The 576,716-nt window shown below is 36.0% G+C and overlaps 1 long non-coding RNA gene across 2 annotated transcripts; it reads right to left on the bottom strand.

Annotated features, from left to right (window-relative positions):
• Positions 1–55,289: 55,289 nt before the first annotated feature.
• LOC134732092 (uncharacterized) lies at positions 55,290–454,529 on the bottom strand. Of its 2 annotated transcripts, none has more exons than XR_010115015.1 (3): positions 454,413–454,529; positions 134,330–134,451; positions 55,290–56,308 (listed from the first exon to the last, which is right to left on the bottom strand). It is a non-coding gene; the product is annotated as an uncharacterized lncRNA (long non-coding RNA). The 2 variants fall into 2 exon arrangements; XR_010115016.1 differs by lacking the exon at positions 454,413–454,529 and adding an exon at positions 380,502–380,874.
• Positions 454,530–576,716: the final 122,187 nt, after the last annotated feature.

The following is a 576,716-nucleotide window of genomic DNA, read 5'->3' on the forward strand; positions in this document are numbered from 1 at the left end:
CTGCCCCAGAGGTTTAGAATTAGCATTCATGACCTTCAAACAGCTTAATTTCCCCAGAGTCATTGAACACAGCTAGTTGGCCCTACTAGGCTGAAAGCCATATGGCATCAATTGTAAATGTTTTGCTACCATTTCCCAACATAACCACCTGCCTGATTTACTGTTTGCTGGATGCTCACCTTGAATGTGAATATGTCCACATAATTTTTTTCTTTAAATTAAGAAATGTAGTTTAAAATTATGATTCATTTTTTCCTATTAAGATGTTGAAGGGGGATGCTGAAGAAGATTCACATTGTCAGTTTTGTATAAATCCACTTGTTGGAGAAAAGTGTTGAAATGAAATTAACAAAACCATCATATAAATATAAATGTGTAGATTGTTAAAATTGCAGTTTTAGGAAATTTGCAACATAAAGTACAAGGTAAATAAATATCTCATTTTGAACTCACATATTTAGTACAAAATGTTGCCCCAAATACATCCTAGGGCTTGGGGATATTTAGAAAAGAGAAGACCCCCAGAGCTATAAGTCATTAAAAAACCAGACAGCTTAACTTCAAAATGCATTTTTTTTTTAATCTTGGGTTTCAAGATAAAACCTTGAAGAAAACTGCAGAAGCCTTTTCTCTTAGCCATAAAATAGACTCCATATCCCTCCCTTTCCTACCATGTATACTCCCTTCACATTTATCTAATTCTATGCTGTCATCTATATGCCTTCTTAGAAGTTGCAGGGGCTAATCTTGAGTCTGACAAAGGAAGCTTGGAGACTCAGCTGCAAAATTCCCAAGATTACTGCAAGGTGGCTGGCTAGTCAACAACCCCGCCATTGTTGAGATGCTGCCAGCTCGTGATTCAGGAGGACTGAGACACAAAATAGCCACCAGAGCAAGACACACAGACATTGTACTCAGCACAATTCTTGCGCGCCTTCCATATCAATTTTTCCACACTTAAACCCCTACCCTCACCCCCAAAATTGAAGTGGTTGGTTTGGATGGGAATCCGGCCACATCCCCTTTACTAGTTTTGGTTAGTAAAACCCCTTTCTTTCTACCAGACCTCACTCTTGTGAATTGGACTCTGCAAGTGGTAAGCATTCAGATCTGTATTCAGTTACAACGAAGTGATCTCTCTGCAATGGATACAGAAAAGATAGGTTCAAAGGGAAATATTGGGGAAGAGGGAGGGGGAACTTAAATATTGGGGATAAATGAATTTGGGATAATTAAAAGCAGACATAGAGAAAATTCTGAAGGGAAACTGGTAATAGTGTATATGGAGACATTGTGCTCCTCAATGGAAATTTTGAGGGTACAATATTGTTTCCATGCATCTTCCTTTCAGCAATTCAGCCCAGTGACTTGATGCAATGACGTCACCAGTTCTCTTCTGAGGAAACAGTTTTAGACATTCAAAGCCCAGTTGTTCAATGTAGCCGAGATTCTTTAATTTCTATTTCAGCTAATTAGTAGCAATACAAACTCTTGCCAAACAAGAAATGTGAATGCTTAAAGATTAAATTTTATTTTATCTCTATCTAGAGATAGGAAAACAATCTTTCGGGAGGCACAAATTAGGACGACAGCCAAAATTCATTTCTTCATTCCAAAATAAAGCCTTTATGTGTAATGAATTATTTTTCATAATTCTAGAAAGTGGCATGTTCCAGCAATTATAATTATAAAGTGTACTGTTTTTGGAGGGTAAAATAGTAAGTCATATCATTAAGATCAAAATGATATTTAAAGGAAAACTATAACTATGCCTTTAGCATATTAAAATTAGATAATATTTGATACATCTGTCCCTGCAAAATACTTTTTATAGGTTTTCTTTGGCTCACAACTAAATTTGATGAGATAAAATATACAAATATTTGACAGGGTCAATTTCCTTTTCAAGTTGGATTTTAATTAATTCAATAAGCATGTATTGATGACCTACTGTATGCAATATATTTGGCTAAATTTAGCATATCTGATTTTGCTCTATCATCATGGATCGTGATGTTTGTGAAGAGGGGATGTTTGTGACTGGAAGCTTTTTTTTCCCATTAGCCAAATTAATAAGTAGTTAAGTGCTTAGATTTTTAAAAAAATCCACGTGGTGTTATTTTGAGAGGCATAGACTTTATCTAAGCTCCAGTTCCTTCCATTGGAAAAATGCATATTTAAATGAGGTAATATGTATAAAGGCAACGGCGGCTGGGCACGGTGGCTTATGCATGTAATCCCCGCACTTTGGGAGTCCCAGGTGGGACGATCTCTTTAGCCCGGGAGTTCAAGATCAGCCTGGGCAACAGGGAAAGACCCAGTTTCTACAAAGTATTTTTAAAGTTAGCTGGGTTCAGTGGCACGTGCCTGTAGTCTCAGCTACTTGGGAGGCTGTAGCAGAAGGATTGCTTTGGCCTGGGAGGTTGAGGTTGCAGTGAGCTGTGATCACGCTACTGCACTCCAATCTGAACCACAGAGTGAGACCCTGTCTCTAAAAATAAATAAATACATAAATAAAGCCATACATACATACATACATAAAAAATAAGGCAAAGAGTAGGCCCTCAATAACACGAGCTAATATCAATCTGTATTTCCATAAATTGGTATCATTCTATGTATCCATAGCCTCCAAACCTGTTATAGTCCAGTCTTCGGCTCCTTTTCCTGTGGCTTTAAAAATTTATATTAGATAAGGAAAAGAATCACACTATATACTTATCCTTAACTGTTTTATAGTTATTTTCAGATTTACATTTCCTGTGGTTACCAAATTACAAATGGCTACATGTAAAAACATAGCTTTCTGGACAGTTTAGTTTCTCAAAGTTCAGAGGAACTCATATGCACTTACATGTAAAAATTATATAAAATATGCATATGTTAACTTGTCATATATACTTGAAATATACCTAACAAAATGGAGAGTTCGCAATGGTGTTACACACATATTTGAAGTTGCAAATAGAAAAAAACAGATATCCAGAAATCAGGCTGAGTTTATACCCTAGAGATATTTGCAATTCCTCCATAATAAAGTGATAGAATTTGTGACTTTGAAGCTAAAAATTATGCATAACTGCATTTTACACAATTTTAGCCATCAACAACTTATATTAACAACTAAATTAAGTTATACATCAAGCCAGAAAAGATAGCAAATTTCTTATGTTCTGGTATGGGAAGAAGAAAGGCATTTTTAGTTTAAAATTTAGTATGTGACAAAAAATGGCCAGATGGTGCACACAATCCATTTGTTGCAGGGCTTCTAGTTCTTTCCATGCATTGGAAGAAAACCAGGTGACAAGTTAGGCAGCAGTTTTTATGTAGGACATTTCCAAATTGCATATAATCAGAGAATAAGGATCTAGAAGGTAACTTCCAACTAAAACAAGCTATTCTGACTCAAAGTCACAAGAATTCAGTCTTAATAATCACAAATGCTTTCTGTTCTCAAGCTTAAAAATCTATTCTCTATTTTCTTTGGACTCTCAGTGTCTTAGAATTTTTGCACACATAGTCTTACATTTTACTCTTCACAGAATGGGATTGGCAGAAAAAATGAGAGAACGTTTTGCAGTTAGTGATTTTTTCCAAGATCACAGAGCTAGTCAATACACCATGTGATTCACATAAAACATGAGAATAGCCAGTATGGGGTACCTAGAAATGAGGACCATTGCAATTATAATACAAACAAAAATTATACCCGATTTTACTAGTTTGAATCATTACCACAATAAACATGGATTCATATGTTAGGCTTTGATAGAACCAAAAGAAGGCATTTATGTGATTTTTTTTTTTAATGGCATGCATCTGCTCGGGACAGGCTGTGCTTTTTAGAGGAACAACTTTACCCTTCAGTAAAAAATTCTGGAGAAGTGTGATATCAAAGCTCAATTAAACTTGATATTTAAAGTCTTTATACCAAAATAATGAATCTATTCATGAACAATACAAGAATGAGATTTGGCATGAAAGCTATGTCAGTATATCTCATGTCAGTGCCTAGCTAGGATGCTAATTCACAAGAAAAAATATTGTCATTCTCCAATGTCAGACAGTTATTTGAAGCCTGTCTGCTTTTTTTGGTAAAGATACTTTAAATAAGGAACCTGGGGAAAGAGTTACAGATATCTACTGGCATGAAGAGGAAGACCGTTTACTGAATATAATTGAATGGATTTTTTTTATGAGTATTGGTATTATTTCAATTTTCAATTAAAAAAATAAACTGGTATATGCAAAGTCTTCATGCTGTGGGCCATATTGAAAGATAGTAAATAATTGAAATAAAATGCCGAGATATTGGTGGGGACCCGTCTGCACCTACTAGGGTCTTGATGTTACCTGAGCCCCCTTAGGTATTTTAAATATGTGCCAGAAGACAGTGCTTCTCTGGACATGATTTTTCTATTCCTAAAAATAAGTTACAGGAAAAATAGACAAATGAAGACTAAATGTTTCAAGAGGGAACCCATATAATTGGTTAAATGAGGCACAGGATAGCAGTGTGTGAGGCATTTTGTATTAGAGCTCATTTAAAATACCATCGGTTACATGAGGTTTCAGAAAAAAAGAAAACAGCCTGTGTTCTGCATAAACAACTGTATGCAATGTATTGTAAAATGGGTATGAGGAATTAAGGAAAGAATGCCTTTTCTTCTGGTGTTCATCTTCCTCCTGGTTCCTAGCCAACTACAACAATTTGTTTTATAATCTTGCTTATGGCACCTTCCATGGCAACAGGTGCTTACTCATTTTGACAAATGTCACTTTATTAACAATCGTGATGTATGCAAAGAGGACTAACAATCCCTCTAGTTATGCAAAGGACAGGCACAGTACCCGCTGGGGATCAGAGCCTACCAACTTTGTGACAGCTCACAGTATATTTTCACTATTGAAGCCAATGGAGTATATATTGAATATACACGTTGTTCAAGGATTGGTCCTGCTTTATGCTTGAGGCTTATGTTATTTTCAATGTGTCCTGATTTATTAAACTAGTTTTATGATGGGCACACCTAAAGAGCATCTGTCTCCTATACAAGAAATGGCCATGTTATAGTGACAAACTTGGCAATGTAGAAATAAACTTAGAAATGTAGGCAAATATGAGATGATACCTGAACATCATCTCAGCCACACCACAGTTATTGAGATATTGTTTTCTAAGGGTAAGGTCCAAACACTTTATCATATTTTTATATCTTGCATGTAGTAGATAATTTATATACATACCAATCACACACACACACACACACTCAATGTCATAGCAAACTAATTAGAAATAAAAGTTTCTAATCAAATAATGTGGAGCAAAACTATAAAATATTGTCTTAAGTTTTATAAATTTTTTAAAAAGATGATTCACAGGATTATGGAGGATATTGATCCAATTGAATAAAACATAAAGCCCTGAATACTTCTCCACTCCTCCATTTTTATAGAAACTAAGAAGCAATTTAAGGATTTCTTTTTTAATGTGAAGAAAAACTTTTTGTTAGATTTTCTGCTAAATGCCATTTAAATAATCAATTTGCCAACATTTAGGGAAATCGAGTGTGCCACTTCTCTAAAAACTTGTGATTTCTCTTTAGGGTAACGTGTAACAGACATGCATAGGAAAATTCAGGGATGTGCTTTGAAATACTATTAGTAGATAGCAAATGGGGGATAGATGGATAAAAATTTAATCTATATATTACAGGACAATAGTTAAAGGGAATAAAGTATCTCTATATACATGGGTCTCAGAATTGGCCTCAAAAATGATACTGAGTTAAAAAACACTAAGTGAAACATGGTGAATATCACATTTCCCTGTGCAAATATAAAAATAGAAAAAATATAACAATCATTGTTGATATATATTTAGGAAAGAAAGGATTAATAGTTTAATATTGAGAGTAGATTAGACACACACATATATTAAGTATATAAGAATTAGCCTTTGGATTTGTTAATCTTTTTGTTTTAATCTGCTGTATCTCTATTTACTATTTCATTCATTATTATTGTTGGTTTTTATAATTGCATTTCTTCTGCTTGGGTTTCTTATTTTTTCCCTAATAAGTTAACTGTTGAATTTATCTGTTTTCAGATTTTATTGCTTTCTTGTATGTTTTAAATATGCTTTCCTATTTCCAAATCTACAAATTTTTCCAAAAAAATTGTTTATTTCTGACTTTGAACTTCTTTGTGCTTAGATAAATATATCTGTCTGATAATTCCTTGGAATTGGCTGATATGTGCATTATGTCTTTCCCACGTGGTTCGGCTTTCTCTGAAGCTCTGTGCGTACCTGAGAACACTGTGTATTCCTTGGTATGATGGGTTTGTTGACTTCTTTATATGTTTTGAGGCAAGTTATTAGAGGCATCAAAGTTGAAATCAGTGTATAATCATCATTGTTTTATGATGTTTTCCATTCTATGTGATGCTTTGTGCCTTAAAGACTTCACTCTATAATATTAATATAGATACACCAGCTTTCCTTTGACTAATATTTAAGCTGCCTAATTTCTTATCCTTTGTGTATCAGTTTTCCCATGTTTTTATTTTCATGTGTGATTCTTCGATAGTATAATCCTGGATCTTATCTTTTATTGAATTTAACCTTTAACTAGTAAGTTAATTAATTTACATTTATTAGAATTGCTGTTATATTTGGATTCACTAACATCTTATTTCTTGTTTTGTATATTCCTCTTTTACTTCATCGCTTTTACTTTTTATCACATTTTCTGCATCCTTTACATGAAGTTTTTATTTAAATTCTATTTCCCTCTTTATTCTTTTAATAGCTACCATGAAATTTTAACAAATTTATTTACTTAAAGTCTACATTAATCATTTTCTCTATTCCTTCTTTATATAACATAGGGACCTTAGAATTATAAAAATCAAATCACCTGCTATTTAGTCTTACTTATTGTCCCATATTTTAATTATATCCTTTCTTTACTCCCAAATTTAATATTTTTGTTATTTCACGCAGACTCTGTGGTTTATCTACATGCTTTCCACGTTCTTCACTCAACATTTCTTCTTGTATCTCCAGCTTTCCTTTTGTGGTTATTTTCCATCTTGCTGACATATCTTCAAAAGTTTGTTGAAGTGTGAATCTATTCACTTTTAGATTTCCTAAAGGGAGTTTTCGTTTTTCTTTTAGGTTTACTTACATCTTACTTTTGAATTATTTCAAACATGACAAAATATGTGAGAGGAGTACAAATATTAATACTTCCTATATACCTTGCGCCCACATCCTTTACTTGTTTATGTTTTACTGAATGCACTTTATCATTCTCTCTCTCTCTTTCTTCATCCTCAGTGTTCATTTTATTACCATGTTGACAGGAAGAGTTGTTCTTGATATTAAGTAAGGATTTTAAATCAGCTTATTATCACTGCAAATTTCCAAAAGAGAGAAAGAAGGGTAACAGTGTGAATCTCTCTATGGCTTCTAGTAGAAATGGAAATATTGCTTAGATTGAAGGAAGGTCATAGAGCACTCAGAAGAAATATGATCGCATTGCCATCATAGAAGCAATACATTTGTCTTTTGTCTCCTTACTTGTTTATATTTTTTCAACTATTTAAATCAAACAATTTGAGGTGAAAGTTCACCACCACTCTCACCTATCAATAACAAGATAGAACAATGGAAATATTATTTCCCAAACATGTGTTTTCATTTTGATGATAGTCAGCTACTAATCTAGATGCTTGATATAAGAGACATTATCTAAGCTCTACCATACCTATATCAGTAGAATTACTTCCCTATTATACGTGAAGATATACAGGCATACCTTGGAGATATTGCAGATTCAGTTCCAGACCACTGCAGTAAAGCAAACATTGCAATAAAATGAGTCATACAAATTTGTTGGTTTTCCAATGCGTAAAAAAGTCATGTTTACATTACAATATAACCAGCTGAGTGTGCAATAGAAGTATGTTTAAAAAACAATGCATACTTTAATTTTCAAATACTTTATTGCTAAAATGCTAATGATTATCTGTTCCTTCATCAAGTTGTGATTTTTCACAGGTAAAAGGTTTGGTCCCAGTGTTGGTAGCAGCTGACCAATCAGGGTGGTGGTTTCTTAAGGTTAATGTGGCTGTGGCAATTTCTTCTAACAAGGTAGCAATGAAGTTTGCCACATTGGTTGACTTTTCCTTTCGTGAAAGATTTTTTTTTTTTTTTTGTAACATGTGATGCTGTTTGATAGCTTTTTCCCCACAGTAGAACTTCTTTCAAACCCAAATTCTGCCACTGCTTTATCAACTAAGTTTCTGTAATATTCTAAATTCTTTGTTGTTATTTCAGGAATGTTCACAGCATCATTACCAGGAGTAGATTCTATCTCAAGGAACAACTTTCTTTGCTCATCTGTAAGAAACAACTCCTAGTGCATTAAAGTTGTATCTTGAAACTGCAGCAACTCAGTCACATCTTCAGGCTCCACTTCTAATTCTAGTTGTCTTGCTGTTTCCACCACATCCGCATTTACTTCCACTGAAGAGTTAAACCCCTCAAAGTCATCTGTGAGAGTTGGAGTCAACTTATTCTAAACTCCTGTTATTATTGATATTTTGGGCTCCTCCCAGAAATCACAAATGTCCTTAGTGTCATCTAGAGTGGTGAATCCTTTCCTGAAGATTTTCAATTTATTTTACCCAGATTCATCAGAGGAGCCATTATGGCAGCAATAACCTTACCATGTTTAGTTCTTATGTAATAAAACTTGAAAGTTGTGATTACTCCTTGATTCAGAGGCTACAGAATGGATGTTGTGTTAACGAGCTTAAAAACACGACTATCCTTGTTCATCTCCATCAGAACTCTTGGGTGTTCTGGTACATTGTCAATGAACAGCAATAGTTTGAAAGGACTCTTTTATTTCTGAGAAGTAGTTCTCAAGAGCGGGATAAAAATATCCAGTAGACCATACTGTTAACAGATATGCTGTCATTCAGACTTTGCTCCATTTATAGAGTACAGGCACAGTAGATTTAGCATAATTTTTACTATTTTAAGAATCGTAAATCAGTATTGGCCTCAACTTCAATTTACCAGCTGCAATAGCCCCTACCAAGAGTGTCACCCTATGCACTGAAGCTTTAAAGACAGTCATTGACTTATTTTCTAGCCATGAATGTCCTAGACAGCATCTTCTTTCAATATAAGTCTGTTTCATCTACACTGAAAATCTCTTGTTTAGTGTAACAACCTTCATCTATTATGTTAGCTAGATTTTCCAGATTATGTGCTAAAGCTTCTACATCAGCACATGCTAGTACTTCACCTTGCACTTTTTCTTTTATTTAGGGATGGCTTCTTTCCTTAAAAATTATCAGCCAACTTCTTCTAGCTTCTCACTTTTCTTCTTCATTTCTCTCAGCCTGAAGAGAATTGAAGATAATTTGGGCCTTGTTGTAGTTGGTTTGATTTTCTATCCAGACTAATACAACGTTCTTCATATCAGCAACAAGTCTGTTTTACATTCTTTATCGTTCATTTGTTCACTGTAGTAGCACTTTCAATTACCTTCCAGAACTTTCCCTTTGTCTTCCTAAGTTGGCTGTTTGTTATAAGAGACCTAGCTTTTAGCCTCTCTCAGCTTTCAACATGCCTTCTTCATTAAGTTTAATCATTTCCAGCTTTTGACTTAAAGTGAGAGATGTATGATGCTTTTCTTCTCACTTGAACACTTACAGGCCATTGTAGGGTTATTACTTGGTCTAATTTTAATATTGTTGTGTCTCAGGGAATAGTGAGGCTTGAGGAGAAGAAGAGAGATAGAAGAACAGCTAGTTGCTGAAGAAGTGAGAACACACATGATATTAATTAAGTTCACTGTCTTATATGTGCAGAGTGTATGGTGTCCCACAATTACAATAGTGACATAAAAGATCATTGATCACAGATAACCATAAGTAATATAACGACAATGAAAAAATCTGAAATATTGTGAGAATTACTGGAATATGACACAGAAACCAAAAGTGAGCACATGCTGTTGGAAAAAATGGTGTGGATAGAATTGCTCAAGGCAGGCTGGCCACAAACCTTCAATTTGTAAAAAACACAGTATCTACAAGAAAAGTGCAATAAAACAAAGTACGCTTGCCATTGCTGCAGGTTACAGAGAAGAAAAGTGGAAGAGATTAGATTCAAATCAAATCTCTCTGATGCCAAAATCCATGATCTTAATCATTAAATACATTGCTTCCAATTTTATGTCTAGATAATGTATATTTCATAGGTTTTATATAAAAATCTATTGTTTAACATCATCTCATTAGTTATATATATATTATATTATATTCAGAAAGTTTAAACAATGGTTGCTTAAATGAACTACTGCTTTATTAAGCAAGAAACAAATCTTAATCTGTAATATATATTTAGAAGTAGCATTTATAACATTAAAATAAGCCATGATGGTTTTTCCAAAATAACGAGAAAATGACCCCTTAAATCAATTATACTTTAAAAAGAAAGATGCCTGTTTTGTCTATCTTTATGAAGGAGATGAAATTTGGGAAGGCAAAAACTTGAGGTTGTTAAAAGAAGCAAGTTAACTCATGTTTATGTTTTATAACTTATTTTTTAAAACAACCTTGAGTTGAGTTTTCTTTGTATTTATTTTGTACTATTTTAAGATGTGTAGGTCATTTGCAAGTAGTTAGTTTCTGAATTTTCGGTGCAATCCAAATACTTAGTTTAGTATTACCTGTGGTTTACCTGCTAATTTAAACAGATGACTATAACATGCAAATTAAGATTATAACCACGCATTTTCCACTGCAAACTATATGGAGAGAGTACTCGATATGAAAAAGACAAAAAATAAAAATTACATAGTTTCTATTTTCTTTGCAGTTTAAAAATGAATTGGAAAATGAATTAGTAATAATGTTTAAAATGCATTTAATTGTGTTTTTTAATGTTGCATGGCATAAAATTTTGATAGCTCGGTTGGAAATGTATGTCTGAACTAGATTTCAGAGAAATTGTTTTCCTCTTTGTATTGGTGAAATACTAACTGCTGTGTCTTGATATGACCACTTGATGGAACTCTTTCATTTCGCTTTCAGCAATCTCTAAGCAGTGACAAACTTACCTTTCTGGGCAGGTATAAATGTATATATATATATGTGTGTGTGTATATATACATATGTATGTATGTGTGTGTGTATATATATGTATATATATGTGTGTGTATATATATATGTATACGTGTGTGTATATATGTGTATATATATATATGTATGCTTAAAGGAATTCGTTATTTGGCATATTTAGTATTCCCTACCGTTTTTAATGTATGTGAATTTTATTTATTTCTATGGAGAACCACAGTGTTAGTAAGTCGATCTGTAGAAAAGAAATAAAATACTACTTCTTAAATAAGCTCTTGTTCTCATTTCCCTCCAAGAATTTTTTGCAGAAAATTAATTTTAAATAATTCTAAATATTTAAATATAATAATATCGAAGATGTTATTTTCTTTATAATCAAACTGAAACTCTATTTCTGGGATGCCTTCAAAATTAATAGTCAGAAGCATTCACAAGGTCTTGGGAATTAGAGGGTGTTAGGTAGCTGTGGGAACTTCCTAACAATTATCGTTATTAAGAAAGATAGCTTGAGAAGGTGAGAGATTGATTTTGAAGTGAAGCTTTCAATAAAGTCATATAGAGCAATTAGGAAAAACTAGAAGTGAAGGACGGGGTGAAAATCGCCTTCTCTTCATTGAAAACATTCACGCTATAGGTCATCCAAGAGCTGTGGATTAGGTATCAATCATCTATTTGTGACCTTTCATTTAAGCTTTCTGAAGTTTTGCATAAAATAGGAATAATCGTAAATCTCTCATGAGGCTCAGATACAATAAAACTCACTATAGTAATACATTTGTAAACTCTAAAAACATCGTGGAACTAGTAGTTGTTGGAATGATCACATTGTTGTAAAGAAAGCCCACATTAAGCATGTCAGCATATCTCGGAGAAAAAGGCCGTCTTCGGTAACTCTACCTTACAAAATATTTTCCATGCTCTGTAGTGTCTGGCTCCTAGTCACAGGAATCCGAAGGAAGTAAGGCCTCTTTTTTGTTTGCCATTTATTCTAAGTGATCTCTGCCACTTCAGTGGCATCTAGTCCTGTGCTAATGGTGGCCAAATCATTTTTCCAGTCCAGAATCTCTACATGAACTCCACCATCCTATTAGACACTTTCTCCCCAATATTCTGGAAACTTAAATTTCTCTTTGTCTTAAACCAATCTCACTGTGTTTATTCTGCAAAACTGTTGCATACACTTGGCTGACAGAGTTTTTGGTTTTTAAATTGATGACCGTGATTAATTTCTCTTTTGGCTCTCCAGTACCAAGCCTGCAGTAGTCAGAGACCGATTAACCATTGAATGAATGAAGTATTTTGAAGCTCAAGACATAGATTTGACCTAATGGTGATAATTTCAAACATTAATTTGTTTTATTGTGACTCTGTTAGAGATTGGCTTATACAATATTACTTTCCTACTGATTCTTGTTTTTATCTATTTTTGGTCCACACAAGGCATTGAAAATATAAGGCACTGAATGTGCCCTCATTTTCAGAGTTTAAAAGAAATTTCATTGCTGCACTAATGATAAAAATTTAATCAACTCTTTTTTAGGAATAAGTTATAAAATACTATTCATGCTTTTTCTCTATATACACTTTTTCTTCTTGAATTACTGGAGTGAGGAAACTCAAGAGGAATGTCTTTCAATAAGAGCATCTGTAAGGAAAAAGCATATTTTCACTGCCAAGAAAAACTATCAGATAAAATACATTCATTGTACAAAAAAATTATGAACGATTTCTGTAGACATGCAATATGGTATGTACTATTGAATGTGTTGGGGATAAAGTAATAAACAAAAGTACGTGTTCTTACATTCTTTGAGCTTGTGTGGGAAACCCAATATAAACAAATGTGCTATTTATATTTTGGTTTAACTTATTTTATTTCAGGTTGCAACAGAACTATACAAAATGTGAAGTAGGGAAGGTGATGAAGTAACAGAGGCTGCTATTTTCTAATGGGTTGTCAGAGAAGATCTGTCTAAGGGGAGACTTTATATAGATATCTGAGTGAAATGATGGGCCAAGTCACTTGGGGAAGACATTTTGGATTGCCTCGAGAGGTCTCAAGAACCTTCCAGGGCTCTCCAGAACCCCTCTTCAGGGATCTCTGACAAGATACTGATTACAGAGATGTCTGAGGACTGAGCTGGGACAATCCAACATTTGTAGTACTGATGCAAAGAAAGCCCACCAAAAGAGATTTAGATCATTTCTACAGTTCTATAAAAATATTTTTATGACTCCCAATTTTCATTTAGTTAGCGTATTTTTTCTTCTTCATGTCACGTTTACCCTTTTGTTGACTGTAAAGAAATCCATACACTTACGCAATGTATTCTGTAACAGCATAAGCTGTTTTCAATGATGGGAGCATCAATTTATAGGTAAGTATAACTCAATTAAAGCACGTAAGTTCAGGTACTAAAATCAATACAAAGAGCATATTCTGGTACCTTCCAGTCGCCCGCCCCCGGTTTACATATGCTTAACATTTCTGGTGGACAGAATCTTGCTGCTTGTGTGGGATTCTTGACATCACAATATTCATCGTAGAGTAGGCATGCAATGCTTTTAATTTAAATCAATAAGATAATTTCAAGGGGCAGGGAAGTGAGCAAAAGGGGGCTTATGATCCTTTTTCCTAAAGAGCAACCAATGGTCAGCCACGATTGATTGCTGCGCATGGCCACTCCTGAGATCCCAGTTCTAATATCATAAATAATCAAGTACATGAAAATAATAGAAAATGAAACCCATCCTTTTCTGACAACAGTGTCCTGCTTCTGGAGATAAAAGTAATGATTTTCCCAGAAAATTTTTAAGCACCATTTGGAGGAAAAGCTAAAGAGAGATTTGAATATTATTCCATTAGGACAGGATTGCCTGGTAACTTACAGGACACCCATTTAAATGTGAACTTCAGATAAGCTTGTAAGTATTTAAGATGTTCTTATACCAAAAAGTGATTTGTTTTTTACATGAAATTGAAATATAAGTAGAAATCCTCTATTTTTATTTGCTAAATCTGACAATCCTATGTTAGGAATACTTTAGACAGATGAGGGTAAGATACTTTTTCTGGAAACATCAAGCAACCTATTTTTGTTAGTCCATCAATCAAAGCCAAGGAGCCAATAAGATAGATTAGTACAGCTAAATGTCTTAGTCTATTGGCAAAAAGTGTGGGTGTAGTATTTTTCAAGACAAAAGAAGGGACGTTAGCTTTTAGATGGATGAAATGTTCTTTCTTAGCTATGATTTTATTTAAAATATACTGAGATGAGAAAATCAATCCTTTCTCAGATGAGAAGAAATCCAAACATAAGCACAATAAAACGTGTGAAAGCAATAAAATACATGCTATAGAATTCAACCATATTCAAATATATACTGATAGAGCAAATATGAGAGAGGATAATAAGACATGAAGCTACACTAGGCCCTCTTCCATGAAAAATCATAGGCTCAAATTGTCTATGGAGGGGCTAGGCCACTCATAATGACAAAAGATGAAGACACTAATAAGAGTTATATAACATTTTTAGTAGTTATATTAAGCTTCTAAGTGAGGTTAAAAAGTAACAGAAATATTCCCAACCGTGTGATAAAAACATTAAAAAATTACTACAATTGACAGAACTCCAGGATCATAAGAGACTTGTTAGATTCTAAAGGAAGTTGCTAATGAATAAGGAAAGCTGTTAAACAGGCATTGAAAATCTCCAAAGAACTAAGGCATGCATTAAAGAAATCTTTAGGAAAATGCAATATAGTAAAATTCCGAAAAAAATGTTTAACTGTGGTGTGGTATAAAATTCCAGTGGTGTGAATTTCAGAATCAAGAATAGACCTGAGAAGGAAGAGGAGGAGGAGGAGGAGGGGGACCTTTCTAGCAAAGATCATTACCTGTCAAAACCATGAAGTCTCTTAATAAAATAAGCTACTGACTAGATTTTAAATTTGCATTGAAAATGCCATGATTATTAAAAATTTCTACATAAAAAAAGGCCTGGGTTATTTGAATGTGTTCTCTAACTCTGGTTGTGTGCTTGGAATTAAAGCCCTATCACTGGCGTTCCAACTCTGCTGTGATCCTATTTTGGGGGCTAGTTCCTGGCAATGATGCTATGAGCATATTTGCCAAATTGTCTAAAGACCACTTTTCTTGTTATGCAAATATCAGTTTAGTCATCCAACTTGTGTATACAGTTCTGGAACAAGAAGCATCTGAAAAAAAAAGAACATATTATGACACTTAGCTAAAAGTGGGGGATGGGGATATACTTTGGAGGAAAAGAATTCTATCAAGGACCTAATATATTCAGTTTTGTTTGTTAAAAACAAATTTCCAATGGTACCAAGCCAGAAATGAATTAAAATAAAAATGGAAGTTAACATGAAAAATTAACAAAACTTAATCATTTCTATTTGTTTTTGTTAACTGTGCTCAATAAGTGTTCAGAAAAAGCATGGTATTATATTAATGTCTCGTAAATATTTGAAAATGTATAATTTAGCACTTCTTACATTTCTTTATTATTATTATTATACTTTAAGTTCTAGGGTACATGTGCACAATGTGCAGGTTTGTATACATGTGCCCTGTTGGTGTGCTGTACCCGTTAACTCCTCATTTACATTAGGTATTTCTCCTAATGCTATCCCTCCCCCAACCCCCCGCCCCATGACAGGCTCTGGTGTGTGATTTTCCCAACCCAGTGTTCAAATGTTCTCATTGTTCAATTCCCACCTGTGAGTGAGAACATGCAGTGTTTGGTTTTCTGTCCTTGCGATAGTTTGCTCAGAATGATGGTTTCCAACTTCATCCATGTCCCTACAAAGGACATGAACTCATCCTTTTTTACAGCTGCATAGTATTCCATGGTGTATATGTGCCACATTTTCTTAATCTAATCTATCATTGATGGACACTTGGGTTGGTTGCAAGTCTTTGCTATTGTGAATAGTGCCACAATAAACATATGTGTGCATGTCTTTATAGTACCATGATTTATAATCCTTTGGGTATATACCCAGTAATGGAATTGCTGGGTCAAATGGTATTTCTAGTTCGAGATCCTTGAGGAATCACCACACTGTCTTCCACAATGGTTGAACTACTTTACAGTCCCACCAACAGTGTAAATCCTTCCTATTTCTCCACATCCTCTCCAGCACCTGTTGTTTCCTGACTTTTTAATGATGGCCATTCTAACTGATGTGAGATGGTATCTCATTGTGGTTTTGATTTGCATTTCTCTGATGACCAGTGATGATGAGCCTTTTTTCATGTGTGTGTTGGCTGAATAAAGGTCTTCTTTTGAAAAGTGTCTGTTCATATCCTTTGCCCACGTTTTGATGGGGCTGTTCGATTTTTTCTTGTAAATTTGTTAAAGTCTTCGTTGATTCTGGATATTAGCCCTTTGTCAGATGGGTAGATTGCAAAAATTTCCTCCCATTCTGTAGGTTGCCTGTTCACTCTGATGGTAGTTTCTTTTGCTGTGCAGAAGCTCTTTAGTTTAATTAGATCCCATTTGTCTATCTTGGCTTTTGTTGCCACTGCTTTTGGTGTTTTAGTCATGAAGTCCTTGCCCATGCCTATGATCTGAATGGCTTTGCATAGGTTTTCTTCTGGGTTTTCATGGTTTTACATATAACATTTAAGTCTTTAATCCATCTTGAATTAATTTTTGTATAAGGTGTAAGGAAGGGATCCAGTTTCAGCTTTCTACCTATGGCTAGCCAGTTTTCCCAGCACCATTTATTAAATAGGAAATCATTTCCCCATTTCTTGTTTTAGTCAGGTTTGTCAAAGATCAGATGGTTTTAGATGTGTGGTGGTATTTCTGAGGCCTCTGTTCTGTTCCATTTGTGTATGTATCTGTTTTGGTACCAGTACCATGCTGTTTTGGTTACTGTAGCCTTGTAGTATAGTTGGAAGTCAGGTAACATGATTCCTCCAGCTTTGTTGTTTTTGCTTAGGATTGGCTTGGCAATACAGGCTCTTTTTTGGTTCCATATGAGTTTTAAAGTAGTTTTTTTCCAATTCTGTGAAGAAAGTCATTGGTAGTTTGATGGGGATGGCATTGAATCTATAAATTACCTTGGGGAGTATGGCCATTTTCACAATAGTGATTCTTCCTATCCATGAGCATGGAATGTTCTTCCATTTGTTTGTATCCTCTTTTATTTCATTGAGCAGTGGTTTGTAGTTCTTCTTAAAGAGGTCCTTCACATCCCTTGTGAATTGGATTCTTAGGTATTTTATTCTCTTTGTGGCAATTGTGAATGGGAGTTCACTCATGATTTAGCTCTCTGTTACTGGTGTATAGGAATGCTTGTGATTTTTGCACATTGATTTTGTATCCTGAGACTTTGCTGAAGTTACTTATCAGCTTAAGGAGATTTTGGGCTGAGATGATGGGGTTTTCTAAATATAAATCATGTCGTCTGCAAACAGGGACAATTTGACTTTCTCTTTTCCTAATTGAATATTTATTTCTCTTTATTTCTTTATTTCTTTCTCTTGCCTGATTGCCCTGGCCAGAACTTCCAGCACTATGTTGAATAGGAGTGGTGAGAGAAGGCATCCCTGTCTTGTGCCAGTTTTCAAAGGGAATGCTTCCAGTTGTTGCACATTCAGTAAGATATTGGCTGTGCGTTTGTCATAAATAGCTCTTATTATTTTGAGATACGTCCCATCAATACCAAATTTATTGAGAGTTTTTAGCACGAAGCGCTGTTGAATTTTGTCAAGGGCCTTTTCTAAATCTATTGAGATAATCATGTGGTTTTTGTCTTTGGTTCTGTTTATGTGATGGATTATATTTATTGATTTGCGTATGTTAAACCAGCATTGCATCCCAGGGATGAAGCCAACTTGATCTTGGTGGATAAGCTTTTTGATGTGCTGCTGGATTCGGTTTGCCAGTATTTTATTGAGGATTTTCGCATCGATGTTCATCAGGGATATTGGTCTAAAATTCTCTTTTTTTGTTGTGTCTCTGACAGGCTTTGGTATCAGGATGAAGCTGGCCTCATAAAATGAGTTAGGGAGGATTCCCTGTTTTACTATTGTTTGGAATAGTTTCAGAAGGCATGGTACCAGTTCCTCTTTGTACCTCTAGTAGAATTCAGTTGTGAATCCTGGACTTTTTTTGGTTGGTAGGCTATTAATTATTGCCTCAATTTCAGAGTCTGTTGTTGGTCTATTCAGGGATTCAGCATCTTTCTGGTTTAGTCTTGGGAGGATGTATGTGTCCAGGAAGTTATCCATTTCTTCTAGATTTTCTAATTTATTTGCATAGAGGCATTTATAGTATTCTCTGATGGTAGTTTGTATTTCTGTGGGATCGGTGGTGATATCCCCTTTATCATTTTTTATTGCGTCTATTTGATTCTTCTCTCTTTTCTTCTTTATTTGTCTTGCTAGCGGTCTATCAATTTTGTTGATCTTTTAAAAAAAACCAGCTCCTGGATTCATTGGTTTTTTTGAAGGGTGTTTTGTGTCTCTATTTCCTTCAGTTCTGCTCTGATCTTAGTTATTTCCTGACTTCTGCTAGCTTTGGGATGTGTTTGCTTTTGCTTCTCTTGTTCCTTTAATAGTCATGTTAGGGTGTTGATTTTAGATCTTTCCTGCTTTCTCTTGTGGGCATTTAGTGCTATAAATTTCCCTCTACATACTGCTTTGAATGTGTCCCAGAGATTCTGGTATGTTGTGTCTTTTTTCTCATTGGTTTCAAAGAACATCTTTATTTCTGCCTTCATTTCGTTATGTACCCAGTAGTCATTCAGGAGCAGGTTGTTCAGTTTCCATGTAGTTGTGCAGTTTTGAGTGAGTTTCTTAATCCTGAGTTCTAATTTGATTGCACTGTGGTCTGAGAGATAGTTTGTTGTGATGTGTGTTCTTTTACATTTGCTGAGGAGAAGCACTTCTTACATTTCTGATGTGAAAACCGTTTAAACACTATGGCATCCTAGTTTAAAAATTACATATTGAGTGGTCCAAACAGACCGTAAAGTTTTCAGAAAGCAATATTCATATCACGTACATTGAAGTTAGTTTCGACTGGATATTATACGATACTGCTTATTTAGGCAAGATCGTGTTTTCTTTTAATATTGCAATGTGTGATGTACTAAAGAACTTTAATGTTGAAGCTTTAAAAAGACAGAAATAAGAGAAACCCAAACACATTCTGACTGGCTGTAAAAGTAAGAATAAATAGTACTTGCAAAGCATCATAAAATGGATATAACAGCAAAAAAAAAAAAAAATGGGTAGAAATGTTATCGTTGATTTTTCTTTGTTTCCTCAAGGAGGAAAAATAACACTTTTATCATGGTTGGGACATAACTTCTAAAGAAAAACAAGTTTAGAGCTTTCTATGTATTTTCTATTTCTTTCTTTAGACAATATTACCACGTGGTCTGGTCTAATGCAGCTCTGACACATACACACACACACACACATCACCGACCAGGATATGCTGTGCTATTGCTTTTGCTTCTTCGTGTGAATATTGAAAGGCCACAGGGTCACCTTCAGCTCCTTGGACACTGGCTTCCTGTGTGTCCTGCTGTGCATATAGGGCCTGCTACCGTGGTGTTTCCTCTGAGTCCCACACGCTGTGCCATTTTTGTACGAATTGAGCCAGATATTTTCTACATGGCATCATGGTCTGCCACTGGAATTTTACACTGAAAAGTTAGCAATAAGCATTTTACTACTCATTATTATTTATATGTTGCTGTGTAATAAAGCACCGCAAAGCTTAATGACTTCAAATCACAGCCATTTTATTGGGTATGATGCCATGAGACAGCAATATGGGCAGGATGAAGAAGAGAGAACTCGTCCATGATTGACATGGTTTGGCTGGGACAGCTCAGCTGGACATAGTGGAACCCATTGGCCTCATTTGCACGTGGGGCCTGGTACTTGCTGTTGGCTGGAATGCCATGGGTCTCTTCCATGTAGATTGTGTTTCTGCCTGTGGCCTGTCACTCTCCCGTCTCTCTGTGTGGTTACCCTCCTTAATAGGAGATTCCGGAATTCTTTATTCGGAGCTGAGTTCCGAAAGGGAAAGTAGAAACTGAAGACCTGAGTTCAAAAGTCCTAGAACATAACTTCTGTGACATTTCATTGATCAAAGCAAGCCACGTGGGCAACCCAGATTCAGGAGTTAAAGAAACAGACTTCACCTCTTGACAGGAGGGTGGCAAACACCTTAGAAAACGCGCATAGGCATGACCATTGGTGGGCAGCTTTTATCACTGTAGCACACTGCTTTTATGGGAGATGTGCAGTGGCCTTTGAAATGAACAGCTGTACCCAATATCATTTTGCTTTGAATAAGGCAGGAGCATGGATTCTAATTTTTCTCCCAAGTATTCCGTGAAGGAAAAAAATTTATATATCCATTTGTGGTTATAATGTTAAATTAGTTTTAAAAGTTTACAATTTTGATATAATCTCTTCCTCCTCAAGTAGCTTAGCTGGTTAATTCAGAAGGACTAAATGCATCTATTTCTATTTTTCTCCCTGTTTGAAAATAGACAAGTCACCTGTACTAATTTTCTATGATAAGACGTGGAGACTAGGTTATATATCTTTGCAGATAAGCACGCTCAGAACTGAAAGAATAAAGTTGAAAGTATGTTGTTTCAGTAGGGAACAGTGGGAAATAATTAATAACCCACATTAGTTCAGTGTGTTGGAATGTTGTTGTGGGGGTAGGAGAAGTAATTATTTTGCAGTTAAATTAATACAAGTCTACTTCCTGATGCTTCTGCTACAGTAACTTCTTTTTGTCTTACCACCTCGAATCCATGTGTTTTGTGATGTGCCATTATCTTGCTTTAAGCTCTTCAGTTTCTTCCAGTGGCTGGTAGAAAACAGTGAAAATTCCTTAGTGTGACATTTATGAGCCTTGCCTGGTTCCAGCTGTCACTCATCATGCCCCACCTCACGGCCTGTGCCCCAGCCAATCAAACTGCCTGTAATTTTCTCAGATGGCAGTCTGGGTCAGACCTGCAAGGCTGCTCGTTCAGTGCTCTCTGTTGTAGCTTCCTTTGGTCCCGGACTACTTTTACTCTCCCACCTCCCAGAAAACTTGGTCCAAGAACAATGCTTCTCTCTTTAACCTTAGCTCAATACTGAATCTTAAGTGAATCTTCTTTATAATCGCCTCCTCTTATGTAGAAGTGACTGTTTTATCCCATGTGTGCTAATTTCCAGACCTTCATAAGTTTTATCTTTGAAGCTATAGTATACTCCTGCATTTAATTACTTACTTATCTTTTTCTATGGCTGGACTGCGGTAAATATATCTTTATTTATTTTTTTTCTAAATCCTCTCTTCCTAGGACAATGTCTGGCGCATGTTTGGTATTGAAGAAATGAGGCTTGCTGAATTAATGCACATATGCCAAAATCCCTTTTGATAGTGAGTCTTCCTAGTAAATATTCTAGACATGTTCTAAGACAGATGCATAAGTGTTATCTCAGCATGGACTTTCCCTGTATGATTCAGAACAGATTACTCAAATATGATTCTTTGTTGTTTTTTTTTTTTTAATTGAGACTGGAACCATGATGAGAAGGTGAATGTGATCAGTCTGAGGATGTGCTCGGCTAGATTTCTGCAGGGTAAATTTTCTCCTCTATGCCATAAAATAACCAGCAGACTGTTTAAGAGCCACCAGGAACTCCAGTTTTTCTTTCAGAAGTCTGTTAAGACATAATATTTGATGTGCTTGCTTTCCAAGGCATACATTAGTTGAGTGCAATTATATAAAGGAATGTTGTACCCACAAGCCATATTGCACTGAGTATGTTCTGCAGAAATGTACCTTGATATGCCACATAACACCCATACACATTTGCGGGCCTGCACTCATTATCGATTGAAAACAATCTGATCGAAAAGTGACAGTCTCGATTGCGATTTTCATTTGATCTTACAAGTTATTTCCAAGGGCCACGGTGTTGGCACATTTTTAACTCCTGTGTCTCCTTCACCCTCTACAACAGACTTAGCCCCACCTTTTCATGGAAAAGCACAAGACCCTCAAATCATTGTGTTGTCCTAACGGCTTTCAAAGAATTACTTCCTTCGAAGTTATTTTCCTCTTTTTTTAACTTACGTTTCTAAAGCTAGAGTCAGGATAGTTGATTCTGGTGCTGAAAAAAATCAGTTAATAACCATTTTTATAAACTTCTACACATTTCTTTGGTGTAGGGTTGGTGTCGTGGAATATTGTGCATTTGGAGGTTAGAAAGAAACTGTTTCACTTCTTTTTTTTTTGAGGCAGGATCTCACTCTTGCCCAGGGTGGAGTGCAGTGGTGCGATCCCGGCTCACTGCAACCACCGCCTCCCGGGTTCAAGTGATTCTCCTGCCTCAGGCTCCCAAGTAGCTGGGATTACAGGCACCCGCCCCCACGCCCAGTTAATTTTTGTATTTTTAGTAGAAATGGGGTTTCACCATGTTGGCCAGGCTGGTCTCAAACTCCTGACCTCAGGTGATCTGCCTGCCTCGGCCTCCCAAAGTGCTGGTATTACAGGTGTGAGCCAACGCGCCTGGCTGGTTCACATTTTAAATATGCAACTTTTTAACCAAATGATTTGGGGCAAGTTTCTCCTGTTTTTCTTTTTTTTTTTGAAATAGAGTTTCATTCTTGTTGCCCAGGCTGGAGTTCAATGGCGCAATCTCAGCTCACCACAACCTCTGCCTCCCAGGGTCAAGCGACTCTCCTGCCTCAGCTTCCCTAGTAGCTGGGATTACAGGCATGCGCCACCATGCCCAGCTAATTTCATGTTTTTAGTAGAGACGGGGTTTCTCCATGTTGGTGAGGCTGGTCTCACACTCCCGCCCTCAGGTGATCCGCCAGCCTCGGCCTCCCAAAGTGCTGGGATTACAGGCATGAGCCACCGTGCCCAGCCATTTCTCCCCTTTTTCACATGTTTTCTCAGCTATAAAATATTTATCCCTGTAGATCTCTGTTCACCTCGAAAGTCAAGATAAAACTTTCCATTTGCTTCCCAGTATATATTTGGACATTTTGCCATAGTGAACTTACCCATGCCTGTTTTTAAGTGTGTTCATTTGTATTACTTTGGAAAAGCAATTATCTTGCCATCCTCTTTGTTGTCTTCAGATTTCTACTCCCTATTTTTCATTGAGATTTTCTTCTGCCCTCAAGTAGTACATGCTCATCCATCTCCATTGCATATCAATAGGCCTTTGAAAATAATCCTAGCTATAAATCCTGACTATTAAATAATTCAGAATTATTTACTCATCTGCATCATCCTGATTTATATTCCTATGTTTCCCACACTGTGTTCAGTGGTAGAAACACATGCTAAATTATGCATGTACATTTTCTTTTTTCTTTTTTTTTTTTAGACAGAGTATCACTCTGTTGCCCAGGCTGGAGTGCACTGGCACGATCTTGGCTCACTGCCACCTCTGCCTCCTGGCTTCAAGCGATTCTGCTGCCTCAGCCTCCCAAGTAGCTGGGATTGCAGGTGTCCACCACCATGCCTGGCTAATTTTTGTATTTTTACTAGAGACGGGGTTTCACCTGTGGGCTGGGCTGGTCTCAAACTCCTGACCTCGTGATCTGCCCTCCTCGGACTCCCAAAGTGCTGGGATTCACATGTTCATTTTCCAGTCACTATTTACGCATTCTTCAATCATACTGCTTTTCTCAGCGTATACATACATAAAATGTTTTCTGTGCATCAAGCCTTATTCTAGGCACTGGGGATAGACTAAAAACAAACAAAATAGGATAATCTGTTCCCCTGCCCCCTTGAAACTCACGGTCAAACAGAAGAAAAATATATGAAACAAAAGAATAAAGTAAATAATTTTGTCATTTGAATAAACACAAAGATAGAGTGATATTATAGAACAAAATCCTTAACTACTTTTGGACAATGAGTAAGAGTTTTTAAAGAAATGCCATTTAAACAGATACTTTAAAAATAAAGAAAGATTCACCGAATGACAGGGATCAAGGAGGACGTATGAATAAGTAAAATTAACCTAGAGAGGAACTTAAGGAAGAAACGTAGATCAGAATGTGCAGAGCTTTGAAAGAGTCATTTTAAGAATGTTCTTACCTTTTCTGAAGGGTACTGGGAAGATACCGAAAAGTTTCAGCAGAAGGGTAACTTGACCTCGTATTTTTAAAGAAATCATTCTAGCTTCTGTTTGTGGAGCAAGAAAAAAGAAAGATTGTTTGGGAAGGAACAGGAAGTGGGGGAAGATGGTGAGTAGAATTCTACAAGTAGGTTTTGCAAATATATGTGTAGAGCTAGAAGAAATATCTGGTACAGATATAAATTTGGGTCCCTTCAGTCTATCGTTATTAAAGGAAAGAATGGGAGTAGGTGAGATTGCATTGAGTGTATATTGCATGAAGAGTGGGGAAAAGAAATTATGAGGAACTTCAACACTTTAAAATTAAGTAGAAAAGTAGGACCTGGTAAGGAACAATCAAGATGCAAGAATGATAGAGGTGTGAGGAACATCCTCAGAATGAGGTTACATTGTATGATGGGTGCTGTGATCACAGCCCTCTTTAAGGGTGGTCTCAACTGCCTGCAACCAATGACTGATCAATAGACGGATATGAAGGCACAGTCTACCCGTTCCAACTAGAACTTGGCCTTTATACAGCTCTGAAGTGTTATTTTACCAGTGTCCCCATAGGCTGAAGCTGCGTCCAGCCCACTTTCTCTCCTTGTCCTACCATGCTTCTCTCTACTTTCCTAGGTATTGATCCCAAGAGAATTCCATAAAAGACATCCTTCTTGTTAGTATCCATCTGACATTCTCCTTCCCTGGGAACACAACTGGTAGCACATGGAAAACTGCATGTGTGTGTGTGTGTATGTGTGTGTGTGTGTATCTGTGTGTGTATGTGTGTGTATGTATGTGTGTGTGTATGTGTATGTATGTGTGTGTATGTGTGTTTATGTATGTGTGTGTATGTGTGTGTGTGTATGTATGTGTGTGTATGTGTGTGTATGTATGTGTGTGTGTATGTGTGTGTATGTGTGTTTATGTGTGTGTGTGTATGTGTGTGTTAAAAGAGTGTGCTAGATTGTGTCTAGTAATCTTGCACAGTCAATAAATAATGTCTGCAATAGGAACAAAGTAGTGATTCGCCCTTTTGTTTCAGTAGTGAATGCAGCTAAATTGGTCAAGTCATGCCAGCAGCAATGGAATTGGACCGTGTAGAGGAATAAGAGAGGGAGACTTAGGATGGGTAATGTTGACAATCTTCCTGAAGAGCTTAGGAGGAAACACAAAATCAGGACAGTGGTAACACATGTAAAATTTGTTTCAGGTGGAAGAAATGACATTGACTTTGGAATGTTCCTCCACAGGTGGCGGAGGGGCCATAGGAAAGACTGGCGTTAGGTTGACTAGAGGAGGATGCAGCACAGTTTCCTGTCTTGGCTTTTGTTTGTTTCAGGGAAGAAAGAGACAAAGATTAAGGACAGCAGAGGGAAATACAGGTTGTGTTTGTGGTGAAAGATTAAAATAGTCATTCTGAAGGGTGATGGGTTGAATTGAGAAAATAAACGTGGTCTCTTTTTTTTTAGGCAGCGTCAGGAGTTCAGTTGAGAGTAATGACAATGAATTTATACGGCACAAATGTAGGCAATCACATGTTCTACTTGTTTTCTTGTTTAATATAAATGGCCATGCATTTTGGGTTGGTTGGTAAATGGTGTTTGTGATGAAAACATCTGTTTCCCTTTTTTTTTACTCTCTTAAGAAAAATACCATTTAAAGAAAATTTAAATTACCTTGCATTTGAAAAGAACACATCAATAAGCTTATATAAACATTTTCTCTGTTGGGGAATACTTCCTAATGAATCGCATCCTTTGTCTATAGGGTAAAAGGAAAGAACATTATCTGACTAATAAGGAAGAAGGAGCTCTTTGTGAATCTATAATAATAAGCATAGATATTTGTCAGGCTAAACTTACCTGGTTGAGCCTCTATAATTAGAATATGACTGATGAAGAGAAGAAATATTTGTATATAATGTAATGAAAGGCTTTGTAAAGTTTATTTGCATAGGGGATGTAGGTGGAAGGCTGGCTCAAATTAATCAGTATTATCTGCGGAAGTGATGGCATTCCACTTCGGAGAATAAACGACATGACATCCTGTGGTTCCTTTGAATTCTGGACATTACATGAAAGGGGACATATTATTGCTCTCTTAAATAATATCCGACTTGTAATTAAAAATGAATGTAGGGTTTAATGACTTCTTTTGTCTTCTTTTTTGTGCAGAGAAAACTTCTAAAGCTCATTTTTAACATTTGCTATTCAATTTATAGATTTATAAGCCTAGTTCTTCTCTAGGTCTCTTTCATTACTGAGATTATTTTATTTTTAAAATGGGAAATTGCAGCAATTATTTTAAGGGCTTATGAATTTTTTTAATCTTGTTTACAAATGTAAAACATTTTCAAATATTTTAAAATTTATTTATAAACCTTTATAACTTATTTTTTGAGTGCTTCAAATTTAGGACAGTAAATTTTTTCTGCATATCTAAATAACTTTTATAAATCTAATTCATAAAAATAGTGACCCTAAAATGCATCTAGTTGTTCCAAAATAATATATAAATACTAAAATATCAATTTAAAATACCATGTCAAAATCAAGCAAATAATTACATATTTTAAGTTTGAAATTATGAAACCATCATTCCAATTCACTAGGAATTCCAAATGTAATATATTTTATTTCACTTAAGTTCTTTAGTGTCTGCATCTACAAACAAAATTTCCCCGATAATTTTATTTTTGTAAGAACAATCAATATGGTGAATCCAAACGCTTTGCCAAATGTTCCAATATTGTTTATATTAGTAAGAAATTTAAAATCAAATATCTGTTTCAAGTACTCAACTGCATATTAGATATTGTACCTTTAAAACTCACTCTCTGCTGGGCATGGGGGCTCATGCCTGTAATCCCAGCACTTTGGAAGGCAAAGGAGGGCAGATCACCTGAGGTCAGGAGTTCAAGACCAGCCTGGCCAACCTGGAGAAACCTTGTCTCTACTAAAAATACAAAAATTAGCCGGGCGTGGTGGGGTGCATCTGTAGTGCCAGTTACTCAGGAGGCTGAGGCAGGAGAATTGCTTGAACTGGGAGGGGAGGTTGCAGTGAGCTGAGATCCCACCACTGCCCTCCAGCCTGGGCGACAGAGTGAGACTCTCTCTCAAAAAACAAAACGAAGCTTTCTCTCATAAGCGAAGTTCTCTTAAACATTACACGTATGTAGATTTCCAACACAGATTGGATCCTTTCCAATGCCAAACTATCTTTACTAGGATTTCAAATTTTTAAAGTATTTCTATGCTTAATTGGAAACCCTGCCGAGGCTAAGGAGAAGTGTACACATCATGAAAGCAACGACTATCTGGTAACTGAAGATACTCACAATACCAAACACTTAATTCTAAATCTTATGCTGTGGGAGATCATGTCATCCTGTGCGACTATGATTTATTATGACCGGAAATCTTTGCCAGGATTTTGATCTTTTTAGATTCTATTTTTTTTTCTGAGCTACTAATAAAAACTTATGTAGAGCTTTTATGTTGGTGACCCTCGGACATCAAGGAGGAAGTTATACCACCCATTCCCTGGAGTTTCTTGGAACAGATTTTCTAATTCTCCTGTCTAATCACAGAACTCTGCCCTCCCACCTACATTGGTCATTTGTCTGTATGTCGAATGCATTATTTTAGCTCTTAAGAAACATATGTGTATTTTCCAACTAAACCGTAAAACTTCGTGGGAATACCAATGAATGCCTTTTCCATCTAACTTTAAAGAACTTTGAACTTCATAGAATTTTCTATTTTTTCGTGTTCTTAATACCACAAAACACAGGTATTAATATCATATGTATTGGCATTTGGATATCTCTTATAGCTTTATCTGACATGGGTTTGAAAATTATAAGGTCATTCTATTGGCATTTATTTAATTATTGCTTATGACATTTTATGTTGATTGAGCCCTACATTTTTGGCTTTTGGAAATAAAGACTGCTGTGATTTTGTCTGTAATGGCGCAAACACGTTGTCATTCATTGACATATGAATGTACTTCAAGTTTAAAAGATGTCCTGTTTCTCTTGATCATCAGAAATCTCAGAACTGACAGCACCAGGCATGTGTGTTTGTGTGTGTGTGACAGAGAGTGAGAGAAGGAGAGAGAGAGAGAGAGATTAAAAAAAACACCCCAGAACATAGTAAAGTGACAGAAACAAATTAAAGATGAATTAAATTTCATCCAAACTTTAAATATGGTCATTTTGCACCTTTGAGAAAGTTGGGTAGCTTATTCTAGGAAGACCATACTGTAGAAACGATGGAATACCTGATTAGTACATTAACGTAATTTTGAAGACGTGAAATGAATAAAGTACTTGATTCTAATGCATGATATGCAGGTGTATGCAAGAACTTTGCTAATAGTTGTCTTTTTGAAACAGTAATAGATGTTTCCACGTGTGCACAGGTATGTGCGAATATCAGAGATTAAAATAGAAATGGAACCAAAAAGCTGTGCCATCATTGAAAATGTATTTGTTTAAAGACTACGTGACACTTAGGAGGCATTTTAATGCAATATTTTATGTATGCAATTATTTACATATGTTTAAGTGTTTTTTATTTGACTTCCATAAAGTTTAGATTTGTCGCAATCTTATTTTTACCCTTGAGGGAAGAGAGAGACCCTCTCATATTGTTTTATACTGTTTTATACTCAGTACCTGTTTTAAGAAAAAAACAAGGAAGTGAAATCAAAGACAGGCAGCCCAGTGCCAGACCCAAAACCAGGCCTGGGCCTGCCTGGCCTAAACCTAGTAGCTAAAAATCAACTCATGACTTAGAACCCGATGTTACCCATAGATTTCAGGCATTGTATGGAAGAACATTGTGAAACTCCCTGCCCTGTTCCGTTTCACTCTGACCACCGGTGCATGCAGCCCCTGCCACGTACCCCTTGCTTGCTCAAATCAATCACGACCCTTTCTTGTGAAATCCTTAGTGTTGTGAGCCCTTAAAAGGGACAGAAATTGTGCACTTGGGGAGCTCGGGTTTTGAGGCAGTAGCTTGCTGATGCTCCCCACTGAATAAAGCCCTTCCTTCTACAACTCGGCGTCTGAGGGGTTTTGTCTGCGGCTCATCCTGCTACACACTTAGTAGTGTCTGAATCTTGGAAAGGAAGGGGAGGGAATATCCAGATACCTTAAACGGGGTTCTCGGACTTCTAATAAACAGTTAAAATCTTACACACACGGTATTTAAAGCATACAGATGATTCTACATTTGTCCTAACAGATCATAGTGCCATGAATATTTGTCCATTAACGAACATCCCTTACGTGTAAGAGCATTTTGCCACTGCGCTTTTAGTTATCTCCTTTTCACCTACTGTCCCCTGGAATAGTCTCTCCCTTTCGTTTCTCAGGGGTCTTCTTGAGCCTGAAGCTTTTATTGGGCCTCACTTTTTGCTGCTTTGTTCCTTCGCCAGTTCTGGGCCTTTTTGCTGTGTCGACTACAGGTTGAAAAAAGGAGAAAGCGCAACCCCAAGCTACTGACCTATGAGTAACAAGGTCACCGAATTCCCCTTAATCCTGCTGGTCTGATCCCCCACTCTGTGAAGACCACGGCTGGGGAAGACCTAACCTTCACTCCAGCTTGCCTGAATTTGTCAGTCTTTGATGATGGAAGCCTGAAATGCAGACCTTATACCCTAACCAATTCTTCCTCGGCCAAAAAAAAAAAACAACCAAAAACCAAACAAAACAAAACAAAAAAACACGGCCACCTCTTTATGACCAACCATAGTTTTGGTTTAAGCCTTCAAGACGCACTTATCTACTTCATCCACAATTACATTGTAGTATCACGCTAAGCCTGGAGTTAATATCAAGGAGCAAATGGCCTCTGGCCTTTTGGAATCCACATGATCTTGGAACTCTGTGGAGATTGTCTTCGGATCACTTTGCCCTGCTGTTGTCCCCCCACCCCGTGCATTTTGTCTTTTCTATCTCCTTCCCTATTGTCGTGTAAAGTTACATCACGATGTTGAGTGGTGTGTTTTACACCCGATGTCCCATAAACAAATACTTTTAATACCCTTTTGTTGGTCTAATTTGTAAGTGACCATTTTATACGCCACAGTAAGTACCTGTAAAGTTGGAGACAAAGAAAAGAGAATTGTGTTGTTCTCGTTCTAAAAAAGGGCAGCATTAAACTCCTCCGTAACCTCTTTTCTGTATTTCCGTTTTAACGAGGGTAAAGTTATCACAAAGTAGGTGAATGTAAGAATTCTTCCCTCGAACATCTGTGTTCTTCAGCCTGTCCCACTTCACCCTTTCCAAAGAAGGGCAGGTTTTTAAATAGAAGAGAAGCAATGTTGAATAAAGAGTATATCATGACGCTCCATAATTCATATAACCTCCAGACAAGCTCTCAGGTTTATTGGTCAGAAAACACATGGTGACATTCACTACTTTTTTGTTATTATTTTAAAGATTTCTGTGAGAGTGTGGGGCTCAGTCAAACTTTGTAGGGAGAAATAAGCCACAGTCACAGAGATTCATTCATTCATTCAACACATAGCTTTGTTTCTATTATGCCCCAGTGTCCTAGGCTCTGGGGATTAGACAGTGACCAAAACTGACAGGTATTTAGCCTCATGGAGCTTAAAGCATATTGAAGGGAACAGACAAAACTCACATAGGAATGTGCGATGTGCATAAATAAAATACTTTCGGTAAGTGCCATGACTAAAATACACCGAGGGCTGACATACAGTTGCATGTTGCGTAAGAGAGACTTGTGTTAGGTAAGGTGTCTAGGTTAGCTGTCTCTGAGGAAATTGCATTTCAGCTGAGACCTAAAAGATTACAATGAGGTCGGAGAGTGTCCTAAGCAGAGATAAATAGAATGCGTAAATGACTTTACGTTGAAAAATTCCTAAGCTGTTTGAAAAACTGATAGCGGCCAAGTTGCAGGTGAAATGGATGAGAGCAAGTCAAGCTATTACCATTTTATTACAAACCACACATAGGGTCTTTAAATGTTCCAGAATTTTGATTTTTTTTATTACCTGGGAGAGAATGTAATTTTATTTTCATCAAATCTTGTTCTTATAAACTCCGTTTACATTTTGCTTTCATCTGAGTAAGCTGACCATATAGTGCCCTCGTGTGGCGTAGTGCTGTATTACACGATTAATACTGTAGACTCTTTGAGGCATGATTTTAGCAAAATTCTTTTACACCTTTTTCAGTTAATCTAAGTCACCTCTAGCTGCTCTCACTCAGACTCAAACATAGAATCTTATTTATTTGTATTTTTGTGTTTTACTACTTTCTCACATTCCACTGTGGAATGGACACGCGCTGGGAGCACAGACTCCAGTGACCTCAGGATCCAGGCAGACTGAGAACAAAAATGAGGGAGGCCAGACTAGACCTGAAACAAAGACTCCGCGAGATTTGGAGAAGCAGGTTATAGGAAAGACCTTCAATTTTGTGTATTTACTTTATAAATAAGTAATGCCAAAATAAATAGCCTTGGGGATCATTGTATTTTTCAGTCTCTGTCCCCAGATTTCTACGTTTAGCAAATGTACATGGTTAATTTCTCAGTCAACACCACAAATGCTTTGTATCCTTTTGTACATTTTGACTATTTTAGAACTGATTATTTTGTGCATCAAGTTGTCTATTTCTGTTTCCAAGTTCAGCATTTTGCCACAGGTTTATTTTGGAAAGTATTTCAGGAATCTTTGTTGCTCAAAACCAAGCACTGTAGCTGGAGCTGGTTTCTTTCCTCCTCTCCCTTCCTCTCTCTTCCTTCTTCCTTCCTAAGGCTTGAGCCATTTTTCACTAGAAGAGTTTTATTTTTAATTTTATTTTTATTTATTTTTTTTGACAAATGACTGCCAGTATGCTTTATGGAATGCAGCTGTTGAACTTTATTTCCTGCTTTTCTTTGCATTAAAGTAGTCCCAAAATTGTTTTCTGAGGAACTCTTCACTTTGACTGCCAGCGCTGCTTGTGTACCTTTCAAGTCAGAAATTGAGCGGTCTGTTAAGGCCCATCTTTATCCAGCTCCTGCTTTTCACATGAGGATGTTTGTGCTACATGCAATTTTGTTGACTTTTGGAGTGTAATGCTTTGTTTGCAAATGAAAACATAGAATTACAGCTTTCCCGGTACTTGTCAGGGACTATAATCACGAATTCACTGCAGCTGGATACTTTTCAGACACGTGGATAAGATAAATAATATTTATGAAAGATGGCCTGGAGGAAACGAAGCCATCTATTCTGCATTGTTATCTAAAATCTGTTTCAAGATGAAGTGAGACCATCAAAAATGCCTAACTGGCCGGGTGCGGTGGCTCACCCCTGTAATCCCAGCACTTTGGGAGGCTGAGGCGGGCGGATCATGAGATGAGGAGATCGAGACCATCCTGGCTAACACGGTGAAACCCCGTCTCTACTAAAAACACAAAAAATTAGCCAGGCGTGGTGGCGGCGCCTGTAGTCCCAGCTACTTGGGAGGCTGAGGTGGGAGAATGGTGTGAACCCGGGAGGCGGAGCTTGCAGTGAGCCGAGATTGCACCACTGCACTCCAGCCTGGGCGACAGAGTGAGACTCTTTCTCAAAAAAAAAAAAAGAAAAAAGAAAAAGAAGCCTAACTGGACCACATCATACTGGGCCCAACACAGTCGCTTCTTACTGAACTGCTTTAGCCATCATAAAACCTTCTCTTCTTGAGGGGCCGTAGGAAATATTTTCTCTTATTTCATATTGGTGTTCTCCCAAATAACTAGAATATATCATGCACGGTCTTGTTACTGGTTATATTTTCTCCTTTCTGCATGTTAATTAGAAAACTCAAAGTCAAATTTGTGCTCTGCCCTGACTCAGTGCATGATTCGTCAAAGTGTCCATTTGTTCACTGACCACGTTTCTGACACCATCTTGCTTCCCTATTTTTTGTATTTTCTAAAGGTTCTTTCTAAAGAGTTTAAGTATTTTATATTGCTATATTGTATGCATTTGCAAGCAACTTAAATGCATTGGGAACAGAAGTGATAGATAAGTAGCAACCATGGGATCGCTATCGATTCTGTACCTAATTATAAGTACATAATTCCTGGCTTAACCGTCTGTAACCTAAATAAGTAAGAATTAATACACCCTATAATTCCTCGATAGCTGAAACCTCCCCCCAGATAAATTTTATAAGCCATGCTAATCCTATTTCTCAGTGCACAGAGGTTGAACTTGTGGACTAATAATGCATTAATATTCCTCATGAAAAATATAGCTAAATAGGGAGAAAGAGATGAAAAGAACCAAAAATATTCTTTTAAGGATAATATTTGATCCTCTGCATCCATTCATTAAAGCTAATATTCATTCTCCATTTCTCTCTGTCCGTCTGGTTCTATGAAAAGACCTAGCCTGCCCTCAACATGTGTGTGACATTAATAGATGTTAGTGATACAGAGATTGCCCTCAGTGCAGATTGACAGCACTGTGTGGAGGTGAGAAGGAGTCTTGTTTACCACTTAGGATCTGGATCTCTGGTCTGCTTTGTCATGCAACACAATCCTTCTGGGATTTGTAAGTGACGACAAGCCTCAGCGATAATTATATTAAAATGCTTTTAACTTAGTGTAAACATAATTTAATAAGATGTAGATGTTCAAAAGGCTAGCCTTGAATTCAGTCTTGAGACCAGAGACAATATGCCTGTGTGCATGGTGTATGTCTGGAAAGCATGTACATTCTTTGACCCCAGTTAATTTCTACGAAGAAGTGTGTTAGTCTCTGATCTAATAATCTCATCTGCAGATTACTACATTTTTATTACGATAAAGAACACCTGGGCTTTTAAAATATAGTAAGGTTATCTTACCTGGAATATTAAATATTATTGAAGTTACAACTTTGGAGAAATTATATTTTTAATGAATATGGTTATATTATACCTGTTCGTTATTAGAGTAGCCCTCAAAGTTGGTGATTTATCAATGCGTTGTTGCTGAATAACAATAGCTTTATTGAATGTCTGCTTGATACTGAGCGTTGTATTAGCGGCTTTTCATATATTATCTCATTTAGTCATCGTAAAACATTTTATGGAATGCATTGTCAACATTTTGAGAATGATAAGTGGAGTAAATTGTTTGCATTCCCTTAGGTGGGCAGGTATTTTATGCTAAAAAAAAAAGAAAATAGTTGCATTCACATCTCTTAACCTATATGCACACTTCCTTTGCACGGTGGGGTTTGGCAAAGCTCTATCTTCTGCTAGTGATAGGGCAATTCTGATTGAAATCATACCATTTTAGATAAAATTAAAAATTAAACTTGTATTTGTATAACTTGAAAATTGTGAATTTTTCCTGCAATGACAGGGAGGCACACATCATGATTGGCACTCAGGTTTATGTTTTAGAGTAGCAAACAGACAGTGATAAGCCAGAAAAATGAGTTTGTACGTAAACTGCAAATATTTTTACTTAATATAGTAAGCAGTAAATAATTAGTCAATGTTTTTGATCATATGAATGACAATTTGAACATGGGAATATTGCAGCCCTTATGCACTGCAGATGAGATTATGGATTGTCACACTGGTTGAAAAAACAATATGAAATTATACAATATGTTTTAAGATGCTCACAACCCCTAAAAAGCTAGCAAGGAAGCTCAGACACATGTGCATAAGGACACACAAAAGCATCCATGGCAGCTCTGTCTACGGTAACGGGGCACTGAAGATTAGCAGGAGAGCAAGTTAACAAATCATAGCATGTTTACAAATGGAATACTACACAGCAGTGTGAATGAGGGACCGGAACTGTAAATGTTAACAAGATTAATCTCAGGAACACAATGTTGAATGAAAATAGCACACCACAGAAAGATACATACTTCTTGAGTATACCTGAATAAAGTTCAAAGCATGCAACACTAAACAACATATTAGAGGCACATATGATGGTACAACTATTAATAAAAATAAAGAGGAATTAAAAACCACACAAGATACAGGATAATGGTAATCTCTTTGGGGGAGAGAGTTGTCAGGTTGAGGGACCCTCAGGGACCCTAAGGGTTTCGGCAACTTCTTTTTTTTTTATTTTTTTTTTGAGACGGAGTCCCGCTCTGTCACCCAGGCTGGAGTGTAGTGGCGCGATCTCGGCTCACTTCAAGCTCCGCCTCCCGGGTTCCCGCCATTCTCCTGCCTCAGCCTCTCCGAGTAGCTGGGACTACAGGCGCCGCCACCACGCCCGGCTAATTTTTTGTATTTTTAGTAGAGACGGGGTTTCACCGTGGTCTCGATCTCCTGACCTCGTGATCCACCCGCCTCGGCCTCCCAAAGTGCTGGGATTACAAGCGTGAGCCACCGTGACCAGCCTCAGCAACTTCTTATTTTGAGCTGGGTAGCTAGGCGGTGGGTGTAAGGAACACCCTTTTACATTTAATCTCAGTGTCTCACGTTTATCACAAGCATTTTTTGTTTTTGCTTTTGTTTTTTTGAGACAGGGTTTTGCTGTGCTGCCCAGGCTGGAGTGCAATGATGTGACCACAGCTCACTGCTTCAGCCACGACCTCTTGGGCTCAAGCAGTCCTGTCACCTCAGCCTCTGGAGTAGCTGAGACCACAGGCGCATGCCACCACCCCTGGCTAATTTACGTGTATATATATATATTTTGTGTGTGTAGAGACAGAGTTTTCCATATTGCCCAGGCTGATCTCAAACTCCTGGACTCAAGTGATCCATCTCCCTCAGTCTCCCAAAGTGCTGGGATTACAGGCGAGAGCCACAGAGCCTGGCCACAAGCGTTCCTTTAGTGTCTATGTATTCAATATTCCAACAAGGACAAACAATGAGAAAATATTTAGACCTTAAATATTTTCTAAGTAAAGTTATTTATATCACGCTCTTTAGAGAAGCACCTCCTCTTACTTTATTATTTACACATATTCTTCTCTGAATTTAATTCATAAAAGTTATTGTCCAGTGTCCTCTAATTTGTGCCACTTTTTCATCAAACGAGGAAGATATGTGTGTGTCCTCGTACCCTGGGTGGCATGTTGCAAATTTTTCACTCCTGGTAGTGCATAGTCCCTCTCTGGAAATCAGGTCAATTGGTAGAGTCCTCTGTATTTCTGCCTCCTGCCCCAGTGTATTAAAAATGATAAAAAGATAGGCCTCTTCTTCTTCGTGTTGTAATACAACCCAAGCATAGCAAAGCTTTGATTAAATGAGTAGAGAATAGTTGGTAGCTGATGCTTGCTATTCCCCAGTGTGATGGTTAATAACGAGTGTCAACTTGATTGGGTTGAAAGATGCAAATAACTGTTCCTGGGTGTGTCTTTGAGGGTATTGCCAAAGGACATTAGCATTTGAGTCAGTGGACTAAGAGACACAGACCCACCGTCAATCTGAGTGGGCGCTGTCTAAGCAGCTGCCATTGTGGCTAAGATAAAAGCAGGCAGGAGAACGCAGAAGGACCAGACTGGCTAAGTCCTCAGGTCTCCATCTTTCTCCCGTGCTGGGTGCTTTCTGCCCTCGAACATCGGACTCTGAGTTCTTCAGCTTTCAGACTCTTGGATTACACCAGTGATTTGCCAGGGGCTCTCGCGTCTTCGGCCACACACTGAAGGGGACACTGCTGGCTTCCCTGCTTTTGCAGTTTGGGACTCAGACTGGCTTCCTGGGTCCTCAGCTTGCAGATGGCGTATTGGGGGCTTCACCTTAAGATCATGTGAGTCAATTCTCCTAATAAACTCCCTTTCATGCATACATCTATCCTATTAGTCCTGTCGCCCTAGAGAACCCTGACTAATACACCCAGCTAGGAGGTACAGTTAAGTTGTAAATACCACCCACAGGCTGGTTCTTGTGGCCACTGCCTCTTACAGTGTTTATTTCTCCATCGAGTTCGCAACGGCTGTGTGCTTGCTGTGCTCTCCCTCTTCTCTCTCAGTACCTGATGGCCAGAGCTGTTTCCAGATCTTTTGCCTTTATAAATGCCTTCTTCCCTCCTACAGCTGATTCCTTCCAACAGGGCTCAGCAGGTGAAAGGCAGTTCACACAATTCTTCTCTAATGAATACTGCTGTGATGCTTTTTGAAATTACTAACATTCCTATCGTTTTCATTAAACAGTGAAGATAGAAGATTAAAGGCCACTATCCCTGCACAAGAGCTCCTCCTTGTGGCCTGCCCATGTTTTAAATGTGCAAACCTTGGTGATATATTGATATCCTGTGATGAGTTTATCCCACATCAACAATTGAGTTTTCTTCTGTTCTTTCGTATTTTATCACGTGTATAATTATTTTTCTCCAGATGAATCTTGTACTGTTTGTTATATTTACTTGTTCTTATATATATTGCCATATTGCCTAGGCTGGGAAAAAAATTGACGTATGCACTTACTTAGTGCCTCATTTGAAAAAAATGATTTCAGTGATATGAAACTCTAAAGTACATTTTCTTCATGTCTGTTTTCTATATTTTAAAAATGAAGTACTTTCATATGTATTCATGTCACTACAGTCATAAGTTCCCGTCCAAAGTTCCTCTGAAGAACCACCTTATCTTACACATCTCAAGGGAATTTAGCTGATGAAATAATTTGAACTACATTAATCACTGTTTCTGACAGGTAAAATGCTGAAATAAGCTTCTTGTAATGAATGTGAATTTTTTTGGGGGCTTGCAGAATATTGCAGATTAATATCACAGAAAGCATGTCTAGTTCATGCAACAATTATTTTCATGCAAATTTTGTGGGGCTTTACAAATAATACGTATTTGTTACCACTCTTCTTGACAGCAAAGAAAATAAAAATAATAAATATTTGAGAAAAGATCAGGTTCACTTATACTACATATACCACATTATCTTTCATGTCAATAGTTGCCTTGCACTTTAAACCTGTGACAAAACATGACAAATTTTAGAAGGGAAAATATTGTAAGATAAATTAATACCTCTGAAGCCTGTATTCCTATAAATTTAGTTGATAAAGCTCAGCTTATTTAGAGTTTTGAAGAGATATTTTCTCTTCAATGAAGAAATCTCCATAATTGAATGATCTAAATTTCAATGATTAAAAGTACTATTAAAAGAAAATATTTATAGAAAAGCTTTCCTTTAACAATTTTTACGTCCAAAATATGATTTATTTTTTCATGAAATGGGAATATGAATGATCATACATTCTTTTACACACACTTCATAAATTAAAAAGTTCTCAATCTATTTTAAAAACCCATATGTAAACAACAGTGTCATAGGATGTGTTAAGAACTACAGCAGTCAGAAAAAGTTAACAACCCTTGAAATGGCACAGGAAAGGACAGGATGTCTTCCAGGAAGAGGTGCCAATTCTGTTTAAAATTAAGAGACAACGGAGTAATGCAAATACTAACTTTACCCTGCAAATTGCAACATTTATCATCTAGCATCAAATGTGTATGCTGGGACTGACACATGCACGCATAGATGGTTTGTGTTCCATAATAAAGTTAATTGGTGAAATAAAATAATGGGTTTAATTTCTAGCAAAGAAATGCTTGGTTAATCTAAATTAGTAATGTTTGCTTATGGAATTTCCTACCCCAATTATTTCAGATGCTGTCCTTGAGATTCTTTTTGTTAAACTGCATGATACACATTTTGCGTGAAGTATTTTTAAAACTTAGGGTATCTCCTTATTTTCTGATTAAAGTAAAATTTCTCAGTGTTTCTGTAAGGACTTTGGCAAATACTCTTTCTGCTTTATAAAGCAAAATATAAGAACCAGAAATCTTTGTAATCCTTCACTATGTTGATGTCTTTTTACAGCAGATTTCTCAGGAATTATTGTTTGTGGTTCCAAATTGAAATTTTCCCTGCATAATCTAACATTCATATCTTCAGATCTGATGTGATAAACTGACCAATCTCTTTGTAAGTGATATTTTGTAAAACTCATTCTGTGTTTCGGACAAGGGAACACAAAGTTGTCACCTTCAAAATAGCTAATGGTCATATCACATGTTAAATTGACTGGGGAAATTCTAAACATTGAAAGTGTTCAAGTCTGGATTTTTCCTCAGGAAATATAACCTTTGGTTATTTATATTTGAAAGAAGCTAGTTTTATGAATTAAGCTTTAATTCTGAGATAATTATATGTTCATAGGCAGTTATAAGAAATAATACAGAGATATTTTATTGCCACTTGCCTAGCTTCCCGCAGTGGTCATGTAGGCCAAACTATAGGACAGTATCGTAACAAAGATGCTGACATTGATATAATCCACTGAACTTATTCAGGGTCAGTTTTACTTTTTACGTTAAAGTACATGATTCATTTAGTTTTTGTTTTTAAAATAAAATATCTGAGGGCCAAGTCTGCTGACTTAGTTCTTTAAATTTTACAACTAATACAAAGTTACTGAGACTTACAGAGCTTTGAGAAGTGCACTGTTATTTCTAGAGTTAAATTTAAATAAAACACTTAAAGTCTGAGACTATTTTCTAGTTGTAAAAAGGTTAAAACTGCATTGTAGATGTTCTTTTCCTTTCATTTCAAAACCTAAACAATGTTCTATTATTTAAAGGTAGTTCATTAATAAGCAAAGATTTGTTACAACTGTGATGAGAATAACATGTATGTATATTTTAGCATTTGAATACATTCTACATGAAAACATTTCTTTATATTTAAACTATTATTTCATACAAATAGAAGTCAAAAGAAATGTTATCAGATGCTATAAAATAACTCTTCCATAATGTAGGATGCACTAGGAAAATAGTGAATACAATATCATGTGCTGTTTTGGCATTAGATTTTCCATACATTAAGATAAATGCGTTCATTAACTTCTTCCACCCACCTTTTTTATTTTGGAGATTGACTTCATATTACTGTGATAAGAGGCAAATTGAAATCCTGGCTTCCTGATGATATATCTTCTTGTATGAACTCTTGTTGATGTAGATTAAGTGGGCTAGCAGATACAGTAGTACTCATAAAATAGTTTTTCAGAGCTTTTTATAGTTTAATAAACATTTGCCTATTTCCCAAAAATATCGTGCAAACATACTAAATTTAAGTCAATAATCCGTACTTTATATATCTATTACCATTGTCTAACAATGTAATTTATCTATTTGAAACTAAATTGACCAAAGACATTAACAAACATATAGGGAAATTTAAGATTTATGTCTTTATGGAAATATGTTTTAAGTCCTGCCTTTTTGTAATTGAGAGTTATATTTTTACTCGAATATTTAAATGTTATAAGTAATTACAATCATAAGGCAACCCCTATCATGAATGAATCCTGATTTGGTGAGGTGAAATGTCTTAGTTTATGTTTGTATAAATTGTATACAGTATTGTGTAATTTGTATAAAATATTTTATCTGAATTTAGTTCTTTAGTTCAGATTGAAAAACCTCTCCTGCCTAGCCCTACCTCCAATAATTGGAAAATCTACTTACTGACATGTCAAGTCACTTCTCTTGAGGAATAAACTTCTAAAAGTAGTAGTCATAGAGTGAGTTTAGACAGAAATTCAGAAACGTCAACTAAAGTTAACTATACCCCTGTTGTTCACTGTTATCATGACTTTCATTTTTCTATCCGGCCAAAAATACTTCTAGTTTTATTCCCTCCAAGTTTAATGCCTTCTTGTTTACATGCCTATTGCATGTTGTCACTTATAAGTAGGAGCTGAAGAGTAAGGACACATGGACATAAACAGAGATAACAGACACTGGGAATTCCAACAGGATTTGGATTATGTATTATATGATTCACATTAAGTCCTATGAGCCTATCAGTGGAGGTGCATAATAATTATTTCAAAAATAATTTTAAACATGGAAGTTTGAAACGCATTTTTGGCATAGTTTATCAGGGAAAGTTGGAGAGAAGAGCAGAGATTTTCTAGCTGTCCTCTTGGTATGCTTGCTTATGCATTAGCTTGCATAAACTGACACATCCCGTGTCAGCCCTGAAACCCTTAAGCTGGAGTTTGGGGTGGTGAGGAATCTCTGGACATATCCTTGAGTTGATTGATTATCAGTTTGAAAGTGCAGTGTACTAGTCTGTTCTCATGCTGCTAATAAAGACACACCCGAGACTGGGTCATTTATGAAGGAAAGAGGTTTAATGGACTCACAGTTCTACATTGCTGGAGAGGCCTCACAATCATGGCTGAAGGTGAATGAGGAGCAAAGTCACATCTTACATGGCAGCAGGGAAGAGGGCATGTGCTTTATAAAACCATCAGCTCTCATGAGACTTATTCAACATCACGAGAACAGCATGGAAAATAACCACCTCCATGATTCAGTATCTCGCACGGGGTCCCTCCCACAACCTGTGGGGATTCTGGGAGCTACAATTCAAGATGAGATTTGGGTGGGGACACAAAGCCAAACCATATCAGGCAGACCTTACTAATTGTCACCACCATCTTTTTATTGTATTTATCTTATGTCTAATTTTAGATACATAGATTATTTGTTACATGGCTATTCCATGCGTGATGGTAGGGAATGTGCTTCTAGTACACCTGTCACCCAAATGGTGAACATTATACACAATAGGCAGTTTATGAACCCTCATTCCCATCGCCCTCCCCGCTTTTGGAGTTTTCAGTGTCTGTTATCTCCATCTTTATGTCCATGTGTCCCCATTATTTAGCTCCTACTTGTGAGAATATGAAATGATTTGATTTCCTGCTTCTGGGTTTGTTCACTTAGAATAATAGCCTCTAGCTCCATCCACATTGCTGCAAAGGGCATGATTTTATTATTTTTATGACTGTATGGTATTCCATGGTGTATATATACATTTTTTAAATCTAATCAACTGTTGACCACCAGCTTTTATTTTATTTTATTTTATTTTATTTTTTAAATTTTATTTTTTGAGACGGAGTCTCGCTCTGTTGCCAGGCTGGAGTGCAGTGGTGCCATCTCGGCTAGCTGCAACCTCCGCCTCCTGGGTTCAAGCCATTCTCCTGCTTCAGCCTCCCAAGTAGCTGGGACTACAGGCACCGCCACCACACCCGGCTGGACCACCAGCTTTTAAAAACAAACTTGATTGACTAATTTTACTAGTTTTTGTGACTCACGACTCATTCAACACTTTGGGGATTAAAAATACATCCTCTGGTTTTGCATCCATGGATTCAACCAAGTGCTAATTGAAAATATTTGAAAAAATGAAAAACAAAAAAATGATACGAATAACACAAATGATAAACAATACAGTATAACAACTACATAGCATTCACATTGTATTAAGTATTATAACAACTCTGTAGATAATTTAAAGTATACGGGAGGATGGGCATAGATTATATATACATATTACACCATTTTATGTAAAGGACTTGAGTATCTGCAGATTCTGAGGAGGGTCCGTTCTGGAAGCAGTGCCCCACAGGTACCAAGGGATGACTGTATTCAGACTGAAACAAAATATTCTTAAACAGAAATCATTGGCCCATATAATAAAGTTCTAATACTAACCCTGCTTTTAAAAACTTTAAATTACATGATATTTTCTTTATAAAATGGTGACTTTTTAAAAGGCATGATCATGTTGGTTGTATTTAATTTTAACTACGTGTTCTAAAAGGGTCTCTAAAATAAAATTGAAAAAAAAACCCATTCACTTTTAAAATACTGAGGTTTTGTTGCCTGTTTATAGAGGAGGTTACAAAAAAAAAGAAAAAGGATCTTACATGTATCACTACACTGAAGCAATTGCCTTCAGAATACTTAGCATAGACTTAAATTTGAGTCTTGTAACATTCTGAGGAACATTTATGATGGGAGGGTTGCAGATGTTTATGGCAATTTAAGGAGGTACAAATCTCAAACATACATCAGTAGATTATGAATTCAGCAGTGGTGATTGGTAGCACTTTATAATCTGCAAATTGATTTGCTAAAGTCTACCCTATAATAGAGGAAAGTGTAATGTCAGATGTAGCAAATTGCAATTTTGGGGCATATGTTAATAGTATGCAGTTTCAATCCCTCATTAAAACAAAACAAAACAGCTAAAATTATGGTCTTTTAAAAAAAATAATTATGTTGTGTATGCATGTGTATGTATTTAAACTATGTTATTTACCTGAATATTCTGTCTACTTAACTTTGGAGTTCCCCAAATTTTCTAAAGACCAGTTAGAAACAAAATGAGATCTTAAAATATTTTATCATGAGCATCTGGATTCCGTTCCTTTGTGTGTAATATTTTAAGTTACCATCATCTCTCACCGTCTAGGGCCTTTTATTTATACGTGCTTCAATCTGATACTAGGCGTATGCAGGCTTATTCAAATGTGTGCCACTCACAGCCTGCAGTGCCTACGACATTGCAGGAGTTTCTTAAAGTCATTTAGACTCTCCATCCTTGGGTTTATACGACACATTTGTTACTTCAGTAATTCAGTAAGAATAGTCCTCAGTACCTCAGGAGGAGCAAAGTTTCTTATGCTTAGAGATGTTAATATTTAGAAGCTTTGGAAGGTTAGAAATACTTCAAAGGAGACAAGCATTCTCCTTAAAAAGCTAGAATATTTCCATATTTACTTTATAAACATGTTCATGGTTGATAGATAAGTCAGTTTTGGGTCACAAAAAGGGGTTGTGCTGCACACTTCTGCATTTGGAATTATCCTCAACATAGTAAGCTTTCAGGGTGACACGTAGATGGAACTTTTTTAGAGATACATCACTTTCTCGGGAAAGTATTGTGGAGTAGAAAAGATTTATAGAGCTGGAACCGTATTATACGGAGCTGTAGATCACTGCTGCTGACCAATGCGACCAGCTTTTTTTTTCCCTTTTTGCAAATATTCACCAAATGTCCTTTGTCTTGTCTTTCCTTTTTGAAGTAACAATTCAATTAGTTTTTTTGGTCTGAAAAATCAGATCATTCCCTGTTCTACATCATTTTTCTTGATTTTTGTTCCTAATCTCATACCATAAACAAATGTTTTTGTTTGTCTGTGTTTGTCAGGAATGACAGATTTAACAGCAAAGCATAAATGTAGATAGGTAGTTAAAAATCCAGTACAGTAAATCACTGCTTTTACCATGTGTTTGTGAAGGGTTATGATTAAAAATGGAACCTGAGTGAGGTAGATAAAAGAAATCCAATAATGTTATTTTAGGAGGATAGTGTTGTAACGTTCAGAATTGTAATCATTATAAAGAGCTTTTTTTTTTTCTTTTTTTAAACTATCACTTCTGGGACACATGTGCGGAATGTGCACGTTTGTTACGTAGGTATAGACGTGCCATGGTGGATAGCTGCACCCATCAACCCGTCACCTCCATTAGGCATTTCTCCTAATGCTCTCCCTCCCATAACCCCCACCCCTGACAGGCCCCAGTGTGTGATGTCCCCTCCCTGTGTCCACGTGTTCTAATTGTTCAACTCCCACTTAGGAGTGAGAACACGCGGTGTTTGGTTTTCTGTAAAGAACATTTTTAAAAGGAAAACGGATACTATAGTTATTACTACTGAATGTATTTAGAAGTTCTAATAAGTTCATATTATGAATGTAATACTGCCTTTTGCATGAAGCACCTAGTGGGTAATTATAAAACTCATTGCGACCTAATTGATGAAATAGGTAGAGTGACAATTTCCACTTGTTGATGAACGTTACACATGAACTATCACATGTCGAAACAGCAGAAACTCTTTTTTTTTTTCTTTTTTTGTTATTTGGTTGCAAGATGGTTTGTTTGCCTTTTTCTTTTAATTATTATTATACTTTAGGTTTTAGGGTCCATGTGCACAACGTGCAGGTTTGTTACATATGTATCCATGTGCCGTGTTGTTTTGCTGCACCCATTAACTGGTCATTTAACATTAGGTATATCTCCTAATGCTCTCCCTCCCCCCACCCCACAACAGTCCCCGGAGTGTGATGTTCCCCTTCCTGTGTCCATGTGTTCTCATTGTTCAATTCCCACCTATGAGTGAGAACATGGGGTGTTTGGTTTTTTGTCCTTGTGATAGTTTACTGAGAATGATGGTTTCCAGCTTCATCCATGTCCCTACAAAGGACATGAACTCATCCTTTTTTATGGCTGCATAGTATTCCATGGTGTATATGTGCCACATTTTCTTAATCCAGTCTATCATTGTTGGACGTTTGGGTTGGTTCGAAGTCTTTGCTATTGTGAATAGTGCCTCAGTAAACATACGTGTGCATATGTCTTTCTAGCAGCATGATTTATAATCCTTTGGGTATATGCCCAGTAATGGGATGGCTGGGTCAAATGGTATTTCTAGTTCTAGATCCCTGAGAAATGGCCACACTGACTTCCACAATGGTTGAACTAGTTTACAGTCCCACCAACAGTGTAAAAGTCTTCCTATTTCTCCACATCCTCTCCAGCACCTGTTGTTTCCTGACTTTTTAATGATGGCCATTCTAACTGGTGTGAGATGGTATCTCACTGTGGTTTTGATTTGCATTTCTCTGATGGCCAGTGATGATGAGCATTTTTTCATGTGTTTTTTGGCTGCATATATGTCTTCTTTTGAGAAGTGTCTGTTCATGTCCTTCACCCACTTTTTGATGGGGTTGTTTTTTTCTTGTAAATTTGTTTGAGTTCATTGTAGATTCTGGATATTAGCCCTTTGTCAGATGAATAGGTTGTGAATATTTTCTCCCATTCTGTAGGTTGCCTGTTCACTCTGATGGTGGTTTCTTTTGCTGTGCAGAAGCTCTTGAGTTTAATTAGATCCCATTTGTCAATTTTGGCTTTTGTTGCCATTGCTTTTGGTGTTTTAGACATGAAGTCCTTGCCCACGCCTATTTCCTGAATGGTATTGCCTAGGTTTTCTTCTAGGGTTTTTATGGTTTTAGGTCTAACATGTAAGTCTTTAATCCATCTTGAATTAGTTTTTGTATAAGGTGTAAAGAAGGGATCCAGTTTCAGCTTTCTACACATGGCTAGCCAGTTTTCCCAGCACCATTTATTAAATAGGGAATCCTTTCCCCATTGCTTGTTTTTGTCAGGTTTGTCAAAGATCAGATGGTTGTAGATGTGTGGTGTTATTTCTGAGGGCTCTGTTCTGTTCCATTGGTCTATATCTCTGTTTTGGTACCAGAGAAATTCTTTTATATATTTTTAAGACATTATCACATCAAGGTATTTTGGTGTGATTTCCAACAGAATCGGCTAGAAAATGTTTTTTTTAAAAAAAGACAATGTGATTTGAGTATTTGGTTATCATCACTGACCATAACTATAAATCATTTCCATTCTCTTATAAACCAAAAACTACCTGTGGGAAAATTATTAGCAATCACATCTATGCTGAATGTTCATTGTTATGTAAATTAAAAAGCATTTTCACACAGAGACCTGATTTTTGTGTACATCAGATACAGAATAAAATCTAATATGGGTATTGTATTAATAATCCCATGTGGTGAAGGAACGATTAAGTATATCTGTAACCATAATCTTGAGAAATATTTTACCTTTTAGTAAATAATAAAACCCAACTGCTGTTGCAGCTCTCTGAGGTTTATAAAATTATGCTAGGGTTAGTTGTTTTAATCAGCACAGGACATTTTCGCCCCAGATCTGTTGTCTTCCGGGAAAACATTGGCTTCCACAGAAGGTGGTCGTTTTGAAGGCTGGCAGAGATTTCTGCTGGTGACTGTCACCGAGGATTTTCATCCCTAACAATGGGAAGTGTAAATATAATCTGATTGCTGTGGCTAATTTGGGTCCCTTTACAACTGTAAATAACTAGTCCAAGGTTTTTGCTTAAGGTGTCACACCAATGTTACAACTCTTTTGAATTTTTTCAAGTCAGGAATAGACATCTCCTTCTTACTGCTGTGTGAAAGATAATTAATAGATCTTGTCTGTGACTCTTAACTTGGAAAAATGATTTGTTATGGGCAGAGAAATAACAGAGAATAAGAAATCTCAAACTTCGCCATCTCATGATCATCCCTGTTCCCACCGTGGAATTTGATTTAATGTTCTTCCACCTTGGACAGCGGTCAGTGTTTCAACATTAGAAATTCTAGAAGCATGTTCTTGCTACAGTTTCACCCCAAGGACAAGATTATTGCAAAACTCCACTCGATTTGAGGATTTTATTTTCCCTGGTATGATTTGCAGCCACCTGGAAAATGCCATGTTTATTTATGTTATTCTTCTTTATAAAGATTGCGAAAAATCAATGTCAAGGTGAATTCACATGTGCAAATTCTCAGCAACAAGTTAATTTCATGTCAAAGTTTAAAAAAAAGTTATCATTCCTAAAACCAATTTTAGAAGCTGGAATTGTTTTACTGAGTAAATTCAGGTAAAGTGCATGCTTCCTTTGAACACCTGCATCCTGCATCTCATGGTCAGCAACCAAGTTAATAATTAGGAAACGCATCGCATTTCTGCTGAGTTGTTTGAACTCTCTATGTTTAAGTATAGTGTCATTATTCAGATTGGGTTTTTCTTTTTTTTGGTAAGATGTATTTTTTACTTTTAAAGGAAGCTTTGGTCATTGTTTACTCTGTAACTAAACGTGGATACAGATATAAAATATTGCTTGCCTGTATTTTCTGTATTTGACCAGGAGTTATTAACAGAGTTGTTTGATAGCAGAGACGTGTTCTGTTGAAATTTGTGAAAAAAAACATATTTTATCTAGATGAACCTGTTTTCCAAATACTTTTTTGATATACAGCTGGAAGCACCAGAAATTTCCCTCCTGGAGAAAGTAAAGTCACACTTTTTAATTGTATTAGTTCTGTGCAGCTGCTGTAACAAATTACCTCTAATGGCTTGGTGGCTAAAACCCCAGAAATCCATTGTCTTATAATTATGTAGCTTAGAAATTCAACAAGGGTCTCAGTGGGCTGAAATCGAGGTATCAGCAGGACTGAGTTCCTTTCTGGAGGTTCTACAGGGTCTATTTCCTTTCTTTTTCTATCCGGCAGGGGCCACCGGCATTCCTGTGGTCCCACAGCATCCTCAAAGCCAGCAACACTGCTCTCTCTCTTTCTTCCTTCCATAGTCACATCTCCCTCTGACTCTCGCTCTTCAGCTTCTCTTTCCCATTTTAGAGACCATTCTGATGTCATTGGGCTTCCTGGGATGACTCTAAATAATCTACCTATTTTGAGGCCAACTGGCTAGCAACCTTAACTTTCCCTGTGACATGTAACCTAACATATTCACAGGTGTACAGAGATTAGAATGCGGACGTTCTTGGGGGATATGGCCTAGTTCTGCCCACCACAAAGATGGAGCCAACTTTTAAAACAATCTTTGAAAGGCATAACTGACTTTTGGGTGCAACAGTAAAATTTAAATATTAATAAGATAATCAAAACAGCACGTCTAAAATAATTTGTTTTAAAAGTTAACTTACAAATTTCAATTGAAACATAATTTTTTATCAGAAATCCTAGCAGAGTTATATGCTGTCCGACTACTTCACTAATGTGATCCCCAAACAATTACAGGTGTACGAGTCACTGTAGTTTTACAACATTAGCAAAACATTGTACCAGGTTTTGTCAGTCACAAAACGCGAAATTTCAAATCCAAGTTTCTCCCTCCTTCATTGATATGAAGTGAAGTCAACACTCAATCTTACCTGGCATTCTTCTTACTTGGGATTAGCAACATATGCTTATATGAGGGTTATAGGCCTGTGTTCTAGATGCAAAGGAAATTGGGTTTGTGCTTTCATCTTAGAGACGAATTTATAAGGTGAAATTTTCCCAGACACAGGCATAGTATTCAAAGAAGTGCAGATCAAAAAGCATGAACAGTGTTAGCTATAGGGCTGTCAGAACGGAATCGTTGCTTGACCCTAGCAAATCATAGCTTTGTTCTGTTTTCCCCCAGATAATGGTGAGAAATCACAGAAAACATTGGGGGAGATTTCAAAATTGTTAAAATCATATATGTTGGAGTTAATATAGGAGAAAATTACGCCTACTGATACTAATATTTGTCTATGTCATTTTTAACAATCAGAGTTCATTTAAGTGATTTTCTATTCATAAGTTAGAAATCTATTACTGTAAGTTCTTGATTAAGCTTATTAGATGCATTCATTCTAAAAGCCTGGTTACATTTTGTCACATATCAGCTCATTTAAACAACTGGCACTCAAATACTTAACCTAAGTTTATGCAAGGTAACACTAACTATAGCCTTTAAAGAGGGAATGAGTCACCATACTTGGCAGCTATGCAAAAGTTTTGCATTGTTAATCATGAGCGTAATGTAATGTGGCAGAGGGCATGGGGCCTTTTGAGTTACTGGGCGAAGTCTAAAAATAGCTGCCGTTCACTGAGTCCAGACCATAGACGTTGCTCTGAGAATTTTTTTATGCTGCCCTCCTCCCTTTTTTTTTTTTTTTTGAGACTGAGTCTCGCTCTGTCGCCCAGGCTGGAGTGCAGTGGCACAATCTTGGCTCACTGCAAACTCCACCTCCTGGGTTCCCGCCATTCTCCTGCCTCAGCCTCTGAGTAGCTGGGACTACAGGCGCCACCACCATGCCAAGCTAATTTTTTTGTATTTTTAGTAGAGATGGGGTTTCACCGTGGTCTCGATCTCCTCACCTCGTGATCCGCCCGCCTCGGCCTCCCAAAGTGCTGAGATTACAAGCGTGAGCCACCGCGCCCAGCCAAATCTGTAGTCTTACACCAATTTATAACTTAGAATGGATAATGCAAATGAATACTCAAACTTATTTAATTATTTGATAATATTTTATATAAGTTAACTGCTTTAGTTGTACAAAATATTAAATTACGAAACCAAATATTTTTTATAATGAACCATTTTCTTAAGAATAATACAATAGACATAAGACTAATAAGACTTTGCAAAAATTGAGATGTTTATTGAACATTTTTCAAATTAGCAAGAATAAATTTAAGAGAAAACTTTATTTTAAGGATATTAGAATCCACAGAGAAGAAAGGAATAGAGAAATATGATTTAGTCTGCCAATTTTATATGTGAAAAAACAGGCTCACCTATGTTAAGGAATGCAGTCAGTTAGACTGACAAAGAAATGAAATTAGAAATTAGGTTTTCAGACATTTATCTTAGTGGTACTTTATAATAAGTTCTTTTCTGTTCTCTTTAAAATTTCATGTTTATTGTTTTAAGAATTTCAGAAATAATATATAAATATTAAAAGATAATTAAGCTGATAGATATAATCAATCAAGTTAGCTTAGAATGCATCAGAATCTTTTGGAATCCGGGTGTTATCTTCTTGGCTGCGTGTTTGAAGCCAGCAATTTCTTTTCAATTGTCTTTTTGCCTTAATGTGAATTCTTTATTAGCTCTTTCGAAACAAAGACACTTTCCATGGACAAATACGAGTCTCCAGCTCGATGACTGTAGGGTGCCTGAGGTTGTGTGGCTGACACAGGAAGCCCGAGGCAATAGCTGAGCAAAGTGGTTCAGGTTGTGAATTCTGGAGTCGGCTTTTTTGGTTTGAATCCCAGATTTGACACAAATCAGAAATGTGATCACAGGCCAGTTATCTGATTTTTCTAAGCCCCAGTTCCCTTCAGTTAAAAATGGGGATAATAAAGAATACAACACAGCTCACATCTGTTGTATGATTAATTATTGTATATCAAGATCAAAGGAGGACAATATCTGCATAATAATCAGCAAATAACAGCTATTGTGTATACTAGTAACAGGGACTAAGAGGAATCTTTCTGAACAAATGTTTGGAAAACATGGTAGAGATTGGCAGCCAAATTTAGTCAAATAGTTTACAGAATTCCTGCGATTCACTGCTTTTCTTTACAATAGATACCAGAGCCTTGGAAATGTTTAAAAAAAAAAAAACTATTGTTTACCTGAAGATCAATAAATATATCAGGCTCCGCACAATTAAGTAGAAAAAGAATCTTTTTTATATTATTATTATCCTGTAGCATTTATCTGTACTTGGTGTCATATCAAAAACGTTTCCGAGAGGGCCTGGTTTCTGCCAATTACGAAGTAGGAACTGTATTTATTTTGTAAACTTTCACCAATGCTCTAGTTACCAATGTTTATTTTTGCCTTCTAGTCTTGTCATATGAGAAATCTCACTGAAAACTACAATACCCTCTAGTGTACATGATTGCATATAGTTTAAACATTAATGTTGTTTTAGGATTTTTATGCAAAGCAGTAAAAGTTTGAGGTTAAGCCCTAAAATATCATTTTATTCATTTATCTGGCAAACTTACTGAACATGTAATATGTGATAGATAGTAATTTAGCTGCTGGATATATAGCAGTGAACGACGGGTAAAAATTTGTGTTCTCTTAAAATCTAAAGGGGTAAGACAATTATCAAAGAAAATATTTAAAACTCTTAATATGTCGTGTATTGGTGAGTGCTAAGGAGAAGAAGTACACATGGAGGGTGGAGGGTTACAAGGTCAGGAAAGACTTCATTAAGCAGGTGAAATGTGAGCAAAGACACAAATGAAAAGAGAAGGCAAGCCATGCAGAATGGCCTAGTTGTTAAGAGCACAGACTTTGCAGGTAGAGAGGCGTGCAGGTGTCTGGTGTGTTTGAGGGAGGGTAAGGAGTTCTGTCTGACTGGGCTGTAGTCAGCTAAAGGACAGTGAGAGCAGAAGGAGACAGCGGGGTAATGGAGCCAAATTACATAGTTCCTTGTAGGCCTCCGTAACACCTCAGGCTTTTACTTTGAATGAGATGGAAAGCCACTGAGGAGTTTGTAACCAGCCATACCTTACGGTCTGGTTTAATACGAGAAACTGTCACTGTGGGTGCCATGGAGAAGGTGCCCTAAGGGTTCACAGTGTGTTCATTGGAAATGCTAAGCCTTCTACCTGTGTGCCAGACACTGTCACCTCTCACCTAATGCAGGAACATCATTCCCCCAACTTTTCCCTTTCTTCTGCATCATCAATTCTCCTCCTGCTAATTAATAATATTCTTCACATGCAAACATGCTACAATTATTCTTATTTTAAAATACCTTTCCATATTCTACAAATCTCTCAAGATACTGCCTCCTTTCTCTGACCCTCAGAGCAAAACTCCATGCACCCATTATACCCAAATCCTTTCATCTTGGTTTTTAAAGCTTCCACCCCAATCTGCCTTCTCCTTTTCTACTGTCCAAAATTTGTTGTTGCCAAGGATAACATTGATCTCCATATTCTTCAACTTTTAGTCCTTTTCACAAAATTTGACAAAGGTAATCTTCGACTTCTCCTTGAAACATGTTTGTCACCTGGGTTCCAGGTCACAGTATTGTCAGTTCTATTCACCATGTTATAGCTGCTGCTTCCTGCGTTCCTTCGTTCACCACCATCTTCCTGATTTCTCAGTTACAGCACAGAAGGGATGATTCTGGCATTTATTTACTTTATTTAAATGCATTTTCTTTTTTACCTCAGATGGTGTCATGCTTTAACTCCTATGCATATACTGCCGATTTTCAAGTTTATAATCCCCAGCCTTCATTGTGCTGTAGAACTGTGGAATTGTACATTGAGCCACCTAGTTGATATTACTTCTTGAAATCTAATAAGTAACTCAAGGTTATTATTTGCAAAATTGACCCTCTGATTTTCTCCCTAAACCTGGTTCTGCCGCAACTTGGCCAGCTCAATAAATGACAGTTTTATTCTTCGATAATTTAAACCAAACTCTATGAAGTTATCCTTACCTGCTATTTCTAGTTTTCCCAGATTCAATCCATCAGGAAATCCTGCAAGTCTACTTTTAAACTGAATGCCTGTTGAGGTAATTTGCACAGACACTACTTGGTATAAACCACCATCAGCTCTCAATGGAATATTGCCTTAGTTTCCTGTTTGCGTCTAGAGCTGATGAAGCCGGACAGCAGGCTGATGGCTAGCTTTTTTTTTTTTTTCCTGAAAGAAATAAATTATTGTAATTTGGTGGGTCTTAAATAACTGACTTAGAAATTATGTAATCTCATTAAAAATACATACACTATTTTTTAATGACAATTAGAAACATCCTAAACTTTATTTAGTAAAGTCTTGACAAGTTCTTTCTGTGTGAGTTTTAATGGTGAAATCTTGTTCAAGAACAAAGAACACGTTCGGACGTGTTAGGTAAGGGAAGGTCTAAGATAAACTCAGAGAGAAGAGGCCTATTGCTTTATTAGAATTTGTGATTCTTTGAGAGTCTTAATGTCACAAAAACAAGTATAAAAAGAAACCATAGAAATACCTCATTAGCCATCTAGTTTTTAATATGCTGTCTAACCAAGGGTTGCATTTCTTGAGTCAAAGGTAGCATTTTATGATTCATAATTTCTACCATTGCTAAAATTTTAAATTTGGTCTTAACATTTGATTGGTTCTCTTTCATAATTGCAATTTCAAGGCCTATAGTTTGTCTGGGTTGATAATTATTCAGATGAATGATTTATCCATTTAGATAAATATCAACTGGTTCTAATAATTTGCAGTTACTCTTTATGTCAGGTTGCTTAATCATAAATGCTTTCTTAAGACCTCCTCTTTGTCAAAACTGTTCTTTAGATTCCCATAAAACACTTCTGGAGTTAGAATTTTCCCCATCATTTCTAAAGATAAATGGAAGAACTCAGAAATTAATTTGACCTCTTTGCTGCCTTGCCATCCTACTTAATTACTACAGAGTTAACTATAAAAGCTATTATTTCATCAGTAACTATCTAATTTATAATATCCTATACTGAGTATAAAATGTATGAACTGGTTGGGTTATCTGGCTTTATGTTACATAATTGCCCGTTCAAATTTTTATTTCAACCTGGTTTATGTGCTTTGCGACATTTTGGATATATTCGTATTTTTAGGTATTTCTCGTTTTAGTAGAGACTGATGTTCTTAAATACAAGCTTTTACTTTGATTTCTATCAGCATTGTGAGAATTTGCTCATTTTCTAATCGGACTTTTTCAGGTCATAGAAAAATTAAGGAATGATATTGTCATTTAAATTCACTAAGAGAGTTGGAAAACACCAGCAGTGATTTACAAGTTAAGGAAAGTAAACAGATGCTTTAAAAATATATTTTTTTTAATGATTATAATATTATTATTAATTGAAAGCTGATTTTCAGGAATGGAAACAAATGTTGATTTGTGGGTTCTTAATGTCAAGCTAACACCTGTTTCTGGTAGTTTAATTTACTTTGGTCCACTCTCTTCTTCATGTAAGAGTAAAAAGTGTTTTGTGGAACACACTTCAGTACCAAGAAAAGCTTGTTAATAGCTGTTCTACAGTATATATTCTCAAATCCATGATGCCACATCTTTTCATACATTGTAAGTCAGTGGTTTAGGACATAAAAAAATGATGTTTCTCAAAACACTTGTTATTTACTCACACATACTGTGTTCTAGCATTCTAGAAGTGTCTTGGTAGATTTAAAGATTGGTTTGCTCTGTCACACTATAATCTAACAAAGTTTTCTTTGGCTTTTAAATCTAATCTCTGAGGCTGGATAGTAGACTTTCTTTCCCCCGCAAAAAAAATTTCGTTGGATTTTTTTTCCTTGAGGCATATCAAATTCTTATTTCCTTTAGGTTATAAAGAAATAGAGATTCAAAACATTGTGTTGAAACTTTTTCATATTTTACCCCCTATTTTGTGGAGAAATGTTTCAAAAAGTAGCCAATGCTATATTTCTTAGTTGTATTTTATTTTTATTTTTACTTCATATTATGTTGAATATAAAATAAAACTTGAGAGATGCATTTACCAGTTTATTCAATAAGGCCTTTTCTTTATATATACTCCTAGATAAATTTTAGCAGGAAGGTCAGAAACTTGTACTAAATTAGAGCTTAGTTTTTTTGTTTTGTTTTTTTAAGACCTACAAACTCCTCTTGTATCAGCACACTTCATATTATGGCTTAAGCTGTTATCAGAAATACTATTTCTTAATATCATATATTATTCTTTAAAGCGCAACAATTTAATACAACTATATTTATTAAGACCCTCACAGATCAAGAGCTGAGGGTGTTTATAAATGAAACATAAAAGATGACAGACATAGGGCCAGTGGTCTCGAGTAATGTCCATGAAACCCCAGTGCAGGAATGCAGGCAGGCCTCAGAGGCAGTAAAGTTATACTAAGAAGTAGAAAGTTGACAATTGTTTCTCTACCTATTCAGACCTCTGTTTCCTCATTTGTCAAATGAAATCAATAATAGAAAGTACCTCCCAGGACAAACGATGGGATGGATATAAAGCATTCTCACACTTTGGCACATAATAATTTTTCAGTGTTCCACAAGAAACCTTTATTTTGTTTTATCTTATTTTGTCCCTATTCTTTCCCCAGTCACTTGAAATGTTGGAAGGAAGGTGAGTGGACTGATCTGCTTACTGCTCTTGACTGCTCTTGTGTTGTGGCTGAAATTTGTAGGGGAGGCTGCTCTCCATAATTAAGTCTAGTATCATTGTTTCATACGTGTGCTTTTAATATTTTTAAAACATTTATTTAAAAACTTAAGCCTAACTGATTTGTGAACTTCTCAGAATGAGTATTCTTCTTAAAATATTAAATTAATAAGAAAATTAAGCACAATATAAGGAAGACAGTTATATAAAAACTGAACAGTAAGTTAAATTGGAGTGTAGTCCAAGGCACTTGGGATGCTAGAGCTGTTATAAGTGAGCTTTCAATTTATGTCAAGAGTCCTGGTAGATAGAAGATTAAGAGTCTTTGTATCTTACCATCTTATAAAGTAAGTTATACGGGTTCAACTAGAGAGATAAGCAGTGTCCTGACAAACGTGAATACGGGTTCCCTTTTAAAAACGTTTCTAATAAAGGCATTGCGTTGAGCTTGCCTCCAATGTGGCATCTCGGTGGAGACATGAAGCTGAGGCTCCAGGTCCGTGGAGGTCATTTCTCACTCTTCAGTTCCATCAGATGATACGCCAGGGGTTAGGAGAAGCTGCACCCCATCTCACATTTCAACTCTGCTGCAATGAGAAGGAAATAAGTCAAGGAAAATGCCTCACTTCGTTAAGGCAGGGGCAAGAGAGAAGAAGAGCACCATGGTTTGTTCATGATTTAAAAATATTCAGCCAGATGGCCCACAAGTAAATGTGGCCCAATTAATTGGTAATGTGTAATCAGATTAGCATTTCTTGCCTTCTTAGAGGAGTATGAAATGGGCAAAGAGATGGACAGAGGTGCCAAACATATCTTCTTCCTTAATTTCTCATGAGGAAAAAGATGATGAGTAAAAAGGAAGGAATTAAATGAAGTTAAACTGATATTAAGTGAGATGTATCAATGTGTTAGGTTAAATACTTGTCATTAATCTGGAGGAATTAGTATAAAGTAAAATATAAGACTGTTCATAGTAAAATAGTCAATAAAATGAATATAAACGCAGATAGCCCACATATGCTAGTTTTTTAATGAAAAAGTTCTCTTTCAGATATGGCCCTTCACAATATATGTAAAGAAGACACAAAATAAATTGATCAAAAAATGGTAAAGTAACATGTCAGATTATTTTTGAAAGATGTTCCTTTAAGCAAAAGTTAATGAAATGATGGTAGTTGCATATAAAGAAAGAAATATGTGACAATAGGGTCTTTCATATTCACTAGAAACATACTTGGCGATGAGACTTAACCCATTAGGCATGAATACGAACAGAAATGGAAGACATTCAGACACAAGTGATCATTTGTGAGACATGAGCTTGGTCGTATTTATCCTGCTGAGTTCTTTGTTGAAACGACATTGCTTCCCCACATGATCTTTCCCACAGCCCGTCTGAATTGTGCTGTGTGGAGCCGTGTCACCCAGGCTTTCTGTGCCAGGGCCACCTTGTGATGGCTCATCCAGTATCTACTATCCACTAGCCAGTAACTTCCAAGGCTGAGAGTGGCCAGGGGAGGAAGAAAGATTATGTCCTTATTACCAGGAAAGCAAGGTACACTGGTGATATCTACAGCCTGAATGTGACCAAATGCAGAGTGGAGAATCTCTGACATCATTCCACATCTAGGAGTTCCTATACGCTGTTCCTCTGTCTTTGCCTCCCGTCTGGAGTTAAATGAGGGATATTTTAAAAAATGTTCCCCTGAAGACTTTTCCTATTTTTTGTTTTTTTTGCTAGTGTTCCTGTTTTCCATATAACAAGTATCAAAAAGCATAGATGTGCTATTTGCAAAACTAACTGAAAATTTCTTAGATTGAATTAAATGTAACATTTTACACCGTGTAGTGCCTTTTTAAACCAGGTATCGCATTCAAATCAGCGATTCGCTACAGTATCCCAGTAACGTAGACAAACAAACGAGCATCTAAAATCTGATCACATCTCTTCCTTAACGGCTCCCATGAGTCAATAGAAACAGCAAAACAGAAGGAAAAGGAACATCTATAAAGGCCGCCTTAGTGCCAAGAAATTTTTATCCATCATTATATTCAAGCATGGCAATAACACTGTGAGGCAATTGTCTTGTACTTACTTACAGAGCAGATAATAAAACAGGATCAGGAAGATACAGTAACTTTTCCTGGCTCTAAGTAACTAATTGATGAAAAAGTTTGGGTTCAAATTCAGAGCTGTCCAATTCCATATTCTGTACTAATTCCAAATTCTTTATTACTTAAAATATTATTTTAGCAAATAGCTCAACGAAAACTTTTCACAGAGCAAAAAGGTTATTGCATTAATGCTCGCATGTACATTTGACCGATAATCTGTTGTCCTTTTATGTGACTGTAATTTTACCCACATTGAAATGTTTTTCCAATGTTGGTTATAGATGGGGTTTGAATGTCCTTTACTCTGCTGCGCCTCCCTTTGAGATCAACTGCATCCATTTGCTGGATGGTTAACTTAGGTTACGTAAATCTATAACTATGTATCAGAGTTTTTTTGGTCTGAATTGCTATCTCTAAATAAGTAACCCAGAAGAAAATTGCACTGGCCTTTCACCAGCACAACTGTTTTAGTCTTAAGACACCAGCAAATATATCCTCTGTTTCAGTGACCAATGAAAGGCCATATTAACTCACAGTTGGCTATGGCTGGCATTTTAGCATGATATAAAAAATGGAAATCATAAAGAATCCTATGGACATTTTGTACTATAGATATTATTTTTATAGAGGGTGGAGGTGCTTCATTTATGCATTCTAAGGAACAAAATTTAGCTAGTAATTAACAGTATTTAACCTGTGTAAAGTCTTTTATGCAAGCTGTAAAATTAATTTTGTTACAGAAATTGCATTACACTTAACAGCTGATGACCTATCTTACCACAGTAATGTATTTTTCATTAAAATCAAACATTGTGTTTCAGAAGCAGGAGCCAGGAATCAGGGGTTGAACTGGAAACGGCCACATGTGTTATATAGAATTGCTGTCTTCCAAAAGAGCATATAACCTGGCATTTCTCAGTTTATTACTGCATCAAGATGAGCAGATTTAAACTCTAATTAAAGAGATGCCATACATTGTCTTTTTACAACTTCGGTGACGTTAACTGTTGTCCTGTCGAACTATCCCTGGTAAATTATAACTGTTGTTTTGGTCTTTTATGTAAGCTCAGACGTCTAGGTTGGATTTATCGTGAAGTTGGAGTATTGCCTAGTATTTTCCTGTTTAATTCGGGCTCTACTTCCCTACTGTAATATTTTACTCCCTGGTAGTGCAAAGTGAATTTTGTTTCTTTTTATTTTAGTTGTTGTCGATTATCCCCTAAAACATAATTTTCAGTAGTACACAATAAATGCAGTGTGGATGGCAACTTCGGTAATTAATTGAGTCCATGAATGGAGTGATTATATTTTAAACGTTTCCCATAATGTGTAGAAAAGCAAAACAACATGAAACTAGGGATTGGGGAATTTGGAAATCTTATATAAATTTGATAATGTTTTAAAATCTTAATGAGGCCGGGTGAGGTGGCTTATGCCTGTAATCTCAGCACTTTGGGAGGCCGAGTGGGAGGATCATTTGAGGTCAGGAGTTCGAGACCAGCCTGGCCAACATGGCGAAACCCTGTCTCTACCAAAGATACAAAAATTAGCCATAAGTGGTGGTGGGCACCTGTAGTCCCAGGTACCCGGGAGGCTGAGGCAGGAGAATTGCTTGAACTCCAGAGATGGAGGTTGCAGTGAAGTGAGATCGTGCCACTGCACTCCAGCCTGGGTGACTGACAAAGTGAGACTCCGTCTCAAAATAATAATAATAACAACAATAATAAAATCGTAATGAATTTTCATTATAACGATTCTTCTTGAACAATATTTTTCCTATTATTATTTAAAAAAAGAAGTAATATACAAATGGGTAAGGAGGAAACACATGTGGGTATGACAAATTAAAATTTTAAGAAACGTTAGATGTAAAGACAAAAATGGATAATTAAACATTAAAATACCTTAGATTCTGAGTTGCAGTGGAAAAGTAGGAACAAAGTGGAGATAATCAGCAAAGTGAGTTGGAAGATCAAAGAACTGATTAAAGGAGTCTATTCCAATTCTAAGACAAACACTAGTTGCCAACTTCCATTGATAACCATTCCCCCTTTGCCACCAAAATCAAACAGAAGAGCGTAATTGCCTCATTCCTTAGAATGAACCTGCAATATAAATTTACTGCTAACAACCTGCTTTCCACCCCCTCTCTTCTTCCCAGAGAACTGCTTAATTTTTCAAAATTTCACAATACTGGAATATAATCTTCCTTTAGTGGCAATTAGAAGAGTGGAAAATCAATGCAACATTCGTATGACAGAGTTTGGTAGCGAGAGGATCGTAACAACCTGTGTTTTCGTTATTGGTTGTGAGGTAGGCCAGATTTTTTGTTACTGTTTCTGAGTTGAAATTCTTAAGTTGTTCCATGACTTAACCTATAACATTGTTTCATAGAAACAGATTTGGATGTATTTGGAGAATCTGAATCTGAGTCAACTTTTGCACAACTCAGTCCTAGTGTTGGATTTAGCAGTAAGCGATGTATTTATTTATGTATTTATTTACTTATTTATTTTTAATGACAGGGTCTTGTCCTGTCATCCCCAGGCTGGAGTGCAATAGCATGATCATAGTTCACTGCAGCCTTGACCTCCTAGGCCCAAGCAATCCTCCTGCTCAGCTTCCCAAGTAGCTAGGACTACAGACGCACACCACCTTGCCCAGCTAATTCTCATTCTTTTGTAGAGACAGAGTCTCCCTATGTTGCCCAGGCTGGTCTCAAACTCCTGAACGCAAGAGATCCTCCTTCCTTGGCCTCCTAAAGTGCTGGGATTATAGGTGTGAGCCACCATGCCTGGCCTCAGTAATAAGCTTTTAAAGAACAAAATCAAATTGTTCAATATCTTAACTAATGTAACATAATACTTTAAAAATTAGAAAAACAAAAAGCTTGCTATATGTAATTGGAGTAGATGATACATAATAAAATAACTTCAATGTTGAGTTTTTTGAGGGACCTCCATGGTTTTACTGGTTTACATCTCTACTAACAGTGTGCAAGTGCCCCTTTCTCCTCATTCTCATCAAAATTCATTGTTGCCTGTGTTTTATTTTTGATAAAACCATTTTAATTGGGGTGAGATAACAAGATAACAGCTCATCGTAGTTTTGATTTGTATTTCTCTGATGACTAGTGCTGCTGAGCACATGGACGGAACTGGAAGACGCCACGTTAAGTGAAATGAGCTACGCACAGAAAGACCAGTATCTCCTGTTTTCACTCATATGTGGGAGCTAAAAAAACTGATCTTACAGAGATAGGAGAACAATGATTATAATAAACTGGGAAGGGTAGTGAAGAAACAAGTATTAAGAGGGGTTGGTTAATGAGTACAAATACGATTAGATGAAAGTAATAAAATCTAGTGTTCATTATCACAATAAGGTAACCACAGGTAACAATAATTTATTGCGTATTTCAAAGTAACTAGAAGAGTGAAGTTGGAGTGTTCCTAACACAATGAAACAATAAATGCTTGAGGTGATGAATATCCCAATAACCCTCTTGTGATCATTAAACATTGTATGTGTGTATCAAAATATCACATGTACTCCCATAAATATGTGCAATTATGATGTATCATTAAACATTGAAAATTTATTTAGTATTATTAGTTTTGTTTGTTTATTTGTTTTTTTTTTTGTAGAGACAGAGTCTTGCTCTGTCACCCAAGCTGGAGTGCAGTGGCACAATCTGGGCTCACTGCAACCTCCGCCTCCCAGGTTCAAGCAGTTCTTCCATCTCAGCCTCCCAAGTAGCTGGGATTACAGGTGCATGCCGCCACGCCCGGCTAATTTCTTTTGTATTTTAGTGAAGACGGGACTTCACCGTGTTGCCCAGGCTGGTCTCGAAGTCCTGAGCTCAGGCAATCCGCCCGCCTTGGCCTCCCAGAGTGCCAGGTAAAATTTAGGATTTTAAATGAAGTAAAGTGTGACTAAGTAGGCAGAAATTACAAACAAGGGATGAACAACAACAAAAATGAAAGAAAGGAAAGAAAGAAAGAAAGAAATTTCTACAAAATCCTGAAAGATTGGCTTTACTAAAAATCTTGTAATTTGGAAAATGAGAGAAGAAAAATAGAACCAATGATATGCCTGATTGTTGCCCTCAAATATTTTATAGCAGGAATGCATAAGAATGAGATAACATCATTGGCCTTCACATAGATACAATATTTAAATGCTTTTCCCTTTTGTGTAGAAACATGACACACTGATTTCTCATGTTGAAGGCGAAATTAAATCTAGCCAAATAGTGACCCGGCTCTCCGCCTGCCGTGGTTTAGTGAAGACCAGCAATTCTAGTCCGAGCTTAGAAGCCTCGGAGAGGATGCTGACGAAAGCACCGCTGCCTAACTCTCTGACCCAGGCTCAGTGCATACTGACCACCAGAAAAATCGGCTCTATTTGTGGCTTCAGCGCTTATTATTCCTGGTTGCTTTCAAATATCCTAACATAGTGAGACCATGAAGACATTTATAATTCAGTCCTAAAGTAAAATTCAACCATGTTTTTTTCTACTGTTCCCAAAGACCAACTTGTGCAGGACTTCAGGTGGAAGAACTGGTGCCTGGATTATGTTGTAAAAAACAGTATTTTAGCCTGATGGTAGGAGGATAACACATTCTTTTTCGTTTCTGCAAAAGATGCTAATTTCTGCCATTGTTAAGTTTCAGATTCACTCTGTTTAATCAAAGAACCCCTAAATGGATCTGAGGAGTTGCTTACAAAGAATTTTTTGATCATGTATGTCTGCTCACTGTCTACTCAGTTGTCACATTTATAAATGAAAGCATTTTAAAATTAGATATCAGTCTTTATTTTCATCATTTTCACTTATTTCGGGAGCAAATTATCTGTTAAAATTTCTTTTTCAACCATCTACAACAGATCTAAATAGGCCAAGGATATGTAGTAAGATATATGACTCTTTATGCAAACAAAGAAGAGAAAATAGATCATCTTTTTCTTTGCGGCACTGGAATTACCATATTTAAAGCATTCTTCAAACTATTTTTAATCCTTGATTTTGCCAGTATGACATGCAATCTTACAATTGTTTGTCCTATTAGTATTCCTTTATAAAAATATTCTCTCATGCTAAAGAGACTGGCTTGTTAATGGAAAAAAATTCAACCAAGTGAAATTTATAGCTCCTCTTTTAAAAACACAGCTCTTTAAGGGCTTTGTGGCAAGAAATCAGGGGCATTAGCGACCACTTTCAAGTTACTTTAAGGGAAAATTCATGAGAATCATTGAAAATTAGTTTTATAATTTTTTTACAAAATTTTATATAGATACACATATATATACACATATACATATATGTGTATATATATATTCTATTCCATGTACAAACTACATTTTTAAGCAGGCATTACTTAGATGCTTACTAGATGGAAATTAACAATCTATGGTTCTAAAACGTAGATTTATGTAGACTGATGTAGATACTTGAATTTTGCCCCAGCTCTACTTCCTAATAGATGTATGAATAGTCATGTAACTGAACCTATCTGAACCGATTTTCTCTGTAAATGGTGAAAATTATGCCTCAACAAAGGGATAGTGAAATGGGTAATATTTGATAATATGAATTTAGCTCAGCCTCACATAGTTAAGCAATCAATAAACAATAATAAAAATAATAAATAACTTGTTTTAATACTTCCCTATCTTTCAATACCTGGCATAGAATTGGATGAGAATGAAAAATTCACCTATGTCACCAAAGCAGACGTGAATTGAACACTTAGATATGTTTCACTTCACTCAGCTCCTGCAGAGAAATTTGCCATCAGAAAACAACCCATGTCTGAGGCTGCTGGATAAGAGCTTAAGGTCCCCTTTTCATAGATGTTCTCATTTCTCTCGAGCTGGATACCACACCTGTCCTTTAAAGGCCTGTAAGTAGCTAAACTATCATGGTTTTAAGTCTGTACAATTTCCCTTTGTCCTGTATATAGAATACAAAATGGCACATGAAAATACACACACACATACACACACACACACCAGAAAAACTGAAAGAAAAGATAAAGGAAAGCCTCAAGAGCAAAATACTCAGATGCAGAAGTGTAGACATGCATTTAAAATCTAACTTTATTTTGCTAATGAAAATAGAATCAAGCCACAGATTTTTGTGACTGGCAAAGGTAATTGAGCCCCCAACCGTTAATCTCCTTTCTTCACTCCAAGCTACTTGATTCATTCAACAAACATATTTACTATCTACAAGCTTCAGTCACTGAGCCATATGCCCAAATAAATGTCAATCAACGCCCTAAAGATAGACTGATGTAAAAGGTAAGAAATTTCAATCCACTGTGTTGCATACCATGACAAAGTAGGTATAAGAGATGATGTGACTACTCTTACTACCAGAAATTAGGGAAGACTCACCAGAGAAAGTCACATTTAAGATGAGTCCTTAAGGGTTTAGCAGAAATTTAATGGATTGAGAAGAGGAAAGTTCCTTTTCGATTTTTTTACAACTAAGTGTGTAAAGGCATAAAAAGTTATGCTATGTGCAGAGATCAATGGGAAGGGTAGATGAGGAGAGTATAGGCTGCCGAGTGGGAAATGAGAAGCAGGAATAAGAGGGTAAACAACTGGCAGTTTCTTAAATAGAAGAGCTACATAATTGACTCTTATCTGTATACAAAATAACTCCTGTGTTCCCTGGAAAAGATTGTTTAGGAGAGAGTGACAAGTTAGCAGAGGCCAGTAAGAGTGGAGGGAGTGACAAGCCTTTTGTCTTTACCTCCTTCAAGTCTCTGCTCAAATATTGCCACTTTACAGAGATTGATTTGAATGACCTTTAAATAACAGTCGCTGCTACTCTCTTTCCTTATTTCCTATTTTATTTTTCTTTGAAAAAATCATTACAGGATTAGTTATGATTTTCCCATTAGTATGTCATTTTTTATATCTTTTGAGATAATTGCCATAGCCTCAGTGACCAGAATGTTGCCTGGGACGTAGTAGCTACTCAGTAAATATTTTGTGAATAAATCAATGATTTTTTTCAAAATGTGAGCTCATGAAGACCCGGCCCAAGGCGATCACCACGGGCATAGAGTAGAGAGTACAGACTTAAGAAGCTTTTCCAAATTAAATCAACCAAACGTATTTGGTGATGGAATATATGTAATGAGGGAGGAAAGATCAAAAAAGGAGGCGCTTCCTTCACAGTGTGGGAGATTGGATGAATTATGATGACATTCACCGAAATGAAATGTAATATGAACACCTTTGGGAAGGAGATCATAAATTCAGTAATCAGGGGTGTTAAACATCAGTTCTCTGTCAGTCAAAAGGGAATGGAATTGCAGGCCTGGGGCCCAGGAGAAAGCTCTGAGATTAAGGTAGGGATGTATAAATCATTAAAAATTGATAGCAGTAGAAGACACAAGTATAAAAGTCATATGAATAGTGAGCATAAGAATATAAATACTGCAAAGTTTAGAGCATTTGGAAAAATATTAAGGTCAGGAAATAAAACGATAATATTTTTAAAATGAGAGTTAAGGATGACAAAAATTCTATGATTCCGAAGTTGCACTGGGAGTCTTTGAGATTGGCCACTGTTCATCGGAGAACTAGATAAGTTTTTGTTTTTGTTTTGTTTTTTAGCAACAGCATGGGAAGGAAAAAAATACACTTTTTGCTAGACTAGTTTGTGATTTTTGCACTTTAAAGTGTAGAAACTTACTAAGCTTTTAGATTTCAGAAATATGTAGGTCAACATCTGAGTTTAGATTCATAGAGCACTTTTTGTCTTTCACCAGTTTCCTGATAGAACCAGCATCTGAAATGTTCCCTCCTGTCCCAAAAGTCTACACTTCCTATGGCTTCTTCTATGTACTTATTTCCCGTTTGAATGTCTTTCCTTTTATTCTATATGTTACAAAGCAGAAATAATTGAATAGCTTGTAGACTTTCTCAGGTGCACACCCTTTTCTCTCTCCTCTAAATTGGTCACCAAAATTCCATCATGGCAATGTCAACAATGATGGCAACATGACGGTTACCACAACTGCATGCTCATCAGGGAGGCATTGGAAAGCCTCACCCATCCATTGGTGAGCTTCTTCCAACTGACACCTGGGAAACGGCCACTTACCCGCTCTCAGTCTATTGTTTTTAATGGAACTGGGACTGCTGGATATTGTGTTGGGGAAAAAAATCCATGCAGAACCAATGATATGTAAGAATTAATGGAATTCCTAGAAAAAAGCAGACACTTTTGTGCTCTTTCGTGAGGGAATATGAGAAACAGCTGCTGCCATGTTGTAATCATAAAAGCAAACCTTAAGTATGAAGCCAAATATGTAGAAGAATGCAGATCTGAGAAACAAAGAAACAAAAAGAAAATAGTTATGTAAGCTCTTCATATGACTCATGTAGACTTTTTAGTCATATGAAGTAAGAAGTGGCTGTTCCTTAAGGTGGAGTTGCTTAGTCTTCTCCACAGCCACCAGAGTCCTAATTAGTCATTTGTCATGTGCCATTAATTGTGCTACATATTTTATGAACATGATGTCATTATATTATATCATTTAATTTTCAGCACAATTCTATGAGACAGTTATTACTACTGTTTTACAGATAAGAAAGCTGAGGAACAGAAAGGATGAGGAATTTACTCAAAATTACACAGTTAATTGAGGCACAGATGCAGGAATTAAACCCTAACCTATTCTAAATCCCTCAATATTATTCCACCTGTCCTGACCCGAATTTGGCTACATATTAGGGTTTCCATTATAATATCTGGCGTGCGGTTTCCTCTAAAGTCTGTCCATACTAGTGCCCTGTCTCCATCTTCTCATGTCTGTAAATGGATTTTTAAATTATGGGGTTTACATTTCTTTTCTATCTACATACACTGACAGAGGAATTACCACCTTACAGAATGAAATCACATTAATATGTCCTTGCTGCTCAGGAGGCAATTAGGGTATTCTCTGTGGACTCATTCAATCCTTGGACCACATCTTATTTTGTGAAACATATAGAAACCGAGCTTAATTAAATTAATAAAATAAAATGAAACACATAAAGGTTCAGAATGTGTCTGAATTAGTACCCAACTACATTACTTAGGTAATAGTTAGGCTTTTAAAAAAAAATTTATGAAAACTCATGTAACACCTGTGTGCTTGGAAATGCTGACTATTCTTGTGTTTAAAGCTTATCCATGATCTGCTTCAGAGTTTGTTAACACAAACCCCCAGTTTACATACACACACACACACACACACACATATACATATATGATATGTATGCATGGAAAATTGAGTATATGCATATAGAAAATTTTCATTAAGTGGATTTCTAAAGTTCTTAAGAATCATTGACAAACCAATTCATTCTCAAAGACACCTTTAACAAATGTTTGATTCTTATCTTACCTTAGTTAAGTATTATAGGAATGCTATGGAAGTTTGACCTGATTTACAAAAGCTAATTTATCAGATATCAAGGAATCCCAGTTTTTGTTTCTACTTTTAAAAAGGTAAACAAAAAATCACAAGCACTGCATATCTTTATCTTTTAAATGGAAGTAAATCTAGCAGGTATTTTTTAAAATAAAAAATATACATGAGACTTGCAGTTTTCATTACAGCATGTAAAGAGCGTAGCAGTCACCACTTCATTCTAACAACAAGTTAAAAGCTTATCAAATGAAAAACTAAGTTCTTTTCAGATCCATCTAGAGGTCAGATCAAAGAGCAAACTGTTGCCCCTGAAATCGGAGAGACACACAGGCAGATACAGAGATTCAAAACCTACTTGCACAGAAACCCGTCAGCAGTAACACCTGTGGGAACCAGTGCCAGAGTAGGGAAACCTGAACCATAATTGAGGAATTGCTGGAGGCCCACTGTGGACAACTCTGAGAATTAAAAGCTCCAAGGGAGCACGTCACAAAGGGCCCCCACAGTTTTGTGAATTTGAGCTCTAAGAACTCTACCGGGTCCTCACAGTGAATATTGGATAAAAGTCTCTCAAGCTTCTGGAAGGGAGAGGGAGAAATGAACCGATTTGAAATACAAAAGGGCAACCGTTCTTAAAGACTTGTCTTCCAGAGAAACTATTTTATCAGGGACTGACCGTCTGGGGTATTGTCAAAGCCTAACTGACGTGAAGGAAGGAAAATATCCTGTGTATTAGTCTGTCCTCGCGCATCAAAAGGACATACTTGAGACTGAGTAATTTCTGAAGAAAAGGGGTTTAATTGACTCACAGTACGGCCTGGCAGCAGAAGCCTCAGGAAACTTACAATCATGGTGGAATCGGAGCAAACACATCCTTCTTCACGTGGTGGCAGCAAGAAGTGAGAGCGAAGGGGAGGAAAAGCCACTTATAAAACCACCAGATGTTAGGAGAATTCACCCACCACCATGAGAACAGCACGGAGGTAACGGCCCCCAGGATTCCATCACCTCCCGCTAAGTCCCTCCTATGACCCGTGGGGACTATGGGAACTACAGTTCAGTATGAGATTTGGGTGGGGACACAGCCAAACCATATCACCCAACTTCAGCCACTGCTTGTCATCCTATGTCACCCAATGGGCAGAGGTTGTGGATGGGGCTGAGAAGCAGGTGAAGTTCATAGTCCGAAGTCACAGGCTCAACAAAATACTAAAAACTTCCTCTACTGCAACACCTTAGCAATCTACTAAAGGCCTGTTTGCTGCAGTTCTATTTACCCAGTACATCATGTCTTCCTTTCAACACAATATTACGAGGCATACTAAAATGTAATAAGCACAATTTGAAAACAAAGAACAATCATCAAAATCAGAGTCAGATAAGGCAAGAAAGTTGGAATTATTAGACAAGAAATTTTTTATTTAGTAACTATGATCAATATGCTATGAGCTTTAATAGAAAAAGTAAATAACTTGGAAGAACACATAGACAATGTGAACAGATGAAAATTATAAAAAAGAGTCAAAAAGAAGTGTTAGAGTTTAAAAACACTAACAGCAATGGCGAGTGCCTTTGATGCGTCATTAACAGACTAGACGTGTATGAGAAAAGCCTCTCTGAGCTGGAGAATATGACTACAGAAACATCCACAATAGAAAAGAGAAGAGACAAATGATGAAATAAATCAGAATATAATATCCAAGAAATGGGAAACAACTAAAAACTATGCATAAAGGGAATACAAGAAGAAGAAAGAAAGAAGCAGTATTTGAAGCAATAATAACAGAGTTTCTCCCAAATTAATGACAGACACCAAACCACAGATCCAGAAAGCTCAGAGAACACCAACGAGGATAAATGTCAGAAAACCTGCACGTAGGCATATTATACTCAAACTTCAGAAAAGGAAAGGCAAAGAAAAAGCCTAAAAAGATGCCAGATTTTTAAAATACCTATTTATAAAAGATCAAAGAAAAATATTATATCTGACTTCTTTTCAGAAGCAGTGTAAGCAAGAACAGAATGGGTTTAAATATTTAATGTCTTGGTAGAAATAAAAAACTCTCCAAGCTAGAATTCTGTACCCTGCAAAATTATCCTCCAAAAGTGGAAGAGAAAGAAAGACATCCTCAAACATAAATTGAGAGAATGTTTGGTCAGTAGACCTGCCTTGCAAGAAATGTTTAAAAAAAAGTTATGTAGAAAGAAGGAAAAGTATACAGGTTACAAAGTCATATCTACATAAAGAAGTGAATAGAATCAGAAAAGGCATAAGTGAAGATAAACCTTTTATTTTTGTTATTTTATCTAATAGTTGCTTCAAAATAATAATAGCAATAATGAATTAGATTGTTTACACTTCTGTTCATATATATGGCTATGTGTAAATAAAATGAGTGACACTAATGATACAAGAGACAGGAGTGAGTAATTAGGATTATTGTGTTATAAAGTTCACACACTACCCATGAGGCAGTAAAGCATTGTTTTAAAGTGCATTTGGATTAGATGTAAAGGTATATTGCAACCTGTAGGGCAAGTAATTTTAATTGTAAGTAATATGGATGATATTAACACACTATAGACAAAGACTGTAAGAATGGATCAAGAAACTATAAGCAATTATATGTTATTTATAAAAAGTCTTAAATCTAAAGACTCATAGATTAAAAGTAAAAAATAGGATGGTGAGAGATACACTATGCTAACACTAATCAAAAGAAAGCAGGAGTAGCTATATCAATTTCAGACAGAACAGACTTCAGAGCAAAGGAAGTTATCAGGGATAAAGAAAAATATTACATAATGATAAAGGGTCAATACTCCAAGAGCACATAAAAATCCTTAATGTGTATGCACCTAACATCAGAGTGTTATAACATGTGAGGCAAAAACTGATAGGACTGCAAGGAAAAATGCATAAATCCACTCTTATAATTAGAGACCTTAATACCCTGCCACCATAAGTGGACAAATCCAACAGGCAGAAAATTGGTAAGGACATGGATGTACAGCATTACCAAATCATTTGGATGTAACTGACATATAGACTACTTTATCTGACAAGAACGTATTACACAGTCTTTCAAGCTCACATAGAACATTCACCAAGATAGGTTACATCTGAACAATAAAACACACCTTAACAAATTAAAAAAGATAGAAACCATGCATTGTCTGCTATCAGACTACAATGGAATTACACTAGGTCGATCACAGAAAGACAGCTGGAAAAATCTCAAAATCTTGGAGGTTACATAACACATTTCTAAATAACCCATGGGTCAAATAAAATATCTCAAGAAAAAGTAAAAATATATTTTGAACTGAATTTAAAAGAAAATACAGTTTATCAAAATTTGTGGGAGGCAACAAAAGCAATGCATGAGGGAAATTTATAGCATCGAATGCACATGTTAGGAAAGATGAAAGAACAAGCAACAATATAAGCTTCCACATTAAGAAACTAGAAAAACAGAACAAATTAAATCCAAAGTAGGCAGAGAAAAGAAATAATAAAAATTAGTGGAGGAATCAATGAAACTAAAGACAGATTCCAATAATCAGTGAAACAAAAAACTGGTTATTTGAAAAGATCGGAGTGGAAGAGAGAACGAGAGAGACCACGCGAATTACCAATATCGGAAATGAAAAAGAGGACATCACTATAGATTTATGGGCATTAAAAGGGTAGTAAAAGAATATTACGAACAAATGTATGCTTCCAAATTGGGTAATCCAAACAAAATTGACCAATTCCATAAAAGACACCATCTGTCAAATCTTCCACTGAAAGAAACACGGTTAAAATAGGCTTATATCCATTAAGGAAATTGACTTAATCAGTTACCAAAATAGAAACACCAGACCCAGATGAGTTCAGGGAGGAATTTTAGCAAACATTTATAAAATAAATTATGCCAATTCTCCACAGCCTCTTTTGGAAGGCAAAAACAAAGGAGATACTTTCAAACTCATTATTTGAGGCCAGCTTTACCCTAATAGAAAAACCAAAGATATTATAAGAAAAGCAAACTACAAAACAATGTCTGTCAGGAAAATAGCTGCAGTAATACTCAAGAAATAATTAGCAAATTAAATTGAACATGTATAAAAAGAATTATACACCACAACCAAATTAGATTTATCGAGGCATGCAAGTCTGGTTAAATATTTAAAAATGAATTAATGTAACCCATCACATCAACAGACTGAAGAAGAAAAATTACATGATAATATTAATATATGAAGAAAAAACATTTGACAAAATCAAACACCCATTCACGATAAATTCTCAGTAAACTAGGAACACAGAACTTCTTCAAGTTGATAAAGGATATCTGGAAAAAGCTCTAAATCTACAGCTAATATCATACGTAACAGTGAGAAACTCAAAGCTTCCACGTTAAGATCAGGAAAAATGCAAGGAGATTCAATTCACCACTCTTCTCAAGATTGTACTGGAAGTTCGAGCTAATCAAATAAGAAAACAAAATTTTAAAATATAGAGTGGAAAGGAATAAAAAGAACTTTCCTTGTTTGCAAATGACATGAATGTTGACATAAAAAAAATCCAAAAGAATTCTCAGAAAAACTCCTGGAATATTAGTGATTATAGAAAGGTATCAGAATATAAGGTTAATATACAAAACTCAGTTGCTTTTCTACATATTAGCAATGAACAAGCACAATTTGAAATTACAAACACACTAACATTTACATTATTATCCCTCAAAATGATATACTTAGGTATAAATCTAACAAAATATGTACAAAATCTATGTAAGGAACACAGCGAAACTCTCATGAAAGATATCAAAGAACTAGGCTGGGTGCAGTGGCTCATGCTTGTAATCCCAACACTTTGGGAGAGTGAGGCAGGCAGACCACCTGAGGTCAGGAGTTCGAGACCAGCCTGGCTGACATGGTGAAACTCCATCTCTACTAAGAATAGTGGCAGGCGCCTATAATCCCAGCTGCCCCGCAGGCTAAGGCAGGAAAATAGCTTGAATCTGAGAGATCATGCCACTGCACTCCAGCCTGGGTAACAGAGTGAGATCCTGTAAAAAAAAAAAAAAAAAAAAAAAAAAAAAAAAAGCATATATTTCATGCTTTTGTATAAAAACCTCAAGATAGTCAAGATATCAGTTCTCCCAAAATTGATCTATAGTTTCAACACAATCCGAAATAATCATAGCAAGTTATTCTATAGATATCAACAAACTGATTCTAATGTTTATACAGAGAAGCCAAAGAATCAGAATTGCCAATTTAATATTGAAGAAGAATAAAATTGGAGGAGTGATGCTATCAAACTTTGACTTACTATAAAGCTATTGTAATCAAATTAGTGTGGTGTTGGTGAAAGAATAGACAAATAGATAAATAGAAAAGAATAGAGAGCCCAGAAATAGACCCACATAAATGGAGTTAACTGATCTTGATGAATGAGTGAAGGTAATACAGTGGAACAAATACAGTCTTCTCAGAAAATGGTGCAGTTTTCCATGTGCTACCAGTTGTGTTCCCAGGGAAGGAGAATGTCAGATGGATACTAACAAGAAGGATGTCTTTTATGGAATTCTCTTGGGATCAATACCTGGGAAAGTAGAGAGAAGCATGGTAGGACAAGGAGAGAAAGTGGGCTGGATGCAGCTTCAGCCTATGGGGACACTGGTAAAATAAAACTTCAGAGTTGTATAAAGGCCAAGTTCTAGTTGGAATGGGTAGACTTTGCCTTCATATCCGTCTGTTGATCAGTCATTGGTTGCAGGCAGTTGAAGCCACCCTTAAAGAGGGCTGTGAGGCCGGGCGCGGTGGCTCACGCTTGTAATCCCAGCACTTTGGGAGGCCGAGGCGGGCGGATCACGAGGTCAGGAGATCGAGACCACGGTGAAACCCCGTCTCTACTAAAAAATACAAAAATTTAGCCGGGCGCGGTGGCGGGCGCCTGTAGTCCCAGTTACTCGGAGGCTGAGGCAGGAGAATGGCGTGAACCCGTGAGGCGGAGCTTGCAGTGAGCGGAGATAGCGCCACTGCACTCCAGCCCGGGCGACAGAGCGAGACTCTGTCTCAAAAAAAAAAAAAAAAAGAGGGCTGTGATCACAGCACCCATCATACAATGTAACCTCATTCTGAGGATGTTCCTCACACCTCTATCATTCTTGCATCTTGATTGTTCATTACCAGGTCCTACTTTTCTACTTAATTTTAAAGTGTTGAAGTTCCTCATAATTTCCTTTCCCCACTCTTCATGCAATATACACTCAGTGCAATCTCACCTACTCCCATTCATTCCTTTAATAATGATAGACTGAAGGGACCCAAATTTATATCTGTACCAGATATTTCTTCTAGCTCTAGACATATATTTGCAAAACCTACTTGTAGAATTCTACTCACCATCTTCCCCCACTTCCTGTTCTTTCCCAAACAATCTTTCTTTTTTCTTGCTCCACAAACAGAAACTAGAATAATTTCTTTAAAAATACAAATGAGCTCAAGTTACCCTTCTGCTGAAGCTTTTCGGTATCTTCCCAGTACCCTTCAGATAAGGTAAGAACATTCTTAAAATGACTCTTTCAAAGCTCTGCACATTCTGATCTACGTTTCTTCCTTAAGTTCCTCTCTAGGTTAATTTTCCTTATTCATACTTCCTCCTTGATCCCTGTCATTCGGTGAATCTTTCTTTATTTTTAAAGTATCTGTTTAAATGGCATTTCTTTAAAAACTCTTATTCATTGTCCAAAAGTACTTAAGGATTTTGTTCTATAATATCACTCTATCTTTGTGTTTATTTAAATGACAAAATTATTTACTTTATCCTTTTGTTTCATATATTTTTCTCCTGTTTGACTGTGAGTTTCAAGGGGGCAGGGCAATAGATTATCCGATTTTTTTTGTTTTTGGTCTATCCCCAGTGCCTAGAATAAGGCTTCATGCACAGAAATCATTTTATGTATGTAAATGCTGAGAAAAGCAGTATGATTGAAGAATGCATAAATAGTGACTGGAAAATGAACATGCGAATCCCAGCACTTTGGGAGTCCGAGGAGGGCAGATCACGAGGTCAAGACTTTGAGACCAGCCCAGCCCACAAGTGAAACCCCGTCTCTAGTAAAAATACAAAAATTGGCCAGGCATGGTGGTGGACACCTGTAATCCCTGCTACTTGGGAGGCTGAGTCAGCAGAATCGCTTGAAGCCAGGAGGCAGAGGTTGCAGTGAGCCAAGATCGTGCCAGTGCACTCCAGCCTGGGCAACAGAGTGATACTCTGTCTAAAAAAAAAAAAGAAAATGTACATGGATAATTTAGCATGTGTTTCTACCACTGAACACAGTGTGGGCAACATAGGAATATATATCAGGATGATGCAGATGAGTAAATAATTCTGAATTATTTAATCGTCAGGATTTACAGCTAGGATTATTTTCAAAGGCTTATTAATATACAATGGAGATGGATGAGCATGTACTACCTGAGGGGAGAAGAAAATCTCAATGAAAAATATGGAGTAGAAATCAGAAGACAACAAAGAAGATGGCAAGATAATTGCTTTTCCAGAGTAATACAAATGAACACACTGAAAAACAGGCATGGGTAAGTTCACTATGGTAAAATGTCCAAATATATACTGGGAAGCAAATGGAAAGTTTTATCTTGACTTTCGAGGTGAATAGAGATCTACAGGGATAAATAATATTTTATAGCTGAGAAAAAACATGTGAAAAAGGGGAGAAATGGCCGGGCGCAGTGGCTCACGCCTGTAATCCCAGCACTTTGGGAGGCCGAGGCGGGTGGATCACCTGACGTCAGGAGTTTGAGACCAGCCTGACCAACATGGAGAAACCCCGTCTCTACTAAAAACACGAAATTAGCTGGGCATGGTGGTGCATACCTGTAATCCCAGCTACTAGGGAAGCTGAGGCAGGGGAATCGCTTGAACCTGGGAGGCAGAGGATGTGGTGAGCGGAGATCGCGTCACTGAACTCCAGCCTGGGCAACAAGAGTGAAACTCCATTTCAAAAAAAAGAAAAACGGGAGAAACTTGCCCCAAATCATTTGGTTAAAAAGTTGCATATTTAAAATGTGAACCAGCTGGGCATGTTGGCTCACACCTGTAATACCAGCATTTTGGGAGGCCGAGGCAGGCAGATCACCTGAGGTCAGGAGTTTGAGACCAGCCTGGCCAACATGGTGAAACCCCGTCTCTACTAAAAATACAAAAATTAACTGGGTGGGGTGGCACGTGCCTGTAATCCCAGCTACTTGGGAGGCTGAGGCAGGAGAATCACTTGAACCCGGGAGGCGGTGGTTGCAGTGAGCCGGGATTGCACCACTGCTCTCCAGCCTGGGCAACAGAGTGAGATCCTGCCTCAAAAATAAATAAATAAATAAAAGTGAACCAGTTTCTTTCTAACCTCCAAATGCACAATATTCCACGACACCAACCCTACACCAAAGAAATGTGTAGAAGTTTATAAAAATGGTTATTAACTGATTTTTTTTCAGCACCAGAATCAACTATCCTGACTCTAGCTTTAGAAACGTAAGTTAAAGAGGAAAAAAACTTCGAAGGAAGTAATACTTTGAAAGCCGTTAGGACAACAAAATGATTTGAGGCTCTTGTGCTTTTCCATGAAAAGGTGGGGCTAAGTCTGTTGTAGAGGGTGAAGGAGACACAGGAGTTAAAAATGTGCCAACACCGTGGCCCTTGGAAATAACTTGTAAGATCAAATGAAAATCGCAATCGAGACTGTCACTTTTCGATCAGATTGTTTTCAATCGATAATGAGTGCAGGCCCGCAAATGTGTATGGGAATTATGTGGCGTATCAAGGTACATTTCTGCAAAACATACTCAGTGCAATATGGCTTGTGGATTCAACACTCCTTTATATAAATGCACTCAACTAATGTATGCCTTGGAAAGCAAGCACATCAAACATTATGTCTTAACAGACTTCTGAAAGAAAAACTGGAGTTCCGGGTGGCTCTTAAACAGTCTGCTGGTTATTTTATGGCATAGAGGAGAAAATTTACCCTGCAGAAATCTAGCCGAGCACATCCTCAGACTGATCACATTCACCTTCTCATCATGCTTCCAGTCTCAATTAAAAACAAAACAAAAAAGAGAATCATATATGAGTAATCTGTTCTGAATCATACAGGGATAATCCATGCTGAGATAATGCTTATGCATCTCTCTTAGAACATGCCTAGAATACTTAGTAGGAAGACTCACTATCAAAAGGGATTTTGGCATATGTGCATTAATTCAGCAAGCCTCATTTCTTCAATACCAAACATGTGCCAGACATTGTCCTAGGAAGAGAGGATTTAGAAAAAAACAAAAAAAGATATATTTACATGTAGTCCAGCCATAGAAAAAGATAAGTAAGTAATTAAATGCAGGAGTATACTATAGTTTCAAAGATAAAACTTATGAAGATCTGGAAATTAGCACACATGGGATAAAACAGTCACTTCTACATAAGAGGAGGCGATTATCAAGAAGATTCACGTAAGATTCAGTATTGAGCTAAGGTTAAAGAGAGAAGCATTGTTCTTGGACCAAGTTTTCTGGGAGGTGGGAGAGTAAAAGAAGTCAGGGACCAAAGGAAGCTACAACAGAGAGCACTGAACGAGCAGCCTTGCAGGTCTGACCCAGACTGTCATCTGAGAAAATTACAGGCAGTTTGATTGGCTGGGGCACAGGCCGTGAGGTGGGGCATGATGAGTGACAGCTGGAACCAGGCAAGGCTCATAAATGTCACACTAAGGAATTTTCACTCTTTTCTGCCAGCCACTGGAAGAAACTGAAGAGCTTAAAGCAAGATAATGGCACATCACAAAACACATGGATTCGAGGTGGTAAGACAAAAAGAAGTTACTGTAGAAGAAGCATTAGGAAGTAGACTTGTATAATTTAATCGCAAAATAAGTACTTTTCCTACCCCCACAACAACATTCCAACACACAGAACTAATGTGGGTTATTAATTATTTCACACTGTTCCCTACTGAAACAACATACTTTCAACTTTATTCTTTCAGTTCTGAGCGTGCTTATGGGCAAAGATATATAACCTAGTCTCCACGTCTTATCATAGAAAATTATTACAGGTGACTTGTCTATTTTCAAACGGGGAGAAAAATATAATAGAAATAGATGCATTTAGTCCTTCTGAATTAACCAGCTAAGCTACTTGAGGAGGAAGAGATTATATCAAAATTTTAAACTTTTAAAACTAATTTAACATTATAACCACAAACGAACAGATATATGTATTTTTTTCTTCATGAAATACTTTAGAGAAAAATTAAAATCCATGCTCCTGCCTTATTCAAAGCAAAATGATATTGAGTACAGCTGTTCATTTCAAAGGCCACTGCACATCTCCCATAAAAGCAGTGTGCTAGAGTGATAAAAACTGCCCACCAATGGTCATGCCTATGCCCGTTTTCTAAGGTTTTTGCCACCCTTCTGTCAAGAGGTGAAGTCTGTTTCTTTAACTCCTGATTCTGGGTTGCCCACGTGGCTTGCTTTGATCAATGAAATGTCACAGAAGTTATGTTCTAGGACTTTTGAGCTCAGGTCTTCAGTTTCTACTTTCCCTTTCGGAACTCAGCTCCGCATAAAGAATTCCAGAATCTCCTGTTAAGGAGGGTAACCACACAGAGACACGGGAGGGTGACAGGCCACAGGCAGAAACATAATCTACATGGAAGAGACCCATGGCATTCCAGCCAACAGCAAGTACCAGGCCCCACGTGCGAATGAGGCCAATGGGTTCCACTAGCTCCAGGTGAGCTGTCCCAGCCAAAACCATGTCAATCATGGACGAGTTCTCTCTTCTTCATCCTGCCCATATTGCTGTCTCATGGCATCATACCCAATGAAATGGCTGTGATTTGAAGTCATTAAGCTTTGGGGTGCTTTATTACATAGCAACATATAAATAATAATGAGTAGTAAAATGCTTATTGCTAACTTTTCAGTGTAAAATTCCAGTGGCAGACCATGATGCCATGTAGAAAATATTTGGCTCAATTCGTACAAAAATGGCACAGCGTGTGGGACTCAGAGGAAACACCACAGTAGCAGGCCCTATGTGCACAGCAGGACACACAGGAAGCCAGTGTCCAAAGAGCTGAAGGTGACCGTGTGGCCTTTCAATATTCGCACTAAGAAGCAAAAGCAATAGCACAGCATATCCTGGTCGGTGATGTGTGTGTGTGTGTATGTGTCACAACTGCATTAGACCAGACCACGTGGTAATATTGTCTAAAGAAAGAAATAGAAAATACATAGAAAGCTCTAAACTTGTTTTTCTTTAGAAGTTATGACCAACCATGATTAAAGTGCTATTTTTTCCCCCTTGAGGAAACAAAGAAAAAACAACGATAACATTTCTACAAATTTTTTTTTTTTTTGCTATTATATCCATTTTATGATGCTTTGGAAGTACTGTTTATACTTACTTTTAAAGCCAGTCAGAATGTGTTTGGGTTTCTCTTATTTCTGTCTCTTTAAAGCTTCAACATAAAAGTTCTTTAGTACATCACACATTGCAATATTGAAAGAAAACACTATCTTGCCTAAATAAGCAGTATCGTATAATATCCAGTCGAAACTAACTTCAATGTATGTGATATGAATATTGCTTTCTGAAAACTTTACGGTCTGTTTGGACCACTCAATATGTAATTTTTAAACTAGGATGCCATAGTGTTTAAACAGTTTTTACATCAGAAATGTAAGAAGTACTTCTCCTCAGCAAATGTAAAAGAACACAAATCACAATAAACTATCTCTCAGACCACAGTGCAATCAAATTAGAACTCAGGATTAAGAAACTCACTCAAAACTGCACAACTACACGGAAACTGAACAACCTGCTCCTGAATGACTACTGGGTACATAACGAAATGAAGGCAGAAATAAAGATGTTCTTTGAAACCAATGAGAACAAAGACACAACATACCAGAATCTCTGGGACACACTTAAAGCAGTGTGTAGAAGGAAATTTATAGCACTAAATGCCCACAAGAGAAAGCAGGAAAGATCCAAAATCGACACCCTAACATCACTATTAAAAGAACAAGAGAAGCAAGAGCAAACACATCCCAAAGCTAGCAGAAGTCAGGAAATAACTAAGATCAGAGCAGAACTGAAGGAAATAGAGACACAAAACACCCTTCAAAAAATCAATGAATCCAGGAGCTGGTTGTTTGAAAAGATCAACAAAACTGGTAGACCGCTAGCAAGACTAATAAAGAAGAAAAGAGAGAAGAATCAAATAGACGCAATAAAAAAATGATAAAGGGGATATCACCACCGGTCCCACAGAAATACAAACTACCATCAGAGAATACTATAAATGCCTCTATGCAAATAAATTAGAAAATCTAGAAGAAATGGATAAATTCCTGGACACATACACCCTCACAAAGACTAAACCAGAAAGATGCTGAATCCCTGAATAGACCAACAACAGACTCTGAAATTGAGGCAATAATTAATAGCCTACCAACCAAAAAAAGGCCAGGATTCACAGCTGAATTCTACTAGAGGTACAAAGAGGAACTGGTACCATTCCTTCTGAAACTATTCCAAACAATAGGAAAAGAGGGAATCCTCCCTAACTCATTTTATGAGGCCAGCTTCATCCTGATACCAAAGCCTGTCAGAGACACAACAAAAAAAGAGGATTTTAGACCAATATCCCTGATGAACATCGATGTGAAAATCCTCAGTAAAATACTGGCAAACCGAATCCAGCAGCACATCAAAAAGCTTATCCACCAAGATCAATTTGGCTTCATCCCTGGGATGCAATGCTGGTTTAACATACGCAAATCAATAGATATAATCCATCAGATAAACAGAACCAAAGACAAAAACCACATGATTATCTCAATAGATTTAGAAAAGGCCCTTGACAGAATTCAACAGCGCTTCGTGCTAAACACTCTCAATAAATTTGGTATTGATGGGACGTATCTCAAAATAATAAGAGCTATTTATGACAAAAGCACAGCCAATATCTTACTGAATGTGCAACAACTGGAATCATGCCCTTTGAAAACCGGCACAAGACAGGGATGCCCTCTCTCACCCCTCCTATTCAACATAGTGCTGGAAGTTCTGGCCAGGGCAATCAGGCAAGAGAAAGAAATAAAGAAATAAAGAGAAATAAATATTCAATTAGGAAAAGAGAAAGTCAAATTGTCCCTGTTTGCAGACGACATGATTTATATTTAGAAAACCCCATCATCTCAGCCCAAAATCTCCTTAAGCTGATAACTTCAGCAAAGTCTCAGGATACAAAATCAATGTGCAAAAATCACAAGCATTCCTATACACCAGTAACAGACAGAGAGCTAAATCATGAGTGAACTCCCATTCACAATTGCTACAAAGAGAATAAAATACATAAGAATCCAATTCACAAGGGATGTGAAGGACCTCTTCAAGGAGAACTACAAACCACTGCTCAATGAAATAAAAGAGGATACAAACAAATGGAAGAACATTCCATGCTCATGGATAGGAAGAATCACTATTGTGAAAATGGCCATACTCCCCAAGGTAATTTATAGATTCAATGCCATCCCCATCAAGCTACCAATGACTTTCTTCACAGAATTGGAAAAAAACTACTTTAAAGTTCATATGGAACCAAAAAAGAGCCTGTATTGCCAAGCCAATCCTAAGCAAAAACAACAAAGCTGGAGGAATCATGCAACCTGACTTCCAACTATACTACAAGGCTACAGTAACCAAAACAGCATGGTACTGGTACCAAAACAGATACATAGATTAATGGAACAGAACAGAGGCCTCAGAAATACCACCAGACATCTAAAACCATCTGATCTTTGACAAACCTGACTAAAATAAGAAATGGGGAAATGATTTCCTATTTAATAAATGGTGCTGGGAAAACTGGCTAGCCATATGTAGAAAGCTGAAACTGGATCCCTTCCTGACACCTTATACAAAAATTAATTCAAGATGGATTAAAGACTTAAATGTTATATGAAAACCGTAAAAACCCAGGAGAAAACCTAGGCAATACCATTCAGGACATAGGCATGGGCAAGGACTTCATGACTAAAACACCAAAAGCAGTGGCAACAAAAGCCAAGATAGACAAATGGGATCTAATTAAACTAAAGAGCTTCTGCACAGCAAAAGAAACTACCATCAGAGTGAACAGGCAACCTACAGAGTGGGAGGAAATTTTTGCAATCTACCCATCTGACAAAGGGCTAATATCCAGAATCAACGAAGACTTTAACAAATTTACAAGAAAAAATCGAACAGCCCCAAAACGTGGGCAAAGGATATGAACAGACACTTTTCAAAAGAAGACCTTTATTCAGCCAACACACACATGAAAAAAGCCTCATCATCACTGGTCATCAGAGAAATGCAAATCAAAACCACAATGAGATACCATCTCACACCAGTTAGAATGGCCATCATTTAAAAAGTCAGGAAACAACAGGTGCTGGAGATGATGCGGAGTAATAGGAAGGATTTTACACTGTTGGTGGGACTGTAAAGTAGTTCAACCATTGTGGAAGACAGTGTGGTGATTCCTCAAGGATCTCAAACTAGAAATACCATTTGACCCAGCAATTCTATTACTGGGTATATACCCAAAGGATTATAAATCATGCTACTATAAAGACATGCACACATATGTTTATTGTGGCACTATTCACAATAGCAAAGACTTGCAACCAACCCAAGTGTCCATCAATGATAGATTAGATTAAGAAAATGTGGCACATATACACCATGGAATACTATGCAACTGTAAAAAAGGATGAGTTCATGTCCTTTGTAGGGACATGGATGAAGCTGGAAACCATCATTCTGAGCAAACTACCGCAAGAACAGAAAACCAAACACTGCATGTTCTCACTCACCGGTGGAAATTGAACAATGAGAACATTTGAACACTGGGTTGGGAATATCACACACCAGAGCCTGTCATGGGGTGGGGGGTTGGGGGAGGGATAGCATTAGGATAAATACCTAACTTAAATGAGGAGTTAATGGGTGCAGCACACCAACATGGCACATGTATACAAACCTGCACATTGTGCACATGTACCCTAGAACTTAAAGTATAATAATAATAATAAAGAAATGTAAGAAGTGCTAAATTACAGATTTTCAAATATTTAGGAGACATTAATATAATGCCATGTTTTTTCTGAACACTTATTAAGCACAGTTAACAAAAACAAATAGAAATGATAAGGTTTTGTTAATATTTCATGTTAACTCCCATTTTTATTTTAATTAATTTCTGGCTTGAAACCATTGGAAATTTGTTTTTAACGAACAGAATTAAATACATTAGGTCCTTGATAGAATTCTTTTCCTCCAAAGAATATCCCCATCTCCCACTTTTAGCTAACTGTCATAACATGTTCTTTTTTTTCCAGATGCTTCTTGTTCCAGAACCGTATACACAAGTTGGACGACTAAACTGATATTTGCATAAAAAGAAAAGTGGTCTTTAGACAATTTGGCAAATATGCTCATAGCAGCACTGCCAGGAACTAACCCCCAAAATAGGATCACAGCAGAGTTGGAACGCCAGTGATAGGGCTTTAATTCCAAGCACACAACCAGAGTTAGAGAACACATTCAAATAACCCGGGCCTATTTTTATGTAAAAATTTTTAATAATCATGGCATTTCCAATGCAAATTTAAAATCTAGTCAGTAGCTTATTTTATTAAGAGACTTCATGGTTTTGACAGGTAATGATCTTTGCTAGAAAGGTCCCCCTCCTCCTCCTCCTCCTCTTCTTTGTCAGGTCTATTCTTGATTCTGAAATTCACACCACTGGAATTTTATACCACACCACAGTTAAACATTTTTTTCTGAATTTTACTATATTGCATTTTCCTGAAGATTTCTTTAATGCATGCCCTAGTTCTTTGGAGATTTTCAATGCCTGTTTAACAGCTTTCCTTATTCATTAGCAACTTCCTTTAGAATCTAACAAGTCTCTTATGATCCTGGAGTTCTGTCAATTGTAGTAATTTTTTATTGTTTTTATCACACGGTTGGGAATATTTCTGTTACTTTTTACCCTCACTTAGAAGCTTAATATAATTACAAAAATGTTATATAACTCTTATTAGTGTCTTCATCTTTTGTCATTATGAGTGGCCTAGCCCCTCCATAGACAATTTGAGCCTCTGATTTTTCATGGAAGAGGGCCTAGTTTAGCTTCATGTATTATTATCCTCTCTCATATTTGCTCTATCAGTATATATTTGAATATGGTTGAATTCTATAGCATGTATTTTATTGCTTTCACACGTTTTATTGCGCTTATGCTTGGATTTCTTCTCATCTGAGAAAGGATTGATTTTCTCATCTCAGTATATTTTTAATAAAATCATAGCTAAGAAAGAACATTTCATCCATCTAAAAGCTAACTTCCTTTCTTTTATTTTGTCCTGAAAAATACTACACCCACACATTTTTGCCAATAGCCTAAGACATTTAGCCATACTAATCTATCCTATTGGCTCCTTGGCTTTGATTGATGGACTAACAAAAATAGCTTGCTTGATGTTTCCAGAGAAAGTATCTTACCCTCATCTGTCTAAAGTATTCCTAACATAGGATTGTCAGATTTAGCAAATAAAAATATAGGATTTCTACTTATATTTCAATTTCATGTAAAAAACAAATCACTTTTTAGTATAAGAACATCTTAAATACTTAGAGGCTTATCTGAAGTTCACATTTAAATAGGTGCCCTGTAAGTTACCAGGCAATCCTGTCCTAAAGGAATAATATTCAAATCTCTCTTTAGCTTTTCCTCCAAATGTTGCTTAAAAATTTTCTGGGAAAATCATTAGTTTTATCTCCAGAAGCAAGACACTGTTGTAAGAAAAGGATGGGTTTCATTTTCTATTATTTTCATGTACTTGATTATTTATGATATTAGAACTGGGATCTCAGGAGTGGCCTTGTGTAGCAATCAATGGTGGCTGACCATTGGTTGCTCTTTAGGAAAAAGGGTCATAAGCCACCTTTTGCTCACTTCCCTGCCCCTTGAAATTAACTTATTGATTTAAATTAAAAGCATTGCATGCCTACTCTATGATGAATATTGTGATGTCAAGAATCCCAAACAAGCAGCAAGATTATGTCCACCAGAAATGTTAAGCATATGTAAACCGGGGGCGGGCGACTGGGAGGTACCAGAATATGCTCTTTGTATTGATTTTAGTACCTGAACTTATGTGCTTTAATTGAGTTATACTTACCTATAAATTGATGCTCCCATCATTGAAAACAGCTTATGCTGTTACAGAATACATTGCGTAAGTGTATGGATTCCTTTACAGTCAACCAAAGGGTAAAGGTGACATGAAGAAGAAAAAATACGCTAACTAAATGAAAATTGGGAGTCATAAAAACATTTTTATAGAACTATAGAAATGATCTAAATCTCTTTTGGTGGGCTTTCTTTGCATCAGTACTACAAATGTTGGATTGTCCCAGCTCTGTCCTCAGACATCTCTGTAATCAGTATCTTGTCAGAGATCCCTGAAGAGGGGTTCTGGAGAGCCCTGGAAGGTTCTTGAGACCTCTCGAGGCAATCCAAAATGTCTTCCCGAAATGCCTTGGCCCATCATTTCACTCAGATATGTATATAAAGTCTCCCCTTAGACAGATCTTCTCTGACAACCCATTAGAAAATAGCAGCCTCTGTTACTTCATCACCTTCCCTACTTCACATTTTGTATAGTTCTGTTGCAACCTGAAATAAAATAAGTTAAACCGAAATATAAATAGCACATTTGTTTATATTGGGTTTCCCACACAAGCTCAAAGAATGTAAGGACATGTACTTTTGTTTATTACTTTATCCCCAACACATTCAATAGTACATACCATATTGCATGTCTACAGAAATCGTTTGTAATTTTTTTGTACAATGAATGTATTTTATCTGATAGTTTTTCTTGGCAGTGAAAATATGCTTTTCCCTTACAGCTGCTCTTATTGAAAGACATTACTCTTAAGTGAATTTCCTCACTCCAGTAATTCAAGAAGAAAAAGTGTATATAGAGAAAAAGCATTAATAGTGTTTTATAACTTATTCCTAAAAATGGGTTGATTAAATGTTTATCATTAGTGCAGCAATGAAGTTTCTTTTAAACTCTGAAAATGGGGGCACATTCAGTGACTTATATTTTCAATGCCTTGTGTAGACCAAAAATAGATAAAAACAAGAATCAGTAGGAAAGTAATATTGTATAAGCCAATCTCTAACAGAGTCACAATAAAACAAATTAATGTTTGAAATTATCACCATTAGGTCAAATCTGTGTCTTGAGCTTCAAAATACTTCATTCATTCAATGGTTAATCGGTCACTGACTAATGTAGGCTGGGTACTGGGGAGCCAAAAGTGAAATTAATCACGGTCATCAATTTAAAAACCAAAAACTCTGTCAGCCAAGTGTATGCAACAGTTTTGCAGAATAAACACAGTGAGTTTGGTTTAAGACAAAAAGAAATTTAAGTTTCCAGAATATTGGGGAGAAAGTGTCTAATAGGATGGTGGAGTTCATGTAGAGATTCTGGACTGGAAAAATGATTTGGCCACCATTAGCACAGGACTAGATGCCACTGAAGTGGCAGAGATCACTTAGAATAAATGGCAAACAAAAAAGAGGCCTTACTTCCTTTGGACTCCTGTGACTAGGAGCCAGACACTACAGAGCATGGAAAATATTTTGTAAGGTAGAGTTACCGAAGACGGCCTTTTTCTCCGAGATATGCTGACATGCTTAATGTGGGCTTTCTTTACAACAATGTGATCATTCCAACAACTACTAGTTCCACGATGTTTTTAGAGTTTACAAATGTATTACTACAGTGAGTTTTATTGTATCTGAGCCTCGTGAGAGATTTACGATTATCCCTATTTTATGCAAAACTTCAGAAAGTTTAAATGAAAGGTCACAAATAGATGATTGATACCTAATCCACAGCTCTTGGATGACCTATAGCGTCAATGTTTTCAATGAAGAGAAGGTGATTTTCACCCCGTCCTTCACTTCTAGTTTTCCTAATTGTTCTATATGACTTTATTGAAAGGTTCACTTCAAAATCAATCTCTCCCCTTCTCAAACTATCTTTCTTAATAAGGATAATTGTTAGGAAGTTCCCACAGCTATCTAACACCCTCTAATTCCCAAGACCTTGTGAATGCTTCTGACTATGAATTTTGAAGGCATTCCAGAAATACAGTCTCAGTTTGATTATAAAGCAAATAACATCTTGGATATTATTATATTTAAATATTTAGAATTATTTAAAATTAATTTTTTGCAAAAAATTCTTGGAGGGAAATGAGAACAAGAGTTTATTTAAGAAGTAGAATTTTATTTCTTTTTCTACAGATCGACTGACTAACACTGTGGTTCTCCATAGAAATAAATAAAATTCACATACATAAAAAACGGTAGAGAATACTAAATGTGCCAAATAACGAATTCCTTTAAGCATAGATATATATATACACATATATACACATATATATATACATATATACATACACACACATATATATACATATATACACACACACACATACATATACATGTATATATACACACATACATACTTATATACACTTTTATACCTGCCAAGAAAGGTAAGTTTGTCACTGCTTAGAGATTGCTGAAAGCAAAATGAAAGAGTTCCATCAAGTGGTCATATCAAGACACAGCAGTTAGTATTTCACCAATAGAAAGAGGAAAACAATTTCTCTGAAATCTAGTTCAGACATACATTTCTAACCGAGCTATTAAAATTTTATGCCATGCAACATTAAAAAACACAATTAAATGCATTTTAAACATTATTACTAATTCATTTTCCAATTCATTTTTAAACTGCAAAGAAAATAGAAACTATGTGATTTTTATTTTTTTCTTTTTCATAACGAATACTCTCTCCATAAATTTTGCAGTTGAAAATGCGTGGTTATAATCTTAATTTGCATGTTATAGTCATTTTTTTTAAATTAGCAGGTAAACCACAGGTAATACTAAACTAAGTATTTGGATTGCACCGAAAATTCAGAAACTAACTACTTGCAAATGACCTATACATCTTAAAATAGTACAAAATAAATACAAAGAAAACTCTACTCAAGGTTGTTTTAAAAAATAAAATAAGTTATAAAACATAAACATGAGTTAACTTGCTTCTTTTAACAATCTATAGTTTTTGCCTTGCCAAATTTCATCTCCTTCATAAAGACAGACAAAACAGGCATCTTTCTTTTTAAAGTATAATTGATTTAAGGGGTCATTTTCTCATTATTTTGGAAAAACCATCATGGCTTATTTTAATGTTATAAATGCTACTTCTAAATATATATTACAGATTAAGATTTGTTTCTTGCTTAATAAAGCAGTAGTTCATTTAAGCAACCATTGTTTAATTAAACTTTCTGAATATTATATATATATTACTAATGAGATGAGGTTAAACAATAGATTTTTATATAAAACCTATGAAATATATATTATCTAGACATAAAATTGGAAGCAATGTATTTAATGATTAAGATCATGGATTTTGGCATCAGAGAGATTTGATTTGAATCTAATCTCTTCCACTTTTTTTCTCTGTAACCTGGAGCAATGACAAGCGTACTTTGTTTCATTGCGCTTTTCTTGTAGATGTTGTGTTTTTTACAAATTGAAGGTTTGTGGCCAGCCTGCCTTGAGCAATTCTATCCACACCATTTTTTCCAACAGTATGTGCTCACTTTTGGTTTCTGGGTCACAGTTCAATACTTCTCACAATATTTCAGATTTTTTCATTGTCATTATATTACTTATGGTTATCTGTGATCAATGATCTTTTATGTCACTATTGTAATTGTGGGACACCATACACTCTGCACATATAAGATAGCAAACTTAATTAATATCATGTGTGTTCCCACTTCTTCAGCAGCTAGCTGTTCTTCCATCTCTCTTCTTCTCCTCAAGCCTCACTATTCCCTGAGACACAACAATATTAAAATTAGACCAAGTAATAACCCTGCAATGGCCTTTAAGTGTTCAAGTGAGAAGAAAAGCATCATACATCTTTCACTTTAAGTCAAAAGCTGGAAATGATTAAACTTAATGAAGAAGGCATGTTGAAAGCTGAGAGAGGCTAAAAGCTAGGTCTCTTATAACAAACAGCCAACTTATGAACACAAAGGAAAAGTTCTTGAAGGTAATTGACAGTGCTACTACAGTGAACAAATGAACGATGAAGAATGTAAAACAGGCTTGTTGCTGATATGAAGAACGTTTAATCAGTCTGGATAGAAAATCAAACCAACTACAACAAGGCCCAAATTATCTTCAATTCTCTTCAGGCTGAGAGAAATGAAGAAGAAAAGTTGGAAACTAGAAGAAGTTGGTTGATAATTTTTAAGGAAAGAAGCCATCCCAAAATAAAAGAAAAAGTGCAAGGTGAAGTAGTAGCATGTGCTGATGTAGAAGCTTTAGCACATAATCTGGAAAATCTAGCTAAGATAATAGATGAAGTTTGTTACACTAAACAAGAGATTTTCAGTGTAGATGAAACAGACTTATATTGAAAGAAGATGCTGTCTAGGACGTTCATGGCTAGAAAATAAGTCAATGCCTGGCTTTAAAGCTTCAGTGCACAGGGTGACACTCTTGGTAGGGGCTAATGCAGCTGGTAAATTGAAGTTGAAGCCAATACTGATTAACGATTCTGAAAATAGCAAGAATTATGCTAAATCTAGTGTGCCTGTACTCTATAAATGGAGCAAAGTCTGAATGACAGCATATCTGTTAACAGTATGGTCTACTGGATATTTTTATCCCGCTCTTGAGAACTACTGCTCAGAAAAAAAACAGTCCTTTCAAAATACTGCTGTTCATTGACAATGTACCTGACCACCCAAGAGTTCCGATGGAGGTGAACAAGGATATTAGTGTTTCTAAGCTCGTTAACACAACATCCATTCTGTAGCCTCTGAATCAAGGAGTAATTTCAACTTTCAAGTTTTATTACATAAGAACTAAACATGGTAAGGTTATTGCTGCCATAATGACTACTCTGATTAATCTGGGTAAAATAAATTGAAAATCTTCAGGAAAGGATTCACCACTCTAGATGACACTAAGGACATTTGTGATTCCTGGGAGGAGTCCAAAATATCAACAATAACAGGAGTTTAGAAGAAGTTGAGTCCAACTCTCACAGATGACCTTGAGGGGTTTAACTCTTCAGTGGAAGTAAATGCGGATGTGGTGGAATCAGCAAGACAACTAGAATTAGAACTGGAGCCTGAAAATGTGACTGAGTTGCTGCAGTTTCAAGATACAATTTTAATGCATTAGGATTTGTTTCTTAGAGATGAGCAAAGAAAGTCGTTCCTTGAGATAGAATCTACTCCTGGTAATGATGCTGTGAACATTCTTCAAATAACAACAAAGAATTTAGAATATTACAGAAACTTAGTTGATAAAGCAGTGGTAGAATTTGGGTTTGAAAGAAGTTCTACTGTGGGGAAAAAGCTATCAAACAGCATCACGTTACAAAAAAAAAAAAAAAATCTTTCATGAAAGGAAAAGTCAACCAATGTGGCAAACTTCATTGCTGCCATGTTAGAAGAAATTGCCACAGCCACATTAACCTTAAGAAACCACCACCCTGATTGGTCAGCTGCCACCAACACTTGGAGCAAACCCTTTACCTGTGAAAAATCACAACTTGTTGAAGGAACAGATAATCATTAGCATTTTAGCAATAAAGTATTTTAAAATTAAAGTATGTGCATTGTTTTTTAGACATACTTCTATTGCACACTCAGCTGCTTATATTGTAATGTAAACATGACTTTTTTATGCATTGGAAAACCAACAAACTTGTATGACTCACTTTATTGCAATGTTTGCTTTACTGCAGTGGTCTGGAACTGAATCTGTAATATCTCCAAGGTATGCCTGTATATCTTCATGTATAATAGGGAAGTAATTCTACTGATACAGGTATGGTAGAGCTTAGATAATGTCTCTTATATCAAGCATCTAGATTAGTAGCTGACTATCATCAAAATGAAAACACATGTTTGGGAAATAATATTTCCACTGTTCTATCTTGTTATTGGTAGGTGAGAGTGGTGGTGAACTTTCACCTCAAATTGTTTGATTTAAATAGTTGAAAAAATATAAACAAGTAAGGAGACAAAAGACAAATGTATTGCTTCTATGATGGCAATACGATCATATTTCTTCTGAGTGCTCTATGACCTTCCTCCAATCTAAGCAATATTTCCATTTCTACTAGAAGCCAGAGAGATTCACACTGTTACCCTTCTTTATGTCTTTTGGAAATTTGCAGTGATAATAAGCTGATTTAAAATCCTTACTTAATATCAAGAACAACTCTTCCTGTCAACATGGTAATAAAATGAACACTGAGGATGAAGAGAGAGAGAGAGAGAATGATAAAGTGCATTCAGTAAAACATAAACAAGTAAAGGATGTGGGCGCAAGGTATATAGGAAGTATTAATAGTTGTACTCCTCTCACATATTTTGTCATGTGTGAAATAATTCAAAAGTAAGATGTAAGTAAACCTAAAAGAAAATCTAAAACTCCCTTTAGGAAACCTAAAAGTGAATAGATTCACACTTCAACAAATTTTGACGATATGTCAGCAAGATGGAAAATAACTACAAAAGGAAAGCTGCAGATACAAGAAGAAATGTTGAGTGAAGAACATGGAAAGCATGTAGATAAACCACAGGGTCTGTGTGAAATAACAAAAAAATTAAATTTGGGAATACAGAAAGGATATAATTAAAATATGGGACAATAAGTAAGACTAGCAGGTGATTTGATTTTTATAATTCTAAGGTCCCTATGTTATATAAAGAAGGAATAGAGAAAATGATTAATGTAGACTTTAAGTAAATAAATCTGTTAAAATTTCATGGTAACTATTAAAAGAATAAAGAGGGAAATAGAATTTAAATAAAAACTTCATGTAAAAGATGCAGAAAAAGTGATAAAAAGTAAAAGCGATGAAGCAAAAGAGGAACATACAAAACAAGAAATAGGATGGTAATGAATCCAAATATATCAGCAATCCTAATAAATGTAAATAAATTAACTTTCTAGTTAAAGGTTAAATTCAATAAAAGATAAGATCCAGGATTATACTATCTAAGAATCACACATGAAAATAAAAACATGGAAAAACTGATACACAAAGGATAAGAAATTAGGCAGCTTAAATATTAGTCAAAGGAAAGCTGGTGTATCTATATTAATATTATAGAGTGAGGTCTTTAAGGCACAAAGCATCATATAGAATGGAAAACATCATAAAACAATGATAATTATACACTCATTTCAACTTTGATGCCTCTAATAACTTGCCTCAAATCATATAAAGAAGTCAACAAACCCATCATACCAAGGAATACACAGTGTTCTCAGGTACGCACGGAACTTCAGAGAAAGCCGAACAACATGGGGAAGACATAATGCACATATCAGCCAATTCCAAGGAATTATCAGACAGATATACTTCTCTTAGCACAACGAAGTTCAAAGTCAGAAAAAAACATTTTTTTTTGAAAAATTTGTAGATTTGGAAATAGGAAAGCATATTTAAAACATACAAGAAAGCAATAAAGTCTGAAAACAGATAAATTCAACAGTTAACTTAAGATATTAGGGAAAATATAAGAAACCGAAGCAGAAGAAATGCAATTATAAAAACCAACAATAATAATGAATGAAATAGCAAATAGAGATACAGCAGATTAAAACAAAAAGATTAACAACTCGAAAGGCTAATTCTTATATATTTAATATATGTGTGTGTCTAATCTACTCTCAATATTAAACTATTAATCCTTTCTTTCCTAAATATATATCAACAATGATTGTTATATTTTTTCTATTTTTATATTTACACAGGGAAATGTGACATTCACCATGTTTCACTTAGTGTTTTTTAACTCAGTATCATTTTTGAGGCCAATTTTGAGACCCATGTGTATAGAGAGATACTTTATTCCTTTTAACTATTGCCCAGTAATATATAGATTAAATTTTTATCCATCTATCCCCCATTTGCTATCTACTAATAGTATTTCAAAGCACATCCCTGAATTTTCCTATGCATCTCTGTTACACGTTACCCTAAAGAGAAATGACAAGCTTTTTAGAGAAGTGGCATACTCAATTTCCCTAAATGTTGGCAAATTGATTATTTAAATGGCATTTAGCAGAAAATCTAACAAAACATTTTTCTTCACATTAAAAAAGAAATCCTTAAATTGCTTCTTAGTTTCTATAAAAATGGAAGAGTGGAGAAGTATTCAGGGCTTTATGTTTTATTCAATTGGATCAATATCCTCCATAATCCTGTGAATCACCTTTTTAAAAAATTTGTAAAACTTAAGACAATATTTTATAGTTTTGCTCCACATTGTTTGAAATTTAGAAACTTTTATTTCTAATTAGATTGCTATGACATTGAGTGTGTGTGTGTGTGTGTGATTGGTATGTATATAAATTATCTACTACATGCAAGATATAAAAATATGATAAAGTGTTTGGACCTTACCCTTAGAAAACAATATCTCAATAACTGTGGTGTGGCTGAGATGATGTTCAGGTATCATCTCATATTTGCCTACATTTCTAAGTTTATTTCTACATTGCCAAGTTTGTAACTATAACATGGCCATTTCCTGTATAGGAGACAGATGCTCTTTAGGTGTGTCCATCATAAAACTAGTTTAATAAATCAGGACACATTGAAAATAAAATAAGCCTCAAGCATAAAGCAGGACCAATCCTTGAACAAAGTGTATATTCAATATATACTCCATTGGCTTCAATAGTGAAAATATACTGTGAGCTGTCACAAAGTTGGTAGGCTCTGATCCCCAGCGGGTACTGTGCCTGTCCTTTGCATAACTAGAGGGATTGTTAGTCCTCTTTGCATACATCACGATTGTTAATAAAGTGATATTTGTCAAAATGAGTAAGCACCTGTTGCCATGGAAGGTGCCATAAGCAAGATTATAAAACAAATTGTTGTAGTTGGCTAGGAACCAGGAGGAAGATGAACAGCAGAAGAAAAGGCATTCTTTCCTTAATTCCTCATACCCATTTTACAATGCATTGCATACAGTTGTTTATGCAGAACACAGGCTGTTTTCTTTTTTTCTGAAACCTCATGTAACCGATGGTATTTTAAATGAGCTCTAATACAAAGTGCCTCACACACTCCTAACCTATGCCTCATTTAACCCATTATATGCGTTCACTCTTGAAACATTTAGTCTTCATTTGTCTATTTTTCCTGTAACTTATTTTTAGGAATAGAAAAATCATGTCCTGGGAAGCATGTCTTCTGGCACATATTTAAAATACCTAAGGGGGCTCAGGTAACATCAAGACCCTAGTAGGTGCAGACGGGTCCCCACCAATATCTTGGCATTTTATTTCAATTATTTACTATCTTTCAATATGGCCCACAGCATGAAGATTTTGCATATACCAGTTTATTTTTTAATTGAAAATTGAAATAATACCAATACTCATAAAAAAATCCATTCAATTCTATTCAGTAAACAGTCTTCCTCTTCATGCCAGTAGATATCTGTAACTCTTTCCCCAGGTTCCTTATTTAAAGTATCTTTACCAAAAAAAGCAGACAGGCTTCAAATAACCGTCTGACATTGGAGAATGACAATATTTTTTCTTGTGAATTAGCATCCTAGCTAGGCACTGATATGAGATATACTGACATAGCTTTCCTGCCAAATCTCATTCTTGTATTGTTCATGAATAGATTCATTATTTTGGTACAAAGACTTTAAATATCAAGTTTAATTGATCTTTTATATCACACTTCTCCAGAATTTTTTGCTGAAGGATAAATTTGTTCCTCTAAAAAGCACAGCCTGTCCCGAGCAGATGCATGCCATTAAAAAAAAAAAAAAATCACATAAATGTCTTCTTTTGGTTCTATCACAGCCTAACATATGAATCCATGTTTATTGTGGTAATGATTCAAACTAGTAAAATGGGGTATAATTTTTGTTTGTATTATAATTGCAGTGCTCCTCATTTCTAGGTACCCCATACTGGCTATTCTCATGTTTTATGTGAATCTCAGGGTGTATTGACTAGCTCTGTGATCTTGGAAAAAATGACTGGCTGCAAAAAGTTCTCTCATTTCTTCTGCCAATCCCATTCTCTGAAGAGGAAAATGTAAGACTATGTGTGCAAAAATTCTAAGACACTGAGAGTCCAAAGAAAATAGAGAATAGATATTTAAGCTTGAGACCAGAAAGCATTTGTGATTATTAAGACTGAATTCTTGTGACTTTGAGTCAGAATGGCTTGTTTTTAGCTGGAATTTATCTTCTAGATCCTTATTCTCTGATTATATGCAATTTGGAAATGTCCTACATAAAAACTGCTGCCTAACTTGTCACCTGGTTTTCTTCCAATGCACAGAAAGAACTAGACGCCCTGCAACAAATGGATTATGTGCACCATCTGGCCATTTTGTGTCGCATACTAAATTTTAAACTAAAAATGCCTTTCTTCTTCTCATACTAGAACATAAGAAATTTGCTATCTTTTCTGGCTTGATGTATAACTTAATTTAGTTGTTAATATAAGTTGTTGATGGCTAAAATTGTGTAAAATGCAGTTATACATAATTTTTAGCTTCAAAGTCACAAATTTTGTCACTTTATTATGGAGGAATTGCAAATATCTCTAGGGTATAAACTCAGCCTGATTTCTGGATATCTGTTTTTTTCTATTTGCAACTTCAAATATGTGTGTAACGCCATTGCGAACTCTCAATTTTGTTAGGTGTATTTCAAGTATATATGAGAAGTTAACATATGCATATTTTATATAATTTTTACATGTAAGTGCATATGAGTTGCTCTGAACTTTGAGAAACTAAACTGTCCAGAAAGGTATGTTTTTACATGTAGCCATTTGTAATTTGGTAACCACAGGAAATGTAAATCTGAAAATAACTATAAAACAGTTAAGGATAAGTATATAGTGTGATTCTTTTCCTTATCTAATATAAATTTTTAAAGCCACAGGAAAAGGAGCCGAAGACTGGACTATAACAGGTTTGGAGGCTATGAATACATAGAATGATACCAATTTATGGAAATACAGATTGATATTAGCTCATGTTATTGAGGGCCTACTCTTTGCCTTTTTTGTGTATGTATGTATGTATGTCTTTATTTATGTATTTCTGTATTTATTTATTTTTAGAGACAGGGTCTCACTCTGTGGTTCAGATTGGAGGGCAGTAGCGCGATCACAGCTCACTGCAACCTCAACCTCCCAGGCCTAAGCAATCCTTCTGCTACAGCCTCCCAAGTAGCTGGGACTACAGGCACGTGCCACTGCACCCAGCTAAATTTAAAAATATTTTGTAGAAACTGGGTCTTTCCCTGTTGCCCAGGCTGATCTTGAACTCCCGGGCTAAAGCGATCGTCCCACCTGGGCCTCCCAAATTGCGGGGATTACACGCACAAGCCACCGTGCCCAGCCGCCATTGCCTTTATACATATTACCTCATTTAAATATGCATTTTTCCAATGGAAGGAACTGGAGCTTAGATAAATTCTATACCTCTCAAAATAACACCACGTGGATTTTTAAAAAAATCTTTAAGCATTTACCTACTTATTTATTTGGCTAATGGGAAAAAAAAGCTCCCAGTCACAAACATCCCCCGTCATAAACATCACGATCCATGATGATAGAGCAAAATCAGATATGCTAAATTTAGCCAAATGTATTGCATACAGTAGGTCATCAATACATGCTTATTGAATTAATTAAAATCCAACTTGAAAAGGAAATTGACCCTGTCAAATATTTGTATATTTTATCTCATCAAATTTAGTTGTGTGTGAGCCAAAGAAAACATATGAAAAGTGTTTTATTTTGCAGGGACAGATGTATAAAATATTATCTAATTTTAATATACTAAAGGCATAGTTATAGTTTTCCTTTAAACATCATTTTGACCTTAATGATGTGACTTACTATTTTACCCTCCAAAAACAGTACACTTTATAATTATAATTGCTGGAACACGCCACTTTCTAGAATTACGAAAAATAATTCATTACACATAAAGGCTTTATTTTGGAATGAATAAATGAATGTTGGCTGTCATCGTAATTTGTGCCTCCCGAAAGATTGGTTTCCTACCTCTAGATAGAGAGAAAATAAAATTTAATCTTTAAGAATTCACATTTCTTGTTTGGCAAGAGTTTGTATTGCTACTAATTAGCTGAAATAGAAATTAAAGAATCTCGGCTACATTGAACAACTGGGCTTTGAATGTCTAAAACTGTTTCCTCAGAAGAGAACAGGTGATGTCATTGCATCAAGTCACTGGGATGAATTGCTGAAAGGGAGATGCATGGAAACAATATCGTACCCTCAAAACTTCCATTGAGGAGCACAATGTCTCCATATACACTATTACCAGTTTCCCTTCAGAATTTTCTCTATGTCTGCTTTTAATTATCCCAAATTCATTTATCCCCCCTATTTAAGTTCCCCCTCACTCTTCCCCTATATTTCCCCTTGAACCTATCTTTTCTGTATCCATTGCAGAGCGATCACTTCGTTGTAACTGAATACAGATCTGAATGCTTACCACTTGCAGAGTCCAATTCACAAGAGTGAGGTCTGGTGGAAAGAAAGGGATTTTACTAACCAAAACTAGTAAAGGGGATGTGGCCGGATTCCCATCCAAAGCAACCACTTCAATTTTGGGGGTGAGGGTAGGAGTTTAAGTGTGGAAAAATTGATAAGGAAGGCGCGCAAAATTGTGCTGAGTACAATGTCTGTGTGTCTTGCTCTGTTGGCTATTTTGTGTCTCAGTCCTCCTGAATCACGAGCTGGCAGCATCTCAACAATGGCGGGGTTGTTGACTAGCCAGCCACCTTGAAATAATCTTGGGAATTTTGCAGCTGAGTCTCCAAGCTTCCTTTGTCAGACTCAAGATTAGCCCCTGCAACTTCTAAGAAGGCATATAGACGACAGCATACAATTAGATAAATGTGAAGGGAGTATACATGGTAGGAAAGGGAGGGATATGGAGTCTATTTTATGGCTAAGAGAAAAGGCTTCTACAGTTTTCTTCAAGGTTTTATCTTGAAACCCAAGACTAAAAAAAATAAAATGCATTTTGAAGTTAAGCTATCTGGTTTTTTAATGATTTATAGCTCTGGGGGTCTTCTCTTTTCTAAATATCCCCAAGCCCTAGGATGGATTTTGGGCAATAATTTGTACTAAATATGTGAGTTCAAAATGAGATATTTATTTACCTTGTACTTTATGTTGCAAATTTCCTAAAACTGTAATTTTAACAATCTACACGTTTATATTTATGTGATGGTTTTGTTAATTTCATTTCAACACTTTTCTCCAACAAGTGGATTTATACAAAACTGACAATGTGAATCTTCTTCAGCATCCCCCTTCAACATCTTAATAGGATAAAATGAATCATAATTTTAAACTACATTTCTTAATTTAAAGAAAAAAATTATGTGGACATATTCACATTCAAGGTGAGTATCCAGCAAACAGTAAATCAGGCAGGTGGTTATGTTGGGAAATGGTAGCAAAACATTTACAATTGATGCCATATAGCTTTCAGCCTAGTAGGGCCAACTAGCTGTGTTCAATGACACTGGGGAAATTAAGCTGTTTGAAGGTCATTAATGCTAATTCTAAACCTCTGGGGCAGTGACAGGAAGTTGGCAGCAATATGCAGGGAAACCATACCTCCAACTGAGTGGATAAGCCTCCTTCATAAGTGGACCGAGGATTGTTCTTGTTGGGCCTGTGCTCTGATTTGGAGACAAAGAACCAGGTATAACCACTATTGCTGCATATACACAGCAGGCAGTAACGTATATTCTGATCCTGTCATTGTCTTTCTTAAACTGACCAGGAGTCCTTATCATAAAGTTCAAATCCCCTTCCATTATCTTCCTGTTTCAGCTGATACCACTGTCCTCTGGACTAAGCCCCAGGCACATTAAGTTTCTAAGTTGACATTTTTAATTAAGTTTTAAAGACATATTTGGAGAATTTTTTAATGCACAAGTATATGTCCAGCTCAAATAATTCCACTTTCAATGTGCTTTCCTGGGTTTCTTGAATGCCATTGAGAAATTACAGTACATATAAAGAAAATAGAAAAGAAATAGTAATCACTGAATCAATGATTAGCGAAAAAAAAAACAGCAAAAGCTAAAGCTTTTCAGCAATTAAGTTCACCAATTTTCAGTAAATAACTCAAGTGAAAAAAATTAATTTATCTACTTGAAAATGGCTAATGCAGAGTCAAAGATTAAAATGTTGGAAATAAATTTTCTTCTTACACGCCAACCTTTAAGGAAAATATTATTGAACTCTTCTGGAACACAAAATCTTTGCAACCAGCATTATTATGTATATTATCCACTTACATTAAATTAAAACTCTATATGCATGAGGGAATATTTCTTCAAATATTAACCATAAATAGAAATTAGAAAAATGTATAAAATTAGGTTGTATATTTCATTCCTAAGATTTTCTAGACTGGGTTTTCTGAAAGATGCAACACCATTCTCTTGATATTCTACAAATAGAAACACGCTACCCCAGAGCATTGGGTTCAGAACGTGCTACCCCAGAAGATGGCACCTTCACATTTGAGAAAATCACAAAGGAGAAAGGTCTCTGACCTTCTCCAATCCTTCTTCTCTGAAGCAAGCTGTAAAAGAATCTGATTTTCAGCTGGGTGCGGTGGCTCACTCCTGTAATCCCAGCACTTTGGGACGCCGAGGTGGGTGGATCACGAGGTCAGGAGATTGAGACCATCCTGGCTAACACGGTGAAACCTCGTCTCTACTAAAAATACAAAAAATTATCCGGGTGTGGTGGTGGCGCCTGTAGTCCCAGCTACTCGGGAGGCTGAGGTAGGAAAAGGGTGTGAACCCGGGAGGTGGAGCTTGCAGTGAGCGGAGATCACGCCACTGCCCTCCAGCCTGGGCGACAGAGCAAGACTCTGTCTCAAAAAAAAAAAAAAAAAAGAATCTTATCTTCCTCTGAAGTATGTGATAAGAGCCTCATGTGCCTCATATCTGGAGACAAGGAATGTCACACTGGGACACAGAAAGTAATATGAACAAACAGGCCTTGCTAAGTTCCCCCAGCTTATTACCATTAGATCATACTCCCTCTGTTCAATCATGCTTCCTCATGACTGTCTACTCCCCATCCAACCTAAGCATAAATATACATAGATTTCCCCATTTCTTTGGGTCTTCATTTCTGAAGGTCCACATGTCACATAAAATTTACATTAAATAAATATGTATGCTTTTCTGTTGTTAAACTGCCTTTTGTTATAGGTGCTTCAGCCATGAACCTAGTGATGGATGAGAAAAAAAAATCCCTTCTACCCTACACTAACAAGGAAGGACGAGAGAGAGAATTCTAATTTCTTACCATAGGTATTCAATGTGATGAGAGGGTGGTCATTTGATGTATAAAATTAGGAATTCATTCTAAATCATGTTTGAAACTTTTGTTTAGTTTATTGCAGAGGAAGGGGCAAGTTTGGTGCTCCAAATTCCTGTTTTATTTGCCATCATAGAAAGGATTTGAATTTGCAAGACACTTCGGAAAAGTCTGATTTTTTTTTCACTTTAAATGTGGTATTGTGGTTACTGTAATGAGGTGGCATCAACACTGCTAATACTTACCCTTTGGAGTTTACCCCAAGGCTTTACCATAAGACATCATCCAGATCACTGTGCTTTCTTTTAAAAAACAAGTCTTTATTAAAAAGAAAAGCACAAACTAGACCATCACAAATAGAAATTAGTAATAGCCAGAAACGTATTTAGCAGCGATTTTTTTTCTTTTTTTTTTTAACAGTCTTGCTCTGTCTCTCAGGCTGGAGTGCAGTGGCGTGATCTCGGCTCACTGTAACCTCCACCTCCCAGGTTCAAGCAATTCTCCTGCCTCAGCCTCCCAGAGTAGTTGTAACTAGAGGTATCCACCACCACACCCAGGTAATTTGCATATTTTTAGTAGAGTTGGGGTATCACCATGTTGGCCAAGCTGGTCTTCAACTACTGACCTCAGGTGACCCGCCTACGAAAGTGCTGGGATTACAGGAGTGAGGCACTGCACCCAGACTTATTTAACATCAGTTCTAAACATTGTTGACACATTGCAGTATCTAATTTTCTCTAGTATCCTTAATTAATTATATAATGTGATTTTTGAAGAATTCTTATATACATTAAGATAAAGTTCAAGAAGGCCATTAGCAAAGGATTTTAAAAAGAGTAGTTTTTTTCAAAGATTTTCCATTTTAAACAGATTTTTCTTATAAAATAAATTTCTCCATGTCTTTTAAAAATACGAAACTTGGCTCCCATTAAATATGCTCATTTTTAGTTACCCATGGGATACCCTTACTTATCTATGATAACAGATACTTGTCATAATTTCCTGTATACTCCTAATGTCAGAGGTATGTTTACAAGTGGTATCATTTACTTCTGGATTTCATTTCCAGCTATTTAACCTCCAGATTCATGATAAAGCATTTTTAAGATTATCTCTGAAAACAATACCTGCTTTTTATTTACTCAAAATATATCTACCCTTAACATAAGTACACTTTGGATAAGCAGTTATTTTTAGGCAAACTGTTACTAAGATAAGTATATGACAACATAAATAATGGAGGATATCCATGTGTAGCTAAAAGTGAAAATATTTACTTTACCTGGAAGATTTGTTTTTTTTAAAAAAAAACCCTGAAACAATTGATTTCATGCAAAAAAAGTGCTAAAAGAAAAATGCGTAATCTGTGTATGATAAAAACATTTTCTCGAGCTGTGCAAATGACCTTGTTGATTTTTATTTTATCTAAGAATGATTTAAATATGCAATAATACAACTTACAGCAACATATAACAATGCATTTAATAGTAATGCACAAAAGTAACAACGCAATGCAGATAAAAATGTTATACTGAACTCATCATTTGACATACTTCATGTATTAGAAAAATTTGCTGAATAATGTCAATTATCAAAACATGTAGCTGCTATGTAGTCCCTTAAAAACTGATATTTCCAGCATGTGTATAATACACATATAAGTATATTCGTGTTGAACATAGCTTTAATACTTTTTATATTTTTTTAAAAAGAAATTGTATGCCTTTTGTTGAAAACCACTATAACTTACTTGACCTGTGTGTGATTTTTATTTTCCGTTAAAATATTTAATTTCCAATATAGTTTGGATGCAGGACAGTCTGCATTTTAGGAAGCAAAAAAATAAATTTTAGAAAGGTAAAATATCAAAGGCAGTTTTGTAGTAATAGTGATGTCTAAAAGTTGAAATAGTAGCTGTCATTAAATGAGCACCTACTATATTTCAGGCACTAAACTGGATTCTTATAGACTCTTTAATAATAATATCATGCATTATAAATGTGAAGTTTTAGACTGCAAAGTACATAATTTGCTAAAAGTCACAGATGTAATAAACTGTCAATCCAGAATTTGAACTTAAATCTTTTGGCTGCAGAGAGGAAAACAAAAGAACGGTAGGTAAATAGCTAGATGAATCCGTTGACTGACAGTCGTATCAGCTTCCCTTTACTGAATGCTGATCTCATCACACCAGTATAACTTTGTAAAATGTGTTTATTATTTCCATGTTCAAAGTGAGTGACTTAAGGCTAAAAATGATAAGAAATGTGTCCTTGATGGCAGCTATCACTGGAAGATCCAGAATTTTAACCAATATTTCACTATCCAGTATTACTCATTTCAAAGCACTCAGCCTTTCTGCTATCACATACAATTTCCACTTCAAGTAACAAATTCAAATATAATCGGTACAAAGTTTATCCTACCCTGAAAATGAAATGTATAATATTCAAGAACAACTTGATGATTCACATCTGAGAAAACATAGTACTCTCAAAGTGACAAATACTGAATAAATAAATATTACCTCTGTATTGGATGTCTAAAAATGAGTAAGGACAAGATACTTCAAGCTGGAAAAATTAGAATGCAAACAAAAGACAACGGAGAAACCAAACATAGCTGGTCACATATGTATTTTTGTAACGATTTTTAAGTCTGGGAGTCTTGTTTCCTAAGCAAACATTTATTTTTTTGTTAGCCAGAAGTTTATATCTCCCTAGATTATGTAAAATACTGAAAAAAGAAATATGAAAACTTTATTTTTGGTTGTGTCATCAAACAGTGCCTTACATATTTGAATGACTACACTTTCAAAAGCTGCCAAACTTTAATTTCTTCTGTTAGTATCTATATCTACACATATTCAACATTCAAAGTAAGGAATCTTGTAGTGTGTGTTATATTGTTCAAGTATTGATGATTTTGTTGCAACTCTGGGAACACTTTTTAGCCCCTGAAGCCTGAATTAGGGGTATCTATATAGAGAGGAAATTATTGGCTTATCAAAAGTGTGCCTAGATTCTGTAGGTCAAGTCTATCCATCATAGACTTCCTAAAAGGTGGATTAGATTTGAAGCTCTCCCAATTTATTTTGTTATGGTTCATTGGCACATTCATTTTGCACAACTGTTTATACAAAATAAATGGCTGCTGATATCTTAAGCCCCTCCATTAGTGGAGTCCAATTCACCATCTAAGATAACAAAAACATAGGAATCTTCAGTTCCTACTGCTACCATTACAGAAGGCTCAAGCTGTAGAATATTTGATGCTTTCTGCTCTCAAAGTTCTGATCCAGTCCTTTCTCTTACATAACATCTGTCCATGTCCTTGCTCAGAGGGACCCAGTGCTCATTCAAAGATCCCTTTATTGTGGTGAATGTTTAATTTCTTACTAATATTCATTCAAATGCAATACATGTGTAGTTCCATTCAGTCTGTGCTGCTATAATGGAATATAAGAGACTGGGCAATTTGTAGAGATTCTTCATGGTTCTGGAAACTGGAAAATCCAAGATGCAAAGGCAAGTGTCTGGTGAGGACCTTCTTTCTGTGTCATCTCATGGTGGAAGGTGAGACAGCAAGAGATTGAACTCCCAGCCTTAAGTTATTTTAAATCAGCATGAATCTGTTCACAAGGCTTCTGCCTTCATGACCTAAACACCTCCCATTGGGCCCCACCTCCCAACAGTGGTTCATTGGATTATGTTCCAACACATGCCTTTTGGAGGGACACAGCCAAACAATAATGATATATAACAGCATTTTCTAAGTGTTCATTTTGATGATTTTTGACAAATGTTTACAGTAGTGTAACAACCACTTCAATGAAGACGTTTCATCCTAAAAATTCCCTTGTTCTATAGATTCAATTTTTATATTCTTCTGAAATTTTATGCTGAAATCTAATACCCAATATAATGGTATTGGGAGTTGGAGGCTTTGGAAGGTGATTAGATCATAAGAACAGAGACTTAATCAAAGGAGTTAGTGCTTTTTATAAGAGACCCTGGAGATATCCCGTCCTTCTACAATGTGAGGAGACAAAAGAATGACAGCCACCTCTGAATCAGGAAGTGAGTCATTACCAGGCACTGAGTCTGTCAGTAACGTGAATTTGAACTTCTGGTCACCAAAACTGTGAAAAATAAATTTTGGTTGTTTATAAACTACCCAGTCTATGATATTCTGTTACAGCAACCTAAAGTACTATGTTACCTGGTGCCCCTTTGTAATCAGTCCTCGCCCCCAACCTGACACCTAGCCCCTGTCTACCCCACTCAGATTTGGGTGGCTACAGTTTTGGCTATTAAATAATGTCACAAAAATTGAATCTTATACTATGTAGCTTTGATTGTTTTTTATTGAGTTTACTTAATGCGTTGGAGATTTATTCATGCTGTTACATATGTCTATATTGTATTTTTTTATCGCAAACTAGTGTTCCATTTGATTATACCTTTACTAATACATGGGCCTCTGGATTATTTCTAGTTTAAGGCCATGCAAATAAAGTTGCTATAAACATTAACAAATGGGTCTCTGTATGAACATGCTTTTATTTCTCTTGGGTAAACATCTAGGAATTGATAGTTGAGTCATATGATAAATGTATATTTAAATTTAAAAGAAACTTCCCTATTGTTATCCAAAGCAACTATACCACTGATGTTTCTACATATCCTCATCAGTACTCCGTCTTCTGTGATTTGATTATAGCCATCCTAGTAGCTGTATAGAGCATCTCATTGCAGTTTTAATTGCATTTTCCTAATGACTAGTGGCGTTAAGCAAATTTTCACTGCTTATTTGCCATTGGTATATACAGTGGTTCCACGTTCTCCGTGAGAGATTAGTTCTAGAACCCTGATGGATGCCAAAATCCAGAAATGATAAAATTCCAGCATTGGTCCTGTATAACCTGGGAAAATTAAAACTGAGCCCTCTGCATCCTTGGGCTGCCCAATCTGGGAATACTATATTTTCTATCCATAGTTGGTTGAATCTGTGAATGTGGAGCTCGTACACATGAAAGGCCAACTGTATTTTTTGAAAGTCCAGTTTTTAGTCTGTTTCTACCAGTTATAAAAATTTCCAGTTCGCCTATATAGAAACTGTTTTTATGTGGATGGCTGAGGATTCTTTTGGAAAAACATACTGTCAAGAAAAGAACATAGGGATTATAAGCCTGACTCTATAGCAAAATCTGATTTTTTAAAAAGAAATTTTTATTAAAATGTCTAAAAATTACTCTGGCCCCGTTGACATCACTTGGATACCCGGCTGGTATAATCTATGACAGTATAAAGAGCCCGTCTATGTACTCTTGCATGGAATATGAGATGTTGAGGACTTTGGCATGTCGGTAGTTATGTCCACTGGTATTTATTTAGGCAGAGTATGGGAGGTTGCCAGGATTAAGAGAGGGCATAGGGTCAAGTGTGCATCCTGAGAAGCCATAAACAGAAAAGAAAGTGTAACCTAGTAAACCGTGCAGTTCCTGCAGGAATCTGGCAGGAATGGGACACAGTGGGCCCAGCATGGTCTACCAACCCCCTGCTGAATCCTTGAAATTCCTTCTGAAAACCTCCAGAAAGAAAGGACAGAGTACTGCATAGAGGGTTGAAGGTTCTGGTTTCTCCTGGCTCTTGTTTCTGTTTACGATTTGTATCTGTAGTAGTTTCCTGGGACTGCCCTAACAAAACAGCGCACAGTGGTTGGCTTAACCATAAGTGTACTGTCTCAGAGTTCTGGAAGGCAGAAGTCTAAAATCATGGTGTTGAAAAGGTGGCTCCTTCTGAGAGCCACAAGGAAAAAGCTATTCCAGAGAAGTCTCTCTCCTTATGTCATGCAGCTTTGGGTGTTTCTTGGTGTTTTAGTCTGTTCTCCTGCTGCTCATGAAGACATACCAGAGACTGGATAATTTATACAGAAAAAGAGGTTTAATGAACTCACAGTTCCATGTGCTGGGAAGGCCTCATAGTCATGGCAGAAGACGAAAGGCTCATTTCACATGGCGGCAGGCAAGAGAGAATGAGAACCAAGCAAAGAGGAGACCCCTTATCAAACCAACAGATCTTGTGAGACTCATTCACCACCACAAGAACAGTATGGGGAAAACCACCCCGTGATTCAATGATCTCTCACCAGATCCCTCCCACAACACATGGGAGTTACGGAAACTACAACCATGATTCAGTTACCTCCCCCAAATCCCTCCCACAATACATGGGAGTTACAGGAGCTAAGACAGACCATATCGCTTGGCTTATCAATGGCATTCTTCCTGTGTCTTCACATCGCCTTCTCTGTATGCCTATCTTTCCCTGTGTCCACATTTCTCCTTTTTGTAACTACAGAGTCATATTGGATTGGGCCCATCCTAATGACTTCATCCTGACTTGGTCATCTGCAAAGGCTGTATTTCCATACAAGGTCACATTCACAGCTACTGGAATTACCGCCTCATTATTTGCTGAAGGTACACAATTCAACCTATAACACTGTCAGTCTAGTAATTGTGCCCTTTTAGGTAATTTCTGTTTTCTACTCATAATTTAAAATGAAAGCATCTTGAAATTATAAAAGACAATAGTGCTAAGAGAAAATTTCCATCAACCTATGATTTTAAACTCTTCAAAGTGCTAAGAGAAAATATCCATCAATCTATTATTTTAAACCTTTCTAAATTATTAAGAGTAAGATATATAAAATAAGATAATTTTCAGGACAGCCATGGTTGTTCATGCGTGTAATCTCAGCACTTTGGGAGGCTCGGGAGAGCAGACTGCTTGAGCTCAAGAGTTCAAGACCAGCCTGGACAAGATGGTGAAACTTCATTTCTACTAAAAATACAAACAATTAGCCTGGTGTGGGCATGGTGGCAAATGCCTGTAGTCCCAGTTACCCAAGAGGCTGAGGTGGGAGACCTGCTTGAGCCCAGAAAGTCAAGGCTGCAGTGAACCATGATTGCACCACAGCACTGCAGCCTGGGTGACAGCCTGAGACCTGCCACAGACACACACACACACACACACACACATTCAAATAAATGATTGAGTTTACATACCAAAGAGCACCAAAATATATGCTTCAATGAGAAGAAAAGAGTGAGATCTAAGTGGCACTGAGTTATACAGAAACTTGAAAACACGTTGGTGTATCTAAATAATCAATAACCAAAGTAACAGCAATAATAACATTAAGGATAATGACTATTTAGCTTGGAATTTAAAAAACAATACATAATTATATTTACAAATTGCAATAATATAAAAACTGGAAGAGATGATCATATCTAAAATTTTCTATAGCCCTTAAATTTTTCAGGTAGAAGGAGATGATTGATTCAAGTTGTACTTTGTTAATGCAACCTTGTGCTTCATTAGTGCTAATGCACTTTGTTCAACATTTAATAACTAAAGAGCAATGAAAAGCGACACAGATTAAATGGAAAAGGAAATATACAAACAACACACCCCCCAAAAATATGCAATCAAGTCAATGAAAAGCAGAAAACAAACGAAAAAAGTAAAGAAGTAAAAATACAGTGAAATTTTATTAAAGATGCAGAAACATATCCATATGTGTCAAAATCATATTTAGTATAAATACATTAAGTTCACTATTAAAAGACAGAGAGTACAAGCTATAATGACAAAGGATTTTTACACGCTGAGGGACATAAAATGATATGCCAAAATTTAGATTGTATAGTGACATTAATATCTCATTAAATATGCTAGAGCAAAATCTGAAATATATTCAAAAATTAACTTTGGGAGCCCGAGGTGGGTGGATCACGAGGTCAGCAGATCGAGACCATCCTGGCTAACATGGTGAAATACCGTCTCTACTAAAAATACAAAAAATTAGCCAGGCATGGTGGCAGGCGCCTGTAGTCCCAGCTACTAGGGAGGCTGAGGCAGGAGAACAGGGTGAACCCGGGAGGCGGAGCTTGCAGTGAGCCGAGATCGTGCCCCTGCACTCCAGCCTGGGCGACAGAGCCAGATTCCATCTCAAAAAAAAAAAAAAAAAAAGCTTTCCAGTTGAAATATCTTTATAACGTAATATTGAATTCCCATGGCTAAGGAAAAATAATTTTATAATTAATCAGGTCTAAATAAAATAAATTAAATACTGAAAGGACAAAAAATTATCTTAAAGCTTTTACACTTCAATGCTCAGTTTTGCTGTGAACCTAAAACTGTTTTAAAATTAAATTATGTTAAATAGAAATAATTATTTGTGGGACATTTAATGTTTCTTGATTAACCCTTGGACTTGTAGAGATTTTAACTTAGAACAGTCATAAAAATTATAAAAATAGTTATTGTGAATAGAATAGAATATTGTTCTGAGAACAGTAAATATTTCTTGAGAATTTCGATGTGTCAGAGGCTGGAATATTTTCACATATTGTTTAACTCTTTTGTCTTATATACTATTTTGTCTTTAAAACAATCAGATGAGGAAAATGAGGCTCAGATAGCAACTAGCCTGACCCAAATCACACAGCTAGGAAACAGAGGATGCAGGATTTAAACCCAGAACCTGTTTGACTATTCACTACACTCTACCACCTCCAAGGAAAGTGGTGTGAATATGATACTTGAGGACATATCAACAGTCACGACTAAGGTTTAGTAAAACGGTGGAGAAATGAAGACAATGTTGAAAGAGAAAGAGTTCTAAGCCAACCACAATTAAAGTCTGAGTATGAAGAAGTCATGCAAAATATTTAACAATTTTACAAATGAAGAAGATGAGGCTAAGAGAGAATTCATTGCTTGCCTTATCGGACATCACAGTCCTCACTAATTATTTTAGTTTGTGTTTTCTTTCACATGTCTTGAAACTTGCATCATCCTATAATAGTCACTAGAATTTAGTACTTAATTTTTCTCTCGTTTCTGTGCATCTGTGCATGGAAAGGGATACGCCTGCTGCATGCTGATAGAAACTGACATTGTTTGAAAACACCTACTTTCATTTCCTAAATATGTGACTTCAAATATAACATAATTAAATATATAAATACTTAGGATATTTTTCTCTCTCTTAAAATTTATCTTAGCTTTGCAGGCCATAAGCCCAGAAATATGTGTTCCTTGTAAAAGCCACCATCTTGACCTCTTATTCTCCAACCATTAGCACAGTAAGTGTGCATTTAAACAGTTAACTAGCTATGAAATTGTTGGTAGAGGAGTTCTACAAAAACTGCAATGTATTAAAATCCTGTTTGGTCACAACTTTCTGAGGGAGGGAAGAAAACTTCATATGAGTTATGGCGATGTAATTTATGTTGATTATAAGAAAAAATTGCTTTAGGCCAATAAAATTCAAATTAAAAAAACACATTCAGAAACGAGGTTTAAAACATAAATAGCATGAAATAGGTGAGATTAGAGCTAATATTTTCCAGGAGCTAAATAAACACACAAGCTCATATAACATTTATTGTAAAGGTTAGAAGAGAAATCTAATTCAATATATTTTATGTACATGTAGAATGATTAGAATCTGTCTGGTTCTTGATAAATATAATCTAAAGAATTAGTTTAGACATCTTTCTCCCATCTTCAGTCAGAGTTTTATAAATTAATGAAATTATCTATTATCATTTCATCTTAGATGTCATAAGACTTTGGAAACAGGGGGTATTAGGGACTAATTTACAACACATAAATAGCTTGAACAGGTGGTACTTAATACCATCACAGATACTGGTCACTGGGTAGAGTTCACAGTTATGGAAGTGAATGCCAATTAGAAAAATGTTCATATCCTCATCACTGAGTAAACTTAAACTAAGTGAAAAGATACCACTTGCCAGGTGCAGTGGCTCAGGCCTGTAATCCCAGCACTTTGGGAGGCCGAGGCAGGCAGATCACGAGGTCAGGAGATCGAGACCATCCTGGCTAACAGGGTGAAACCCCGTCTCTACTAAAAATGCAAAAAAAATTAGCCGGGCGTGGTTGCGGACACCTGTAGTCCCAGCTACTCGGGAGGCTGAGGCAGGAGAATGGTGTGAACCCGGGAGGCGGAGCTTGCAGTAAGCCGAGATCGCACCACTGCACTCCAGCCTGGGCGACAGAGCGAGACTCCGTCTCAGGAAAAAAAAAAAAGAATGGACGAATACAAATGCCTTTAATTCCGTTCAGACTTAAGACTTCACAGTTCTCAGAGACACCAAAGAAATTCTTTCCAAAAGTTTTTTTTGCAGAGATATATTTAAAGGCATAATTATATTTTTAAGAGCTTCCCAGATTGTAACAAATATAAGTAACTTCAACTAGCAAATAAGAAATTCATAAATGTAGCTAGCTGCTCAGTATTGCTGATTTGATATCATTTGATATCTTCGAACTGTACCAACATTTAATGAGGATATAACTGAGTGAATCCTGCAACAGAAATATTAACATATGTGCTAAAATGAGCTATAATGGATATATATATTTCCAATGTCATTTAGAGCAAATACTTATATTAATCAGGCTGAATTATATGACTCCTACATTGAATCTTTGAACAATTGAGTTACAGTGGCAAATAATAGACAAATAAAGAAATGACATAATTAGATCATAAACTGATTTAGTAGTCTTATATAATTTTTATGTAGAGCCTGAAGGAAGAGTGCTGATCATGAAATAGTATCCTAAAAGAATGCAGCTATTACTTAATAATACAAGGAAATCAGAAAATTTGTCAAGGATCATGCAGCATAGTGAGTAGTGATGATTTACATATATCTGAATAGATGATTTACATATATCAGAATAGATGATTTACATATATCAGAACTGATGATTTACATATATCAGAATAGATGATTTACATATATCAGAATTGATGACTTACATATATCAGAATATTCATCCCTTAACTTAACTACTCATAGATAACAACTTGAGCATTGTGAAATGTTGTTTTCTCTCTGAGGTATTCTTTCAGATCCTACATACCAGTGAAACTACTGACATCAGGTCCTCCGAAGGGCTCCAGGAGAAGCTGACTCACTAAAGGGCGAAGTTTCTACATCCTGGTGATTTAAGATTTAATCCCCCTAACCCAAACCAGTCAGTGACCCCATTTAGCCAGCCCCTGGTCCTCTACAATCCCTTCACCCCAACCAAGTACTCTCTGGAAAGACAGATTTGAGGGTGCTCGCATCTCCTCACTCAGCTGTCCTGCAATCATTAAACTCCTTCTTTACTGCAAACTCTGTTTATCAATTTATCAGACTGTGACTGCACAGCAGTCAGAGAATACAAACACGTGAGTCCTGTATCATTTATAAATATTTAACTTTTATATATATTTAACTTCTATACACATAATTGACTATTTTGTATATTACTATTAGTAGGTAATAATAATATTTATATTTCCTCCATAGGTAGCTTCTGGGGCATTTCTGCCTGGTAAATTTTATTCTTTAATGACAAAGACTAAAGTAAGTAACTTTAAAATATTATTGAGAATTTTTTTTCTATTGACGGGACACTGAATTTGTAGGTAGAAATAAAAACATAGCTTTTAACTAAACTTAATTTTAAACACAATTCAAAATATAAACATAAAATTAAGAATTTCCAAAATTAAACTTAGTTTTAGAAACTCACATAAGCAAGTGTAATACTGAGGAGCAAAGAAACTGTGGTCTACAAAAAAAATTATAAGCAATTCATGAAATCTAAGGGCTAATTTGTGAAGTAAATTTGGAGGATATTTTATGCTGTAGCTCCATCCTAGAGACCGAGAGAATCGCTCTAGGAAAACCTGCTCAACTCTTTTTAACCAGAAATTCTTTCTTTCTCCAGAAATCCCTTTCAGGTAATGCCTAATAATATCTCACTGAACATGTATTAGAAATCGTAGTTTAATTTTTAATTAAATAATTCAGTGAAAATATATTAATTGTAAAGATAAATTTTAACACATATGGGAATACTAGACTTACGGTGGTCATCAACCCAAAATGCTACAAAATTACATGGAATGGTTCGTTTGGCAAAAATAAGTATCACCACTACCACCAAAAACCTAGGTTTCAAAAAGAAATACAAGAAGCATTCCAAAATGTTAAAAATTTTTCATTTGTCTACTTTCTAAATGCTCTTTAAAATACTTACGTCATCATAATTTTGAAGTTTAAAAGTAAAGAAATAGTTCTCCTAGTTAATATACTGCCTTAAAGTTACTCTGGCTCACAAACAGAACAAATCAAAGCATGACTTGACAGGCGTCAAATTACAGGAAATTGAAGCTAAATGAAATTGGACACCTCACCTCATCTAAACTCCTTACTTTATAAGAAGGAAAAGCCTCACAAAATGTTGAGGTCATTTAACTTCAAGTCATCAGGTGAGTTAGAGATAATCTGAGAACACCACTTTTTTTCTCTTTGTTACTATTCTCTCATGAAGTTTTGCCTGAAAACAGGTCTACTAAAGATAGAAGAATTTGTAATGAAGATGAATATATATCATTGCCTTTCTGCTTAGGGTTGTTCAATATTTTCCCATTGATAATATATAAAATCCTACCTATTTTGACCTCCTATCATTGCCTTTCTGCTTAGGGTTGTTCAATATTTTCCCATTGATAATATATAAAATCCTACCTACTTTGACCCCCTATCATTGCCTTTCTGCTTAGGGTTGTTCAATATTTTCCCATTGATAATATATAAAATCCTACCTACTTTGACCTCCTCTCCCACCATTTCCTTGCTATCTCCTAGAACTTCATTCTTGACTCCAAAGCTGCACCCTCCTGCATCAGTTTCTTTTGTTTGAAATCTTCAGCCCTTCATAAATTTCATCCACCAAACTCCTATTTATCCTTTAACTCCCTATTATTTTTTCTTACAGTGTCACATTTTCCTTCATTAGCACATATCCAATTTAAAGTTATATAGTTTGGGTTTTTGCTTGACTTTCTGTTTCTCCATTAAAGCATAAGCTCCACAAAAGCAAGTATCATGTCTGATTTAACAGGGTATATTCTATTCTTATAAGAGTGCTGCCACGTAAGTGTCAATGAATGTTTGTGAAATAAATGAAGGACTAAAGGAGTGACTGAACAAATAAAAATAAGTTCTCTGTGTGTATTGTATGTGTGAATAAGATTTTGAGTTTGGCCAAGGCAGTTAATCACATATTAACAACTCATTAAAGTTTATTGCTATGAGGTACACAATTGGTTCAACACCAAATTCTAAGATGAAACAAGGTTTGTGTTCAGAAATATAGTGTCACTTTTTCTAATATCAGTTGCCCTCCAACTATCAGCATGACACATGCAAACCATTGATACGTGTTTTTCTGTTTTTTTTTGTATTGAAGATACAACATGAAGGAAAATTATTATATTTCTAATAGGAAGTCCTGTTCTAAATGACAACAAATCTGAGCGTGAACACATTTGTTTAAAAGAGAGAGATTAAAAAGATGAGATTCTGTTTGTACAGTATATAACTGAAGAGAGTTGTATCTAGCAATTTGACAAGAAAGGTGAAACAGAACATTAACCTGAGCACACAAGTTCAGCTAATGATCTGGGATGGGGAGTTGTGGGTAGAGAGGAGGACAAAGACGAAAGACAACCGTTTACCCCAAGTTACTCTCCAAAGATGAGAAAAAGCCCTCTTAGTAATGTTTTTCAAAATCTAACTACTTTCAAGAACACATCGATAAGATACAGACAGATAGCAATCAAGTTGGACAGTAACTTAAAATTCAGATGACTTTTTAAGCATAAGTAACTTAGAATTGTAAAGTAAAAAACACTAAATGTCATTGACTTTAAAGTGGATACTGAAGAAAAAGAAAACCCTTCTATTAAAAACTAGACTACATGCAGTAACTGATGTAGAAAACTTAGCATAAATATTTATACAAAATTGCCCTACCCTATTTTATTAAAGTATGACATTATAAATTAAGAGAAAATCATTTTAAAAATGAGTTATATTTTAGGCCTTTTTTCTCAAAATGAGTTTCATAAATTGATATGGTTATTAGCATAGGAATTTCAATAATAGGAACAAAGAAACCAAAAGAAAATGTGTGTGTGTGTGTGTGTATACAATTACCTGGCATTCCAACTTCAACATGTTTAAAAATATTTCAGTAAAAAATGTTAGATTTATTTTAAGGTAGTTTGTAAGATATTTATTAGGTTTATTTGTAGGCCTTGCACACTAAGTTAAGCAACACTATCATAAAATAAATTATTTAATAATGAAACAGAAACTCAAAGCTTCATATTATGATTAAATAAACTCTAAAGTATCTAGTAACTTCAACTGTATCCCTAAAATAACATCAGGTCTACAGTGTGTATCAACTTGCCCAGAGAAAACGCAACAATGAAAGAAAGAAAGAGATATCTATTTTTTCATAAAAGATCAACACACTTTGTCCAATTTTTTTGTCCAGCTGCTATCAAGTGGGCCAACGCTAATGGCAAATAAAAGAGCTGCCACTCAACATGCATTCTAGTAGTGAATATTAACTGACTACTATGTGAAAGCAGTGTTCGTTGAACAAATAAAAGAATCTTTGCCTGCGTGACGCTTATATTTTGGTCACTTTACATTTTACTGGAGGAAACGTGAAGAATAGAATACCAGCAATATTAACAACATTATCCCACTAGAAGGTCTCCAGTGACTGATACTTTCAGACTCATGTCAATGACCCTATATGATCTTTATATTCCAAGGAGCATGGCAATGGATTTTAACATTTCCAAATTAAAAGGTAATGGTAAAGTAATGATAACCAACATAAAAATGACTCCCTGGAAACGAAAGAAACTCATTTCAAATGGCTTTGGAATGCCATTAGGACAGTACCTTTTTCTTTGTAATGCAAAAGTCTCACAATCCAGAGAGCAGGTCTTGTGAATTTTGTGAATTTTGATGAGAGGTAAGGCATTACAGAAAGACCCAAAAGTCATGCTCCAGATTCCGGCAATATAGCTAGTAGGACAGACACAGAGTACATAGTTTTACTACTGATCACAGTGATTTAGAGATTGGAACCCATAGTTCTGTGAGATCAGGCATCACTTCAAGATAAATTTACATTTTTAATAAATGCAAACTTTGGCTCAGCTAAACAAGGTACCTTGGGCTATATTAACTGTAGATAGATAAATTTGGCGTAATTAACCCTTGCACAGTCTAAACATACCATGTGCCAAAAATGATGTAAAGCACTGAATATGTGAGATAAAGTATGATGAATTCCATTGACAAATACAGGCAATAGCTTCCATTTAATTGAGAAGAAACCGTATACCTAGCACAAGTCTTTTTCTGTGCATTAACTTTTCATAATACAACTATATGAAGTATATAGTATAAAATAGTATATGAAACTAATTTATATATAAATAAAGGTGTTTCCAAAGGTTAAGAAAGGGCACGGTGAGAGTGAGAAGCACAGTCTGGATGGGCAGGACAATCTAGTTGTCTATCTGTGCTTTAAACTCCAATAAACATCATCTCCCACACCACGGCATCTAACTCAGAGTCACATTTCAATTGCCAGCAAATGGAAGCCTCATAAACCCAAAATGTGAATGGCAATGAAGTTCATAGAGCACGCTTTGAGTGCACAGAGTATCTTTGCAAACATTATCTTTTTTTATTATACTTTATGTTTTAGGGTACATGTGCACAACGTGGAGGTTTGTTACATATGTATACATGTGCCATGTAGGTGTGCTGCACCCATTAACTCATCATTTAACATTAGGTATATCTCCTATTGCTATCCCTTCCCCTCCCCCCAAACATTATCTTTTAAGACTTTCACAATCACGCCATGAGATTATTCCCATATCAAAAAGTAGGAAATGAAAGCCTGGAAAGAAGTTATATTGACATTAAACTGCTCTCAAACCCAAGTGTACAAATGATTCTTCTTGCAAAGAAATTCATATTCTACACAAAGTTCTATTTCAAAATGAATTCTGGAATTCAATTAAACACTCATCTGGAAAACGAGAGCTTAAGTGGAAATTCCTCACTGGTATTCAAGCAAATAAATTAAATAATGATATTAAACCTACATCTAATCTCTTATTATTACATATTCAAAGTTTGCTATACAGCTACCACTAAGTTATACATTTCCAGTGACACAAACCATAAAATGAATTTGTTTCTATTGGTACTAGCAAAAAGAAAAAAAACCTGCGTAGACAGCAAAAGGGTCAATCTACTAATTTATCTTCTAATAACTTTCCACCCAGGAACATTCGTCCCTCTCATTAGACAGTTGTTCTATGCTTCTTTTTTTCACATTCTAATTGCCTCACCTGAACCAAAAAAAGAATGTGGATCTAGGATCAATACCTTTTGAAAAGTCATTTATTTCATTATATGATTTTTTCATATATCTGCATTATTGCATAGAATACCTGATTGGTCTTATGCTAAGTTTTTCATGTAACATTACCTCTGCAAGATGTTAATAAGTATCCTTCCAAAAATGTTTGAAAAATCTTGGGTAAAACATATTAAGTAAGTTCCTGTTTTATAGTTTTCCAAGAGTTTTACTATCCTTGGCCAATGACAAAATTCAAAGCAGAGATACAGTACACAACTTTTGTAAAACTTACCTATTTTTCTTATAAGACTGTGGCTTTGTTTTGTTTTGTTTTGAACTTCTTTTCTGTGATGTGACATGAGACTGTGTGTTGAGTTAGGGGTGGGGACATACATTAACAGAGGTTTAGGAACTGCTTTGCTAAAGCAAGTTTGAGGAGAAAATGGGGAGACTAATACAAGATTTTCCTTTAAGCAGTGGGAGTTGAAGGGGTAGGTGGTTTTTGGAGAAAGAAGAGACCCATTCATGGCACAGGCTTCTTTATGTTTCTGCTCTGTGTGATACATAATGAGGATACAGACATTCACTTCCTCTATTTCCCACCCCTGGCCGGGGGTAACCCAAAGGTACCTGATAAAGACACAGCCTTATAGCTGTATCAAGTATCCCTGAGTGTGTTAGGACTGGAGAGGCCTGAGGAATAAAAAACATACATGCATTAAATGGAACAAATACAGACAAGAAGAAAACTCAGACATGGTACATTAATTGTGTACCTTTCCTTACAACCCAGCACATCACAGGGTACATGACCTGCTTCCTTTTGACCTGCTTCCTTTATGTTGACTGCATGAACAGGGAAGGGGGTTGGGGTACACGTGGGAGATAATTGTGTTTATTATGTACCTGGTATTAATACATCTATAGAGACAATTGGAATGACTATACTGGAGAAACAGCAAGAGAAGAACTGAAAAGGCTAAAACAAATACTTGGTTCTCTAAAAAATACTACAAAAAGATTTCTCATGTCTGACAAATTACATTTTAGTCTAATAGTAATAAGTGACCAAAACTAAGGTGATTTGATAAATATCATAAGGTATTTTATTGTGAAATTGATATCTATACGTATTGCTTATAAAGCTCAGTAATCTGTTCTTGAATTGAGAAATTACTGAGACAACATCGAAAGCTGTCATTTTTGTTTCTATGTTGTCGTTGTTATTGTTTGTGAGGTGAGAGCTTCTAAACTTTATGACTGTTTGAAAGGGGCCTATATAGACCTTGCCTGAATATTAAGTCATGTGAAATGATAAAAAGCTTTCTGATTTATTGGGTTAGACAAAGAAAAAATTGAGAAATTGAGCATCATTAAAATTAAAGACTTTTGTTATTCAAACTGTGCTTAGAATGAAAACAAAAGCCACAGGTTGGGAGAAAATCTTTTCAAAACATATTCAAAACATTTTCAAAACATATCAGATAAATTACTGGTATTTAAAGTATACAGAGAACTCGAAAATAAGAAAGAAAGCAACTCATTTAAAAAACAGTCCAAAGGTCTAAATACAGCTGTCAAATGGGGATTTTGAAGTTACTAGTCATGTATCATTAGGGAACTGCAAGTCACAGCAACCGTGAGATATTATTACATGACTATTAAAATGACCAATATCCAAAAGTCTGATGATACCAAAAGCTGGCAAATGTGAGGAGAAACAGGAACTTTTATTCATTGCTGGTGAGAATGCAGAATAGTACAGCTACTTTGGCAGTCAGTTTGGCAGTTTCTTATAAAACTAAACATACTCCTACCACACAACCCAGCAATTACATTCCCTGGTATTTACTTAAAGGATTTGAAAACTTACATGCACACAAAAGCCTTCTTCCCATGAATGTTACAGGAGCCTTATTCATGATCACTAAAATCGAAATGTCCTTCAGGAAGTGAATGGAAAAATAAACTGTGGTATATCCAGGCAATGGAATAATATTCTGTCAAGCTACAGAAGACACACAGAAACCTTTAAATGCATATTGCCAAGTGAAAGAAGCCAGTCTGAAAAGTCTACATACCGTATGATTGAACTACATGACCTTCTGGAGAAAGCAAAACTATGGAGACAGTAAAGAGATCAGTGGCTATTAGGGATTTGGAGGAGATTTGTGCAGTCTAAACATGTCATGTGCCAACAATGACGTAAAGATATGTGAGATAAAGTATGACGAATTCTATTGACAAACACACGCAATGGCTTCCATTTAACTGAGACGAAACCATTTACCTAGCACAAGTCTTTTTCTGTGCATTAACTTTTTGTAATACAACTATATGAAGTTATAGCCTATTTTATATATGAATAAAAGCATTTCCAAAGGTTAAGAAAGGGCACAATGAGAGTGAGAAGCACAGTCTGGGTAGGTAGGTCAATCTAGTTTTCTATCTGTGCTTTAAACTGCTATAACCATCAACTCAATCTACTAATTTATCTTCTACATAAATTAGTAGAGGAAACGATGAACAGATGGAGCAAGGAAGAATTTTAGGAGAGTGAATCCATTATTCTGTATGACAGTGTAATGAGGATTATTTGTCATTACACATTTGACAAAACCTATAGAATTCATAAGACAAGGAGTAAACTCTAATACAAACTACATATTTTAGTCAATAATAATGTACCAATATTGACTCATCAACTATAACAAATGTACCACACTATTGCAAGATGTTAAAAATCGGGGAAATTGGGGTAGAGGCTGAGGATGACGTGTGAATGCTTATTCACTTCTTTCTACAAACCTAAAATTGCTTTTAAAGAGTCAATAAAAATTAAAACAAGGCAGGGTTTTCATGCAATGGAAAAAAACACACAACTTTAGTAAGTGACTGATAATTATGCTTATGCCACTTTGCTAGATTACACTTCATTAATAAATATAGTTTCATTCTTTATGTTATAAAGCAGAATAAAGTCAGATATCTAGAGAAATTGATTTTAATGATTAGAGTAAAAGCATTTTCACCTCCAACGTCAGAATGAGTTCTTCAGAATCAGTCCATTTTATAGTTAAATCAATCATTGGTTTTAAAAAAATATTGAGAAAAACTTTAACTTCACTTTTTCCATCAAACTCAATGTCATGACAGCATTGTGAGTCATTTCAATCTAGGATTAAAACCTATTTCTGGACCCAGTGGACTTACTGTGATAGATTCTGAAAATGTAAGACGTTAAAGTCCAGTCTTTGATCTGCTGTCCTCTGCAGTTATCAAAAGGTCAGTTTATCCTGCTTCTTTTCTCTCTTTTTCATATATCTTGCACTTCACCTTAATATTAGTATTAAGCTAAATTTCTTATTTTATTTTGATTGATAAAGGAAAACAGATTGTTTCAATACAGTTACTGAGAATAAGAAGCAAAAGGTACTTATAAAGTACACAAGAGAGCTATCAGATAAAAATGTGTTCAAAAAAAGATTTGGAAATTTTTATTGCATGAATGTTCAAATGGACAGGAAAACTTTCTGGATTCTTTTTCCACCACACATGAGTAGCAGCACTAAAGTAGTGAATAATGTCCATTCAATTGGTAGTTTTCATGTATTTCTGATATCAGAAATGGACTGTTAGTAACTAGTTTTAAAAGCAGAGCATTTTTGTGCATGGCATTCCCCTGAATTCCAAAGCCCAAACTTAACTTAGGCTAATTTCTCTCTGCTGGGAGCACCATTAATTTCTCATAGATAACATTTCATATATATGCGGCATTCTGATGATGTAAAGGAATTCACACATTATGGGCCTACAAGCCAAATTTAATCAATGGCTTGCTTCATATGGCTGAGAGCTAAAAATTGTTTTGGCATTTTTGAAGTGTTTAAAGAAGGAGAAGGAAGGGGAGAATAAGAATGAGTAGATGAAGGAGAGACAGAGACTACATATGGCCAGCAAAGCCTATAATATTTACTGTATAGTTCTTTACACAAAGAACTTTTCCAATCTTGAACAAAACACACACATTTTCGTTATGCCAAAAAAGGACTACAATAAGTCTTCACTTAACATCATCGACAGGTGCTTGAAAACTGGTCATAGGTATAGATATTTATGGTCACGTGATGTTTTGATACACGCATACGGAGGGATAAATTGGGGATGGTTAATTGGTACAAAAATACAGTAAGCGAAACCCGTTTTACCATAGGTTGACATCAAAAGAGTTAAGCTTCTATGGCTTTTGGTAACTAAAACGTCAACAAACTTGTAAATAAAGATCAAAACACTTCTAATATTAAATGCTGAAATAAATTTCAGCTATTCATACGTTTAAGATTAATAAAAGCTAGTAAAATCATTATTTACCTACTTATTTCAGTTTAGGGTTGCAGTTGACCGCAGCCTATCCTGTCAGCTCAGGACGCAATGTGGGAACCAGCCCTGGACAGGGCGCCGTCGCATTGCAGGTGCACTCACACATACCCACAGTTACTGAGACTGGGACCACATAGACACGTCAATCAACCTCACATGCACAGCCTTGGGAAGTGAGAGGAAACTGGAGCATCCAGAGAATATCAATGCAGACATGGGGAGAATACATAAGCTCTACACAGACAGTGAACCCCAATTGGAATCAATTTGTTTTTTCTCATCAACATTATAATGAAATGACATTGAATGAAACGTCGTTATTCAAAGACCTGTTGTACTCAGTTCTAAATATTTCAGAATTAAGAGATCTACACACATCCTCTTCTATATAATGGAGTGGGTCTCTTAAAATTTCCTGGCAACATACTCTTAGCCTGCCTAGGAAACACTTCAGAATAGAACTGCATTATAATAAATTTTCATATTCTATTTATATCTTCATATTTCTCCCTCTACTTATTAAGGTATAGTCTTGTATATGTAATCCTTCAGTTCCTGAACAAGGTGAACATATGATCTCATGATGTGTGTTTTAATTTCTTAACTTTGTTGAGATTTGGGAATGTGAGGATGATGGAAAGGAAATAAAGGAACTCAGCAGCTATAAAAGAAATCTGACCTTTAATTTTTTTATTGAATTTGTTTCTTGTTTTATTTTTCCTTCCTTTGCACAAATGAGAACTTCTAGTTTTACAAAGGGTACCACCAATTTTAGGACAAAAATTTGTATTTGTGGGATAACACAAGTTGGAGACACAATGATTTAGAGATTGCATATCAATTTTATCAAATAAATGTGATAAAGTAGGTGATATGCACACACACACACACATATGTAGTGACAAAACCATTGACACAGATACCCAGATGGCACTTAATGTACTTTCAGCTTTAAATTCTTTCTCAAGGACAAGCCATTTGTTTGCAAATGATTTAGCATTCAAAAATGATTAAACACGGGAAAAAATGCATTGCACATAAAGTTCAGATTACAAGTGAATTAAAGTCACACTAATATAACTATAATTTATAATGAATTCAAATGGCTTTCAGAAGGGTCATCTGTGGAAGGTGAAGAGCAATCTGAATTTATTTTTCTGGTAACTGGTCACAGCAATGTTTTCTAGACTAGTGAGTGAGTGCTCATACAGCACCATGTGTGTTCAACAACACATAAAGTTGGATGACAAAATCTACTTTAGTGAGAAGGTAGCTATTTCCAGGGGCACCAATAGTAATGTCAGTTTTGAGTCTTGGGTTTGCTTTTGTTTGTTTACAAGGCGATGAAATGTTTAAGGAAAAAAAAAAATTCTACCAATCCATGTTGAGTGAACATTTCAATCCTTGTAAAGACCAAAGTCAGCTGCCACCATGCCATGCAAACCTTATAGTACATGACATGTTAAATCGGTAACCTCGAAAGGGACTTCTGAGAAGCTATGAGTAAAAGGCACACACAAAATGCCTCTGAGATGAATTCACAAATGAAATGGAAAAGGATATCTGTATACATCCAAGAAGAATAGTAATTAACAGAAAACAAGAACACTTCTAAATTGAAAGAATCCCTAAAGTAAAAGAAGACCAAAGAAAAAGAAATAAAGATGAGAAGTGAAATGAGGCAGAAATGGTGAGCTACAAGGAGACACACTGAGAAAAAAAGTAGCTAAAGTTAGTGTGTTATTATTTCAGCAAAATTAAGTATATCAATACTGAGAAATATGACTTGAAATAGATTCAGTACCTGAAGCAGAAACATAAACAAATAACATCTGGGTTTTTCTTTTGATAACCAGTATTTTAAATACAAAAATCTAAAAATTTTATCTTTGTGTAAGAGTTACACATTTGTCATACCAATCAATAACAAAAAGGCGCTATAAATACTGTATGGAAATAAATGTCCTAACAGATGTTAACCAGACATCAGTCTTCACCGGTAAGGATTAGATTTGAAGGTGTTTGCAGATAATTAAAACTTGTTTTTATAACATAACTTAGCAGCTAAGTAGTATAATGAAAATGGGATATTCAAATTATAAGATATAAAATATTAAAGATAGAAGAACATGTTTATTTTTTCAATATAAATATTGTTACAGCTCAGAGAAACAGTATGAAATCTCAGGGCTCATGAAAGGCCACATTATAGAGATAGTGATTGACAGGTATGGTAATTCCCCTACAGCGTGGTGCCTGTTGTCATGGAGTAGCATGTCTCCTACAGGGTACTACCAGCAGGTTCAAGTAGGAAGAGCCAATAGTCCATGTGAGAAACCCCGGAAGGCTAAAGATAGAAGGAAATATTTGTGCCACGTTGAAGAGCAAGTTCACCAGGTGAATTGGCATGTGGCTAGGGTACAACTTCCCATACATATATAAATAATGAAACACACAAAAAATTATCAGAAAAGTATTTTATTATTATTAGAGTCACGATTAGCACTCTCCTCATCAGGAGAGTTTTAGGTTTTTTTCTAGCCCTACTCTATACTTTTTAAACACAGTCTCCAAGTTTCAAAATAAAAGTTTCTTATTTTTAATTCAAATCTCAATTAAAATAAAACAAAAACCGAAAATGTAGAAGTTCCTTATTTTGACCATCTATATATCATACACAACAAAAAGACTGATAAAATTCCACTAAACACAACAGCTAGATCCGTATTCCCGTTACTGCTTAAGCCCATTCCAATAAGGATTTTATACCAAATCTGCCCTTGCCAAGGCTACCTGGGGCCTTCATTTTATTATTTGCAATGGACAATTTTAACTTCACATCCATGTTGGCTTCCTTACATCCTAGATGCACATACAGCCAGATTTTTTCCCATCAGATGTGATTTGATCCTCCAACTTCGGAATGCCTTGATGACCTCCTCTTTATCTAAAGATCACTTTAAAAAGCCTGAAGTATTTGGCTCTTCCCTAAATCTTTGGCCAGATGTAATGTCATCCTCCCATTGGCTTTCTTTGTCCAAACTACATTAGCCTTACCTCAGATCTTCAAACAAGTTATATTTCCTGCCTAAGATCTTTCTATGAGTGAGTGAAAGGTGTGACGAAGATAGTTCCTCTTTGCCCCCAAAGGTTTCATTGATCACGCTGATAATGAATTTACTGTTAATCTCTTACTGTTATACTCAGGCTTAAATTCTCTACCCTACACACTTCAGTTGACATAATTTTAATTTCCACTATGATGCTTCTCTCTCTTCTATCAACACTCTCTCCTCATAGGGTTTCATACAGATCAGGAGTAAGCAACATTTTTGACAAAGAGCCAGATAGTAAATATTGCAGGCTTTGTGTTGCCAAGAGGCAAATTTATGGAACATTCCCTGCTGAAAAATTTCCCTGTATTTTACATTTTAGACTTATAAATGCCACACGTACTTATAACTCATGAGCCATACAAAAATAGGTGGCAGACCAGATCTGGCTCATGGGCTATAATAGTTTTCCAACCCCTCACCTAGATTCATGACTTTAGGCATGCTCTATAGGCTACGATGATCTAACTCACATCTCTAGCCAAGTCAACTTGTCAGTGCCTACTTGATGTCTCCACTTGGATTCTAACTAGCGTCTTAATTTAAGATTAAAAAATGTAAAATCAATCACACATACGCACATACCCACACCTCTGTCACTTGCAAACTGCCTCATGTCATCAAGACTTTGCCATATCACTAAAAGTGACCATAATCCCCCATGTCCCTAAATCCAAATACCTTGATATAATTCTTGCTCAGTAAATTCAATCATCTTCAAATCAACTTCCAATCTCAACTGATTTTCTCCAACTTTATTGCTACACTCATAATCCCAACTACCATCATCCTTCAACTGGACAGGTGCAATAGTCAGCTAAATGAACCCCCTTCCTTCACTATTGTACCCTTCCACAATAGTACACCCTCCTAAGAGCTAACCTCATCGTATCACACATCCATCATACAATTCTCAATGTAGTTAATTTATATTCACACTTTGATATAAGATCTAGATTTGGTCCCTGAGAACACTCATGTAATCTCTCTCCATGCTCTTCCTTCATGGACATTCCAGCCAAACCGGCCTTCTTTTCTTTGTAAGAAACTATCAAGCTCTCTTTTTAAATTACAGAATCTTTATATCTGCCCTTCTTTCTGCTCAGAGCACCCCAGATCTTCAAAGTACCTTCCTCTTTGTCTTCACTCAACTCTCAAATGAAATATTACCTCCTCAGAGAGAAAAATGCTCTGAAATACCTACAGCCAGATCAGTGCCTTCCTCCTTGACAGTTTTACTCAGCCATGTTATCACATGTAATCTTCTTCGTAGTAGTGTACTTTATAGCCCTTCACACCATTGCTTTGTTTAGGTATTTGTATGTCTTCCTCCTCTTTCCCTCCTCACTACAGTATAGCCAATTGTGTCTTTGCCTTCTTCACTGCTATATCCCCTAGTGCCTGGTAGGCTTTCTATAAACAACCATTTATTGACTTATTGACTACATGTATATGCTAATCCTTTTTACTAATTGTTGTTACACTATAAATTTCTCTTCTCCCTCTCTTCGCTTCCCTCTTCTCATGTCCCTTGATGCTTCCTACTCAATATTAACATGGACATCATTTTGTGTCTTCAGCATTTCTCTTTTCATTATATTATGATAGGTTAATTTTCCTAAGAAAACACTATTTTGACAAAAGCAAAGCATTAAAGTAAAGTAGCATAGGATCAATTTTTTCCGATTGAAAAGGAAACACCATCTTTCCGAGAAGACAATTCCACCAGGAAACAAAACAAACACACACATTTCCGGTAAGTCCTAGTTCCCAAGACTTGAAGCCAGTATGTTTTTCCACTTTCAAGTATCCTTGACTGTAGAGATAAAAAGTATCCACTTAGAGATATTAGCTCATTACCACTGCCTAAATTTGGTTTCCAGAAACACAACTTAATATGACATCAATGGATGTGATAATCATTTGAAAGTAGCTTTATCAAAATCATCCAACAGAACAAGTTACTTTCCTAATTAGCATCCTCGGTTAAATACCTAAATCTGATGAATAATAAGTTATGCATTATGCTAAATTGCATTGGCTCACTATCTTAGAATGCTTTCAAACTAATTAAAAATGAGATATTCAGTGATGAGAAATATAAAAAGATAAAAACCTATTTCAATCAGTTAAATTAGAATTTAACATTTCTTCAATACGCTCTTTTGTAGTCAATTGCAAGAGTAATAAAGCAAAATTATTGAGTCTTTAATAGTGACCGTTCAAAATTCATAGTGAATTATTAAAAAGAAAACTAAGGTCCCTGCCAACTTTCCACCTCACTTCAAAGCATAGCCAAGGTCATTACAACAGCAAGTAAAAGACTCCACACAATTCCCACTTCTTCGCCTCTATTCTGTTACTTCTGGAATCTTCTACTACTCCAAATTGTGTGTTTGCTCCAGACTCAGCAGTTCTCACCACCTTGTTCTTCCAATTGCCATCTTCTCTGTGCGGCCTTTCTTGACTACCCAGTTAAAAATTATCCTATCAAAATTATCTGATCCCCATCCAGGATTACTTTTACCATCTAACTTACGATACTTTGCATATTTATGTGGCTCATTGTCTGTTATCTGTCTCCCTAAGTTAGAATGCGAGCCTCATGATGGCAGAGTTTTGGTCAATTTCCTTCACTCAATAATTCCTGACCCAAAGTAAACACTTCATAAGTATTTTTTGAGTATACTAATATATAGTCTGAATTATCAAGGAACTTATAAATAAATAAAGACACAACCCAGCATATAGTGCAGCTTGAGAAATATTGATAGTGTGGTACAGGAGGAGGTATGTAAACTATGAGAAGCAACAGTTAAATAAGAAGCAATCCAGAAAGACACACAGTGTGGGTGACATCTGAGTTAAAGGACAGAAGGTAAGAAGATAACCAGATGGAGAAAAGAGAGGAAGATCTTACAAACAAGCATCAGAAGTTACCATAAGAAAAGCAAGTACAAAATCATCAGAAGAAAAACAATTGCATCCCAGTTATTACCACAAACATAATTAACTATGAAAACCCAGAACAGTTCATGCTTTGATAATGCTAAAGTTGATACGTAGATTAAGATGTGATATAACAATCTGCAAATCTTAGTTTTCAGAAAACCTTTTTAGGCAAGATATGATGATTTAAGGAAGAAAAGTTGCTGATGGATGAGGCATGTTGTCCCTTAAAGACAAACACTATGAAGACTGCGTACAGCCTTTATAATGGAAAGGTGCCACGTTTTTTCTTTTTTAAGTCCTTGGAATCTCAGTTGGCAACTTTGAAATTCATGTGTAATTCATGAGTTTTTTAAAAGAAATGTAATAAATAACACAAGTGATTCTAGAGCTTGTCTTTAGGCTGAGGTAGATATTGGCATTATAAATTGAAGTGCTAGAAAGGAACAATAAGAATTAAGAATAAGCAGTAATTTCTGCCAAGATCTGTGGCACCCAGTCTCACACATAAGGCTTTTTGGAATCTCTTGGTTTCCAAGGTTCAGGCTCTCATACTTTAGTTTGTACATAAAGGACTTAAGTTATTCTTAAAGCACAGTTTTAGCACTTCACACCAGGAGATGGTTATGAGACTGATCACAGGATAAAGTGAAATAGGATGTGTGCCTACTTGTAGAAGGAACCTCGTTCCTTTTGCCATTCTATTCCTACTTTTCTGGCAGGAAAGTCCTAGAAAAAATTTCATATACAGATTAATTTTAAACAATTTACATTATATTTTACTATTATTAGCTTCTAGAATATCTTAGCTTAGGCTGGCCCTGGTGGCTCACACTTGAAATCCCAGCATTTTGGGAGGCTGAAGTGGGCGGATCAACTGAAGTCAGGAGTTTGAGACTAGCCTAGCCAACATGGTCAAACCTAGTCTCTACTAAAAATCCAAAAATTAGCCGGGTGTGGTGATGCGTACCTGTAATCCCAGCTACGCAGGAGGCTGAGGCAGGAGAACCATTGAGCCTGGGAGGTGGAGGCCGCAGTGAGCCAAGATTGTGTCACTGCACTCCAGCCTGGGCAACAGAGCAAGACTCTGTCTCACAAAAACAAAAAACAAACAAACAAAAAAAGAGTATCTTAGCTTATATATTTCTCACATCTGATCCTACCACTTTACTTCTTTTTTCCTGTTTATACCAATTATTTCTATTCCTCTTTACATATAGGCAGAAAGATAAGACTAAAATATGTCATAGACAATGACATCTAGTAAATTGACATATTCTTCATGTTTAATTCCACAACAGATTTCAAATACAACCAAAATCTCCAAATAAAATCTTAATTCTAAATTGAGTGCTTGTACAGTCTTCAAATATGTTCAAATAGAACATCAAAGCTCAATAAAAATAGTTATATCACTTGGGATGGTGTTTAAAATATTTTTTCCTAAATAAATTCAGCTTCAGAGGATGAGAAAACCTTCGTTAGGAGATGTTTTAAAGAACAAATTAAGTTAAATGTGAAGGAAATCATACTTTATTTTGTTGAATAGTAAGATTTTTTTGTTGCTATTGTGAATTAATGCCATCCAAATATTGAGTGATGTAATTCAATTTAGTAAAAGAAAAAAGTCTAAATTATCAACTTCTTTCCTTATAAAAATGAAATATGCTATAACTTGCATTTTTTCCATGGCAATGACCCTGATGATCAGAGAGGTTAAAACCTAAAAACATTTAAAATCATCTAATCTAAATTATAAAAAAGAAATCCCTTTCTTCAGAAAAAATAATTTTTTAAGGAAGCACTCAAAAACCAATCTCTACTAGTAGATATACAGCATACACATCTCTTACTATCTCCCATGCAGACTGCATAAAAAGGCGTGCTGGCTACTTTTAAGAAAACAACATTCAGATGTCTGGAAAGTATCTGAAATGCATGATTAATCTACACAGATAATTTTCTCAAGAAACCAAATTTTGAAGACAAGTAATTCAAAAGTCTATTGTCTATAAAGTAAATCCGCTGGTATTCTTAAACTGCTGTAATCCTTTCTCTGTTTACCTTATACTGTGCACCTCTCAAGCTATGGGAATGCATGTCATCTCTAAGAAGAGCTGACTTCTTTTGTGGGAAAAAGCTGTTGGAAATGACTGTTAGGATTTCAAATGTTTGGGAGTGTGTATTCATGTGGGTTTTACGTGTTGAGTATTTGCATTTATAATTTTAAGATGCTTAAATCAAAAACTAAAATGACCTATGCAACATAATTCTGCCATAGGATAAATTAAATTCAATTAAATGTTCCCATACAAATTATTATCTACCACAATGTAAAAATATTTATATGTCACAAAGATGTAAGAAACACTGACTTCTATTATACAGCAGAGTTCAATTTCACTACTACTTAGCTTGATGATATTTTAAGGTCATGTCTCTTGGAATACACATTCAATATTCATTGCCAAATGTCTGAGCTCACCTCTCTTGAAGCAATATTCAATTATCAAATGAAAATAATTTACCAAGCAACCTCACAAAACACAAACTCTAGGTAGCATCAAGGTTTTTCAAAGTGATTATTCCTTACTGGTCGAGATCCTAAGATATTAAAACTCATAGATCACATTATCTGAGATTTTCTAATTGAAAAGCTGTAGCTGTAAACCTTTCATTCAAAGTCGGATACTACCTTCAGCCGTCAAAAGAATTATGCAATCACTTAAACTTCTGGAATGAAAGAGAAAATGAAGGGAAAATAAAAGTAACTGAAATGCACTGAGAAATGAACATAAGGAACCAAATGGAGGCAAAGACAGAGAGAGAGAGAGAGGGCTGTTTATCTAACCTTCCCTTCTTGAGTGGGTTTTCTCTGATATCTCTAGAGAACAATTGGATGTGTAACAATGAAATACAAAACACAAGATATTGTCTTCGTATAATTACTTGTAATGATTCCAAGATGGCATAATTTGAGAACCTGCTAAATAGGACAACAAGTGATCTGCTTTTCCAAAATTTTGCCCCTTACCTTCTATATTATTTCATGGTGAAGATCAATAAAACTGAAAATTGGAATTGCCAGATATTATCAGATTTTATTTTTTGAATGCTTAACAGCTGACTCAAAATCTGGTCATAAAAATGGAAGTTAAATTAAATTGTCCTCAAAATTTAAGTTTGCTACATTTGTAAGAACCACTTGCTTCTTCAAAATCTCAAACTTTCTCATATCGAGCAGCAAATTGAAGTGAGGAATTTAAGCATGTAAATTCATCGTGGAAACCAAATTGATTAAAATTTTCTGTGTATTCATGATAATGTTTAAAATTTTTGCTACATTTAAACCCTAAGTTAGTTACAAAAACTCTAAAATTATGCTTGTTTAAAAACTTGGGCTAACTTGCTTTTGAAAACATACTGACATATTCGTTCCATTCTTCTTATAATTATTTTTTTGTCACTCCCAAACAGCACACCATTGTATATATCCCCAAAATAGCACTTCTTTGTTAAAGCCATTAAGACAGAAATATTTTTGAGCCAGGTGCAATGGCTCATGCCTGTAATCTCAGTACTTTGGGAGGCCTAGGTTAGAGGACTGCTTGAGGATAGGAGTTTGTGACCTGCCTGGGCAACATAGCAAGACCCAGTCTTTACAAATGAAATGAAAATAAAATATAAAATAAACTGGCTGGGCATAGTAGTGCACACCTGTGGTCACAGCTACTAGAAGGCTGAGATGAGAGGACTATATGAACCCAGGAGTTTGGGGCTGTGAATGAGCTATGACTGCACCACTGCACTTCAGCCAGAACTATGGGTTGGTGAGTCAGAAATAAGTTCTCAGTTCTGAATATAATAACTGCTCCTGGCACTCCCCAGAATGAGCTGGGTTTTCTTTTGCCTCTCTATAGTCCCTCTTCCTCAGGAAATACCCCCATGGTTCTGCCCGCTGTGCTATTAATTACACCAATGCTTATTATATGTCAGTTCAGTTTTATCTAGATTCTCCCAAAGTCAGTGCTGAACTTAGTTGTTTGAAAATGTATATATTGTAATAGTTACCAAAAAGACAAAATACAGCTAGATATTTATGCTATTTGTTTTATTTCCATCGTAGGTATATTTCCTTTTAAAATTCATGAATATCTTTTTCTAAGGATTGTCTCCGTTTCCAGATGTTAAGCACTTTCTCATGCACACACCACCTAAGCAGCAAAGACACAGAGTCCACGTCAGGGAATGTCACATTCAGGATAAGCACCTATTATTCTGTAATTCAGAAGTAGGAAAATGGATGTCCTCAAGCAGATGCTTTTCTTGACAGATACAAAAAATTGACAAGGATCATTGACTTACTTCCAACTCACCATTCATCCCTTTTCTCTTATTTTGACCCTAAGGGTCCAAGACGGATAATGGCCCTACATTCTTATTTGGAATTCAGATTTCAGACTTCATTTCTTCTATCATTGTTTATAAGTAGTGGTTGCACACAGTTGCGATAATACTATGACATTAATCTACATTCCTCGTTAAATCGATTTTTGCCTTCCATTTTTTGAGCTTAGCTACAATTTCTCACATGGTTTCTCTAGGAAGATTCCCCAATGACTGAAACATTTAGAACATGGTCCATTCATAAATATGACATTGGGATTCCCCAACGACTGAAACATTTAGAACATGGTCCATTCATAAATATGACATTGGGATTCCCCAACGACTGAAACATTTAGAACATGGTCCATTCATAAATATGACATTGGGATTCCCCAACGACTGAAACATTTAGAACATGGTCCATTCATAAATATGACATTGGGATTCCCCAACGACTGAAACATTTAGAACATGGTCCATTCATAAATATGACATTGGGATTCCCCAACGACTGAAACATTTAGAACATGGTCCATTCATAAATATGACATTGGGATTCCCCAAAGACTGAAACATTTAGAACATGGTCCATTCATAAATAAGACATTGGGATTCCCCAACGACTGAAACATTTAGAACATGGTCCATTCATAAATATGACATTGGGATTCCCCAATGACAGAAACTTTTAGAACATGGTCCATTCATAAATATGACATTGGGATTCCTCAATGACTAAAACATTTAGAACATGGTCCATTCATAAATATGACATTGGGATTCCCCAATGACTGAAACATTTAGAACATGGTCTATTCATAAATAGGAAGAGCTTGTGTAGAAACTATAATTTACTTATCCTATTATGCTTAAGAAATTATGTGAAATAATGTGAAAATAATCTTATAACATTTGCATGCATATTTGCTGCAAGAGTCATAATTCATTGATACTTAATCATAATCTTGGATATGGTGGGTCCCAATAACCAGTATTTCATGCAAGACTGTAAACTTAATAGAGAGAAAACCTTATTTATAAATTTTCATGTGTTCTTTTCTTGACAATAAGGAGCTGTGAGATTTGTATTTTAAAAGATACTTAGTAATAAAAACTTTAATTTTTAAAACTTTTAATTTTAAATTCTGCTTAATTGCATAAAAGTTAAAAGGTAATATTTAATATTTAATGAGGCTTATTGAGCTAAATGATGATATGCAGCTTGGGTTATACTTGCAATTATAAGATTTGCTCATTATACCTAAGCAATCTCCTTCACTCAATCTAGCTACCACAAAGGAAGCAAAATTCCCTGAATCATAATATCAAAGCATTCCATTATGTTTTCTATTAAGTTGTTGTGTTCTTTGAATCATTGTCTATTTTAATTTATCCTTTTAGAAAGAAAACAAATTACTTAATTTGCATTTCCCACTAGAAGCTTCACTACAGCTAGACTTGGAATTGATTTCAGGCCATTTTTTAATAAATGATTGTCCCTAGTGAAAGATAGAATACTTGAGCCATCAATATTGAGTAAATAAAAGGGTTTGGGCAAATAAGAGAGAAGATACCTATTTTTCTCAAATATTTTAAATATCTAATAACCTATTCCTCATCTAAAACAAGCCACAATTACTGGAAATGATGGTCAGAGGAAGGTTTTAGCAACCCTGTGTAATACTACATGTCATGTTGGATCGCTATTACAGAGAAACAGTTGTCATGCTGCATTTTAGTAATTCTACACATTACCAGAGAAATAGACAACTCTTATAGCCACAGAAATCCAACGTAGCTACTGTCTACATATTCTTGTTTCAGACCTTTGGTGAAAAAAACTACTATGTGTATTGAATATATTTTATATTAGTTTTATCACAAAAAAGAAAAATGAGAATTCTATTAGATGCAAATACAAATTCTGAATGACAGGAAAGAAAAATTAAAATCAAAGCTGATCTTAATTAACAAAATGTATTATCTGCTTACATGTATATACAACTGTTCATATAAAGGCACAGATGCATTTGTGGTTTTGAAAAATATCTATTTCATTTCAAAACTTCATTGAACAATATTACATATGGCAAGAAAACTGCTTTTTTTGAAGGATCTTTTAAAAAGTGTTAAACTTTATTAGATACTTCAAACTAGCAAAGCTCAACTTCATCACAATTATATAATAACACTGCACACTTTCAATTTTATCTGGAGAAATATACCTATCCCTTGAAATAACTCTGTAAACTTCCTGCTCACAGATTTCATTTCAAGCCTTGAAAATGCAGGAAATCAATGCCGAATATACTTGCCCCGAAAGGAAAAGAAAATTTCAGCGATGTCAGGATGTTTTATCACATAAAATACAGAATTGCAATTTGTATCTGAGCAGGCAACACACCTCCAAAAATAATACAATACTTATCACAAAATACATTCACAGATACTAGATTTGGCACAAACCACTCCATACAGCTATTGATGAAATCAGTATTGAAAGCCTTATTACAAAATCTATGGCCTTTTTCTACGCTCCAACAGACATTTCAGGATGCCACAACCTTGCAGCTCCACTCTCTCATTAATTTCCCCTAAATACACTTGGCAGAAGAATGAGAAACGTCACATTTTTCATTTAATTTCTAAAGAACATCGCATCCTTTAAGAATAGGTTCTTGAAATTTTAAAATGTAAAACATAAAAACCCTAAAGAGACAAACATCCAAAAACATAAAAACCCTAAACAGACAAACGTCCAAAAACTTTTCTTCAAAATCACGACAACTTTATATGCTACGTGTTCTTGTAAAATACCACACACACAAACTCACAGGCACACCCACCCACCCAAAACCCACACACACGCATATTTATGGCCTCGTAACACCTCACATATATATACATATCACCAACTACAACAGAGACACATGCATATATATGGCTTCATAAAACCTCACATATATATACATATCATCAATTACAACAGAGAAAAGCCAATTTCAGAAAGATGGCTTCAATTTTGATGCATTTACTCACACCTAATTCTATTTCAATTTAACTGGTGCAGAGATTACAATGCCCTGTAACAAAAACCTGACGGAAGATTGTAACAAATTGCTTAAACATCAAACCAAAGACTCAACATAATTTCATCACAAAGTGAAATTCGCATCCAACTCGCAAAGAATTAGAAAATCCTTGCACTTACCTTGGCCTTGTCCATTCCCCAGATGACCCCAAAAGACCACCGTCATCATCAACAGCCCCGGAGCCCACGTCCACATCCTTCTAGTGACACGCTCATGTCTTCTGGCCATTGCATCTTAAACTCTGCATATTCAGTGGGGTGGATGTGAAAGTACAATAAATTACATTCTTAGAGAAATACACTATGACTCAAATCCCATATCTAATATGCACTGTGCATTTCTGAATTATCCTGCCTACAAGGAGGTATATTTGAAAATCATGCTTCCCTTTAGGGTTGTCATATTGATGATTAATACGAAAGCTCATTCATTTTTAATCTTTAAGCATTCATCTGAATTACATTTTTAATATCATTTTCCAAAACAGGCCACTTAACCTATGAATGTTAAAAAGTACTCCGGATATACATATTGGAGTTCAGTCAAGCAAAAGCATGGTGTATGGACACTACTTAAGTATAACTTGATATTTAGGCAAATTGATGAATTTAACATACCATGTAATCTCTACATATATACAAAAGGACTTTTCAACACATTTATGTAAGTTTTGCATAAATACCCTTGAAAATATTCTCAAGTTTTAAGTGGTATTCTAATTATGTCAGTAATTTTAACTGAATAAAGAGATGCATCATGTGCAAAAACTAATCTTGTTTACTTAAAATTGAGAGTAAAATTAATTATAGAAGGTACAAAACACTTGTAATTTTGATTTCAGATATATGACCCACAGGAACCTTCATATATACAAATATTATACACATATATGCAATGTATATTTGAATGTTCATTTTGAAACTGTTTTTCATACTGATACATGAAAATACTTAAATGTCCACCAAAGCAAGGTTATTTATTCATACATTTGAATGATATACAGTAGCTCAAAAGAATAAACTTGAGTTGCATGTACTAATATGGATAAGTGTCCAAAATGAAGAGTGAAGCAAAATTAGCAAATTTAATAATGATAAGTTCAAAACTACACCTTTCATATGTAAACATGTGCAATAGTTAAAACTATATATTTTATGTTGCATAAATATATAATACAGTATAATAACGCATAAGAATGATAAACACCTTCAAGACCAAAGTTAGGAAATTACAAGACTACAATTTAGATGGTTACTAGGTGGAATTTTAAATCAGAGGTTACTCCTAAATCCCAATTTTTCCACAGTTGACAAAATACGGAGTTAAGAAAAATAAACTTAATGATTTCCAGAATGAACGCTTTATTCAAAATGCTACGTAATTACAATTCTAATAAACTTGCAAGGGAATCCAGTCACCCAGAAATTTTTTATGCCTTTCTCCTACATCACGAAAGGGGAAGATTTAATTACCAACTTTGCATTACTTAACGTCAGACACATAGTATCAGAGCTAAAGAGAAATTTAAGAAACACCTCACTCAACCTCTCTATTTTAAATGACCAAATGAGTTGAGAAGGTTACAATGGCATTTCTAAGTTCATATGTAAAAACAGAATTTTGATGACAATGACAGTTTAAGTACTAATAAACACTCCTTGAAAAGTTACTGTAATCCAGGTTATTTGACTGTGCTAAATGCCTTACATTCTTTACCCAATTCAGTTTTCACAGAAATCCTATGAACAAAGCACTTCCACAATTTACCACTTCACAGCTAAGAAAACAAGGCTTAGAGAAATGCTACACGATCCCCTAGTCATGAGGTTAGTAGGTACCACTGTGGAGACTGAGGCAAAACAGGACGATTTCAAAGCCTATGCTCTGAACAAGTAAACACTAAGCAGGAATTTAGTTCTAGATCTCCCAGTTGTAGTCCAATAATCAGCCAAAAAATGGTGCTGAGAAGAGGGGAAAGAAAGATGTCTTGTATATGGAGCCTCAAATATTTGATCCCAAATAAATCTTCAAATTGAAAATCATTAGAGCACAAGGCAATAGAATTATTAGTTTGTTTCTAAAATCATCAACCTTTCCCAAGTTGAACATACAAGTATATTTTATCATACATATACTATATGTGTGTATAACGTGTGTTTATCTAAGTATTCCTGTGGTTTATATATCTGGATTTGGAATTACAAGTGTTTTGTGGTTTATTATTTATTTATTATTATACTTTGAGTTTTGGGGTACATGTGCACAATGTGCAGGTTTCTTACATATGTATCCATGTGCCATGTTGGTGTGCTGCACCCATTAACTCGTCATTTAGCATTAGGTGTATCTCCTAATGCTGTCCCTGCCCCCTTCCCCCACCCCACAACAGTCCCCAGAGTGTGATGTTCCCCTTCCTGTGTCCACGTGTTCTCATTGTCTCCCTCTGTTGCTCTGGCTGGAGTCAGTGGTGTGATCATAGCTCACTGCAGACTCCAAGTCCTAGGCTCAAGCGATACTTTTGCCTCAGCCTCTCAAGTAGCTCGGACTACAGGCACGCACCACCATCCCCGGCTAATTGTTTTACAGAGATGGGGTCCCACCGTGTTGCTTGACTGGTCTCAGCCTCTTTAAGTCAAGGGATCCTCCCACCTAGACTTCCGAAAGCACTGAGATTACAGGTGTCAGCCACCTTGCGTTTTTTGATTTCTTCAATTAATTTTACTTATACACTTGATTACACAAGATTAATTTTGTGTACATAATGAATCTCTTTTGAGGTTTAAGTTACTGATTAATTAGAGTACCACTTAACAAGCGTGTCATCCCAGCACTTTGGGAGGCTGAGGTGGGCGGCTCACCTGAGGTCAGGCATGAGCCACTGTGCCCGGCTTACACACATTCTTTTCACTCCTGCTTTCAGATCTCTATTCCCTTCTAATTCCAGTGGAACCACTTTCACTTAGTATCAAAATATCCAGATCCACTCATCAAAGTGTAAATAATCCTTCAGCAAATTATCTTTGCAAATCTACTTTTATGTAATATTTCCTTAACTTCTTCTTACCTACATCCAGTAGTCATTTTACAAGGCAGAATATTTTCTATTTTATATAGAACTGAGGCAGTATTTGAAAAAAATCTCAAAACACTCTTCAGGAAGGACTGGCATCTAAAACACCAGTTCCAATATATATTTTAGTAACATTTTAAAGGACAGATGGTTTTCAAAATGTTATTATAATTTAAAAAAATGTAACCTTCCTCTCTGAGTTCATGTTTTTGGAAAACTAATATTTCATAAATGCCAAGTTACTATGATGTATTGTCTAAATGCTGCCCCTGACATTCTATAAATGTAAAAATCATAACCTTCTAACTAACTTTGGTATTAGTCAACAACTGTGCTGATGAAAAGTAAAATCAATTCATTTAAAAAAAATTTTCCATGAAAAAAAAAACAAGTAACTTGTAAGTAGTAGCGTAGATGAACCAAAAAATAAAGTAACATTAACCAGAAAGACATGCCATGGATTTCTCTAATCTTTTTTTGGAACACACTTTTCATGCATATGAAAATAAAAATTAAATATAAAATGCCTACTTTATGTATGTACATTTACTTGTGTCTATTTTTCTTTAAAGGTTAAAATAACTCCTAAAGCCTGCATAGCTGAGCCCATTGTGCTCTTCTGCCCATAAAGTAGATTGGATGTGCAGTGAAAGAGGTATAACTTAGGCTTTCAGATTAGTTATGACGATGGAAACACAATTCTATTCAATAGTGTTCATGTTGGTCTTTGAAATGTTTAAGGTCACAAGGCAAAAGAGAACAGACTTTAAGAATGTTCGTGTATTACTTCTCGTCTTACCCAATAGCTAGATTAGTTCAATAAGGCCAGTGTTTTGGAGTAAACAGCATTGTGAAATGTGTCGCGGAGTCCGGAGGCTCCACCACCTACCTCCAGGTAGTTGTTCTGTCCGGTGGAGCCTAGACTAATACCTTAGGAGATGCATTACATCTACAGGTACCAACTAGGAAGGGTAGTCTTGAATTAAATGGCTTTAGACACGTTATAAGAGCAAATCGAAGCTTCCAGGTATTAGAACTACTTCAATCACAGAGCGTCTCTGGGTTCTATCTGTGGCCAGCATCATGTCTCTGTCTGCCCTCCCCGAATGCTTTCTCTCATCATGTGGATCTTCTAGATGGTTTTATTCTTCCCCAGCCAGCCAACTTGATCAACAAGCCTAGGTATATTAGGTATGTATAAAGTTGGTTCTTAAATAAAGTCCATTTCTGTATCTAGGTAAGTAATGTCTTCAGACTTACAATTTCATTGATATCTATAAAGAGTGACTCTAGTTAGCTTCTAGTGTCAGTTTTCCTAGCAGCTTCTTTAAAAAAAAAAATCCTCTCTGTAACAAAGCTTCCTTGCAAGTATTGCTGTTGGCAATAGTCCTGTTTACTAAAATGCTTATCCGGTGAAACTTGCGCTGTGCCAGTGAGCCTGCAGGTTGATGGTCCTTTTGTTCAACTTCTCCATTATAAAGCAACCTCTCTGATCACCCTTTTAAAACTAAAGACCAAAGAGTCAAATGAGATCAGGAAGTGACCAGAGCTCACAGGTCATCAACTCCTCTTCTTAGCATATTATAGCACACAGTCTAAGCCCGAAAAACACAGCAGAACCCATTACAGCTCTCGAGTTCCAGTTATTAACATTGATTTTTTTCAATGGAAAATTTTCATTAGAAGCTATCACAGGACTCACATTCAGTAATAACTTAGATTAGGATACATACTGGAGCCTTTGTCCTTAGAGTAGGTGCCACTGAGTCACTATTAAAAGGAGTCTTTTTGACCTTAGTAAATTCTCACAGGGCTTATCTCAGTCTAAACTGTAACTGGCCTTTACTAGTGATGTCATGTGTAATTCAAATTAATATTGTAATGTATATAAATTGTATATATAGGTATAATACATGCATGTATTTACAATTATTTATTTTATTTTATTTTTTAATAAGATGAAACTTAGAGGTTAAAATATGACTCTAGGCCATTGTGCTTTAGAATGAAGAGCACAGACATGGGTTGGAAATGTAAATTTTGGCCCAATTTAATTTCTCTGACAAATTCATTAATGTCTTCAAGGTTCAGGCTGTATGTGTGAGACAAATGAAAACAGCTCTAAGATTCCTGAAAACCCTAAAGTATTAAAATTCCACTCTGCCATTAGTTCAGATAAATCATTTGCCAATTTGCCCCACAAGAACCAGGCATCTTTAAATGGTAACATAACATGCACTTCTCTCTCCCAAAGTGTAGTGCATAAACGTTCTGCTTCTGAATAACACAGGATGCCTGCTAAAATGTGCTGTCAGGGGTATTAGTAAGGAAATGTTGTATCAAAACTTCTGCAGATGTGGCCCTGAAATACACATTGTAATAAATCCTCCAGGCCTCTCAAGTTAGGAATAACTGGTTTATAAAATTGTACTTACTTAAAAATTATAGATAAACAGATTTTACCAAAACCCAGTTTTTCTGATCTGAATGAAATAAGGCTCTATATTCAGACTGACTTTTCAGTGAAAAACAACTTAAAATAGTGACAAATCATGTATAAGTTTAAATGAATATAACTAGGAGACCTGAAAACTCAGGTTTAGCAATCATCTTCCAACAGTTTGAGAGCCCACAGGAGCCACAGAGCCCTCATGTCTCCCCAGAGAAGCGGGGTGATTCTTCCCCCTAAACACCATGCAATTCTTCTTTTTTTTTTTTTTGAGACGGAGTCTCGCTCTGTCACCCAGGCTGGAGTGCAGTGGTGCAATCTCGGCTCACTGCAAGCTCCGCCTCCTGTGTTCACGCCGTTCTCCTGCCTCAGCCTCTCGAAGTAGCTGGGACTACAGGCGCCCGACACCACGACTGGCTAATTTTTTTTGTATTTTTAGTGGAGACGGGGTTTCACCGTGGTCTCGATCTTCTGCCCTCGTGATCCGCCCGCCTCGGCCTCCCAAAGTGCTGGGATTACAAGCGAGAGCCACCGCGCCCGGCCAACACCATGCAATTCTTGAAGTGAGTGAAAGCATTCCTGCTCACATTGATACCCTCTCAAGTGAACTCAAAGTTAAGCCATCTCCAGCCAGACCAGATACCCTGGCCCATATCTCATTCATTAATATATGTTGAGAAGCATTTGTTTCTTGGAAACTACATGAAGTGAATAGGCTGTGGACTCCACTGGACCTAGTGGTCTATATTTAACCAATTCCCTTCACACATATGTATCAGATGCTCTCTTAGTTACGGAGCTGCAGTGGTGAATAAGAAAGCCACAGTCCTGTACTCCTAGGGTTTCAATTCTGAAGACGAAGACAGGCACAGAAATCCAACTGAGCAAAGAGAAGAGATTATTACAAAATGTGTTCACATGCAAAGTGAAGCAAGGGACTGAATATCCAACAAGGGTGTTGGGGCGAACATTAGATATAATCTTAATTCACATAATATAAGATTCATACATATAATTTTTATATATAGATATATTAATTTGGGCCGGGCGTGGTGGCTTATGCCTGTAATGCCAGCATTTTGGGAGGCCAAGGCGGATGGATCACTTGAGTCCAGGAGTTTGAGACCAGTGTGATCAACATGGCAAAACCCCATCTCTACTAAAAGTAAAAAAGTTAGCCGGGTGTAGTGGTGTGCGCTTGTAGTCCCAGCTACTCAGGAGGCTGAGAAAGGAAAACTGCTTGAACCCAGGAGGCAGAGGTTTCCGTGAGCCAAGATTGTGGCACTGCACTCCAGCCTGGGTGACACAGCAAGACCCTGTCTCAAAAGAAAAAGAAAAAAAGTAATATTAATTTGGATTATACAGACTCTAACCACTTCTTTCAAGTGAGAATATTTAAGCTAAGACCTGAGAATAAAAAGATTTAGCTTTTCATACAATACAGAAAGATTCGTCTTATAGGAAAAACCCCCAGTGTTCAAGGACCCTAATATATGAGCAAGATCTTGGCATGTAGAAGAAACCTGTGAATTGGATGAAATGAAAAACTGAAAAGTAGGAATCTGGATGAAGTACAGAAGGGAGAAAGACTAATGTGAGACGTGGCTGAAAGAGAAGGATATGTGAAACAGTACAGGTCTTCATTAGTAATGATGAGGAACATAAATCTTAGTCCAAGTACACCAGAAAAGTGGGAGAGTTGGAAACTGAAAGACATGTTAAGAGATCACTTTGGTTTCTCTGTAGCTAACAGGGTGTCGGAGATAAGAATTAAAGTAAGTTGACTAAGGATGACCTAAGAAAATAAGCGTAGGTAAGAAAATATGTGGCTCTGGCTAGGCTGGGGACATTGGAAATCCAAATAGGTGGAGGAAATTACAGATGTATTTGGAACCAAAATATTTTTTAAATGAATGTTGAATTGGATATTGTCAGAATATTGAGGAAGGGCCAAAAATGACTTATAAGCATCTAGCATGGCTGGCAGTGCCACTTACTATCATGTGGGAAACCAGGACATGTTACCTCTGAATTATTCGAGTGGTATTGTCACGTAAATCATCAACTCCCAGAATAAAGGTCTGGACCAAACTCTAAGACTGGAAATTATGAGCTGTTTAGTAGTGTTTAGAGCTTAGAGAGAGTATGTGTGTGGAGAGAAAAGAAGAGCAATTAGGACAGAACCCTTAGAAACATCAACATTTAAAATTTGGGAAGAGAAAGAGAAACAAATAAATTGTGGGAAAATGAAGCTCAGGGTAGTTGCAAGGGAATGCTAAAAATGAACTATGGCATTTGAGGAGGAAAACGTGGAAACTGAAAGCAAGAGAGTACGGATGGATCGTGAGGGAGCAGCAGCATCTGTGTCCTAAGGAGAGTCTCAGTGAAAATGAAGGGTTGTAGGAATGAGGACATCTGGGCCAACGAGCTGGCAAGGAGTGATGTCCAGGAGGCAGAATATTTGCATCTAGATCCTGGTGGTACATACCCTTATAGAAAATATTTCAGATTTGATGACAATAAAGTGGAGGAAAGAAAAAAAGTAATGGAAATAAAGATGTCAAAAAACGGGGAACCGAGGTTTGTACTGGTCCTTTCACGTGAAAGCTGAGCCACTAAAATGATGGCTGAACTTGCCTGAAGATGATATTGAGCAAAAGATCTAAAGCCTTAAATAAATGGCAAGAGGCCAGGTGCAGTGGATCATGCCTGTAATCCCAGCACTTTGGGGGGCTGAGGCAGGCATATCACCTGAGGTCAGGAGTTCGAGACCAGCCTGGCCAACATGGCGAAACCCCGTGTCTACCAAAAATACAAAAATTAGCTGGGTGTGGTGGTATGCACCTGTAATCCCAGTTACTCAGGAAACTGAGGCAGGAGAATCACTTGAAACCGGGAGGAGGAGGTTGCAGTGAGCCGAGATCACACCATTACACTCCAGCATGGGTGACAGAGCAAGACTCCATCTCAAAAAAAAAAAAAAATAAGACCAGAGTGCCCAGGAGGGAGGTCTGTTGATGATGGTAATACCAAAGGGGCATGGCTGATATTTCCAAGGGGTTTGAGTTTCAAAGGAACAGTCTAATTTGCAAGGAGCGGAGAAATTAACAGTCTAGAAGTTGTAACGGGAACCAAGAACAACCACCTCGGCTTCCAGCCATAGGTATGTGGAGGGTGAGAAAAAGACCTGTCTCAATTTATGAAAGCTAGAGGAAAAACTGCACTTTAGTATCAACCAACTTTTGTTTTAAGATAATTACAAACCAATATGGAACTTAGCAAGAGTCAATTTTGACAGTTTCCTGCAGCTTAGTAAATTCTGCACAAAATTAAGATTTAACACAAAAGTAGAGAAAAATTTTAATGGCATAGCACATTTCTTCACAATTCCTTAAACCAAATAATTCCCTGTTCTTCTAACTCTCACCTTGCACTATCAACTAGGCTTCTTATTCAATGAACGGTTTAAGTCTACTAAGACACACACACACACACACACACACACGTCTTATCCAGCTGCAGATCTCATTTTTGAAGGTACATTGAAAGTACACAGATCATTCTATAATCATCAACTATGAAGATTGTGAGCAACTGGAACAAGTATTCTTGGAAAAGAAGTTTCCTGTGTATAAGAAAAAAAAGAGTCCAACTCTGGGAACTGACTTGGCTGAGTCATCATTATATGCCACTGGCAAGAAATCAAGAAGTAACTCAGGACTGATAAACTTTGTTAAAGGAAATGGAAACAGCCTATCTGTGAGGCTTAATTCTTGATAATCTGGCCAAGATATAGCATCTGGATAAGAGTTCACTGACTCAACTAAATTTTGTGAAGGTGAAGTACTTGTTAAAATGAAAGATCTATTTAGAGAGAAATAAGTAGACATAATGTCTGCACTATGGATAGGTGTATACCTGTTTTTTGCAAAAACAGTTTGTATCTTTGAAATGCTGGTTTGCCCTGGACAGAGCTAACTTAAATAGAGACCAGGTGCGGTGGTTCATGCCTGTAATCCCAGCACTTTGGGAGGCCGAGGAGGGTGGATCATGAGGTCAGGAGATCGAGACCATCCTGGCTAACACGGTGAAACCCCGTCTGTACTAAAAATGCAAAAAATTAGCCGGGCATGGTGGCGGGCACCTGTAGTCCCAGCTACTCTGGAGGCTGAGGCAGGAGAATGGTGTGAACCCGGGAGGCGGAGCTTGCAGTGAGCCGAGATCGCGCCACTGCACTCCAGCTGGGTGACAGAGCGAAACTCCGTCCCAAAAATATATATATATAGATTTTTATATATATATATGTATATATACCCAAAGGATTATAAGTCATGCTGCTATAAAGACACATGCACACGTATGTTTATTGTGGCACTATTCACAATAGCAAAGACTTGGAACCAACTCAAACGTCCAACGATGGTAGACTGGATTAAGAAAATGTGGCTGGATACATATGTAACAAACCTGCACATTGTGCATATGTACCCTAAAACCTAAAGTATAATAAAAAAAAGAAAAAAAAAAGAAAATGTGGCACATATACACCATGGAATACTATGCAGCCATAAAAAAGGATGAGTTCATATCCTTTGTAGACACATGGATGAAGCTGGAAACCATAATTCTCAGCAAACTATCACAAGGACAAAAAAAACAAACGCTGCATGTTCTCACTCATAGGTGTGAATTGAACAATGAGAACACATGGACCCAGGAAGGGGAACATCACACTCCGGGGCCTGTCATGGGGTGGGGTGAGGGGGAGGGACAGCATTTGGAGATATACCTAATGTAAATGATGAGTTACTGGGTGCAGCACACCAACATGGCACATGTATACATATGTAACAAACCTGCACGTTGTGCACATGTGTCCTAGAACTTAAAATATATATATATATATATATATGTATATATACATATATATGTATATATACATATATATATATATATATATAAAGAGAAAACCATTAAAGAAAGGCTATAATACACAGGAACACACAGACATACATACACCTGTGTGTCTATATCTTCAGTTATCACACTTTTTCTATACAGACTCCACACGAGACAAACATGTTACATTTTATGAGAAACTATAAGTGGAAAGAGGAGAATTTGTGAAATCAATATAGAATGTTCCTTGTTTAGCATAATTCTAACTGTTTCTCATTAGAGGTCTGAGTATCAATCTGTATTATATGTGGCCATGCTGGCATTTGGGAAATTCCACAAGAAACTTTTTAAATATGAATTTGGAAAAGGGAAAAGGATTTTTAAAGTGTCTTTTTTTGTTCTGCATTCTATGTGGAACATCTATTTTGTGCTAACTGCTCGTGTTAGCTTGTGATTGCCTGTGACTATGTGGAAGACATACTTTACGTGACTATGTGAGCAATAGTCTTAAAGTTAAGAAATCTAAAATTTGGTTGGTTTAGTTGCTAATTAGGTAAATTACCTTGTAATGGTTACTTAACCTCTCAAAGATTAATTATCTCCAGTGGTACATTGAAGGTTCCATTCATATTGATTTTAGTAGACTTATCCTACTAAAAAGTAAATTTAACAGAAATTATTCTAGACCTCATTATTTCAGGATACCCCACCCCAGCTTTTATTCCTAACTTCAAGAAATGCAGAGAAATTTAAAAATTCGATGTTCTCCCAATTCAACAGAATATAACTGAACTAAATCGATTTATGTATAATTCATTATTTCAACCTTTAACGCTATATCCGAGCGGTTTGTTTTCACCATAAAGTTATAGCTGTTTAGGCCAATAATTAAAGAGGACCTTGATAGAGAATGACAAGAGAGGATGATCACCCTATTGTCTATCTTCCAGCTGTTTTCAATGCCCTGAAGTTTTATTCACACCCAAATATTAGAATCTTATCTGAGAGAGCGTACTCAAATGATGAATCATGCTAATTTCTCAAGAAAAGTGTTACAGAATAATAAATGCCTTTCTGGTCAAAGCACTGATGCTCTGGAAATAATCTTTATCCAAATGAGGTACAGGAATTGTTAGGACTATTAAAAGTTTGTATATGATATCTGCCATGTTCGACTGAGCTTCACTTAAAATCTACCATATTAGGGCCAAGTGTAATGACTCAAATTAGTGAACTTAAAAATTGTTTTAAAATGTTTCCTGGAGACATTTCAAATATTGCTCTCTGATTTATCACTGTTACTTTTGCTGAATTCAATTTGATGCCAAGATTTATTCAGATTAATCAAATGCCATAAACTCTGATACCTAATGTTCCTTAACACCTTAAGAACTTTTAAACAGATCAAATGTTGAAGATACGCTTTTAGTGAAACTGTACCTAAGCACATGAATTCTATTGAATATAGCTTTTTAGAAGACTAACAAAGAAAGAAGACTTAGGAAATTCGGAAACATTTTTTAAACCTTCTAGAGGGAATTAAACTACTGAAAAATAATTTCAATTGGTGAATCTAATGGCATTAATCAGAAGATAAGAAAAAAGTAACCATAAAACTTTATGGGGGTAATATTTGCTATGAGGATCAGGAAAAACAACTAATGGATATTAGGCTTAATATCTGGGTGATGAAATAAACTGTACAACCAATCCCATGGCATAAGCTTACCTCTGTAACAAACCTACACTTGTACCCCTGAACTTAAAAGTTAAAATTTAAATAAATAACGTTGTGCTATTAATTTCAACAAGAGCCTTTCCAAGGTGCAGGGAACTTTTGAGAATTTTATTTCTTGCAAAAGGAAACTTGATTCCTTGCTTAGGGCCTTCCTAGGAAAACCTCTATTCTTTGGAGAAGCATCATACTCCTACAAGATTTAAGGACCATCATATTTGTCAGACTTTTTTTCTGTTTTACTGTGAGCAGTTTACAGAACATAAAGAAAAATCAAATCCGAAGGTGCACTACACGTGTTTTATCAAAAGGAACATTTTTGTGTACTTTTAAGAAAATACGACAAATTTAGTTTTCTGACCTATTACCAAGTTAGACATCTTGAGTGAATTGAATCTGTTGTAATCCTGTTTGGTTTTCATCCCATGGCTCTGGAAAACTGACATTTATCTCCAATTTTTCAACTCTGCTTCTTTCCAGTACCTCATCTATACGACTATTATAGTACTTTTCATCTGCTTTTACCACTACACTATGGCTGCATTACTTTTAACACAGTGTCCCACATGTTACCCATTTCTACCTTATATAAAGAGTAGAAATTGAATTGTAATTGAGTATGCAGTTGCCTCATATTCAGGTCTTCAACTGAAATAACTCCAGCTCTCTCAAAACTTCAACCCTCTCTGGAAGAATTGGACCAAATTATCCCAGATTATAGCACTCTCAGGCTAAAATTACTAATGCTTCTATAGTTTCAGAGACTGTATCAGGTTATTCAACACAACATTCCATGCACCATTCCAGCCTCATATAATCAGAGGACACTTAGACGACTTTAATAGCCTTCAAAAGACACCCTCCTCTTTTACTTATATATATATTTATTTATCTATTTATTTAATGGAGACAGGGTCTTACTCTGTCACCCAGACTGGAGCGCAGTGGCATAATCACGGTGCACCGCAGCCTGCACCTGCCGGGCTCCGATCCTTCCACCGCAGCCTCCTGAGTGGCTGGGACCACAGGCGCCGCCACCACGTCTGCCTGGTTTTTGTATTTTTGTGGAGATGGGGTTTCACATGTTGCCCAGGCTGATCTGAGACTCCTGGGCTCAAGAGATCCACCTGCCCCGGCCTCCCAAAGTGCTGGGATTACATGAACGAGCCATTGTGCCCAGCCGGTCCCGCCCGGTTTTTAACCTTCGTACTGTTTATATAATCATCCTTCACAAAATAGAACACTTCATTACTCGATGGTTCTCATTATTCTAATATGAAGAACTATATTAAGAAAATAAATTCCTGGCCGGGCGCGGTGGCTCACACTTGTAATCCCAGCACTTTGGGAGGCCGAGGCGGGCGGATCACGAGGTCAGGAGATCGAGACCACGGTGAAACCCCGTCTCTACTAAAAATACAGAAAATTAGCTGGCGTGGTGGCGGCGCCTGTAGTCCCAGCTACTCGGGAGGCTGAGGCAGGAGAATGGCGGGAACCCGGGAGGCAGAGCATGCAGTGAGCCGAGATCGCGCCACTGCACTCCAGCCTGGGCGACAGAGCCAGACTCCAGCTCAGACAAAAAAATAAATCAATAAATTTCCAATATTTCTTAGCATATCCAATTTAATTCTATACATCACATAAAAATAAAAGCCGTCTTACTGTGTTAGTTTCTTACTGCTGTTACAGTAAATTAACATAAACTCAGAGGCTTAAAACAACACATTTTTTTTCTTTATACTTCTGGGGGTCAGAAGTCCAAAATGGGTCTTAGTGTGCTAAAATCAAGGTATCATCAAGTGTATATTTTGTCTAGAGATTCCAGGAGAGAATTCACCTGGTTTGAAGGGTCACATGTATCCCTGAGCTCTTGGCCTCTGCACATCTTGGACACAGCACATCACTTCAGCCTCGGCTCCAGTTTACCCAAGCTCTTCTGCTCACTCTGGTCTCTCCGCCTTCCTGTCTGAAGGTTCTTTGTGACTACAGTGGGCCCACCTAGATAATTCAGGATAATCGCTCCAGTTTAAGGTGAGGTGATTAGCAATCTTAATTCCACCTCTAACCATAATGCTTCCATGCTGCCTAACAACACATTCAAAAGGTCATCCTGCTAAGGGTCATTATTCTACCTACACACTAAGTGACTGAGAAAAAGTAAAGTTATCTATCATGCCTTACCTATGGCGAGGAAATAATAACTTATAATGATTTATCTACGAAAACCTGTTTTTAAAAGCTTTGGTCCTAGTCTATTGATTAAAGTTTTGGTATATTCCAGATAAATTTCATGTCCTTGATGCTAACACATTGTGCAAAGTAGATGGCCTTTTTAAAATAGTACTGCATAAAGGAATATTTAAGGTTGTCTGGACAATAGAAAAGGAACTTTAGTTGCTATGCCACAAAAGGCCGGATTTCTGCACATTACACCTCCTACCAGTGCACACATGTGCCAAACTCCTTCCTGAAAGCCTGGTTTATGTTTCCTATGTGCTTAGCAATAGTTTTACTCTCACGACTGTTTATATTAAGTCCTATTTTTTAAAGCATATCCTCATTTGTTTGTTTTCCTGAGCCTCTGAACTGGATTTCATCTGGTATGTATTGCACAGGTTTGCACACTTGATTGTACGCTACCTTAAAGCATCCTCTTGTGTTCTGGACACGGTTATTTTTCTCCATGGTAAGGTGATAAGTGACTTCTCTGAGGACTTGCCACCTTAGAATGCAGTGGTGACATCACCTGCTCAGGCTCTGTCTGCAATGTGGAATTTAGTATTTTCCAACTTCTGGTCTAACTTGAACTTCATAATTAAGCAGAGCCGCCTTTTGAGGGAACAGTAGGGTGTCTGCCCCTAAACGTCTGTGTAAATGCAGAGACACATTTGGGAACATAACTGACTTTTATGTACAGAAGCCAGATGCATTTCATGCCCATGCATGCTTAGGGAAGCAAGTTCATCTCATCTATCACAATAAGCATCTGTGCCACTAAATTCCACTGCAGGATACTTTTCACACTTAGACAACAAAACATTTAAGGAAATAAAAGCTCTTTCCAATAAAAATGTGCATCAAATACTGTGTGTATGTTTAAAAAAAAAACCTTCCTCTATAAGATAAGGCCACAGGAACTACTAAAAAAGCATTCTTGAAATACATTTTCTGATAGGAATCTAGGCCCTTGCCTTATATAAGATTTAAGGAAAGTGATGTGTGTGTCTTTATACTTGAAAGGCTGTTTTCAACAGCAAAGGGTATGCTTTGAGGTATCAATATAGTTTTGAGAATGCAAAAGTTTAAAAGAAATGGAATGCATATTCTCCAGGTATGAATATGCAATTGTCATTATTTTCCTACCATCTACTAGATTAGAAACAGAAGAAAAATTATGGAAATGTCTGTTTTCCCTCAATAGGAGTACCTATTTATTAAAGTTAATTAATTACTATTCTTTAAACATTTTCAAAATAGACTCATAAGTGACAACTTTCAGAGAAAACAAGGGTTTTTGGATGTAAATATTTACTTATAACATGGATAAAATAATTTTGTTAAATATTAACTCCATATTCATAATGTTCTCTATTGTTTTTGCATTTTGTTTAACAATAGAGAATCTAAGACATTTAGTGTTCATGAGTTTCATACAGTTTCCTGTCAATGTACTTTGTCTTTTTTTTATTGGACTACTAATCATTTATTTATGATTTGTTGGAACTACTCATATTTTAAATATGTCAAGTGAACTGCAAGCACTTGTTGCTGATTTGATATTTGCTTTTTACACATATTCATTGTATCCTCTGAAAAAGAAAAGTTTTATATTTTAAAAAATTCCAATCCATAAATTTTTTTTTAAATTTTCTGTTATTGGTTAGGGCTATGTTTGGATATTTAATTTTAACCGTAATGTTGCAAGTGATATTTGTCTATGGTATTTTTTCTTTATATTTTGAAAAAGTGTATTTGACATCCACTATGGAATTAATATTTATTAATGACATATTATACCTTTGTGCAACTATAAAATACATATAGCCAATTATCTGAACACCATTTTATGAACTGTTTATCACTTATCCACTGATTTGAAACACTATCTTTATCATATATTGGATTTTAGGTTTATCGAGATTATGTAACATGAAATTATTTAATTATGAAATTATGTGAATTCAAGCATGACAGTCAGCTCTTCTTCCCCACCACTACCCTGTAAAAGGATGGATGGAATAATTGCTTCCCTATGGCTTAAGTGTATGAGAGGTATACAACATGGTCTTGATGAAGTGGGAACTACACAGAAACTGTTTTTGGTCCTGAAATGTACTCCAGCTTTACCAATTTGTTCTACACATATACCATTGAGGGTAGAAGCTGAATTTTGCTAATGATTCTATTTACACTACTTAACATTGTGCCAGATACTGAGTAGATGCTTAGAAACATGTTTAATGACTTGTTTTATTGCTAGAGACCTAATTATCTGCTGTAGTGGTGCTATCTCATTCAGAATCATTTTGACCAGCCTTTCTCCATCATGAATAAAACACTTATTTACACACTTGTGTACATGCACATGTGCATAGAAACACACACACCCTTTGCAGAGACAAACTGCATCAAAAGCATGTACAAACATTATAGTATTTTTGTTGATTCTGACCTGATTCTGATTCTATTGTATACATTTTCATTCTGATCACAATAACAATAAAAATAGAAAACTATAAGTTGTGAAGCTGGAAGATGCAGAACATGAAAGATCGAATTACCAATTTTTTTTTCTATTTTCTTTAGTTGGCTGCTGATAAAATCAGAAAAGAAATGGACACAAAAATGAAAGTATGCAATGTGTGTGCGTGTGTGTGTGTGTGTATCACATGCACTCGTTTCCATGATGTACATATGGAATTTCATAACCAGCCAAACTAAGCTTTATAAGTGAATGAGAAATAAAATCCTTTACAGACAAGCAGATGCTGACAGATTTAGTCACCATCAGACCTGCCTTCCAAGAGCTCCTAAAGGAAGCACTAAACATGGAAAGGAAAAACCAGTACCAGCCACTGCAAAAACACACCAAAATATATAAACCAATGAAACTAGGAAGAAACTGCTTCAACTAATGTGCAGAATAACCAGCTAACATCATGATGACAGGACCAAATTCACACATAACAATATTAACGGTAAATATAAATGAGCTAAATGCCCCAATTAAAAGACATACACTGGCAAATTGGATAAAGAGTCAATACCCACAGGTGTGCTGTATTCAGGAGACACATCTCACTTGCAAGGTCACACATAGGCTCAAAATAAAGGGATGGAGGAATATTTACCAAGCAAATGGAAAGAAAGAAAAAAAAAGCAGGAGTTGCAATCCTAGTCTCTAATAAAACAGACTTTAAACCAACAAGGATAAAAAAGGACAAAGAAGGGCATTACATAGTAGTAAAGGGATCAATGCAACAAGAAGAGCTAAGTATCCTAAATATATATATATGCCAAATACAGGAGCACCAGGATTCATAAAACGAGTTCCTAGAGACCTACAAGGAGACTTAGACTCCCACACAATAATAGTGGGAAACTTTAACAACCCACTATCAATATTAGACAGATCAACAAGAAAGGAAATTAACAAGGATATTCAGACTTGAACTCAGCTCTGGTCCAAGTGGACCTAATAGATACCTACAGAACTCTCCACCCCAAATCAACAGAATATACATTCTTCTCAGCACCACATAGCACTTATTCTAAAATCAACCACATAATTGGAAGTAAAACACTCCTCAGCAAATGCAAAAGAATGAAAATCATAGCAAACAATCTCTCACACCACAGTGTAATCAAATTAGAACTCAGAATCAAGAAGCTCACTCAAAACTGCACAACTACATGGAAACTGAACAACCTGCTTATGAATGACTACTGGGTAAATAGCAAAATTAAGGCAGAAATAAATAAGTTCTTTGAAACCAATGAGAACAAAGACACAACATATCAGAATTTCTGGGATACAGTTAAAACAGTGTTTAGAGGGAAATTTACAGCATTAAATGTCCACATTAGAAAGTGGGAAAGATCTAAAATAGACACCCTAACATCACAATCGAAAGAAGCAATGGAAAACACATTAAAAACCTAGTATAAAACAAGAAATAACTAAGATCACAGCAGAACCGAATGGGAGAGAAACACAAAAAAACCTTCAAAAAAAAATCAATGAACCTAGGAGTGGGTTTTTTGAAAAGATTAACAAAATAGATAGACCGGTAGCCAGACTAACAAGGAAGAAAAGAGAGAAAGATCAAATAGACACATTAAAAAACGATAAAGGGGATATCACCACTGATCCCACAGAAATACAAACTATTATTAGAGAATACTGTAAACACCTCTACACAAATAAACTAGAAAATCTAGAAGAAATGGATAAAGTCCTGGACACATACACCCTCCCAAGACTAAAGCAGGAAGAAGTCAAATCCCTGAATAGACCAATAACAAGTTCTGAAATTGACTCAGTAATTACTAGCCTACCAACCAAAAAAAGCCCAGGACCAGATGTCTTCACAGCCGAGTTCTACCAGAGTTACAAAGAGGAGCTGGTACCATTCCTTCTGAAACTATTCTGAACAATAGAAAAAGAAAGACTCCTCCCTAAATCATTTTATGAGGCCAGCATCACTCTGATTCCAAAACCTGGCGGAGACCCAATAGAAAAAGAAAATTTCAGGCCAATATCACTGATGAACATCGATGCGAAAATCCTGAATAAAATACTGGCAAGAGAATCCAGCAGCACATCAAAAACTTATCCACCACGATCAAGTTGGCTTCATGCCTGGCATGCAAGGCTGGTTCAACATATGCAAATCAATAAACATAATCCATCACATAAACAGAACCAATGACAAAAACCACATGATTATCTCAATAGATGCAGAAAAGGCCTTCAATAAAATTCAACACCCCTCATACTAAAAACTCTCAATAAACTAGGTATTGATGGAACATATCTCACAAAAATAAGAGCTATTTATGACAAATGCATAGCTAATATCATGCTAAATGGCCAAAAGCTGGAAGCATTACCTTTGAAAACTGGCCCAAGAGTAGGATGCCCTCTCTCCCCACTCTTATCAACATAGTATTGGAAGTTCTGGCCAGGGCAATCGAGTAAGAGAAAGAAATAAAAGCATGCAAATAGGAAGAGAGGAAATCAAATTGTCTCTGTCTGCAGATGACATGATTGTATATTTACAAAACGCCACCACCTCAGCCCAAAAATTCCTTAACCTGATAAGCAACTTTGGCAAAGTCTCAGGATATAAAATTCATGTGCAAAAATCACAATCATTCTTATATACCAATAACAGACAAGCAGAGAGCCAAATCATTAGTAAACTCCCATTCACAATTGCTATAAAGAAAACAAAATACCTAGGAATACAACCTACAAGGGATGTGAAGGACCTCTTCAAGGAAAACTACAAACCAGAGCTCAAGGAAATGACAGGACACAAACATATAGAGAAACACTCCATCCTCATGGATAGGAAGACTCAATATCATGAAAATGGCCATATTGCCCAAAGTAATTTATAGATTCAATGCTATTCCCATCAAGCTACCATTGACTTTCTTCACAGAACTAGAAAAAAACTATGTTAAATTTCATATGGAAGCAAAAAAGAGCCTGTGGAGCCAAGGCTAACCTAAGCAAAAAGAACAAAGCTGGAGGCATGACGCTGCCTGACTTCAAACTATATTACAAAGCTAAAGTAACCAAAACAGCATGGTGCTAATACCAAAACAGATATATAGACCAATGAAACAGAATAGAGGCCTCAGAAATAACACCACACATCTACAACAATCTGATCTTCAACAAACCTGACAAAAGCAAGCAATGGGGAAAGGATTCCCTATGTAATAAATGGCGCTGGGAAAACTGGGTAGCCATATGCAGAAAAGAGAAACTAGACCCCTTCATTATACCTTATAAAAGAATTAACTCAAGGTGGATTAAAAACATAAATGTAAAACCTAAAACTATAAAAACCCTAGAAGAAAACCTAGGCAATATGATTCAGGACATAGGTGTGGGCAAAGACTTCATGACTAAATCACCAACAGCACTTGAAACAACAGCCAAAATTGACAGATGGAATCTAATCAAACTAAAGAGCTTCTGCTCAGTAAAATAAACTATCACAAGAGTGAACAGGCAACCTACAAAATATGAGAAAATTTTTGCAATCTATCCATCTGACAAAGGTCTAATATCCAGAATCTAGAAGGAACTTAAACAAATTTACAAGAAAAAAAAAAACAAACAACCCCATCAAAAAGTGGGCAAAGGATATGAACAGACACTCCTCAAAAGAAGATATGTATATGGCCAATAAACATATGAAAAAAGCTCATTATCACTGTTCATTAGAGAAATGCAAATCAAAACCACAATGACATACCATCTCACACCAGTTAGAATGGTGATCATTAAAAATTCTGGAAACAGCAGATGCTGGAGAAGATGCAGAGAAATAGGAACACTTTTACACTGTTGGTGGGCTTGTAAAATAGTTCAACCATTGTGGAATACAATGTGGTGATTCCTCAAGGATATAAAACCAGAAATACCATTTGACCCAGCAATCCCATTACTGGGTATATACCAAAGGATTATACATCATTCTACTCTAAAGACACATGTACATATATGTTTATCATGGGACTATTTACAATAGCAAAGACTTGGAACCAACATAATGCCCATCAATGATAGACTGGATGAAGAAAATGTGGCACATATTCACCATGGAATACTACACAGCCATAAAAAAGGATGAGTTCACGTCCTTTGCGGGGATATGGATGAAGCTGGAAACCATCATCCTCAGCATACTAACACAGGAACAGAAAACCAAACACTGCATGTTCTCACTCATAAGTGGGTGCTGAACAATGAGAACATGTTGACACAGGGAGAGGAACATCACACACTGGGATCTGTAGGTGGGTGGGGGGAAAGGGGAGGGAGAGCATTAGGACAAATAGCTAATGCATGTGGAGCTTAAAACCTAGATGACGGGTTGATGGGTGCAGCAAATTACCATGGCACAAGTATACCTATGTAACAAACCTGCATGTTCAGCACATGTATCCCAGAACTTAAAGTAAAATTTTAAAAAATGAAAGTATGCAATATGTGTATGTGTGTGTATACATACATATAAAACAAGCACTCATTTTCATTATGTACATATATGCACATTATGAGTGTGAATATATGTTAAATAATATCCTATCAGTTTTGTATTTGTAACACATATATGTACATGCATATACAACAAATAGAGGTGTTTTGCATAATAATTTCATTTATATTCATTTCATCAGCTAAGAACTAAAAAGAATTTAAATCAAAATCAATTATTCATTTACAGGTGTTTTTAACCATCATCTCCCCCTTTATCTTCACTTTTATGCCTCCTTGTATTGCCATTTTGTGACTTTTTCGCCATAAATTATACATATTTGGAACAGTCACTTTAAGAAATTCAATCTTTGGATAAGATCTCTAAGATTGATTTAGTATGAATACGTGTGTGGGCACACACTTGACAAAGAAAGGTCAGTTATAAATATATGTGTACACTTATCAAAATAATTCACATAAAATCTCTGAATAAAATTATCTGTATGCTTTTTCTGTCAATAAAAGCAATATAGTATAATTCTTGGTAGTAAACCTGTTTGTTTTCATTCTGTTGCCTACCATGTGAGCTGCCATGTTGGTATAAAACATCGATCATTTGATATTTTACTACAGCAAATAATAGTGATCCCCACGAAATAATAAATAAATCAGTGAGTTTCACGGAAATAAGTTTTTGGATGGATCAGATAATTTGAAGTTTTTAGTTTATTCTCCATCAAGGTGAAAGAAAAAAGCTGTTAGTTTGTTCTCTATCAGGTGATCGAAGATGAAAACTAAAGTTCTCAAGGCCAGTGCATAATAATGGTGCCGTATTCTGTGCATCAATCACCATTACCAAATACCTATATTGCCAAATATTTCATGTACCGCTTTAGTGGTGATTAATCAATGTGCCATGGCACTGAAACTGAAACGAGACTTTGTAGTACAAGTGATATTCAAAGGGTTTTGAAAATTTATCAGCTCTATAGATATAGATGAAAATTTATCATCATCTATCTAGAAATCCTGTTTTTATAAATGTTACCTAGCCAAATATTGGTTTTATTTACTTAATATTTAGAAAACATGAGTTTAGTAAAAATTGTTCAGATTTTCTTAATGTAGTGTGTGAAATTACTATGTAATTATACAAGAAATATGCTACACAGCTGAATACACAAATAGGTCAGCAGAGGGAGCAAAAGGTGCCTTTCCCCTATAATCCACAGCAACATCACCTGCTCTTCTCTCTACATCATCGATGTATGTTATCTAAAGTCCTGTGCAAATGCCACCTCAACACGAGTCCCCTAGCCTTGCCTTCTTATCAGAAGCAGCTCGAAAGCCCCGATAATTCTAGAACCACTGAAAAATACACACTTGTTGCAAGGATTGAAAAGCCTCATATTGCAAATTCAGAATTCACAGTACTGAAAAAATTCATAATTTTTTAAAATTACAATACTGTGAACTATACAAAATGAATTATGCTGGGATCCGATGACTCTCTTCATTCCAGCCTATCTTATATTTTCTCATTCATTTCTCCACATAGTCACAACAACAGACTCACTATTACATTTCATTAATGGCTATTTTATAATAAATGATCTCAATAGCATTTCTGAAACCTCTGCTGTTCTGGTTTTACAGAACTCTTGAATTTTTGAATGAGTTAGTTTTTGATTGAAAAAGACCTGACTCTTATGCTTAGAAAAGCCATCATTTCTTTCTGTAAGCTTTCCGTCTTCTATAAGCTTTACATGTTCCATAAGCAAACATTCGCTGGTTTTGTGATCAAACTAGAGAGGCAAATTCAGTTAATAATAACAACGTCATTTATCATCCTCAAATCTAGTGTTATGGATAATACGATCTCCACAAGGAGACGGTTGCACGAGCGACAAGAGAAAGACAATCAACAGTCTTTTACTCATACCAAGATATGTCCACACACACTTGTTTCAACAGTCAAAGTAACGCCATATGTCCCCAGTGATGTGGGTGGGCAAAAGGAACAGTTGGCCTGCTAATGAGGGCCATATGTACACGCAGCCTATCGTACCATCCTTCTTACTTATGGTTGCTGAAAACTCAGTGGAAGAGCTTGCTCTGAGGAATGGCATGGCTGGAGGAGGAGAGGCTTCCTTAACAGCAGGAAAGGACCATTTGTTGTACAACTACTGTATCTCTGAAACTGGGAGCTAAAGATATGCATGTACGTTACTCATTCTCATTAAGAGTTCCTTACGCATCCGTAGAGTTCTTTACTCCAGTTTCACCTTCTTTCACTAAATTCTTTTGCATTTATGTGCAAAGGGATTTTGGGCCCTTTTCAAAAATTACTTTTCCTAATCAATCTTGTTAATTTGATGTTCATTTACATCGGCTTCTCTTTATTTTTAGCTTGATTTCCAGAAAAATTATACTTTCTTTGACATTGTTAAATGTTACAATATTAAAAGAAATGAAAAAGACTTAAAAACTTAGAATATTTGAATGAGGGTTTCTGGAAGGCAGAGAGAACAATAAGGCAAAAGTACTTACTGCACTACTGTTCCAAAGTAAAAGAAAAACAAAGATTTTAAAAATGATTATAGCAGCTTTGTATCTCCACCAGGGTTTCCTTTGAAATTTCTACAACTGCAAACACTATTCAGCAATTTGCACTGATTATAAAATTTATTGTTTTAAGGTCAATTGTGATACTATGATCAGATAATATAATTTACTTTACTATTAATGGCTTCATTTTGACAACTGAGGGAGCTTTCAGGAAGGACAACGCTTCCTGCACAACAACCAGTAAAGCAGGTCACATCCATTTTCAATATAATTTTAAGAAAAATGAAGGACAAACTATTTGTGAGGCAGCAAGAATTCATTTGCATTAAATTAATTTGAACAGGGCATTTCAAGTTCTCTCTGGCAACAATGGAATAAAGGGGAAAATGAATCTATCTTATGCAATGATCCTCTTCTAGGTTACAGAAAGATTTGAAAGGCTGACATGACCATTGCTAAATTTCTTCTAGAAGTCTATGATTAGTGTCATAGATATAACTCATGAGATAAAATATTCACAAAGAATGTCTGTGAACTGCATCAATTGTGATGGAACTACTGTCTAACATCCCTTTGAAAAGTTATATTCTGCAAAGGTTAAAAAAACACCAACCTTTCGATGCTTTCTTATATGGATGAGCTTTTGTCAACAAGAACTAAGCTTCACAATTAAGCACTATGGAAGATAATGTTCTAGGTTAATTTAAACCTAACTAATCCAGGACTTGGCCTTGATAAATAATGGGTTTAATTAATATTTTTGACCCTAGCAGTGCAAATACTTTTACTTATATTTTACTAAAGCTAGTTTTGACAAATCTAAGGGTATTTAATTTATCAGTATCTGTTGTCAGATGAAAACTTCCCCATCAATACCTTCTAATGGTTCAAAAATAAACTGTTACCCCCACAGATACATTGTTTTTCCATGCGTAAGCAAGTACATTAATTTCAGGGTCTCAAGGCATAAAAGTGATATTACCACTTGTGATAGGCTGCATAATAGTCCCAAAAGATGTTCTTCACCTAATCTCCCGGCCCTGGGAATGTGCTGCCTTACACAGCCAAAGGACTTGTAGATACGATTCATTTAAGGATCTGGAGACAAGGTGATTATCCCAGATCATCCACGTGAGTCCAAAGTAATCACAGGAGTCCTTAGATGAAGTGGAGAGAAGGACTCAAAGTTAAAGGAGGAGACAGCGCGGAGACAGAAACAGAAATAAAAGCAACGCACCTTGAAAATGGAGGAATGGGGAAAAGACAATGAAGACAGGTGCCACCAGAAGCAGAAAATGCAAGAGAATGGATTCTCCCCTCAGGACCTCGAGAAGGAACCCACACTGCAGACACATTGACTTAGCCTAATTAAAGTGATTTTGGACTTCTGACCTTTGAAACTGCAAGACAATAAATATGTGTTAAGTTATGTAAATGTGTCATAATTTGTTATAGCAGCAGTAATACAACTAATACACCACTACAATAAGCAAAGGAAATAAAGTGCAATAGTGACAAACTTAAGGGTTTCCAGGAAAGAGAAACGAAGTGGTAAACTCAATCACAGGATTATATTAGTAACTGTAGTATATGTTACTTGCTTACCCTTTCAATCACATTATTGCTGTAATTATCATTATCATCCAATCAATATGATTACACCAGTATGTATAACTTAGACATGAAAATTTTTTTCTATTTCACTCTTCCCATAATTCCATGCAGCTACCCCTAAGCAACTATGTATCTGATGAAGCTAATATTTTCAGGGAAAATCTTCCATGTTAAGCAGAAAATTTACATCTAAAATTAAATTCTTTTAAGCCAGTCTGGGGACAATACCTAGAAAATTCAAACATTACTTCTCAAGAATACCACTAGCAGTGAGTTTGTGACGCTATCTTCCACCAACTGAATCAAAATTAATTTTAAATATTTTCAAAGCAATATTTTAAAAAATCGTGTACACATTTTTTCCTCTTGGTAAAAATAAACCACTTCTCAACCATCCATTATATTTATGTTAGTTACATGAAGTCCATACATGAATTATCATACCACAAATAGAAAACTATTTAAAGAGAAAAATCTCACTTGGTGCTGACAGAATGACAGCATAAAACTGTGAAGCATGAGGAGAAAGTTGTTTGCAGTGTAAATATCTCCCTTTTCCTATCAAAGTATGTCCTGTGATCTAGCGCTCTTCTCTCCACATGCTTAAGTACAGCAAAAGTTATAAAAACACTCATTCTAGTTTTCTATACTTTAATGGTTGTAGAACATCAGAAGAGAATTGGGAGATGGGAATGTTTTGTGCTTGACATTGCATTTGAGGGGAAAATAAAAACTTGGACATAATATGTGGGATGTCTCCACAGTAATACATGGGAGGGCAAGAAAAAAATGCTATCAAATTTCTACCATGCGCTGAGCCCCTTATATCAACAAATATCCAGCCTTTCTAATGTACTAACAACCACTCTTCATAGCAAGTATTCTATTCCCAGCTTGTAGGTAAGAAACAAAGCTTCAGAAAGGGATCTTCACCAATTTCACACAGTCAATAAAAGGCAGAACTAGGGCAAATATCAATAATAAAAATAGCAATCTAATCCTAATTGGACCTGGCACTGTTCTAAGAAGAAAATCATTAACAAAGGATTTTGAGTTACCACACTCTTAGTCTCCCCATTTTACAAAAGAAGCAACTGGGGTAAAGTGAAGCTATGCCGTTTCTTTTCAAGCTCATATACCTAACAAGATACCACTTTAATCATGGGTCTCTGATAGATCGTGTACCTCATTTCTAGCGTTTGCTGAGATTTTTCTTATTAACCCTAAGCAAGTATTTGATCCCTGGTAAGTATGCTGTAATTTTTTCACCGCTCATTCTTATCACGGTTCTTCAAGAAAAGTACAGTTCAACACATTTGTCCTATTTGGTTACAAATTTTGAAATTCAAAATATGTATCACACTAAGCTGTTAGCTCCATTTGGAATTTTAAAAAACTAAATTTTTCACTCAGTTAAAAAAAATTGCATTGTTTACTCCCATATCTACAATATGGCTTATAAGTGTATATTTGTATTGAAAACATAATTTTCTACAACTTTTATAATATTTAAATATTATTTAAGGTTTTAATAATATTTAAATATTTAAATAATACATTTAAAAACATAGTTCAACAAGTCCGAATAATCCATCACTTACTTATGACAGAATATTTGTTCAGTATCTTCTGTTTGTTCACTCTTGTGTAATATATCCTATTTTAAGAATCAAAAACTTCTCTTAATGTCAACACTACAGCCTCTTCACAATTCCTACTTATTCCTAATTACCCTTCAGGAGCAAATAAAATGAATTTATCCCAAATTTCTTTGCTTTGAAACAACTTCAGTGAAAATGGTGGTTGTCAACCATATCTACCATTCATATATCCCATTGTTTTCTGCATTAAATTTCATCTAATACTCCTTATGCCATCAGTGTCACTACAAAGGGGGACAGGGGATGAATCTCATCATGAACAAAGGTATATACACTAGATCTTAGGATGTTCAATCATTTCCTTACTCTATTATGTCCCATCTGAACTACTCATATTAAAATGAGCAACTATATGAACATGGTACTTTTAAGAAAGGATGTTCAAAAATTAATTCATATCTTGTACAAATTGGTATCCAAGAAATCATGACCTAATAGGCATCACATATGTGAATGAAAAAATTCACTTTCAGCAATGAATGTTGATGACACTCCTTTAGCAAGAGTTGTACCGAGCTACCCACAACTCCTCAGCACTCACTATTCTCATACATGCGGTCGGACAATGTCCAAGGGTGCAGTGATTCTGTCCAGAGGCTTTTCTGGGCCGTTAGAGCTGTCTCAGCCTGTGTACAGGGTTATACAGACACTCTAGGGCATTCATGACTCTGATCACTGGAGCAGCCCTGTACTAACTGCAAATTTATGGAGGAAACTTTCAAGTCCTCTTGCCCCCCAGTTGGGGTAACTCTGTTACCTATTTCATGTGGTCTCAGTTCTCCAACAAAAATGATCTCGGCCTGCTCATCTTACTTCCATTTCACTACATGGCATAACTAGAAGTTGACTAGGTATTCTGCTTTAATGTATATGCAAAGCCCTCTTGTTCAGGAATGTTTGTAGAATAATATTTCTAAATTAGGAATACAATTGGTCTTGTTCTTTCCTGAGGGATAAAATGTCATCTCTCTTCTTCTCTCCCTCTCTCCTTTCTTCCTAACTCAGCTAACCCTCTATCTGAAACAATTACAAAGGAAGAAATCTAGGGCATTGTTTAGCATTCTCAGGAGGATTGGAAATGTTGGAATGACAGCGAGTATCACACATACACTGCTTGAAGTATTTTGTAGGATCCAAGGGAAGAGAAAATTTTGACATTCCAGAAAATTTAAGTCATCCTTTTAATATCAGGACCAGAAAGGAACAGGTCACACGGGCAAGAGCCATAAAACTAATTATCTTGACTCTTTCCAGGATACCTGAGCTATAAATGTACAGGGAATCCTGTAATCAGATGCAAAGTTGTGTATAATATACTTAGTTCCCAAATGTAACTAGGAATTTTATGTATATAATGTGAAAAATCGTTCCAAAGTATTTGAGACTCCAAAAACTTTCCTAGCTAGCATTCAATATTCTTGCTTAACTTCTCCTTATACCCCTAACTGTATTGAGCATGCATAGACACACAAAAGCTAGGATCAACTATTACCGCTTAAGAAAGAAAAGGAGGAAAAAGGCTGTATTATAGGGATTTAGTTTTCTTCCTCAACTCTTGAAGAAGCCTATTTGTATCAGCCCGTGTCAGACAACAAAGTACTTATCAATAAAGTTTTATGAATGTGGTCACATATGAAATATAAGAGCATTCAGTTTCTACCTCTCCTTTTCTCATAAATCCTACATCAGATAGACATTAGCTATATCTGCCAATGTTTCCACGGAATCTTAAAGACTATTCACTGCAAAGCTGGCAGTGTAGCCTGAAAGCAAGTTATGTCTGCGTTGCAACTTCACACTAAGTGGTTTAAAAATACAACTAAATGTGGCCTGTCTTTATCTTGATTATAAGACATAAATTATCCCAAGAATATTCTTAGTAAAAATTGGGTCTCCCGGTCAAGCCACTTCTATTAAGAAGGACACAGGTCAGTTTTTAGGAGTTTAGGTGTTATTTGGAAGTTAGGAGCATCTAAATATGGAATATAACTCCATTAAATTATAGTATATTTTATATCAAAGAGAAACGACAAAAATAAGAAATGTTTTAAGTATTTTTTCGTATAGCGTGTTCATATATAATTACTTCAGTAGTCTCAATGTAGTCATGCAATTGTTTGGGTAAAGAACTAAACTTGAAGTTAAATAGCATAGGTCTGAATTCTTATGGTTTATAACATTCATATATTTTATATGTTCCAGAATAATATGTAATTTCTAAGTTTATAACATAATAATTACAGAAATCTAGGTAAAGTAATACTTCTGTGACACAGTCTCTTCATCTACAAAATGGAATATTGCTTTTCTCCTTAAATTTATATTAAAAATTGGAGAAGTAATATATGTGAAAGAACCTTACATTAAATATGCAAGTTTTATTTGTTGAATTCAAACAGTCATTAAAGAACAAAATAAAACATTACATTTGGATTAACAAAGTAGATACATATATCTCAATCTGAGAAACCTTTAAGCTCTCTTGACCATAAAATGACATTGGATCCTATAAGAGAGTTTGGTAAATATTTGAAAGATATTTCAATTTCACACCTAAATGTTGATTCTGACATTTATTTCCTAAACTTATCATTTGTATACTTACCTGCTATTAAATCCACAGGGGTCATGTCACTAACTGTATGCCCACCGATTTTATTGAGAGGTATTCAGCAAGGCCCACAAAGTAAGTATTGAATTTTTTTAAAAAACAGACCCAAAACACCTAAAAGCAAAACACTTAGTAAATTCTTATAATCATGAAGATCACAAATTAGTGCTATTAGTAAGAAAGAAACTTCTAAACCAAATAAAGTCCTAATACCTCCAACGAATTTTGTCTCTCTGATACACACACACACGATTAAAAAAAAAATGAAGGAAATGTAAAAAAATAAATAAATGAAGGAAGTTCTGTGGGAAATGTCCATAATTTCATGCCCAGAATTTCCCTATCAATCTCTTTCCCCAAAGTTCTTCCGAGAAAATAAACTTGCCTTTCTCTCAACGTTAACTCATCACTTTTCTCATAGCATTTTCAAAAGAAATATTTCCTGTCAGCCGGCCACTTAAACTTTGTGCTGTTAAAGAAATCCAAAAAGGTATCAATTTTGCAACAAAGGATAAAGAGGAGACGAAGTGAACCAACATGGCTTTTAAGCTAAATTGCCGTCACCTGTCACAGGTTGTCTAGCGAGCCTCAAGTTCCCTCTAATAAGCTTATGGAGGGTGCGGAGCAAAGGCACCTCAAGGTGCTCTGCGGGTTTTCCCCTGGTAAATTAGGCTGAAAGGAAAAGAGTCCCACCCCCCACCCCCAAACTTGGAGACCAGGGCTGCCCTGCCGAATGCTGTGCCCAGACCTCCTACTTCCACGCCCTTCCAGTCCTTTCCTCGGCTTGGAAAATTGGGCATGAGGCAAGCAAAAGGAAGGACAGAAGGCCAAAACGGGCATCCGGGAAGCCAAATTTCTGTCTCAAAAGCTCGTCTAGAAACGCGTACATAGCGCGTGCCTTGGGGACATCTCCTAAAACCCCGTTCACTGAAGCTAATTCCTCCCGAACGCCCCCACGCCAGCTGAGGATCGCAACCGCCCATCCGCCCCTCCAGCCTGTGCAGCCGCCCCCAAAACCTCCCGTGAATCGGGAAATGTCAAGGCAGCAGCGCTTGGGGAGCCGAGCAGCCTCGCCAGTTCCAAGTCTCTGGTTCGAGACCCCTCGCTTCGCCTCTTTGGGGAACTCACCTGGAGTCAGGTTTAGATGGCAGCCTCCACCCAGGGGACCGGGAAGCGGCCCCGGAAGCGCCGCCGCGTCCTGTGAATAACGAGCGCAGCGCAGCGGAGCAGCTCCCCCTGGACTGGCCGCTCCCCGATTCCTCCCGCTCTGTCCGGGAACCGTCCCTCCGTTCTTTCCTCTCCCTCCCCTGCCTGCAGCCGCCGCGCTCCCTCCTCCTGCTGGCGGCGCAGGGCTGTGCTTCCGCCTCCCTCCTGCGGGCGCACGAGCTGCCCGCGCTGCTAATGAGCAGGCTCCAGGCTCCGCCCGGCCAGGGGTGCGCACACGCCCCACGCCGGAGATGAGCTCCCGGGAGCGGAGCTATGGATACGCCTGGTGCGGCCGCTGGAGAAATGAACTGGAGGAGGCATCCAGCATCTCACACTTTCTGGCCACTCAGCTTAACTAAGCCATAACCCCAGACTTCTTCCTAAATCTCCAGTAATTTACAGGTGCTGAAAAGTCAATGAGGGGTTTGAGCACAATCTGTGTTAACAGTATTGCCAGTATAGAGATGCTAATCTGGCTAGATTCTAGGGATGAAATGTTCAAGGGACGGTATATGATTCTTTCTGGTGGTTATTTTGACATATTTTGGCTATACTTACAGATCTGTAAAATAAACCAGCAATCTTCTAATCATGACAACACAGATTCCTAATTGAAGGCAGCTGATACTTATTAAATACCAGGCTCTGTTTAATAGGCTCTTCTTTCCCAGCTGATCTTTACTACAATTCTGTGAGCACTACTAGCACCCCTATTCTATATTTTAAGAATTTGGGTTTAACTTTTAAAACAAGACGGTCTTAAAACAAGACTAAGGATCATGTCCAACCTTGCAGAGATTCTAAGTTTCTGAGCCTAAATAATAACTGAAATCTGTAGCTCCCACAACCCATAGCCTGTGTATAATGTGTTGCAGCATCTTGGATGGTACTGTGTAACTGAACCAACAAAGATAATAGGACCATCAGCAAATACACACCACGAGACTAATGAATGCCTAGAATCCTAGTGAGACTTGTAAATAGTCAAGCACCCTAAGTAACAATAGTTCAAGTGCATGCTAAACATGGTGATTACTTATAAAAGAACAGCAACCAGTATGAGTGAAGACAGGCAAATAATGTTCAAAATGTTCAGAATCAATGTCCAGCCACTTATGAGTTGAATTCCCCACTCTAAAAAGGAGGCCAGATGTGATGTATTCTAAGAAGTCTACAATGGGCGTGGTCTTTTCGCAACCAAAAAGGGCTTTTTAAACACTTATTTCCCATTAAGAATATGCAATAGCTAATTAATATTAAATCTGAAAATCAGTGATAATTTATTTCAACTAACCTTACGTGAAAAAATCATTACTCATTCAAGCTTTTAGAATTAGATTAAATAGCATTGAGTATCAAATTTACTTCAACCCATAGAAATAATAGACAGTTAATTAATAAAGTAATTTAATTAACTTTACTTTTGTGTCATGATGTATTTTTCCTTAGGAAAAGGATAAGACATTTTTTCCATGGTATAAAATACTAGAATATGACTCTTATATTTTTCTTCATGAAGATTAAAGAATTAATAAAATAAGTACAGACATATTGTCAACAAATCTATCCAGATCATTCATTCTCCACTCAAGAAATTATGCTAGGCAAGCTTTATTTCTCCATATGTACAAGGCAATTCAGAGGTCAAAAATTTGAAAACACTTCAATGAACATCAACCATTAATTAACTAAGAGTAGATTTTATTTATAAACAACTTTAAAAGACTATAAAAAAGGTATAACAAACTTCTACTTTATCAGTACTGCTACTCCTGTTGAACACAAAGATATATAATTATAGTTTTCTCCCTATTTAAAATATTTATTGATTCTGGCATAATAATGTCATACTCATCCCTCAATAATCAGTGTACATGGAACCAGAAATCTTTTCTTTCACCTAGTCAATTGAAGTATTTCTGTGTTTTGCATGTTAACACTCTATTTATTCTGTGTTTCTAGTGCTTATCCTCAAAATTTTTATAGTTCCGTTCACATATGAATTCTACCAATCAGCACTATATATAAATAATGCAACGTATAAAATGTGTTAAATAAATGGATGTAAGATTTATGCTAAATTTTTCACATAGTAAGTACTTCAAAACCCTTATTATTTTTCCTTAAGCTTTTATGTGCATATATTTTATCTCTCCAACTAAAGAATAAACTTCTAAATAAGAAGAGTTTTGTCTATAAATTTTACGCATTTTAATACATTATTAATCTAAAACCTTGGACTAGAGTTTGGAATTCTTTTATGTATTCATTTATTGATTCAAAAAATAGGTGTCCATGCCATTTTTTCTAAACCTTGTGCAAGATGTAGGGTATACAATGATGTCCAGACTTTAGAGTCCTTGACCTCATGGCGTTTAAAGTGCAGTAATGTACAGTAATTTTAAAATCTATTTATTATTATTTAAAACAATCAATGAATACATTCTTGTCGAAAATAACTGAAAAGTCTGTCTGAATTCCCTGGCCAAGGCCAAAACATGAAAGCAAAAGAGCTGCCTGAAAACAGTGCAAGCCACTCTCCAGAGGGTTTCTCTGTTGAAACAGCACATCGCATTATGGAAATAATGAGAAAAATTAGTAACTGTGCAAACGACAACACATATGCATCTTTGTGGTTACTGACCTTTTAGCATCGTCGAAGCAAGACCACAAACCTTTCAACACCAGGCGTGGTATTAATCTTGCACAGAATATAATGTTTTCACATATTTTATTCTGATTTCCTACAAAGTAATTTCAATTTCTAGCTAAAGCTAATGGATTTTTCTAGTGAAAACATTGTGTACCGAATGACTTTCCAGTGAGATCCGCGTACCATGCGCCATTTTCATGTTCGTGCTCATTTCTCTGAAGTCTGTTTGCCTTTAATTCACCATAATGAAATTCCTTGTGTACTTTTATTGGCAACCATTGCATAGTGACACTTGCATCCAAATGTAATTCCATTTGAGCTTGGCAGTGTTTGCTTTTTTATCAGAAGAGGAAAGTTAGAGGGAACAAGGGGCAAAGATGTGTGTAAGAATATCTGAGGGACCATCACAGCATCATCACAAATTCAAGATTTTTTTGAAACATTAGACAAGGGACTGACAGCCATGCCCTGGGATGGCTGAAACACTTCACAACCTGCTCATGTTTATGACCAAAATCATCACCTAAAATGAATTCAATGTGTCAATATCATAATATTGTTTGTGTATAAGTAATCATGAAGCAGTTAGGGAAGGGAGTATAATCTAGTAAGAAATTGGAACAAAAAGTGTTAGACAAAATTCAAGAAGATTTAAAAGAAGAAAATTAACCTGTCTGATCTGAACAGAATTGGAAAAGCACATCAATCATAGCTCTATACATTGACCATAGACTTAAAGCATAACATAAAAATAAAGAAGGCAGATAACTCAGGAAAACATTTCTATTAAATCTACTCCGTAAAGTTTTCCCATACTTTTATTTTACTAACAGGAGCATACATTTAAATCTGACAAAATCATATATATTTTGTTGATTCAATTTGTAGCAGATAGAGGAGCATGTCCCAGTGCTATGACAGTGAGTTGTCACTATAACATACCACTGCTTTACATCTTACCCACAGGCTAAAATGTTTACCCCTAGAGTCGTGACTTTGTATATGACAGGAGATTGCTACTAAAAGTAAATATATTTGGCTGAAGGGTAGATACAACTTTAGGCCATTATATCATTCACTAAAATTTAGCTGGCATTTACATATTTACCTGCTTAGTTCATATGACAAATATGTTTGAGAGACTGCCATATACAAAAAAAAAAGATGGAACCATCTTACAAATTTAGAGATTACTTAAAGAAATGGAACTGAAGGGTTAACTGTGATGGCAAGAATGAAGAGAGCAAAACCAGAGGGTACTTCAAGGAGAACAGGCATGAGAGAGGCATTATAATTTGGAGGGTGCTATGATTTGAACCTATGTGCCCATCCAAAGTTTGTATGTTGAAACTAAAATCCCAGGACAATGACATCAAGAGATGGGGCTTTTGGTTAAGTGATTAAGTGAAGAAGGATCCACCCTCATGAATGAGATAAACGTCCTCGTAAAAGATGCTTTAGAGGAATGCCGGGCTCCTCAGTCTCTTCTGCCATGTCGTTACATTGTCCGTTTTTGCCCACTTTTGTCACGTGAAGACGAAGCAAGAAGGTGCCACCTCGGGACCAACTGCCAAATCTCCACTGCCTTGATTTCGGACTTCTCAGCCCCAGAACTGTGAGAAATACATTTCTGTTTTTTATGAATTACTCAATCTGTGGCATTTTGTTATAGCAGCATACAGACAAAAACAGGGTAAACAGCCTGGTGAGAGTGGATATTTTAGAAACTTGAGATGATTCAATGTCGCTGATTCTCCATTTTCTCATATGTAAAATGAAGGAAATAATGCTGATTACTTCATAGTTCATTGTACAAATTAAATTAACTATGTAAATAAAGCAAGCAATATAGTTCCTTTTATCTGGTATACATTGTTTAAGTGTTGTTGTCATTACATGAGGAAAACAAGAACTTCCCCAAACAGAAGGATGTGGGAACCAAAACTAAGATATAAGAAAGGACCAAAGTTCACTGTGACAATCTGGTCAAGCGCTGGTTAGGGAAGATAGCATAATGTTACGCATAGATATTATTTGAGGATAATTTTCCTCCACCCCGAACTCCTGTAGCACTTTCCCTACGTCTTTCATTGCACTTCTTCATTTGTCTCTTTAATTACGGTTATTTATATAAATCTTTTAGCTTCCTACAAAAATAAGCTTGTAGTGGGACAGATTCTTGAGGATCTATGTCAAAGCAATTTTTCTATTTCCTACAGCAAGTAACCCAGTAGTAATCACACAGAATTTGTTAAAAGAATAAACATAGGAAGATTAATTTCCATTTTTTTCTTTGCTAATATTTAATCAGAATTATACCATTGTTAGGGAGGGAGAAATTATAAATTGAGGACATGAGTATTAACATTTAAATCTGTTATTCTGCTTTATTTTAGAGCTTGCCATGTTTTGTGATTAAAAAAAGAAACAGGACATTCTATATAGCTGTTGCAAAACGTGTGGTCTGTTGGTGAACTAGCAGCACCAGCATTATCAAGATTTCCTTAGTTTGCAGGGCTACTGAGTCAGAATTCGCATTTTGACAAAACTCCAGGTGATTCATGCTCTGCATTTAAGTTGGAGAAGCACTGTTCTATAGTTCTCCTTATGTCCTAAATGCATTGTCAGTGAAAGAAAATACTATACGTATGATAATAATAACGGTAATATTAACAAAAATGTAACTATTAGTAATTTTCTATGCTCTCCCAGATACTAAGTCCTTTATTTAATACTTGTGATATTTCTGCGAAGTTGCAATTGATATCACCTACTAAACTGATACTCAGAAATCTGAAGTAATTCTCCAAGGTCACAAAGCTAGTGAATCACAAACCAGATTTTTAAACTCTTGCTGCTTCATTCCAAAGACTAAACCGTTTCTAACTCACGGTTAATACATTTGCTTCTGCCTTCCATTTCCTAAATATGGTTTCCTTTCTATTTCATTAGCTTTACTTATACATGACTGATTTTTAACCCTCTCTAACATTTGCAGAATATGGTGTACTATGGTTAATAAGGACAATACCAAGTAATATCATGTTGAGAAAGCGTGCAGAAGTAGCATCAAAAAACAGACTTTTCCAAAATGTTTACTAAAAACTTTCAATAAAAACAAGATTTTCTACTTAGAATTTCTACCTTGCATAACTCAAATGGAGCATGATTATTAAAATGACAAAAAGATTCCGTAATTGCCTAAGAGCTAAGACTAAGAATTGCTATATAAAAAAGCATAAATATGCCATATGAATGACATGTATAAGAATCATGGGAGTGCTATTTGGTATTTAGTATTTACTTCCATTCTGCAGCATGATCAAAAAGAAGCATCTGTATAGTTCACTGTGCATTATAGCACAATAAATCACCTCATTAGGCTCAGATATATGTAAAGATTTACAGTCTGGGAAAGTCCACTAGATATTCTTAATCACTTCTTAGACTGTACTGTCCCCCATATTTCTCTTTTTCTATAGAAAGGTTGCACATGGAAAGGCTTTATTTGAAATCCAGCAATGAATGGAATGTCTGTGAAGCAAGAAATAGATGGAAATTGACATTTTAAAAGAAAGTTTGGCTTCTGAAGAGATACAGCTGTGACCTTGGTCTTTTTGTTGGAGAGAAGTATTCCCTAGCCTTACTGTACTATTTTTCCCAAAGCACCCTCTCTATTGTTCTCCCTTCATCTCTGGCTCGTATCATATGGCCCCTCCCTCATTCTATCTGGTGAGTTCTGAGAAAAATGCTTAAATTCTGCAGAGAAGATTGAGAACAATGCTAAATATTCCTCAGAGAAGCAAAATATTATGTTAACAGTTTATATTTTCAGATGAAATTGTCTATCTCTTCTCTCTGTCTCATGTGTGTATGTGTGTATGTGTATATATATATATACATATAATATACAGTAGATATGTATATATAGAGTATAATATTCAGTATATATGTATATATAGTATAATATACCGTATATATGTATATATATACAGTGTGTGTGTGTATATATATATACATATATATATATATATATATATGTATATATATACTACCATTTACCTCCCAGGCTATACGTCCTGACATCTTAAAAGTAGAAAGCCCTCACAGGCCGCGGTTGCTCATGCCTGTAATCCCAGCACTTTGAGAGGCCGAGGCGTGCATATCACCTGAGGTCGGGAGTTCAAGACCAGCCTGACCAACATGGTGAAACCCCATCTCTACTAAAAATACAAAAAATTAGCTGGGCGTTGTGTTGCGCACCTGTAATCCCAGCTACTCAGGAGGTGGAGGCAGGAGAATCACATGAACCCGGGAGTCGGAGGTTGTGTGAGCCGAGACCATGACATTGCACTGCAGCCTGGGCAATGAGAGCAAAACTCCATCTGAAAAATAAAGGTGGATAGGCCTTAAAAGACTTTTGAAAATGAGATTTGTCAAATATTTATTAGAGATGAAGAAAATAAGTGCGGACCCACACGTAACTTGTCTGAGGTCACAGAAGTAGGGACCCACACGTAACTTGTATGAGGTCACAGAGGTAGTCATGCTGCAGCAGCCTTATTGGTTTTCCTCTATGACATGCATTATTATTGTTTTTGATCATTTCAAGAGGTTTCTAGTCGATAGTGGGACAAAATTTCTAATTTGGGAACCTAATTTTCTCTGCAAATCTTCTTTACATCTCTAGCTTATTAATACACCTCAGAAGTGTTACAGGAATTAATTCGCAGGATTTTGAAGAATATTTTGAGGTATGCTGGGAAAAATCATGTCAAGTATCAATGATTAGAAACTAAACAATCAATATTAGATATTGTAAAATTATATTTAATCTTCCATATGGCATAAATAAGTTATTTTAATGTACAGTCGTTGTACTTTGTAAATTTGCATATAAAATATTTGAAAAAATAACTTTCAATATGTAAAATGTAAATATACAAAGGAAAGGATCGGAAAAAATAGATAAAAATAATCAGGCTAAGAAAACACTACAGTGTCACCCTCAGAAGACTATAGAAGGATTCTCACCCTCGAGAAACAGAGGAACTTGAACATGGAAATGACCCTCTGCTGGCCATACTGATTATGGTACATAATTTTAAAAGGCTTTTAGAGAGAAGGGAAATGTTTTATTATGCATTCAGCACAGTGTTATGGTGATGTTTCTTAACTATCAGCTATTTTTAAAATTCTTATAATCTTTCTATAGATGACAAAGTTACATAAATATGAAGGATAAGAAGGGCCCCTGCAAACCTGATAATACAATTCTCTTTTCAATGATAACGTATTTCTAAGCGCGCATCTCCTAATCATATTGATGTGCATTAAGTGTTCTTTTACCTACACCTGTCAAAGTGGCTAAAGTAATATTTCATGAGGAGATAATTTTTTCCTTTAGGTGATTTTTTCCGCATAATACTCTAACATTTCCAATTCCATCTTTCTCGAAAAAGTTTACATGATATACATATACAATTACTAAAATTTTGGCGGCATAAATAATTTAAATGGACTTTACTTCAAAGATAATATTTACTTTTAAAGTTGTAAACCTTTGAATCATCAATTAATTAGAATTATCTTTTTCTTTATAAATAAAGTTTTTTGTCCCTACATATTTATGATTTGGAAATTTTCACCTGGAAAATTTCATTTTCAGTTGTATGCCTTGTCTTTAGTATAAAATTCAGTATTTCAATTTCAATATAATTTTTTGATTGATTTTAATGCAGAGAACAGAAAGGAATATCTTCAAATATAAACTACACAGAATCATTCTGTGAAACATCTTTCTGATCTGTGCATTCAGCTAACAGAGTTAAACCGTACTTTTGATTGAGCAGTTCTGAACACTCTTTCTGTAGAAAATGCAACTGGACATTTGCAGCGCTAAGAGGGTAGTAGTGGAAAAAGGAATATATTCAAATATAAAGTAAACAGAAGCATTCTGTGAAATTTCTTTCTGTTCTCTGCAACTTCTTTCTGTTCTCTGCATTCAACTAACAGAGTTGAGCCTTACTTTTGAAGGAGAAGTTCCGAAACACTCTTTGTGTAGAAACTGAAATTGGACATTCGGAGAGCTAAGAGGATAAAAGTCGAAAAAGGAATATCTTCAGCTAAATACTACACAGAAACATTCTGTGAAACTTATTTCTGATATGTGCATTCAACTAACAGAGTAAAACCATACTTTTGATTGAGCCATTATGAACACTCTTTCTGAAGAAAATGCAAGTGGACATTCGGAGCACTAAGAAGGTAATACAGGAAAAAGGAATATATTCAAATATAAACTACACAGAAGAATTCTGTGAAACTTCTTTCTGTTCTGTGCATTCAACTAACAGAGTTGAACCTTACTTTTGATTGAGCCGTCCTGAAACACTCATTCTGTAGAAATTGCAATTGGACATTCTGAGCGCTAAGTGGCCTATATTGGGAAAAAGAATATCTCCAAATAAAAACTACTCAGAAGAATTCTGTGAAACTTATTTCTGATCTGTGCATTCAGCTAACAGAGTTAAACCATACTTTTGATTGAGCAGTTATTAAACACTGTTTCTGTAGGAAATGCAAGTGGACATTAGGAGCGCTAAGATTGTAATAGTGGAAAAAGGAATATCCCCAAATAAAAACTACACAGAAGCATTCTCTGAAACTCCTTTCTGTTCTCTGCATTAAACTAACAGAGTTGAGCCTTACTTTTGAAGGAGCTGTTCTGAAACACTCTTTGTGTAGAAACTGCCAGTGGACATTCGGAACGCTAAGAGGGTAATAGTCGAAAAAGGAATATCTTCAACTAAATACTAAACAGAAGCATTCTGTGAAACTTCTTTCTGTTCTGTGCATTCAACTAAAAGAGTTGAAACTTACTTTTGATTGAGCCGTTCTGAAACACTCTTTCTGTAGAAAATGCAAGTGGTGATTCGGAGCGCTAAGAGGGTAATAGAGGAAAAAGGAATATCTTCAAATATAAACTACACAGAAGCATTCTGTAGAACTTCTTTCTGTTCCTTGCATTCAACTAACAATATTGAACCTTACTTTTGATTGACCAGTTCTGAAACTCTCTTTCTGTAGATACTGCAATTGGAAATTCTGAACGCTAAGAGTCCTATATTGGAAAAAGGAATATCTTCAAATAAAAACTACACAGAAGAATTCTGTGAAACTTCTTTCTGATCTGTGCATTCAACGAACAGAGTTAAACCATACTTTTGATTGAGCAGTTCTGAACACTCTTTCTGTAGAAAATGCAAGTGGACATTCGGAGCTCTAAGAGGGTAATAGTGGAAAAAGTAATATCGTCAAATAAGAACTACAGACAAGCATTCTGTGAAACTACTTTCTGTTCTGTGCATTCAAATAACAGAGTTGAACCTTACTTTTGATAGAGCCATTCTGAAACACTCTTTCTGTAGAAAATTCAATTGGACAATCTGAGCGATAAGAGGCCTATATTGGGAAAAAGAATATCGTCAAATAAAAACTACACAGAAGCATTCTGTGACACTTTTTCTGATCTGTGCATTCAGCTAACAGAGTTAAATCATACATTTGATTGATCAGTTCTGAACACTCTTTCTGTAGAAAATACAACTGGACATTTGGAGCGCTAAGAGGGTAGTAGTGCAAAAAGGAATATATTCAAATATAAACTACACAGAAGCATTCTGTGAAACTTGTTTCTGTTCTGTGCATTCAACTAACATAGTTGAACCTTACTTTTGATTGAGCCTTTCTGAAACACTCTTTCTGTAGAAAATGCAATTGGACATTCTGAGCGCTAAGAGGCCTATATTGGTAAAAAGAATTTCTTCATATAAACACTACACAGCAGCATTCTGTGAAACTTCTTTCTGATCTGTGCATTCAGCTAACAGAGTTAAACCATACTTTTGATTGAGCAGTTCTGAAACACTCTTTCTGTAGAAAATGCAACTGGACATTCAGAGCGCTAAATGGGTAATAGTGGAAAATGGAATATCTTCAAATATAAACTACACAGAAGAATTCTGTGAAACTTATTTCTGATCTGTGCATTCACCTAACACAGTTAAACCATACTTTTGATAGAGCAGTTCTGAACACACTTTCTGTAGAAAATGCAAGTGGACATTCGGAGATCTAAGAGGCCTATATTGGTAAAAAGAATATCTTCATATAAACACTACACAGCAGCATTCTGTGAAGCTTCTTTCTGATCTGTGCATTCAGCTAACAGAGTTAAACCATACTTTTGATTGAGCAGTTCTGAAACACTCTTTCTGTAGAAAATGCAACTGGACATTCAGAGCGCTAAGTGGGTAATAGTGGAAAATGGAATATATTCAAATATAAACTACACAGAAGCATTCTGTGAAACTACATTCTGTTCTGTGCATTCAACTAACAGAGTTGAACCTTAATTTTGATTGAGCAGTTCTGAAACACTCTTTCTGTAGAAAGTGTAATTGGATTTCTGAACGCTAAGAGTCCTATATTGAGAAAAATAATATCTTCAAATAAAAACTACAGAGATGCATTCTCTGAAACTACTTTCTGATCTGTGCATTCAGCTAACAGAATTAAATGATACATTTGATTTAGCAGTTCTGAAACACTCTTTCTGTAGAAAATGCAAGTGGACATTCGGTGCGCTAAGTTGGTAATTGTGGAAAAAGTAATATCTTCAAATAAAAACTACACAGAGGCATTCTCTGAAACTTCTTTCTGTTCTCTGCATTCAACTAACAGAGTTGAGCCTTATTTTTGAAGGAGCAGCCCTGAAACACACTTTCTGTAGAAACTGCAGTGGACATTCCGAGCGCTACTAGGGTAATAGTGGAAAAAGGAATACCTTCAAATAAATACTACACAGAAGCAATCTGTGAAACTACTTTCTGTTCTGTGAATTCAACTAAAAGTGTTGAACCCTACTTTTCATTTTGCCGTTCTGAAACACTCTTTCTGTAGAAACTGCAATTGGATATTCGGAGCGCTAAGAGGCCTATATTTGAAAAAGGACTATCTTCAAATAAAAACTACACAGAAGCATTCTGTGAAACTTCGTACTGATATGTGCATTCAGCTAACAGAGATAAACCATACTTTTGATTGAGCAGTTCTGAACACTCTTTTTGTAGAAAATGCAGGTGGACATTCGGAGCGCTAAGAGGGTAATACTGAAAAAAGGAATATATTCAAATATAAACTACACAGAAGCATTCTGTGAAACTTCTTTCTGTTCTCTGCATTCAACTTACAGTGTTGAGCATTACCTTTGAAGGAGCAGTTCTGAAAAACTCTTTGTGTAGAAACTGCCAGTGGACATTCGGAGTGCTAAGAGGATAATATTCAAAAAAGGAATATCTTCAACTAAATACTACACAGAAGCCTTCTCTGAAACTTATTTCTGATATGTGCATTTAACTAACAGAGTAAAACCATATTTTTGATTGAGCCGTTCTGAACACTCTTTATGTAGAAAATGCAAGTGGACATTCGGAGCGCTAAGAGGGTAATAGTGGAAAAAGGAATATATTCAAATATAAACTACTGAGAAGCATTCTGTGAAACTTCTTTTTGTTCTGTGCATTCAACTAACAGAGTTGAACCTTACTTTTGATTGAGCCGTTCTGAAACACTCTTTCTGTAGAAAGTGCAATTTAACATACTGAGCGCTATGATGCCTATATTGGGATAAATAATATCTTAAAATAAAAACTAAACAGATGCATTCTGTGAAACTTCTTTCTTATCTGTGCATTCAGCTAACAGAGTTAAACGATACTTTTGATTTAGCAGTTCTGAAACACTCTTTCTGTAGAAAATGCAAGTGGTCATTCGGTGCGCTAAGATGGTAATTGTGGAAAAAGGAATATCTTCAAATAAAAACTACACAGAGGCATTCTCTGAAACTTGTTTCTGTTCTCTGCTTTCAACTAACAGGGTTGAGCCTTATTTTTGAAGGAGCAGTCCTGAAACACTCTTTCTGTAGAAACTGCAAGTGGACATTCGGAGCGCTAAGAGGGTAATAGTGGAAAAAGGAATATATTCAAATAAATACTACACAGAAGCATTCTGTGAAACTACTTTCTGTTCTGTGCATTCAACTAAAAGAGTTGAACCCTACTTTTGATTGAGCCATTCTGAAACACTCTTTCTGTAGAAAATGCAATTGGATATTCGGAGCGCTAAGAGGCCTATATTGGAAAAAGGACTATCTTCAAATAAAAACTACACAGAAGCATTCCGTGAAACTTCGTACTGATCTGTGCATTCAGCTAACAGAATTAAACCATACTTTTGATTGAGCAGTTCGGAAACACTCTTTCTGTAGAAAATGCAAGTGGACATTCGGAGCTCTTAGAAGGTAATAGTGGAAAAAGGAACATCTTCAAATATAAACTACACAGAAGCATTCTATGAAACTTCTTTCTATTCCGTTCATTAAACTAACAGAGTTGAACCTTACATTTGATTGAGCAGTTCAGAAACACTCTTTCTGTAGATACTGCAATTGGACATACTGAGCGCTAAGACTCCTATATTGGAGAAAGTAATATCTTCAAATAAAAAGTACACAGAAGCATTCTGTGAAAATTCTTTCTGATCTGTGCATTCAGCTAACAGAGTTAAACCATACTTTTGATTGAGCAGTTCTGAACACTCTTTCTGTAGAAAATGCAAGTGGACATTCAGAGCGCTAAGAGGGTAATACTGAAAAAGGGAATATATTCAAATATAAACTACAGAGAGGCATTCTGTGTAACTCCTTTCTGTTCTCTGCATTCAACTAACAGAGTTGAGCCCTACTTTTGAAGGAGCAGTTCTGAAACACTCTTTGTGTAGAAACTGAAATTGGACATTCGGAGAGCTAAGAGGGTAATAGTCGAAAAAGGAATATCTTCAACAAAATACTACACGGAAGGATTCTGTGAAACTTATTTCTGTTATGTGCATTCAAATAACAGAGTAAAACCATACTTTTGATTGAGCCGTTCTGAACACTCTTTCTGTAGAAAATGCAAGTGGACATTCGGAGCACTAAGAGGGTAATACTGGAAAAATGAATATATTCAAATATAAACTACACAGAAGCATTCTGTGAAACTTCTTGCTGTTCTGTGCATTCAAGTAACAGAGTTGAACCTTACTATTGATGGAACCGTTCTGAAACCCTCTTTCTGTAGAAAATGCAAGTGGACATTCAGAGCGCTAAGATGGTAATAGTGGAAAAAGGAATACATTCAAATATAAACTACACAGAAGCATTCTGTGAAACTTCTTTCTGTTCTGTGCATTCAACTAACAGAGTTGAACCTTACTTTTGATTGAGCCTTCTGAAACACTCATTCTGTAGAAACTGCAATTGGACATTCTGAGCGCTAAGTGGCCTATATTGGGAAAAAGAATATCTCCAAATAAAAACTACTCAGAAGCATTCTGTGAAACTTATTTCTGATCTGTGCATTCAGCTAACAGAGTTAAACGATACTTTTGATTGAGAATTTATGAGACACTCTTTCTGTAGAAAATGCAAGTGGACATTCGGAGCGCTAAGATTGTATTAGTGAAAAAAGGAATATCCCCAAATTAAAACTACACAGAAGCATTCTCTGAAACCCTTTTCTGTTCTCTGCATTCAACTAACAGATTTGAGCCTTACTTTGAAGGAGCTGTTCTGAAACACTCATTGTGTAGAAACTGCCAGTGGACATTCGGAACGCTAAGAGGGTAATAGTTGAAAAAGGAATATCTATAACTAAATACTACACAGAAGCATTCTGTGAAACTTCTTTCTGTTCTGTGCATTCAACTAAAAGAGTTGAACCTTACTTTTGATTGAGCCGTTCTGAAACACTCTTTCTGTAGAAAATGCAAGTGGTGATTCGGAGCGCTAAGAGGGTAATAGTGAAAAAAGGAATATCTTCAAATATAAACTACACAGAAGCATTCTCTGAAACTTCTTTCTCTTCCGTGCATTCAACTAACAGTATTGAACCTTACTTTTGATTGAGCAGTTCTGAAACTCTCTTTCTGCAGATACTGCAATTGGACATTCTGAGCGCTAAGAGACCTATATTGGAAAAAGGAATATCTTCAAATAAAAACTACACAGAAGAATTCTGTGAAACTTCTTTCTGATCTGTGCATTCAACTAACAGAGTTAAACCATACTTTTGATTGAGCAGTTCTGAACACTCTTTCTGTAGAAAATGCAAGTGGACATTCGGAGCTCTAAGTGGGTAATAGTGGAAAAAGTAATATTGTCAAATATGAATTACAGAGAAGCATTCTGTGAAACTACTTTCTGTTCTGTGCATTCAAATAACAGAGTTGAGCCCTACTTTTGAAGGAGCAGTTCTGAAACACTCTTTGAGTAGAAACTGCAATTGGACAATCTGAGCGCTAGAGGCCTATATTGGGAAAAAGAATATCTTCAAATAAAAACTACACAGAAGCATTCTGTGCAACTTCTTTCTAATCTGTGCATTCAGCTAAGAGAGTTAAACCATACATTTGATTGGGCAGTTCTGAACACTCTTTCTGTAGAAAATGCAACTGGACATTTGGAGCGCTAAGAGGGTAGTATTGGAAAAAGCAATATATTCAAATATAAACTACACAGAAGCATTCTGTGAAACTTCTTTTTGTTCTGTGCATTCAACTAACATAGTTGAACCTTACTTTTGATTGAGCTTTTCTGAAACACCCTTTCTGTAGAAACTGCAATTGGACATTCTGAGCGCTAAGAGGCCTATATTGGTAAAAAGAATATCTTCATATAAATATTACACCGCAGCATTCTGTGAAACTTCTTTCTGTTCTGTGCATTCAGCTAACAGAGTTAAACCATTCTTTTGATTGAGCAGTTCTGAAACAATCTTTCTGTAGATAATGCAACTGGAGATTCAGAGCGCTAAGTGGGTAATAGTGAAAAATGGAATATCTTCAATTATAAACTACACAGAAGAATTCTGTGAAACTTCTTTCTGATCTGTGCATTCACCTAACAGGGTTAAACCACACTTATGTTTGAGCAGTTCTGAACACTCCTTCTGTAGAAAATGCAACTGGACATTTGGAGCGCTAAGAGGTTAATAGTGGAAAAAGGAATACCTTCAAATAAATACTACACAGAAGCATTCTGTGAAACTTCTTTCTGTTCTGTGCATTCAACTAAGAGAGTTGAACCTTACATTTGATTGAGCCGTTCTGAAACACTCTTTCTGTAGAAAGTGGAATTGGACATTCTGAGTGCTAAGAGGCCTATATTGGGAAAAATAATATCTTCAAATAAAAACTACACAGAAGCATTGTTTCAAACTTATTTCTGATATGTGCATTCAGCTAACAGAGTGAAACCATACTTTTGATTGCGCAGTTCAGAACACTCTTTCTGTGGAAAATGCAAGTGGACATTCGGAGCGCTATGAGGGTAAGAGTGGAAAAAGGAATATATTCAAATATAAACTACACAGTAGCATTCTGTGAAACTTCTTTCTGTTCTGTTCATTCAACTAAAAGAGTTGAACCTTAGTTTTGATTGAGCCGTTCTGAAACACTCTTTCTGTAGAAACTGCAATTGGACATTCTGAGCGCTAAGAGGCCTATATTGGGAAAGAGAATATCTACAAATAAAAACTACACAGAAGCATTCTGTGAAACTTCTTTCTGTTCTGTTCATTCAACTAAAAGAGTTGAACCTTAGTTTTGATTGAGCCGTTCTGAAACACTCTTTCTGTAGAAAATGCAAGTGGAGATTCGGAGCGCTAAGAGGGTAATAGTGGAAAAAGGAATGTCTTCAAATATAAACTACACAGAATCATTCTGTGAAACTTCTTTCTGATCTGTGCATTCAGCTAACAGAGTTAAACCATACTTTTGATTGAGCAGATCTGAACACTCTTTCTGTAGAAAATGCAACTGGATATTTGGAGCGCTAAGAGGGTAGTAGTGGAAAAGGGATATATTCAAATATAAACTACACAGAAATATTCTGTGAAATTCTTTCTGATCTGAGCATTCAGATATCAGAGTTAAACCATATATTTGATTGAGCAGTTTTGAAACACTCTGTCTGTAGTAAATGCAACTGGACATTCGTAGCGCTAAGTGGGTAATAGTGGAAAAAAGAATATGTTCAAATATAAACTACACAGAAGCATTGTATGAAACTTCTTTCTGTTCTGTGCATTCAACTAACAGAGTTGAACCTTACTTTTGATTGAGCCGTTCTGAAACACTCTTTCTGTAGAAAATGCAATTGGACATTCTGAGCGCTAAGAGGCCTATATTGGGAAAAATAATATCTTCAAATAAAAACTACACAGAAGCATTGTGTGAAACTTATTTCTGATATGTGCATTCAGCTAACAGAGTTAAACCATACTTTTGATTGCGCAGTTCCGAACACTTCTTTCTGTAGAAAATGCAAGTGGACATTCGGAGCGCTAAGAGGGTAATAGTGGAAAAAGGAATATATTCAAATATAAACTACACAGTAGCATTCTGTGAAACTTCTTTCTGTTCTGTGCATTCAACTAACAGAGTTGAACCTTACTTTAGATTGAGCCGTTCTGAAACACTCTTTCTGTAGAAACTGCAATTTTACATTCTAAGGGCTAAGAGGCCTACATTGGGAAAAATAATATCTTCAAATAAAAACTACACAGATGCATTCTGTGAAACTTATTTCTGATCTGTAAATTCAGTTAAAAGAGCTAAACCATATTTTTGATTGAGCAGTTATGAAGCACTCTTTTTGTAGAAAATGCAAGTGGACATTCGGAGCGCTCAGAGGGTAATAGTGGAAAAAGGAATATATTCAAATATAAACTACACAGTAGCATTCTGTGAAACTTCTTTCTGTTCTGTGCATTCAACTAACAGAGTTGAACCTTAATTTGATTGAGCCGTTCTGAAACACTCTTTTTCTAGAAACTGCAATTGGACATTCTAAGCGCTAAGAGGCCTACATTGGGAAAAAGAATATCTTCAAATAAAAACTACACAGATGCATTCTGTGAAACTTATTTATGATCTGTAAATTCAGGTAACAGAGCTTAACCATATTTTTGATTGGGCAGTTATGAAATACTCTTTTTGTTGAAAATGCAAGTGGAGATTCGGAGCGCTAAGTTTGTAATAGAGGAAAAAGGAATATCTCCAATTAAAAACTACACAGAAGCATTCTCTGAAACCCCCTCTGTTCTCAGCATTCAACTAACAGAGTTGAACCTTACTTTTGAAGGAGCAGTTCTGAAACACTGTTTTTGTAGAAACTGCCAGTGGATATTCGGAGCGCTAAGTGGGTAATAGTCCAAAAAGGAGTATCTTCAACTAAATACTACACAGAAGCATTCTGTGAAACTTCTTTCTGTTCTGTGCATTCAACTAAGAGAGTTGAACCTTACATTTGATTGAGCCGTTCTGAAACACTCTTTCTGTAGAAACTGCAATTGGACATTCTGAGCGCTAAGAGGCCTATATTGGGAAAAATAATATCTTCAAATAAAAACTACACAGAAGCATTGTTTGAAACTTATTTCTGATATGTGCATTCAGCTAACAGAGTTAAACCATACATTTGATTGCGCAGTTCAGAACACTCTTTTGTAGAAAATGCAAGTGGACATTCGGAGCGCTAAGAGGGTAATATTGGAAAAAGGAATATATACAAATATAAACTACACAGAAGCATTCTGTGAAACGTCTTTCTGTTCTGTGCATTCAACTACCGGGGATGAACCTTACTTTTGATTGAGCCGTTCTGAAACACTCTTTCTGTAGAAACAGCAATTGGACATTCTGAGCGCTAAGAGGCCTATATTGGGAAAAAGAATATCTACAAATAAAAACTACACAAAAGCATTCTGTGAAACTTCTTTCTGTTCTGTTCATTCAACTAAAAGTGTTGAACCTTAGTTTTGATTGAGCCGTTCTGAAACACTCTTTCTGTAGAAAATGCAAGTGGAGATTCGGAGCGCTAAGATGGTAATAGTGGAAAAAGGAATGTCTTCAAATATAAACTACACAGAATCATTCTGTGAAACTACTTTCTGATCTGTGCATTCAGCTAACAGAGTTAAACCATACTTTTGATTGAGCAGATCTGAACACTCTTTCTGTAGAAAATGCAACTGGACATTTGGAGCGCTAAGAGGGTAGTAGTGGAAAAAGGAATATATTCAAATATAAACTACACAGAAGCATTCTGTGAAACTTCTTTCTGATCTGAGCATTCAGCTAACAGAGTTAAACCATACTTTTGATTGCGCAGTTCAGAACACTCTTTCTGTAGAAAATGCAAGTGGACATTCGGAGCGCTAAGAGGGTAATTGTGGAAAAAGGGATATATTCAAATATAAACTACACAGTAGCATTCTGTGAAACTTCTTTCTGTTCTGTTCATTCAACTAAAAGATTTGAACCTTAGTTTTGATTGAGCCGTTCTGAAACACTCTTTCTGTAGAAAATGCAAGTGGAGATTACGGAGCGCTAAGAGGGTTATAGTGGAAAAAGGAATGTCTTCAAATATAAACTACACAGAATCATTCTGTGAAACTTCTTTCTGATCTGTGCATTCAGCTAACAGAGTTAAACCATACTTTTGATAGAGCAGATCTGAACACTCTTTCTGTAGAAAATGCAACTGGACATTTGGAGCGCTAAGAGGGTAGTAGTGGAAAAAGCAATATATTCAAATATAAACTACACAGAAATATTGTGTGAAACTTCTTTCTGATCTGAGCATTCAGCTAACAGAGTTAAACCATACTTTTGATTGAGCAGTTTTGAAACACTCTGTCTGTAGAAAATGCAACTGGACATTCGTAGCGCTAAGTGGGTAATAGTGGAAAAAATAATATGTTCAAATATAAACTACACAGAAGCATTGTATGAAACATCTTTCTGTTCTGTGCATTCAGCTAACAGAGTTGAAACTTACTTTTGATTGAGCCGTTCTGGAACACTCTTTCTGTAGAAACTGCAATTGCATATTCTGAGCGCTAAGAGGCCTATATTGGGAAAAATAATATCTTCAAATAAAAACTACACAGAAGCATTGTGTGAAACTTATTTCTGATATGTGCATTCAGCTAACAGAGTTAAACCATACTTTTGATTGCGCAGTTCCGAAAACTCTTTCTGTAGAAAATGCAAGTGGACATTCGGAGCGCTAAGAGGGTAATAGTGGAAAAAGGAATATATGCAAATATAAACTACACAGTAGCATTCTGTGAAAATTCTTTCTGTTCTGTGCATTCAACTAACAGAGTTGAACCTTACTTTAGATTGAGCCGTTCTGAAACACTCTTTTTGTAGAAACTGCAATTTTACATTCTAAGGGCTAAGAGGCCTACATTGGGAAAAAGAATATCTTCAAATAAAAACTACACGGATGCATTCTGTGAAACTTATTTCTGATCTATAAATTCAGTTAAAAGAGCTAAACCATATTTTTGATTGAGCAGTTATGAAGCACTTTTTTTGTAGAAAATGCAAGTGGACATTCGGAGCGCTAAGATTGTAATAGAGGAAAAAGGAATATCTCCAATTAAAAACTACACAGAAGCATTCTCTGAAACCCCTTTCTGTTCTCCGCATTCAACTAACAGAGTTGAGCCTTACTTTTGAAGGAGCAGTTCTGAAACACTCTTTGTGTAGAAACTGCCAGTGGATATTCGGAACGCTAAGTGGGTAATAGTCCAAAAAGAAGTATTTTCAACTAAATACTACACAGAAGCATTCTGTGAAACTTCTTTCTGTTCTGTGCATTCAACTAAGAGAGTTGAACCTTACATTTGATTGAGCCGTTCTGAAACACTCTTTCTGTAGATACTGCAATTGGACATTCTGAGCGCTAAGAGGCCTATATTGGGAAAAATAATATCTTCAAATAAAAACTACACAGAAGCATTGTTTGAAACTTATTTCTGATATGTGCATTCAGCTAACAGAGTTAAACCATACTTTTGATTGCGCAGTTCAGAACACTCTTTCTGTAGAAAATGCAAGTGGACATTCGGAGCGCTAAGAGGGTAATAGTGGAAAAAGGAATATATTCAAATATAAACTACACAGAAACATTCTGTGAAACTTCTTTCTGTTCTATGCATTCAATTACCAGGGTTGAATCTTACTTATGATTGATCCGTTCTGAAACACTCTTTCTGTAGAAACTGCAATTGGACATTCTGAGCGCTAAGAGGCCTATATTGGGAAAATGAATATCTACAAATAAAAAGTACACAGAAGCATTCTGTGAAACTTCTTTCTGTTCTGTTCATTCAACTAAAAGAGTTGTACCTTAGTTTTGATTGAGCCGTTCTGAAACACTCTTTCTGTAGAAACTGCAATTGGACATTCTGAGCGCTAAGAGGCCTATATTGGGAAAAAGAATATCTACAAATAAAAACTACACAGAAGCATTCTGTGATACTTATTTCTGATCTGTGCATTCAGCTAACAGAGTTAAACCATACTTTTGATTGAGCAGATCTGAACACTCTTTCTATAGAAAATGCAACTGGACATTTGGAGAGCTAAGAGGGTAGTAGTGGAAAAAGTAATATATTCAAATATAAACTACACAGAAGCATTCTGTGAAAATTCTTTCTGATCTGAGCATTAAGCTAACAGAGTTAAACCATACTTTTGATTGAGCAGTTTTGAAACACTCTGTCTGTAGAAAATGCAACCGGACATTCGTAGCGCTAAGTGGGTAATAGTGGAAAAAAGAATATGTTCAAATATAAACTACACAGAAGCATTGTATGAAACTTCTTTCTGTTCTGTGCATTCAACTAACAGAGTTGAACCTTACTTTTGATTGAGCCGTTCTGAAACACTCTTTCTGTAGAAACTGCAATTGGACATTCTGAGCGCTAAGAGGCCTATATTGGGAAAAAGAATATCTTCAAATAAAAACTACACAGAAGCATTGTGTGAAACTTATTTCTGATATGTGCATTCAGCTAACAGAGTTAAACCATACTTTTGATTGCGCAGTTCCGAACACTATTTCTGTAGAAAATGCAAGTGGACATTCGGAGCGCTGAGAGGGTAATAGTGGAAAAAGGAATATATTCAAATATAAACTACACAGTAGCATTCTGTGAAACTTCTTTCTGTTCTGTGCATTCAACTAACAGAGTTGAACCTTAATTTGATTGAGCCGTTCTGAATCACTCTTTTTCTAGAAACTGCAATTGGACATTCTAAGCGCTAAGAGGCCTACATTGGGAAAAAGAATATCTTCAAATAAAAACTACACAGATGCATTCTGTGAAACTTATTTATGATCTGTAAATTCAGGTAACAGAGCTTAACCATATTTTTGATTGGGCAGTTATGAAATACTCTTTTTGTTGAAAATGCAAGTGGAGATTCGGAGCGCTAAGTTTGTAATAGAGGAAAAAGGAATATCTCCAATTAAAAACTACACAGAAGCATTCTCTGAAACCCCCTCTGTTCTCAGCATTCAACTAACAGAGTTGAACCTTACTTTTGAAGGAGCAGTTCTGAAACACTGTTTTTGTAGAAACTGCCAGTGGATATTCGGAGCGCTAAGTGGGTAATAGTCCAAAAAGGAGTATCTTCAACTAAATACTACACAGAAGCATTCTGTGAAACTTCTTTCTGTTCTGTGCATTCAACTAAGAGAGTTGAACCTTACATTTGATTGAGCCGTTCTGAAACACTCTTTCTGTAGAAACTGCAATTGGACATTCTGAGCGCTAAGAGGCCTATATTGGGAAAAATAATATCTTCAAATAAAAACTACACAGAAGCATTGTTTGAAACTTATTTCTGATATGTGCATTCAGCTAACAGAGTTAAACCATACATTTGATTGCGCAGTTCAGAACACTCTTTTGTAGAAAATGCAAGTGGACATTCGGAGCGCTAAGAGGGTAATATTGGAAAAAGGAATATATACAAATATAAACTACACAGAAGCATTCTGTGAAACGTCTTTCTGTTCTGTGCATTCAACTACCGGGGATGAACCTTACTTTTGATTGAGCCGTTCTGAAACACTCTTTCTGTAGAAACAGCAATTGGACATTCTGAGCGCTAAGAGGCCTATATTGGGAAAAAGAATATCTACAAATAAAAACTACACAAAAGCATTCTGTGAAACTTCTTTCTGTTCTGTTCATTCAACTAAAAGTGTTGAACCTTAGTTTTGATTGAGCCGTTCTGAAACACTCTTTCTGTAGAAAATGCAAGTGGAGATTCGGAGCGCTAAGATGGTAATAGTGGAAAAAGGAATATATTCAAATATAAACTACACAGAAGCATTCTGTGAAACTTCTTTCTGATCTGAGCATTCAGCTAACAGAGTTAAACCATACTTTTGATTGCGCAGTTCAGAACACTCTTTCTGTAGAAAATGCAAGTGGACATTCGGAGCGCTAAGAGGGTAATTGTGGAAAAAGGGATATATTCAAATATAAACTACACAGTAGCATTCTGTGAAACTACTTTCTGTTCTGTTCATTCAACTAAAAGATTTGAACCTTAGTTTTGATTGAGCCGTTCTGAAACACTCTTTCTGTAGAAAATGCAAGTGGAGATTCGGAGCGCTAAGAGGGTAATAGTGGAAAAAGGAATGTCTTCAAATATAAACTACACAGAATCATTCTGTGAAACTTCTTTCTGATCTGTGCATTCAGCTAACAGAGTTAAACCATACTTTTGATAGAGCAGATCTGAACACTCTTTCTGTAGAAAATGCAACTGGACATTTGGAGCGCTAAGAGGGTAGTAGTGGAAAAAGCAATATATTCAAATATAAACTACACAGAAGCATTCTGTGAAACTTCTTTCTGATCTGAGCATTCAGCTAACAGAGTTAAACCATACTTTTGATTGAGCAGTTTTGAAACACTCTGTCTGTAGAAAATGCAACTGGACATTCGTAGCGCTAAGTGGGTAATAGTGGAAAAAAAAATATGTTCAAATATAAACTACACAGAAGCATTGTATGAAACATCTTTCTGTTCTGTGCATTCAGCTAACAGAGTTGAAACTTACTTTTGATTGAGCCGTTCTGGAACACTCTTTCTGTAGAAACGGCAATTGGATATTCTGAGCGCTAAGAGGCCTATATTGGGAAAAAAATATCTTCAAATAAAAACTACACAGAAGCATTGTGTGAAACTTATTTCTGATATGTGCATTCAGCTAACAGAGTTAAACCGTACTTTTGATTGCGCAGTTCAGAACACTCTTTCTGTAGAAAATGCAAGTGGACATTCGGAGCGCTAAGAGGGTAATAGTGGAAAAAGGGATATATTCAAATATAAACTACACAGTAGCATTCTGTGAAACTTCTTTCTCTTCTGTGCATTCAACTAACAGTGTTGAACCTTACTTTTGATTGAGCCGTCCTGAAACACTCTTTCTGTAGAAACTGCAATTGGACATGCTAAGCGCTAAGAGGCCTACATTGGGAAAAAGAATATCTTCAAATAAAAACTACACAGATGCATTCTGTGAAACTTATTTCTGATCTGTAAATTCAGTTAACAGAGCTAAACCATATTTTTGATTGAGCAGTTGTGAAACACTCTTTTTGTAGAAAATGCAAGTGGACATTCGGAGCGCTAAGATTGTAATAGAGGAAAAAGGAATATCTCCAATTAAAAACTACACAGAAGCATTCTCTGAAACCCCTTTCTGTTCTCCGCATTCAACTAACAGAGTTGAGCCTTACTTTTGAAGGAGGAGTTCTGAAACACTCTTTGTGTAGAAACTGCCAGTGGATATTCGGAGCGCTAAGTGTGTAATAGTCCAAAAAGGAGTATCTTCAACTAAATACTACACAGAAGCATTCAGTGAAACTTCTTTCTGTTCTGTGCATTCAACTAAGAGAGTTGAAACTTACATTTGATTGAGCCGTTCTGAAACACTCTTTCTGTAGAAACTGCAATTGGACATTCTGAGCGCTAAGAGGCCTATATTGGGAAAAATAATACCTTCAAATAAAAATTACACAGAAGCATTGTTTGAAATTTATTTCTGATATGTGCATTCAGCTAACAGAGTTAAACCATACTTTTGATTGCGCAGTTCAGAACACTCTTTCTGTAGAAAATGCAAGTGGACATTCGGAGCGCTAAGAGGGTAATAGTGGAAAAAGGGATATATTCAAATATAAACTACACAGTAGCATTCTGTGAAACTTCTTTCTCTTCTGTGCATTCAACTAACAGTGTTGAACCTTACTTTTGATTGAGCCGTTCTGAAACACTCTTTCTGTAGAAACTGCAATTGGACATTCTAAGCACTAAGAGGCCTACATTGGGAAAAAGAATATCTTCAAATAAAAACTACACAGATGCATTCTGTGAAACTTATTTCTGATCTGTAAATTCAGTTAACAGAGCTAAAACATATTTTTGATTGAGCAGTTATGAAACACTCTTTTTGTAGAAAATGCAAGTGGATATTCGGAGCGCTAAGATTTTAATAGAGGAAAAAGGAATATCTCCAATTAAAAACTACACAGAAGCATTCTCTGAAACCCCTTTCTGTTCTCCGCATTCAACTAACAGAGTTGAGCCTTACTTTTGAAGGAGCAGTTCTGAAACACTCTTTCTGTAGAAACTGCAATTGGACATTCTGAGCGCTAAGAGGCCTATATTGGGAAAAATAATATCTTCAAATAAAAACTACACGGAAGCATTGTTTGAAACTTATTTCTGATATGTGCATTCAGCTAACAGAGTTAAACCATACTTTTGATTGCGCAGTTCAGAACACTCTGTCTGTAGAAAATGCAAGTGGACATTCGTAGCGCTAAGTGGGTAATAGTGGAAAAAAGAATATGTTCAAATAGAAACTACACAGAAGCATTGTATGAAACTTCTTTCTCTTCTGTGCATTCAACTAACAGAGTTGAACCTTACTTTTGATTGAGCCGTTCTGAAACACTCTTTCTGTAGAAACTGCAATTGGACATTCTGAGCGCTAGGAGGCCTGTATTGGGAAAAAGAATGTCTACAAATAAAAGCTACACAGAAGAATTGTGTGAAACTTCTTTCTGTTCTGTTTGTTCAGATAAAGAGTTGAACCTTAGTTTTGATTGAGCCGTTCTGAAACACTCTTTCTGTAGAAAATGCAAGTGGAGATTCGGAGCGCTAAGAGGGTAATAGTGGAAAAAGGAATGTCTCCAAATATAAACTACACAGAATCATTCTGTGAAACTTCTTTCTGATCTGTGCATTCAGCTAACAGAGTTAAACCATACTTTTGATTGAGCAGATCTGAACACTCTTTCTGTAGAAAATGCAACTGGACATTTGGAGCGCTAAGACAGTAGTAGTGGAAAAAGGAATATATTCAAATATAAACTACACAGAAGCATTCTGTGAAACTTCTTTCTGATCTGAGCATTCAGCTAACAGAGTTAAACCATACTTTTGATTGAGCAGTTTTGAAACACTCTGTCTGTAGAAAATGCAACTGGACATTCGTAGCGCTACGTGGGTAATACTGGAAAACAGAATATGTTCAAATATAAACTACACAGAATCATTGTATGAAACTTCTTTCTGTTCTGTGCATTCAACTAACAGAGTTGAACCTTACTTTTGATTGAGCCTTTCTGAAACACTCTTTCTGTAGAAACTGCAATTGGACATTCTGAGCGCTAAGAGGCCTATATTGGGAAAAATAATATCTTCAAATAAAAACTACACAGAAGCATTGTGTGAAACTTATTTCTGATATGTTCATTAAGCTAACAGAGTTAAACCATACTTTTGATTGCGCAGTTCTGAACACTCTTTCTGTAGAAAATGCAAGTGGACATTCGGAGCGCTAAGGGGGTAATAGTGGAAAAAGGAATATATTCAAATATAAACTACACAGTAGCATTCTGTGAAAATTCTTTCTGTTCTGTGCATTGAACTAACAGAGTTGCACCTTACTTTTGATTGAGCCGTTCTGAAACACTCTTTCTGTAGAAATTGCAATTGGACATGCTAAGCGCTAAGAGGCCTACATTGGGAAAAAGGATATCTTCAAATAAAAACTACACAGATGCATTCTGTGAAACTTATTTCTGATCTGAAAATTCAGTTAACAGAGATAAAACATATTTTTGATTGAGCAGTTATGAAACACTCTTTTTGTAGAAAATGCAAGTGGAGATTCGGAGCGCTAAGAGGGTAATAGTGGAAAAAGGAATGTCTTCAAATATAAACTACACAGAATCATTCGGTGAAACTTCTTTCTGATCTGTGCATTCAGCTAACAGAGTTAAACCATACTTTTGATTGAGCAGATCTGAACACTCTTTCTGTAGAAAATGCAGCTGGACATTTGGAGCGCTAAGAGCGTAGTAGTGGAAAAAGGAATATATTCAAATATAAACTACACAGAAGCATTCTGTGAAACTTCTTTCTGATCTGAGCATTCAGCTAACAGAGTTAAACCATACTTTTGATTGAGCAGTTTTGAAACACTCTGTCTGTAGAAAATGCAACTGGACATTCGTAGCGCTAAGTGGGTAATAGTGGAAAAAAGAATATGTTCAAATAGAAACTACACAGAAGCATTGTATGAAACTTCTTTCTGTTCTGTGCATTCAACTAACAGAGTTGAACCTTACTTTTGATTGAGCCGTTCTGAAACACTCCGTCTGTAGAAACTGCAATTGGACATTCTGAGCGCTAAGAGGCCTATATTGGGAAAAAGAATGTCTACAAATAAAAACTACGCAGAAGAATTGTGTGAAACTTCTTTCTGTTCTGTTTGTTCAACTAAAAGAGTTGAACCTTAGTTTTGATTGAGCCGTTCTGAAACACTCTTTCTGTAGAAAATGCAAGTGGAGATTCGGAGCGCTAAGAGGGTAATAGTGGAAAAAGGAATGTCTCCAAATATAAACTACACAGAATCATTCTGTGAAACTTCTTTCTGATCTGTGCATTCAGCTAACAGAGTTAAACCATACTTTTGATTGAGCAGATCTGAACACTCTTTCTGTAGAAAATGCAACTGGACATTTGGAGCGCTAAGAGAGTAGTAGTGGAAAAAGGAATATATTCAAATATAAACTACACAGAAGCATTCTGTGAAACTTCTTTCTGATCTGAGCATTCAGCTAACAGAGTTAAACCATACTATTGATTGAGCAGTTTTGAAACACTCTGTCTGTAGAAAATGCAACTGGACATTCGTAGCGCTAAGTGGGTAATACTGGAAAAAAAATATGTTCAAATATAAACTACACAGAAGCATTGTATGAAACTTCTTTCTGTTCTGTGCATTCAACTAACAGAGTTGAACCTTACATTTGATTGAGCCTTTCTGAAACACTCTTTCTGTAGAAACTGCAATTGGACATTCTGAGCGCTAAGAGGCCTCTATTGGGAAAAATAATATCTTCAAATAAAAACTACACAGAAGCATTGTGTGAAACTTATTTCTGATATGTTCATTAAGCTAACAGAGTTAAACCATACTTTTGATTGCGCAGTTCTGAACACTCTTTCTGTAGAAAATGCAAGTGGACTTTCGGAGCGCTAAGAGGGTAATAGTGGAAAAAGGAATATATTCAAATATAAAGTACACAGTAGCATTCTGTGAAAATTCTTTCTGTTCTGTGCATTCAACTAACAGAGTTGAACCTTACTTTTGATTGAGCCGTTCTGAAACACTCTTTCTGTAGAAACTGCAATTGGACATGCTAAGCGCTAAGAGGCCTACATTGGGAAAAAGAATATCTTCAAATAAAAACTACACAGATGCATTCTGTGAAACTTATTTCTGATCTGTAAATTCAGTTAACAGAGATAAAACATATTTTTGATTGAGCAGTTATGAAACACTCTTTTTGTAGAAAATGCAAGTGGAGATTCGGAGCGCTAAGAGGGTAATAGTGGAAAAAGGAATGTCTTCAAATATAAACTACACAGAACCATTCGGTGAAACTTCTTTCTGATCTGTGCATTCAGCTAACAGAGTTAAACCATACTTTTGATTGAGCAGATCTGAACACTCTTTCTGTGGAAAATGCAACTGGACATTTGGAGCGCTCAGAGCATAGTAGTGGAAAAAGGAATATATTCAAATATAAACTACACAGAATCATTCTGTGAAACTTCTTTCTGATCTGAGCATTCAGCTAACAGAGTTAAACCATACTTTTGATTGAGCAGTTTTGAAACACTCTGTCTGTAGAAAATGCAAGTGGACATTCGTAGCGCTAAGTGGGTAATAGTGGAAAAAAGAATATGTTCAAATAGAAACTACACAGAAGCATTGTATGAAACTTCTTTCTGTTCTCTGCATTCAACTAACAGAGTTGAACCTTACTTTTGATTGAGCCGTTCTGAAACACTCTTTCTGTAGAAACTGCAATTGGACATTCTGAGCGCTAAGAGGCCTATATTGGGAAAAAGAATGTCTACAAATAAAAACTACACAGAAGAATTGTGTGAAACTTCTTTCTGTTCTGTTTGTTCAACTAAAAGAGTTGAACCATAGTTTTGATTGAGCCGTTCTGAAACACTCTTTCTGTAGAAAATGCAAGTGGAGATTCGGAGCGCTAAGAGGGTAATAGTGGAAAAAGGAATGTCTCCAAATATAAACTACCCAGAATCATTCTGTGAAACTTCTTTCTGATCTGTGCATTCAGCTAACAGAGTTAAACCATACTTTTGATTGAGCAGATCTGAACACTCTTTCTGTAGAAAATGCAACTGGACATTTGGAGCGCTAAGAGAGTAGTAGTGGAAAAAGGAATATATTCAAATATAAACTACACAGAAGCATTCTGTGAAACTTCTTTCTGATCTGAGCATTCAGCTAACAGATTTAAACCATACTTTTGATTGAGCAGTTTTGAAACACTCCGTCTGTAGAAAATGCAACTGGACATTCGTAGCACTAAGTGGGTAATAGTGGAAAAAAGAATATGTTCAAATATAAACTACACAGAAGCATTGTATGAAACTTCTTTCTGTTCTGTGCATTCAACTAACAGAGTTGAACCTTACTTTTGATTGAGCCTTTCTGAAACACTCTTTCTGTAGAAACTGCAATTGGACATTCTGAGCGCTAAGAGGCCTATATTGGGAAAAATAATATCTTCAAATAAAAACTACACAGAAGCATTGTGTGAAACTTATTTCTGATATGTTCATTAAGCTAACAGAGTTAAACCATACTTTTGATTGCGCAGTTCTGAACACTCTTTCTGTAGAAAATGCAAGTGGACATTCGGAGCACTAAGAGGGTAATAGTGGAAAATTAATATATTCAAATATAAACTACACAGTAGCATTCTGTGAAAATTCTTTCTGTTCTGTGCATTCAACTAACAGAGTTGAACCTTACTTTTGATTGAGCCGTTCTGAAACACTCTTTCTGTAGAAACTGCAATTGGACATGCTAAGCGCTAAGAGGCCTACATTGGGAAAAAGAATGTCTTCAAATAAAAACTACACAGATGCATTCTGTGAAACTTATTTCTGATCTGTAAATTCAGTTAACAGAGATAAAACATATTTTTGATTGAGCAGTTATGAAACACTCTTTTTGTAGAAAATGCAAGTGGAGATTCGGAGCGCTAAGAGGGTAATAGTGGAAAAAGGAGTGTCTTCAAATAAAACTACACAGAATCATTCGGTGAAACTTCTTTCAGATCTGTGCATTCAGCTAACAGAGTTAATCCATACTTTTGATTGAGAAGATCTGAACACTCTTTCTGTAGAAAATGCAACTGGACATTTGGAGCGCTCAGAGCGTAGTAGTGGAAAAAGGAATATATTCAAATATAAACTACACAGAAGCATTCTGTGAAACTTTTTTCTGATCTGAGCATTCAGCTAACAGAGTTAAACCATACTTTTGATTGAGCAGTTTTGAAACACTCTCTCTGTAGAAAATGCAACTGGACATTCGTAGCGCTAAGTGGGTAATAGTGGAAAAAAGAATATGTTCAAACATAAACTACACAGAAGCATTGTATGAAACTTCTTTATGTTCTGTGCATTCAACTAACAGAGTTGAACCTTACTTTTGATTGAGCCGTTCTGAAACACTCTTTCTGTAGAAACTGCAATTGGACATTCTGAGCGCTAAGAGGCCTATATTGGGAAAAAGAATGCCTACAAATAAAAACAACACAGAAGAATTGTGTGAAACTTCTTTCTGTTCTGTTTGTTCAACTAAAAGAGTTGAACCTTAGTTTTGATTGAGCCGTTCTGAAACACTCTTTCTGTAGAAAATGCAAGTGGAGATTCGGAGCGCTAAGAGGGTAATAGTGGAAAAAGGAATGTCTCCAAATATAAACTACACAGAATCATTCTGTGAAACTTCTTTCTGATCTGTGCATTCAGCTAACAGAGTTAAACCATACTTTTGATTGAGCAGATCTGAACACTCTTTCTGTAGAAAATGCAACTGGACATTTGGAGCGCTAAGACAGTAGTAGTGGAAAAAGGAATATATTCAAATATAAACTACACAGAAGCATTCAGTGAAACTTCTTTCTGATCTGAGCATTCAGCTAACAGAGTTAAACCATACTTTTGATTGAGCAGTTTTGAAACACTCTGTCTGTAGAAAATGCAACTGGACATTCGTAGCGCTACGTGGGTAATACTGGAAAACAGAATATGTTCAAATATAAACTACACAGAATCATTGTATGAAACTTCTTTCTGTTCTGTGCATTCAACTAACAGAGTTGAACCTTACTTTTGATTGAGCCTTTCTGAAACACTCTTTCTGTAGAAACTGCAATTGGACATTCTGAGCGCTAAGAGGCCTATATTGGGAAAAATAATATCTTCAAATAAAAACTACACAGAAGCATTGTGTGAAACTTATTTCTGATATGTTCATTAAGCTAACAGAGTTAAACCATACTTTTGATTGCGCAGTTCTGAACACTCTTTCTGTAGAAAATGCAGGTGGACATTCGGAGCGCTAAGGGGGTAATAGTGGAAAAAGGAATATATTCAAATATAAACTACACAGTAGCATTCTGTGAAAATTCTTTCTGTTCTGTGCATTGAACTAACAGAGTTGCACCTTACTTTTGATTGAGCCGTTCTGAAACACTCTTTCTGTAGAAATTGCAATTGGACATGCTAAGCGCTAAGAGGCCTACATTGGGAAAAAGGATATCTTCAAATAAAAACTACACAGATGCATTCTGTGAAACTTATTTCTGATCTGAAAATTCAGTTAACAGAGATAAAACATATTTTTGATTGAGCAGTTATGAAACACTCTTTTTGTAGAAAATGCAAGTGGAGATTCGGAGCGCTAAGAGGGTAATAGTGGAAAAAGGAATGTCTTCAAATATAAACTACACAGAATCATTCGGTGAAACTTCTTTCTGATCTGTGCATTCAGCTAACAGAGTTAAACCATACTTTTGATTGAGCAGATCTGAACACTCTTTCTGTAGAAAATGCAGCTGGACATTTGGAGCGCTAAGAGCGTAGTAGTGGAAAAAGGAATATATTCAAATATAAACTACACAGAAGCATTCTGTGAAACTTCTTTCTGATCTGAGCATTCAGCTAACAGAGTTAAACCATACTTTTGATTGAGCAGTTTTGAAACACTCTGTCTGTAGAAAATGCAACTGGACATTCGTAGCGCTAAGTGGGTAATAGTGGAAAAAAGAATATGTTCAAATAGAAACTACACAGAAGCATTGTATGAAACTTCTTTCTGTTCTGTGCATTCAACTAACAGAGTTGAACCTTACTTTTGATTGAGCCGTTCTGAAACACTCCGTCTGTAGAAACTGCAATTGGACATTCTGAGCGCTAAGAGGCCTATATTGGGAAAAAGAATGTCTACAAATAAAAACTACGCAGAAGAATTGTGTGAAACTTCTTTCTGTTCTGTTTGTTCAACTAAAAGAGTTGAACCTTAGTTTTGATTGAGCCGTTCTGAAACACTCTTTCTGTAGAAAATGCAAGTGGAGATTCGGAGCGCTAAGAGGGTAATAGTGGAAAAAGGAATGTCTCCAAATATAAACTACACAGAATCATTCTGTGAAACTTCTTTCTGATCTGTGCATTCAGCTAACAGAGTTAAACCATACTTTTGATTGAGCAGATCTGAACACTCTTTCTGTAGAAAATGCAACTGGACATTTGGAGCGCTAAGAGAGTAGTAGTGGAAAAAGGAATATATTCAAATATAAACTACACAGAAGCATTCTGTGAAACTTCTTTCTGATCTGAGCATTCAGCTAACAGAGTTAAACCATACTATTGATTGAGCAGTTTTGAAACACTCTGTCTGTAGAAAATGCAACTGGACATTCGTAGCGCTAAGTGGGTAATACTGGAAAAAAAATATGTTCAAATATAAACTACACAGAAGCATTGTATGAAACTTCTTTCTGTTCTGTGCATTCAACTAACAGAGTTGAACCTTACATTTGATTGAGCCTTTCTGAAACACTCTTTCTGTAGAAACTGCAATTGGACATTCTGAGCGCTAAGAGGCCTCTATTGGGAAAAATAATATCTTCAAATAAAAACTACACAGAAGCATTGTGTGAAACTTATTTCTGATATGTTCATTAAGCTAACAGAGTTAAACCATACTTTTGATTGCGCAGTTCTGAACACTCTTTCTGTAGAAAATGCAAGTGGACTTTCGGAGCGCTAAGAGGGTAATAGTGGAAAAAGGAATATATTCAAATATAAAGTACACAGTAGCATTCTGTGAAAATTCTTTCTGTTCTGTGCATTCAACTAACAGAGTTGAACCTTACTTTTGATTGAGCCGTTCTGAAACACTCTTTCTGTAGAAACTGCAATTGGACATGCTAAGCGCTAAGAGGCCTACATTGGGAAAAAGAATATCTTCAAATAAAAACTACACAGATGCATTCTGTGAAACTTATTTCTGATCTGTAAATTCAGTTAACAGAGATAAAACATATTTTTGATTGAGCAGTTATGAAACACTCTTTTTGTAGAAAATGCAAGTGGAGATTCGGAGCGCTAAGAGGGTAATAGTGGAAAAAGGAATGTCTTCAAATATAAACTACACAGAATCATTCGGTGAAACTTCTTTCTGATCTGTGCATTCAGCTAACAGAGTTAAACCATACTTTTGATTGAGCAGATCTGAACACTCTTTCTGTGGAAAATGCAACTGGACATTTGGAGCGCTCAGAGCATAGTAGTGGAAAAAGGAATATATTCAAATATAAACTACACAGAAGCATTCTGTGAAACTTCTTTCTGATCTGAGCATTCAGCTAACAGAGTTAAACCATACTTTTGATTGAGCAGTTTTGAAACACTCTGTCTGTAGAAAATGCAAGTGGACATTCGTAGCGCTAAGTGGGTAATAGTGGAAAAAAGAATATGTTCAAATAGAAACTACACAGAAGCATTGTATGAAACTTCTTTCTGTTCTCTGCATTCAACTAACAGAGTTGAACCTTACTTTTGATTGAGCCGTTCTGAAACACTCTTTCTGTAGAAACTGCAATTGGACATTCTGAGCGCTAAGAGGCCTATATTGGGAAAAAGAATGTCTACAAATAAAAACTACACAGAAGAATTGTGTGAAACTTCTTTCTGTTCTGTTTGTTCAACTAAAAGAGTTGAACCTTAGTTTTGATTGAGCCGTTCTGAAACACTCTTTCTGTAGAAAATGCAAGTGGAGATTCGGAGCGCTAAGAGGGTAATAGTGGAAAAAGGAATGTCTCCAAATATAAACTACCCAGAATCATTCTGTGAAATTTCTTTCTGATCTGTGCATTCAGCTAACAGAGTTAAACCATACTTTTGATTGAGCAGATCTGAACACTCTTTCTGTAGAAAATGCAACTGGACATTTGGAGCGCTAAGAGAGTAGTAGTGGAAAAAGGAATATATTCAAATATAAACTACACAGAAGCATTCTGTGAAACTTCTTTCTGATCTGAGCATTCAGCTAACAGATTTAAACCATACTTTTGATTGAGCAGTTTTGAAACACTCTGTCTGTAGAAAATGCAACTGGACATTCGTAGCACTAAGTGGGTAATAGTGGAAAAAAGAATATGTTCAAATATAAACTACACAGAAGCATTGTATGAAACTTCTTTCTGTTCTGTGCATTCAACTAACAGAGTTGAACCTTACTTTTGATTGAGCCTTTCTGAAACACTCTTTCTGTAGAAACTGCAATTGGACATTCTGAGCGCTAAGAGGCCTATATTGGGAAAAATAATATCTTCAAATAAAAACTACACAGAAGCATTGTGTGAAACTTATTTCTGATATGTTCATTAAGCTAACAGAGTTAAACCATACTTTTGATTGCGCAGTTCTGAACACTCTTTCTGTAGAAAATGCAAGTGGACATTCGGAGCACTAAGAGGGTAATAGTGGAAAATTAATATATTCAAATATAAACTACACAGTAGCATTCTGTGAAAATTCTTTCTGTTCTGTGCATTCAACTAACAGAGTTGAACCTTACTTTTGATTGAGCCGTTCTGAAACACTCTTTCTGTAGAAACTGCAATTGGACATGCTAAGCGCTAAGAGGCCTACATTGGGAAAAAGAATGTCTTCAAATAAAAACTACACAGATGCATTCTGTGAAACTTATTTCTGATCTGTAAATTCAGTTAACAGAGATAAAACATATTTTTGATTGAGCAGTTATGAAACACTCTTTTTGTAGAAAATGCAAGTGGAGATTCGGAGCGCTAAGAGGGTAATAGTGGAAAAAGGAGTGTCTTCAAATAAAACTACACAGAATCATTCGGTGAAACTTCTTTCAGATCTGTGCATTCAGCTAACAGAGTTAATCCATACTTTTGATTGAGAAGATCTGAACACTCTTTCTGTAGAAAATGCAACTGGACATTTGGAGCGCTCAGAGCGTAGTAGTGGAAAAAGGAATATATTCAAATATAAACTACACAGAAGCATTCTGTGAAACTTTTTTCTGATCTGAGCATTCAGCTAACAGAGTTAAACCATACTTTTGATTGAGCAGTTTTGAAACACTCTCTCTGTAGAAAATGCAACTGGACATTCGTAGCGCTAAGTGGGTAATAGTGGAAAAAAGAATATGTTCAAACATAAACTACACAGAAGCATTGTATGAAACTTCTTTCTGTTCTGTGCATTCAACTAACAGAGTTGAACCTTACTTTTGATTGAGCCGTTCTGAAACACTCTTTCTGTAGAAACTGCAATTGGACATTCTGAGCGCTAAGAGGCCTATATTGGGAAAAAGAATGCCTACAAATAAAAACTACACAGAAGAATTGTGTGAAACTTCTTTCTGTTCTGTTTGTTCAACTAAAAGAGTTGAACCTTTGTTTTGATTGAGCCGTTCTGAAACACTCTTTCTGTAGAAAATGCAAGTGGAGATTCAGAGCGCTAATAGGGTAATAGTGGAAAAAGGAATGTCTTCAAATATAAACTACACAGAATCATTCGGTGAAACTTCTTTCTGATCTGTGCATTCAGCTAACAGAGTTAAACCTTACTTTTGATTGAGCAGATCTGAACACTCTTTCTGTAGAAAATGCAACTGGACATTTGGAGCGCTAAGAGCGTAGTAGTGGATAAAGGAATATATTCAAATATAAACTACACAGAAGCATTCTGTGAAACTTCTTTCTGATCTGAGCATTCAGCTAACAGAGTTAAACCATACTTTTGATTGAGCAGTTTTGAAACACTCTGTCTGTAGAAAATGCAACTGGACATTCGTAGCGCTAAGTGGGTAATAGTGGAAAAATGAATATGTTCAAATATAAACTAAACAGAAGCATTGTATGAAACTCCTTTCTGTTCTGTGCATTCAACTAACAGAGTTGAACCTTACTTTTGATTGAGCCTTTCTGAAACACTCTTTCTGTAGAAACTGCAATTGGACATTCTGAGCGCTAAGAGTCCTCTATTGGGAAAAATATTATCTTCAAATAAAAACTACACAGAAGCATTGTGTGAAACTTATTTCTGATATGTTCATTAAGCTAACAGAGTTAAACCATACTTTTGATTGCGCAGTTCTGAACTCTCTTTCTGTAGAAAATGCAAGTGGACATTCGGAGCGCTAAGAGGGTAATAGTGGAAAAAGGAATATATTCAAATATAAACTACACAGTAGCATTCTGTGAAAATTCTTTCTGTTCTGTGCATTCAACTAACAGAGTTGAACCTTACTTTTGATTGAGCCGTTCTGAAACACTCTTTCTGTAGAATCTGCAATTGGACATGCTAAGCGCTAAGAGGCCTATATTGGGAAAAAGAATATCTTCAAATGAAAACTACACAGATGCATTCTGTGAAACTTATTTCTGATCTGTAAATTCAGTTAACACAGATAAAACATATTTTTGATAGAGCAGTTATGAAACACACTTTTTGTAGAAAATGCAAGTGGAGATTCGGAGCGCTAATAGGGTAATAGTGGAAAAAGGAATGTCTTCAAATATAAACTACACAGAATCATTCGGTGAAGCTTCTTTCTGATCTGTGCATTCAGCTAACAGAGTTAAACCATACCTTTGATTGAGCAGATCTGAACACTCTTTCTGTAGAAAATGCAACTGGACATTTGGAGCGCTCAGAGCGTAGTAGTGGAAAAAGGAATATATTCAAATATAAACTACACAGAAGCATTCTGTGAAACTTCTTTCTGATCTGAGCATTCAGCTAACAGAGTTAAACCATACTTTTGATTGAGCAGTTTTGAAACACTCTGTCTGTAGAAAATGCAACTGGACATTCGTAGCGCTAAGTGGGTAATAGTGGACAAAAGAATATGTTCAAATATAAACTACACAGAAGCATTGTATGAAACTTCTTTCTGTTCTGTGCATTCAACTAACAGAGTTGAACCTTACTTTTGATTGAGCCGTTCTGAAACACTCTTTAAGTAGAAACTGCAATTGGACATTCTGAGCGCTAAGAGGCCTATATTGGGAAAAAGAATGTCTACAAATAAAAACTACACAGAAGAATTGTGTGAAACTTCTTTCTGTTCTGTTTGTTCAACTAAAAGAGTTGAACTTAGTTTTGATTGAGCCGTTCTGAAACACTCTTTCTGTAGAAAATGCAAGTGGAGATTCGGAGCGCTAAGAGGGTAATAGTGGAAAAAGGAATGTCTCCAAATATAAACTACACAGAATCATACTGTGAAACTTCTTTCTGATCTGTGCATTCAGCTAACAGATTTAAACCATACTTTTGATTGAGCAGATCTGAACACTCTTTCTGTAGAAAATGCAACTGGACATTTGGAGCGCTCAGAGCGTAGTACTGGAAAAAGAAATATATTCAAATATAAACTACACAGAAGCATTCTGTGAAACTTCTTTCTGATCTGAGCATTCAGCTAACAGAGTTAAACCATACTTTTGATTGAGCAGTTTTGAAACACTCTGTCTGTAGAAAATGCAACTGGACATTCGTAGCGCTAAGTGGGTAATACTGGAAAAAAGAATATGTTCAAATATAAACTACACAGAAGCATTGTATGAAACTTCTTTCTGTTCTGTGCATTCAACTAACAGTGTTGAACCTTACTTTTGATTGAGCCTTTCTGAAACACTCTTTCTGTAGAAACTGCAATTGGACATTCTGAGCGCTAAGAGGCCTATATTGGGAAAAATAATATCTTCAAATAAAAACTACACAGAAGCATTGTGTGAAACTTATTACTGACATGTTCATTAAGCTAACAGATTTAAACCATACATTTGATTGCGCAGTTCTGAACACACTTTCTGTAGAAAATGCAAATGTACATTCGGAGCGCTAAGAGGGTAATAGTGGAAAAAGGAATATATTAAAATATAAACTACACAGTAGCATTCTGTGAAAATTCTTACTGTTCTGTGCATTCAACTAACAGAGTTGAACCTTACTTTTCATTGAGCGGTTCTGAAACACTCTTTCTGTAGAAACTGCAATTGGACATGCTAAGCGCTAAGAGGCCTATATTGGGAAAAAGAATATCTTCAAATAAAAACTACACAGATGCATTCTGTGAAACTTATTTCTGATCTGTAAATTCAGTTAACAGAGATAAAACACATTTTTGATTGAGCAGTTATGAAACACTCTTTTTGTAGAAAATGCAAGTGGAGATTCGGAGCGCTAAGAGGGTAATAGTGGAAAAAGGAATGTCTTCAAATATAAACTACACAGAAGCATCGTATGAAACTTCTTTATGTTCTGTGCATTCAACTAACAGAGTTGAACCTTACTTTTGATTGAGCCGTTCTGAAACACTCTTTCTGTAGAAAGTGCAATTGGACATTCTGAGCGCTAAGAGGCCTATATTGGGAAAAAGAATGTCTACAAATAAAAACTACACAGAAGAATTGTGTGAAACTTCTTTCTGTTATGTTTGTTCAACTAAAAGAGTTGAACCTTAGTTTTAATTGAGCCGTTCTGAAACACTCTTTCTGTAGAAAATGCAAGTGGAGATTCGGAGCGCTAAGAGGGTAATAGTGGAAAAAGGAATGTCTCCAAATATAAACTACACAGAATCATTCTGTGAAACTTCTTTCTGATCTGTGCATTCAGCTAACAGGGTTAAACCATACTTTTGATTGAGCAGATCTGAACACTCTTTCTGTAGAAAATGCAACTGGACATTTGGAGCGCTAAGAGAGTAGTAGTGGAAAAAGGAATATATTCAAATATAAACTACACAGAAGCATTCTGTGAAACTTCTTTCTGATCTGAGCATTCAGCTAACAGAGTTAAACCATACTTTTGATTGAGCAGTTTTGAAACACTCTGTCTGTAGAAAATGCAACTGGACATTCGTAGCACTACGTGGGTAATACTGGAAAACAGAATATGTTCAAATATAAACTACACAGAATGATTGTATGAAACTCCTTTCTGTTCTGTGCATTCAACTAACAGAGTTGAACCCTACTTTTGATTGAGCCTTTCTGAAACACTCTTTCTGTAGAAACTGCAATTGGACATTCTGAGCGCTAAGAGGCCTCTATTGGGAAAATAATATCTTCAAATAAAAACTACACAGAAGCATTGTGTGAAACTTATTTCTGATATGTTCATTAAGCTAACAGAGTTAAACCATACTTTTGATTGCGCAGTTCTGAACACTCTTTCTGTAGAAAATGCAAGTGGACATTCGGAGCACTAAGAGGGTAATAGTGGAAAATTAATATATTCAAATATAAACTACACAGTAGCATTCTGTGAAAATTCTTTCTGTTCTGTGCATTCAACTAACAGAGTTGAACCTTACTTTTGATTGAGCCGTTCTGAAACACTCTTTCTGTAGAAACTGCAATTGGACATGCTAAGCGCTAAGAGGCCTACATTGGGAAAAAGAATGTCTTCAAATAAAAACTACACAGATGCATTCTGTGAAACTTATTTCTGATCTGTAAATTCAGTTAACAGAGATAAAACATATTTTTGATTGAGCAGTTATGAAACACTCTTTTTGTAGAAAATGCAAGTGGAGATTCGGAGCGCTAAGAGGGTAATAGTGGAAAAAGGAGTGTCTTCAAATAAAACTACACAGAATCATTCGGTGAAACTTCTTTCAGATCTGTGCATTCAGCTAACAGAGTTAATCCATACTTTTGATTGAGAAGATCTGAACACTCTTTCTGTAGAAAATGCAACTGGACATTTGGAGCGCTCAGAGCGTAGTAGTGGAAAAAGGAATATATTCAAATATAAACTACACAGAAGCATTCTGTGAAACTTTTTTCTGATCTGAGCATTCAGCTAACAGAGTTAAACCATACTTTTGATTGAGCAGTTTTGAAACACTCTCTCTGTAGAAAATGCAACTGGACATTCGTAGCGCTAAGTGGGTAATAGTGGAAAAAAGAATATGTTCAAACATAAACTACACAGAAGCATTGTATGAAACTTCTTTCTGTTCTGTGCATTCAACTAACAGAGTTGAACCTTACTTTTGATTGAGCCGTTCTGAAACACTCTTTCTGTAGAAACTGCAATTGGACATTCTGAGCGCTAAGAGGCCTATATTGGGAAAAAGAATGCCTACAAATAAAAACTACACAGAAGAATTGTGTGAAACTTCTTTCTGTTCTGTTTGTTCAACTAAAAGAGTTGAACCTTTGTTTTGATTGAGCCGTTCTGAGACACTCTTTCTGTAGAAAATGCTAGTGGAGATTCAGAGCGCTAATAGGGTAATAGTGGAAAAAGGAATGTCTTCAAATATAAACTACACAGAATCATTCGGTGAAACTTCTTTCTGATCTGTGCATTCAGCTAACAGAGTTAAACCTTAGTTTTGATTGAGCAGATCTGAACACTCTTTCTGTAGAAAATGCAACTGGACATTTGGAGCGCTAAGAGCGTAGTAGTGGATAAAGGAATATATTCAAATATAAACTACACAGAAGCACTCTGTGAAACTTCTTTCTGATCTGAGCATTCAGCTAACAGAGTTAAACCATACTTTTGATTGAGCAGTTTTGAAACACTCTGTCTGTAGAAAATGCAACTGGACATTCGTAGCGCTAAGTGGGTAATAGTGGAAAAATGAATATGTTCAAATATAAACTAAACAGAAGCATTGTATGAAACTTCTTTCTGTTCTGTGCATTCAACTAACAGAGTTGAACCTTACTTTTGATTGAGCCTTTCTGAAACACTCTTTCTGTAGAAACTGCAATTGGACATTCTGAGCGCTAAGAGTCCTCTATTGGGAAAAATAATATCTTCAAATAAAAACTACACAGAAGCATTGTGTGAAACTTATTTCTGATATGTTCATTAAGCTAACAGAGTTAAACCATACTTTTGATTGCGCAGTTCTGAACACTCTTTCTGTAGAAAATGCAAGTGGACTTTCGGAGCGCTAAGAGGGTAATAGTGGAAAAAGGAATATATTCAAATATAAAGTACACAGTAGCATTCTGTGAAAATTCTTTCTGTTCTGTGCATTCAACTAACAGAGTTGAACCTTACTTTTGATTGAGCCGTTCTGAAACACTCTTTCTGTAGAAACTGCAATTGGACATGCTAAGCGCTAAGAGGCCTACATTGGGAAAAAGAATATCTTCAAATAAAAACTACACAGATGCATTCTGTGAAACTTATTTCTGATCTGTAAATTCAGTTAACAGAGATAAAACATATTTTTGATTGAGCAGTTATGAAACACTCTTTTTGTAGAAAATGCAAGTGGAGATTCGGAGCGCTAAGAGGGTAATAGTGGAAAAAGGAATGTCTTCAAATATAAACTACACAGAATCATTCGGTGAAACTTCTTTCTGATCTGTGCATTCAGCTAACAGAGTTAAACCATACTTTTGATTGAGCAGATCTGAACACTCTTTCTGTGGAAAATGCAACTGGACATTTGGAGCGCTCAGAGCATAGTAGTGGAAAAAGGAATATATTCAAATATAAACTACACAGAAGCATTCTGTGAAACTTCTTTCTGATCTGAGCATTCAGCTAACAGAGTTAAACCATACTTTTGATTGAGCAGTTTTGAAACACTCTGTCTGTAGAAAATGCAAGTGGACATTCGTAGCGCTAAGTGGGTAATAGTGGAAAAATGAATATGTTCAAATATAAACTACACAGAAGCATTGTATGAAACTTCTTTCTGTTCTCTGCATTCAACTAACAGAGTTGAACCTTACTTTTGATTGAGCCGTTCTGAAACACTCTTTCTGTAGAAACTGCAATTGGACATTCTGAGCGCTAAGAGGCCTATATTGGGAAAAAGAATGTCTACAAATAAAAACTACACAGAAGAATTGTGTGAAACTTCTTTCTGTTCTGTTTGTTCAACTAAAAGAGTTGAACCTTAGTTTTGATTGAGCCGTTCTGAAACACTCTTTCTGTAGAAAATGCAAGTGGAGATTCGGAGCGCTAAGAGGGTAATAGTGGAAAAAGGAATGTCTCCAAATATAAACTACCCAGAATCATTCTGTGAAACTTCTTTCTGATATGTGCATTCAGCTAACAGAGTTAAAGCATACTTTTGATTGAGCAGATCTGAACACTCTTTCTGTAGAAAATGCAACTGGACATTTGGAGCGCTAAGAGAGTAGTAGTGGAAAAAGGAATATATTCAAATATAAACTACACAGAAGCATTCTGTGAAACTTCTTTCTGATCTGAGCATTCAGCTAACAGATTTAAACCATACTTTTGATTGAGCAGTTTTGAAACACTCTGTCTGTAGAAAATGCAACTGGACATTCGTAGCACTAAGTGGGTAATAGTGGAAAAAAGAATATGTTCAAATATAAACTACACAGAAGCATTGTATGAAACTTCTTTCTGTTCTGTGCATTCAACTAACAGAGTTGAACCTTACTTTTGATTGAGCCTTTCTGAAACACTCTTTCTGTAGAAACTGCAATTGGACATTCTGAGCGCTAAGAGGCCTATATTGGGAAAAATAATATCTTCAAATAAAAACTACACAGAAGCATTGTGTGAAACTTATTTCTGATATGTTCATTAAGCTAACAGAGTTAAACCATACTTTTGATTTCGCAGTTCTGAACACTCTTTCTGTGGAAAATGGAAGTGGACATTCGGAGCACTAAGAGGGTAATAATGGAAAAAGGAATATATTCAAATATAAACTACACAGGAGCATTCTGTGAAAATTCTTTCTGTTCTGGGCATTCAACTAACAGAGTTGAACCTTACTTTTGATTGAGCCGTTCTGAAACACTCTTTCTGTAGAAACTGCAATTGGACATGCTAAGCGCTAAGAGGCCTACATTGGGAAAAAGAATATCTTCAAATAAAAATTACACAGATGCATTGTGTGAAACTTATTTCTGATCTGTAAATTCAGTTAACAGAGATAAAACATATTTTTGATTGAGCAGTTATGAAACACTCTTTTTGTAGAAAATGCAAGTGGAGATTCGGAGCGCTAAGAGGGTAATAGTGGAAAAAGGAATGTCTTCAAATATAAACTACACAGAATCATTCGGTGAAACTTCTTTCTGATCTGTGCATTCAGCTAACAGAGTTAAACCATACTTTTGATTGAGCAGATCTGAACACTCTTTCTGTAGAAAATGCAACTGGACATTTGGAGCGCTAAGAGCGTAGTAGTGGAAAAAGGAATATATTCAAGTATAAACTACACAGAAGCATTCTGTGAAATTTCTTTCTGATCTGACCATTCAGCTAACAGAGTTAAACCATACTTTTGATTGAGCAGTTTTGAAACACTCTGTCTGTAGAAAATGCAACTGGACATTCGTAGCGCTAAGTGGGTAATAGTGGAAAAAAGAATATGTTCAAATATAAACTACACAGAAGCATTGTATGAAACTTCTTTCTGTTCTGTGCATTCAACTAACAGAGTTGAACCTTACTTTTGATTGAGCCGTTCTGAAACACTCTTTCTGTAGAAACTGCAATTGGACATTCTGAGCGCTAAGAGGCCTATATTGGGAAAATGAATGCCTAGAAATAAAAACTACACAGAAGAATTGTGTGAAACTTATTTCTGTTCTGTTTGTTCAACTAAAAGAGTTGAACCTTTGTTTTGATTGAGCCGTTCTGAAACACTCTTTCTGTAGAAAATGCAAGTGGATATTCGGAGCGCTAAGAGGGTAATAGTGGAAAAGGAATGTCTTCAAATATAAACTACACAGAATCATTCGGTGAAACTTCTTTCTGATCTATGCATTCAGCTAACAGAGTTAAACCATACTTTTGTTTGAGCAGATCTGAACACTCTTTCTGTAGAAAATGCAACTGGACATTTGGAGCGCTAAGAGCGTAGTAGTGGAAAAAGGAATATATTCAAATATAAACTACACAGAAGCATTCTGTGAAACTTCTTTCTGATCTGAGCATTCAGCTAACAGAGTTAAACCATACTTTTGATTGAGCAGTTTTGAAACACTCTGTCTGTAGAAAATGCAACTGGACATTCGTAGCGCTAAGTGGGTAATAGTTGAAAAAAGAATATGTTCATATATGAACTACACAGAAGCATTGTATGAAACTTCTTTCTGTTCTGTGCATTCAACTAACAGAGTTGAACCTTACTTTTGATTGAGCCTTTCTGAAACACTCTTTCTGTAGAAACTGCAATTGGACATTCTGAGCGCTAAGAGGCCTATATTGGGAAATATAATATCTTCAAATAAAAACTACACAGAAGCATTGTGTGAAACTTATTTCTGATATGTTCATTAAGCTAACAGAGTTAAACCATACTTTTGATTTCGCAGTTCTGAACACTCTTTCAGTGGAAAATGGAAGTGGACATTCGGAGCACTAAGAGGGTAATAGTGGAAAAAGGAATATATTCAAATATAAACTACACAGGAGCATTCTGTGAAAATCCTTTCTGTTCTGTGCATTCAACTAACAGAGTTGAACCTTACTTTTGATTGAGAAGTTCTGAAACACTCTTTCTGTAGAAACTGCAATTGGACATGCTAAGCGCTAAGAGGTCTACATTAGGAAAAAGAATATCTTCAAATAAAAACTACACAGATGCATTCTGTGAAACATATTTCTGATCTGTAAATTCAGTTAACAGAGATAAAACATATTTTTGATTGAGCAGTTATGAAACACTCTTTTTGTAGAAAATGCAAGTGGAGATTCGGAGCGCTAAGAGGGTAATAGTGGAAAAAGGAATGTCTTCAAATATAAACTACACAGAATCATTCGGTGAAACTTCTTTCTTAACTGTGCATTCAGCTAACAGAGTTAAATCATACTTTTGATTGAGCAGATCTGAACACTCTTTCTGTAGAAAATGCAACTGGACATTTGGAGCGCTAAGAGCGTAGTAGTGGAAAAAGGAATATATGCAAATATAAACTACACAGAAACATTCGGTGAAACTTCTTTCTGATCTGTGCATTCAGCTAACAGAGTTAAACCATACTTTTGATTGAGCAGATCTGAACACTCTTTCTGTAGAAAATGCAACTGGACATTTGGAGTGCTAAGAGCGTAGTAGTGGAAAAAGGAATATATTCAAATATAAACTACACAGAAGCATTCTGTGAAACTTCTTTCTGATCTGAGCATTCAGCTAACAGAGTTAAACCATACTTTTGATTGAGCAGTTTTGAAACACTCTGTCTGTAGAAAATGCAACTGGACTTTCGTAGCACTAAGTGGGTAATAGTGGAAAAAAGAATATGTTCAAATATAAACTACACAGAAGCATTGTATGAAACTTCTTTCTGTTCTGTGCATTCAACTAACAGAGTTGAACCTTACTTTTGATTGAGCCGTTCTGAAACACTCTTTCTGTAGAAACTGCAATTGGACATTCTGTGCGCTAAGAGGCCTATATTGGGAAAAAGAATGCCTACAAATAAAAACTACACAGAAGAATTGTGTGAAACTTCTTTCTGTTCTGTTTGTTCAACTAAAAGAGTTGAACCTTTGTTTTGATTGAGCCGTTCTGAAACACTCTTTCTGTAGAAAATGCAAGTGGAGATTCGGAGCGCTAAGAGGGTAATAGTGGAAAAGGAATGTCTTCAAATATAAACTACACAGAATCATTCGGTGAAACTTCTTTCTGATGTGTGCATTCAGCTAACAGAGTTAAACCATACTTTTGATTGAGCACATCTGAACACTCTTTCTGTAGAAAATGCAACTGGACATTTGGAGCGCTAAGAGCGTAGTAGTGGAAAAAGGAATATATTCAAATATAAACTACACAGAAGCATTCTGTGAAACTTCTTTCTGATCTGAGCATTCAGCTAACAGAGTTAAACCATACTTTTGATTGAGCAGTTTTGAAACACTCTGTCTGTAGAAAATGCAACTGGACATTCGTAGCGCTAAGTGGGTAATAGTTGAAAAAAGAATATGTTCAAATATAAACTACACAGAAGCATTGTATGAAACTTCTTTCTGTTCTGTGCATTCAACGAACAGAGTTGAACCTTACTTTTGATTGAGCCTTTCTGAAACACTCTTTCTGTAGAAACTGCAATTGGACATTCTGAGCGCTAAGAGGCCTATATTGGGAAATATAATATCTTCAAATAAAAACTACACAGAAGCATTGTGTGAAACTTATTTCTGATATGTTCATTAAGCTAACAGAGTTAAACCATACTTTTGATTTCGCAGTTCTGAACACTCTTTCTGTGGAAAATGGAAGTGGACATTCGGAGCACTAAGAGGGTAATAATGGAAAAAGGAATATATTCAAATATAAACTACACAGGAGCATTCTGTGAAAATTCTTTCTGTTCTGGGCATTCAACTAACAGAGTTGAACCTTACTTTTGATTGAGCCGTTCTGAAACACTCTTTCTGTAGAAACTGCAATTGGATATGCTAAGCGCTAAGAGGCCTACATTGGGAAAAAGAATATCTTCAAATAAAAATTACACAGATGCATTCTGTGAAACTTATTTCTGATCTGTAAATTCAGTTAACAGAGATAAAACATATTTTTGATTGAGCAGTTATGAAACACTCTTTTTGTAGAAAATGCAAGTGGAGATTCGGAGCGCTAAGAGGGTAATAGTGGAAAAAGGAATGTCTTCAAATATAAACTACACAGAATCATTCGGTGAAACTTCTTTCTGATCTGTGCATTCAGCTAACAGAGTTAAACCATACTTTTGATTGAGCAGATCTGAACACTCTTTCTGTAGAAAATGCAACTGGACATTTGGAGCGCTAAGAGCGTAGTAGTGGAAAAAGGAATATATTCAAGTATAAACTACACAGAAGCATTCTGTGAAATTTCTTTCTGATCTGACCATTCAGCTAACAGAGTTAAACCATACTTTTGATTGAGCAGTTTTGAAACACTCTGTCTGTAGAAAATGCAACTGGACATTCGTAGGGCTAAGTGGGTAATAGTGGAAAAAAGAATATGTTCAAATATAAACTACACAGAAGCATTGTATGAAACTTCTTTCTGTTCTGTGCATTCAACTAACAGAGTTGAACCTTACTTTTGATTGAGCCGTTCTGAAACACTCTTTCTGTAGAAACTGCAATTGGACATTCTGAGCGCTAAGAGGCCAATATTGGGAAAAAGAATGTCTACAAATAAAAACTACACAGAAGAATTGTGTGAAACTTCTTTCTGTTCTGTTTGTTCAACTAAAAGAGTTGAACCTTAGTTTTGATTGAGCCGTTCTGAAACACTCTTTCTGTAGAAAATGCAAGTGGAGATTCGGAGCGCTAAGAGGGTAATAGTGGAAAAAGGAATGTCTCCAAATATAAACTACACAGAATCATTCTGTGAAACTTTTTTCTGATCTGTGCATTCAGCTAACAGAGTTAAAGCATACTTTTGATTGAGCAGATCTGAACACTCTTTCTGTAGAAAATGCAACTGGAAATTTGGAGCGCTAAGAGAGTAGTAGTGGAAAAAGGAATATATTCAAATATGAACTACACAGAAGCATTCTGTGAAACTTCTTTCTGATCTGAGCATTCAGCTAACAGAGTTAAACCATACTTTTGATTGAGCAGTTTTGAAACACTCTGTCTGTAGAAAATGCAACTGGACATTCGTAGCGCTAAGTGGGTAATAGTGGAAAAAAGAATATGTTCAAATATAAACTACACAGAAGCATTGTATGAAACTTCTTTCTGTTCTGTGCATTCAACTAACAGAGTTGAACCTTACTTTTGATTGAGCCTTTCTGAAACACTCTTTCTGTAGAAACTGCAATTGGACATTCTGAGCGCTAAGAGGCCTCTATTGGGAAAAATAATATCTTCAAATAAAAACTACACAGAAGCATTGTGTGAAACTTATTTCTGATATGTTCATTAAGCTAACAGAGATAAACCATACTTTTGATTGCTCAGTTCTGAACACTCTTTCTGTAGAAAATGCAAGTGGACATTCGGAGCGCTAAGAGGGTAATAGTGGAAAAAGGAATATATTCAAATATAAACTACACAGTAGCATTCTGTGAAAATTCTTTCTGTTCTGTGCATTCAACTAACAGAGTTGAACCTTACTTTTGATTGAGCCGTTCTGAAACACTCTTTCTGTAGAAACTGCAATTGGACATGCTAAGCGCTAAGAGGCCTACATTGGGAAAAAGAATATCTTCAAATAAAAACTACACAGATGCATTCTGTGAAACTTATTTCTGATCTGTAAATTCAGTTAACAGAGATAAAACATATTTTTGATTGAGCAGTTATGAAACACTCTTTTTGTAGAAAATGCAAGTGGAGATTCGGAGCGCTAAGAGGGTAATAGTGGAAAAAGGAATGTCTTCAAATATAAACTACACAGAATCATTCGGTGAAACTTCTTTCTGATCTGTGCATTCAGCTAACAGAGTTAAACCATACTTTTGATTGAGCAGATCTGAACACTCTTTCTGTAGAAAATGCAACTGGACATTTGGAGCGCTAAGAGCGTAGTAGTGGAAAAAGGAATATATTCACATATAAACTACACAGAAGCATTCTGTGAAATTTCTTTCTGATCTGACCATTCAGCTAACAGAGTTAAACCATACTTTTGATTGAGCAGTTTTGAAACACTCTGTCTGTAGAAAATGCAACTGGACATTCGTAGCGCTAAGTGGGTAATAGTGGAAAAAAGAATATGTTCAAATATAAACTACACAGAAGCATTGTATGAAACTTCTTTCTGTTCTGTGCATTCAACTAACAGAGTTGAACCTTACTTTTGATTGAGCCGTTCTGAAACACTCTTTCTGTAGAAACTGCAATTGGACATTCTGAGCGCTAAGAGGCCTATATTGGGAAAAAGAATGTCTACAAATAAAAACTACACAGAAGAATTGTGTGAAACTTCTTTCTGTTCTGTTTGTTCAACTAAAAGAGTTGAACCTTAGTTTTGATTGAGCCGTTCTGAAACAGTCTTTCTGTAGAAAATGCAAGTGGAGATTCCGAGCGCTAAGAGGGTAATAGTGGAAAAAGGAATGTCTCCAAATATAAACTACACAGAATCATTCTGTGAAACTTCTTTCTGATCTGTGCATTCAGCTAACAGTGTTAAACCATACTTTTGATTGAGCAGATCTGAACACTTTTTCTGTAGAAAATGCAACTGGACATTTGGAGCGCTAAGAGAGTAGTAGTGGAAAAAGTAATATATTCAAATATAAACTACACAGAAGCATTCTGCGAAACATCTTTCTGATCTGAGCATTCAGCTAACAGAGTTAAACCATACTTTTGATTGAGCAGTTTTGAAACACTCTGTCTGTAGAAAATGCAACTGGACATTCGTAGCGCTAAGTGGGTAATACTGGAAAAAAGAATATGTTCAAATATAAACTACACAGAAGCATTGTATGAAACTTCTTTCTGTTCTGTGCATTCAACTAACAGAGTTGAACCTTACTATTGATTGAGCCTTTCTGAAACACTCTTTCTGTAGAAACTGCAATTGGACATTCTGAGCGCTAAGAGGCCTCTATTGGGAAAAATAATATCTTCAAATAAAAACTACACAGAAGCATTGTGTGAAACTTATTTCTGATATGTTCATTAAGCTAACAGTGTTAAACCATACTTTTGATTGCGCAGTTCTGAACACTCTTTCTGTAGAAAATGCAAGTGGATATTCGGAGCGCTAAGAGGGTAATAGTGGAAAAAGGAATATATTCAAATATAAACTACACAGTAGCATTCTGTGAAAATTCTTTCTGTTCTGTGCATTCAACTAACAGAGTTGATCCTTACTTTAGATTGAGCCGTTCTGAAACACTCTTTCTGTAGAAACTGCAATTTGACATGCTAAGCGCTAAGAGGCCTATATTGGGAAAAAGAATATCTTCAAATAAAAACTACACAGATGCATTCTGTGAAACTTATTTCTGATCTGTAAATTCAGTTAACAGAGATAAAACATATTTTTGATTGAGCAGTTATGAAACCCTCTTTTTGTAGAAAATGCAAGTGGAGATTCGGAGCGCTAAGAGGGTAATAGTGGAAAAAGGAATGTCTTCAAATATAAACTACACAGAATCATTCGGTGAAACTTCTTTCTGATCTGTGCATGCAGCTAACAGAGTTAAACCATACTTTTGATTGAGCAGATCTGAACACTCTTTCTGTAGAAAATGCAACTGGACAATTGGAGCGCTAAGAGCGTAGTAGTGGAAAAAGGAATATATTCAAATATAAACTACACAGAAGCATTCTGTGAAACTTCTTTCTGATCTGAGCATTCAGCTAACAGAGTTAAACCATACTTTTGATTGAGCAGTTTTGAAACACTCTGTCTGTAGAAAATGCAAGTGGACATTCGTAGCACTAAGTTGGTAATAGTGGAAAAAAGAATATGTTCAAATATAAACTACACAGAAGCATTGTATGAAACTTCTTTCTGTTCTGAGCATTAAACTAACAGAGTTGAACCTTACTTTTGATTGAGCCGTTCTGAAACACTCTTTCTGTAGCAACTGCAATTGGACATTCTGAGCGCTAAGAGGCCTATATTGGGAAAAATAATATCTTCAAATAAAAACTACACAGAAGCATTGTGTGAAACTTATTTCTGATATGTTCATTAAGCTAACAGAGTTAAACCATACTTTTGATTGCGCAGTTCTGAACACTCTTTCTGTAGAAAATGCAAGTGGACATTCGGAGCGCTAAGAGGGTAATAGTGGAAAAAGGAATATATTCAAATATAAACTACACAGTAGCATTCTGTGAAAATTCTTTCTGTTCTGTGCATTCAACTAACAGAGTTGAACCTTACTTTTGATTGAGCCGTTCTGAAACACTCTTTCTGTAGAGACTGCAAGTGGACATGCTAAGCGCTAAGAGGCCTACATTGGGAAAAAGAATATCTTCAAATAAAAACTACACAGATGCATTCTGTGAAACTTATTTCTGATCTGTAAATTCAGTTAACAGAGATAAAACATATTTTTGACTGAGCAGTTATGAAACACTCTTTTTGTAAAAAATGCAAGTGGAGATTCGGAGCGCTAAGAGGGTAATAGTGGAAAAAGGAATGTCTTCAAATATAAACTACACAGAATCATTCGGTGAAACTTCTTTCTGATCTGTGCATTCAGCTAACAGAGTTAAACCATACTTTTGATTGAGCAGATCTGAACACTCTTTCTGTAGAAAATGCAACTGGACATTTGGAGCGCTAAGAGAGTAGTAGTGGAAAAAGGAATATATTCAAATATAAACTACACAGAAGCATTCTGCGAAACTTTTTTCTGATCTGAGCATTCAGCTAACAGAGTTAAACCATACTTTTGATTGAGCAGTTTTGAAACACTCTGTCTGTAGAAAATGCAACTGGACATTCGTAGCGCTAAGTTGGTAATAGTGGAAAAAAGAATATGTTCAAATATAAACTACACAGAAGCATTGTATGAAACTTCTTTCTGTTCTGTGCATTCAACTAACAGAGTTGAACCTTACTTTTGATTCAGCCTTTCTGAAACACTCTTTCTGTAGAAACTGCAATTGGACATTCTGAGCGCTAAGAGGCCTCTATTGGGAAAAATAATATCTTCAAATAAAAACTACACAGAAGCATTGTGTGAAACTTATTTCTGATATGTTCATAAAGCTAACAGAGTTAAACCATACTTTTGATTGCGCAGTTCTGAACACTCTTTCTGTAGAAAATGCAAGTGGACATTCGGAGCGCTAAGAGGGTAATAGTGGAAAAAGGAATATATTCAAATATAAACTACACAGTAGCATTCTGTGAAAATTCTTTCTGTTCTGTGCATTCAACTAACAGAGTTGAACCTTACTTTTGATTGAGCCGTTCTGAAACACTCTTTCTGTAGAAACCGCAATTGGACATGCTAAGCGCTAAGAGGCCTACATTGGGAAAAAGAATATCTTCAAATAAAAACTACACAGATGCATTCTGTGAAACTTATTTCTGATCTGTAAATTCAGTTAACAGAGGTAAAACATATTTTTGATTGAGCAGTTATGAAACACTCTTTTTGTAGAAAATGCAAGTGGAGATTCGGAGCGCTAAGTGGGTAATAGTGGAAAAAGTAATGTCTTCAAATATAAACTACACAGAATCATTCGGTGAAACTTTTTTCTGATCTGTGCATTCAGCTAACAGAGTTAAACCATACTTTTGATTGAGCAGATCTGAACACTCTTTCTGTAGAAAATGCAACTGGACATTTGGAGCGCTAAGAGCGTAGTAGTGGAAAAAGGAATATATTCACATATAAACTACACAGAAGCATTCTGTGAAATTTCTTTCTGATCTGACCATTCAGCTAACAGAGTTAAACCATACTTTTGATTGAGCAGTTTTGAAACACTCTGTCTGTAGAAAATGCAACTGGACATTCGTAGCGCTAAGTGGGTAATAGTGGAAAAAAGAATATGTTCAAATATAAACTACACAGAAGCATTGTATGAAACTTCTTTCTGTTCTGTGCATTCAACTAACAGAGTTGAACCTTACTTTTGATTGAGCCGTTCTGAAACACTCTTTCTGTAGAAACTGCAATTGGACATTGTGAGCGCTAAGAGGCCTATATTGGGAAAAAGAATGTCTACAAATAAAAACTACACAGAAGAATTGTGTGAAACTTCTTTCTGTTCTGTTTGTTCAACTAAAAGAGTTGAACCTTAGTTTTGATTGAGCCGTTCTGAAACAGTCTTTCTGTAGAAAATGCAAGTGGAGATTCCGAGCGCTAAGAGGGTAATAGTGGAAAAAGGAATGTCTCCAAATATAAACTACACAGAATCATTCTGTGAAACTTCTTTCTGATCTGTGCATTCAGCTAACAGTGTTAAACCATACTTTTGATTGAGCAGATCTGAACACTTTTTCTGTAGAAAATGCAACTGGACATTTGGAGCGCTAAGAGAGTAGTAGTGGAAAAAGTAATATATTCAAATATAAACTACACAGAAGCATTCTGCGAAACATCTTTCTGATCTGAGCATTCAGCTAACAGAGTTAAACCATACTTTTGATTGAGCAGTTTTGAAACACTCTGTCTGTAGAAAATGCAACTGGACATTCGTAGCGCTAAGTGGGTAATAGTGGAAAAAAGAATATGTTCAAATATAAACTACACAGAAGCATTGTATGAAACTTCTTTCTGTTCTGTGCATTCAACTAACAGAGTTGAACCTTACTATTGATTGAGCCTTTCTGAAACACTCTTTCTGTAGAAACTGCAATTGGACATTCTGAGCGCTAAGAGGCCTCTATTGGGAAAAATAATATCTTCAAATAAAAACTACACAGAAGCATTGTGTGAAACTTATTTCTGATATGTTCATTAAGCTAACAGTGTTAAACCATACTTTTGATTGCGCAGTTCTGAACACTCTTTCTGTAGAAAATGCAAGTGGATATTCGGAGCGCTAAGAGGGTAATAGTGGAAAAAGGAATATATTCAAATATAAACTACACAGTAGCATTCTGTGAAAATTCTTTCTGTTCTGTGCATTCAACTAACAGAGTTGATCCTTACTTTAGATTGAGCCGTTCTGAAACACTCTTTCTGTAGAAACTGCAATTTGACATGCTAAGCGCTAAGAGGCCTATATTGGGAAAAAAAATATCTTCAAATAAAAACTACACAGATGCATTCTGTGAAACTTATTTCTGATCTGTAAATTCAGTTAACAGAGATAAAACATATTTTTGATTGAGCAGTTATGAAACCCTCTTTTTGTAGAAAATGCAAGTGGAGATTCGGAGCGCTAAGAGGGTAATAGTGGAAAAAGGAATGTCTTCAAATATAAACTACACAGAATCATTCGGTGAAACTTCTTTCTGATCTGTGCATGCAGCTAACAGAGTTAAACCATACTTTTGATTGAGCAGATCTGAACACTCTTTCTGTAGAAAATGCAACTGGACAATTGGAGCGCTAAGAGCGTAGTAGTGGAAAAAGGAATATATTCAAATATAAACTACACAGAAGCATTCTGTGAAACTTCTTTCTGATCTGAGCATTCAGCTAACAGAGTTAAACCATACTTTTGATTGAGCAGTTTTGAAACACTCTGTCTGTAGAAAATGCAAGTGGACATTCGTAGCACTAAGTTGGTAATAGTGGAAAAAAGAATATGTTCAAATATAAACTACACAGAAGCATTGTATGAAACTTCTTTCTGTTCTGAGCATTAAACTAACAGAGTTGAACCTTACTTTTGATTGAGCCGTTCTGAAACACTCTTTCTGTAGCAACTGCAATTGGACATTCTGAGCGCTAAGAGGCCTATATTGGGAAAAATAATATCTTCAAATAAAAACTACACAGAAGCATTGTGTGAAACTTATTTCTGATATGTTCATTAAGCTAACAGAGTTAAACCATACTTTTGATTGCGCAGTTCTGAACACTCTTTCTGTAGAAAATGCAAGTGGACATTCGGAGCGCTAAGAGGGTAATAGTGGAAAAAGGAATATATTCAAATATAAACTACACAGTAGCATTCTGTGAAAATTCTTTCTGTTCTGTGCATTCAACTAACAGAGTTGAACCTTACTTTTGATTGAGCCGTTCTGAAACACTCTTTCTGTAGAGACTGCAAGTGGACATGCTAAGCGCTAAGAGGCCTACATTGGGAAAAAGAATATCTTCAAATAAAAACTACACAGATGCATTCTGTGAAACTTATTTCTGATCTGTAAATTCAGTTAACAGAGATAAAACATATTTTTGACTGAGCAGTTATGAAACACTCTTTTTGTAAAAAATGCAAGTGGAGATTCGGAGCGCTAAGAGGGTAATAGTGGAAAAAGGAATGTCTTCAAATATAAACTACACAGAATCATTCGGTGAAACTTCTTTCTGATCTGTGCATTCAGCTAACAGAGTTAAACCATACTTTTGATTGAGCAGATCTGAACACTCTTTCTGTAGAAAATGCAACTGGACATTTGGAGCGCTAAGAGAGTAGTAGTGGAAAAAGGAATATATTCAAATATAAACTACACAGAAGCATTCTGCGAAACTTTTTTCTGATCTGAGCATTCAGCTAACAGAGTTAAACCATACTTTTGATTGAGCAGTTTTGAAACACTCTGTCTGTAGAAAATGCAACTGGACATTCGTAGCGCTAAGTTGGTAATAGTGGAAAAAAGAATATGTTCAAATATAAACTACACAGAAGCATTGTATGAAACTTCTTTCTGTTCTGTGCATTCAACTAACAGAGTTGAACCTTACTTTTGATTCAGCCTTTCTGAAACACTCTTTCTGTAGAAACTGCAATTGGACATTCTGAGCGCTAAGAGGCCTCTATTGGGAAAAATAATATCTTCAAATAAAAACTACACAGAAGCATTGTGTGAAACTTATTTCTGATATGTTCATAAAGCTAACAGAGTTAAACCATACTTTTGATTGCGCAGTTCTGAACACTCTTTCTGTAGAAAATGCAAGTGGACATTCGGAGCGCTAAGAGGGTAATAGTGGAAAAAGGAATATATTCAAATATAAACTACACAGTAGCATTCTGTGAAAATTCTTTCTGTTCTGTGCATTCAACTAACAGAGTTGAACCTTACTTTTGATTGAGCCGTTCTGAAACACTCTTTCTGTAGAAACCGCAATTGGACATGCTAAGCGCTAAGAGGCCTACATTGGGAAAAAGAATATCTTCAAATAAAAACTACACAGATGCATTCTGTGAAACTTATTTCTGATCTGTAAATTCAGTTAACAGAGGTAAAACATATTTTTGATTGAGCAGTTATGAAACACTCTTTTTGTAGAAAATGCAAGTGGAGATTCGGAGCGCTAAGTGGGTAATAGTGGAAAAAGTAATGTCTTCAAATATAAACTACACAGAATCATTCGGTGAAACTTTTTTCTGATCTGTGCATTCAGCTAACAGAGTTAAACCATACTTTTGATTGAGCAGATCTGAACACTCTTTCTGTAGAAAATGCAACTGGACATTTGGAGCGCTAAGAGCGTAGTAGTGGAAAAAGGAATATATTCAACTATAAACTACACAGAAGCATTCTGTGAAACTTCTTTCTGATCTGAGCATTCAGATAACAGAGTTAAACCATACTTTTGATTGAGCAGTTTTGAAACACTCTGTCTGTAGAAAATGCAACTGGACATTCGTAGCGCTAAGAGGGTAATAGTGGAAAAAGGAATATATTCAAATATAAACTACACAGTAGCATTCTGTGAAAATTCTTTCTGTTCTGTGCATTCAACTAACAGAGTTGAACCTTACTTTTGATTGAGCCGTTCTGAAACACTCTTTCTGTAGAAACTGCAATTGGACATGCTAAGCGCTAAGAGGCCTACATTGGGAAAAAGAATATCTTCAAATAAAAACTACACAGATGCATTCTGTGAAACTTATTTCTGATCTGTAAATTCAGTTAACAGAGATAAAACATATTTTTGATTGAGCAGTTATGAAACACTCTTTTTGTAGAAAATGCAAGTGGAGATTCGGAGCGCTAAGAGGGTAATAGTGGAAAAAGGAATGTCTTCAAATATAAACTACACAGAATCATTCGGTGAAACTTCTTTCTGATCTGTGCATTCAGCTAACAGAGTTAAACCATACTTTTGATTGAGCAGATCTGAACACTCTTTCTGTAGAAAATGCAACTGGACATTTGGAACGCTAAGAGCGTAGTAGTGGAAAAAGGAATATATTCACATATAAACTACACAGAAGCATTCTGTGAAATTTCTTTCTGATCTGACCATTCAGCTAACAGAGTTAAACCATACTTTTGATTGAGCAGTTTTGAAACACTCTGTCTGTAGAAAATGCAACTGGACATTCGTAGCGCTAAGTGGGTAATAGTGGAAAAAAGAATATGTTCAAATATAAACTACACAGAAGCATTGTATGAAACTTCTTTCTGTTCTGTGCATTCAACTAACAGAGTTGAACCTTACTTTTGATTGAGCCGTTCTGAAACACTCTTTCTGTAGAAACTGCAATTGGACATTCTGAGCGCTAAGAGGCCTATATTGGGAAAAAGAATGTCTACAAATAAAAACTACACAGAAGAATTGTGTGAAACTTCTTTCTGTTCTGTTTGTTCAACTAAAAGAGTTGAACCTTAGTTTTGATTGAGCCGTTCTGAAACAGTCTTTCTGTAGAAAATGCAAGTGGAGATTCCGAGCGCTAAGAGGGTAATAGTGGAAAAAGGAATGTCTCCAAATATAAACTACACAGAATCATTCGGTGAAACTTTTTTCTGATCTGTGCATTCAGCTAACAGAGTTAAACCATACTTTTGATTGAGCCTTTCTGAAACACTCTTTCTGTAGAAACTGCAATTGGACATTCTGAGCGCTAAGAGGCCTCTATTGGGAAAAATAATATCTTCAAATAAAAACTACACAGAAGCATTGTGTGAAACTTATTTCTGATATGTTCATTAAGCTAACAGAGTTAAACCATACTTTTGATTGCGCAGTTCTGAACACTCTTTCTGCAGAAAATGCAAGTGGACATTCCGAGCGCTAAGAGGGTAATAGTGGAAAAAGGAATATATTCAAATATAAACTACACAGTAGCATTCTGTGAAAATTCTTTCTGTTCTGTGCATTCAACTAACAGAGTTGAACCTTACTTTTGATTGAGCCGTTCTGAAACACTCTTTCTGTAGAAACTGCAATTGGACATGCTAAGCGCTAAGAGGCCTACATTGGGAAAAAGAATATCTTCAAATAAAAACTACACAGATGCATTCTGTGAAACTTATTTCTGATCTGTAAATTCAGTTAACAGAGATAAAACATATTGTTGATTGAGCAGTTATGAAACACTCTTTTTGTAGAAAATGCAAGTGGAGATTCGGAGCGCTAAGAGGGTAATAGTGGAAAAAGGAATGTCTTCAAATATTAACTACACAGAATCATTCGGTGAAACTTCTTTCTGATATGAGCATTCAGCTAACAGAGTTAAACCATACTTTTGATTGAGCAGATCTGAACACTCTTTCTGTAGAAAATGCAACTGGACATTTGGAGCGCTAAGAGCGTAGTAGTGGAAAAAGAATATATTCAAATATAAACTACACAGAAGCATTCTGTGAAACTTCTTTCTGATCTGAGCATTCAGCTAACAGAGTTAAACCATACTTTTGATTGAGCAGTTTTGAAACACTCTGTCTGTAGAAAATGCAACTGGACATTCGTAGCGCTAAGTGGGTAATAGTGGAAAAAAGAATATGTTCAAATAGAAACTACACAGAAGCATTGTATGAAACTACTTTCTGTTCTGTGCATTCAACTAACAGAGTTGAACCTTACTTTTGATTGAGCCGTTCTGAAACACTCTTTCTGTAGAAACTGCAATTGGACATTCTGAGCGCTAAGAGGCCTATATTGGGAAAAAGAATGTCTACAAATAAAAACTACACAGAAGAATTGTGTGAAACTTCTTTCTGTTCTGTTTGTTCAACTAAAAGAGTTGAACCTTAGTTTTGATTGAGCCGTTCTGAAACACTCTTTCTGTAGAAAATGCAAGTGGAGATTCGGAGCGCTAAGAGGGTAATAGTGGAAAAAGGAATGTCTCCAAATATAAACTACAAAGAATCATTCTGTGAAACTTCTTTCTGATCTGTGCATTCAGCTAACAGTGTTAAACCATATTTTGATTGAGCCGATCTGAACACTCTTTCTGTGGAAAATGCAACTGGACATTTGGAGCGCTAAGAGAGTAGTAGTGGAAAAAGGAATATATTCAAATATAAACTACACAGAAGCATTCTGTGAAACTTCTTTCTGATCTGAGCATTCAGCTAACAGAGTTAAACCATACTTTTGATTGAGCAGTTTTGAAACACTCTGTCTGTAGAAAATGCAACTGGACATTCGTAGCGCTAAGTGGGTAATAGTGGAAAAAAGAATATGTTCAAATATAAACTACACAGAAGCATTGTATGAAACTTCTTTCTGTTCTGTGCATTCAACTAACAGAGTTGAACCTTACTTTTGATTGAGCCTTTCTGAAACACTCTTTCTGTAGAAACTGCAATTGGACATTCTGAGCGCTAAGAGGCCTCTATTGGGAAAAATAATATCTTCAAATAAAAACTACACAGAAGCATTGTGTGAAACTTATTTCTGATATGTTCATTAAGCTAACAGAGTTAAACCATACTTTTGATTGCGCAGTTCTGAACACTCTTTCTGCAGAAAATGCAAGTGGACATTCGGAGCGCTAAGAGGGTAATAGTGGAAAAAGGAATATATTCAAATATAAACTACACAGTAGCATTCTGTGAAAATTCTTTCTGTTCTGTGCATTCAACTAACAGAGTTGAACCTTACTTTTGATTGAGCCGTTCTGAAACACTCTTTCTGTAGAAACTGCAATTGGACATGCTAAGCGCTAAGAGGCCTACATTGGGAAAAAGAATATCTTCAAATAAAAACTACACAGATGCATTCTGTGAAACTTATTTCTGATCTGTAAATTCAGTTAACAGAGATAAAACATATTTTTGATTGAGCAGTTATGAAACACTCTTTTTGTAGAAAATGCAAGTGGAGATTCGGAGCGCTAAGAGGGTAATAGTGGAAAAAGGAATGTCTTCAAATATTAACTACACAGAATCATTCAGTGAAACTTCTTTCTGATATGAGCATTCAGCTAACAGAGTTAAACCATACTTTTGATTGAGCAGATCTGAACACTCTTTCTGTAGAAAATGCAACTGGACATTTGGAGCGCTAAGAGCGTAGTAGTGGAAAAAGGAATATATTCAAATATAAACTACACAGAAGCATTCTGTGAAACTTCTTTCTGATCTGAGCATTCAGCTAACAGAGTTAAACCATACTTTTGATTGAGCAGTTTTGAAACACTCTGTCTGTAGAAAATGCAACTGGACATTCGTAGCGCTAAGTGGGTAATAGTGGAAAAAAGAATATGTTCAAATATAAACTACACAGAAGCATTGTATGAAACTTCTTTCTGTTCTGTGCATTCAACTAACAGAGTTGAACCTTACTTTTGATTGAGCCGTTCTGAAACACTCTTTCTGTAGAAACTGCAATTGGACATTCTGAGCGCTAACAGGCCTATATTGGGAAAAAGAATGTCTACAAATAAACACTACACAGAAGAATTGTGTGAAGCTTCTTTCTGTTCTGTTTGTTCAACTAAAAGAGTTGAACCTTAGTTTTGATTGAGCCGTTCTGAAACACTCTTTCTGTATAAAATGCAAGTGGAGATTCGGAGCGCTAAGAGGGTAATAGTGGAAAAAGGAATGTCTCCAAATATAAACTACAAAGAATCATTCTGTGAAACTTCTTTCTCATCTGTGCATTCAGCTAACAGAGTTAAACCATACTTTTGATTGAGCAGATCTGAACACTCTTTCTGTAGAAAATGCAACTGGACATTTGGAGTGCTAAGAGAGTAGTAGTGGAAAAAGGAATATATTCAAATATAAACTACACAGAAGCATTCTGTGAAACTTCTTTCTGATCTGAGCATTCAGCTAACAGAGTTAAACCATACTTTTGATTGAGCAGTTTTGAAACACTCTGTCTGTAGAAAATGCAACTGGACATTCGTAGCGCTAAGTGGGTAATAGTGGAAAAAAGAATATGTTCAAATATAAACTACACAGAAGCATTGTATGAAACTTCTTTCTGTTCTGTGCATTCAACTAACAGAGTTGAACCTTACTTTTGATTGAGCCTTTCTGAAACACTCTTTCTGTAGAAACTGCAATTGGACATTCTGAGCGCTAAGAGGCCTCTATTGGGAAAAATAATATCTTCAAATAAAAACTACACAGAAGCATTGTGTGAAACTTATTTCTGATATGTTCATTAAGTTAAAAGAGTTAAACCATACTTTTGATTGCGCAGTTCTGAACACTCTTTCTGTAGAAAATGCAAGTGGACATTCGGAGCGCTAAGAGGGTAATAGTGGAAAAAGGAATATATTCAAATATAAACTACACAGTAGCATTCTGTGAAAAGTCTTTCTGTTCTGTGCATTCAACTAACGGAGTTGAACCTTACTTTTGATTGAGCCGTTCTGAAACACTCTTTCTGTAGAAACTGCAATTGGACATGCTAAGCGCTAAGAGGCCTACATTGGGAAAAAGAATATCTTCAAATAAAAACTACACAGATGCATTCTGTGAAACTTATTTCTGATCTGTAAATTCAGTTAACAGAGATAAAACATATTTTTTATTGAGCAGTTATGAAACACTCTTTTTGTAGAAAATGCAAGTGGAGATTCGGAGCGCTAAGAGGGTAATAGTGGAAAAAGGAATGTCTTCAAATATAAACTACACAGAATCATTCGGTGAAACTTCTTTCTGATCTGTGCATTCAGCTAACAGAGTTAAACCATACTTTTGATTGAGCAGATCTGAACACTCTTTCTGTAGAAAATGCAACTGGACATTTGGAGCGCTCAGAGCGTAGTAGTGGAAAAAGGAATATATTCAAATATAAACTACACAGAAGCATTCTGTGAAACTTCTTTCTGATCTGAGCATTCAGCTAACAGAGTTAAACCATACTTTTGATTGAGCAGTTTTGAAACACTCTGTCTGTAGAAAATGCAACTGGACATTCGTAGCGCTAAGTGGGTAATAGTGGAAAAAAGAATATGTTCAAATGGAAACTACACAGAAGCATTGTATGAAACTTCTTTCTGTTCTGTGCATTCAACTTACAGAGTTGAACCTTACTTTTGATTGAGCCTTTCTGAAACAATCTTTCTGTAGAAACTGCAATTGGACATTCTGAGCGCTAAGAAGCCTATATTGGGAAAAAAAAAATCTTCAAATAAAAACTACACAGAAGCATTGTGTGAAACTTATTTCTGATATGTTCATTAAGCTAACAGAGTTAAACCATACTTTTGATTGCGCAGTTCTGAACACTCTTTCTGTAGAAAATGCAAGTGGACATTCGGAGCGCTAAGAGGGTAATAGTGGAAAAAGGAATATATTCAAATATAAACTACACAGTAGCATTCTGTGAAAATGCTTTCTGTTCTGTGCATTCAACTAAAAGAGTTGAACCTTACTTTTGATTGAGCCGTTCTGAAGCACTCTTTCTGTAGAAACTGCAATTGGACATGCTAAGCGCTAAGAGGCCTACATTGGGAAAAAGAATATCTTCAAATAAAAACTACACAGATGCATTCTGTGAAACTTATTTCTGATCTGTAAATTCAGTTAACAGAGATAAAACATATTTTTGATTGAGCAGTTATGAAACACTCTTTTTGTAGAAAATGCAAGTGGAGATTCGGAGCGCTAAGAGGGTAATAGTGGAAAAATTAATGTCTTCAAATATAAACTACACGGAATCATTCTGTGAAACTTCCTTCTGATCTGTGCATTCAGCTAACAGAGTTAAACCATACTTTTGATTGAGCAGATCTGAACACTCTTTCTGTAGAAAATGCAACTGGACATTGGAGCGCTAAGAGCGTAGTAGTGGAAAAAGGAATATATTCAAATATAAACTACACAGAAGCATTCTGTGAAACGTCTTTCTGATCTGAGCATTCAGCTAACAGAGTTAAACCATACTTTTGATTGAGCAGTTTTGAAACACTCTGTCTGTAGAAAATGCAACTGGACATTCGTAGCGCTAAGTGGGTAATAGTGGAAAAAAGAATATGTTCAAATATAAACTACACAGAAGCATTGTATGAAACTTCTTTCTGTTCTGTGCATTCAACTAACAGAGTTGAACCTTACATTTGATTGAGCCTTTCTGAAACACTCTTTCTGTAGAAACTGCAATTGGACATTCTGAGCGCTAAGAGGCCTATATTGGGAAAAATAATATCTTCAAATAAAAACTACACAGAAGCATTGTGTGAAACTTATTTCTGATATGTTCATTAAGCTAACAGAGTTAAACCATACTTTTGATTTCGCAGTTCTGAACACTCTTTCTGTAGAAAATGCAAGTGGACATTCGGAGCGCTAAGAGGGTAATAGTGGAAAAAGGAATATATTCATATATAAACTACACAGTAGCATTCTGTGAAAATTCTTTCTTTTCTGTGCATTCAACTAACAGAGTTGAACCTTACTTTTGATTGAGCCGTTCTGAAACACTCTTTCTGTAGAAACTGCAATTGGACAAGCTAAGCGCTAAGAGGCCAACATTGGGAAAAAGAATATCTTCAAATAAAAACTACACAGATGCATTCTGTGAAACTTATTTCTGATCTGTAAATTCAGTTAACAGAGATAAAACATATTTTTGACTGAGCAGTTATGAAACACTCTTTTTGTAGAAAATGCAAGTGGAGATTCGGAGCGCTAAGAGGGTAATAGTGGAAAAAGGAATGTCTTCAAATATAAACTACACAGAAGCATTGTATGAAACTTCTTTCTGTTCTGTGCATTCAACTAACAGAGTTCAACCTTACTTTTGATTGAGCCGTTCTGAAACACTCTTTCTGTAGAAACTGCAATTGGACATTCTGAGCGCTAAGAGGCCTATATTGGGAAAAAGAATGTCTACAAATAAAAACTACACAGAAGAATTGTGTGAAACTTCTTTCTGTTCTGTTTGTTCAACTAAAAGAGTTGAACCTTAGTTTTAATTGAGCCGTTCTGAAACACTCTTTCTGTAGAAAATGCAAGTGGAGATTCGCAGCGTTAAGAGGGTAATAGTGGAAAAAGGAATGTCTCCAAATATAAACTACACAGAAACATTCTGTGAAACTTCTTTCTGATCTGTGCATTCAGCTAACAGAGTTAAACCATACTTTTGATTGAGCAGATCTGAACACTCTTTCTGTAGAAAATGCAACTGGACATTTGGAGCGCTAAGAGAGTAGTAGTGGAAAAAGTAATATATTCAAATATAAACTACACAGAAGCATTCTGTGAAACTTCTTTCTGATCTGAGCATTCAGCTAACAGAGTTAAACCATACTTTTGATTGAGCAGTTTTGAAACACTCTGTCTGTATAAAATGCAACTGGACATTCGTAGCGCTAAGTGGGTAATAGTGGAAAAAAGAATATGTTCAAATAGAAACTACACAGAAGCATTGTATGAAACTTCTTTCTGTTCTGTGCATTCAACTTACAGAGTTGAACCTTACTTTTGATTGAGCCGTTCTGAAACAAACTTTCTGTAGAAACTGCAATTGGACATTCTGAGCGCTAAGAGGCCTATATTGGGAAAAAGAATGTCTACAAATAAAAACTACACAGAAGAATTGTGTGAAACTTCTTTCTGTTCTGTTTGTTCAACTAAAAGAGTTGAACCTTAGTTTTGATTGAGCCGTTCTGAAACACTCTTTCTGTAGAAAATGCAAGTGGAGATTCGGAGCGCTAAGAGGGTAATAGTGGAAAAAGGAATGTCTCCAAATATAAACTACACAGAATCATTCTGTGAAACTTCTTTCTGATCTGTGCAATCAGCTAACAGAGTTAAACCATACTTTTGATTGAGCAGATCTGAACACTCTTTCTGTAGAAAATGCAACTGGACATTTGGAGCGCTAAGAGAGTAGTAGTGGAAAAAGGAATATATTCAAATATAAACTACACAGAAGCATTCTGTGAAACTTCTTTCTGATCTGAGCATTCAGCTAGCAGAGTTAAACCATACTTTTGATTGAGCAGTTTTGAAACACTCTGTCTGTAGAAAATGCAACTGGACATTCGTAGCGCTAAGTGGGTAATAGTGGAAAAAAGAATATGTTCAAATATAAACTACACAGAAGCATTGTATGAAACTTCTTTCTGTTCGGTGCATTCAACTAACAGAGTTGAACCTTACTTTTGATTGAGCCTTTCTGAAACACTCTTTCTGTAGAAACTGCAATTGGACATTCTGAGCGCTAGGAGGCCTCTATTGGGAAAAATATTATCTTCAAATAAAAACTACACAGAAGCATTGTGTGAAACTTATTTCTGATATGTTCATTAAGCTAACAGAGTTAAACCATACTTTTGATTGCGCAGTTCTGAACACTCTTTCTGTAGAAAATGCAAGTGGACATTCGGAGCGCTAAGAGGGTAATAGTGGAAAAAGGAATATATTCAAATATAAACTACACAGTAGCATTCTGTGAAAATTCTTTCGGTTCTGTGCATTCAACTAACAGACTTGAACCTTACTTTTGATTGAGCCGTTCTGAAACACTCTTTCTGTAGAAACTGCAATTGGACATGCTAAGCGCTAAGAGGCCTACATTGGGAAAAAGAATATCTTCAAATAAAAACTACACAGATGCATTCTGTGAAACTTATTTCTGATCTGTAAATTCAGTTAACAGAGATAAAACATATTTTTGATTGAGCAGTTATGAAACACTCTTTTTGTAGAAAATGCAAGTGGAGATTCGGAGCGCTAAGAGGGTAATAGTGGAAAAAGGAATGTCTTCAAATATAAACTACACAGAATCATTGGGTGAAACTTCTTTCTGATCTGAGCATTCAGCTAACAGAGTTAAATCATACTTTTGATTGAGCAGTTTTGAAACACTCTGTCTGTAGAAAATGCAACTGGACATTCGTAGCGCTACGTGGGTAATACTGGAAAAAAGAATATGTTCAAATATAAACTACACAGAATCATTGTATGAAACTTCTTTCTGTTCTGTGCATTCAACTAACAGAGTTGAACCTTACTTTTGATTGAGGCTTTCTGAAACACTCTTTCTGTAGAAACTGCAATTGGACATTCTGAGCGCTAAGAGGCCTCTATTGGGAAAAATAATATCTTCAAATAAAAACTACACAGAAGCATTGTGTGAAACTTATTTCTGATATGTTCATTAAGCTAACAGAGTTAAACCATACTTTTGATTGCGCAGTTCTGAACACTATTTCTGTAGAAAATGCAAGTGGACATTCGGAGCGCTAAGAGGGTAATAGTGGAAAAAGGAATATATTCAAATATAAACTACACAGTAGCATTCTGTGAAAATTCTTTCTGTTCTGTGCATTCAACCAACAGAGTTGAACCTTACTTTTGATTGAGCCGTTCTGAAACACTCTTTCTGTAGAAACTGCAATTGGACATGCTAAGCGCTAAGAGGCCTACATTGGGAAAAAGAATATCTTCAAATAAAAACTACACAGATGCATTCTGTGAAACTAATTTCTGATCTGTAAATTCAGTTAACAGAGATAAAACATATTTTTGATTGAGCAGTTATGAAACACTCTTTTTGTAGAAAATGCAAGTGGAGATTCGGAGCGCTAAGAGGGTAATAGTGGAAAACGGAATGTCTTCAAATATAAACTACACAGAATCATTCGGTGAAACTTCTTTCTGATCTGTGCATTCAGCTAACAGAGTTAAACCATACTTTTGATTGAGCAGATCTGAACACTCTTTCTGTAGAAAATGCAACTGGACATTTGGAGCGCTAAGAGCGTAGTAGTGGAAAAAGGAATATATTCAAATATAAACTGCACAGAAGCATTCTGTGAAACTTCTTTCTGATCTGAGCATTCAGCTAACAGAGTTAAACCATACTTTTGATTGAGCCGTTTTGAAACACTCTGTCTGTAGAAAATGCAACTGGACATTCGTAGCGCTAAGTGGGTAATAGTGGAAAAAAGAATATGTTCAAATATAAACTACACAGAAGCATTGTATGAAACTTCTTTCTGTTCTGTGCATTCAACTTACAGAGTTGAACCTTACTTTTGATTGAGCCGTTCTGAAACACTCTTTCTGTAGAAACTGCAATTGGACATTCTGAGCGCTAAGAGGCCTGTATTGGGAAAAAGAATGTCTACAAATAAAAACTACACAGAAGAATTGTGTGAATCTTCTTTCTGTTCTGTTTGTTCAACTAAAAGAGTTGAACCTTAGTTTTGATTGAGCCGTTCTGAAACACTCTTTCTGTAGAAAATGCAAGTGGAGGTTCGGAGCGCTAAGAGGGTAATAGTGGAAAAAGGAAAGTCTCCAAATATAAACTACACGGAATCATTCTGTGAAACTTCTTTCTGATCTGTGCATTCAGCTAACAGAGTTAAACCATACTTTTGATTGAGCAGATCTGAACACTCTTTCTGTAGAAAATGCAACTGGACATTTGGAGCGCTAAGAGAGTAGTAGTGGAAAAAGGAATATATTCAAATATAAACTACACAGAAGCATTCTGTGAAACTTCTTTCTGATCTGAGCATTCAGCTAACAGAGTTAAAACATACTTTTGATTGAGCAGTTTTGAAACACTCTGTCTGTAGAAAATGCAACTGGACATTCGTAGCGCTAAGTGGGTAATAGAGGAAAAAAGAATATGTTCAAATATAAACTACACAGAAGCATTGTATGAAACTTCTTTCTGTTCTGTGCATTCAACTAACAGAGTTGAACCTTACTTTTGATTGAGCCTTTCTGAAACACTCTTTCTGTAGAAACTGCAATTGGACATTCTGAGCGCTAAGAGGCCTCTATTGGGAAAAATAATATCTTCAAATAAAAACTACACAGAAGCATTGTGTGAAACTTATTTCTGATATGTTCATTAAGCTAACAGAGTTAAACCATACTTTTGATTGCGCCGTTCTGAACACTCTTTCTGTAGAAAATGCAAGTGGACATTCGGAGCGCTAAGAGAGTAACAGTGGAAAAAGGAATATATTCAAATATAAACTACACAGTAGCATTCTGTGAAACTTCTTTCTGATCTGAGCATTCAGCTAACAGAGTTAAACCATACTTTTGATTGAGCAGTTTTGAAACACTCTGTCTGTAGAAAATGCAACTGGACATTCGTAGCGCTAAGTGGGTACTAGTGGAAAAAAGAATATGTTCAAATATAAACTACACAGAAGCATTGTATGAAACTTCTTTCTGTTCTGTGCATTCAACTAACAGAGTTGAACCTTACTTTTGTTTGAGCCGTTCTGAAACACTCTTTCTGTAGAAACTGCAATTGGACATTCTGAGCGCTAAGAGGCCTATATTGGGAAAAAGAATGTCTACAAATAAAAACTACACAGAAGAATTTTGTGAAACTTCTTTCTGTTCTGTTTGTTCAACTAAAAGAGTTGAACCTTAGTTTTGATTGAGCCGTTCTGAAACACTCTTTCTGTAGAAAATGCAAGTGGAGATTCCGAGCGCTAAGAGGGTAATAGTGGAAAAAGAAATGTCTTCAAATATAAACTACACAGAATCATTCGGTGAAACTTCTTTCTGATCTGTGCATTCAGCTAACAGAGTTAAACCATGCTTTTGATTGAGCAGATCTGAACACTCTTTCTGTAGAAAATGCAACTGGACATTTGGAGCGCTAAGAGAGTAGTAGTGGAAAAAGGAATATATTCAAATATAAACTACACAGAAGCATTCTGTGAAACTTCTTTCTGATCTGAGCATTCAGCTAACAGAGTTAAACCATACTTTTGATTGAGCAGTTTTGAAACACTCTGTCTGTAGAAAATGCAACTGGACATTCGTAGCGCTAAGTGGGTAATAGTGGAAAAAATAATATGTTCAAATATAAACTACACAGAAGCATTGTATGAAACTTCTTTCTGTTCTGTGCATTCAACTAACAGAGTTGAACCTTACTTTTGATTGAGCCGTTCTGAAACACTCTTTCTGTAGAAACTGCAATTGGACATTCTGAGCGCTAAGAGGCCTATATTGGGAAAAAGAATGTCTACAAATAAAAACTACACAGAAGAATTTTGTGAAACTTCTTTCTGTTCTGTTTGTTCAACTAAAAGAGTTGAACCTTAGTTTTGATTGAGCCATTCTGAAACAGTCTTTCTGTAGAAAATGCAAGTGGATATTCCGAGCGCTAAGAGGGTAATAGTGGAAAAAGGAATGTCTCCAAATATAAACTACACAGAATCATTCTGTGAAACTTCTTTCTGATCTGTGCATTCAGCTAACAGAGTTAAACCATACTTTTGATTGAGCAGATCTGAACACTCTTTCTGTAGAAAATGCAACTGGACATTTGGAGCGCTAAGAGAGTAGTAGTGGAAAAAGGAATATATTCAAATATAAACTACACAGAAGCATTCTGCGAAACTTTTTTCTGATCTGAGCATTCAGCTAACAGAGTTAAACCATACTTTTGATTGAGCAGTTTTGAAACACTCTGTCTGTAGAAAATGCAACGGGACATTCGTAGCGCTAAGTGGGTAATAGTGGAAAAAAGAATATGTTCAAATATAAACTACACAGAAGCATTGTATGAAACTACTTTCTGTTCTGTGCATTCAACTAACAGAGTTGAACCTTACTTTTGATTCAGCCTTTCTGAAACACTCTTTCTGTAGAAACTGCAATTGGACATTCTGAGCGCTAAGAGGCCTCTATTGGGAAAAATAATATCTTCAAATAAAAACTACACAGAAGCATTGTGTGAAACTTATTTCTGATATGTTCATTAAGCTAACAGAGTTAAACCATACTTTTGATTGCGCAGTTCTGAACACTCTTTCTGTAGAAAATGCAAGTGGACATTCGGAGCGCTAAGAGGGTAATAGTGGAAAAAGGAATATATTCAAATATAAACTACACAGTAGCATTCTGTGAAAATTCTTTCTGTTCTGTGCATTCAACTAACAGAGTTGAACCTTACTTTTGATTGAGCCGTTCTGAAACACTCTTTCTGTAGAAACCGCAATTGGACATGCTAAGCGCTAAGAGGCCTACATTGGGAAAAGAATATCTTCAAATAAAAACTACACAGATGCATTCTGTGAAACTTATTTCTGATCTGTAAATTCAGTTAACAGAGGTAAAACATATTTTTGATTGAGCAGTTATGAAACACTCTTTTTGTAGAAAATGCAAGTGGAGATTCGGAGCGCTAAGAGGGTAATAGTGGAAAAAGTAATGTCTTCAAATATAAACTACACAGAATCATTCGGTGAAACTTTTTTCTGATCTGTGCATTCAGCTAACAGAGTTAAACCATACATTTGATTGAGCAGATCTGAACACTCTTTCTGTAGAAAATGCAACTGGACATTTGGAGCGCTAAGAGCGTAGTAGTGGAAAAAGGAATATATTCAACTATAAACTACACAGAAGCATTCTGTGAAACTTCTTTCTGATCTGAGCATTCAGCTAACAGAGTTAAACCATACTTTTGATTGAGCAGTTTTGAAACACTCTGTCTGTAGAAAATGCAACTGGACATTCGTAGCGCTAAGTGGGTAATAGTGGAAAAAAGAATATGTTCAAATATAAACTACACAGTAGCATTGTATGAAACTTCTTTCTGTTCTGTGCATTCAACTAACAGAGTTGAACCTTACTTTTGATTGAGTCGTTCTGAAACAATCTTTCTGTAGAAACTGCAATTGGACATTCTGAGCGCTAAGAGGCCTATATTGGGAAAATAATGTCTACAAATAAAAACTACACAGAAGAATTGTGTGAAACTTCTTTCTGTTCTGTTTGTTCAACTAAAAGGTTTGAACCTTAGTTTTGATTGAGCCGTTCTGAAACACTCTTTCTGTAGAAAATGCAAGTGGAGATTCGGAGCGCTAAGAGGGTAATAGTGGAAAAAGGAATGTCTCCAAATATAAACTACACAGAATCATTCTGTGAAACTTCTTTCTGATCTGTGCATTCAGCTAACAGAGTTAAACCATACTTTTGATTGAGCAGATCTGAACACTCTTTCTGTAGAAAATGCAACTGGACATTTGGAGCGCTAAGAGAGTAGTAGTGGAAAAAGGAATATATTCAAATATAAACTACACAGAAGCGTTCTGTGAAACTTCTTTCTGATCTGAGCATTCAGCTAACAGAGTTAAACCATACTTTTGATTGAGCAGTTTTAAACACTCTGTCTGTAGAAAATGCAACTGGACATTCGTAGCGCTAAGTGGGTAATAGTGGAAAAAAGAATATGTTCAAATATAAACTACACAGAAGCATTGTATGAAACTTCTTTCTGTTCTGTGCATTCAACTAACAGAGTTGAACCTTACTTTTGATTGAGCCTTTCTGAAACACTCTTTCTGTAGAAACTGCAATTGGACATTCTGAGCGCTAAGAGGCCTCTATTGGGAAAAATAATATCTTCAAATAAAAACTACACAGAAGCATTGTGTGAAACTTATTTCTGATATGTTCATTAAGCTAACAGAGTTAAACCATACTTTTGATTGCGCAGTTCTGAACACTCTTTCTGTAGAAAATGCAAGTGGACATTCGGAGCGCTAAGAGGGTAATAGTGGAAAAAGGAATATATTCAAATATAAACTACACAGTAGCATTCTGTGAAAATTCTTTCTGTTCTGTGCATTCAACTAACAGAGTTGAACCTTACTTTTGATTGAGCCGTTCTGAAACACTCTTTCTGTAGAAACGGCAATTGGACATGCTAAGCGCTAAGAGGCCTACATTGGGAAAAAGAATATCTTCAAATAAAAACTACACAGATGCATTATGTGAAACTTATTTCTGATCTGTAAATTCAGTTAACAGAGATAAAACATATTTTTGATTGAGCAGTTATGAAACACTCTTTTTGTAGAAAATGCAAGTGGAGATTCTGAGCGCTAAGAAGGTAATAGTGGAAAAAGGAATGTCTTCAAATATAAACTACACAGAATCATTCGGTGAAACTTCTTTCTGATCTGTGCATTCAGCTAACAGAGTTAAACCATACTTTTGATTGAGCAGATCTGAACACTCTTTCTGTAGAAAATGCAACTGGACATTTGGAGCGCTAAGAGCGTAGTAGTGGAAAAAGAAATATATTCAAATATAAACTACAAAGAAGCATTCTGTGAAACTTCTTTCTGATCTGACCATTCAGCTAACAGAGTTAAACCATACTTTTGATTGAGCAGTTTTGAAACACTCTGTCTGTAGAAAATGCAACTGGACATTCGTAGCGCTAAGTGGGTAATAGTGGAAAAAAGAATAAGTTCAAATATAAACTACACAGAAGCATTGTATGAAACTTCTTTCTGTTCTGTGCATTCAACTAACAGAGTTGAACCTTACTTTTGATTGAGCCGTTCTGAAACACTCTTTCTGTAGAAACTGCAATTGGACATTCTGAGCGGTAAGAGGCCTATATTGGGAAAAAGAATGTCTACAAATAAAAACTACACAGAAGAATTGTGTGAAACTTCTTTCTGTTCTGTTTGTTCAACTAAAAGAGTTGAACCTTAGTTTTGATTGAGCCGTTCTGAAACACTCTTTCTGTAGAAAATGCAAGTGGAGATTCGGAGCGCTAAGAGGGTAATAGTGGAAAAAGGAATGTCTCCAAATATAAACTACACAGAATCATTCTGTGAAACTTCTTTCTGATCTGTGCATTCAGCTAACAGAGTTAAACCATACTTTTGATTGAGCAGATCTGAACACTCTTTCTGTAGAAAATGCAACTGGACATTTGGAGCGCTAAGAGAGTAGTAGTGGAAAAAGGAATATATTCAAATATAAACTACACAGAAGCGTTCTGTGAAACTTCTTTCTGATCTGAGCATTCAGCTAACAGAGTTAAACCATACTTTTGATTGAGCAGTTTTAAACACTCTGTCTGTAGAAAATGCAACTGGACATTCGTAGCGCTAAGTGGGTAATAGTGGAAAAAAGAATATGTTCAAATATAAACTACACAGAAGCATTGTATGAAACTTCTTTCTGTTCTGTGCATTCAACTAACAGAGTTGAACCTTACTTTTGATTGAGCCTTTCTGAAACACTCTTTCTGTAGAAACTGCAATTGGACATTCTGAGCGCTAAGAGGCCTCTATTGGGAAAAATAATATCTTCAAATAAAAACTACACAGAAGCATTGTGTGAAACTTATTTCTGATATGTTCATTAAGCTAACAGAGTTAAACCATACTTTTGATTGCGCAGTTCTGAACACTCTTTCTGTAGAAAATGCAAGTGGACATTCGGAGCGCTAAGAGGGTAATAGTGGAAAAAGGAATATATTCAAATATAAACTACACAGTAGCATTCTGTGAAATTTCTTTCTGTTCTGTGCATTCAACTAACAGAGTTGAACCTTACTTTTGATTGAGCCGTTCTGAAACACTCTTTCTGTAGAAACCGCAATTGGACATGCTAAGCGCTAAGAGGCCTACATTGGGAAAAAGAATATCTTCAAATAAAAACTACACTGATGCATTCTGTGAAACTTATTTCTGATCTGTAAATTCAGTTAACAGAGGTAAAACATATTTTTGATTGAGCAGTTATGAAACACTCTTTTTGTAGAAAATGCAAGTGGAGATTCGGAGCGCTAAGAGGGTAATAGTGGAAAAAGTAATGTCTTCAAATATAAACTACACAGAATCATTCGGTGAAACTTTTTTCTGATCTGTGCATTCAGCTAACAGAGTTAAACCATACTTTTGATTGAGCAGATCTGAACACTCTTTCTGTAGAAAATGCAACTGGACATTTGGAGCGCTAAGAGCGTAGTAGTGGAAAAAGGAATATATTCAACTATAAACTACACAGAAGCATTCTGTGAAACTTCTTTCTGATCTGAGCATTCAGCTAACAGAGTTAAACCATACTTTTGATTGAGCAGTTTTGAAACACTCTGTCTGTAGAAAATGCAACTGGACATTCGTAGCGCTAAGTGGGTAATAGTGGAAAAAAGAATATGTTCAAATATAAACTACACAGTAGCATTGTATGAAACTTCTTTCTGTTCTGTGCATTCAACTAACAGAGTTGAACCTTACTTTTGATTGAGTCGTTCTGAAACAATCTTTCTGTAGAAACTGCAATTGGACATTCTGAGCGCTAAGAGGCCTATATTGGGAAAATAATGTCTACAAATAAAAACTACACAGAAGAATTGTGTGAAACTTCTTTCTGTTCTGTTTGTTCAACTAAAAGGTTTGAACCTTAGTTTTGATTGAGCCGTTCTGAAACACTCTTTCTGTAGAAAATGCAAGTGGAGATTCGGAGCGCTAAGAGGGTAATAGTGGAAAAAGGAATGTCTCCAAATATAAACTACACAGAATCATTCTGTGAAACTTCTTTCTGATCTGTGCATTCAGCTAACAGAGTTAAATCATACTTTTGATTGAGCAGATCTGAACACTCTTTCTGTAGAAAATGCAACTGGACATTTGGAGCGCTAAGAGAGTAGTAGTGGAAAAAGGAATATATTCAAATATAAACTACACAGAAGCGTTCTGTGAAACTTCTTTCTAATCTGAGCATTCAGATAACAGAGTTAAACCATACTTTTGATTGAGCAGTTTTAAACACTCTGTCTGTAGAAAATGCAACTGGACATTCGTAGCGCTAAGTGGGTAATAGTGGAAAAAAGAATATGTTCAAATATAAACTACACAGAAGCATTGTATGAAACTACTTTCTGTTCTGTGCATTCAACTAACAGAGTTGAACCTTACTTTTGATTCAGCCTTTCTGAAACACTCTTTCTGTAGAAACTGCAATTGGACATTCTGAGCGCTAAGAGGCCTCTATTGGGAAAAATAATATCTTCAAATAAAAACTACACAGAAGCATTGTGTGAAACTTATTTCTGATATGTTCATTAAGCTAACAGAGTTAAACCATACTTTTGATTGCGCAGTTCTGAACACTCTTTCTGTAGAAAATGCAAGTGGACATTCGGAGCGCTAAGAGGGTAATAGTGGAAAAAGGAATATATTCAAATATAAACTACACAGTAGCATTCTGTGAAAATTCTTTCTGTTCTGTGCATTCAACTAACAGAGTTGAACCTTACTTTTGATTGAGCCGTTCTGAAACACTCTTCTGTAGAAACGGCAATTGGACATGCTAAGCGCTAAGAGGCCTACATTGGGAAAAAGATTATCTTCAAATAAAAACTACACAGATGCATTCTGTGAAACTTATTTCTGATCTGTAAATTCAGTTAACAGAGATAAAACATATTTTTGATTGAGCAGTTATGAAACACTCATTTTGTAGAAAATGCAAGTGGAGATTCTGAGCGCTAAGAAGGTAATAGTGGAAAAAGGAATGTCTTCAAATATAAACTACACAGAATCATTCGGTGAAACTTCTTTCTGATCTGTGCATTCAGCTAACAGAGTTAAACCATACTTTTGATTGAGCAGATCTGAACACTCTTTCTGTAGAAAATGCAACTGGACATTTGGAGCGCTAAGAGCGTAGTAGTGGAAAAAGAAATATATTCAAATATAAACTACAAAGAAGCATTCTGTGAAACTTCTTTCTGATCTGACAATTCAGCTAACAGAGTTAAACCATACTTTTGATTGAGCAGTTTTGAAACACTCTGTCTGTAGAAAATGCAACTGGACATTCGTAGCGCTAAGTGGGTAATAGTGGAAAAAAGAATAAGTTCAAATATAAACTACACAGAAGCATTGTATGAAACTTCTTTCTGTTCTGTGCATTCAACTAACAGAGTTGAACCTTACTTTTGATTGAGCCGTTCTGAAACACTCTTTCTGTAGAAACTGCAATTGGACATTCTGAGCGGTAAGAGGCCTATATTGGGAAAAAGAATGTCTACAAATAAAAACTACACAGAAGACTTGTGTGAAACTTCTTTCTGTTCTGTTTGTTCAACTAAAAGAGTTGAACCTTAGTTTTGATTGAGCCGTTCTGAAACACTCTTTCTGTAGAAAATGCAAGTGGAGATTCGGAGCGCTAAGAGGGTAATAGTGGAAAAAGGAATGTCTCCAAATATAAACTACACAGAATCATTCTGTGAAACTTCTTTCTGATCTGTGCATTCAGCTAACAGAGTTAAACCATACTTTTGATTGAGCAGATCTGAACACTCTTTCTGTAGAAAATGCAACTGGACATTTGGAGCGCTAAGAGAGTAGTAGTGGAAAAAGTAATATATTCAATTATAAACTACACAGAAGCATTCTGTGAAACTTCTTTCTGATCTGAGCATTCAGCTAACAGAGTTAAACCATACTTTTGATTGAGCAGTTTTGAAACACTCTGTCTGTAGAAAATGGAACTGGACATTCGTAGCGCTAAGTGGGTAATAGTGGAAAAAAGAATATGTTCAAATATAAACTACACAGAAGCATTGTATGAAACTACTTTCTGTTCTGTGCATTCAACTAACAGAGTTGAACCTTACTTTTGATTGAGGCTTTCTGAAACACTCTTTCTGTAGAAACTGCAATTGGACATTCTGAGCGCTAAGAGGCCTCTATTGGGAAAAATAATATCTTCAAATAAAAACTACACAGAAGCATTGTGTGAAACTTATTTCTGATATGTTCATTAAGCTAACAGAGTTAAACCATACTTTTGATTGCGCAGTTCTGAACACTGTTTCTGTAGAAAATGCAAGTGGACATTCGGAGCGCTAAGAGGGTAATAGTGGAAAAAGGAATATATTCAAATATAAACTACACAGTAGCATTCTGTGAAAATTCTTTCTGTTCTGTGCATTCAACTAATAGAGTTGAACCTTACTTTTGATTGAGCCGTTCTGAAACACTCTTTCTGTAGAAACTGCAATTGGACATGCTAAGCGCTAAGAGGCCTACATTGGGAAAAAGAATATCTTCAAATAAAAACTACACAGATGCATTCTGTGAAACTTATTTCTCATCTGTAAATTCAGTTAACAGAGATAAAACATATTTTTGATTGAGCAGTTATGAAACACTCTTTTTGTAGAAAATGCAAGTGGAGATTCGGAGCGCTAAGAGGGTAATAGTGGAAAAAGGAATGTCTTCAAATATAAACTACACAGAATCATTCGGTGAAACTTCTTTCTGATCTGTGCATTCAGCTAACAGAGTTAAACCATACTTTTGATTGAGCAGATCTGAACACTCTTTCTGTAGAAAATGCAACTGGACATTTGGAGCGCTAAGAGCGTACTAGTGGAAAAAGGAATATATTCAAATATAAACTACACAGAAGCATTCTGTGAAACTTCTTTCTGATCTGACCATTCAGCTAACAGAGTTAAACCATACTTTTGATTGAGCAGTTTTGAAACACTCTGTCTGTAGAAAATGCAACTGGACATTCGTAGCGCTACGTGGGTAATAGTGGAAAAAATAATATGTTCAAATATAAACTACACAGAAGCATTGTATGAAACTTCTTTCTGTTCTGTGCATTCAACTAACAGAGTTGAACCTTACTTTTGATTGGGCCGTTCTGAAACACTCTTTCTGTAGAAACTGCAATTGGACATTCTGAGCGCTAAGAGGCCTATATTGGGAAAAAGAATGTCTACAAATAAAAACTACACAGAAGAATTTTGTGAAACTTCTTTCTGTTCTGTTTGTTCAACTAAAAGAGTTGAACCTTAGTTTTGATTGAGCCGTTCTGAAACACTCTTTCTGTAGAAAATGCAAGTGGAGATTTGGAGCGCTAAGAGGGTAATAGTGGAAAAAGGAATGTCTCCAAATATAAACTACAAAGAATCATTCTGTGAAACTTCTTTCTGATCTGTGCATTCAGCTAACAGAGTTAAACCATATTTTGATTGAGCAGATCTGAACACTCTTTCTGTGGAAAATGCAACTGGACATTTGGAGCGCTAAGAGAGTAGTAGTGGAAAAAGGAATATATTCAAATATAAACTACACAGAAGCATTCTGTGAAACTTCTTTCTGATCTGAGCATTCAGCTAACAGAGTTAAACCATACTTTTGATTGAGCAGTTTTGAAACACTCTGTCTGTAGAAAATGCAACTGGACATTCGTAGCGCTATGTGGGTAATAGTGGAAAAAAGAATATGTTCAAATATAAACTACACAGAAGCATTGTATGAAACTTCTTTCTGTTCTGTGCATTCAACTAACAGAGTTGAAACTTACTTTTGATTGAGCCTTTCTGAAACACTCTTTCTGTAGAAACTGCAATTGGACATTCTGAGCGCTAAGAGGCCTCTATTGGGAAAAATAATATCTTCAAATAAAAACTACACAGAAGCATTGTGTGAAACTTATTTCTGATATGTTCATTAAGCTAACAGAGTTAAACCTTACTTTTGATTGCGCAGTTCTGAACACTCTTTCTGTAGAAAATGCAAGTGGACATTCGGAGCGCTAAGAGGGTAATAGTGGAAAAAGGAATATATTCAAATATAAACTACACAGTAGCATTCTGTGAAAATTCTTTCTGTTCTGTGCATTCAACTAACAGAGTTGAACCTTACTTTTGATTGAGCCGTTCTGAAACACTCTTTCTGTAGAAACTGCAATTGGACATGCTAAGCGCTAAGAGGCCTACATTGGGAAAAAGAATATCTTCAAATAAAAACTACACAGATGCATTCTGTGAAACTTATTTCTGATCTGTAAATTCAGTTAACAGAGATAAAACATATTTTTGATTGAGCAGTTATGAAACACTCTTTTTGTAGAAAATGCAAGTGGAGATTCGGAACGCTAAGAGGGTAATAGTGGAAAAAGGAATGTCTTCAAATATAAACTACACAGAATCATTCGGTGAAACTTCTTTCTGATCTGTGCATTCAGCTAACAGAGTTAAACCATACTTTTGATTGAGCAGATCTGAACACTCTTTCTGTAGAAAATGCAACTGGACATTTGGAGCGCTCAGAGCGTAGTAGTGGAAAAAGGAATATATTCAAATATAAACTACACAGAAGCATTCTGTGAAACTTCTTTCTGATCTGAGCATTCAGCTAACAGAGTTAAACCATACTTTTGATTGAGCAGTTTTGAAACACTCTGTCTGTAGAAAATGCAACTGGACATTCGTAGCGCTAAGTGGGTAATAGTGGAAAAAAGAATATGTTCAAATGGAAACTACACAGAAGCATTGTATGAAACTTCTTTCTGTTCTGTGCATTCAAGTTACAGAGTTGAACCTTACTTTTGATTGAGCCTTTCTGAAACAATCTTTCTGTAGAAACTGCAATTGGACATTCTGAGCGCTAAGAAGCCTATATTGGGAAAAAAAAAATCTTCCAATAAAAACTACACAGAAGCATTGTGTGAAACTTATTTCTGATATGTTCATTAAGCTAACAGAGTTAAACCATACTTTTGATTGCGCAGTTCTGAACACTCTTTCTGTAGAAAATGCAAGTGGACATTCGGAGCGCTAAGAGGGTAATAGTGGAAAAAGGAATATATTCAAATATAAACTACACAGTAGCATTCTGTGAAAATGCTTTCTGTTCTGTGCATTCAACTAAAAGAGTTGAACCTTACTTTTGATTGAGCCGTTCTGAAGCACTCTTTCTGTAGAAACTGCAATTGGACATGCTAAGCGCTAAGAGGCCTACATTGGGAAAAAGAATATCTTCAAATAAAAACTACACAGATGCATTCTGTGAAACTTATTTCTGATCTGTAAATTCAGTTAACAGAGATAAAACATATTTTTGATTGAGCAGTTATGAAACACTCTTTTTGTAGAAAATGCAAGTGGAGATTCGGAGCGCTAAGAGGGTAATAGTGGAAAAATTAATGTCTTCAAATATAAACTACACAGAATCATTCGGTGAAACTTCTTTCTGATCTGTGCATTCAGCTAACAGAGTTAAACCATAATTTTGATTGAGCAGATCTGAACACTCTTTCTGTAGAAAATGCAACTGGACATTTGGAGCGCTCAGAGCGTAGTAGTGGAAAAAGGAATATATTCAAATATAAACTACACAGAAGCATTCTCTGAAACTTCTTTCTGATCTGAGCATTCAGCTAACAGAGTTAAACCATACTTTTGATTGAGCAGTTTTGAAACACTCTGTCTGTAGAAAATGCAACTGGACATTCGTAGCGCTAAGTGGGTAATAGTGGAAAAAAGAATATGTTCAAATATAAACTACACAGAAGCATTGTATGAAACTTCTTTCTGTTCTGTGCATGCAACTAACAGAGTTGAACCTTACTTTTGATTGAGCCGTTCTGAAACACTCTTTCTGTAGAAACTGCAATTGGACATTCTGAGCGCTAAGAGGCCAATATTGGGAAAAAGAATGCCTACAAATAAAAACTACACTGAAGAATTGTGTGAAACTTCTTTCTGTTCTATTTGTTCAACTAAAAGAGTTGAAATTTGTTTTGATTGAGCCGTTCTGAAACACACTTTCTGTAGAAAATGCAAGTGGAGATTCGGAGCGCTAATAGGGTAATAGTGGAAAAAGGAATGTCTTCAAATATAAACTACACAGAATCATTCTGTGAAACTTCTTTCTGATCTGTGCATTCAGCTAACAGAGTTAAACCATACTTTTGATTGAGCAGATCTGAACACTCTTTCTGTAGAAAATGCAACTGGACATTTGGAGCGCTAAGAGCGTAGTAGTGGAAAAAGGAATATATTCAAATATAAACTACACAGAAGCATTCTGTGAAACTTCTTTCTGATCTGAGCATTCAGCTAACAGAGTTAAACCATACTTTTGATTGAGCAGTTTTGAAACACTCTGTCTGTAGAAAATGCAACTGGACATTCGTAGCGCTAAGTGGGTAATAGTGGAAAAAAGAATATGTTCAAATATAAACTACACAGAAGCATTGTATGAAACTTCTTTCTGTTCTGTGCATTCAACTAACAGAGTTGAACCTTACTTTTGATTGAGCCTTTCTGAAACACTCTTTCTGTAGAAACTGCAATTGGACATTCTGAGCGCTAAGAGGCCTATATTGGGAAAAATAATATCTTCAAATAAAAACTACACAGAAGCATTGTGTGAAACTTATTTCTGATATGTTCATTAAGCTAACAGAGTTAAACCATACTTTTGATTTCGCAGTTCTGAACACTCTTTCTGTAGAAAATGCAAGTGGACATTCGGAGCGCTAAGAGGGTAATAGTGGAAAAAGGAATATATTCATATATAAACTACACAGTAGCATTCTGTGAAAATTCTTTCTGTTCTGTGCATTCAACTAACAGAGTTGAACCTTACTTTTGATTGAGCCGTTCTGAAACACTCTTTCTGTAGAAACTGCAATTGGACATGCTAAGCGCTAAGAGGCCAACATTGGGAAAAAGAATATCTTCAAATAAAAACTACACAGATGCATTCTGTGAAACTTATTTCTGATCTGTAAATTCAGTTAACAGAGATAAAACATATTTTTGACTGAGCAGTTATGAAACACTCTTTTTGTAGAAAATGCAAGTGGAGATTCGGAGCGCTAAGAGGGTAATAGTGGAAAAAGGAATGTCTTCAAATATAAACTACACAGAAGCATTGTATGAAACTTCTTTCTGTTCTGTGCATTCAACTAACAGAGTTCAACCTTACTTTTGATTGAGCCGTTCTGAAACACTCTTTCTGTAGAAACTGCAATTGGACATTCTGAGCGCTAAGAGGCCTATATTGGGAAAAAGAATGTCTACAAATAAAAACTACACAGAAGAATTGTGTGAAACTTCTTTCTGTTCTGTTTGTTCAACTAAAAGAGTTGAACCTTAGTTTTAATTGAGCCGTTCTGAAACACTCTTTCTGTAGAAAATGCAAGTGGAGATTCGCAGCGTTAAGAGGGTAATAGTGGAAAAAGGAATGTCTCCAAATATAAACTACACAGAATCATTCTGTGAAACTTCTTTCTGATCTGTGCATTCAGCTAACAGAGTTAAACCATACTTTTGATTGAGCAGATCTGAACACTCTTTCTGTAGAAAATGCAACTGGACATTTGGAGCGCTAAGAGAGTAGTAGTGGAAAAAGTAATATATTCAAATATAAACTACACAGAAGCATTCTGTGAAACTTCTTTCTGATCTGAGCATTCAGCTAACAGAGTTAAACCATACTTTTGATTGAGCAGTTTTGAAACACTCTGTCTGTAGAAAATGCAACTGGACATTCGTAGCGCTAAGTGGGTAATAGTGGAAAAAAGAATATGTACAAATATAAACTACGCAGAAGCATTGTATGAAACTTCTTTCTGTTCTGTGCATTCAACTAACAGAGTTGAACCCTACTTTTGATTGAGCCGTTCTGAAACACTCTTTCTGTAGAAACTGCAATTGGACATTCTGAGCGCTAAGAGGCCTATATTGGGAAAAAGGATGTCTACAAATAAAAACTACACAGAAGAATTGTGTGAAACTTCTTTCCGTTCTGTTTGTTCAACTAAAAGGGTTGAACCTTAATTTTGATTGAGCCGTTCTGAAACACTCTTTCTGTAGAAAATGCAAGTGGAGTTTCGGAGCGCTAAGAGGGTAATAGTGGAAAAAGGAATGTCTCCAAACATAAACTACACAGAATCATTCTGTGAAACTTCTTTCTGATCTGTGCATTCAGCTAACAGAGTTAAACCATACTTTTCATTGAGCAGATCTGAACACTCTTTCTGTAGAAAATGCAACTGGACATTTGGAGCGCTAAGAGAGTAGTAGTGGAAAAAGGAATATATTCAAATATAAACTACACAGAAGCATTCTGTGAAACTTCTTTCTGATCTGAGCATTCAGCTAACAGAGTTAAACCATACTTTTGATTGAGCAGTTTTGAAACACTCTGTCTGTAGAAAATGCAACTGGACATTCGTAGCGCTAAGTGGGTAATAGTGGAAAAAAGAATATGTTCAAATATAAACTACACAGAAGCATTGTATGAAACTACTTTCTGTTCTGTGCATTCAACTAACAGAGTTGAACCTTACTTTTGATTGAGCCTCTCTGAAACACTCTTTCTGTAGAAACTGCAATTGGACATTCTGAGCGCTAAGAGGCCTCTATTGGGAAAAAAAATATCTTCAAATAAAAACTACACAGAAGCATTGTGTGAAACTAATTTCTGATATGTTCATTAAGCTAACAGAGTTAAACCATACTTTTGATTGCGCAGTTCTGAACACTCTTTCTGTAGAAAATGCAAGTGGACATTCGGAGCGCTAAGAGGGTAATAGTGGAAAAAGGAATATATTCAAATATAAACTACACAGTAGCATTCTGTGAAAATTCTTTCTGTTCTGTGCATTCAACTAACAGAGTTGAACCTTACTTTTGATTGAGCCGTTCTGAAACACTCTTTCTGTAGAAACTGCAATTGGACATGCTAAGCGCTAAGAGGCCTACATTGGGAAAAAGAATATCTTCAAATAAAAACTACACAGATGCATTCTGTGAAACTTATTTCTGATCTGTAAATTCAGTTAACAGAGATAAAACATATTTTTGATTGAGCAGTTATGAAACTCTCTTTTTGTAGAAAATGCAAGTGGAGATTCGGAGCGCTAAGAGGGTAATAGTGGAAAAAGGAATGTCTTCAAATATAAACTACACAGAATCACTCTGTGAAACTTCTTTCTGATCTGTGCATTCAGCTAACAGAGTTAAACCATACTTTTGATTGAGCAGATCTGAACACTCTTTCTGTAGAAAATGCAACTGGACATTTGGAGCGCTAAGAGCGTAGTAGTGGAAAAAGGAATATATTCAAATATAAAATACACAGAAGCATTCTGTGAAACTTCTTTCTGATCTGAGCATTCAGCTAACAGAGTTAAACCATACTTTTGATTGAGCAGTTTTGAAACACTCTGTCTGTAGAAAATGCAACTGGACATTCGTAGCGCTAAGTGGGTAATAGTGGAAAAAAGAATATGTTCAAATAGAAACTACACAGAAGCATCGTATGAAACTTCTTTCTGTTCGGTGCATTCAACTTACAGAGTTGAACCTTACTTTTGATTGAGCCGTTCTGAAACACTCTTTCTGTAGAAACTGCAATTGGACATTCTGAGCGCTAAGAGGCCTATATTGGGAAAAAGAATGTCTACAAATAAAAACTACACAGAAGAATTGTGTGAAACTTCTTTCTGTTCTGTTTGTTCAACTAAAAGAGTTGAACCTTAGTTTTGATTGAGCCGTTCTGAAACACTCTTTCTGTAGAAAATGCAAGTGGAGATTCGGAGCGCTAAGAGGGTAATAGTGGAAAAAGGAATGTCTCCAAATATAAACTACACAGAATCATTCTGTGAAACTTCTTTCTGATCTGTGCATTCAGCTAACAGAGTTAAACCATACTTTTGATTGAGCAGATCTGAACACTCTTTCTGTAGAAAATGCAACTGGACATTTGGAGCGCTAAGAGAGTAGTAGTGGAAAAAGGAATATATTCAAATATAAACTACACAGAAGCATTCTGTGAAACTTCTTTCTGATCTGAGCATTCAGCTAGCAGATTTAAACCATACTTTTGATTGAGCAGTTTTGAAACACTCTGTCTGTAGAAAATGCAACTGGACATTCGTAGCGCTAAGTGGGTAATAGTGGAAAAAAGAATATGTTCAAATATAAACTACACAGAAGCATTGTATGAAACTTCTTTCTCTTCGGTGCATTCAACTAACAGAGTTGAACCTTACTTTTGATTGAGCCTTTCTGAAACACTCTTTCTGTAGAAACTGCAATTGGACATTCTGAGCGCTAAGAGGCCTCTATTGGGAAAAATATTATCTTCAAATAAAAACTACACAGAAGCATTGTGTGAAACTTATTTCTGATATGTTCATTAAGCTAACAGAGTTAAACCATACTTTTGATTGCACAGTTCTGAAGACTCTTTCTGTAGAAAATGCAAGTGGACATTCGGAGCGCTAAGAGGGTAATAGTGGAAAAAGGAATATATCCAAATATAAACTACACAGTAGCATTCTGTGAAAATTCTTTCGGTTCTGTGCATTCAACTAACAGATTTGAACCTTACTTTTGATTGAGCCGTTCTGAAACACTCTTTCTGTAGAAACTGCAATTGGACATGCTAAGCGCTAAGAGGCCTACATTGGGAAAAAGAATATCTTCAAATAAAAACTACACAGATGCATTCTGTGAAACTTATTTCTGATCTGTAAATTCAGTTAACAGAGATAAAACATATTTTTGATTGAGCAGTTATGAAACACTCTTTTTGTAGAAAATGCAAGTGGAGATTCGGAGCGCTAAGAGGGTAATAGTGGAAAAAGGAATGTCTTCAAATATAAACTACACAGAATCATTCGGTGAAACTTCATTCTGATCTGAGCATTCAGCTAACAGAATTAAATCATACTTTTGATTGAGCAGTTTTGAAACACTCTGTCTGTAGAAAATGCAACTGGACATTCGTAGCGCTACGTGGGTAATACTGGAAAAAAGAATATGTTCAAATATAAACTACACAGAATCATTGTATGAAACTTCTTTCTGTTCTGTGCATTCAACTTACAGAGTTGAACCTTACTTTTGATTGAGCCTTTCTGAAACACTCTTTCTGTAGAAACTGCAATTGTACATTCTGAGCGCTAAGAGGCCTCTATTGGGAAAAATAATATCTTCAAATAAAAACTACACAGAAGCATTGTGTGAAACTTATTTCTGATATGTTCATTAAGCTAACAGAGTTAAACCATACTTTTGATTGCGCAGTTCTGAACACTATTTCTGTAGAAAATGCAAGTGGACATTCGGAGCGCTAAGAGGGTAATAGTGGAAAAAGGAATATATTCAAATATAAACTACACAGTAGCATTCTGTGAAAATTCTTTCTGTTCTGTGCATTCAACCAACAGAGTTGAACCTTACTTTTGATTGAGCCGTTCTGAAACACTCTTTCTGTAGAAACTGCAATTGGACATGCTAAGCGCTAAGAGGCCTACATTGGGAAAAAGAATATCTTCAAATAAAAACTACACAGATGCAATCTGTGAAACTTATTTCTGATCTGTAAATTCAGTTAACAGAGATAAAACATATTTTTGATTGAGCAGTTATGAAACACTCTTTTTGTAGAAAATGCAAGTGGAGATTCGGAGCGCTAAGAGGGTAATAGTGGAAAACGGAATGTCTTCAAATATAAACTACACAGAATCATTCGGTGAAACTTCTTTCTGATCTGTGCATTCAGCTAACAGAGTTAAACCATACTTTAGATTGAGCAGATCTGAACACTCTTTCTGTAGAAAATGCAACTGGACATTTGGAGCGCTAAGAGAGTAGTAGTGGAAAAAGGAATATATTCAAATATAAACTACACAGAAGCATTCTGTGAAACTTATTTCTGATCTGAGCATTCAGCTAAAAGAGTTAAACCATACTTTTGATTGAGCAGTTTTGAAACACTCTGTCTGTAGAAAATGCAACTGGACATTCGTAGCGCTAAGTGGGTAATAGTGGAAAAAAGAATATGTTCAAATATAAACTACACAGAAGCATTGTATGAAACTACTTTCTGTTCTGTGCATTCAACTAACAGAGTTGAACCTTACTATTGATTGAGCCGTTCAGAAACACTCTTTCTGTAGAAACTGCAATTGGACATTCTGAGCGCTAAGAGGCCTATATTGGGAAAAAGTATGCCTACAAATAAAAACTACACAGAAGAATTGTGTGAAACTTCTTTCTGTTCTGTTTGTTCAACTAAAAGAGTTGAACCTTAGTTTTGATTGAGCCGTTCTGAAACACTCTTTCTGTAGAAAATGCAAGTGGAGATTCGGAGCGCTAAGAGGGTAATAGTGGAAAAAGAAATGTCTTCAAATATAAACTACACAGAATCATTCGGTGAAACTTCTTTCTGATCTGTGCATTCAGCTAACAGAGTTAAACCATACTTTTGATTGAGCAGATCTGAACACTCTTTCTGTAGAAAATGCAACTGGACATTTGGAGCGCTAAGAGCGTAGTAGTGGAAAAAATAATATATTCAAATATAAACTACACAGAAGCATTCTGTGAAACTTCTTTCTGATCTGAGCATTCAGCTAACAGAGTTAAACCATACTTTTCATTGAGCAGTTTTGAAACACTCTGTCTGTAGAAAATGCAACTGGACATTCGTAGCGCTAAGTGGGTAATAGTGGAAAAAAGAATATGTTCAAATATAAACTACACAGAAGCATTGTATGAAACTTCTTTCTGTTCTGTGCATTCAACTAACAGAGTTGAACCTTACTTTTGATTGAGCCTTTCTGAAACACTCTTTCTGTAGAAACTGCAATTGGACATTCTGAGCGCTAAGAGGCCTATATTGAGAAAAATAATATCTTCAAATAAAAACTACACAGAAGCATTGTGTGAAACTTATTACTGATATGTTCATTAAGATAACAGAGTTAAACCATACTTTTGATTGCGCAGTTCTGAACACTCTTTCTGTAGAAAATGCAAATGGACATTCGGAGCGCTAAGAGGGTAATAGTGGAAAAAGGAATATATTCAAATATAAACTACACAGTAGCATTCTGTGAAAATTCTTTCTGTTCTGTGTATTCAACTAACAGGGTTGAACCTTACTTTTGATTGAGCCGTTCTGAAACACCCTTTCTGTAGAAACTGCAATTGGACATGCTAAGCGCTAAGAGGCCTATATTGGGAAAAAGAATATCTTCAAATAAAAACTACACAGATGCATTCTGTGAAACTTATTTCTGATCTGTAAATTCAGTTAACAGAGATAAAACATATTTTTGATTGAGCAGTTATGAAACACTCTTTTTGTAGAAAATGCAAGTGGAGATTCGGAGCGCTAAGAGGGTTATAGTGGAAAAAGGAATGTCTTCAAATATAAACTACACAGAAGCATTGTATGAAACTTCTTTCTGTTCTGTGCATTCAACTAACAGAATTGAACCTTACTTTTGATTGAGCCGTTCTGAAACACTCTTTCTGTAGAAACTGCAATTGGACATTCTGAGCGCTAAGAGGCCTATATTGGGAAAAAGAATGTCTACAAATAAAAACTACACAGAAGAATTGTGTGAAACTTCTTTCTGTTCTGTTTGTTCAACTAAAAGAGTTGAACCTTAATTTTAATTGAGCCGTTCTGAAACACTCTTTCTGTAGAAAATGCAAGTGGAGATTCGGAGCGCTAAGAGGGTAATAGTGGAAAAAGGAATGTCTCCAAATATAAACTACACAGAATCATTCTGTGAAACTTCTTTCTGATCTGTGCATTCAGCTAACAGAGTTAAACCATACTTTTGATTGAGCAGATCTGAACACTCTTTCTGTAGAAAATGTAACTGGACATTTGGAGCGCTAAGAGCGTAGTAGTGGAAAAAGGAATATATTGAAATATAAACTACACAGAAGCATTCTGTGAAAATTCTTTCTGATCTGAGCATTCAGCTAACAGAGTTAAACCATACTTTTGATTGAGCAGTTTTGAAACACTCTGTCTGTAGAAAATGCAACTGGACATTCGTAGCGCTAAGTGGGTAATAGTAAAAAAAAGAATATGTTCAAATATAAACTACACAGAAGCATTGTATGAAACTCCTTTCTGTTCTGTGCATTCAACTAACAGAGTTGAACCTTACTTTTGATTGAGCCGTTCTGAAACACTCTTTCTGTAGAAACTGCAATTGGACATTCTGAGCGCTAAGAGGCCTATATTGGGAAAAAGAATGTCTACAAATAAAAACTACACAGAAGAATTGTGTGAAACTTCTTTCTGTTCTGTTTGTTCAACTAAGAGAGTTGAACCTTAGTTTTGATGGAGCCGTTCTGAAACACTCTTTCTGTAGAAAATGCAAGTGGAGATTCGGAGCGCTAAGAGGGTAATAGTGGAAAAAGGAATGTCTCCAAATATAAAATACACAGAATCATTCTGTGAAACTTCTTTCTGATCTGTGCATTCAGCTAACAGAGTTAAACCATACTTTTGATTGAGCAGATCTGAACAGTCTTTCTGTAGAAAATGCAACTGGACATTTGGAGCGCTAAGAGAGTAGTAGTGGAAAAAGGAATATATTCAAATATAAACTACACAGAAGCATTCTGTGAAACTTCTTTCTGATCTGAGCATTCAGCTAACAGAGTTAACCATACTTTTGATTGAGCAGTTTTGAAACACTATGTCTGTAGAAAATGCAACTGGACATTCGTAGCGCTAAGTGGGTAATAGTGGAAAAAAGAATATGTTCAAATATAAACTACAGAGAAGCATTGTATGAAACTTCTTTCTGTTCTGTGCATTCAACTAACAGAGTTGAACCTTACTTTTGATTGAGCCTTTCTGAAACACTCTTTCTGTAGAAACTGCAATTGGACATTCTGAGCGCTAAGAGGCCTATATTGGGAAAAATAATATCTTCAAATAAAAACTACACAGAAGCATTGTGTGAAACTTATTTCTGATATGTTCTTTAAGCTAACAGAGTAAAACCATACTTTTGATTGCGCAGTTCTGAACACTCTTTCTGTAGAAAATGCAAGTGGACCTTCGGAGCGCTAAGAGGGTAATAGTGGAAAAAGGAATATATTCAAATATAAACTACACAGTAGCATTCTGTGAAAATTCTTTCTGTTCTGTGCATTCAACTAACAGAGTTGAACCTTACTTTTGATTGAGCCGTTCTGAAACACTCTTTCTGTAGAAACTGCAATTGGACATGCTAAGCGCTAAGAGGCCTACATTGGGAAAAAAATATCTTCAAATAAAAACTACACAGATGCATTCTGTGAAACTTATTTCTGATCTGTAAATTCAGTTAACAGAGATAAAACATATTTTTCATTGAGCAGTTATGAAACACTCTTTTTGTAGAAAATGCAAGTGGAGATTCGGAGCGCTAAGAGGGTAATAGTGGAAAAAGGAATGTCTTCAAATATAAACTACAAAGAATCACTCGGTGAAACTTCTATCAGATCTGTGCATTCAGCTAACAGAGTTAAACCATACTTTTGATTGAGCAGATCTGAACACTCTTTCTGTAGAAAATGCAACTGGACATTTGGAGCGCTAAGAGCGTAGTAGTGGAAAAAGGAATATATTCAAATATAAACTACACAGAAGCATTCTGTGAAACTTCTTTCTGATCTGAGAATTCAGCTAACAGAGTTAAACCATACTTTTGATTGAGCAGTTTTGAAACACTCTGTCTGTAGAAAATGCAACTGGACATTCGTAGCGCTAAGTGGGTAATAGTGGAAAAAAGAATATGTACAAATATAAACTACGCAGAAGCATTGTATGAAACTTCTTTCTGTTCTGTGCATTCAACTAACAGAGTTGAACCCTACTTTTGATTGAGCCGTTCTGAAACACTCTTTCTGTAGAAACTGCAATTGGACATTCTGAGCGCTAAGAGGCCTATATTGGGAAAAAGGATGTCTACAAATAAAAACTACACAGAAGAATTGTGTGAAACTTCTTTCCGTTCTGTTTGTTCAACTAAAAGGGTTGAACCTTAATTTTGATTGAGCCGTTCTGAAACACTCTTTCTGTAGAAAATGCAAGTGGAGTTTCGGAGCGCTAAGAGGGTAATAGTGGATAAAGGAATGTCTCCAAACATAAACTACACAGAATCATTCTGTGAAATTTCTTTCTGATCTGTGCATTCAGCTAACAGAGTTAAACCATACTTTTCATTGAGCAGATCTGAACACTCTTTCTGTAGAAAATGCAACTGGACATTTGGAGCGCTAAGAGAGCAGTAGTGGAAAAAGGAATATATTCAAATATAAACTACACAGAAGCATTCTGTGAAACTTCTTTCTGATCTGAGCATTCAGCTAACAGAGTTAAACCATACTTTTGATTGAGCAGTTTTGAAACACTCTGTCTGTAGAAAATGCAACTGGACATTCGTAGCGCTAAGTGGGTAATAGTGGAAAAAAGTATATGTTCAAATATAAACTACACAGAAGCATTGTATGAAACTACTTTCTGTTCTGTGCATTCAACTAACAGAGTTGAACCTTACTTTTGATTGAGCCTCTCTGAAACACTCTTTCTGTAGAAACTGCAATTGGACATTCTGAGCGCTAAGAGGCCTCTATTGGGAAAAAAAATATCTTCAAATAAAAACTACACAGAAGCATTGTGTGAAACTAATTTCTGATATGTTCATTAAGCTAACAGAGTTAAACCATACTTTTGATTGCGCAGTTCTGAACACTCTTTCTGTAGAAAATGCAAGTGGACATTCGGAGCGCTAAGAGGGTAATAGTGGAAAAAGGAATATATTCAAATATAAACTACACAGTAGCATTCTGTGAAAATTCTTTCTGTTCTGTGCATTCAACTAACAGAGTTGAACCTTACTTTTGATTGAGCCGTTCTGAAACACTCTTTCTGTAGAAACTGCAATTGGACATGCTAAGCGCTAAGAGGCCTACATTGGGAAAAAGAATATCTTCAAATAAAAACTACACAGATGCATTCTGTGAAACTTATTTCTGATCTGTAAATTCAGTTAACAGAGATAAAACATATTTTTGATTGAGCAGTTATGAAACTCTCTTTTTGTAGAAAATGCAAGTGGAGATTCGGAGCGCTAAGAGGGTAATAGTGGAAAAAGGAATGTCTTCAAATATAAACTACACAGAATCACTCTGTGAAACTTCTTTCTGATCTGTGCATTCAGCTAACAGAGTTAAACCATACTTTTGATTGAGCAGATCTGAACACTCTTTCTGTAGAAAATGCAACTGGACATTTGGAGCGCTAAGAGCGTAGTAGTGGAAAAAGGAATATATTCAAATATAAACTACACAGAAGCATTCTGTGAAACTTCTTTCTGATCTGAGCATTCAGCTAACAGAGTTAAACCATACTTTTGATTGAGCAGTTTTGAAACACTCTGTCTGTAGAAAATGCAACTGGACATTCGTAGCGCTAAGTGGGTAATAGTGGAAAAAAGAATATGTTCAAATATAAACTACACAGAAGCATTGTATGAAACTTCTTTCTGTTCTGTGCATTCAACTAACAGAGTTGAACCTTACTTTTGATTGAGCCGTTCTGAAACACTCTTTCTGTAGAAACTGCAATTGGACATTCTGAGCGCTAAGAGGCCTATATTGGGAAAAAGAATGTCTACAAATAAAAACTACACAGAAGAATTGTGTGAAACTTCTTTCTGTTCTGTTTGTTCAACTAAAAGAGTTGAACCTTAGTTTTGATTGAGCCGTTCTGAAACACTCTTTCTGTAGAAAATGCAAGTGGAGATTCGGAGCGCTAAGAGGGTAATAGTGGAAAAAGGAATGTCTCCAAATATAAAATACACAGAATCATTCTGTGAAACTTCTTTCTGATCTGTGCATTCAGCTAACAGAGTTAAACCATACTTTTGATTGAGCAGATCTGAACAGTCTTTCTGTAGAAAATGCAACTGGACATTTGGAGCGCTAAGAGAGTAGTAGTGGAAAAAGGAATATATTCAAATATAAACTACACAGAATCATTCTGTGAAACTTCTTTCTGATCTGAGCATTCAGCTAACAGAGTTAAACCATACTTTTGATTGAGCAGTTTTGAAACACTCTGTCTGTAGAAAATGCAACTGGACATTCGTAGCGCTAAGTGGGTAATAGTGGAAAAAAGAATATGTTCAAATATAAACTACACAGAAGCATTGTATGAAACTTCTTTCTGTTCTGTGCATTCAACTAACAGAGTTGAACCCTACTTTTGATTGAGCCTTTCTGAAACACTCTTTCTGTAGAAACTGCAATTGGACATTCTGAGCGCTAAGAGGCCTCTATTGGGAAAAATAATATCTTCAAATAAAAACTACACAGAAGCATTGTGTGAAACTTATTTCTGATATGTTCTTTAAGCTAACAGAGTAAAACCATACTTTTGATTGCGCAGTTCTGAACACTCTTTCTGTAGAAAATGCAAGTGGACATTCGGAGCGCTAAGAGGGTAATAGTGGAAAAAGGAATATATTCAAATATAAACTACACAGTAGCATTCTGTGAAAATTCTTTCTGTTCTGTGCATTCAACTAACAGAGTTGAACCTTACTTTTGATTGAGCCGTTCTGAAACACTCTTTCTGTAGAAACTGCAATTGGACATGCTAAGCGCTCAGAGGCCTACATGGGGAAAAAGAATATCTTCAAATAAAAACTACACAGATGCATTCTGTGAAACTTATTTCTGATCTGTAAATTCAATTAACAGAGATAAAACATATTTTTCATTGAGCAGTTATGAAACACTCTTTTTGTAGAAAATGCAAGTGGAGATTCGGAGCGCTAAGAGGGTAATAGTGGAAAAAGGAATGTTTTCAAATATAAACTACAAAGAATCACTCGGTGAAACTTCTATCTGATCTGTGCATTCAGCTAACAGAGTTAAACCATACTTTTGATTGAGCAGATCTGAACACTCTTTCTGTAGAAAATGCAAGTGGACATTTGGAGCGCTAAGAGCGTAGTAGTGGAAAAAGGAATATATTCAAATATAAACTACACGGAAGCATTCTGTGAAACTTCTTTCTGATCTGAGAATTCAGCTAACAGAGTTAAACCATACTTTTGATTGAGCAGTTTTGAAACACTCTGTCTGTAGAAAATGCAACTGGACATTCGTAGCGCTAAGTGGGTAATAGTGGAAAAAAGAATATGTACAAATATAAACTACGCAGAAACATTGTATGAAACTTCTTTCTGTTCTGTGCATTCAACTAACAGAGTTGAACCTTACTTTTGATTGAGCCGTTCTGAAACACTCTTTCTGTAGAAACTGCAATTGGACATTCTGAGCGCTAAGAGGCCTATATTGGGAAAAAGGATGTCTACAAATAAAAACTACACAGAAGAATTGTGTGAAACTTCTTTCCGTTCTGTTTGTTCAACTAAAAGAGTTGAACCTTAATTTTGATTGAGCCGTTCTGAAACACTCTTTCTGTAGAAAATGCAAGTGGAGTTTTGGAGCGCTAAGAGGGTAATAGTGGAAAAAGGAATGTCTCCAAATATAAACTACACAGAATCATTCTGTGAAACTTCTTTCTGATCTGTGCATTCAGCTAACAGAGTTAAACCATACTTTTGATTGAGCAGATCTGAACACTCTTTCTGTAGAAAATGCAACTGGACATTTGGAGCGCTAAGAGAGTAGTAGTGGAAAAAGGAATATATTCAAATATAAACTACACAGAAGCATTCTGTGAAACTTCTTTCTGATCTGAGCATTCAGCTCACAGAGTTAAACCATACTTTTGATTGAGCAGTTTTGAAACACTCTGTCTGTAGAAAATGCAACTGGACATTCGTAGCGCTAAGTGGGTAATAGTGGAAAAAAGAATATGTTCAAATATAAACTACACAGAAGCATTGTATGAAACTTCTTTCTGTTCTGTGCATTCAACTAACAGAGTTGAACCTTACTTTTGATTGAGCCGTTGTGAAACACTCTTTCTGTAGAAACTGCAATTGGACATTCTGAGCGCTAAGAGGCCTATATTGGGAAAAAGAATGTCTACAAATAAAAACTACACAGAAGAATTGTGTGAAACTTCTTTCTGTTCTGTTTGTTCAACTAAAAGAGTTGAACCTTAATTTTGATTGAGCCGTTCTGAAACACTCTTTCTGCAGAAAATGCAAGTGGAGATTCGGAGCGCTAAGAGGGTAATAGTGGAAAAAGGAATGTCTCCAAATATAAACTACACAGAATCATTCTGTGAAACTTCTTTCTGATCTGTGCATTCAGCTAACAGAGTTAAACAATACTTTTCATTGAGCAGATCTGAACACTCTTTCTGTAGAAAATGCAACTGGACATTTGGAGCGCTAAGAGCGTAGTAGTGGAAAAAGGAATATATTCAAATATAAACTACACAGAAGCATTCTGTGAAACTTCTTTCTGATCTGAGCATTCAGCTAACAGAGTTAAACCATACTTTTGATTGAGCAGTTTTGAAACACTCTGTCTGTAGAAAATGCAACTGGACATTCGTAGCGCTAAGTGGGTAATAGTGGAAAAAAGAATATGTTCAAATATAAACTACACAGAAGCATTGTATGAAACTTCTTTCTGTTCTGTGCATTCAACTAACAGAGTTGAACCTTACTTTTGATTGAGCCGTTCTGAAACACTCTTTCTGTAGAAACTGCAATTGGACATTCTGAGCGCTAAGAGGCCTATAATGGGAAAAAGAATGTCTACAAATAAAAACTACACAGAAGAATTGTGTGAAACTTCTTTCTGTTCTGTTTGTTCAACTAAAAGAGTTGAACCTTAGTTTTGATTGAGCCGTTCTGAAACACTCTTTCTGTAGAAAATGCAAGTGGAGATTCGGATCGCTAAGAGGGTAATAGTGGAAAAAGGAATGTCTCCAAATATAAAATACACAGAATCATTCTGTGAAACTTCTTTCTGATCTGTGCATTCAGCTAACAGAGTTAAACCATACTTTTGATTGAGCAGATCTGAACAGTCTTTCTGTAGAAAATGCAACTGGACATTTGGAGCGCTAAGAGAGTAGTAGTGGAAAAAGGAATATATTCAAATATAAACTACACAGAAGCATTGTGTGAAACTTCTTTCTGATCTGAGCATTCAGCTAACAGAGTTAAACCATACTTTTGATTGAGCAGTTTTGAAACACTCTGTCTGTAGAAAATGCAACTGGACATTCGTAGCGCTAAGTGGGTAATAGTGGAAAAAAGAATATGTTCAAATATAAACTACACAGAAGCATTGTATGAAACTTCTTTCTGTTCTGTGCATTCAACTAACAGAGTTGAACCTTACTTTTGATTGAGCCTTTCTGAAACACTCTTTCTGTAGAAACTGCAATTGGACATTCTGAGCGCTAAGAGGCCTCTATTGGGAAAAATAATATCTTCAAATAAAAACTACACAGAAGCATTGTGTGAAACTTATTTCTGATATGTTCTTTAAGCTAACAGAGTAAAACCATACTTTTGATTGCGCAGTTCTGAACACTCTTTCTGTAGAAAATGCAAGTGGACATTCGGAGCGCTAAGAGGGTAATAGTGGAAAAAGGAATATATTCAAATATAAACTACACAGTAGCATTCTGTGAAAATTCTTTCTGTTCTGTGCATTCAACTAACAGAGTTGAACCTTACTTTTGATTGAGCCGTTCTGAAACACTCTTTCTGTAGAAACTGCAATTGGACATGCTAAGCGCTAAGAGGCCTACATGGGGAAAAAGAATATCTTCAAATAAAAACTACACAGATGCATTCTGTGAAACTTATTTCTGATCTGTAAATTCAATTAACAGAGATAAAACATATTTTTCATTGAGCAGTTATGAAACACTCTTTTTGTAGAAAATGCAAGTGGAGATTCGGAGCGCTAAGAGGGTAATAGTGGAAAAAGGAATGTTTTCAAATATAAACTACAAAGAATCACTCGGTGAAACTTCTATCTGATCTGTGCATTCAGCTAACAGAGTTAAACCATACTTTTGATTGAGCAGATCTGAACACTCTTTCTGTAGAAAATGCAACTGGACATTTGGAGCGCTAAGAGCGTAGTAGTGGAAAAAGGAATATATTCAAATATAAACTACACGGAAGCATTCTGTGAAACTTCTTTCTGATCTGAGAATTCAGCTAACAGAGTTAAACCATACTTTTGATTGAGCAGTTTTGAAACACTCTGTCTGTAGAAAATGCAACTGGACATTCGTAGCGCTAAGTGGGTAATAGTGGAAAAAAGAATATGTACAAATATAAACTACGCAGAAACATTGTATGAAACTTCTTTCTGTTCTGTGCATTCAACTAACAGAGTTGAACCTTACTTTTGATTGAGCCGTTCTGAAACACTCTTTCTGTAGAAACTGCAATTGGACATTCTGAGCGCTAAGAGGCCTATATTGGGAAAAAGGATGTCTACAAATAAAAACTACACAGAAGAATTGTGTGAAACTTCTTTCCGTTCTGTTTGTTCAACTAAAAGAGTTGAACCTTAATTTTGATTGAGCCGTTCTGAAACACTCTTTCTGTAGAAAATGCAAGTGGAGTTTTGGAGCGCTAAGAGGGTAATAGTGGAAAAAGGAATGTCTCCAAATATAAACTACACAGAATCATTCTGTGAAACTTCTTTCTGATCTGTGCATTCAGCTAACAGAGTTAAACCATACTTTTGATTGAGCAGATCTGAACACTCTTTCTGTAGAAAATGCAACTGGACATTTGGAGCGCTAAGAGAGTAGTAGTGGAAAAAGGAATATATTCAAATATAAACTACACAGAAGCATTCTGTGAAACTTCTTTCTGATCTGAGCATTCAGCTCACAGAGTTAAACCATACTTTTGATTGAGCAGTTTTGAAACACTCTGTCTGTAGAAAATGCAACTGGACATTCGTAGCGCTAAGTGGGTAATAGTGGAAAAAAGAATATGTTCAAATATAAACTACACAGAAGCATTGTATGAAACTTCTTTCTGTTCTGTGCATTCAACTAACAGAGTTGAACCTTACTTTTGATTGAGCCGTTGTGAAACACTCTTTCTGTAGAAACTGCAATTGGACATTCTGAGCGCTAAGAGGCCTATATTGGGAAAAAGAATGTCTACAAATTAAAACTACACAGAAGAATTGTGTGAAACTTCTTTCTGTTCTGTTTGTTCAACTAAAAGAGTTGAACCTTAATTTTGATTGAGCCGTTCTGAAACACTCTTTCTGCAGAAAATGCAAGTGGAGATTCGGAGCGCTAAGAGGGTAATAGTGGAAAAAGGAATGTCTCCAAATATAAACTACACAGAATCATTCTGTGAAACTTCTTTCTGATCTGTGCATTCAGCTAACAGAGTTAAACAATACTTTTCATTGAGCAGATCTGAACACTCTTTCTGTAGAAAATGCAACTGGACATTTGGAGCGCTAAGAGCGTAGTAGTGGAAAAAGGAATATATTCAAATATAAACTACACAGAAGCATTCTGTGAAACTTCTTTCTGATCTGAGCATTCAGCTAACAGAGTTAAACCATACTTTTGATTGAGCAGTTTTGAAACACTCTGTCTGTAGAAAATGCAACTGGACATTCGTAGCGCTAAGTGGGTAATAGTGGAAAAAAGAATATGTTCAAATATAAACTACACAGAAGCATTGTATGAAACTTCTTTCTGTTCTGTGCATTCAACTAACAGAGTTGAACCTTACTTTTGATTGAGCCGTTCTGAAACACTCTTTCTGTAGAAACTGCAATTGGACATTCTGAGCGCTAAGAGGCCTATAATGGGAAAAAGAATGTCTACAAATAAAAACTACACAGAAGAATTGTGTGAAACTTCTTTCTGTTCTGTTTGTTCAACTAAAAGAGTTGAACCTTAGTTTTGATTGAGCCGTTCTGAAACACTCTTTCTGTAGAAAATGCAAGTGGAGATTCGGATCGCTAAGAGGGTAATAGTGGAAAAAGGAATGTCTCCAAATATAAAATACACAGAATCATTCTGTGAAACTTCTTTCTGATCTGTGCATTCAGCTAACAGAGTTAAACCATACTTTTGATTGAGCAGATCTGAACAGTCTTTCTGTAGAAAATGCAACTGGACATTTGGAGCGCTAAGAGAGTAGTAGTGGAAAAAGGAATATATTCAAATATAAACTACACAGAAGCATTGTGTGAAACTTCTTTCTGATCTGAGCATTCAGCTAACAGAGTTAAACCATACTTTTGATTGAGCAGTTTTGAAACACTCTGTCTGTAGAAAATGCAACTGGACATTCGTAGCGCTAAGTGGGTAATAGTGGAAAAAAGAATATGTTCAAATATAAACTACACAGAAGCATTGTATGAAACTTCTTTCTGTTCTGTGCATTCAACTAACAGAGTTGAACCTTACTTTTGATTGAGCCTTTCTGAAACACTCTTTCTGTAGAAACTGCAATTGGACATTCTGAGCGCTAAGAGGCCTCTATTGGGAAAAATAATATCTTCAAATAAAAACTACACAGAAGCATTGTGTGAAACTTATTTCTGATATGTTCTTTAAGCTAACAGAGTAAAACCATACTTTTGATTGCGCAGTTCTGAACACTCTTTCTGTAGAAAATGCAAGTGGACATTCGGAGCGCTAAGAGGGTAATAGTGGAAAAAGGAATATATTCAAATATAAACTACACAGTAGCATTCTGTGAAAATTCTTTCTGTTCTGTGCATTCAACTAACAGAGTTGAACCTTACTTTTGATTGAGCCGTTCTGAAACACTCTTTCTGTAGAAACTGCAATTGGACATGCTAAGCGCTAAGAGGCCTACATGGGGAAAAAGAATATCTTCAAATAAAAACTACACAGATGCATTCTGTGAAACTTATTTCTGATCTGTAAATTCAATTAACAGAGATAAAACATATTTTTCATTGAGCAGTTATGAAACACTCTTTTTGTAGAAAATGCAAGTGGAGATTCGGAGCGCTAAGAGGGTAATAGTGGAAAAAGGAATGTTTTCAAATATAAACTACAAAGAATCACTCGGTGAAACTTCTATCTGATCTGTGCATTCAGCTAACAGAGTTAAACCATACTTTTGATTGAGCAGATCTGAACACTCTTTCTGTAGAAAATGCAACTGGACATTTGGAGCGCTAAGAGCGTAGTAGTGGAAAAAGGAATATATTCAAATATAAACTACACGGAAGCATTCTGTGAAACTTCTTTCTGATCTGAGAATTGAGCTAACAGAGTTAAACCATACTTTTGATTGAGCAGTTTTGAAACACTCTGTCTGTAGAAAATGCAACTGGACATTCGTAGCGCTAAGTGGGTAATAGTGGAAAAAAGAATATGTACAAATATAAACTACGCAGAAACATTGTATGAAACTTCTTTCTGTTCTGTGCATTCAACTAACAGAGTTGAACCTTACTTTTGATTGAGCCGTTCTGAAACACTCTTTCTGTAGAAACTGCAATTGGACATTCTGAGCGCTAAGAGGCCTCTATTGGGAAAAATAATATCTTCATATAAAAACTACACAGAAGCATTGTGTGAAACTTATTTCTGATATGTTCATTAAGCTAACAGAGTTAAACCATACTTTTGATTGCGCAGTTCTGAACACTCTTTCTGTAGAAAATGCAAGTGGGCATTCGGAGCGCTAAGACGGTAATAGTGGAAAAAGGAATATATTCAAATATAAACTACACAGTAGCATTCTGTGAAAATTCTTTCTGTTCTGTGCATTCAACTATCAGAGTTGAACCTTACTTTTTATTGAGCCGTTCTGAAACACTCTTTCTGTAGAAACTGCAATTGGACATGCTAAGCGCTAAGAGGCCTACATTGGGAAAAAGAATATCTTCAAATAAAAACTACACAGATGCATTCTGTGAAACTTATTTCTGATCTGTAAATTCAGTTAACAGAGATAAAACATATTTTTCATTGAGCAGTAATGAAACACTCTTTTTGTAGAAAATGCAAGTGGAGATTCGGAGCGCTAAGAGGGTAATAGTGGAAAAAGGAATGTCTTCAAATATAAACTACAGAGAATCATTCGGTGAAACTACTTTCTGATCTGTGCGTTCAGCTAACAGAGTTAAACCATACTTTTGATTGAGCAGATCTGAACACTCTTTCTGTAGAAAATGCAACTGGACATTTGGAGCGCTAAGAGCGTAGTAGTGGAAAAAGGAATATATTCAAATATAAACTACACAGAAGCATTCTGTGAAACTTCTTTCTGATCTGAGCATTCAGCTAACAGAGTTAAACCATACTTTTGAATGAGCAGTTTTGAAACACTCTGTCTGTAGAAAATGCAAGTGGACATTCGTAGCGCTAAGTGGGTAATAGTGGAAAAAAGAATATGTTCAAATATAAACTACACAGAAGCGTTGAATGAAACTTCTTTCTGTTCTGTGCATTCAACTAACAGAGTTGAACCTTACTTTTGATTGAGCCGTTCTGAAACACTCTTTCTGTAGAAACTGCAATTGGACATTCTGAGCGCTAAGAGGCCTATATTAGGAAAATGAATGTCTACAAATAAAAACTACACAGAAGAATTGTGTGAAACTTCTTTCTGTTCTGTTTGTTCAACTAAAAGAGTTGAACCTTAGTTTTGATTGAGCCGTTCTGAAAGACTCTTTCTGTAGAAAATGCAAGTGGAGATTCGGAGCGCTAAGAGGGTAATAGTGGAAAAAGGAATGTCTCCAAATATAAACTACACAGAATCATTCTGTGAAACTTCTTTCTGATCTGTGCATTCAGCTAACAGAATTAAACCATACTTTTGATTGAGCAGATCTGAACACTCTTTCTGTAGAAAATGCAACTGGACATTTGGAGCGCTAAGAGAGTAGTAGTGGAACAAGGAATATATTCAAATATAAACTACACAGAAGCATTCTGTGAAACTTCTTTCTGATCTGAGCATTCAGCTAACAGAGTTAAACCATACTTTTGATTGAGCAGTTTTGAAACACTCTGTCTGTAGAAAATGCAACTGGACATTCGTAGCGCTAAGTGGGTAATAGTGGAAAAAAGAATATGTTCAAATATAAACTACACAGAAGCATTGTATGAAACTACTTTCTGTTCTGTGCATTCAACTAACAGAGTTGAACCTTACTTTTGATTGAGCCTTTCTGAAACACTCTTTCTGTAGAAACTGCAATTGGACATTCTGAGCGCTAAGAGGCCTCTATTGGGAAAAATAATATCTTCAAATAAAAACTACACAGAAGCATTGTGTGAAACTTATTTCTGATATGTTCATTAAGGTAACAGAGTTAAACCATACTTTCGATTGCGCAGTTCTGAACACTCTTTCTGTAGAAAATGCAAGTGGACATTCGGAGCGCTAAGAGGGTAATAGTGGAAAAAGGAATATATTCAAATATAAACTACACAGTAGCATTCTGTGAAAATTCTTTCTGTTCTTTTCATTCAACTAACAGAGTTGAACCTTACTTTTGATTGAGCCGTTCTGAAACACTCTTTCTGTAGAAACTGCAATTGGACATGCTAAGCGCTAAGAGGCCTACATTGGGAAAAAGAATATCTTCAAATAAAAACTACACAGATGCATTCTGTGAAACTTATTTCTGATCTGTAAATTCAGTTAACAGAGATAAAACATATTTTTGATTGAGCAGTTATGAAACACTATTTTTGTAGAAAATGCAAGTGGAGATTCGGAGCGCTAAGAGGGTAATAGTGGAAAAAGGAATGTCTTCAAATATAAACTACACAGAATCACTCGGTGAAACTTCTTTCTGATCTGTGCATTCAGCTAACAGAGTTAAACCATACTTTTGATTGAGCAGATCTGAACACTCTTTCTGTAGAAAATGCAACTGGACATTTGGAGCGCTAAGAGCGTAGTAGTGGAAAAAGGAATATATTCAAATATAAACTACACAGAAGCATTCTGTGAAACTTCTTTCTGATCTGAGAATTCAGCTAACAGAGTTAAACCATACTTTTGATTGAGCAGTTTTGAAACACTCTGTCTGTAGAAAATGCAACTGGACATTCGTTGCGCTAAGTGGGTAATAGTGGAAAAAAGAATATGTTCAAATATAAACTACACAGAAGCATTGTATGAAACTTCTTTCTGTTCTGTGCATTCAACTAACAGAGTTGAACCTTACTTTTGATTGAGCCGTTCTGAAACACTCTTTCTGTAGAAACTGCAATTGGACATTCTGAGCGCTAAGAGGCCTATATTGGGAAAAAGAATGTCTACAAATAAAAACTACACAGAAGAATTGTGTGAAACTTCTTTCTGTTCTGTTTGTTCAACTAAAAGAGTTGAACCTTAATTTTGATTGAGCCGTTCTGAAACACTCTTTCTGTAGAAAATGCAAGTGGAGATTCGGAGCGCTAAGAGGGTAATTGTGGAAAAAGGAATGTCTCCAAATATAAACTACACAGAATCATTCTGTGAAACTTCTTTCTGATCTGTGCATTCAGCTAACAGAGTTAAACCATACTTTTCATTGAGCAGATCTGAACAGTCTTTCTGTAGAAAATGCAACTGGACATTTGGAGCGCTAAGAGAGTAGTAGTGGAAAAAGGAATATATTCAAATATAAACTACACAGAAGCATTCTGTGAAACTTCTTTCAGATCTGAGAATTCAGCTAACAGAGTTAAACCATACTTTTGATTGAGCAGTTTTGAAACACTCTGTCTGTAGAAAATGGAACTGGACATTCGTAGCGCTAAGTGGGTAATAGTGGAAAAAAGAATATGTACAAATATAAACTACGCAGAAGCACTGTATGAAACTTCTTTCTGTTCTGTGCATTCAACTAACAGAGTTGAACCTTACTTTTGATTGAGCCGTTCTGAATCACTCTTTCTGTAGAAACTGCAATTGGACATTCTGAGCGCTAAGAGGCCTATATTGGGAAAAAGGATGTCTACAAATAAAAACTAAACAGAAGAATTGTGTGAAACTTCTTTCCGTTCTGTTTGTTCAACTAAAAGTGATGAACCTTAATTTTGATTGAGCCGTTCTGAAACACTCTTTCTGTAGAAAATGCAAGTGGAGTTTCGGAGCGCTAAGAGGGTAATAGTGGAAAAAGGAATGTCTCCAAATATAAACTACACAGAATCATTCTGTGAAACTTCTTTCTGATCTGTGCATTCAGCTAACAGAGTTAAACCATACTTTTGATTGAGCAGATCTGAACACTCTTTCTGTAGAAAATGCAACTGGACATTTGGAGCGCTAAGAGAGTAGTAGTGGAAAAAGGAATATATTCAAATATAAACTACACAGAAGCATTCTGTGAAACTTCTTTCTGATCTGAGCATTCAGCTAAGAGAGTTAAACCATACTTTTGATTGAGCAGTTTTGAAACACTCTGTCTGTAGAAAATGCAACTGGACATTCGTAGCGCTAAGTGGGTAATAGTGGAAAAAAGAATATGTTCAAATATAAACTACACAGAAGCATTGTATGAAACTACTTTCTGTTCTGTGCATTCAACTAACAGAGTTGAACCTTACTTTTGATTGAGCCTTTCTGAAACACTCTTTCTGTAGAAACTGCAATTGGACATTCTGAGCGCTAAGAGGCCTCTATTGGGAAAAATAATATCTTCATATAAAAACTACACAGAAGCATTGTGTGAAACTTATTTCTGATATGTTCATTAAGCTAACAGAGTTAAACCATACTTTTGATTGCGCAGTTCTGAACACTCTTTCTGTAGAAAATGCAAGTGGGCATTCGGAGCGCTAAGACGGTAATAGTGGAAAAAGGAATATATTCAAATATAAACTACACAGTAGCATTCTGTGAAAATTCTTTCTGTTCTGTGCATTCAACTATCAGAGTTGAACCTTACTTTTGATTGAGCCGTTCTGAAACACTCTTTCTGTAGAAACTGCTATTTGACATGCTAAGCGCTAAGAGGCCTACATTGGGAAAAAGAATATCTTCAAATAAAAACTACACAGATGCATTCTGTGAAACTTATTTCTGATCTGTAAATTCAGTTAACAGAGATAAAACATATTTTTGATTGAGCAGTTATGAAACACTCTTTTTGTAGAAAATGCAATTGGAGATTCGGAGCGCTAAGAGGGTAATAGTGGAAAAAGGAATGTCTTCAAATATAAACTACACAATATCACTCGGTGAAACTTCTTTCTGATCTGTGCATTCAGCTAACAGAGTTAAACCATACTTTTGATTGAGCAGATCTGAACACTCTTTCTGTAGAAAATGCAACTGGACATTTGGAGCGCTAAGAGCGTAGTAGTGGAAAAAGGAATATATTCAACTGTAAACTACACAGAAGCATTCTGTGACACTTCTTTCTGATCTGAGAATTCAGCTAACAGAGTTAAACCATACTTTTGATTGAGCAGTTTTGAAACACTCTGTCTGTAGAAAATGCAACTGGACATTCGTAGCGCTAAGTGGGTAAAAGTGGAAAAAGAATATGTTCAAATATAAACTACACAGAAGCATTTTATGAAACTTCTTTCTGTTCTGTGCATTCAACTAACAGAGTTTAACCTTACTTTTGATTGAGCCTTTCTGAAACACTCTTTCTGTAGAAACTGCAATTGGACATTCTGAGCGCTAAGAGGCCTCTATTGGGAAAAATAATATCTTCAAATAAAAACTACACAGAAGCATTGTGTGAAACTTATTTCTGATATGTTCATTAAGCTAACAGAGTTAAACCATACTTTTGATTGCGCAGTTCTGAACACTCTTTCTGTAGAAAATGCAAGTGGACATTCGGAGCGCTAAGAGGGTAATAGTGGAAAAAGGAATATATTCAAATATAAACTACACAGTAGCATTCTGTGAAAATTCTTTCTGTTCTGTGCATTCAACTATCAGAGTTGAACCTTACTTTTGATTGAGCCGTTCTGAAACACTCTTTCTGTAGAAACTGCAATTGGACATGCTAAGCGCTAAGAGGCCTACATTGGGAAAAAGAATATCTTCAAATAAAAACTACACAGATGCATTCTGTGAAACTTATTTCTGATCTGTAAATTCAGTTAACAGAGATAAAACATATTTTTGATTGAGCAGTTATGAAACACTCTTTTTGTAGAAAATGCAAGTGGAGATTCGGAGCGCTAAGAGGGTAATAGTGGAAAAAGGAATGTCTTCAAATATAAACTACACAGAATCACTCGGTGAAACTTCTTTCTGATCTGTGCATTCAGCTAACAGAGTTAAACCATACTTTTGATTGAGCAGATCTGAACACTCTTTCTGTAGAAAATGCAACTGGACATTTGGAGCGCTAAGAGAGTAGTAGTGGAAAAAGGAATATATTCAAATATAAACTACACAGAAGCATTCTGTGAAACTTCTTTCTGATCTGAGCATTCAGCTAAGAGAGTTAAACCATACTTTTGATTGAGCAGTTTTGAAACACTCTGTCTGTAGAAAATGCAACTGGACATTCGTAGCGCTAAGTGGGTAATAGTGGAAAAAAGAATATGTTCAAATATAAACTACACAGAAGCATTGTATGAAACTACTTTCTGTTCTGTGCATTCAACTAACAGAGTTGAACCTTACTTTTGATTGAGCCTTTCTGAAAAACTCTTTCTGTAGAAACTGCAATTGGACATTCTGAGCGCTAAGAGGCCTCTATTGGGAAAAATAATATCTTCATATAAAAACTACACAGAAGCATTGTGTGAAACTTATTTCTGATATGTTCATTAAGCTAACAGAGTTAAACCATACTTTTGATTGCGCAGTTCTGAACACTCTTTCTGTAGAAAATGCAAGTGGGCATTCGGAGCGCTAAGACGGTAATAGTGGAAAAAGGAATATATTCAAATATAAACTACACAGTAGCATTCTGTGAAAATTCTTTCTGTTCTGTGCATTCAACTATCAGAGTTGAACCTTACTTTTGATTGAGCCGTTCTGAAACACTCTTTCTGTAGAAACTGCAATTGGACATGCTAAGCGCTAAGAGGCCTACATTGGGAAAAAGAATATCTTCAAATAAAAACTACACAGATGCATTCTGTGAAACTTATTTCTGATCTGTAAATCCAGTTAACAGAGATAAAACATATTTTTCATTGAGCAGTAATGAAACACTCTTTTTGTAGAAAATGCAAGTGGAGATTCGGAGCGCTAAGAGGGTAATAGTGGAAAAAGGAATGTCTTCAAATATAAACTACACAGAATCATTCTGTGAAACTACTTTCTGGTCTGTGCGTTCAGCTAACAGAGTTAAACCATACTTTTTATTGAGCAGATCTGAACACTCTTTCTGTAGAAAATGCAACTGGACATTTGGAGCGCTAAGAGCGTAGTAGTGGAAAAAGGAATATATTCAAATATAAACTACACAGAAGCATTCTGTGAAACTTCTTTCTGATCTGAGCATTCAGCTAACAGAGTTAAACCATACTTTTGATTGAGCAGTTTTGAAACACTCTGTCTGTAGAAAATGCAACTGGACATTCGTAGCGCTAAGTGGGTAATAGTGGAAAAAAGAATATGTTCAAATATAAACTACACAGAAGCATTGTATGAAACTACTTTCTGTTCTGTGCATTCAACTAACAGAGTTGAACCTTACTTTTGATTGAGCCGTTCTCAAACACTCTTTCTGTAGAAACTGCAATTGGACATTCTGAGCGCTAAGAGGCCTATATTGGGAAAAAGAATGTCTACAAATAAAAACTACACAGAAGAATTGTGTGAAACTTCTTTCTGTTCTGTTTGTTCAACTAAAAGAGTTGAACCTTAGTTTTGATTGAGCCGTTCTGAAAGACTCTTTCTGTAGAAAATGCAAGTGGAAATTCGGAGCGCTAAGAGGGTAATAGTGCAAAAAGGAATGTCTCCAAATATAAACTACACAGAATCATTCTGTGAAACTTCTTTCTGATCTGTGCATTCAGCTAACAGAGTTAAACCATACTTTTGATTGAGCAGATCTGAACACTCTTTCTGTAGAAAATGCAACTGGACATTTGGAGCGCTAAGAGAGTAGTAGTGGAACAAGGAATATATTCAAATATAAACTACACAGAAGCATTCTGTGAAACTTCTTTCTGATCTGAGCATTCAGCTAACAGAGTTAAACCATACTTTTGATTGAGCAGTTTTGAAACACTCTGTCTGTAGAAAATGCAACTGGACATTCGTAGCGCTAAGTGGGTAATAGTGGAAAAAAGTATATGTTCAAATATAAACTACACAGAAGCATTGTATGAAACTTCTTTCTTTTCTGTGCATTCAACTAACAGAGTTGAACCTTACTTTTGATTGAGCCGTTCTGAAACACTCTTTCTGTAGAAACTGCAATTGGACATTCTGAGCGCTAAGACGCCTATAATGGGAAAAAGAATGTGTACAAATAAAAACTACACAGAAGAATTGTGTGAAACTTCTTTCTGTTCTGTTTGTTCAACTAAAAGAGTAGAACCTTAGTTTTGATTGAGCCGTTCTGAAACACTCTTTCTGTAGAAAATGCAAGTGGAGTTTCGGAGCGCTAAGCGGGTAATAGTGGAAAAAGGAATGTCTCCAAATATAAAATACACAGAATCATTCTGTGAAACTTCTTTCTGATCTGTGCATTCAGCTAACAGAGTTAAACCATACTTTGGTTGAGCAGATCTGAACAGTCTTTCTGTAGAAAATTCAACTGGACATTTGGAGCGCTAAGAGAGTAGTAGTGGAAAAAGTAGTATATTCAAATATAAACTACACAGAAGCATTCTGTGAAACTTCTTTCTGATCTGAGCATTCAGCTAACAGAGTTAAACCATACTTTTGATTGAGCAGTTTTGAAACACTCTGTCTGTAGAAAATGCAACTGGACATTCGTAGCGCTAAGTGGGTAATAGTGGAAAAAAGAACATGTTCAAATATAAACTACACAGAAGCATTGTATGAAACTTCTTTCTGTTCTGTGCATTCAACTAACAGAGTTGAACCTTACTTTTGATTGAGCCTTTCTGAAACACTCTTTCTGTAGAAACTGCAATTGGACATTCTGAGCCCTAAGGGGCCTATATTGGGAAAAATAATATCTTCAAATAAAAACTACACAGAAGCATTGTGTGAAACTTATTTCTGATATGCGCATTCAGCTAACAGAGTTAAACCATACTTTTGATTGCGCAGTTCCGAACACTCTTTCCGTAGAAAATGCAAGTGGACATTCGGAGCGCAAAGAGGGTAATAGTGGAAAAAGGAATATATTCAAATATAAACTACACAGTAGCATTCTATAAAACTTCTTTCTGTTCTGTGCATTCAACTAACAGAGTTGAACCTTACTTTTGATTGAGCCGTTCTGAAACACTCTTTCTGTAGAAACTGCAATTGGACATTCTGAGCGCTAAGAGGCCTATATTGGGAAAAAGAATGTCTACAAATAAAAACTACACAGAAGAATTGTGTGAAACTTCTTTCTGTTCTGTTTGTTCAACTAAAAGAGTTGAACCTTAGTTTTGATTGAGCCGTTCTGAAACACTCTTTCTGTAGAAAATGCAAGTGGAGATTCGGAGCGCTAAGAGGGTAATAGTGGAGAAAGGAATGTCTCCAAATATAAACTACACAGAATCATTCTGTGAAACTTCTTTCTGATCTGTGCATTCAGCTAACAGAGTTAAACCATACTTTTGATTGAGCAGATCTGAACACTCTTTCTGTAGAAAATGCAACTGGACATTTGGAGCGTTAAGAGAGTAGTAGTGGAAAAAGGAATATATTCAAATATAAACTACACAGAAGCATTCTGTGAAACTTCTTTCTGATCTGAGCATTCAGCTAACAGAGTTAAACCATACTTTTGATTGAGCAGTTTTGAAACACTCTGTCTGTAGAAAATGCAACTGGACATTTGGAGCGCTCAGAGCGTAGTACTGGAAAAAGGAATATATTCAAATATAAACTACACAGAAGCATTCTGTGAAACATTTTTCTGATCTGAGCATTCAGCTAACAGAGTTAAACCATACTTTGATTGAGCAGTTTTGAAACACTCTGTCTGTAGAAAATGCAACTGGACATTCGTAGTGCTAAGTGGGTAATAATGGAAAAAAGAATATGTTCAAATATAAACTACACAGAAGCATTGTATGAAACTTCTTTCTGTTCTGTGCATTCAACTAACAGAGTTGAACCTTACTTTTGATTGAGCCGTTCTGAAACACTCTTTCTGTAGAAACTGCAATTGGACATTCTGAGCGCTAAGAGGCCTATATTGGGAAATAGAATATCTACAAATAAAAACTACACAGAAGAATGGTGTGAAACTTCTTTCTGTTCTGTTTGTTCAACTAAAAGAGTTGAACCTTAGCTTTGATTGAGCCGTTCTGAAACACTCTTTCTGTAGAAAATGCAAGTGGAGATTCGGAGCGCTAAGAGGGTAATAGTGGAAAAAGGAATGTCTCCAAATATAAACTACACAGAATCATTCTGTGAAACTTCTTTCTGATCTGTGCATTCAGCTAACAGAGTTAAACCATACTTTTGATTGAGCAGATCTGAACTCTCTTTCTGTAGAAAATGCAACTGGACATTTGGAGCGCTAAGAGAGTAGTAGTGGAAAAAGGAATATATTCAAATATAAACTACACAGAAGCATTCTGTGAAACTTCTTTCTGATCTGAGCATTCAGCTAACAGAGTTAAACCATACTTTTGATTGAGCAGTTTTGAAACACTCTGTCTGTAGAAAATGCAACTGGACATTCGTAGCACTAAGTGGGTAATAGTGGAAAAAAGAATAGGTTCAAATATAAACTACACAGAAGCAGTGTATGAAACTTCTTTCTGTTCTGTGCATTCAACTAACAGAGTTGAACCTTACTTTTGATTGAGCCTTTCTGAAACACTCTTTCTGTAGAAACTGCAGTTGGACATTCTGAGCGCTAAGAGGCCTATATTGGGAAAAATAATATCTTCAAATAAAAACTACACAGAAGCATTGTGTGAAACTTATTTCTGATATGTTCATTAAGCTAACAGAGTTAAACCATACTTTTGATTGCGCAGTTCTGAACACTCTTTCTGTAGAAAATGCAAGTGGACATTCGGAGCGCTAAGAGGGTAATAGTGGAAAAAGGAATATATTCAAATATAAACTACACAGTAGCATTCTGTGAAAATTGTTTCTGTTCTGTGCATTCAACTAACAGAGTTGAACCTTACTTTTGATTGAGCCGTTCTGAAACACTCTTTCTGTAGAAACTGCAATTGGACATGCTAAGCGCTAAGAGGCCTACATTGGGAAAAAGAATATCTTCAAATAAAAACTACACAGATGCATTCTGTGAAACTTATTTCTGATCTGTAAATTCAGTTAACAGAGATAAAACATATTTTTGATTGAGCAGTTATGAAACACTCTTTTTGTAGGAAATGCAAGTGGAGATTCGGAGCGCTAAGAGGGTAATAGTGGAAAAAGGAATGTCTTCAAATATAAACTACACAGAATCATTCTGTGAAACTTCTTTCTGATCTGTGCATTCAGCTAACAGAGTTAAACCATACTTTTGATTGAGCAGATCTGAACACTCTTTCTGTAGATAATGCAACTGGACATTTGGAGCGCTTAGAGGGTAGTAGTGGTAAAGGGATATATTCAAATATAAACTACACAGAAGCATTCTGTGAAACTTCTTTCTGATCTGAGCATTCAGCTAACAGAGTTAAACCATACTTTTGATTGAGCAGTTTGAAACACTCTGTCTGTAGAAAATGCAACTGGATATTCGTAGCGCTAAGTGGGTAATAGTGGAAAAAAGAATATGTTCAAATATAAACTACACAGAAGCATTGTATGAAACTTCTTTCTGTTCTGTGCATTCAACTAACAGAGTTGAACCTTACTTTTGATTGAGCCTTTCTGAAAAACTCTTTCTGTAGAAACTGCAATTGGACATTCTGAGCCCTAAGAGGCCTATATTGGGAAAAATAATATCTTCAAATAAAAACTACACAGAAGCATTGTGTGAAACTTATTTCTGATATGCGCATTCAGCTAACAGAGTTAAACCATACTTTTGATTGCGCAGTTCCGAACACTCTTTCCGTAGAAAATGCAAGTGGACATTCGGAGCGCAAAGAGGGTAATAGTGGAAAAAGGAATATATTCAAATATAAACTACACAGTAGCATTCTATAAAACTTCTTTCTGTTCTGTGCATTCAACTAACAGAGTTGAACCTTACTTTTGATTGAGCCGTTCTGAAACACTCTTTCTGTAGAAACTGCAATTGGACATTCTAAGCGCTAAGAGGCCTACATTGGTAAAATGAATATCTTCAAATAAAATCTACACAGATGCATTCTGTGAAACTTATTTCTGATCTGTAAATTCAGTTAACGGAGCTAAACCATATTTTTGATTGAGCAGTTATGAAACACTCTTTTTGTAGAAAATGCAAGTGGACATTCGGAGCGCTAAGATTGTAATAGAGGAAAAAGGAATATCTCCAATTAAAAACTGCACAGAAGCATTCTCTGAAACCCATTTCTGTTCTCCGCATTCAACTAACAGAGTTGAGCCTTACTTTTGAAGGAGCAGTTCTGAAACACTCTTTGTGTAGAAACTGCCAGTGGATATTCAGAGCGCTAAGTGGGTAATAGTCCAAAAAGGAGTATCTTCAACTAAATACTACACAGAAGCATTCTGTGAAACTCCTTTCAGTTCTGTGCATTCAACTAAGACAGTTGAACCTTACATTTGATTGAGCCGTTCTGAAACACTCTTTCTGTATAAACTGCAATTGGACATTCTGAGCGCTAAGTGGCCTATATTGGGATATATAATATCTTCAAATAAAAACTACACAGAAGCATTGTTTGAAACTTATTTCTGATATGTGCATTCAGCTAACAGAGTTAAACCATACTTTTGATTGCGCAGTTCAGAACACTCTTTCTGTAGAAAATGCAAGTGGACATTCGGAGCGCTAAGAGGGTAATAGTGGAAAAAGGAATATATTCAAATATAAACTACACAGAAGCATTCTGTGAAACTTCTTTCTGTTCTGTGCATTCAACTACCAGGGTTGAACCTTACTTTTGATTGAGCCGTTCTGAAGCACTGTTTCTGTAGAAACTGCAATTGGACATTCTGAGCGCTAAGAGGCCTATATTGGGAAAAAGAATATCTACAAATAAAAACTACACAGAAGCATTCTGTGAAACTTCTTTCTGTTCTGTTCATTCAACTAAAAGAGTTGAACCTTAGTTTTGATTGAGCCGTTCTGAAACACTCTTTCTGTAGAAAATGCAAGTGGAGATTCGCAGCGCTAAGACGGTAATAGTGGAAAAAGGAATGTCTTCAAATATAAACTACACAAAATCATTCTGTGAAACATATTTCTGATCTGTGCATTCAGCTAACAGAGTTAAACCATACTTTTGATTGAGCAGATCTGAACACTCTTTCTGTAGAAAATGCAACTGGACATTTGGAGCGCTAAGAGGGTAGTAGTGGAAAAAGGAATATATTCAAATATAAACTACACAGAAGCATTCTGTGAAACTTGTTTCTGATCTGAGCATTCAGCTAACAGAGTTAAACCATACTTTTGATTGAGCAGTTTTGAAACACTCTGTCTGCAGAAAATGCAACTGGACATTCGTAGCGCTAAGTGGGTAATAGTGGAAAAAAGTATAGGTTCAAATATAAACTACACAGAAGCATTGTATGAAACTTCTTTCTGTTCTGTGCATTCAACTAACAGAGTTGAACCATACTTTTGATTGAGCCGTTCTGAAACACTCTTACTATAGAAACTGCAATTGGACATTCTGAGCGCTAAGAGGCCTATATTGGGAAAAATAATACCTTCAAATAAAAACTAAACAGAAGCATTGTGTGAAACTTATTTCTGATATGTGCATTCAGCTAACAGATTTAAACCATACTTTTGATTGCGCAGTTCCGAACACTCTTTCTGTAGAAAATGCAAGTGGACATTCGGAGCGTTAAGAGGGTAATAGTGGAAAAAGGAATATATTCAAATATAAACTACACAGTAGCATTCTGTGAAACTTCTTTCTGTTCTGTGCATTCAACGAACAGTGTTGAACCTTACTTTTGATTGAGCCGTTCTGAAACACTCTTTCTGTAGAAACTGCAATTGGACATTCTAAGCGCTAAGAGGCCTACATTGGGAAAAAGAATATCTTCAAATAAAAACTACACAGATGCATTCTGTGAAACTTATTTCTGATCTGTAAATTCAGTTAACAGAGCTAAACCATATTTTTGATTGAGCAGTTATGAAACACTCTTTTTGTAGAAAATGCAAGTGGACATTCAGAGCGCTAAGATTGTAATAGAGGAAAAAGGAATATCTCCAATTAAAAACTACACAGAAGCATTCTCTGTAACCCCTTTCTGTTCTCCGCATTCAACTAACAGAGTTGAGCCTTACTTTTGAAGGAGCAGTTCTGAAACACACTTTGTGTAGAAACTGCCAGTGGATATTCGGAGCGATAAGTGGGTAATACTCCAAAAAGGAGTATCCTCAACTAAATACTACACAGAAGCATTCTGTGAAACTACTTTCCGTTCTGTTCATTCAACTAAAAGAGTTGAACCTTAGTTGTGATTGAGCCGTTCTGAAACACTCTTTCTGTAGAAAATGCAAGTGGAGATTCGGAGCGCTAAGAGGGTAATAGTGGACAAAGGAATGTCTTCAAATATAAACTACACAGAATCATTCTGTGAAACATCTTTCTGATCTGTGCATTCAGCTAACAGAGTTAAACCATATTTTGATTGAGCAGATCTGAACACTCTTTCTGTAGAAAATGCAACTGGACATTGGAGCGCTAAGAGTGTAGTAGTGGAAAAAGGAATATATACAAATATAAACTACACAGAAGCGTTCTGTGAAACTTCTTTCTGATCTGAGCATTCAGCTAACAGAGTTAAACCATACTTTTGATTGAGCAGTTTTGAAACACTCTGTCTGTAGAAAATGCAAATGGACATTCGTAGCGCTATGTGGGTAATAGTGGAAAAAAGAATATGTTCAAATATAAACTACACAGAAGCATTGTATGGAACTCCTTTCTGTTCTGTGCATTCAACAAACAGAGTTGAACCTTACTTTTGATTGAGCCGTTCTGAAACACTCTTTCTGTAGAAACTGCAATTGGACATTCTGAGCGCTTAGAGGCTTATATTGGGAAAAAGAATATCTTCAAATAAAAACTACACAGAAGAATTCTGTGAAACTTATTTCTGATATGGGCATTCAACTAATAGAGTAAAACCATACTTTTGATTGAGCCGTTCTGAACACTCTTTCTGTAGAAAATGCAAGTGGACATTCGGAGCGCTTAGAGGGTAATACTGGAAAATTAATACCTTCAAATATGAACTACACAGAATCATTCTGTGAAATTTCTTTCTGATCTGTGCATTCAGCTAACAGAGTTAAACCATACTTTTGATTGAGCAGTTCTGAACACTCTTTCTGTAGAAAATGCAACTGGACATTTGGAGCGCTAAGAGGGTAGTAGTGGAAAAAGAATATATTCAAATATAAACTACACAGAAGCATTCTGTGAAACTTCTTTCTGATCTGAGCATTCAGCTAACAGAGTTAAACCATACTTTTGATTGAGCAGTTTTGAAACACTCTGTCTGTAGAAAATGCAATTGGACATTCGGAGCGATAAGTGGGTAATAATGGAAAAAGGAATATGTTCAAATATAAACTACACAAAAGCATTGTATGAAACTTCTTTCTGTTCTGTGCATTCAACTAACACATTTGAAACTTACTTTTGATTGAGCCGTTCTGAAACACTCTTTCTGTGGAAACTGCAATTGGACATTCTGAGCGCCAAGAGGCCTATATTGGGAAAAATAATATCTTCAAATAAAAACTACACAGCAGCATTGTGTGAAACTTATTTCTGATATGTGCATTCAGCTAACAGAGTTAAACCATACTTTTGATTGAGCCGTTCTGAACACTCTTTCTGTAGAAAATGCAAGTGGACATGCGGAACGCTAAGAAGGTAATAGTAGAAAAAGGAATATATTCAAATATAAACTACACAGAAGCATTCTGTGAAAGTACTTTCTGTTCTGTGCATTCAACTAACAGAGTTGAACCTTACTTTTGATTGAGCCGTTCTGAAACACTCTTTCTTTAGAAACAGCAATTGGACATTCTAAGCGCCAAGAGGCCTACATTGGGAAAAAGAATATCTTCAAATAAAAACTACACAGAAGCATTCTGTGAAACTTATTTCTGATCTGTGCGTTCAGTAAACAGAGCTAAACCATACTTTTGATTGAGCAGTTATGAAACACTCTTTGTGTAGAAAATGCAACTGGACATTCGGAGCGCTAAGATTGTAATAGAGGAAAAAGGAATATCTCCAAATAAAAACTACACAGAAGCATTCTCAGAAACTCCTTTCTGTTCTCTGAATTCAACTAACAGAGTTTAGCCTTACTTTTGAAGGAAGAGTTCTGAAACATTCTTTGTGTAGAAACTGCAAGTGGATATTCAGAGCGCTAAGTGGGTAATAGTCAAAAAAGGAATATCTTCAACTAAATTCAACACAGAATCATTCTGTGAAACTTCTTTCTGTTCTGTGCATTAAACTAAAAGAGGTGAACCTTACTTTTCATTGAGCCGTTCTGAAACACACTTTCTATAGAAACTGCAATTGGACATTCGGAGTGCTAAGAAGCCTATATTGGTAAAAAGAATATCTTCATATAAACACTAAACAGAAGCATTCTGTGAAACTTCTTTCTGATCTGTGCATTCAGCTAACGGAGTTAAACCATACTTCTGATTGAGCAGTTGTCAACACTCTTTCTGTAGAAAATGCAACTGGATATTTGGAGTGCTAAGAGGGTAGTAGTGGAAAAAGGAATATATTCAAATATAAACTACACAGAAGCATTGTATGAAACTTCTTTCTCTTCTGTGCATTCAACTAACAGAGTTGAAACTTATTTTTGATTGAGCCGTTCTGAAACACTCTTTCTGTAGAAAATGCAAGTGGATATTAGGAGCGCTAAGACGGTAATACTGGAAAAGGAATATATTCAAATATAAACTACACAGAAGCATTTGGTGAAACTTCTTTCTGTTCTGTGCATTCAACTAACTGAGTTGAACCTTACTTTTGATGGAGCCGTTCTGAAACACTCTTTCTGTAGAAACTGCAATTGGACATTCTGAGCGCTAAGAGGCCTATATTGGGAAAAAGAATATCTTCAAATAAAAATTACACAGAAGAATTCTGTGAAACTTATTTCTGATATGGGCATTCAAATAATAGAGTAAAACCATACTTTTGATTGAGCCGTTCTGAGCACTCTTTCTGTAGAAAATGCAAGTGGACATGCGGAGCGCTAAGAGGGTAATACTGGAAAAAGTAATACCTTCAAATATGAACTACACAGAATCATTCTGTGAAATTTCTTTCTGATCTGTGCATTAAGCTAACAGAGTGAAACCATACTTTTGATTCAGCAGTTCTGAACACTCTTTCTGTAGAAAATGCAACTGGATATTTGGAGCGCTAAAAGGGTAGTAGTGGAAAAAGAATATATTCAAATATAAACTACACAGAAGCATTCTGTTAAACTTCTTTCTGATCTGAGCATTCAGGTAACAGAGTGAAACCATACTTTTGATTGAGCAGTTTTGAAACACTCTCCCTGTAGAAAATGCAACTGGACATTCGGAGCGCTAAGTGGGTAATAGTGGAAAAAGGAATATGTTCAAATATAAACTACACAGAAGCATTGTATGAAACATATTTCTGTTCTGTACATTCAACTAACAGAGTTGAACCTTACATTTGATTGAGCCGTTCTTAAACACTCTTTCTGTAGAAACTGTAATTGGACATTGTGAGTGCTAGGAGGCCTATATTGCGAAAAATAATATATTCAAATAAAAACTACACAGAAGCATTGTGTGAAACTTATTTGTGATATGTGCATTCAGCTAACAGTGTTAAACCATACATTTGATTGCGCACTTCTGAACACTCCTTCTGTAGAAAATGCAAGTGGACATTCGGAGCGCTAAGAGGGTAATAGTGGAAAAAGCAATATATTCAAATATAAACTACACAGAAGCATTCTGTGAAACTTCTTTCTGATCTCTGCATTCAACTAACTGAGATAAACCTTGCTTTTGATTGAGCCGTTCTGAAACACTCTTTCTGTAGAAAATGCAATTGGACATTATGAGCGCTTAGAGGCCTATATTGGGAAAAAGAATATCTACATATAAAAACTACACAGAAGCATTCTGTGAAACTTCTTTCTGTTCTGTGCATTCAACTAAAAGTGTTGAACCTTAGTTTTGATTGTGCCGTTCTGAAACACTCTTTCTGTAGAAAATGCAAGTGGACATTCGGAGCGCTAAGATTGTAATAGTGGAAAAAGGAATATCTCCAAATAAAAACTACACAGAAGCATTCTCTGAAACTCCTTTCTGTTCTCTGCATTCAACTAACAGAGCTGAACCTTACTTTTAAAGGAGCAGTTCTGAAACACTCTTTGTCTAGGAACTGCCAGTGGACATTCGGAGCGCTAAGACAGTAATAGTCGAAAAAGGAATATCTTCAACTAAATACTACACAGAAGCATTCTGTGAAACTTCTTTCTGTTCTGTGCATTCAACTAAAAGAGTTGAACCTTAGTTTTGATTGAGCCATTCTGAAACACTCTTTCTGTAGAAAATGAAAGTGGAGATTCGGAGCGCTAAGAGGGTAATAGTGGAAAAAGCAATATATTCAAACATAAACAACACAGAAGCATTCTGTGAAACTTCTTTCTGATCTCTGCATTCAACTAACTGAGATAAACCTTGCTTTTGATTGAGCCGTTCTGAAACACTCTTTCTGTAGAAAATGCAATTGGACATTCTGAGCGCTAAGAGGCCTATATTGGGAAAAAGAATATCTACACATTAAAACTACACAGAAGCATTCTGTGAAACTTCTTTCTGTTCTGTGCATTCAACTAAAGGAGTTGAACCTTAGTTTTGATTGAGCCGTTCTGAAACACTCTTTCTGTAGAAAATGAAAGTGGAGATTCGGAGCGCTAAGAGGGTAATAGTGGAAAAAGGAATATCTTCAAATATAAACTACACAGAATCATTCTGTGAAAGTACTTTCTGATCTGTGCATTCAGCTAACAGAGTTAAAACATACTTTTGATTGAGCAGTTCTGAACACTCTTTCTGTAGAAAATGCAATTGGACATTTGGAGCGCTAAGAGGGAAGTAGTGGAAAAAGGTATATTTTCAATATAAACTACACAGAAGCATTCTGTGAAACTTCTTTCTGATCTGAGCATTCAGCTAACAGAGTTAAACCATACTTTTGATTGAGCAGTTTTGAAACACTCTGTCTATAGAAAATGCAATTGGACATTCTGAGCGCTAAGTGGGTAATAATGGAAAAAGGAATATGTTCAAATATAAACTACACAGAAGCATTGTATGAAACTTCTTTCTGTTCTGCGCATTCAACTAACAGAGTTGAAACTTACTTTTGATTGAGCCGTTCTGAAACACTCTTTCTGTAGAAACTGCAATTGGACATTCTGAGCGCTAAGAGGCCTATATTGGGAAAAATAATATCTTCAAATATAAACTACACAGAAGCATTCTGTGAAACTTATTTCTGATCTGAGCATTCAGCTAACAGAGTTAAACCATGCTTTTGATTGAGCAGTTTTGAAACACTCTGTCTGTAGAAAATGCAACTGGACATTCGGAGCGCTAAGTGGGTAATAATGGAAAAATGAATATGTTCAAATATAAACTACACAGAAGCATTGTATGAAACTTCTTTCTCTTCTGTGAATTCAACTAACAGAGTTGAAACTTACTTTTGATTGAGCCGTTCTGAAACACTCTTTCTGTGGTAACTGCAATTGGACATTCTGAGAGCTAAGAGGCCTACATTGGGAAAAAGAATATCTTCAAATAAAAACTACACAGAAGCATTCTGTGAAACTTATTTCTGATCTGTGCATTCACTTAACAGAGCTAAACCATACTTTTGATTGAGCAGTTATGAAAGAATCTTTGTGTAGAAAATGCAAGTGGATCTTCGGAGCGCTAAGATTGTAATAGAGGAAAAAGGAATATCTCCAAATAAAAACTACACAGAAGCATTCTCTGAAACCCCTTACTGTTCTCTGCATTCACTGGAAGTGGATATTCGGAGTGCTAAGTGGTTAATAGTCAAAAAAGTAATATCTTCAACTACATTCTACAGAGAAGCATTCAGTGAAACTTCTTTCTGTACTGTGCATTCAACTAAAAGAGGTGAACCTTACTTTTCATTGAGCCGTTCTGAAACACTCTTTCTATAGAAACTGCAGTTGGACATTCTGAGCGCTAAGAGGCCTATATTGGTAAAAAGAATATCTTCATATAAACACTACACAGAAGCATTCTGTGAAACTTCTTTCTGATCTGTGCATTCAGCTAACAGAGTTAAACCATACTTTTGATTGAGCAGTTTTGAAACACTCTGTCTGTAGAAAATGCAACTGGACATTCGTAGCGCTAAGTGGGTAATAGTGGAAAAAAGAATATGTTCAAATATAAACTACACAGAAGCATTGTATAAAACTACTTTCTGTTCTGTGCATTCAACTAACAGAGTTGAACCTTACTTTTGATTGAGCAGTTCTGAACACTCTATCTGTAGAAAATGCAACTGGACATTTGGAGCGCTAAGTGGGTAATCGTGGAAAAAGGAATATTTTCAAATATAAACTACACAGTAGCATTCTGTGAAACTTCTTTCTGTTCTGTGCATTCAACTAACAGAGTTGAACCTTACTTTTGATTGAGCCGTTCTGAAACACTCTTTCTGTAGAAACTGCAATTGGACATTCTAAGCGCTAAGAGGCCTACATTGGCAAAAAGAATATCTTCAAATAAAAACTACACAGATGCATTCTGTGAAACTTATTTCTGATCTGTAAATTCAGTTAACAGAGCTAAAATATATTTTTGATTGAGCAGTTATGAAACACTCTTTTTGTAGAAAATGCAAGTGGACATTCGGAGCGCTAAGATTGTAATATAGGAAAAAGGAATATCTCCAATTAAAAACTACACAGAAGCATTCTCTGAAACCCCTTTCTGTTCTCTGCATTCAACTAACAGATTTGAGCCTTACTTTTGAAGGAGCAGTTCTGAAACACTCTTTGTGTAGAAACTGCCAGTGGATATTCGGAGCGCTAAGTGGGTAATAGTCCAAAAAGGAATATCTTCAACTAAATACTACACAGGAGCATTCTGTGAAACTTCTTTCTGTTCTGTGCATTCAACTAAGAGAGTTGAACCTTACATTTGATTGAGCCGTTCTGAAACACTCTTTCTGTAGAAACTGCAATTGGACATTCTGAGCGCTAAGAGGCCTATATTGGCAAAAATAATATCTTCAAATAAAAACTACACAGAAGCATTGTTTGAAACTTATTTCTGCTATGTGCATTCAGCTAACAGAGTTAAACCATACTTTTGATTGCGCAGTTCAGAACACTCTTTCTGTAGAAAATGCAAGTGGACATTCGGAGCACTAAGAGGGTAATAGTGGAAAAAGGAATATCTTCAAATATAAACTACACAGAAACATTCTGTGAAACTTCTTTCTGATCTATGCATTCAGCTAACAGAGTTAAAACATACTTTTGATTGAGCAGTTCTGAACACTCTTTCTGTAGAAAATGCAACTGGACATTTGGAGCGCTAAGAGGGTAGTAGTGGAAAAAGTTATATATTCAATATAAACTACAAAGAAGCATTCTGTGAAACTTCTTTCTGATCTGAGCATTCAGCTAACAGAGTTAAACCATACTTTTGATTGAGCAGTTTTGAAACACTCTGTCTATAGAAAATGCAATTTGACATTCGGAGCGCTAAGTGGGTAATAATGGAAAAAGGAATATGTTCAAATATAAACTACACAGAAGCATTGTATGAAACTTCTTTCTGTTCTGTGCATTCAACTAACGGAGTTGAAACTTACTTTTGATTGAGCCGTTCTGAAACACTCTTTCTGTAGAAACTGCAATTGGACATTCTGAGCGCTAAGAGGCCTATATTGGGAAAAATAATATCTTCAAATATAAACTACACAGAAGCATTCTGTGAAACTTATTTCTGATCTGAGCATTCAGCTTACAGAGCTAAACCATACTTTTGATTGAGCAGTTTTGAAACACTCTGTCTGTAGAAAATGCAACTGGACATTTGGAGCGGTAAGTGGGTAATAATGGAAAAAGGAATATGTTCAAATATAAACTACACAGAAGCATTGTATGAAACTTCTTTCTGTTCTGTGCATTCAACTAACAGAGTTGAAACCTACTTTTGATTGAGCCGTTCTGAAACACTCTTTCTGTAGTAACTGCAATTGGACATTCTGAGAGCTAAGAGGCCTACATTGGGAAAAAGAATATCTTCAAATAAAAACTACACAGAAGCATTCTGTGAAACATATTTCTGATCTGTGCATTCAGTTAACAGAGCTAAACCATACTTTTGATTGAGCAGTTATGAAAGACTCTTTGTGTAGAAAATGCAAGTGGACCTTCGGAGCGCTAAGATTGTAATAGAGGAAAAAGGAATATCTCCAAATAAAAACTACACAGAAGCATTCTCTGAAACCCCTTTCTGTTCTCTGCATTCAACTAACAGAGTTCAGCCTTACTTTTGAAAGAGCAGTTCTGAGACACTCTTTGTGTAGAAACTGGAAGTGGATATTCGGAGTGCTAAGTGGGTAATAGTCAAAAAAGGAATATCTTCAACTAAATTCTACACAGAAGCATTCTGTGAAACTTCCTTCTGTTCTGTGCATTCAACTAAAAGAGGTGAACCTTACTTTTCATTTAGCCGTTCTGAAACACTCTTTCTATAGAAACTGCAATTGGACATTCTGAGCGCTAAGTGGCCTATATTGGTAAAAAGAATATCTTCATATAAGCACTACACAGAAGCATTCTGTGAAACTTCTTTCTGATCTGTGCATTCAGCTAACAGAGTTAAACCATACTTTTGATTGGGCAGTTCTGAAACACTCTTTCTGTAGAAAATGCAACTGGACATTTGGAGCGCTAAGTGGGTAATAGTGGAAAAAGGAATATCTTCAAATATAAACTACACAGAATCATTCTGTGAATCTTCTTTCTGATCTGAGCATTCAGCTAACAGAATTAAACCATACTTTTGATTGAGCAGTTTTGAAACACTCTGTCTGTAGAAAATGCAACTGGACATTCATAGCGCTAAGTGGGTAATAGTGGAAAAAAGAATATGTTCAAATATAAACTACACAGAAGCATTGTATGGAACTTCTTTCTGTTCTGTGCATTCAACTAACAGAGTTGAACCTTACTTTTCATTGAGCCGTTCTGAAACACTCTTTCTGTAGAAAATGCAATTGGACATTCTGAGCGCTAAGAGGCCTACATTGGCAAAAAGAATATCTTCAAATAAAAACTACACAGATGCATTCTGTGAAACTTATTTCTGATCCGTAAATTCAGTTAACAGAGCTAAACCATATTTTTGATTGAGCAGTTATGAAACACTCTTTTTGTAGAAAATGCAAGTGGACATTCGGAGCGCTAAAATTGTAATGTAGGAAAAAGGAGTATCTCCAATTAAAAACTACACAGAAGCATTCTCTTAAACCCCTTTCTGTTCTCCGCATTCAACTAACAGAGTTGAGCCTTACTTTTGAAGGAGCAGTTCTGAAACCCTCTTTGTGTAGAAACTGCCAGTGGATATTCGGAGCGCTAAGTGGGTAATAGTCCAAAAAGGAATATCTTCAACTAAATACTACACAGGAGCATTCTGTGAAACTTCTTTCTGTTCTGTGCATTCAACTAAGAGAGTTGAACCTTACATTTGATTGAGCCGTTCTGAAACACTCTTTCTGTAGAAACTGCAATTGGACATTCTGAGCGCTAAGAGGCCTATATTGGCAAAAATAATATCTTCAAATAAAAACTACACAGAAGCATTGTTTGAAACTTATTTCTGCTATGTGCATTCAGCTAACAGAGTTAAACCATACTTTTGATTGCGCAGTTCAGAACACTCTTTCTGTAGAAAATGCAAGTGGACATTCGGAGCGCTAAGATGGTAATAGTGGAAAAAGGAATATATTCAAATATAAACTACACAGAAGCATTCTGTGAAACTTCCTTCTGTTCTGTGCATTCAACTAGCAGAGTTGAAGTGTACATTTGATTGAGCAATTCTGAAACACTCTTTCTGTAGAAACTGCAATTGGACATTCTGAGCGCTAAGAGGCCTATATTGGGAAAAAGAATATCAACAAATAAAAACTACACAGAAGCATTCTGTGAAACTTCTTTCTGTTCTGTTCATTCAACTAAAAGAGTTGAACCTTAGTTTTGATTGAGCCGTTCTGAAACACTCTTTCTGTAGAAAATGCAAGTGGAGATTCGCAGCGCTAAGACGGTAATAGTGGAAAAAGGAATGTCTTCAAATATAAACTACACAGAATCATTCTGTGAAACGTATTTCTGATATGTGCATTCAGCTAACAGAGTTAAACCATAATTTTGATTGAGCAGATCTGAACACTCTTTCTGTAGAAAATGCAACTGGATATTTGGAACGCTAAGAGGGTAGTAGTGGAAAAAGGAATATATTCAAATATAAACTACACAGAAGCATTCTGTGAAACTTCTTTCTGATCTGAGCATTCAGCTAACAGAGTTAAACCATACTTTTGATTGAGCAGTTTTGAAACACTCTGTCTGTAGAAAATGCAACTGGACATTCGTAGCGCTAAGTGGGTAATAGTGGAAAAAAGAATATGTTCAAATATAAACTACACAGAAGCATTGTATGAAACTTCTTTCTGTTCTGTGCATTCAACTAACAGAGTTGAACCTTACTTTTGATTGAGCCGTTCTGAAACACTCTTTCTGTAGAAACTGCAATTGGACATTCTGAGCGCTAAGAGGCCTATATTGGGAAAAATAATATCTTCAAATAAAAACTACACAGAAGCATTGTGTGAAACTTATTTCTGATATGTGCATTCAGCTAACAGAGTTAAACCATACTTTTGATTGCGCAGTTCCGAACACTCTTTCTGTAGAAAATGCAAGTGGCATTCGGAGCGCTAAGAGGGTAATAGTGGAAAAAGGAATATATTCAAATATAAACTACACAGTAGCATTCTGTGAAACTTCTTTCTGTTCTGTGCATTCAACGAACAGAGTTGAACCTTACTTTTGATTGAGCCGTTCTGAAACACACTTTCTGTAGAAACTGCAATTGGACATTCTAAGCGCTAAGAGGCCTACATTGGGAAAAAGAATATCTTCAAATAAAAACTACACAGATGCATTCTGTGAAACTTATTTCTGATCTGTAAATTCAGTTAACAGAGCTAAACCATGTTATTGATTCAGCAGTTATGAAACACTCTTTTTGTAGAAAATGCAAGTGGACATTCGGAGCACTAAGATTGTAATAGAGGAAAAAGGAATATCTCCAATTAAAAACTACACAGAAGCATTCTCTGAAACCTCTTTCTGTTCTCCGCATTCAACTAACAGAGTTGAGCCTTACTTTTGAAGGAGCAGTTCTGAAACACTCTTTGTGTAGAAACTGCCAGTGGATATTCAGAGCGCTAAGTGGGTAATAGTCCAAAAAGGAGTATCTTCAACTAAATACTACACAGAAGCATTCTGTGAAACTTCTTTCTGTTCTGTGCATTCAACTAAGAGAGTTGAACCTTACATTTGATTGAGCCGTTCTGAACCACTCTTTCTGTAGAAAATTCAATTGGACATTCTGTGCGCTAAGGGGCCTATATTGGGAAAAAAAATATCTTCAAATAAAAACTACAGAGAAGCATTGTTTGAAACTTATTTCTGATATGTGCATTCAGCTAACAGAATTAAACCATACTTTTGATTGCGCAGTTCAGAACACTCTTTCTGTAGAAAATGCAAGTGGACATTCGGAGCGCTAAGAGGGTAATAGTGGAAAAAGGAATATATTCAAATATAAACTACACAGAAGCATTCTGTGAAACTTATTTCTGATCTGAGCATTCAGCTAACAGAGTTAAACCATGCTTTTGATTGAGCAGTTTTGAAACACTCTGTCTGTAGAAAATGCAACTGGACATTCGGAGCGCTAAGTGGGTAATAGTGGAAAAAAGAATATGTTCAAATATAAACTACACAGAAGCATTGTATGAAACTTCTTTCTGTTCTGTGCATTCAACTAACAGAGTTGAACCTTACTTTTGATTGAGCCGTTCTGAAACACTCTTTCTGTAGAAACTGCAATTGGACATTCTGAGCGCTAAGAGGCCTATATTGGGAAAAAGAATGTCTACAAATAAAAACTACACAGAAGAATTGTGTGAAACTGCTTTCTGTTCTCTTTGTTCAACTAAAAGAGTTGAACCTTAGTTTTGATTGAGCCGTTCTGAAACACTCTTTCTGTAGAAAATGCAAGTGGAGATTCGGAGCGCTAAGAGGGTAATAGTGGAAAAAGGAATGTCTCCAAATATAAACTACACAGAATCATTCTGTGAAACTTCTTTCTGATCTGTGTATTCAGCTAACAGAGTTAAACCATACTTTTGATTGAGCAGATCTGAACTCTCTTTCTGTAGAAAATGCAACTGGACATTTGGAGCGCTAAGAGAGTAGTAGTGGAAAAAGGAATATATTCAAATATAAACTACACAGAAGCATTCTGTGAAACTTCTTTCTGATCTGAGCATTCAGCTAACAGAGTTAAACCATACTTTTGATTGAGCAGTTTTGAAACACTCTGTCTGTAGAAAATGCAACTGGACATTCGTAGCGCTAAGTGGGTAATAGTGGAAAAAAGAATATGTTCAAATATAAACTACACAGAAGCATTGTATGAAACTTCTTTCTGTTCTGTGCATTCAACTAACAGAGTTGAACCTTACTTTTGATTGAGCCTTTCTGAAACACTCTTTCTGTAGAAACTGCAATTGGACATTCTGAGCGCTAAGAGGCCTCTATTGGGAAAAATAATATCTTCAAATAAAAACTACACAGAAGCATTTTGTGAAACTTATTTCTGATATGTTCATTAAGCTAACAGAGTTAAACCATACTTTTGATTGCGCAGTTCTGAACACTCTTTCTGTAGAATATGCAAGTGGACATTCGGAGCGCTAAGAGGGTAATAGTGGAAAAAGGAATATATTCAAATATAAACTACACAGTAGCATTCTGTGAAAATTCTTTCTGTTCTGTGCATTCAACTAACAGAGTTGAACCTTACTTTTGATTGAGCCGTTCTGAAACACTCTTTCTGTAGAAACTGCAATTGGACATGCTAAGCGCTAAGAGGCCTACATTGGGAAAAAGAATATCTTCAAATAAAAACTACACAGATGCATTCTGTGAAACTTATTTCTGACCTGTAAATTCAGTTAACAGAGATAAAACATATTTTTGATTGAGCAGTTATTAAACACTCTTTTTGTAGAAAACGCAAGTGGAGATTCGGAGCGCTAAGAGGGTAATAGTGGAAAAAGGAATGTCTTCAAATATAAACTACACAGAATCATTCGGTGAAACTTCTTTCTGATGTGTGCATTCAGCTAACAGAGTTAAACCATACTTTTGATTGAGCAGATCTGAATACTCTTTCTGTAGAAAATGCAACTGGACATTTGGAGCGCTAAGAGCGTAGTAGTGGAAAAAGGAATATATTCAAATATAAACTACACAGAAGCATTCTGTGAAACTTCTTTCTGATCTGAGCATTCAGCTAACAGAGTTAAACCATACTTTTGATTGAGCAGTTTTGAAACACTCTGTCTGTAGAAAATGCAACTGGACATTCGTAGCGCTAAATGGGTAATAGTGGAAAAAAGAATATATTCAAATATAAACTACACAGAAGCATTGTATGAAACTACTTTCTGTTCTGTACATTCAACTAACAGAGTTGAACCTTACTTTTGATTGAGCCGTTCTGAAACACTCTTTCTGTAGAAACTGCAATTGGACATTCTGAGCGCTAAGAGGCCTATATTGGGAAAAAGAATGTCTACAAATAAAAACTACACAGAAGAATTGTGTGAAACTTCTTTCTGTTCTGTTTGTTCAACTAAAAGAGTTGAACCTTAGTTTTGATTGAGCCGTTCTGAAACACTCTTTCTGTAGAAAATGCAAGTGGAGATTCGGAGCGCTAAGAGGGTAATAGTGGAGAAAGGAATGTCTCCAAATATAAACTACACAGAATCATTCTGTGAAACTTCTTTCTGATCTGTGCATTCAGCTAACAGAGTTAAACCATATTTTTGATTGAGCAGATCTGAACACTCTTTCTGTAGAAAATGCAACTGGACATTTGGAGCGTTAAGAGAGTAGTAGTGGAAAAAGGAATATATTCAAATATAAACTACACAGAAGCATTCTGTGAAACTTCTTTCTGATCTGAGCATTCAGCTAACAGAGTTAAACCATACTTTTGATTGAGCAGTTTTGAAACACTCTGTCTGTAGAAAATGCAACTGGACATTTGGAGCGCTCAGAGCGTAGTACTGGAAAAAGGAATATATTCAAATATAAACTACACAGAAGCATTCTGTGAAACATTTTTCTGATCTGAGCATTCAGCTAACAGAGTTAAACCATACTTTGATTGAGCAGTTTTGAAACACTCTGTCTGTAGAAAATGCAACTGGACATTCGTAGTGCTAAGTGGGTAATAATGGAAAAAAGAATATGTTCAAATATAAACTACACAGAAGCATTGTATGAAACTTCTTTCTGTTCTGTGCATTCAACTAACAGAGTTGAACCTTACTTTTGATTGAGCCGTTCTGAAACACTCTTTCTGTAGAAACTGCAATTGGACATTCTGAGCGCTAAGAGGCCTATATTGGGAAATAGAATATCTACAAATAAAAACTACACAGAAGAATTGTGTGAAACTTCTTTCTGTTCTGTTTGTTCAACTAAAAGAGTTGAACCTTAGCTTTGATTGAGCCGTTCTGAAACACTCTTTCTGTAGAAAATGCAAGTGGAGATTCGGAGCGCTAAGAGGGTAATAGTGGAAAAAGGAATGTCTCCAAATATAAACTACACAGAATCATTCTGTGAAACTTCTTTCTGATCTGTGCATTCAGCTAACAGAGTTAAACCATACTTTTGATTGAGCAGATCTGAACTCTCTTTCTGTAGAAAATGCAACTGGACATTTGGAGCGCTAAGAGAGTAGTAGTGGAAAAAGGAATATATTCAAATATAAACTACACAGAAGCATTCTGTGAAACTTCTTTCTGATCTGAGCATTCAGCTAACAGAGTTAAACCATACTTTTGATTGAGCAGTTTTGAAACACTCTGTCTGTAGAAAATGCAACTGGACATTCGTAGCACTAAGTGGGTAATAGTGGAAAAAAGAATAGGTTCAAATATAAACTACACAGAAGCAGTGTATGAAACTTCTTTCTGTTCTGTGCATTCAACTAACAGAGTTGAACCTTACTTTTGATTGAGCCTTTCTGAAACACTCTTTCTGTAGAAACTGCAGTTGGACATTCTGAGCGCTAAGAGGCCTATATTGGGAAAAATAATATCTTCAAATAAAAACTACACAGAAGCATTGTGTGAAACTTATTTCTGATATGTTCATTAAGCTAACAGAGTTAAACCATACTTTTGATTGCGCAGTTCTGAACACTCTTTCTGTAGAAAATGCAAGTGGACATTCGGAGCGCTAAGAGGGTAATAGTGGAAAAAGGAATATATTCAAATATAAACTACACAGTAGCATTCTGTGAAAATTGTTTCTGTTCTGTGCATTCAACTAACAGATTTGAACCTTACTTTTGATTGAGCCGTTCTGAAACACTCTTTCTGTAGAAACTGCAATTGGACATGCTAAGCGCTAAGAGGCCTACATTGGGAAAAAGAATATCTTCAAATAAAAACTACACAGATGCATTCTGTGAAACTTATTTCTGATCTGTAAATTCAGTTAACAGAGATAAAACATATTTTTGATTGAGCAGTTATGAAACACTCTTTTTGTAGGAAATGCAAGTGGAGATTCGGAGCGCTAAGAGGGTAATAGTGGAAAAAGGAATGTCTTCAAATATAAACTACACAGAATCATTCTGTGAAACTTCTTTCTGATCTGTGCATTCAGCTAACAGAGTTAAACCATACTTTTGATTGAGCAGATCTGAACACTCTTTCTGTAGATAATGCAACTGGACATTTGGAGCGCTTAGAGGGTAGTAGTGGTAAAGGGATATATTCAAATATAAACTACACAGAAGCATTCTGTGAAACTTCTTTCTGATCTGAGCATTCAGCTAACAGAGTTAAACCATACTTTTGATTGAGCAGTTTGAAACACTCTGTCTGTAGAAAATGCAACTGGATATTCGTAGCGCTAAGTGGGTAATAGTGGAAAAAAGAATATGTTCAAATATAAACTACACAGAAGCATTGTATGAAACTTCTTTCTGTTCTGTGCATTCAACTAACAGAGTTGAACCTTACTTTTGATTGAGCCTTTCTGAAAAACTCTTTCTGTAGAAACTGCAATTGGACATTCTGAGCCCTAAGAGGCCTATATTGGGAAAAATAATATCTTCAAATAAAAACTACACAGAAGCATTGTGTGAAACTTATTTCTGATATGCGCATTCAGCTAACAGAGTTAAACCATACTTTTGATTGCGCAGTTCCGAACACTCTTTCCGTAGAAAATGCAAGTGGACATTCGGAGCGCAAAGAGGGTAATAGTGGAAAAAGGAATATATTCAAATATAAACTACACAGTAGCATTCTATAAAACTTCTTTCTGTTCTGTGCATTCAACTAACAGAGTTGAACCTTACTTTTGATTGAGCCGTTCTGAAACACTCTTTCTGTAGAAACTGCAATTGGACATTCTAAGCGCTAAGAGGCCTACATTGGTAAAATGAATATCTTCAAATAAAATCTACACAGATGCATTCTGTGAAACTTATTTCTGATCTGTAAATTCAGTTAACGGAGCTAAACCATATTTTTGATTGAGCAGTTATGAAACACTCTTTTTGTAGAAAATGCAAGTGGACATTCGGAGCGCTAAGATTGTAATAGAGGAAAAAGGAATATCTCCAATTAAAAACTGCACAGAAGCATTCTCTGAAACCCATTTCTGTTCTCCGCATTCAACTAACAGAGTTGAGCCTTACTTTTGAAGGAGCAGTTCTGAAACACTCTTTGTGTAGAAACTGCCAGTGGATATTCAGAGCGCTAAGTGGGTAATAGTCCAAAAAGGAGTATCTTCAACTAAATACTACACAGAAGCATTCTGTGAAACTCCTTTCTGTTCTGTGCATTCAACTAAGACAGTTGAACCTTACATTTGATTGAGCCGTTCTGAAACACTCTTTCTGTATAAACTGCAATTGGACATTCTGAGCGCTAAGTGGCCTATATTGGGAAATATAATATCTTCAAATAAAAACTACACAGAAGCATTGTTTGAAACTTATTTCTGATATGTGCATTCAGCTAACAGAGTTAAACCATACTTTTGATTGCGCAGTTCAGAACACACTTTCTGTAGAAAATGCAAGTGGACATTCGGAGCGCTAAGAGGGTAATAGTGGAAAAAGGAATATATTCAAATATAAACTACACAGAAGCATTCTGTGAAACTTCTTTCTGTTCTGTGCATTCAACTACCAGGGTTGAACCTTACTTTTGATTGAGCCGTTCTGAAGCACTGTTTCTGTAGAAACTGCAATTGGACATTCTGAGCGCTAAGAGGCCTATATTGGGAAAAAGAATATCTACAAATAAAAACTACACAGAAGCATTCTGTGAAACTTCTTTCTGTTCTGTTCATTCAACTAAAAGAGTTGAACCTTAGTTTTGATTGAGCCGTTCTGAAACACTCTTTCTGTAGAAAATGCAAGTGGAGATTCGCAGCGCTAAGACGGTAATAGTGGAAAAAGGAATGTCTTCAAATATAAACTACACAAAATCATTCTGTGAAACATATTTCTGATCTGTGCATTCAGCTAACAGAGTTAAACCATACTTTTGATTGAGCAGATCTGAACACTCTTTCTGTAGAAAATGCAACTGGACATTTGGAGCGCTAAGAGGGTAGTAGTGGAAAAAGGAATATATTCAAATATAAACTACACAGAAGCATTCTGTGAAACTTCTTTCTGATCTGAGCATTCAGCTAACAGAGTTAAACCATACTTTTGATTGAGCAGTTTTGAAACACTCTGTCTGCAGAAAATGCAACTGGACATTCGTAGCGCTAAGTGGGTAATAGTGGAAAAAAGTATAGGTTCAAATATAAACTACACAGAAGCATTGTATGAAACTTCTTTCTGTTCTGTGCATTCAACTAACAGAGTTGAACCATACTTTTGATTGAGCCGTTCTGAAACACTCTTACTATAGAAACTGCAATTGGACATTCTGAGCGCTAAGAGGCCTATATTGGGAAAAATAATACCTTCAAATAAAAACTAAACAGAAGCATTGTGTGAAACTTATTTCTGATATGTGCATTCAGCTAACAGATTTAAACCATACTTTTGATTGCGCAGTTCCGAACACTCTTTCTGTAGAAAATGCAAGTGGACATTCGGAGCGTTAAGAGGGTAATAGTGGAAAAAGGAATATATTCAAATATAAACTACACAGTAGCATTCTGTGAAACTTCTTTCTGTTCTGTGCATACAACGAACAGTGTTGAACCTTACTTTTGATTGAGCCGTTCTGAAACACTCTTTCTGTAGAAACTGCAATTGGACATTCTAAGCGCTAAGAGGCCTACATTGGGAAAAAGAATATCTTCAAATAAAAACTACACAGATGCATTCTGTGAAACTTATTTCTGATCTGTAAATTCAGTTAACAGAGCTAAACCATATTTTTGATTGAGCAGTTATGAAACACTCTTTTTGTAGAAAATGCAAGTGGACATTCGGAGCGCTAAGATTGTAATAGAGGAAAAAGGAATATCTCCAATTAAAAACTACACAGAAGCATTCTCTGTAACCCCTTTCTGTTCTCCGCATTCAACTAACAGAGTTGAGCCTTACTTTTGAAGGAGCAGTTCTGAAACACACTTTGTGTAGAAACTGCCAGTGGATATTCGGAGCGATAAGTGGGTAATACTCCAAAAAGGAGTATCCTCAACTAAATACTACACAGAAGCATTCTGTGAAACTACTTTCCGTTCTGTTCATTCAACTAAAAGAGTTGAACCTTAGTTGTGATTGAGCCGTTCTGAAACACTCTTTCTGTAGAAAATGCAAGTGGAGATTCGGAGCGCTAAGAGGGTAATAGTGGACAAAGGAATGTCTTCAAATATAAACTACACAGAATCATTCGGTGAAACATCTTTCTGATCTGTGCATTCAGCTAACAGAGTTAAACCATATTTTGATTGAGCAGATCTGAACACTCTTTCTGTAGAAAATGCAACTGGACATTGGAGCGCTAAGAGTGTAGTAGTGGAAAAAGGAATATATACAAATATAAACTACACAGAAGCGTTCTGTGAAACTTCTTTCTGATCTGAGCATTCAGCTAACAGAGTTAAACCATACTTTTGATTGAGCAGTTTTGAAACACTCTGTCTGTAGAAAATGCAAATGGACATTCGTAGCGCTATGTGGGTAATAGTGGAAAAAAGAATATGTTCAAATATAAACTACACAGAAGCATTGTATGGAACTCCTTTCTGTTCTGTGCATTCAACAAACAGAGTTGAACCTTACTTTTGATTGAGCCGTTCTGAAACACTCTTTCTGTAGAAACTGCAATTGGACATTCTGAGCGCTTAGAGGCTTATATTGGGAAAAAGAATATCTTCAAATAAAAACTACACAGAAGAATTCTGTGAAACTTATTTCTGATATGGGCATTCAACTAATAGAGTAAAACCATACTTTTGATTGAGCCGTTCTGAACACTCTTTCTGTAGAAAATGCAAGTGGACATTCGGAGCGCTTAGAGGGTAATACTGGAAAATTAATACCTTCAAATATGAACTACACAGAATCATTCTGTGAAATTTCTTTCTGATCTGTGCATTCAGCTAACAGAGTTAAACCATACTTTTGATTGAGCAGTTCTGAACACTCTTTCTGTAGAAAATGCAACTGGACATTTGGAGCGCTAAGAGGGTAGTAGTGGAAAAAGAATATATTCAAATATAAACTACACAGAAGCATTCTGTGAAACTTCTTTCTGATCTGAGCATTCAGCTAACAGAGTTAAACCATACTTTTGATTGAGCAGTTTTGAAACACTCTGTCTGTAGAAAATGCAATTGGACATTCGGAGCGATAAGTGGGTAATAATGGAAAAAGGAATATGTTCAAATATAAACTACACAAAAGCATTGTATGAAACTTCTTTCTGTTCTGTGCATTCAACTAACACATTTGAAACTTACTTTTGATTGAGCCGTTCTGAAACACTCTTTCTGTAGAAACTGCAATTGGACATTCTGAGCGCCAAGAGGCCTATATTGGGAAAAATAATATCTTCAAATAAAAACTACACAGCAGCATTGTGTGAAACTTATTTCTGATATGTGCATTCAGCTAACAGAGTTAAACCATACTTTTGATTGAGCCGTTCTGAACACTCTTTCTGTAGAAAATGCAAGTGGACATGCGGAACGCTAAGAAGGTAATAGTAGAAAAAGGAATATATTCAAATATAAACTACACAGAAGCATTCTGTGAAAGTACTTTCTGTTCTGTGCATTCAACTAACAGAGTTGAACCTTACTTTTGATTGAGCCGTTCTGAAACACTCTTTCTTTAGAAACAGCAATTGGACATTCTAAGCGCCAAGAGGCCTACATTGGGAAAAAGAATATCTTCAAATAAAAACTACACAGAAGCATTCTGTGAAACTTATTTCTGATCTGTGCGTTCAGTAAACAGAGCTAAACCATACTTTTGATTGAGCAGTTATGAAACACTCTTTGTGTAGAAAATGCAACTGGACATTCGGAGCGCTAAGATTGTAATAGAGGAAAAAGGAATATCTCCAAATAAAAACTACACAGAAGCATTCTCAGAAACTCCTTTCTGTTCTCTGAATTCAACTAACAGAGTTTAGCCTTACTTTTGAAGGAAGAGTTCTGAAACATTCTTTGTGTAGAAACTGCAAGTGGATATTCAGAGCGCTAAGTGGGTAATAGTCAAAAAAGGAATATCTTCAACTAAATTCAACACAGAATCATTCTGTGAAACTTCTTTCTGTTCTGTGCATTAAACTAAAAGAGGTGAACCTTACTTTTCATTGAGCCGTTCTGAAACACACTTTCTATAGAAACTGCAATTGGACATTCGGAGTGCTAAGAAGCCTATATTGGTAAAAAGAATATCTTCATATAAACACTAAACAGAAGCATTCTGTGAAACTTCTTTCTGATCTGTGCATTCAGCTAACGGAGTTAAACCATACTTCTGATTGAGCAGTTGTCAACACTCTTTCTGTAGAAAATGCAACTGGATATTTGGAGTGCTAAGAGGGTAGTAGTGGAAAAAGGAATATATTCAAATATAAACTACACAGAAGCATTGTATGAAACTTCTTTCTCTTCTGTGCATTCAACTAACAGAGTTGAAACTTATTTTTGATTGAGCCGTTCTGAAACACTCTTTCTGTAGAAAATGCAAGTGGATATTAGGAGCGCTAAGACGGTAATACTGGAAAAGGAATATATTCAAATATAAACTACACAGAAGCATTCGGTGAAACTTCTTTCTGTTCTGTGCATTCAACTAACTGAGTTGAACCTTACTTTTGATGGAGCCGTTCTGAAACACTCTTTCTGTAGAAACTGCAATTGGACATTCTGAGCGCTAAGAGGCCTATATTGGGAAAAAGAATATCTTCAAATAAAAATTACACAGAAGAATTCTGTGAAACTTATTTCTGATATGGGCATTCAAATAATAGAGTAAAACCATACTTTTGATTGAGCCGTTCTGAGCACTCTTTCTGTAGAAAATGCAAGTGGACATGCGGAGCGCTAAGAGGGTAATACTGGAAAAAGTAATACCTTCAAATATGAACTACACAGAATCATTCTGTGAAATTTCTTTCTGATCTGTGCATTAAGCTAACAGAGTGAAACCATACTTTTGATTCAGCAGTTCTGAACACTCTTTCTGTAGAAAATGCAACTGGATATTTGGAGCGCTAAAAGGGTAGTAGTGGAAAAAGAATATATTCAAATATAAACTACACAGAAGCATTCTGTTAAACTTCTTTCTGATCTGAGCATTCAGGTAACAGAGTGAAACCATACTTTTGATTGAGCAGTTTTGAAACACTCTCCCTGTAGAAAATGCAACTGGACATTCGGAGCGCTAAGTGGGTAATAGTGGAAAAAGGAATATGTTCAAATATAAACTACACAGAAGCATTGTATGAAACATATTTCTGTTCTGTACATTCAACTAACAGAGTTGAACCTTACATTTGATTGAGCCGTTCTTAAACACTCTTTCTGTAGAAACTGTAATTGGACATTGTGAGTGCTAGGAGGCCTATATTGCGAAAAATAATATATTCAAATAAAAACTACACAGAAGCATTGTGTGAAACTTATTTGTGATATGTGCATTCAGCTAACAGTGTTAAACCATACATTTGATTGCGCACTTCTGAACACTCCTTCTGTAGAAAATGCAAGTGGACATTCGGAGCGCTAAGAGGGTAATAGTGGAAAAAGCAATATATTCAAATATAAACTACACAGAAGCATTCTGTGAAACTTCTTTCTGATCTCTGCATTCAACTAACTGAGATAAACCTTGCTTTTGATTGAGCCGTTCTGAAACACTCTTTCTGTAGAAAATGCAATTGGACATTCTGAGCGCTTAGAGGCCTATATTGGGAAAAAGAATATCTACATATAAAAACTACACAGAAGCATTCTGTGAAACTTCTTTCTGTTCTGTGCATTCAACTAAAAGTGTTGAACCTTAGTTTTGATTGTGCCGTTCTGAAACACTCTTTCTGTAGAAAATGCAAGTGGACATTCGGAGCGCTAAGATTGTAATAGTGGAAAAAGGAATATCTCCAAATAAAAACTACACAGAAGCATTCTCTGAAACTCCTTTCTGTTCTCTGCATTCAACTAACAGAGCTGAACCTTACTTTTAAAGGAGCAGTTCTGAAACACTCTTTGTCTAGGAACTGCCAGTGGACATTCGGAGCGCTAAGACAGTAATAGTCGAAAAAGGAATATCTTCAACTAAATACTACACAGAAGCATTCTGTGAAACTTCTTTCTGTTCTGTGCATTCAACTAAAAGAGTTGAACCTTAGTTTTGATTGAGCCATTCTGAAACACTCTTTCTGTAGAAAATGAAAGTGGAGATTCGGAGCGCTAAGAGGGTAATAGTGGAAAAAGCAATATATTCAAACATAAACAACACAGAAGCATTCTGTGAAACTTCTTTCTGATCTCTGCATTCAACTAACTGAGATAAACCTTGCTTTTGATTGAGCCGTTCTGAAACACTCTTTCTGTAGAAAATGCAATTGGACATTCTGAGCGCTAAGAGGCCTATATTGGGAAAAAGAATATCTACACATTAAAACTACACAGAAGCATTCTGTGAAACTTCTTTCTGTTCTGTGCATTCAACTAAAGGAGTTGAACCTTAGTTTTGATTGAGCCGTTCTGAAACACTCTTTCTGTAGAAAATGAAAGTGGAGATTCGGAGCGCTAAGAGGGTAATAGTGGAAAAAGGAATATCTTCAAATATAAACTACACAGAATCATTCTGTGAAAGTACTTTCTGATCTGTGCATTCAGCTAACAGAGTTAAAACATACTTTTGATTGAGCAGTTCTGAACACTCTTTCTGTAGAAAATGCAATTGGACATTTGGAGCGCTAAGAGGGAAGTAGTGGAAAAAGGTATATTTTCAATATAAACTACACAGAAGCATTCTGTGAAACTTCTTTCTGATCTGAGCATTCAGCTAACAGAGTTAAACCATACTTTTGATTGAGCAGTTTTGAAACACTCTGTCTATAGAAAATGCAATTGGACATTCTGAGCGCTAAGTGGGTAATAATGGAAAAAGGAATATGTTCAAATATAAACTACACAGAAGCATTGTATGAAACTTCTTTCTGTTCTGCGCATTCAACTAACAGAGTTGAAACTTACTTTTGATTGAGCCGTTCTGAAACACTCTTTCTGTAGAAACTGCAATTGGACATTCTGAGCGCTAAGAGGCCTATATTGGGAAAAATAATATCTTCAAATATAAACTACACAGAAGCATTCTGTGAAACTTATTTCTGATCTGAGCATTCAGCTAACAGAGTTAAACCATGCTTTTGATTGAGCAGTTTTGAAACACTCTGTCTGTAGAAAATGCAACTGGACATTCGGAGCGCTAAGTGGGTAATAATGGAAAAATGAATATGTTCAAATATAAACTACACAGAAGCATTGTATGAAACTTCTTTCTCTTCTGTGAATTCAACTAACAGAGTTGAAACTTACTTTTGATTGAGCCGTTCTGAAACACTCTTTCTGTGGTAACTGCAATTGGACATTCTGAGAGCTAAGAGGCCTACATTGGGAAAAAGAATATCTTCAAATAAAAACTACACAGAAGCATTCTGTGAAACTTATTTCTGATCTGTGCATTCACTTAACAGAGCTAAACCATACTTTTGATTGAGCAGTTATGAAAGAATCTTTGTGTAGAAAATGCAAGTGGATCTTCGGAGCGCTAAGATTGTAATAGAGGAAAAAGGAATATCTCCAAATAAAAACTACACAGAAGCATTCTCTGAAACCCCTTACTGTTCTCTGCATTCACTGGAAGTGGATATTCGGAGTGCTAAGTGGTTAATAGTCAAAAAAGTAATATCTTCAACTACATTCTACAGAGAAGCATTCAGTGAAACTTCTTTCTGTACTGTGCATTCAACTAAAAGAGGTGAACCTTACTTTTCATTGAGCCGTTCTGAAACACTCTTTCTATAGAAACTGCAGTTGGACATTCTGAGCGCTAAGAGGCCTATATTGGTAAAAAGAATATCTTCATATAAACACTACACAGAAGCATTCTGTGAAACTTCTTTCTGATCTGTGCATTCAGCTAACAGAGTTAAACCATACTTTTGATTGAGCAGTTTTGAAACACTCTGTCTGTAGAAAATGCAACTGGACATTCGTAGCGCTAAGTGGGTAATAGTGGAAAAAAGAATATGTTCAAATATAAACTACACAGAAGCATTGTATAAAACTACTTTCTGTTCTGTGCATTCAACTAACAGAGTTGAACCTTACTTTTGATTGAGCAGTTCTGAACACTCTATCTGTAGAAAATGCAACTGGACATTTGGAGCGCTAAGTGGGTAATCGTGGAAAAAGGAATATTTTCAAATATAAACTACACAGTAGCATTCTGTGAAACTTCTTTCTGTTCTGTGCATTCAACTAACAGAGTTGAACCTTACTTTTGATTGAGCCGTTCTGAAACACTCTTTCTGTAGAAACTGCAATTGGACATTCTAAGCGCTAAGAGGCCTACATTGGCAAAAAGAATATCTTCAAATAAAAACTACACAGATGCATTCTGTGAAACTTATTTCTGATCTGTAAATTCAGTTAACAGAGCTAAAATATATTTTTGATTGAGCAGTTATGAAACACTCTTTTTGTAGAAAATGCAAGTGGACATTCGGAGCGCTAAGATTGTAATATAGGAAAAAGGAATATCTCCAATTAAAAACTACACAGAAGCATTCTCTGAAACCCCTTTCTGTTCTCTGCATTCAACTAACAGATTTGAGCCTTACTTTTGAAGGAGCAGTTCTGAAACACTCTTTGTGTAGAAACTGCCAGTGGATATTCGGAGCGCTAAGTGGGTAATAGTCCAAAAAGGAATATCTTCAACTAAATACTACACAGGAGCATTCTGTGAAACTTCTTTCTGTTCTGTGCATTCAACTAAGAGAGTTGAACCTTACATTTGATTGAGCCGTTCTGAAACACTCTTTCTGTAGAAACTGCAATTGGACATTCTGAGCGCTAAGAGGCCTATATTGGCAAAAATAATATCTTCAAATAAAAACTACACAGAAGCATTGTTTGAAACTTATTTCTGCTATGTGCATTCAGCTAACAGAGTTAAACCATACTTTTGATTGCGCAGTTCAGAACACTCTTTCTGTAGAAAATGCAAGTGGACATTCGGAGCACTAAGAGGGTAATAGTGGAAAAAGGAATATCTTCAAATATAAACTACACAGAAACATTCTGTGAAACTTCTTTCTGATCTATGCATTCAGCTAACAGAGTTAAAACATACTTTTGATTGAGCAGTTCTGAACACTCTTTCTGTAGAAAATGCAACTGGACATTTGGAGCGCTAAGAGGGTAGTAGTGGAAAAAGTTATATATTCAATATAAACTACAAAGAAGCATTCTGTGAAACTTCTTTCTGATCTGAGCATTCAGCTAACAGAGTTAAACCATACTTTTGATTGAGCAGTTTTGAAACACTCTGTCTATAGAAAATGCAATTTGACATTCGGAGCGCTAAGTGGGTAATAATGGAAAAAGGAATATGTTCAAATATAAACTACACAGAAGCATTGTATGAAACTTCTTTCTGTTCTGTGCATTCAACTAACGGAGTTGAAACTTACTTTTGATTGAGCCGTTCTGAAACACTCTTTCTGTAGAAACTGCAATTGGACATTCTGAGCGCTAAGAGGCCTATATTGGGAAAAATAATATCTTCAAATATAAACTACACAGAAGCATTCTGTGAAACTTATTTCTGATCTGAGCATTCAGCTTACAGAGCTAAACCATACTTTTGATTAAGCAGTTTTGAAACACTCTGTCTGTAGAAAATGCAACTGGACATTTGGAGCGGTAAGTGGGTAATAATGGAAAAAGGAATATGTTCAAATATAAACTACACAGAAGCATTGTATGAAACTTCTTTCTGTTCTGTGCATTCAACTAACAGAGTTGAAACCTACTTTTGATTGAGCCGTTCTGAAACACTCTTTCTGTAGTAACTGCAATTGGACATTCTGAGAGCTAAGAGGCCTACATTGGGAAAAAGAATATCTTCAAATAAAAACTACACAGAAGCATTCTGTGAAACATATTTCTGATCTGTGCATTCAGTTAACAGAGCTAAACCATACTTTTGATTGAGCAGTTATGAAAGACTCTTTGTGTAGAAAATGCAAGTGGACCTTCGGAGCGCTAAGATTGTAATAGAGGAAAAAGGAATATCTCCAAATAAAAACTACACAGAAGCATTCTCTGAAACCCCTTTCTGTTCTCTGCATTCAACTAACAGAGTTCAGCCTTACTTTTGAAAGAGCAGTTCTGAGACACTCTTTGTGTAGAAACTGGAAGTGGATATTCGGAGTGCTAAGTGGGTAATAGTCAAAAAAGGAATATCTTCAACTAAATTCTACACAGAAGCATTCTGTGAAACTTCCTTCTGTTCTGTGCATTCAACTAAAAGAGGTGAACCTTACTTTTCATTTAGCCGTTCTGAAACACTCTTTCTATAGAAACTGCAATTGGACATTCTGAGCGCTAAGTGGCCTATATTGGTAAAAAGAATATCTTCATATAAGCACTACACAGAAGCATTCTGTGAAACTTCTTTCTGATCTGTGCATTCAGCTAACAGAGTTAAACCATACTTTTGATTGGGCAGTTCTGAAACACTCTTTCTGTAGAAAATGCAACTGGACATTTGGAGCGCTAAGTGGGTAATAGTGGAAAAAGGAATATCTTCAAATATAAACTACACAGAATCATTCTGTGAATCTTCTTTCTGATCTGAGCATTCAGCTAACAGAATTAAACCATACTTTTGATTGAGCAGTTTTGAAACACTCTGTCTGTAGAAAATGCAACTGGACATTCATAGCGCTAAGTGGGTAATAGCGGAAAAAAGAATATGTTCAAATATAAACTACACAGAAGCATTGTATGGAACTTCTTTCTGTTCTGTGCATTCAACTAACAGAGTTGAACCTTACTTTTCATTGAGCCGTTCTGAAACACTCTTTCTGTAGAAACTGCAATTGGACATTCTGAGCGCTAAGAGGCCTACATTGGCAAAAAGAATATCTTCAAATAAAAACTACACAGATGCATTCTGTGAAACTTATTTCTGATCCGTAAATTCAGTTAACAGAGCTAAACCATATTTTTGATTGAGCAGTTATGAAACACTCTTTTTGTAGAAAATGCAAGTGGACATTCGGAGCGCTAAAATTGTAATATAGGAAAAAGGAGTATCTCCAATTAAAAACTACACAGAAGCATTCTCTTAAACCCCTTTCTGTTCTCCGCATTCAACTAACAGAGTTGAGCCTTACTTTTGAAGGAGCAGTTCTGAAACCCTCTTTGTGTAGAAACTGCCAGTGGATATTCGGAGCGCTAAGTGGGTAATAGTCCAAAAAGGAATATCTTCAACTAAATACTACACAGGAGCATTCTGTGAAACTTCTTTCTGTTCTGTGCATTCAACTAAGAGAGTTGAACCTTACATTTGATTGAGCCGTTCTGAAACACTCTTTCTGTAGAAACTGCAATTGGACATTCTGAGCGCTAAGAGGCCTATATTGGCAAAAATAATATCTTCAAATAAAAACTACACAGAAGCATTGTTTGAAACTTATTTCTGCTATGTGCATTCAGCTAACAGAGTTAAACCATACTTTTGATTGCGCAGTTCAGAACACTCTTTCTGTAGAAAATGCAAGTGGACATTCGGAGCGCTAAGATGGTAATAGTGGAAAAAGGAATATATTCAAATATAAACTACACAGAAGCATTCTGTGAAACTTCCTTCTGTTCTGTGCATTCAACTAGCAGAGTTGAAGTGTACATTTGATTGAGCAATTCTGAAACACTCTTTCTGTAGAAACTGCAATTGGACATTCTGAGCGCTAAGAGGCCTATATTGGGAAAAAGAATATCAACAAATAAAAACTACACAGAAGCATTCTGTGAAACTTCTTTCTGTTCTGTTCATTCAACTAAAAGAGTTGAACCTTAGTTTTGATTGAGCCGTTCTGAAACACTCTTTCTGTAGAAAATGCAAGTGGAGATTCGCAGCGCTAAGACGGTAATAGTGGAAAAAGGAATGTCTTCAAATATAAACTACACAGAATCATTCTGTGAAACGTATTTCTGATATGTGCATTCAGCTAACAGAGTTAAACCATAATTTTGATTGAGCAGATCTGAACACTCTTTCTGTAGAAAATGCAACTGGATATTTGGAACGCTAAGAGGGTAGTAGTGGAAAAAGGAATATATTCAAATATAAACTACACAGAAGCATTCTGTGAAACTTCTTTCTGATCTGAGCATTCAGCTAACAGAGTTAAACCATACTTTTGATTGAGCAGTTTTGAAACACTCTGTCTGTAGAAAATGCAACTGGACATTCGTAGCGCTAAGTGGGTAATAGTGGAAAAAAGAATATGTTCAAATATAAACTACACAGAAGCATTGTATGAAACTTCTTTCTGTTCTGTGCATTCAACTAACAGAGTTGAACCTTACTTTTGATTGAGCCGTTCTGAAACACTCTTTCTGTAGAAACTGCAATTGGACATTCTGAGCGCTAAGAGGCCTATATTGGGAAAAATAATATCTTCAAATAAAAACTACACAGAAGCATTGTGTGAAACTTATTTCTGATATGTGCATTCAGCTAACAGAGTTAAACCATACTTTTGATTGCGCAGTTCCGAACACTCTTTCTGTAGAAAATGCAAGTGGCATTCGGAGCGCTAAGAGGGTAATAGTGGAAAAAGGAATATATTCAAATATAAACTACACAGTAGCATTCTGTGAAACTTCTTTCTGTTCTGTGCATTCAACGAACAGAGTTGAACCTTACTTTTGATTGAGCCGTTCTGAAACACACTTTCTGTAGAAACTGCAATTGGACATTCTAAGCGCTAAGAGGCCTACATTGGGAAAAAGAATATCTTCAAATAAAAACTACACAGATGCATTCTGTGAAACTTATTTCTGATCTGTAAATTCAGTTAACAGAGCTAAACCATGTTATTGATTCAGCAGTTATGAAACACTCTTTTTGTAGAAAATGCAAGTGGACATTCGGAGCACTAAGATTGTAATAGAGGAAAAAGGAATATCTCCAATTAAAAACTACACAGAAGCATTCTCTGAAACCTCTTTCTGTTCTCCGCATTCAACTAACAGAGTTGAGCCTTACTTTTGAAGGAGCAGTTCTGAAACACTCTTTGTGTAGAAACTGCCAGTGGATATTCAGAGCGCTAAGTGGGTAATAGTCCAAAAAGGAGTATCTTCAACTAAATACTACACAGAAGCATTCTGTGAAACTTCTTTCTGTTCTGTGCATTCAACTAAGAGAGTTGAACCTTACATTTGATTGAGCCGTTCTGAACCACTCTTTCTGTAGAAAATTCAATTGGACATTCTGTGCGCTAAGGGGCCTATATTGGGAAAAAAAATATCTTCAAATAAAAACTACAGAGAAGCATTGTTTGAAACTTATTTCTGATATGTGCATTCAGCTAACAGAATTAAACCATACTTTTGATTGCGCAGTTCAGAACACTCTTTCTGTAGAAAATGCAAGTGGACATTCGGAGCGCTAAGAGGGTAATAGTGGAAAAAGGAATATATTCAAATATAAACTACACAGAAGCATTCTGTGAAACTTCTTTCTGTTCTGTGCATTCAACTACCAGTGTTGAACTTTACTTTTGAGTGAGCCGTTCTGAAGCACTCTTTCTGTAGAAACTGCAATTGGACATTCTGAGCGCTAAGAGGCCTACTTTGGGAAAAAGAATATCTTCAAATAAAAACTAAACAGAAGCATTCTGTGAAACTTATTTCTGATCTGTGCATTCAGTTAACAGAGCTAAACCATACTTTTGATTGAGCAGTTATGAAACACTCTTTGTGTAGAAAATGCAAGTGGACCTTCGGAGCGCTAAGATTGTAATAGAGGAAAAAGGAATATCTCCAAATAAAAACTACACAGAAGCATTCTCAGAAACTCCTTTCCATTCTGTGAATTCAACTAACAGTGTTTAGCCTTACTTTTGAAGGAACAGTTCTGAAACACTCTTTGTGTAGACACTGCAGGTGGATATTCAGAGCGCTAAGTGGGTAATATTCAAAAAAGGAATATCTTCAACTAAATTCTACACAGAATCATTCTGTGAAACTTCTTTCTGTTCTGTGCATTCAAGTAAAAGAGGTGAACCTTACTTTTCATTGAGCCGTTCTGAAACACTCTTTCTATAGAAACTGCAATTGGACATTCTGAGCGCTAAGAGGCCTATGTTGGTAAAAAGAATATCTTCATATAAACACTACACAGAGGCATTCTGTGAAACTTCTTTCTGATCTGTGCATTCAGCTAACGGAGTTAAAACATACTTCTGATGGTGCAGTTGTGAACACACTTTTTATAGAAAATGCAACTGGATATTTGGAGCGCTAAGAGGGTAGTAGTGGAAAAAGGAATATATTCAAATATAAACTACACAGAAGCATTGTATGAATCATCTTTCTCTTCTGTGCATTCAACTAACAGAGTTGAACCTTATTTTTGAATGAGCCTTTCTGAAACACTCTTTCTGTAGAAAATGCAAGTGGATTTTCGGAGCGCTAAGATGGTAATACTGGAAAAGGAATACATTCAAATATAAACTACGCAGAAGCATTCTGTGAAACTTCTTTCTGTTCTGTGCATTCAACTAACTGAGTTGAACCTTACTTTTGATGGAGCCGTTCTGAAACACTCTTTCTGTAGAAACTGCAATTGAACATTCTGAGCACTAAGAGGCCTATATTGGGAAAAAGAATATCTTCAAATTAAAACTACACAGAAGAATTCTGTGAAACTTATTTCTGATATGGGCATTCAACTAATAGAGTAAAACCATACTTTTGATTGAGCCTTTCTGAACACTCTTTCTGTAGAAAATGCAAGTGGACATTCGGAGCGCTAAGAGGGTAGTACTGGAAAAAGTAATACCTCCAAATATGAACTACACAGAATCATTCTGTGAAATTTCTTTCTGATCTGTGCATTCAGCTAACAGAGTTAAACCATACTTTTGATTGAGCAATTCTGAACACTCTTTCTGTAGAAAAAGCAACTGGACATTTGGAGCGCTAAGAGGGTAGTAGTGGAAAAAGTATATATTCAAATATAAACTACACAGAAGCATTCTGTGAAACTTCTTTCTGATCTGAGCATTCAGCTAACAGAGTTAAACCATACTTTTGATTGAGCTGTTTTGAAACACTCTGTCTGTAGAAAATGCAATTGGACATTCGGAGCGCTAAATGGGTAATAATGGAAAAAGGAATATGTTCAAATATAAACTACACAAAAGCATTGTATGAAACTTCTTTCTGTTCTGTGCATTCAACTAACACAGTTGAAACTTACTTTTGATTGAGCCGTTCTGAAACACTCTTTCTGTAGAAACTGCATTTGGACATTCTGAGCGCCAAGAGGCCTATATTGGGAAAAATAATATCTTCAAATTAAAACTACACAGCAGCATTGTGTGAAACTTATTTCTGATATGTGCATTCAGCTAACAGAGTTAAACCATACTTTTGACTGAGCCGTTCTGAACACTCTTTCTGTAGAAAATGCAAGTGGACATGCGGAACGCTAAGAGGGTAATAGTGGAAAAAGGAATATATTCAAATATAAACTACACAGAAGCATTCTGGGAAACTACTTTCTGTTCTGTGCATTCAACTAACAGAGTTGAACCTTACTTTTGATTGAGCCGTTCTGAAACGCTCTTTCTTTAGAAACAGCAATTGGACATTCTAAGCGCCAAGAGGCCTACATCGGGAAAAAGAATATCTTCAAATAAAAACTACACAGAAGCATTCTGTGAAACTTATTTCTGATCTGTGCATTCAGTTAACAGAGCTAAACCATACTTTTGATTGAGCAGTTATGAAACACTCTTTGTGTAGAAAATGCAAGTGGACATTCGGAGCGCTAAGATTGTAATAGAGGAAAAAGGAATATCTCCAAATAAAAACTACACAGAAGCATTCTCAGAAACTACTTTCTGTTCTCTGAAATCAACTAACAGAATTTAGCCTTACTTTTGAAGGAACAGTTCTGAAACACTCTTTATGTAGAAACTGCAAGTGGATATTCAGAGCGCTAATTGGGTAATAGTCAAAAAAGGAATATCTTCAACTAAATTCGACACAGAATCATTCTGTGAAACTTCTTTCTGTTCTGTGCATTCAAGTAAAAGAGGTGAAACTTACTTTTCATTGAGCCGTTCTGAAACACTCCTTCTATAGAAACTGCAATTGGACATTCTGAGCGCTAAGAGGCCTATATTGGTAAAAAGAATATCTTCATATAAACACTACCCAGAAGCATTCTGTGAAACTTCTTTCTGATCTGTGCATTCAGCTAACGGAGTTAAACCATACTTCTGATTGAGCAGTTGTGAACACTCTTTCTGTAGAAAATGCAACTGGATATTTGGAGCGCTAAGAGGGTAGTAGTGGAAAAAGGAATATATTCAAATATAAACTACACAGAAGCATTGTATGAAACTTCTTTCTCTTCTGTGCATTCAACTAACAGAGTTGAAACTTATTTTTGATTGAGCCGTTCTGAAACACTCTTTCTGTAGAAAATGCAAGTGGATATTAGGAGCGCTAAGACGGTAATACTGGAAAAGGAATATATTCAAATATAAACTACACAGAAGCATTCGGTGAAACTTCTTTCTGTTCTGTGCATTCAACTAACTTAGTTGAACCTTACTTTTCATGGAGCCGTTCTGAAACACTCTTTCTGTAGAAACTGCAATTGGACATTCTGAGCGCTAAGAGGCCTATATTGGGAAAATGAATATCTTCAAATAAAAACTACACAGAAGAATTCTGTGAAACTTATTTCTGATATGGGCATTCAAATAATAGAGTAAAACCATACTTTTGATTGAGCCGTTCTGAACACTCTTTCTGTAGAAAATGCAAGTAGACATTCGGAGCGCTAAGAGGGTAATACTGGAAAAAGTAATACCTTCAAATATGAACTACACAGAATCATTCTGTGAAATTTCTTTCTGATCTGTGCATTCAGCTAACAGAGTTAAACCATACTTTTGATTGAGCAGTTCTGATCACTCTTTCTGTAGAAAATGCAAGTGGACATTCGGAGCGCTAATACGGTAATAGTGGAAAAACGAATATATTCAATTATAAACTATACAGAAGCATTCTGTGCAACTTCTTTCTGTTCTGTGCATTCAGCTAACTGAGTTGAACCTTACTTTTGATGGAGCCGTTGTGAAACACTCTTTCTGTAGAAACTGCAATTGGACATTCTGACCGCTAAAAGGCCTATATTGGGAAAAAGAATATCTACAAATAAAAACTACACAGAAGCATTCTGTGAAACTTCTTTCGGATCTGTGCATTCAACTAACAGAGTAAAACCATACTTTTGATTGAGGCGTTCTGAACACTATTTCTGTAGAAAATGCAAGTGGACATTCGGAGCGCTAAGAGGGTAATAGTTGAAAAAGGAATATATTCAAATATAAACTACACAGAAGCATTCTGTGAAACTTATTTCTGTTCTGTGCATTCAACTAACAGAGTTGAACCTTACTTTTGATTGAGACGTTCTGAAACACTCTTTCTGTAGAAACTGCAATTGGACTTTCTAAGCGCTAAGAGGCCTACATTGTTAAAAAGAATATCTTCAAATAAAAACTACACAGAAGCATTCTGTGAAACATATTTCTGATATGTGCATTCAGTTAACAGAGCTAAACCATACTTTTGATTGAGCAGTTATGAAACACTCTTTGTGTAGAAAATATAAGTGGAACTTCGGAGCGCTAAGATAGTAATAGTGGAAAAAGGAATATCTCCAAATAAAAACTACACAGAAGCATTCTCTGAAACTCCTTTCTGTTCTCTGAATTCAACTAACAGAGTTGAGCCTTACTTTTGAAGGAACAGTTCTGAAACACTCTTTGTGTAGAAACTGCCAGTGGACATTCGGAGCGCTAAGTGGGTAACAGTCAATAAAGGAATATTTCAACTAAATACTACACAGAAGCATTCTGTGAAACTCCTTTCTGTTCTGTGCATTCAATTAACTGAGTTGAACCTTACTTTTGATGGAGCCGTTGTGAAACACTCTTTCTGTAGAAACTGCAATTGGACATTCTGAGCGCTAAGAGGCCTATATTGGTAAAAAGAATATTTTCATATAAACACTACACAGAAGCATTCTGTGAAACTTCTTTCTGATCTGTGCATTCAGCTAACAGAGTTAAACCATACTTTGGATTGAGGAGTTCTGAAACACTCTTTCTGTAGAAAATGCTACTGGACATTTGTAGCGCTAAGTGGGTAATAGTGGAGAAAGGAATATCTTCAAATATAAACCACACAGAATCATTCTGTGAAACTTCTTTCTGATCTGTGCATTCAGCTAACAGAGTTAAAGCATACTTTTGATTGAGCCGTTCTGAAACACTCTTTCTTTAGAAAATGCAAGTGGATATTCGCAGCGCTAAGACGGTAATACTGGAAAAGGAATATATTCAAATATAAACTACACAGAAGCATTCTGTGAAACTTCTTTCTGTTCTGTGCATTCAACTAACTGAGTTGAACCTTACTATTGATGGAGCCGTTCTGAAAACCTCTTTCTGTAGAAACTGCAATTGGACATTCTGAGCGCTAAGAGGCCTATATTTTGAAAAAGAATGTCTTCAAATAAAAACTACACAGAAGCATTCTGTGAAACTTATTTCTGATACAGGCATTCAACTAATAGAGTAAAACCTTACTTTTGATTGAGCCGTTCTGAACACTCTTTCTGTAGAAAATGCAAGTGGACATTCTGAGCGCTAAAAGGGTAATACTAGAAAAAGTAATATCTTCAAATAAAAACTACACAGAATCATTCTGTGAAACTTCTTTCTGATCTGTGCTTTCAGCTAACAGAATTAAACCATACATATCATTGAGCAATTCTGAACACTCTTTCTGTAGAAAATGCAACTAGACATTTGGAGCGATAAGAGGGTAGTAGTGGAAAAAGGAATATATTCAAATATAAACTACACAGAAGCATTCTGTGAAACTACTTTCTGATCTGAGCATTCAGCTAACAGAGTTAAACCATACTTTTGACTGAGCAGTTCTGAAACACTCTGTCTGTAGAAAATGCAACTGGACATTCGGAGCGCTAAGTGGCTAATAGTGGAAAAAGTAATATGTTCAAATATAAACTACACAGAAGCATTGTATGAAACAGCTTTCTGTTCTGTACATTCAACTAACAGGGTTGAACCTTACTTTTGATTTAGCCGTTCTGAAACTCTCTTTCTGTAGAAACTGCAATTGGACATTCTGAGCCCTAAGAGGCCTATATTGGGAAAAATAATATATTCAAATAAAAACTACACAGAAGCATTGTGTGAAACTTATTTCTGATATGTGCGTTCAGCTAACAGAGATAAACCATACTTTTTATTGCGCAGTTCTGAACACTCTTTCTGTAGAAAATGCAAGTGGACATTCGGAGCGCTAAGAGGGTAATATTGGAAAAAGCAATATATTCAAATATAAACTACACAGAAGCATTCTGTGAAACTTCTTTCTGTTCTCTGCATTCAACTAACTGAGTTGAACCTTGCTTTTGATTGAGCCGTTCTGGATCACTCTTTCTGTAGAAAATGCAATTGGACATTCTGAGCGCTAAGAGGCCTATATTGGGAAAAAGAATATCTACAAATAAAAACTACACAGAAGCATTCTGTGAAACTTCTTTCTCTTCTGTGCATTCAACTAAAAGTGTTGAACCTTAGTTTTGATTGAGCCGTTCTGAAACACTCTTTCTGTAGAAAATGCAAGTGGACTTTCGGAGCGCTAAGATAGTAATAGTGGAAAAAGGAATATCTCCAAATAAAAACTACACAGAAGCATTCTCTGAAACTCCTTTCTGTTCTCTGCATTCAACTAAAAGAGCTGAGCCTTACTTTTGAAGGAGCAGTTCTGAAACACTCTTTGTGTAGAAACTGCCAGTGGAAATTCAGAGCGCTAAGAGGGTAATATTCGAAAAAGGAATATCTTCAACTAAATACTACACAGAAGCATTCTGTGAAACTTCTTTCTCTTCTGTGCATTCAACTAAAAGAGTTGAACCTTAGTTTTGATTGAGCCGTTCCTAAACACTCTTTCTGTAGAAAATGAAAGTGGAGATTCGGAGCGCTAAGAGGGTAATAGTGGAAAAAATATTATGTTCAAATATAAACTACACAGAATCATTCTGTGAGACTTCTTTCTGATATATGCATTCAGCTAACAGAGTTAAACCATAGTTTTGATAGAGCAGTTCTGAACACACTTTCTGTAGATAATGCAACTGGACATTTGGAGCGCTAAGAGGGTAGTAGTGGAAAAAGGAATATATTCAAATGTAAGCTACCCAGAAGCATTCTGTGAAACTTCTTTCTCATCTGAGCATTCAGCTAACAGAGTTAAACCATACTTTTGATTGAGGAGATTTGAATCACTCTGTCTGTACAAAATGCAACTGTACATTCGGAGCGCTAAGTGGGTAATAATGGAAAAAGTAATATGTTCAAATATAAACTTCACAGAAGCATTGTATGAAACTTCTTTCTGTTCTGTGCATTCAACTAACAGAGTTGAACCTTACTTTTGATTGAGCCGTTCTGAAACACTCTTTCTGTAGAAACTGCAATTGGACATTCTGAGCGATAAGAGGCCTATATTGGGAAAAATAATATCTTCAAATAAAAACTACACAGAAGCATTCTGTGAAACATATTTCTGATATGTGCATTCAGTTAACAGAACTAAACCATACTTTTGATTGAGCAGTTATGAAACACTCTTTGTGTAGAAAATATAAGTGGACCTTCGGAGCGCTAAGTTAGTAATAGTGGAAAAAGGAATATCTCCAAATAAAAACTACGCAGAAGCATTCTCTGAAACTCCTTTCTGTTCTCTGAATTCAACTAACAGAGTTGAGCCTTACTTTTGAAGGAACAGTTCTGAAACACTCTTTGTGTAGAAACTGCCAGTGGACATTCGGAGCGCTAAGTGGGTAATAGTCAATAAAGGAATATCTTCAACTAAATACTACACAGAAGCATTCTCTGAAACTCCTTTCTGTTCTGTGCATTCAATTAACTGAGTTGAACCTTACTTTTGATGGAGCCGTTGTGAAACACTCTTTCTGTAGAAACTGCAATTGGACATTCTGAGCGCTAAGAGGCCTATATTGGTAAAAAGAATATTTTCATATAAACACTACACAGAAGCATTCTGTGAAACTTCTTTCTGATCTGTGCATTCAGCTAACAGAGTTAAACCATACTTTGGATTGAGCAGTTCTGAAACACTCTTTCTGTAGAAAATGCTACTGGACATTTGGAGCGCTAAGTGGGTAATAGTGGAGAAAGGAATATCTTCAAATATAAACCACACAGAATCATTCTGTGAAACTTCTTTCTGATCTGTGCATTCAGCTAACAGAGTTAAAGCATACTTTTGATTGAGCCGTTCTGAAACACTCTTTCTTTAGAAAATGCAAGTGGATATTCGCAGCGCTAAGACGGTAATACTGGAAAAGGAATATATTCAAATATAAACTACACAGAAGCATTCTGTGAAACTTCTTTCTGTTCTGTGCATTCAACTAACTGAGTTGAACCTTACTTTTGATGGAGCCGTTCTGAAAACCTCTTTCTGTAGAAACTGCAATTGGACATTCTGAGCGCTAAGAGGCCTATATTTTGAAAAAGAATGTCTTCAAATAAAAACTACACAGAAGCATTCTGTGAAACTTATTTCTGATATAGGCATTCAACTAATAGAGTAAAACCTTACTTTTGATTGAGCCGTTCTGAACACTCTTTCTGTAGAAAATGCAAGTGGACATTCTGAGCGCTAAGAGGGTAATACTAGAAAAATTAATATCTTCAAATATAAACTACACAGAATCATTCTGTGAAACTTCTTTCTGATCTGTGCATTCAGCTAACAGAATTAAACCATACTTTTCGTTGAGCAGTTCTGAACACACTTTCTGTAGAAAATGCAACTGGACAATTGCAGCGCTAAGAGGGTAGTAGTGGAAAAAGGAATATATTCAAATATAAACTACACAGAAGCATTCTGTGAAACTTCTTTCTGATCTGAGCATTCAGCTAACAGAGTTAAACCATAGTTTTGACTGAGCAGTTTTGAAACACTCTGTCTGTAGAAAATGCAACTGGACATTCGGAGCGCTAAGTGGCTAATAGTGGAAAAAGTAATATGTTCAAATATAAACTACACAGAAGCATTGTATGAAACAGCTTTCTGTTCTGTACATTCAACTAACAGGGTTGAACCTTACTTTTGATTTAGCCGTTCTGAAACACTCTTTCTGTAGAAACTGCAATTGGACATTCTGAGCCCTAAGAGGCCTATATTGGGAAAAATAATATATTCAAATAAAAACTACACAGAAGCATTGTGTGAAACTTATTTCTGATATGTGCGTTCAGCTAACAGAGATAAACCATACTTTTTATTGCGCAGTTCTGAACACTCTTTCTGTAGAAAATGCAAGTGGACATTCGGAGCGCTAAGAGGGTAATATTGGAAAAAGCAATATATTCAAATATAAACTACACAGAAGCATTCTGTGAAACTTCTTTCTGTTCTCTGCATTCAACTAACTGAGTTGAACCTTGCTTTTGATTGAGCCGTTCTGGATCACTCTTTCTGTAGAAAATGCAATTGGACATTCTGAGCGCTAAGAGGCCTATATTGGGAAAAAGAATATCTACAAATAAAAACTACACAGAAGCATTCTGTGAAACTTCTTTCTCTTCTGTGCATTCAACTAAAAGTGTTGAACCTTAGTTTTGATTGAGCCGTTCTGAAACACTCTTTCTGTAGAAAATGCAAGTGGACTTTCGGAGCGCTAAGATAGTAATAGTGGAAAAAGGAATATCTCCAAATAAAAACTACACAGAAGCATTCTCTGAAACTCCTTTCTGTTCTCTGCATTCAACTAAAAGAGCTGAGCCTTACTTTTGAAGGAGCAGTTCTGAAACACTCTTTGTGTAGAAACTGCCAGTGGAAATTCAGAGCGCTAAGAGGGTAATATTCGAAAAAGGAATATCTTCAACTAAATACTACACAGAAGCATTCTGTGAAACTTCTTTCTCTTCTGTGCATTCAACTAAAAGAGTTGAACCTTAGTTTTGATTGAGCCGTTCCTAAACACTCTTTCTGTAGAAAATGAAAGTGGAGATTCGGAGCGCTAAGAGGGTAATAGTGGAAAAAATATTATGTTCAAATATAAACTACACAGAATCATTCTGTGAGACTTCTTTCTGATATATGCATTCAGCTAACAGAGTTAAACCATAGTTTTGATAGAGCAGTTCTGAACACACTTTCTGTAGATAATGCAACTGGACATTTGGAGTGCTAAGAGGGTAGTAGTGGAAAAAGGAATATATTCAAATGTAAGCTACCCAGAAGCATTCTGTGAAACTTCTTTCTCATCTGAGCATTCAGCTAACAGAGTTAAACCATACTTTTGATTGAGGAGATTTGAATCACTCTGTCTGTACAAAATGCAACTGTACATTCGGAGCGCTAAGTGGGTAATAATGGAAAAAGTAATATGTTCAAATATAAACTTCACAGAAGCATTGTATGAAACTTCTTTCTGTTCTGTGCATTCAACTAACAGAGTTGAACCTTACTTTTGATTGAGCCGTTCTGAAACACTCTTTCTGTAGAAACTGCAATTGGACATTCTGAGCGATAAGAGGCCTATATTGGGAAAAATAATATCTTCAAATAAAAACTACACAGAAGCATTCTGTGAAACATATTTCTGATATGTGCATTCAGTTAACAGAACTAAACCATACTTTTGATTGAGCAGTTATGAAACACTCTTTGTGTAGAAAATATAAGTGGACCTTCGGAGCGCTAAGTTAGTAATAGTGGAAAAAGGAATATCTCCAAATAAAAACTACGCAGAAGCATTCTCTGAAACTCCTTTCTGTTCTCTGAATTCAACTAACAGAGTTGAGCCTTACTTTTGAAGGAACAGTTCTGAAACACTCTTTGTGTAGAAACTGCCAGTGGACATTCGGAGCGCTAAGTGGGTAATAGTCAATAAAGGAATATCTTCAACTAAATACTACACAGAAGCATTCTCTGAAACTCCTTTCTGTTCTGTGCATTCAATTAACTGAGTTGAACCTTACTTTTGATGGAGCCGTTGTGAAACACTCTTTCTGTAGAAACTGCAATTGGACATTCTGAGCGCTAAGAGGCCTATATTGGTAAAAAGAATATTTTCATATAAACACTACACAGAAGCATTCTGTGAAACTTCTTTCTGATCTGTGCATTCAGCTAACAGAGTTAAACCATACTTTGGATTGAGCAGTTCTGAAACACTCTTTCTGTAGAAAATGCTACTGGACATTTGGAGCGCTAAGTGGGTAATAGTGGAGAAAGGAATATCTTCAAATATAAACCACACAGAATCATTCTGTGAAACTTCTTTCTGATCTGTGCATTCAGCTAACAGAGTTAAAGCATACTTTTGATTGAGCCGTTCTGAAACACTCTTTCTTTAGAAAATGCAAGTGGATATTCGCAGCGCTAAGACGGTAATACTGGAAAAGGAATATATTCAAATATAAACTACACAGAAGCATTCTGTGAAACTTCTTTCTGTTCTGTGCATTCAACTAACTGAGTTGAACCTTACTTTTGATGGAGCCGTTCTGAAAACCTCTTTCTGTAGAAACTGCAATTGGACATTCTGAGCGCTAAGAGGCCTATATTTTGAAAAAGAATGTCTTCAAATAAAAACTACACAGAAGCATTCTGTGAAACTTATTTCTGATATAGGCATTCAACTAATAGAGTAAAACCTTACTTTTGATTGAGCCGTTCTGAACACTCTTTCTGTAGAAAATGCAAGTGGACATTCTGAGCGCTAAGAGGGTAATACTAGAAAAATTAATATCTTCAAATATAAACTACACAGAATCATTCTGTGAAACTTCTTTCTGATCTGTGCATTCAGCTAACAGAATTAAACCATACTTTTCGTTGAGCAGTTCTGAACACACTTTCTGTAGAAAATGCAACTGGACAATTGCAGCGCTAAGAGGGTAGTAGTGGAAAAAGGAATATATTCAAATATAAACTACACAGAAGCATTCTGTGAAACTTCTTTCTGATCTGAGCATTCAGCTAACAGAGTTAAACCATAGTTTTGACTGAGCAGTTTTGAAACACTCTGTCTGTAGAAAATGCAACTGGACATTCGGAGCGCTAAGTGGCTAATAGTGGAAAAAGTAATATGTTCAAATATAAACTACACAGAAGCATTGTATGAAACAGCTTTCTGTTCTGTACATTCAACTAACAGGGTTGAACCTTACTTTTGATTTAGCCGTTCTGAAACACTCTTTCTGTAGAAACTGCAATTGGACATTCTGAGCCCTAAGAGGCCTATATTGGGAAAAATAATATATTCAAATAAAAACTACACAGAAGCATTGTGTGAAACTTATTTCTGATATGTGCGTTCAGCTAACAGAGATAAACCATACTTTTTATTGCGCAGTTCTGAACACTCTTTCTGTAGAAAATGCAAGTGGACATTCGGAGCGCTAAGAGGGTAATATTGGAAAAAGCAATATATTCAAATATAAACTACACAGAAGCATTCTGTGAAACTTCTTTCTGTTCTCTGCATTCAACTAACTGAGTTGAACCTTGCTTTTGATTGAGCCGTTCTGGATCACTCTTTCTGTAGAAAATGCAATTGGACATTCTGAGCGCTAAGAGGCCTATATTGGGAAAAAGAATATCTACAAATAAAAACTACACAGAAGCATTCTGTGAAACTTCTTTCTCTTCTGTGCATTCAACTAAAAGTGTTGAACCTTAGTTTTGATTGAGCCGTTCTGAAACACTCTTTCTGTAGAAAATGCAAGTGGACTTTCGGAGCGCTAAGATAGTAATAGTGGAAAAAGGAATATCTCCAAATAAAAACTACACAGAAGCATTCTCTGAAACTCCTTTCTGTTCTCTGCATTCAACTAAAAGAGCTGAGCCTTACTTTTGAAGGAGCAGTTCTGAAACACTCTTTGTGTAGAAACTGCCAGTGGAAATTCAGAGCGCTAAGAGGGTAATATTCGAAAAAGGAATATCTTCAACTAAATACTACACAGAAGCATTCTGTGAAACTTCTTTCTCTTCTGTGCATTCAACTAAAAGAGTTGAACCTTAGTTTTGATTGAGCCGTTCCTAAACACTCTTTCTGTAGAAAATGAAAGTGGAGATTCGGAGCGCTAAGAGGGTAATAGTGGAAAAAATATTATGTTCAAATATAAACTACACAGAATCATTCTGTGAGACTTCTTTCTGATATATGCATTCAGCTAACAGAGTTAAACCATAGTTTTGATAGAGCAGTTCTGAACACACTTTCTGTAGATAATGCAACTGGACATTTGGAGTGCTAAGAGGGTAGTAGTGGAAAAAGGAATATATTCAAATGTAAGCTACACAGAAGCATTCTGTGAAACTTCTTTCTCATCTGAGCATTCAGCTAACAGAGTTAAACCATACTTTTGATTGAGGAGATTTGAATCACTCTGTCTGTACAAAATGCAACTGTACATTCGGAGCGCTAAGTGGGTAATAATGGAAAAAGTAATATGTTCAAATATAAACTTCACAGAAGCATTGTATGAAACTTCTTTCTGTTCTGTGCATTCAACTAACAGAGTTGAACCTTACTTTTGATTGAGCCGTTCTGAAACACTCTTTCTGTAGAAACTGCAATTGGACATTCTGAGCGATAAGAGGCCTATATTGGGAAAAATAATATCTTCAAATAAAAACTACACAGAAGCATTCTGTGAAACATATTTCTGATATGTGCATTCAGTTAACAGAACTAAACCATACTTTTGATTGAGCAGTTATGAAACACTCTTTGTGTAGAAAATATAAGTGGACCTTCGGAGCGCTAAGTTAGTAATAGTGGAAAAAGGAATATCTCCAAATAAAAACTACGCAGAAGCATTCTCTGAAACTCCTTTCTGTTCTCTGAATTCAACTAACAGAGTTGAGCCTTACTTTTGAAGGAACAGTTCTGAAACACTCTTTGTGTAGAAACTGCCAGTGGACATTCGGAGCGCTAAGTGGGTAATAGTCAATAAAGGAATATCTTCAACTAAATACTACACAGAAGCATTCTCTGAAACTCCTTTCTGTTCTGTGCATTCAATTAACTGAGTTGAACCTTACTTTTGATGGAGCCGTTGTGAAACACTCTTTCTGTAGAAACTGCAATTGGACATTCTGAGCGCTAAGAGGCCTATATTGGTAAAAAGAATATTTTCATATAAACACTACACAGAAGCATTCTGTGAAACTTCTTTCTGATCTGTGCATTCAGCTAACAGAGTTAAACCATACTTTGGATTGAGCAGTTCTGAAACACTCTTTCTGTAGAAAATGCTACTGGACATTTGGAGCGCTAAGTGGGTAATAGTGGAGAAAGGAATATCTTCAAATATAAACCACACAGAATCATTCTGTGAAACTTCTTTCTGATCTGTGCATTCAGCTAACAGAGTTAAAGCATACTTTTGATTGAGCCGTTCTGAAACACTCTTTCTTTAGAAAATGCAAGTGGATATTCGCAGCGCTAAGACGGTAATACTGGAAAAGGAATATATTCAAATATAAACTACACAGAAGCATTCTGTGAAACTTCTTTCTGTTCTGTGCATTCAACTAACTGAGTTGAACCTTACTTTTGATGGAGCCGTTCTGAAAACCTCTTTCTGTAGAAACTGCAATTGGACATTCTGAGCGCTAAGAGGCCTATATTTTGAAAAAGAATGTCTTCAAATAAAAACTACACAGAAGCATTCTGTGAAACTTATTTCTGATATAGGCATTCAACTAATAGAGTAAAACCTTACTTTTGATTGAGCCGTTCTGAACACTCTTTCTGTAGAAAATGCAAGTGGACATTCTGAGCGCTAAGAGGGTAATACTAGAAAAATTAATATCTTCAAATATAAACTACACAGAATCATTCTGTGAAACTTCTTTCTGATCTGTGCATTCAGCTAACAGAATTAAACCATACTTTTCGTTGAGCAGTTCTGAACACACTTTCTGTAGAAAATGCAACTGGACAATTGCAGCGCTAAGAGGGTAGTAGTGGAAAAAGGAATATATTCAAATATAAACTACACAGAAGCATTCTGTGAAACTTCTTTCTGATCTGAGCATTCAGCTAACAGAGTTAAACCATAGTTTTGACTGAGCAGTTTTGAAACACTCTGTCTGTAGAAAATGCAACTGGACATTCGGAGCGCTAAGTGGCTAATAGTGGAAAAAGTAATATGTTCAAATATAAACTACACAGAAGCATTGTATGAAACAGCTTTCTGTTCTGTACATTCAACTAACAGGGTTGAACCTTACTTTTGATTTAGCCGTTCTGAAACACTCTTTCTGTAGAAACTGCAATTGGACATTCTGAGCCCTAAGAGGCCTATATTGGGAAAAATAATATATTCAAATAAAAACTACACAGAAGCATTGTGTGAAACTTATTTCTGATATGTGCGTTCAGCTAACAGAGATAAACCATACTTTTTATTGCGCAGTTCTGAACACTCTTTCTGTAGAAAATGCAAGTGGACATTCGGAGCGCTAAGAGGGTAATATTGGAAAAAGCAATATATTCAAATATAAACTACACAGAAGCATTCTGTGAAACTTCTTTCTGTTCTCTGCATTCAACTAACTGAGTTGAACCTTGCTTTTGATTGAGCCGTTCTGGATCACTCTTTCTGTAGAAAATGCAATTGGACATTCTGAGCGCTAAGAGGCCTATATTGGGAAAAAGAATATCTACAAATAAAAACTACACAGAAGCATTCTGTGAAACTTCTTTCTCTTCTGTGCATTCAACTAAAAGTGTTGAACCTTAGTTTTGATTGAGCCGTTCTGAAACACTCTTTCTGTAGAAAATGCAAGTGGACTTTCGGAGCGCTAAGATAGTAATAGTGGAAAAAGGAATATCTCCAAATAAAAACTACACAGAAGCATTCTCTGAAACTCCTTTCTGTTCTCTGCATTCAACTAAAAGAGCTGAGCCTTACTTTTGAAGGAGCAGTTCTGAAACACTCTTTGTGTAGAAACTGCCAGTGGAAATTCAGAGCGCTAAGAGGGTAATATTCGAAAAAGGAATATCTTCAACTAAATACTACACAGAAGCATTCTGTGAAACTTCTTTCTCTTCTGTGCATTCAACTAAAAGAGTTGAACCTTAGTTTTGATTGAGCCGTTCCTAAACACTCTTTCTGTAGAAAATGAAAGTGGAGATTCGGAGCGCTAAGAGGGTAATAGTGGAAAAAATATTATGTTCAAATATAAACTACACAGAATCATTCTGTGAGACTTCTTTCTGATATATGCATTCAGCTAACAGAGTTAAACCATAGTTTTGATAGAGCAGTTCTGAACACACTTTCTGTAGATAATGCAACTGGACATTTGGAGTGCTAAGAGGGTAGTAGTGGAAAAAGGAATATATTCAAATGTAAGCTACCCAGAAGCATTCTGTGAAACTTCTTTCTCATCTGAGCATTCAGCTAACAGAGTTAAACCATACTTTTGATTGAGGAGATTTGAATCACTCTGTCTGTACAAAATGCAACTGTACATTCGGAGCGCTAAGTGGGTAATAATGGAAAAAGTAATATGTTCAAATATAAACTTCACAGAAGCATTGTATGAAACTTCTTTCTGTTCTGTGCATTCAACTAACAGAGTTGAACCTTACTTTTGATTGAGCCGTTCTGAAACACTCTTTCTGTAGAAACTGCAATTGGACATTCTGAGCGATAAGAGGCCTATATTGGGAAAAATAATATCTTCAAATAAAAACTACACAGAAGCATTCTGTGAAACATATTTCTGATATGTGCATTCAGTTAACAGAACTAAACCATACTTTTGATTGAGCAGTTATGAAACACTCTTTGTGTAGAAAATATAAGTGGACCTTCGGAGCGCTAAGTTAGTAATAGTGGAAAAAGGAATATCTCCAAATAAAAACTACGCAGAAGCATTCTCTGAAACTCCTTTCTGTTCTCTGAATTCAACTAACAGAGTTGAGCCTTACTTTTGAAGGAACAGTTCTGAAACACTCTTTGTGTAGAAACTGCCAGTGGACATTCGGAGCGCTAAGTGGGTAATAGTCAATAAAGGAATATCTTCAACTAAATACTACACAGAAGCATTCTCTGAAACTCCTTTCTGTTCTGTGCATTCAATTAACTGAGTTGAACCTTACTTTTGATGGAGCCGTTGTGAAACACTCTTTCTGTAGAAACTGCAATTGGACATTCTGAGCGCTAAGAGGCCTATATTGGTAAAAAGAATATTTTCATATAAACACTACACAGAAGCATTCTGTGAAACTTCTTTCTGATCTGTGCATTCAGCTAACAGAGTTAAACCATACTTTGGATTGAGCAGTTCTGAAACACTCTTTCTGTAGAAAATGCTACTGGACATTTGGAGCGCTAAGTGGGTAATAGTGGAGAAAGGAATATCTTCAAATATAAACCACACAGAATCATTCTGTGAAACTTCTTTCTGATCTGTGCATTCAGCTAACAGAGTTAAAGCATACTTTTGATTGAGCCGTTCTGAAACACTCTTTCTTTAGAAAATGCAAGTGGATATTCGCAGCGCTAAGACGGTAATACTGGAAAAGGAATATATTCAAATATAAACTACACAGAAGCATTCTGTGAAACTTCTTTCTGTTCTGTGCATTCAACTAACTGAGTTGAACCTTACTTTTGATGGAGCCGTTCTGAAAACCTCTTTCTGTAGAAACTGCAATTGGACATTCTGAGCGCTAAGAGGCCTATATTTTGAAAAAGAATGTCTTCAAATAAAAACTACACAGAAGCATTCTGTGAAACTTATTTCTGATATAGGCATTCAACTAATAGAGTAAAACCTTACTTTTGATTGAGCCGTTCTGAACACTCTTTCTGTAGAAAATGCAAGTGGACATTCTGAGCGCTAAGAGGGTAATACTAGAAAAATTAATATCTTCAAATATAAACTACACAGAATCATTCTGTGAAACTTCTTTCTGATCTGTGCATTCAGCTAACAGAATTAAACCATACTTTTCGTTGAGCAGTTCTGAACACACTTTCTGTAGAAAATGCAACTGGACAATTGCAGCGCTAAGAGGGTAGTAGTGGAAAAAGGAATATATTCAAATATAAACTACACAGAAGCATTCTGTGAAACTTCTTTCTGATCTGAGCATTCAGCTAACAGAGTTAAACCATAGTTTTGACTGAGCAGTTTTGAAACACTCTGTCTGTAGAAAATGCAACTGGACATTCGGAGCGCTAAGTGGCTAATAGTGGAAAAAGTAATATGTTCAAATATAAACTACACAGAAGCATTGTATGAAACAGCTTTCTGTTCTGTACATTCAACTAACAGGGTTGAACCTTACTTTTGATTTAGCCGTTCTGAAACACTCTTTCTGTAGAAACTGCAATTGGACATTCTGAGCCCTAAGAGGCCTATATTGGGAAAAATAATATATTCAAATAAAAACTACACAGAAGCATTGTGTGAAACTTATTTCTGATATGTGCGTTCAGCTAACAGAGATAAACCATACTTTTTATTGCGCAGTTCTGAACACTCTTTCTGTAGAAAATGCAAGTGGACATTCGGAGCGCTAAGAGGGTAATATTGGAAAAAGCAATATATTCAAATATAAACTACACAGAAGCATTCTGTGAAACTTCTTTCTGTTCTCTGCATTCAACTAACTGAGTTGAACCTTGCTTTTGATTGAGCCGTTCTGGATCACTCTTTCTGTAGAAAATGCAATTGGACATTCTGAGCGCTAAGAGGCCTATATTGGGAAAAAGAATATCTACAAATAAAAACTACACAGAAGCATTCTGTGAAACTTCTTTCTCTTCTGTGCATTCAACTAAAAGTGTTGAACCTTAGTTTTGATTGAGCCGTTCTGAAACACTCTTTCTGTAGAAAATGCAAGTGGACTTTCGGAGCGCTAAGATAGTAATAGTGGAAAAAGGAATATCTCCAAATAAAAACTACACAGAAGCATTCTCTGAAACTCCTTTCTGTTCTCTGCATTCAACTAAAAGAGCTGAGCCTTACTTTTGAAGGAGCAGTTCTGAAACACTCTTTGTGTAGAAACTGCCAGTGGAAATTCAGAGCGCTAAGAGGGTAATATTCGAAAAAGGAATATCTTCAACTAAATACTACACAGAAGCATTCTGTGAAACTTCTTTCTCTTCTGTGCATTCAACTAAAAGAGTTGAACCTTAGTTTTGATTGAGCCGTTCCTAAACACTCTTTCTGTAGAAAATGAAAGTGGAGATTCGGAGCGCTAAGAGGGTAATAGTGGAAAAAATATTATGTTCAAATATAAACTACACAGAATCATTCTGTGAGACTTCTTTCTGATATATGCATTCAGCTAACAGAGTTAAACCATAGTTTTGATAGAGCAGTTCTGAACACACTTTCTGTAGATAATGCAACTGGACATTTGGAGTGCTAAGAGGGTAGTAGTGGAAAAAGGAATATATTCAAATGTAAGCTACACAGAAGCATTCTGTGAAACTTCTTTCTCATCTGAGCATTCAGCTAACAGAGTTAAACCATACTTTTGATTGAGGAGATTTGAATCACTCTGTCTGTACAAAATGCAACTGTACATTCGGAGCGCTAAGTGGGTAATAATGGAAAAAGTAATATGTTCAAATATAAACTTCACAGAAGCATTGTATGAAACTTCTTTCTGTTCTGTGCATTCAACTAACAGAGTTGAACCTTACTTTTGATTGAGCCGTTCTGAAACACTCTTTCTGTAGAAACTGCAATTGGACATTCTGAGCGATAAGAGGCCTATATTGGGAAAAATAATATCTTCAAATAAAAACTACACAGAAGCATTCTGTGAAACATATTTCTGATATGTGCATTCAGTTAACAGAACTAAACCATACTTTTGATTGAGCAGTTATGAAACACTCTTTGTGTAGAAAATATAAGTGGACCTTCGGAGCGCTAAGTTAGTAATAGTGGAAAAAGGAATATCTCCAAATAAAAACTACGCAGAAGCATTCTCTGAAACTCCTTTCTGTTCTCTGAATTCAACTAACAGAGTTGAGCCTTACTTTTGAAGGAACAGTTCTGAAACACTCTTTGTGTAGAAACTGCCAGTGGACATTCGGAGCGCTAAGTGGGTAATAGTCAATAAAGGAATATCTTCAACTAAATACTACACAGAAGCATTCTCTGAAACTCCTTTCTGTTCTGTGCATTCAATTAACTGAGTTGAACCTTACTTTTGATGGAGCCGTTGTGAAACACTCTTTCTGTAGAAACTGCAATTGGACATTCTGAGCGCTAAGAGGCCTATATTGGTAAAAAGAATATTTTCATATAAACACTACACAGAAGCATTCTGTGAAACTTCTTTCTGATCTGTGCATTCAGCTAACAGAGTTAAACCATACTTTGGATTGAGCAGTTCTGAAACACTCTTTCTGTAGAAAATGCTACTGGACATTTGGAGCGCTAAGTGGGTAATAGTGGAGAAAGGAATATCTTCAAATATAAACCACACAGAATCATTCTGTGAAACTTCTTTCTGATCTGTGCATTCAGCTAACAGAGTTAAAGCATACTTTTGATTGAGCCGTTCTGAAACACTCTTTCTTTAGAAAATGCAAGTGGATATTCGCAGCGCTAAGACGGTAATACTGGAAAAGGAATATATTCAAATATAAACTACACAGAAGCATTCTGTGAAACTTCTTTCTGTTCTGTGCATTCAACTAACTGAGTTGAACCTTACTTTTGATGGAGCCGTTCTGAAAACCTCTTTCTGTAGAAACTGCAATTGGACATTCTGAGCGCTAAGAGGCCTATATTTTGAAAAAGAATGTCTTCAAATAAAAACTACACAGAAGCATTCTGTGAAACTTATTTCTGATATAGGCATTCAACTAATAGAGTAAAACCTTACTTTTGATTGAGCCGTTCTGAACACTCTTTCTGTAGAAAATGCAAGTGGACATTCTGAGCGCTAAGAGGGTAATACTAGAAAAATTAATATCTTCAAATATAAACTACACAGAATCATTCTGTGAAACTTCTTTCTGATCTGTGCATTCAGCTAACAGAATTAAACCATACTTTTCGTTGAGCAGTTCTGAACACACTTTCTGTAGAAAATGCAACTGGACAATTGCAGCGCTAAGAGGGTAGTAGTGGAAAAAGGAATATATTCAAATATAAACTACACAGAAGCATTCTGTGAAACTTCTTTCTGATCTGAGCATTCAGCTAACAGAGTTAAACCATAGTTTTGACTGAGCAGTTTTGAAACACTCTGTCTGTAGAAAATGCAACTGGACATTCGGAGCGCTAAGTGGCTAATAGTGGAAAAAGTAATATGTTCAAATATAAACTACACAGAAGCATTGTATGAAACAGCTTTCTGTTCTGTACATTCAACTAACAGGGTTGAACCTTACTTTTGATTTAGCCGTTCTGAAACACTCTTTCTGTAGAAACTGCAATTGGACATTCTGAGCCCTAAGAGGCCTATATTGGGAAAAATAATATATTCAAATAAAAACTACACAGAAGCATTGTGTGAAACTTATTTCTGATATGTGCGTTCAGCTAACAGAGATAAACCATACTTTTTATTGCGCAGTTCTGAACACTCTTTCTGTAGAAAATGCAAGTGGACATTCGGAGCGCTAAGAGGGTAATATTGGAAAAAGCAATATATTCAAATATAAACTACACAGAAGCATTCTGTGAAACTTCTTTCTGTTCTCTGCATTCAACTAACTGAGTTGAACCTTGCTTTTGATTGAGCCGTTCTGGATCACTCTTTCTGTAGAAAATGCAATTGGACATTCTGAGCGCTAAGAGGCCTATATTGGGAAAAAGAATATCTACAAATAAAAACTACACAGAAGCATTCTGTGAAACTTCTTTCTCTTCTGTGCATTCAACTAAAAGTGTTGAACCTTAGTTTTGATTGAGCCGTTCTGAAACACTCTTTCTGTAGAAAATGCAAGTGGACTTTCGGAGCGCTAAGATAGTAATAGTGGAAAAAGGAATATCTCCAAATAAAAACTACACAGAAGCATTCTCTGAAACTCCTTTCTGTTCTCTGCATTCAACTAAAAGAGCTGAGCCTTACTTTTGAAGGAGCAGTTCTGAAACACTCTTTGTGTAGAAACTGCCAGTGGAAATTCAGAGCGCTAAGAGGGTAATATTCGAAAAAGGAATATCTTCAACTAAATACTACACAGAAGCATTCTGTGAAACTTCTTTCTCTTCTGTGCATTCAACTAAAAGAGTTGAACCTTAGTTTTGATTGAGCCGTTCCTAAACACTCTTTCTGTAGAAAATGAAAGTGGAGATTCGGAGCGCTAAGAGGGTAATAGTGGAAAAAATATTATGTTCAAATATAAACTACACAGAATCATTCTGTGAGACTTCTTTCTGATATATGCATTCAGCTAACAGAGTTAAACCATAGTTTTGATAGAGCAGTTCTGAACACACTTTCTGTAGATAATGCAACTGGACATTTGGAGTGCTAAGAGGGTAGTAGTGGAAAAAGGAATATATTCAAATGTAAGCTACACAGAAGCATTCTGTGAAACTTCTTTCTCATCTGAGCATTCAGCTAACAGAGTTAAACCATACTTTTGATTGAGGAGATTTGAATCACTCTGTCTGTACAAAATGCAACTGTACATTCGGAGCGCTAAGTGGGTAATAATGGAAAAAGTAATATGTTCAAATATAAACTTCACAGAAGCATTGTATGAAACTTCTTTCTGTTCTGTGCATTCAACTAACAGAGTTGAACCTTACTTTTGATTGAGCCGTTCTGAAACACTCTTTCTGTAGAAACTGCAATTGGACATTCTGAGCGATAAGAGGCCTATATTGGGAAAAATAATATCTTCAAATAAAAACTACACAGAAGCATTCTGTGAAACATATTTCTGATATGTGCATTCAGTTAACAGAACTAAACCATACTTTTGATTGAGCAGTTATGAAACACTCTTTGTGTAGAAAATATAAGTGGACCTTCGGAGCGCTAAGTTAGTAATAGTGGAAAAAGGAATATCTCCAAATAAAAACTACGCAGAAGCATTCTCTGAAACTCCTTTCTGTTCTCTGAATTCAACTAACAGAGTTGAGCCTTACTTTTGAAGGAACAGTTCTGAAACACTCTTTGTGTAGAAACTGCCAGTGGACATTCGGAGCGCTAAGTGGGTAATAGTCAATAAAGGAATATCTTCAACTAAATACTACACAGAAGCATTCTCTGAAACTCCTTTCTGTTCTGTGCATTCAATTAACTGAGTTGAACCTTACTTTTGATGGAGCCGTTGTGAAACACTCTTTCTGTAGAAACTGCAATTGGACATTCTGAGCGCTAAGAGGCCTATATTGGTAAAAAGAATATTTTCATATAAACACTACACAGAAGCATTCTGTGAAACTTCTTTCTGATCTGTGCATTCAGCTAACAGAGTTAAACCATACTTTGGATTGAGCAGTTCTGAAACACTCTTTCTGTAGAAAATGCTACTGGACATTTGGAGCGCTAAGTGGGTAATAGTGGAGAAAGGAATATCTTCAAATATAAACCACACAGAATCATTCTGTGAAACTTCTTTCTGATCTGTGCATTCAGCTAACAGAGTTAAAGCATACTTTTGATTGAGCCGTTCTGAAACACTCTTTCTTTAGAAAATGCAAGTGGATATTCGCAGCGCTAAGACGGTAATACTGGAAAAGGAATATATTCAAATATAAACTACACAGAAGCATTCTGTGAAACTTCTTTCTGTTCTCTGCATTCAACTAACTGAGTTGAACCTTACTTTTGATGGAGCCGTTCTGAAAACCTCTTTCTGTAGAAACTGCAATTGGACATTCTGAGCGCTAAGAGGCCTATATTTTGAAAAAGAATGTCTTCAAATAAAAACTACACAGAAGCATTCTGTGAAACTTATTTCTGATATAGGCATTCAACTAATAGAGTAAAACCTTACTTTTGATTGAGCCGTTCTGAACACTCTTTCTGTAGAAAATGCAAGTGGACATTCTGAGCGCTAAGAGGGTAATACTAGAAAAATTAATATCTTCAAATATAAACTACACAGAATCATTCTGTGAAACTTCTTTCTGATCTGTGCATTCAGCTAACAGAATTAAACCATACTTTTCGTTGAGCAGTTCTGAACACACTTTCTGTAGAAAATGCAACTGGACAATTGCAGCGCTAAGAGGGTAGTAGTGGAAAAAGGAATATATTCAAATATAAACTACACAGAAGCATTCTGTGAAACTTCTTTTTGATCTGAGCATTCAGCTAACAGAGTTAAACCATAGTTTTGACTGAGCAGTTTTGAAACACTCTGTCTGTAGAAAATGCAACTGGACATTCGGAGCGCTAAGTGGCTAATAGTGGAAAAAGTAATATGTTCAAATATAAACTACACAGAAGCATTGTATGAAACAGCTTTCTGTTCTGTACATTCAACTAACAGGGTTGAACCTTACTTTTGATTTAGCCGTTCTGAAACACTCTTTCTGTAGAAACTGCAATTGGACATTCTGAGCCCTAAGAGGCCTATATTGGGAAAAATAATATATTCAAATAAAAACTACACAGAAGCATTGTGTGAAACTTATTTCTGATATGTGCGTTCAGCTAACAGAGATAAACCATACTTTTTATTGCGCAGTTCTGAACACTCTTTCTGTAGAAAATGCAAGTGGACATTCGGAGCGCTAAGAGGGTAATATTGGAAAAAGCAATATATTCAAATATAAACTACACAGAAGCATTCTGTGAAACTTCTTTCTGTTCTCTGCATTCAACTAACTGAGTTGAACCTTGCTTTTGATTGAGCCGTTCTGGATCACTCTTTCTGTAGAAAATGCAATTGGACATTCTGAGCGCTAAGAGGCCTATATTGGGAAAAAGAATATCTACAAATAAAAACTACACAGAAGCATTCTGTGAAACTTCTTTCTCTTCTGTGCATTCAACTAAAAGTGTTGAACCTTAGTTTTGATTGAGCCGTTCTGAAACACTCTTTCTGTAGAAAATGCAAGTGGACTTTCGGAGCGCTAAGATAGTAATAGTGGAAAAAGGAATATCTCCAAATAAAAACTACACAGAAGCATTCTCTGAAACTCCTTTCTGTTCTCTGCATTCAACTAAAAGAGCTGAGCCTTACTTTTGAAGGAGCAGTTCTGAAACACTCTTTGTGTAGAAACTGCCAGTGGAAATTCAGAGCGCTAAGAGGGTAATATTCGAAAAAGGAATATCTTCAACTAAATACTACACAGAAGCATTCTGTGAAACTTCTTTCTCTTCTGTGCATTCAACTAAAAGAGTTGAACCTTAGTTTTGATTGAGCCGTTCCTAAACACTCTTTCTGTAGAAAATGAAAGTGGAGATTCGGAGCGCTAAGAGGGTAATAGTGGAAAAAATATTATGTTCAAATATAAACTACACAGAATCATTCTGTGAGACTTCTTTCTGATATATGCATTCAGCTAACAGAGTTAAACCATAGTTTTGATAGAGCAGTTCTGAACACACTTTCTGTAGATAATGCAACTGGACATTTGGAGTGCTAAGAGGGTAGTAGTGGAAAAAGGAATATATTCAAATGTAAGCTACACAGAAGCATTCTGTGAAACTTCTTTCTGATCTGAGCATTCAGCTAACAGAGTTAAACCATACTTTTGATTGAGGAGATTTGAATCACTCTGTCTGTACAAAATGCAACTGTACATTCGGAGCGCTAAGTGGGTAATAATGGAAAAAGTAATATGTTCAAATATAAACTTCACAGAAGCATTGTATGAAACTTCTTTCTGTTCTGTGCATTCAACTAACAGAGTTGAACCTTACTTTTGATTGAGCCGTTCTGAAACACTCTTTCTGTAGAAACTGCAATTGGACATTCTGAGCGATAAGAGGCCTATATTGGGAAAAATAATATCTTCAAATAAAAACTACACAGAAGCATTCTGTGAAACATATTTCTGATATGTGCATTCAGTTAACAGAACTAAACCATACTTTTGATTGAGCAGTTATGAAACACTCTTTGTGTAGAAAATATAAGTGGACCTTCGGAGCGCTAAGTTAGTAATAGTGGAAAAAGGAATATCTCCAAATAAAAACTACGCAGAAGCATTCTCTGAAACTCCTTTCTGTTCTCTGAATTCAACTAACAGAGTTGAGCCTTACTTTTGAAGGAACAGTTCTGAAACACTCTTTGTGTAGAAACTGCCAGTGGACATTCGGAGCGCTAAGTGGGTAATAGTCAATAAAGGAATATCTTCAACTAAATACTACACAGAAGCATTCTCTGAAACTCCTTTCTGTTCTGTGCATTCAATTAACTGAGTTGAACCTTACTTTTGATGGAGCCGTTGTGAAACACTCTTTCTGTAGAAACTGCAATTGGACATTCTGAGCGCTAAGAGGCCTATATTGGTAAAAAGAATATTTTCATATAAACACTACACAGAAGCATTCTGTGAAACTTCTTTCTGATCTGTGCATTCAGCTAACAGAGTTAAACCATACTTTGGATTGAGCAGTTCTGAAACACTCTTTCTGTAGAAAATGCTACTGGACATTTGGAGCGCTAAGTGGGTAATAGTGGAGAAAGGAATATCTTCAAATATAAACCACACAGAATCATTCTGTGAAACTTCTTTCTGATCTGTGCATTCAGCTAACAGAGTTAAAGCATACTTTTGATTGAGCCGTTCTGAAACACTCTTTCTTTAGAAAATGCAAGTGGATATTCGCAGCGCTAAGACGGTAATACTGGAAAAGGAATATATTCAAATATAAACTACACAGAAGCATTCTGTGAAACTTCTTTCTGTTCTCTGCATTCAACTAACTGAGTTGAACCTTACTTTTGATGGAGCCGTTCTGAAAACCTCTTTCTGTAGAAACTGCAATTGGACATTCTGAGCGCTAAGAGGCCTATATTTTGAAAAAGAATGTCTTCAAATAAAAACTACACAGAAGCATTCTGTGAAACTTATTTCTGATATAGGCATTCAACTAATAGAGTAAAACCTTACTTTTGATTGAGCCGTTCTGAACACTCTTTCTGTAGAAAATGCAAGTGGACATTCTGAGCGCTAAGAGGGTAATACTAGAAAAATTAATATCTTCAAATATAAACTACACAGAATCATTCTGTGAAACTTCTTTCTGATCTGTGCATTCAGCTAACAGAATTAAACCATACTTTTCGTTGAGCAGTTCTGAACACACTTTCTGTAGAAAATGCAACTGGACAATTGCAGCGCTAAGAGGGTAGTAGTGGAAAAAGGAATATATTCAAATATAAACTACACAGAAGCATTCTGTGAAACTTCTTTCTGATCTGAGCATTCAGCTAACAGAGTTAAACCATAGTTTTGACTGAGCAGTTTTGAAACACTCTGTCTGTAGAAAATGCAACTGGACATTCGGAGCGCTAAGTGGCTAATAGTGGAAAAAGTAATATGTTCAAATATAAACTACACAGAAGCATTGTATGAAACAGCTTTCTGTTCTGTACATTCAACTAACAGGGTTGAACCTTACTTTTGATTTAGCCGTTCTGAAACACTCTTTCTGTAGAAACTGCAATTGGACATTCTGAGCCCTAAGAGGCCTATATTGGGAAAAATAATATATTCAAATAAAAACTACACAGAAGCATTGTGTGAAACTTATTTCTGATATGTGCGTTCAGCTAACAGAGATAAACCATACTTTTTATTGCGCAGTTCTGAACACTCTTTCTGTAGAAAATGCAAGTGGACATTCGGAGCGCTAAGAGGGTAATATTGGAAAAAGCAATATATTCAAATATAAACTACACAGAAGCATTCTGTGAAACTTCTTTCTGTTCTCTGCATTCAACTAACTGAGTTGAACCTTGCTTTTGATTGAGCCGTTCTGGATCACTCTTTCTGTAGAAAATGCAATTGGACATTCTGAGCGCTAAGAGGCCTATATTGGGAAAAAGAATATCTACAAATAAAAACTACACAGAAGCATTCTGTGAAACTTCTTTCTCTTCTGTGCATTCAACTAAAAGTGTTGAACCTTAGTTTTGATTGAGCCGTTCTGAAACACTCTTTCTGTAGAAAATGCAAGTGGACTTTCGGAGCGCTAAGATAGTAATAGTGGAAAAAGGAATATCTCCAAATTAAAACTACACAGAAGCATTCTCTGAAACTCCTTTCTGTTCTCTGCATTCAACTAAAAGAGCTGAGCCTTACTTTTGAAGGAGCAGTTCTGAAACACTCTTTGTGTAGAAACTGCCAGTGGAAATTCAGAGCGCTAAGAGGGTAATATTCGAAAAAGGAATATCTTCAACTAAATACTACACAGAAGCATTCTGTGAAACTTCTTTCTCTTCTGTGCATTCAACTAAAAGAGTTGAACCTTAGTTTTGATTGAGCCGTTCCTAAACACTCTTTCTGTAGAAAATGAAAGTGGAGATTCGGAGCGCTAAGAGGGTAATAGTGGAAAAAATATTATGTTCAAATATAAACTACACAGAATCATTCTGTGAGACTTCTTTCTGATATATGCATTCAGCTAACAGAGTTAAACCATAGTTTTGATAGAGCAGTTCTGAACACACTTTCTGTAGATAATGCAACTGGACATTTGGAGTGCTAAGAGGGTAGTAGTGGAAAAAGGAATATATTCAAATGTAAGCTACACAGAAGCATTCTGTGAAACTTCTTTCTCATCTGAGCATTCAGCTAACAGAGTTAAACCATACTTTTGATTGAGGAGATTTGAATCACTCTGTCTGTACAAAATGCAACTGTACATTCGGAGCGCTAAGTGGGTAATAATGGAAAAAGTAATATGTTCAAATATAAACTTCACAGAAGCATTGTATGAAACTTCTTTCTGTTCTGTGCATTCAACTAACAGAGTTGAACCTTACTTTTGATTGAGCCGTTCTGAAACACTCTTTCTGTAGAAACTGCAATTGGACATTCTGAGCGATAAGAGGCCTATATTGGGAAAAATAATATCTTCAAATAAAAACTACACAGAAGCATTCTGTGAAACATATTTCTGATATGTGCATTCAGTTAACAGAACTAAACCATACTTTTGATTGAGCAGTTATGAAACACTCTTTGTGTAGAAAATATAAGTGGACCTTCGGAGCGCTAAGTTAGTAATAGTGGAAAAAGGAATATCTCCAAATAAAAACTACGCAGAAGCATTCTCTGAAACTCCTTTCTGTTCTCTGAATTCAACTAACAGAGTTGAGCCTTACTTTTGAAGGAACAGTTCTGAAACACTCTTTGTGTAGAAACTGCCAGTGGACATTCGGAGCGCTAAGTGGGTAATAGTCAATAAAGGAATATCTTCAACTAAATACTACACAGAAGCATTCTCTGAAACTCCTTTCTGTTCTGTGCATTCAATTAACTGAGTTGAACCTTACTTTTGATGGAGCCGTTGTGAAACACTCTTTCTGTAGAAACTGCAATTGGACATTCTGAGCGCTAAGAGGCCTATATTGGTAAAAAGAATATTTTCATATAAACACTACACAGAAGCATTCTGTGAAACTTCTTTCTGATCTGTGCATTCAGCTAACAGAGTTAAACCATACTTTGGATTGAGCAGTTCTGAAACACTCTTTCTGTAGAAAATGCTACTGGACATTTGGAGCGCTAAGTGGGTAATAGTGGAGAAAGGAATATCTTCAAATATAAACCACACAGAATCATTCTGTGAAACTTCTTTCTGATCTGTGCATTCAGCTAACAGAGTTAAAGCATACTTTTGATTGAGCCGTTCTGAAACACTCTTTCTTTAGAAAATGCAAGTGGATATTCGCAGCGCTAAGACGGTAATACTGGAAAAGGAATATATTCAAATATAAACTACACAGAAGCATTCTGTGAAACTTCTTTCTGTTCTGTGCATTCAACTAACTGAGTTGAACCTTACTTTTGATGGAGCCGTTCTGAAAACCTCTTTCTGTAGAAACTGCAATTGGACATTCTGAGCGCTAAGAGGCCTATATTTTGAAAAAGAATGTCTTCAAATAAAAACTACACAGAAGCATTCTGTGAAACTTATTTCTGATATAGGCATTCAACTAATAGAGTAAAACCTTACTTTTGATTGAGCCGTTCTGAACACTCTTTCTGTAGAAAATGCAAGTGGACATTCTGAGCGCTAAGAGGGTAATACTAGAAAAATTAATATCTTCAAATATAAACTACACAGAATCATTCTGTGAAACTTCTTTCTGATCTGTGCATTCAGCTAACAGAATTAAACCATACTTTTCGTTGAGCAGTTCTGAACACACTTTCTGTAGAAAATGCAACTGGACAATTGCAGCGCTAAGAGGGTAGTAGTGGAAAAAGGAATATATTCAAATATAAACTACACAGAAGCATTCTGTGAAACTTCTTTCTGATCTGAGCATTCAGCTAACAGAGTTAAACCATAGTTTTGACTGAGCAGTTTTGAAACACTCTGTCTGTAGAAAATGCAACTGGACATTCGGAGCGCTAAGTGGCTAATAGTGGAAAAAGTAATATGTTCAAATATAAACTACACAGAAGCATTGTATGAAACAGCTTTCTGTTCTGTACATTCAACTAACAGGGTTGAACCTTACTTTTGATTTAGCCGTTCTGAAACACTCTTTCTGTAGAAACTGCAATTGGACATTCTGAGCCCTAAGAGGCCTATATTGGGAAAAATAATATATTCAAATAAAAACTACACAGAAGCATTGTGTGAAACTTATTTCTGATATGTGCGTTCAGCTAACAGAGATAAACCATACTTTTTATTGCGCAGTTCTGAACACTCTTTCTGTAGAAAATGCAAGTGGACATTCGGAGCGCTAAGAGGGTAATATTGGAAAAAGCAATATATTCAAATATAAACTACACAGAAGCATTCTGTGAAACTTCTTTCTGTTCTCTGCATTCAACTAACTGAGTTGAACCTTGCTTTTGATTGAGCCGTTCTGGATCACTCTTTCTGTAGAAAATGCAATTGGACATTCTGAGCGCTAAGAGGCCTATATTGGGAAAAAGAATATCTACAAATAAAAACTACACAGAAGCATTCTGTGAAACTTCTTTCTCTTCTGTGCATTCAACTAAAAGTGTTGAACCTTAGTTTTGATTGAGCCGTTCTGAAACACTCTTTCTGTAGAAAATGCAAGTGGACTTTCGGAGCGCTAAGATAGTAATAGTGGAAAAAGGAATATCTCCAAATAAAAACTACACAGAAGCATTCTCTGAAACTCCTTTCTGTTCTCTGCATTCAACTAAAAGAGCTGAGCCTTACTTTTGAAGGAGCAGTTCTGAAACACTCTTTGTGTAGAAACTGCCAGTGGAAATTCAGAGCGCTAAGAGGGTAATATTCGAAAAAGGAATATCTTCAACTAAATACTACACAGAAGCATTCTGTGAAACTTCTTTCTCTTCTGTGCATTCAACTAAAAGAGTTGAACCTTAGTTTTGATTGAGCCGTTCCTAAACACTCTTTCTGTAGAAAATGAAAGTGGAGATTCGGAGCGCTAAGAGGGTAATAGTGGAAAAAATATTATGTTCAAATATAAACTACACAGAATCATTCTGTGAGACTTCTTTCTGATATATGCATTCAGCTAACAGAGTTAAACCATAGTTTTGATAGAGCAGTTCTGAACACACTTTCTGTAGATAATGCAACTGGACATTTGGAGTGCTAAGAGGGTAGTAGTGGAAAAAGGAATATATTCAAATGTAAGCTACACAGAAGCATTCTGTGAAACTTCTTTCTCATCTGAGCATTCAGCTAACAGAGTTAAACCATACTTTTGATTGAGGAGATTTGAATCACTCTGTCTGTACAAAATGCAACTGTACATTCGGAGCGCTAAGTGGGTAATAATGGAAAAAGTAATATGTTCAAATATAAACTTCACAGAAGCATTGTATGAAACTTCTTTCTGTTCTGTGCATTCAACTAACAGAGTTGAACCTTACTTTTGATTGAGCCGTTCTGAAACACTCTTTCTGTAGAAACTGCAATTGGACATTCTGAGCGATAAGAGGCCTATATTGGGAAAAATAATATCTTCAAATAAAAACTACACAGAAGCATTCTGTGAAACATATTTCTGATATGTGCATTCAGTTAACAGAACTAAACCATACTTTTGATTGAGCAGTTATGAAACACTCTTTGTGTAGAAAATATAAGTGGACCTTCGGAGCGCTAAGTTAGTAATAGTGGAAAAAGGAATATCTCCAAATAAAAACTACGCAGAAGCATTCTCTGAAACTCCTTTCTGTTCTCTGAATTCAACTAACAGAGTTGAGCCTTACTTTTGAAGGAACAGTTCTGAAACACTCTTTGTGTAGAAACTGCCAGTGGACATTCGGAGCGCTAAGTGGGTAATAGTCAATAAAGGAATATCTTCAACTAAATACTACACAGAAGCATTCTCTGAAACTCCTTTCTGTTCTGTGCATTCAATTAACTGAGTTGAACCTTACTTTTGATGGAGCCGTTGTGAAACACTCTTTCTGTAGAAACTGCAATTGGACATTCTGAGCGCTAAGAGGCCTATATTGGTAAAAAGAATATTTTCATATAAACACTACACAGAAGCATTCTGTGAAACTTCTTTCTGATCTGTGCATTCAGCTAACAGAGTTAAACCATACTTTGGATTGAGCAGTTCTGAAACACTCTTTCTGTAGAAAATGCTACTGGACATTTGGAGCGCTAAGTGGGTAATAGTGGAGAAAGGAATATCTTCAAATATAAACCACACAGAATCATTCTGTGAAACTTCTTTCTGATCTGTGCATTCAGCTAACAGAGTTAAAGCATACTTTTGATTGAGCCGTTCTGAAACACTCTTTCTTTAGAAAATGCAAGTGGATATTCGCAGCGCTAAGACGGTAATACTGGAAAAGGAATATATTCAAATATAAACTACACAGAAGCATTCTGTGAAACTTCTTTCTGTTCTGTGCATTCAACTAACTGAGTTGAACCTTACTTTTGATGGAGCCGTTCTGAAAACCTCTTTCTGTAGAAACTGCAATTGGACATTCTGAGCGCTAAGAGGCCTATATTTTGAAAAAGAATGTCTTCAAATAAAAACTACACAGAAGCATTCTGTGAAACTTATTTCTGATATAGGCATTCAACTAATAGAGTAAAACCTTACTTTTGATTGAGCCGTTCTGAACACTCTTTCTGTAGAAAATGCAAGTGGACATTCTGAGCGCTAAGAGGGTAATACTAGAAAAATTAATATCTTCAAATATAAACTACACAGAATCATTCTGTGAAACTTCTTTCTGATCTGTGCATTCAGCTAACAGAATTAAACCATACTTTTCGTTGAGCAGTTCTGAACACACTTTCTGTAGAAAATGCAACTGGACAATTGCAGCGCTAAGAGGGTAGTAGTGGAAAAAGGAATATATTCAAATATAAACTACACAGAAGCATTCTGTGAAACTTCTTTCTGATCTGAGCATTCAGCTAACAGAGTTAAACCATAGTTTTGACTGAGCAGTTTTGAAACACTCTGTCTGTAGAAAATGCAACTGGACATTCGGAGCGCTAAGTGGCTAATAGTGGAAAAAGTAATATGTTCAAATATAAACTACACAGAAGCATTGTATGAAACAGCTTTCTGTTCTGTACATTCAACTAACAGGGTTGAACCTTACTTTTGATTTAGCCGTTCTGAAACACTCTTTCTGTAGAAACTGCAATTGGACATTCTGAGCCCTAAGAGGCCTATATTGGGAAAAATAATATATTCAAATAAAAACTACACAGAAGCATTGTGTGAAACTTATTTCTGATATGTGCGTTCAGCTAACAGAGATAAACCATACTTTTTATTGCGCAGTTCTGAACACTCTTTCTGTAGAAAATGCAAGTGGACATTCGGAGCGCTAAGAGGGTAATATTGGAAAAAGCAATATATTCAAATATAAACTACACAGAAGCATTCTGTGAAACTTCTTTCTGTTCTCTGCATTCAACTAACTGAGTTGAACCTTGCTTTTGATTGAGCCGTTCTGGATCACTCTTTCTGTAGAAAATGCAATTGGACATTCTGAGCGCTAAGAGGCCTATATTGGGAAAAAGAATATCTACAAATAAAAACTACACAGAAGCATTCTGTGAAACTTCTTTCTCTTCTGTGCATTCAACTAAAAGTGTTGAACCTTAGTTTTGATTGAGCCGTTCTGAAACACTCTTTCTGTAGAAAATGCAAGTGGACTTTCGGAGCGCTAAGATAGTAATAGTGGAAAAAGGAATATCTCCAAATTAAAACTACACAGAAGCATTCTCTGAAACTCCTTTCTGTTCTCTGCATTCAACTAAAAGAGCTGAGCCTTACTTTTGAAGGAGCAGTTCTGAAACACTCTTTGTGTAGAAACTGCCAGTGGAAATTCAGAGCGCTAAGAGGGTAATATTCGAAAAAGGAATATCTTCAACTAAATACTACACAGAAGCATTCTGTGAAACTTCTTTCTCTTCTGTGCATTCAACTAAAAGAGTTGAACCTTAGTTTTGATTGAGCCGTTCCTAAACACTCTTTCTGTAGAAAATGAAAGTGGAGATTCGGAGCGCTAAGAGGGTAATAGTGGAAAAAATATTATGTTCAAATATAAACTACACAGAATCATTCTGTGAGACTTCTTTCTGATATATGCATTCAGCTAACAGAGTTAAACCATAGTTTTGATAGAGCAGTTCTGAACACACTTTCTGTAGATAATGCAACTGGACATTTGGAGTGCTAAGAGGGTAGTAGTGGAAAAAGGAATATATTCAAATGTAAGCTACACAGAAGCATTCTGTGAAACTTCTTTCTCATCTGAGCATTCAGCTAACAGAGTTAAACCATACTTTTGATTGAGGAGATTTGAATCACTCTGTCTGTACAAAATGCAACTGTACATTCGGAGCGCTAAGTGGGTAATAATGGAAAAAGTAATATGTTCAAATATAAACTTCACAGAAGCATTGTATGAAACTTCTTTCTGTTCTGTGCATTCAACTAACAGAGTTGAACCTTACTTTTGATTGAGCCGTTCTGAAACACTCTTTCTGTAGAAACTGCAATTGGACATTCTGAGCGATAAGAGGCCTATATTGGGAAAAATAATATCTTCAAATAAAAACTACACAGAAGCATTCTGTGAAACATATTTCTGATATGTGCATTCAGTTAACAGAACTAAACCATACTTTTGATTGAGCAGTTATGAAACACTCTTTGTGTAGAAAATATAAGTGGACCTTCGGAGCGCTAAGTTAGTAATAGTGGAAAAAGGAATATCTCCAAATAAAAACTACGCAGAAGCATTCTCTGAAACTCCTTTCTGTTCTCTGAATTCAACTAACAGAGTTGAGCCTTACTTTTGAAGGAACAGTTCTGAAACACTCTTTGTGTAGAAACTGCCAGTGGACATTCGGAGCGCTAAGTGGGTAATAGTCAATAAAGGAATATCTTCAACTAAATACTACACAGAAGCATTCTCTGAAACTCCTTTCTGTTCTGTGCATTCAATTAACTGAGTTGAACCTTACTTTTGATGGAGCCGTTGTGAAACACTCTTTCTGTAGAAACTGCAATTGGACATTCTGAGCGCTAAGAGGCCTATATTGGTAAAAAGAATATTTTCATATAAACACTACACAGAAGCATTCTGTGAAACTTCTTTCTGATCTGTGCATTCAGCTAACAGAGTTAAACCATACTTTGGATTGAGCAGTTCTGAAACACTCTTTCTGTAGAAAATGCTACTGGACATTTGGAGCGCTAAGTGGGTAATAGTGGAGAAAGGAATATCTTCAAATATAAACCACACAGAATCATTCTGTGAAACTTCTTTCTGATCTGTGCATTCAGCTAACAGAGTTAAAGCATACTTTTGATTGAGCCGTTCTGAAACACTCTTTCTTTAGAAAATGCAAGTGGATATTCGCAGCGCTAAGACGGTAATACTGGAAAAGGAATATATTCAAATATAAACTACACAGAAGCATTCTGTGAAACTTCTTTCTGTTCTGTGCATTCAACTAACTGAGTTGAACCTTACTTTTGATGGAGCCGTTCTGAAAACCTCTTTCTGTAGAAACTGCAATTGGACATTCTGAGCGCTAAGAGGCCTATATTTTGAAAAAGAATGTCTTCAAATAAAAACTACACAGAAGCATTCTGTGAAACTTATTTCTGATATAGGCATTCAACTAATAGAGTAAAACCTTACTTTTGATTGAGCCATTCTGAACACTCTTTCTGTAGAAAATGCAAGTGGACATTCTGAGCGCTAAGAGGGTAATACTAGAAAAATTAATATCTTCAAATATAAACTACACAGAATCATTCTGTGAAACTTCTTTCTGATCTGTGCATTCAGCTAACAGAATTAAACCATACTTTTCGTTGAGCAGTTCTGAACACACTTTCTGTAGAAAATGCAACTGGACAATTGCAGCGCTAAGAGGGTAGTAGTGGAAAAAGGAATATATTCAAATATAAACTACACAGAAGCATTCTGTGAAACTTCTTTCTGATCTGAGCATTCAGCTAACAGAGTTAAACCATAGTTTTGACTGAGCAGTTTTGAAACACTCTGTCTGTAGAAAATGCAACTGGACATTCGGAGCGCTAAGTGGCTAATAGTGGAAAAAGTAATATGTTCAAATATAAACTACACAGAAGCATTGTATGAAACAGCTTTCTGTTCTGTACATTCAACTAACAGGGTTGAACCTTACTTTTGATTTAGCCGTTCTGAAACACTCTTTCTGTAGAAACTGCAATTGGACATTCTGAGCCCTAAGAGGCCTATATTGGGAAAAATAATATATTCAAATAAAAACTACACAGAAGCATTGTGTGAAACTTATTTCTGATATGTGCGTTCAGCTAACAGAGATAAACCATACTTTTTATTGCGCAGTTCTGAACACTCTTTCTGTAGAAAATGCAAGTGGACATTCGGAGCGCTAAGAGGGTAATATTGGAAAAAGCAATATATTCAAATATAAACTACACAGAAGCATTCTGTGAAACTTCTTTCTGTTCTCTGCATTCAACTAACTGAGTTGAACCTTGCTTTTGATTGAGCCGTTCTGGATCACTCTTTCTGTAGAAAATGCAATTGGACATTCTGAGCGCTAAGAGGCCTATATTGGGAAAAAGAATATCTACAAATAAAAACTACACAGAAGCATTCTGTGAAACTTCTTTCTCTTCTGTGCATTCAACTAAAAGTGTTGAACCTTAGTTTTGATTGAGCCGTTCTGAAACACTCTTTCTGTAGAAAATGCAAGTGGACTTTCGGAGCGCTAAGATAGTAATAGTGGAAAAAGGAATATCTCCAAATAAAAACTACACAGAAGCATTCTCTGAAACTCCTTTCTGTTCTCTGCATTCAACTAAAAGAGCTGAGCCTTACTTTTGAAGGAGCAGTTCTGAAACACTCTTTGTGTAGAAACTGCCAGTGGAAATTCAGAGCGCTAAGAGGGTAATATTCGAAAAAGGAATATCTTCAACTAAATACTACACAGAAGCATTCTGTGAAACTTCTTTCTCTTCTGTGCATTCAACTAAAAGAGTTGAACCTTAGTTTTGATTGAGCCGTTCCTAAACACTCTTTCTGTAGAAAATGAAAGTGGAGATTCGGAGCGCTAAGAGGGTAATAGTGGAAAAAATATTATGTTCAAATATAAACTACACAGAATCATTCTGTGAGACTTCTTTCTGATATATGCATTCAGCTAACAGAGTTAAACCATAGTTTTGATAGAGCAGTTCTGAACACACTTTCTGTAGATAATGCAACTGGACATTTGGAGTGCTAAGAGGGTAGTAGTGGAAAAAGGAATATATTCAAATGTAAGCTACACAGAAGCATTCTGTGAAACTTCTTTCTCATCTGAGCATTCAGCTAACAGAGTTAAACCATACTTTTGATTGAGGAGATTTGAATCACTCTGTCTGTACAAAATGCAACTGGACATTCGGAGCGCTAAGTGGGTAATAATGGAAAAAGTAATATGTTCAAATATAAACTTCACAGAAGCATTGTATGAAACTTCTTTCTGTTCTGTGCATTCAACTAACAGAGTTGAACCTTACTTTTGATTGAGCCGTTCTGAAACACTCTTTCTGTAGAAACTGCAATTGGACATTCTGAGCGATAAGAGGCCTATATTGGGAAAAATAATATCTTCAAATAAAAACTACACAGAAGCATTCTGTGAAACATATTTCTGATATGTGCATTCAGTTAACAGAACTAAACCATACTTTTGATTGAGCAGTTATGAAACACTCTTTGTGTAGAAAATATAAGTGGACCTTCGGAGCGCTAAGTTAGTAATAGTGGAAAAAGGAATATCTCCAAATAAAAACTACGCAGAAGCATTCTCTGAAACTCCTTTCTGTTCTCTGAATTCAACTAACAGAGTTGAGCCTTACTTTTGAAGGAACAGTTCTGAAACACTCTTTGTGTAGAAACTGCCAGTGGACATTCGGAGCGCTAAGTGGGTAATAGTCAATAAAGGAATATCTTCAACTAAATACTACACAGAAGCATTCTCTGAAACTCCTTTCTGTTCTGTGCATTCAATTAACTGAGTTGAACCTTACTTTTGATGGAGCCGTTGTGAAACACTCTTTCTGTAGAAACTGCAATTGGACATTCTGAGCGCTAAGAGGCCTATATTGGTAAAAAGAATATTTTCATATAAACACTACACAGAAGCATTCTGTGAAACTTCTTTCTGATCTGTGCATTCAGCTAACAGAGTTAAACCATACTTTGGATTGAGCAGTTCTGAAACACTCTTTCTGTAGAAAATGCTACTGGACATTTGGAGCGCTAAGTGGGTAATAGTGGAGAAAGGAATATCTTCAAATATAAACCACACAGAATCATTCTGTGAAACTTCTTTCTGATCTGTGCATTCAGCTAACAGAGTTAAAGCATACTTTTGATTGAGCCGTTCTGAAACACTCTTTCTTTAGAAAATGCAAGTGGATATTCGCAGCGCTAAGACGGTAATACTGGAAAAGGAATATATTCAAATATAAACTACACAGAAGCATTCTGTGAAACTTCTTTCTGTTCTGTGCATTCAACTAACTGAGTTGAACCTTACTTTTGATGGAGCCGTTCTGAAAACCTCTTTCTGTAGAAACTGCAATTGGACATTCTGAGCGCTAAGAGGCCTATATTTTGAAAAAGAATGTCTTCAAATAAAAACTACACAGAAGCATTCTGTGAAACTTATTTCTGATATAGGCATTCAACTAATAGAGTAAAACCTTACTTTTGATTGAGCCATTCTGAACACTCTTTCTGTAGAAAATGCAAGTGGACATTCTGAGCGCTAAGAGGGTAATACTAGAAAAATTAATATCTTCAAATATAAACTACACAGAATCATTCTGTGAAACTTCTTTCTGATCTGTGCATTCAGCTAACAGAATTAAACCATACTTTTCGTTGAGCAGTTCTGAACACACTTTCTGTAGAAAATGCAACTGGACAATTGCAGCGCTAAGAGGGTAGTAGTGGAAAAAGGAATATATTCAAATATAAACTACACAGAAGCATTCTGTGAAACTTCTTTCTGATCTGAGCATTCAGCTAACAGAGTTAAACCATAGTTTTGACTGAGCAGTTTTGAAACACTCTGTCTGTAGAAAATGCAACTGGACATTCGGAGCGCTAAGTGGCTAATAGTGGAAAAAGTAATATGTTCAAATATAAACTACACAGAAGCATTGTATGAAACAGCTTTCTGTTCTGTACATTCAACTAACAGGGTTGAACCTTACTTTTGATTTAGCCGTTCTGAAACACTCTTTCTGTAGAAACTGCAATTGGACATTCTGAGCCCTAAGAGGCCTATATTGGGAAAAATAATATATTCAAATAAAAACTACACAGAAGCATTGTGTGAAACTTATTTCTGATATGTGCGTTCAGCTAACAGAGATAAACCATACTTTTTATTGCGCAGTTCTGAACACTCTTTCTGTAGAAAATGCAAGTGGACATTCGGAGCGCTAAGAGGGTAATATTGGAAAAAGCAATATATTCAAATATAAACTACACAGAAGCATTCTGTGAAACTTCTTTCTGTTCTCTGCATTCAACTAACTGAGTTGAACCTTGCTTTTGATTGAGCCGTTCTGGATCACTCTTTCTGTAGAAAATGCAATTGGACATTCTGAGCGCTAAGAGGCCTATATTGGGAAAAAGAATATCTACAAATAAAAACTACACAGAAGCATTCTGTGAAACTTCTTTCTCTTCTGTGCATTCAACTAAAAGTGTTGAACCTTAGTTTTGATTGAGCCGTTCTGAAACACTCTTTCTGTAGAAAATGCAAGTGGACTTTCGGAGCGCTAAGATAGTAATAGTGGAAAAAGGAATATCTCCAAATAAAAACTACACAGAAGCATTCTCTGAAACTCCTTTCTGTTCTCTGCATTCAACTAAAAGAGCTGAGCCTTACTTTTGAAGGAGCAGTTCTGAAACACTCTTTGTGTAGAAACTGCCAGTGGAAATTCAGAGCGCTAAGAGGGTAATATTCGAAAAAGGAATATCTTCAACTAAATACTACACAGAAGCATTCTGTGAAACTTCTTTCTCTTCTGTGCATTCAACTAAAAGAGTTGAACCTTAGTTTTGATTGAGCCGTTCCTAAACACTCTTTCTGTAGAAAATGAAAGTGGAGATTCGGAGCGCTAAGAGGGTAATAGTGGAAAAAATATTATGTTCAAATATAAACTACACAGAATCATTCTGTGAGACTTCTTTCTGATATATGCATTCAGCTAACAGAGTTAAACCATAGTTTTGATAGAGCAGTTCTGAACACACTTTCTGTAGATAATGCAACTGGACATTTGGAGTGCTAAGAGGGTAGTAGTGGAAAAAGGAATATATTCAAATGTAAGCTACACAGAAGCATTCTGTGAAACTTCTTTCTCATCTGAGCATTCAGCTAACAGAGTTAAACCATACTTTTGATTGAGGAGATTTGAATCACTCTGTCTGTACAAAATGCAACTGGACATTCGGAGCGCTAAGTGGGTAATAATGGAAAAAGTAATATGTTCAAATATAAACTTCACAGAAGCATTGTATGAAACTTCTTTCTGTTCTGTGCATTCAACTAACAGAGTTGAACCTTACTTTTGATTGAGCCGTTCTGAAACACTCTTTCTGTAGAAACTGCAATTGGACATTCTGAGCGATAAGAATCCTATATTGGGAAAAATAATATCTTCAAATAAAAACTACACAGCAGCAGTTTGTGAAAGTTATTTCTGATATGTGCATTCAGCTAACAGAACTAAACCATACTTTTGATTGCGCAGTTCTGAACACTCTTTCTGTAGAAAATGCAAGTGGACATTCGGAGCGCTAATAGGGTAATAGTGGAAAAAGTAATATATTCAATTATAAACTACACAGAAGCATTCTGTGAAACTTCTTTCAGTTCTGTGCATTCAACTAACTAAGTTGAACCTTACTTTTGACGGAGCCGTTGTGAAACACTCTTTCTGTAGAAACTGCAATTGGACATTCTGACCGCTAAAAGGCCTATATTGGGAAAAAGAATATCTACAAATAAAAACTACACAGAAGCATTGTGTGAAACTTATTTCTCATATGTGCGTTCAGCTAACAGAGTTAAACCTTACTTTTTATTGCGCAGTTCTGAACCCTCTTTCTGTAGAAAATGCAAGTGGACATTCGGAGCGCTAAGAGGGTAATAGTGGAAAAAGCAATATATTCCAATATAAACTACACAGAAGCATTCTGTGAAACTTCTTTCTGTTCTTTGCATTCAACTAACTGAGTTGAACCTTGCTTTTGATTGAGCCGTTCTGGAACACTCTTTCTGTAGAAAATGCAATTGGACATTCTGAGCGCTAAGAGGCCTCTATTGGGAAAAAGAATATCTACAAATAAAAACTACACAGAAGCATTCTGTGAAACTTGTTTCTGTTCTATGCATTCAACTAAAAGTGTTGAACCTTAGTTTTGATTGAGCCGTTCTGAAACACTCTTTCTGTAGAAAATGCAAGTGGACATTTGGAGCGCTGAGATAGTAATAGTGGAAAAAAGAATATCTCCAAATAAAAACTACACAGAAGCATTCTCTGAAACTCCTTTCTGTTCTCTGCATTCAACTAACAGAGCTGAGCCTTACTTTTGAAGGAGCAGTTCTGAAACACTCTTTGTGTAGAAACTGCCAGTGGAAATTCAGAGCGCTAAGAGGGTAATAGTCGAAAAAGGAATATCTTCAACTAAATACTACACAGAAGCATTCTGTGAAACTTCCTTCTGTTCTGTGCATTCAACTAAAAGAGTTGAACTTTAGTTTTGATTGAGCCGTTCTGAAACAGTCTTTCTGTAGAAAATGAAAGTGGAGATTCGGAGCGCTAAGAGGGTAATAGTGGAAAAAGGAATATCTTAAAATATAAACTACACAGAATCATTCTGTGAAACTTAATTCTGATATGTGCATTGAGCTAACAGAGTTAAACCATAGTTTTGATAGAGCAGTTCTGAACACTCTTTCTGTAGAAAATGCAACTGGACATTTGGAGCGCTAAGAGTTTAGTAGTGGAAAAAGGAATATGTTCAAATATAAGCTACACAGAAGCATTCTGTGAAACTTCATTCTGCTCTGAGCATTCAGCTAACTGTGTTAAACCATACTTTTGATTGAGGAGATTTGAAACTCTCTGTGTGTAGAAAATGCAACTGGACATTCGGAGCGCTAAGTGGGTAATAATGGAAAAAGGAATATGTTCAAATATAAACTACACAGAAGCATTGTATGAAACTTCTTTCTGTTCTGTGCATTCAGGTAACAGAGTTGAACCTTACTTTTGATTGAGCCGTTCTGAAACACTCTTTCTGTAGAAACTGCAATTGGACATTCAGAGCGCTAAGAGGCCTATATTGGGAAAAATAATATCTTCAAATAAAATCTACACAGCATCATTGTGTGAAACTTATTTCTGATATGTGCATTCAGCTAACACAGCTAAACCATACTTTTGATTGCGCAGTTCTGAACACTCTTTCTGTAGAAAATGTAAGTGGACATTCGGAGCGCTAATACGGTAATAGTGGGAAAAGGAATATATGAAATTATAAACTACACAGAAGCATTCTGTGAAACTTCTCTCAGTTCTGTGCATTCAACTAACTGATTTGAACCTTACTTTTGATGGAGCCGTTGTGAAACACTCTTTCTGTAGAAACTGCAATCGGACATTCTGACCGCTAAAGGCCTATATTGGGAAAAAGAATATCTACAAATAAAAACTACACAGAAGCATTCTGTGAAACTTCTTTCGGATCTGTGCATTGAACTAACAGAGTAAAACCATACTTTTGATTGAGCCGTTCTGAACACTCTTTCTGTAGAAAATGTAAGTGGACATTCAGAGCGCTAAGAGGGTAATAGTTGAAAAAGGAATATATTCAAATAAAAAGTACACAGAAGCATTCTTTGAAACTTCTTTCTGTTCTGTGCATTCAACTAACAGAGTTGAACCTTACTTTTGATTGAGCCGTTCTGAAACACTCTTTCTGTAGAAACTGCAATTGGACTTTCTAAGCGCTAAGAGGCCAACATTGTTAAAAAGTATATCTTCAAATAAAAACTACACAGAAGCATTCTGTGAAACTTATTTCTGATCAGTGCATTCAGTTAACAGAGCTAAACCATACTTTTGATTGAGCAGTTATGAAACACTCGTTCTGTAGAAAATGCAAGTGGACATTCGGAGCGCTAAGATTGTAATAGAGGAAAAGGGAATATCTCCAAATAAAAACTACACAGAAGCATTCTCTGAGACTCCTTTCTGTTCTCTGCATTCAACTAACAAAGTTTAGCCTAACTTTTGAAGGAGCAGTTCTGAAACACTCTTTGTGTAGAAACTGCCAGTGGATATTCGGAGCGCTAAGTGGGTAATAGTAAAAAAGGAATATCTTCAACTAAATACTACACAGAATCATTCTGTGAAACTTATTTCTGATATGTGCATTCAGCTAACAGAGTTAAACCATAGTTTTGATAGAGCAGTTCTGAACACTCTTTCTGTAGAAAATGCAACTGGACATTTGGAGCGCTAAGAGTTTAGTAGTGGAAAAAGGAATATATTCAAATATAAGCTACACAGAAGCATTCTGTGAAACTTCATTCTGATCAGAGCATTCAGCTAACAGAGTTAAAGCATACTTTTGATTGTGGAGATTTGAAACACTCTGTCTGTAGAAAATGCAACTGGACATTTGGAGCGCTAAGTGGGTAATAATGGAAAAAGGAATATGTTCAAATATAAACTACACAGAAGCATTGTATGAAACTTCCTTCTGTTCTGTGCATTCAAGTAACAGAGTTGAGCCTTACTTTTGATTGAGCCGTTCTGAAACACTCTTTCTGTAGAAACTGCAATTGGACATTCTGAGCGCTAAGAGGCCTATATTGGGAAAAATAATATCTTCAAATAAAAACTACACAGCAGCATTGTGTGAAACTTATTTCTGATATGTGCATTCAGCTAACAGAGCTAAACCATACTTTTGATTGCGCAGTTCTGAACACTCTTTCTGTAGAAAATGCAAGTGGACATTCGGAGCGCTAATACTGTAATAGTGGGAAAAGGAATACATGAAATTATAAACTACACAGAAGCATTCTGTGAAACTTCTTTCAGTTCTGTGCATTCAACTAAATGATTTGAACCTTACTTTTGATGGAGCCGTTTTGAAACACTCTTTCTGTAGAAACTGCAAACGGACATTCTGACCGCTAAAAGTCCTATATTGGGAAAAAGAATATCTACTAATAAAAACTACACAGAAGCATTCTGTGAAACTTCTTTCGGATCTGTGCATTGAACTAACAGAGTAAAACCATACTTTTGATTGAGCCGTTCTGAACACTCTTTCTGTAGAAAATGTAAGTGGACATTCAGAGCGCTAAGAGGGTAATAGTTGAAAAAGGAATATATTCAAATAAAAAGTACACAGAAGCATTCTGTGAAACTTCTTTCTGTTCTGTGCATTCAACTAACAGTGTTGAACCTTACATTTGATTGAGCCGTTCTGAAACACTCTTTCTGTAGAAACTGCAATTGGACTTTCTAAGCGCTAAGAGGCCTACATTGTTAAAAAGAATATCTTCAAATAAAAACTACACAGAAGCATTCTGTGAAACTTATTTCTGATCAGTGCATTCAGTTAACAGAGCTAAACCATACTTTTGATTGAGCAGTTATGAAACACTCGTTCTGTAGAAAATGCAAGTGGACATTCGGAGCGCTAAGATTGTAATAGAGGAAAAGGGAATATCTCCAAATAAAAACTACACAGAAGCATTCTCTGAGACTCCTTTCTGTTCTCTGCATTCGACTAACAGAGTTTAGCCTTACTTTTGAAGGAGCAGTTCTGAAACACTCTTTGTGTAGAAACTGCCAGTGGACATTCGGAGCGCTAAGTGGGTAATAGTCAAAAAAGGAATATCTTCAACTAAATACTACACAGAAGCATTCTGTGAAACTTCTTTCTGTTCTGTGCATTCAACTAAAAGAGTTGAACCTTATTTTTATTGAGCCGTTCTGAAACACTCTTTCTATAGAAACTGCAATTGGACATTCTGAGGGCTAAGAGGCCTATATTGGTAAAAAGAATATCTTCATATAAACACTACACAGAAGCATTCTGTGAAACTTCTTTCTGATCTCTGCATTCAACTAACAGAGCTAAACCATACTTTTGATTGAGCAGTTCTGAAACACTCTTTCTGTAGAAAATGCAACTGGACATTTGGAGCGGTAAGTGGGTAATAGTGGAAAAAGTAATATCTTCAAATATCAACTACACAGAATCATTCTGTGAAACTTCTTTCTGATCTGTGCATTCAGCTAACAGAATTAAACCATACTTTTGATTGAGCAGCTCTGAACACTCTTTCTGTAGATAATGCAACTGGACATTTGGAGCGCTAAGAGGATAGTAGTGGAAAAAGGGATATATTCAAATACAAACTACACAGAAGCATTCTGTGAAACTTCTTTCTGTTCTTTGCATTCAACTAACTGAGTTGAACCTTACTTTTGATGCAGCCGTTCTGAAACACTCTTTCTGTAGAAACTGCAATTGGACATTCTGAGCGCTAAGAGGCCTATATTGGGAAAAAGAATATCTTCAAATAAAAACTACACAGAAGCATTCTGTTAAACTTATTTCTGATATTGGCATTCAGCTAATAGAGTTAAACCACAGTTTGATTGAGCAGTTCTGAACACTCTTTCTGTAGAAAATGCAAGTGGACATTCGGAGCGCTAAGAGGGTAATAGTGGAAAAAGGAATATATTCAAATATAAACTACACAGAAGCATTCTGTGAAACTTCTTTCTGTTCTGTGCATTCAACTAAAAGTGTTGAACCTTACTTTTGATTGAGCAGTTCTGAAACACTCTTTCGGTAGATAATGCAACTGGACATTTGGAGCGCTAATTGGGTAATAGTGGAAAAAGGAATATCTTCAAATATAAACTACACAGAAGCATTGTATGAAACTTCTTTCTGTTCTGTGCATTCAACTAACACTATTGAACCTTATTTTTGATTGAACAGTTCTGTAACACTCTTTCTGTAGATACTGCAATTGGACATTCAGAGCGCTAAGTGGCCTATATTGGGAAAAAGAATTTCTTCAAATAAAAACTACACAGAAGCATTCTGTGAAACTTCTTTCTGATCTGTTCATACAGCTAACAGAGTTAAACCATTCTTTTGATTGAGCAGTTCTGACCACTCTTTCTGTAGAAAATGCAAGTGGACATTCGGAGCGCTAAGATTGTAATAGTGGAAAATGGAATATCTCCAAATAAAAACTACACAGAAGCATTCTCTGAAACTCCTTTCTGTTCTCTGCATTCAACTAACAGAGCTGAGCCTTACTTTTGAAGTAGCAGTTCTGAAACACTCTTTGTGTAGAAACTGCCAGTGGACATTCGGAGCGCTAAGACGGTAATAGTCGAAAAAGGAATATCTTCAACTAAATACTACACTGAAGCATTCTGTGAAACTTCTTTCTGTTCTGTGCATTCAACTAAAAGAGTTGAACCTTAGTTTTGATTGAGCCGTTCTGAAACACTCTTTCTGTAGAAAATGCAAGTGGAGATTCGGAGCGCTAAGAGGGTAATAGTGGAAAAAGTAATATCTTCAAATATCAACTACACAGAATCATTCTGTGAAACTTCTTTCTGATCTGTGCATTCAGCTAACAGAGTAAAACCATACTTTTGATTGAGCAGTTCTGAACACTCTTTCTGTAGAAAATGCAACTGGACATTTGGATCGCTAAGAGGGTAGTAGTGGAAAAAGGAATATATTCAAATATAAACTACACAGAAGCATTCTGTGAAACTTCTTTCTGATCTGAGCATTGAGCTAACAGAGTTAAACCATACTTTTGATTGAGCAGTTTTGAAACACTCTGTCTGTAGAAAATGCAACTGGACATTCGGAGCGCTAAGTGGGTAACAGTGGAAAAAGGAATATGTTCAAATATAAACTACACAGAAGCATTGTATGAAACTTCTTTCTGTTATGTGCATTCAACTAACAGTGTTGAACCTTACTTTTGATTGAGCCGTTCTGAAACACTCTTTCTGTAGAAACTGCAATTGGACATTCTGAGCGCTAAGAGGCCTATATTGGGAAAAATAATATCTTCAAATAAAAACTACACAGAAGCATTGTGTGAAACTTATTTCTGATATGTGCATTCAGCTAACAGAATTAAACCATACTTTTGATTGCGCAGTTCTGAACACTCTTTCTGTAGAAAATGCAAGTGGACATTCGGAGCGCTAGGAGGGTAATAGTGAAAAAGGAATATATTCAAATCTAAACTACACAGAAGCATTCTGTGAAACTTCGTTCTGTTCTTTGCATTCAACTAAAAGAGTTGAACTATATTTTTGATTGAGCCTTTCTGAAACACTCTTCCTGTAGAAACATTCAGGCTGTAGATATCACCAGTGTACCTTGCCTTCCTGGTAATAATGACATAATCTTTCTTCCTCCCCTGGCCACTCTCAGCCTTGGAAATTCCTGGCTAGTGGATAGTAGATACTGGATGAGCCATCACACGGTGGCCCTGGCACAGAAAGCCTGGGTGACACGGCTCCACACAGCATAATTCAGACGGGCTGTGGGAAATATCATGTGGGGAAGCAATGTCGTTTCAACAAAGAACTCAGCAGGATAAATACGACCAATCTCATGTCTCACAAATGATCACTTGTGTCTGAATGTCTTCCATTTCTGTTCGTGTTCATGCCTTATGGGTTAAGTCTCATCCCCAAGTATGTTTCTAGTTAATATGAAAGACCCTATTGTCACATATTTCTTTCTTTATATGCAACTACCACCATTTCATTAACTTTTGCTTAAAGGAACAATTTTTAAAAGTAATCTGACATGTTACTTTACCATTTTTTGATCAATTTATTTTGTGTCTTCTTTACATATATTTTGAAGGGCCATATCTGAAACAGAACTTTCCTTTTTCATTAAAAAACTAGCATATGTGGGCTATGTGCCTTTATATTCATTTTATTGACTATTTTACAATGAACAGTCTTATATTTTACTTTATACTAATTCCTCCAGATTAATGACAAGTATTTAACCTAACATATTCATCCATCTCACTTAATATTAGTTTAACTTCATTTAATTCCTTCCTTTTTACTCATAATCAACATTTTTCCTGATGAGAAATTAAGAAAGAAGATATGTTTGGCACCTCTGTCCATATCTTTGCCCATTTCTTACTCCTCTAAGAAGGCAAGAGATTCTAATCTGATTACACATTACCAATTAATTGGGCCACATTTACTTGTGGGCCGTCTGGCTGAATATTTTTTAATCATGAGCAAACCATGGTGCTCTTCTTCTCTCTTGCCCCTGCCTTAACGCAGTAAGGCATTTTCCTTGGCTTATTTCCTTCTCATTGCAGCAGAGTTGAAATGTGAGACGGGGTGTAGCTTCTCCTAACCCCTGGCACATCATCTGATTGAACTGAAGAGTGAGAAATGACCTCCACGGACCTGGAGCCTCAGCTTCAGGTCTCCACCGAGATGCCACATTGGAGGCAAGCTCAACGCAATGCCTTTATTAGAAACGTTTTTAAAAGGGAACCCGTATTCACGTTTGTCAGGACACTGCTTATCTCTCTAGTTGAACCCGTATAACTTACTTTATAAGATGGTAAGATACAAAGACTCTTAATCTTCCATCTACCAGGACTCTTGACATAAATTGAAAGCTCACTTATAACAGCTCTAGCATCCCAAGTGCCTTTGACTACACTCCAATTTAACTTATTGTTCAGTTTTTATATAAATGTCTTCCTTATATTGTGCTTAATTTTCTTATTAATTTAACATTTTCAGAAGAATACTCATTCTGAGAAGTTCACAAATCAGTTAGGCTTAAGTTTTTAAATAAATGTTTTAAAAATATTAAAGGCACACGTATGAAACAATGATACTAGACTTAATTATGGAGAGCAGCCTCCCCTACAAATTTCAGCCACAACACAAGAGCAGTAAGCAGATCAGTCCCCTCACCTTCATTCCAACATTTCAAGTGACTGGGGAAAGAATAGGGACAAAATAAAATAAATCAAAATAAAGGTTTCTTGTGGAACACTGAAAAATTATTATGTGCTAAATTGTAAGAATGCTTTATATCCATCCCATCGTTTGTCCTGGGAGGTACTTTCTATTATTGATTTCATTTGACAAATGAGGAAACAGAGGTCTGAATAGGTAGAGAAACAGTTGTCAACTTTCTACTTCTTAGTATAACTTTACTACCTCTGAGGCCTGCCTGCATTCCTGCACTGGGGTTTCATGGACATTGCTCGAGACCACTGGCCCTATGTCTGTCATCTTTTATGTTTCATTTATAAACACCCTCAGCTCTTGATCTGTGAGGGTCTTAATAAATAGAGCTGTATTAAATTTTTGCGCTTTAAAAATAATATATGATATTAAGAAATAGTATTTCTGATAACAGCTTAAGCCATAATATGAAGTGTGCTGATACAAGAGGAGTTTGTAGGTCTTAAAAAAAAAAAACAAAAAAAAAACTAAGCTTTAATTTAGTACAAGTTTCTGACTTTCCTGCTAAAATTTATCTAGGAGTATATATAAAGAAAAGGCCTTATTGAATAAACTGGTAAATGCATCTCTCAAGTTTTATTTTATATTCAACATAATATGAAGTAAAAATAAAAATAAAATACAACTAAGAAATATAGCATTGGCTACTTTTCGAAACATTTCTCCACAAAATAGGGGGTAAAATATGAAAAAGTTTTGACACAATGTTTTGAGTCTCTATTTATTTATAACCTAAAGGAAATAAGAATTTGATATGCCTCAAGGAAAAAAAATCCAACGAAGAGTTTTTTTGTGGGGGAAAGAAAGCCTACTATCCAGCCTCAGAGATTAGATTTAAAAGCCAAAGAAAACTTTGTTAGATTATAGTGTGACAGAGCAAACCAATCTTTAAATCTACCAAAACACTTCTAGAATGCTAGAACACAGTATGTGTGAGAAAATAACAAGTGTTTTGAGAAACATCATTTTTTAATGTCCTAAACCACTGACTTACAACATATGAAAAGATGTGGCATGACACGAATTTGAGAATATATACTGTAGAACAGCTATTAACAAGCTTTTCTTGGTACTGAAGTGTGTTCCACAAAACAGTTTTTACTCTTACATGAAGAAGACAGTGAACCAAAGTAAATTAAACTACCAGAAACAGGTGTTAGCTTGACATTAAGAACCCACAAATCTACATTTGTTTCCATTCCTAAAAATCAGCTTTCAATTAATAATAATATAATCATTAAAAAATATATATTTTTAAAGCGTCTGTTTACTTTCCTTAACTTGTAAATCACTACTGGTGTTTCCAACTCTCTTAGTGAATTTAAATGACAATATCATTCCTTAATTTTTCTATGACCTGAAAACGTCCGATTAGAAAATGAGCAAATTGCTCACAATGCTGATAAAAATCAAAGTAAAAGCTTGTATTTAAGAACATCAGTCTCTACTAAAACGAGAAATACCTAAAAATACGAATATATCCGAAATGTCGCAAAGCACATAAACCAGGTTGAAATAAAAATTTGAATGGGCAATTATGTAACATAAAGCCAGATAACCCAACCAGTTCATACATTTTATACTCAATATAGGATATTATAAATTAGATAGTTACTGATGAGATAATAGCTTTTATAGTTAACTCTGTAGTAATTAAGCAGGATGGCAAGGCAGCAAAGAGGTCAAATTAATTTCTGAGTTCTTCCATTTATCTTTAGAAATGATAGGGAAAATTCTAACTCCAAAAGTGTTTTGTGGGAATCTAAAGAACAGTTTTGACAAAGAGGGGGTCTCAAGAAAGCATTTATGATTAAGCAACCTGACATAAACAGTAACTGCAAATTATTAGAACCAGTTGATGTTTATCTAAATGGATAAATCATTCATCTGAATAATTATCAACCCAGACAAACTATAGGCCCTGAAATTGCAATTATGAAAGAGAACCAATCAAATGTTAAGACCAAATTTAAAATTTTAGCAATGGTAGAAACTATGAATCATAAAATGCTACCTTTGACTCAAGAAATGCAACCCTTGGTTAGACAGCATATTAAAAACTAGATGGCTAATGAGGTATTTGTATGGTTTCTTTTTATACTTGTTTTTGTGACATTAAGAATCTCAAAGAATCACAAATTCAAATAAAGCAATAGGCCTCTTCTCTCTGAGTTTAGCTTAGACCTTCCCTTACCTAACACGTCTGAACGTGTTCTTTGTTCTTGAACAAGATTTCGCCATTAAAACTCACACAGAAAGAACTTGGCAAGACTTTACTAAACAAAGTTTAGGATGTTTCTAATTTTCATTAAAAAATAGTGTAGGAATTTTAATGAGATTACATAATTTCTAAGTCAGTTATTTAAGACCCACCAAATTACAATAATTTATTTCTTTCAGGAAAAAAAAAAAACTAGCCATCAGCCTGCTGTCCGGCTTCATCAGCTCTAGACGCAAACAGGAAACTAAGGCAATATTCCATTGAGAGCTGATGGTGGTTTATACCAAGTAGTGTCAGTGCAAATTACCTCAACAGGCATTCAGTTTAAAAGTAGACTTGCAGGATTTCCTGATGGATTGAATCTGGGAAAACTAGAAATAGCAGGTAAGGATAACTTCATAGAGTTTGGTTTAAATTATCGAAGAATAAAACTGTCATTTATTGAGCTGGCCAAGTTGCGGCAGAACCAGGTTTAGGGAGAAAATCAGAGGGTCAATTTTGCAAATAATAACCTTGAGTTACTTATTAGATTTCAAGAAGTGATATCAGCTAGGTGGCTCAATGTACAATTCTAGAGTTCTACAGCACAATGAAGGCTGGGGATTAAACACTTGAAAATCGGCAGTATACGCATAGGAGTTAAAGCATGACACCATCTGAGATAAAAAAGAAAATGCATTTAAATAAAGTAAATAAATGCCAGAATCATCCCTTCTGTGCTGTAACTGAGAAATCAGGAAGATGGTGGTGAACGAAGGAACGCAGGAAGCAGCAGCTGTAACAAGGTGAATGGAACTGACAATACTGTGACCTGGAACCCAGGTGACAAACATGTTTCAAGGAGAAGTCAGTGATTACCTGTGTCAAATTCTGTGAAAAGGACTAAAAGTTGAAGAATATGGAGATCAATGTTGTCCTTGGCAACAACAAATTTTGGACAGTAGAAAAGGAGAAGGCAGATTGGGGTGGAATCTTTAAAAACCAAGATGAAAGGATTTGGGTATAATGGGTGCATGGAGTTTTGCTCTGAGGATCAGAGAACGGAGGCAGTATCTTGAGAGATTTGTAGAATGTGGAAAGGTATTTTAAAATAAGAATAATTGTAGCATGTTTGCATATGAAGAATATTATTAATTAGCAAGAGGAGAATTGATGATGCAGAAGAAAGGGAAAAGTTGGGGGAATGATTTTCCTGCATTAGGTGAGAGGTGACAGTGTCTGGCACACAGGTAGAAGGCTTAGCATTTCCTATGAACACACTGTGGCCTCTTAGGGCACCTTCTCCATGGCACCCACAGTGACAGTTTCTCGTATTAAACCAGACCATAAGGTATGGCTGGTTACAAACTCCTCAGTGGCTTTCCATCTCATTCAAAGTAAAAGCCTGAGGTGTTACGGAGGCCTACAAGGAACTATGTAATTTGGCTCCATTACCCCGCTGTCCCCTTCTGCTCTCACTGTCCTTTTGCTGACTACAGCCCAGTCAGACAGAACTCCTTACCCTCCCTCAAACACACCAGACACCTGCACGCCTCTGTACCTGCAAAGTCTGTGCTCTTAACAACTAGGCTATTCTGCAGGGCTTGCCTTCTCTTTTCATTTGTGCCTTTGCTCACATTTCACCTGCTTAATGAAGTCTTTCCTGACCTTGTAACCCTCCACCCTCCACGTGTACTTCTTCTCCTTAGCACTCACCAATACACGACATATTAAGAGTTTTAAATATTTTCTTTGATAATTGTCTTACCCCTTTAGATTTTAAGAGAACACAAATTTTTACCCGTCGTTCACTGCTATATATCCAGCAGCTAAATTACTATCCATCACATATTACATGTTCAGTAAGTTTGCCAGATAAATGAATAAAATGATATTTTAGGGCTTAACCTCAAATTTTTACTACTTTGCATAAAAATCCTAAAACAACAATGTTTAAACTATATGCAATCATGTACACTAGAGGGTATTGTAGTTTTCAGTGAGATTTCTCGTAAGACTAGAAGGCAAAAATAAATACTGGTAACTAGAGCACTGGTGAAAGTTTACAAAATAAATACATTTCCTACTTTGTAATTGGAAGAAACCAGGCCCTCTCGCAAAGGTTTTTGATATGACACCAAGTACAGATAAATGCTACAGGATAATAATAATATAAAAAAGATTCTTTTTCTACTTAATTGTGCGGAGCCTGATATATTTATGGATCTTTAGGTAAACAATAGTTTTTTTTAAAAAAAACATTTCCAAGTCTCTGGTATCTATTGTAAAGAAAAGCAGTGAATCGCAGGAATTCTGTAAACTATTTGACTAAATTTGGCTGCCAATCTCTACCGTGTTTTCCAAACATTTGTTCAGAAAGATTCCTCTTAGTCCCTGTTACTAGTATACACAATAGCTGTTATTTGCTGATTATTATGCAGATATTGTCCTCCTTTGATCTTGATATACAATAATTAATCATACAACAGATGTGAGCTGTGTTGTATTCTTTATTATCCCCATTTTTAACAGAAGGGAACTGGGGCTTAGAAAAATCAGATAACTGGCCTGTGATCACATTTCTGATTTGTGTCTAATCTGGGATTCAAACCAAAAAAGCCGACTCCAGAATTCACAACCTGAACCACTTTGCTCAGCTATTGCCTCGGGCTTCCTGTGTCAGCCACACAACCTCAGGAACCCTACAGTCATCGAGCTGGAGACTCGTATTTGTCCATGGAAAGTGTCTTTGTTTCGAAAGAGCTAATAAAGAATTCACATTAAGGCAAAAGACAATTGAAAAGAAATTGCTGGCTTCAAACACGCAGCCAAGAAGATAACACCCGGATTCCAAAAGATTCTGATGCAATCTAAGCTAACTTGATTGATTATATCTATCAGCTTAATTATCTTTTAATATTTATATATTATTTCTTAAATTCTTAAAACTCAACATGAAATTTTAAAGAGAACAGAAAAGAACTTATTATAAAGTACCACTAAGATAAATGTCTGAAAACCTAATTTCTAATTTCATTTCTTTGTCAGTCTAACTGATTGCATTCCTTAACATAGGTGAGCCTATGTTTTTTCACATATAAAATTGGCAGACTAAATCATATTTCTCTATTCCTTTCTTCTCTGTGGATTCTAATATCCTTAAAATAAAGTTTTCTCTTAAATTTATTCTTGCTAATTTGAAAAATGTTCAACAAACATCTCAATTTTTGCAAAGTCTTATTAGACTTATGTCTATTGTATTATTCTTAAGAAAATGGTTCATTATAAAAAATATTTGTTTCCGTAATTTAGTATTTTGTACAACTAAAGAAGTTAACTTATATAAAATATTAGCAAATAATTAAATAATTTTGAGTATTCATTTGCATTATCCATTCCAAGTTATAAATTGGTGTAAGACTACAGATTTAATGCAGAGACTGGATGCTGACTAATCATTTTGATGTAAGCTTACAAAGAATAATTTCAACACTCTCCAAACTGGAATGATTTATTAGCATGTCATGCTATTTATTGTGTGATATGATAAATATAATATGATTCATCATGACATTCTATAAATATTGCAAAGGATTATTAAAGCGATAAAATCCATTGGCAGAAATATAATGAGACCATGTCACATTTGTACGAAAGCTACATGATAAGAGGCTGTTGTAACCTTAGACGGATTTAAAGTGAGAATTCTTAGAACAACAAAGCAAAAGAAAACAATCCTAAATCGTACCTAGGCTTCAATTAAGAGCAGCTGTTGAGAGCAGGGAATAATACAGAAGTACAGAAAGCTTATCATCTGCACTGCCATGGGATGGACAATTTTTCAATACAGGGACTATTCTTTAAATAGTTAATCTAAAATATTTCAGACAAAATTTGGAATAACCACTGCACTGAATCAACATGTCTAAGTAAAACTACAAATGGCAGCATATATGTGAGTATATATATATATACACATATGCTTATATTTAGTTTAAAAATTGGTATGAATGTGAAAACTCATATCAGGCTGTATTTTTAGGCATTTAAAATTTTACTTTGTCAAATAATTTTTATTTCTTCCATAACATTACAAAAATATAACCCTTTGGAGGAAAGGTTATTATAAGGGAAATTTTATTTTCTAAGTAGAGGCTTTTTAGGTTTCTGATGCTTTTACAGACAGAATTTGCCAAAGATTTTGTTTCTTATAGTTCAAAATATGGTTAACTAGTGGCCAACAATCTTTGGCATCGATTTGGAAGTAAGTATTCAACACAACACGATTGTTATGTCTTTACCAATGATTTTTGAATCATATACACAGTGTTTTAAAAGCCGCTTTGCAGTCATCTTCCTTGAGATTGTAAATTGTTCTCGCACATTATTTAAAATATCCTGAGAATAAGCACTAATTACTACTTTACAATTGAGCAAAGAAAAACATATTCTATAATTCTAGGATAAGCAACCACAATGATTGTTGAAAGCACTTTTTTGTGAGGAAATCAAGTTAACTCTGACAACAGAGAGATACGGAGCCTGTGTCTCTCACCACATTAATGAAATCTTTACGGGCTACAAATCTTTCGGTTTCTTACAATAATTTTTATGCTATTATATTTATTAACCACTTTTGCTTCATTTCTTTCTGAAAGTTGTTTCAACTTATCTATTTCCCTATATATGGACAATCTGGAATGCAAATATATATATAATAACAATCTGGAATGCAAATTGATTAATGACTATACATATAATCTTTGTTATACTCCTGTGATAAAGATATACAAGTCAAACACAAACAAACAAAGAAAAAAAACTTACCTTTATTTTATGGCAGCATGGCACATTTGAAATAAAATTGGAAAAGATAGGTATTATTAGGTACATACACCCTTTAAAATATTTAGATCTTTCTCTTTTTTATTTTTAAAATGTTATTTCCAGGAGCATAGATTCAAGCTGCCCTGAATAGACACTTCCTCAAATATCTTAGCTCTATTGTGCTTTTACATTGTATGTATTCTTTCAGGCCCCCAACTTTTATTTTCATTAAAAGAAAATCAGTTTAAAAGACCTGATTCAGATGTACTTATATTTGCTAAAGGAATAAAAGTAATTATTAGAAAATCTTTCTTTCTTTTTAAGGATTGTTAGAGCTAATCATATATTAGCATTCAGATAAATTTCAAATCACCAATAATTTGTCTTTAAATTTGGTCATCAGAGGACCAAACCGTAATTCTCTAATGAGAGTGGAACTACCTAGGAGCTTGGCCCAGAGGACAAGGGTTGTGCTAGTTCCCTGGACTGGTTCACGGCTGAGTCCTCGAATTTGAAGGCAACCATCTATAATGGGAGAGGCCAGAGGATTTGCCGCTGAGCTTCCTCAGCAAAATACTTAACTCCTCATCAGCTGTGTAACCTTCATAATATGTCAGTTTCCTCTTGCTGCATAACAGATTACAACAAAATTAGAAGTGTAACACAACACAAGTGTATTATTTCACATTTTCCATGGGTCAGGAATCTGAGTGTGTGACTCAACTGCATCCTCTGCTCTGGGTCTCACAAGTCTGAAATCAAGGTGTCAACCGGTCTGCAATTCTCACATGAAACTCGGAGGTCTTTTTCCAGTCTCATTCTGATTGATGGCAGAACTCAGCTTCTTGCAGTTAGAGGACTGACGTCCCTGTTTCTCTGCTGGTTGTCAACGAGAGTTGCTTTCAGCTCTTGGAGGCCACCTTCAGATCCAAGCCATATGGCCCTCTCAACACATAGCAGCTTACTTCTCTAAAGCTAGAGGAAACTCTCCAGCCTGCTATAAGGGAGGCTTATGTAACAAGAAATAATCCCAAGAGGATCACTCTTGTGGTATAATTTGCTTAGTTATATTCACACACACCAATTCCACTTAAAGGTAGGGTATTAAACAAAGCACATGTACACAGGAGACAAAACAGATGTACAGAGATTTTACTCTGCCATAAGTCTGCTGAGTGACCTTTGTCAAGTTACATCTCAGTATATGAATAAGCTTAGCACCTATCTCAAAAGTTTGGTAGAAAGAAAAGTTAACACAGGCTGGGTACAGTGGCTTATGCCTGTATTGCCAGCACTTTGGGAGGTCGAAATGGGAGGATAGCTTGAGGCCAGGAGTTCAAGACAAGCCTGGATCGCAGAGTGAGGTCTCATCTCTACAAAAAAATAATAAAATTGGTCATGTGTGGTGGCAACACCTGCAGTCTCAGCTACCTGGGGGTCTGAGGTGGGAGGATTGCTTGAGCCCAAAGGGAGTCAAGACTGCAGTCAGCCACCGTTGCACCACTGCACTCCAGCCTGGGCAGCAAAGTGAGACTCTGTCTCAAAAAAAAAAAAAAAAAGGCCGGGCGCGGTGGCTCACGCTTGTAATCCCAGCACTTTGGGAGGCTGAGGCGAGCGGATCACGAGGTCAGGAGATCGAGACCATGGTGAAACCCCGTCTCTACTAAAAATACAAAAAAATTAGCCGGGCGTGGTGGTGGCGCCTGTAGTCCCAGCTACTTGGAGGCTGAGGCAGGAGAATGGCGTGAACCCGGGAGGTGGAGTTTGCAGTGAGCCAAGATTGTGCCACTGCACTCCAACCTAGGTGACAGAGTGAGACTCCGCCTCAAAAAAAAAAAAGGGGGGGAGGAGGGCAGCATAAAAAAATTCTCAGAGCAACGTCTATGGTCTGGACTCAGTGAATGGCAGCTATTTTTAGACTTCGCCCAGTAACTCAAAAGGCCCCATGCCCTCTGCCACATTACATTACGCTCATGATTAACAATGCAAAACTTTTGCATAGCTGCCAAGTATGGTGACTCATTCCCTCTTTAAAGACTATAGTTAGTGTTAACTTGCATAAACATAGGTTAAGTATTTGAGTATCAGTTGTTTAAATGAGCTGATATGTGACAAAATGTAACCAGGCTTTTAGAATGAATGAATCTAATAAGCTTAATCAAGAACTTACAGTAATAGATTTCTTACTTATGAATAGAAAATCACTTAAATGAACTCTGATTGTTAAAAATGACATAGACAAATATTAGTATCAGTAGGCATAATTTTCTCCTATATTAACTCCAACATATATGATTTTAACAATTTTGAAATCTCCCCAAATGTTTTCTGTGATTTCTCACCATTATCTGGGGGAAAACAGAACAAAGCTATGATTTGCTAGGGTCAAGCAACGATTCCGTTCTGACAGCCCTATAGCTAACACTGTTCATGCTTTTTGATCTGCATTTCTTTGAATACTGTGCCTGTGTCTGGGAAAATTTCACCTTATAAATTCTTCTCTAAGATGAAAGCAAAAACCCAATTTCCTTTGCATCTAGAACACAGGCCTATAACCCAAGTAAGAAGAAGAATGCCAGGTAAGACTGAGTATTGACTTCACTTTTTATCAATGAAGGAGGGAGAAACTTGGATTTGAAATTTCGCGTTTTGTGACTGACAAAACCTGGTACAAAGTTTTGCTAATGTCGTAAAACTACAGTGACTCGTACACCTGTAATTGTTTGGGGATCACATTAGTGAAGTAGTCGGACAGCATATAACTCTGCTAGGATTTCTGATAAAAAAAAAATATGTTTCAATTGAAATTTGTAAGTTAACTTTTAAAACAAATTATTTTAGACGTGCTGTTTTGATTATCTTATTAATATTTAAATTTTACTGTTGCACCCAAAAATCAGTTATGCCTTTCAAAGATTGTTTTAAGAGTTGGCTCCATCTTTGTGGTGGGCAGAACTAGGCCATATCCCCCAAGAATGTCCGCATTCTAATCTCTGTACACCTGTGAATATGTTAGGTTACATGGCACAGGGAAAGTTAAGATTGCTAGCCAATTGGCCTCAAAATAGGTAGATTATTTAGAGTCATCCCAGCAAGCCCAGTGACATCAGAATGGTCTTTAAAATGGGAAAGAGAAGCTGAAGAGCGAGAGTCAGAGGGAGATGTGACTATGGAAGGAAGAAAGAGAGAGAGCAGTGTTGCTGGCTTTGAGGATGCTGTGGGACCACAGGAATGCGGGTGGCCCCTGCCGGATAGAAAAAGAAAGGAAATGGACCCTGTAGAACCTCCAGAAAGGAATTCAGTCCTGCTGATACCTCGATTTCAGCCCACTGAGACCCTTGTTGAATTTCTAAGATACATAATTTAAGATAATGGATTTCTGGGGTTTTAGCCACCAAGCCATTAGAGGTAATTTGTTACAGCAGCTGCATAGAACTAACACAATTAAAAAGTGTGACTTTACTTTCTCCAGGAGGGAAATTTCTGGTGCTTCCAGCTGTATATCCAAAAAGTATTTGGTAAACAGGTTCATCTAGATAAAATATGTTTTTTTCACAAATTTCAACAGAACATGTCTCTACTATCAAACAACTCTGTTAATAACTCCTGGTCAAATATAGAAAATACAGGCAAGCAATATTTTATATCTGTGTCCACCTTTAGTTACAGAGTAAACAATGACTACAGGTTCCTTTAAAAGTAAAAAATACATCTTACCAAAAAAAGAAAAAAACAATCTGAATAATGAGACTATACTTAAACACAGAGAGCTCAAACAACTCAGCTGAAATGCGATGTGTTTCCTAATTATTAACTTGGTTGCTGACCATGAGATGCAGGATGCAGGTGTTCAAAGGAAGCATGCACTTTACCTGAATTTATTCAGTAAAACAATTCCAGCTTCTAAAATTGGTTTTAGGAATGATAACGACATTTTTTTTAAACTTTGACATTAAATTAACTTGTTGCTGAGAATTTGCACATGTGAATTCACCTTGACATTGATTTTTCGCAATCTTTATAAAGAAGAATAACATAAATAAACATGGCATTTTCCAGGTGGCTGCAAATCATACCAGGGAAAATAAAATCCTCAAATCGAGTGGAGTTTTGCAATAATCTTGTCCTTGGGGTGAAACTATAGCAAGAACATGCTTCTAGGATTTCTAATGTTGAAACACTGACCGCTGTCCAAGGTGAAAGAACATTAAATCAAATTCCAAGGTGGGAACAGGGATGATCATGAGATGGCGAAGTTTGAGATTTCTTATTCTCTGTTATTTCTCTGCCCATAACAAATCATTTTTCCAAGTTAAGAGTCACAGACAAGATCTATTAATTATCTTTCACACAGCAGTAAGAAGGAGATGTCTATTCCTGACTTGAAAAAATTCAAAAGAGTTGTAACATTGGTGTGACACCTTAAGCAAAAACCTTGGACTAGTTATTTACAGTTGTAAAGGGACCCAAATTAGCCACAGCAGTCAGATTATATTTACACTTCCCATTGTTAGGGATGAAAATCCTCGGTGACAGTCACCAGCAGAAATCGCTGCCAGCCTTCGAAACGACCACCTTCTGTGGAAGCCAATGTTTTCCCAGAAGACAACAGATCCGGGGCCAAAATGTCCTGTGCTGATTAAAATAACTAACCCTAGCATAATTTTATAAACCTCAGAGAGATGCAACAGCAGATGGGTTTTATTATTTACTAAAAGGTAAGATATTTCTCAAGATTATGGTTACAGATATAGTTAATCGTTCCTTCACCACGTGGGATTATTAATACAATACCCATATTAGGTTTTATTCTATTTCTGATGTACACAAAAATCAGGTCTCTGTGTGAAAATGCTTTTTAATTTATGTATGAATGAACATTCAGCATAGATGTGATTGCTAATAATTTTCCCACAGGTAGTTTTTGGATTATAAGAGCATGGAAATGATTTATAGTTATAGTCAGTGATGATAATCAAATACTCAAATCACATTTTCTTTTTTTAAAAAAAAACATTTTCTAGCCGATTCTGCTGGAAATCACACCAAAATACCTTGATGTGATAATGTCTTAAAAATATATAAAAGAATTTCTCTGGTACCAAAACAGAGATATAGACCAATGGAACAGAACAGAGCCCTCAGAAATAACACCACACATCTACAACCATCTGATCTTTGACAAACCTGACAAAAACAAGAAATGGGGAAAGGATTCCCTATTTAATAAATGGTGCTGGGAAAACTGGCTAGCCATATGGAGAAAGCTGAAACTGGATCCCTTCCTTACACCTTATACAAAAACTAATTCAAGATGGATTAAAGACTTACATGTTAGACCTAAAACCATACAAACCCTAGAAGAAAACCTAGGTAATACCATTCAGGACATAGGCATGGGCAAGGATTTCATGTCTAAAACACCAAAAGCAATGGCAACAAAAGCCAAAATTGACAAATGGGATCTAATTAAACTCAAGAGCTTCTGCACAGCAAAAGAAACCACCATCAGAGTGAACAGGCAACCTACAGAAAGGGAGAAAATTTTCACAACCTACTCATCTGACAAAGGGCTAATATCCAGAATCTACAATGAACTCAAACAAATTTACAAGAAAAAAACAAACAACCCCATCAGAAAGTGGGTGAAGGACATGAAAAGACACTTCTCAAAAGAAGACATTTATGCAGCCAAAAAACACATGAAAAAATGCTCATCATCACTGGCCATCAGAGAAATGCAAATCAAAACCACAGTGAGATACCATCTCACACCAGTTAGAATGGCCATCATTAAAAAGTCAGGAAACAACAGGTGCTGGAGAGGATGTGGATAAATGGATAAATAGGAACACTTTTACACTGTTGGTGGGACTGTAAACTAGTTCAACCATTGTGGAAGTCAGTGTGGCGATTTCTCAGGGATCTAGAACTAGAAATACCATTTGACCCAGCCATCCCATTACTGGGCATATACCCAAAGGATTATAAATCGTTGCTACTATAAAGACACATGCACACATATGTTTACTGAGGCACTATTCACAATAGCAAAGACTTGGAACCAACCCAAATGTCCATCAGTGATAGACTGGATTAAGAAAATGTGGCACATATACACCATGGAATACTATGCAGCCATAAAAAAGGATGAGTTCATGTCCTTTGTAGGGACATGGATGAAGCTGGAAACCATCATTCTCAGTAAACTGTCACAAGGACAAAAACCAAACACCACATGTTCTCACTCATAGGTGGGAATTGAACAATGAGAACACATGGACACAGGAAGGGGAACATCACACTCCGGGGACTGTTGTGGGGTGGGGAGAGGGACAGCATTAGGAGATATACCTAATGTTAAATGACGAGTTAATGGGTGCAGCAAACCAACACGGCACATGGATACATATGTAACAAACCTGCACGTTGTGCACATGGACCCTAAAACCTAAAGTATAATAATAATTAAAAGAAAAAGGCAAAGAAACCATCTTGCAACCAAATAGCAAAAAAAAAAAAAAAAGAGTTTCTGCTGTTTCGACATGTGATAGTTCATGTGTAACGTTCATCAACAAGTGGAAATTGTCACTCTACCTATTTAATCAATTAGGTCGCAATGAGTTTTATAATTACCCACTAGGTGCTTCAGGCAAAAGGCAGTATTACATTCATAATATGAACTTATTAGAACTTCTAAATACATTCAGTAGTAATAACTATAGTATCTGTTTTCCTTTTAAAAATATTCTCTACAGAAAACCAAACACCGCGTGTTCTCACTCCTAAGTGGGAGTTGAACAATTAGAACACGTGGACACAGGGAGGGGACATCACACACTGGGGCCTGTCAGGGGTGGGAGTTATGGGAGGGAGAGCATTAGGAGAAATGCCTAATGGAGGTGATGGGTTGATGGGTGCAGCTATCCACCATGGCACGTGTAGACCTACGTAACAAACCTTCACATTCTGCACATGTGTCCCAGAAGTGAATGTATAGTTTAAAAAAGGGGAAAAAAAAAGCTCTTTATAATGATTACAATTCTGAAAGTTACAACACTATCCTCCTAAAATAACATTATTGGATTTCTTTTATCTACCTCACTCAGGTTCCATTTTTAATCATAACCCTTCACAAACACATGGTAAAAGCAGTGATTTACTGTACTGGATTTTTAACTACCTATCTACATTTATGCTTTGCTGTTAAATCTGTCATTCCTGACAAACACAGCTAAACAAAAACATTTGTTTATGGTATGAGATTAGGAAGAAAAATCAAGAAAAATGATTTAGAACAGGGAATGATCTTATTTTTCAGACCAAAAAACTAATTGAATTGTTACTTCAACAAGGAAAGATAAAACAAAGGACATTTGGTGAATATTTGCAAAAAGGGAAAAAAAAGCTGGTCTCATTGGTCAGCAGCAGTGATCTACAGCTCTGTATAATACGGTTCCAGCTCTATAAATCTGTTCTACTCCACAATACTTTCCCGAGAAAGTGATATATCTCTAAAAAAGTTCCATCTACGTGTCACCCTGAAAGCTTACTATGCTGAGGATAATTCCAAATGCAGAAGTGTGCAGCACAACCCCTTTTTGTGACCCAAAACTGACTTATTTATCAACCATGAACATGTTTATAAAGGAAATATGGAAATATTCTAGCTTTTTAAGAGAATGCTTGTCTCCTTTAAAGTATTTCGAACCTTCCAAAGCTTCTAAATATTAACATCTCTAAGCATAAGAGCTTTGTTCCTCCTGAGGTACTGAGGATCATTCATACTGAATTACTGAAGTAACAAATGTGTCGTATAAACCCAAGGATGGAGAGTCTAAATGACTTTAAGAAACTCCTTCAATGTCATAGGCACTGCAGGCTGTGAGTGGCACACATTTGAATAAGCCTGCATACGCCTAGTATCAGATTGAAGCACGTATAAATAAAAGGCCCTAGAAGGTGAGAGATGATGGTAACTTAAAATATTACACACAAAGGAACGGAATCCAGATGCTCATGATAAAATATTTTAAGATCTCATTTTGTTTCTAACTGGTCTTTAGAAAATTTGGGGAACTCCAAAATTAAGTAGACAGAATATTTAGGTAAATAACATATTTTAAATACATACACATGCATACACAACATAATTATTTTTTTTAAAAAAGACCATAATTTTTAGCTGTTTTGTTTTGTTTTAATGAAGGATTGAAACTGCATACTATTAACATATGCCCCAAAATTGCAATTTGCTACATCTGACATTACACTTTCCTCTATTATAGGGTAGACTTTAGCAAATCAATTTGCAGATTATAAAGTGCTACCAATCACCACTTCTGAATTCATAATCTACTGATGTATGTTTAAGATGTGTACCTCCTTAAATTGCCATAAACATCTGCAACCCTCCCATCATAAATGTTCCTCAGAATGTTACAAGACTCAAATTTAAGTCTATGCTAAGTATTCTGAAGGCAATTGCTTCAGTGTAGTGATACATGTAAGATCCTTTTTCTTTTCTTTTTTTTTGGTAACCTCCTCTATAAACAGGCAACAAAACCTCAGTATTTTAAAAGTGAATGGGTTATTTTTTTTCGATTTTATTTTGGAGACCCTTTTAGAACATGTAGTTAAAATTAAATACAACCAACATGATCGTGCCTTTTAAAAAGTCACCATTTTTTAAAGAAAATATCATGTAATTTAAAGGTTTTAAAAGCAGGGTTAGTATTAGAACTATATTATATGGGCCAATGGCTTCTGTTTAAGAATATTTTGTTTCAGTCTGAATACAGTCATCCCTTGGTACCTGTGGGGCGCTTGTTCCAGAACGGACCCTCCTCAGAATCTGCAGATACTCAAGTCCTTTACATAAAATGGTGTAATATGTGTATATAATCTATGCACATCCTCCCGTATACTTTAAATTATCTACAGAGTTGTTATAATACTTAATACAATATGAATGCTATGTAGTTGTTATACTGTATTGTTTTTAATTTGTGTTATTTGTATCTTTTTTTGTTTTTCATTTTTTCAAATATTTTCAATTAGCACTTGGTTGAATCCATGGATGCAAAACCAGAGGATGTATTTTTAATCTCCAAAGTGTTGAATGAGTCGTGAGTCACAAAAACTAGTAAAATTAGTCAATCAAGTTTGTTTTTAAAAGCTGGTGGTCCAGCCGGGTGTGGTGGTGGTGCCTGTGGTCCCAGCTACTTGGGAGGCTGAAGCAGGAAAATCGCTTGAACCCAGGAGGTGGAGGTTGCAGCTAGCCGAGATGGCACCACTGCACTCCAGCCTGGCAACAGAGTGAGACTCCATCTCAAAAAATGAAATTAAAAAAATAAATAAATAAAATAAAAGCTGGTAGTCAACAGTTGATTAGATTTAAAAAATGTATATATACACCATGGAATACCATACAGTCATAAAAATAATAAAATCATGCCCTTTGCAGCAATGTGGATGGAGCTAGAGGCTATTATTCTAAGTGAACAAACCCAGAAGCAGGAAATCAAATCATTTCATATTCTCACAAGTAGGAGCTAAATAATGGGGACACATGGACATAAAGATGGAGATAACAGACACTGAAAACTCCAAAAGCGGGGAGGGCGATGGGAATGAGGGTTCATAAACTGCCTATTGTGTATAATGTTCACCATTTGGGTGACAGGTGTACTAGAAGCACATTCCCTACCATCACGCATGGAATAGCCATGTAACAAATAATCTATGTATCTAAAATTAGACATAAGATAAATACAATAAAAAGATGGTGGTGACAATTAGTAAGGTCTGCCTGATATGGTTTGGCTTTGTGTCCCCACCCAAATCTCATCTTGAATTGTAGCTCCCAGAATCCCCACAGGTTGTGGGAGGGACCCCGTGCGAGATACTGAATCATGGAGGTGGTTATTTTCCATGCTGTTCTCGTGATGTTGAATAAGTCTCATGAGAGCTGATGGTTTTATAAAGCACATGCCCTCTTCCCTGCTGCCATGTAAGATGTGACTTTGCTCCTCATTCACCTTCAGCCATGATTGTGAGGCCTCTCCAGCAATGTAGAACTGTGAGTCCATTAAACCTCTTTCCTTCATAAATGACCCAGTCTCGGGTGTGTCTTTATTAGCAGCATGAGAACAGACTAGTACACTGCACTTTCAAACTGATAATCAATCAACTCAAGGATATGTCCAGAGATTCCTCACCTCCCCAAACTCCAGCTTAAGGGTTTCAGGGCTGACACGGGATGTGTCAGTTTATGCAAGCTAATGCATAAGCAAGCATACCAAGAGGACAGCTAGAAAATCTCTGCTCTTCTCTCCAACTTTCCCTGATAAACTATGCCAAAAATGCGTTTCAAACTTCCATGTTTAAAATTATTTTTGAAATAATTATTATGCACCTCCACTGATAGGCTCATAGGACTTAATGTGAATAATATAATACATAATCCAAATCCTGTTGGAATTCCCAGTGTCTGTTATCTCTGTTTATGTCCATGTGTCCTTACTCTTCAGCTCCTACTTATAAGTGACAACATGCAATAGGCATGTAAACAAGAAGGCATTAAACTTGGAGGGAATAAAACTAGAAGTATTTTTGGCCGGATAGAAAAATGAAAGTCATGATAACAGTGAACAACAGGGGTATAGTTAACTTTAGTTGACGTTTCTGAATTTCTGTCTAAACTCACTCTATGACTACTACTTTTAGAAGTTGATTCCTCAAGAGAAGTGACTTGACATGTCAGTAAGTAGATTTTCCAATTATTGGAGGTAGGGCTAGGCAGGAGAGGTTTTTCAATCTGAACTAAAGAACTAAATTCAGATAAAATATTTTATATAAATTACACAATACTGTATACAATTTATACAAACATAAACTAAGACATTTCACCTCACCAAATCAGGATTCATTCATGATAGGGGTTGCCTTATGATTGTAATTACTTATAACATTTAAATATTCGAGTAAAAATATAACTCTCAATTACAAAAAGGCAGGACTTAAAACATATTTCCATAAAGACATAAAACTTAAATTTCCCTATATGTTTGTTAATGTCTTTGGTCAATTTAGTTTCAAACAGATAAATTACATTGTTAGACAATGGTAATAGATATATAAAGTACGGATTATTGACTTAAATTTAGTATGTTTGCACGATATTTTTGGGAAATAGGCAAATGTTTATTAAACTATAAAAAGCTCTGAAAAACTATTTTATGAGTACTACTGTATCTGCTAGCCCACTTAATCTACATCAACAAGAGTTCATACAAGAAGATATATCATCAGGAAGCCAGGATTTCAATTTGCCTCTTATCACAGTAATATGAAGTCAATCTCCAAAATAAAAAAGGTGGGTGGAAGAAGTTAATGAACGCATTTATCTTAATGTATGGAAAATCTAATGCCAAAACAGCACATGATATTGTATTCACTATTTTCCTAGTGCATCCTACATTATGGAAGAGTTATTTTATAGCATCTGATAACATTTCTTTTGACTTCTATTTGTATGAAATAATAGTTTAAATATAAAGAAATGTTTTCATGTAGAATGTATTCAAATGCTAAAATATACATACATGTTATTCTCATCACAGTTGTAACAAATCTTTGCTTATTAATGAACTACCTTTAAATAATAGAACATTGTTTAGGTTTTGAAATGAAAGGAAAAGAACATCTACAATGCAGTTTTAACCTTTTTACAACTAGAAAATAGTCTCAGACTTTAAGTGTTTTATTTAAATTTAACTCTAGAAATAACAGTGCACTTCTCAAAGCTCTGTAAGTCTCAGTAACTTTGTATTAGTTGTAAAATTTAAAGAACTAAGTCAGCAGACTTGGCCCTCAGATATTTTATTTTAAAAACAAAAACTAAATGAATCATGTACTTTAACGTAAAAAGTAAAACTGACCCTGAATAAGTTCAGTGGATTATATCAATGTCAGCATCTTTGTTACGATACTGTCCTATAGTTTGGCCTACATGACCACTGCGGGAAGCTAGGCAAGTGGCAATAAAATATCTCTGTATTATTTCTTATAACTGCCTATGAACATATAATTATCTCAGAATTAAAGCTTAATTCATAAAACTAGCTTCTTTCAAATATAAATAACCAAAGGTTATATTTCCAGAGGAAAAATCCAGACTTGAACACTTTCAATGTTTAGAATTTCCCCAGTCAATTTAACATGTGATATGACCATTAGCTATTTTGAAGGTGACAACTTTGTGTTCCCTTGTCCGAAACACAGAATGAGTTTTACAAAATATCACTTACAAAGAGATTGGTCAGTTTATCACATCAGATCTGAAGATATGAATGTTAGATTATGCAGGGAAAATTTCAATTTGGAACCACAAACAATAATTCCTGAGAAATCTGCTGTAAAAAGACATCAACATAGTGAAGGATTACAAAGATTTCTGGTTCTTATATTTTGCTTTATAAAGCAGAAAGAGTATTTGCCAAAGTCCTTACAGAAACACTGAGAAATTTTACTTTAATCAGAAAATAAGGAGATACCCTAAGTTTTAAAATTACTTCACACTAAATGTGTATCATGCAGTTTAACAAAAAGAATCTCAAGGACAGCATCTGAAATAATTGGGGTAGGAAATTCCATAAGCAAACATTACTAATTTAGATTAACCAAGCATTTCTTTGCTAGAAATTAAACCCATTATTTTATTTCACCAATTAACTTTATTATGGAACACAAACCATCTATGCGTGCATGTGTCAGTCCCAGCATACACATTTGATGCTAGATGATAAATGTTGCAATTTGCAGGGTAAAGTTAGTATTTGCATTACTCCGTTGTCTCTTAATTTTAAACAGAATTGGCACCTCTTCCTGGAAGACATCCTGTCCTTTCCTGTGCCATTTCAAGGGTTGTTAACTTTTTCTGACTGCTGTAGTTCTTAACACATCCTATGACACTGTTGTTTACATATGGGTTTTTAAAATAGATTGAGAACTTTTTAATTTATGAAGTGTGTGTAAAAGAATGTATGATCATTCATATTCCCATTTCATGAAAAAATAAATCATATTTTGGACGTAAAAATTGTTAAAGGAAAGCTTTTCTATAAATATTTTCTTTTAATAGTACTTTTAATCATTGAAATTTAGATCATTCAATTATGGAGATTTCTTCATTGAAGAGAAAATATCTCTTCAAAACTCTAAATAAGCTGAGCTTTATCAACTAAATTTATAGGAATACAGGCTTCAGAGGCATTAATTTATCTTACAATATTTTCCCTTCTAAAATTTGTCATGTATTGTCACAGGTTTAAAGTGCAAGGCAACTATTGACATGAAAGATAATGTGGTATATGTAGTATAAGTGAACCTGATCTTTTCTCAAATATTTATTATTTTTATTTTCTTTGCTGTCAAGAAGAGTGGTAACAAATACGTATTATTTGTAAAGCCCCACAAAATTTGCATGAAAATAATTGTTGCATGAACTAGACATGCTTTCTGTGATATTAATCTGCAATATTCTGCAAGCCCCCAAAAAAATTCACATTCATTACAAGAAGCTTATTTCAGAATTTTACCTGTCAGAAACAGTGACTAATGTAGTTCAAATTATTTCATCAGCTAAATTCCCTTGAGATGTGTAAGATAAGGTGGTTCTTCAGAGGAACTTTGGACGGGAACTTATGACTGTAGTGACATGAATACATATGAAAGTACTTCATTTTTAAAATATAGAAAACAGACATGAAGAAAATGTACTTTAGAGTTTCATATCACTGAAATCATTTTTTTCAAATGAGGCACTAAGTAAGTGCATACGTCAATTTTTTTCCCAGCCTAGGCAATATGGCAATATATATAAGAACAAGTAAATATAACAAACAGTACAAGATTCATCTGGAGAAAAATAATTATACACGTGATAAAATACGAAAGAACAGAAGAAAACTCAATTGTTGATGTGGGATAAACTCATCACAGGATATCAATATATCACCAAGGTTTGCACATTTAAAACATGGGCAGGCCACAAGGAGGAGCTCTTGTGCAGGGATAGTGGCCTTTAATCTTCTATCTTCACTGTTTAATGAAAACGATAGGAATGTTAGTAATTTCAAAAAGCATCACAGCAGTATTCATTAGAGAAGAATTGTGTGAACTGCCTTTCACCTGCTGAGCCCTGTTGGAAGGAATCAGCTGTAGGAGGGAAGAAGGCATTTATAAAGGCAAAAGATCTGGAAACAGCTCTGGCCATCAGGTACTGAGAGAGAAGAGGGAGAGCACAGCAAGCACACAGCCGTTGCGAACTCGATGGAGAAATAAACACTGTAAGAGGCAGTGGCCACAAGAACCAGCCTGTGGGTGGTATTTACAACTTAACTGTACCTCCTAGCTGGGTGTATTAGTCAGGGTTCTCTAGGGCGACAGGACTAATAGGATAGATGTATGCATGAAAGGGAGTTTATTAGGAGAATTGACTCACATGATCTTAAGGTGAAGCCCCCAATACGCCATCTGCAAGCTGAGGACCCAGGAAGCCAGTCTGAGTCCCAAACTGCAAAAGCAGGGAAGCCAGCAGTGTCCCCTTCAGTGTGTGGCCGAAGACGCGAGAGCCCCTGGCAAATCACTGGTGTAATCCAAGAGTCTGAAAGCTGAAGAACTCAGAGTCCGATGTTCGAGGGCAGAAAGCACCCAGCACGGGAGAAAGATGGAGACCTGAGGACTTAGCCAGTCTGGTCCTTCTGCGTTCTCCTGCCTGCTTTTATCTTAGCCACAATGGCAGCTGCTTAGACAGCGCCCACTCAGATTGACGGTGGGTCTGTGTCTCTTAGTCCACTGACTCAAATGCTAATGTCCTTTGGCAATACCCTCAAAGACACACCCAGGAACAGTTATTTGCATCTTTCAACCCAATCAAGTTGACACTCGTTATTAACCATCACACTGGGGAATAGCAAGCATCAGCTACCAACTATTCTGTACTCATTTAATCAAAGCTTTGCTATGCTTGGGTTGTATTACAACACGAAGAAGAAGAGGCCTATCTTTTTATCATTTTTAATACACTGGGGCAGGAGGCAGAAATACAGAGGACTCTACCAATTGACCTGATTTCCAGAGAGGGACTATGCACTACCAGGAGTGAAAAATTTGCAACATGCCACCCAGGGTACGAGGACACACACATATCTTCCTCGTTTGATGAAAAAGTGGCACAAATTAGAGGACACTGGACAATAACTTTTATGAATTAAATTCAGAGAAGAATATGTGTGAATAATAAAGTAAGAGGAGGTGCTTCTCTAAAGAGCGTGATATAAATAACTTTACTTAGAAAATATTTAAGGTCTAAATATTTTCTCATTGTTTGTCCTTGTTGGAATATTGAATACATAGACACTAAAGGAACGCTTGTGGCCAGGCTCTGTGGCTCTCGCCTGTAATCCCAGCACTTTGGGAGACTGAGGGAGATGGATCACTTGAGTCCAGGAGTTTGAGATCAGCCTGGGCAATATGGAAAACTCTGTCTCTACACACACAAAATATATATATATACACGTAAATTAGCCAGGGGTGGTGGCATGCGCCTGTGGTCTCAGCTACTCCAGAGGCTGAGGTGACAGGACTGCTTGAGCCCAAGAGGTCGTGGCTGAAGCAGTGAGCTGTGGTCACATCATTGCACTCCAGCCTGGGCAGCACAGCAAAACCCTGTCTCAAAAAAACAAAAGCAAAAACAAAAAATGCTTGTGATAAACGTGAGACACTGAGATTAAATGTAAAAGGGTGTTCCTTACACCCACCGCCTAGCTACCCAGCTCAAAATAAGAAGTTGCTGAGGCTGGGCACGGTGGCTCACGCTTGTAATCCCAGCACTTTGGGAGGCCGAGGCGGGCGGATCACGAGGTCAGGAGATCGAGACCACGGTGAAACCCCGTCTCTACTAAAAATACAAAAAATTAGCCGGGCGTGGTGGCGGCGCCTGTAGTCCCAGCTACTCGGAGAGGCTGAGGCAGGAGAATGGCGGGAACCCGGGAGGCGGAGCTTGAAGTGAGCCGAGATCGCGCCACTACACTCCAGCCTGGGTGACAGAGCGGGACTCCGTCTCAAAAAAAAATAAAAAAAAAAGAAGTTGCCGAAACCCTTAGGGTCCCTGAGGGTCCCTCAACCTGACAACTCTCTCCCCCAAAGAGATTACCATTATCCTGTATCTTGTGTGGTTTTTAATTCCTCTTTATTTTTATTAATAGTTGTACCATCATATGTGCCTCTAATATGTTGTTTAGTGTTGCATGCTTTGAACTTTATTCAGGTATACTCAAGAAGTATGTATCTTTCTGTGGTGTGCTATTTTCATTCAACATTGTGTTCCTGAGATTAATCTTGTTAACATTTACAGTTCCGGTCCCTCATTCACACTGCTGTGTAGTATTCCATTTGTAAACATGCTATGATTTGTTAACTTGCTCTCCTGCTAATCTTCAGTGTCCCGTTACCGTAGACAGAGCTGCCATGGATGCTCTTGTGTGTCCTTATGCACATGTGTCTGAGCTTCCTTGCTAGCTTTTTAGGGGTTGTGAGCATCTTAAAACATATTGTATAATTTCATATTGTTTTTTCAACCAGTGTGACAATCCATAATCTCATCTGCAGTGCATAAGGGCTGCAATATTCCCATGTTCAAATTGTCATTCATATGATCAAAAACATTGACTAATTATTTACTGCTTACTATATTAAGTAAAAATATTTGCAGTTTACGTACAAACTCATTTTTCTGGCTTATCACTGTCTGTTTGCTACTCTAAAACATAAACCTGAGTGCCAATCATGATGTGTGCCTCCCTGTCATTGCAGGAAAAATTCACAATTTTCAAGTTATACAAATACAAGTTTAATTTTTAATTTTATCTAAAATGGTATGATTTCAATCAGAATTGCCCTATCACTAGCAGAAGATAGAGCTTTGCCAAACCCCACCGTGCAAAGGAAGTGTGCATATAGGTTAAGAGATGTGAATGCAACTATTTTCTTTTTTTTTTAGCATAAAATACCTGCCCACCTAAGGGAATGCAAACAATTTACTCCACTTATCATTCTCAAAATGTTGACAATGCATTCCATAAAATGTTTTACGATGACTAAATGAGATAATATATGAAAAGCCGCTAATACAACGCTCAGTATCAAGCAGACATTCAATAAAGCTATTGTTATTCAGCAACAACGCATTGATAAATCACCAACTTTGAGGGCTACTCTAATAACGAACAGGTATAATATAACCATATTCATTAAAAATATAATTTCTCCAAAGTTGTAACTTCAATAATATTTAATATTCCAGGTAAGATAACCTTACTATATTTTAAAAGCCCAGGTGTTCTTTATCGTAATAAAAATGTAGTAATCTGCAGATGAGATTATTAGATCAGAGACTAACACACTTCTTCGTAGAAATTAACTGGGGTCAAAGAATGTACATGCTTTCCAGACATACACCATGCACACAGGCATATTGTCTCTGGTCTCAAGACTGAATTCAAGGCTAGCCTTTTGAACATCTACATCTTATTAAATTATGTTTACACTAAGTTAAAAGCATTTTAATATAATTATCGCTGAGGCTTGTCGTCACTTACAAATCCCAGAAGGATTGTGTTGCATGACAAAGCAGACCAGAGATCCAGATCCTAAGTGGTAAACAAGACTCCTTCTCACCTCCACACAGTGCTGTCAATCTGCACTGAGGGCAATCTCTGTATCACTAACATCTATTAATGTCACACACATGTTGAGGGCAGGCTAGGTCTTTTCATAGAACCAGACGGACAGAGAGAAATGGAGAATGAATATTAGCTTTAATGAATGGATGCAGAGGATCAAATATTATCCTTAAAAGAATATTTTTGGTTCTTTTCATCTCTTTCTCCCTATTTAGCTATATTTTTCATGAGGAATATTAATGCATTATTAGTCCACAAGTTCAACCTCTGTGCACTGAGAAATAGGATTAGCATGGCTTATAAAATTTATCTGGGGGGAGGTTTCAGCTATCGAGGAATTATAGGGTGTATTAATTCTTACTTATTTAGGTTACAGACGGTTAAGCCAGGAATTATGTACTTATAATTAGGTACAGAATCGATAGCGATCCCATGGTTGCTACTTATCTATCACTTCTGTTCCCAATGCATTTAAGTTGCTTGCAAATGCATACAATATAGCAATATAAAATACTTAAACTCTTTAGAAAGAACCTTTAGAAAATACAAAAAATAGGGAAGCAAGATGGTGTCAGAAACGTGGTCAGTGAACAAATGGACACTTTGACGAATCATGCACTGAGTCAGGGCAGAGCACAAATTTGACTTTGAGTTTTCTAATTAACATGCAGAAAGGAGAAAATATAACCAGTAACAAGACCGTGCATGATATATTCTAGTTATTTGGGAGAACACCAATATGAAATAAGAGAAAATATTTCCTACGGCCCCTCAAGAAGAGAAGGTTTTATGATGGCTAAAGCAGTTCAGTAAGAAGCGACTGTGTTGGGCCCAGTATGATGTGGTCCAGTTAGGCTTCTTTTTCTTTTTTCTTTTTTTTTTTTTTTGAGACAGAGTCTCACTCTGTCGCCCAGGCTGGAGTGCAGTGGTGCAATCTCGGCTCACTGCAAGCTCCGCCTCCCGGGTTCACACCATTCTCCCACCTCAGCCTCCCAAGTAGCTGGGACTACAGGCGCCGCCACCACACCTGGCTAATTTTTTGTGTTTTTAGTAGAGACGGGGTTTCACCGTGTTAGCCAGGATGGTCTCGATCTCCTCATCTCATGATCCGCCCGCCTCAGCCTCCCAAAGTGCTGGGATTACAGGGGTGAGCCACCGCACCCGGCCAGTTAGGCATTTTTGATGGTCTCACTTCATCTTGAAACAGATTTTAGATAACAATGCAGAATAGATGGCTTCGTTTCCTCCAGGCCATCTTTCATAAATATTATTTATCTTATCCACGTGTCTGAAAAGTATCCAGCTGCAGTGAATTCGTGATTATAGTCCCTGACAAGTACCGGGAAAGCTGTAATTCTATGTTTTCATTTGCAAACAAAGCATTACACTCCAAAAGTCAAGAAAATTGCATGTAGCACAAACATCCTCATGTGAAAAGCAGGAGCTGGATAAAGATGGGCCTTAACAGACCGCTCAATTTCTGACTTGAAAGGTACACAAGCAGCGCTGGCAGTCAAAGTGAAGAGTTCCTCAGAAAACAATTTTGGGACTACTTTAATGCAAAGAAAAGCAGGAAATAAAGTTCAACAGCTGCATTCCATAAAGCATACTGGCAGTCATTTGTCAAAAAAAATAAATAAAAATAAAATTAAAAATAAAACTCTTCTAGTGAAAAATGGCTCAAGCCTTAGGAAGGAAGAAGGAAGAGAGAGGAAGGGAGAGGAGGAAAGAAACCAGCTCCAGCTACAGTGCTTGGTTTTGAGCAACAAAGATTCCTGAAATACTTTCCAAAATAAACCTGTGGCAAAATGCTGAACTTGGAAACAGAAATAGACAACTTGATGCACAAAATAATCAGTTCTAAAATAGTCAAAATGTACAAAAGGATACAAAGCATTTGTGGTGTTGACTGAGAAATTAACCATGTACATTTGCTAAACGTAGAAATCTGGGGACAGAGACTGAAAAATACAATGATCCCCAAGGCTATTTATTTTGGCATTACTTATTTATAAAGTAAATACATAAAATTGAAAGTCTTTCCTATAACCTGCTTCTCCAAATCTCTCGGAGTCTTTGTTTCAGGTCTAGTCTGGCCTCCCTCATTTTTGTTCTCAGTCTGCCTGGATCCTGAGGTCACTGGATTCTGTGCTCCCAGCGCGTGTCCATTCCACAGTGGAATGTGAGAAAGTAGTAAAACACAAAAATACAAATAAATAAGATTCTATGTTTGAGTCTGAGTGAGAGCAGCTAGAGGTGACTTAGATTAACTGAAAAAGGTGTAAAAGAATTTTGCTAAAATCATGCCTCAAAGAGTCTACAGTATTAATCGTGTAATACAGCACTACGCCACACGAGGGCACTATATGGTCAGCTTACTCAGATGAAAGCAAAATGTAAACGGAGTTTATAAGAACAAGATTTGATGAAAATAAAATTACATTCTCTCCCAGGTAATAAAAAAAATCAAAATTCTGGAACATTTAAAGACCCTATGTGTGGTTTGTAATAAAATGGTAATAGCTTGACTTGCTCTCATCCATTTCACCTGCAACTTGGCCGCTATCAGTTTTTCAAACAGCTTAGGAATTTTTCAACGTAAAGTCATTTACACATTCTATTTATCTCTGCCTAGGACACTCTCCGACCTCATTGTAATCTTTTAGGTCTCAGCTGAAATGCAATTTCCTCAGAGACAGCTAACCTAGACACCTTACCTAACGCAAGTCTCTCTTACGCAACATGCAACTGTATGTCAGCCCTCGGTGTATTTTAGTCATGGCACTTACCGAAAGTATTTTATTTATGCACATCGCACATTCCTATGTGAGTTTTGTCTGTTCCCTTCAATATGCTTTAAGCTCCATGAGGCTAAATACCTGTCAGTTTTGGTCACTGTCTAATCCCCAGAGCCTAGGACACTGGGGCATAATAGAAACAAAGCTATGTGTTGAATGAATGAATGAATCTCTGTGACTGTGGCTTATTTCTCCCTACAAAGTTTGACTGAGCCCCACACTCTCACAGAAATCTTTAAAATAATAACAAAAAAGTAGTGAATGTCACCATGTGTTTTCTGACCAATAAACCTGAGAGCTTGTCTGGAGGTTATATGAATTATGGAGCGTCATGATATACTCTTTATTCAACATTGCTTCTCTTCTATTTAAAAACCTGCCCTTCTTTGGAAAGGGTGAAGTGGGACAGGCTGAAGAACACAGATGTTTGAGGGAAGAATGCTTACATTCACCTACTTTGTGATAACTTTACCCTTGTTAAAACGGAAATACAGAAAAGAGGTTACGGAGGAGTTTAATGCTGCCCTTTCTTAGAACGAGAACAACACAATTCTCTTTTCTTTGTCTCCAACTTTACAGGTACTTACTGTGGCGTATAAAATGGTCACTTACAAATTAGACCAACAAAAGGGTATTAAAAGTATTTGTTTATGGGACATCGGGGTGTAAAACACACCACTCAACATCGTGATGTAACTTTACACGACAATAGGGAAGGAGATAGAAAAGACAAAATGCACGGGGTGGGGGGACAACAGCAGGGCAAAGTGATCCGAAGACAATCTCCACAGAGTTCCAAGATCATGTGGATTCCAAAAGGCCAGAGGCCATTTGCTCCTTGATATTAACTCCAGGCTTAGCGTGATACTACAATGTAATTGTGGATGAAGTAGATAAGTGCGTCTTGAAGGCTTAAACCAAAACTATGGTTGGTCATAAAGAGGTGGCCGTGTTTTTTTGTTTTGTTTTGTTTGGTTTTTGGTTGTTTTTTTTTTTTTGGCCGAGGAAGAATTGGTTAGGGTATAAGGTCTGCATTTCAGGCTTCCATCATCAAAGACTGACAAATTCAGGCGAGCTGGAGTGAAGGTTAGGTCTTCCCCAGCCGTGGTCTTCACAGAGTGGGGGATCAGACCAGCAGGATTAAGGGGAATTCGGTGACCTTGTTACTCATAGGTCAGTAGCTTGGGGTTGCGCTTTCTCCTTTTTTCAACCTGTAGTCGACACAGCAAAAAGGCCCAGAACTGGCGAAGGAACAAAGCAGCAAAAAGTGAGGCCCAATAAAAGCTTCAGGCTCAAGAAGACCCCTGAGAAACGAAAGGGAGAGACTATTCCAGGGGACAGTAGGTGAAAAGGAGATAACTAAAAGCGCAGTGGCAAAATGTTCTTACACGTAAGGGATGTTCGTTAATGGACAAATATTCATGGCACTATGATCTGTTAGGACAAATGTAGAATCATCTGTATGCTTTAAATACCGTGTGTGTAAGATTTTAACTGTTTATTAGAAGTCCGAGAACCCCGTTTAAGGTATCTGGATATTCCCTCCCCTTCCTTTCCAAGATTCAGACACTACTAAGTGTGTAGCAGGATGAGCCGCAGACAAAACCCCTCAGACGCCGAGTTGTAGAAGGAAGGGCTTTATTCAGTTGGGAGCATCAGCAAGCTACTGCCTCAAAACCCGAGCTCCCCAAGTGCACAATTTCTGTCCCTTTTAAGGGCTCACAACACTAAGGATTTCACAAGAAAGGGTCGTGATTGATTTGAGCAAGCAAGGGGTACGTGGCAGGGGCTGCATGCACCGGTGGTCAGAGTGAAACGGAACAGGGCAGGGAGTTTCACAATGTTCTTCCATACAATGCCTGAAATCTATGGGTAACATCGGGTTCTAAGTCATGAGTTGATTTTTAGCTACTAGGTTTAGGCCAGGCAGGCCCAGGCCTGGTTTTGGGTCTGGCGCTGGGCTGCCTGTCTTTGATTTCACTTCCTTGTTTTTTTCTTAAAACAGGTACTGAGTATAAAACAGTATAAAACAATATGAGAGGGTCTCTCTCTTCCCTCAAGGGTAAAAATAAGATTGCGACAAATCTAAACTTTATGGAAGTCAAATAAAAAACACTTAAACATATGTAAATAATTGCATACATAAAATATTGCATTAAAATGCCTCCTAAGTGTCACGTAGTCTTTAAACAAATACATTTTCAATGATGGCACAGCTTTTTGGTTCCATTTCTATTTTAATCTCTGATATTCGCACATACCTGTGCACACGTGGAAACATCTATTACTGTTTCAAAAAGACAACTATTAGCAAAGTTCTTACATACACCTGCATATCATGCATTAGAATCAAGTACTTTATTCATTTCATGTCTTCAAAATTACGTTAATGTACTAATCAGGTATTCCATCCTTTCTACAGTATGGTCTTCCTAGAATAAGCTACCCAACTTTCTCAAAGGTGCAAAATGACCATATTTAAAGTTTGGATGAAATTTAATTCATCTTTAATTTGTTTCTGTCACTTTACTATGTTCTGGGGTGTTTTTTAATCTCTCTCTCTCTCGCTCTCTCTCTCCCTCTCTCACTGTCACACACACACAAACACACATGCCTGGTGCTGTCAGCTCTGAGATTTCTGATGATCAAGAGAAACAGGACATCTTTTAAACTTGAAGTACATTCATATGTCAATGAATGACAATGTGTTTGCACCATTACAGACAAAATCACAGCAGTCTTTATTTCCAAAAGCCAAAAATGTAGGGCTCAATCAACATAAAATGTCATAAGCAATAATTAAATAAATGCCAATAGAATGACCTTATAATTTTCAAACCCATGTCAGATAAAGCTATAAGAGATATCCAAATGCCAATACATATGATATTAATACCTGTGTTTTGTGGTATTAAGAACACGAAAAAATAGAAAATTCTATGAAGTTCAAAGTTCTTTAAAGTTAGATGGAAAAGGCATTCATTGGTATTCCCACGAAGTTTTACGGTTTAGTTGGAAAATACACATATGTTTCTTAAGAGCTAAAATAATGCATTCGACATACAGACAAATGACCAATGTAGGTGGGAGGGCAGAGTTCTGTGATTAGACAGGAGAATTAGAAAATCTGTTCCAAGGAACTCCAGGGAATGGGTGGTATAACTTCCTCCTTGAGGTCCGAGGGTCACCAACATAAAAGCTCTACATAAGTTTTTATTAGTAGCTCAGAAAAAAAAATAGAATCTAAAAAGATCAAAATCCTGGCAAAGGTTTCCGGTCATAATAAATCATAGTCGCGCAGGATGACATGATCTCCCACAGCATAAGATTTAGAATTAAGTGTTTGGTACTGTGAGTATCTTCAGTTACCAGATAGTCGTTGCTTTCATGATGTGTACACGTCTCCTTAGCCTCGGCAGGGTTTCCAATTAAGCATAGAAATACTTTAAAAATTTGAAATCCTAGTAAAGATAGTTTGGCATTGGAAAGGATCCAATCTGTGTTGGAAATCTACATACGTGTAATGTTTAAGAGAACTTCGCTTATGAGAGAAAGCTTCGTTTTGTTTTTTGAGAGAGAGTCTCACTCTGTCGCCCAGGCTGGAGGGCAGTGGTGGGATCTCAGCTCACTGCAACCTCCCCTCCCAGTTCAAGCAATTCTCCTGCCTCAGCCTCCTGAGTAACTGGCACTACAGATGCACCCCACCACGCCCGGCTAATTTTTGTATTTTTAGTAGAGACAAGGTTTCTCCAGGTTGGCCAGGCTGGTCTTGAACTCCTGACCTCAGGTGATCTGCCCTCCTTTGCCTTCCAAAGTGCTGGGATTACAGGCATGAGCCCCCATGCCCAGCAGAGAGTGAGTTTTAAAGGTACAATATCTAATATGCAGTTGAGTACTTGAAACAGATATTTGATTTTAAATTTCTTACTAATATAAACAATATTGGAACATTTGGCAAAGCGTTTGGATTCACCATATTGATTGTTCTTACAAAAATAAAATTATCGGGGAAATTTTGTTTGTAGATGCAGACACTAAAGAACTTAAGTGAAATAAAATATATTACATTTGGAATTCCTAGTGAATTGGAATGATGGTTTCATAATTTCAAACTTAAAATATGTAATTATTTGCTTGATTTTGACATGGTATTTTAAATTGATATTTTAGTATTTATATATTATTTTGGAACAACTAGATGCATTTTAGGGTCACTATTTTTATTAATTAGATTTATAAAAGTTATTTAGATATGCAGAAAAAATTTACTGTCCTAAATTTGAAGCACTCAAAAAATAAGTTATAAAGGTTTATAAATAAATTTAAAAATATTTGAAAATGTCTTACATTTGTAAACAAGATTAAAAATATTCATAAGCCCTTAAAATAATTGCTGCAATTTCCCATTTTAAAAATAAAATAATCTCAGTAATGAAAGAGACCTAGAGAAGAACTAGGCTTATAAATCTATAAATTGAATAGCAAATGTTAAAAATGAGCTTTAGAAGTTTTCTCTGCACAAAAAAGAAGACAAAAGAAGTCATTAAACCCTACATTCATTTTTAATTACAAGTCGGATATTATTTAAGAGAGCAATAATATGTCCCCTTTCATGTAATGTCCAGAATTCAAAGGAACCACAGGATGTCATGTTGTTTTTTCTCCGAAGTGGAATGCCATCACTTCCGCAGATAATACTGATTAATTTGAGCCAGCCTTCCACCTACATCCCCTATGCAAATAAACTTTACAAAGCCTTTCATTACATTATATACAAATATTTCTTCTCTTCATCAGTCATATTCTAATTATAGAGGCTCAACCAGGTAAGTTTAGCCTGACAAATATCTATGCTTATTATTATAGATTCACAAAGAGCTCCTTCTTCCTTATTAGTCAGATAATGTTCTTTCCTTTTACCCTATAGACAAAGGATGCGATTCATTAGGAAGTATTCCCCAACAGAGAAAATGTTTATATAAGCTTATTGATGTGTTCTTTTCAAATGCAAGGTAATTTAAATTTTCTTTAAATGGTATTTTTCTTAAGAGAGTAAAAAAAAAGGGAAACAGATGTTTTCATCACAAACACCATTTACCAACCAACCCAAAATGCATGGCCATTTATATTAAACAAGAAAACAAGTAGAACATGTGATTGCCTACATTTGTGCCGTATAAATTCATTGTCATTACTCTCAACTGAACTCCTGATGCTGCCTAAAAAAAAAGAGACCACGTTTATTTTCTCAATTCAACCCATCACCCTTCAGAATGACTATTTTAATCTTTCACCACAAACACAACCTGTATTTCCCTCTGCTGTCCTTAATCTTTGTCTCTTTCTTCCCTGAAACAAACAAAAGCCAAGACAGGAAACTGTGCTGCATCCTCCTCTAGTCAACCTAACGCCAGTCTTTCCTATGGCCCCTCCGCCACCTGTGGAGGAACATTCCAAAGTCAATGTCATTTCTTCCACCTGAAACAAATTTTACATGTGTTACCACTGTCCTGATTTTGTGTTTCCTCCTAAGCTCTTCAGGAAGATTGTCAACATTACCCATCCTAAGTCTCCCTCTCTTATTCCTCTACACGGTCCAATTCCATTGCTGCTGGCATGACTTGACCAATTTAGCTGCATTCACTACTGAAACAAAAGGGCGAATCACTACTTTGTTCCTATTGCAGACATTATTTATTGACTGTGCAAGATTACTAGACACAATCTAGCACACTCTTTTAACACACACATACACACACACACATAAACACACATACACACACATACACACACACATACATACACACACATACACACACATACACACACACACATACACACACACATACACACACATACATAAACACACATACACACACATACATACACATACACACACACATACATACACACACATACACACACAGATACACACACACACACACATACACACACACACACATGCAGTTTTCCATGTGCTACCAGTTGTGTTCCCAGGGAAGGAGAATGTCAGATGGATACTAACAAGAAGGATGTCTTTTATGGAATTCTCTTGGGATCAATACCTAGGAAAGTAGAGAGAAGCATGGTAGGACAAGGAGAGAAAGTGGGCTGGACGCAGCTTCAGCCTATGGGGACACTGGTAAAATAACACTTCAGAGTTGTATAAAGGCCAAGTTCTAGTTGGAACGGGTAGACTGTGCCTTCATATCCGTCTATTGATCAGTCATTGGTTGCAGGCAGTTGAGACCACCCTTAAAGAGGGCTGTGATCACAGCACCCATCATACAATGTAACCTCATTCTGAGGATGTTCCTCACACCTCTATCATTCTTGCATCTTGATTGTTCCTTACCAGGTCCTACTTTTCTACTTAATTTTAAAGTGTTGAAGTTTCTCATAATTTCTTTTCCCCACTCTTCATGCAATATACACTCAATGCAATCTCACCTACTCCCATTCTTTCCTTTAATAATGATAGACTGAAGGGACCCAAATTTATATCTGTACCAGATATTTCTTCTAGCTCTACACATATATTTGCAAAACCTACTTGTAGAATTCTACTCACCATCTTCCCCCACTTCCTGTTCTTTCCCAAACAATCTTTCTTTTTTCTTGCTCCACAAACAGAAACTAGAATGATTTCTTTAAAAATACAAATGAGGTCAAGTTACCCTTCTGCTGAAACTTTTCGGTATCTTCCCAGTACCCTTCAGAAAAGGTAAGAACATTCTTAAAATGACTCTTTCAAAGCTCTGCACATTCTGATCTACGTTTCTTCCTTAAGTTCCTCTCTAGGTTAATTTTACTTATTCATACGTCCTCCTTGATCCCTGTCATTCGGTGAATCTTTCTTTATTTTTAAAGTATCTGTTTAAATGGCATTTCTTTAAAAACTCTTACTCATTGTCCAAAAGTAGTTAAGGATTTTGTTCTATAATATCACTCTATCTTTGTGTTTATTCAAATGACAAAATTATTTACTTTATTCTTTTGTTTCATATATTTTTCTTCTGTTTGACCGTGAGTTTCAAGGGGGCAGGGGAACAGATTATCCTATTTTGTTTGTTTTTAGTCTATCCCCAGTGCCTAGAATAAGGCTTGATGCACAGAAAACATTTTATGTATGTATACGCTGAGAAAAGCAGTATGATTGAAGAATGCGTAAATAGTGACTGGAAAATGAACATGTGAATCCCAGCACTTTGGGAGTCCGAGGAGGGCAGATCACGAGGTCAGGAGTTTGAGACCAGCCCAGCCCACAGGTGAAACCCCGTCTCTAGTAAAAATACAAAAATTAGCCAGGCATGGTGGTGGACACCTGTAATCCCAGCTACTTGGGAGGCTGAGGCAGCAGAATCGCTTGAAGCCAGGAGGCAGAGGTTGCAGTGAGCCAAGATCGTGCCAGTGCACTCCAGCCTGGGCAACAGAGTGATACTCTGTCTAAAAAAAAAAAGAAAAAAGAAAATGTACATGCATAATTTAGCATGTGTTTCTACCACTGAACACAGTGTGGGAAACATAGGAATATAAATCAGGATGATGCAGATGAGTAAATAATTCTGAATTATTTAATAGTCAGGATTTATAGCTAGGATTATTTTCAAAGGCCTATTGATATGCAATGGAGATGGATGAGCATGTACTACTTGAGGGCAGAAGAAAATCTCAATGAAAAATAGGGAGTAGAAATCTGAAGACAACAAAGAGAATGGCAAGATAATTGCTTTTCCAAAGTAATACAAATGAACACACTTAAAAACAGGCATGGGTAAGTTCACTATGGCAAAATGTCCAAATATATACTGGGAAGCAAATGGAAAGTTTTATCTTGACTTTCGAGGTGAACAGAGATCTACAGGGATAAATATTTTATAGCTGAGAAAACATGTGAAAAAGGGGAGAAATGGCTGGGCACGGTGGCTCATGCCTGTAATCCCAGCACTTTGGGAGGCCGAGGCTGGCGGATCACCTGAGGGCGGGAGTCTGAGACCAGCCTCACCAACATGGAGAAACCCCGTCTCTACTAAAAACATGAAATTAGCTGGGCATGGTGGCGCATGCCTGTAATCCCAGCTACTAGGGAAGCTGAGGCAGGAGAGTCGCTTGACCCTGGGAGGCAGAGGTTGTGGTGAGCTGAGATTGCGCCATTGAACTCCAGCCTGGGCAACAAGAATGAAACTCTATTTCAAAAAAAAAAAGAAAAACAGGAGAAACTTGCCCCAAATCATTTGGTTAAAAAGTTGCATATTTAAAATGTGAACCAGCCAGGCGCGTTGGCTCACACCTGTAATCCCAGCACTTTGGGAGGCCGAGGCTGGCGGATCACCTGAGGGCGGGAGTCTGAGACCAGCCTCACCAACATGGAGAAACCCCGTCTCTACTAAAATCATGAAATTAGCTGGGCATGGTGGCGCATGCCTGTAATCCCAGCTACTAGGGAAGCTGAGGCAGGAGAGTCGCTTGACCCTGGGAGGCAGAGGTTGTGGTGAGCTGAGATTGCGCCATTGAACTCCAGCCTGGGCAACAAGAATGAAACTCTATTTCAAAAAAAAAAAGAAAAACAGGAGAAACTTGCCCCAAATCATTTGGTTAAAAAGTTGCATATTTAAAATGTGAACCAGCCAGGCGCGTTGGCTCACACCTGTAATACCAGCACTTTGGGAGGCCGAGGCAGGCAGATCACCTGAGGTCAGGAGTTTGAGACCAGCCTGGCCAACATGGTGAAACCCCATTTCTACTAAAAATACAAAAATTAACTGGGCGTGGTGGCGGGTGCCTGTAATCCCAGCTACTTGGGAGCCTGAGGCAGGAGAATCACTTGAACCCGGGAGGCGGTGGTTGCAGTGAGCCGGGATCGCACCACTGCACTCCACCCTGGGCAAGAGTGAGATCCTGCCTCAAAAAAAAAAAGAAGTGAAACAGTTTCTTTCTAACCTCCAAATGCACAATATTCCACGACACCAACCCTACACCAAAGAAATGTGTAGAAGTTTATAAAAATGGTTATTAACTGATTTTTTTCAGCACCAGAATCAACTATCCTGACTCTAGCTTTAGAAACGTAAGTTAAAAAAAGAGGAAAATAACTTCGAAGGAAGTAATTCTTTGAAAGCCGTTAGGACAACACAATGATTTGAGGGTCTTGTGCTTTTCCATGAAAAGGTGGGGCTAAGTCTGTTTTAGAGGGTGAAGGAGACACAGGAGTTAAAAATGTGCCAACACCGTGGCCCTTGGAAATAACTTGTAAGATCAAATGAAAATCGCAATCGAGACTGTCACTTTTCGATCAGATTGTTTTCAATCGATAATGAGTGCAGGCCCGCAAATGTGTATGGGTGTTATGTGGCATATCAAGGTACATTTCTGCAGAACATACTCAGTGCAATATGGCTTGTGGGTACAACATTCCTTTATATAATTGCACTCAACTAATGTATGCCTTGGAAAGCAAGCACATCAAACATTATGTCTTAACAGACTTCTGAAAGAAAAACTGGAGTTCCTGGTGGCTCTTAAACAGTCTGCTGGTTATTTTATGGCATAGAGGAGAAAATTTACCCTGCAGAAATCTAGCCGAGCACATCCTCAGACTGATCACATTCACCTTCTCATCATGGTTCCAGTCTCAATTAAAAAAAAAAACAACAACAAAGAATCATATTTGAGTAATCTGTTCTGAATCATACAGGGAAAGTCCATGCTGAGATAATACTTATGCATCTGTCTTAGAACATGTCTAGAATATTTACTAGGAAGACTCACTATCAAAAGGGATTTTGGCATATGTGCATTAATTCAGCAAGCCTCATTTCTTCAATACCAAACATGCGCCAGACATTGTCCTAGGAAGAGAGGATTTAGAAAAAAAAAAAATAAAGATATATTTACCGCAGTCCAGCCATAGAAAAAGATAAGTAAGTAATTAAATGCAGGAGTATACTATAGCTTCAAAGATAAAACTTATGAAGGTCTGGAAATTAGCACACATGGGATAAAACAGTCACTTCTACATAAGAGGAGGCGATTATAAAGAAGATTCACTTAAGATTCAGTATTGGCTAAGGTTAAAGAGAGAAGCATTGTTCTTGGACCAAGTTTTCTGGGAGGTGGGAGAGTAAAAGAAGTCCGGGACCAAAGGAAGCTACAACAGAGAGCACTGAACGAGCAGCCTTGCAGGTCTGACCCAGACTGCCATCTGAGAAAATTACAGGCAGTTTGATTGGCTGGGGCACAGGCCGTGAGGTGGGGCATGATGAGTGACAGCTGGAACCAGGCAAGGCTCATAAATGTCACACTAAGGAATTTTCACTGTTTTCTACCAGCCACTGGAAGAAACTGAAGAGCTTAAAGCAAGATAATGGCACATCACAAAACACATGGATTCGAGGTGGTAAGACAAAAAGAAGTTACTGTAGCAGAAGCATCAGGAAGTAGACTTGTATTAATTTAACTGCAAAATAATTACTTCTCCTACCCCCACAACAACATTCCAACACACAGAACTAATGTGGGTTATTAATTATTTCCCACTGTTCCCTACTGAAACAACATACTTTCAACTTTATTCTTTCAGTTCTGAGCGTGCTTATCTGCAAAGATATATAACCTAGTCTCCACGTCTTATCATAGAAAATTAGTACAGGTGACTTGTCTATTTTCAAACAGGGAGAAAAATAGAAATAGATGCATTTAGTCCTTCTGAATTAACCAGCTAAGCTACTTGAGGAGGAAGAGATTATATCAAAATTGTAAACTTTTAAAACTAATTTAACATTATAACCACAAATGGATATATAAATTTTTTTCCTTCAGGGAATACTTGGGAGAAAAATTAGAATCCATGCTCCTGCCTTATTCAAAGCAAAATGATATTGGGTACAGCTGTTCATTTCAAAGGCCACTGCACATCTCCCATAAAAGCAGTGTGCTACAGTGATGAAAACTGCCCACCAATGGTCATGCCTATGCGCGTTTTCTAAGGTGTTTGCCACCCTCCTGTCAAGAGGTGAAGTCTGTTTCTTTAACTCCTGAATCTGGGTTGCCCACGTGGCTTGCTTTGATCAATGAAATGTCACAGAAGTTATGTTCTAGGACTTTTGAGCTCAGGTCTTCAGTTTCTACTTTCCCTTTCGGAACTCAGCTCCGAATAAAGAATTCCGGAATCTCCTATTAAGGAGGGTAACCACACAGAGAGATGGGAGAGTGACAGGCCACAGGCAGAAACACAATCTACATGGAAGAGACCCATGGCATTCCAGCCAACAGCAAGTACCAGGCCCCACGTGCAAATGAGGCCAATGGGTTCCACTATGTCCAGCTGAGCTGTCCCAGCCAAAACCATGTCAATCATGGACGAGTTCTCTCTTCTTCATCCTGCCCATATTGCTGTCTCATGGCATCATACCCAATAAAATGGCTGTGATTTGAAGTCATTAAGCTTTGCGGTGCTTTATTACATAGCAACATATAAATAATAATGAGTAGTAAAATGCTTATTGCTAACTTTTCAGTGTAAAATTCCAGTGGCAGACCATGATGCCATGTAGAAAATATCTGGCTCAATTCGTACAAAAATGGCACAGCGTGTGGGACTCAGAGGAAACACCACGGTAGCAGGCCCTATATGCACAGCAGGACACACAGGAAGCCAGTGTCCAAGGAGCTGAAGGTGACCCTGTGGCCTTTCAATATTCACACGAAGAAGCAAAAGCAATAGCACAGCATATCCTGGTCGGTGATGTGTGTGTATGTGTATGTGTCACAGCTGCATTAGACCAGACCATGTGGTAACATTGTCTAAAGAAAGAAATAGAAAATACATAGAAAGCTCTAAACTTGTTTTTCTTTAGAAGTTATGTCCCAACCATGATAAAAGTGTTATTTTTCCTCCTTGAGGAAACAAAGAAAAATCAACGATAACATTTCTACCCATTTTTTTTTTTTTTTTTTTGCTGTTATATCCATTTTATGATGCTTTGCAAGTACTATTTATTCTTACTTTTACAGCCAGTCAGAATGTGTTTGGGTTTCTCTTATTTCTGTCTTTTTAAAGCTTCAACATAAAAGTTCTTTAGTACATCACACATTGCAATATTAAAAGAAAACACTATCTTGCCTAAATAAGCAGCATCGTATAATATCCAGTCGAAACTAACTTCAATGTACGTGATATGAATATTGCTTTCTGAAAACTTTACGGTCTGTTTGGACCACTCAATATGTAATTTTTAAACTAGGATGCCATAGTGTTTAAACAGTTTTCACATCAGAAATGTAAGAAGTGCTTCTCCTCAGCAAATGTAAAAGAACACACATCACAACAAACTATCTCTCAGACCACAGTGCAATCAAATTAGAACTCAGGATTAAGAAACTCACTCAAAACTGCACAACTACATGGAAACTGAACAACCTGCTCCTGAATGACTACTGGGTACATAACGAAATGAAGGCAGAAATAAAGATGTTCTTTGAAACCAATGAGAAAAAAGACACAACATACCAGAATCTCTGGGACACATTCAAAGCAGTATGTAGAGGGAAATTTATAGCACTAAATGCCCACAAGAGAAAGCAGGAAAGATCTAAAATCAACACCCTAACATGACTATTAAAAGAACAAGAGAAGCAAGAGCAAACACATCCCAAAGCTAGCAGAAGTCAGGAAATAACTAAGATCAGAGCAGAACTGAAGGAAATAGAGACACAAAACACCCTTCAAAAAAACCAATGAATCCAGGAGCTGGTTTTTTTTAAAAGATCAACAAAATTGATAGACCTCTAGCAAGACAAATAAAGAAGAAAAGAGAGAAGAATCAAATAGACGCAATAAAAAATGATAAAGGGGATATCACCACCGATCCCACAGAAATACAAACTACCATCAGAGAATACTATAAATGCCTCTATGCAAATAAACTAGAAAATCTAGAAGAAATGGATAAATTCCTGGACACATACACCCTCCCAAGACTAAACCAGAAAGATGCTGAATCCCTGAATAGACCAACAACAGACTCTGAAATTGAGGCAATAATTAATAGCCTACCAACCAAAAAAAGTCCAGGATTCACAGCTGAATTCTACTAGAGGTACAAAGAGGAATTGGTACCATTCCTTCTGAAACTATTCCAAACAATAGGAAAAGAGGGAATCCTCCCTAACTCATTTTATGAGGCCAGCTTCATCCTGATACCAAAGCCTGTCAGAGACACAACAAAAAAAGAGAATTTGAGACCAATATCCCTGATGAACATCGCTGCGAAAATCCTCAGTAAAATACTGGCAAACCGAATCCAGCAGCACATCAAAAAGCTTATCCACCAAGATCAATTTGGCTTCATCCCTGGGATGCAATGCTGGTTTAACATACGCAAATCAATAGATATAATCCATCACATAAACAGAACCAAAGACAAAAACCACATGATTATCTCAATAGATTTAGAAAAGGCCCTTGACAAAATTCAACAGCGCTTCGTGCTAAACACTCTCAATAAATTTGGTATTGATGGGACGTATCTCAAAATAATAAGAGCTATTTATGACAAACGCACAGCCAATATCTTACTGAATGTGCAACAACTGGAATCATGCCCTTTGAAAACCGGCACAAGACAGGGATGGCCTCTCTCACCACTCCTATTCAACATAGTGCTGGAAGTTCTGGCCAGGGCAATCAGGCAAGTGAAAGAAATAAAGAAATAAAGAGAAATAAATATTCAATTAGGAAAAGAGAAAGTCAAATTGTCCCTGTTTGCAGACGACATGATTTATATTTAGAAAACCCCATCATCTCAGCCCAAAATCTCCTTAAGCTGATAAGTAACTTCAGCAAAGTCTCAGGATACAAAATCAATGTGCAAAAATCACAAGCATTCCTATACACCAGTAACAGACAGAGAGCTAAATCATGAGTGAACTCCCATTCACAATTGCTACAAAGAGAATAAAATACATAAGAATCCAATTCACAAGGGATGTGAAAGACCTCTTCAAGGAGAACTACAAACCACTGCTCAATGAAATAAAAGAGGATACAAACAAATGGAAGAACATTCCATGCTCATGGATAGGAAGAATCACTATTGTGAAAATGGCCATACTCCCCAAGGTAATTTATAGATTCAATGCCATCCCCATCAAGCTACCAATGACTTTCTTCACAGAATTGGAAAAAAACTACTTTAAAGTTCACATGGAACCAAAAAAGAGCCTGTATTGCCAAGCCAATCCTAAGCAAAAACAACAAAGCTGGAGGCATCATGCTACCTGACTTCCAACTATACTACAAGGCTACAGTAACCAAAACAGCATGGTACTGGTACCAAAACAGATACATAGATGAATGGAACAGAACAGAGGCCTCAGAAATACCACCACACATCTAAAACCATCTTATCTTTCACAAACCTGACTAAAACAAGAAATGGGGAAATGATTTCCTATTTAATAAATGGTGCTGGGAAAACTGGCTAGCCATATGTAGAAAGCTGAAACTGGATCCCTTCCTGACACCTTATACAAAAATTAATTCAAGATGGATTAAAGACTTAAATGTTATATGTAAAACCGTAAAAACCCAGAAGAAAACCTAGGCAATACCATTCAGGACATAGGCATGGGCAAGGACTTCATGACTAAAACACCAAAAGCAGTGGCAACAAAAGCCAAGATAGACAAATGGGATCTAATTAAACTAAAGAGCTTCTGCACAGCAAAAGAAACTACCATCAGAGTGAACAGGCAACCTACAGAATGGGAGGAAATTTTTGCAATCTACCCATCTGACAAAGGGCTAATATCCAGAATCAACGAAGACTTTAACAAATTTACAAGAAAAAATCGAACAGCCCCATCAAAACGTGGGCAAAGGATATGAACAGACACTTTTCAAAGGAAGACCTTTATTCAGCCAACACACACATGAAAAAAGGCTCATCATCACTGGTCATCAGAGAAATGCAAATCAAAACCACAATGAGAAACCATCTCACACCAGTTAGAATGGCCATCATTTAAAAAGTCAGGAAACAACAGGTGCTGGAGATGATGTGGAGTAATAGGAAGGATTTTACACTGTTGGTGGGACTGTAAAGTAGTTCAACCATTGTGGAAGACAGTGTGGTGATTCCTCAAGGATCTCAAACTAGAAATACCATTTGACCCAGCAATTCTATTACTGGGTATATACCCAAAGGATTATAAATCATGCTACTATAAAGACATGAACACATATGTTTATTGTGGCACTATTCACAATAGCAAAGACTTGCAACCAACCCAAGTGTCCATCAATGATAGATTAGATTAAGAAAATGTGGCACATATACACCATGGAATACTATGCAACTGTAAAAAATGATGAGTTCATGTCCTTTGTAGGGACATGGATGAAGCTGGAAACCATCATTCTGAGCAAACTACCGCAAGGACAGAAGACCAAACACTGCATGTTCTCACTCACAGGTGGGAATTGAACAATGAGAACATTTGAACACTGGGTTGGGAATATCACACACCAGAGCCTGTCATGGGGTGGGGGGTTGGGGGAGGGATAGCATTAGGAGAAATACCTAACGTAAATGAGGAGTTAATGGGTGCAGCACACCAACATGGCACATGTATACAAACCTGCACATTGTGCACATGTACCCTAGAACTTAAAGTATAATAATAATAATAAAGAAATGTAAGAAGTGCTAAATTACAGATTTTCAAATATTTAGGAGACATTAATATAATGCCATGTTTTTTCTGAACACTTATTAAGCACAGTTAACAAAAACAAATAGAAATGATAAAGTTTTGTTAATATTTCATGTTAACTCCCATTTTTATTTTAATTAATTTCTGGCTTGAAACCATTGGAAATTTGTTTTTAACGAACAGAATTAAATACATTAGGTCCTTGATAGAATTCTTTTCCTCCAAAGAATATCACCATCCCCCACTTTTAGCTAACTGTCATAATATGTTCTTTTTTTCCAGATGCTTCTTGTTCCAGAACTGTATACACAAGTTGGACGACTAAACTGATATTTGCATAACAATAAAAGTGGTCTTTAGACAATTTGGCAAATATGCTCATAGCAGCACTGCCAGGAACTAACCCCCAAAATAGGATCACAGCAGAGTTGGAACGCCAGTGATAGGGCTTTAATTCCAAGCACACAACCAGAGTTAGAGAACACACTCAAATAACCCAGGCCTTTTTTTATGTAAAAATTTTTAATAATCATGGCATTTCCAATGCAAATTTAAAATCTAGTCAGTAGCTTATTTTATTAAGAGACTTCATGGTTTTGACAGGTAATGATCTTTGCTAGAAAGGTCCCCCTCCTCCTCCTCCTCCTCTTCTTTCTCAGGTCTATTCTTGATTCTGAAATTCACACCACTGGAATTTTATACCACACCCACCACAGTTAAACATTTTTTTCTGAATTTTACTATATTGCATTTTCCTGAGGATTTCTTTAATGCATGCCCTAGTTCTTTGGAGACTTTCAATGCCTGTTTAACAGCTTTCCTTATTCATTAGCAACTTCCTTTAGAATCTAACAAGTCTCTTATGATCCTGGAGTTCTGTCAATTGTAGTAATTTTTTATTGTTTTTATCACACGGTTGGGAATATTTCTGCTACTTTTTACCCTCACTTAGAAGCTTAATATAACTACAAAAATGTTATATAACTCTTATTAATGTCTTCATCTTTTGTCATTATGAGTGGCCTAGCCCCTCCATAGACAATTTGAGCCTATGATTTTTCATGGAAGAGGGCATAGTTTAGCTTCATGTATTATTATCCTCTCTCATATTTGCTCTATCAGTATATATTGGAATATGGTTGAATTCTATAGCATGTATTTTATTGCTTTCACACGTTTTATTGCGCTTATGTTTGGATTTCTTCTCATCTGAGAAAGGATTGATTTTCTCATCTCAGTATATTTTTAATAAAATCATAGCTAAGAAAGAACATTTCATCCATCTAAAAGCTAACTTCCTTTCTTTTATTTTGTCCTGAAAAATACTACACCCACACATTTTTGCCAATAGCCTAAGACATTTAGCCATACTAATCTATCCTATTGGCTCCTTGGCTTTGATTGATGGACTAACAAAAATAGCTTGCTTGATGTTTCCAGAGAAAGTATCTTACCCTCATCTGTCTAAAGTATTCCTAACATAGGATTGTCAGATTTAGCAAATAAAAATATAGGATTTCTACTTATATTTCAATTTCATGTAAAAAACAAATAACTTTTTAGTATAAGAACATCTTAAATACTTAGAGGCTTATCTGAAGTTCACATTTAAATAGGTGCCCTGTAAGTTACCAGGCAATCCTGTCCTAAAGGAATAATATTCAAATCTCTCTTTAGCTTTTCCTCCAAATGTTGCTTAAAAATTTTCTGGGAAAATCATTAGTTTTATCTCCAGAAGCAAGACACTGTTGTCAGAAAAGGATGGGTTTCATTTTCTATTATTTTCATGTACTTGATTATTTATGATATTAGAACTGGGATCTCAGGAGTGGCCTTGTGTAGCAATCAATGGTGGCTGACCATTGGTTGCTCTTTAGGAAAAAGGGTCATAAGCCCCCTTTTGCTCACTTCCCTGCCCCTTGAAATTAACTTATTGATTTAAATTAAAAGCATTGCATGCCTACTCTACGATGAATATTGTGATGTCAAGAATCCCAAACAAGCAGCAAGATTCTGTCCACCAGAAATGTTAAGCATATGTAAACCGGAGGCGGGCGACTGGGAGGTACCAGAATATGCTCTTTGTATTGATTTTAGTACCTGAACTTATGTGCTTTAATTGAGTTATACTTACCTATAAATTGATGCTCCCATCATTGAAAACAGCTTATGCTGTTACAGAATACATTGCGTAAGTGTATGGATTCCTTTACAGTCAACCAAAGGGTAAAGGTGACATGAAGAAGAAAAAATACGCTAACTAAATGAAAATTGGGAGTCATAAAAACATTTTTATAGAACTATAGAAATGATCTAAATCTCTTTTGGTGGGCTTTCTTTGCATCAGTACTACAAATGTTGGATTGTCCCAGCTCTGTCCTCAGACATCTCTGTAATCAGTATCTTGTCAGAGATCCCTGAAGAGGGGTTCTGGAGAGCCCTGGAAGGTTCTTGAGACCTCTCGAGGCAATCCAAAATGTCTTCCCGAAATGCCTTGGCCCATCATTTCACTCAGATATCTATATAAAGTCTCCCCTTAGACAGATCTTCTCTGACAACCCATTAGAAAATAGCAGCCTCTGTTACTTCATCACCTTCCCTACTTCACATTTTGTATAGTTCTGTTGCAACCTGAAATAAAATAATTTAAACCGAAATATAAATAGCACATTTGTTTATATTGGGTTTCCCACACAAGCTCAAAGAATGTAAGGACATGTACTTTTGTTTATTACTTTATCCCCAACACATTCAATAGTACATACCATATTGCATGTCTACAGAAATCGTTTGTAATTTTTTTGTACAATGAATGTATTTTATCTGATAGTTTTTCTTGGCAGTGAAAATATGCTTTTCCCTTACAGCTGCTCTTATTGAAAGACATTACTCTTAAGTGAATTTCCTCACTCCAGTAATTCAAGAAGAAAAAGTGTATATAGAGAAAAAGCATTAATAGTGTTTTATAACTTATTCCTAAAAATGGGTTGATTAAATGTTTATCATTAGTGCAGCAATGAAGTTTCTTTTAAACTCTGAAAATGAGGGCACATTCAGTGACTTATATTTTCAATGCCTTGTGTAGACCAAAAATAGATAAAAACAAGAATCACTAGGAAAGTAATATTGTATAAGCCAATCTCTAACAGAGTCACAATAAAACAAATTAATGTTTGAAATTATCACCATTAGGTCAAATCTGTGTCTTGAGCTTCAAAATACTTCATTCATTCAATGGTTAATCGGTCACTGACTACTGTAGGCTGGGTACTGGGGAGCCAAAAGAGAAATTAATCACGGTCATCAATTTAAAAACCAAAAACTCTGTCAGCCAAGTGTATGCAACAGTTTTGCAGAATAAACACAGTGAGTTTGGTTTAAGACAGAGAAATTTAAGTTTCCAGAATATTGGGGAGAAAGTGTCTAATAGGATGGTGGAGTTCATGTAGAGATTCTGGACTGGAAAAATGATTTGGCCACCATTAGCATAGGACTAGATGCCACTAAAGTGGCAGAGATCACTTAGAATAAATGGCAAACAAAAAAGAGGCCTTACTTCCTTGAGATTCTTCTGACTAGGAGCCAGACACTACAGAGCATGGAAAATATTTTGTAAGGTAGAGTTACCGAAGACGGCCTTTTTCTCCGAGATATGCTGACATGCTTAATGTGGGCTTTCTTTACAACAATGTGATCATTCCAACAACTACTAGTTCCACGATGTTTTTAGAGTTTACAAATGTATTACTACAGTGAGTTTTATTGTATCTGAGCCTCGTGAGAGATTTACGATTATCCCTATTTTATGCAAAACTTCAGAAAGTTTAAATGAAAAGTCACAAATAGATGATTGATACCTAATCCACAGCTCTTGGATGACCTATAGCGTCAATGTTTTCAATGAAGAGAAGGTGATTTTCACCCCATCCTTCACTTCTAGTTTTTCCTAATTGTTCTATATGACTTTATTGAAAGCTTCACTTCAAAATCAATCTCTCCCCTTCTCAAACTATCTTTCTTAATAAGGATAATTGTTAGGAAGTTCCCACAGCTACCTAACACCCTCTAATTCCCAAGACCTTGTGAATGCTTCTGACTATGAATTTTGAAGGCATTCCAGAAATACAGTTTCAGTTTGATTATAAAGCAAATAACATCTTGGATATTATTATATTTAAATATTTAGAATTATTTAAAATTAATTTTTTGCAAAAAATTCTTGGAGGGAAATGAGAACAAGAGTTTATTTAAGAAGTAGAATTTTATTTCTTTTTCTACAGGTCGACTTACTAACACTGTGGTTCTCCATAGAAATAAATAAAATTCACATACATAAAAAACGGTAGAGAATACTAAATGTGCCAAATAACGAATTCCTTTAAGCATAGATATATATATACACATATATACACATATATATATACATATATACATACGCACACATATATATACATATATATACACACACACACATACATATACATGTATATATACACACATACATACTTATATACACTTTTATACCTGCCAAGAAAGGTAAGTTTGTCACTGCTTAGAGATTGCTGAAAGCAAAATGAAAGAGTTCCATCAAGTGGTCATATCAAGACACAGCAGTTTGTATTTCACCAATAGAAAGAGGAAAACAATTTCTCTGAAATCTAGTTCAGACATAGATTTCTAACCGAGCTATTAAAATTTTATGCCATGCAACATTAAAAAACACAATTAAATGCATTTTAAACATTATTACTAATTCATTTTCCAATTCATTTTTAAACTGCAAAGAAAATAGAAACTATGTGATTTTTATTTTTTATCTTTTTCATAACGAATACTCTCTCCATATAGTTTGCAGTTGAAAATGCGTGGTTATAATCTTAATTTGCATGTTAGTCATTTTTTTAAATTAGCAGGTAAACCACAGGTAATACTAAACTAAGTATTTGGATTGCACCGAAAATTCAGAAACTAACTACTTGCAAATGACCTATACATCTTAAAATAGTACAAAATAAATACAAAGAAAACTCTACTCAAGGTTGTTTTAAAAAATAAAATAAGTTATAAAACATAAACATGAGTTAACTTGCTTCTTTTAACAATCTATAGTTTTTGCCTTGCCAAATTTCATCTCCTTCATAAAGACAGACAAAACAGGCATCTTTCTTTTTAAAGTATAATTGATTTAAGGGGTCATTTTCTCATTATTTTGGAAAAACCATCATGGCTTATTTTAATGTTATAAATGCTACTTCTAAATATATATTACAGATTAAGATTTGTTTCTTGCTTAATAAAGCAGTAGTTCATTTAAGCAACCATTGTTTAATTAAACTTTCTGAATATTATATATATATTACTAATGAGATGAGGTTAAACAATAGATTTTTATATAAAACCTATGAAATATATATTATCTAGACATAAAATTGGAAGCAATGTATTTAATGATTAAGATCATGGATTTTGGCATCAGAGAGATTTGATTTGAATCTAATCTCTTCCACTTTTTTTCTCTGTAACCTGGAGCAATGACAAGCGTCCTTTGTTTCATTGCACTTTTCTTGTAGATGTTGTGTTTTTTACAAATTGAAGGTTTGTGGCCAGCCTGCCTTGAGCAATTCTATCCACACTATTTTTTCCAACAGTATGTGCTCACTTTTGGTTTCTGGGTCACAGTTCAATACTTCTCACAATATTTCAGATTTTATCATTGTCATTATATTACTTATGGTTATCTGTGATCAATGATCTTTTATGTCACTATTGTAATTGTGGGACACCATACACTCTGCACATATAAGATAGCAAACTTAATTAATATCATGTGTGTTCCCACTTCTTCAGCAGCTAGCTGTTCTTCCATCTCTCTTCTTCTCCTCAAGCCTCACTATTCCCTGAGACACAACAATATTAAAATTAGACCAAGTAATAACCCTGCAATGGCCTGTAAGTGTTCAAGTGAGAAGAAAAGCATCATACATCTCCCACTTTAAGTCAAAAGCTGGAAATGATTAAACTTAATGAAGAAGGCATGTTGAAAGCTGAGAGAGGCTAAAAGCTAGGTCTCTTATAACAAACAGCCAACTTATGAACACAAAGGAAAAGTTCTTGAAGGTAATTGACAGTGCTACTACAGTGAACAAATGAACGATGAAGAATGTAAAACAGGCTTGTTGCTGATATGGAGAACGTTTTATCAGTCTGGATAGAAAATCAAACCAACTACAACAAGGCCCAAATTATCTTCAATTCTCTTCAGGCTGAGAGAAATGAAGAAGAAAAGTTGGAAACTAGAAGAAGTTGGTTGATAATTTTTAAGGAAAGAAGCCATCCCAAAATAAAAGAAAAAGTGCAAGGTGAAGTAGTAGCATGTGCTGATGTAGAAGCTTTAGCACATAATCTGGAAAATCTAGCTAAGATAATAGATGAAGTTTGTTACACTAAACAAGAGATTTTCAGTGTAGATGAAACAGACTTATATTGAAAGAAGATGCTGTCTAGGACGTTCATGGCTAGAAAATAAGTCAATGCCTGGCTTTAAAGCTTCAGTGCACAGGGTGACACTCTTGGTAGGGGCTAATGCAGCTGGTAAATTGAAGTTGAAGCCAATACTGATTAACGATTCTGAAAATAGCAAGAATTATGCTAAATCTACTGTGCCTGTACTCTATAAATGGAGCAAAGTCTGAATGACAGCATATCTGTTAACAGTATGGTATACTGGATATTTTTATCCCGCTCTTGAGACCTACTGCTCAGAAAAAAAAGAGTCCTTTCAAAATATTGCCGTTCATTGACAATGTACCTGACCACCCAAGAGTTCCGATGGAGGTGAACAAGGATATTAGTGTTTCTAAGCTCGTTAACACAACATCCATTCTGTAGCCTCTGAATCAAAGAGTAATTTCAACTTTCAAGTTTTATTACATAAGAACTAAACATGGTAAGGTTATTGCTGCCATAATGACTACTCTGATTAATCTGGGTAAAATAAATTGAAAATCTTCAGGAAAGGATTCACCACTCTAGATGACACTAAGGACATTTGTGATTCCTGGGAGGAGTCCAAAATATCAACAATAACAGGAGTTTAGAAGAAGTTGAGTCCAACTCTCACAGATGACCTTGAGGGGTTTAACTCTTCAGTGGAAGTAAATGCGGATGTGGTGGAATCAGCAAGACAACTAGAATTAGAACTGGAGCCTGAAAATGTGACTGAGTTGCTGCAGTTTCAAGATACAATTTTAATGCATTAGGATTTGTTTCTTAGAGATGAGCAAAGAAAGTCGTTCCTTGAGATAGAATCTACTCCTGGTAATGATGCTGTGAACATTCTTCAAATAACAACAAAGAATTTAGAATATTACAGAAACTTAGTTGATAAAGCAGTGGTAGAATTTGGGTTTGAAAGAAGTTGTACTGTGGGGAAAAAGCTATCAAACAGCATCACGTTACAAAAAAAAAAAAAAAATCTTTCATGAAAGGAAAAGTCAACCAATGTGGCAAACTTCATTGCTGCCTTGTTAGAAGAAATTGCCACAGCCACATTAACTTTAAGAAACCACCACCCTGATTGGTCAGCTGCCACCAACACTTGGACCAAACCCTTTACCTGTGAAAAATCACAACTTGATGAAGGAACAGATAATCATTAGCATTTTAGCAATAAAGTATTTTAAAATTAAAGTATGTGCATTGTTTTTTAGACATACTTCTATTGCACACTCAGCTGCTTATATTGTAATGTAAACATGACTTTTTTATGCATTGGAAAACCAACAAACTTGTATGACTCACTTTATTGCAATGTTTGCTTTACTGCAGTGGTCTGGAACTGAATCTGTAATATCTCCAAGGTATGCCTGTATATCTTCATGTATAATAGGGAAGTAATTCTACTGATACAGGTATGGTAGAGCTTAGATAATGTCTCTTATATCAAGCATCTAGATTAGTAGCTGACTATCATCAAAATGAAAACACATGTTTGTGAATTAATATTTCCACTGTTCTATCTTGTTATTGGTAGGTGAGAGTGGTGGTGAACTTTCACCTCAAATTGTTTGATTTAAATAGTTGAAAAAATATAAACAAGTAAGGAGACAAAAGACAAATGTATTGCTTCTATGATGACAATACGATCATATTTCTTCTGAGTGCTCTATGACCTTCCTCCAATCTAAGCAATATTTCCATTTCTACTAGAAGCCAGAGAGATTCACACTGTTACCCTTCTTTCTGTCTTTTGGAAATTTGCAGTGATAATAAGTTGATTTAAAATCCTTACTTAATATCAAGAACAACTCTTCCTGTCAACATGGTAATAAAATGAACACTGAGGATGAAGAGAGAGAGAATGATAAAGTGCATTCAGTAAAACATAAACAAGTAAAGGATGTGGGCGCAAGGTATATAGGAAGTATTAATAGTTGTACTCCTCTCACATATTTTGTCATGTGTGAAATAATTCAAAAGTAAGATGTAAGTAAACCTAAAAGAAAAACTAAAACTCCCTTTAGGAAACCTAAAAGTGAATAGATTCACACTTCAACAAACTTTTGACGATATGTCAGCAAGATGGAAAATAACTACAAAAGGAAAGCTGCAGATACAAGAAGAAATGTTGAGTGAAGAACATGGAAAGCATGTAGATAAACCACAGGGTCTGTGTGAAATAACAAAAAAATTAAATTTGGGAATACAGAAAGGATATAATTAAAATATGGGACAATAAGTAAGACTAGCAGGTGATTTGATTTTTATAATTCTAAGGTCCCTATGTTATATAAAGAAGGAATAGAGAAAATGATTAATGTAGACTTTAAGTAAATAAATCTGTTAAAATTTCATGGTAACTATTAAAAGAATAAAGAGGGAAATAGAATTTAAATAAAAACTTCATGTAAAAGATGCAGAAAAAGTGATAAAAAGTAAAAGCGATGAAGCAAAAGAGGAACATACAAAACAAGAAATAGGATGGTAATGAATCCAAATATATCAGCAATCCTAATAAATGTAAATAAATTAACTTTCTAGTTAAAGGTTAAATTCAATAAAAGATAAGATCCAGGATTATACTATCGAAGAATCACACATGAAAATAAAAACATGGAAAAACTGATACACAAAGGATAAGAAATTAGGCAGCTTAAATATTAGTCAAAGGAAAGCTGGTGTATCTATATTAATATTATAGAGTGAAGTCTTTAAGGCACAAAGCATCATATAGAATGGAAAACATCATAAAACAATGATAATTATACACTCATTTCAACTTTGATGCCTCTAATAACTTGCCTCAAAACATATAAAGAAGTCAACAAACCCATCATACCAAGGAATACACAGTGTTCTCAGGTACGCACGGAACTTCAGAGAAAGCCGAACCACATGGGGAAGACATAATGCACATATCAGCCAATTCCAAGGAATTATCAGACAGATATACTTCTCTTAGCACAACGAAGTTCAAAGTCAGAAAAAAACATTTTTTTTTTGAAAAATTTGTAGATTTGGAAATAGGAAAGCATATTTAAAACATACAAGAAAGCAATAAAGTCTGAAAACAGATAAATTCAACAGTTAAATTAAGATATTAGGGAAAAAATAAGAAACCCAAGCAGAAGAAATGCAATTATAAAAACCAACAATAATAATGAATGAAATAGTAAATAGAGATACAGTAGATTAAAACAAAAAGATTAACAAATCCAAAGGCTAATTCTTATATACTTAATATATGTGTGTGTCTAATCTACTCTCAATATTAAACAATTAATCCTTTCTTTCCTAAATATATATCAACAATGATTGTTATATTTTTTCTATTTTTATATTTACACAGGGAAATGTGACATTCACCATGTTTCACTTAGTGTTTTTTCACTCAGTATCATTTTTGAGGCCAATTTTGAGACCCATGTATAGAGAGAGATACTTTATTCCTTTTAACTATTGCCCAGTAATATATAGATTAAATTTTTATCCATCTATTCCCCATTTGCTATCTACTAACAATATTTCAAATAACATTCCTGAATTTTCCTATGCATCTCTGTTACACGTTACCCTAAAGAGAAATGACAAGCTGTTTAGAGAAGTGGCATACTCAATTTCCCTAAATGTTGGCAAATTGATTATTTAAATGGCATTTAGCAGAAAATCTAATAAAACATTTTTCTTCACATTAAAAAAGAAATCCTTAAATTGCTTCTTAGTTTCTATAAAAATGGAAGAGTGGAGAAGTATTCAGGGCTTTATGTTTTATTCAATTGGATCAATATCCTCCATAATTCTGTGAATCATCTTTTTTAAAAATTTGTAAAACTTAAGACAATATTTTATAGTTTTGCTCCACATTATTTGAAATTTAGAAACTTTTATTTCTAATTAGATTGCTATGACACTGAGTGTGTGTGTGTGTGTGTGTGTGATTGGTATGTATATAAATTATCTACTACATGCAAGATATAAAAATATGATAAAGTGTTTGGACCTTAGCCCTAGAAAACAATATCTCAATAACTGTGGTGTGGCTGAGATGATGTTCAGGTATCATCTCATATTTGCCTACATTTCTAAGTTTATTTCTACATTGCCAAGTTTGTCACTATAACATGGCCATTTCCTGTATAGGAGACAGATGCTCTTTAGGTGTGTCCATCATAAAACTAGTTTAATAAATCAGGACACATTGAAAATAAAATAAGCCTCAAGCATAAAGCAGGACCAATCCTTGAACAAAGTGTATATTCAATATATACTCCATTGGCTTCAATAGTGAAAATATACTGTGAGCTGTCACAAAGTTGGTAGGCTCTGATCCCCAGCGGGTACTGTGCCTGTCCTTTGCATAACTAGAGGGATTGTTAGTCCTCTTTGCATACATCACGATTGTTAATAAAGTGACATTTGTCAAAATGAGTAAGCACCTGTTGCCATGGAAGGTGCCATAAGCAAGATTATAAAACAAATTGTTGTAGTTGGCTAGGAACCAGGAGGAAGATGAACACCAGAAGAAAAGGCATTCTTTCCTTAATTCCTCATACCCATTTTACAATGCATTGCATACAGTTGTTTATGCAGAACACAGGCTGTTTTCTTTTTTTCTGAAACCTCATGTAACCGATGGTATTTTAAATGAGCTCTAATACAAAATGCCTCACACACTGCTATCCTATGCCTCATTTAACCCATTATATGGGTTCCCTCTTGAAACATTTAGTCTTCATTTGTCTATTTTTCCTGTAACTTATTTTTAGGAATAGAAAAATCATGTCCTGGGAAGCATGTCTTCTGGCACATATTTAAAATACCTAAGGGGGCTCAGGTAACATCAAGACCCTAGTAGGTGCAGACGGGTCCCCACCAATATCTTGGCATTTTATTTCAATTATTTACTATCTTTCAATATGGCCCACAGCATGAAGATTTTGCATATACCAGTTTATTTTTTAATTGAAAATTGAAATAATACCAATACTTATAAAAAAATCCATTCAATTCTATTCAGTAAACAGTCTTCCTCTTCATGCCAGTAGATATCTGTAACTCTTTCCCCAGGTTCCTTATTTAAAGTATCTTTACCAAAAAAAGCAGACAGGCTTCAAATAACCGTCTGACATTGGAGAATGACAATATTTTTTCTTGTGAATTAGCATCCTAGCTAGGCACTGATATGAGATATACTGACATAGCTTTCCTGCCAAATCTCATTCTTGTATTGTTCATGAATAGATTCATTATTTTGGTACAAAGACTTTAAATATCAAGTTTAATTGATCTTTTATATCACACTTCTCCAGAATTTTTTACTGAAGGATAAATTTGTTCCTCTAAAAAGCACAGCCTGTCCCGAGCAGATGCATGCCATTAAAAAAAAAAAAAATCACATAAATGTCTTCTTTTGGTTCTATCACAGCCTAACATATGAATCCATGTTTATTGTGGTAATGATTCAAACTAGTAAAATGGGGTATAATTTTTGTTTGTATTATAATTGCAGTGCTCCTCATTTCTAGGTACCCCATACTGGCTATTCTCATGTTTTATGTGAATCTCAGGGTGTATTGACTAGCTCTGTGATCTTGGAAAAAATGACTGGCTGCAAAAAGTTCTCTCATTTCTTCTGCCAATCCCATTCTCTGAAGAGGAAAATGTAAGACTATGTGTGCAAAAATTCTAAGACACTGAGAGTCCAAAGAAAATAGAGAATAGATATTTAAGCTTGAGACCAGAAAGCATTTGTGATTATTAAGACTGAATTCTTGTGACTTTGAGTCAGAATGGCTTGTTTTTAGTTGGAAGTTATCTTCTAGATCCTTATTCTCTGATTATATGCAATTTGGAAATGTCCTACATAAAAACTGCTGCCTAACTTGTCACCTGGTTTTCTTCCAATGCACAGAAAGAACTAGAAGCCCTGCAACAAATGGATTATGTGCACCATCTGGCCATTTTGTGTCGCATACTAAATTTTAAACTAAAAATGCCTTTCTTCTTCCCATACTAGAACATAAGAAATTTGCTATCTTTTCTGGCTTGATGTATAACTTAATTTATTTGTTAATATAAGTTGTTGATGGCTAAAATTGTGTAAAATATAGTTATACATAATTTTTAGCTTCAAAGTCACAAATTTTGTCACTTTATTATGGAGGAATTGCAAATATCTCTAGGGTATAAACTCAGCCTGATTTCTGGATATCTGTTTTTTTCTATTTGCAACTTCAAATATGTGTGTAACGCCATTGCGAACTCTCAATTTTGTTAGGTGTCTTTCAAGTATATATGAGAAGTTAACATATGCATATTTTATATAATTTTTACATGTAAGTGCATATGAGTTCCTCTGAACTTTGAGAAACTAAACTGTCCAGAAAGGTATGTTTTTACATGTAGCCATTTGTAATTTGGTAACCACAGGAAATGTAAATCTGAAAATAACTATAAAACAGTTAAGGATAAGTATATAGTGTGATTCTTTTCCTTATCTAATATAAATTTTTAAAGCCACAGGAAAAGGAGCCGAAGACTGGACTATAACAGGTTTGGAGGCTATGAATACATAGAATGATACCAATTTATGGAAATACAGATTGATATTAGCTCATGTTATTGAGGGCCTACTCTTTGCCTTTTTTGTGTATGTATGTATGTATGTCTTTATTTATTTATTTCTGTATTTATTTATTTTTAGAGACAGGGTCTCACTCTGTGGTTCAGATTGGAGGGCAGTAGCGCGATCACAGCTCACTGCAACCTCAACCTCCCAGGCCTAAGCAATCCTTCTGCTACAGCCTCCCAAGTAGCTGGGACTACAGGCACGTGCCACTGCACCCAGCTAAATTTAAAAATATTTTGTAGAAACTGGGTCTTTCCCTGTTGCCCAGGCTGATCTTGAACTCCCGGGCTAAAGCGATCGTCCCACCTGGGCCTCCCAAATTGCGGGGATTACACGCACAAGCCACCGTGCCCAGCCACCATTGCCTTTATACATATTACCTCATTTAAATATGCATTTTTCCAATGGAAGGAACTGGAGCTTAGATAAATTCTATACCTCTCAAAATAACACCACGTGGATTTTTAAAAAAATCTTTAAGCATTTACCTACTTATTTATTTGGCTAATGGGAAAAAAAAGCTCCCAGTCACAAACATCCCCCGTCACAAACATCACGATCCATGATGATAGAGCAAAATCAGATATGCTAAATTTAGCCAAATGTATTGCATACAGTAGGTCATCAATACATGCTTATTGAATTAATTAAAATCCAACTTGAAAAGGAAATTGACCCTGTCAAATATTTGTATATTTTATCTCATCAAATTTAGTTGTGTGTGAGCCAAAGAAAACATATGAAAAGTGTTTTATTTTGCAGGGACAGATGTATAAAATATTATCTAATTTTAATATACTAAAGGCATAGTTATAGTTTTCCTTTAAACATCATTTTGACCTTAATGATGTGACTTACTATTTTACCCTCCAAAAACAGTACACTTTATAATTATAATTGCTGGAACACGCCACTTTCTAGAATTACGAAAAATAATTCATTACACATAAAGGCTTTATTTTGGAATGAATAAATGAATGTTGGCTGTCATCGTAATTTGTGCCTCCCGAAAGATTGGTTTCCTACCTCTAGATAGAGAGAAAATAAAATTTAATCTTTAAGAATTCACATTTCTTGTTTGGCAAGAGTTTGTATTGCTACTAATTAGCTGAAATAGAAATTAAAGAATCTCGGCTACATTGAACAACTGGGCTTTGAATGTCTAAAACTGTTTCCTCAGAAGAGAACAGGTGATGTCATTGCATCAAGTCACTGGGATGAATTGCTGAAAGGGAGATGCATGGAAACAATATCGTACCCTCAAAATTTCCATTGAGGAGCACAATGTCTCCATATACACTATTACCAGTTTCCCTTCAGAATTTTCTCTATGTCTGCTTTTAATTATCACAAATTCATTTATCCCCCCTATTTAAGTTCCCCCTCCCTCTTCCCCTATATTTCCCCTTGAACCTATCTTTTCTGTATCCATTGCAGAGAGATCACTTCGTTGTAACTGAATACAGATCTGAATGCTTACCACTTGCAGAGTCCAATTCACAAGAGTGAGGTCTGGTGGAAAGAAAGGGATTTTACTAACCAAAACTAGTAAAGGGGATGTGGCCGGATTCCCATCCAAAGCAACCACTTCAATTTTGGGGGTGAGGGTAGGAGTTTAAGTGTGGAAAAATTGATAAGGAAGGCGCGCAAAATTGTGCTGAGTACAATGTCTGTGTGTCTTGCTCTGGTGGCTATTTTGTGTCTCAGTCCTACTGAATCACGAGCTGGCAGCATCTCAACAATGGCGGGGTTGTTGACTAGCCAGCCACCTTGAAATAATCTTGGGAATTTTGCAGCTGAGTCTCCAAGCTTCCTTTGTCAGACTCAAGATTAGCCCCTGCAACTTCTAAGAAGGCATATAGACGACAGCATACAATTAGATAAATGTGAAGGGAGTATACATGGTAGGAAAGGGAGGGATATGGAGTCTATTTTATGGCTAAGAGAAAAGGCTTCTACAGTTTTCTTCAAGGTTTTATCTTGAAACCCAAGACTAAAAAAAATAAAATGCATTTTGAAGTTAAGCTATCTGGTTTTTTAATGATTTATAGCTCTGGGGGTCTTCTCTTTTCTAAATATCCCCAAGCCCTAGGATGTATTTTGGGCAATAATTTGTACTAAATATGTGAGTTCAAAATGAGATATTTATTTACCTTGTACTTTATGTTGCAAATTTCCTAAAACTGTAATTTTAACAATCTACACGTTTATATTTATGTGATGGTTTTGTTAATTTCATTTCAACACTTTTCTCCAACAAGTGGATTTATACAAAACTGACAATGTGAATCTTCTTCAGCATCCCCCTTCAACATCTTAATAGGATAAAATGAATCATAATTTTAAACTACATTTCTTAATTTAAAGAAAAAAATTATGTGGACATATTCACATTCAAGGTGAGTATCCAGCAAACAGTAAATCAGGCAGGTGGTTATGTTGGGAAATGGTAGCAAAACATTTACAATTGATGCCATATGGCTTTCAGCCTAGTAGGGCCAACTAGCTGTGTTCAATGACTCTGGGGAAATTAAGCTGTTTGAAGGTCATTAATGCTAATTCTAAACCTCTGGGGCAGTGACAGGAAGTTGGCAGCAATATGCAGGGAAACCATACCTCCAACTGAGTGGATAAGCCTCCTTCATAAGTGGACCGAGGATTGTTCTTGTTGGGCCTGTGCTCTGATTTGGAGACAAAGAACCAGGTATAACCACTATTGCTGCATATACACAGCAGGCAGTAACGTATATTCTGATCCTGCCATTGTCTTTCTTAAACTGACCAGGAGTCCTTATCATAAAGTTCAAATCCCCTTCCATTATCTTCCTGTTTCAGCTGATACCACTGTCCTCTGGACTAAGCCCCAGGCACATTAAGTTTCTAAGTTGACATTTTTAATTAAGTTTTAAAGACATATTTGGAGAATTTTTTAATGCACAAGTATATGTCCAGCTCAAATAATTCCACTTTCAATGTGCTTTCCTGGGTTTCTTGAATGCCATTGAGAAATTACAGTACATATAAAGAAAATAGAAAAGAAATAGTAATCACTGAATCAATGATTAGCGAAAAAAAAACAGCAAAAGCTAAAGCTTTTCAGCAATTAAGTTCACCAATTTTCAGTAAATAACTCAAGTGAAAAAAATTAATTTATCTACTTGAAAATGGCTAATGCAGAGTCAAAGATTAAAATGTTGGAAATAAATTTTCTTCTTCCACGCCAACCTTTAAGGAAAATATTATTGAACTCTTCTGGAACACAAAATCTTTGCAACCAGCATTATTATGTATATTATCCACTTACATTAAATTAAAACTCTATATGCATGAGGGAATGTTTCTTCAAATATTAACCATAAATAGAAATTAGAAAAATGTATAAAATTAGGTTGTATATTTCATTCCTAAGATTTTCTAGACTGGGTTTTCTGAAAGATGCAACACCATTCTCTTGATATTCTACAAATAGAAACACGCTACCCCAGAGCATTGGGTTCAGAACGTGCTACCCCAGAAGATGGCACCTTCACATTTGAGAAAATCACAAAGGAGAAAGGTCTCTGACCTTCTCCAATCCTTCTTCTCTGAAGCAAGCTGTAAAAGAATCTGATCTTCAGCTGGGTGCGGTGGCTCACTCCTGTAATCCCAGCACTTTGGGACGCCGAGGTGGGTGGATCACGAGGTCAGGAGATTGAGACCATCCTGGCTAACACGGTGAAACCTCGTCTCTACTAAAAATACAAAAAATTATCCGGGTGTGGTGGTGGCACCTGTAGTCCCAGCTACTCGGGAGGCTGAGGTAGGAAAACGGTGTGAACCCGGGAGGTGGAGCTTGCAGTGAGCGGAGATCACGCCACTGCCCTCCAGCCTGGGCGACAGAGCGAGACTCTGTCTCAAAAAAAAAATAAAAAAAGAATCTGATCTTCCTCTGAAGTATGTGATAAGAGCCTCATGTGCCTCATATCTGGAGACAAGGAATGTCACACTGGGACACAGAAAATAATATGAACAAACAGGCCTTGCTAAGTTCCCCCAGCTTATTACCATTAGATCATACTCCTTCTGTTCAATCATGCTTCCTCATGACTGTCTACTCCCCATCCAACCTAAGCATAAATATACATAGATTTCGCCATTTCTTTGGGTCTTCATTTCTGAAGGTCCACATGTCACACAAAATTTACATTAAATAAATATGTATGCTTTTCTGTTGTTAAACTGCCTTTTGTTATAGGTGCTTCAGCCATGAACCTAGTGATGGATGAGAAAAAAAAATCCCTTCTACCCTACACTAACAAGGAAGGACGAGAGAGAGAATTCTAATTTCTTACCATAGGTATTCAATGTGATGAGAGGGTGGTCATTTGATGTATAAAATTAGGAATTCATTCTAAAACATGTTTGAAACTTTTGTTTACTTTATTGCAGAGGAAGGGGCAAGTTTGGTGCTCCAAATTCCTGTTTTATTTGCCATCATAGAAAGGATTTGAATTTGCAAGACACTTCAGAAAAGTCTGATTTTTTTTTTCACTTTAAATGTGGTATTGTGGTTACCGTAATGAGGTGGCATCGACACTGCTAATACTTACCCTTTGGAGTTTACCCCAAGGCTTTACCATAAGACATCATCCAGATCACTGTGCTTTCTTTTAAAAAACAAGTCTTTATTAAAAAGAAAAGCACAAACTAGACCATCACAAATAGAAATTAGTAATAGCCAGAAACGTATTTAGCAGCGATATTTTTTCTTTTTTTTTTTTTAACAGTCTTGCTCTGTCTCTCAGGCTGGAGTGCAGTGGCGTGATCTCGGCTCACTGTAACCTCCACCTCCCAGGTTCAAGCAATTCTCCTGCCTCAGCCTCCCAGAGTAGTTGTAACTAGAGGTATCCACCACCACACCCAGGTAATTTGCATATTTTTAGTAGAGTTGGGGTATCACCATGTTGGCCAAGCTGGTCTTGAACTCCTGACCTCAGGTGACCCGCCTACGAAAGTGCTGGGATTACAGGAGTGAGGCACTGCACCCAGACTTATTTAACATCAGTTCTAAACATTGTTGACACATTGCAGTATCTAATTTTCTCTAGTATCCTTAATTAATTATATAATGTGACTTTTGAAGAATTCTTATATACATTAAGATAAAGTTCAAGAAGGCCATTAGCAAAGGATTTTAAAAAGAGTAGTTTTTTTACAAAGATTTTCCATTTTAAACAGATTTTTCTTATAAAATAAATTTCTCCATGTCTTTTAAAAATACGAAACTTGGCTCCCATTAAATATGCTCATTTTTAGTTACCCATGGGATACCCTTACTTATCTATGATAACAGATACTTGTCATAATTTCCTGTATACTCCTAATGTCAGAGGTATGTTTACAAGTGGTATCATTTACTTCTGGATTTCATTTCCAGCTATTTAACCTCCAGATTCATGATAAAGCATTTTTAAGATTATCTCTGAAAACAATACCTGCTTTTTATTTACTCAAAATATATCTACACTTAACATAAGTACACTTTGGATAAGCAGTTATTTTTAGGCAAACTTTTACTAAGATAAGTATATGACAACATAAATAATGGAGGATATCCATGTGTAGCTAAAAGTGAAAATATTTACTTTACCTGGAAGATGTGTTTTTTTTAAAAAAAAAACCCTGAAACAATTGATTTCATGCAAAAAAAGTGCTAAAAGAAAAATGCGTAATCTCTGTATGATAAAAAACATTTTCTCGAGCTGTGCAAATGACCTTGTTGATTTTTATTTTATCTAAGAATGATTTTAATATGCAATAATACAACTTACAGCAACATATAACAATGCATTTAATAGTAATGCACAAAAGTAACAAAGCAATGCAGATAAAAATGTTATACTGAACTCATCATTTGACATACTTCCTGTATTAGAATAATTTGCTGAATAATGTCAATTATCAAAACATGTAGCTGCTATGTAGTCCCTTAAAAACTGATATTTCCAGCATGTATATAATACACATATAAGTATATTCGTGTTGAACATAGCTTTAGTACTTTTTATATTTTTTTAAAAAGAAATTGTATGCCTTTTGTTCAAAACCACTATAACTTACTTGACCTGTGTGTGATTTTTATTTTCCGTTAAAATATTTAATTTCCAATATAGTTTGGATGTAGGACAGTCTGCATTTTAGGAAGCAAAAAAATAAATTTTAGAAAGGTAAAATATCAAAGCCAGTTTTGTAGTAATAGTGATGTCTAAAAGTTGAAATAGTAGCTGTCATTAAATGAGCACCTACTATATTTCAGGCACTAAACTGGATTCTTATAGACTCTTTAATAATAATATCATACATTATAAATGTGAAATTTTAGACTGCAAAGTACATAATTTGCTAAAAGTCACAGATGTAATAAACTGTCAATCCAGAATTTGAACTTAAATCTTTTGGCTGCAGAGAGGAAAACAAAAGAACGGTAGGTAAATAGCTAGATGAATCCGTTGACTGACAGTCGTATCAGCTTCCCTTTACTGAATGCTGATCTCATCACACCAGTATAACTTTGTAAAATGTGTTTATTATTTCCATGTTCAAAGTGAGTGACTTAAGGCTAAAAATGATAAGAAATGTGTCCTTGATGGCAGCTATCACTGGAAGATCCAGAATTTTAACCAATATTTCACTATCCAGTATTACTCATTTCAAAGCACTCAGCCTTTCTGCTATCACATACAATTTCCACTTCAAGTAACAAATTCAAATATAATCGGTACAAAGTTTATCCTACCCTGAAAATGAAATGTATAATATTCAAGAACAACTTGATGATTCACATCTGAGAAAACATAGTACTCTCAAAGTGACAAATACTGAATAAATAAATATTACCTCTGTATTGGATGTCTAAAAATGAGTAAGGACAAGATACTTCAAGCTGGAAAAATTAGAATGCAAACAAAAGACAACGGAGAAACCAAACATAGCTGGTCACATATGTATTTTTGTAACGATTTTTAAGTCTGGGAGTCTTGTTTCCTAAGCAAACATTTATTTTTTTGTTAGCCAGAAGTTTATATCTCCCTAGATTATGTAAAATACTGAAAAAAGAAATATGAAAACTTTATTTTTAGTTGTGTCATCAAACAGTGCCTTACATATTTGAATGACTACACTTTCAAAAGCTGCCAAACTTTAATTTCTTCTGTTAGTATCTATATCTACACATATTCAACATTCAAAGTAAGGAATCTTGTAGTGTGTGTTATATTGTTCAAGTATTGATGATTTTGTTGCAACTCTGGGAACACTTTTTAGCCCCTGAAGCCTGAATTAGGGGTATCTATATAGAGAGGAAATTATTGGCTTATCAAAAGTGTGCATAGATTCTGTAGGTCAAGACTATCCATCATAGACTCCCTAAAAGGTGGATTAGATTTGAAGCTCTCCCAATTTATTTTGTTATGGTTTATTGGCACATTCATTTTGCACAACTGTTTATACAAAATAAATGGCTGCTGATATCTTAAGCCCCTCCATTAGTGGAGTCCAATTCACCATCTAAGATAACAAAAACATAGGAATCTTCAGTTCCTACTGCTACCATTACAGAAGGCTCAAGCTGTAGAATATTTGATGCTTTCTGCTCTCAAAGTTCTGATCCAGTCCTTTCTCTTACATAACATCTGTCCATGGCCTTGCTCAGAGGGACCCAGTGCTCATTCAAAGATCCCTTTATTGTGGTGAATGTTTAATTTCTTACTAATATTCATTCAAATGCAATACATGTATAGTTACATTCAGTCTGTGCTGCTATAATGGAATATAAGAGACTGGGCAATTTGTAGAGATTCTTCATGGTTCTGGAAACTGGAAAATCCAAGATGCAAAGGCAAGTGTCTGGTGAGGACCTTCTTTCTGTGTCATCTCATGGTGGAAGGTGAGACAGCAAGAGATTGAACTCCCAGCTTTAAGTTATTTTAAATCAGCATGAATCTGTTCACAAGGCTTCAGCCTTCATGACCTAAACACCTCCCATTGGGCCCCACCTCCCAACAGTGGTTCATTGGATTATGTTCCAACACATGCCTTTTGGAGGGACACAGCCAAACGATAATGATATATAACAGCATTTTCTAAGTGTTCATTTTGATGAATTTTGACAAATGTTTACAGTAGTGTAACAACCACTTCAATGGAGACGTTTCATCCTAAAAATTCCCTTGTTCTATAGATTCAATTTTTATATTCTTCTGAAATTTTATGCTGAAATCTAATACCCAATATAATGGTATTGCGAGTTGGAGGCTTTGGAAGGTGATTAGATCATAAGAACAGAGACTTAATCAAAGGAGTTAGTGCTTTTTATAAGAGACCCTGGAGATATCCCGTCCTTCTACAATGTGAGGAGACAAAAGAATGACAGCCACCTCTGAATCAGGAAGTGAGTCATTACCAGGCACTGAATCTGTCAGTAACGTGAATTTGAACTTCTGGTCACCAAAACTGTGAAAAATAAATTTTGGTTGTTTATAAACTACCCAGTCTATGATATTCTGTTACAGCAACCTAAAGTACTATGTTACCTGGTGCCCCTTTGTAATCAGTCCTCGCCCCCAACCTGACACCTAGCCCCTGTCTACCCCACTCAGATTTGGGTGGCTACAGTTTTGGCTATTAAATAATGTCACAAAAATTGAATCATATACTATGTAGCTTTGATTGTTTTTTATTGAGTTTACTTAATGCGTTGGAGATTTATTCATGCTGTTACATATGTCTATATTGTATTTTTTTATCGCAAACTAGTGTTCCATTTGATTATACCTTTACTAATACATGGGCCTCTGGATTATTTCTAGTTTAAGGCCATGCAAATAAAGTTGCTATAAACATTAGCAAATGGGTCTCTGTATGAACATGCTTTTATTTCTCTTGGGTAAACATCCAGGAATTGACAGTTGAGTCATATGATAAATGTATATTTAAATTTAAAAGAAACTTCCCTATTGTTATCCAAAGCAACTATACCACTGATGTTTCTACATATCCTCATCAGTACTCCGTCTTCTGTGATTTGATTATAGCCGTCCTAGTAGCTGTATAGAGCATCTCATTGCAGTTTTAATTGCATTTTCCTAATGACTAGTGGCGTTAAGCAAATTTTCACTGCTTATTTGCCATTGGTATATACAGTGGTTCCACGTTCTCCGTGAGAGATTAGTTCTAGAACCCTGATGGATGCCAAAATCCAGAAATGCTAAAATTCCAACATTGGTCCTGTATAACCTGGGAAAATTAAAACTGAGCCCTCTGCATCCTTGGGCTGCCCAATCTGGGAATACTATATTTTCTATCCATAGTTGGTTGAATCTGTGAATGCGGAGCTCGTACACAGGAAAGGCCAACTATATTTTTTGAAAGTCCAGTTTTTAGTCTGTTTCTACCAGTTATAAAAATTTCCAGTTCGCATATATGGAAACTGTTTTTATGTGGATGGCTGAGGATTCTTTTGGAAAAACATACTGTCAAGAAAAGAACATAGGGATTATAAGCCTGACTCTATAGCAAAATCTGATTTTTTAAAAAGAAATTTTTATTAAAATGTCTAAAAAACACTGGGGCCCTGTTGACATCACTTGGATACCCGGCTGGTATAATCTATGACAGTATAAAAGCCCGTGTATGTACTCTTCCATGGAATATGAGATGTTGAGGACTTTGGCATGTCGGTAGTTATGTCCACTGGTATTTATTTAGGCAGAGTATGGGGGGTTGCCAGGATTAAGAGAGGGCATAGGGTCAAGTGTGCATCCTGAGAAGCCATAAACAGAAAAGAAAGTGTAACCTAGTAAACCGTGCAGTTCCCGCAGGAATCTGGCAGGAATGGGACACAGTGGGCCCAGCATGGTCTACCAACCCCCTGCCGAATCCTTGAAATTCCTTCTGAAAACCTCCAGAAAGAAAGGACAGAGTACTGCATAGAGGGTTGAAGGTTCTGGTTTCTCCTGGCTCTTGTTTCTGTTTACGATTTGTATCTGTAGTAGTTTCCTGGGACTGCCCTAACAAAACAGCGCACAGTGGGTGGCTTAACCATAAGTGTACTGTCTCAGAGTTCTGGAAGGCAGAAGTCTAAAATCATGGTGTTGAAAAGGTGGCTCCTTCTGAGAGCCACAAGGAAAAAGCTATTCCAGAGAAGTCTCTCTCCTTATGTCATGCAGCTTTGGGTGTTTCTTGGTGTTTTAGTCTGTTCTCCTGCTGCTCATGAAGACATACCAGAGACTGGATAATTTATACAGAAAAAGAGGTTTAATGAACTCACAGTTCCATGTGCTGGGAAGGCCTCATAGTCATGGCAGAAGACGAAAGGCTCATTTCACATGGCGGCAGGCAAGAGAGAATGAGAACCAAGCAAAGAGGAGACCCCTTATCAAACCAACAGATCTTGTGAGACTCATTCACCACCACAAGAACAGTATGGGGAAAACCACCCCGTGATTCAATGATCTCTCACCAGATCCCTCCCACAACACATGGGAGTTACGGAAACTACAACCATGATTCAATTACCTCCCCCAAATCCCTCCCACAACACATGGGAGTTACAGGAGCTAAGACAGACCATATCGCTTGGCTTATCAATGGCATTCTTCCTGTGTCTTCACATCGCCTTCTCTGTATACCTATCTTTCCCTGTGTCCACATTTCTCCTTTTTGTAACTACAGAGTCATATTGGATTGGGCCCATCCTAATGACTTCATCCTGACTTGGTCATCTGCAAAGGCTGTATTTCCATACAAGGTCACATTCACAGCTACTGGAATTACCGCCTCATTATTTGCTGAAGGTACACAATTCAACCCATAACACTGTCAGTCTAGTAATTGTGCCCTTTTAGGTAATTTCTGTTTTCTACTCATAATTTAAAATGAAAGCATCTTGAAATTATAAAAGACAATAGTGCTAAGAGAAAATTTCCATCAACCTATGATTTTAAACTCTTCAAAGTGCTAAGAGAAAATATCCATCAATCTATTATTTTAAACCTTTCTAAATTATTAAGAGTAAGATATATAAAATAAGATAATTTTCAGGACAGCCATGGTTGTTCATGCGTGTAATCTCAGCACTTTGGGAGGCTCGGGAGAGCAGACTGCTTGAGCTCAAGAGTTCAAGACCAGCCTGGACAAGATAGTGAAACTTCATTTCTACTAAAAATACAAACAATTAGCCTGGTGTGGGCATGGTGGCAAATGCCTGTAGTCCCAGTTACCCAAGAGGCTGAGGTGGGAGACCTGCTTGAGCCCAGAAAGTCAAGGCTGCAGTGAACCATGATTGCACCACAGCACTGCAGCCTGGGTGACAGCCTGAGACCCTGCCACATACACACACACACATATTCAAATAAATGATTGAGTTTACATACCAAAGAGCACCAAAATATATGCTTCAATGAGAAGAAAAGAGTGAGATCTAAGTGGCACTGAGTTATACAGAAACTTGAAAACACGTTGGTGTATCTAAATAATCAATAACCAAAGTCACAGCAATAATAACATTAAGGATAATGACTATTTAGCTTGGAATTTAAAAAACAATACATAATTATATTTACAAATTGCAATAATATAAAAACTGGAAGAGATGATCATATCTAAAATTTTCTACAGCCTTTAAATTGTTCAGGTAGAAGGAGATGATTGTTTCAAGTTGTACTTTGCTAATGCAACCTTGTGCTTCATTAGTGCTAATGCACTTTGTTCAACATTTAATAACTAAACAGCAATGAAAAGCGACACAGATTAAATGGAAAAGGAAATATACAAACAACACACCCCCCAAAAATATGCAATCAAGTCAATGAAAAGCAGAAAACAAACGAAAAAAGTAAAGAAGTAAAAATACAGTGAAATTTTATTAAAGATGCAGAAATATATCCATATGTGTCAAAATCATATTTAGTATAAATACATTAAGTTCACTATTAAAAGACAGAGAGTACAAGCTATAATGACAAAGGATTTTTACACGCTGAGGGACATAAAATGATATGCCAAAATTTAGATTGTATAGTGACATTAATATCTCATTAAATATGCTAGAGCAAAATCTGAAATATATTCAAAAATTAACTTTGGGAGCCCGAGGTGGGTGGATCAAGAGGTCAGCAGATCGAGACCATCCTGGCTAACATGGTGAAATACCATCTCTACTAAAAATACAAAAAATTAGCCAGGCATGGTGGCAGGCGCCTGTAGTCCCAGCTACTAGGGAGGCTGAGGCAGGAGAACAGGGTGAACCCGGGAGGTGGAGCTTGCAGTGAGCCGAGATCGTGCCCCCTGCACTCCAGCCTGGGCGACAGAGCCAGATTCCATCTCAAAAAAAAAAAAAAAAAAAAAAAAAAAAAAAGCTTTCCAGTTGAAATATCTTTATAACGTAATATTGAATTCTCATGGCTAAGGAAAAATAATTTTATAATTAATCAGGTCTAAATAAAATAAATTAAATACTGAAAGGGCAAAAAATTATCTTAAAGCTTTTACACTTCAATGCTCAGTTTTGCTGTGAACCTAAAACTGTTTTAAAATTAAATTATGTTAAATAGAAATAATTATTTGTGGGACATTTAATGTTTCTTGATTAACCCTTGGACTTGTAGAGATTTTAACTTAGAACAGGCATAAAAATTGTAACAATTGTTATTGTGAATAGAATAGAATATTGTTCTGAGAACAGTAAATATTTCTTGAGAATTTCGATGTGTCAGAGGCTGGAATATTTTCACATATTGTTTAACTCTTTTGTCTTATATACTATTTTGTCTTTAAAACAATCAGATGAGGAAAATGAGGCTCAGATAGCAACTAGCCTGACCCAAATCACACAGCTAGAAAGCAGAGGATGCAGGATTTAAACCCAGAACCTGTTTGACTATTCACTACACTCTACCACCTCCAAGGAACGTGGTGCGTATATGATACTTGAGGACATATCAACAGTCACGACTAAGATTTAGTAAAACGGTGGAGAAATGAAGACAATGTTGAAAGAGAAAGAGTTCTAAGCCAACCACAATTAAAGTCTGAGTATGAAGAAGTCATGCAAAATATTTAACAATTTTACAAATGAAGAAGATGAGGCTAAGAGAGAATTCATTGCTTGCCTTATCGGACATCACAGTCCTCACTAATTATTTTAGTTTGTGTTTTCTTTCACATGTCTTGAAACTTGCACCATCCTATAATAGTCACTAGAATTTAGTACTTAATTTTTCTCTCGTTTCTGTGCATCTGTGCATGGAGAGGGATACCCCTGCTGCATGCTGATAGAAACTGACATTGTTTGAAAACACCTACTTTCATTTCCTAAATATGTGACTTCAAATATAACATAATTAAATATATAAATACTTAGGATATTTTTCTCTCTCTTAAAATTTATCTTAGCTTTGCAGGCCATAAGCTCAGAAATATGTGTTCCTTGTAAAAGCCACCATCTTGACCTCTTATTCTCCAACCATTAGCACAGTAAGTGTGCATTTAAACAGTTAACTAGCTATGAAATTGTTGGTAGAGGAGTTCTACAAAAACTGCAATGTATTAAAATCCTGTTTGGTCACAACTTTCTGAGGGAGGGAAGAAAACTTCATATGAGTTATGGCGATGTAATTTATGTTGATTATAAGAAAAAATTTGTTTAGGCCAATAAAATTCAAATTAACAAAGCACATTCAGAAACGAGGTTTAAAACATAAATAGCATGAAATAGGGGAGATTAGAGCTAATATTTTCCAGGAGCTAAATAAACACACAAGCTCATATAGCATTTATTGTAAAGGTTAGAAGAGAAATCTAATTCAATATATTTAATGTACATGTAGAATGATTAGAATCTGTCTGGTTCTTGATAAATATAATCTAAAGAATTAGTTTAGACATCTTTCTCCCATCTTCAGTCAGAGTTTTATAAATTAATGAAATTATCTATTATCATTTCATCTTAGATGTCATAAGACTTTGGAAACAGGGGGTATTAGGGACTAATTTACAACACATAAATAGCTTGAACAGGTGGTACTTAATACCATCACAGATACTGGTCACTGGGTAGAGTTCACAGTTATGGAAGTGAATGCCAATTAGAAAAATGTTCATATCCTCATCACTGAGTAAACTTAAACTAAGTGAAAAGACACCACTTGCCAGGTGCAGTGGCTCAGGCCTGTAATCCCAGCACTTTGGGAGGCCGAGGCAGGCAGATCACGAGGTCAGGAGATCGAGACCATCCTGGCTAACAGGGTGAAACCCCGTCTCTACTAAAAATGCAAAAAAAAAATTAGCCAGGCGTGGTTGCGGACAACTGTAGTCCCAGCTACTCGGGAGGCTGAGGCAGGAGAATGGTGTGAACCCGGGAGGCGGAGCTTGCAGTGAGCCGAGATTGCACCACTGCACTCCAGCCTGGGCGACAGAGCGAGACTCCGTCTCAGGAAAAAAAAAAAAAAGAATGGATGAATACAAATGCCTTTAATTCCGTTCAGACTTAAGACTTCACAGTTCTCAGAGACACCAAAGAAATTCTTTCCAAAAGTTTTTTTTGCAGAGATATATTTAAAGGCATAATTATATTTTTAAGAGCTTCCCAGATTGTAACAAATATAAGTAACTTCAACTAGCAAATAAGAAATTCATAAATGTAGCTAGCTGCTCAGTATTGCTGATTTGATATCATTTGATATCTTCGAAGTGTACCAACATTTAATGAGGATATAACTGAGTGAATCCTGCAACAGAAATATTAACATATGTGCTAAAATGAGCTATAATGGATATATATATTTCCAATGTCATTTAGAGCAAATACTTATATTAATCAGGCTGAATTATATGACTCCTACATTGAATCTTTGAACAATTGAGTTACAGTGGCAAATAATAGACAAATAAAGAAATGACATAATTAGATCATAAACTGATTTAGTAGTCTTATATAATTTTTATGTAGAGCCTGAAGGAAGTGTGCTGATCATGAAATAGTATCCTAAAAGAATGCAGCTATTACTTAATAATACAAGGAAATCAGAAAATTTGTCAAGGATCATGCAGCATAGTGAGTAGTGATGATTTACATATATCTGAATAGATGATTTACATATATCAGAATAGATGATTTACATATATCAGAACTGATGATTTACATATATCAGAACTGATGATTTACATATATCAGAATAGATGATTTACATATATCAGAATTGATGACTTACATATATCAGAATATTCATCCCTTAACTTAACTACTCATAGATAACAACTTAAGCATTGTGAAATGTTGTTTTCTCTCTGAGGTATTCTTTCAGATCCTACATACCAGTGAAACTACTGACATCAGCTCCTCCGAAGGGCTCCAGGAGAAGCTGACTCACTAAAGGGTGAAGTTTCTATATCCTGGTGATTTAAGATTTAATCCCCCTAACCCAAACCAGTCAGTGACCCCATTTATCCAGCCCCTGGTCCTCTACAATCCCTTCACCCCAACCAAGTACTCTCTGGAAAGACAGATTTGAGGGTGCTCGCATCTCCTCACTCAGCTGTCCTGCAATCATTAAACTCCTTCTTTACTGCAAACTCTGTTTATCAATTTATCAGACTGTGACTGCACAGCAGTCAGAGAATACAAACACGTGAGTCCTGTATCATTTATAAATATTTAACTTTTATATATATTTAACTTCTATACACATAATTGACTATTTTGTATATTACTATTAGTAGGTAATAATAATATTTATATTTCCTCCATAGGTAGCTTCTGGGGCATTTCTGCCTGGTAAATTTTATTCTTTAATGACAAAGACTAAAGTAAGTAACTTTAAAATATTATTGAGAATTTTTTTTCTATTGATGGGACACTGAATTTGTAGGTAGAAATAAAAACCTAGCTTTTTACTAAACTTAATTTTAAACACAATTCAAAATATAAATATAAAATTAAGAATTTCCAAAATTAAACTTAGTTTTAGAAACTCACATAAGCAAGTGTAATACTGAAGAGCAAAGAAACTGTGGTCTACAAAAAAAATTATAAGTAATTCATGAAATCTAAGGGCTAATTTGTGAAGTAAATTAGGAGGATATTTTATGCTGTAGCACCATCCTAGAGACCAAGAGAATCGCTGTAGGAAAACCTGCTCAACTCTTTTTAACCAGAAATTCTTTCTTTCTCCAGAAATCCCTTTCAGGTAATGCCTAATAATATCTCACTGAACATGTATTAGAAATCGTAGTTTAATTTTTAATTAAATAATTCAGTGAAAATATATTAATTGTAAAGATAAATTTTAACACATATGGGAATACTAGACTTACGGTGGTCATCAACCCAAAATGCTACAAAATTACATGGAATGGTTAGTTTGGCAAAAATAAATATCAACACTACCACCAAAAACCTAGGTTTCAAAAAGAAATACAAGAAGCATTCCAAAATGTTAAAAATTTTTCATTTGTCTACTTTCTAAATGCTCTTTAAAATACTTATGTCATCATAATTTTGAAGTTTAAAAGTAAAGAAATAGTTCTCCTAGTTAATATACTGCCTTAAAGTTACTCTGGCTCACAAACAGAACAAATCAAAGCATGACTTGACAGCCGTCAAATTACAGGAAATTGAAGCTAAATGAAATTGGACACCTCACCTCATCTAAACTCCTTACTTTATAAGAAGGAAAAGCCTCACAAAATGTTGAGGTCATTTAGCTTAAAGTCATCAGGTGAGTTAGAGATAATCTGAGAACACCACTTTTTTTCTCTTTGTTACTATTCTCTCATGAAATTTTGCCTGAAAACAGGTCTACTAAAGATATAAGAATTTGTAATGAAGATGAATATATATCATTGTCTTTCTGCTTAGGGTTGTTCAATATTTTCCCATTGATAATATATAAAATCCTACCTACTTTGACCTCCTATCATTGCCTTTCTGCTTAGGGTTGTTCAATATTTTCCCATTGATAATATATAAAATCCTACCTACTTTGACCCCCTATCATTGCCTTTCTGCTTAGGGTTGTTCAATATTTTCCCATTGATAATATATAAAATCCTACCTACTTTGACCTCCTCTCCCACCATTTCCTTGCTATCTCCTAGAACTTCATTCTTGACTCCAAAGCTGCACCCTCCTGCATCAGTTTCTTTTGTTTGAAATCTTCAGCCCTTCATAAATTTCATCCACCAAACTCCTATTTATCCTTTAACTCCCTATTATTTTTTCTTACACTGCCACATTTTCCTTCATTAGCACATATCCAATTTAAAGTTATATAGTTTGAGTTTTTGCTTGACTTTCTGTTTCTCCATTAAAGCATAAGCTCCACAAAAGCAAGTATCATGTCTGATTTAACAGGGTATATTCTATTCTTATAAGAGTGCTGCCACGTAAGTGTCAATGAATGTTTGTGAAATAAATGAAGGACTAAAGGAGTGACTGAACAAATAAAAATAAGTTCTCTGTGTGTATTGTATGTGTGAATAAGATTTTGAGTTTGGCCAAGGCAGTTAATCACATATTAACAACTCATTAAAGTTTATTGCTATGAGGTACACAATTGGTTCAACACCAAATTCTAAGATGAAACAAGGTTTGTGTTCAGAAATATAGTGTCACTTTTTCTAATATCAGTTGCCCTCCAACTATCAGCATGACACATGCAAACCATTGATACGTGTTTTTCTGTTTTTTTTTTTTGTATTGAAGATACAACATGAAGGAAAATTATTATATTTCTAATAGGAAGTCCTGTTCTAAATGACAACAAATCTGAGCGTGAACACATTTGTTTAAAAGAGAGAGATTAAAAAGATGAGATTCTGTTTGTACAGTATATAACTGAAGAGAGTTGTATCTAGCAATTTGACAAGAAAGGTGAAACAGAACATTAACCTGAGCACACAAGTTCAGCTAATGATCTGGGATGGGGAGTTGTGGGTAGAGAGGAGGACAAAGACGAAAGACAACCGTTTACCCCAAGTTACTCTCCAAAGATGAGAAAAAGCCCTCTTAGTAATGTCTTTCAAAATCTAACTACTTTCAAGAACACATCGATAAGATACAGAGAGATAACAATCAAGTTGGACAGTAACTTAAAAGTCAGATGTCTTTTTAAGCATAAGTAACTTAGAACTGTAAAGTAAAAAACACTAAATGTCATTGACTTTAAAGTGGATACTGAAGAAAAAGAAAACCCTTCTATTAAAAACTAGACTACATGCAGTAACTTATGTAGAAAACTTAGCATAAATATTTATACAAAATTGCCCTACCCTATTTTATTAAAGTATGACATTATAAATTAAGAGAAAATCATTTTAAAAATGAGTTATATTTTAGGCCTTTTTTCTCAAAATGAGTTTCATAAATTGATATGGTTATTAGCATAGGAATTTCAATAATAGGAACAAAGAAACCAAAAGAAAATGTGTGTGTGTGTATGTATACAATTACCTGGCATTCCAACTTCAACATGTTTAAAAATATTTCAGTAAAAAATGTTAGATTTATTTTAAGGTAGTTTGTAAGATATTTATTAGGTTTATTTGTAGGCCTTGCACACTAAGTTAAGCAACACTATCATAAAATAAATTATTTAATAATGAAACAGAAACTCAAAGCTTCATATTATAATTAAATAAACTCTAAAGTATCTAGTAACTTCAACTGTATCCCTAAAATAACATCAGGTCTACAGTGTGTATCAACTTGCCCAGAGAAAACGCAACAATGAAAGAAAGAAAGAGATATCTATTTTTTCATAAAAGATCAACACACTTTGTCCAATTTTTTTGTCCAACTGCTATCAAGTGGGCCAACGCTAATGGCAAATAAAAGAGCTGCCATTCAACATGCATTCTAGTAGTGAATATTAACTGACTACTCTGTGAAAGCAGTGTTCGTTGAACAAATAAAAGAATCTTTGCCTGCGTGACGCTTATATTTTGGTCACTTTACATTTTACTGGAGGAAACGTGAAGAATAGAATACCAGCAATATTAACAACATTATCCCACTAGAAGGTCTCCAGTGACTGATACTTTCAGACTCATGTCAATGACCCTATATGATCTTTATATTCCAAGGAGCATGGCAATGGATTTTAACATTTCCAAATTAAAAGGTAATGGTAAAGTAATGATAACCAACACAAAAATGACTCCCTGGAAACGACAGCAACTCATTTCAAATGGCTTTGGAATGCCATTAGGACAGTACCTTTTTCTTTGTAATGCAAAAGTCTCACAATCCAGAGAGCAGGTCTTGTGAATTTTGTGAATTTTGATGAGAGGTAAGGCATTACAGAAAGACCCAAAAGTCATGCTCCAGATTCCGGCAATATAGCTAGTAGGACAGACACAGAGTACATAGTTTTACTACTGATCACAGTGATTTAGAGATTGGAACCCATAGTTCTGTGAGATCAGGCATCACTTCAAGATAAATTTACATTTTTAATAAATGCAAACTTTGGCTCAGCTAAACAAGGTACCTTGGGCTATATTAACTGTAGATAGATAAATTTGGCGTAATTAACCCTTGCACAGTCTAAATATACCATGTGCCAAAAATGATGTAAAGCACTGAATATGTGAGATAAAGTATGATGAATTCCATTGACAAATACAGGCAATAGCTTCCATTTAATTGAGAAGAAACCGTATACCTAGCACAAGTCTTTTTCTGTGCATTAACTTTTCATAATACAACTATATGAAGTATATAGTATAAAATAGTATATGAAACTATTTTATATATAAATAAAAGTGTTTCCAAAGGTTAAGAAAGGGCACGGTGAGAGTGAGAAGCACAGTCTGGGTGGGCAGGACAATCTAGTTGTCTATCTGTGCTTTAAACTCCAATAAACATCATCTCCCACACCACGGCATCTAACTCAGAGTCACATTTCAATTGCCAGCAAATGGAAGCCTCATAAACCCAAAATGTGAACGGCAATGAAGTTCATAGAGCATGCTTTGAGTGCACAGAGTATCTTTGCAAACATTATCTTTTTTTATTACACTTTATGTTTTAGGGTACATGTGCACAACGTGGAGGTTTGTTACAGATGTATACATGTGCCATGTAGGTGTGCTGCACCCATTAACTCATCATTTAACATTAGGTATATCTCCTATTGCTATCCCTTCCCCTCCCCCCAAACATTATCTTTTAAGACTTTCACAATCACGCCATGAGATTATTCCCATATCAAAAAGTAGGAAATGAAAGCCTGGAAAGAAGTTATATTGACATTAAACTGCTCTCAAACCCAAGTGTACAAATGATTCTTCTTGCAAAGAAATTCATATTCTACACAAAGTTCTATTTCAAAATGAATTCTGGAATTCAATTAAACACTCATCTGGAAAACGAGAGCTTAAGTGGAAATTCCTCACTGGTATTCAAGCAAATAAATTAAATAGTGATATTAAACCTACATCTAATCTCTTATTATTACATATTCAAAGTTTGCTATACAGCTACCACTAAGTTATACATTTCCAGTGACACAAACCATAAAATGAATTTGTTTCTATTGGTACTAGCAAAAAAAAAAAAAAACCTGCGTAGACAGCAAAAGGGTCAATCTACTAATTTATCTTCTAATAACTTTCCACCCAGGAGCATTCGTCCCTCTCATTAGACAGTTGTTCTATGCTTCTTTTTTTCACATTCTAATTGCCTCACCTGAACCAAAAAAAGAATGTGGATCTAGGATCAATACCTTTTGAAAAGTCATTTATTTCATTATATTATTTTTTCATATATCTGCATTATTGCATAGAATACCTGATTGGTCTTATGCTAAGTTTTTCATGTAACATTACCTCTGCAAGATGTTAATAAGTATCCTTCCAAAAATGTTTGAAAAATCTTGGGTAAAACATATTACATAAGTTCCTGTTTTATAGTTTTCCAAGAGTTTTACTATCCTTGGCCAATGACAAAATTCAAAGCAGAGATACAGTACACAACTTTTGTAAAACTTACCTATTTTTCTTATAAGACTGTGGCTTTGTTTTGTTTTGTTTTGAACTTCTTTTCTGTGATGTGACATGAGACTGTGTGTTGAGTTAGGGGTGGGGACATACATTAACAGAGGTTTAGGAACTGCTTTGCTAAAGCAAGTTTGAGGAGAAAATGGGAAGACTAATACAAGATTTTCCTTTAAGCAGTGGGAGTTGAAGGGGTAGGTGGTTTTTGGAGAAAGAAGAGACCCATTCATGGCACAGGCTTCTTTATGTTTCTGCTCTGTGTGATACTTAATGAGGATACAGACATTCACTTCCTCTATTTCCCACCCCTGGCCGGGGGTAACCCAAAGGTACCTGATAAAGACACAGCCTTATAGCTGTATCAAGTATCCCTGAGTGTGTTAGGACTGGAGAGGCCTAAGGAATAAAAAACATACATGCATTAAATGGAACAAATACAGAGAAGAAGAAAACTCAGACATGGTACATTAATTGTGTACCTTTCCTTACAACCCAGCACATCACAGGGTACATGACCTGCTTCCTTTTGACCTGCTTCCTTTATGTTCACTGCATGAACAGGGAAGGGGGTTGGGGTACACGTGGGAGATAATTGTGTTTACTATGTACCTGGTATTAATACATCTATAGAGACAATTGGAATGACTATACTGGAGAAACAGCAAGAGAAGAACTGAAAAGGCTAAAACAAATACTTGGTTCTCTAAAAAATACTCCAAAGGATTTCTCATGTCTGACAAATTACATTTTAGTCTAATAGTAATAAGTGACCAAAACTAAGGTGATTTGATAAATATCATAAGGTATTTTATTGTGAAATTGATATCTATACGTATTGCTTATAAAGCTCAGTAATCTGTTCTTGAATTGAGAAATTACTGAGACAACATCAAAAGCTGTCATTTTTGTTTCTATGTTGTCGTTGTTATTGTTTGTGAGGTCAGAGCTTCTAAACTTTATGACTGTTTGAAAGGGGCCTATATAGACCTTGCCTGAATATTAAGTCATGTGAAATGATAAAAAGCTTTCTGATTTATTGGGTTAGACAAAGAAAAAATTGAGAAATTGAGCATCATTAAAATTAAAGACTTTTGTTATTAAAACTGTGCTTAGAATGAAAACAAAAGCCACAGGTTGGGAGAAAATTTTTTCAAAACATATTCAAAACATTTTCAAAACATATCAGATAAATTACTGGTATTTAAAGTATACAGAGAACTCGAAAATAAGAAAGAAAACAACTCATTTAAAAAATAGTCCAAAGGTCTAAATACAGCTGTCAAATGGGGATTTTGAAGTTACTAGTCATGTATCATTAGGGAACTGCAAGTCACAGCAACCGTGAGATATTATTACATGACTATTAAAATGACCAATATCCAAAAGTCTGATGATACCAAAAGCTGGCAAATGTGAGGAGAAACAGGAACTTTTATTCATTGCTTGTGAGAATGCAGAATAGTACAGCTACTTTGGCAGTCAGTTTGGCAGTTTCTTATAAAACTAAACATACTCCTACCACACAACCCAGCAATTACATTCCCGGTATTTACTTAAAGGATTTGAAAACTTACATGCACACAAAAGCCTTCTTCCCATGAATGTTACAGGAGCCTTATTCATGATCACTAAAATCGAAATGTCCTTCAGGAAGTGAATGGAAAAATAAACTGTGGTATATCCAGGCAATGGAATAGTATTCTGTCAAGCTACAGAAGACACACAGGAACCTTTAAATGCATATTGCCAAGTGAAAGAAGCCAGTCTGAAAAGTCTACATACCGTATGATTCAACTACATGACCTTCTGGAGAAAGCAAAACTATGGAGACAGTAAAGAGATCAGTGGCTATTAGGGATTTGGAGGAGATTTGTGCAGTCTAAACATGTCATGTGCCAACAATGACGTAAAGATATGTGAGATAAAGTATGACGAATTCTATTGACAAACACATGCAATGGCTTCCATTTAACTGAGAAGAAACCATATACCTAGCACAAGTCTTTTTCTGTGCATTAACTTTTTGTAATACAACTATATGAAGTTATAGCCTATTTTATATACGAATAAAAGCATTTCCAAAGGTTAAGAAAGGGCACAGTGAGAGTGAGAAGCACAGTCTGGGTAGGTAGGACAATCTAGTTTTCTATCTGTGCTTTAAACTCCTATAACCATCATCTCAATCTACTAATTTATCTTCTACATAAATTAGTAGAGGAAGCGATGAACGGATGGATCAAGGAAGAATTTTAGGAGAGTGAATCCATTATTCTGTGTGACACTGTAGTGAGGATTATTTGTCATTACACATTTGACAAAACCTATAGAATTCATAAGACAAGGAGTAAACTCTAATATAAACTACATACTTTAGTCAATAATAATGTACCAATATTGACTCATCAACTATAACAAATGTACAACACTACTGCAAGGTGTTAAAAATCGGGGAAATTGGGGTAAAGGCTGAGGATGACGTGTGAATGCTTATTCATTTCTTTCTACAAACCTAAAATTGCTTTTAAAAAGTCGATACAAATTAAAACAAGGCAGGGTTTTCATGCAATGGAAAAAAAACACACAACTTTAGTAGGTGACTGATAATTATGCTTATGCCACTTTGCTAGATTACACTTCATTAATAAATATAGTTTCATTCTTCATGTTATAAAGCAGAATAAAGTCAGATATCTAGAGAAATTGATTTTAATGATTAGAGTAAAAGCATTTTCACCTCCAGTGTCAGAATGAGTTCTTCAGAATCAGTCCATTTTATAGTTAAATCAATCATTGATTTTAAAAAAATATTGAGAAAAACATTAACTTCACTTTTTCCATCAAACTCAATGTCATGACAGCATTGTGAGTCATTTCAATCTAGGATTAAAACCTATTTCTGGACCCAGTGGACTTACTGTGATAGATTCTGAAAATGTAAGACGTTAAAGTCCAGTCTTTGATCTGCTGTCCTCTGCAGTTATCAAAAGGTCAGTTTATCCTGCTTCTTTTCTCTCTTTTTCATATATCTTGCACTTCAGCTTAATATTAGTATTAAGCTAAATTTCTTATTTTATTTTGATTGATAAAGGAAAACAGATTGTTTCAATACAGTTACTGAGAATAAGCAGCAAAAGGTACTTATAAAGTACACAAGAGAGCTATCAGATAAAAATTGGTTCAAAAAAAGATTTGGAAATTTTTATTGCATGAATGTTCAAACGGAAAGGAAAACTTTCTGGATTCTTTTTCCACCACACATGAGTAGCAGCACTAAAGTAGTGAATAATGTCCGTTCAATTGGTAGTTTTCATGTATTTCTGATATCAGAAATGGACTGTTAGTAACTAGTTTTGAAAGCAGAGCATTTTTGTGCATGGCATTCCCCTGAATTCCAAAGCCCAAACTTAACTTAGGCTAATTTCTCTCTGCTGGGAGCACCATTAATTTCTCATAGATAACATTTCATATATATGCGGCATTCTGATGATGTAAAGGAATTCACACGTTATGGGCCTACAAGCCAAATTTAATCAACGGCTTGCTTCATATGGCTGAGAGCTAAAAATTGTTTTGGCATTTTGGAAGTGTTTAAAGAAGGAGAAGGAAGGGGAGAAGAAGAATGAGTAGATGAAGGAGAGACAGAGACTACATATGGCCAGCAAAGCCTATAATATTTACTGTCTAGTTCTTTACAGAAAGAACTTTTCCAATCTTGAACAAAACACACACATCTTTGTTATGCCAAAAGGACTACAATAAGTCTTCCTTTAACGTCATCGACAGGTGCTTGAAAACTGGTCATAGGTATATAGATTTATGGTCACGTGACGTTTTGATACACGCATACGGGGGGATAAATTGGGGATGGTTAATTGGTACAAAAATACAGTAAGCGAAAACGATTTTACCATAGGTTGACATCAAAAGAGTTAAGCTTCTATGGCTTTTGGTAACTAAAACGTCAACAAACTTGTAACTAAAGATCAAAACACTTCTAATATTAAATGCTGAAATAAATTTCAGCTATTCATACATTTCAGATTAATAAAAGCTAGTAAAATCATTATTTACCTACTTATTTCAGTTTAGGTTTGCAGTTGAGCGCAGCCTATCCTGTCAGCTCAGGAAGCAATGTGGGAACCAGCCCTGGACAGGACGCCGTCGCATTGCAGGTGCACTCACACATACCCACAGTTACTCAGACTGGGACCACATAGACATGTCAATCAACCGCACATGCACAGCCTTGGGAAGTGAGAGGAAACTGGAGCATCCAGAGAATATCCATGCAGACATGGGGAGAATACATAAGCTCTACACAGACAGTGAACCCCAATTGGAATCAATTTGTTTTTTCTCATCAACATTATAATGAAATGACATTGAATGAAACGTCGTTATTCGAAGACCTGTTGTACTCAGTTCTAAACATTTCAGAATTAAGAGATCTACACACATCCTCTTCTATATAATGGAGTGGGTCTCTTAAAATTTCCTGGCAACATACTCTTAGCCTGCCTAGGAAACACTTTAGAATAGAACTGCATTATAATAAATTTTCATATTCTATTTACATCTTCATATTTCTCCCTCTACTTATTAAGGTATAGTCTTGTCTATGTAATCCTTCAGTTCCTGAACAAGGCGAACATATGATCTCATGATGTGTGTTTTAATTTCTTAACTTTGTTGAGATTTGGGAATGTGAGGATGATGGAAAGGAAAGAAAGGAACTCAGCATGTATAAAAGAAATCTGACCTTTAATTTTTTTATTGAATTTGTTTGTTTTATTTTTCCTTCCTTTGCACAAATGGGAGCTTCCAGTTTTACAAAGGGTACCACCAATTTTAGGACAAAACTTTGTATTTGTGGGATAACAAAAGTTGGAGACACAATGATTTAGAGATTGCATATCAATTTTATCAAATAAATGTGATAAAGTAGGGGATATGCGCACACACACACACACACACACGTAGTGACAAAACCATTGACACAGATACCCAGATGGCACTTAATGTACTTTCAGCCTTAAATTCTTTCTCAAGGACAAGCCATTTGTTTGCAAATGATTTAGCATTCAAAAATGATTAAACATGAGAAAAAATGCATTGCACATAAAGTTCAGATTACAAATGAATTAAAGTCATACTAATATAACTATAATTTATAATGAATTCAAATGGCTTTCAGAAGGGTCATCTGTGGCATGTGAAGAGCAATCTGAATTGATTTTTCTGGTAACTGGTAACAGCAATGTTTTCTAGACTAGTGAGTGAGTGCTCAGACAGCACCATGTGTGTTCAACAACACATAAAATTGGATGACAAAAGCTACTTGAGTGAGAAGGCAGCTATTTCCAGGGGCACCAATACTAATGTCTTTTTTGAGTCCTGGGTTTGCTTTTGTTTGTTTACAAGGCAATGTAATGTTTAAGGAAAAAAAAAAATTCTACCAATCCATGTTGAGTGAACATTTCAATCCATGTAAAGGCAAAAGTCAGCTGCCACCATGCCATGCAAACCTTATAGTACATGACATGTTAAATCGGTAACCTCGAAAGGGACTTCTGAGAAGCTATGAGTAAAAGGCACACACAAAATACCTCTGAGATGAATTCACAAATGAAAAGGAAAAGGATATCTGTGTACATCCAAGAAGAATAGTAATTATCAGAAAACAAGAACACTTCTAAATTGAAAGAATCCCTAAAGTAAAAGAAGACCAAAGAAAAAGAAATAAAGATGAGAAGTGAGATGAGGCGAAAATGGTGAGCGACAAGGAGACATACTGAGAAAAAAAGTACCTAAAGATAGTGTGTTATTATTTCAGCAAAATTAAGTATATCAATACTGAGAAATATGACTTGAAATAGATTCAGTACCTCAAGCAGAAACATAAACAAATAACATCTGGGTTTTTCTTTTGATAACCAGTATTTTAAATACAAAAATCTAAAAATTTTATCTTTGTGTAAGAGTTACACATTTATCATACCAATCAATAACAAAAAGGCGCTATAAATACTTTATGGAAATAAATGTCCTAGCAGATGTTAACCAGACATCAGTCTTCACCGGTAAGGATTAGATTTGAAGGTGTTTGCAGATAATTAAAACTTGTTTTTATAACATAACTTAGCAGCTAAATAGTATAATGAAAATGGGATATTCAAATTATAAGATATAAAATATTAAAGATAGAAGAACATGTTTACTTTTTCAATATAAATATTGTTACAGCTCAGAGAAACAGTATGAAATCTCAGGGCTCATGAAAGGCCACATTCTAGAGATAGTGATTGACAGGTGTGGTAATTCCCCTACAGCGTGGTGCCTGTTGTCATGGAGTAGCATGTCTCCTACAGGGTACTACCAGCAGGTTCAAGTAGGAAGAGCCAATAGTCCATGTGAGAAACCCCGGAAGGCTAAAGATAGAAGGAAATATTTGTGCCACGTTGAAGAGCAAGTTCACCAGGTGAATTGGCATGTGGCTAGGGTACAACTTCCCATACATATATAAATAATGAAACACACAAAAAATTATCAGAAAAGTATTTTATTATTATTAGAGTCATGATTAGCACTCTCCTCATCAGGAGAGTTTTATGTTTTTTTTTCTAGCCCTACTCTATACTTTTTAAACACAGTCTCTAAGTTTGAAAATAAAAGTTTCTTATTTTTAATTCAAACCTCAATTAAAATAAAACAAAAACCGAAAATGTAGAAGTTCCTTATTTTGACCATCTATATATCACACACAACAAAAGGACATAAAATTCCACTAAACACAACAGATAGATCCGTATTCCCGTTACTGCTTAAGCCCATTCCAATAAGGATTTTGTACCAAATCTGCCCTTGCAAAGGCTACCTGGGGCCTTCATTTTATTATCTTCAATGGACAATTTTAACTTCACATCCATGTTGGCTTCCTTACATCCTAGATGCACACACAGCCAGATTTTTTCCCATCAGATGTGATTTGATCTTCCAACTTCGGAATGCCTTGATGACCTCCTCTTTATCTAAAGATCACTTTAAAAAGCCTGAAATATTTGGCTCTTCCCTAAATCCTTGGCCAGATGTAATGTCATCCTCCCATTGGCTTTCTTTGTCCAAACTACATTAGCCTTATCTCAGATCTTCAAACAAGTTATATTTCCTGCCTAAGATCTTTCTATGAGTGAGTGAAAGGTCTGATGAAGATAGTTCCTCTTTGCCCCCAAAGGTTTCATTGATCACGCTGATAATGAATTTACTGTTATTTTAATCTCTTACTGTTATACTCAGCCTTAAATTCTCTACCCTACACTCTTCAGTTGACATAATTTTAATTTCCACTATGGTGCTTCTCTCTCTTCTATCAACACTCTCTCCTCACAGGGTTTCATCCAGATCACGAGTCAGCAACATTTTTGACAAAGAGCCAGATAGTAAATATTGCAGGCTTTGTGTTGCCAAGAGGCAAATTTATGGAACTTTCCCTGCTGAAAAATTTCCCTGTATTTTACATTTTAGACTTATAAATGCCACACGTACTTATAACTCATGAGCCATACAAAAACAGGCGGCAGACCAGATCTGGCTCATGGGCTATAATTGTTTGCCAACCCCTCACCTAGATTCATGACTTTAGGCATGATCTATAGGCTACGATGGTCTAACTCAAATCTCTAGCCAAGTCGACTTGTCAGTGCCTACTTGATGTCTCCACTTGGATTCTAACTAGCGTCTTAATTTAAGATTAAAAAATGTAAAATCAATCACACATACGCACCTACCCACACCTCTGTCACTTGCAAACTGCCTCATGTCATCAAGACTTTGCCATATCACTAAAAGTGACCATAATCCCCCATGTCCCTAAATCCAAATACCTTGATATAATTCTTGCTCAGTAAATTTAATCATCTTCAAATCAACTTCCAATCTCAACTGATTTTCTCCAACTTTATTGCTACACTCATAATCCCAACCACCATCATCCTTCAACTGGACAGGTGCAATAGTCAGCTAAATGAACCCCCTTCCTTCACTACTGTACCCTTCCACAATAGTACACCCTCTTAAGAGCTAAACTCATCGTATCACACATCCATCATACACTTTTCAATGTAGTTAATTTATATTCACACTTTGATATAAGATCTAGATTTGGTCCCTGAGAACACTCATGTAATCTCTCTCCATGCTCTTCCTTCATGGACATTCCAGCCAAATCGGCCTTCTTTTCTTTGTAAGAAACTATCAAGCTCTCTTTTTAAATTACAGAATCTTTATATCTGCCCTTCTTTCTGCTCAGAGCACCGCAGATCTTCAAAGTACCTTCCTATTTGTCTTCACTCAACTCTAAATGAAATATCACCTCCTCAGAGAGAAAAATGCTCTGAAATACCTACAGCCAGATCAGTGCCTTCCTACTTGCCTGTTTCACTCAGCCATGTTATCACATGTAATCTTCTTCGTAGTAGTGGACCTTATAGCCCTTCACACCATTGCTTTGTTTAGGTATTTGTATGTCTTCGTCCTCTTTCCCTCCTCACTACAGTATAGCCAACTGTGTCTTTGCCTTCTTCACTGCTATATCCCCTAGTGCCTGGTAGGCTTTCTATAAACAGCCATTTATTGACTTATTGACTACATGTATATGCTAATCCTTTTTACTAATTTTTGTTACACTATATATTTCTCTTCTCCTTCTCTTTGCTTCCCTCTTCTCATGTCCCTTGATGCTTCCTACTCAATATTAACATGGACATCATTTTGTGTCTTCAGCATTTCTCTTTTCATTATTTTATGATAGGTTAATTTTCCTAAGAAAACACTATTTTGACGAAAGCAAAGCATTAAAGCAGCATAGGATCAATTTTTTCCTATTGAAAAGGAAACACCATCTTTCCGAGAAGACAATTACACCAGGAAACAAAACAAACACACACATTTCCGGTAAGTCCTAGTTCCCAAGACTTGAAGCCAGTAGGTTTTTCCACTTTCAAGTATACTTGACTGTAGAGATAAAAGGTATCCACTTAGAGATATTAACTCATTACCACTGCCTAAATTTGGCTTCCAGAAACACAACTTAATATGATATCAATGGATGTGATAATCATTTGAAAGTAGCTTTATCAAAATCACCCAACAGAACAAGTTACTTTCCTAATTAGCATCTTCAGTTTAATACCTAAATCTGATGAATAATAAGTTATGCATTATGCTAAATTGCATTGGCTCACTATCCTAGAATGCGTTCAAATTAATTAAAAATGAGATATTCAGTGATGAGAAATATAAAAAGATAAAAACCTATTTCAATCAGTTTAAATTAGAATTTAACATTTCTTCAATACACTATTTTGTAGTCAATTGCAAGAGTAATAAAGCAAAATTATTGAGTCTTTAATAGTGACCATTCAAAATTCATAATGAATTATTAAAAAGAAAACTAAGGTCCCTACCAACTTTCCACCTCACTTCAAAGCACAGCCAAGGTCATTACAACAGGAAGTAAGACTCCACACAATTCCCACTTCTTCGCCTCTATTCTGTTACTTCTGGAATCTTCTACTACTCCAAATTGTGTGTTTGCTCCAGACTCAGCAGTTCTCACCACCTTGTTCTTCCAATTGCCATCTTCTCTGTGCGGCCTTTCTTGACTACCCAGTTAAAAATTACCCTTTGAAAATTATCTGATCCCCATCCAGGATTACTTTTCACCATCTAACTTACAATACTTTGCATATTTATGTGGCTCATTGTCTGTTATCTGTCTCCCTAAGTTAGAATGCGAGCTTCATGATGGCAGAGTTTTGGTCAATTCCCTTCACTCAATAATTCCTGACCCAAAGTAAACATTTCATAAGTATTTTTTGAATATACAAATATATAGTCCGAATTATCAAGGAGCTTATAAATAAATAAAGACACAACCCAGCATATAGTGCAGTTTGAGAAATATCGATAGTGTGGTATAGGAGGAGGTATGTAAACTATGAGAAGCAACAGTTAAATAAGAAGCAATCCAGAAAGACACACAGTGTGGGTGACATCTGAGTTAAAGGACAGAAGGTAAGAAGATAACCAGATGGAGAAAAGAGAGGAAGATCTTACAAAAAAGCATCAGAAGTTACCATAAGAAAAGCAAGTCCAAAATCATCAGAAGAAAAACAATTGCATCCCAGTTATTGTGACAAACATAATTAACTATGAAATCCCAGAACAGTTCATGCTTTGATAATGCTAAAGTTGACACGTAGATTAAGATGTGATATAACAATCTGCAAATCTTAGTGCTTCCTAACTTTTGAGAAAACCTTTTTAGGCAAGATATAATGATTTAAGGAAGAAAAGTTGCTGATGGATGAGGCACGTCCCTTAAAGAAAAACAATATGGGCTGGGCGCGGTGGCTCACGCTTGTAATCCCAGCTCTTTGGGAGGCCGAGGCCGGTGAATCACGAGGTCAGGAGATCGAGACCACGGTGAAACCCCATCTCAACTAAAAAAAAAAAATACAAAAAATTAGCCGGGCGTGGTGGCGGGCGCCTGTAGTCCCAGCTACTTGGAGAGGCTGAGGCAGGAGAATGGCGTAAACCCGGGAGGTGGAGCTTACAGTGAGCCGAGATTGCGCCACTGCACTCCAGCCTGGGTGACAGAGCGAGACTTCGTCTCAAAAAAAAAAAAAAAAAAAAAAAAAGAAAAACACTATGAAGACTGCGTACAGCCTTTATAATGGAAAGGTGCCAGGTTTTTTTTTTAAGTCCTTGGAATCTCAGTTGGCAACTTTGAAATTCATGTGTAATTCATGAGTTTTTTAAAAGAAATGTAATAAGCAACACGAGTGATTCTAGAGCTTGTCTTTAGGCTGAGGTAGATATTGGCATTATAAGTTGAAGTGTTAGAAAGGAACAGTAAGAATTAAGAATAAGCAGTAATTTCTGCCAAGATCTGTGGCACCCAGTCTCACACATAAGGCTTTTTGGAATCTCTTCGTTTCCAAGGTTCAGGCTCTCATACTTTAGTTTGTACATAAAGGACTTAAGTTATTCTTAAAGCACAGTTTTAGCACTTCACACCAGGAGATGGTTATGAGACTGATCACAGGATAAAATGAAATAGGATGTGTGCCTGCTTGTAGAAGGAACCTCGTTCCTTCTGCCATTCTATTCCTACTTTTCTGGCAGGAAAGTCCTAGAAAAAATTTCATATACAGATTAATTTTAAACAATTTACATTATATTTTACTATTATTAGCTTCTAGAATATCTTAGCTTAGGCTGGCCCTGGTGGCTCACACTTGAAATCCCAGCACTTTGGGAGGCTGAAGCAGGTGGATCACTTGAAGTCAGGAGTTTGAGACTAGCCTAGCCAACATGGTAAAACCTAGTCTACTAAAAATCCAAAAATTAGCCGGGTGTGGTGATGCGTACCTGTAATCCCAGCTATGCGGGAGGCTGAGGCAGGAGAACCATTGACCCTGGGAGGTGGAGGCCGCAGTGAGCCAAGATTGTGTCACTGCACTCCAGCCTGGGCAACAGAGCAAGACTCTGTCTCACAAAAACAAAAAACAAACAAACAAAAAAAGAGTATCTTAGCTTATATATTTCTCACATCTGATCCTACCACTTTACTTCTTTTTTCCCGTTTACACCAATTATTTCTAGTCCTCTTTACATACAGGCAGAAAGATAAGACTAAAATGTGTCATAGACAATGACATCTAGTAAATTGACATATTCTTCATGTTTAATTCCACAACAGATTTCAAATACAACCAAAATCTCCAAATAAAATCTTAATTCTAAATTGAGTGCTTGTATAGTCTTCAAATATGTTCAAATAGAACATCAAAGCTCAATAAAAATAGTTATATCACTTGGGATGGTGTTTAAAATATTTTTTCCTAAATAAATTCAGCTTCAGAGGATGAGAAAACCTTCATTAGGAGATGTTTTAAAGAACAAATTAAGTTAAATGTGAAGGAAATCATACTTTATTAGGTTGAATAGTAAGTTTTTTTGTTACTATTGTGAATTAATGCCATCCAAATATTGAGTGATGTAATTCAATTTAGTAAAAGAAAAAAGTCTAAATTATCAACTTCTTTCCTTATAAAAATGAAATATGCTATAACTTGCATTTTTTCCATGGCAATGACCCTGATGATCAGAGAGGTTAAAACCTAAAAACATTTAAAATCATCTAATCTAAATTATAAAAAATAAATCCCTTTCTTCAGAAAAAATAATTTTTTAAGGAAGCACTCAAAAACCAATCTCTACTAGTAGATATACAGCATACACATCTCTTACTATCTCCCATGCAGACTGCATAAAAAGGCTTGCTGGCTACTTTTAAGAAAACAACATTCAGATGTCTGGAAAGTATCTGAAATGCATGATTAATCTACACAGATAATTTTCTCAAGAAACCAAATTTTGAAGACAAGTAATTCAAAAGTCTATTGTCTTTAAAGTAAATCCGCTGGTATTCTTAAACTGCTGTAATCCTTTCTCTGTTTACCTTATAGTGTGCACCTCTCAAGCTATGGGAATGCATGTCATCTCTAAGAATAGCTGACTTCTTTTGTGGGAAAAAGCTGTTGGAAATGACTGTTAGGATTTCAAATGTTTGGGAGTGTGTATTCATGTGGGTTTTATGTGTTGAATATTTGCATTTATAATTTTAAGATGCTTAAATCAAAAACTAAAATGACCTATGTAACATAATTCTGCCATAGGATAAATTAAATTCAATTAAGTGTTCCCATACAAATTATTATCTACCACAATTTAAAAATATTTATATATCATAAAGATGTAAGAAACACTGACTTCTATTTTACAGCAGAGTTCAATTTCACTACTACTTAGCTTGATGATATTTTAAGGTCATGTCTCTTGGAATACACATTCAATATGCATTGCCAAATGTCTGAGCTCACCTCTCTTGAAGCAATATTCAATTATCAAATGAAAATAATTTACCAAGCAACCTCACAAATCACAAACTATAGGTAGCATCAAGGTTTTTCAAAGTGATTATTCCTTACTGGTCGCGATCCTAAGATATTAAAACTCATAGATCACATGATCTGAGATTTTCTAATTGAAAAGCCGTAGCTGTAAACCTTTCATTCAAAGTCGGATACTACCTTCAGCTGTCAAAAGAATTATGCAATCACTTAAACTTCTGGAATGAAAGAGAAAATGAAGGGAACAATAAAAGTAACTGAAATGCACTGGGAAATGAACATAAGGAACCAAATGGAGGCAAAGACAGAGAGAGAGAGAGAGAGGGCTGTTTATCTAACCTTCCCTTCTTCAGTGGGTTTTCTCTGATATCTCTAGAGAACAATTGGATGTGTAACAATGAAATACAAAACACAAGACACTGTCTTCGTATAATTACTTGTAATGATTCCAAGATGGCATAATTTGAGAACCTGCTAAATAGGACAACAAAGTAATCTGCTTTTCCAAAATTCTGCCCCTTACCTTCTATATTATTTCATGGTGAAGATCAATAAAACTGAAAATTGGAATTGCCAGATATTATCAGATTTTATTTTTTGAATGCTTAACAGCTGACCCAAAATCTGGTCATAAAAATGGAAGTTAAATTAAATTGTCCTCAAAATTTAAGTTTATACATTTGTAAGAACCACTTGCTTCTTCAAAATCTCAAACTTTCTCATATCGAGCAGCAAATTGAAATTAGGAATTTAGGCATGTAAATTCATCGTGGAAACCAAATTGATTAAAATTTTCTGTGTATTCATGATAATGTTTAAAATTTTTGCTACATTTAAACCCTAAGTTAGTTACAAAAACTCTAAAATTATGCTTTTTTAAAAATTCGGCTAACTTGCTTTTGAAAACATACTGACATATTCGTTCCATTCTTCTTATAATTATTTTTGTGTCACTCCCAAACAGCACACCATTGTATATATCCCCAAAATGGCACTTCTTTGTTAAAGCCATTAAGACAGAAATATTTTTGAGCCAGGTGCAATGGCTCATGCCTGTAATCTCAGTACTTTGGGAGGCCTAGGTTAGAGGACTGCTTGAGGATAGGAGTTTGTGACCTGCCTGGGCAACATAGCAAGACCCAGTCTTTACAAATGAAATGAAAATAAAATATAAAATAAACTGGCTGGACAAAGTAGTGCACACCTGTGGTCATAGCTACCAGAAGGCTGAGATGAGAGGACCATATGAACCCTGGAGTTTGGGGCTGTGAATGAGCTATGACTGCACCACTGCACTTCAGCCAGAACTATGGGTTGGTGAGTCAGAAATAAGTTCTCAGTTCTGAATATAATAACTGCTCCTGGCACTCCCCAGAATGAGCTGGGTTTTCTTTTGCCTCTCTATAGTCCCTCTTCCTCAGGAAATACCCCCATGGTTCTGCCCGCTGTGCTATTAATTACACCAATGCTTATTATATGTCAGTTCAGTTTTATCTAGATTCTCCCAAAGTCAGTGCTGAACTTAGTTGTTTGAAAATGTATATATTGAAATAGTTACCAAAAAGACCAAATACAGCTAGATATTTATGCCATTTGTTTTATTTCCATCGTAGGTATATTTCCTTTTAAAATTCATATATATCTTTCTCTAAGCATTGTCTCCGTTTTCAGATGTTAAGCACTTTCTCATGCACACACCACCTAAGCAGCAAAGACACAGAGTCCACGTCAGGGAATGTCACATTCAGGATAAGTACCTATTATTCTGTAACTCAGAAGTAGGAAAATGGATGTCCTCAAGCAGATGCTTTTCTTGACAGATACAAAAAATTGACAAGGATCACTGACTTACTTCCAACCCACCATTCATCCCTTTTCTCTTATTTTGACCCTAAGGGTCCCAGAGGGATAATGGCACTACATTCCTATTTAGAATTCAGATTTCAGACTGCATTTCTTCTATCATTGTTTATAAGTAGTGGTTGCACACTGTCGCGATAATACTATGACATTAATCTACATTCCGCGTTAAATCGATCTTTGTCTTCCGTTTTTGAGCTTAGCTACAATTTCTCACACGGTTTCTCTAGGAAGATTCCCCAATGACTGAAACATTTAGAACATGGTCCATTCATAAATATGTCATTGGGATTCCCCAATGACTGAAACATTTTGAACATGGTCCATTCATAAATACGACACTGGGATTCCCCAATGACTGAAACATTTAGAACATGGTCCATTCATAAATACGACACTGGGATTCCCCAATGACTGAAACATTTTGAACATGGTCCATTCATAAATACGACACTGGGATTCCCCATTGACTGAAACATTTAGAACATGGTCCATTCATAAATACGACACTGTGATTCCCCAATGATTGAAACATTTAGAACATGGTCCATTCATAAATACGACACTGGGATTCCCCAATGACTGAAACATTTAGAACATGATCCATTCATAAATACGACAGTGGGATTCCCCAATGACTGAAACATTTAGAACATGGTCCATTCATAAACATGACACTGGGATTCCCCAATGACTGAAACATTTAGAACATGGTCCATTCATAAATATGATATTGGGATTCCCCAATGACTGAAACATTTAGAACATTGTCCATTCATGAATATGACATTGGGATTCCCCAATAACTGAAATATTTGGAACATGGTCTTTTCATAAATATGAAGAACTTGTGTAGAAACTATAATTTATTTATCCTATTATGCTTAAGAAATTATGTGAAATAATGTGAAAATAATCTTATAACATTTGCATGCATATTTGCTGCAAGAGTCATAATTCATTGATACTTAATCATAATCTTGGACACGGTGGGTCCCAATAACCAATATTTAATGCAAGACTGTAAACTTAATAGAGAGAAAACCTTATTTATAAATTTTCATATGTTCTTTTCTTGACAATAAGGAGCTGTGAGATTTGTATTTTAAAAGATACTTAGTAATAAAAACTTTAATTTTTAAAACTTTTATTTTTAAATTCTGCTTCATTGCATAAAAGTTAAAAGGTAATATTTAATATTTAATGAGGCTTATTGAGCTAAATGATGATATGCAGCTTGGGTTATACTTGCAATGATAAGATTTGCTCATTATACCGAAGCAATCTCCTTCACTCAATCTAGCTACCACTAAGGAAGCAAAATTCCCTGAATCAGAATATCAAAGCATTCCATTATGTTTTCTGCTAAGTTGTTTTGTTCTTTGAATCATTGTCTATTTTAATTTATCCTTTTAGAAAGAAAACAAATTACTTAACTTGCATTTACCGCTAGAAGCTTCACTACAGCCAGACTTGAAATTGATTTCACGCCATTTTTGAATAAATGATGGTCCCTGGTGAAAGATAGAATACTTGAGCCATCAATATTGAGTAAATAAAAGGGTTTGGGTAAATAAGAGAGAAGATACCTATTTTTCTCAAATATTTTATATATCTAATAACCTATTCCTCATCTAAAACAAGCCACAATTACTGGAAATGATGGTCAGAGGAAGGTTTTAGCAACCTTGTGTAATACTACATGTCATGTTGGATCGCTATTACAGAGAAACAGTTGTCATGCTGCATTTTAGTAATTCTACACATTACCAGAGAAATAGACAACTCTTATAGCCACAGAAATCCAACGTAGCTACTGTCTACATATTCTTGTTTTAGACCATTGGTGAAAAAAACTACTATGTGTATTGAATATATTTTACATTAGTTTTATCACAAAAAATAATAATGAGAATTCTATTAGATGCAAATACAAATTCTGAATGACAGGAAAGAAAAATTAAAATCAAAGCTGATCTTAATTAACAAAATGTATTATCTGCTTACATGTATATACAACTGTTCATATACAAAGGCACAGATGCATTTGTGGTTTTGAAAAATATCTATTTCATTTCAAAACTTCATTGAACAATATTACATATGGCAAGAAAACTGCTCTTTTTGAAGGATCTTTTAAAAAGTGTTAAACTTTATTAGATACTCCAAACTAGCAAAGCTCAACTTCATCACAATTATATAATAACACTGCACACTTTCAATTTTATCTGGAGAAATATACCTATCCCTTGAAATAACTCTGTAAACTTCCTGCTCACCGATTTCACTTCAAGCCTTGAAAATGCAGAAAATCAATGCCGAATATACTTGCTCCAAAAGGAAAAGAAAATTTCAGGGGTGTCAGGATGTTTTATCACATAAAATACAGAATGGCAATTTGTATCTGAGCAGGCAACACACCTCCAAAAATAATACAATACTTATCACAAAATACATTCACAGATACTGGATTTGGCACAAACCACTCCATACAGGTATTGATGAAATCAGTATTGAAAGCCTTATTCCAAAATCTACGGCCCTTTTCTACTCTCCAACAGACATTTCAGGATGCCACAACCTTGCAGCTCCACTCTCTCATTAATTTCCCCTAAATACACTTGGCAGAAGAGTGAGAAACGTCACATTTTTCATTTAATTTCTAAAGAACATCACATCCTTTAAGAATAGGTTCTTGAAATTTTAAAATGTAAAACATAAAAACCCTAAAGAGACAAACATCCAAAAACATAAAAACCCTAAAGAGACAAACATCCAAAAACTTTTCTTCAACATCACAACAACTTTATATGCTACGTGTTCCTGTAAAATACCACACACACAAACTCACAGGCACACCCACCCACCCAAAACCCACACACCCGCATATATATGGCCTCGTAATACCTCACATATATATACATATCACCAACTACAACAGAGAAAAGCCAATTTCAGAAAGATGGCTTCAATTTTGGTGCATTTACTCACACCTAATTCTATTTCAATTTAACTGGTGCAGAGATATTACAATGCCCTGTAACAAAAACCTGACGGAAGATTGTAACAAATTGCTTAAACATCAAACCAAAGACTCAACATAATTTCATCACAAAGTGAAATTCGCATCCAACTCGCAAAGAATTAGAAAATCCTTGCACTTACCTTGGCCTTGTCCATTCCCCAGATGACCCCAAAACACCACCGTCATCATCAACAGCCCCGGAGCCCACGTCCACATCCTTCTAGTGACACGCTCATGTCTTCTGGCCATTGCATCTTAAACTCTGCATATTCAGTGGGGTGGATGTGAAAGTACAATAAATTACATTCTTAGAGAAATACACTATGACTCAAATCCCATATCTAATATGCACTGTGCATTTCTGAATTATCCTGCCTACAAGGAGGTACATTTGAAAATCATGCTTCCCTTTAGGGTTGTCATATTGATGATTAATACGAAAGCTCATTCATTTTTAATCTTTAAGCATTCATCTGAATTACACTTTTAATATCATTTTCCAAAACAGGCCACTTAACCTATGAATGTTAAAAAGTACTCCGGATATACATATTGGAGTTCAGTCAAGCAAAATCATGGTGTATGGACACTACCTAAGTATAACTTGATATTTAGGCAAATTGATGAATTTAACATACCATGTAATCTCTACATATATACAAAAGGACTTTTCAACACATTTATGTAAGTTTTGCATAAATACCCTTGAAAATATTCTCAAGTTTTAAGTGGTATTCTAATTATGTCAGTAATTTTAACTGAATAAAGAGATGCATCATGTGCAAAAACTAATCTTGTTTACTTAAAATTGAGAGTAAAATTAATTATAGAAGGTACAAAACACTTGTAATTTTGATTTCAGATATATGACCCACAGGAACCTTCATATATACAAATATTATACACATATATGACAATGTATATTTGAATGTTCATTTTGAAACTGCTTTTCATACTGATACATGAAAATACTTAAATGTCCACCAAAGCAAGGTTATTTATTCATACATTTGAATGATATACAGTAGCTCAAAAGAATAAACTTGAGTTGCATGTACTAATGTGGATAAGTGTCCAAAATGAATAGTGAAGCAAAACTAGCAAATTTAATAATGATAAATTCAAAACTACACCTTTCATATGTAAACATGTGCAATAATTAAAACTATACATTTTATGTTGCATAAATATATAGTACTGTATAATAACGCATAAGAATGAGAAACACCTTCAAGACCAAAGTTAGGAAATTACAAGACTACAATTTAAATGGTTAGTAGGTGGAATTTTAAATCAGAGGTTACTCCTAAATCCCAATTTTTCCACAGTTGACAAAATACGGAGTTAAGAAAAGTAAACTTAATGATTTCCAGAATGAACGCTTTATTCAAAATGCTACGTAATTACAATTCTATTAAACTTGCAAGGGAGTCTAGTCACACAGAAATTTTTTATGCCTTTCTCCTACATCACGAAAGGGGAAGATTTAATTACCAACTTTGCATTACTTAACGTCAGACTCATAGTATCAGAGCTAAAGAGAAATTTAAGAAACACCTAACTCAACCTTTCTATTTTAAATGACCAAATGAGTTGAGAAGGTTACAATGACATTTCTAAGTTCATACGTAAAAACAGACTTTGATGACAATGACAGTTTAAGTACTAATAAACACTCCTTGAAAAGTTACTGTAATCCAGGTTATTTGACTGTGCTAAATGCCTTACATTCTTTACCCAATTCAGTTTTCACAGAAATCCTATGAACAAAGCACTTCCACAATTTACCACTTCACAGCTAAGAAAACAAGGCTTAGAGAAATGCTACACGATCCCCTAGTCATGAGGTTAGTAGGTACCACTGTGGAGACTGAGGCAAAACAGGACGATTTCAAAGCCTATGCTCTGAGCAAGTAAACACTAAGCAGGAATTTAGTTCTAGATATCCCAGATGTAGTCCAATAATCAGCCAAAAAATGATGCTGAGAAGAGGGGAAAGAAAGATGTCTTGTATATGGAGCCTCATGTATTTGATCCCAAATACATCTTCAAATTGAAAATCATTAGAGCACAAGGCAATAGAATTATTAGTTTGTTTCTAAAATAATCAACCTTTCCCAAGTTGAACATACAAGTATATATTATCATACATATAGTATATGTGTGTATAACGTGTGTTTATCTAAGTATTCCTGTGGTTTATATATCTGGATTTGGAATTACAAGTGTTTTGTGATTTATTATTTATTATTGTACTTTGAGTTTTGGGGTACATGTGCACAACGTGCAGGTTTGTTACATATGTATCCATGTGCCATGTTGGTGTGCTGCACCCATTAACTCGTCATTTAACATTAGGTGTATCTCATAATGCTGTCCCTGCCCCCTCCCCCTACCCCACAACAGTCCCCAGAGTGTGATGTTCCCCTTCCTGTGTCCACGTGTTCTCATTGTCTCCCTCTGTTGCTCTGGCTGGAGTCAGTGGTGTGATCATAGCTCACTGCAGACTCCAAGTCCTAGGCTCAAGCGATACTTTTGCCTCAGCCTCTCAAGTAGCTCGGACTACAGGCACGCACCACCATCCCCGGCTAATTTTTTTACAGAGATGGGGTCCCACCGTGTTGCTTGACTGGTCTCAGCCTCCTTAAGTCAAGGGATCCTCCCACCTAGACTTCCGAAAGCACTGAGATTACAGGTGTCAGCCACCGTGCGTTTTTTGATTTCTTCAATTAATTTTACTTATACACTTGATTACACAAGATTAATTTTGTGTACATAATGAATCTCTTTTGAGGTTTAAGTTACTGATTAATTAGAGTACCACTTAACAAGCGTGTCATCCCAGCACTTTGGGAGGCTGAGGTGGGCGGCTCACCTGAGGTCAGGCATGAGCCACCGTGCCCGGCTTACACACATTCTTTTCACTCCTGCTTTCAGATCTCTATTCCCTTCTAATTCCAGTGGAACCACTTTCACTTAGTATCAAAATATCCAGATCCACTCATCAAAGTGTAAATAATCCTCCAGCAAATTACCTTTGCAAATCTACTTTTATGTAATATTTCCTTAACTTCTTCTTACCTACATCCAGTAGTCATTTTACAAGGCAGAATTTTTTCTATTTTATATAGAACTGAGGCAGTATTTGAAAAAAATCTCAAAACACTCTTCAGGAAGGACTGGCATCTAAAACACCAGTTCCAATATATATTTTAGTAACATTTTAAAGGACAGATGCTTTTCAAAATGTTATTATAATTTAAAAAAATGTAACCTTCCTCTCTGAGTTCATGTTTATGGAAAACTAATATTTCATAAATGCCAAGTTACTATGATGTATTATCTAAATGCTGCCCCTGCCATTCTATAAATATAAAAATCATAACCTTCTAACTAACTTTGGTATTAGTCAACAACTGTGCTGATGAAAAGTAAAATCAATTCTTTTAAAAAAAATTTTCCATGAAAAAAAAACAAGTAACTTGTAAGCAGTATGGTAGATGAACCAAAAAATAAAGTAGCATTAACCAGAAAGACATGCCATGGACTTCTCTAATCTTTTTTTGGAACACTCTTTTCATGCATATGAAAATAAAAATTAAATATAAAATACCTACTTTATGTATGTACTTTCACTTGTGTCTATTGTTCTTTAAAGATTAAAATAACTCCTAAAGCCTGGATAGCTGAGCCCATTGTGCTCTTCTGCCCATAAAATAGTTTGGATGTGCAGTGAAAGAGGTAAAACTTAGGCTTTCAGATTAGTTATGACGATGGAAACACAATTCTATTCAATAGTGTTCATCTTGGTCTTTCAAATGTTTAAGGTCACAAGGCAAAACAGAACAGACTTTAAGAATGTTCGTGTGTTACTTCTCGTCTTACCCAATAGCTACATTAGTTCAATTAGGCCAGTGTTTTGGAGTAAATAGCATTGTGAAATGTGTCGTGGAGTCCGGAGGCTCCACCACCTACCTCCAGGTAGTTGTTCTGTCCGATGGAGCCTAGAGTAATACATTAGGAGATGCATTACATCTACAGGTACCAACTAGGAAGGGTAGTCTTGAATTAAAGGGCTTTAGACACGTTATAAGAGCAAATCGAAGCTTCCAGGTATTAGAACCACTTCAATCACAGAGCGTCTCTGGGTTCTATCTATGGACAGCATCAAGTATCTCTCTGCCCTCCCCGAATACTTTCTCTCATCATGTGGATCTTCTAGATGGTTTTATTCTTCCCCAGCCAGCCAACTTGATCAACAAGCCTAGGTATATTAGGTATGTATAAAGTTGGTTCTTAAAGTCCATTTCTGTATCTAGGTAAGTAAGGTCTTCAGAATTACAATTTCATTGATATCTAGAAAGAGTGACTCTAGTTAGCTTCTAGTGTCAGTTTTTCTAGCAGCTTCTTTAAAAAAAAAAATCCTCTCTGGAACAAAGCTTCCTTGCAATTATTGCTGTTGGCAATAGTCCTCTTTACTGAAATGCTTATCCGGTGAAACTTGCGCTGTGACAGTGAGCCTGCAGGTTGATGGTCCTTTTGTTCAACTTCTCCATTATAAAGCAACCCCTATGATCACCCTTTTAAAACTAAAGACCAAAGAATCAAATGAGATCAGGAAGTGACCAGAGCTCACAGGTCATCAACTCCTCTTCTTAGCATATTATAGCACACAGTCTAAGCATGAAAAACACAGCAGAACCCATTACAGCTCTCGAGTTCCAGCTATTAACATTGATTTTTTTCAATGGAAAATTTTCATTAGAAGCTATCACAGGACTCACATTCAGTAATAACTTAGATTAGGATACATTCTGGAGCCTTTGTCCTTAGAGTAGGTGCCACTGAGTCACTATTAAAAGGAGTCTTTTTGACCTTAGTAAATTCTCACAGTGCTTATCTCAGTCTAAACTGTAACTGGACTTTACTAGTGATGTCATGTGTAATTCAAATTAATATTGTAATGTATATAAATTGTATATATAGGTATAATACATGCATGTATTTACAATTATTTATTTTATTTTTTAATAAGATGAAACTTAGAGGTTAAAATATGACTCTAGGCCATTGTGCTTTAGAATGAAGAGCACAGACATGGGTTGGAAATGTAAATTTTGACCCCATTTAATTTCTGTGACAAATTCATTAATGTCTTCAAGGTTCAGGCTCTATGTATGAGACAAATGAAAACAGCTCTAAGATTCCTGAAAACCCTAAAGTATTAAAATTCCACTCTGCCATTAGTTCAGATAAATCATTTGTCAATTTGCCCCACAAGAACCAGGCATCTTTAAATGGTAACATAACATGCACTTCTCTCTCCCAAAGTGTGGTGCATAAACGTTCTGCTTCTGAATAACACAGGATGCCTGCTAAAATGTGCTGTCAGGGGTATTAGTAAGGAAATGTTGTATCAAAACTTCTGCAGATGTGGCCCTGAAATAGACATTATAATAAATCCTCCAGGCCTCTCAAGTTAGGAATAACTGGTTTATGAAATTGTACTTACTTAAAAATTATAGATAAACAGATTTCACCGTAACCCAGTTTTTCTGATCTGAATGAAATAAGGCTCTATATTCAGACTGACTTTTCAGTGAAAAACAACTTAAAATAGTCACAAATCATCTATAAGTTTAAATGAATATATGTAGGAGACCTGAAAACTCAGGTTTAGCAGTCATCTTCCAACAGTTTGAGAGCCCACAGGAGCCACAGAGCCCTCATGTCTCTCCAGAGAAGCAGGGAGATTCTTCCCCCTAAACACCATGCAATTCTTTTTTTTTTTTTTTTTTTTTGAGACGGAGTCTCGCTCTGTCACCCAGGCTGGAGTGCAGTGGCGCGATCTCGGCTCACTGCAAGCTCCGCCTCCTGGGTTCACGCCGTTCTCCTGCCTCAGCCTCTCGAAGTAGCTGGGACTACAGGCGCCCGACACCACGCCCGGCTAATTTTTTTTGTATTTTTAGTAGAGACGGGGTTTCACCGTGGTCTCGATCTTCTGCCCTCGTGATCCGCCCGCCTCGGCCTCCCAAAGTGCTGGGATTACAAGCGAGAGCCACTGCGCCCGACCAACACCATGCAATTCTTGAAGTGAGTGAAAGCATTCCTGCTCACACTGGTACCCTCTCAAGTGAACTCAAAGTTAAGCCATCTCCAGCCAGACCAGATACCCTGGCCCATATCTCATTCATTAATATATGTTGAGAAGCCTTTGTTCCTTGGAAACTACATGAAGTGAATAGGCTGTGGACTCCACTGGTCCTAGTGGTCTATATTTAACCAATTTCCTTCACACATATGTATCAGATGCTCTCTTAGTTATGGAGCTGCAGTGGTGAATAAGAAAGCCACAGTCCTGTACTCCCAGGGTTTCAATTCTGAAGACGAAGACAGGCACAGAAACCCAACTGAGCAAAGAGAAGAGATTATTACAAAATGTGTTCACATGCAAAGTGAAGCAAGGGACTGAATATACAACAAGGGTGTTGGGGCGAACATTAGATATCATCTTAATTCAGATTATATAATATTCATACATATAATTTTTATATATAGATATATTAATTTGGGCCGGGCGTGGTGGCTTATGCCTGTAATCCCAGCATTTTGGGAGGCCACGGCGGATGGATCACTTCAGTCCAGGAGTTTCAGACCAGTCTGATCAACATGGCAAAACCCCATCTCTACTAAAAATAAAAAAGTTAGCCGGGTGTAGTGGTGTGCGCTTGTAGTCCCAGCTACTCAGGAGGCTGAGAAAGGAAAACTGCTTGAACCCAGGAGGCAGAGGTTTCAGTGAGCCAAGATTGTGCCACTGCACTCCAGCCTGGGTGACACAGCAAAACCCTGTCTCAAAAGAAAAAGAAAAAAAGAAATATTAATTTGGATTATACAGATTCTAACCACTTCTTTCAAGTGAGAATATTTAAGCTAAGACCTGAGAATCAAAAGAGTTAGCTTTTCATACAATACAGAAAGATTCATCTTTCAGGAAATACCCCCAGTGTTCAAGGACCCTAATATATGAGCAAGATCTTGGCATGTAGAAGAAACCTGTGAATTGGATGAAATGAAAAACTGAAAAGTAGGAATCTGGATGAAGTACAGAAGGGAGAAAGAGTAATGTGAGACGTGGCTGAAAGAGAAGGATATGTGAAACCGTACAGGTCTTCATTAGTAATGATGAGGAACATAAATCTCAGTCCAAGTACACCAGAAAAGTGGGAGAGTTGGAAACTGAAAGACATGTTAAGAGATCACTTTGGTTTCTCTGTAGCTAACAGGGTGTAGGAGATTAAGAATTCAAGTAGGTTGACTAAGGATGACCTAAGAAAATAAGCGTAGGTAAGAAAATATGTGGCTCTGGCTAGGCTGCGGACATTGGAAATCAAAAGAGGTGGAGGAAATTACAGATGTATCTGGAACCAAAATATTTTTTAGATGAATGTTGAATTGGATATTGTCAGAATATTGAGGAAGGGCCAAAAATGACTTATAAGCGTCTAGCATGGCTGGCAGTGCCACTTACTGACATGTGGGAAACCAGGACATGTTACCTCTGAATTATTCGAGTGCTATTGTCATGTAAATCATCAACTCCCAGAATAAAGGTCTGGGCCAAACTCTAAGACTGGAAATTATGAGCTGTTTAGTAGTGTTTAGAGCTTAGAGAGAGTATGTGTGTGGAGAGAAAAGAAGAGCAATTAGGACAGAACCCTTAGAAATATCAATATTTAAAATATGGGAAGAGAAACAGAAACAAATAAATTGTGGGAAAATGAAGCTCAGGGTAGTTGCAAGGGAATGCTAAAAATGAACTACGGCATTTGAGGAGGAAAACGTGGAAACTGAAAGCAAGAGAGTACGGATGGATCGTGAGGGAGCAGCAGCAGCTGTGTCCTAAGAAGAGTCTCAGTGAAAATGAAGGGTTGTAGGAATGAGGACATCTGGGCCAACGAGCTGGCAAGGAGTGATGTCCAGGAGGCAGAATATTTGCATCTAGATCCTGGTGGTACATACCCTTATAGAAAATGTTTCAGATTTGATGACAATAAAGTGGAGGAAAGAAAAAAGTAATGGAAATAAAGATGTCAAAAAACGGGGAACCGAGGTTTGTACTGGTCCTTTCACGTGAAACCTGAGCCACTAAAATGATGGCTGAACTTGCCTGAAGATGATATTGAGCAAAAGATCTAAAGCCTTAAATAAATGACAAGAGGCCAGGTGCAGTGGATCATGCCTGTAATCCCAGCACTTTGGGGGGCTGAGGCAGGCAGATCACCTGAGGTCAGGAGTTCGAGACCAGCCTGGCCAACATGGCGAAACCCCGTCTCTACCAAAAATACAAAAATTAGCTGGGTGTGGTGGTATGCACCTTTAATCCCAGTTACTCAGGAACCTGAGGCAGGAGAATCACTTGAAACCGGGAGGAGGAGGTTGCAGTGAGCCGAGATCACACCATTACACTCCAGCATGGCTGACAGAGCAAGACTCCATCTCAAAAAAAAAAAAAAAAAGACCAGAGTGCCCAGGAGGGAGGTCTGTTGATGATGGTAATACCAAAGGGGCATGGCTGATATTTCCAAGGGGTTTGAGTTTCAAAGGAACAGTCTAATTTGCAAGGAGCGGAGAAATTAACAGTCTAGAAGTTGTAACGGGAATCAAGAACAACCACCTCAGCTTCCAGCCATAGGTATGTGGAGGGTGAGAAAAAGACCTGTCTCAATTTATGAAAGCTAGAGGAACAATTGCACTTTGGTATCAACCAACTTTTGTTTTAAAATAATTACAAACAATATGGAACTTAGCAACAGTCAATTTTGACAGTTTCCTGCAGCTTAGTAAATTCTGCACAAAATTAAGATTTAACACAAAAATATAGAAAAATTTTAATGGCATAGCACCTTTCTTCACAATTCCTTAAACCAAATAATTCCCTGTTCTTCTAACTCTCTCCTTACACTATCAACTAGGCTTCTTATTCAATGAACGGTTTAAGTCTACTAAGACACACACACACACACACACACACACGTCTCATCCAGCTGCAGATATCATTTTTGAAGGTACATTGAAAGTACATAGATCATTCTATAATCATCAAGTATGAAGATTGTGAGCAACTGGAACAAGTATTCTTGGAAAAGAAGCTTCCTGTGTAAAAGAAAAAAAAGAGTCCAACTCTGGGAACTGACTTGGCTGAGTCATCATTATATGCCACTGGCAAGAAATGAAGAAGTAACACAGGACTGATAAACTTTGTTAAAGGAAATGGAAACAGCCTATCTGTGAGGCTTAATTCTTGATAATCTGGCAAACATATAGCATCTGGATAAGAGTTCACTGACTCAACTAAATTTTGTGAAGGTGAAGTACTTGTTAAAATGAAAGATCTATTTAGAGAGAAATAAGTAGACATAATGTCTGCACTATGGATAGGTGTATACCTGCTTTTTGCAAAAAGAGTTTGTATCTTTGAAATGCTGGTTTGCCCTGGACAGAGCTAACTTAAATAGAGACCAGGCGCGGTGGTTCATGCCTGTAATCCCAGCACTTTGGGAGGCCGAGGAGGGTGGATCATGAGGTCAGGAGATCGAGACCATCCTGGCTAACACGGTGAAACCCCGTCTGTAGTAAAAATGCAAAAAATTAGCCGGGCATGGTGGCGGGCACCTGTAGTCCCAGCTACTCTGGAGGCTGAGGCAGGAGAATGGTGTGAACCCGGGAGGCGGAGCTTGCAGTGAGCCGAGATCGCGCCACTGCACTCCAGCTGGGTGACAGAGCAAAACTCCGTCCCAAAAATATGTATATATAGTTTTTTATATATATATATGTATATATACCCAAAGGATGATAAATCATGCTGCTATAAAGACACATGCACACGTATGTTTATTGTGGCACTATTCACAATAGCAAAGACTTGGAACCGACCCAAACGTCCAACAATGACAGACTGGATTAAGAAAATGTGGCTGGATACATATGTAACAAACCTGCACATTGTGCATATGTACCCTAAAACCTAAAGTATAATAAAAAAAAAAGAAAAGAAAAAAAAGAAAATGTGGCACATATACACCATGGAATACTATGCAGCCATAAAAAAGGATGAGTTCATGTCCTTTGTAGACACATGGATGAAGCTGGAAACCATAATTCTCAGCAAACTATCACAAGGACAAAAAATACCAAACGCTGCATGTTCTCACTCATAGGTGTGAATTGAACAATGAGAACACATGGACCCAGGAAGGGGAACATCACACTCCGGGGCCTGTCATGGGGTGGGGTGAGGGGGAGGGACAACATTTGGAGATATACCAAATGTAAATGATGAGTTACTGGGTGCAGCACACCAACATGGCACATGTATACATATGTAACAAACCTGCACGTTGTGCACATGTGTCCTAGAACTTAAAGTATATATATATATAAAAAGAGAAAACCATTAAAGAAAGGCTATAATACACAGGAACACACAGACATACATACACCTATGTGTCTATATCTTCAGTTATCACACTTTTTCTATACAGACTCCACACGAGACAAACATGTTACATTTTATGAGAAACTATAAGTGGAAAGAGGAGAATTTATTAAATCAATATAGAATGTTCCTTGTTTAGCATAATTCTAACTGTTTCTCATTAGAGGTCTGAGTATCAATCTGTATTATATGTGGCCATGCTGGCATTTGGGAAATTCCACAAGAAATTTTTAAATATGAATTTGGAAAAGGGAAAAGGATTTTTAAAGTGTCTTTTTTTGTTCTGCATTCTATGTGGAACATATATTTTGTGCTAACTGCTCGTGTTAGCATGTGATTGCCTGTGACTATGTGGAAGATATACTTTACGTGACTATGTGAGCAATAGTCTTAAAGTTAAGAAATCTAAAATTTGGTTGGTTTAGTTGCTAATTAGGTAAATTACCTTGTAATGGTTACTTAACTTCTCAAAGATTAATTATCTTCAGTGGCACATTGAAGGTTCCATTCCTATGGATTTTAGTAGACTTATCCTGCTAAAAAGTAAATTTAACAGTAATTATTCTAGACCTCATTATTTCAGGAGACCCCACCCCAGCTTTTATTCCTAACTTCAAGAAAGGCACAGAAATTTACAAATTCGATGTTCTCCCAATTCAACAGAATATAACTGAACTAAATAGATTTATGTATAATTCATTATTTCAACCTTTAACGCTATATCCAAGCGGTTTGTTTTCACCATAAAGTTATAGCTGTTTAGGCCAATAATTAAAGAGGACCTTGATAGAGAATGACAAGAGGGGATGATCGCCCTATTGTCTATCTTCCAGCTGCTTTCAATGCCCTGAAGTTTTATTCACACCCAAATATTAGAATCTTATCTGAGAGAGCGTACTCAAATGACGAATCATTCTACTTTCTCAAGAAAAGTGTTACAGAATAATAAATGCCTTTCTGGTCAAAGCACTGATGCTCTGGTAATAATCTTTTTCCAAATGAGGTACAGGAATTGTTAGGACTATTAAAAGTTTGTATATGATATCTGCCAGGTTCGACTGAGCTTCACTTAAAATCTACTATATTAGGGCCAAGTGTAATGACACAAATTAGTGAACTTAAAAATTGTTTTAAAATGTTTCATGGAGACATTTCAAATATTGCTCTCTGATTTATCACTGTTACTTTTGCTGAATTCAATTTGATGCCAAGATTTATTCAGATTAATCAAATGCCATAAACTCTGATACCTAATGTTCCTTAACACCTTAAGAACTTTTAAACAGATCAAATGTTGAAGATACGCTTTTAGTGAAACTGTACCTAAGCACATGAATTCTATTGAATATAGCTTTTCAGAAGACTAACAAAGAAAGAAGACTTAGGAAATTCGGAAACATTTTTTAAACCTTCTAGAGGGAATTAAACTGCTGAAAAATAATTTCAATTGGTGAATCTAATGGCACTAATCAGAAGATAAGAAAAAAGTAACCATAAAACTTTATGGGGGTAATATTTTCTATGAAGATCAGGAAAACAACTAATGGATATTAGGCTTAATACCTGGGTGATGAAATAAACTGTACAACCAACCCCATGGCACAAGCTTACCTCTGTAACAAACCTACACTTGTACCCCTGAACTTAAAAGTTAAAATTTAAATAAAAAACGTTGTGCTATTAATTTCAACCAGAGCCTTTCCAAGGTGCAGGGAACTTTTGAGAATTTTATTTCTTCCAAGAGGAAATTAGATTCCTTGCTTAGGGCCTTCCTAGCAAAACCTCTATTCTTTGGAGAAGCATCATACTCCTACAAAATTTAAGGACCATCATATTTGTCAGACGTTTTTTCTGTTTTACTGTGAGCAGTTTACAGAATATCAAGAAAAATCAAATCCGAAGGTGCACTACACGTGTTTTATCAAAAGGAACATTTTTGTGTACTTTTAAGAAAATATGACAAATTTAGTTTTCTGACCTATTACCAAGTTAGACATCTTGAGTGAATGGAATCTGTTGTAATCCTGTTTGGTTTTCATCCCATGGCTCTGGAAAACTGACATTTATCTCCAATTTTTCAACTCTGCTTCTTTCCAGTACCTCATCTATACGACTATTGTAGTACTTTTCATCTGCTTCTACCACTACACTATGGCTGCATTACTTTTAACATAGTGTCCCATATGTTACCCATTTCTACCTAATATAAAGAGTAGAAATTGAATTATAATTGAGTATCCAGTTGCCTCATATTCTGGTCTTCAACTGAAATAACTCCAGCTATCTCAAAACTTCAACCCTCCCTGGAAGTATTGGACCAAATTATCCCAGATTATAGCACTCTCAGGCTAAAATTACTAATGCTTCTATAGTTTCAGAGACAGTATCAGGTTATTCAACACAACCTTCCATGCACCATCCCAGCCTCATATAATCAGAGGACACTTAGACGACTTTAATAGCCTTCAAAAGACACCCTCCTCTTTTACTTATATATATATTTATTTGTCTATTTATTTAATGGAGACAGGGTCTCACTCTGTCACCCAGACTGGAGCGCAGTGGCATAATCACGGTCCACCGCAGCCTGCACCTGCCGTGCTCCGATCCTTCCACCGCAGCCTCCTGAGTGGCTGGGACCACAGGCGCCGCCACCACGTCTGCCTGGTTTTTGTATTTTTGTGGAGATGGGGTTTCACATGTTGCCCAGGCTGATCTGAGACTTCTGGGCTCAAGAGATCCACCTGCCCCGGCCTCCCAAAGTGCTGGGATTACATGAACGAGCCATTGTGCCCAGCCAGCCCCGCCCGGTTTTTAACCTTCGTACTGTTTATATAATCATCCTTCACAAAATAGAACACTTCATTACTCGATGGTTCTCATTATTCTAATATGAAGAACTATATTAAGAAAATAAATTCCCGGCCGGGCGCGGTGGCTCACACTTGTAATCCCAGCACTTTGGGAGGCCGAGGCGGGCGGATCACGAGGTCAGGAGATCGAGACCACGGTGAAACCCCGTCTCTACTAAAAATACAGAAAATTAGCCGGCGTGGTGGCGGCGCCTGTAGTCCCAGCTACTCCGGAGGCTGAGGCAGGAGAATGGTGGGAGCCCGGGAGGCAGAGCTTGCAGTGAGCCGAGATCGCGTCCCTTCACTCCAGCCTGGGAGACAGAGGGAGACTCCAGCTCAGACAAAAAAATAAATCAATAAATTTCCAATATTTCCTAGCATATCCAATTTAATTCTATACATCACATAAAAATAAAAGCCGTCTTACTGTGTTAGTTTCTTACTGCTGTCACAGTAAATTAACATAAACTCAGAGGCTTAAAACAACACATTACTTTCTTTATACTTCTGGGAGTCAGAAGTCCAAAATGGGTCTTAGTGTGCTAAAATCAAGTTATCATCAAGTCTATATTTTGTCTGGAGATTCCAGGAGAGAATTCACCGAGTTTGAGGGGTCACAGGTATCCCTGAGCTCTTGGCCTCTGCACATCTTGGACAAAGCACATCACTTCAGCCTCGGCTCCAGTTTCCCCAAGCTCTTCTGCTCACTCTGGTCTCTCCGCCTTCCTGTCTGAAGGTTCTTTGTGACTACAGTGGGCCCACCTAGATAATTCAGGATAATCGCTCCAGTTTAAGGTGAGGTGATTAGCAATCTTAATTCCACCTCTAACCATAATGCTTCCATGCTGCCTAACAACACATTCAAAAGGTCATCCTGCTAAGGGTCATTATTCTACCTACACACTAAGTGACTGAGAAAAAGTAAAGTTATGTATCATGCCTTACCTATGGCGAGGAAATAATAACTTATAATGATTTATCTACGAAAACCTGTTTTTAAAAGCTTTGGTCCTAGTCTATCGATTAAAGTTTTGGTATATTCCAGATAAATTTCATGTCCTTGATGCTAACACATTGTGCACAGTAGATGGCCTTTTTAAAATATTACTGCATAAAGGAATATTTAAGGTTGTCTGGACAATAGAAAAGGAACTTTAGTTGCTATGCCACAAAAGGCCGGATTTCTGCACATTACACCTCCTACCTGTGCACACAGGTGCCAAACTCCTTCCTGAAAGCATGGTTTATGTTTCCTATGTGCTTAGCAATAGTTTTACTCTCACGACTGTTTATATTAAGTCCTATTTTTTAAAGCATATCCTCATTTGTTTGTTTTCCTGGGCCTCTGAACTGGATTTCATCTGGTATGTATTGCCCAGGTTTTCACACTTGATTGTACGCTACCTTAAAGCATCCTCTTGTGTTCTGGACACGGTTATTTTTCTCCATGGTAAGGTGATAAGTGACTTCTCTGAGGACTTGCCACCTTAGAATGCAGTGGTGACATCACCTGCTCAGGATCTGTCTGCAATGTGGAATTTAGTATTTTCCAACTTCTGTTCTAACTTGAACTTCATAATTAAGCAGAGCCGCCTTTTGAGGGAACAGTAGGGTGTCTGCCCCTAAACGTCTGTGTAAATGCAGAGACACATTTGGGAACATAACTGACTTTTATGTACAGAAGCCAGATGCATTTCATGCCCATGCATGCTTAGGGAAGCAAGTTCATCTCATCTATCACAATAAGCATCTGTGCCACTAAATTCCACTGCAGGATACTTTTCACACTTAGACAACAAAACATTTAAGGAAATAAAAGCTCTTTCCAATAAAAATGTGCATCAAAAACTGTGTGTATGTTTAAAAAAAAACCTTCCTCTATAAGATAAGGCCACAAGAACTACTAAAAAAGCATTCTTGAAATACATTTTCTGATAGGCATCTAGGCCCTTGCCTTATATAAGATTTAAGGAAAGTGATGTGTGTGTCTTTATACTTGAAAGGCTGCTTTCAACAGCAAAGGGTATGCTTTGAGGTATCAATATAGTTTTGAGAATGCAAAAGTTTAAAAGAAATGGAATGCATATTCTCCAGGTATGAACATGCAATTGTCATTATTTTCCTACCATCTACTAGATTAGAAACAGAAGAAAAATTATGGAAATGTCTGTTTTCCCTCAATAGGAGTACCTATTTATTAAAGTTAATTAATTACTATTCTTTAAACATTTTCAAAATAGACTCATAAGTGACAACTTTCAGAGAAAACAAGGGTTTTTGGATGTATATATTTACTTATAACATGGATAAAATAATTTTGTTAAATATTAACTCCATATTAATAATGTTCTCTATTGTTTTTGCATTTTGTTTAACAATAGAAAATCTAAGACATTTAGTGTTCATGAGTTTCATACAGTTTTCTGTCAATGTACTTTGTCTTTTTTTTATTGGACTACTAATCATTTATTTATGATTTGTTGGAACTACTCATATTTTAAATATGTCAAGTGAATTGCAAGCACTTATTGCTGATTTGATATTTGTTTTTACACATATTCATGGTATCCTCTGAAAAAGAAAAGTTTTATATTTTAACAAATTCCAATCCATAAATTTTTTTTTAAATTTTCTGTTATTGGTTAGGGCTATGTTTGAATATTTAATTTTTTTTTTATTATACTTTAGGATTTTAGGGTACATGTGCACAATGTGCAGGTTTGTTACGTATGTATCCATGTGCCATGTTGATTTCCTGCACCCATTAATTCGTCATTTAGCATTAGGTGTATCTCCTAATGCTGTCCCTCTCCCCTCCCCCCACCCCACAACAGTCCCCGGAGTGTGATGTTCCCCTTCCTGTGTCCATGAGTTCCCATTGTTCAATTCCCACCTATGAGTGAGAACATGCGGTGTTTGGTTTTTTGTCCTTGCGACAGTTTACTGAGAATGATGTTTTCCAGTTTCATCCATGTCCCTACAAAGGACACGAACTCATCATTTTTTATGGCTGCATAGTATTCCATGGTGTATATGTGCCACGTTTTCTTAATCCAGTCTATCGTTGTTGGACATTTGGGTTGGTTCCAACTCTTTGCTATTGTGAATAGTGCCGCAATAAACATACGTGTGCATCATTAAAAAATCAGGAAACAACAGGTGCTGGAGAGGATGTGGAGAAATAGGAACACTTTTACACTGTTGGTGGGACTGTAAACTAGTTCAACCATTGTGGAAGTCAGTGTGGCGATTCCTCAGGGATCTAGAACTAGAAATACCATTTGACCCAGCCATCCCATTACTGGGTATATACCCAAAGGACTATAAATCATGCTGCTATAAAGACACATGGATATTTAATTTTAACCGTAATGTTGCAAGTGATATTTGTCTATGGTATTTTTTCTTTATATTTTGAAAAAGTGTATTTGACATCCACTCTGGAATTAATATTTATTAATGAAATATTATACCTTTGTGCAACTATAAAATACATATAGCCAATTATCTGAACACCATTTTATGAACTGTTTATCACTTATCCACTGATTTGAAACACTATCTTTATCATATATTGGATTTTAGGTTTATCGAGATTATGTAACATGAAATTATTTAATTATGAAATTATGTGAATTCAAGCATGACAGTCAGCTCTTCTTCCCCACCACTACCCTGTAAAAGGATGGAAGGAATAATTGCTTCCCTATGGCTTAAGTGTATGAGAGGTATACAACATGGTCTTGATGAAGTGGGAACTACACGGAAACTCTTTTTGGTCCTGAAATGTACTCCAGCTTTACCAATTTGTTCTACACATATACCATTGAGGGTAGAAGCTGAATTTTGCTAATGATTATATTTACACTACTTAACATTGTGCCAGATACTGAGTAGATGCTTAGAAACATGTTTAATGACTTGTTTTATTGCTAGAGACCTAATTATCTGCTGTAGTGGTACTATCTCATTCAGAATCATTTTGACCAGCCTTTCTCCATCATGAATAAAACACTTATTTACACACTTGTGTACATGCACATGTGCATAGAAACACACACACCATTTGCAGAGACAAACTGCATCGAAAGCATGTACAAACATTATAGTATTTTTGTTGATTCTGACCTGATTCTGATTCTATTGTATACATTTTCATTCTGATCACAATAACAATAAAAATAGAAAACTATAAGTTGTGAAGCTGGAAGATGCAGAATATGAAAGACCGAATTACCAATTCTTTTTTCTATTGTCTTTAGTTGGCTGCTGATAAAATCAGAAAAGAAATGGACACAAAAATGAAAGTATGCAATGTGTGTGCGTGTGTGTGTGTGTGTATCACATGCACTCGTTTCCATGATGTACATATGGAATTTCATAACCAGCCAAACTAAGCTTCATAAGTGAACGAGAAATAAAATCCTTTACAGACAAGCAGATGCTGACAGATTTAGTCACCATCAGACCTGCCTTCCAAGAGCTCCTAAAGGAAGCACTAAACATGGAAAGGAAAAACCAGTACCAGCCACTGCAAAAACACACCAAAATATAAAAACCAATGAAACTAGGAAGAAACTGCTTCAACTAATGTGCAGAATAACCAGCTAGCATCATGATGACAGGATCAAATTCACACATAACAATATTAACTGTAAATATAAATGAGCTAAATGCCCCAATTAAAAGACATACACTGGCAAATTGGATAAAGAGTCAATACCCACAGGTGTGCTGTATTCAGGAGACACATCTCACTTGCAAGGACACACATAGGCTCAAAATAAAGGGATGGAGGAATATTTACCAAGCAAATGGAAAGAAAGAAAAAAAAAGCAGGAGTTGCAATCCTAGTCTCTAATAAAACAGACTTTAAACCAACAAGGATAAAAAAGGACAAAGAAGGGCATTACATAGTAGTAAAGGGATCAATGCAACAAGAAGAGCTAACTATCCTAAATATATATATATATATGCCAAATACAGGAGCACCAGGATTCATAAAACGAGTTCCTAGAGACCTACGAGGAGACTTAGACTCCCACACAATAATAGTGGGAAACTTTCACAACCCACTATCAATATTAGAGAGATCAACAAGAAAGGAAATTAACAAGGATATTCAGACTTGAACTCAGCTCTGGTCCAAGTGGACCTAATAGATACCTACAGAACTCTCCACCCCAAATCAACAGAATATACATTCTTCTCAGCACCACATAGCACTTATTCTAAAATCAACCACATAATTGGAAGTAAAACACTCCTCAGCAAATGCAAAAGAATGAAAATCATAACAAACAATCTCTCAAACCACAGTGTAATCAAATTAGAACTCAGAATTAAGAAACTCACTCAAAACTGCACAACTACATGGAAACTGAACAACCTGCTTATGAATGACTACTGGGTAAATAGCAAAATTAAGGCAGAAATAAATAAGTTCTTTGAAACCAATGAGAACAAAGACACAACATATCAGAATCTCTGGGATACAGGTAAAACAGTGTTTAGAGGGAGATTTACAGCATTAAATGTCCACATTAGAAAGTGGGAAAGATCCAAAATAGACACCTTAACATCACAATCAAAAGAAGCAACGGAAAACACATTAAAAACCTAGTATAAGACAAGAAATAACTAAGATCACAGCAGAACCGAATGGGAGAGAAACACAAAAAAACCTTCAAAAAAAAATCAATGAATCTAGGAGTGGGTTTTTTGAAAAGATTAACAAAATAGATAGACCGGTAGCCAGACTAACAAGGAAGAAAGGAGAGAAAGATCAAATAGACACATTAAAAAACGATAAAGGGGATATCACCACTGATCCCACAGAAATACAAACTATTATTAGAGAATACTGTAAACACCTCTACACAAATAAACTAGAAAATCTAGAAGAAATGGATAAATTCCTGGACACATACACCCTCCAAAGACTAAACCAGGAAGAAGTCAAATCCCTGAATAGTCCAATAACAAGTTCTGAAATTGACTCAGGAATTACTAGCCTACCAACCAAAAAAAGCCCAGGACCAGATGTATTCACAGCCGAGTTCTACCAGAGGTACAAAGAGGAGCTGGTACCATTCTTTCTGAAACTATTCTGAACAATAGAAAAAGAAGGACTCCTCCCTAACTCATTTTATGAGGCCAGCATCACTCTGATTCCAAAACATGGCAGAGACCCAATAGAAAAAGAAAATTTCAGGCCAATATCACTGATGAACATCGATGCGAAAATCCTGAATAAAATACTGGCAAGAGAATCCAGCAGCACATCAAAAAGCTTATCCACCACGATCAAGTTGGCTTCATGCCTGGCATGCAAGGCTGGTTCAACATATGCAAATCAATAAACATAATCCATCACATAAACCGAACCAATGACAAAAACCACATGATTATCTCAATAGATGCAGAAAAGGCCTTCAATAAAGTTCAACACCCCTCATACTAAAAACTCTCAATAAACTAGGTATTGATGGAACATATCTCACAAAAATAAGAGCTATTTATGACAAATGCATAGCTAATATCATGCCAAATGGCCAAAAGCTAGAAGCATTCCCTTTGAAAACTGGCCCAAGAGAAGGATGCCCTCTCTCCCCACTCTTATCAACATAGTATTGGAAGTTCTGGCCAGGGCAATCGAGTAAGAGAATGAAATAAAAGCATGCAAATAGGAAGAGAGGAAATCAAATTGTCTCTGTCTGCAGATGACATGATTGTATATTTACAAAACGCCACCACCTCAGCCCAAAAATTCCTTAACCTGATAAGCAACTTTGGCAAAGTCTCAGGATATAAAATTAATGTGCAAAAATCACAATCATTCTTATATACCGATAACAGACAAGCAGAGAGCCAAATCATTAGTAAACTCCCATTCACAATTGCTATAAAGAAAACAAAATACCTAGGAATACAACCTACAAGGGATGTGAAGGACCTCTTCAAGGAGAACTACAAACCAGAGCTCAAGGAAATGACAGGAAACAAACATATAGAGAAACATTCCATCCTCATGGATAGGAAGACTCAATATCATGAAAATGGCCATATTGCCCAAAGTAATTTATAGATTCAATGCTATTCCCATCAAGCTACCATTGACTTTCTTCACAGAACTAGAAAAATACTATGTTAAATTTCATATGGAAGCAAAAAAGAGCCTGTGGAGCCAAGGCTAACCTAAGCAAAAAGAACAAAGCTGGAGGCATGACGCTGCCTGACTTCAAACTATATTACAAAGCTAAAGTAACCAAAACAGCATGGTGCTAATATCAAAACAGATATATAGACCAATGAAACAGAATAGAGGCCTCAGAAATAACACCACACATCTACAACAATCTGATCTTCAACTAACCCGACAAAAGCAAGCAATGGGGAAAGGATTCCCTATGTAATAAATGGCGCTGGGAAAACTGGCTAGCCATATGCAGAAAGGAGAAACTGGACCCCTTCATTATACCTTATAAAAGAATTAACTCAAGGTGGATTAAAAACATAAATGTAAAACCTAAAACTATAAAAACCATAGAAGAAAACCTAGGCAATATGATTCAGGACATAGGTGTGGGCAAAGACTTCATGACTAAATCACCAACAGCACTAGAAACAACAGCCAAAATTGACAGATGGAATCTAATCAAACTAAAGAGCTTCTGCTCAGTAAAATAAACTATCACAAGAGTGAACAGGCAACCTACAAAATATGAGAAAATTTTTGCAATCTATCCATCTGACAAAGGTCTAATATCCAGAATCTAGAAGGAACTTAAACAAATTTACAAGAAAAAAAAAACAAACAACCCCATCAAAAAGTGGGCAAAGGATATGAACAGACACTCCTCAAAAGAAGACATATATGTGGCCAATAAACATATGAAAAAAGCTTATTCTCACTGGTCATTAGAGAAATGTAAATCAAAACCACAATGACATACCATCTCACACCAGTTAGAATGGTGATCATTAAAAATTCTGGAAACAGCAGTTGCTGGAGAAGATGCAGAGAAATAGGAACACTTTTACACTGTTGGTGGGCTTGTAAAATAGTTCAACCATTGTGGAATACAATGTGGTGATTCCTCAAGGATATAAAACCAGAAATACCATTTGACCCAGCAATCCCATTACTGGGTATATACCAAAGGATTATAAATCATTCTACTCTAAAGACACATGTACACATATGTTTCTCATGGCACTATTTACAATAGCAAAGACTTGGAACCAACATAATGCCCATCAATGATAGACTGGATGAAGAAAATGTGGCACATATTCACCATGGAATACCACACAGCCATAAAAAGATGAGTTCACGTCCTTTGCAGGGATATGGATGAAGCTGGAAACCATCATCCTCAGCAAACTAACACAGGAACAGAAAACCAAACACTGCATGTTCTCACTCATAAGTGGGTGCTGAACAATGAGAACATGTTGACACAGGGAGAGGAACATCACACACTGGGGTCTGTAGGTGGGTGGGGGGAAAGGGGAGGGAGAGCATTAGGACAAATAGCTAATGCATGTGGAGCTTAAAACCTAGATGGCGGGTTGATGGGTGCAGCAAACTACCATGGCACAAGTATACCTATGTAACAAACCTGCATGTTCAGCACATGTATCCCAGAACATAAAGTAAAATTTTAAAAACTGAAAGTATGCAATATGTGTATGTGTGTGTATACATACATATAAAACAAGCACTCATTTTCATTATGTACATATAAGCACATTATGAGTCTGAATATATGTTAAATAATATCCTATCAGTTTTGTATTTGTAACACATATATGTACATGCATATACAACAAATAGAGGTGTTTTGCATAATAATTTCATTGATATTCATTTCATCAGCTAAGAACTAAAGAGAATTTAAATCAAAATCAATTATTCATTTACAGGTGTTTTTAACCATCATCTCCCCCTTTATCTTCACTTTTATGCCTCCTTGTATTGCCATTTTGTGACTTTTTTGCCATAAATTATACATATTTGGAACCGTCAGTTTAAGAAATTCAATCTTTGGATAAGATCTCTAAGATTGATTTAGTATGAATACGTGTGTGGGCCCACACTTGACAAAGAAAGGTCAGTTATAAATATATGTGTACACTTATCAAAATAATTCACATAAAATCTCTGAATAAAATTATCCGTATGCTTTTTCTGTCAATAAAAGCAATATAGTATAATTCTTGGTAGTAAACCTGTTTGTTTTCATTCTGTTGCCTACCATGTGAGCTGCCATGTTGGTATAAAACATCGATCATTTGATATTTTACTACAGCAAATAATAGTGATCCCCCCGAAATAATAAATAAATCAGTGAGTTTCAAGGAAATAAGTTTTTGGATGGATCAGATAATTTGAAGTTGTTAGTTTATTCTCCAGCAAGGTGAAAGAAAAAAGCTGTTAGTTTGTTCTCTATCAGGTGATCGAAGATGAAAACTAAAGTTCTCAAGGCCAGTGCATAATAATGGTGCCGTATTCTGTGCATCAATCACCATTACCAAATACCTATATTGCCAAATATTTCATGTACCGCTTTAGTGGTGATTAATCAATGTGCCATGGCACTGAAACTGAAACGAGACTTTGTAGTACAAGTGATATTCAAAGGGTTTTGAAAATTTATCAGCTCTATAGATATAGATGAAAATTTATCATCATCTATCTAGAAATCCTGTTTTTATAAATGTTACCTAGCCAAATATTGGTTTTATTTACTTAATATTTAGAAAACATGAGTTTAGTAAAAATTGTTCAGATTTTCTTAATGTAGTGTGTGAAATTACTATGTAATTATACAAGAAATATGTTACACAGCTGAATACACAAATAGGTCAGCAGAGGGAGCAAAAGGTGCCTTTCCCCTATAATCCACAGCAACATCACCCGCTCTTCTCTCTACATCATCGATGTATGTTATCTAAAGTCCTGTGCAAATGCCACCTCAACACGAGTCCTCTAGCCTTGCCTTCTTATCAGAAGCAGCTCGAAAGCCCCGATAATTCTAGAACCACTGAAAAATACACACTTGTTGCAAGGATTGAAAAGCCTCATATTGCAAATTCAGAATTCACAGTACTGAAAAAATTCATAATTTTTTTAAAGTTACAATACTGTGAACTATACAAAATGAATTATGTTGGGATCCGATGACTCTCTTCATTCCAGCCTATCTTATATTTTCTCATTCATTTCTCCACATAGTCACAACAACAGACTCACTATTACATTTCATTAATGGCTATTTTATAATAAATGATCTCAATAGCATTTCTGAAACCTCTGCTGTTCTGGTTTTACATAACTCTTGAATTTTTGAATGAGTTAGTTTTTGATTGAAAAAGACCTGACTCTTATGCTTAGAAAAGCCATCATTTCTTTCTGTAAGCTTTCCGTCTTCTATAAGCTTTACATGTTCCATAAGCAAACATTCGCTGGTTTTGTGATCAAACTAGAGAGGCAAATTCAGTTAATAATAACAACGTCATTTATCATCCTCAAATCTAGTGTTATGGATAATACGATCTCCACAAGGAGACGTATGCTTAGAAAAGCCATCATTTCTTTCTGTAAGCTTTCCGTCTTCTATAAGCTTTACATGTTCCATAAGCAAACATTCGCTGGTTTTGTGATCAAACTAGAGAGGCAAATTCAGTTAATAATAACAACGTCATTTATCATCCTCAAATCTAGTGTTATGGATAATACGATCTCCACAAGGAGACGGTTGCACGAGCGACAAGAGAAAGACAATCAACAGTCTTTTACTCATACCAAGATATGTCCACAAACACTTGTTTCAACAGTCAAAGTAACGCCATATGTCCCCAGTGATGTGGGTGGGCAAAAGGAACAGTTGGCCTGCTAATGAGGGCCATATGTACACGCAGCCTATCGTACCATCCTTCTTACTTATGGTTGCTGAAAACTCAGTGGAAGAGCTTGCTCTGAGGAATGGCATGGCTGGAGGAGGAGAGGCTTCCTTAAGAGCAGGAAAGGACCATTTGTTGTACAACTACTGTATCTCTGAAACTGGGAGCTAAAGATATGCATGTACGTTACTCATTCTTATTAAGAGTTCCTTACGCATCCGTAGAGTTCTTTACTCCAGTTTCACCTTCTTTCACTAAATTCTTTTGCATTTATGTGCAAAGGGATTTTGGGCCCTTTTCAAAAATTACTTTTCCTAATCAATCTTGTTAATTTGATGTTCATTTACATCGGCTTCTCTTTATTTTTAGCTTGATTTCCAGAAAAATTATACTTTCTTTGACATTGTTAAATGTTACAATATTAAAAGAAATGAAAAAGACTTAAAAACTTAGAATATTTGAATGAGGGTTTCTGGAAGGCAGAGAGAACAATAAGGCAAAAGTACTTACTGCACTACTGTTCCAAAGTAAAAGAAAAACAAAGATTTTAAAAATGATTATAGCAGCTTTGTATCTCAACCAGGGTTTCCTTTGAAATTTCTACAACTGCAAACACTATTCAGCAATTTGCACTGATTATAAAATTTATTGTTTTAAGGTCAATTGTGATACTATGATCAGATAATATAATTTACTTTACTCTTAATGGCTTCATTTTGACAACTGAGGGAGCTTTCAGGAAGGACAACGCTTCCTGCACAACAACCAGTAAAGCAGGTCACATCCATTTTCAATATAATTTTAAGAAAGATGAAGGACAAACTACTTGTGAGGCAGCAAGAATTCATTTGCATTAAATTAATTTGAACAGGGCATTTCAAGTTCTCTCTGGCAACAATGGAATAAAGGGGAAAATGAATCTATCTTATGCAATGATCCTCTTCTAGGTTACAGAAAGATTTGAAAGGCTGACATGACCATTGCTAAATTTCTTCTAGAAGTCTATGATTAGTGTCATAGATATAACTCATGAGATAAAATATTCACAAAGAATGTCTGTGAACTGCATCAATTGTGATGGAACTACTGTCTAACATCCCTTTGAAAAGTTATATTCTGCAAAGGTTAAAAAAACACCAACCTTTCGATGCTTTCTTATATGGATGAGCTTTTGTCAACAAGAACTAAGCTTCACAATTAAGCACTATGGAAGATAATGTTCTAGGTTAATTTAAACCTAACTAATCCAGGACTTGGCCTTGATAAATAATGGGTTTAATTAATATTTTTGACCCTAGCAGTGCAAATACTTTTACTTATATTTTACTAAAGCTAGTTTTGACAAATCTAAGGGTATTTAATTTATCAGTATCTGTTGTCAGATGAAAACTTCCCCATCAATACCTTCTAATGGTTCAAAAATAAACTGTTACCCCCACAGATACATTGTTTTTCCATGCGTAAGCAAGTACATTAATTTCAGGGTCTCAAGGCATAAAAGTGATATTACCACTTGTGATAGGCTGCATAATAGTCCCAAAAGATGTTCTTCACCTAATCTCCCGGCCCTGGGAATGTGCTGCCTTACACAGCCAAAGGACTTGTAGATACGATTCATTTAAGGATCTGGAGACAAGGTGATTATCCCAGATCATCCACGTGAGTCCAAAGTAATCACAGGAGTCCTTAAGATGAAGTGGAGAGAAGGACTCAAAGTTAAAGGAGGAGACAGCGCGGAGACAGAAACAGAAATAAAAGCAACGCACCTTGAAAATGGAGGAATGGGGAAAAGACAATGAAGACAGGTGCCACCAGAAGCAGAAAATGCAAGAGAATGGATTCTCCCCTCAGCACCTCGAGAAGGAACCCACACTGCAGACACATTGACTTAGCCTAATTAAAGTGATTTTGGACTTCTGACCTTTGAAACTGCAAGACAATAAATATGTGTTAAGTTATGTAAATGTGTCGTAATTTGTTATAGCAGCAGTAATACAACTAATACACCACTACAATAAGCAAAGGAAATAAAGTGCAATAGTGACAAACTTAAGGGTTTCCAGGAAAGAGAAACGAAGTGGTAAACTCAATCACAGGATTATATTAGTAACTGTAGTATATGTTACTTGCTTACCCTTTCAATCACATTATTGCTGTAATTATCATTATCATCCAATCAATATGATTACACCAGTATGTATAACTTAGACATGAAAATTTTTTTCTATTTCACTCTTCCCATAATTCCATGCAGCTACCCCTAAGCAACTATGTATCTGATGAAGCTAATATTTTCAGGGAAAATCTTCCATGTTAAGCAGAAAATTTACATCTAAAATTAAATTCTTTTAAGCCAGTCTGGGGACAATACCTAGAAAATTCAAACATTACTTCTCAAGAATACCACTAGCAGTGAGTTTGTGACGCTATCTTCCACCAACTGAATCAAAATTAATTTTAAATATTTTCAAAGCAATATTTTAAAAAATCGTCTACACATTTTTTCCTCTTGGTAAAAATAAATCACTTCTCAACCATCCATTATATTTATGTTAATTACATGAAGTCCATACATGAATTATCATACCACAAATAGAAAACTATTTAAATAGAAAAATCTCACTTGGTGCTGACAGAATGACAGCATAAAACTGTTAAGCATGAGGAGAAAGTTGTTTGCAGTGTAAATATCTCCCTTTTCCTATCAAAGTGTGTCCTGTGATCTAGCGCTCTTCTCTCCACATGCTTAAGTACAGCAAAAGTTATAAAAACACTCATTCTAGTTTTCTATACTTTAATGGTTGTAGAACATCAGAAGAGAATTGGGAGATGGGAATGTTTTGTGCTTGACATTGCATTTGAGGGGAAAATAAAAACTTGGACATAATATGTGGGATGTCTCCACAGTAATACATGGGAGGGCAAGAAAAAAATGCTATCAAATTTCTACCATGCGCTGAGCCCCTTATATCAACAAATATCCAGCCTTTCTAATGTACTAACAACCACTCTTCATAGCAGGTATTCTATTCCCAGCTTGTAGGTAAGAAACAAAGCTTCAGAAAGGGATCTTCACCAATTTCACACAGTCAATAAAAGGCAGAACTAGGGCAAATATCAATAATAAAAATAGCAATCTAATCCTAATTGGACCTGGCACTGTTCTAAGAAGAAAATCATTAACAAAGGATTTTGAGTTACCACACTCTTAGTCTCCCCGTTTTACAAAAGAAGCAACTGGGGTAAAGTGAAGCTATGCCGTTTCTTTTCAAGCTCATATACCTAACAAGATACCACTTTAATCATGGGTCTCTGATAGATCGTGTACCTCATTTCTAGCGTTTGCTGAGATTTTTCTTATTAACCCTAAGCAAGTATTTGATCCCTGGTAAGTATGCTGTAATTTTTTCACCGCTCATTCTTATCACGGTTCTTCAAGAAAAGTACAGTTCAACACATTTGTCCTATTTGGTTACAAATTTTGAAATTCAAAATATGTATCACACTAAGCTGTTAGCTCCATTTGGAATTTTAAAAAAACTAAATTTTTCACTCAGTTAAAAAAAATTGCATTGTTTACTCCCATATCTACAATATAGCTTATAAGTGTATATTTGTATTGAAAACATAATTTTCTACAACTTTTATAATATTTAAATATTATTTAAGGTTTTAATAATATTTAAATATTTAAATAATACATTTAAAAACATAGTTCAACAAGTCCGAATAATCCATCACTTACTTATGACAGAATATTTGTTCAGTATCTTCTGTTTGTTCACTCTTGTGTAATATATCCTATTTTAAGAATCAAAAACTTCTCTTAATGTCAACACTACAGCCTCTTCACAATTCCTACTTATTCCTAATTACCCTTCAGGAGCAAATAAAATGAATTTATCCCAAATTTCTTTGCTTTGAAACAACTTCAGTGAAAATGGTGGTTGTCAACCATATCTACCATTCATATATCCCATTGTTTTCTGCATTAAATTTCATCTAATACTCCTTATGCCATCAGTGTCACTACAAAGGGGGACAGGGGATGAATCTCATCATGAACAAAGGTATATACACTAGATCTTAGGATGTTCAATCATTTCCTTACTCTATTATGTCCCATCTGAACTACTCATATTAAAATGAGCAACTATATGAACATGGTACTTTTAAGAAAGGATGTTCAAAAATTAATTCATATCTTGTACAAATTGGTATCCAAGAAATCATGACCTAATAGGCATCACATATGTGAATGAAAAAATTCACTTTCAGCAATGAATGTTGATGACACTCCTTTAGCAAGAGTTGTACCGAGCTACCCACAACTCCTCAGCACTCACTATTCTCATACATGCGGTCGGACAATGTCCAAGGGTGCAGTGATTCTGTCCAGAGGCTTTTCTGGGCCGTTAGAGCTGTCTCAGCCTGTGTAGAGGGTTATACAGACACTCTAGGGCATTCATGACTCTGATCACTGGAGCAGCCCTGTACTAACTGCAAATTTATGGAGGAAACTTTCAAGTCCTCTTGCCCCCCAGTTGGGGTAACTCTGTTACCTATTTCATGTGGTCTCAGTTCTCCAACAAAAATGATCTCGGCCTGCTCATCTTACTTCCATTTCACTACATGGCACAACTAGAAGTTGACTAGGTATTCTGCTTTAATGTATATGCAAAGCCCTCTTGTTCAGGAATGTTTGTAGAATAATATTTCTAAATTAGGAATACAATTGGTCTTGTTCTTTCCTGAGGGATAAAATGTCATCTCTCTTCTTCTCTCCCTCTCTCCTTTCTTCCTAACTCAGCTAACCCTCTATCTGAAAGAATTACAAAGGAAGAAATCTAGGGCATTGTTTAGCATTCTCAGGAGGATTGGAAATGTTGGAATGACAGCGAGTATCACACATACACTGCTTGAAGTATTTTGTAGGATCCAAGGGAAGAGAAAATTTTGACATTCCAGAAAATTTAAGTCATCCTTTTAATATCAGGACCAGAAAGGAACAGGTCACACGGGCAAGAGCCATAAAACTAATTATCTTGACTCTTTCCAGAATACCTGAGCTATAAATGTACAGGGAATCCTGTAATCAGATGCAAAGTTGTGTATAATATACTTAGTTCCCAAATGTAACTAGGAATTTTATGTATATAATGTGAAAAATCGTTCCAAAGTATTTGAGACTCCAAAAACTTTCCTAGCTAGCATTCAATATTCTTGCTTAACTTCTCCTTATACCCCTAACTGTATTGAGCATGCATAGACACACAAAAGCTAGGATCAACTATTACCGCTTAAGAAAGAAAAGGAGGAAAAAGGCTGTATTATAGGGATTTAGTTTTCTTCCTCAACTCTTGAAGAAGCCTATTTGTATCAGCCCGTGTCAGACAACAAAGTACTTATCAATAAAGTTTTATGAATGTGGTCACATATGAAATATAAGAGCATTCAGTTTCTACCTCTCCTTTTCTCATAAATCCTACATCAGATAGACATTAGCTATATCTGCCAATGTTTCCACGGAATCTTAAAGACTATTCACTGCAAAGCTGGCAGTGTAGCCTGAAAGCAAGTTATGTCTGCGTTGCAACTTCACACTAAGTGGTTTAAAAATACAACTAAATGTGGCCTGTCTTTATCTTGATTATAAGACCTAAATTATCCCAAGAATATTCTTAGTAAAAATTGGGTCTCCCGGTCAAGCCACTTCTATTAAGAAGGACACAGGTCAGTTTTTAGGAGTTTAGGTGTTATTTGGAAGTTAGGAGCATCTAAATATGGAATATAACTCCATTAAATTATAGTATATTTTATATCAAAGAGAAACGACAAAAATAAGAAATGTTTTAAGTATTTTTTCGTATAGGGTGTTCATATATAATTACTTCAGTAGTCTCAATGTAGTCATGCAATTGTTTGGGTAAAGAACTAAACTTGAAGTTAAATAGCATAGGTCTGAATTCTTATGGTTTATAACATTCATATATTTTATATGTTCCAGAATAATATGTAATTTCTAAGTTTATAACATAATAATTACAGAAATCTAGGTAAAGTAATACTTCTGTGACACAGTCTCTTCATCTACAAAATGGAATATTGCTTTTCTCCTTAAATTTATATTAAAAATTGGAGAAGTAATATATGTGAAAGAACCTTACATTAAATATGCAAGTTTTATTTGTTGAATTCAAACAGTCATTAAAGAACAAAATAAAACATTACATTTGGATTAACAAAGTAGATACATATATCTCAATCTGAGAAACCTTTAAGCTCTCTTGACCATAAAATGACATTGGATCCTATAAGAGAGTTTGGTAAATATTTGAAAGATATTTCAATTTCACACCTAAATGTTGATTCTGACATTTATTTCCTAAACTTATCATTTGTATACTTACCTGCTATTAAATCCACAGGGGTCATGTCACTAACTGTATGCCCACCGATTTTATTGAGAGGTATTCAGCAAGGCCCACAAAGTAAGTATTGAATTTTTTTAAAAAACAGACCCAAAACACCTAAAAGCAAAACACTTAGTAAATTCTTATAATCATGAAGATCACAAATTAGTGCTATTAGTAAGAAAGAAACTTCTAAACCAAATAAAGTCCTAATACCTCCAACGAATTTTGTCTCTCTGATACACACACACACGATTAAAAAAAAAAAATGAAGGAAATGTAAAAAAATAAATAAATGAAGGAAGTTCTGTGGGAAATGTCCATAATTTCATGCCCAGAATTTCTCTATCAATCTCTTTCCCCAAAGTTCTTCCGAGAAAATAAAGTTGCCTTTCTCTCAACGTTAACTCATCACTTTTCTCATAGCATTTTCAAAAGAAATATTTCCTGTCAGCCGGCCACTTAAACTTTGTGCTGTTAAAGAAATCCAAAAAGGTATCAATTTTGCAACAAAGGATAAAGAGGAGACGAAGTGAACCAACATGGCTTTTAAGCTAAATTGCCGTCACCTGTCACAGGTTGTCTAGCGAGCCTCAAGTTCCCTCTAATAAGCTTATGGAGGGTGCGGAGCAAAGGCACCTCAAGGTGCTCTGCGGGTTTTCCCCTGGTAAATTAGGCTGAAAGGAAAAGAGTCCCACCCCCCACCCCCAAACTTGGAGACCAGGGCTGCCCTGCCGAATGCTGTGCCCAGACCTCCTACTTCCACGCCCTTCCAGTCCTTTCCTCGGCTTGGAAAATTGGGCATGAGGCAAGCAAAAGGAAGGACAGAAGGCCAAAACGGGCATCCGGGAAGCCAAATTTCTGTCTCAAAAGCTCGTCTAGAAACGCGTACATAGCGCGTGCCTTGGGGACATCTCCTAAAACCCCGTTCACTGAAGCTAATTCCTCCCGAACGCCCCCACGCCAGCTGAGGATCGCAACCGCCCATCCGCCCCTCCAGCCTGTGCAGCCGCCCCCAAAACCTCCCGTGAATCGGGAAATGTCAAGGCAGCAGCGCTTGGGGAGCCGAGCAGCCTCGCCAGTTCCAAGTCTCTGGTTCGAGACCCCTCGCTTCGCCTCTTTGGGGAACTCACCTGGAGTCAGGTTTAGATGGCAGCCTCCACCCATGGGACCGGGAAGCGGCCCCGGGAAGCGCCGCCGCGTCCTGTGAATAACGAGCGCAGCGCAGCGGAGCAGCTCCCCCTGGACTGGCCGCTCCCCGATTCCTCCCGCTCTGTCCGGGAACCGTCCCTCCGTTCTTTCCTCTCCCTCCCCTGCCTGCAGCCGCCGCGCTCCCTCCTCCTGCTGGCGGCGCAGGGCTGTGCTTCCGCCTCCCTCCTGCGGGCGCACGAGCTGCCCGCGCTGCTAATGAGCAGGCTCCAGGCTCCGCCCGGCCAGGGGTGCGCACACGCCCCACGCCGGAGACGAGCTCCCGGGAGCGGAGCTATGGATACGCCTGGTGCGGCCGCTGGAGAAATGAACTGGAGGAGGCATCCAGCATCTCACACTTTCTGGCCACTCAGCTTAACTAAGCCATAACCCCAGACTTCTTCCTAAATCTCCAGTAATTTACAGGTGCTGAAAAGTCAATGAGGGGTTTGAGCACAATCTGTGTTAACAGTATTGCCAGTATAGAGATGCTAATCTGGCTAGATTCTAGGGATGAAATGTTCAAGGGACGGTATATGATTCTTTCTGGTGGTTATTTTGACATATTTTGGCTATACTTACAGATCTGTAAAATAAACCAGCAATCTTCTAATCATGACAACACAGATTCCTAATTGAAGGCAGCTGATACTTATTAAATACCAGGCTCTGTTTAATAGGCTCTTCTTTCCCAGCTGATCTTTACTACAATTCTGTGAGCACTACTAGCACCCCTATTCTATATTTTAAGAATTTGGGTTTAACTTTTAAAACAAGACGGTCTTAAAACAAGACTAAGGATCATGTCCAACCTTGCAGAGATTCTAAGTTTCTGAGCCTAAATAATAACTGAAATCTGTAGTTCCCACAACCCATAGCCTGTGTATAATGTGTTGCAGCATCTTGGATGGTACTGTGTAACTGAACCAACAAAGATAATAGGACCATCAGCAAATACACACCACGAGACTAATGAATACCTAGAATCCTAGTGAGACTTGTAAATAGTCAAGCACCCTAAGTAACAATAGTTCAAGTGCATGCTAAACATGGTGATTACTTATAAAAGAACAGCAACCAGTATGAGTGAAGACAGGCAAATAATGTTCAAAATGTTCAGAATCAATGTCCAGCCACTTATGAGTTGAATTCCCCACTCTAAAAAGGAGGCCAGATGTGATGTATTCTAAGAAGTCTACAATGGGCGTGGTCTTTTCGCAACCAAAAAGGGCTTTTTAAACACTTATTTCCCATTAAGAATATGCAATAGCTAATTAATATTAAATCTGAAAATCAGTGATAATTTATTTCAACTAACCTTACATGAAAAAATCATTACTCATTCAAGCTTTTAGAATTAGATTAAATAGCATTGAGTATCAAATTTACTTCAACCCATAGAAATAATAGACAGTTAATTAATAAAGTAAGTAATTTAATTGACTTTACTTTTGTGTCATGATGTATTTTTCCTTAGGAAAAGGATAAGACATTTTTTCCATGGTATAAAATACTAGAATATGACTCTTATATTTTTCTTCATGAAGATTAAAGAATTAATAAAATAAGTACAGACATATTGTCAACAAATCTATCCAGATCATTCATTCTCCACTCAAGAAATTATGCTAGGCAAGCTTTATTTCTCCATATGTACAAGGCAATTCAGAGGTCAAAAATTTGAAAACACTTCAATGAACATCAACCATTAATTAACTAAGAGTAGATTTTATTTATAAACAACTTTAAAAGACTATAAAAAAGGTATAACAAACTTCTACTTTATCAGTACTGCTACTCCTGTTGAACACAAAGATATATAATTATAGTTTTCTCCCTATTTAAAATATTTATTGATTCTGGCATAATAATGTCATACTCATCCCTCAATAATCAGTGTACATGGAACCAGAAATCTTTTCTTTCACCTAGTCAATTGAAGTATTTCTGTGTTTTGCATGTTAACACTCTATTTATTCTGTGTTTCTAGTGCTTATCCTCAAAATTTTTATAGTTCCGTTCACATATGAATTCTACCAATCAGCACTATATATAAATAATGCAACGTATAAAATGTGTTAAATAAATGGATGTAAGATTTATGCTAAATTTTTCACATAGTAAGTACTTCAAAACCCTTATTATTTTTCCTTAAGCTTTTATGTGCATATATTTTATCTCTCCAACTAAAGAATAAACTTCTAAATAAGAAGAGTTTTGTCTATAAATTTTACGCATTTTAATACATTATTAATCTAAAACCTTGGACTAGAGTTTGGAATTCTTTTATGTATTCATTTATTGATTCAAAAAATAGGTGTCCATGCCATTTTTTCTAAACCTTGTGCAAGATGTAGGGTATACAATGATGTCCAGACTTTAGAGTCCTTGACCTCATGGCGTTTAAAGTGCAGTAATGTACAGTAATTTTAAAATCTATTTATTATTATTTAAAACAATCAATGAATACATTCTTGTCGAAAATAACTGAAAAGTCTGTCTGAATTCCCTGGCCAAGGCCAAAACATGAAAGCAAAAGAGCTGCCTGAAAACAGTGCAAGCCACTCTCCAGAGGGTTTCTCTGTTGAAACAGCACATCGCATTATGGAAATAATGAGAAAAACTAGTAACTGTGCAAACGACAACACATATGCATCTTTGTGGTTTCTGACCTTTTAGCATCGTCGAAGCAAGACCACAAACCTTTCAACACCAGGCGTGGTATTAATCTTGCACAGAATATAATGTTTTCACATATTTTATTCTGATTTCCTACAAAGTAATTTCAATTTCTAGCTAAAGCTAATGGATTTTTCTAGTGAAAACATTGTGTACCGAATGACTTTCCAGTGAGATCCGCGTACCATGCGCCATTTTCATGTTCGTGCTCATTTCTCTGAAGTCTGTTTGCCTTTAATTCACCATAATAAAATTCCTTGTGTACTTTTATTGGCAACCATTGCATAGTGACACTTGCATCCAAATGTAATTCCATTTGAGCTTGGCAGTGTTTGCTTTTTTATCAGAAGAGGAAAGTTAGAGGGAACAAGGGGCAAAGATGTGTGTAAGAATATCTGAGGGACCATCACAGCATCATCACAAATTCAAGATTTTTTTGAAACATTAGACAAGGGACTCACAGCCATGCCCTGGGATGGCTGAAACACTTCACAACCTGCTCATGTTTATGACCAAAATCATCACCTAAAATGAATTCAATGTGTCAATATCATAATATTGTTTGTGTATAAGTAATCATGAAGCAGTTAGGGAAGGGAGTATAATCTAGTAAGAAATTGGAACAAAAAGTGTTAGACAAAATTCAAGAAGATTTAAAAGAAGAAAATTAACCTGTCTGATCTGAACAGAATTGGAAAAGCACATCAATCATAGCTCTATACATTGACCATAGACTTAAAGCATAACATAAAAATAAAGAAGGCAGATAACTCAGGAAAACATTTCTATTAAATCTACTCCGTAAAGTTTTCCCATACTTTTATTTTACTAACAGGAGCATACATTTAAATCTGACAAAATCATATATATTTTGTTGATTCAATTTGTAGCAGATAGAGGAGCATGTCCCAGTGCTATGACAGTGAGTTGTCACTATAACATACCACTGCTTTACATCTTACCCACAGGCTAAAATGTTTACCCCTAGAGTCGTGACTTTGTATATGACAGGAGATTGCTACTAAAAGTAAATATATTTGGCTGAAGGGTAGATACAACTTTAGGCCATTATATCATTCACTAAAATTTAGCTGGCATTTACATATTTACCTGCTTAGTTCATATGACAAATATGTTTGAGAGACTGCCATATACAAAAAAAAAAGATGGAACCATCTTACAAATTTAGAGATTACTTAAAGAAATGGAACTGAAGGGTTAACTGTGATGGCAAGAATGAAGAGAGCAAAACCAGAGGGTACTTCAAGGAGAACAGGCATGAGAGAGGCATTATAATTTGGAGGGTGCTATGATTTGAACCTATGTGCCCATCCAAAGTTTGTATGTTGAAACTAAAATCCCAGGACAATGACATCAAGAGATGGGGCTTTTGGTTAAGTGATTAAGTGAAGAAGGATCCACCCTCATGAATGAGATAAACGTCCTCGTAAAAGATGCTTTAGAGGAATGCCGGGCTCCTCAGTCTCTTCTGCCATGTCGTTACATTGTCCGTTTTTGCCCACTTTTGTCACGTGAAGACGAAGCAAGAAGGTGCCACCTCGGGACCAACTGCCAAATCTCCACTGCCTTGATTTCGGACTTCTCAGCCCCAGAACTGTGAGAAATACATTTCTGTTTTTTATGAATTACTCAATCTGTGGCATTTTGTTATAGCAGCATACAGACAAAAACAGGGTAAACAGCCTGGTGAGAGTGGATATTTTAGAAACTTGAGATGATTCAATGTCGCTGATTCTCCATTTTCTCATATGTAAAATGAAGGAAATAATGCTGATTACTTCATAGTTCATTGTACAAATTAAATTAACTATGTAAACAAAGCAAGCAATATAGTTCCTTTTATCTAGTATACATTGTTTAAGTGTTGTTGTCATTACATGAGGAAAACAAGAACTTCCCCAAACAGAAGGATGTGGGAACCAAAACTAAGATATAAGAAAGGACCAAAGTTCACTGTGACAATCTGGTCAAGCGCTGGTTAGGGAAGATAGCATAATGTTACGCATAGATATTATTTGAGGATAATTTTCCTCCACCCCGAACTCCTCTAGCACTTTCCCTACGTCTTTCATTGCACTTCTTCATTTGTCTCTTTAATTACGGTTATTTATATAAATCTTTTAGCTTCCTACAAAAATAAGCTTGTAGTGGGACAGATTCTTGAGGATCTATGTCAAAGCAATTTTTCTATTTCCTACAGCAAGTAACCCAGTAGTAATCACACAGAATTTGTTAAAAGAAAAAACATAGGAAGATTAATTTCCATTTTTTTCTTTGCTAATATTTAATCAGAATTATACCATTGTTAGGGAGGGAGAAATTATAAATTGAGGACATGAGTATTAACATTTAAATCTGTTATTCTGCTTTATTTTAGAGCTTGCCATGTTTTGTGATTAAAAAAAGAAACAGGACATTCTATATAGCTGTTGCAAAACGTGTGGTCTGTTGGTGAACTAGCAGCACCAGCATTACCAAGAGTTCCTTAGTTTGCAGGACTACTGAGTCAGAATTCGCATTTTGACAAAACTCCAGGTGATTCATGCTCTGCATTTAAGTTGGAGAAGCACTGTTCTATAGTTCTCCTTATGTCCTAAATGCATTGTCAGTGAAAGAAAATACTATACGTATGATAATAATAACGGTAATATTAACAAAAATGTAACTATTAGTAATTTTCTATGCTCTCCCAGATACTAAGTCCTTTATTTAATACTTGTGATATTTCTGCGAAGTTGCAATTGATATCACCTACTAAACTGATACTCAGAAATCTGAAGTAATTCTCCAAGGTCACAAAGCTAGTGAATCACAAACCAGATTTTTAAACTCTTGCTGCTTCATTCCAAAGACTAAACCGTTTCTAACTCACGGTTAATACATTTGCTTCTGCCTTCCATTTCCTAAATATGGTTTCCTTTCTATTTCATTAGCTTTACTTATACATGACTGATTTTTAACCCTCTCTAACATTTGCAGAATATGGTGTACTATGGTTAATAAGGACAATACCAAGTAATATCATGTTGAGAAAGCGTGCAGATGTAGCATCAAAAAACAGACTTTTTCCAAAATGTTTACTAAAAACTTTCAATAAAAACAAGATTTTCTACTTAGAATTTCTACCTTGCATAACTCAAATGGAGCATGATTATTAAAATGACAAAAAGATTCCGTAATTGCCTAAGAGCTAAGAATAAGAATTGCTATATAAAAAAGCATAAATATGCCATATGAATGACATGTATAAGAATCATGGGAGTGCTATTTGGTATTTAGTATTTAGTTCCATTCTGCAGCATGATCAAAAAGAAGCATCTGTATAGTTCACTGTGCATTATAGCACAATAAATCACCTCATTAGGCTCAGATATATGTAAAGATTTACAGTCTGGGAAAGTCCACTAGATATTCTTAATCACTTCTTAGACTGTACTGTCCCCCATATTTCTCTTTTTCTATAGAAAGGTTGCACATGGAAAAGCTTTATTTGAAATCCAGCAATGAATGGAATGTCTGTGAAGCAAGAAATAGATGGAAATTGACATTTTAAAAGAAAGTTTGGCTTCTGAAGAGATACAGCTGTGACCTTGGTCTTTTTGTTGGAGAGAAGTATTCCCTAGCCTTACTGTACTATTTTTCCCAAAGCACCCTCTCTATTGTTCTCCCTTCATCTCTGGCTCGTATCATATGGCCCCTCCCTCATTCTATCTGGTGAGTTCTGAGAAAAATGCTTAAATTCTGCAGAGAAGATTGAGAACAATGCTAAATATTCCTCAGAGAAGCAAAATATTATGTTAACAGTTTATATTTTCACATGAAATTGTCTATCTCTTCTCTCTGTCTCATGTGTGTATGTGTGTATGTGTATATATATATATACATATAATATACAGTAGATATGTATATATAGAGTATAATATTCAGTATATATGTATATATAGTATAATATACCGTATATATGTATATATATACAGTGTGTGTGTGTGTGTGTATATATATATACATATATATATATATATATGTATATATATACTACCATTTACCTCCCAGGCTATACGTCCTGACATCTTAAAAGTAGAAAGCCCTCACAGGCCGCGGTTGCTCATGCCTGTAATCCCAGCACTTTGGGAGGCCGAGGCGTGCAGATCACCTGACGTCGGGAGTTCAAGACCAGCCTGACCAACATGGTGAAACCCCATCTCTACTAAAAATACAAAAAATTAGCTGGGCGTTGTGTTGCGCACCTGTAATCCCAGCTACTCAGGAGGTGGAGGCAGGAGAATCACATGAACCCGGGAGTCGGAGGTTGTGTGAGCCGAGACCATGACATTGCACTGCAGCCTGGGCAATGAGAGCAAAACTCCATCTGAAAAATAAAGGTGGAAAGGCCTTAAAAGACTTTTGAAAATGAGATTTGTCAAATATTTATTAGAGATGAAGAAAATAAGTGCGGACCCACACGTAACTTGTCTGAGGTCACAGAAGTAGGGACCCACACGTAACTTGTCTGAGGTCACAGAGGTAGTAATGCTGCAGCAGCCTTATTGGTTTTCCTCTATGACATGCATTATTATTGTTTTTGATCATTTCAAGAGGTTTCTAGTCGATAGTGGGACAAAATTTCTAATTTGGGAACCTAATTTTCTCTGCAAATCTTCTTTACATCTCTAGCTTATTAATACACCTCAGAAGTGTTACAGGAATTAATTCGCAGGATTTTGAAGAATATTTTGAGGTATGCTGGGAAAAATCATGTCAAGTATCAATGATTAGAAACTAAACAATCAATATTAGATATTGTAAAATTATATTTAATCTTCCATATGGCATAAATATGTTATTTTAATGTACAGTCGTTGTACTTTGTAAACTTGCATATAAAATATTTGAAAAAATAACTTTCAATATGTAAAATGTAAATATACAAAGGAAAGGATCGGAAAAAATAGATAAAAATAATCAGGCTAAGAAAACACTACAGTGTCACCCTCAGAAGACTATAGAAGGATTCTCACCCTCGAGAAACAGAGGAACTTGAACATGGAAATGACCCTCTGCTGGCCATACTGATTATGGTACATAATTTTAAAAGGCTTTTAGAGAGAAGGGAAATGTTTTATTATGCATTCAGCACAGTGTTATGGTGATGTTTCTTAACTATCAGCTATTTTTAAAATTCCTATAATCTTTCTATAGATGACAAAGTTACATAAATATGAAGGATAAGAAGGGCCCCTGCAAACCTGATAATACAATTCTCTTTTCAATGATAACGTATTTCTAAGCGCGCATCTCCTAATCATATTGATGTGCATTTAGTGTTCTTTTACCTACACCTGTCAAAGTGGCTAAAGTAATCCTTCATGAGGAGATAATTTTTTCCTTTAGGTGATTTTTTCCGCATAATACTCTAACATTTCCAATTCCATCTTTCTCGAAAAAGCTTACATGATATACATATACAATTACTAAAACTTTGGCTGCATAAATAATTTAAATGGACTTTACTTCAAAGATAATATTTACTTTTAAAGTTGTAAACCTTTGAATCATCAATTAATTAGAATTATCTTTTTCTTTATAAATAAAGTTTTTTGTCCCTACATATTTATGATTTGGAAATTTTCACCTGGAAAATTTCATTTTCAGTTGGATGCCTTGTCTTTACTATAAAATTCAGTATTTCAATTGCAATATAATTTTTTGATTGATTTTAATGCAGAGAACAGAAAGGAATATCTTCAAATATAAACTACACAGAATCATTCTGTGAAACTTCTTTCTGATCTGTGCATTCAGCTAACAGAGTTAAACCGTACTTTTGATTGAGCAGTTCTGAACACTCTTTCTGTAGAAAATGCAACTGGACATTTGGAGCGCTAAGAGGGTAGTAGTGGAAAAAGGAATATATTCAAATATAAAGTACACAGAAGCATTCTGTGAAATTTCTTTCTGTTCTCTGCAACTTCTTTCTGTTCTCTGCATTCAACTAACAGAGTTGAGCCTTACTTTTGAAGGAGCAGTTCTGAAACACTCTTTGTGTACAAACTGAAATTGGACATTCGGAGAGCTAAGAGGATAATAGTCGAAAAAGGAATATCTTCAGCTAAATACTACACAGAAGCATTCTGTGAAACTTATTTCTGATATGTGCATTCAACTAACAGAGTAAAACCACACTTTTGATTGAGCCGTTATGAACACTCTTTCTGAAGAAAATGCAAGTGGACATTCGGAGCACTAAGAAGGTAATACTGGAAAAAGGAATATATTCAAATATAAACTACACAGAAGAATTCTGTGAAACTTCTTTCTGTTCTGTGCATTCAACTAACAGAGTTGAACCTTACTTTTGATTGAGCCGTCCTGAAACACTCATTCTGTAGAAACTGCAATTGGACATTCTGAGCGCTAAGTGGCCTATATTGGGAAAAAGAATATCTCCAAATAAAAACTACTCAGAAGAATTCTGTGAAACTTATTTCTGATCTGTGCATTCAGCTAACAGAGTTAAACCATACTTTTGATTGAGCAGTTATTAAACACTGTTTCTGTAGGAAATGCAAGTGGACATTAGGATCGCTAAGATTGTAATAGTGGAAAAAGGAATATCCCCAAATAAAAACTACACAGAAGCATTCTCTGAAACTCCTTTCTGTTCTCTGCATTAAACTAACAGAGTTGAGCCTTACTTTTGAAGGAGCTGTTCTGAAACACTCTTTATGTAGAAACTGCCAGTGGACATTCGGAACGCTAAGAGGGTAATAGTCGAAAAAGGAATATCTTCAACTAAATACTAAACAGAAGCATTCTGTGAAACTTCTTTCTGTTCTGTGCATTCAACTAAAAGAGTTGAACCTTACTTTTGATTGAGCCGTTCTGAAACACACTTTCTGTAGAAAATGCAAGTGGTGATTCGGAGCGCTAAGAGGGTAATAGTGGAAAAAGGAATATCTTCAAATATAAACTACACAGAAGCATTCTGTAAAACTTCTTTCTGTTCCTTGCATTCAACTAACAATATTGAACCTTACTTTTGATTGACCAGTTCTGAAACTCTCTTTCTGTAGATACTGCAATTGGACATTCTGAGCGCTAAGAGTCCTATATTGGAAAAAGGAATATCTTCAAATAAAAACTACACAGAAGAATTCTGTGAAACTTCTTTCTGATCTGTGCATTCAACTAACAGAGTTAAACCATACTTTTGATTGAGCAGTTCTGAAACACTCTTTCTGTAGAAAATGCAAGTGGACTTTAGGACCGCTAATTGGCCTATAGTGAAAAAAGGAATATCTCCAAATAAAAACTACACAGGAGCATTCTCTGAAACTTCTTTCTGTTCTCTGCATTCAACTAACAGAGTTGAGCCTTACTTTTGATTCAGCAGTTCTGAAATACTCTTTCTATAGAAACTGCAAGTGGACATTCGGAGCGCTAATTGGCATAAAGTGCAAAAACAAATATCTTCAAATAAAACTTGACAGAAGCATTCTGTGAAACTTCTTTCTGTTCTGTGCATTCAACTAACAGAGTTGAACCTTACTTTTGATTGAGCAGTTCTGAAACTCTCTTTATGAAGAAACTGCAAGTGGACATTCGGAGCGTTAAGAGGCCTATATTGGAAAAAGGAATATCTACACATAAAAACTACAAGGAAGCATTCTGTGAAAGTTCTTTCTGATCTGTGCATTCAACTAACAAAGTTAAACCATACTTTTGATGGAGCAGTTCTGAAACACTCTTTCTGTAGAAAATGCAGGTGGACATTAGAGCTCTAAGAGGCCTATAGTGGAAAAAGGAATATCTCCAAATAAATACTACACAGAAACCTTTTCTGAAACTTCTTTCTCTTCTCTGCATTCAACTAACAGAGTTTGTCTCACTTTTCATTGAGTAGTTCTGAAACACTCTTTCCGTAGAAACTGCAAGTGGACATTCGGATCGCTAAGAGGCGTATAGTGGAAAAACAAATATCTTCCAATAAATCTACACAGAAACATTCTGTGAAACTTCTTTCTGTTCCGTGCATTCAACTAACGGATTTGAACCTAACTTTGGTTGAGCCGTTATGAAACACTCTTTCTGTAGAGACTGCAAGTGGACTTTCGGAGCACTAAGAGGCCTATAGTGGAAAAACGAATATCTTCAATGAAATACTACACAGAAGCATTCTGTGAAACCTCTTTCTGTTCTGTGCATTCAACTAACAGAGTTGAATCTTACTTTTGATTGAGCAGTTCTGAAACATTCTTTCTGTAGAAACTGCAAGTGGACATTCGGAGCGCTAAGAGGGTAATAGTGGAAAGAGGAATATCTTCAAATATAAACTACACAGAAGCATTCTGTGAAACTTCTTTCCGTTCTGTGCATTCAACTAACAGAGTTGAACCTTACTTTTGATTGAGCAGTTCTGAAACACTCTTTCTGTAGAAACTGCAAGTGGATATTCGGAGCGCTAAGAGGCCTATATTGGTAAAAGGAATATCTTCAAATAAAAACTACACGGAAGCATTCTGTGAAACTTCATTTTGTTCTGTGCATTCAACTAACAGAGTTGAACCTTACTTTTGATTGAGCTGTTCTGAAACGCTCTTTCTGTAGAAACTGCAATTGGACATTCAGGGCGCTAAGAGGCCTATATTGGAAAAAGGAATATCTTTTAATAAAAACTACACAGAAGCATTCTGTGAAACTTCTTTCTGATCTGTGCCTTCAACTAACAGAGTTAAACCATACATTTGCTTGAGCAGTTCTGAAACACTCTTTCTATAGGAAATGCAAGTGGACGTTCCCAGCGCTAAGAGGGTAATAGTGGAAAAAGGAATATCTTCAAATATAAACTACACAGAGGCATTCTGTGAAACTTCTTTCTGTTCTGTGCATTCAGCTTTCAGAGTTGAACCTTACTTTTGATTGAGCAGTTCTGAAACACTCTTTCTGCAGAAACTGCAAGTGGAAATTCGGAGCGCCAAGAGACCAGTAGTGGAAAAAGGAATATCTTCAATTAAACACTACACAGAAGCATTCTGTGAAGCTTCTTTCTGTTCTGTGCATTCAACTAACAGAGTTGAACCTTACTTTTGATTGAGGAGTTGTCAAACACTCTTTCTGTAGAAACTGGAAGTGGACATTTGGAGCAATATAACATGAATATATTTTCACTTTAAGCATAGGAGTGTAAGAGTAAGGGAATATGCCTGCAATTCCGCAAGGTTTCATTTTATCTTACAAGTAGTTCGTTATCCAGTCAGTAAGTGTTTGTTGTACTCGATCCTGTGCCAAGTGCTGGGAATTGAGGTATGGGGACATAGTTGTAGAAACTCGGCCTATTGAGATTCTATTCAAAAGGCTCTCCTCAGTATAAGTTAGTAAGCACATAAATAGACGAGATATTGACATATTATATGGTATGAAGAAAAATCAGATTGAAGATTTTTAAAAGAGGTTGAAGGTAAAGTGAGATAAGGTGGGATCAAGAAAGGCCTGTTTGAGGAAATTAATCTCTGGCCTGAAAGAGGAGAAGATGACAAGAGATTTCCAGGCAACCAGAAGAACACATGACAAGGCCTTCTAACAGGAGAATGTTCAGCGTGTATGAGTAGTAGAAGTCCATGGTGGCCGGAGCATATTAAGTGAGGGATGCATGACATGAGGTTATACACACATTTAGAGTTAGGAGGTCCGAATATGGGGTGTGAGCTTTCTTGCACAAGTATTGGGAAGCTTCTGCAAGATTTTTCTAGGGCATTGACCTGATGTTATTCCTTTCCTGTTTTCTTTTTCTTTTTCTTTTTTTGGTGATTACTTTCTTTGCTTTCTAGAGAACAGATGGTAGAAGGGGGAAGTGGAAATATGCAGACACATTAGGGATCCATCAAAATATTGAACTGAACTGATGGGTTTGGCCGTGGTTTGACCTAGAGTGGTTATTATAGAGAATGAGCAGAGTGGATGCATTAGAAAGATTTCTCAAGTTTGATATGGTTGAGCTACAGATTGGATACAGGTAGGAAGATGGTAAAGGAAGGGATGACATCAGGTATACTTCGAGTTTGGTGTTGACAAGCAGGGTGCATGGTAGAGCCGTTTATGAGAAGGCTTCAGGAGAAAAAGGAGACTTGGAAACTATTCAGAAAGGTCAGAGACTGTGTTCTGAATCTCATGGTAGAAACAGGAAGGATTCTATTGTATACAGTAACAGGAAGGAGAATGCAAATGCAACTTTTTTGACCAGCTTTACAGAGTTCAGCCAAACAAGCCATACCTAGTTCAACCTCATGTTAGAGATGAGTAAACTGAACTTCAGAACCTGTAAACAACTTGCCAGAATCAAAAACGAGCCAGAAGAATATTTCGCCCATTACATGATACTTTGTTTATTTAAATACTTATAATTATTTTAGATATTTTACTTTCTTGATTTTATTATTAAGCACAAATAACATTGTACTTAAAGTTTATCTCTATTTTTCACTTTTCTTATTTTATCATAATTTCAGGTAAAAATCAATCAAAAAATTATATTGCAATTGAAATACTGAATTTTATAGTAAAGACAAGGCATCCAACTGAAAATGAAATTTTCCAGGTGAAAATTTCCAAATCATAAATATGTAGGGACAAAAAACTTTATTTATAAAGAAAAAGATAATTCTAATTAATTGATGATTCAAAGGTTTACAACTTTAAAAGTAAATATTATCTTTGAAGTAAAGTCCATTTAAATTATTTATGCAGCCAAAGTTTTAGTAATTGTATATGTATATCATGTAAGCTTTTTCGAGAAAGATGGAATTGGAAATGTTAGAGTATTATGCGGAAAAAATCACCTAAAGGAAAAAATTATCTCCTCATGAAGGATTACTTTAGCCACTTTGACAGGTGTAGGTAAAAGAACACTAAATGCACATCAATATGATTAGGAGATGCGCGCTTAGAAATACGTTATCATTGAAAAGAGAATTGTATTATCAGGTTTGCAGGGGCCCTTCTTATCCTTCATATTTATGTAACTTTGTCATCTATAGAAAGATTATAGGAATTTTAAAAATAGCTGATAGTTAAGAAACATCACCATAACACTGTGCTGAATGCATAATAAAACATTTCCCTTCTCTCTAAAAGCCTTTTAAAATTATGTACCATAATCAGTATGGCCAGCAGAGGGTCATTTCCATGTTCAAGTTCCTCTGTTTCTCGAGGGTGAGAATCCTTCTATAGTCTTCTGAGGGTGACACTGTAGTGTTTTCTTAGCCTGATTATTTTTATCTATTTTTTCCGATCCTTTCCTTTGTATATTTACATTTTACATATTGAAAGTTATTTTTTCAAATATTTTATATGCAAGTTTACAAAGTACAACGACTGTACATTAAAATAACATATTTATGCCATATGGAAGATTAAATATAATTTTACAATATCTAATATTGATTGTTTAGTTTCTAATCATTGATACTTGACATGATTTTTCCCAGCATACCTCAAAATATTCTTCAAAATCCTGCGAATTAATTCCTGTAACACTTCTGAGGTGTATTAATAAGCTAGAGATGTAAAGAAGATTTGCAGAGAAAATTAGGTTCCCAAATTAGAAATTTTGTCCCACTATCGACTAGAAACCTCTTGAAATGATCAAAAACAATAATAATGCATGTCATAGAGGAAAACCAATAAGGCTGCTGCAGCATTACTACCTCTGTGACCTCAGACAAGTTACGTGTGGGTCCCTACTTCTGTGACCTCAGACAAGTTACGTGTGGGTCCGCACTTATTTTCTTCATCTCTAATAAATATTTGACAAATCTCATTTTCAAAAGTCTTTTAAGGCCTTTCCACCTTTATTTTTCAGATGGAGTTTTGCTCTCATTGCCCAGGCTGCAGTGCAATGTCATGGTCTCGGCTCACACAACCTCCGACTCCCGGGTTCATGTGATTCTCCTGCCTCCACCTCCTGAGTAGCTGGGATTACAGGTGCGCAACACAACGCCCAGCTAATTTTTTGTATTTTTAGTAGAGATGGGGTTTCACCATGTTGGTCAGGCTGGTCTTGAACTCCCGACGTCAGGTGATCTGCACGCCTCGGCCTCCCAAAGTGCTGGGATTACAGGCATGAGCAACCGCGGCCTGTGAGGGCTTTCTACTTTTAAGATGTCAGGACGTATAGCCTGGGAGGTAAATGGTAGTATATATATACATATATATATATATATATGTATATATATATACACACACACACACACACTGTATATATATACATATATACGGTATATTATACTATATATACATATATACTGAATATTATACTCTATATATACATATCTACTGTATATTATATGTATATATATATATACACATACACACATACACACATGAGACAGAGAGAAGAGATAGACAATTTCATGTGAAAATATAAACTGTTAACATAATATTTTGCTTCTCTGAGGAATATTTAGCATTGTTCTCAATCTTCTCTGCAGAATTTAAGCATTTTTCTCAGAACTCACCAGATAGAATGAGGGAGGGGCCATATGATACGAGCCAGAGATGAAGGGAGAACAATAGAGAGGGTGCTTTGGGAAAAATAGTACAGTAAGGCTAGGGAATACTTCTCTCCAACAAAAAGACCAAGGTCACAGCTGTATCTCTTCAGAAGCCAAACTTTCTTTTAAAATGTCAATTTCCATCTATTTCTTGCTTCACAGACATTCCATTCATTGCTGGATTTCAAATAAAGCTTTTCCATGTGCAACCTTTCTATAGAAAAAGAGAAATATGGGGGACAGTACAGTCTAAGAAGTGATTAAGAATATCTAGTGGACTTTCCCAGACTGTAAATCTTTACATATATCTGAGCCTAATGAGGTGATTTATTGTGCTATAATGCACAGTGAACTATACAGATGCTTCTTTTTGATCATGCTGCAGAATGGAACTAAATACTAAATACCAAATAGCACTCCCATGATTCTTATACATGTCATTCATATGGCATATTTATGCTTTTTTATATAGCAATTCTTATTCTTAGCTCTTAGGCAATTACGGAATCTTTTTGTCATTTTAATAATCATGCTCCATTTGAGTTATGCAAGGTAGAAATTCTAAGTAGAAAATCTTGTTTTTATTGAAAGTTTTTAGTAAACATTTTGGAAAAAGTCTGTTTTTTGATGCTACATCTGCACGCTTTCTCAACATGATATTACTTGGTATTGTCCTTATTAACCATAGTACACCATATTCTGCAAATGTTAGAGAGGGTTAAAAATCAGTCATGTATAAGTAAAGCTAATGAAATAGAAAGGAAACCATATTTAGGAAATGGAAGGCAGAAGCAAATGTATTAACCGTGAGTTAGAAACGGTTTAGTCTTTGGAATGAAGCAGCAAGAGTTTAAAAATCTGGTTTGTGATTCACTAGCTTTGTGACCTTGGAGAATTACTTCAGATTTCTGAGTATCAGTTTAGTAGGTGATATCAATTGCAACTTCGCAGAAATATCACAAGTATTAAATAAAGGACTTAGTATCTGGGAGAGCATAGAAAATTACTAATAGTTACATTTTTGTTAATATTACCGTTATTATTATCATACGTATAGTATTTTCTTTCACTGACAATGCATTTAGGACATAAGGAGAACTATAGAACAGTGCTTCTCCAACTTAAATGCAGAGCATGAATCACCTGGAGTTTTGTCAAAATGCGAATTCTGACTCAGTAGTCCTGCAAACTAAGGAACTCTTGGTAATGCTGGTGCTGCTAGTTCACCAACAGACCACACGTTTTGCAACAGCTATATAGAATGTCCTGTTTCTTTTTTTAATCACAAAACATGGCAAGCTCTAAAATAAAGCAGAATAACAGATTTAAATGTTAATACTCATGTCCTCAATTTATAATTTCTCCCTCCCTAACAATGGTATAATTCTGATTAAATATTAGCAAAGAAAAAAATGGAAATTAATCTTCCTATGTTTTTTCTTTTAACAAATTCTGTGTGATTACTACTGGGTTACTTGCTGTAGGAAATAGAAAAATTGCTTTGACATAGATCCTCAAGAATCTGTCCCACTACAAGCTTATTTTTGTAGGAAGCTAAAAGATTTATATAAATAACCGTAATTAAAGAGACAAATGAAGAAGTGCAATGAAAGACGTAGGGAAAGTGCTAGAGGAGTTCGGGGTGGAGGAAAATTATCCTCAAATAATATCTATGCGTAACATTATGCTATCTTCCCTAACCAGCGCTTGACCAGATTGTCACAGTGAACTTTGGTCCTTTCTTATATCTTAGTTTTGGTTCCCACATCCTTCTGTTTGGGGAAGTTCTTGTTTTCCTCATGTAATGACAACAACACTTAAACAATGTATACTAGATAAAAGGAACTATATTGCTTGCTTTGTTTACATAGTTAATTTAATTTGTACAATGAACTATGAAGTAATCAGCATTATTTCCTTCATTTTACATATGAGAAAATGGAGAATCAGCGACATTGAATCATCTCAAGTTTCTAAAATATCCACTCTCACCAGGCTGTTTACCCTGTTTTTGTCTGTATGCTGCTATAACAAAATGCCACAGATTGAGTAATTCATAAAAAACAGAAATGTATTTCTCACAGTTCTGGGGCTGAGAAGTCCGAAATCAAGGCAGTGGAGATTTGGCAGTTGGTCCCGAGGTGGCACCTTCTTGCTTCGTCTTCACGTGACAAAAGTGGGCAAAAACGGACAATGTAACGACATGGCAGAAGAGACTGAGGAGCCCGGCATTCCTCTAAAGCATCTTTTACGAGGACGTTTATCTCATTCATGAGGGTGGATCCTTCTTCACTTAATCACTTAACCAAAAGCCCCATCTCTTGATGTCATTGTCCTGGGATTTTAGTTTCAACATACAAACTTTGGATGGGCACATAGGTTCAAATCATAGCACCCTCCAAATTATAATGCCTCTCTCATGCCTGTTCTCCTTGAAGTACCCTCTGGTTTTGCTCTCTTCATTCTTGCCATCACAGTTAACCCTTCAGTTCCATTTCTTTAAGTAATCTCTAAATTTGTAAGATGGTTCCATCTTTTTTTTTTGTATATGGCAGTCTCTCAAACATATTTGTCATATGAACTAAGCAGGTAAATATGTAAATGCCAGCTAAATTTTAGTGAATGATATAATGGCCTAAAGTTGTATCTACCCTTCAGCCAAATATATTTACTTTTAGTAGCAATCTCCTGTCATATACAAAGTCACGACTCTAGGGGTAAACATTTTAGCCTGTGGGTAAGATGTAAAGCAGTGGTATGTTATAGTGACAACTCACTGTCATAGCACTGGGACATGCTCCTCTATCTGCTACAAATTGAATCAACAAAATATATATGATTTTGTCAGATTTAAATGTATGCTCCTGTTAGTAAAATAAAAGTATGGGAAAACTTTACGGAGTAGATTTAATAGAAATGTTTTCCTGAGTTATCTGCCTTCTTTATTTTTATGTTATGCTTTAAGTCTATGGTCAATGTATAGAGCTATGATTGATGTGCTTTTCCAATTCTGTTCAGATCAGACAGGTTAATTTTCTTCTTTTAAATCTTCTTGAATTTTGTCTAACACTTTTTGTTCCAATTTCTTACTAGATTATACTCCCTTCCCTAACTGCTTCATGATTACTTATACACAAACAATATTATGATATTGACACATTGAATTCATTTTAGGTGATGATTTTGGTCATAAACATGAGCAGGTTGTGAAGTGTTTCAGCCATCCCAGGGCATGGCTGTGAGTCCCTTGTCTAATGTTTCAAAAAAATCTTGAATTTGTGATGATGCTGTGATGGTCCCTCAGATATTCTTACACACATCTTTGCCCCTTGTTCCCTCTAACTTTCCTCTTCTGATAAAAAAGCAAACACTGCCAAGCTCAAATGGAATTACATTTGGATGCAAGTGTCACTATGCAATGGTTGCCAATAAAAGTACACAAGGAATTTTATTATGGTGAATTAAAGGCAAACAGACTTCAGAGAAATGAGCACGAACATGAAAATGGCGCATGGTACGCGGATCTCACTGGAAAGTCATTCGGTACACAATGTTTTCACTAGAAAAATCCATTAGCTTTAGCTAGAAATTGAAATTACTTTGTAGGAAATCAGAATAAAATATGTGAAAACATTATATTCTGTGCAAGATTAATACCACGCCTGGTGTTGAAAGGTTTGTGGTCTTGCTTCGACGATGCTAAAAGGTCAGAAACCACAAAGATGCATATGTGTTGTCGTTTGCACAGTTACTAGTTTTTCTCATTATTTCCATAATGCGATGTGCTGTTTCAACAGAGAAACCCTCTGGAGAGTGGCTTGCACTGTTTTCAGGCAGCTCTTTTGCTTTCATGTTTTGGCCTTGGCCAGGGAATTCAGACAGACTTTTCAGTTATTTTCGACAAGAATGTATTCATTGATTGTTTTAAATAATAATAAATAGATTTTAAAATTACTGTACATTACTGCACTTTAAACGCCATGAGGTCAAGGACTCTAAAGTCTGGACATCATTGTATACCCTACATCTTGCACAAGGTTTAGAAAAAATGGCATGGACACCTATTTTTTGAATCAATAAATGAATACATAAAAGAATTCCAAACTCTAGTCCAAGGTTTTAGATTAATAATGTATTAAAATGCGTAAAATTTATAGACAAAACTCTTCTTATTTAGAAGTTTATTCTTTAGTTGGAGAGATAAAATATATGCACATAAAAGCTTAAGGAAAAATAATAAGGGTTTTGAAGTACTTACTATGTGAAAAATTTAGCATAAATCTTACATCCATTTATTTAACACATTTTATACGTTGCATTATTTATATATAGTGCTGATTGGTAGAATTCATATGTGAACGGAACTATAAAAATTTTGAGGATAAGCACTAGAAACACAGAATAAATAGAGTGTTAACATGCAAAACACAGAAATACTTCAATTGACTAGGTGAAAGAAAAGATTTCTGGTTCCATGTACACTGATTATTGAGGGATGAGTATGACATTATTATGCCAGAATCAATAAATATTTTAAATAGGGAGAAAACTATAATTATATATCTTTGTGTTCAACAGGAGTAGCAGTACTGATAAAGTAGAAGTTTGTTATACCTTTTTTATAGTCTTTTAAAGTTGTTTATAAATAAAATCTACTCTTAGTTAATTAATGGTTGATGTTCATTGAAGTGTTTTCAAATTTTTGACCTCTGAATTGCCTTGTACATATGGAGAAATAAAGCTTGCCTAGCATAATTTCTTGAGTGGAGAATGAATGATCTGGATAGATTTGTTGACAATATGTCTGTACTTATTTTATTAATTCTTTAATCTTCATGAAGAAAAATATAAGAGTCATATTCTAGTATTTTATACCATGGAAAAAATGTCTTATCCTTTTCCTAAGGAAAAATACATCATGACACAAAAGTAAAGTCAATTAAATTACTTACTTTATTAATTAACTGTCTATTATTTCTATGGGTTGAAGTAAATTTGATACTCAATGCTATTTAATCTAATTCTAAAAGCTTGAATGAGTAATGATTTTTTCATGTAAGGTTAGTTGAAATAAATTATCACTGATTTTCAGATTTAATATTAATTAGCTATTGCATATTCTTAATGGGAAATAAGTGTTTAAAAAGCCCTTTTTGGTTGCGAAAAGACCACGCCCATTGTAGACTTCTTAGAATACATCACATCTGGCCTCCTTTTTAGAGTGGGGAATTCAACTCATAAGTGGCTGGACATTGATTCTGAACATTTTGAACATTATTTGCCTGTCTTCACTCATACTGGTTGCTGTTCTTTTATAAGTAATCACCATGTTTAGCATGCACTTGAACTATTGTTACTTAGGGTGCTTGACTATTTACAAGTCTCACTAGGATTCTAGGTATTCATTAGTCTCGTGGTGTGTATTTGCTGATGGTCCTATTATCTTTGTTGGTTCAGTTACACAGTACCATCCAAGATGCTGCAACACATTATACACAGGCTATGGGTTGTGGGAACTACAGATTTCAGTTATTATTTAGGCTCAGAAACTTAGAATCTCTGCAAGGTTGGACATGATCCTTAGTCTTGTTTTAAGACCGTCTTGTTTTAAAAGTTAAACCCAAATTCTTAAAATATAGAATAGGGGTGCTAGTAGTGCTCACAGAATTGTAGTAAAGATCAGCTGGGAAAGAAGAGCCTATTAAACAGAGCCTGGTATTTAATAAGTATCAGCTGCCTTCAATTAGGAATCTGTGTTGTCATGATTAGAAGATTGCTGGTTTATTTTACAGATCTGTAAGTATAGCCAAAATATGTCAAAATAACCACCAGAAAGAATCATATACCGTCCCTTGAACATTTCATCCCTAGAATCTAGCCAGATTAGCATCTCTATACTGGCAATACTGTTAACACAGATTGTGCTCAAACCCCTCATTGACTTTTCAGCACCTGTAAATTACTGGAGATTTAGGAAGAAGTCTGGGGTTATGGCTTAGTTAAGCTGAGTGGCCAGAAAGTGTGAGATGCTGGATGCCTCCTCCAGTTCATTTCTCCAGCGGCCGCACCAGGCGTATCCATAGCTCCGCTCCCGGGAGCTCGTCTCCGGCGTGGGGCGTGTGCGCACCCCTGGCCGGGCGGAGCCTGGAGCCTGCTCATTAGCAGCGCGGGCAGCTCGTGCGCCCGCAGGAGGGAGGCGGAAGCACAGCCCTGCGCCGCCAGCAGGAGGAGGGAGCGCGGCGGCTGCAGGCAGGGGAGGGAGAGGAAAGAACGGAGGGACGGTTCCCGGACAGAGCGGGAGGAATCGGGGAGCGGCCAGTCCAGGGGGAGCTGCTCCGCTGCGCTGCGCTCGTTATTCACAGGACGCGGCGGCGCTTCCCGGGGCCGCTTCCCGGTCCCATGGGTGGAGGCTGCCATCTAAACCTGACTCCAGGTGAGTTCCCCAAAGAGGCGAAGCGAGGGGTCTCGAACCAGAGACTTGGAACTGGCGAGGCTGCTCGGCTCCCCAAGCGCTGCTGCCTTGACATTTCCCGATTCACGGGAGGTTTTGGGGGCGGCTGCACAGGCTGGAGGGGCGGATGGGCGGTTGCGATCCTCAGCTGGCGTGGGGGCGTTCGGGAGGAATTAGCTTCAGTGAACGGGGTTTTAGGAGATGTCCCCAAGGCACGCGCTATGTACGCGTTTCTAGACGAGCTTTTGAGACAGAAATTTGGCTTCCCGGATGCCCGTTTTGGCCTTCTGTCCTTCCTTTTGCTTGCCTCATGCCCAATTTTCCAAGCCGAGGAAAGGACTGGAAGGGCGTGGAAGTAGGAGGTCTGGGCACAGCATTCGGCAGGGCAGCCCTGGTCTCCAAGTTTGGGGGTGGGGGGTGGGACTCTTTTCCTTTCAGCCTAATTTACCAGGGGAAAACCCGCAGAGCACCTTGAGGTGCCTTTGCTCCGCACCCTCCATAAGCTTATTAGAGGGAACTTGAGGCTCGCTAGACAACCTGTGACAGGTGACGGCAATTTAGCTTAAAAGCCATGTTGGTTCACTTCGTCTCCTCTTTATCCTTTGTTGCAAAATTGATACCTTTTTGGATTTCTTTAACAGCACAAAGTTTAAGTGGCCGGCTGACAGGAAATATTTCTTTTGAAAATGCTATGAGAAAAGTGATGAGTTAACGTTGAGAGAAAGGCAACTTTATTTTCTCGGAAGAACTTTGGGGAAAGAGATTGATAGAGAAATTCTGGGCATGAAATTATGGACATTTCCCACAGAACTTCCTTCATTTATTTATTTTTTTACATTTCCTTCATTTTTTTTTTTTAATCGTGTGTGTGTGTATCAGAGAGACAAAATTCGTTGGAGGTATTAGGACTTTATTTGGTTTAGAAGTTTCTTTCTTACTAATAGCACTAATTTGTGATCTTCATGATTATAAGAATTTACTAAGTGTTTTGCTTTTAGGTGTTTTGGGTTTGTTTTTTAAAAAAATTCAATACTTACTTTGTGGGCCTTGCTGAATACCTCTCAATAAAATCGGTGGGCATACAGTTAGTGACATGACCCCTGTGGATTTAATAGCAGGTAAGTATACAAATGATAAGTTTAGGAAATAAATGTCAGAATCAACATTTAGGTGTGAAATTGAAATATCTTTCAAATATTTACCAAACTCTCTTATAGGATCCAATGTCATTTTATGGTCAAGAGAGCTTAAAGGTTTCTCAGATTGAGATATATGTATCTACTTTGTTAATCCAAATGTAATGTTTTATTTTGTTCTTTAATGACTGTTTGAATTCAACAAATAAAACTTGCATATTTAATGTAAGGTTCTTTCACATATATTACTTCTCCAATTTTTAATATAAATTTAAGGAGAAAAGCAATATTCCATTTTGTAGATGAAGAGACTGTGTCACAGAAGTATTACTTTACCTAGATTTCTGTAATTATTATGTTATAAACTTAGAAATTACATATTATTCTGGAACATATAAAATATATGAATGTTATAAACCATAAGAATTCAGACCTATGCTATTTAACTTCAAGTTTAGTTCTTTACCCAAACAATTGCATGACTACATTGAGACTACTGAAGTAATTATATATGAACACCCTATACGAAAAAATACTTAAAACATTTCTTATTTTTGTCGTTTCTCTTTGATATAAAATATACTATAATTTAATGGAGTTATATTCCATATTTAGATGCTCCTAACTTCCAAATAACACCTAAACTCCTAAAAACTGACCTGTGTCCTTCTTAATAGAAGTGGCTTGACCGGGAGACCCAATTTTTACTAAGAATATTCTTGGGATAATTTATGTCTTATAATCAAGATAAAGACAGGCCACATTTAGTTGTATTTTTAAACCACTTAGTGTGAAGTTGCAACGCAGACATAACTTGCTTTCAGGCTACACTGCCAGCTTTGCAGTGAATAGTCTTTAAGATTCCGTGGAAACATTGGCAGATATAGCTAATGTCTATCTGATGTAGGATTTATGAGAAAAGGAGAGGTAGAAACTGAATGCTCTTATATTTCATATGTGACCACATTCATAAAACTTTATTGATAAGTACTTTGTTGTCTGACACGGGCTGATACAAATAGGCTTCTTCAAGAGTTGAGGAAGAAAACTAAATCCCTATAATACAGCCTTTTTCCTCCTTTTCTTTCTTAAGCGGTAATAGTTGATCCTAGCTTTTGTGTGTCTATGCATGCTCAATACAGTTAGGGGTATAAGGAGAAGTTAAGCAAGAATATTGAATGCTAGCTAGGAAAGTTTTTGGAGTCTCAAATACTTTGGAACGATTTTTCACATTATATACATAAAATTCCTAGTTACATTTGGGAACTAAGTATATTATACACAACTTTGCATCTGATTACAGGATTCCCTGTACATTTATAGCTCAGGTATTCTGGAAAGAGTCAAGATAATTAGTTTTATGGCTCTTGCCCGTGTGACCTGTTTCTTTCTGGTCCTGATATTAAAAGGATGACTTAAATTTTCTGGAATGTCAAAATTTTCTCTTCCCTTGGATCCTACAAAATACTTCAAGCAGTGTATGTGTGATACTCGCTGTCATTCCAACATTTCCAATCCTCCTGAGAATGCTAAACAATGCCCTAGATTTCTTCCTTTGTAATTCTTTCAGATAGAGGGTTAGCTGAGTTAGGAAGAAAGGAGAGAGGGAGAGAAGAAGAGAGATGACATTTTATCCCTCAGGAAAGAACAAGACCAATTGTATTCCTAATTTAGAAATATTATTCTACAAACATTCCTGAACAAGAGGGCTTTGCATATACATTAAAGCAGAATACCTAGTCAACTTCTAGTTGTGCCATGTAGTGAAATGGAAGTAAGATGAGCAGGCCGAGATCATTTTTGTTGGAGAACTGAGACCACATGAAATAGGTAACAGAGTTACCCCAACTGGGGGGCAAGAGGACTTGAAAGTTTCCTCCATAAATTTGCAGTTAGTACAGGGCTGCTCCAGTGATCAGAGTCATGAATGCCCTAGAGTGTCTGTATAACCCTCTACACAGGCTGAGACAGCTCTAACGGCCCAGAAAAGCCTCTGGACAGAATCACTGCACCCTTGGACATTGTCCGACCGCATGTATGAGAATAGTGAGTGCTGAGGAGTTGTGGGTAGCTCGGTACAACTCTTGCTAAAGGAGTGTCATCAACATTCATTGCTGAAAGTGAATTTTTTCATTCACATATGTGATGCCTATTAGGTCATGATTTCTTGGATACCAATTTGTACAAGATATGAATTAATTTTTGAACATCCTTTCTTAAAAGTACCATGTTCATATAGTTGCTCATTTTAATATGAGTAGTTCAGATGGGACATAATAGAGTAAGGAAATGATTGAACATCCTAAGATCTAGTGTATATACCTTTGTTCATGATGAGATTCATCCCCTGTCCCCCTTTGTAGTGACACTGATGGCATAAGGAGTATTAGATGAAATTTAATGCAGAAAACAATGGGATATATGAATGGTAGATATGGTTGACAACCACCATTTTCACTGAAGTTGTTTCAAAGCAAAGAAATTTGGGATAAATTCATTTTATTTGCTCCTGAAGGGTAATTAGGAATAAGTAGGAATTGTGAAGAGGCTGTAGTGTTGACATTAAGAGAAGTTTTTGATTCTTAAAATAGGATATATTACACAAGAGTGAACAAACAGAAGATACTGAACAAATATTCTGTCATAAGTAAGTGATGGATTATTCGGACTTGTTGAACTATGTTTTTAAATGTATTATTTAAATATTTAAATATTATTAAAACCTTAAATAATATTTAAATATTATAAAAGTTGTAGAAAATTATGTTTTCAATACAAATATACACTTATAAGCTATATTGTAGATATGGGAGTAAACAATGCAATTTTTTTTAACTGAGTGAAAAATTTAGTTTTTTTAAAATTCCAAATGGAGCTAACAGCTTAGTGTGATACATATTTTGAATTTCAAAATTTGTAACCAAATAGGACAAATGTGTTGAACTGTACTTTTCTTGAAGAACCGTGATAAGAATGAGCGGTGAAAAAATTACAGCATACTTACCAGGGATCAAATACTTGCTTAGGGTTAATAAGAAAAATCTCAGCAAACGCTAGAAATGAGGTACACGATCTATCAGAGACCCATGATTAAAGTGGTATCTTGTTAGGTATATGAGCTTGAAAAGAAACGGCATAGCTTCACTTTACCCCAGTTGCTTCTTTTGTAAAACGGGGAGACTAAGAGTGTGGTAACTCAAAATCCTTTGTTAATGATTTTCTTCTTAGAACAGTGCCAGGTCCAATTAGGATTAGATTGCTATTTTTATTATTGATATTTGCCCTAGTTCTGCCTTTTATTGACTGTGTGAAATTGGTGAAGATCCCTTTCTGAAGCTTTGTTTCTTACCTACAAGCTGGGAATAGAATACCTGCTATGAAGAGTGGTTGTTAGTACATTAGAAAGGCTGGATATTTGTTGATATAAGGGGCTCAGCGCATGGTAGAAATTTGATAGCATTTTTTTCTTGCCCTCCCATGTATTACTGTGGAGACATCCCACATATTATGTCCAAGTTTTTATTTTCCCCTCAAATGCAATGTCAAGCACAAAACATTCCCATCTCCCAATTCTCTTCTGATGTTCTACAACCATTAAAGTATAGAAAACTAGAATGAGTGTTTTTATAACTTTTGCTGTACTTAAGCATGTGGAGAGAAGAGCGCTAGATCACAGGACACACTTTGATAGGAAAAGGGAGATATTTACACTGCAAACAACTTTCTCCTCATGCTTAACAGTTTTATGCTGTCATTCTGTCAGCACCAAGTGAGATTTTTCTATTTAAATAGTTTTCTATTTGTGGTATGATAATTCATGTATGGACTTCATGTAATTAACATAAATATAATGGATGGTTGAGAAGTGATTTATTTTTACCAAGAGGAAAAAATGTGTAGACGATTTTTTAAAATATTGCTTTGAAAATATTTAAAATTAATTTTGATTCAGTTGGTGGAAGATAGCGTCACAAACTCACTGCTAGTGGTATTCTTGAGAAGTAATGTTTGAATTTTCTAGGTATTGTCCCCAGACTGGCTTAAAAGAATTTAATTTTAGATGTAAATTTTCTGCTTAACATGGAAGATTTTCCCTGAAAATATTAGCTTCATCAGATACATAGTTGCTTAGGGGTAGCTGCATGGAATTATGGGAAGAGTGAAATAGAAAAAAATTTTCATGTCTAAGTTATACATACTGGTGTAATCATATTGATTGGATGATAATGATAATTACAGCAATAATGTGATTGAAAGGGTAAGCAAGTAACATATACTACAGTTACTAATATAATCCTGTGATTGAGTTTACCACTTCGTTTCTCTTTCCTGGAAACCCTTAAGTTTGTCACTATTGCACTTTATTTCCTTTGCTTATTGTAGTGGTGTATTAGTTGTATTACTGCTGCTATAACAAATTACGACACATTTACATAACTTAACACATATTTATTGTCTTGCAGTTTCAAAGGTCAGAAGTCCAAAATCACTTTAATTAGGCTAAGTCAATGTGTCTGCAGTGTGGGTTCCTTCTCGAGGTGCTGAGGGGAGAATCCATTCTCTTGCATTTTCTGCTTCTGGTGGCACCTGTCTTCATTGTCTTTTCCCCATTCCTCCATTTTCAAGGTGCGTTGCTTTTATTTCTGTTTCTGTCTCCGCGCTGTCTCCTCCTTTAACTTTGAGTCCTTCTCTCCACTTCATCTTAAGGACTCCTGTGATTACTTTGGACTCACGTGGATGATCTGGGATAATCACCTTGTCTCCAGATCCTTAAATGAATCGTATCTACAAGTCCTTTGGCTGTGTAAGGCAGCACATTCCCAGGGCCGGGAGATTAGGTGAAGAACATCTTTTGGGACTATTATGCAGCCTATCACAAGTGGTAATATCACTTTTATGCCTTGAGACCCTGAAATTAATGTACTTGCTTACGCATGGAAAAACAATGTATCTGTGGGGGTAACAGTTTATTTTTGAACCATTAGAAGGTATTGATGGGGAAGTTTTCATCTGACAACAGATACTGATAAATTAAATACCCTTAGATTTGTCAAAACTAGCTTTAGTAAAATATAAGTAAAAGTATTTGCACTGCTAGGGTCAAAAATATTAATTAAACCCATTATTTATCAAGGCCAAGTCCTGGATTAGTTAGGTTTAAATTAACCTAGAACATTATCTTCCATAGTGCTTAATTGTGAAGCTTAGTTCTTGTTGACAAAAGCTCATCCATATAAGAAAGCATCGAAAGGTTGGTGTTTTTTTAACCTTTGCAGAATATAACTTTTCAAAGGGATGTTAGACAGTAGTTCCATCACAATTGATGCAGTTCACAGACATTCTTTGTGAATATTTTATCTCATGAGTTATATCTATGACACTAATCATAGACTTCTAGAAGAAATTTAGCAATGGTCATGTCAGCCTTTCAAATCTTTCTGTAACCTAGAAGAGGATCATTGCATAAGATAGATTCATTTTCCCCTTTATTCCATTGTTGCCAGAGAGAACTTGAAATGCCCTGTTCAAATTAATTTAATGCAAATGAATTCTTGCTGCCTCACAAGTAGTTTGTCCTTCATCTTTCTTAAAATTATATTGAAAATGGATGTGACCTGCTTTACTGGTTGTTGTGCAGGAAGCGTTGTCCTTCCTGAAAGCTCCCTCAGTTGTCAAAATGAAGCCATTAAGAGTAAAGTAAATTATATTATCTGATCATAGTATCACAATTGACCTTAAAACAATAAATTTTATAATCAGTGCAAATTGCTGAATAGTGTTTGCAGTTGTAGAAATTTCAAAGGAAACCCTGGTTGAGATACAAAGCTGCTATAATCATTTTTAAAATCTTTGTTTTTCTTTTACTTTGGAACAGTAGTGCAGTAAGTACTTTTGCCTTATTGTTCTCTCTGCCTTCCAGAAACCCTCATTCAAATATTCTAAGTTTTTAAGTCTTTTTCATTTCTTTTAATATTGTAACATTTAACAATGTCAAAGAAAGTATAATTTTTCTGGAAATCAAGCTAAAAATAAAGAGAAGCCGATGTAAATGAACATCAAATTAACAAGATTGATTAGGAAAAGTAATTTTTGAAAAGGGCCCAAAATCCCTTTGCACATAAATGCAAAAGAATTTAGTGAAAGAAGGTGAAACTGGAGTAAAGAACTCTACGGATGCGTAAGGAACTCTTAATAAGAATGAGTAACGTACATGCATATCTTTAGCTCCCAGTTTCAGAGATACAGTAGTTGTACAACAAATGGTCCTTTCCTGCTCTTAAGGAAGCCTCTCCTCCTCCAGCCATGCCATTCCTCAGAGCAAGCTCTTCCACTGAGTTTTCAGCAACCATAAGTAAGAAGGATGGTACGATAGGCTGCGTGTACATATGGCCCTCATTAGCAGGCCAACTGTTCCTTTTGCCCACCCACATCACTGGGGACATATGGCGTTACTTTGACTGTTGAAACAAGTGTTTGTGGACATATCTTGGTATGAGTAAAAGACTGTTGATTGTCTTTCTCTTGTCGCTCGTGCAACCGTCTCCTTGTGGAGATCGTATTATCCATAACACTAGATTTGAGGATGATAAATGACGTTGTTATTATTAACTGAATTTGCCTCTCTAGTTTGATCACAAAACCAGCGAATGTTTGCTTATGGAACATGTAAAGCTTATAGAAGACGGAAAGCTTACAGAAAGAAATGATGGCTTTTCTAAGCATACGTCTCCTTGTGGAGATCGTATTATCCATAACACTAGATTTGAGGATGATAAATGACGTTGTTATTATTAACTGAATTTGCCTCTCTAGTTTGATCACAAAACCAGCGAATGTTTGCTTATGGAACATGTAAAGCTTATAGAAGACGGAAAGCTTACAGAAAGAAATGATGGCTTTTCTAAGCATAAGAGTCAGGTCTTTTTCAATCAAAAACTAACTCATTCAAAAATTCAAGAGTTATGTAAAACCAGAACAGCAGAGGTTTCAGAAATGCTATTGAGATCATTTATTATAAAATAGCCATTAATGAAATGTAATAGTGAGTCTGTTGTTGTGACTATGTGGAGAAATGAATGAGAAAATATAAGATAGGCTGGAATGAAGAGAGTCATCGGATCCCAACATAATTCATTTTGTATAGTTCACAGTATTGTAACTTTAAAAAAATTATGAATTTTTTCAGTACTGTGAATTCTGAATTTGCAATATGAGGCTTTTCAATCCTTGCAACAAGTGTGTATTTTTCAGTGGTTCTAGAATTATCGGGGCTTTCGAGCTGCTTCTGATAAGAAGGCAAGGCTAGAGGACTCGTGTTGAGGTGGCATTTGCACAGGACTTTAGATAACATACATCGATGATGTAGAGAGAAGAGCGGGTGATGTTGCTGTGGATTATAGGGGAAAGGCACCTTTTGCTCCCTCTGCTGACCTATTTGTGTATTCAGCTGTGTAACATATTTCTTGTATAATTACATAGTAATTTCACACACTACATTAAGAAAATCTGAACAATTTTTACTAAACTCATGTTTTCTAAATATTAAGTAAATAAAACCAATATTTGGCTAGGTAACATTTATAAAAACAGGATTTCTAGATAGATGATGATAAATTTTCATCTATATCTATAGAGCTGATAAATTTTCAAAACCCTTTGAATATCACTTGTACTACAAAGTCTCGTTTCAGTTTCAGTGCCATGGCACATTGATTAATCACCACTAAAGCGGTACATGAAATATTTGGCAATATAGGTATTTGGTAATGGTGATTGATGCACAGAATACGGCACCATTATTATGCACTGGCCTTGAGAACTTTAGTTTTCATCTTCGATCACCTGATAGAGAACAAACTAACAGCTTTTTTCTTTCACCTTGCTGGAGAATAAACTAACAACTTCAAATTATCTGATCCATCCAAAAACTTATTTCCTTGAAACTCACTGATTTATTTATTATTTCGGGGGGATCACTATTATTTGCTGTAGTAAAATATCAAATGATCGATGTTTTATACCAACATGGCAGCTCACATGGTAGGCAACAGAATGAAAACAAACAGGTTTACTACCAAGAATTATACTATATTGCTTTTATTGACAGAAAAAGCATACGGATAATTTTATTCAGAGATTTTATGTGAATTATTTTGATAAGTGTACACATATATTTATAACTGACCTTTCTTTGTCAAGTGTGGGCCCACACACGTATTCATACTAAATCAATCTTAGAGATCTTATCCAAAGATTGAATTTCTTAAACTGACGGTTCCAAATATGTATAATTTATGGCAAAAAAGTCACAAAATGGCAATACAAGGAGGCATAAAAGTGAAGATAAAGGGGGAGATGATGGTTAAAAACACCTGTAAATGAATAATTGATTTTGATTTAAATTCTCTTTAGTTCTTAGCTGATGAAATGAATATCAATGAAATTATTATGCAAAACACCTCTATTTGTTGTATATGCATGTACATATATGTGTTACAAATACAAAACTGATAGGATATTATTTAACATATATTCAGACTCATAATGTGCTTATATGTACATAATGAAAATGAGTGCTTGTTTTATATGTATGTATACACACACATACACATATTGCATACTTTCAGTTTTTAAAATTTTACTTTATGTTCTGGGATACATGTGCTGAACATGCAGGTTTGTTACATAGGTATACTTGTGCCATGGTAGTTTGCTGCACCCATCAACCCGCCATCTAGGTTTTAAGCTCCACATGCATTAGCTATTTGTCCTAATGCTCTCCCTCCCCTTTCCCCCCACCCACCTACAGACCCCAGTGTGTGATGTTCCTCTCCCTGTGTCAACATGTTCTCATTGTTCAGCACCCACTTATGAGTGAGAACATGCAGTGTTTGGTTTTCTGTTCCTGTGTTAGTTTGCTGAGGATGATGGTTTCCAGCTTCATCCATATCCCTGCAAAGGACGTGAACTCATCTTTTTATGGCTGTGTGGTATTCCATGGTGAATATGTGCCACATTTTCTTCATCCAGTCTATCATTGATGGGCATTATGTTGGTTCCAAGTCTTTGCTATTGTAAATAGTGCCATGAGAAACATATGTGTACATGTGTCTTTAGAGTAGAATGATTTATAATCCTTTGGTATATACCCAGTAATGGGATTGCTGGGTCAAATGGTATTTCTGGTTTTATATCCTTGAGGAATCACCACATTGTATTCCACAATGGTTGAACTATTTTACAAGCCCACCAACAGTGTAAAAGTGTTCCTATTTCTCTGCATCTTCTCCAGCAACTGCTGTTTCCAGAATTTTTAATGATCACCATTCTAACTGGTGTGAGATGGTATGTCATTGTGGTTTTGATTTACATTTCTCTAATGACCAGTGAGAATAAGCTTTTTTCATATGTTTATTGGCCACATATATGTCTTCTTTTGAGGAGTGTCTGTTCATATCCTTTGCCCACTTTTTGATGGGGTTGTTTGTTTTTTTTTTCTTGTAAATTTGTTTAAGTTCCTTCTAGATTCTGGATATTAGACCTTTGTCAGATGGATAGATTGCAAAAATTTTCTCATATTTTGTAGGTTGCCTGTTCACTCTTGTGATAGTTTATTTTACTGAGCAGAAGCTCTTTAGTTTGATTAGATTCCATCTGTCAATTTTGGCTGTTGTTTCTAGTGCTGTTGGTGATTTAGTCATGAAGTCTTTGCCCACACCTATGTCCTGAATCATATTGCCTAGGTTTTCTTCTATGGTTTTTATAGTTTTAGGTTTTACATTTATGTTTTTAATCCACCTTGAGTTAATTCTTTTATAAGGTATAATGAAGGGGTCCAGTTTCTCCTTTCTGCATATGGCTAGCCAGTTTTCCCAGCGCCATTTATTACATAGGGAATCCTTTCCCCATTGCTTGCTTTTGTCGGGTTAGTTGAAGATCAGATTGTTGTAGATGTGTGGTGTTATTTCTGAGGCCTCTATTCTGTTTCATTGGTCTATATATCTGTTTTGATATTAGCACCATGCTGTTTTGGTTACTTTAGCTTTGTAATATAGTTTGAAGTCAGGCAGCGTCATGCCTCCAGCTTTGTTCTTTTTGCTTAGGTTAGCCTTGGCTCCACAGGCTCTTTTTTGCTTCCATATGAAATTTAACATAGTATTTTTCTAGTTCTGTGAAGAAAGTCAATGGTAGCTTGATGGGAATAGCATTGAATCTATAAATTACTTTGGGCAATATGGCCATTTTCATGATATTGAGTCTTCCTATCCATGAGGATGGAATGTTTCTCTATATGTTTGTTTCCTGTCATTTCCTTGAGCTCTGGTTTGTAGTTCTCCTTGAAGAGGTCCTTCACATCCCTTGTAGGTTGTATTCCTAGGTATTTTGTTTTCTTTATAGCAATTGTGAATGGGAGTTTACTAATGATTTGGCTCTCTGCTTGTCTGTTATCGGTATATAAGAATGATTGTGATTTTTGCACATTAATTTTATATCCTGAGACTTTGCCAAAGTTGCTTATCAGGTTAAGGAATTTTTGGGCTGAGGTGGTGGCGTTTTGTAAATATACAATCATGTCATCTGCAGACAGAGACAATTTGATTTCCTCTCTTCCTATTTGCATGCTTTTATTTCATTCTCTTACTCGATTGCCCTGGCCAGAACTTCCAATACTATGTTGATAAGAGTGGGGAGAGAGGGCATCCTTCTCTTGGGCCAGTTTTCAAAGGGAATGCTTCTAGCTTTTGGCCATTTGGCATGATATTAGCTATGCATTTGTCATAAATAGCTCTTATTTTTGTGAGATATGTTCCATCAATACCTAGTTTATTGAGAGTTTTTAGTATGAGGGGTGTTGAACTTTATTGAAGGCCTTTTCTGCATCTATTGAGATAATCATGTGGTTTTTGTCATTGGTTCGGTTTATGTGATGGATTATGTTTATTGATTTGCATATGTTGAACCAGCCTTGCATGCCAGGCATGAAGCCAACTTGATCGTGGTGGATAAGCTTTTTGATGTGCTGCTGGATTCTCTTGCCAGTATTTTATTCAGGATTTTCGCATCGATGTTCATCAGTGATATTGGCCTGAAATTTTCTTTTTCTATTGGGTCTCTGCCATGTTTTGGAATCAGAGTGATGCTGGCCTCATAAAATGAGTTAGGGAGGAGTCCTTCTTTTTCTATTGTTCAGAATAGTTTCAGAAAGAATGGTACCAGCTCCTCTTTGTACCTCTGGTAGAACTCGGCTGTGAATACATCTGGTCCTGGGCTTTTTTTGGTTGGTAGGCTAGTAATTCCTGAGTCAATTTCAGAACTTGTTATTGGACTATTCAGGGATTTGACTTCTTCCTGGTTTAGTCTTTGGAGGGTGTATGTGTCCAGGAATTTATCCATTTCTTCTAGATTTTCTAGTTTATTTGTGTAGAGGTGTTTACAGTATTCTCTAATAATAGTTTGTATTTCTGTGGGATCAGTGGTGATATCCCCTTTATCGTTTTTTAATGTGTCTATTTGATCTTTCTCTCTTTTCTTCCTTGTTAGTCTGGCTACCGGTCTATCTATTTTGTTAATCTTTTCAAAAAACCCACTCCTAGATTCATTGATTTTTTTTTGAAGGTTTTTTTGTGTTTCTCTCCCATTCGGTTCTGCTGTGATCTTAGTTATTTCTTGTCTTATACTAGGTTTTTAATGTGTTTTCCAATGCTTCTTTTGATTGTGATGTTAGGGTGTCTATTTTGGATCTTTCCCACTTTCTAATGTGGACATTTAATGCTGTAAATCTCCCTCTAAACACTGTTTTACCTGTATCCCAGAGATTCTGATATGTTGTGTCTTTGTTCTCATTGGTTTCAAAGAACTTATTTATTTCTGCCTTAATTTTGCTATTTACCCAGTAGTCATTCATAAGCAGGTTGTTCAGTTTCCATGTAGTTGTGCAGTTTTGAATGAGTTTCTTAATTCTGAGTTCTAATTTGATTACACTGTGGTTTGAGAGATTGTTTGTTATGATTTTCATTCTTTTGCATTTGCTGAGGAGTGTTTTACTTCCAATTATGTGGTTGATTTTAGAATAAGTGCTATGTGGTGCTGAGAAGAATGTATATTCTGTTGATTTGGGGTGGAGAGTTCTGTAGGTATCTATTAGGTCCACTTGGACCAGAGCTGAGTTCAAGTCTGAATATCCTTGTTAATTTCCTTTCTTGTTGATCTCTCTAATATTGATAGTGGGTTGTGAAAGTTTCCCACTATTATTGTGTGGGAGTCTAAGTCTCCTCGTAGGTCTCTAGGAACTCGTTTTATGAATCCTGGTGCTCCTGTATTTGGCATATATATATATATATTTAGGATAGTTAGCTCTTCTTGTTGCATTGATCCCTTTACTACTATGTAATGCCCTTCTTTGTCCTTTTTTATCCTTGTTGGTTTAAAGTCTGTTTTATTAGAGACTAGGATTGCAACTCCTGCTTTTTTTTTCTTTCTTTCCATTTGCTTGGTAAATATTCCTCCATCCCTTTATTTTGAGCCTATGTGTGTCCTTGCAAGTGAGATGTGTCTCCTGAATACAGCACACCTGTGGGTATTGACTCTTTATCCAATTTGCCAGTGTATGTCTTTTAATTGGGGCATTTAGCTCATTTATATTTACAGTTAATATTGTTATGTGTGAATTTGATCCTGTCATCATGATGCTAGCTGGTTATTCTGCACATTAGTTGAAGCAGTTTCTTCCTAGTTTCATTGGTTTTTATATTTTGGTGTGTTTTTGCAGTGGCTGGTACTGGTTTTTCCTTTCCATGTTTAGTGCTTCCTTTAGGAGCTCTTGGAAGGCAGGTCTGATGGTGACTAAATCTGTCAGCATCTGCTTGTCTGTAAAGGATTTTATTTCTCGTTCACTTATGAAGCTTAGTTTGGCTGGTTATGAAATTCCATATGTACATCATGGAAACGAGTGCATGTGATACACACACACACACACGCACACACATTGCATACTTTCATTTTTGTGTCCATTTCTTTTCTGATTTTATCAGCAGCCAACTAAAGACAATAGAAAAAAGAATTGGTAATTCGGTCTTTCATATTCTGCATCTTCCAGCTTCACAACTTATAGTTTTCTATTTTTATTGTTATTGTGATCAGAATGAAAATGTATACAATAGAATCAGAATCAGGTCAGAATCAACAAAAATACTATAATGTTTGTACATGCTTTCGATGCAGTTTGTCTCTGCAAATGGTGTGTGTGTTTCTATGCACATGTGCATGTACACAAGTGTGTAAATAAGTGTTTTATTCATGATGGAGAAAGGCTGGTCAAAATGATTCTGAATGAGATAGTACCACTACAGCAGATAATTAGGTCTCTAGCAATAAAACAAGTCATTAAACATGTTTCTAAGCATCTACTCAGTATCTGGCACAATGTTAAGTAGTGTAAATATAATCATTAGCAAAATTCAGCTTCTACCCTCAATGGTATATGTGTAGAACAAATTGGTAAAGCTGGAGTACATTTCAGGACCAAAAAGAGTTTCCGTGTAGTTCCCACTTCATCAAGACCATGTTGTATACCTCTCATACACTTAAGCCATAGGGAAGCAATTATTCCTTCCATCCTTTTACAGGGTAGTGGTGGGGAAGAAGAGCTGACTGTCATGCTTGAATTCACATAATTTCATAATTAAATAATTTCATGTTACATAATCTCGATAAACCTAAAATCCAATATATGATAAAGATAGTGTTTCAAATCAGTGGATAAGTGATAAACAGTTCATAAAATGGTGTTCAGATAATTGGCTATATGTATTTTATAGTTGCACAAAGGTATAATATTTCATTAATAAATATTAATTCCAGAGTGGATGTCAAATACACTTTTTCAAAATATAAAGAAAAAATACCATAGACAAATATCACTTGCAACATTACGGTTAAAATTAAATATCCATGTGTCTTTATAGCAGCATGATTTATAGTCCTTTGGGTATATACCCAGTAATGGGATGGCTGGGTCAAATGGTATTTCTAGTTCTAGATCCCTGAGGAATCGCCACACTGACTTCCACAATGGTTGAACTAGTTTACAGTCCCACCAACAGTGTAAAAGTGTTCCTATTTCTCCACATCCTCTCCAGCACCTGTTGTTTCCTGATTTTTTAATGATGCACACGTATGTTTATTGCGGCACTATTCACAATAGCAAAGAGTTGGAACCAACCCAAATGTCCAACAACGATAGACTGGATTAAGAAAACGTGGCACATATACACCATGGAATACTATGCAGCCATAAAAAATGATGAGTTCGTGTCCTTTGTAGGGACATGGATGAAACTGGAAAACATCATTCTCAGTAAACTGTCGCAAGGACAAAAAACCAAACACCGCATGTTCTCACTCATAGGTGGGAATTGAACAATGGGAACTCATGGACACAGGAAGGGGAACATCACACTCCGGGGACTGTTGTGGGGTGGGGGGAGGGGGGAGGGACAGCATTAGGAGATACACCTAATGCTAAATGACGAATTAATGGGTGCAGGAAATCAACATGGCACATGGATACATACGTAACAAACCTGCACATTGTGCACATGTACCCTAAAATCCTAAAGTATAATAAAAAAAAAAAATTAAATATTCAAACATAGCCCTAACCAATAACAGAAAATTTAAAAAAAAATTTATGGATTGGAATTTGTTAAAATATAAAACTTTTCTTTTTCAGAGGATACCATGAATATGTGTAAAAACAAATATCAAATCAGCAACAAGTGCTTGCAATTCACTTGACATATTTAAAATATGAGTAGTTCCAACAAATCATAAATAAATGATTAGTAGTCCAATAAAAAAAAGACAAAGTACATTGACAGAAAACTGTATGAAACTCATGAACACTAAATGTCTTAGATTTTCTATTGTTAAACAAAATGCAAAAACAATAGAGAACATTATTAATATGGAGTTAATATTTAACAAAATTATTTTATCCATGTTATAAGTAAATATATACATCCAAAAACCCTTGTTTTCTCTGAAAGTTGTCACTTATGAGTCTATTTTGAAAATGTTTAAAGAATAGTAATTAATTAACTTTAATAAATAGGTACTCCTATTGAGGGAAAACAGACATTTCCATAATTTTTCTTCTGTTTCTAATCTAGTAGATGGTAGGAAAATAATGACAATTGCATGTTCATACCTGGAGAATATGCATTCCATTTCTTTTAAACTTTTGCATTCTCAAAACTATATTGATACCTCAAAGCATACCCTTTGCTGTTGAAAGCAGCCTTTCAAGTATAAAGACACACACATCACTTTCCTTAAATCTTATATAAGGCAAGGGCCTAGATGCCTATCAGAAAATGTATTTCAAGAATGCTTTTTTAGTAGTTCTTGTGGCCTTATCTTATAGAGGAAGGTTTTTTTTTAAACATACACACAGTTTTTGATGCACATTTTTATTGGAAAGAGCTTTTATTTCCTTAAATGTTTTGTTGTCTAAGTGTGAAAAGTATCCTGCAGTGGAATTTAGTGGCACAGATGCTTATTGTGATAGATGAGATGAACTTGCTTCCCTAAGCATGCATGGGCATGAAATGCATCTGGCTTCTGTACATAAAAGTCAGTTATGTTCCCAAATGTGTCTCTGCATTTACACAGACGTTTAGGGGCAGACACCCTACTGTTCCCTCAAAAGGCGGCTCTGCTTAATTATGAAGTTCAAGTTAGAACAGAAGTTGGAAAATACTAAATTCCACATTGCAGACAGATCCTGAGCAGGTGATGTCACCACTGCATTCTAAGGTGGCAAGTCCTCAGAGAAGTCACTTATCACCTTACCATGGAGAAAAATAACCGTGTCCAGAACACAAGAGGATGCTTTAAGGTAGCGTACAATCAAGTGTGAAAACCTGGGCAATACATACCAGATGAAATCCAGTTCAGAGGCCCAGGAAAACAAACAAATGAGGATATGCTTTAAAAAATAGGACTTAATATAAACAGTCGTGAGAGTAAAACTATTGCTAAGCACATAGGAAACATAAACCATGCTTTCAGGAAGGAGTTTGGCACCTGTGTGCACAGGTAGGAGGTGTAATGTGCAGAAATCCGGCCTTTTGTGGCATAGCAACTAAAGTTCCTTTTCTATTGTCCAGACAACCTTAAATATTCCTTTATGCAGTAATATTTTAAAAAGGCCATCTACTGTGCACAATGTGTTAGCATCAAGGACATGAAATTTATCTGGAATATACCAAAACTTTAATCAATAGACTAGGACCAAAGCTTTTAAAAACAGGTTTTCGTAGATAAATCATTATAAGTTATTATTTCCTCGCCATAGGTAAGGCATGATACATAACTTTACTTTTTCTCAGTCACTTAGTGTGTAGGTAGAATAATGACCCTTAGCAGGATGACCTTTTGAATGTGTTGTTAGGCAGCATGGAAGCATTATGGTTAGAGGTGGAATTAAGATTGCTAATCACCTCACCTTAAACTGGAGCGATTATCCTGAATTATCTAGGTGGGCCCACTGTAGTCACAAAGAACCTTCAGACAGGAAGGCGGAGAGACCAGAGTGAGCAGAAGAGCTTGGGGAAACTGGAGCCGAGGCTGAAGTGATGTGCTTTGTCCAAGATGTGCAGAGGCCAAGAGCTCAGGGATACCTGTGACCCCTCAAACTCAGTGAATTCTCTCCTGGAATCTCCAGACAAAATATAGACTTGATGATAACTTGATTTTAGCACACTAAGACCCATTTTGGACTTCTGACTCCCAGAAGTATAAAGAAAGTAATGTGTTGTTTTAAGCCTCTGAGTTTATGTTAATTTACTGTGACAGCAGTAAGAAACTAACACAGTAAGACGGCTTTTATTTTAATGTGATGTATAGAATTAAATTGGATATGCTAGGAAATATTGGAAATTTATTGATTTATTTTTTTGTCTGAGCTGGAGTCTCCCTCTGTCTCCCAGGCTGGAGTGAAGGGACGCGATCTCGGCTCACTGCAAGCTCTGCCTCCCGGGCTCCCACCATTCTCCTGCCTCAGCCTCCGGAGTAGCTGGGACTACAGGCGCCGCCACCACGCCGGCTAATTTTCTGTATTTTTAGTAGAGACGGGGTTTCACCGTGGTCTCGATCTCCTGACCTCGTGATCCGCCCGCCTCGGCCTCCCAAAGTGCTGGGATTACAAGTGTGAGCCACCGCGCCCGGCCGGGAATTTATTTTCTTAATATAGTTCTTCATATTAGAATAATGAGAACCATCGAGTAATGAAGTGTTCTATTTTGTGAAGGATGATTATATAAACAGTACGAAGGTTAAAAACCGGGCGGGGCTGGCTGGGCACAATGGCTCGTTCATGTAATCCCAGCACTTTGGGAGGCCGGGGCAGGTGGATCTCTTGAGCCCAGAAGTCTCAGATCAGCCTGGGCAACATGTGAAACCCCATCTCCACAAAAATACAAAAACCAGGCAGACGTGGTGGCGGCGCCTGTGGTCCCAGCCACTCAGGAGGCTGCGGTGGAAGGATCGGAGCACGGCAGGTGCAGGCTGCGGTGGACCGTGATTATGCCACTGCGCTCCAGTCTGGGTGACAGAGTGAGACCCTGTCTCCATTAAATAAATAGACAAATAAATATATATATAAGTAAAAGAGGAGGGTGTCTTTTGAAGGCTATTAAAGTCGTCTAAGTGTCCTCTGATTATATGAGGCTGGGATGGTGCATGGAAGGTTGTGTTGAATAACCTGATACTGTCTCTGAAACTATAGAAGCATTAGTAATTTTAGCCTGAGAGTGCTATAATCTGGGATAATTTGGTCCAATACTTCCAGGGAGGGTTGAAGTTTTGAGATAGCTGGAGTTATTTCAGTTGAAGACCAGAATATGAGGCAACTGGATACTCAATTATAATTCAATTTCTACTCTTTATATTAGGTAGAAATGGGTAACATATGGGACACTATGTTAAAAGTAATGCAGCCATAGTGTAGTGGTAGAAGCAGATGAAAAGTACTACAATAGTCGTATAGATGAGGTACTGGAAAGAAGCAGAGTTGAAAAATTGGAGATAAATGTCAGTTTTCCAGAGCCATGGGATGAAAACCAAACAGGATTACAACAGATTCCATTCACTCAAGATGTCTAACTTGGTAATAGGTCAGAAAACTAAATTTGTCATATTTTCTTAAAAGTACACAAAAATGTTCCTTTTGATAAAACACGTGTAGTGCACCTTCGGATTTGATTTTTCTTGATATTCTGTAAACTGCTCACAGTAAAACAGAAAAAACGTCTGACAAATATGATGGTCCTTAAATTTTGTAGGAGTATGATGCTTCTCCAAAGAATAGAGGTTTTGCTAGGAAGGCCCTAAGCAAGGAATCTAATTTCCTCTTGGAAGAAATAAAATTCTCAAAAGTTCCCTGCACCTTGGAAAGGCTCTGGTTGAAATTAATAGCACAACGTTTTTTATTTAAATTTTAACTTTTAAGTTCAGGGGTACAAGTGTAGGTTTGTTACAGAGGTAAGCTTGTGCCATGGGGTTGGTTGTACAGTTTATTTCATCACCCAGGTATTAAGCCTAATATCCATTAGTTGTTTTCCTGATCTTCATAGAAAATATTACCCCCATAAAGTTTTATGGTTACTTTTTTCTTATCTTCTGATTAGTGCCATTAGATTCACCAATTGAAATTATTTTTCAGCAGTTTAATTCCCTCTAGAAGGTTTAAAAAATGTTTCCGAATTTCCTAAGTCTTCTTTCTTTGTTAGTCTTCTGAAAAGCTATATTCAATAGAATTCATGTGCTTAGGTACAGTTTCACTAAAAGCGTATCTTCAACATTTGATCTGTTTAAAAGTTCTTAAGGTGTTAAGGAACATTAGGTATCAGAGTTTATGGCATTTGATTAATCTGAATAAATCTTGGCATCAAATTGAATTCAGCAAAAGTAACAGTGATAAATCAGAGAGCAATATTTGAAATGTCTCCATGAAACATTTTAAAACAATTTTTAAGTTCACTAATTTGTGTCATTACACTTGGCCCTAATATAGTAGATTTTAAGTGAAGCTCAGTCGAACCTGGCAGATATCATATACAAACTTTTAATAGTCCTAACAATTCCTGTACCTCATTTGGAAAAAGATTATTACCAGAGCATCAGTGCTTTGACCAGAAAGGCATTTATTATTCTGTAACACTTTTCTTGAGAAAGTAGAATGATTCGTCATTTGAGTACGCTCTCTCAGATAAGATTCTAATATTTGGGTGTGAATAAAACTTCAGGGCATTGAAAGCAGCTGGAAGATAGACAATAGGGCGATCATCCCCTCTTGTCATTCTCTATCAAGGTCCTCTTTAATTATTGGCCTAAACAGCTATAACTTTATGGTGAAAACAAACCGCTTGGATATAGCGTTAAAGGTTGAAATAATGAATTATACATAAATCTATTTAGTTCAGTTATATTCTGTTGAATTGGGAGAACATCGAATTTGTAAATTTCTGTGCCTTTCTTGAAGTTAGGAATAAAAGCTGGGGTGGGGTCTCCTGAAATAATGAGGTCTAGAATAATTACTGTTAAATTTACTTTTTAGCAGGATAAGTCTACTAAAATCCATAGGAATGGAACCTTCAATGTGCCACTGAAGATAATTAATCTTTGAGAAGTTAAGTAACCATTACAAGGTAATTTACCTAATTAGCAACTAAACCAACCAAATTTTAGATTTCTTAACTTTAAGACTATTGCTCACATAGTCACGTAAAGTATATCTTCCACATAGTCACAGGCAATCACATGCTAACACGAGCAGTTAGCACAAAATATATGTTCCACATAGAATGCAGAACAAAAAAAGACACTTTAAAAATCCTTTTCCCTTTTCCAAATTCATATTTAAAAATTTCTTGTGGAATTTCCCAAATGCCAGCATGGCCACATATAATACAGATTGATACTCAGACCTCTAATGAGAAACAGTTAGAATTATGCTAAACAAGGAACATTCTATATTGATTTAATAAATTCTCCTCTTTCCACTTATAGTTTCTCATAAAATGTAACATGTTTGTCTCGTGTGGAGTCTGTATAGAAAAAGTGTGATAACTGAAGATATAGACACATAGGTGTATGTATGTCTGTGTGTTCCTGTGTATTATAGCCTTTCTTTAATGGTTTTCTCTTTTTATATATATATATACTTTAAGTTCTAGGACACATGTGCACAACGTGCAGGTTTGTTACATATGTATACATGTGCCATGTTGGTGTGCTGCACCCAGTAACTCATCATTTACATTTGGTATATCTCCAAATGTTGTCCCTCCCCCTCACCCCACCCCATGACAGGCCCCGGAGTGTGATGTTCCCCTTCCTGGGTCCATGTGTTCTCATTGTTCAATTCACACCTATGAGTGAGAACATGCAGCGTTTGGTATTTTTTGTCCTTGTGATAGTTTGCTGAGAATTATGGTTTCCAGCTTCATCCATGTGTCTACAAAGGACATGAACTCATCCTTTTTTATGGCTGCATAGTGTTCCATGGTGTATATGTGCCACATTTTCTTTTTTTTCTTTTCTTTTTTTTTTATTATACTTTAGGTTTTAGGGTACATATGCACAATGTGCAGGTTTGTTACATATGTATCCAGCCACATTTTCTTAATCCAGTCTGTCATTGTTGGACGTTTGGGTCGGTTCCAAGTCTTTGCTATTGTGAATAGTGCCACAATAAACATACGTGTGCATGTGTCTTTATAGCAGCATGATTTATCATCCTTTGGGTATATATACATATATATATATAAAAAACTATATATACATATTTTTGGGACGGAGTTTTGCTCTGTCACCCAGCTGGAGTGCAGTGGCGCGATCTCGGCTCACTGCAAGCTCCGCCTCCCGGGTTCACACCATTCTCCTGCCTCAGCCTCCAGAGTAGCTGGGACTACAGGTGCCCGCCACCATGCCCGGCTAATTTTTTGCATTTTTACTACAGACGGGGTTTCACCGTGTTAGCCAGGATGGTCTCGATCTCCTGACCTCATGATCCACCCTCCTCGGCCTCCCAAAGTGCTGGGATTACAGGCATGAACCACCGCGCCTGGTCTCTATTTAAGTTAGCTCTGTCCAGGGCAAACCAGCATTTCAAAGATACAAACTCTTTTTGCAAAAAGCAGGTATACACCTATCCATAGTGCAGACATTATGTCTACTTATTTCTCTCTAAATAGATCTTTCATTTTAACAAGTACTTCACCTTCACAAAATTTAGTTGAGTCAGTGAACTCTTATCCAGATGCTATATGTTTGCCAGATTATCAAGAATTAAGCCTCACAGATAGGCTGTTTCCATTTCCTTTAACAAAGTTTATCAGTCCTGTGTTACTTCTTCATTTCTTGCCAGTGGCATATAATGATGACTCAGCCAAGTCAGTTCCCAGAGTTGGACTCTTTTTTTTCTTTTACACAGGAAGCTTCTTTTCCAAGAATACTTGTTCCAGTTGCTCACAATCTTCATACTTGATGATTATAGAATGATCTATGTACTTTCAATGTACCTTCAAAAATGATATCTGCAGCTGGATGAGACGTGTGTGTGTGTGTGTGTGTGTGTGTCTTAGTAGACTTAAACCGTTCATTGAATAAGAAGCCTAGTTGATAGTGTAAGGAGAGAGTTAGAAGAACAGGGAATTATTTGGTTTAAGGAATTGTGAAGAAAGGTGCTATGCCATTAAAATTTTTCTATATTTTTGTGTTAAATCTTAATTTTGTGCAGAATTTACTAAGCTGCAGGAAACTGTCAAAATTGACTGTTGCTAAGTTCCATATTGTTTGTAATTATTTTAAAACAAAAGTTGGTTGATACCAAAGTGCAATTGTTCCTCTAGCTTTCATAAATTGAGACAGGTCTTTTTCTCACCCTCCACATACCTATGGCTGGAAGCTGAGGTGGTTGTTCTTGATTCCCGTTACAACTTCTAGACTGTTAATTTCTCCGCTCCTTGCAAATTAGACTGTTCCTTTGAAACTCAAACCCCTTGGAAATATCAGCCATGCCCCTTTGGTATTACCATCATCAACAGACCTCCCTCCTGGGCACTCTGGTCTTTTTTTTTTTTTTTTTGAGATGGAGTCTTGCTCTGTCAGCCATGCTGGAGTGTAATGGTGTGATCTCGGCTCACTGCAACCTCCTCCTCCCGGTTTCAAGTGATTCTCCTGCCTCAGGTTCCTGAGTAACTGGGATTAAAGGTGCATACCACCACACCCAGCTAATTTTTGTATTTTTGGTAGAGACGGGGTTTCGCCATGTTGGCCAGGCTGGTCTCGAACTCCTGACCTCAGGTGATCTGCCTGCCTCAGCCCCCCAAAGTGCTGGGATTACAGGCATGATCCACTGCACCTGGCCTCTTGTCATTTATTTAAGGCTTTAGATCTTTTGCTCAATATCATCTTCAGGCAAGTTCAGCCATCATTTTAGTGGCTCAGGTTTCACGTGAAAGGACCAGTACAAACCTCGGTTCCCCGTTTTTTGACATCTTTATTTCCATTACTTTTTTCTTTCCTCCACTTTATTGTCATCAAATCTGAAACATTTTCTATAAGGGTATGTACCACCAGGATCTAGATGCAAATATTCTGCCTCCTGGACATCACTCCTTGCCAGCTCGTTGGCCCAGATGTCCTCATTCCTACAACCCTTCATTTTCACTGAGACTCTTCTTAGGACACAGCTGCTGCTGCTCCCTCACGATCCATCCGTACTCTCTTGCTTTCAGTTTCCACGTTTTCCTCCTCAAATGCCGTAGTTCATTTTTAGCATTCCCTTGCAACTACCCTGAGCTTCATTTTCCCACAATTTATTTGTTTCTGTTTCTCTTCCCATATTTTAAATATTGATATTTCTAAGGGTTCTGTCCTAATTGCTCTTCTTTTCTCTCCACACACATACTCTCTCTAAGCTCTAAACACTACTAAACAGCTCATAATTTCCAGTCTTAGAGTTTGGCCCAGACCTTTATTCTGGGAGTTGATGATTTACATGACAATAGCACTCGAATAATTCAGAGGTAACATGTCCTGGTTTCCCACATGTCAGTAAGTGGCACTGCCAGCCATGCTAGACGCTTATAAGTCATTTTTGGCCCTTCCTCAATATTCTGACAATATCCAATTCAACATTCATCTAAAAAATATTTTGGTTCCAGATACATCTGTAATTTCCTCCACCTCTTTTGATTTCCAATGTCCGCAGCCTAGCCAGAGCCACATATTTTCTTACCTACGCTTATTTTCTTAGGTCATCCTTAGTCAACCTACTTGAATTCTTAATCTCCTACACCCTGTTAGCTACAGAGAAACCAAAGTGATCTCTTAACATGTCTTTCAGTTTCCAACTCTCCCACTTTTCTGGTGTACTTGGACTGAGATTTATGTTCCTCATCATTACTAATGAAGACCTGTACGGTTTCACATATCCTTCTCTTTCAGCCACGTCTCACATTACTCTTTCTCCCTTCTGTACTTCATCCAGATTCCTACTTTTCAGTTTTTCATTTCATCCAATTCACAGGTTTCTTCTACATGCCAAGATCTTGCTCATATATTAGGGTCCTTGAACACTGGGGGTATTTCCTGAAAGATGAATCTTTCTGTATTGTATGAAAAGCTAACTCTTTTGATTCTCAGGTCTTAGCTTAAATATTCTCACTTGAAAGAAGTGGTTAGAATCTGTATAATCCAAATTAATATTTCTTTTTTTCTTTTTCTTTTGAGACAGGGTTTTGCTGTGTCACCCAGGCTGGAGTGCAGTGGCACAATCTTGGCTCACTGAAACCTCTGCCTCCTGGGTTCAAGCAGTTTTCCTTTCTCAGCCTCCTGAGTAGCTGGGACTACAAGCGCACACCACTACACCCGGCTAACTTTTTTATTTTTAGTAGAGATGGGGTTTTGCCATGTTGATCAGACTGGTCTGAAACTCCTGGACTGAAGTGATCCATCCGCCGTGGCCTCCCAAAATGCTGGGATTACAGGCATAAGCCACCACGCCCGGCCCAAATTAATATATCTATATATAAAAATTATATGTATGAATATTATATAATCTGAATTAAGATGATATCTAATGTTCGCCCCAACACCCTTGTTGTATATTCAGTCCCTTGCTTCACTTTGCATGTGAACACATTTTGTAATAATCTCTTCTCTTTGCTCAGTTGGGTTTCTGTGCCTGTCTTCGTCTTCAGAATTGAAACCCTGGGAGTACAGGACTGTGGCTTTCTTATTCACCACTGCAGCTCCATAACTAAGAGAGCATCTGATACATATGTGTGAAGGAAATTGGTTAAATATAGACCACTAGGACCAGTGGAGTCCACAGCCTATTCACTTCATGTAGTTTCCAAGGAACAAAGGCTTCTCAACATATATTAATGAATGAGATATGGGCCAGGGTATCTGGTCTGGCTGGAGATGGCTTAACTTTGAGTTCACTTGAGAGGGTACCAGTGTGAGCAGGAATGCTTTCACTCACTTCAAGAATTGCATGGTGTTGGTCGGGCGCAGTGGCTCTCGCTTGTAATCCCAGCACTTTGGGAGGCCGAGGCGGGCGGATCACGAGGGCAGAAGATCGAGACCACGGTGAAACCCCGTCTCTACTAAAAATACAAAAAAAATTAGCCGGGCGTGGTGTCGGGCGCCTGTAGTCCCAGCTACTTCGAGAGGCTGAGGCAGGAGAACGGCGTGAACCCAGGAGGCGGAGCTTGCAGTGAGCCGAGATCGCGCCACTGCACTCCAGCCTGGGTGACAGAGCGAGACTCCGTCTCAAAAAAAAAAAAAAAAAAAAGAATTGCATGGTGTTTAGGGGGAAGAATCTCCCTGCTTCTCTGGAGAGACATGAGGGCTCTGTGGCTCCTGTGGGCTCTCAAACTGTTGGAAGATGACTGCTAAACCTGAGTTTTCAGGTCTCCTACATATATTCATTTAAACTTATAGATGATTTGTGACTATTTTAAGTTGTTTTTCACTGAAAAGTCAGTCTGAATATAGAGCCTTATTTCATTCAGATCAGAAAAACTGGGTTACGGTGAAATCTGTTTATCTATAATTTTTAAGTAAGTACAATTTCATAAACCAGTTATTCCTAACTTGAGAGGCCTGGAGGATTTATTATAATGTCTATTTCAGGGCCACATCTGCAGAAGTTTTGATACAACATTTCCTTACTAATACCCCTGACAGCACATTTTAGCAGGCATCCTGTGTTATTCAGAAGCAGAACGTTTATGCACCACACTTTGGGAGAGAGAAGTGCATGTTATGTTACCATTTAAAGATGCCTGGTTCTTGTGGGGCAAATTGACAAATGATTTATCTGAACTAATGGCAGAGTGGAATTTTAATACTTTAGGGTTTTCAGGAATCTTAGAGCTGTTTTCATTTGTCTCATACATAGAGCCTGAACCTTGAAGACATTAATGAATTTGTCACAGAAATTAAATGGGGTCAAAATTTACATTTCCAACCCATGTCTGTGCTCTTCATTCTAAAGCACAATGGCCTAGAGTCATATTTTAACCTCTAAGTTTCATCTTATTAAAAAATAAAATAAATAATTGTAAATACATGCATGTATTATACCTATATATACAATTTATATACATTACAATATTAATTTGAATTACACATGACATCACTAGTAAAGTCCAGTTACAGTTTAGACTGAGATAAGCACTGTGAGAATTTACTAAGGTCAAAAAGACTCCTTTTAATAGTGACTCAGTGGCACCTACTCTAAGGACAAAGGCTCCAGAATGTATCCTAATCTAAGTTATTACTGAATGTGAGTCCTGTGATAGCTTCTAATGAAAATTTTCCATTGAAAAAAATCAATGTTAATAGCTGGAACTCGAGAGCTGTAATGGGTTCTGCTGTGTTTTTCATGCTTAGACTGTGTGCTATAATATGCTAAGAAGAGGAGTTGATGACCTGTGAGCTCTGGTCACTTCCTGATCTCATTTGATTCTTTGGTCTTTAGTTTTAAAAGGGTGATCATAGGGGTTGCTTTATAATGGAGAAGTTGAACAAAAGGACCATCAACCTGCAGGCTCACTGTCACAGCGCAAGTTTCACCGGATAAGCATTTCAGTAAAGAGGACTATTGCCAACAGCAATAATTGCAAGGAAGCTTTGTTCCAGAGAGGATTTTTTTTTTTAAAGAAGCTGCTAGAAAAACTGACACTAGAAGCTAACTAGAGTCACTCTTTCTAGATATCAATGAAATTGTAATTCTGAAGACCTTACTTACCTAGATACAGAAATGGACTTTAAGAACCAACTTTATACATACCTAATATACCTAGGCTTGTTGATCAAGTTGGCTGGCTGGGGAAGAATAAAACCATCTAGAAGATCCACATGATGAGAGAAAGTATTCGGGGAGGGCAGAGAGATACTTGATGCTGTCCATAGATAGAACCCAGAGACGCTCTGTGATTGAAGTGGTTCTAATACCTGGAAGCTTCGATTTGCTCTTATAACGTGTCTAAAGCCCTTTAATTCAAGACTACCCTTCCTAGTTGGTACCTGTAGATGTAATGCATCTCCTAATGTATTACTCTAGGCTCCATCGGACAGAACAACTACCTGGAGGTAGGTGGTGGAGCCTCCGGACTCCACGACACATTTCACAATGCTATTTACTCCAAAACACTGGCCTAATTGAACTAATGTAGCTATTGGGTAAGACGAGAAGTAACACACGAACATTCTTAAAGTCTGTTCTGTTTTGCCTTGTGACCTTAAACATTTGAAAGACCAAGATGAACACTATTGAATAGAATTGTGTTTCCATCGTCATAACTAATCTGAAAGCCTAAGTTTTACCTCTTTCACTGCACATCCAAACTATTTTATGGGCAGAAGAGCACAATGGGCTCAGCTATCCAGGCTTTAGGAGTTATTTTAATCTTTAAAGAACAATAGACACAAGTGAAAGTACATACATAAAGTAGGTATTTTATATTTAATTTTTATTTTCATATGCATGAAAAGAGTGTTCCAAAAAAAGATTAGAGAAGTCCATGGCATGTCTTTCTGGTTAATGCTACTTTATTTTTTGGTTCATCTACCATACTGCTTACAAGTTACTTGTTTTTTTTTCATGGAAAATTTTTTTTAAAAGAATTGATTTTACTTTTCATCAGCACAGTTGTTGACTAATACCAAAGTTAGTTAGAAGGTTATGATTTTTATATTTATAGAATGGCAGGGGCAGCATTTAGATAATACATCATAGTAACTTGGCATTTATGAAATATTAGTTTTCCATAAACATGAACTCAGAGAGGAAGGTTACATTTTTTTAAATTATAATAACATTTTGAAAAGCATCTGTCCTTTAAAATGTTACTAAAATATATATTGGAACTGGTGTTTTAGATGCCAGTCCTTCCTGAAGAGTGTTTTGAGATTTTTTTCAAATACTGCCTCAGTTCTATATAAAATAGAAAAAATTCTGCCTTGTAAAATGACTACTGGATGTAGGTAAGAAGAAGTTAAGGAAATATTACATAAAAGTAGATTTGCAAAGGTAATTTGCTGGAGGATTATTTACACTTTGATGAGTGGATCTGGATATTTTGATACTAAGTGAAAGTGGTTCCACTGGAATTAGAAGGGAATAGAGATCTGAAAGCAGGAGTGAAAAGAATGTGTGTAAGCCGGGCACGGTGGCTCATGCCTGACCTCAGGTGAGCCGCCCACCTCAGCCTCCCAAAGTGCTGGGATGACACGCTTGTTAAGTGGTACTCTAATTAATCAGTAACTTAAACCTCAAAAGAGATTCATTATGTACACAAAATTAATCTTGTGTAATCAAGTGTATAAGTAAAATTAATTGAAGAAATCAAAAAACGCACGGTGGCTGACACCTGTAATCTCAGTGCTTTCGGAAGTCTAGGTGGGAGGATCCCTTGACTTAAGGAGGCTGAGACCAGTCAAGCAACACGGTGGGACCCCATCTCTGTAAAAAAATTAGCCGGGGATGGTGGTGCGTGCCTGTAGTCCGAGCTACTTGAGAGGCTGAGGCAAAAGTATCGCTTGAGCCTAGGACTTGGAGTCTGCAGTGAGCTATGATCACACCACTGACTCCAGCCAGAGCAACAGAGGGAGACAATGAGAACACGTGGACACAGGAAGGGGAACATCACACTCTGGGGACTGTTGTGGGGTGGGGGGAGGGGGCAGGGACAGCATTATGAGATACACCTAATGTTAAATGACGAGTTAATGGGTGCAGCACACCAACATGGCACATGGATACATATGTAACAAACCTGCACGTTGTGCACATGTACCCCAAAACTCAAAGTACAATAATAAATAATAAATCACAAAACACTTGTAATTCCAAATCCAGATATATAAACCACAGGAATACTTAGATAAACACACGTTATACACACATATACTATATGTATGATAATATATACTTGTATGTTCAACTTGGGAAAGGTTGATTATTTTAGAAACAAACTAATAATTCTATTGCCTTGTGCTCTAATGATTTTCAATTTGAAGATGTATTTGGGATCAAATACATGAGGCTCCATATACAAGACATCTTTCTTTCCCCTCTTCTCAGCATCATTTTTTGGCTGATTATTGGACTACATCTGGGATATCTAGAACTAAATTCCTGCTTAGTGTTTACTTGCTCAGAGCATAGGCTTTGAAATCGTCCTGTTTTGCCTCAGTCTCCACAGTGGTACCTACTAACCTCATGACTAGGGGATCGTGTAGCATTTCTCTAAGCCTTGTTTTCTTAGCTGTGAAGTGGTAAATTGTGGAAGTGCTTTGTTCATAGGATTTCTGTGAAAACTGAATTGGGTAAAGAATGTAAGGCATTTAGCACAGTCAAATAACCTGGATTACAGTAACTTTTCAAGGAGTGTTTATTAGTACTTAAACTGTCATTGTCATCAAATTCTGTTTTTACATATGAACTTAGAAATGTCATTGTAACCTTCTCAACTCATTTGGTCATTTAAAATAGAAAGGTTGAGTTAGGTGTTTCTTAAATTTCTCTTTAGCTCTGATACTATGAGTCTGACGTTAAGTAATGCAAAGTTGGTAATTAAATCTTCCCCTTTCGTGATGTAGGAGAAAGGCATAAAAAATTTCTGTGTGACTAGACTCCCTTGCAAGTTTAATAGAATTGTAATTACGTAGCATTTTGAATAAAGCGTTCATTCTGGAAATCATTAAGTTTACTTTTCTTAACTCCGTATTTTGTCAACTGTGGAAAAATTGGGATTTAGGAGTAACCTCTGATTTAAAATTCCACCTACTAACCATTTAAATTGTAGTCTTGTAATTTCCTAACTTTGGTCTTGAAGGTGTTTCTCATTCTTATGCGTTATTATACAGTACTATATATTTATGCAACATAAAATGTATAGTTTTAATTATTGCACATGTTTACATATGAAAGGTGTAGTTTTGAATTTATCATTATTAAATTTGCTAGTTTTGCTTCACTATTCATTTTGGACACTTATCCACATTAGTACATGCAACTCAAGTTTATTCTTTTGAGCTACTGTATATCATTCAAATGTATGAATAAATAACCTTGCTTTGGTGGACATTTAAGTATTTTCATGTATCAGTATGAAAAGCAGTTTCAAAATGAACATTCAAATATACATTGTCATATATGTGTATAATATTTGTATATATGAAGGTTCCTGTGGGTCATATATCTGAAATCAAAATTACAAGTGTTTTGTACCTTCTATAATTAATTTTACTCTCAATTTTAAGTAAACAAGATTAGTTTTTGCACATGATGCATCTCTTTATTCAGTTAAAATTACTGACATAATTAGAATACCACTTAAAACTTGAGAATATTTTCAAGGGTATTTATGCAAAACTTACATAAATGTGTTGAAAAGTCCTTTTGTATATATGTAGAGATTACATGGTATGTTAAATTCATCAATTTGCCTAAATATCAAGTTATACTTAGGTAGTGTCCATACACCATGATTTTGCTTGACTGAACTCCAATATGTATATCCGGAGTACTTTTTAACATTCATAGGTTAAGTGGCCTGTTTTGGAAAATGATATTAAAAGTGTAATTCAGATGAATGCTTAAAGATTAAAAATGAATGAGCTTTCGTATTAATCATCAATATGACAACCCTAAAGGGAAGCATGATTTTCAAATGTACCTCCTTGTAGGCAGGATAATTCAGAAATGCACAGTGCATATTAGATATGGGATTTGAGTCATAGTGTATTTCTCTAAGAATGTAATTTATTGTACTTTCACATCCACCCCACTGAATATGCAGAGTTTAAGATGCAATGGCCAGAAGACATGAGCGTGTCACTAGAAGGATGTGGACGTGGGCTCCGGGGCTGTTGATGATGACGGTGGTGTTTTGGGGTCATCTGGGGAATGGACAAGGCCAAGGTAAGTGCAAGGATTTTCTAATTCTTTGCGAGTTGGATGCGAATTTCACTTTGTGATGAAATTATGTTGAGTCTTTGGTTTGATGTTTAAGCAATTTGTTACAATCTTCCGTCAGGTTTTTGTTACAGGGCATTGTAATATCTCTGCACCAGTTAAATTGAAATAGAATTAGGTGTGAGTAAATGCACCAAAATTGAAGCCATCTTTCTGAAATTGGCTTTTCTCTGTTGTAGTTGGTGATATGTATATATATGTGAGGTATTACGAGGCCATATATATGCGGGTGTGTGGGTTTTGGGTGGGTGGGTGTGCCTGTGAGTTTGTGTGTGTGGTATTTTACAGGAACACGTAGCATATAAAGTTGTTGTGATGTTGAAGAAAAGTTTTTGGATGTTTGTCTCTTTAGGGTTTTTATGTTTTTGGATGTTTGTCTCTTTAGGGTTTTTATGTTTTACATTTTAAAATTTCAAGAACCTATTCTTAAAGGATGTGATGTTCTTTAGAAATTAAATGAAAAATGTGACGTTTCTCACTCTTCTGCCAAGTGTATTTAGGGGAAATTAATGAGAGAGTGGAGCTGCAAGGTTGTGGCATCCTGAAATGTCTGTTGGAGAGTAGAAAAGGGCCGTAGATTTTGGAATAAGGCTTTCAATACTGATTTCATCAATACCTGTATGGAGTGGTTTGTGCCAAATCCAGTATCTGTGAATGTATTTTGTGATAAGTATTGTATTATTTTTGGAGGTGTGTTGCCTGCTCAGATACAAATTGCCATTCTGTATTTTATGTGATAAAACATCCTGACACCCCTGAAATTTTCTTTTCCTTTTGGAGCAAGTATATTCGGCATTGATTTTCTGCATTTTCAAGGCTTGAAGTGAAATCGGTGAGCAGGAAGTTTACAGAGTTATTTCAAGGGATAGGTATATTTCTCCAGATAAAATTGAAAGTGTGCAGTGTTATTATATAATTGTGATGAAGTTGAGCTTTGCTAGTTTGGAGTATCTAATAAAGTTTAACACTTTTTAAAAGATCCTTCAAAAAGAGCAGTTTTCTTGCCATATGTAATATTGTTCAATGAAGTTTTGAAATGAAATAGATATTTTTCAAAACCACAAATGCATCTGTGCCTTTGTATATGAACAGTTGTATATACATGTAAGCAGATAATACATTTTGTTAATTAAGATCAGCTTTGATTTCAATTTTTCTTTCCTGTCATTCAGAATTTGTATTTGCATCTAATAGAATTCTCATTATTATTTTTTGTGATAAAACTAATGTAAAATATATTCAATACACATAGTAGTTTTTTTCACCAATGGTCTAAAACAAGAATATGTAGACAGTAGCTACGTTGGATTTCTGTGGCTATAAGAGTTGTCTATTTCTCTGGTAATGTGTAGAATTACTAAAATGCAGCATGACAACTGTTTCTCTGTAATAGCGATCCAACATGACATGTAGTATTACACAAGGTTGCTAAAACCTTCCTCTGACCATCATTTCCAGTAATTGTGGCTTGTTTTAGATGAGGAATAGGTTATTAGATATATAAAATATTTGAGAAAAATAGGTATCTTCTCTCTTATTTACCCAAACCCTTTTATTTACTCAATATTGATGGCTCAAGTATTCTATCTTTCACCAGGGACCATCATTTATTCAAAAATGGCGTGAAATCAATTTCAAGTCTGGCTGTAGTGAAGCTTCTAGCGGTAAATGCAAGTTAAGTAATTTGTTTTCTTTCTAAAAGGATAAATTAAAATAGACAATGATTCAAAGAACAAAACAACTTAGCAGAAAACATAATGGAATGCTTTGATATTCTGATTCAGGGAATTTTGCTTCCTTAGTGGTAGCTAGATTGAGTGAAGGAGATTGCTTCGGTATAATGAGCAAATCTTATCATTGCAAGTATAACCCAAGCTGCATATCATCATTTAGCTCAATAAGCCTCATTAAATATTAAATATTACCTTTTAACTTTTATGCAATGAAGCAGAATTTAAAAATAAAAGTTTTAAAAATTAAAGTTTTTATTACTAAGTATCTTTTAAAATACAAATCTCACAGCTCCTTATTGTCAAGAAAAGAACATATGAAAATTTATAAATAAGGTTTTCTCTCTATTAAGTTTACAGTCTTGCATTAAATATTGGTTATTGGGACCCACCGTGTCCAAGATTATGATTAAGTATCAATGAATTATGACTCTTGCAGCAAATATGCATGCAAATGTTATAAGATTATTTTCACATTATTTCACATAATTTCTTAAGCATAATAGGATAAATAAATTATAGTTTCTACACAAGTTCTTCATATTTATGAAAAGACCATGTTCCAAATATTTCAGTTATTGGGGAATCCCAATGTCATATTCATGAATGGACAATGTTCTAAATGTTTCAGTCATTGGGGAATCCCAATATCATATTTATGAATGGACCATGTTCTAAATGTTTCAGTCATTGGGGAATCCCAGTGTCATGTTTATGAATGGACCATGTTCTAAATGTTTCAGTCATTGGGGAATCCCACTGTCGTATTTATGAATGGATCATGTTCTAAATGTTTCAGTCATTGGGGAATCCCAGTGTCGTATTTATGAATGGACCATGTTCTAAATGTTTCAATCATTGGGGAATCACAGTGTCGTATTTATGAATGGACCATGTTCTAAATGTTTCAGTCAATGGGGAATCCCAGTGTCGTATTTATGAATGGACCATGTTCAAAATGTTTCAGTCATTGGGGAATCCCAGTGTCGTATTTATGAATGGACCATGTTCTAAATGTTTCAGTCATTGGGGAATCCCAGTGTCGTATTTATGAATGGACCATGTTCAAAATGTTTCAGTCATTGGGGAATCCCAATGACATATTTATGAATGGACCATGTTCTAAATGTTTCAGTCATTGGGGAATCTTCCTAGAGAAACCGTGTGAGAAATTGTAGCTAAGCTCAAAAACGGAAGACAAAGATCGATTTAACGCGGAATGTAGATTAATGTCATAGTATTATCGCGACAGTGTGCAACCACTACTTATAAACAATGATAGAAGAAATGCAGTCTGAAATCTGAATTCTAAATAGGAATGTAGTGCCATTATCCCTCTGGGACCCTTAGGGTCAAAATAAGAGAAAAGGGATGAATGGTGGGTTGGAAGTAAGTCAGTGATCCTTGTCAATTTTTTGTATCTGTCAAGAAAAGCATCTGCTTGAGGACATCCATTTTCCTACTTCTGAGTTACAGAATAATAGGTACTTATCCTGAATGTGACATTCCCTGACGTGGACTCTGTGTCTTTGCTGCTTAGGTGGTGTGTGCATGAGAAAGTGCTTAACATCTGAAAACGGAGACAATGCTTAGAGAAAGATATATATGAATTTTAAAAGGAAATATACCTACGATGGAAATAAAACAAATGGCATAAATATCTAGCTGTATTTGGTCTTTTTGGTAACTATTTCAATATATACATTTTCAAACAACTAAGTTCAGCACTGACTTTGGGAGAATCTAGATAAAACTGAACTGACATATAATAAGCATTGGTGTAATTAATAGCACAGCGGGCAGAACCATGGGGGTATTTCCTGAGGAAGAGGGACTATAGAGAGGCAAAAGAAAACCCAGCTCATTCTGGGGAGTGCCAGGAGCAGTTATTATATTCAGAACTGAGAACTTATTTCTGACTCACCAACCCATAGTTCTGGCTGAAGTGCAGTGGTGCAGTCATAGCTCATTCACAGCCCCAAACTCCAGGGTTCATATGGTCCTCTCATCTCAGCCTTCTGGTAGCTATGACCACAGGTGTGCACTACTTTGTCCAGCCAGTTTATTTTATATTTTATTTTCATTTCATTTGTAAAGACTGGGTCTTGCTATGTTGCCCAGGCAGGTCACAAACTCCTATCCTCAAGCAGTCCTCTAACCTAGGCCTCCCAAAGTACTGAGATTACAGGCATGAGCCATTGCACCTGGCTCAAAAATATTTCTGTCTTAATGGCTTTAACAAAGAAGTGCCATTTTGGGGATATATACAATGGTGTGCTGTTTGGGAGTGACACAAAAATAATTATAAGAAGAATGGAACGAATATGTCAGTATGTTTTCAAAAGCAAGTTAGCCGAATTTTTAAAAAAGCATAATTTTAGAGTTTTTGTAACTAACTTAGGGTTTAAATGTAGCAAAAATTTTAAACATTATCATGAATACACAGAAAATTTTAATCAATTTGGTTTCCACGATGAATTTACATGCCTAAATTCCTAATTTCAATTTGCTGCTCGATATGAGAAAGTTTGAGATTTTGAAGAAGCAAGTGGTTCTTACAAATGTATAAACTTAAATTTTGAGGACAATTTAATTTAACTTCCATTTTTATGACCAGATTTTGGGTCAGCTGTTAAGCATTCAAAAAATAAAATCTGATAATATCTGGCAATTCCAATTTTCAGTTTTATTGATCTTCACCATGAAATAATATAGAAGGTAAGGGGCAGAATTTTGGAAAAGCAGATTACTTTGTTGTCCTATTTAGCAGGTTCTCAAATTATGCCATCTTGGAATCATTACAAGTAATTATACGAAGACAGTGTCTTGTGTTTTGTATTTCATTGTTACACATCCAATTGTTCTCTAGAGATATCAGAGAAAACCCACTGAAGAAGGGAAGGTTAGATAAACAGCCCTCTCTCTCTCTCTCTCTGTCTTTGCCTCCATTTGGTTCCTTATGTTCATTTCCCAGTGCATTTCAGTTACTTTTATTGTTCCCTTCATTTTCTCTTTCATTCCAGAAGTTTAAGTGATTGCATAATTCTTTTGACAGCTGAAGGTAGTATCCGACTTTGAATGAAAGGTTTACAGCTACGGCTTTTCAATTAGAAAATCTCAGATCATGTGATCTATGAGTTTTAATATCTTAGGATCGCGACCAGTAAGGAATAATCACTTTGAAAAACCTTGATGCTACCTATAGTTTGTGATTTGTGAGGTTGCTTGGTAAATTATTTTCATTTGATAATTGAATATTGCTTCAAGAGAGGTGAGCTCAGACATTTGGCAATGCATATTGAATGTGTATTCCAAGAGACATGACCTTAAAATATCATCAAGCTAAGTAGTAGTGAAATTGAACTCTGCTGTAAAATAGAAGTCAGTGTTTCTTACATCTTTATGATATATAAATATTTTTAAATTGTGGTAGATAATAATTTGTATGGGAACACTTAATTGAATTTAATTTATCCTATGGCAGAATTATGTTACATAGGTCATTTTAGTTTTTGATTTAAGCATCTTAAAATTATAAATGCAAATATTCAACACATAAAACCCACATGAATACACACTCCCAAACATTTGAAATCCTAACAGTCATTTCCAACAGCTTTTTCCCACAAAAGAAGTCAGCTATTCTTAGAGATGACATGCATTCCCATAGCTTGAGAGGTGCACACTATAAGGTAAACAGAGAAAGGATTACAGCAGTTTAAGAATACCAGCGGATTTACTTTAAAGACAATAGACTTTTGAATTACTTGTCTTCAAAATTTGGTTTCTTGAGAAAATTATCTGTGTAGATTAATCATGCATTTCAGATACTTTCCAGACATCTGAATGTTGTTTTCTTAAAAGTAGCCAGCAAGCCTTTTTATGCAGTCTGCATGGGAGATAGTAAGAGATGTGTATGCTGTATATCTACTAGTAGAGATTGGTTTTTGAGTGCTTCCTTAAAAAATTATTTTTTCTGAAGAAAGGGATTTATTTTTTATAATTTAGATTAGATGATTTTAAATGTTTTTAGGTTTTAACCTCTCTGATCATCAGGGTCATTGCCATGGAAAAAATGCAAGTTATAGCATATTTCATTTTTATAAGGAAAGAAGTTGATAATTTAGACTTTTTTCTTTTACTAAATTGAATTACATCACTCAATATTTGGATGGCATTAATTCACAATAGTAACAAAAAAACTTACTATTCAACCTAATAAAGTATGATTTCCTTCACATTTAACTTAATTTGTTCTTTAAAACATCTCCTAATGAAGGTTTTCTCATCCTCTGAAGCTGAATTTATTTAGGAAAAAATATTTTAAACACCATCCCAAGTGATATAACTATTTTTATTGAGCTTTGATGTTCTATTTGAACATATTTGAAGACTATACAAGCACTCAATTTAGAATTAAGATTTTATTTGGAGATTTTGGTTGTATTTGAAATCTGTTGTGGAATTAAACATGAAGAATATGTCAATTTACTAGATGTCATTGTCTATGACACATTTTAGTCTTATCTTTCTGCCTGTATGTAAAGAGGACTAGAAATAATTGGTGTAAACGGGAAAAAAGAAGTAAAGTGGTAGGATCAGATGTGAGAAATATATAAGCTAAGATACTCTTTTTTTGTTTGTTTGTTTTTTGTTTTTGTGAGACAGAGTCTTGCTCTGTTGCCCAGGCTGGAGTGCAGTGACACAATCTTGGCTCACTGCGGCCTCCACCTCCCAGGGTCAATGGTTCTCCTGCCTCAGCCTCCCGCATAGCTGGGATTACAGGTACGCATCACCACACCCGGCTAATTTTTGGATTTTTAGTAGACTAGGTTTTACCATGTTGGCTAGGCTAGTCTCAAACTCCTGACTTCAAGTGATCCACCTGCTTCAGCCTCCCAAAGTGCTGGGATTTCAAGTGTGAGCCACCAGGGCCAGCCTAAGCTAAGATATTCTAGAAGCTAATAATAGTAAAATATAATGTAAATTGTTTAAAATTAATCTGTATATGAAATTTTTTCTAGGACTTTCCTGCCAGAAAAGTAGGAATAGAATGGCAGAAGGAACGAGGTTCCTTCTACAAGCAGGCACACATCCTATTTCATTTTATCCTGTGATCAGTCTCATAACCATCTCCTGGTGTGAAGTGCTAAAACTGTGCTTTAAGAATAACTTAAGTCCTTTATGTACAAACTAAAGTATGAGAGCCTGAACCTTGGAAACGAAGAGATTCCAAAAAGCCTTATGTGTGAGACTGGGTGCCACAGATCTTGGCAGAAATTACTGCTTATTCTTAATTCTTACTGTTCCTTTCTAACACTTCAACTTATAATGCCAATATCTACCTCAGCCTAAAGACAAGCTCTAGAATCACTCGTGTTGCTTATTACATTTCTTTTAAAAAACTCATGAATTACACATGAATTTCAAAGTTGCCAACTGAGATTCCAAGGACTTAAAAAAAAAACCTGGCACCTTTCCATTATAAAGGCTGTACGCAGTCTTCATAGTGTTTTTCTTTTTTTTTTTTTTTTTTTTTTTTGAGACGAAGTCTCGCTCTGTCACCCAGGCTGGAGTGCAGTGGCGCAATCTCGGCTCACTGTAAGCTCCACCTCCCGGGTTTACGCCATTCTCCTGCCTCAGCCTCTCCAAGTAGCTGGGACTACAGGCGCCCGCCACCACGCCCGGCTAATTTTTTGTATTTTTTTTTTTTAGTTGAGATGGGGTTTCACCGTGGTCTCGATCTCCTGACCTCGTGATTCACCGGCCTCGGCCTCCCAAAGAGCTGGGATTACAAGCGTGAGCCACCGCGCCCAGCCCATATTGTTTTTCTTTAAGGGACGTGCCTCATCCATCAGCAACTTTTCTTCCTTAAATCATTATATCTTGCCTAAAAAGGTTTTCTCAAAAGTTAGGAAGCACTAAGATTTGCAGATTGTTATATCACATCTTAATCTACGTGTCAACTTTAGCATTATCAAAGCATGAACTGTTCTGGGATTTCATAGTTAATTATGTTTGTCACAATAACTGGGATGCAATTGTTTTTCTTCTGATGATTTTGGACTTGCTTTTCTTATGGTAACTTCTGATGCTTTTTTGTAAGATCTTCCTCTCTTTTCTCCATCTGGTTATCTTCTTACCTTCTGTCCTTTAACTCAGATGTCACCCACACTGTGTGTCTTTCTGGATTGCTTCTTATTTAACTGTTGCTTCTCATAGTTTACATACCTCCTCCTATACCACACTATCGATATTTCTCAAACTGCACTATATGCTGGGTTGTGTCTTTATTTATTTATAAGCTCCTTGATAATTCGGACTATATATTTGTATATTCAAAAAATACTTATGAAATGTTTACTTTGGGTCAGGAATTATTGAGTGAAGGGAATTGACCAAAACTCTGCCATCATGAAGCTCGCATTCTAACTTAGGGAGACAGATAACAGACAATGAGCCACATAAATATGCAAAGTATTGTAAGTTAGATGGTGAAAAGTAATCCTGGATGGGGATCAGATAATTTTCAAAGGGTAATTTTTAACTGGGTAGTCAAGAAAGGCCGCACAGAGAAGATGGCAATTGGAAGAACAAGGTGGTGAGAACTGCTGAGTCTGGAGCAAACACACAATTTGGAGTAGTAGAAGATTCCAGAAGTAACAGAATAGAGGCGAAGAAGTGGGAATTGTGTGGAGTCTTACTTCCTGTTGTAATGACCTTGGCTGTGCTTTGAAGTGAGGTGGAAAGTTGGTAGGGACCTTAGTTTTCTTTTTAATAATTCATTATGAATTTTGAATGGTCACTATTAAAGACTCAATAATTTTGCTTTATTACTCTTGCAATTGACTACAAAATAGTGTATTGAAGAAATGTTAAATTCTAATTTAAACTGATTGAAATAGGTTTTTATCTTTTTATATTTCTCATCACTGAATATCTCATTTTTAATTAATTTGAACGCATTCTAGGATAGTGAGCCAATGCAATTTAGCATAATGCATAACTTATTATTCATCAGATTTAGGTATTAAACTGAAGATGCTAATTAGGAAAGTAACTTGTTCTGTTGGGTGATTTTGATAAAGCTACTTTCAAATGATTATCACATCCATTGATATCATATTAAGTTGTGTTTCTGGAAGCCAAATTTAGGCAGTGGTAATGAGTTAATATCTCTAAGTGGATACCTTTTATCTCTACAGTCAAGTATACTTGAAAGTGGAAAAACCTACTGGCTTCAAGTCTTGGGAACTAGGACTTACCGGAAATGTGTGTGTTTGTTTTGTTTCCTGGTGTAATTGTCTTCTCGGAAAGATGGTGTTTCCTTTTCAATAGGAAAAAATTGATCCTATGCTGCTTTAATGCTTTGCTTTCGTCAAAATAGTGTTTTCTTAGGAAAATTAACCTATCATAAAATAATGAAAAGAGAAATGCTGAAGACACAAAATGATGTCCATGTTAATATTGAGTAGGAAGCATCAAGGGACATGAGAAGAGGGAAGCAAAGAGAAGGAGAAGAGAAATATATAGTGTAACAAAAATTAGTAAAAAGGATTAGCATATACATGTAGTCAATAAGTCAATAAATGGCTGTTTATAGAAAGCCTACCAGGCACTAGGGGATATAGCAGTGAAGAAGGCAAAGACACAGTTGGCTATACTGTAGTGAGGAGGGAAAGAGGACGAAGACATACAAATACCTAAACAAAGCAATGGTGTGAAGGGCTATAAGGTCCACTACTACGAAGAAGATTACATGTGATAACATGGCTGAGTGAAACAGGCAAGTAGGAAGGCACTGATCTGGCTGTAGGTATTTCAGAGCATTTTTCTCTCTGAGGAGGTGATATTTCATTTAGAGTTGAGTGAAGACAAATAGGAAGGTACTTTGAAGATCTGCAGTGCTCTGAGCAGAAAGAAGGGCAGATATAAAGATTCTGTAATTTAAAAAGAGAGCTTGATAGTTTCTTACAAAGAAAAGAAGGCCGATTTGGCTGGAATGTCCATGAAGGAAGAGCATGGAGAGAGATTACATGAGTGTTCTCAGGGACCAAATCTAGATCTTATATCAAAGTGTGAATATAAATTAACTACATTGAAAAGTGTATGATGGATGTGTGATACGATGAGTTTAGCTCTTAAGAGGGTGTACTATTGTGGAAGGGTACAGTAGTGAAGGAAGGGGGTTCATTTAGCTGACTATTGCACCTGTCCAGTTGAAGGATGATGGTGGTTGGGATTATGAGTGTAGCAATAAAGTTGGAGAAAATCAGTTGAGATTGGAAGTTGATTTGAAGATGATTAAATTTACTGAGCAAGAATTATATCAAGGTATTTGGATTTAGGGACATGGGGGATTATGGTCACTTTTAGTGATATGGCAAAGTCTTGATGACATGAGGCAGTTTGCAAGTGACAGAGGTGTGGGTAGGTGCGTATGTGTGATTGATTTTACATTTTTTAATCTTAAATTAAGACGCTAGTTAGAATCCAAGTGGAGACATCAAGTAGGCACTGACAAGTCGACTTGGCTAGAGATTTGAGTTAGACCATCGTAGCCTATAGATCATGCCTAAAGTCATGAATCTAGGTGAGGGGTTGGCAAACAATTATAGCCCATGAGCCAGATCTGGTCTGCCGCCTGTTTTTGTATGGCTCATGAGTTATAAGTACGTGTGGCATTTATAAGTCTAAAATGTAAAATACAGGGAAATTTTTCAGCAGGGAAAGTTCCATAAATTTGCCTCTTGGCAACACAAAGCCTGCAATATTTACTATCTGGCTCTTTGTCAAAAATGTTGCTGACTCGTGATCTGGATGAAACCCTGTGAGGAGAGAGTGTTGATAGAAGAGAGAGAAGCACCATAGTGGAAATTAAAATTATGTCAACTGAAGAGTGTAGGGTAGAGAATTTAAGGCTGAGTATAACAGTAAGAGATTAAAATAACAGTAAATTCATTATCAGCGTGATCAATGAAACCTTTGGGGGCAAAGAGGAACTATCTTCATCAGACCTTTCACTCACTCATAGAAAGATCTTAGGCAGGAAATATAACTTGTTTGAAGATCTGAGATAAGGCTAATGTAGTTTGGACAAAGAAAGCCAATGGGAGGATGACATTACATCTGGCCAAGGATTTAGGGAAGAGCCAAATATTTCAGGCTTTTTAAAGTGATCTTTAGATAAAGAGGAGGTCATCAAGGCATTCCGAAGTTGGAAGATCAAATCACATCTGATGGGAAAAAATCTGGCTGTGTGTGCATCTAGGATGTAAGGAAGCCAACATGGATGTGAAGTTAAAATTGTCCATTGAAGATAATAAAATGAAGGCCCCAGGTAGCCTTTGCAAGGGCAGATTTGGTACAAAATCCTTATTGGAATGGGCTTAAGCAGTAACGGGAATACGGATCTATCTGTTGTGTTTAGTGGAATTTTATGTCCTTTTGTTGTGTATGATATATAGATGGTCAAAATAAGGAACTTCTACATTTTCGGTTTTTGTTTTATTTTAATTGAGGTTTGAATTAAAAATAAGAAACTTTTATTTTCAAACTTAGAGACTGTGTTTAAAAAGTATAGAGTAGGGCTAGAAAAAAAAACATAAAACTCTCCTGATGAGGAGAGTGCTAATCATGACTCTAATAATAATAAAATACTTTTCTGATAATTTTTTGTGTGTTTCATTATTTATATATGTATGGGAAGTTGTACCCTAGCCACATGCCAATTCACCTGGTGAACTTGCTCTTCAACGTGGCACAAATATTTCCTTCTATCTTTAGCCTTCCGGGGTTTCTCACATGGACTATTGGCTCTTCCTACTTGAACCTGCTGGTAGTACCCTGTAGGAGACATGCTACTCCATGACAACAGGCACCACGCTGTAGGGGAATTACCACACCTGTCAATCACTATCTCTAGAATGTGGCCTTTCATGAGCCCTGAGATTTCATACTGTTTCTCTGAGCTGTAACAATATTTATATTGAAAAAGTAAACATGTTCTTCTATCTTTAATATTTTATATCTTATAATTTGAATATCCCATTTTCATTATACTATTTAGCTGCTAAGTTATGTTATAAAAACAAGTTTTAATTATCTGCAAACACCTTCAAATCTAATCCTTACCGGTGAAGACTGATGTCTGGTTAACATCTGCTAGGACATTTATTTCCATAAAGTATTTATAGCGCCTTTTTGTTATTGATTGGTATGATAAATGTGTAACTCTTACACAAAGATAAAATTTTTAGATTTTTGTATTTAAAATACTGGTTATCAAAAGAAAAACCCAGATGTTATTTGTTTATGTTTCTGCTTGAGGTACTGAATCTATTTCAAGTCATATTTCTCAGTATTGATATACTTAATTTTGCTGAAATAATAACACACTATCTTTAGGTACTTTTTTTCTCAGTATGTCTCCTTGTCGCTCACCATTTTCGCCTCATCTCACTTCTCATCTTTATTTCTTTTTCTTTGGTCTTCTTTTACTTTAGGGATTCTTTCAATTTAGAAGTGTTCTTGTTTTCTGATAATTACTATTCTTCTTGGATGTACACAGATATCCTTTTCCTTTTCATTTGTGAATTCATCTCAGAGGTATTTTGTGTGTGCCTTTTACTCATAGCTTCTCAGAAGTCCCTTTCGAGGTTACCGATTTAACATGTCATGTACTATAAGGTTTGCATGGCATGGTGGCAGCTGACTTTTGCCTTTACATGGATTGAAATGTTCACTCAACATGGATTGGTAGAATTTTTTTTTTTCCTTAAACATTACATTGCCTTGTAAACAAACAAAAGCAAACCCAGGACTCAAAAAAGACATTAGTATTGGTGCCCCTGGAAATAGCTGCCTTCTCACTCAAGTAGCTTTTGTCATCCAATTTTATGTGTTGTTGAACACACATGGTGCTGTCTGAGCACTCACTCACTAGTCTAGAAAACATTGCTGTTACCAGTTACCAGAAAAATCAATTCAGATTGCTCTTCACATGCCACAGATGACCCTTCTGAAAGCCATTTGAATTCATTATAAATTATAGTTATATTAGTATGACTTTAATTCATTTGTAATCTGAACTTTATGTGCAATGCATTTTTTCTCATGTTTAATCATTTTTGAATGCTAAATCATTTGCAAACAAATGGCTTGTCCTTGAGAAAGAATTTAAGGCTGAAAGTACATTAAGTGCCATCTGGGTATCTGTGTCAATGGTTTTGTCACTACGTGTGTGTGTGTGTGTGTGTGCGCATATCCCCTACTTTATCACATTTATTTGATAAAATTGATATGCAATCTCTAAATCATTGTGTCTCCAACTTTTGTTATCCCACAAATACAAAGTTTTGTCCTAAAATTGGTGGTACCCTTTGTAAAACTGGAAGCTCCCATTTGTGCAAAGGAAGGAAAAATAAAACAAACAAATTCAATAAAAAAATTAAAGGTCAGATTTCTTTTATACATGCTGAGTTCCTTTCTTTCCTTTCCATCATCCTCACATTCCCAAATCTCAACAAAGTTAAGAAATTAAAACACACATCATGAGATCATATGTTCGCCTTGTTCAGGAACTGAAGGATTACATAGACAAGACTATACCTTAATAAGTAGAGGGAGAAATATGAAGATGTAAATAGAATATGAAAATTTATTATAATGCAGTTCTATTCTAAAGTGTTTCCTAGGCAGGCTAAGAGTATGTTGCCAGGAAATTTTAAGAGACCCACTCCATTATATAGAAGAGGATGTGTGTAGATCTCTTAATTCTGAAATGTTTAGAACTGAGTACAACAGGTCTTCGAATAACGACGTTTCATTCAATGTCATTTCATTATAATGTTGATGAGAAAAAACAAATTGATTCCAATTGGGGTTCACTGTCTGTGTAGAGCTTATGTATTCTCCCCATGTCTGCATGGATATTCTCTGGATGCTCCAGTTTCCTCTCACTTCCCAAGGCTGTGCATGTGCGGTTGATTGACATGTCTATGTGGTCCCAGTCTGAGTAACTGTGGGTATGTGTGAGTGCACCTGCAATGCGACGGCGTCCTGTCCAGGGCTGGTTCCCACATTGCTTCCTGAGCTGACAGGATAGGCTGCGCTCAACTGCAAACCTAAACTGAAATAAGTAGGTAAATAATGATTTTACTAGCTTTTATTAATCTGAAATGTATGAATAGCTGAAATTTATTTCAGCATTTAATATTAGAAGTGTTTTGATCTTTAGTTACAAGTTTGTTGACGTTTTAGTTACCAAAAGCCATAGAAGCTTAACTCTTTTGATGTCAACCTATGGTAAAATCGTTTTCGCTTACTGTATTTTTGTACCAATTAACCATCCCCAATTTATCCCCCCGTATGCGTGTATCAAAACGTCACGTGACCATAAATCTATATACCTATGACCAGTTTTCAAGCACCTGTCGATGACGTTAAAGGAAGACTTATTGTAGTCCTTTTGGCATAACAAAGATGTGTGTGTTTTGTTCAAGATTGGAAAAGTTCTTTCTGTAAAGAACTAGACAGTAAATATTATAGGCTTTGCTGGCCATATGTAGTCTCTGTCTCTCCTTCATCTACTCATTCTTCTTCTCCCCTTCCTTCTCCTTCTTTAAACACTTCCAAAATGCCAAAACAATTTTTAGCTCTCAGCCATATGAAGCAAGCCGTTGATTAAATTTGGCTTGTAGGCCCATAACGTGTGAATTCCTTTACATCATCAGAATGCCGCATATATATGAAATGTTATCTATGAGAAATTAATGGTGCTCCCAGCAGAGAGAAATTAGCCTAAGTTAAGTTTGGGCTTTGGAATTCAGGGGAATGCCATGCACAAAAATGCTCTGCTTTCAAAACTAGTTACTAACAGTCCATTTCTGATATCAGAAATACATGAAAACTACCAATTGAACGGACATTATTCACTACTTTAGTGCTGCTACTCATGTGTGGTGGAAAAAGAATCCAGAAAGTTTTCCTTTCCGTTTGAACATTCATGCAATAAAAATTTCCAAATCTTTTTTTGAACCAATTTTTATCTGATAGCTCTCTTGTGTACTTTATAAGTACCTTTTGCTGCTTATTCTCAGTAACTGTATTGAAACAATCTGTTTTCCTTTATCAATCAAAATAAAATAAGAAATTTAGCTTAATACTAATATTAAGCTGAAGTGCAAGATATATGAAAAAGAGAGAAAAGAAGCAGGATAAACTGACCTTTTGATAACTGCAGAGGACAGCAGATCAAAGACTGGACTTTAACGTCTTACATTTTCAGAATCTATCACAGTAAGTCCACTGGGTCCAGAAATAGGTTTTAATCCTAGATTGAAATGACTCACAATGCTGTCATGACATTGAGTTTGATGGAAAAAGTGAAGTTAATGTTTTTCTCAATATTTTTTTAAAATCAATGATTGATTTAACTATAAAATGGACTGATTCTGAAGAACTCATTCTGACACTGGAGGTGAAAATGCTTTTACTCTAATCATTAAAATCAATTTCTCTAGATATCTGACTTTATTCTGCTTTATAACATGAAGAATGAAACTATATTTATTAATGAAGTGTAATCTAGCAAAGTGGCATAAGCATAATTATCAGTCACCTACTAAAGTTGTGTGTTTTTTTTTCCATTGCATGAAAACCCTGCCTTGTTTTAATTTGTATCGACTTTTTAAAAGCAATTTTAGGTTTGTAGAAAGAAATGAATAAGCATTCACACGTCATCCTCAGCCTTTACCCCAATTTCCCCGATTTTTAACACCTTGCAGTAGTGTTGTACATTTGTTATAGTTGATGAGTCAATATTGGTACATTATTATTGACTAAAGTATGTAGTTTATATTAGAGTTTACTCCTTGTCTTATGAATTCTATAGGTTTTGTCAAATGTGTAATGACAAATAATCCTCACTACAGTGTCACACAGAATAATGGATTCACTCTCCTAAAATTCTTCCTTGATCCATCCGTTCATCGCTTCCTCTACTAATTTATGTAGAAGATAAATTAGTAGATTGAGATGATGGTTATAGGAGTTTAAAGCACAGATAGAAAACTAGATTGTCCTACCTACCCAGACTGTGCTTCTCACTCTCACTGTGCCCTTTCTTAACCTTTGGAAATGCTTTTATTCGTATATAAAATAGGCTATAACTTCATATAGTTGTATTACAAAAAGTTAATGCACAGAAAAAGACTTGTGCTAGGTATATGGTTTCTTCTCAGTTAAATGGAAGCCATTGCATGTGTTTGTCAATAGAATTCGTCATACTTTATCTCACATATCTTTACGTCATTGTTGGCACATGACATGTTTAGACTGCACAAATCTCCTCCAAATCCCTAATAGCCACTGATCTCTTTACTGTCTCCATAGTTTTGCTTTCTCCAGAAGGTCATGTAGTTGAATCATACGGTATGTAGACTTTTCAGACTGGCTTCTTTCACTTGGCAATATGCATTTAAAGGTTCCTGTGTGTCTTCTGTAGCTTGACAGAATACTATTCCATTGCCTGGATATACCACAGTTTATTTTTCCATTCACTTCCTGAAGGACATTTCGATTTTAGTGATCATGAATAAGGCTCCTGTAACATTCATGGGAAGAAGGCTTTTGTGTGCATGTAAGTTTTCAAATCCTTTAAGTAAATACCGGGAATGTAATTGCTGGGTTGTGTGGTAGGAGTATGTTTAGTTTTATAAGAAACTGCCAAACTGACTGCCAAAGTAGCTGTACTATTCTGCATTCTCACAAGCAATGAATAAAAGTTCCTGTTTCTCCTCACATTTGCCAGCTTTTGGTATCATCAGACTTTTGGATATTGGTCATTTTAATAGTCATGTAATAATATCTCACGGTTGCTGTGACTTGCAGTTCCCTAATGATACATGACTAGTAACTTCAAAATCCCCATTTGACAGCTGTATTTAGACCTTTGGACTATTTTTTAAATGAGTTGTTTTCTTTCTTATTTTCGAGTTCTCTGTATACTTTAAATACCAGTAATTTATCTGATATGTTTTGAAAATGTTTTGAATATGTTTTGAAAAAATTTTCTCCCAACCTGTGGCTTTTGTTTTCATTCTAAGCACAGTTTTAATAACAAAAGTCTTTAATTTTAATGATGCTCAATTTCTCAATTTTTTCTTTGTCTAACCCAATAAATCAGAAAGCTTTTTATCATTTCACATGACTTAATATTCAGGTAAGGTCTATATAGGCCCCTTTCAAACAGTCATAAAGTTTAGAAGCTCTGACCTCACAAACAATAACAACGACAACATAGAAACAAAAATGACAGCTTTTGATGTTGTCTCAGTAATTTCTCAATTCAAGAACAGATTACTGAGCTTTATAAGCAATACGTATAGATATCAATTTCACAATAAAATACCTTATGATATTTATCAAATCACCTTAGTTTTGGTCACTTATTACTATTAGACTAAAATGTAATTTGTCAGACATGAGAAATCCTTTGGAGTATTTTTTAGAGAACCAAGTATTTGTTTTAGCCTTTTCAGTTCTTCTCTTGCTGTTTCTCCAGTATAGTCATTCCAATTGTCTCTATAGATGTATTAATACCAGGTACATAGTAAACACAATTATCTCCCACGTGTACCCCAACCCCCTTCCCTGTTCATGCAGTGAACATAAAGGAAGCAGGTCAAAAGGAAGCAGGTCATGTACCCTGTGATGTGCTGGGTTGTAAGGAAAGGTACACAATTAATGTACCATGTCTGAGTTTTCTTCTTCTCTGTATTTGTTCCATTTAATGCATGTATGTTTTTTATTCCTTAGGCCTCTCCAGTCCTAACACACTCAGGGATACTTGATACAGCTATAAGGCTGTGTCTTTATCAGGTACCTTTGGGTTACCCCCGGCCAGGGGTGGGAAATAGAGGAAGTGAATGTCTGTATCCTCATTAAGTATCACACAGAGCAGAAACATAAAGAAGCCTGTGCCATGAATGGGTCTCTTCTTTCTCCAAAAACCACCTACCCCTTCAACTCCCACTGCTTAAAGGAAAATCTTGTATTAGTCTTCCCATTTTCTCCTCAAACTTGCTTTAGCAAAGCAGTTCCTAAACCTCTGTTAATGTATGTCCCCACCCCTAACTCAACACACAGTCTCATGTCACATCACAGAAAAGAAGTTCAAAACAAAACAAAACAAAGCCACAGTCTTATAAGAAAAATAGGTAAGTTTTACAAAAGTTGTGTACTGTATCTCTGCTTTGAATTTTGTCATTGGCCAAGGATAGTAAAACTCTTGGAAAACTATAAAACAGGAACTTATGTAATATGTTTTACCCAAGATTTTTCAAACATTTTTGGAAGGATACTTATTAACATCTTGCAGAGGTAATGTTACATGAAAAACTTAGCATAAGACCAATCAGGTATTCTATGCAATAATGCAGATATATGAAAAAATAATATAATGAAATAAATGACTTTTCAAAAGGTATTGATCCTAGATCCACATTCTTTTTTTGGTTCAGGTGAGGCAATTAGAATGTGAAAAAAAGAAGCATAGAACAACTGTCTAATGAGAGGGACGAATGCTCCTGGGTGGAAAGTTATTAGAAGATAAATTAGTAGATTGACCCTTTTGCTGTCTACGCAGGTTTTTTTTTTTTTTTGCTAGTACCAATAGAAACAAATTCATTTTATGGTTTGTGTCACTGGAAATGTATAACTTAGTGGTAGCTGTATAGCAAACTTTGAATATGTAATAATAAGAGATTAGATGTAGGTTTAATATCATTATTTAATTTATTTGCTTGAATACCAGTGAGGAATTTCCACTTAAGCTCTCGTTTTCCAGATGAGTGTTTAATTGAATTCCAGAATTCATTTTGAAATAGAACTTTGTGTAGAATATGAATTTCTTTGCAAGAAGAATCATTTGTACACTTGGGTTTGAGAGCAGTTTAATGTCAATATAACTTCTTTCCAGGCTTTCATTTCCTACTTTTTGATATGGGAATAATCTCATGGCGTGATTGTGAAAGTCTTAAAAGATAATGTTTGGGGGGAGGGGAAGGGATAGCAATAGGAGATATACCTAATGTTAAATGATGAGTTAATGGGTGCAGCACACCTACATGGCACATGTATACATCTGTAACAAACCTCCACGTTGTGCACATGTACCCTAAAACATAAAGTGTAATAAAAAAAGATAATGTTTGCAAAGATACTCTGTGCACTCAAAGCATGCTCTATGAACTTCATTGCCGTTCACATTTTGGGTTTATGAGGCTTCCATTTGCTGGCAATTGAAATGTGACTCTGAGTTAGATGCCGTGGTGTGGGAGATGATGTTTATTGGAGTTTAAAGCACAGATAGACAACTAGATTGTCCTGCCCACCCAGACTGTGCTTCTCACTCTCACCGTGCCCTTTCTTAACCTTTGGAAACACTTTTATTTATATATAAAATAGTTTCATATACTATTTTATACTATATACTTCATATAGTTGTATTATGAAAAGTTAATGCACAGAAAAAGACTTGTGCTAGGTATACGGTTTCTTCTCAATTAAATGGAAGCTATTGCCTGTATTTGTCAATGGAATTCATCATACTTTATCTCACATATTCAGTGCTTTACATCATTTTTGGCACATGGTATATTTAGACTGTGCAAGGGTTAATTACGCCAAATTTATCTATCTACAGTTAATATAGCCCAAGGTACCTTGTTTAGCTGAGCCAAAGTTTGCATTTATTAAAAATGTAAATTTATCTTGAAGTGATGCCTGATCTCACAGAACTATGGGTTCCAATCTCTAAATCACTGTGATCAGTAGTAAAACTATGTACTCTGTGTCTGTCCTACTAGCTATATTGCCGGAATCTGGAGCATGACTTTTGGGTCTTTCTGTAATGCCTTACCTCTCATCAAAATTCACAAAATTCACAAGACCTGCTCTCTGGATTGTGAGACTTTTGCATTACAAAGAAAAAGGTACTGTCCTAATGGCATTCCAAAGCCATTTGAAATGAGTTGCTGTCGTTTCCAGGGAGTCATTTTTGTGTTGGTTATCATTACTTTACCATTACCTTTTAATTTGGAAATGTTAAAATCCATTGCCATGCTCCTTGGAATATAAAGATCATATAGGGTCATTGACATGAGTCTGAAAGTATCAGTCACTGGAGACCTTCTAGTGGGATAATGTTGTTAATATTGCTGGTATTCTATTCTTCACGTTTCCTCCAGTAAAATGTAAAGTGACCAAAATATAAGCGTCACGCAGGCAAAGATTCTTTTATTTGTTCAACGAACACTGCTTTCACAGAGTAGTCAGTTAATATTCACTACTAGAATGCATGTTGAATGGCAGCTCTTTTATTTGCCATTAGCGTTGGCCCACTTGATAGCAGTTGGACAAAAAAATTGGACAAAGTGTGTTGATCTTTTATGAAAAAATAGATATCTCTTTCTTTCTTTCATTGTTGCGTTTTCTCTGGGCAAGTTGATACACACTGTAGACCTGATGTTATTTTAGGGATACAGTTGAAGTTTCTAGATACTTTAGAGTTTATTTAATTATAATATGAAGCTTTGAGTTTCTGTTTCATTATTAAATAATTTATTTTATGATAGTGTTGCTTAACTTAGTGTGCAAGGCCTACAAATAAACCTAATAAATATCTTACAAACTACCTTAAAATAAATCTAACATTTTTTACTGAAATATTTTTAAACATGTTGAAGTTGGAATGCCAGGTAATTGTATACATACACACACACACATTTTCTTTTGGTTTCTTTGTTCCTATTATTGAAATTCCTATGCTAATAACCATATCAATTTATGAAACTCATTTTGAGAAAAAAGGCCTAAAATATAACTCATTTTTAAAATGATTTTCTCTTAATTTATAATGTCATACTTTAATAAAATAGGGTAGGGCAATTTTGTATAAATATTTATGCTAAGTTTTCTACATCAGTTACTGCATGTAGTCTAGTTTTTAATAGAAGGGTTTTCTTTTTCTTCAGTATCCACTTTAAAGTCAATGACATTTAGTGTTTTTTACTTTACAGTTCTAAGTTACTTATGCTTAAAAAGACATCTGACTTTTAAGTTACTGTCCAACTTGATTGTTATCTCTCTGTATCTTATCGATGTGTTCTTGAAAGTAGTTAGATTTTGAAAGACATTACTAAGAGGGCTTTTTCTCATCTTTGGAGAGTAACTTGGGGTAAACGGTTGTCTTTCGTCTTTGTCCTCCTCTCTACCCACAACTCCCCATCCCAGATCATTAGCTGAACTTGTGTGCTCAGGTTAATGTTCTGTTTCACCTTTCTTGTCAAATTGCTAGATACAACTCTCTTCAGTTATATACTGTACAAACAGAATCTCATCTTTTTAATCTCTCTCTTTTAAACAAATGTGTTCACGCTCAGATTTGTTGTCATTTAGAACAGGACTTCCTATTAGAAATATAATAATTTTCCTTCATGTTGTATCTTCAATACAAAAAAAAAAAACAGAAAAACACGTATCAATGGTTTGCATGTGTCATGCTGATAGTTGGAGGGCAACTGATATTAGAAAAAGTGACACTATATTTCTGAACACAAACCTTGTTTCATCTTAGAATTTGGTGTTGAACCAATTGTGTACCTCATAGCAATAAACTTTAATGAGTTGTTAATATGTGATTAACTGCCTTGGCCAAACTCAAAATCTTATTCACACATACAATACACACAGAGAACTTATTTTTATTTGTTCAGTCACTCCTTTAGTCCTTCATTTATTTCACAAACATTCATTGACACTTACGTGGCAGCACTCTTATAAGAATAGAATATACCCTGTTAAATCAGACATGATACTTGCTTTTGTGGAGCTTATGCTTTAATGGAGAAACAGAAAGTCAAGCAAAAACTCAAACTATATAACTTTAAATTGGATATGTGCTAATGAAGGAAAATGTGGCAGTGTAAGAAAAAATAATAGGGAGTTAAAGGATAAATAGGAGTTTGGTGGATGAAATTTATGAAGGGCTGAAGATTTCAAACAAAAGAAACTGATGCAGGAGGGTGCAGCTTTGGAGTCAAGAATGAAGTTCTAGGAGATAGCAAGGAAATGGTGGGAGAGGAGGTCAAAGTAGGTAGGATTTTATATATTATCAATGGGAAAATATTGAACAACCCTAAGCAGAAAGGCAATGATAGGGGGTCAAAGTAGGTAGGATTTTATATATTATCAATGGGAAAATATTGAACAACCCTAAGCAGAAAGGCAATGATAGGAGGTCAAAGTAGGTAGGATTTTATATATTATCAATGGGAAAATATTGAACAACCCTAAGCAGAAAGACAATGATATATATTCATCTTCATTACAAATTCTTATATCTTTAGTAGACCTGTTTTCAGGCAAAATTTCATGAGAGAATAGTAACAAAGAGAAAAAAAGTGGTGTTCTCAGATTATCTCTAACTCACCTGATGACTTTAAGCTAAATGACCTCAACATTTTGTGAGGCTTTTCCTTCTTATAAAGTAAGGAGTTTAGATGAGGTGAGGTGTCCAATTTCATTTAGCTTCAATTTCCTGTAATTTGACGGCTGTCAAGTCATGCTTTGATTTGTTCTGTTTGTGAGCCAGAGTAACTTTAAGGCAGTATATTAACTAGGAGAACTATTTCTTTACTTTTAAACTTCAAAATTATGATGACATAAGTATTTTAAAGAGCATTTAGAAAGTAGACAAATGAAAAATTTTTAACATTTTGGAATGCTTCTTGTATTTCTTTTTGAAACCTAGGTTTTTGGTGGTAGTGTTGATATTTATTTTTGCCAAACTAACCATTCCATGTAATTTTGTAGCATTTTGGGTTGATGACCACCGTAAGTCTAGTATTCCCATATGTGTTAAAATTTATCTTTACAATTAATATATTTTCACTGAATTATTTAATTAAAAATTAAACTACGATTTCTAATACATGTTCAGTGAGATATTATTAGGCATTACCTGAAAGGGATTTCTGGAGAAAGAAAGAATTTCTGGTTAAAAAGAGTTGAGCAGGTTTTCCTACAGCGATTCTCTTGGTCTCTAGGATGGTGCTACAGCATAAAATATCCTCCTAATTTACTTCACAAATTAGCCCTTAGATTTCATGAATTACTTATAATTTTTTTTGTAGACCACAGTTTCTTTGCTCTTCAGTATTACACTTGCTTATGTGAGTTTCTAAAACTAAGTTTAATTTTGGAAATTCTTAATTTTATATTTATATTTTGAATTGTGTTTAAAATTAAGTTTAGTAAAAAGCTAGGTTTTTATTTCTACCTACAAATTCAGTGTCCCATCAATAGAAAAAAAATTCTCAATAATATTTTAAAGTTACTTACTTTAGTCTTTGTCATTAAAGAATAAAATTTACCAGGCAGAAATGCCCCAGAAGCTACCTATGGAGGAAATATAAATATTATTATTACCTACTAATAGTAATATACAAAATAGTCAATTATGTGTATAGAAGTTAAATATATATAAAAGTTAAATATTTATAAATGATACAGGACTCACGTGTTTGTATTCTCTGACTGCTGTGCAGTCACAGTCTGATAAATTGATAAACAGAGTTTGCAGTAAAGAAGGAGTTTAATGATTGCAGGACAGCTGAGTGAGGAGATGCGAGCACCCTCAAATCTGTCTTTCCAGAGAGTACTTGGTTGGGGTGAAGGGATTGTAGAGGACCAGGGGCTGGATAAATGGGGTCACTGACTGGTTTGGGTTAGGGGGATTAAATCTTAAATCACCAGGATATAGAAACTTCACCCTTTAGTGAGTCAGCTTCTCCTGGAGCCCTTCGGAGGAGCTGATGTCAGTAGTTTCACTGGTATGTAGGATCTGAAAGAATACCTCAGAGAGAAAACAACATTTCACAATGCTTAAGTTGTTATCTATGAGTAGTTAAGTTAAGGGATGAATATTCTGATATATGTAAGTCATCAATTCTGATATATGTAAATCATCTATTCTGATATATGTAAATCATCAGTTCTGATATATGTAAATCATCAGTTCTGATATATGTAAATCATCTATTCTGATATATGTAAATCATCTATTCAGATATATGTAAATCATCACTACTCACTATGCTGCATGATCCTTGACAAATTTTCTGATTTCCTTGTATTATTAAGTAATAGCTGCATTCTTTTAGGATACTATTTCATGATCAGCACACTTCCTTCAGGCTCTACATAAAAATTATATAAGACTACTAAATCAGTTTATGATCTAATTATGTCATTTCTTTATTTGTCTATTATTTGCCACTGTAACTCAATTGTTCAAAGATTCAATGTAGGAGTCATATAATTCAGCCTGATTAATATAAGTATTTGCTCTAAATGACATTGGAAATATATATATCCATTATAGCTCATTTTAGCACATATGTTAATATTTCTGTTGCAGGATTCACTCAGTTATATCCTCATTAAATGTTGGTACACTTCGAAGATATCAAATGATATCAAATCAGCAATACTGAGCAGCTAGCTACATTTATGAATTTCTTATTTGCTAGTTGAAGTTACTTATATTTGTTACAATCTGGGAAGCTCTTAAAAATATAATTATGCCTTTAAATATATCTCTGCAAAAAAAACTTTTGGAAAGAATTTCTTTGGTGTCTCTGAGAACTGTGAAGTCTTAAGTCTGAACGGAATTAAAGGCATTTGTATTCATCCATTCTTTTTTTTTTTTTTCCTGAGACGGAGTCTCGCTCTGTCGCCCAGGCTGGAGTGCAGTGGTGCAATCTCGGCTCACTGCAAGCTCCGCCTCCCGGGTTCACACCATTCTCCTGCCTCAGCCTCCCGAGTAGCTGGGACTACAGTTGTCCGCAACCACGCCTGGCTAATTTTTTTTTTGCATTTTTAGTAGAGACGGGGTTTCACCCTGTTAGCCAGGATGGTCTCGATCTCCTGACCTCGTGATCTGCCTGCCTCGGCCTCCCAAAGTGCTGGGATTACAGGCCTGAGCCACTGCACCTGGCAAGTGGTGTCTTTTCACTTAGTTTAAGTTTACTCAGTGATGAGGATATGAACATTTTTCTAATTGGCATTCACTTCCATAACTGTGAACTCTACCCAGTGACCAGTATCTGTGATGGTATTAAGTACCACCTGTTCAAGCTATTTATGTGTTGTAAATTAGTCCCTAATACCCCCTGTTTCCAAAGTCTTATGACATCTAAGATGAAATGATAATAGATAATTTCATTAATTTATAAAACTCTGACTGAAGATGGGAGAAAGATGTCTAAACTAATTCTTTAGATTATATTTATCAAGAACCAGACAGATTCTAATCATTCTACATGTACATTAAATATATTGAATTAGATTTCTCTTCTAACCTTTACAATAAATGCTATATGAGCTTGTGTGTTTATTTAGCTCCTGGAAAATATTAGCTCTAATCTCCCCTATTTCATGCTATTTATGTTTTAAACCTCGTTTCTGAATGTGCTTTGTTAATTTGAATTTTATTGGCCTAAACAAATTTTTTCTTATAATCAACATAAATTACATCGCCATAACTCATATGAAGTTTTCTTCCCTCCCTCAGAAAGTTGTGACCAAACAGGATTTTAATACATTGCAGTTTTTGTAGAACTCCTCTACCAACAATTTCATAGCTAGTTAACTGTTTAAATGCACACTTACTGTGCTAATGGTTGGAGAATAAGAGGTCAAGATGGTGGCTTTTACAAGGAACACATATTTCTGAGCTTATGGCCTGCAAAGCTAAGATAAATTTTAAGAGAGAGAAAAATATCCTAAGTATTTATATATTTAATTATGTTATATTTGAAGTCACATATTTAGGAAATGAAAGTAGGTGTTTTCAAACAATGTCAGTTTCTATCAGCATGCAGCAGGGGTATCCCTCTCCATGCACAGATGCACAGAAACGAGAGAAAAATTAAGTACTAAATTCTAGTGACTATTATAGGATGGTGCAAGTTTCAAGACATGTGAAAGAAAACACAAACTAAAATAATTAGTGAGGACTGTGATGTCCGATAAGGCAAGCAATGAATTCTCTCTTAGCCTCATCTTCTTCATTTGTAAAATTGTTAAATATTTTGCATGACTTCTTCATACTCAGACTTTAATTGTGGTTGGCTTAGAACTCTTTCTCTTTCAACATTGTCTTCATTTCTCCACCGTTTTACTAAATCTTAGTCGTGACTGTTGATATGTCCTCAAGTATCATATACGCACCACGTTCCTTGGAGGTGGTAGAGTGTAGTGAATAGTCAAACAGGTTCTGGGTTTAAATCCTGCATCCTCTGCTTTCTAGCTGTGTGATTTGGGTCAGGCTAGTTGCTATCTGAGCCTCATTTTCCTCATCTGATTGTTTTAAAGACAAAATAGTATATAAGACAAAAGAGTTAAACAATATGTGAAAATATTCCAGCCTCTGACACATCGAAATTCTCAAGAAATATTTACTGTTCTCAGAACAATATTCTATTCTATTCACAATAACAATTGTTACAATTTTTATGCCTGTTCTAAGTTAAAATCTCTACAAGTCCAAGGGTTAATCAAGAAACATTAAATGTCCCACAAATAATTATTTCTATTTAACATAATTTAATTTTAAAACAGTTTTAGGTTCACAGCAAAACTGAGCATTGAAGTGTAAAAGCTTTAAGATAATTTTTTGCCCTTTCAGTATTTAATTTATTTTATTTAGACCTGATTAATTATAAAATTATTTTTCCTTAGCCATGAGAATTCAATATTACGTTATAAAGATATTTCAACTGGAAAGCTTTTTTTTTTTTTTTTTTTTTTTTTTTTTTGAGATGGAATCTGGCTCTGTCGCCCAGGCTGGAGTGCAGGGGCACGATCTCGGCTCACTGCAAGCTCCACCTCCCGGGTTCACCCTGTTCTCCTGCCTCAGCCTCCCTAGTAGCTGGGACTACAGGCGCCTGCCACCATGCCTGGCTAATTTTTTGTATTTTTAGTAGAGATGGTATTTCACCATGTTAGCCAGGATGGTCTCGATCTGCTGACCTCTTGATCCACCCACCTCGGGCTCCCAAAGTTAATTTTTGAATATATTTCAGATTTTGCTCTAGCATATTTAATGAGATATTAATGTCACTATACAATCTAAATTTTGGCATATCATTTTATGTCCCTCAGCGTGTAAAAATCCTTTGTCATTATAGCTTGTACTCTCTGTCTTTTAATAGTGAACTTAATGTATTTATACTAAATATGATTTTGACACATATGGATATATTTCTGCATCTTTAATAAAATTTCACTGTATTTTTACTTCTTTACTTTTTTCGTTTGTTTTCTGCTTTTCATTGACTTGATTGCATATTTTTGGGGGGTGTGTTGTTTGTATATTTCCTTTTCCATTTAATCTGTGTCGCTTTTCATTGCTCTTTAGTTATTAAATGTTGAACAAAGTGCATTAGCACTAATGAAGCACAAGGTTGCATTAGCAAAGTACAACTTGAAACAATCATCTCCTTCTACCTGAACAATTTAAAGGCTGTAGAAAATTTTAGATATGATCATCTCTTCCAGTTTTTATATTATTGCAATTTGTAAATATAATTATGTATTGTTTTTTAAATTCCAAGCTAAATAGTCATTATCCTTAATGTTATTATTGCTGTGACTTTGGTTATTGATTATTTAGATACACCAACGTGTTTTCAAGTTTCTGTATAACTCAGTGCCACTTAGATCTCACTCTTTTCTTCTCATTGAAGCATATATTTTGGTGCTCTTTGGTATGTAAACTCAATCATTTATTTGAATATGTGTGTGTGTGTATGTGGCAGGGTCTCAGGCTGTCACCCAGGCTGCAGTGCTGTGGTGCAATCATGGTTCACTGCAGCCTTGACTTTCTGGGCTCAAGCAGGTCTCCCACCTCAGCCTCTTGGGTAACTGGGACTACAGGCATTTGCCACCATGCCCACACCAGGCTAATTGTTTGTATTTTTAGTAGAAATGAAGTTTCACTATCTTGTCCAGGCTGGTCTTGAACTCTTGAGCTCAAGCAGTCTGCTCTCCCGAGCCTCCCAAAGTGCTGAGATTACACGCATGAACAACCATGGCTGTCCTGAAAATTATCTTATTTTATATATCTTACTCTTAATAATTTAGAAAGGTTTAAAATAATAGATTGATGGATATTTTCTCTTAGCACTTTGAAGAGTTTAAAATCATAGGTTGATGGAAATTTTCTCTTAGCACTATTGTCTTTTATAATTTCAAGATGCTTTCATTTTAAATTATGAGTAGAAAACAGAAATTACCTAAAAGGGCACAATTACTAGACTGACAGTGTTATGGGTTGAATTGTGTACCTTCAGCAAATAATGAGGCGGTAATTCCAGTAGCTGTGAATGTGACCTTGTATGGAAATACAGCCTTTGCAGATGACCAAGTCAGGATGAAGTCATTAGGATGGGCCCAATCCAATATGACTCTGTAGTTACAAAAAGGAGAAATGTGGACACAGGGAAAGATAGGTATACAGAGAAGGCGATGTGAAGACACAGGAAGAATGCCATTGATAAGCCAAGCGATATGGTCTGTCTTAGCTCCTGTAACTCCCATGTGTTGTGGGAGGGATTTGGGGGAGGTAATTGAATCATGGTTGTAGTTTCCGTAACTCCCATGTGTTGTGGGAGGGATCTGGTGAGAGATCATTGAATCACGGGGTGGTTTTCCCCATACTGTTCTTGTGGTGGTGAATGAGTCTCACAAGATCTGTTGGTTTGATAAGGGGTCTCCTCTTTGCTTGGTTCTCATTCTCTCTTGCCTGCCGCCATGTGAAATGAGCCTTTCGTCTTCTGCCATGACTATGAGGCCTTCCCAGCACATGGAACTGTGAGTTCATTAAACCTCTTTTTCTGTATAAATTATCCAGTCTCTGGTATGTCTTCATGAGCAGCAGGAGAACAGACTAAAACACCAAGAAACACCCAAAGCTGCATGACATAAGGAGAGAGACTTCTCTGGAATAGCTTTTTCCTTGTGGCTCTCAGAAGGAGCCACCTTTTCAACACCATGATTTTAGACTTCTGCCTTCCAGAACTCTGAGACAGTACACTTATGGTTAAGCCACCCACTGTGCGCTGTTTTGTTAGGGCAGTCCCAGGAAACTACTACAGATACAAATCGTAAACAGAAACAAGAGCCAGGAGAAACCAGAACCTTCAACCCTCTATGCAGTACTCTGTCCTTTCTTTCTGGAGGTTTTCAGAAGGAATTTCAAGGATTCGGCAGGGGGTTGGTAGACCATGCTGGGCCCACTGTGTCCCATTCCTGCCAGATTCCTGCGGGAACTGCACGGTTTACTAGGTTACACTTTCTTTTCTGTTTATGGCTTCTCAGGATGCACACTTGACCCTATGCCCTCTCTTAATCCTGGCAACCCCCCATACTCTGCCTAAATAAATACCAGTGGACATAACTACCGACATGCCAAAGTCCTCAACATCTCATATTCCATGGAAGAGTACATACACGGGCTTTTATACTGTCATAGATTATACCAGCCGGGTATCCAAGTGATGTCAACAGGGCCCCAGTGTTTTTTAGACATTTTAATAAAAATTTCTTTTTAAAAAATCAGATTTTGCTATAGAGTCAGGCTTATAATCCCTATGTTCTTTTCTTGACAGTATGTTTTTCCAAAAGAATCCTCAGCCATCCACATAAAAACAGTTTCCATATATGCGAACTGGAAATTTTTATAACTGGTAGAAACAGACTAAAAACTGGACTTTCAAAAAATATAGTTGGCCTTTCCTGTGTACGAGCTCCGCATTCACAGATTCAACCAACTATGGATAGAAAATATAGTATTCCCAGATTGGGCAGCCCAAGGATGCAGAGGGCTCAGTTTTAATTTTCCCAGGTTATACAGGACCAATGTTGGAATTTTAGCATTTCTGGATTTTGGCATCCATCAGGGTTCTAGAACTAATCTCTCACGGAGAACGTGGAACCACTGTATATACCAATGGCAAATAAGCAGTGAAAATTTGCTTAACGCCACTAGTCATTAGGAAAATGCAATTAAAACTGCAATGAGATGCTCTATACAGCTACTAGGACGGCTATAATCAAATCACAGAAGACGGAGTACTGATGAGGATATGTAGAAACATCAGTGGTATAGTTGCTTTGGATAACAATAGGGAAGTTTCTTTTAAATTTAAATATACATTTATCATATGACTCAACTGTCAATTCCTGGATGTTTACCCAAGAGAAATAAAAGCATGTTCATACAGAGACCCATTTGCTAATGTTTATAGCAACTTTATTTGCATGGCCTTAAACTAGAAATAATCCAGAGGCCCATGTATTAGTAAAGGTATAATCAAATGGAACACTAGTTTGCGATAAAAAAATACAATATAGACATATGTAACAGCATGAATAAATCTCCAACGCATTAAGTAAACTCAATAAAAAACAATCAAAGCTACATAGTATATGATTCAATTTTTGTGACATTATTTAATAGCCAAAACTGTAGCCACCCAAATCTGAGTGGGGTAGACAGGGGCTAGGTGTCAGGTTGGGGGCGAGGACTGATTACAAAGGGGCACCAGGTAACATAGTACTTTAGGTTGCTGTAACAGAATATCATAGACTGGGTAGTTTATAAACAACCAAAATTTATTTTTCACAGTTTTGGTGACCAGAAGTTCAAATTCACGTTACTGACAGATTCAGTGCCTGGTAATGACTCACTTCCTGATTCAGAGGTGGCTGTCATTCTTTTGTCTCCTCACATTGTAGAAGGACGGGATATCTCCAGGGTCTCTTATAAAAAGCACTAACTCCTTTGATTAAGTCTCTGTTCTTATGATCTAATCACCTTCCAAAGCCTCCAACTCGCAATACCATTATATTGGGTATTAGATTTCAGCATAAAATTTCAGAAGAATATAAAAATTGAATCTATAGAACAAGGGAATTTTTAGGATGAAACGTCTCCATTGAAGTGGTTGTTACACTACTGTAAACATTTGTCAAAATTCATCAAAATGAACACTTAGAAAATGCTGTTATATATCATTATCGTTTGGCTGTGTCCCTCCAAAAGGCATGTGTTGGAACATAATCCAATGAACCACTGTTGGGAGGTGGGGCCCAATGGGAGGTGTTTAGGTCATGAAGGCTGAAGCCTTGTGAACAGATTCATGCTGATTTAAAATAACTTAAAGCTGGGAGTTCAATCTCTTGCTGTCTCACCTTCCACCATGAGATGACACAGAAAGAAGGTCCTCACCAGACACTTGCCTTTGCATCTTGGATTTTCCAGTTTCCAGAACCATGAAGAATCTCTACAAATTGCCCAGTCTCTTATATTCCATTATAGCAGCACAGACTGAATGTAACTATACATGTATTGCATTTGAATGAATATTAGTAAGAAATTAAACATTCACCACAATAAAGGGATCTTTGAATGAGCACTGGGTCCCTCTGAGCAAGGCCATGGACAGATGTTATGTAAGAGAAAGGACTGGATCAGAACTTTGAGAGCAGAAAGCATCAAATATTCTACAGCTTGAGCCTTCTGTAATGGTAGCAGTAGGAACTGAAGATTCCTATGTTTTTGTTATCTTAGATGGTGAATTGGACTCCACTAATGGAGGGGCTTAAGATATCAGCAGCCATTTATTTTGTATAAACAGTTGTGCAAAATGAATGTGCCAATAAACCATAACAAAATAAATTGGGAGAGCTTCAAATCTAATCCACCTTTTAGGGAGTCTATGATGGATAGTCTTGACCTACAGAATCTATGCACACTTTTGATAAGCCAATAATTTCCTCTCTATATAGATACCCCTAATTCAGGCTTCAGGGGCTAAAAAGTGTTCCCAGAGTTGCAACAAAATCATCAATACTTGAACAATATAACACACACTACAAGATTCCTTACTTTGAATGTTGAATATGTGTAGATATAGATACTAACAGAAGAAATTAAAGTTTGGCAGCTTTTGAAAGTGTAGTCATTCAAATATGTAAGGCACTGTTTGATGACACAACTAAAAATAAAGTTTTCATATTTCTTTTTTCAGTATTTTACATAATCTAGGGAGATATAAACTTCTGGCTAACAAAAAAATAAATGTTTGCTTAGGAAACAAGACTCCCAGACTTAAAAATCGTTACAAAAATACATATGTGACCAGCTATGTTTGGTTTCTCCGTTGTCTTTTGTTTGCATTCTAATTTTTCCAGCTTGAAGTATCTTGTCCTTACTCATTTTTAGACATCCAATACAGAGGTAATATTTATTTATTCAGTATTTGTCACTTTGAGAGTACTATGTTTTCTCAGATGTGAATCATCAAGTTGTTCTTGAATATTATACATTTCATTTTCAGGGTAGGATAAACTTTGTACCGATTATATTTGAATTTGTTACTTGAAGTGGAAATTGTATGTGATAGCAGAAAGGCTGAGTGCTTTGAAATGAGTAATACTGGATAGTGAAATATTGGTTAAAATTCTGGATCTTCCAGTGATAGCTGCCATCAAGGACACATTTCTTATCATTTTTAGCCTTAAGTCACTCACTTTGAACATGGAAATAATAAACACATTTTACAAAGTTATACTGGTGTGATGAGATCAGCATTCAGTAAAGGGAAGCTGATACGACTGTCAGTCAACGGATTCATCTAGCTATTTACCTACCGTTCTTTTGTTTTCCTCTCTGCAGCCAAAAGATTTAAGTTCAAATTCTGGATTGACAGTTTATTACATCTGTGACTTTTAGCAAATTATGTACTTTGCAGTCTAAAATTTCACATTTATAATGTATGATATTATTATTAAAGAGTCTATAAGAATCCAGTTTAGTGCCTGAAATATAGTAGGTGCTCATTTAATGACAGCTACTATTTCAACTTTTAGACATCACTATTACTACAAAACTGGCTTTGATATTTTACCTTTCTAAAATTTATTTTTTTGCTTCCTAAAATGCAGACTGTCCTACATCCAAACTATATTGGAAATTAAATATTTTAACGGAAAATAAAAATCACACACAGGTCAAGTAAGTTATAGTGGTTTTGAACAAAAGGCATACAATTTCTTTTTAAAAAAATATAAAAAGTACTAAAGCTATGTTCAACACGAATATACTTATATGTGTATTATATACATGCTGGAAATATCAGTTTTTAAGGGACTACATAGCAGCTACATGTTTTGATAATTGACATTATTCAGCAAATTATTCTAATACAGGAAGTATGTCAAATGATGAGTTCAGTATAACATTTTTATCTGCATTGCTTTGTTACTTTTGTGCATTACTATTAAATGCATTGTTATATGTTGCTGTAAGTTGTATTATTGCATATTAAAATCATTCTTAGATAAAATAAAAATCAACAAGGTCATTTGCACAGCTCGAGAAAATGTTTTTTATCATACAGAGATTACGCATTTTTCTTTTAGCACTTTTTTTGCATGAAATCAATTGTTTCAGGGTTTTTTTTTTAAAAAAAACACATCTTCCAGGTAAAGTAAATATTTTCACTTTTAGCTACACATGGATATCCTCCATTATTTATGTTGTCATATACTTATCTTAGTAAAAGTTTGCCTAAAAATAACTGCTTATCCAAAGTGTACTTATGTTAAGTGTAGATATATTTTGAGTAAATAAAAAGCAGGTATTGTTTTCAGAGATAATCTTAAAAATGCTTTATCATGAATCTGGAGGTTAAATAGCTGGAAATGAAATCCAGAAGTAAATGATACCACTTGTAAACATACCTCTGACATTAGGAGTATACAGGAAATTATGACAAGTATCTGTTATCATAGATAAGTAAGGGTATCCTATGGGTAACTAAAAATGAGCATATTTAATGGGAGCCAAGTTTCGTATTTTTAAAAGACATGGAGAAATTTATTTTATAAGAAAAATCTGTTTAAAATGGAAAATCTTTGTAAAAAAACTACTCTTTTTAAAATCCTTTGCTAATGGCCTTCTTGAACTTTATCTTAATGTATATAAGAATTCTTCAAAAGTCACATTATATAATTAATTAAGGATACTAGAGAAAATTAGATACTGCAATGTGTCAACAATGTTTAGAACTGATGTTAAATAAGTCTGGGTGCAGTGCCTCACTCCTGTAATCCCAGCACTTTCGTAGGCGGGTCACCTGAGGTCAGGAGTTCAAGACCAGCTTGGCCAACATGGTGATACCCCAACTCTACTAAAAATATGCAAATTACCTGGGTGTGGTGGTGGATACCTCTAGTTACAACTACTCTGGGAGGCTGAGGCAGGAGAATTGCTTGAACCTGGGAGGTGGAGGTTACAGTGAGCCGAGATCACGCCACTGCACTCCAGCCTGAGAGACAGAGCAAGACTGTTAAAAAAAAAAAAAGAAAAAATATCGCTGCTAAATACGTTTCTGGCTATTACTAATTTCTATTTGTGATGGTCTAGTTTGTGCTTTTCTTTTTAATAAAGACTTGTTTTTTAAAAGAAAGCACAGTGATCTGGATGATGTCTTATGGTAAAGCCTTGGGGTAAACTCCAAAGGGTAAGTATTAGCAGTGTCGATGCCACCTCATTACGGTAACCACAATACCACATTTAAAGTGAAAAAAAAAATCAGACTTTTCTGAAGTGTCTTGCAAATTCAAATCCTTTCTATGATGGCAAATAAAACAGGAATTTGGAGCACCAAACTTGCCCCTTCCTCTGCAATAAAGTAAACAAAAGTTTCAAACATGTTTTAGAATGAATTCCTAATTTTATACATCAAATGACCACCCTCTCATCACATTGAATACCTATGGTAAGAAATTAGAATTCTCTCTCTCGTCCTTCCTTGTTAGTGTAGGGTAGAAGGGATTTTTTTTTCTCATCCATCACTAGGTTCATGGCTGAAGCACCTATAACAAAAGGCAGTTTAACAACAGAAAAGCATACATATTTATTTAATGTAAATTTTGTGTGACATGTGGACCTTCAGAAATGAAGACCCAAAGAAATGGCGAAATCTATGTATATTTATGCTTAGGTTGGATGGGGAGTAGACAGTCATGAGGAAGCATGATTGAACAGAAGGAGTATGATCTAATGGTAATAAGCTGGGGGAACTTAGCAAGGCCTGTTTGTTCATATTATTTTCTGTGTCCCAGTGTGACATTCCTTGTCTCCAGATATGAGGCACATGAGGCTCTTATCACATACTTCAGAGGAAGATCAGATTCTTTTTTTATTTTTTTTTTGAGACAGAGTCTCGCTCTGTCGCCCAGGCTGGAGGGCAGTGGCGTGATCTCCGCTCACTGCAAGCTCCACCTCCCGGGTTCACACCGTTTTCCTACCTCAGCCTCCCGAGTAGCTGGGACTACAGGTGCCACCACCACACCCGGATAATTTTTTGTATTTTTAGTAGAGACGAGGTTTCACCGTGTTAGCCAGGATGGTCTCAATCTCCTGACCTCGTGATCCACCCACCTCGGCGTCCCAAAGTGCTGGGATTACAGGAGTGAGCCACCGCACCCAGCTGAAGATCAGATTCTTTTACAGCTTGCTTCAGAGAAGAAGGATTGGAGAAGGTCAGAGACCTTTCTCCTTTGTGATTTTCTCAAATGTGAAGGTGCCATCTTCTGGGGTAGCACGTTCTGAACCCAATGCTCTGGGGTAGCGTGTTTCTATTTGTAGAATATCAAGAGAATGGTGTTGCATCTTTCAGAAAACCCAGTCTAGAAAATCTTAGGAATGAAATATACAACCTAATTTTATACATTTTTCTAATTTCTATTTATGGTTAATATTTGAAGAAACATTCCCTCATGCATATAGAGTTTTAATTTAATGTAAGTGGATAATATACATAATAATGCTGGTTGCAAAGATTTTGTGTTCCAGAAGAGTTCAATAATATTTTCCTTAAAGGTTGGCGTGGAAGAAGAAAATTTATTTCCAACATTTTAATCTTTGACTCTGCATTAGCCATTTTCAAGTAGATAAATTAATTTTTTTCACTTGAGTTATTTACTGAAAATTGGTGAACTTAATTGCTGAAAAGCTTTAGCTTTTGCTGTTTTTTTTTCGCTAATCATTGATTCAGTGATTACTATTTCTTTTCTATTTTCTTTATATGTACTGTAATTTCTCAATGGCATTCAAGAAACCCAGGAAAGCACATTGAAAGTGGAATTATTTGAGCTGGACATATACTTGTGCATTAAAAAATTCTCCAAATATGTCTTTAAAACTTAATTAAAAATGTCAACTTAGAAACTTAATGTGCCTGGGGCTTAGTCCAGAGGACAGTGGTATCAGCTGAAACAGGAAGATAATGGAAGGGGATTTGAACTTTATGATAAGGACTCCTGGTCAGTTTAAGAAAGACAATGGCAGGATCAGAATATACGTTACTGCCTGCTGTGTATATGCAGCAATAGTGGTTATACCTGGTTCTTTGTCTCCAAATCAGAGCACAGGCCCAACAAGAACAATCCTCGGTCCACTTATGAAGGAGGCTTATCCACTCAGTTGGAGGTATGGTTTCCCTGCATATTGCTGCCAACTTCCTGTCACTGCCCCAGAGGTTTAGAATTAGCATTAATGACCTTCAAACAGCTTAATTTCCCCAGAGTCATTGAACACAGCTAGTTGGCCCTACTAGGCTGAAAGCCATATGGCATCAATTGTAAATGTTTTGCTACCATTTCCCAACATAACCACCTGCCTGATTTACTGTTTGCTGGATACTCACCTTGAATGTGAATATGTCCACATAATTTTTTTCTTTAAATTAAGAAATGTAGTTTAAAATTATGATTCATTTTATCCTATTAAGATGTTGAAGGGGGATGCTGAAGAAGATTCACATTGTCAGTTTTGTATAAATCCACTTGTTGGAGAAAAGTGTTGAAATGAAATTAACAAAACCATCACATAAATATAAACGTGTAGATTGTTAAAATTACAGTTTTAGGAAATTTGCAACATAAAGTACAAGGTAAATAAATATCTCATTTTGAACTCACATATTTAGTACAAATTATTGCCCAAAATACATCCTAGGGCTTGGGGATATTTAGAAAAGAGAAGACCCCCAGAGCTATAAATCATTAAAAAACCAGATAGCTTAACTTCAAAATGCATTTTATTTTTTTTAGTCTTGGGTTTCAAGATAAAACCTTGAAGAAAACTGTAGAAGCCTTTTCTCTTAGCCATAAAATAGACTCCATATCCCTCCCTTTCCTACCATGTATACTCCCTTCACATTTATCTAATTGTATGCTGTCGTCTATATGCCTTCTTAGAAGTTGCAGGGGCTAATCTTGAGTCTGACAAAGGAAGCTTGGAGACTCAGCTGCAAAATTC

The sequence above is a fragment of the Symphalangus syndactylus genome, chromosome 13, assembly GCF_028878055.3.
Source record: "Symphalangus syndactylus isolate Jambi chromosome 13, NHGRI_mSymSyn1-v2.1_pri, whole genome shotgun sequence".
NCBI classification, from domain to species: Eukaryota; Metazoa; Chordata; class Mammalia; order Primates; family Hylobatidae; genus Symphalangus; species Symphalangus syndactylus.